Below are 576,716 nucleotides of genomic sequence, written 5' to 3' on the forward strand. Positions count from 1 at the left end.
TAGCCCCCCGTCTGGGCCTTTGGACAGAGACCACGCCCCTCAGATTCCTTTAACGGAATACCCTTGAATTAGGAGGGGTAGGTGATGGCCACTTCCTCCCCTCCCCTTCAACCAAATACTTCAATGCCTAAAGGGGGCAAGTCCTCAGCCACAGGCAGTTTAAATAGCCTGCACCACACCCCCGGACCATCCGGATTGGTCAGCCAGGGATGACGCAACTGAGGACCCCCCCAATGGCGCAGGGCTATCCCACCCTGTGTGTGTGGGTAGGGCTTGCTCCCAGCTTGCAATGTCATTTTCCCCAGGAACAGGAAATGGCTTTCTCCCATCCCAAAACAACCATGCTCAACAGAAACTCAGGCAACGCTTGATGCATCTGATGAAGTGGACAATATGAAAGTTTGTGGCATGATCAGTTAATACTGTTAAACAGGGATGTGAAGGGAATTCAATTCAGTTCACATTTAAAGGTGAGCCTGCCTCATTCACACTTCCCAAAACAAGATGTGAATCAAAACATAGCCATCCTTTTCAAATCCACACACCTCCAAGTTTCGCAATACAACTCTCCACCCAAGTAATGTGTAGAAACGTGCCTGTATCCAGGTAAAGTGTATTTAATGCATACATTTGTGAAAATAACATAGAAAAATACATTATATTAAGAGAAATTTCTTTAAAATCAAATGTGTGTATTAGGCAAAATTGCATACAAAAGTGTATATTTTAGGAGGAATTTGCTCTAAACTACCGGTGAACTTTTATGAGTACTTTTTTAAAAAAGCAAAGTGAGGTAGAAATGCGGAGAACTGTACTTCAAATTGTAAAACAAAGGAGAAACTGAGAGAAATTGAAATTGATATATCTGCCCATACCCTGCTGTTATGTGCATTGACTTACCCAAGTGCTGATAAATACATATGCAGCAATATTCCACAAAGTGTAGATTTCTATGGGTAACAGAGCACAGCAGATTTATGGTATATTTGTGCTGGTTAATTACAAAAAATAAAATACAAGCAAAACATGGGTGCAAACTGATTCCTACAGTAGGCAGCACAACTACTAATAGTACATCAGATTCCCAAGAAAATGAATAATTCGTTTATTTCTTTATTTCATAAAATGTATACACTGCTTGATTGTTACAAAAAGACACCTTCAAAGCAGTAAAACACACACCCCCCCCCAATTATTTCAGTAAGTTTTCAGCATCAGTCTTGAACTTGGCCTCCCTAGTCCTAGGCCAACTCTCTAACCACTAATTTTGAGCAAATATGTACAGACTTGTGTGCACTGAAGAACCCGAGGGCGCTGTTAATTTCACAGCACATTATTAAACACACACACACAATCTTATCTTCATCGCTCAGATGTCAAAATCTGAGTTTCCTTGTAAGCCAAAACTATACTGTTTTTTTTTAAAAAAATGAATAAGCTTTTAAAAATAACGCAGAGGAAGTCACCTGCTTTATATATATATAACATGCAGGAATGAGAGATTGTGGCCAAAGCAGAATCATGAGGTTCATCCTTTTATTCTTGGGTCTCCTCGTGGCACCTCGGGCTGTTGTTCTCACTCGTCGCTTTGACAGGTAGAAGTTTCTCATTGTGGGAAATCTCCAAAAGGAAAAGTTGCCACAAGTTGGTTTCTTTGCTTAGTAGACTTAGGGGGGCGAGATCCACCAGAATGAATAGCTTAGGATGCAGCAGATCACCACCTCAGCTGGCTAATTCCTGGCTCGGTCAGCATGAAGTTCCCAATGGCAGCTCAACCAAAGATATGCCAGCATAATTTGCTCATTCTGGCTCAACCAGTGCTTAGCTGGGGCTGGTATAAGTCCCCAAAAAGGAGCATGGAAGGGGCAGAGTGGTGGGGACTTAGGCTGGATCCTGTTCACCTCAGTCACATGACAACCCAGCATGGAACATTATTTTAGGGCTTGTTTTCCCTCTACTAGGCTTAGGCAGAGCAGAAAGAGCAGGACTTCTGAGCGGGGCTTGGACCTGGTATAACTTTATTCCAGTTTAATTTAATTTAACTTCCATGCTTTAAAGCAGCTTATTGTGAATTGGCTTGCTCCCTTACTGGTTGCAGCAGTTGGAGAGCACACAATCCAGCGCATTGTTTGTAAGTCCAGTTGAAATGAATGTGCGCTGTGCAGCCACACACGAAATAGTCCCTAGCCTCAAAGAACCAAATATTGGGGGAAGGAAAAGGGCAGGATGTGGCTTAGTTTAATGGCGATTTTCCCTCTAGAAATATGTTTCATTCTTATTGAAGTGAGAAAGTATTTCGGGTGAAACTTCAGAATGAAAACCAAGTGGACTTTCTAAAGGACCTGGCCTCCACAGTTCAGGTGAGATTCTTCTTCCACATGTTTTTCATTTTTATATTTTTCTCCACAGGTTTTAGCAATGGGTTTTCATCTCAAATATGCACATTCTTTGTCAATGCAAGATCAGGGAACAAATTAAGAGACAATGCCCCATAGCTTACAAAATCTCCTTTACTTAAGCAAAATACTCAACATTCACCCGTTTCATTTTGAGTGTGAAATTCTGAAACATGAATTTCTATCTCAGAATTCAAAAACATGAGTGCCTTAGTCTCAATGGCCGCTCTTTATTGTTTTCATATTGGTAGGTATAAAATAAGAAGCATCATAACCATACAATTATAAAACACTTAATAAATAGAATTGCCTATCAGCTCTCCAATACACTCAAATGCATCAACTATTTAAAATATCAAATATTGAAAGCAAGTATCATTGGATGTCAGTTATAAGTATCAAATATTCAGGCTGACTTCCATTTGGTGAATCTTTGGCAATAACAGTTGCAGGGAAAATTTTTGAGAAGAACATATGGACTTTTAAAAAAGAATATATGGAAACATTATTATATCATTGCACTAACGTTTAGAATGGACAAAAAATACATGAAGGAATTGCCCTTCCCATTGCCTGAATCTTCCTTTTTGGTAGCCGTCTGATCTTTCAATGGGATTTTTATTTTTATTTTTATTTTGCCCAAAGCAACTTGCTTCTTAATAAATGTGTTCATTTCCTACTCTTCCATGCCTATGCTGTCATAGAGACAATTAAAACATATGTGAAGGAGGGGAAAGAAGATTTTATTTCAATCCAATGTCTGGGAAAGTCTTTAACAACCCATATACCTGAGAATGCACACTTTCTTAAAGACAAACTTTACTGAATTTTTCCTACACAGCTTGACATTTGGCATCCTAGTTCAATCCATCACGTTGTTGTTGGAACAGATGTGGATTTTCGCGTTGGTTCAGATCAGACAAGCTTTGTCCAGACAAAGCTGGAACAGAATAAAATACAATACAGGTATGTGTGCTACATAATGCTAGTTTGCGATGATTGTAGAGTATGTGTAAAATATAATGTTGCAAACAAGAAAGAGGTAGTCACCAAACTTGGAATTTAACCAGGTCACAATTTCATTCAATATTTACTGACACTGAGAAGTTATGCTCATCATGAGATTTCTGATTGTTTCTACTGATGTGACCAGGAAGCCATTGACTGCTGCTCATTGCTACCATCATCAACCTTGGGAATAGGAGGATGGATAATGTAAACCACTTCCTTCTACCTCACAGCCATCCCTGTCCCACAGCTCTGGCTGTGATTTGAGGGGAACTATTTACAGTACTTAAAATTGTAGCAACAATTTAACTAAAGATGTGAAGGTAATGAAAACAGAATTAAACTCCTTTAAAGAGAATTCTCCAGTAAATCAAAAAAGAACAATTTTTTTAAAAGACAAAAAATGCCCATTATATAATCAGATCAAAGTATTTATATATAGAAATGCATATATTACATTAAAGTCCAGCTTCCATTATTGTCTGATGCATACTTGTCAAACTGCTGGTTGTCAGCGCTATTAATGAAAGTCTTGCTGTCTCCTTAAGGGGGTCCCATTCATTATTATTTTTATTATTATTTAGTAAGATGAGTTTTTGAGTTTTATCTTCTCTGCCACCATAAGTGTGCAGTTTTCATATGTAATCTTCTGGGCTTTAATCCATATCTTCCTTCCACTAATACTTTTCCAAGTAGATTGCCAGCATAGATTTATGGTATAGAGTTGAATTGTCTTTTGGGAGGTTGTTGTTGTTTAGTCATTTAGTCGTGTCCGACTCTTCATGACCCCACAGACCAGAGCATGCCAGGCCCTCCTGTCTTCCACTGCCTCCCACAGTTTGGTCAAACTCATGTTGATAGCTTCGAGAACACTGTCCAACCATCTCGTCTTCTGTCATCCCCTTCTCCTTGTGCCCTCAATCTTTCCCAATATCAGGGTCTTTTCCAGGGAGTCTTCTCTTCTCATGAGGTGGCCAAAGTATTGGAGCCTCAGCTTCAGGATCTGTCCTTCCAGTGAGCACTCAGGGCTGATTTCCTTAAGAATGGATAGGTTTGATCTTGCACTCCATGGAACTCTCAAGAGTCTCCTCCAGCACCATAATTCAAAAGCATCAATTCTTCAGTGATCAGCCTGCTTTGTGGTCCAGCTGTCACTTCCATACATCACTACTGGGAAAACCATAGCTTTAACTATACAGACCTTTGTCGGCTCCTTTTTAAGATGCTGTCTAGGTTTGTCATTGCTTTTCTCCCAAGAAGTAGGCGTCTTTTTAATTTCGTGACTGCTGTCACCATCTGCAGTGATCATGGAACCCAAGAAAGTAAAATCTCTGACTACCTCCATTTCTTCCCCTTCTATTTGCCAGGAGGTGATGGGGCCAGTGGCCACGATCTTAGTTTTTTTGATGTTGAGCTTCAGACCATATTTTGTGCTCTCCTCTTTCACCCTCATTAAAAGGTTTTTTAATTCCTCCTCACTTTCTGCTATCAAGGTTGTGTCGTATCTGAGGTTCTTGGGAGGTAGTATTGCAAAAACTGCAAACCTTAACGCTGGGCAAAATCTAGGGACATAGACGTTTGCCACTGATTTAATCAAAACATAGCTTATATTCATTGACTGCCCCCCAGTGGATATTGGAAAGGTGGGAAGTTAGTAATCAATTAAACACACTTTATTTTCTCACCTCACAATGGTGAGTTGAATAAAATACTTTTAGCATAAATATCCTACATCTGATGCCCTTTTAAAATGTGGTTTTTTGGGGGGAGGGGTTATTGGGTTGTAGTTTTTATTTTGATTATATATTTTGTGGTTTTATATTTTGATTTTGTTCTGTGAACCACCCTGAGACCTCTGGGTATAGGACGCTATATAAATTCAATAAATAACAACAACAACAACATTAGTGTCAGAAGTGGCACAGCTTCATGAGTATGTGGCAGTTTTATTTATGCATTTAGTTGGTTATTTACGGCACAATCTGTTCAGAAGTAATCCCAACTGAATTCAATGGAGTTGACTTCTTCCAAAGGAAGTAACTGTTTGCTGCTAGCTACCTTGTTACATGCACTGACATATGTGTAAGCTTTGTTTAATTTCAGGATGTGGACGAAGGGATTATATCAGAGGAGCCACAGAGAATCTCCTTCTCCTGGGGAGGGAGGGGCTATGTGCGTGAACTAAATGTGTCAGTGTCCTTTTTCCCACCACAGAATTTTATTCCATAATCTACAAGAAGAGATTGAAAAGCAATTTGATGGTGGGAGACATTTCCGCGAGAAGCACAGCTACACGAGATACAACGAATGGGAAAAGGTACCATGTTCTGAGGGGTGGTTCCTCTCCCTTAAGCTACATCTATAATCGGGACGATAAGTAGATCGTTTTTCACCTCCATGACATTTTAATCGCACATATGCCAGTGTTTTATAACAACCGTGTTTTCTTAGATTGTTGCATGGACTGAAAGAATGGCTAAAAAATACCCCAAACTGGTCTCGCGGGTCCAGATTGGAAAGACTTATGAGGATCGTCCCATGTACCTGCTTAAGGTGAGAGTCTCGTTCTGACTCAAATACTATAAATAATTTAGATTTACAACTAGAGAAAGTGACCACAGAAAAATGAGCATTGCCAATTTGAGGTGGCTACAGCCCAGATATCCCACCGACCCAGCCACTCTGGGCGGCTTCCAACAAAATATTAAAAATACAACAAAACATCAGACATTAAAAACTTCCCTAAACAGGGCTGCCTTCAGATGTCTTCTAAAAGTCAGATAGCTGTTTATTTCCTTGACATCTGACGGGAGGGCGTTCCACAGGACGGGCGCCACTGCCAAGAAGGCCCTCTGCCTGGTTCCCTGTAATCTCACTTCTCACAGTGAGGGAACTGCCAGAAGGCCATCGGAACTGGATTTCAGTGTCTGGGCTGAACGATGAGGGTGGAGACGCTCCTTCAGGTATACTGGACTGAGGCCATTTAGGGCATGGATAGGCAAACTAAGGTCCGGGGGCTGGATCTGGCCCAATCACCTTCTAAATCCAGCCCGCAAATGGCCCAGGAATCAGCATGTTTTTACATGAGTAGAATGTGTCCTTTTATTTAAAATGTATCTCTAGGTTATTTGTGGGGCCTGCCTGGTGTTTTTACATGAGTATAAGGTGTGCTTTTATTTAAAATGCTTCTCTGGGTTATTTGTGGGGCATAGGAATTTGTTCATTATTATTTTTTTCAAAATATATTCTGGCCCCCCACAAGGTCTGAGTGACAGTGGACTGGCCCCCTGCTGAAAAAGTTTGCTGACCCCTGATTTAGGGCTTTCAAGGTCAGCACCCACACTTTGAATTGGGCTAAGAAATGTACTGGGAGCCAATGTAGGTCTTTCAGGACCAGTGTTATATGATCTTGGCGGCCACTCCCAGTCACAAATCTAGCTGCCACATTCTGGATTAGTTGTTAAAGTTGTTTGCACTTGCTTTGTTGGACCATGGAATGGTTTTATGATGTCCATGCGTAACCGAGTTCTATTCCCTGTAGATCCACTTATTTTTTTTCTCCAAAACGTATTTCCCGTGGGATGCACCCTCCCACTGAACTGAATGCTAGGACTGCGGATTCTGCACATAGTATACACAGGATAAAGATGTTTCAAAGATTAATATTTCCTGCTTAACAGGTTGGGAAGGAGAGTGGAAAAAAGAAGGTCATCTTTATGGACTGCGGCATTCATGCACGAGAGTGGATCTCACCTGCTTTCTGCCAATGGTTTGTGAAGCAGGTTGGCTAAACAGTACTTTATTTATTTATTACATTTATAGACTACTTTTATCTTCCACTGAGCTTAAAGTGGTGTACATGGGTCTCCTGCTCCCCATTACATCCTCACAACAACCCTGTGAGGAAGGTTAAGCTAAGAGAAGGTGACTGGCCCAAGGTTGCCCAGTAAGCTTCATGGCTGAGTGGTGTTGTAGATACAAAGTTTCCAGCAGCACAAAAACGCCCTATTTTGCTAGCTACCAGCTGTCTGGCCAGAGATGGGTATCCATCACAGCAGAACTCTGCACCCATTGGTGGCACTTCTCAAGCAAAGGTAACAGAGAGGGGTCTGTATTACACCCTAACCCACACCTCCAGCCATCAAAAGCAGGAAGTTAATATTACCTCATAGTGCCTCATAGTGCAATCCTATATGTGTCTAAGTAACTCCCAGTGACTTCAGTGGAGTGAAGTTCATGGCAGCTGAGTATAGAATTGCAGCCCTAGTGGGGTGAAGAGGTGTTTTAGTTTTGAAGTAGTTCTATTGTTGGGACGCGGGTGGCGCTGTGGGTAAAACCTCAGTGCCTAGGCCTTGCCGATCGTCCGGTCGGCGGTTTGAATCCCCACGGCGGGGTGCGCTCCCGTTGCTCGGTCCCAGCGCCTGCCAACCTAGCAGTTCGAAAGCACCCCCGGGTGCAAGTAGATGAATAGGGACCGCTTACTAGCGGGAAGGTAAACGGCGTTTCCGTGTGCTGCACTGGCTCGCCAGATGCAGCTTGTCACGTTTGCCACGTGACCCGGAAGTGTCTTTGGACAGCGCTGGCCCCCGGCCTCTTAAGTGAGATGGGCGCACAACCCTAGAGTCGGACACGACTGGCCTGTACAGGCAGGGGTACCTTTACCTTTACTTAGTTCTATTGTTTATTTTATTTTACCCTTAAGCTCCGAAATCCTAAAGGTGAAAAATCACTTTAAAAATCTGCTTTAAAAATAAAAAAAATTCTGAAGGATTCTAACCTTCTCAACTGTTGACAACTGAATAGTGCATTTGTATAATTGCACATAATGTTGGGTTTTTTTCTTGCAGGCTGTCAGAACCTATGAAACTGACAAGGTCATGTTCAAGCTCTTGAACGATTTGAACTTCTACATCCTTCCTGTATTCAACATTGACGGCTATGTCTGGACATGGACTGAAGTAATGGCCACATTTCCCCCCTCTTTAGTAGTTTGCTGAATTGAATGTTATTATTTCTGTCCATTATTACTGCATTAATAAATTTATTTTAAAAAATTATTAAGGTGACACCGAAATGAGGGGGGGTTGGCCCATGTGGTGGAACATAATATTTTATGGAATGGCTACAATCCCATAGCAACTTACTTAGACACAAGTCCCATTGAGCTCCATGGGACTTGCCTCAAAGTAATGTATAGGACTGTGTTGTAGGTTATTCATGGGGAGTCCAAACGCGAGTGTTCATGTCTCCAATGCCTACGCTGTCAAAGGAGCTATGATATCATATATTGAAAGTGTTGGTGAACAGCCTTCAATATTTGTCCTATTTTGTTGTATCCCCTTGATGCCCTCAATCACAGCTCCTGTCCACACCCCCAAATGCCTATGCCAGGTACCTTCCCTTCACCCACAGTCTGTGCTCTCTTTACCTTTGGGAATCAGCTGTGTTACAACAATTGTGAGGAAGGAGAGAGAAGAAAAAGATCTTGAGATTGCTAAGTAAGTGGTTGGTCCATCAGCCTACTGACTCCTTGGACTTACTAAGGCAGCTGCCATGGTTGGAATCAAGAAGTTAAAGGTTCACTCATTCTCAGTTAGCGTTGACTCCTTGCATGAACTAGCTAATTGTGACATGAGCCTAGGCAGCCTAGAGATTCCTTTGTCGTCCTTTGTAACGTTATATTATAGTCACTTGGTCTGGGACCTCACAGCGAAAGGCAGGTAAAAAAATACAGTGGTACCTCGGGTTAAGTACTTAATTCGTTCCGGAGGTCCGTTCTTAACCTGAAACTGTTCTTAACCTGAAGCACCACTTTAGCTAACGGGGGCTCCTGCTGCTGCCGCCGCACCACCGGAGCACAATTTCTGTTCTCATCCTGAAGCAAAGTACTTAACCTGAAGAACTATTTATGGGTTAGCGGAATCTGTAACCTGAAGCATATGTAACCTGAAGCGTATGTAACCCGAGGTACCAATGTATTATAAATAGATACATACATAAATTTGTAAATTTCAACACACAGTAGAATTCTTCCTCTCCTGTCGTCATTTCCACATTTCAAGTGGAATGTGTTAGCAGTGTATATACACATTTCAGCAATAAATGTAGGTCCAAAAGCCCAGTAATTGTTACCTGGCAAAGTCAGAGGGGGAAACGAAAGGTGATCAGTCCACTGTGCATGCAGATCACATGTATGTTATGTCTAACAGCTATAAGGTAGGACCATGAGCTGGCCATGAGGAAGAAAGTGAGGCCCAAAGGCAGGGCATACGGGCCCAATCCTTTGGATGTACTATACAAAAACAATGTTCCCCAAAGGAACAAGAATAGATCTCCATCATTTTGTCTCACAGGATCGCATGTGGAGAAAGAATCGTTCGAACACCTCTAACAGTGATTGTCCTGGTGTTGACTTGAACAGGAATTTCAAAGCTAAATGGGGCAGTAAGTATAATATGCCAAGGAGCGATGGAAACTGAGACTCAACATTTCTCTAACTGTCAATTTCCACATTCTATTTGAACTTTCCCACAATCTAAAAGTCACTTCCAGAAATATAGTGGAAAACTGTACAAGTTAAGCATTCATTTCTGTCATGAGCGCAGCCAAGTGAGGGCGGAGGGGACAGCCACCCACCCACCCCAATCAAGTAAAACAATAGAAATACTTAACTGACCAATCATGTAGGTTCTGCCCCCCTCTAACAAAAGTCCTGCCCCCCCAACAAAAATCCTGGCTATGCCCATGATTTCTGTGTTACTTAGTTTCAGAAAAGGAATTTGCAAATAACACCGAAATGAACACAAAATTTGTGGTCGTGTGATATATTTCTGGGAGTGGCTTTTGCATCACACAAAAGAGAGCCACAGGCATTTTCCCACCTGAAGCAGAACACCAAATGCAGCCATTTCCCAATCCAAATATGGAAGCTTTTTCCTCAATAAGTGGACTTACTTATGAATAGGCCACTAACCTCCTACACCTTGCCCGCTTCATAATGGCTGCCACACATGCTCAATTCCAAACTGAGGATCTGTAGAAGTGGAAGAGGCAGTGGCAGGTGTCCCCTCCCAGACTCTGCCTCTGCCAATGGGTCATCTGACTCCTCATCCTTTCCCTCCTACTCAGGCTCCCTGTGCTAAACGTAATCAAAGCTTTGCCTTAATGGAGCAGCCTCTATAAAACTAGATAAATCCAACAGATTTGTTTGCTATATACCAGTTCTTGGGAACCTTTGTTCCTCCAGATAGTTCTGAAGTACAACCCCATCATCCCTGGCCCTTGACCATGCTGGCTGGGTTTGTTGGGAGCAGCGTTCGAAACTCCCATTTTTCTAGGCGCGTTTTGCAACAAGGAATTTCATTAGCGCAAGCAGTTTCTGAGCTCTGGGCGCAGTGCTGCTCCTAAGATTTCCGATTAAAACTGCAGAGTGGAAGGAAAGGAGGACCTTTTTCTGCCTCTGCCACTCTCTGAAGACTAGAGAAGATACCCTCCTAAGAATATTAGGGGGGCAGGCAGGGGAAGCCAGGGTTTGTTTTCTGCAGTCTTCAGGTAAGGACTAGACCGTGTAAAAAAATGAATATAATAATTTAGCTGCAGTTCATTCATTTTCACTTTTATATTCTATTTATTTAAAAAGTGTGCCTAGACATTCTGTTGTTACACCCTTAACCTAGGTTTAATGTGCCATTTAGCTCCTAGCTTTCATATCTCAGTTTCTAACACTAGTTGGGAGTTGACATATGCCAATATCTGGAGGACCAAAGTTTCCCCACACCTGAGATATACCAATAGCAAACTCTTTCTTCAAATGATTATCCTTATGTCATCAAAGGAGCATCATCAGCACACAAGAAGGATGTGCTGGCTGGGGCAAATGACAGCTGTAGTCTCAAACATCTAGAGGGCACCATGTTAGCAAAGGCTGTTGATGGAAGGAATTACCAGACTGCACTGACTTCAAAGAAATCATGACACAAAAAGCAAATTGTGAAGTCCCTTCCTGATTTGGAAAGAAATGCAATCTTCTTCACTATTCTTCAAGCGAGTAAGCAATCTATAAATGGCACCAATATAAATACTTCATCTGAAAACTTTTTCTTGCAGCCATAGGTATATCGCATAAACCTTGTTCGCAGATTTACTGCGGTCCCTCGGCAGAATCTGAGCCAGAAATCAAAGCAGTTACAAGCTTCATCCGAGACCACCTTTCCTCCATCAGAGGATACATAAGCTTCCATTCCTATTCTCAGATATTGATGTTTCCATATGCCTATAAGGATGAAACAGCACCCAATAATGATGAACTGGTATGTAGAAAAAGATTATTACAGTCATCTTCTTATCATTCACAAAGCCATTGGGTGTAAACAAATATGTTGAGGCATTGCTAAGCAGAGGCAGTGAGACATGACCCAAAGTGCATCAGAAAAGTATTCAAAGGTAGCTAGCATCAGCTCTGGGGAGTTGGATGCAAATATCTGAGTGTTTCAGTATAAATTCAATCTTTTCCAATAATTCAGTGCAAGGTTAGAGCCAAGAAACAGACAACCTCAACTGTCTAGATCAGGTGTTGTCAACCTGGTCCCTACCACCCACTAGTGGGCGTTTCAGGATTCTAGGTGGGTGGCAGAGGGTTCTACAACACAAGCTGAATCCTCCTTCCATCGAGCACTGGTGGGCGGTAAGGAAATTTTACCATCAAGAAAGATGCATTAGTGGGCAGTAGGTATAAAAAGGTTGCCTACCCCAGTCTAGATCTTAGCTATGGTCCCCATTATGTTCAACTGCAGCAGAGGTCATCTTGACCCAGTCTATTGCTTTTTCTCCCCAAGGGTGCATATGAAACCATATTGATGAGTACAATGGAAAAGGTACCATAGACAGAGACATCCCCCCACCTTCTAAATGGATTAGTAATTCCTAGTAGTTGTTTTGTTTCCTAAAGAGAATTGGACACCTACCAGCATCGCACAGGAAATGAGTCTGGGTAGGAAAACCAGCATTCCTAATTCCATAGACACTTGTGATAGAAATGTAGATACACCAATGCTGCCCTCTTGTGTCTTATAACAGAGGAACCTAAATTTGTGCTCATCTCCTCACTATTAATTGCTGTTTACATTTCTTTTACAAAAAACCTGCTATACTTTAAACCATAAAATCTGATATTTGAAAGGTCTCATTGCCTCATGCTCAGATTCGTGTCCCTGGGACCACTGCCAAAATAAAATCTAGAGTTTGATTTAGAAGAAACCAGTCCCAGTTCCATGTTTTGAAAAGCCCTCTTTTATTTTATTTTATTTTATTTATCTATATCTATAGGATGTCCTCAGTAGACACACACACATACCTGCTCTTCTCATTGCCACCATAGCTAAAGCTGTCCATTTGCTTTACATTTCTACAGGCCCAATCCCCACACCTGCTAGGAGAGGTTGCACTCCTGCTTGCAAGTTTCCTATAGGCATCCAGATGGTCTCTGTGAAAACAGGTTGCTGGTCTAAATGGACCTTTGGACTTTTTCAGCAGGGGTCTCCTCATGTTAACTTAATATGGAGGTTTCTGCCCCTTTTCCCCACTAAAAGAGGACAGATAAACAGAAAGAGGCAATAAAGAGGAGATGAAGCCAAGAGGCTCAGGGACTGGCAATGCCCTTCAGCTTCCCAGCAAAGTGCATACTGACACAACTTTACCTTTTAAAGTTGTCTGCATTTTGGCAGTCATCTCGTATCTAACATTTAAAACGGGATACTTTCCTTTATAGAGACAGTTTTGTGTAGTTCTCCTATCCAGTAGAACCAGATGCCAACAAAGTATCATTTACCATTAGGAATGTCTGGGTGAGAAGCTATGAAAAGCACAGATTAAGAAATTGCTTCCTTATATAGCTGGAGGCAGCCCAATGATTCTCAGAATCACACATTGCAAAATAGTACCCAACAGAACGCCAGGAATAACCGTATTGTACAACTCTGGTCCTCAATATGAGATGACTTGAGATTGGCCCAAAGGGGTCACGTGTTGCAGTAAACGGAAGGTGCCAGGCTGGAGGAGACTGGGGAGAGGCGTACACAGTCACTTGCCTGTAAATATACAGAAATGTCCTGTTGGCCAATGCCTGCAAGAAGGGAAGCAACTGAATACAAACAAGTCTCAAAAGCAAAGAACAAGTTCTCTTTCAGAGGAATGAAGCCTAAATTCCTTGTGAAAGTAGCAAACCTCAGTCTGTCCATCTTTCGATAACAATGGGAATCCTAATCAGCTGCCTTGGATCTAGGGTCATGGGCAACACCTCCTTGTGCCCTACTCTAGGCTACCCCAAGAATTTTTCCATGAACAATCTAATTTCCCCTCTCTTTTAACTACAGAACAAAGTAGCTAAGGAAGCAGTAGAAGCTTTATCTAGCCTCTATGGTACAGAGTATACCTATGGACCAACTGCCACTACAATTTGTAAGTATTTGTTTCTACTTTCTATGGACGTGTACACGCAAGGAGAACTTTTGCAAATCAAATTAATTAAAGCCAATAATTTGAAACAACAACAGCAACATAACTCATGGTTCGGTTTTGCCTGACCTCTATGCAGCCTTCCTGTGCTACTCAGCTTCACAAAGGGTCATCTCAACAGATGGGGGACAGCATGCTGATGATCTGCCTTCTAGCCCAGCCTATCAGACCCTATTGGGTCATTGGATAGAACATTGCTGCACTGACATCACTGCAGCTTATCTGAATGGTGTGGGGCAGGTAGGGATGAGGGAGATATTCAATTCTGTATGCTTTTAAAGATGAACCTACTTATTTCAAACTTTTTAAAACAAGCCTTAAAATGAAAGACAGCCACCTTTCAAAATTCACAGTTCTCTGAATTTTGCAATATGGTTCTCAACCCAACTAATGTGTAGGAAACCATGTATATTGCGGTAAATTGCACATTAACTGTATATAAATATCATGCAAAAATGCATTATATTGGGGAAAACTGCTTGCAGAAATGTTCACATTTGTCAAAACAGCATACAAAAATGTATTTTTTTAGAAGTGCACACTAAAATACTGGCAAATTTTCATGAGCGTTTTTAAAAAATACAGAAATTTGGGGGACTGAATAAGAAGCTGAAAGTGGAAGATTTGTCTATTCCCCAGGGCAGGGCAGCTGCAAGGGCAGGGATGCTCAGAGTCCCTGCATTCTGCCTGCACAGCCCTGATCTCTCCCTATCTGGGTAATCTGCAGCAATGCTGGTTTCAAGAGGGTCCTCTGCATCTCTGCCTCACTACATGGGCTGCTATTGCTATCAGAAGAAGCCTTCCTATTTTATTGCATCCTTCATGCCAGGGTTGTCTTTAATACTGCCTTCTGGTCTCCCTGTTTTTCAGATCCTTCTTCAGGTACCTCTCTTGACTGGGCGTACGACGAGGGCATTAAGAATGCATTCACTTTTGAGCTTCGTGACCTTGGGAAATATGGCTTTATCCTCCCTGAATCGAAAATAAGGCCAACCTGCAGGGAGACGATGTTGGCAGTCAAGCACATTGCCAATTATATCCTCACCTCTGCTCCGTGAAGCTGTCTTCACGTTTACTTGCAAATGGTATTGGCTCCTCCTTGCCTATCAGTCCCCTCCCCTTTTCTCCCTCTTAGAAATAGCCCCTACAGATTCTTCTCCATTGCTTTATTATTATTCTATGAATGCTTTTGTAAAGATAGGCCATCTTCTCTTACCTTCCTACGCCACCAATACTTCATCAGGCTTGTGGTCTCTCCTCTTCATTGCAGAGTGTCAGTTGGGTTGGAGGCAGACATAGTCATGGTTAGAGGAGAGCCACTGAAATCAGTGAGACTTAAATCAGTAGGACTTCTCTAAGTTTGAATCCAACCCAATCGTTCCATTTCAGTCATTTGATTCAGATATTTTAGGGATGGGTTCTACTGGAATATTATTATTATTGTTTTATGCAAGCATAAATCAGACATCTGCTGAGTATCTCCTGAAACCAGGTTGATTTACAGGGTCCTTTTGGAATAGTGACAGCTCCCCACCATGCCCACTGAGCAATTTTTAGAATCTCTTATGCATTATTTGTACACATAAGTAATGTCGTTAATGTAAAATAGAAAGAAGAAGGAGCCATTTTTAAAACAAGAAATGCATTCTAGGCTCAGAGGGATCACAATTCAATTACCAATGCAGGTCATACAACTGTGCTGTGTAAAAAGCTCCTGAGACCATTCTCTCACAATTGAGACTACAGCTGGGTTTTGCATTTGCCATCATCAACATTTGAATATAGAAGCTCATTGTTGGCTGCAATGTACACATGATTTAAGATTGGCTTCCCTCTGCTTTCTGTCTCTGCTGCATTCCAGGGTTTGTCTATAATATGGTTAGCCTAGCCTTTCAATTAACAGCCTTGTAGCTGTCCCTGCAAAATGAAACAGCAGAACTTTGGGAGCTCTGGGTCCCTGTCCTTCAATTTCACATCCCATGCCTTTTTTTTTTTTTTTTTTACTTCATTCCTGGGTATTCTTCTGGTGTGAAGGAGAGAACCACAATGGAGCTATTTCTGTGTTGTGTTATTTCATGTGGCTGTAACGGATGTGGGTGAATATCACAACTGTGTAAACAGAACTGATCAGATCTTTCCCAGCTTCCTTCCCACCAGTGTGGGGAAGACCAAAGCGATTGGCCTCACAGATTTGATATGATATGTAGCTGCATGGGATCGCAATGTGAGGATATGTCCCCCACACAGCTTGGTGCATATCCATGTGGCCTTGTGATCCTGCCCTAGAAGTCTCTGAGGTACTCTAAGATCAGCTTTTATTATTCCTCCCCATTTAATTCGCCAACTGACTTTCAGAAGCATTGTAAGAAAGTAGATCTACAACCTGAACAACACACAAGGATACTGCAGCATCAACTGAACTGTAACATGGTTTATGTGAATATAAATTTATCAGTCGAGTAAAATAATGAATTAGATACATATTGGTGGAAGGGGGGGATGCTCTCTACTGTACTAAAGACACTTGCGATCCTATTTTAACCCACTTCAAATAGTTAGCAGGAAAAAAATAATTGGACACATATTGTATTTTTCTTTTCCTGGTTATGGTTATGCCTTTCCCATCTATCTCTCCATAACATATTTTAAAGGACATCACATAAATAGATAGTTTTTGAAATGAACTCTGCTATTTTATATTGCTTACTAACCAGCATATTTCTTAATAAAACCTTTGCATCATGCCAAATGTTTCTTCTGAAATGTTTTGAACAGAATGCACCTAAATCAAACTGATATGTTTTGCTCATCCTTGATATTAATGAACTGCTTCAGAGAGACACCTGAAAGCTTTTGCATAGTCTGGGACAAAATTATTGCTATGGTCAAGCATGAACTTGGTTCAAATCAAAGCTCAGTTATGAATTTAATATATGATTCTATTACTATCTCTTGAACTTCATCCCCTCCCCATCAGTTAAATGGGGAAAATAAATAGTGGCCTACTATTACAGGATTATTGTGAAGAGATTGCAATAGAGTACATTAAATTCACACAGAGCAGTAGCAAATAAATAAATGTTGGCAGGTTCTGCTTGTCATCTCAGAGTGATTTACTGATAAAATCTGCTTCTGAAATCCTCCCTTCAGCACATTATATGTTTTCCAGGACATCTGGTTACACTACACAGGGAAGGGCAGTATCTCAGCAGTAGATCTCATGTTTTGAGGGGAGGGGGAATCAAAACAACCTTACCAGACAGCTGAAGTGGGAATCAAAGGCCACCATGGTGGGCAGATCCCAGGTGACTCCAGAAGGCAGCCCCTGCCATCTCCTCCCTGGGGTTAGGAGGAAACCAGCAGCAACCTCCTCTTCCCTGAGAGGCCACTGTAGAGGTGGCATTGGAGAGGGCTGCCAAGGAGGTGGCAGATCTCACCTTCAAGGAGTGTGCCACAACCATCACTGTCACTATGGCGGCGGCAGCTGACAGTACAATCCTTGGGGGCCAGATCCTCTGCCCCTCTGGATCCTGCTGGCTGAGGCAGTTGCCTTATCTTGCCTCATGGGTGGGCTGGCCCTGTCACTACCAGTCATGGTCAGTGTAATGGCCTAAATTGACCAATGGTCTAACCCAGTGTTAGCCAATTTCTTTGAGGACTGATTCTGCACTGGGACATGCCACAGCTGGAGTAAAGTCTGTTTCTGTCACAAGCACCAATGGTGAAAGGACCAGAAGCAGATGGTCAAGGGCAGGTAGGAATCAAAGAGCAAGATAGAAAAAGATAGTCAACGCTGGGCTAGTAATCAGGAGCAGAAGCAAAGCAACTCTTAGCACACACACAAATTGCTTGGACTATTAAACTAGCTTGTCCTTGAGGATTTTATAGGGCTTGGGGTGTGCTGATTGCTTGTAGAGTCAAATAACAGTATGAAAACAAAGGAAGGTCCTTTAAGGCTAAAAGTGCAGCCTTGATCTCTAAGACCTCGTCTATCTGGCCTTCAGAAGTATACCTGAGTGCTGGTGGCATGGAACATAAGGCTCCCGAGAGTTGCTGCTGGATACTTGCAGGTTCAAGACACAGCCTGGCATGTTATAGCTTCTGGTGATGTATGGCTTTTATACTGAACCAGCAGTGAAGGGAGCTGTTGCATGGGTGTGTCCCAAGCCATGATTTTAGGGAGAGCAGTCTGCCCAAACCTGTGGCCCTGTGTGCTTGACTTGGAATCTATGAGAGGAAACCTACCCAACCACTTCCTTTGTTAAGGTAATGCTATTGGTTGGCCAGTGAAACACTGCCATTTACATGAGCTTAGAGATTGTCATAGGGACAAATGGGTGGGCCTTTTCCCACTTCACCTGACTAGATGTGACATCATCCTGGGAAAACAATAGGCCAGGGTGGTGTGGGAGGCTTTGTGTGAGAGTTTTGGCTTTGTGCTGCTCCCTAGAGCTATGGACTTCCCTGGAACACTAATGAGGAAGCAAGATCTGTTGGGGTATTAATGCTGTGAGCTCCTATACTCAGGTTGTATATCTGTGTAGATAGGTATTGCGTCCCCAGTTAATTCAAGCATATGGATCTAATTTTCACCACTATGACCACTTTTGCTCTCCATGAAATTTAAAATAAAAGTCCTCAAAAAATCTGTGTTTTTGGTAACCTCTTGCAGATACTGTACAATTTGTACAAAGAATGGCTGGATCTAGACACATCAAAAAAGTGTTTCAGAAAAAAACATGTTGTAAACTTCATAATGGGAAATCACGTTGGCGAAAGACAGGACTCCACAGTGCCATCTGGTGTCATAATAATAATAATAATAATAACAACAATAATAATTTATTATTTCTACCCTGTCCATCTGACTGGGTTTCCCCAGCCACTCTGGGCAGCTCCCAACAGAATATTAAGGTAAAGGAACCCCTGACCATTAGGTCCAGTCGTGACCAACTCTGGGGTTGCGGTGCTCATCTCACTTTACTGGCCGAGGGATCCGGCGTTTGTCCACAGACAGCTTCCGGGTCATGTGGCCAGCATGACCAAGCTGCTTCTGGCGAACCAGAGCAGCGCACGGAAACAACGTTTACCTTCCCGCTGGAGCGGTACCTATTTATCTACTTGTACTTTGATGTGCTTTCAAACTGCTAGGTTGGCAGGAGCAGGGACCGAGCAACGGGAGCTCACCCCGTATGGGGATTCGAACCGCCGACCTTCTGATCTGCAAGTCCTAGGCTCTGTGGTTTAACCCACAGCACCACCCGCGTCACAATAAAACATCAAACATTTAAAACTTCCCTAAACAGGGCTGCCTTCAGATGTCTTCTGAAAGTCAGATAGTTGTTTATTTCCTTGACATCCGTTGGGAGGGCATTCCACAGGGCAGGCACCACTACCAAGAAGGCACTCGGCCTGGTTCCCTGTAACCTCACTTCTCGCAGTGAGGGAACCACCAGAAGGCCCTCAGAAGTGGACCTCATTGAACGATGGGGGTGGAGATGCTCCTTCGGATATATAGATATATCAGTGTTTATAACGCATGTAAAGTGCTTTTTCTTTACTAATGTAGCTGAATCCAATGTCAGCCAAGGAGAGAGCTGAATTGGCAAGTGACTACTTGCCAAATGATATTGGCAACTACATAGCCACTTAATAAGATGGTCATTTTGTAACTTCCTGGCAAGTACTTCCCCAGGTTTCTGATTTACTGTGGAAGTGTGGTGGGATTTTCCTCACCATTTGGCTGGGTGATACAGACCACAAGCCTACAAAATGGTTTTGCTCACTTGATAAATTACTGTTTGCCCATGTGGCTCATCGGAAGTGGAAACAAATCTGCATGTATTGCTGCACTGTAGTTACTACGAGGATCTACGCCTGACCTTTATTGCCCCAGTTCTACAAAAGCTTAAAAATGAACCAGAACTCCAACGTATGAGAGCCTTGGTAGAAGATAAGGTTCCTGAAATTACGATCAATGTTGCCAAATTCTGTGTAGCCGCTATTAGGCGCAGGAAACAAGAGCTTTCCAATGCCAATATGCAGGCGAAGGCAAATGCTTAATTTTATTTATGCTGTCTAATTTTAAATTGCTGTTATGGCCTAATCTGTATTGAAATTGTCCTTTGTTTTTTCCGGTGTTATGCTTTGCTGACTAGCTGTACGAGTTAATCTGGTCTGTGACCGTTTTTAATAAATTTGAATTTGGCAATTTGACTGTCCATCTATATATTCAGCTAGCTGTTGGAGCTTCTTGAGGATGAGCAATGGATGACCACTTAGAATGTTGCTTAGGCATTCCTCAGTTGCTATGACACCCAGGTATCTGTGTACCAATTTAAAGAGAAATTGCCTTTTCACATTCTTCCTGCACAGAGCAAAATCTTTCACATTAAAAATCCAAAGAGAATTAATTTCCTGATGGGATTTAACATATCTCAGGCTGGGATGGAGACAACTCAGAACAAAGTATGAGGGTTCTTGGGCTGCACTGTTCCTCTCATTCTTATCTCATCTTCCTGGGAGATTTGTTTCATTCATTCTCATTCTTATCTCGTCTTCCTGGGAGATTGTGAAGATAGCTAAAGGGGAGAAACGTGAGATAAGTGAGCCACAGGGCATCTGCTCAGATCCACAAAAAAGAGATTCCTCTTTGCAGGATGTTTAACTGATAGGGTTGAGCCTGTGCCTAATGACTGGAGGAAAGCAACACAAGTAGGAAGAGAAAAGAGAAAGACAGAAAATATAAACAAGAGATTTGAACCATCCTCATTCTCATAGGATGCAGTCAAACATCATCTTTATCACATCATCATAGCAAAACTGTGGTAAATGTAAGTAATCATGCCTATTTTAGGTGGATGTTGGATATCGAGAGTATGGCTACAAATCCTTAATTGTTTGATTGGTTAGATTAAGCGATTGTTAAAACCTCTTGATCCACTAGTCCAATATGGCAACCAGGCACAGTTCAAGGCCCTGCTTTTTAGCACTTAAAGCCCCAAACAACTTGAGACCAAGGTACCTAAGGGATTGCCTTGCCCACTATATCACTGCCAAGCAGCTGTGCTCTTCAGATGGGGCACTACTGAGAGCAGCTTTTGATCCTGAGGTTCACTTAGCCTGTCCTAGAAACCAGACTTTTAGAATTGCAGATTCAGCTCTCAGTTACTACCCGAAATCAGACACCTCCCTAGCCTGATGGTGTTTAGGCACCTGGTGATGTTTAGGCACCTACGGAAAACATTTTGATTTAGGAAAGCTTTCCCTGAGGTGTAATTCAAGACATTTGTGGAATTTCCGTTTATATTTGAGGAAATGGTTTTACTGCTTTTAGAATTTGTATAGATGGCTTTATTGTTTTAGAGTATTCTTTATTTTATTTTGTTGTTCTTGGAGCTTGTGTTGCTGCATTTTGTTCCGTTTTTACTGTGAACACCAGTTCCAATGGCTTTATGTCATGGAGTAGACTATAGAGTTGGTTAATAAAATAAATAAGTGAATCTTTAAAAGAGCTCACCAGTAGCCAGGCAAGGTCTTTAAAAATGTTTTTTATTATTTTTTAAGTCAATGTCATTTTTTTAAACACACACACACCTGTGCCATTCTGCCAGTGCAGAACTTCCCTTTCCCCTAGCTGAAAGTGCCCCCAAAGGAAAGCCCTAAACTGGCCTGGGATCTATTAGATCCTAAGCCAGCCCCATTGCTGTCACATGACTGCATTCAGGCCAATTAGGGGCAGTTCTTACTTTAAAAACACACTCAATTCATTTAAACATAGTGCATTGGAACTACAGGTGGGTGCACCATCACCCCAAAAAAATAGAAAATGCATAATCAAAAGAGCATTTTTTAAAACAATCTAGGGTTGCTACTTTCTGGCTTTCCTTTGATTTCTTCCGAATTCGTCCTACATGCCATATGTCTGGGTTTTCCCCGACATTTTGCCAGTTCAGTGAAACTCCACCCAGACCCCATTTTGCTGAGTGATTCCCAGATGTATGGCAGCCCTAAAGAAATCATAAATTTGCTAATGTGTATGTATAGATACACATTTAGAAATAAATACTATCATTTATACAGAAATAGTGAGGAAGGTTGTAAGCAGGTGCCCTGTATACCTGCTCAGCATGCTATCCAAGTGTTAACCAGACTTGGACCAGACAGCCTTTCAAATAGAAGACCACCCCACTTTAAAGTAGGACAAGTGGAGCCCTTTGAAGGGGAAAGTTGTAATAGATGAAAGAAGAGTAGTTTCTGCAGTAACAACAAACCGTTTGGAGAAAGTGTCAGTTAGAAAGTACAGTATATTGATAAGTGGCTGATAACAACAGCAAAAAAGCCGAAGGAACAGATAGGGAGATATTTGACTCTGTGGGCAACAAAGGAAATGAGACTAAACTAAAGATAAAACCTAATCTTGAATGTACCTAAAATGAAAAGATCACCATAGGGTCCAACTCCTTGACATGCCTGGAGGCTGCCCCCCAGTGAACAAAAGGCAAAACAGCAAAGAAGAATTGCTTGCTTTAGGGCTTTTGTCCTGAAAAATTGCATTCCTGAGGAAGGTACCACTAAAATCCAAATTGAATGAGGGCCCAGGGGATATCGTGGGAAGCAGGAGAGAGGCAATGAAATAGGAACCTGGGGGTTCACGAGGACCATGCAGAATTTGACCACCCATCTGCTCTTGGTTGAAGAGGAAGAAGATGCAACATTGATTTTAAAAAACCTGTAATTAAACATTAGGCCTGCTCCCAAAATAACCCAGGGCTGGGTTGGTGGAACCTAGGTTGACCCAGGGAAGGTTGGTCTGAGAATTGGCCCTGAGATTGAGGCCAAAGGGCAGATCAGAGGGCTGTGCACACTGCTAGCTAGTGCTCCCTGTCTGCATCTCAGTCTTTCCCTTCGAACCCAGCATTATTTGACTCTGCCTGTCGTTGGCTATGACTCAACCTATTGTTGGTCTCCCAGCCTTCCCTCCTTCCAGTCTCAATGGACACCAGCTACCACTGAATAAAACCCTCCTTCTGGTTGCCATTCAGGAGATCATCCTGAATGGCTGCCCAGGTTGATGTAAGTGTAGGCGTTCCTTAGTGTACAGACTGAGAAGACTCTCAAAAATCAGTAGGGCTTCTCCTGAATATCACAAACCCTTATCTAAGCCAATGGAATTAAAATATACCCCTGGATTCCACAATAGGTTTTTTCCACCCATTCAAATTATGTACAGAAACATTACAATTGGATGTAGTATCTCATGTTGATCACAAAAGTTTCCAGGAGGGTCACTCCCCCAATTAATCTGAAGGCACTAACAGGAGTTGTACTTGCATTAACTACAAACATAGGCATAACAACAGAAACCTCATATCATCCCATGAATGCCCCTGAGGAAGTCAGCTGATCTCACCAAGCAGAGGAATAAATATGACAGGCATTGATTGCTGCAGAGGAAAGGAAACATGAAGTCCCTGTTGGCTTTGGGCTTGATTGCCACTGCTTTTGCTATCACTTGTCCTCGGCGTTTTGACAGGTATTTATCATTTATTTATTTATACCGTTCAATTTATAAACGGCTTGATTGCAAAAAGCAAAAAAAAAACGTTTACAGAAACGTAAAATAAAATAATGACATCATTTAAAACAACTTTAAAACAACTATTTGAAACTTTCAAGAAATAAAATCAATCGGAATCTAAAACCAGATTAAAAGACATGTCAACGTTCTACATGTCTGGACGAAAGCAGAAGTTCTTTCAATTAATCCTGACATGCTACTCACTCCTTGACTTTTATGTCCTGCAGTGCAAAGGTGTTCCGTGTGAAGCCGCAGAATGAAAAGCAAGTGAGCTTCTTGAAATCCTTGGCAAGCAAAATACCGGTAAGATATTTTTACAGCTTGGATTCCCTCCCCCCACAATCCACCACCCTTTGCGTTTAGTGTTGGATTGTTGAATATCTTGTAAGAATCAGCAAGGCTGTTGTTGTTGTTAAGAAAAAGAAAATCAACCTTGGGCGGTATTCAAATCATGCATCCTTTCAGTTCAAGGATTTCCACTTGTGCAATGGGATTTTCTTCCCCCTCTGCTCTTCCTGCATGTGCCCCATGCGCTCCCCAAATCTATTCCAGTTGCTGAAGAAGCAAAGTCTGTGGCTTAGCTATGCACTGTATGGTACTTTCTGTTGTTGGTTGTAAAGCTCCTACCATCCATCTTCATTAGATGACTCCAGATTCTAGTATTATGAGAGAAGGAGAAGTTATTCTCCCTATACACTTAATTTTACCACACCCCTCCTTGTTCACCTTTTTGCACCCCCAAACCTTGTAGTCTTTCTTGATAGGAGAATGTGTCCAACCCCCTTGATCGTTTTGGTTGCTCTTCTTTGCAACTTTTCCAGATTTTGTTGTGGTGTGGTAAAGTCTCTGGGGTTGCACCAGAGAGACATCTGTCTGGCTGTGTCTGTGAAGGAGACAAGAGAGGCCACCAAACACTCACAAGACATAGCATGAATTCCTCAAAAGGCCTGTGCATTAGGGATGGGGGAGCAATTCAGTTCAGTCTGCATTTTAACGTGAACAGAACAAGATGCAGATCCAAAACCTGGGTATCCTTTGAAATTTGCATGTCTCCCAGTTTTGCACTGCTGCTCACCAACAAAAACTGTGTACTAAATATACAGTGGTACCTCGGGTTACATACGCTTCAGGTTACAGACTCCGCTAACCCAGGAATAATACCTCAGGTTAAGAACTTTGCTTCAGGATGAGAACAGAAATCGCGTGGCGGCAGGAGGAGGCCCCATTAGCTAAAGTGGTACCTCAGGCTAAGAACAGTGTCAGATTAAGAACGGACCTCCAGAACAAATTAAGTTCTTAACCCGAGGTAGCACTGTATTAAAGAAAGTGTGCATATATATGCATCTATTGGTGAAAATAACATGCAAAAATGGATTATATTAGCTGTAATGGGAAAAGGTGTTGCTCATGCGTAAAACTCCAAACTGCCTCCAAGCAGGTTATATAGCTCAAACTTCCCTGGTTTGACAGCGCCTCGCAAATGCCACTGTCTTAATCACTGCTAGAATCCGTCAGTGGGCGTTTACTGAACTTCTTCCAACATAAGAATTCCTTGACCCCCAGTCTCCGCCTAGCTTCTCTGCGCGGAAGCCTTCTGCGCAGAGTAGGCGTGCCAAGCGGAGGTCCTGCGCTCTCCCCACTGGTCTCACTGGCAGAGTCTCGGAGCCTTCCCTCCGAAGTACTCTCAGCCTCCCCTTTCTTCCTGGTGTCACCTTGGTTTCCTTCCCCAGCGGAAGCTCTCCCTCTCTCCTTGCTGGTTCCCTCCCCTGCATCCTCGGAGCGTCTTCCCTCTCCGTTGATCTCCGATGTCAGTTCCCTGACATTAGGCAAGAATTGTATACAAAAAACCTGTATATTAAAAGAAATGCAGGCCCAAATGGTGGCGGTTTTTTAAAAAAAAAATGCAAAGTGATGCAAAAATGTGGCAAAATGAATTTAAGATTGAAAAATTAGAAATCGAGAGAGCCCCAGACTGACAGATTCATCCCTACTATACATAGAGCTCTCTCCATGTACATCCTCATGATCCTAGGATCCTGATCAAACTTTGAGGAATCCTGCAAAAGCTACAGCCCTCAGACATGTGAACAAAGCTTACACTTCTACATGCATAGGGAACTACCATCATCCAAGTATGTGGAAAACAGTAGAGGAGTGGAACCTCACACCTGATCCTCCTCAAATATACACACATGCACATTTGGTCCAGACTCTGAAAACAAGTGACTAGGGATCTGGTTTTCTTCTCTTCACATTCCTCTTGAAAGGGTAAAGAGTAATGTTGTCAGTCTCCAAAAAAGGCATTAATTTACTGCAAAGGCCTTAACACCCATTTTGAAGGCATTAACTTTTCATACAAAAATTTCTCAAAACAGATTCAGAGTTCACCATATCTTTGAGGAGACCGCAGGAGAGAAATGGCCCACACTTGCAAAGCTATTCAACACATATAGTGGTAAAATAGCTGTTTGTTGACTTTAGGCCAATTTGCTGCACTAGTCTTACCTCTGGCCCAAAGTGCTTTGCTAGACAAATGTAAACATGTCTTAAAAGCCTTGACATTTTAATAGGACTTTCTTCAAAAATGTTGTATGATTTCAATGTTTTTGTTCCCTTGCAACTCAAGGCCTTTAAACATGCTTTGCCAGTTGTGAGCCAAATAAGAACAAAAAAACACCCCAAACATATAATCACCCTTGTCGAATGATGTGAGGTAAGAATATTCTCCAAAGAATATTCTCTGCTAGAAAATTCTCTGGAGAATATTCTCCACAAATGTAAATTCTATGTCGTCTACACAGCTGCTTTAAATGTACACACCTCATTAATCGAGAATATTCTCGAGAATATTCTCCAAAAGATTATTCTCAAGAATTGGTCCATGGGGTCACAAAGAGTCGGACACGACTAAACGACTAAACAACAACAACAACCCTAGTCTAACCTCATCACTAGATGACATTTCCCTCCATCCCTTCCCTACCAAGGGATTATTTTGAGGCTCAGCCCTAGCACACAGGTTTTCAATACTAGTTTTTCAATCCAAGAAAACACAGGCTGGCATATAAATTTGTTTTGATGGGTCTTCCTTGTAAATGCAAAATGAATCTTTTAGCTGCAGCCTGTGCTTTTTCCAGACACTGTTCCTCTGTGGTTTTAATTCTCTGAGAGAAGATTGTCCTATTGTGTAGGATAGTACTTTCCTTTGGGAACATAATGGCACTTCTCCTCTGCAGCAGATTGGAGAAACTATTAAACTCCAGCTTCAGGTGGAACCACTGTCCAAACCCTTTGGTAATGTGGCAATGGATGGACCCAGAAAGAGCAGGTATTCCTGCAGCAGTAACAGTAATCTAAATTAGAAAATTTAAAGTTATTCTAGAATTTGGCTACAAATAAAAGATTTCTGATCTTTCAGGTCCATCAAACAAGCTTAATATGGCCAGTTTTTAAGATGCTGGGGCATTTTACTTTGCAAAGCTAGAGATTTTTAAAAAAACTACATCCATGTTGACTTCCGTCTTGACTCCTTGACATTTCTTCCTGTGCAGATTGACTTTTGGTATCCAGACTCGGCATCGCATATAGTCAACCAGATGGAAGTGAATTTCCTTGTCCGTGCTGAACAGTCCAATACTACCAAGACTCTCCTGGAGCAGAACGGCCTACATTATGAGTGGGTGATCCTTAAATATTTGTTACATCTGGCTGCTAGCCATTTGGAAAACTGTGTAGATTCTAGCAGGCTCTTCTTATGTTCTTAAGAGCCAATGGAGTATCTATGGCACAAATAGTCAACAGTAGTTTTATCCATGCAGAGATAATGGTGGGATCATCTGTGTACATATCCACACTGCACACTTAAACTGGTTTAATGTTCATTCTCAGGGGATCCTTGACACTCTAGGTACTGAGGAATCTCCACCAAGTCACAATTCCCAGGGTTTTTTTAACACTTAAAGTGACATTTAAGTTATATAAGTATGCAGTTGTCCTAATATGTCCTTGGAGTTCTCATTTATGAGTAGAATTTGACCCACAGGTGATGCAATGCATTTTTCTTCTTCTTCCTTAATTAGTTAATGAATCATAGCCCCAAGACAGCAGATGTTCTTAGTTTCATTCTGCTGTTAGAAAAGCTTCATTGCTGCTTGTATCAGATAAACCAGGCATGTCCAACTTTCAAGAGACTGAGATCAAAATTGTGGAGCTGAGATATACCATCACCATATTGGATGAACCATGTGCTTTAACAGACCTGGTCCAGCTAAAGTCAATTGTGACTAAAATGACATTGAAACCAACGTAGAAAGTTTGTCACACATCATTCTCAATGGAATGGGAGTCATGACCAACTTTTAGCCAAAATGAGCCCCATCATTTTTATATTAAAAGGTGTACAAGTCGTACGATGCATAAAACTTACATATTGAATTGATCCTGTGCATGACAGGACATGATTTTGTTTGTGGTGTTTTGTATCATGCAGGATTTTATTTCAAAACCTGCAAGAAGAGATTGACAAGCAACTTGAAAGGAATTCTCCCGCCAGCTACAGTTACACGAAATATAATGAATGGCACAAGGTACAGGATACATTTGATGACCTTAAAGGGAAGTATTCTCAGTAGTCAGAAGTAGCACTGGTTTCACTCAGATAGGACTGGGGACACAGCTACATTAGGAAAGAAAAAGAAAAAAGAAAAAACCAGCGCTTTGATTGCATTATAAACATGCAACACCAGATGGTGCTGGAGAGCAAAAACAATTCTTTGCTATTTTACATAGCTTTTTTTGTTATAATGATTTAATTTCTGATTTATAGCGGGGGGGGGGTGTGGTTTCTGTATGTAGCTGCACCCCTGGTCTTATTTTGTGTTGTACTTGGGTATTAGCATAATCATCATCACCATTCCATGTACAGTAGTACCTCGGGTTAAGTACTTAATTCGTTCCGGAGGTCCGTTCTTAACCTGAAACGGTTCTTAACCTGAAGCACCACTTTAGCTAATGGGGCCTCCTGCAGCCGCCGCACCGCTGGAGCATGATTTCTGTTCTCATCCTGAGGCAAAGTTCTTAACCTGAAGCACTATTTCTGGGTTAACGGAGTCTGTAACCTGAAGTGTATGTAACCTGAAGCGTATGTAACCCAAGGTACCACTGTATATCCTGCCATTCATCAAGTAATCTCAAGGCAGGTTACATAAAAACAGCAATAAAAACCAAACTGTATATCAAATACAAAATATAAAACAACTAAAAATTAACAGTTGATGAACAAGTAACTCATAAAGGACCTGAGGTTCAGACACCCCTGTGTGAGACCACTGCTACTGTCCGTCCATATTTTAGTCATCTGGTGTCACAAACTTCAGTTCCAATTAAAAAGGAATCATCTGTGCATCACTAGCATTTAGTCTGCTGCTAGCTGAACAATTTATATTTTATTTTATTCAGATTTCTGCTTGGACTGCCAGAATTGCAGAAAAGAACCCAAAGTTCATTTCCCGCCTTCAGATTGGAAAAACTTTTGAAAATCGGCCAATGTACATCCTTCAGGTATGACGCTCTTTCCAGAGCAATATTCAAAGAACGGGAAAGATACTCAAGAGCAGGGGTGAGGAATCTTCAGCCCTCCAAATGTTTCTGGACTACATCTCCTATCCACCCCAGCCAGCATGGTGAATAGTCAAGACTGATGGGACTTGTAGTCCAACAACATCTGGAGGGACAAAGATTCCCCAACCTTCCTCCAGCATATCCTATTACTTTAATGAGAAAAACAAAAAGACTTGTATCCAAATCCTATGCAAGGCTATGACCCAGGTTTTACAGGGCTCAGCTGGGCTTATTTTTTGATGAAGAGGAAGTGCTTGTAAGATTGTATCCCTGGAAGCTATAAAGGTTTGCTACACAATTGCAGCATTGCTTAAAAGTGAAAATCCATTTCTGAAAGGTTCTCACAAAGGAACTGACACATCTGCGTAGTTTTACACACACACACACACACACACACAGAGAGAGAGAGAGAGAGAGAGAGAGAGAGAGAGAGAGAGAGAGAGAGAGAGAGAGAGAGAGATGTACCAGCAGCTTACAAATTGTTCCTAACCACAGAAAATGTTTCAAAAGCAGGTTGGGAAACAAAAGGACAGCAAAAAGGCTATCTTCATGGACTGTGGAATTCATGCAAGAGAGTGGATTTCACCTGCATTTTGCCAGTGGTTTGTGAAAGAGGTTAGTTAACCATCAGTCCTATTTACCTGCAATGTCTTAGCGGCTGAACCTCAGAAAGTTTCCTTTACTATGCAACACCTCCCAACAGTGATAATCAATTCCAGTCTTACCAATATCACAGCAGGAGAAACAAGAGGGGGGGGGAATCAAAGGCTCCTTTCTGCCAGCAAACAAATTGTGAATGTGCTCCAGTCTGGTTTAACAAAACATGGCGCAGGCCACTTCCAGACTGTCACTATTTTGCAGGTGAGATTCAATCACATATCAGCAAATTTAGGCTGTGCAATTAAAGTGGACTTGGCATTCTTGTGCAACAAGCCCCCAACCCCTACAAAATCAGACTTTTTATAGTAAGCATAGTGGTGGGAAGACTGCATTGCAAAGTGCGGGACAACTATTGCTAAAAGTTATTGCTTTGCAAACCAAGTGAAATGAAGACCCAATAAATAGCAAATATTGCATATTCTTTCCAGAACTTTGTGCAAACAAATCAGGATAAATGGTCAATAAACAGGTGATCTGGAAACCATCATAGATACGAAGTTGACTCTTTGCCTTTGGGATTGTTCTAGAAAAGTGATCCGCGATGATTAGGATGAAGATTAGCTTCTGCAGAGAATCTGTTGTCATGCAGTATGATGAACTGCAGAGACAATCCTATGTGCACTTATCTGGGAGTTAGGCCCACTGTGGAGAGTGAGACTTACTCCTGAGTAAGTACACATAGAACTGCATTGTAATTTGCTTTTAATCCTTGAGTAAAAGTGACTTCTAAACCCTTGAATGTATCACCAGGCCATCAGGACTTACGGAAAGGACAAGGTTATGACAAATCTGCTGGACAACATGCATTTCTACATCCTTCCCGTACTCAACATAGATGGCTATATCTGGAGTTGGACTTCGGTATAGTACACATCTTCCTGCTTGCAAAAGCTACTTTTAACAACTTAAATCTTCATCTGTGATTTTAAAGGGCAAAAGCTCTGGATTGATGTACAATGAAAGTGGGATATTTGTGTGCTCTTGTGGGTTGGTAGAGTGAAAATGGTTTGAGGAGGGCAAACAAGATGAAGTCCATACCTGCTCAAGACCAACTGCCCTAATTCTGGCCTCATGTGCCCTAGACATTCAAAGCAATATCATACCACCTTGAACTGTCATGATTCCCCCCCCCCCAAAGAATGAAGGGAACTGTAGTTTGTTAAGGGGGCTGAGAGTTGTCAGGAGACCCTGATTTCCCTCACTGAGTTGCAATTCCAATAGGGATCTGGTAAGAAACAGGATTGTTATACCCCCCCGGGGGGTGGTATGCTAACAACTCCCAGCACCCAAACTATAGTTCTCATAATTCTGTATAGTGAAGATAGACCCCCTAAGGTAAGGTTACCAGATGTCCCCATTTCCTGGGGATAGTTCCCGGATTTACAAATCAGTCCCCATACAAAATCCATGGAAGTTGAAAAGTGTCCCCGGATTCATTGAAAAAAATCTTTTAACCTTACCTAAGGGCACAAAGATCTGTAGCTCCTTTTCAAGGTCAGTTTACTGCTCATGAGCTCCAGGTGGCTACTACTACTACTACTACTAATAATAATAATAATAATAATAATAATAATTTATTATACCCCGCCCATCTGGCTGGGCTTCCCCAGCCACTCTGGGCGGTTTCCAAAAAAATATTAAAATACTGTAATACATCAAACATTAAAAGCTTCCCTAAACAGGGCTGCCTTCAGATGTCTTCTAAAAGTCTGGTAGTTCTTGTTCTCTTTGACATCTGGTGGGAGGGCGTTCCACAAGGAGGGCGCCACTACCAAGAAGGCCCTCTGCCTGGTTCCCTGTAACTTAGCTTCTCGCAGTGAGGGAACCACCAGAAGGCCCTCAGTGCTGGACCTCAGTGTCTGGGTAGAACAATGGGGGTGGAGACGCTCCTTCAGATATACTGGACCGAAGCCATTTAGGGCTTTAAAGGTCAGCACCAACACTTTGAATTGTGCTCGGAAACGTACTGGGAGCCAATGTAGGTCTTTCAAGACCGGTGTTATGTGGTCTCGGTGGCTGCTCCCAGTCACCAGTCTAGCTGCCGCGTTCTGGATTAGTTGTAGTTTCCGAGTCACCTTCAAAGGTAGCCCCATGTAGTAGTAGTCCAAGCAGGAGATAACCAGAGCATGCACCACACTGGCGAGGCAGTCCGCTGGCAGATAGGGTCTCAGCCTGTGTACCAGATGGAGCTGGTAAAGAGCTGCCCTGGACACAGATTTGACCTGTGCCTCCATGGACAGCTGTGAGTCCAAAATGACTCCCAGGCTGCACACCTGGTCCTTCAGAGGCACAGTTACCCCATTCAGGGCCAGGGAGTTCTTCACACCTGCCCGCCTCCTGTCCCCCCAAAACAGTACTTCTGTCCTGTCAGGATTCAACCTCAATCTGTTAGCCACCATCCATCCTCCAATCGCCTCCAGACATTCACACAGGACCTTCACCGCCTTCACTGGTTCTGATTTGAAAGAGAGGTAGAGCTGGGTATCATCTGCATACTAATGAACACCCAGCCCAAACCCCCTGATGATCTCTCCCAGCAGCTGCATGTAGATGTTGAAAAGCATGGGGGAGAGGACAGAACCCTGAGGCAACCGACAAGTGAGAGCCCAGGGTTCTGAACACCCAATCAGTTAGCAGATTTTGAGCAAATCAGGAATCCAGACAGGCAGTAATGAAGAAGCAACCATAACATAGAGTTACTGAGGGTTAAACAAGGAACTGGCCTACCTCCGTCCTCCACTCTGCTTCAGATATTATGAATTCCATACAGAGATCAGCCAAACCTCGGTCTGTTTCTCTGCATGTACCAACCAGACTCTGATAGGTTGCTTCTTCCTAGCATATGCATCTCATTTGCTTGATCATGTGTGATCGTCGCATGAAATGATGCACACCTCGCCTTCATGCTGTGGCTTACCTACACTAAAATGCCTTCTTTGTAGGAAATTCATAACAATTGGAGTAGTGAAGAAATGGGTTTCCCAAATCTAAAACCTGACTGTGCAGTCAGTATGAAACGGGCCCCCAAATCCCCATTTTTCCTTCTCCAACACTTGAGCAAATGTGTAATAGGAACCCAGCTGTATAAACAAAGCTCTCTCCTTTATCAGTCCATGACGCTTAATGGATGGCCTTATCAGTTCCGAAGTGGAGACGGGATGGCAGAGCTGGGGCTTATCTTATCTTGTGGGTTGTAAATATCCTGACACACTGACGCACAGACCTTGCAAGACACCCCCGCGCTCAGGGATGACGCCAGGAGTGCCCTTAGAGTTGGTGACCTTCTTACCCCAAGATAAGGAATACAGGAACAGGAAAAACCTTTTATGGTCAAGAGTACCGGAACAGGAACATCTGTTGGTCATGGATGTCAACTCACGTGTATAAGCTGACATGGCTGGATTCCTGGGGAGGGGGCATGGGGAACAAAAAAGGGTATATAAGCTGTGTGTAACTACTCCTTAAGTGCTCTTGCTGTGAACTGACCACGCAAGTGCCTTTCTGCTGCTCTGGAGAGCAGAAATAAATAACTCTTTCTCTGAATCCACCTCGGTGTCATTTGACTTCCTTTCTCCCTCCCGGGAGCAACGCAGACCCCACCAATCAGTAAAGTCTAATAAGGCTACAGTAGCACGTGCTCACATGAGGAGCCTGAGAGACAGAATTTACAGTGAGAGGATCATAATGTCAAACACAAATTCATTTAGTGCGTTATCTTTTATTGCATTGCCTTCCTAGTTTTAAATATGAAAGTCTTTGTTTTAACCATGGGGGCTTTGTGCTCAAAATCAATTCAATCTGTTGGTCATTTGTTAAGGGGTTGGGGGGATCCATATATCTGTCTGAAGTCCCTCAATTGTTTTGTCGACTAGGATCGCTGTTGGAGAAAGAATCGCTCTAATGTAACCAGCAATAAATGTATTGGTGTTGACCTCAACAGAAACTTTGATGCTGCATGGGGCAGTAAGTATTCTTTCTTTTTTAAAACACACACACTTGCAACTAAACCTTTGAAATTTTTTGAATATAACAATGAAGCCACACTATGTGGACATTACTTCCTCCCCTCTCAATTTAATATTTTGGTTTCCAAGACATCTTGGCATTGGCAAAAAAAAAAAAAAAAGAAAGAAAGGGGTATTTTGTACAGCAAATATAAATTAACATGACATCCTTCTTAGCTTTGTTAAATTAGTTCCGTTAAATCAAATAAACATGCTACATCAATTCTTCATCCATTTTGGACTGGAGGAAAATTTCCAATTCAAACACTTTCAGGAAAACCGATATTGACCTTCTGTAGCTAATTAAAAGTAAGTCTTCTTTTCACCAACAGCTGTGGATGCTTCCAAAGATCCTTGTACTGAAAATTTTTGTGGACCGTCAGCAGAGTCGGAACCAGAAACGAAAGCAGTTGCAGCATTCATCCGCAGCCATCTTTCTTCAATCAAAGCCTATCTGTCAATTCATTCCTACTCTCAGATGATATTGTTCCCTTATGGCTATACTTTGAACAAGGCACCCAACCACGACGAACTGGTAATATCTTCTCTAATCTGGCACTCTCCAGAAGTTTTGGACAGCCTTAGTATGACTGAGTTGATGGGAATTATAGTTCAAAAATATCTAAAAGGCACCAGGGTGGGGGGTGGGGGGATCCATATTAGAGCAATGCCTGCATTAGGCCAACCAAATATGTCACAAAATAATGTTCAAGCTTCTGAGTTCTCTGCAACTATTGATTTAGATTGTAACTGAAGTAAGTTGGGGGTGGGATGAAGGAGGAAACTTTTGAAAAGCCCTAAACGGCCTCAGTCCAGTATACCTGAAGGAGCGTCTCCACCTCCATCGTTCTGCCCAGACACTGAGGTCCAGCACCGAGGGCCTTCTGGCGGTTCCCTCATTGCAAGAAGTGAGGTTACAGGGAACCAGACAGAGGGCCTTCTCAGTAGTGGCGCCCGCCCTGTGGAACGCCCTCCCATCAGATGTCAAAGAGATAAACAACTACCTGACATTCAGAAGACATCTGAAGGCAGCCCTGTTTAGGGAAGCTTTTAATGTTTAATAGGTTATTGTATTTCAGTGTTTTGTTGGAAGCCGCCCAGAGTGGCTGGGGAAACCCAGCCAGATGGGTGGGGTATAAATAAATTATTATTATTATTATTATTATTATTATTATTATTATTATTATTAAATGGTTCAGTTGGGTGTTCTGCATCTTTTGGATTGAACCTAAGGCTGTTGGGGGGGGCGGAGAGCACACAATGGTTGACCCTCCCAGGTTCCATCTTGAGACTATGGCAATGTTAAGATTACCATTAACTCTGGGTCTAGTGTGCTCCCACAGCTGGTGTTTGAAGCTGTGTGTGCATGACATTAGACCCACAATTCATATATATTCTATAGTTTATTGAGAAATACTGCTGTTTGATGTGCATTCCATCAAACCGGCTTCCATCAGATTTGAAGACATAAACCACATTCACTTTACAGTTATATGGGTTCATATGGGACAAATAAGAAAACACCAGCAATTTCTGCCCCCATTTCCATTTTTGTCAGAATATTCCACCACCACAAATGGCTTGTTTTGTTTTGTTTTGTTTTGTTTTAAACCAGAATGAACTCGCAAAGAAAGCTTCCCAAGCTATAGCCAGCCTGTATGGTAAAAAATACAAGTATGGGACATCAGCACTGACAATCTGTAAGTATTTGAAATACTTCATCTCTCTGTAAACATAACACATTCGGAATCGTTGTGCTTAGGACTGCAAGGGCTTCCTTCACTACACATGTGAAAGAAAAATAGAAACTGTGACATGCAGATGTAGTGTTGGAAAAAGTGCCACCTACAGAATTTCTTCCTGTCATGTGCCATAGGAGCCCCACCACCACACAAGGTTGTGTTCTCCTAACAACATCAGTGTAGAAAAGGCTTCCACCTATCAGTTCAGTTCTGGGCTCCTCTGTTCCTAATAAGAGCCTGGCTAAACCAGCCGGGGGATGATTCTGTTATACTGAAATTTTGCTCCTCTGAAATATACGGTACTCGGAGTCGAGTGTGAATTTCATGCTCTTTATTCAGCTCATAGTAGCAATGAATGAAGCTTTCCCCAAAACATCTAGCTATATATACATTATTTACACAATGGGCCCCACATGATTGGCTAATTCCAGGCTGCTCCTGTAGGCCAATTAGGCTGCGGTGTCACCTCCTCCAGAAGACTGATTGGCTGCTCCTGCAGGCCAATCAGGTCACTGATTCACTTCCACCTGGAGCTGGATTGGGTGGCTCCTGCAGACCAATCAGACAGCTGCATTCTGGATCCTATTGTTCTAGGATTCAGCTCAGTACATAACACCCTCACAAATAAGTAAGTTGCCCTGATCCCGGGCAGCCAAGGAGGGGGAGGCCTAGAGACCATTTTAGACGTGTGGAGAAAGGATACGTATAAATGGAGTATTCTAAGCTCTGTCCCTGACTGGCATGTTGGGTTATGAAGTAGAGGTGGAATAGAAAATCAATTCCATTTGCATTTTAATGTGAAACTACCGAATTCACTAGCCTTCACAATTTGCCCTTTTCCAGATTTTGCAAGACAGTTCTTCAACCTAGTAATGTTTACCAAAAAAAAAGGTGTCTATTAAGGCAAAGTGTGCATAAAATTGCAATACTTGTGAAAATAGCATACAAAAATGTGCAATATAAAGGCTTTATGTGTTGCAGTCCTCAAGTGTTGAGCATGCATGTGTGAATGGACCTTTGATCAAGGCTTAATTTGATTCTGTGCTCACCAGAGGTCATCCTCTAAACCTATTTTGAATGCCATTGAGAAGTCCTAAGAAACAAGATGAAATAATAAACAAGCAACAATAACATTTTCTTCTATTTTTTTCTTGCCGTGTGCTCTGTAACAGGCTAGCGGCAATTAATTTTGTTGTCCTGTTTTGCAGATCCTTCTTCTGGTTGTTCTGATGACTGGGCTTACAATCAGGGTATCAAATATTCCTTCACCTTTGAGCTTCGTGATAGGGGCAAATATGGGTTCTTCCTTCCTGAATCTGAGATCAAGCCAACTTGCCAAGAGATTATGCTGGCAGTCAAGTTGATGGCCAGTCATATCCTCAGCCGAACAATGTAATGAGGACTACTGCTTTATGGTGTATTGCAGAGCTTTGAAAAGTAATAAATCAGCACGTTTACAGACAAAGGATTCAGGGTGTCATTATTAGCCTTGGATAGGAGACCAGGGATCCCTGGGCTGGGGACAGCAAAATATCTAACTAAGCCTCTTCCGGGTTCAAGCATAGCAGCAGCTTCTTAGAAATCCACTAGTAAATCCCGCAATCAGCCTTCTTCTCTTACAAATTTAGGGAACAATTGGGCTGGCAAAGGAGGGCAGCAGAAATGTCTTCATTTGTATCATGTTTCTGAGACAGTGAAAATGTGTAGTGTCATCTACCTTCAGAGTCACATCAGAAAGCGTTAAGTTGTGGATTCCCTGGTCCTGAATGGGGTAACTGTGCCCCTGAAGGACCAGGTGCACAGCCTGGGAGTCATTTTGGACTCACAGCTGTCCATAGAGGCACAGGTTAAATCTGTATCCAGGGCAGCTGTTTACCAGCTCCATCTGGTACGTAGGCTGAGACCCTATCTGCCTGCAGACTGTCTCGCCAGAGTGGTGCATGCTCTGGTTATCTCCTGCTTGGACTACTGCAATGCGCTCTACGTGGGGCTACCTTTGAAGGTGACCCGGAAACTACAACTAATCTAGAATGCGGCAGCTAGACTGGTGACTGGGAGCGGCCGCCGAGACCATATAACACCAGTCTTGAAAGACCTACATTGGCTCCCAGTACGTTTCCGAGCACAATTCAAAGTGTTGGTGCTGACCTTTAAAGCCCTAAACGGCCTCGGTCCAGTATATCTGAAGGAGCATCTCCTCCCCCATCGTTCTGCCCGGACACTGAGGTCCAGCTCCGAGGGCCTTCTGGCGGTTCCCTGACTGCGAGAGGCCAAGTTACAGGGAACCAGGCAGAGGGCCTTCTCGGTAGTGGCGCCCGCCCTGTGGAACGCCCTCCCATCAGATGTCAAAGCGATAAACAACTACCTGATATTCAGAAGACATCTGAAGGCAGCCCTGTTCAGGGAAGTTTTTAATATGTGACATTTTAGTGTATTGTCATCTTTGTTGGAAGCCGCCCAGAGTGGCTGGGGAAACCCAGCCAGATGGGCGGGGTACAAATAATAAATTATTATTATTATTATTATTATTATTATTATTATTATTATTATTATTATTATTTTAACCATTTGGGTTAAAAAGCTCAACAACTTTGCAGGTGTTGCAAGTTAAGATTAGATTGGAATCTCACCAACCTATTGTATCACAGAATCTTGTAAAGATAAATAAGAGTTTAGGATTTATCAATTTTTATTGCATGAAATTGTATTAGAGGTCTATTGAAAACCTGCTTTTTATTTTTTATTTACATTTTTAAAAAAATGAATAGTATAATGGGGGGGGGGGGACTTGAACTTCCAAACATTCAGTCCATCAGTAATTTAACTCTTCTCTTCTCCAAACCATTTAACCCTTCCTCAAAGAACTAGAGCTGCCTCTTAGATATCCTTCCACCCTCCAAGTATCTCCACCAAGTCTTGATTTATCAAAGCACTCAGTCAGAATGTTAGCATTTCGCATTAAACCAGCAGAGGGCATTAACACATCAGAGTGATGCTCTGACTAGGAAAAAATATCTTGGGGGGGGGGGAGCATTAATCTCATGGCAAGCTGCCTATGGCTATGCATCAGGATATGCAGAATGGCTGTTTCAGAAAGTGTGGATTTGGTATGTTTGTCCTTAAATGTGAGCTGCATCAAATTCATCCCCAGTTTCAGAGAGAGAGAGAGAGAGAGAGAGAGAGAGAGAGAGAGAGAGAGAGAGAGAGAGAGATCCTTTCTTTTTCTGGGAAAGACTTTCAAATCAAACCTTGATACACTCCACTGTTGTAAACAAGTTTTCTCTGGGTCCAGGTCTGATACTAGAAGTGAGGCAGGCAGGGTGGGGTGCAGAGTCTATTCTGATAAGTTCAACAGATACTTGCAACTTAAGAATTTACGCCAGGCATTTCTTAGACTATAATACCATTCCCATCCAATGAAGTGATAAAGCAGATCCACAAGGTGAGACTGGTACCCAGGAGTTATTTACAAGACTACAGAGTAGACCTCGAAGAGAAAAAGCGCTCCATTATACAGTGGTACCTCAGGTTAAGAACTTAATTCGTTCCGGAGGTCTGTTCTTAACCTGAAACTGTTGTTAACCTGAAGCACCACTTTAGCTAATGGGGCCTCCTGCTGCTGCTGCGCTGCTGGAACACGATTTCTGTTCTCATCCTGAAGCAAAGTTCTTTTTTTAAAAAAAAAATTATTAATTTTCCAACATACATTTATAATATCCAATCAAAATTATCACATATTTTCTCTTTTAGACTTCCTTCAGCCTCTCTGACAATCATCCATTATTCAGTTTTTTAATTACGCATTTCCTAATTTTTATATTGCATTTGTTATACCTTCACCCTCTTATTTTTCTTCAATACAATATTCTTCAAACATTCACAGAGCTTCTTGAAATCCCACTAGCGTTATTTGCTCATCACATATACATTTCAAATAGTCTGAAAATTTTCCCCAATCTTCGATGAACTTGTGGTCTCGTAGATATCTAATCTTCCCTGTTAGTTTGTCCAGTTCTGCATAATCCATCAGTTTCATTCTCCATTCTGCTAACGTCGGCAATTGTTCCTGGATGATTTACCCAAGGTAATATTTCTGGGTTAGCGGAGTCTGTAACCTGAAGTGTATGTAACCCGAGGTACCACTGTATTATCAATAATCTACAGCCCATCCTGGACAATGTTATATTACTTCCCTCTCATAGACTTTGAGTGATAGGCCTCTCTTTGCTTACAGACACCTACTCGGTAGCAACAGCAGGTCACCTAACAGTGGCACAAAGGCAGACTCTTTCTGCAACAAACCCAGATGCCAACTCTGTCCCCATATCTACTAGGCAACGCTATTAGAGGAACTAGTAATGTCAGCCTCAACACCAAGGATTCCTTCACCAGCTCATCTTCCACTATCTATGAGATGTATTATCATCCACCAGCCATGCTCTTCCACATTACACATAGAACAAACAAGTCAGTCTCCATACAAAAGATTAAACACACCACCAGTGTGGTGTAGTGGTTAAGGGCGGTAGACTCGTAATCTGGTGAACCGGGTTCGCATCTCCGCTCCTCCACATGCAGCTGCTGGGTGACCTTGGGCCAGTCACACTTCTCTGAAGTCTCTCAGCCCCACTCACCTCACAGAGTGTTTGTCGTGGGGGAGGAAGGGAAAGGAGAATGTTTGCCGCTTTGAGACTCCTTAGGGTAGTGATAAAGCGGGATATCAAATCCAAACTCTTCTTCTTCTTCTTCTTCTTCTTCTTCTTCTAATCTGACCTCAGAAAGGGAGATATTCAGAAATCAATGGGATAACATTTCAGCCTCTGAAGACACTCTGCTGCCGATCTTAAGGTGGTTGTTCTTGAACAAGGGAACTTCAAAGGGAGACTCCAGCTTGAAATGACTCAGTAATAAGGTATAAAGTTCAGTTCTATCATCTGCGACCTCAATCACGCTAAGATCCTTTTATCACACTGCATATAGACTCCCAATGCCTGGGTGTTTGTGGTACTACTTTTGGAATGTGAATGCCACTAAAAAAAAATCTTTTTTTACATGTATTTAACCTTTAACATAATTATCAGAGTCAGGATTATCTATCTATCCATCCATCTATCTATCTATCAATCAATCAATCATCTATCTATCATCTATCTATCTATCTATCTATCATCTATCTATCATCTATCTATCTATCATCTATCTATCTATCTATCTATCATCTATCTATCATCTATCTATCTATCTATCTATCTGTCTGTCTATCTCTATGTTATTCCCCTGTGACCTCACTGCTTTTAATCTTGCCCCCACTACCATACAACCATGTGATATTGCAACTTTGGATAACCATGCATATGATGAAATGCGCTCTAGTCCACAAAAGCCATACCATAATAAAAAAATTAAGGTGCCACAAATCTCTAATTTTTGCAGCAACAAACGAACATGAATACCCCCTGGAAAATCTTTATTTTGCCATATTTTATAATATGGATGAGGAATCTATGGCCCTCCATGTGCTGCTGGATTCTAGCTACCATATTCTGGACCCTCAACCCCACTGGCTAGGGTAGATGGAAGTTCAACAGCATCTAGGGCCCACAGATTCCCCATTCTTGCTTTAACTATCTCTGAGAGTATGGGCGTTTCCACACTGTCAGGTGCGATGCAATCCCATCCCAGCAAATTGACACTGTTCTAATATACTGAGTTGGGAGGTCATGCACAGCAACCCAAAAGATCTGACTTTTTGCATTAAGTGATTGTGAAATGCATAGGAAAATAGTCTAGGATAACACTTGCTTGGACACAATGCTCTCTAAAAGGGTAAAGGTAAAGGGACCCCTGACCATTAGGTCGACTCTGGGGTTGCGGTGCTCATCTCGCTTTATTGGCCAAGGGAGCCGGCATACAGCTTCCGGGTCATATGGCCAGTATGACTAAGCTGCTTCTGGCAAACCAGAGCAGCGCATGGAAACGCCGTTTACCTTCCCGCTGGAGTGGTACCTATTTATCTACTTGCACCTTGACGTGCTTTCGAACTGCTAGGTTGGCAGGAGCAGGGACCAAGCAACAGGAGCTCACCCCGTCGCGGGGATTCAAACCGCCGACCTTCTGATCAGCAAGTCCTAGGCTCTGTGGTTTAACCCACAGTGCCACCCACGTCCCACAATGCTCTCTAGCCTCCCCTAAAAACAAATCAGGATGAATGCTCAATAAAAAAGTCATCTTGAAACACATCATGTCTCTGAATCCCTTTCTGCTGTGTGACACCAGCTTGTGAGGGATCAATTTATGTGGCAAAACACATCTTCCACAAACTACTCTCTAAGGAAATTATTGAGTGGCTTCTGAGAATACAGAGGTTGTCCATTCCTGCTCTAAAGGATGGCAATTCCTCTTCAGACTTCCGACAAAACTATCTGTTCCAAACTATATTGTATAAACTGCTGGACTAAGTCCAGTTCCCATCAGTAGATGCAAGGAATGGATGCCACTTAGCATATAGCCTGATGGTCTGTCTCCAGAATGACTGAACAGCTTTCTCCAACAATTGCATGACTCAAGAATTGTGGCTACCAGGAGACAAGACTCCTGAAAGCTCGCAGATACTTAAAAGCAAAACAACTTTGCACAGCATTGCCATAAATTTCAGCAACTTTGTGGAGATCGATGGAAGTGTCTTCCATAATGATGGATCCATATTAATTTGGGGTTTATCTAAAGTGTGTGTGATATTGTTCAAGGGCTGGTGGCCACAACTACAGGAGCATTCACACATTCTCATACTTCAACATCTTCCAGGCACACATGATCCCTCAGCCTGGATTTAAATTTTGAGCCATGGCTGCTTCCCAGAAGCTTCTGCCAATGTCAGGGGAATGCAGAGTATCCTTTTTCTTTGTTTTATTCAGGCAGATCACTTACAAAGCTGGAAAAATAATTTCAGTATCTAAGATGTGTATGAGCTTAAGCCCCGGAATCAATTTCCGGGACTGGAACTGGGCCATGGAATCTGGGTCCTCCTTTTCTGTGGTAATCTTTTCCCCCACTTTGTGTTCATGCTGGCTAGATGAGATTGCCATTTGAAGTTGCAGCTACACACACAGACACACACACACACACACACACACACACACACCTGTGCTTGGAACTAATGCAGAAGTGAAGAAGAAGAAGAAGAAGAAGAAGAAGAAGAAGAAGAAGAAGAAGAAGAAGAAGAAGAAGAGTAGTAGTAGTAGTAGTAGTAGTAGTAGTAGTTTGGATTTGATATCCTGCTTTATCACTACCCTAAGGAGTCTCAAAGCGGCTAACATTCTCCTTTCCCTTCCTTCCCCACAACAAACACTCTGTGAGGTGAGTGAGGCTGAGAGACTTCAAAGAAGTGCGACTAGCCCAAGGTCACCCAGCAGCTGCATGTGGAGGAGCAGAGAGGCGAACCTGGTTCCCCAGATTACGAGACTACCGCTCTTAACCACTACACCACACTGGCTCCCACTACTTCACACTGGTGAAGCTTTTCCCATAAGAAATAAAGCATTTGCGAAACTTCCATCTGCTAGATTTTGACCTGCAATGCAGCCATGCAGTCCACAATAGCCTACATTTTGCTGTCTCTGCACCTAATTCCAAACCTAAAGTCACCTACCAAGGTATTCTTGGTGGCTGCTGCTCAGCTATCAAAATCTCTTAGGAGACTTTTCAGGTAAAAACATATGGCTTCTCACAGGGCCTTTTTCAGCTGGAACTCACCAGAACTCAGTTCTGGCACCTCTCAGGTGGGCGCCGTTGCCATTGTAAGTGAACAAGGCAGGCATTCATGGTGAATTTGGGCACCTCTTTTTCTAGAAAAATAGCAGTGGCTTCTCATGGCGAGGGCTAAATTGGTATTAGAAAACAGCTTAATCTTTGTTAAATTTTAGACTGCCTCCCATCCCACTTACCTGGGAGTAAACCATAAGAGGTTTACTTCCAAGTAAACATGCAAACAATAATGCTGCACATCTGTTAATTTTTTACTCTTTCAAGGTGTGGTTTAATAAACTGTGACCTGTCCTGAGTCTCCAGGAAAGGATTGAAGCTTTTTGGGCAAAACTGTTTGGCACCTGAGTGCTGAAAGCTTCTGTTTGGGAATAAATCCCATTTCTCTCTGTGGAAATGAAGCGGACTCGACTTCCACTGCTCATAAGAGTGTGGAAAATCTTAAAAGAAGCTGCTCCTTTAATCATAAGCTTCCAGAAACCCAAGACCAAAGTCCATTTGTCAAAAGGATTTATTGATCCTCATAATGTTACTACGAATGAGATGGACGAAACCTAGACACTCAGGGTTGGAGCCTTAAGACATGAAGGTTCGTGTGCTGCCAGCCTTGCTGTTTCTCTCACTCATGGCTGCTCTGCATGGATGACTTTCCAAAAAAGCGCAAACACCCATGGGCAGCTTTAACTGGAATAAGAGCACTTTTGTCCCAAACAGTCCTGAAGCAATCCTCAGTTCCTTTTGAGAATGGCCTCTATTCATCCACTATGAGTTGCTGGGTGAAGTGGATGAAATCTAATCTGAGCTCGTAGTCAGGAAGTGGTGGGAAGGAGAGAGTTATTAAAAAGCTCAGCTGAACCAACCTGTAGTGAAGCTCAGCAAGAAATGTGTAATATAGGAATAAGGTAGACATCATGGTTGGGTCTGAGCCCATATATCTCCTCTGGACCTCCTTTATCATTTTTGGATCTAAGTTCCTATGTAAACACATTTCCAGGCTATTAACACTCTTTTGCCAAGTCCAGATATTGCCTCAGTGTTTTGCCACACTGGTAGATCTTCTCACAGAAATCTTATTGGAAACCTGTAACAGTATGTATTCTAGGGCTGGACGATATATCAGTATATAGTCTAAAACCAGTTGAAGTGCATATCATGATATTGGTTTCATAGTTTTTGACCTGGCAATATATCGCAAATCACGATGAATGTTAGGACTGGGTGATTGATATATATTGTCCAAAACCAGTTTCATGTGCATATCATGATATTGTTTTCATAATTTTTGACCTGGCAATATATTGTGAACCATGGTGTGTGTGTGTGCGCACGCGCGCCTGTACTATGCAAAAATCACAATGTGATGAAAAACTGAAGCCAGCAAATGTCTCCATCCTTATTTCAGACATTGTCATATATCATTATATTGCAAGGTTTAGCTGGTGATATATCACAATGTTGAAAACCAGATATCACCACTGTATTCATTTATTTCATTATGTGGCCTGTTCTGTACTGAAGACTCGGATTACACAAAATAAATTTGGCCACAGAAGATGACAAAAGGAATGACTGTGCTGAAGGCTCATGATGCAGAAATCATGGAAGAAGGCTTGTGGAAAAGCAAACTGTATGGATAAAAACGCTTAAACTGCGCCTAGTCAAATGATGCAGAGACAACCCATGTCATTCAGCAACTTTTTCCTGATTTGCTTGCACAAAGCTTACGTGAAGGTTTGACAATGCCAGGTCATTTTTGAGATCCTTTCTGATTTGTCTGAGAGGTGGTTATGAGACAATGAACATTTGTTCTGACTTGATTGTTGGCTGTTTATACATCTTCCGATGTGTCATTTGACCATCCCATACTTTTCAATGCCTTACCCTGTCGCTTTGCTAATCATAAAACTTCCATTGTTGTTTTGTAAAGTGGATTTGTTGCCCTGGGGTGACAGGGCAATTTAATCCACTTGAATTGTGCAAGCCAAATTTACCCATATGTGCTTGAATCCATTCCGCAAGAGCAACAGTGTGCAGAAACAAATAGTTTTATTTAGAAATGGGAAAGGCATGGGGATTCAAGGACCGTCCAGCAGCTGCCATCATCCAGGACTGAGGCCTCTCAGAGAGAAGCCTAACACACTGTTGCAGAGCTGACTGGAAGATGTGGGTGGAGGTGCCGTAATTAACCAATGGTGAGAGGAAGACTGAGCTGAGGTTTGAAGCGCTGTTGTAGAACCTACTACCTTTCCAAGGAACAAGCTCTCAATTGCCAGCTCCTTCAAACCACACGTAGAACTACAGAGGCACATTGTCGAAGGGGCTGGAACCATGATTTAGGATCTGCAAACAAGTTCTTGGAAAACCTCTGTGGCTGTTGTTGGTTTTTCCTGCCCAGTTAGAATACTTGCTGGCCTGGCACGCCCTGCAAGCATGTCAGGTAGTTTGCAGAAACAAATTGTGTGCTGCTAGTTAGATCTGGATGGACAAATAGGAACGGGATTCTATTGCTTTAGGAATGTCTCACACCCATCTGGATTCTTCAGTATCGAAAGCTGCCTGCAGAGCAAATGGACAACTTGCTTAGCATTTGGATAGCACTTTTTTTTCTTTTTTAGAAAAATATTTTTATTAAGCAATTTCAACATAACAAATTATCAAACCATATAATCACATACATTATTTTCCCCCTTTTTTCCTACCCCCACTTCCATCTCTCCCCCCCCCCCAGGGACTTCCCTCAGCTACTCTCTCAGATTTCTCTGCACATATTATTCTCTGCATGTTATAACATTATACATATCCTTGCCTTGTCTATCTATCATGTTATCAACCAATAAATTTGTGTATGTTTATTCAAAACCTGCCAAGGAGTCCAGTTCATTTTGTTGTCTTTTTAGATAATTTGTAAAAAGCTCCCGTTCTTCCTTAAAGTCACAGTTGTTCTTGTCCCGCAGTTTGTATGTCAATTTAGCCAAAGCACAGTGGTACCTCACAAGACGAATGCCTCGCAAGACGAAAAACGCACAAGACGAAAGAGTTTTCCATTTTTTGAGTCGTTCCGCAAGACGAATTTCCCTATGGGCTTGCTTCGCAAGACGAAATGTCTTGCGAGTTCTTGCGAGTTTGTTTCCTTTTTCTTAAAGCCGCTAAGCCGTTAATAGCCGCTAAGCCGCTAAGCCGTTAATAGCCGCTAAGCCGCTAAGCCACTAATAGCCGTGCTTCGCAAGACGAAAAAACCGCAAGACGAAGAGACTCGCGGAACGGATTAATTTCGTCTTGCGAGGCACCACTGCATTTGGATAGCACTTTCAAAACAACAACTGTCCTTTTGCAGTGTTTATGGAGTTTGTGCTCAAAGTGCCTCCATAAGGTAGGATGTTTTTGTCCCCATTATACAGATTAGGGCTGGCTTCCCTTTTGCAGAGGCCCTGGGCAAAGCATCCTCTGGCAGGCCCCCTCCTTTTTCTGCATGCCCTGGAAAGCTTATCTGGTTGCAGTAGCGGCATTCTGAGCGGCTCCAGGTGGCTGCAGCTGCCACTGTTTAAATTCCTCACAATTCCCCATACCAGTAGAGAGGGTCTCTGAGAAATTGAAAGTATGATCTTGCTGGCTAACTCAGAATGCAGGGACAGAGGGAATATTTAATGGGAGGGAGGGCAAGGCAGGCCTCAGCAGTGGGCCCTGGCAGCGGCCCAAAGATACCAGGTGCTGATGCCAGTTGTGCCACAGAGACTAAACTGAGCACCTCACCAGATGATGCCTGCATTGCACACCCAGCAAAACATCCATCATTATTTGAGATGAGAAATAGATTTTTGCCCCGTATAATTTACGTATATCTGTGGTTGCAGCACAATAACTGTCACAAAGAACTAAATGGGAGTCACTGTGAACCAAATCTACTCTTCTCAGCAGCAGACTCTTCCTCTTCTGTTGCATAGCCTTATTCTATTTCCCATTTCTTGTTGGTGCTAGACAAAACCTTGGAAACTGGGTTATTTATGTCTAGAGAAGATAAATGTGCACCTGTTATATAGTCATTGCAGGACTGAGACCATGTTATGGGTTGTGGGGAAATTGCAATTTCACAGTGTTCAAACTGTAAATATTTTTCAAATACCAACATGGCTATCTCTTCTCCTTGCTGCAATGCCCCTGCCACTTCAAAGTCTTCCTTTCACTTGGAATTCTTATGTATTGCGGGGGGGGGGGGCGTTAAGGTGGCAAGCAGGCAATGGCTTTGTGTAGCCCAGTTGTTTTTTCCTGCAGCAAAGCTAACCCCACAAGACATAGTACAGCATATGTACTAGCAGTCAAGAGGATAAATGCCCCTCAGCACAAGTTTGCATGTAGCCTCTCCATCCCAACCAATGTGAACATGCTCACCTTGGTGAACAAAACGACGACAATAAACATCTAATGCATCATTTGCGGGTTTGTTTTGTCAAACCATCCTTCCATGAACTGGCAACTACTTTGACTGATCAGACCTGAGAAGAGGATAATGAACTGGACACAAATTAGTGTTCTGTATGCCACAGTGCTTTTGATGCTTTTGAATTATGGTGCTGGAGGAGACTCTTGAGAGTCCCATGGACTGCAAGAAGATCAGACCTATCCATTCTGAAGGAAATCAGCCCTGAGTACTCACTGGAAGGACAGATCCTGAAGCTGAGGCTCCAATACTTTGGCCACCTCATGAGAAGAGAAGACTCCCTGGAAAAGACCCTGATGTTGGGAAAGATGGAGGGCACAAGGAGAAGGGGACGACAGAGGACGAGATGGTTGGATAGTATTCTCGAAGCCACCAACATGAGTTTGACCAAACTGCGGGAGGCAGTGGAAGACAGGAGTGCCTGGCGTGCTCTCGTCCATGGGGTCATGAAGAGTCGGACATGACTAAACAACAACAACAATGCCACAGTGATGGTAAAAGGAAAGCTAGCAATGTTGTTGTTGTTTGACTTATTAGTCGGTTGTTACCTCAGCTATGAACCTCAAATGTGAACCGCCCTGAGATCTTTTAATGAAGAGTGGTATATAAATTTAATAGATAGTGAATAAGAATAAATATCTCCAAGTTAATTACATTTAAAAAACATAAATAGAAATACATTATACAATAGAAAAAAAATTCACATAAACATTAACATTTTCATACAATTTATATATATACACACACAAAGCCCATTGTGAGCAGCCAAAGTACTAAAAATTATTTTCAACATCTCTGGTATACCCACAACCAGTGTAAATCCAGCAAGGTTCAAGTAGTGAGTCAGGCTCCACAGAGGTGTGTCATTATCTCAGATTTATAATAGGGGTTCTATGTGGCTACCGGGCAGGGTTTTTAATGCAGAACTGCAGCAGGGTTTCTCCTGGACAAATGTAGAAAAGCAGGAGACGCCTCCAGGTTGGGGTATATTTAATGAGAACGTACACAATTCATTTACTGTGCCTGAAAACAACATGATACCCACTTTGAAACTGTACATTTACGCGTGCTCCAATCCCAAATGTAGGCTGTTATTCTAGCACAAGCCCTATTCATTCTGTCTAACATATAAGAAGATGTATCTATGTAAGAAGACATATTTGTGAAGATCAGTGAGGTCATGAATACATTTTCACCCACAAAACCCAAATTCGCCTTGCGTATAATTCCCTGTTCGGCTGTAAACAGCAAGTCACAAAGGAAATATAAATATCTTCATAAAAATAAAAAATTGGCACCAGCAAACTGTCACAACCCAAGAATCACTTTCTATAAACTCTGCAAGTATACACACTGTAACTGCTGCATCAATGACATCTTTAATCCCTCCAAGAAAAACATTATTCAAGTAAAAAATATCTACTTATTTTTATATGTTTTTCTAAAAGGAGAGAGAGGCACTGAGTTAACCTCTTGGGAAGAACATGCCTCATTGCTCCACCCTTCAACCAATAGCAGATGCCTTCTCCCCTATGCTGCATGAAGAATTTGCGCCCCAAATGAATGATTTATATGCATCGTTTTGACATTTTCTACGCATGAATCCTCCGTGTGTGTCAGGGCTGCTGGCCTTTTTCAGCTGATGGAAATTCTATGCATGGGAGGTGAGGTATACTTGGAACATCAGCTCAGATACTTCTGGGCCCACATAGAAAGTAACAGAACGACTTCCATCTGGTTTCAGGATTTGATGACAAGGCAAGGCTGGAATTGCTGTCAGGCAAATTGAGAATTGTATTTACTTTCAGTTAGTGTTTTTCACACAGTCCTAGGCACATGTGGTGAGGATGGGGTCATTCTTCGTGGTCATACCCAGATCTCCACAATTTCTGAAGAGAGTTTGGGGGCATCAGACTGCAGGTATGTGGCCTCTCATCACTCAAGCATGATCCTCACATGCGTTGCGGGAAGTTTGGAAGGGGAGAAAGGCGGCTGAACACATGTAGGATGTCCCTACGAGCCACAACCCTGATCATGCATATTTACAGCTCATGGGGACAACCCATGTGTCTTCACTAGACTTCCCCTGTTCAGACATTCCCCTAATATGTAGACAACATGGGAACAAAGCTGGCATGGGATTCAAAGGCAGAATGAGGCTAAGAGTGTTGCACAGTGTTACTGGTGAGGAGAGGAAAATGCCTGGATGGCGCAAATAAATACAAAATATACAGGGCTGGATTTAGGCTAAGTTAGACCTCTTGATTTAGGGAAAAAACCAGGCATATGTGAGTGTTTTGACATTAAGGGTGATACCAAGAAGTCTACTTTCCAAATTCTAGGCTCAGCCTGACAGGATTCAGCTGGAAGAGAGGGAAGAAGAGGCAGTGCCTCTTCCCAGCAGTGAGTGTGGCTCAAGACAGCTCTTGAGACAAGCTTGACTGGGGGATGGGGCATCACACCTGAGTTCCAACATAAGACCAGTTTACATTTGTCCCGAATACTGCTGTACCTTGGAAGTCAAACAGAATCCGTTCCGGAAGTCCGTTCAACTTCCAAAACATTTGGAAACCAAACCACGGCTTCTGATTGGCTGCAGGAAGTCACACCGGACGTGTGTGCAAAACACTCAAGGTGGGTGTGAATCAGGATCAGTAACAAGTGTGGCTACCCAGAGAAGGTTGTGGCCTTCAGACAGTCCTGAGGGCCAGACAGAGAAATTTGGAGGACCACATCTCAGAGGCAGATTTGGAGAGTGAGACTGGTTTGCCTGCACTGGGTGCTGAGCCGAGAGGGCGCCACAACAATGATGAACAATGGAAGGTGAGAGGGGGGCACTGAATTGTGGTGTTGTTCAGGGAGCCACCCAAAGTCCGCCACTGCACATCTGGCTCCTGGACCTAAGATTCCCTACCCATGGTGCACTGGGAAGCCTTTGGTTCAAATCCTATCTTAGCCATCATGAGCTAGACGCAGCCCCTGAGGCTAACCTACTTCATAGGCTTGTTGTGAGGATAGAATTGGGATACCATTCTCAGTTATTTTGGAGAAAGGGTAGAACACTAGTGAGATAAATATTAATGTTGTTGTTGTTTAGTCGTTTAGTCATGTCCGACTCTTCGTGACCCTATGGAGCAGAGCACGCCAGGCGCTTCTGTCTTCCACTGCCTCCCGCAGTTTGGTCAAACTCATGCTTGTAGCTTCGAGAACACTATCCAACCATCTCGTTGTGCCTTCTCCTTGTGCCCTCAATATTTCCCAACATCAGGGTCTTTTCCAGGGAGTCTTCTCTTCTCATGAGGTGGCCAAAGTATTGGAGCCTCAGCTTCAGGGTCTCTCCTTCCAGTGAGCACTCAGGGCTGATTTCCTTAAGAATCACTGCCTTGTCATGGCGAAGGGGCTTGAATAACTCAGAGAAGCGATGAACTATGCCGAGCAGGGCACCCAAGATGAACAGGTCATAGTGGAGAGTTTTGACCAAATGTGATCCACCTGGACGAGGAACCGGCAAACCACTCCAGTATCCCTGCCAAGAAAACTCCATGGACAAAGACAACAGGCATAAATATTAATACATTTCAGCAAAGCTGTGCAATTGCTTGCACCAAAATAGAGACCTTCTTCTTCAGAACAGTTATTTGCATTGGTGAATGAGTCTCTCCTCCCTGTTTACTCTTCAAAGAGCAAAAAGCTCCCCTCCCTGATGGTCCCGTAAGCAATGCTCTGGGGGTAGTTCTACCTACCCAAATGGCCTTCCTGAATATAAGCCATATCGGCATTAAGTGCTTAATACAATATAGGCTGGAATCTATGCTCTCTTAACAGGTCTATTACATTCATTAACATTTCATGAAGCAATTTTAACATTATCTTTAAGTGTTTGCTATCTTGCTTTTCAAACTACACTAGAGATATAGACATTATCCAGTCATTAGACAGTATAGAAACACTACACACACACACACACACACACACACACACACACACACAGCACAACAAAAGCATTAAAGTCCAGAATTTCCTAAGAAGGCCCACGACTTCAAGATATATTATCATGTTGGCTTTGTTTGTCTACCTTGCAAGCAAGGCTGGTCCAAGGTTCTATGGAAACCTTTGCAAACATCATCAATACAGGGGGATTTGCCCACCTAGGAAGATTATATGTGCTTAAGCCTAGAGACAGGCAATCACGTTTAAGGGAATTGAAGCTGTTGGGACGTGTGACAGAGGTATCATTTCTGTAGCCCACTGTCAAACTCGGCCAACTCTGACTTTTGAAACAATATAAAAATTTGAAAAGCCTCTGAACGGAGGTAATGGAATTTGAGCATGCAAATGATGTCTCGATCATGTCACCTCCTGTTCTCTAACAGGGTGGCCAAATGCAAAAGTCCAGCACCTTTAATAGTTGTGTAGCATGTATTTGAGCAGGTGTGGCTTGTCATACAATCTGCAGCTGTTGAAATTTTCCCCCTCTACACAATTTTTAAAGGTGCGGGAGCCCAGCTGCCTCTTGCATCTGGCCGCCCGACTCCTTGATAATAATATTATCTGTTTCTACTAAGGTGGAGGTTCCTATCTTTCACGATGTTAGCTTGCAGCAGGGAGGAATCTGCCACTATAATTGTCAGTTTTTTGTGTTGCATTTGTGTGAGCAGAGGGGTGACCTCTGAATGATGCTTTCGTGTTGCAGGGGGGAAATCACAACTGAAGATTTAAAACACAGGCATTTTCTGCTGATATTCACAGCATTCATGCATCAAAACCAGGCCTTATGCCTCAGCCGTGATTTAAATTAAGATCTACCTTTTTCTGAAAAGAACCCAGCTACATGCAGGTGAGCTAACATGCTATGGAGGTGTTTGATACAACAGCCTTGATGAAACTAAGCAGATTTGCAACTGCTCAGTACCTGGATAGGGCTCCTCAAGTATCCTCAAAGATGTTGTTGTAGCATGAAAGAACCTAGTGGTTAATGTAGGGAAAGAATCACATACAGACCTTGTATATGCACATCACTGCAGATCTTAGAACTGGCATCACACCACTTAAAATCGGACATCAAGAATCACAAGACAGAGAAACCAGTAGGAGAACACTTCAATCTCCCAGGACATTCTATACAAGATCTCAAAGTAGCTGTTTTACTACAAAGGAATTTCAGAAATAGACTGGAAAGAGAAGCTGCTGAATTGCAACTCATTACCAAACTTAAAACCATGGAGAGACCTGGTCTGAACAAAGACATTGGATTCTTATCTCATTATACATGACAAAGCCATTTTTCACCTTCTCACCCCTTGCTTTTTCCTGTAAGACCTATTGCAGTCATTAAGAGTCGTCAACAGGCTCATCACAGCTATCTGCCAATCACCCATTCCCACCACCCTTCTGAGTAATACCCCTCCCCACCTTCTCACTATATAGAGGGATCTGGCAACTTCTGTTTCAGTGTATCTGAAGAAGTGTGCATGCACACGAAAGCTCATACCAAGAACTAACTTAGTTGGTCTTTAAGGTGCTACTGGAAGGAAAAAATTTTTTTGCTTTGACCACTTATAATGTTTTGTTTAATGGGGCAAACAGCAACAAGGGCTACAATTTTTATTGACAAAATGGCGTTGGGGCTGGGTGGAGGAGAAGATACTGTCCAGCATTTTTTATAGCTTAGCTGTGAAATAAGAGGTGAAAAATCTGAAATGCTGATTTATTTTCCTTCCTTCCATTACGTACCTGCCTTTTTCCCACCATGGAACCCAGGCATGTAACTTCCAGATGGCTACCCACCAGACTCTAAGCAGGCTCAAACCAGCTTAGCTTTGACAAGCTTTTCATCACATGAGTTGTCAGCCCATATTTGGGGACTTTAAATGTTGCAAATTTAAACATGAGCAACTGTAAACGCTGTAAAGTCTTCACTATGAAATATTGTAATAATTTTCATGTCTTTGCGCAAAGTAAAAACAACAACACCCTAGATGCTGTTTGCAAATCCTTGGCGTTATGTCTGGTCCATGATGATGATTCTTAGGGAAGGAGCATGTCAGAAATAACTGTGTGTTTCTTAACTTAATTCACACTTTTTGAAAGTCTTTGCATAATTCCCAAAGGGATCTAGGTATGGACCGTGAGCTTTTGTATGCTGAAAGAACTAATGTTCGAGACTGAGGTGAGGTGGGAATTCAAGCCTTTTAAAATAATAAAGAAAAAAATATGAACAAAAATGGAAAGGGTATTTACAGTGAGGAAGACACAATACTGAAAATATTTAGCATTGCTGTCTGAAAGCTGTAAAAGTTAATAGCTAGGAAGTTGCTTCCAATACAGAAATGGTAAAAATCCCATTCAAGTCACCAATCTGATTTAGGAAAGAAACCTTTGCTTCCCTATATTCCCTCTGGGGCCACCTCCACCTCCCATATGTTTTTCAGTGTTCTGTTTACTTTTAGATCCTAAACTCAGAACACTGGGAAGGTTTATGTCAGCCAGAATATAAAAGCAGGTTGTGTAACAGGCTCTCATTTACGCTACTACGCCAGGGCTGCAGTGGTGACAACAAGGATTCCTCTGCTTCCCAGTCATGGACTATGATTAACAGCTGCCCTCACACAAGCCTATTCTGTGCAGAACTCAACCTTAAGCATGTATTCAATGATCTCTTTTCATAAGTAACAGAAGCAGTAGACAGAGTGAAGGGTCAGCCCACATATCTTTTAAGGAATCAAAAAGGGAAACCAGCTGAGCTACTTTTACTGCGTGACCCAGAGAAAAATGTGTTCATTGGATCCCCAAGGGTCATCTAGTCCAACCCGCTGCAATGCAGGAATATTTTGGCCCAATGTGGGGCTTGAACCCGCAACCCTAAGATTAAGAGTCTCTCATGCTCTACTGACTGAGCTATCCTGTAGGCCAGGGGTCAGCAACCTTTTTCAGCTGTGGGCCGGTCCACCGTCCCTCAGACCATGTGGGGGGCCAGACTATATTTGGGGGGGTGAACGAATTCCTATGCCCCACATATAACCCAGAGATGCATTTTAAATAAAAGGACACATTCTACTCATGTGAAAACACACTGATTCCCGGACCGTCCAAAGGCCGGATTTAGAAGGCGGTTGGGCTGCATCTGGCCCCCGGGCCTTAGGTTGCCTACCCCTGCTGTAGGCTGTCTCCAGGATCACTTCATATATGCTTCTCATTGCTTGACTCAGCCTACTAGATGAACCCACAGAAGCTGTAGTATTGGGTCGCTTTCCCTCTGCTTTTGAGAACCTTCTCCCATTTCAATCTACTCAGTTGCTTCATTTCTGACTCTCGGGTACAAAGCCACCTGGAACAAAGGAATTTCATAGGGAGACTCTGATTTGAAACTGCTGGGTTACGGCTAATCAGCAAGTTCAATTCTATCCGTTTGAGCCTGAACACAGAAAGTAGTTTCCTGCCCCACCACCACAGATGTAAATCAATTCAGTACTCCTAAACTGATCGTGTTGGCGGCAATCTCTGCTTTTGGGAAGGGTCGCCATGCAGATTCTACATACATTCAGGTTGCTGCTGTTGTTACTTCAGTTTAATGTCCCACCCTTCACCATCAGGCCCAAGGTGGATTGCAGGAAATTATAATTTGATATTAAAAACAGCTAGAACACATTCAATTGTTGCTGACTGTGCTTTTGGCACTTCCTTTTCATCTGCCCTCATTGCTAACAGTTCCAGGTGCATACACCTACACAGAAGCTGCCTTATACTCAGACTATTGGTCCATCTGCCTTAGTATTACCTACCCTGAGTGACAGCAGCTCTCCAGGATTTCAGACAGGGGTCTCTCTCAGCCCTACCTGAAGATGCCAGGGATTGAATTTAGGATTGACCCTCTGCATGTAAAGCAGATGCTCTACCCCTGGACTACAAAAGTCTATGCATCCGAATTTTATCCATACAAATGTGTTGGGGTTTAAAGTGCCACAAGACCTTTTGTTGTATATGCCACAACACAGATTAATCCTCTGGAAACTCCATTAATATCACATACAAAACAGGGTAGTTTCCCACACGCTGCCTGACCTCTTCCGGCAGACCAGCAAGAAGAACGTACATTCCATTAAGCTCATCTTAATGGAAATAGATATTCTCAAATTCTGGGCGTGTCCTTGCCAGGCTCTTTACATCGGATGAGATCAATGCATTAGCCTATGCATTGGAACGATGAATCCTTGGAGCCAATGAGCATTGGCCATGATCCAAAGGTCCATGCAACTAATTCTATGCACCCAACTAATTCTATGCACCCAACTAATTCTATGCACCCAACTAATTCTATGCACCCATAGTTGCTTCCCCATCACCACCTCTGGCCATGACAAACTGAGAGGAGGCTGTTTTCATTGAAAAGTGACAATGGTATTGATTTATTATTTTAGTAGTAGTAGTAATGTCATTATATTTATTTATGCCCCAACTTTTCCCCCAGACCAGGACTCAAGGTGTCTTTTACACAAATTAAAACAACACGGATAAAATACAAACAGCATACAAAAGATAATTAAAAAGCAATTAAAGGACAACAGAATTAAAACAAAACAAAAAACCCACAAATCTATTAGAATACTGTACAGAGTGTTAAAAACACCATGGCAGGATTAAAAGCCTTTTTCTTGAGAAAACAGTTGCCTAAAGCCTGTTGGAATAAAACAGTCTTCACCCGCTGGCAGAAGGTGTCTGCTGCCAGTCCAGCTTCTCTGGGGAGGGCGTTCCAAAGTGGGTGCAGCCGCCTAGGTGGCATGCGTTATTCTTTCTGCCCTTTTATAACAACCTTATGTGGTAGGGTAGGCTGAATAATACAGATTACTCAGTGAGCTTCATGGTTGAGCAGAGATCTGAAACTTCCTTGCTCTTGTTCCACACAACGCTGGGAGAATTGGTGCACTTCGCATAGGCCAGAATAGCCAGTAGGCCCAGTCTGGGCTACCAGCCCATAATAATGAAGGGGGGGATTGAGGCCAAATCCCTGAATATGTGGCTGATTTCCCATATCTAATCAGCAATGTAATAACAGAAGCCATTGTCCTGAATGGGAAGCCGTTGGTCCAATAATCCTCTACTATTGTGAGAGAGGAAGATGAAACGCTTGCATAAGCTTCACCCGGGGCCAAAAATAATCTGGCTAGCCCCCACCCCCGTAGCTACGGCTCTGCCTCAAGCGTTTGTCTTTAGCAGGGCACTCCATAATATAAAATATAAAATATAAAATATAAAATATAAAATATAAAATATAAAATAGGCTGACGCTAGTCAGGCGAAGAGCTTCTCGCGCTACAGTTCTGCCTGAGCGAGGAGACGCTTCACCTGACGAACATCTGCCCGGCTTCCTCCGCGAGAGACAGGAGCGCGCCCGTCAGATTTTGAAGGTTGCGCGCTTCCGAGGACCATTCCGTCCACGTCACGCACGCACGCTCCCTCCTCCTGCCCCCGCCCCTCCCTGGCCGTTCCCGTTTTGGTCATCCCTTGAAGCCCCGCCTCTTCAGCCGGGCCCCGCCTGCCCGTATATAAGGCGTGGGGCTGGCGACAGAGAGCGAAAGTAGTTGTAGCAGCCGTATCTGCGAAGCGGGTCTCTGGACTGGAGCGCCATGGCAGGTAAGGCGCTTCCCCTGGAATGGGCTCGAGGCGCTTCCTTCCTCCTGCTTCCGCGCCGTCAGCCCCGGGGGGAGGCTCTCGCGGCTGCCCGGGCTTCCTGCCCGGGGGCTTTCCCCGCCCCGTCGCCTCGGGCCAGGCGTTCCCTTCCACCCCAGGGTACCTGACGAGCAGCGCCAGCCTCTTCCGCGTTGTGCGCGCTGCCCGCGCCGGGAGAGCTCCTTCACTAGGAAGCGCAAGCGGCGCTTGGCGGCCCAGTCAGTGCGCGCGCTCGCACTGTCCGGGGAGACCCCAGCTGCTCCCTTTTGGTCATGGCGGCTCCTATTTTTAGGCTGGCTCGTGAACGGGGCTGGCGCGTGAGGTAGGGGGGCTCGAATGCCTGCGGACGCTTTGCCCTCCCTTGTTCTGGACGCCCTCCCCCCTCTCGCCCCTGCAGTGGCTGGTGGGCTCTGAATGGCAAAGGTCACCATGTGGAAAATTGATTCCTTTTAATCATCTCTCCACCCCCACCCTCTCTCTAATTAGCAGGTGATACTGGCTTCCCTCGTCCATTTCTTGCTCATTCCAAGGAAGGGGGGGGGAGAGAACCTCCTTCTTTGCATCCCGCCCCCCCAACAACAACATACACAGAGACTTCCTTTACCACAGAGCGGGCCTGCTGCCTAACATTACTTTCTCTTGTCCTGCTTACCGTTGAAACCTATTGGTATCTGTCTCGGGTTCCAACTGATGCTGTTAACTAGCCAGAATGATCTCCGAACGGGTCAGATGTCTGCCTGGATCAGGTGCTAGCGCGTTGAAAGCTTCACTTGTGTAACCCGAAAGCTTGCTGCAATTTTAAAACAGAGGGATCTACTACAGTGGTACCTCGGGTTACATATGCTTCAGGTTACATACGCTTCAGGTTAGACTCCACTAACCCAGAAATAGTGCTTCAGGTTAAGAACTTTGCTTCAGGATGAGAACAGAAATTGTGCTCCAGCGGCGCGGTGGCAGCAGGAGGCCCCATTAGCTAAAGTGGTGCTTCAGGTTAAGAACAGTTTCAGGTTAAGAACGGACCTCCGGAACAAAATAAGTACTTAACCCGAGGTACCACTGTATTTTTTTTACCTGCCTTTTGCTGTGGGGTCCCAGGCCAAGTGACTGTAATACAATGTTACAAAGGACGACAAAGGAATCTCTAGGCTGCCGTGCTTCAGGTTAAGAACTTTGCTTCAGGATAAGAAAAGAAATCGTGCTCCGGCGGCGCGGCGGCAGCAGGAGGCCCCATTAGCTAAAGTGGTGCTTCAGGTTAAGAACAGTTTCAGGTTAAGTACGGACCTCCGGAACGAATTAAGTACTTAACCCGAGGTACCACTGTACTTGTGAATGCAATCAATGGCTTTTGTAACTCCCTGTCCTTAAAACCTGCGTTGCAACTGTTCCTGTATCTTTCAATCTGTGTCCTGTTTGGGGTTTTTTTAAGGCCCCCCCCCAAGTTGATAATGACTTGGAACACGCAGAGCAGCTTAATTTATCTGAATATTAGAAAAGTTGGCCCTTTTCACATGGCAGTGGAGCCCAAGCATGAGTGGAGTAGGAACCTGCAGCTGCAGGTAAATATTAGGTCAATGTGATCTCTTCCTACATGCAATAACCACCTCCAGACAACAATAGGCGGATGCTAACCAGGGTACTTCCATTGTGGGTTCTTGTGAAAAAGACAGTTGCCTCTTCCCACCCCATTTACTTTGATTGTATACCAATATCCAATTACATACACACCCTCCAAATATAAAATGTAGCATATATCTTTTCAGAATGCATATAAATTATAGGTCCATTTTATACAGAATACTAATTCCACACGTCCTCTATGGCAACCATTGATGCTAATCCAATTCCATCATGATTTGGGATTATTTTATTTCCTGGACTCGGCTAGCGCTCAACCATCCCTTCTACGCTTCCTGTGGTTGCCTCAGGGATGGCAGAGCTAATTCCTCCTTCAGAGGAGAAACACAATGGAAGACCTTCTTGTGTAGATATGTGTGCACGCACTAAAGTTTAGCTGCTGAAGGGTCACATGTAGGTTCATTCTGCCATGGGCACCTGGTTTTGAGACTTCACAGCCATGGTTCTTATAAAACTATTGCTGCTGCCACCACCACTGCTCCACCCCAGATGATGTTGAAAGGGAAGAGGAATCACTTCTGTCACTTCACATAAAAATTGTTGTGCTGGATGGGCAGATAATGCAGTTTTATCTGAATGTACTGATTGTAGAGGTTCACACCACTTAGGGGACAGTTCTTAAAATAGGGAAAGCAACTGATATTAGTAAGTGTTAAGACAGGAATCACTGATGTGGTTTCCTCTTTCAGCTCTTTGTGCTTTTCAGAGCTTGGATAGGGTCTACTAAATCTGACTAAATCCAGATTCCCTTGGAAAAGTGAAGTGTGTGTGCATTTCCTCTGTGTGTCTAGGTACCACAGCATCCTGTCAAATGTAAATCCGCCCATGGGTTAGGCTGAAATCCTAACACCTGGGATTGACTTACTCAGTCTGCAATGTCCTCTGCCTTGAAAGTGAATATGCAGACAGACCTCAAGACTGCAGCATTCTTTTAGCCTGGTTCTTTGTACTTTTGTTTTTTCTTGTCTCCCCAATGCCTTGCTTTGTGTAACCTAGTAAAGAGAACTTGAACTCAAAAGCTTACTGCGATTTTGTCATTGGTGACATTTTGGTTGGTCTTAATAAATGTATTGCCCAGTTCTTATGTGCAAAACAAAGCTACCTTTCCTTTTATAAGCAAAACATGACCCTAAGTATGGCGTTTCTGCTTCTACCCATCTTCCTCAAACTTGTTGCCATTTATGGAAAATTGCTTTCTTTTTTAAGCTCACTACCCTAATAAGAGTTATAATTGTAAGTAGCTTATATATGATACCATGAACCTTGAATTTCATGGAGGAGTATTCTATTCCATGTTTTCTTATATGTATGTATTGATGAGCTTGTTAATAATAATAATAATAATAATAATAATAATAATAATAATAATAATATTTGTACCCCCCCCCAACTGACTGGGTTGCCCCAGCCACTCTGGGTGGCCTCCAGCATGTATAAAAACCTTTAAAAGCTTCTCTATACAGGGCTGCCTTTCAACAATCAGTTGAAACCATATCTCTTCAGATAGGAAGATGGTGATTTTAGCAAGTTTTCTTCTTAGAGAAAATCTTGCTGGGTTGGAAAGGACAGAACTGGCAGCAAAACTGCTTTAGATCTGTGTAATTTGAAGAAGCTATTTGGACAATGGCTCCTTCAAGTAATTTATAAGGAGTCTGACAGGGTTTGGTAGGGATGCCCAATTCAGAAATATAAGACGACTCTGTCAAGGATACAGCATCCTGCTTTCCATAGTACTGAGCTTGATGCCTTCTCGAAGCTGAGAAGAGCATGAAAACAACAGCATTTTTCTTCCAGCAGCTGGAATTCAGTAGTATACAGCTGCTGAATAAGGACGTCCCTTTTAGTCATTAAACTGCCATCCTCTCCTGAATTTATCTCACCCCTTGTTAAAGCCATCTAAGTTATTGACCATTACCAAATGTTATGGTAGCAAATCCATAAATCAGAGATGGAGAAGTTGTTGCTCTCCAGGTATTGTTGGACCACATCTCCTTAATCCATGACCTTCAACCATGTTGGCTAGGGCTGATTAGCTTGGAGTCCCAACAACATCTGGAGGACCACAGGTTCCTCACCCCTAAGTTATATCAGTACTTCCTTTTGCCTCTATTAAACCTACCAGTATACCTGAAGGAGCGTCTCCACCCCCATCATTCTGCCCGGACGCTGAGGTCCAGCGCCGAGGGCCTTCTGGCGGTTCCCTCATTGCGAGAAGCAAAGCTACAGGGAACCAGGCCAAGTGCCTTCTCGGTAGTGGCGCCCGCCCTGTGGAATGCCCTTCCAGCAGATGTCAAAGAGATAAACAACTACCTGACATTCAGAAGACATCTTAAGGCAGCCCTGTTCAGGGAAGTTTTTAACGTGTGATATTTTACTGTATTTTTGGTTTTTATGGAAGCCGCCCAGAGTGGCTGGGGAGGCCCAGCCAGATGGGCGGGGTATAAATAATAAATTATTATTATTATTATTATTATTATTATTATTATTATTATTATTACTGCAGTCTGTGTGTCTAAGTGACCTTGAGTGCCAGTACTTTTGACAGCTACTTTTTCCATACCATGCAATTATGTAAGTATCTAGTAGTTCTCCTTGGTCACTTTAAAACAACAACAACACCCTAAGAATTCCTAAATCTTTTGCATTTCATCATGGAGTTATTTCTGACCCACTGTTCATCTAGATGGCTTTTTGTAAACCTTCCAGTTCTAAGGTTACCCCCCCCCTTTTTTTTTTAACTGAGATGGAGCTATTGGAAATGCACTGAATAATCCAAATGTGACTATGCCGGAGATGCACATGCAAAGCATTACAACAGTTGCAATTCCTTTTAGGAAAGGGACTGGAAATAATCTCTAGCATGGAATTTCTTTTTCCACATTGCTTCACAGAAAGTTGTTTTGATTGAGCTGCCCACCATGACCTCGAGACATTTTCTGATTAGTCACTGTCAATTCAGATCCCAGCTATTCTCATTCAGCAGCTGTAGTCTTGATCGACTACTAGTCAACCCTCCATTTGAATTTATCATATGAACCTGAGGTGTGAGGCTTTCCTTGCCATAACAGTCTGATAGTTATATGTAGCCCTTCATAATATAGCCTGCCTGAAGACATTGGAATCAATGGGGATTTTGTTTTTATACATCTGTAATAATATGAATGGTCAACAGCCTACTGAAGCATAAACCTTACCAGATATCTATGCAAAAGCATTTTTCTAATAGCATTTTATGGGAAAACACATTCCTGCCATGACACAGGTATAGTTTTAATTGACACATGCAACCACCTTATAGATGTACAGCAAGATTTATTCAGTTCCAAAACTCAAGCTTTAGGCATGTTAAGAGTCAGGAATTATAAGCACTGCTTGATATGTTTTTGACAGTATTGTTTCCTGCCCTTAAGCATATTCATCTTGGACTGGTAGAGACACACCTCTGAATCTTGTCTCTTCGTGTTACTCACATGTATTTCTGGGAAGCATAGCCCCAGCAGAAACACCTCAGTTTAGTTTCCCGGAAGAATACAGATGGTTGAATGTGGAATAACACTAACAAATAACATGGTTTGCAATCTCTTTGTTCTATACCTGGTCAGAGGCACTCTGGAGGAAATAATGGCTGCAGTTCAGAATGCAATGTAGCGAAACAGGGCCATATTATATATACCCCCATCAGATGTTTGTAACTTCTTTTCTTTTGTGTAGCAAGTTTCGAAATTACCCCATAGTTTAGTAAGCCTGAGGTTTGAGTTACATGTGTTGATGGCAAAAGACATGCACACGCACTTGACAATTCACATTCTAGATTAAAGGTGCATCATTGCTTGAAAAACAGCTAATATGTATGCAAGCAGGGTGTGGTTACTTGAAGGAAGGATGCATTAAAAGCTGAGCATCCTGTGTGGCCTGTTCAAGCATGTTATGTCAAGTGGTCACACCATGGACATTTTTGTAGTCTACTTTTCCCACAGCGGCTTGGCTTTAGAAATGCATGCATTCTACATCTACGAAGCAATGCCACCCTATAAGGTCTGTTCTGGGACCAATGTTTCCCAATAGTCCTTGATTTGATAGTTCATTTCTGAAGATACTTGCCTGCAGCTGCAAGATGAAAATGGTAAGTTTGCCCATTTTGCAACCCAAGGCAAGTGAGCATTTTTAAACATACCGGTTCTGGCTTAAATATACTGGTGTAGAAAAGTGAAACCCCATTAAAACCCTAATTAAACATGAGTTCTTCAACTTGGGCAAAACAGGAGAGCAGCCTCTGTGCTTCTGTTCTGCTGTTGCCTCCCCCGCCCCATCTAACCTGCCTGCTATAGGTGCATCTTTGCCATGCCCAGAATTACTGACAGGTGATCCTACCTGTTGATGCAACTTAGAATTCCAGGCACAGTAATACATCCAGGAGCACTCTTGCAAGCCTGTTGATGAGGGGATCATGAAATGCATCACTGATGATGTCCCAGTGTTTCCTCTTCTTGTCATAGAGTCATCATGAGCTTTGGTTGGCTGGCCTTCAACTGTCTGCCATTGTGACCAAAGATCCTGGTGTGTTTTTGCACATCATGGTAAGCTAAACAATGAATTGCCATGAATGAGCCAGTGTGATGGTACCCAGAAAGAAGATTACATCCACTTCACTGCTCCCCTGGCACTGCTGCTTCAGTAACTGGAGCTAAGCCATGGTTTGGCTTGGCTACTAAGACTCAAGATTTCTAGACTTGTACCTTTATTATCCAGCCCATCACCTTTGTGTATGTTTTGCTTAGAAGCCCCCTCTCAAATAGCAAAGGAGAGAGAAGGCTTGATTAACTTTGTGTGACAGTCCTAGGATTGGGATGAGCAGCTACCTTACTCATGACATCTCAGGAACAAGCAGAGCTACTCGAAGTAGTTACATTGTCAATACCTTCCAAACAACAGTATCAAAGGCTACAGAAAACTCTTCACAGAAGGAATGAGGGTACAATTGCACTTAGGAAGAATTCAGTACAGTCATACCTCCGGTTGAAGTAGCTTCGGGATAAGTATTTTCGGGTTGCACGCTGTGGCGACCCGGAAGTAACGGAGCATGTTACTTCCGGGTTTCGCTGCTCGCGCATGCACACAGTCAAAATGACGTCATGCGCAGGAGCGGCGGAACGCGCAGATGCGTGGACACGGGTGGTGTTCGCTTCTGGATGTGAACGGGGCTCCGGAACGGATCCCGTTCGCATCCAGAGGTACCACTGTAATCAAAACCACAAATGATGTATGTGCTGAACTTGAACTCAGATTCGCAGTAGCTCAAGAACATTATCCAGGTGTGCTTACAGACACTTGGTAGCCACAGCGTTTAATTATTCTCCAACTGAGAAAGTTGAAGTAAGGGCAGTAGCTGGTTGATAACTGGCATACGGGTTAAAGCTGTTTTCTTCCTTAACATGGGTTTTTGAGGCCAGGTGACACTGAGCCTTGCATGAACTTAACAACCATGGATGTAGCGTTACTTGATTTTTCTAGCAGCCAGGATAAATATGGGCAACTTGCAAATTGAGCTCATGCTCAAGGACAGGGGGGACTGTTAGCAGTGGCAGTAGGCCAGTCATGAGTGCCTGGGGTAGGACTGGGGAACCTGTTGTCCTTCAGAAGTTCTTGGACTCCAACTCCCACCAGCCTTTTCCAGCATGGCCAATGGTCAGGGATGGGAATGGGAGTTTGAGTCTAGTAACATCTGGAGGACCGCAGGCTCTCCATCTCTGCTGTAATGCCACAAAATTCTGGCTAGGTCTTAAAGCTGAAAGGACAAGAATTGCATCACCAAGAGAAACAGTACCAGTTACGAAGAACTATCATTTCTGTGTTTAAGCATCCTACCTCCACTCCAGATGCTACTACATCCACTTAAAACATTGCCAAAGTTGCATGTATCATCTGCAGCACTCTATTCCTTGGTGGTATGTATGTTTTTGAAATAAAACTAAAAACATGTTTGTAATAATAATAATAATAATAATAATAATAATAATAAATCACTCCAGTGCTAGTATTGAGTGTACCATAGCTCAATCTCCAGGTGGCTAAACTTGAGCCTCCAGGCATAGCACTGCACAGAATAGCTCTTTTAGATGCATATGAAACATAACTGGTAAAAGTAATTATCTTCACCATAGCATTAACAATTTGACTTTAGCCTAGCCAAATATTTGAGGCAACAACATTGATTATAAAAACTTGTCATTCAAGATTATGTAATTAATAACCATAATTAGCCCTCCATTATACAGCCTATTAGGCTTAGATTGAAAATTCTCAGCTTATGTTTCTTTGGAGGATTTGACTTCATGTAGCATTCCTAGGTTTTGGAAATTCATGATGCCTATGGCTGATTACCAAAGTATGAACCGCCTTCACTGAAGCTGATGCAACTTGAAGTGTGAGAGATTGTGTCTTAATGCTCTTAGCTCAATAGCAAAATTACACATTCATAGATGTCAGATTTCTTATCCATTAGACCTTGCCTAAATCTAACATTTCTATTCATTGGTGGGAAGCTTTAGCTGGGACATTGTAGCCCTTTATAATTTGGGCCTGACTAGTCTTAAGGGTTCTTTGTTTTTCATTTTTCTGAAAGGAAACTAGCTTAATTCTAGCAGCAAAAACATATTTGCATATTTTGCTTCAGAGGGAGGACAACCCTGTCTGGATCAAGTATACTTCTCAGTTCCCAGACCCAAAGCCATTCTCCCATGGAGCCCACTCACTTTACCAGGATTCAGCATCTGTTTGTTGGCCCTCATCCAGTCCCTCGCAGCATCCATACCATGGTCCATGGCTGCACCTGGTTCAGATTTTGTAGAGCTGGGTGTTATCGGTGAACTGATAACCTAGTGTTCCAAATTGCCCAATGGCTCCTCTTGGTGGTTTCAAATAGGTGTTGAAAAGCATTGAGTACAAAATAGTGTCATGTGGCTCCCCACAGCATGATTGGCACTTGGCAGAGCGGCAGCCACCCAATGCTATTCTCTGGAATTTACCTCCCAGCTTGGTACAAAACCATTGCAACCCTTTGCCTCCAACCCATCCTCTCAGAATGAAGACAGCCATTAGGTCTGATTCAGTTTCAAATCTGGGCCTGAACCCAGACTGGAATGGGTCTAGATTGTCAACCTCTTGGGCACATTTGCAAACCAGAGAACTTGATATGGGCAAGAGCTTCTAAAGCTTTAAATACTCAAGTCACAGCTATAGATCTTTAGACTCTGAAATACCTCCAGACTGCATCAGTCTGCCTGCATCCAGCTAAATGGAATATTATATATGCCTTTATTATACATAAAGGGAGTTGCACTGCTCTCCCTTAAGCAGGAAGTACCATGCATTCAAGAAAATTAGTACAGCTCAGAGTTTGTCTTCCGTTAGCTATTCTGGTGTGGCTTACATAATCTGAATTGCTACACAGGTTTCCTAGTAATCATGCAGACTTAAGGGTTCCCCTTTTGCAGACAGAATTAAGCTGTTTTGCCACACACTGCAAAGATTTCAATTCAAAACATTGCTATGCATTGAAGCCCAGTGTTGCACAAGCAGACTTCATTTCAGCCACTGGGACTTTGTATTTCTTCTCCACCCCTGTGCAGGCCCCCATGTGCCCCCAAAATCTGTTGCTGAGGCTGGGGGGCCCTCAAACACATTTGGGGGGGTGCATTGAGGGCTGGAGGGTGCGCTATTGTCCATTCCACTTGTGCATGCACAGCACAGGATACAACCCAGCAGCTTAAAGAGTAGGTGTGTATCTATTAACATACTGGTATGCAAACTGATTTGTTCCTCAGTTCAAGGCTCTATTTTATAGCCTGGTCCTATAGCAGCCCAAATTTTTATTTTTTTAATAACATTTTATTGGTTTTCCAAAAAAACAAACAAAATTAAAACTGACTTCCTTCTAAACCCTTCCTTGGTTTTATTATTTATCAAGATACTGTGTGTCCATAATTAAGTTTGTATCATATTTAAATCACTGATTATCCATTCATAATAAAATTACAAGTACGGTAATCTTAAAACCCTGCTAATGTATTAACCTGTGTACATTGCTTCTGTATATATGCAATAGTTCTTCCATTCTTCCTTAAATTCATTATCGTCTCTTCTTAATTTCATTGTCATTTTTGCCATTTCTGCATATTCCATTAGTTTAACTTGCCAACAGCCCAAATTGTTACAGTAAAGGTGGTGAAGATAGGTTGTTCAGCTGGTATACAGAGAACTCTAAGCAGTATGGCTAGTAGCAGTAGTAGTTTAAAAATTGAAATTTGGACCCGCTTAATAGACAAAGCATTCCAGCTTCCACAGCCAGAACCTTAAACGTACTCTGTGTAAGATGTAAATATTTAAAACTTTGGCACCACACTGTGCGGATTGTAACAGCAATTAAACACTGAGTGAGGATGAATAGCTAAAGCTGCTAAAAAGATGGAATGTCAGCTATTGCCCAACTGAGACTGTAGAGAACAGTGATTTATTACTGGGACGAAGTTACTAAGATCATGCTATGCTCAAGCGTAAGAATTCATCCTTTAGTAAGTAGGAATATTATTCTACATATTCCACCCGACTCTAGTGATTAATACCTGTTTTCTAATTTGTGGTCAAATGGTGTAAATGAAAACATCAGATTCATTTAACAAAGGCTGGTAACAACCAGAACTCTGTAAGTTACAAGTCTGCAAACTGAGCTGCTAGAAGTCTGTGGAGGATCTAGTTAAATTGTGCCTTCTTTGTTGCAAAAGAATTCAAAAAAAGCACACTAAAGGAATATTTTTGGTAAACTGGGGTTAACTTCCACTCACTGTATAGGATACGTCCCATGAACTCCCATATCCTAAATGTCCAAGCTGAACATTAGTATATAAATTAATGGAATGAAAGCATCTTGCATTATGCATGTGAAATAAAGTTAACTTAAAAGCCTTGCTGGAGCAGGCAAGGGTCTGTCCCATATTCTGTTCCCACTTGGCCAGGCTGATGCAGGAGGATGAAGGCACCAGCCCTCCCTGTTGCCATCCAAAAACCATTATTTAGATACATGCTGCTCTTGAGATTTGGAGGTTTCAGTTAGTCTGAGAATGAGATCCTTCGTGCTGAACTCAAGAACATACGAAGAACCCTAACTCCTCCAGTACTTGCTACTAATGTGACTTAATGTGTCTTTTTTCTCCTTAAGACCAGTCTTTTGTAACACTAGCCACAAACGATTCATATGTGAAAGGAGCACTTGTACTGGGGTCCTCACTGCGAAACCACAGAACAACAAAGAAGTTGACGGTACTGATCACTCCCCATGTCTCGGATCCCATGAGGTAAGGTGCATAACATACGATATGCAAGCCACTAAAATAAGAAGTTTGGGTCAGTCTCTGCCTAGTACAGTGGAACCTCTACTCACGACCACAATTCGTTCCGGAGGCCCGTCCTCATGGTGAAACGGGTTTGCTGGTAGAAGTGCCATTGTGTGCAGGTGCATTCAGTGGCGGCCCACTTCTGCGCATGAGCAGGTGGCGACGGCCACTTCTGCGCATGTGCAGGCAGTGGCAGCCGCTTCTGCGTGTGCGCAAATCATGGCAAACCCAATGTTTACTTCCGGGTTTGCCACAATTGCAACTTGGAACTGGTCTAAGTAGAGCGGAATGTAAGCAGAGGTTCTACTGTAGAGGGAAACTGAACTAGGTGAACTCTCGTTAGGAGCATTTTGGGGGCTGATTTTATTTTAGCTAGACAAATGGAAATATCTGTTAACACAGTAGTATATCCTTTACAATTTTTTTACTGAAAGGAAACAAAACAGATGTGACTTATTTCTCCCTCCCCAATAAAATCCCTATTAATTCTAACTGGAAGAGAAATTCCCATTCAAGTCAGAAAACGGAAGCTGTGCTGAGATAGTTTACTCCCCCCTCCACCAGCAGTTAAACAATAATGTCAGTCTTCATGGCTTGTTTCTCCTAGGCATTTCCTTCCAAAGTTGTTACCACCACCAATAACAGTGAATCCTGTTTCTTCATTCTGGTATAAGGCAGCCGCTGCATAGTGGGAGAGGACTGCCTAGAAATTGATTCTAATCAAGCGAATTTGTAGCCTGGTGTTGGCACTAGTTTTCCCTCACATCTGGAGGACCAGTGTGCTTCTGATCATATAGTCCAAAAGAAATAATGCATGTACAGATGTCTGCTTCACAATATCTAGTCAGTCTGCCCATGGATGTTGGAAATACTGTAATACAAAGACCTATGCAATTATTGGATCTCCAGGTACAAGTTGGAACAGAAAGTAGATAACTAATAAAACACTATTTGATCTCTTGGGGGCAGAATCGGGATTGTATATAGAAAATCTCGTTAAAAGGAATGATTTGATTAATTGAACTACATCCTCTTCCTGTGAAAACTACTCCGACTTCTAAATGGTATGCCAAACATGAAAGAAACTTGACAGTACAGCAATTGTCACAACTGGATTGCTTTACCTACATGTGAATTATTTCCACTATCTATCTGTGGCCTGAACTGGTGCACCAAAATTGCATGTCATAGGAGCTGTAGCTCCTTGATTAAAATGTGATGTCAAGTGCATGAAACATCATACAAGAGCATTTCTTTTTCTAGAGTTTAAAAATGGTTTAAACTCTAGAAATTTGGTCTACCATTCACTTGGGAAGGACTTAGTTACTGCTGCAGAAGCTGCAGAGGAAAAGAGTGGTGGAGACAGAAGTCTGAAAAGCTGCAAAAAGATTGGAACAATTGAAAGTTGTTGGACACTGCAGCAAAGGGAACCAAAAGAGGCCCATCACGGAAGTTAGCAGCTGACCTTAGGCATGCAATTTGATAAGTATTGTCTTGGTTAAGGAAAAGATCTAGAAAATCTGTTTTTAATTCAGACTGTAAAATTACTTTTTTTCTAAAAGAATTTCCTCATTCCGACATTTTGCTTTACAAAACTTTACAGCATATTTGGGCAAAAGATCCCTGCATTGCAGGATCCTCACAGTCCTTTCCAACTCTACAATTCTATGATTCTGTTTTGTTGGGGGTTGGGGAGGAATTGATCAGTGCAATTGACCCATGCCTTAAGTGCCATGTCGCTCTACCTGGTATTGGGAGTTGGTTGGGCTGGTTAAAGGGCTGTTTAGTAGAGACAAAGAAAAATAATATCCACTTGGTGGCAGTGATGAAGTTAACAAGTGGGGGCTGGTTTAGCTGGCTGCCTGGCTTGTCTCCCTCCTCTCCCACAGTGCAAGTTACAACCTGTACACTATCCAAGTGATAACATCCCACACTGCAGCTCCTCCACACACCAGTACCATTCCTCCTAGAAGCTGGGGTAATACTAGCGTGGGGAGGGATTGCTACAATAATCATCTTCTCTGTGGTCTGAGGATTCTGAAACTACTTTTGTAGTTTTGTACAGGTAGGTAGCTGTGTTGGTATCTGAAGAAGTGTGCATGCACACAAAAGCTCATACCAATAACAAACTTAGTTGATCCCTAATGTGTTACTGGGAAGATTTTTTTTACTTTTGTAGTGAGGAATAGAGCAGCAGAAGGTAACATGAGAAACACCCCCAATATGCTACTGCTTGCAGTATCACGTTTTTTTATAAGCTTTGAATTTGAAGAAGCAATTTAAGCATCTGATATCAAAGAACTACAAAACCAGGCATTGTCTTGATTGGTCTTCAATTACGGTTTTTGGCAAAGAGGTCCCCTGTCTTACCCAAAGTTGAGTCTGCACAGTAGAAATACAAATGTTCAGATATTGCCTCAATACTCTTCAAATGTAGAGTTGTAGAATGCTTTAACCCTTTTGTGCATGTAGCAGTTGATCACTCAAATATATTTGTGTCATGTTTTAGTAGCTGCTTTTTACATGCAATGTAAATGGTGTGTTTACTATGCATTCATAATAAAAAAGTGTTACATAAGCATTTCCATAAAACCTAATCTTTAGAAGTCCCTCTCTAAAATGTCATATGGATTTAGAGGGAACTGAAGGAATTACACAAATTGTAAGTGCACTGCAGCAAGGTCCAGTGTCCAAATAAACAATCGTTGCTACAACATAATAGCGTAGAATCAAAATATCATAGGAGCTTCATTTTTAAATTTTATTGGTGTTCTGACAGTGCTGACATAAAGTGTATTCTGTAACCAAATTGGATGTTGTATGACTATCTCAGCTGCTGCCCAGAAGTGTTTGCACAGTCTCTAAAAGCTCCTTCCTCAGCTCCTGCAGCTTAAAATAGCCAGCTGTCTTATCAAGTGTGTTCCTAGATCTTTCAGACCCATATGTCTGTGTGAGTTTATGCAGGTCCTATATATGCTGACAGTCCTTCCATGCTACTGATTCACGGCCTTTCAAGAGCATTACCTGAAGGTGTGCTCTTGTGCTCTTTAGAAAGTTGCCACATGGCTAGGCAAATTCCTAAAGATGTGTTCTTGAGCGGAAATGGAATGAAGCAATCTCCTTTCTCAAAAGATCTGTGGAGAGGTGGGAGTTAATATGGTTGAGAGCAAGCACTGAGCATTGATGTAAATTGTGACCATTCGTTTCGATAGGAAAGTATTGGAAAAAGTTTTTGATGAAGTAAAGCCAGTGGATGTCTTGGACAGCGGAGACTCAGCCCATCTTGCACTGTTGAAAAGGCCCGAGCTTGGTATTACATTGACAAAACTCCATTGCTGGGAACTAATACAGTACTCAAAATGCGTTTTCATGGATGCAGACACGATGGTACGTACTACTTGTTTAAGAACACATTTGTTTGCTGGATCTCTTAAAGTTTTAGGTGGATATTTATGCAGCAACTTGAGTCGTGTGCGTATTATTAAAACAAATTGTTTTGCCATGCTTGACTTGAGACCTGTGTACTCGCCAGCATGCTGCAAGAGAAGCTAAACTTAACCCACAGCATTGAATGCTCCCAGCTGTTTTGTGCCAGCAGCATCTCCTTCCTTTGCCAGTATATGGGGAGTGATGTCATCCTAAGAACAGAAGCTAGGTTGCATGAGAAGTTCCTAATGTAAGTTGTGGGGCAACTTGCACAGAATCCCAGAAGTGTCTGCATTGTCTAGAAAGCAGTTTCTTCTCACCACTGCAAAGCTTGGGCAAGTAAGGGCAACATGGTTTTTCTGCAGTTGCAAGGAAGAAGTTCTTGAAGCTTGACTGCATAGAATGAAATGTACTTTTCCCCAGGGAAAAACTATGCCCAGGTAGCAAGTCTTAAACTGTGCAGTACTCTGAGAAAGGGGACTTGCCGTATTTTTCGCTCTGTACGACACACCCGACCATAAGACGACCTAGTTTTAGAGGGGGAGAACAAGAAAAAAATAAATCTCTGCCTCTCTGCGTAGCGCCCCCTTCAGCGAAGCGACAGGAGAAGCGGAGCCCCTTCCATTTCTCCTCCGCTTCGCTGAAGGGGCGCTGCGCAGAGAGGGAAAGCTGTGCAGCACCTCTCCAGCGAAGCGAAGCCAGGAGAGCAAGAGGGATTGGTGCGCACTGATCCCTCTTGCTCTCCTGGCTTCGCGTTGCTTTCGTTGAAGCCATGGAGCCTGCATTTGCTCCATAAGACACACACACATTTCCCCTTAATTTTTGGAGGGGAAAACGTGCATCTTATAGAGCAAAAAATACGGTATATCATTGCATTCATGGCTGGAATACTAAATTTGTACCCCCAAACTTTCTTCCTGTCTACTAGGTTTTGTCAAATATTGATGAACTTTTTGAAAGAGAAGAGCTTTCAGCAGCACCAGATCCAGGCTGGCCAGACTGTTTCAATTCAGGAGTTTTTGTCTATCGGCCTTCCATTGAAACATTCAATCAACTGTTACAACTTGCAACAGAGAAAGGCAGCTTTGATGGTATGTGCCTAACTGGTTCTGAGCAGTTGTGGGAAGAGTTTTGGTTTTTTTAATACTTTGTGAATGTTGTACTGTGACTCAAAAAAACCCAACCCACTATGTAGGAAATATTTAATGCTTGAACGTCTCTGTGCTTTTTGAAAGCTTTCTATAGATTGGGGTTTTAGTTCAATGGATATATGAAACATTAATAAGATTTCCTTAAATTGACTGAAGTGCAGTCAGAGGGAAGTAGGTAATCTGTCGATAAATCGGCTGTCTGTATTTGATTGAAATAACTACAAGGAGAGAATCTTTCAAAGCTTCAGATTTTTCCTTTAACTGCCAAGAGCTTTCATATATCTGATAGTGGTTCTTGTGGTTCTGTTCCATGTAAAACCAACACTGCTTTATTTCCTAGTTCTGCCAGCTTTCTTACCGGACATGGAACCCAAGTCATGGCGTGAGCCAACAAGTAAATAATTAAAACAGGAAAATTGATATTTTAAAGCATGGCTACTTTTGGATGGCTTTAACTTATGAAAAGTCAGTCGCTCAATAGTCAAATAGGAAGTGTTGCAGATGCTTTGGAGAACAGAAGTAGAAGGGAAATCTCACTGGTTGCTCCTTTGCTGTGCAAGTGCCATTATATATCTGCTGGGAATGGTATAATCAAGGGAACCCTCTTTTGACCAGCGCAGAACAGTGTGGAAAAACCAGTTCCAAAACTAGCATGTAGAGAGTTGGGAGTGCCATAATGCCTTTTTCATAATGCACCCATAGCAGGAAGTGGGGTACCACCTTTTCAAACCCTCTATAGTCACCCAGAATACAGTGAGGGGGGAAAGTATTTGATCCCCTGCTGAATTTGCATGTTTTCCCTCTGAGGAAGAAGTGACGAGTCCATAATTTTAATGGTAGGTTTATTGTAGCAGTGAGAGACAGAATAATAACAGGAAAAACCCCAGAAGACAAAAGTCAGAGATGTGCATTATAATGAGTGAAATAAGTATATGATCCCCTATCAACCAGTCAGATGTCAGGCTACTTGGTATCTTCACTGTATGTAACGAGCTGAGATTAGAAGCACCTGCTGTAAGGGAGAGGATTTACCTGTAATCCCAGCTCGTTACAGTACCTGTACAAAAGACACCTGTCGACAGAAGCAATCGATCCAGCAGATTCCAAAGTAGCAACCATGACCAAGACCAAAGAGCTGTCCAAGGATGTCAGGGACAAGATTGTAGACCTGCACAAGGCTGGGCTACCAAAACTATTGCCAAGCAGCTTGGCGAGAAGGTGACAACAGTTGTGCAATAATTCACAAATGGAAGAAACACAAAATAACTGTCAACCTCTATCGGACTGGGGCTCCATGCAAGATCTCATCTCGTGGAATTGCAATGATCAGGAGAACGGTGATGAAGCAGCCCAGAACTACACGGGGGGAACTTGTCAATAATCTCAGGACAGCTGGGACCATAGTCACCATGAAAACAGTTGGTAACACACTGCGCCGTGAAAGACTGAGAGCCCGCAAGGTCCCCTTCCTCAATACAGCACATGTACAGGCCTGTCTGCAGTTTGCCAATGCACACCTGAATGACCCAGAGAACTGGGTGAAAGTGTTGTGGTCAGATGAGACCAAAATCGAGCTCTTTGGCATCAACTCAACTCGCCATGTTTGGAGGAGGAGGAATGCTGCCTACGACCCCAAGAATACAAGCTCCACCGTCAAACATGGAGGGGGACATATTATGCTTTGGGGGTGTTTTTCTGCTAAGGGGACAGGACTCCTTCACCGCATCGAAGGGACGATGGATGGGACCATGTATCATCAAATCTTGGGTGAGCACCTCCTTCCCTCAGCCAGGGCATTGAAAATGGGTCAAGGATGGCTTTTCCAGCATGACAATGACCCAAAACACACGACCAAGGCAACAAAGGAATGGCTCAAGAAGCAGCACATTAAGGTCCTAGAGTGGCCTAGCCAGTCTCCAGACCTTCATCCCATCGAAAATCTGTAGAGGGAGCTGAAGGTTCGAGTAGCTACACATCATCCTCGAAATCTTACTGACTCGGAGAGGATCTGCAAAAAGGAGTGGGACAAAACACCTCCTGAGATGTGTGCAAACCTGGTGGCCACCTACAAGAAATGTCTGATCTCTGTAATTGCCAACAAGGGTTTTGCCACCAAGTACTAAGTCATATTTTGCAAAGGGATCAAATACTTATTTCACTCACTATAATGCACATCAATCTCTGACTTTTGTCTTCTGGGTTTCTGAGGGATTTCCTGTTATTCTGTCTCTCACAGCTGCAGTAAGCCTACCATTAAAATTATGGACTGGTCATTTCTTTGTCAAAAGGCAAACAGGCAAATTTAGCAGGGGATCAAATACTTTCCCCCCCTCACTGTACCTGCTCATGGAGTTATTTGCAGTGAATTGTCAGATTAAGGCTGGAAGGCATTTATGCCAGGCTTCCTTAAACTCAGTCCTCCAGATGTTTTTTGGCCTACAACTCCCATCATCCCTAGCTGGCAGGACCAGTGGTCAGGGATGATGGGAATTGTAGTTTCAAAAACATCTGGAGGGCCGAGGTTGAGGAAGCCTGATTTACGCCTTCCTTATCTCCAAAGATGCAGATAAGGAGAAAGATGCAGCTGCCTTGTCAATGGAAGTTGAGCACTGCTGCCTGCAGCTACAACTCAGAGGGGTAGAGCTATGTTATATATAGCTTCAGACAGCTTTTTTGAGCAGGAGGAGGTTGCGTTTCAAGTTCACTCCTGCCTTTTGAATATTTGCCCTCGTCCCTGGCTAATACATCTAACAAATCACCCGGGACTGACTTGTTGAATCCTGTTGCGGGAATAATATTTCACCATTATAAATACGTCAGCCAAGCTTTTAAACAAAATGTTAAAATAGTTTTTGTTATGTGTTTATATCTCCCTTCTCATCATATCTATATTGCATGATATCCCATTTTCCTCCAAGAGATTCAAGGTAGCAAACATTGTCCCCACCCCCTATTTTTTTATCTTTACAACAAACCTGTTAAGTAGATTAGCCTGTGGGAAGGTGATGGGCTCAAGGAATCACAACCAGCTTCATGGGTGAGTGGAGATATGAACATGGTCTCCACTGTCCTACTAAATCCCACTAACTCTCAGTGTACATAGTAAGAAGGTTAAAATAATATTCCAGGTCTTCAAAATGCTTCTAAAGGTTTCAGTCATTTATTTATTTTGGAACCAAGTCAACCCCTGGCAGAGAAGAGTGATAGAGATGAAAATTTTCCCATTCAGACCACTCTAAAACAAATATCTGCAGCCATGCTACTTAACACAAGGGTTCAAACATCCATTATAGCATTGGATGGACCAAAAGGTAATTACTGCTTCTAAGAGTGAACTTGGGTAGAAATAAGACTGGAGCTAATGGGAAACAAGAGGGAAAAGTTACTATTTGTGTTTCCAAGTCAAACATTTGCACACTTCAGCCTTTTCCAGGCAGGTTGTGTTCCAGCTTGAAGTTGCCTCAAGTGCCGTTAGGCAGCTTCTACTGTAAGAGCTGATGGGGAAGGAAGCATAGTAGTAGCTCAAGCAAAGATGTTTGGTGCACCTTCAGGCAGCAGTGACCAAGCAAACAAAAGAGGCTGTTGGGGAAGATCAGCTGCCAGTTTTTAGCCCCCAGGTGCCTTGGTTCTGCAACCTTCCTCCCAGCTTTGGACATAGGGAGGTGACCAGGATCACCAAGCAATTGATAGGACCATCCTTGCCAACTTCCACATTGTAAAGATTGGGTGGGGAGAAGTTTGTTGTTCATCATGCTTGCCCGATGGTGGCTTCATAATTGCTGTAGTGAACAGAATTATTGTAGAAGGGCACCCCTGACAATTGCAAAAGTTAAAAAGAATGGGGGACCCCCCCAACGAAAGTCCAATGTGGACTGAGTATGCTCAAAAAGTATGGGATATTGAGTATTTGTTGGAAAAAAGAGAACCTGAACTTGGGGAAGCAGAATCACCTGGGAAGGCTAGCTTAATGTGAAGGTGCACTAGGCTTGCTTGAACCTTGAAGGGAAACCCTTTTGCTAGGAGATAGACTTATAAATAAATGCATCCTTTTCTTGCTTAGGCTGGCCACTTGCATGGGCACACCCAACAGGGCCACAATGTATTGCAAGCAAGAGAGTGCAGTAGGAAAGAGCCTCCAGGGCTCAAGAAGTCACACAAATTAGACATTCCACATTGGGTGACACCCCTGCGCTTTTCTTGCTTGCTTGTTTGTAGAGCATCATTTTCATTGTTAACAAGGCTAAACTCTGCTGCTTGTGATGGAATGCTTTTGTTCTTTAACAAAATTCTCTGTGTAGGTAACGGTGAAGATGATGGTTGTTCTTTGCTATTATATTGTATGGTTCAAGTACATGGGAATTCTGCCTAGGGAAAGGCTATTTACACTACTTAGAAGCAAAAGCTTTGCTTCTGTTCATAGCTGCACAGTTGAATTGGCTTCAGTTTGCTATAAAATATACATGCAGACTAGATACTGACACCACCATGAATGGATTACCATGGGAATGCAATCCTAGCTAGTCTGGAGCAGGGGGGGAAGCATTCTAGGGCTGCATTCTCATAGATTAAACTTGCTACTAAAGTTACTTTCTAACTTTCGGAATTGCTTGCATTGGTCAGTGGAAGCTAAGAGAAAGTCCTAAGAAGCAGTTCTTGTCCTGATTTCAGTTGCTTTCCACCAGATGCATTTGTTCCAATGAATGCAAAATAACAGGGAGTTCAAAATAAAGTACCCATGTCAAATAGCAAGAGTTATTTGGAGACTATATTTTTGAATCACTTTACTGTCTGTGCTGTAACTTAAGCACTGGCACCAGTAGAGCTGGCATGGATACGAGAAGGCTTGTAGTAAGAAGAATAGTGATTTCATGGTGTTTTGTCTGGAACAAAACACAAGTAGAAGTGTTGTGTTCTTTCTGACTGTATTTCACTCATTTGGCTTTGGCATAATAAGATAGTTTTGAATTTATCTGGGGGAGGGAGGGAGAGAGAGAAGCAAGTGTGTTGAATTTAATTTGAAGCGGAAACATTATAATGGGTAAACTCTGATGCTAACCATGGCACATTTGAAAGCAAACCTCGAGCGACATATTTCTGCTGTGGGAACTAGAAATAGAAATGAAGCTGTTATTTCCTTAGAAATGTGTACAGCGTCTGAGGGCTTTTCTTTCCTAGCTTTGTGAAATCCTTGCCAGCAAGTAGCCCTGAATCTAGATTACAAATTTGATACAAGAAGGTCTGAACCAGAACTTCAGTGAGAATTTGATAATCTTGTATAAGTAGTAATCTTGAGTCTGTAGAAAGCAATCCTAGTATACTTCAATTTGCCTCTTTGAAAAGAAGCATATGGAAAGAATTCCGTTTCACGAACCTTTCTGCTGCTAATGAGAAAAAACAATGCAATGCACCTCTTTAGAGGAATAGTTCAGCTACATAAAAGGGCATTGGGCTTAAAACTTCAAACACCAAACAGTAGGATATGCTTGCTACTACAGAGTTCAGAAATGACATTATTTCCAGCAGGCATACAGTTGACAAAGTCAGAATTTATGGGTTAAGTGTCCAGAACCAATACATCCAATAACTTATAGGTGGTGTTGGTTCTTCTTATTAAAAATTATATTCTGTCTGCCTGTTCACCCAAGGACCACAAGGTGGTTTACAATATAAAACCAGAAAAATAGTAACAAACAAACAAAAAATACCCCCACCACACACACAGAGTGTGTTTAAAACGGGTAGACAACCTAAGGCCCATGGGCAAGATGCAGCCCAATCGCCTTCTCAGTCCAGCCCATGGATGGTCTGGGAATCAGCGTGTTTTTGCATGAGTAGAATGTGTGCTTTTATTTAAAATGCATCTCTGGGTGTAGGAATTTGTTCATTCCCCCCCCAAAAAAAATTGTCCGGCCCACCACATGGTCTGAGGGATGGTGGACTGGCCCACAGCTGAAAAAGGTTGCTGACCCCTGGTTTAAAAGGTCATAGATTGTCTGATTAGACAAAGGCCTGGGAGAAGAGGAATGTTTTTGCCTGGTGCCTGAAGATATGTAGTGAATGTGCCAGGCAAGCCTCCCTATGGAGAACATTCCACAAACGGGGAGCCATTGCAGAAAAGGCCCGTTCTTGTGTTGCCACCCTCCAGACCACTCATGAAGGAGGCACACGAAGAAGGGCCTCAGGTGATGATCGCAAGGTTGGTTCATATGGAGAGAGGCGGTCCTTGAAGTATTGCAGTCCTGAGCTGCTAAGTAGTGTGGACAGTTTGTCTCTCCTTGTGTAAATGAAATGTTAAAAGCTACCATCAGTCTTATGTTATTGTTCCTACATTTAGTTATTGTTAAATGCATGTAGAGAATGTATTGGCTTATCTGGAATTCCTGCTGCCTTAGACTGAAATGGATCTGAGCAGTTGTCATTTGATGTGGAGTGGGGAACCTGTGGCCCTCCAGAAATCATTAGATTACAACTCTCATCATCCCTGACCATTGACTAATAATAATAATAATAATAATAATAATAATAATAGAAGCTGTCTGCCAGTATATTATCGATCCAAATAGTAACAACTGTTGTAACGATTATGGATGCCTGAAAAGCCATGAACTTCATTTTTCCCAGGCTACACCTAAAACCCAGACGTTTCTGTCCTAGCTCTGTCTCAGACATACAAATTCTGCTTGGGTCTGCCAAGTTTTGCTGTGGCTTTGGCTCTAGTTCTGAACACAGTCATTAATTGGGTCACTGGAGCAACTGCATTAAGTATTTGGGACCTGTTTACCTGAGGGATTGCTTGGTCCCATTTGTGCCTATCTGACAGCTTTGATCTGTGGAACATGTGCTTTTTAGAAATGTCATATAATGCACATTCTACATTTGCAAAGAGTTGAGCTTTCAGCATGGTAACACCTATGTTTTGGAACTCTCTGCTTAGTGACATTATGTAGACGTCTTCAGGTGTTTTTGATGCCTGCTGGAAACTCTTTTCTTTCACCAGATCTGATTTAGTTTTGTATGTTTGTTTTTAAAAGTGTGTTTCTGACTTTTATCTGCTTTATTGATTTTCTTACATACACCTCTTAAGATAGTGTTTCAATTAAAAAATTTTTATAGATTTTTCTAACTAATTAAAAGTTGGTGTCCATAACTCTTGAACAGCAATATGTCATACATGGGGCTGCCTCTGAAGACGGTTCAGAATCTTCAGCTGGTGCAAAATGCAATGGCCAGATTGCTTACCAGAATAAGACAGTTTGAGCATATAGCACCAATCCTGGCACAACTGCACTGGCTGCCAATTAGTTTCTGGACTCAATTCAAAGTGCTGGTGTTGACCTATAAAGCCTTACAGAGCTCAGGACCTCAGTACCTTAAGGATCACCTTGCCTTGTATGAACCGACCCAGACCCTGCACTTGTCATCTGTGGCCCATCTCTATGTCCCCCATCCTAGAGAGGTTCAGAGGGTGGCAACAAAGGAACTGGCCTTTTCTGTGGTGGCTCCCAGATTGTGGAATGCTCTCCCCAGAGAGGCTCACCTGGAGCCATTACAACATGTCTTTATGCACCAGGCAAAAACATTCTCTTTACCCAGCCTATTAAATAATCAATGGCCTGTGGGGGGCGGGGAGGACTGTTGTTATGACTATTTTATTATTAGACTGACTGACAGTATGTTTTTTATTACGTTTTTATCACTGATGTTCTGTAATGTGTTTATCAGAAGATCCCAGTACAATATTATAAAAGGTGGCATATAAATTGAATGAATGAATGAATGAATTAATACATAAATAAAACCCCTCACTTAAAGGCAATACACCACTTTGACAATACAGTGGTATCTCGGGTTACAAACACTTCGGGTTACAGACTATGCTAACCCGGAAGTAGTACCTCAGACTTTGCCCCAGGATGAGAACAGAAATCATGCGCCGGCAGCAATGGGAGGCCCCATTAGCTAAAGTGCTACCTCAGGTTAAGAACTGTTTCAGGTTAAGAACGGACCTCCAGAATGAATTAAGTTCTTAACCAGAGGTACCACCGTATCATAGTTGCTGCCTTGCTTCTCTCCAGAATTGGCTAGGCTGAGTTGCACAACACACAAGGCCCTGTGACATCTATTGCTTTCCATACTGCAAAATAATCTGAAGGCGTACTGTATGACACACACAACCCCTTCTCAGGTCACTGAAGCAATTGCCTTGGGTAAAATGCCAGCAGTTTGGAGGCAAGAATACAAACTCATGAGTCACTCGTGCTTGCACACATCTTGATTAGACAAGGGGACAACTAGCACTTAGAGTTGTTGTCATTGGGTTGCTCAATTATGCATTGTCATGGCCCCTGTTAAACTCTTATCATGTCTCTTTCAGGTGGGGACCAGGGTTTATTAAACACTTTCTTCAGCAGTTGGGCAACTACAGACATCAGCAAGCACCTGCCATTTATTTATAACTTAAGCAGTATTTCGATCTACTCCTATCTTCCAGCATTTAAAGCGTAAGTGGACAAAATGTATAAAATTATGTATGTGGTTTCTTCTGTTCATATTATGTGAAGGCTGTTTCCAAAGTGGAGACCAGTCTGGTCTCTGCTTGTTCTTGCAAGGTGCCATCAAGCAAGAGCAAATATAGTCGAAACGAGAGATTGACCTGTTGATATGAAAGTGTTCATACCTCATCTAGGACAGGAAGTTATTTGTAAGTCTGACTTTGCTAGTAGACTTCAATCTGTTCTAAATTAAATACCTAAGATATGTTGATTACAGATGGGGGTGGATTGTATGAGGTCTTTTCCACTTCTTTATCTTGTGACAGCCATCTGGGCCAACAGTGTTTACAACAAATATAATGTCTTAACTTCAGGACTGGGGAAATGCAGTGGTACCTCTGGTTGCGAACGGGATCCATTCCAGAGCTCCAGTTGGATCCCAAGGTTTCCACAACCAGAGGAACTGTTTCTGCGCATGTTCATGTGGTAAAACCTGGAAAAATACTTCTGGGTTTGCTGTATTTGCATCCTGAAGGATACACAACCGGAGATGTTCGTATCCAGATGTACCACTGTATTGTGAGCTGTTGGATACTGAGGCACAGTGTGTGTGTGTGTGTGTGTGTGTGTGTGTGTGTATGTTTCCTTTGAGTAGACACGATGCACAATACAGTCGCATCCTACATTTAAAACTTACAGTGCCAGCCTCTATGGGTCTATTCAGAAATAAGCCCTGTCAATTCAGTTGGATTTACTCCCAAGTAAATGAGTATAGGATCGTAGCTTTAAGTCCCTTTGACGAGAGCCGCAGACCATACGGTCTTAGTCAAAAACATATACAGCATAGTGTATCTATTTCCCAACCCTGATGCAGCCTAAATTATTTCTTTATGATGCCAGCCGTAAAGAGTCCAGATTTAAATTCTCCCTGGAAATCGTAAGGTTTAAGTAAATATCTTAACCTATGCCACTCATATATCCAGACGTTAATGAGCGATTTGTATGAGCAAGTCTCCAGGCAACATCAAGTAACTAGAGTTCTGTGGAGCAGCTAACGTAAGCAGTGTGTTCGGTGGCTCAGGTTCAAAATGTCTTGTGATCGCAGCATCATATGAAGCACTGTCAAGTTAAAATTAGAAGACTTATTCTTGGAAGTCCATGCAAACTGGAATGAATACATAGTACTGAGTGGTTGGTGGAGAGAATATCTGGCTCAGTGTATGGTATTGTGGTGTTGTGTCTTTAAGCTGTTGACTTACATAAATCATGTGATACCTGGGTCCTATGATTCACCTCCTTTCTGTTTTGAGGTCAGGTTTGTTGTCTCTGCTTTTGGTGGACCCAAGGCCATTCCTCTGCCCGTTCAAGTGACAGCTTGAAAGCCTGAGTCTCTGGGAAACTTGTGGCTTTCAGGGAGAATGAATCTGAATACAAGATGTCCCCACCCAGGGGATTCAAGCTGTGCCAAGCAGTTACAACTCACGGAATGAATGACATTTTAAACCCTGTTATGATCACATCTAATCTGCTGGCTTTTTAGAATGGAAAAGGGGATTTATCAAAAACAGGTGCAAACCTCAGCCTCTTAAATAAAATCCTTCAAGCAGTGATGTCAGGGTTCCAAATAGGTTCAGGTAGCTAACTTAGCATTTTGCTCAGGCGAAAAGGCAGTTGGCAGTGGACAAATGGGATCAAATTACTATACGGCAGACCTAGAATGCATGTTACTCGTCAAATGAGTTGCCCATTAGAATCCTACTAAGTTGACCTGATGTATACCTAACAGCTCATTCAATCTTCCCACATACCCCAAATAGGCTGCCTTTCTAGTTCGGCCTCTGCCCCTCCATTGCTCTGAGCTTGACTTTAGCTAGTCAGTGTACACACACAGAGAGAGAGAGAGAGACTGACAGACAGACACAGACAGACAGACAGACAGACAGACAGACAGATTGTCCAAATCATTCTGTAACTCTGCTAGAAGTCAACAAGGGAGGGGATAATAATTTCATCCAGAGTCTACAACCAGCTGCAGGCCTAACTCCCTATAGTAAAATTATTCAAGTATCTCCTAGACCAGTGAACTGTATAAATAACCCTGATGCAAACTGTCATGTGAAACGACCAAAGCAACTTAGAGATGAGAAGTCAAAATTGAAAAACCTTTTAAAATAACATTTATTTTCTTTTTTCAGTACTTTAACCTGGAAAAGGTGCCCTATATAGTACTGTACGGGGTTTGCAGAGGACATCTTTTTCCTTCCATCTAGCCTAAACCTTTCCTCATTATGCTTTAGAACAAAAGCACTCAGGAACAAGCCTCTCAGCTTGTATTGTTGCTACATCGCTGGGGGAAAGAGTGTTAACCTTGGAATATGCATTCTTCTTCCCATATAAGCAGTCATGGGCTCAAGCAGGCAAATTCCTTCCATTCCCTCTCCCCCCCCCTTTTTTTTAACGTTCAACCAAAAGCTTCAACATTCAGTGGCTTAACTGCTCTTGACCCTAGACTTGAACTCCAGACTTGCTCTGCCTGACGTCAGGTCCATTGAACATCTTGTTTCCTTCCCAAAGGGCAGACATCGGGATAGGTATTTTTGTATTTTTCTGCTGCTAACTGCCGTAAGATCTTCAGACACAAATTTATATGGATAAATACATTTGCTCACAAAAAAATAGTATTTTTCTTACCTCCATATCCTCAATATTCTGTAGATCTTGGAAACTCACCAAGCCCTATAAAACCTGTATTTTTGAACACCTAGGAAGTCATCTTTTCTGAGTGGCCTTGTTTTGCTTCCAAGCAGGCAATTTACCCACCCAGCTTTGCTAGTAGAAAGGAAAAGTTGGGGACCTCCGTCAGATCATTGCAATAATAGCAGTGACCATTTTGTATTGGGGGGGTCTATTATGCCCCTGTTCTCTGGTCCAAAAGGACCCCCGTGTTGATGATCATGTGTCAATGAGACACACCTAAAATTTCAGCCTGTAATGGGTGTTGCCTCTTTGGCCTGCAATAAAATAACAGTAACATTTTGGAGGTCCCAGGTCGCAAGGTGGTTAGATTGGTCTCAACTAGGGCCAGGGCCTTTTCAGTACTGGCCCCGACTTGGTGGATCGCTCTGTCACAAGAGACTAGGGCCCTGTGGGACTTGACATCTTTCCGCAGGGCCTGCAAGACAGAGCTGTTCCGCCTGGCCTTTGGTTTGGACTCAGTCTGACCCTTATGTTTCCCTCCCCTTATGGTTTTGATCTATGGGCTACTTTTAAAATGAGGCTGCATTTTAAATTGCATTTCAACCTGTATTTTAAATTGGGTTTTTTCCCTATTATGTTTTTACTGTAATTTTACTGGTGTTAGCCACCCTGAGCCCGGCTCTGGCCAGGGAGGGCGGGGTATAAATAAAAATTATTATTATTATTAACAGTATTTAGAACTCATAGTGGATTGACAGGGAGAGAGAGAAGACAGATCCATTCCCCCCCCCCGCCCCAATCTTCTATGAAGGCTTTGTCCTGTTGAGGACTTAGGTTTGGGACTGGCTGCCAGCATTTTGTATTATAGCTGCGGGGGTTGTGTTCCAGGTCATTGTGCACTGCAATGGTCACACGTAAGCCCGTTTCACCCAACTTCTGGAGTCAAAAGTGGCACACGCATCTGCAGTCCCCCAGAAAATAGTTGTTCCCTCTATATTGAAACTGGGAGGTTTTGAGAGAGAGGAAAAATATGGTCTTCCTTCCTTCCCTCTGAAACTTTCCAATTTAGATGGGAGGTTTCCTAGCTTGGTGGCACACATTTGTCGCCCAATGTCTCTCAAGATACTTGCCGTAAAATTGCTTGAGCAAGCCAGTTGTGCCTTTCAGCGGACACCTCAGCAGGGCAGAATTCTAAAATGCTTTAAACTTGCCAATAACTATCACGTACCCTCATATTGGAGGTTAGAGATGTGGCTAAACCTGGTTTGGATTTTTGCCCCCAAATCCACTTGTCAAGACTCTCTACCAGACCAAATTCAGCACTCGGTTGCATTCATGAGCTTTGTGCTATATTGGCTAGCTTGCAGTTGCAGTGCTTGAACTGTCTCAATGGACATGCTGCTGTCCATTTAGCACAGTAACTGCTGTGCTAAAATGCCACATTCCTCCATTGTTTTTGATGGGCAGCTCTCACTTCTAACTTGGGGGGGGGGGATGGTCAATAGGGACCAGACATTTTCCACTTCCTTACAGTGGGGCATGCTACAATTCTCTCTAGACTAAACCGAACAAAAATTCTGGAAGCTCACAGATCCTTGTTGGTCCCCTTACACTTTAGTCTCTTTGAACTTCTTCTACATAACTAGGCAGCCACAGACTTGCAAAAAACAACCCCCCACCCCATGTTATCTCAGGTTGTTTCAGTTTTGCTTATGAATAGATAAACTATTAATCACTCATATATTTGTATATATGGTTAAGATAGAGTTCTATTGTGTAATGCTGTGGAATCACAGGAACTGTGCAAAACTTGGCATAAAATCCAGCATTTTAGAGATTTAAGGCTCTGGTTATTTAAAAAATGTTCTAGTCCTAAGGCTGCAAATCAGTATTGCCATGCTATACGGTGTGAACACTAGCAAAATGTTTAGATTCTAGAATGGGGCCGATTGCAGGCTTGGTTGTCAGAAGGAGCCCTAATGACTTGCATACCTCTTTGCTATTCACGTGACAAATTGAAGCAGAATGAATTATGCAGACTAGGTGCTACTTAATACAGGGCATAGAACAGTGTTTCTATTGGCACTGAATTGTTGCCTCGGTGCAAAATCTCACCTGCTTAAAATGGTGATATGCAGCCTCTTGCTTCATATGGGGTTTCCTGCTGAGCAATTGCCCTAATACTTGTATGAAATCCCTGTAGTGGTGGCTTTCTGGTGGTCTTACAACAGCTTCCATTGTTTGTTGTATTTAATGCATACAAAATGAAGTCCTAGTCTTGGTATACTTTAAAAAAAAATCTAATCAATTTAAGGCAGCTTACAAAGGTTAGTTGCTTTTTTGAAGAACGGATTAGGTATGCTTACTCATGACAAAGTGCTCCCTTCTGCAGCCACTCATCAAGCAGAGCTTCTTCTGACAGGTGCCTTCCAACTCTTAAAATACTATGATTTTGTAGGTTTGGGACAAATGCTAAAGTGGTTCACTTCCTGGGAAGACTGAAACCGTGGAACTACGCGTATGACTCCAAAGCAAAAAGTGTCAAAGAAGATGCTCAAGATCCCACAGCGATTCATCCAGAGTTTCTCAATATGTGGTGGGACATCTTCGTCACAAACATCTTGCCATTGCTACATCAACATGGTGTCGTTAAAGATACAGCTACTGGTGTAAAGGCGGTAGGTCTCCTTAATGTATTTAACCTGCCTTAACTGGAGAAATGTGTTGTGGGGGGTAGGAGGATCACGTTCTTTGCGCTTGTGAGAAAGCCATTACTTGGCCTGAAACTAGCATGGTTGCTACAAAAACAGCTTGCAGTCCTACAATCACAAGGCTACTTAGGGATAATGAACTCAGCCAAAATGGGTTAACTTTTTCCTTAATTAATGCAGCACACTGGCTCTGAGTTGCAACTGTTAACTAGTGGTTGGATACCAGAATAAGTTTAACACTTCTGGACCGTGCTAATGGGCAAACTAAACAGTAACTGGGCCAGGCCTAGCTATATTAAGAGATTAGTACACATTTCCCTAAAATGTATTACTAGATATTACAGTTTCATACTAGTTTTTGCTAACATGGTTGTTAAGGAAAAAGGGGTCAGGAAGCATGCACATAAAGTAGGATTGAATGTTAATATAGTAAGCCTTGAATCTTCAAGATTCAGCTGTATTATTTTTGGACTGTGTATACAAATTAGTGTAGATCGGATGGCTGCAACCGCTGTCTTCACACTGCATTATTGCAATTTGGAGAGGTCTTATATGGTGACTGGCCTGAACCATATGAAACTCACTAGACTGAATTGTTTGGCATGGATCATTACAAAATGCTTACTGAAAACTCTGTTAATCATACGTGCACAGTGCTTGGTGATAACACTTTCTAACTGCTACTTAACATTCTGTAAGCAAGTGGTCCAGAGCACTATGGGTTGTATCTAATTAGGTTGTACTCAATGGTAGACCCTTTGAAACAAATGGACCCAAGTTAAGTCATGGCCATTAATTTCAATAGGCATACCTGGAATGTGAATTATGGTGGATACAGCCCTGCATCTCCAGTAGTCATCATTTGATTCTGTATACCAATGGATTTTTCTCTTTAACTTCAGATCTAGCAGGTTTTCTGCCTCTTAACACTCATTTGTGTACTTTGGAAGTGAAATTAGTAGACATCCAAATTGCCCTTTAAACATCCAGATTCGGCAAGATTCAAACTTAGGTGGCTTAGGACTCGTGTGTGAAACCTCCAGACACTTCCAAGTTGTTTGCAGTGCTTGGCAGCACCACATATGCAAACTTGTCAAAAAGTGATTTTCATGCGGATGTGCTTGCAATTTTTTATCAGCTCCCTTATGCGAACAGAAGTGGCAGTTGATCTGCTTATCTCTAAATGGTGGGGTTGTACCTGCCATCTTGGATTTTTGTATTGTAATAAAACTAGAAAGGTGTACCTACAGATTCTCAATAATGATAAGCTAGAACTGTCATGACTCTAGGCTTTCCCTGTCTTAGCTAACCAAAACTACTTGGCTTCTCATGCATGCAGTGCAGCTTTGAACACTTAAGCTTGGTATACAGAAAACAGTAGTTAAGTGCAGTACCTTTGGGTTGCAGAAAGATCTGTTCTTTAGCTATGCTTTCTGTTTCCCCTATTTCACCTTTCTAATGAACTGTTGCAGCTATCGGGCTTGGTCTATACACTGGCTTTCTCTTGTGGCTTCTGCAGAGAGGTATGAAGAACTTACACCTGTTGCTAAACTACCCATCTGCTGTCTCGTTGACTTGGATATGCCCTTCATTATTTTACAGCTCCTTCATTGTGTAAATGGTGCTTGCTGCTTTGCATGGGAATCTCTCGTTGGTTTTCCTACCCGCTGCTCTGTCGCTTTACGCCTTACCCCTTCTTACAACAATGCAGTGGTACCTCTCCCACTCATTCTTCTCTCTTTTCAGGAAGAGATAGCGGAGGCCGTGTCCCACTTGTCACTTTCATCTGCAGCCGTGCCAAACTCGCCGCCGTCACCGCCAGCTATATCCTCAGAAGAGCGCAAAGAGAGGTGGGAGCAGGGCCAGGCTGACTACATGGGAGCAGACAGCTTTGACAACATCAAGAAAAAACTTGACACCTACCTCCAGTAGAGACGCACTTGTATCTGCTCTACAGACAACAGCAATACAAGGACGTGTTTCACAGCTATAGCAACTAGGAAAGTCAGATAGGGTCAAATTAAACTTGCTAGCAGCTTTGCCCACTGCTCAGCTGAAGGCTGTTGGCAGTACCGAAGGTAAGAACTGAGCAAAAGCTGTTGTTCTAAGTATGAATCCTTATCCTTGTGCCAATCATGTGTCCAGTAGCCAGATCTTCTCCTCTTGCACAAAACCTGTAAAAGAACTTGTTGGGAACAGGCACTGGACTGGCGTGATACTCCAGGCTTACACCTATAGGACTGTTGTGCTTTACCTCTTCCTTTCACCCCCCCCCAAAAAAAACCCAACCACCGTGTTTTGCTTGCTATGTTAAATAAAGACTAGAGGTTAAGGCAGCTACAGTGAAGGGGCCTTACAGTAAGGACATCAAAAAAACATGCAGCAGCAATCTGTGTAAAACCATTGCTTTTCTGTCGATTCCAGCCTTATGGAAGACTTCTGACCAGACTTCTATGCACAGTACCTATAGCATGGCAGATACTTTTGTTCAGTTCTGTGTACTTCTGGGACTAGCAAACCTTTGAACTGTTAACCTGTAAAATGGCACTGAACATGCACAATAAAAGAAATCATGGTAAAACCTATAGCACTACTCAACTTTTGTCAAGTGGCAGTAAAAACTGCCCCCTCAAGCCTACTGCTCAACATCTGTAGGCTCTGACATCAGCATAAGCTTTCAGAGCGGAGCCTGTGAAAGAGATTTGCTCACATATTACTGAAAAGCATCTGCTGTTGGGGCTGTTCCAGCATTACATTTTTGCTGGGCTAAAACTGGTTCTGTGTTCCTTTAGTATGGTAAATAGTAATGGTAAGATCATAGGTGTGGCACATGGTACGAAGGAGAATGGGAAGTGTGTGTGTCTTTGAGTTCCATTGGATTCTCTTCTGTAGTTCATCTAAAACAGAACTAAATTTCTGGTTTAAGAAAATAATGGCTGCCATAAAGGTGTGGTCAAAGTGCTTACACAAATGCTGTCGGACACCTAGCCAACAAAGGACCTAACAGCCATCCTTGCATGAAAGTGAATATATGTCTCTCAATATACTCCTTGCCCATGTCAACAGAGGAGTGGTGCAAACAAGGCTTTATGAAGCGTGTATATATACATGAACCAGACTTGTTTCTATTCTGTGGGCTGTTAGCCTGGGTTCATTTTAGTGCACCATTAAAATGCCTTATATAATTAAAAATAAGTGTTTAACACAGCACAACTACATGAATGGCTCAGAAGAGTGGTCATATGTAAAGCTGACTTTAGAAGTCATATCTATTAAAAATCAAATCTTGCCTGTTGCAGCACTCTGAACTACATTCATCCAGCTATAACATGTCCCTGTACATTATTGCAAAGTGCATAATGTTTCCAGAAAGCCACTGTAATGTTGCCAAATACAGAAAAGTGCAAGTTATTATATAGTACTTCCCACTAGCAGGCTGTTTGCTCATTCTGAAAGTGTTCAGGTTCAGAAATACCGTACATTCCTGAGGTGGGAAGAAGCTCTCAATAGTGAGAAACCATCAAGCACCATATTAAGGACTCCAGTTCTAATTTTGCTTTTTCTCCTAGTAGCATTATTCAAGAGGCATGTTGTTTTAAGGCAGGGAAGGAATCTGTTGAATTCCAGGACAAAACTATAAATACATGTTCAGGCATTTAAATGAAACAGGAACAGTACTCCCCTGTAACTGCCTTACCAGTTCAAATGTATTAAGTTTAGAAATACTTTTTGTTAGGAAAAAATGTCCTTGCCTGGGGTGGTATAAGTGACTCCTCAACAAAAACAAACTTGGAACTGGTTTCCCCTGCATTATGGTCCATGTGCATTTAGCAATTTCCTCATAGCTGTAGTGTGGTAAAGCGACCCCTGACCATTAGGTCCAGTCGCGGATGACTCGGGGGTTGTGGCGCTCATCTCACTTTACTGGCCGAGGGAGCTGGCGTACAGCTTCCGGATCATGTGGCCACCATGACTAAGCCACTTCTGGCGAACCAGAGCAGCGCACGGAAATGCTGTTTACCTTCCTGCCGGAGCGGTACCTATTTATCTACTTGCACTTTGACGTGCTTTCAAACTGCTAGGTAGTGTGGTAGGGCTTTTCCAATGATGAAAGAGCAGAGATTGTTGTAGGTGGCTGCAGAAAAGGCTGTCTGTGTGTGTGTGTGTGTGTGTGTGTGTGTGTGTGTGTGTGTGTGTGTGTTTTAAGCAAGCAGACTGCAGGGTAACTCTGCCAAGCAGAGGGATGCAAACACTTTTGGTAAAAGAAGCAATGATTCAGTAAATAGAAACTAAAAATAGCCTTTGAATCTACCTTCTGTATTTAAGTAGTTTGAGAGTGATGAATGTCCAAAGACGGCAAGCAAAACTTTCACAAAACTGTAAACAACCACTCCTATCCTTTATAGATTAAGACGGCGGGAAGGTGACTAATTCAATTTTTTAAACACAAACAGCAAAATCACAATGGATGGTGGTAGCTTTAAACTAGAAAGCACTTCCGAGCTCCTACTTCTACATTAAATCCTTTCAGAAGCGGCCTATTTCTGCCACACCTGCAATCACTGATGGTAAAAATAAAGCAGGAGAACTATGGCATTAGTAAATCATGCAGCTAAACAAGTTAGAAATCATGCAGCTAAACAACTGTTTGTGCCTGTTGCTTAAATGGGTTGGGCTATCAAGTGCAGATTTACCGCTCCTCGTCACCTTTATATTGGATACTTGTTTCTGCCAGACCTCTGATGTATATCTATACTAAGCTCTATTGACAGGCCATGTTTCTTCTCTCAAGCGTCTATTTTCTGCTCTACATTCATTAAAGTATTTGGTATTTATCTTAGGCCAACAACACTACATCATTCTGCTTCATATTTAACTACCACTCCTACAGCCTAACTACTGTTGTGACACACTAGTGTTCAGTCTTCAGTTTTCTCAGCAATCCTTCCTTTTTTAATGAAAGCTTAGACCAGGCATAGGCAACCTTGGCCCTCCAGATGTTTTGGGACTACAACTCCCATGATCCCTAGCTAACAGGACCAGTGGTCATGGATGATGGGAATTGTAGTCCCAAAACATCTGGAGGGCAGAGGTTGCCTTTGCCTGGCTTTGACAGACCAAACTGAATGAGACGTACAGATTTGTAACATCCAATCGCCACAGACAAGGGTTGTATTTCACCAGGTCTGTTAACTAGCATTGCCTCTGTGGTAGGAGGCTAGACAAGTTCTGAAAATGAAGAATTCACAAGTTCTGATCTATTGGGCCAAAACGTTTCCCCAACTTACCTGAGGCCACTTAGTAAATTCAGGAGTAGGGGAGGTGAGCCATGTCACTATGACAACACTAAATTATTTTCCTCTTTTATAAATGTTTTGGCTACTTGCTGGATGCATGCACGTCCCACTAGCATAGTTGAATTTCCCCATTTCTGTGGTGTCCATAGAAGACTGCCACAATAAACAACAACTGCCATCATAATTTAATAGTATCTCAGCAAGGGCAGGGGAGCTATAGAAATGCTGATCTCAAGCTCCCATCTTCTCCACCCAGTATGGCCGATGGTCAGGGATGACAGGAGCTGTGGTCCAGTGAAGACAACCCGCCTGATGTACTACCAAGGGAAAATTGTGTTCCTGTCTTGTTAAGACGCTACAGGGAAAACAGGGAAAGGTTACTCACTCTTAGATCATGTTACCCTTTGTGCACTGAAAGCACTCGTCCATCAAATTACATCCTACATGCTAATCCTTATGAAGCCAAACAAACAAACAAAGCTTTAAGAAAAAATGAAAGGATGGAAAAATCTCAAATGGCACAATGGTGAGAGGAAGTGAGTGGCTTGCTGGTTACAGAATGCTGCACAGGAGTACGCCACACCTCAATGTGTTTTCTTCCGTGTTCCACTAGTTTTAACTACTTGCTAAGAGTGACCAGAATAGAATGGGGACAGCAGGGGAATGTTTATCAGCACTAGAGATTTTGATTTCTGATTAGCAGATAAGCTAAGCGATGGGCGAGAAGCCCATGGTTATAAAGTTTATTAGATTCTTGTGCATTTTTACAAGATCTGTCAGGAGCTTATGCCTCAGTTGCTGTTTACAGGTCATACTGTGTAGATAAACAAAAAGCATTATAAAATGTTAATGATTACAGGCATGAGTCCGCATAAGCCACAATTTTATTTACCTAGAAATAAAACTTCCGAATTACTGAGGTTTTACTATTTCAAGCGATGCTATTTCTTGAATGACTTTGCAGCAAGAGAGTGGAGGCAGCGTATCAACTCAGACATAAGTTTACTTGTTTTCAGTAAACATGATTTCCTAAATCCGGATTCTAGCTGTACAAGATAGTAGAAAACTCAGTATATAGTGGACAACAATCTATAGACCGTTTTAAGTCATATCACTGTAAAATTAAGAATCTGCAATTAACTAAAAATTGTGAAGCTATAACTTAAAATGAAATATTTTACTTTTAGGAGTTAAGATTGTTTGGATATAGTATAGCAAAAAAAAGAAGGAACTTAATTCTGGTCATACACATCCTCATTTTACAATCCTTTTCTACTGATGTAGACAGTTACAGGAGCACATGAACTTATCTAACTGGCATTCACCGCAGAGGCAAAAGCATGTTGGTGTTTGTCATTGTCAATCTGCCCAACACACAAATAAAATATGACACTGCTAGGTGACTCATTTAACTCTAAAGAATAGTATTCTTTGTTATTAGTAATACCTGCCCTTTGTACACTAAACACAATTCAAGAAAATTTGATAAAAGGGCACCAGTACATTTAAAGAACATGGTGATAAAGAACTGCTTTAACTGTGTTTTGAAGCCCATGTGTTCAGGATAGTTACCATCTTAAATCCTATGCCTGCAGTCCCAGGCAATATAGGATACATTGGTTCTCCCCCTGTACTTCAGCAAAGGAGATCTGATGTTGGTCCCCCACAACCACTGCTGCAGAAACTTCTGTGGCTATGGCCCTACCAATGTCAGTTCTGATGCCAAGTGGGGAAGATTTTGGGAGATTTGGGACATGCAGGAGAGGCTTGGATCCAAAGCATCCTGCTCCTACCCAGTCCCCCAACACTAGGGGAAAAAAATACTCCACCTGAGGAGCTAACAAAAATCTTTTTTTTATTTCCCAGGGAAATGGTGGCCAGGAAGGAAGTGTGGATAGAAAGAAAAATGAGAGTAATTAAAGTTCTCATCTGTCCTAAAATTGAGAGCCACCGTGCCTTAGGAATGCAGCCTAAAATAAAATAAAATTAATAATAATAATAATAATAATAATAATAATAATAATGGTAGCTGCATCAGCCTGCTTGTTACATGGCACATCTTATGCAAATGATGATTTAACAGAGTAATTCTAAAGCTATGTACACACTGATTGAACAAGTAACATCAGGTCGGCTGTCTTTAGCTGGGCCTAACATCTCAACTTATAAATCCATCAAAGTCTTGATTTCGTTAATTTTTGTTTCACTAGAATACTTCTTGTTTCCAAAGGCTCCAGTCGCAAGTTCTTTCTTCTTCTCCTGGATTTTCAGCATGTTTTCCTCCACTGAGTTCTTCACAATGAACTAAATGCGTGTTTTTTTAAAAGAAAATGTCAAACAAAAGAAAAAAGGAAATTCACTGCTATCATATTACTTTTCCAAAGGTACTTTAAATATATTACTGAAAACATGCTATCCTAAAGTGTGATTCATTTACTTGGATGTGAAGAAGTAAAAATAGCAAGGAGACAAATACTAGAGCATGGGGGATGGGGGAGCCTGTGGCCCTCCAGATGTGAACTCTCAAATCCCATCCCTAACCCTTAGCCACGCTAAGGAGACTTGGGAGTCCAACAAGAGCTGCAAGTCCATAGGTTCCCCATTCTAGTATAAAGGTTCTCAAACTGTGGTTCACCAGCCACAGTCAAATAGTATTTGTACTTGGCCCCTTAGTGATTTAAAAACTGATACACTCAGTCTCACAGAACCATACTCGCAAAACACATGCACATCCATCATCTAAATATCATTAATATATGCTAGGATAGCTCAGTTGCTAGAGCATGAGACTCTTAATCTCAGGTTTGTGAGTACTAGCCCCACGATGGGCAAGATTCCTGCACTGCAGGGGGTTGGACTATATGATCCTCAGGGCCCCTTCCAACTCTATGGTTCTTATAACCACAGGTGCTTAAGATAATCACCAGCTCACCTTGGTGATGACAACATCCTGCTTCTGCCCAAGTCTGTGACATCTGTCAAAGCATTGGTCCTCTGCAGCAGGATTCCAAGCCTATCAGAGATATTCAATAGTCATGCTAAGCCTTGCCAAAAGTAATGTGCTTTCACATTTCAGATTTCTAAGCTATGATCACTATAGCACTGTGGGACTTTAGTGTTTTACTAGCATGGCATTGGAAGACTTGAGAATAACATATTCCATTTTCTATTAGTTATATACATGACACATCAGTCCACCAGCCCATTTCTTGGTGACAAACTGCCTATCACATCAAGCTGCCTGGAATAAGGAGTATTCTTGAAGAAAAACAGATTTCTGATTATAGTTATGCTAGAATACAAAGGCTCTCCAGGGGAGCACATTCACTTCCATAAGATAGAAAGCCTTTAAAGATGACTGGGGGAGGAATGAACTGATACAATTTCACTTTTTCTTATAAGGATAATAGCAGGCACACAACTCCTGATCTTGAAGGGGTATGAATGGAATGATTATGTCCCCCTGATCAGCCTCCACCAGCAAGGAGCACCTCAACATACATACCCCAAATGCCAGGTAGATAGCATTTCCAACAGCAGTAACCAGCAGAAAATCCCTGAGAGGAGAGGCTGTGCAAACCTGCTGTCATCATGTTACAAGAGGCCCAATTTGAACCTTTTTGCTGAACCAACTTTGGAGCTGGGACAGCAAAGGGACTTTTTTCCTCCCCGCTCCACAACTACTGAAAAGGCACAGGCATCAAACCGCACCTCTGCCAGCCAGAGATTAGGATCGCTCCCTTAGCTTTTCAAGTTAACTTATGCACATTTGCAATCAGCAGCTTTATTACAGGTTTTCTACCACAGCTAACCTGATGGGGGGAAACCTGTGTTTTTTGCTGCAGTTAGCAGCACCCTTATCACTTTCTTTTGCCATTATCTAGCTGCTAAAAATGAATTTCGCATTCCTTCTTTTATTTCTAGGATGTGTTGCAGAGCCAGTAAATATCACACTGATTGACTGGTTTATACTTACTGGATCCATTAAAAATACTTGTGAAGCTGCTGTGAGATTCAAACCAACACCACCAGCTTTTAGAGATAACAGCATTATAGTTGGGGACCCTTCTGCATTACTTTGGAATTGCTGAATTGCCTGTACTCTTTGTTTCCGTGTCATAGACCCATCCAAACGAGCAAAAGCAAACCCAGATTCCCTGAATCAGAAGAAGTACAACAGTTAGTCAATTTGAGAGTTCTGACCTCATATTGTGGCATGCTGAATTTTTCAACTTCCAAATTCCCAAAATGAAGGGTGCTAAAAAGTTATAACATGACTTTGGTTATCAAAAGATATTTTGGATAGTATTTTGCTGCTAAGTAAAATGTGTGTAAAACTGCATAGAAACTTGCAGTTACTTGCAGTTATATTATTAATTATAATTATTATCTGACACTTTCAGAAGGTAAAATTAAAATTCTTTGGTTTTCCAAAAGCAGTTTATGTGCTTCTTCATCAAATGTAGACTTACCAAGCTAAATGTTGTCCAACCATAAAAATAATACCAGATTTGATTTCTTCACACCCAAAAACATCTTTTTAAGATGCTTCACTGAAGAAATTTACAAAAACTAAGTTTCACCCCCCTAAAATGACAACCCCTACTTTGATATGAAGTTTTGATTTTTTCATGAGAAGTTGTTTTTTTTGGGGGGGAGGGGCATGCAGCACAGCAGATAAGATAGTAAGTATTTACATTTTTCAGTCTTATGCTGAAGAAACTTAACAAGCACATATTTCTACTTACTTTAGTGGAATCTCTATTAGAGTCAGGAACTTTGTGAACTGAGAAACTATTAAACTCTTAACAGCAGGATTTTGCTTCCTTAGTTTTATCAAGGCATGCATCAATGCATTGACCTGAAACACAAAGTAGTTATTTTCAGTTTCACTAACAACGAATCTCTTCATTTTCCTGAGGTTAGTTTTATTGTTACAAAGGAAAGCATGCATGTTCTCAGAGTCCTGTGTGCTAGACTGACCAATTGTTTCTCCCATTTCTTACCACCACATACCAAAAATAATTGGCCTCACAGAGATGAAATAAAATTGGTGAATCTGGAACTAATATCACAGGGTACAAGAATTGGAAAGAAAACTTAATTTCCTATATAAAATGCCATTACTTAGGAGACCTAGAATCTCCATTTTGGAAAGCAACAGGAACTGTTAACACATACATGAAAGTAATGTGTGACTTTTAGGTAGTAGCAACCTAAGTCACATTGATAAAAGGAATTAAATGTAGGAAGATATCAGGAATTCACAAATGTGCAAGCCAGGTATTTTCCATAGGTAACAATTCTTTCCAGTTATGGCCTCACCTCCCACTGCTTTCAGTGGCATAAAGCAGCGAAGATGGCTAAAGCCAAGGACAAGGTAATAGAAAATAATATGGAGAAAGCAGAGTTCTTGCAAGAGTCTAGATGAATTGCTTAAATCCTTAATGAGGGCACAGAGGAAAAAGACACCAAAAATCAGTAAGGAAGAAGTAGGACCAAGAAGACTGAACATAAAGAGTGGCTAACTCATGCCCTTTCCTGTTACTAAGCACAATCCATGTATCAAAATTTAGCCAGTGTGGTAAATATCTAAAGTGTAATATTTTGGTGCAAAAATGCAAAACAAATTAAGAACATATTTTGCATACCACAGAATAAAGACAATGAAGTGTTCTAATCTGACATTTACCTTTGAACTAGATACCCATTCTTGGCCAGGCTTTTTTTCACTATCCAGTTCCTCTGAAGGACATTCTACTAAATTTTCTAATCCAACCTCTTTCCTGCAAAGAGGACATTTGGCGTTTGTCTGAAAAAGACAACACAAGTTTATAGTTCTGAGAAATACACCAATGTGATTTGCATGTTTAAAGGCTAGCTTTTGTATTATGCTTCGGTTAGTAGTTCAGCGGTTTTTTTGAAGAGGGTAAGGTTTCACATAAAACAATATACAAAGTGACTACTACAAAGAATTAAAGAACCCTAACCCTTTACAAAGTATTTGAAGACGCAACAAAGCGAACTGGACTCCTTGGCTGGCTTTGAATAAACATTCACAAACTTTTTATTGATAATAATCAGCTAAATAGTTTGAGGATCTATACAACTTTGTAACATGCAGAAATCAGCATTCTTAGAGAAATCAAAGAATGGAACTGAGGGAAGTCGGGGGTGGGGGTGGGTAGGTTTTGTGTGGGAGGGTGGGGGAGGGAGGAAAAATGTGGGAAAAGTAAGGATGATATGTTTCTGAATATTATGTTTTGTTTTAATTTTGAATAAAAAAAATTAAAAAAGAAGAATTAATCAGGTCTCTTTGGAGGTAACATTCTACCATGAACAAATTAAACAATACTGCCATACTGTGTACAGTACAATTGACATCAGAGTCCCCTTCCCTTTTTTCCTAGATACAGTTTGGCTTACTGGCACCATTAATTGTATTGCTGTGGGCTAGAGTCCTATTTAGATGAAGGTTGGTTTGACAGCGGCTTTATACAGCAGACGGGTCATTCGGATCAGGCTGTCTATGTGTCGGCTTAGCGCGTTAGTTTCCACACATCGTTTTTCTTCAGTCATGAATATTCTTTGCTTGTCCACTGCTTGCATCCACCCCAATGGGTGGAACTTGATGGAATGTACCTGGGCTGTGTGTGTTTCTTGTCCCTCTCTGCAATCACTCGTCCCCAACCTCCACTGCCTTTTCCTGCTCCGGGCATTCATAGCTTTTCAAAACAAAATAATTTGCCAGAAGTGCGTAACAGCAAATATTACCAGCCCATAGTTACGTCTCACTACAGAAAAAATGGAGATGGGAAGCAATGTGCATTTGGGTTTCTTAAAAAATAATAATAACGAGGTCTTGCACAGGAGTGCTATTTACCAATTTTGATCTGCTATTTGGTTTGACATGATGTGGGTGGCAATACACCCCTATGAAAGAATTAAGAATGCCACGTAGGACCTGTTAACCATTAGTAGTAGTATGCATTTTCCCTCCTCTCACCAAAAAACAAGCAACAGCAATGAAATTATGACAAAAAGGTGTTGAGCAAAACCTTGAAATTAAACAAGTTAAAGTTGTCCAATGTACCAATTCAGTCTAATATAAAGCCATCATAAACACATGCAAAAAAAGCCAAAAAACCGTGTAGGTCAATACAATCAAAAGGTCAGAATCAAGAGGAATACATGCAGTAGAATGTAGAAAAGTCAGTAGATTAGTTTCGATGGCAATAAATTAAAATAAAATACAAGGAGTATTAACCAGTTTTATCAAAACAGTAGCCCTACTGGCCACTGATATAAACTGCCTTCACTGCAGTTTCGTAAAGGTAATAACTAACCTTCTCTCTCTGGATGACTTCACAGATACATGGTTTACAGAACACATGGGCACAGTGTGTTATCACAGGAAAGTTCAGGGACTCTAAGCAAATGGCACATTCTTCATCTGATCCAGAGCTGAGCACGAACTTCATTTTTTCTATTAATTTCTTACGCAATTCTTCAGGGGTACTATTAGCTGTCCAGACACATACACAAAAAATTAAAAAGAGCAATGTTACAGGGTTAAAGTATCACAGTGCAAGATAACCACAAAGGTGCATCTATTTCAGCAGGATCTACAACAAAATGTTGCCATGTATTTCATCTTCTAGTAGGATTTATTCTTATTGAAGGTTCCAGATAGCCATTCCCCTAACTAGCAGGTTATTTCATCTCTCTCTCCCAGCCTCCTGATTTTCCCTTTTTATTTTCCAGTTGATTCTCAACATTCTGTAGGTGGTGACCATAGTTAGTCCTCACTGGGCTGGACTGGTGGCATTTAGGCTTTTTCGTGGAAGATGCCCCTAAAGGATTGGAATGTTTTAGAACTTTTATTATCCCCCAAGGATGTCAGTGCCCCTTTTATTTCACAATAGCAACATTTTGGTTCCACTTCTGTCAACCCCTAAGTTTGCTTTTAGATAATAGATACCATATCACAATTCATATTGGAACAATATACTTATCCACTATACTCAAATGCTTATTAGTTATCAGTATTTAAGGGGAAGAGCTACCACTACAGTGATATTTACTAGCATTTAAAAAGAATTATCTTTTCCCCATGAGATAACAAACGTCATTTTCAAAGTATCTGTTTTGAGACTATGCATTTGAACATTTCACATTCTAGTTGTCTCAGATAAGATATTTACAGAAATATCTTTTTACATACACAAAATTATTCTCACCAAGCATGAAGCTAAAATTCTCCAACAGCTTACTCAGCAGATTCACTATGTAGACCACAAGTTCAAGTCCTGTGTAGTGCCCACAAGTCACAAACTGACTTTTTCTAGCAAATATTTATTTTCTTTTTGACAACAAGTAGTTTGTTTTTCTTGTCAGACCAAAATATACTGTATTTTTTCCATGTATAAGACACCCCCTATTTTTTTAAACCCGAAATTAAGTTGTTTAGCTTTTGGGGGGGGGTCACTTTCGCCAATCACTCACCCGCCTGCCCTCCACTGCCAATCGCTTGCCACTGCCGATCACACACCTCGCCACAGCCACCAATCGCTGCTGCCAATCTCCTGCTTGCTGCTGCCATTAATTGCACGCCCCCCCCCCCGAATTCACTATCCGTGTATAAGACGATACCCAATTTTTGCCTAATTTTTTGAAGCAAAAAGCATTATCTTATACACAGAAAAATACGGTAAGTGTAGGCCCCTGCCTCCCTCATCTCGCTTCAGCGATGGTCAAAGTAAGAGAGGCTAGGAGACCCAAAGAACAGATTGCAGGAAGAACTATTAGACCATGCAGTACATGAAGTTGTCCTATGTTGAGCCAACACTTATCAAGCAAAATGCATCTTGGGGAAAATCAGACTGTATTTCCCATCATCCCTGACAACTAGCCATGCTGACTGAAGCTGATGAAAGCTGTAGTCCAAAACACGTGGAGGGCAACTGGCTGGTACTCTAGCCATACCGGTCTCCTGAGTATTCACTTACCATATATACTCGAGTATAAGCCGACCCAAATATAAGCCGAGGCACCTAATTTTACCACAAAAAACTGGGAAAACTTATTGACTCGAGTATGACTCACCACACCACAAACCTCCTGGTGGGCCAGAGTGCGTGTGTGCGCATGCGTACACGGCAGAGGGGGCTTCTCTCTCCCCCCAGCCCCTCCCGTCCCCCTGCCTACCTAGGGTGCTGCCAAGAGGCAGAGGCTGGTGGCGGCAGTGGCCGAGGAAGAACAAACAGCCCGAAATGGTTGCTTTTGGGCTGCTCATTCCGCGGCCGCCAACAGCAGCAAAGGCAGAGGAGGAGGAAGGAACAGCCCGAAAGGACCCTCATTCGAGTATAAGCCAAGGGGGGCTTTTTCAGCATAAAAAATGTGCTAGAAAAGTCAGCTTATACTCAAGTATATACGGTACACAGATCTGAACACTAAACAACTGGCAGGTGCGCATTAATAGAAGCAAGGATGACACACAACTTTCTACTGTGGAGTTCTTTGCTCTCCTGCCTTCGTCACGTGCAGAGAGATACTACCCAACCCATTTGGATCATCAGCAACTGCCGTAAACCAAGAAGTGTAAGCACCTGAGATTAAAGGTCTCCTATGTTTTTAAAAGAACATAGGAATACTTACCTTCTGTATCACTGGATGAGGACACACTTGTACAGAGCCATGGATGACAACACAACTGTCTCAGCCTGAGCAACACACCAAGAACATCTGCATAGTGGGTCAGGACACTTCTATCACTGAAATACCTGCAGGATAATTTTGACATTAAATAAATCAAGTGTCACAGTTTAAATACTTGAGCTGTGATCCACAAATCCTCCGAATTCTGGCCCAATTCTCTCTTGTGCCATAATTAGAGAACTTTGCAGGATTTGTTAGGTCATATTTACCATACCATTAGTGTTGGAAACAGTAACTTAACCAAGGATTACAATCCAGGCTATCAAATGAGGCACCTCAGTGTAAGGGGTGTGTAAATGTATGTGTATCCACTTTGCTTCCCATGTCATTTAACCCTCCATAATGGACTGAAAAACAATGGCATTATCAGGAGCCACTTAGTTAAAATCTCATGCCCTGTTTTGAGAACAGCATTCTGCCTGACAATGCAGAAAATGTTCCCGTTTTCTCAACCATCCTTTTAATAATCCATGTTGCGAGTGATGAGTACTAATCTGATTAGTTTGTTAGTACTATTCCAACTGCAACAAAAACAGCTAATGTACTGGCCACTGAAGGAAGAATAGTTAAATTTCTACATAATCCAAAAACTTGGGAGTCTTAATAGTGTGCACGCACGCACACACATATATAAATAAAAGAGTGGGGATCATTTGTGTAATATTGGAAAAATCATGGCATGCAATTAAATGCATTAGTAGAGTTACCTTAAATCAAGCAGTTAAAAGCATTATCAATGCTTAAAAAAGGAGTAATGTGAAAAATGCAGTTAAAAAATTCAAGTAAGACAAGAAACCACGAAAGGGGGGAAAGGGAAGTCTAATATGTATATGAAAACTGAAAATAAAATTTATAAAAATAAATATATAAATTTGGGAGTCTTAATATTGCATTGCATGGAGTTTTATTATAATGGAATCTACAGAGCTGCAATCCTATACAGTGGTACCTTGGTTTAACAACAGCTTAGTTTATGAACAACTTAGATTAAGAACGCTGCAAACCCAAAAGTAGGTGTTTTGGTTTGTGAACTTTTCTTTGGAATAAGAACATGTTTTGCTTTCTGTTGAGTGTGTTCCATTTGTAAATTGAGTCCCCCACTGCTATGGGAAAGCACGCCTCGGTTTAAGAATGCTTTGGTTTAAGAACGGACTTCCAGAATGGATTAAGTTCATAAACCAAGGTACCACTGTATACACTTACCTTGGAGTTAAGTCCTACTGAATCCAACAGGGCTTATTTCTGAGTAGACGTATTTAGTATTGCATTATAAGACATGCAAGATAAAATATCAGACTACAACAATTACTGAATGCAACCTAATGGAATTCTGTTCTTCCACTTAACAGCTGGCACTATTTACCTCTTAACAGCAGCAATGCTCTCGTTTTTCACAGAATGATACATTTGGCTCTCTTCATCTGTAAGTGTAATATGCTGAATGAATACTTTGCGTTCCGGGAGCTTCAAAACTGGCTTCCCTTTAACTTTGCTTGTTTTAGTTCTTCGAAGTGTAATGCTGTTTATTAGGGATTGTAAACGCCTAGCAAGACAAAAGAAGCACACGTGAGGCTTTAACATCAGATATATTTTATATCTCAGTCGCTCAGTCTTGTATACCCAGTGAAAACTGAAAATTTTCTGTATTTTACTAAAAGAACTTTAAATGAAGTCTGTATTCTTCACACATCATTCAGTTTATGTATAATCCACTGATCTTTGCAAATTGTACTTATCAAGAATATGTATTAGAAAACTAGAAATATTTTATACTTAAGCCCTCCGTGATCTCCCATAGTGACAGGACGCTGGATTGTTCTGTGCCACCAGTCTCTATCTGTAAAAGGCTTCAGCTTTAGAAAGGAAAGAAGAGACCACAAATCCTTTAAGGAATTCTGAATAGGTGTGCCTAAAAGGAAGAAGAAAGACAAAACAAAAACATGCCACACATTATGATTACACCACATAAAATTCACTCAAAAACAAAAGTAAAGACAGGGTAAACAAAAAATATCCTTGTACAAGTATAAAAAACTTGCCAAAAATTATTTTGGCATTTGTATCATTGTATCAGCTTGAATTCTTAGGTAAATATTATTATGTATTATTTAAAAAAATCACACCAAAATATTGCTAAGTACCACTCTACCATTAGTAGTTAGCTTCTGCTAGGCAAGTTTTTTAAAAATCAATTTCACATATTAAAACATTTGTTAATTTCCTATAAAGTTACATTTACATGAATCTGCCTTAAGATGATTGGCTGACTTGTAGGCTGATGGAAACCCACACATCGTTGAAAGACTGTATCGTCGATTATTATTTTGGATCAACACATTCTGGCACTAGATCCTGATGATTTTATTTCATGAATTAAAAATGGTTTTTTAAAAGCAGTGCCTCCTTGTAAATAATGAAGTCCCTCACTACTGCAAAATGCAACAGTTCTGGCATCTACTTTGCTTAGCTTTCGAAACATCTTTAGTCAGGTACAGTCATTACCTAAAAGACATAGAGCCTGATCAAAATAAGAGTTTACACTGAAAATAAATATTCTTGGGCTTAAACTGCATTGATGCATTTGTTTACAAAGCTGCACTTTCATTTTAATATTAATGTCAACCTCAATACTCCACTATAATCAGCAAGTTAAAAATGGGCTGGATCTCTAGATCATCAGCCCATATAACAGGGCTGGCAGAAGCTGACTTTTCAGCTTATTGTTTTTCCCACCAGTCTCGGAGTCCTCAATAAATGCTTCCCCGAGGGTCGGAGATGCTGTGGCACAAGAAAAGGGTGTGATGGCCGGCATTTCTCAGGCTAGGTGCCTCGGTTCAAACTATTATTCAGTTGTATAATTAAGTGAAAATTTAAACTTTAAGGCCAGGAACAATTGCTGTCCTGGGAGAGATGCTTTCTTTAATCTAAGTTTATGGGTTTGATCCCAGTAGTCCATTAAAACTAAGTTGATAAGAGTTTGAATCTAGTCCAACCATGGCTTCAAATCAGGTTTTAACAGTAACACCATCAGTTCATGTACTAATTTCTTCACTGTTTGATGAGCAATTGAACTGTTCAGAACAGGAAGCAGCCACTTCAGCTGCATTTTTGCAGCTGGAATTTATGACTGGAAAAGTAAAAGCAGTGCTGGAGGCAAGCAGAAAAATACAGTCGAAAAGGTGCTTGCTCTCAGAGTTATCATCTGAAAGCGAGAAAATGTCTGCATATGCACTACTAATGCAGTTTTTTCCAGCAAAGACATTCATACCGCCCCCTGAGCAACATCAGGCACTCAAAGCAGAAACAGCACTTCCACTGGAATAGGACAGTAGTTTTGGCTGCTTCTCTGGGTGGCTCCAATGCCAAGCAGCTAGTATGATCAGAAGGGAAGCAAATACAGATGTTGCATCCCTAGCAGAACTGCTCTTGCATCTCTTACATGCTGCAAAATTCCACATGCTCAGGAGCAGCTGCAGACAGGGTGCTGCTGCACTGCCACCCTTCCAAAAGTGAGATCTCTACTGTTTGCCAGGATGGTGCAGGAGCAGGTCAGAGTGGCAGCCCAGAGTGCCACATTGGCTCTGCTGATCTGTTCATACAAGCCCTGACCTTGCTACTGCCCTGCCCCATCCTGCTAAGTGGAAGCAACAGTGCTGTCAATAGGGTGGTGTAGTACTATCCCACTGCACTGATTGCTCCTGCCTGGGCTGAAATTTGCTAATTGAATGCTCCCTGGAGGGAGGAGTGCATACACACGTGCCCCAAACTTTACTTTAATTTATTTACGGCTATTAGCCCATAAAATATGTACAAACATAAAAACACAGAGACATAAAAACCGATATATCTGACAACAGAAGGTGAACACCACGATGCAAGGGTGGGTCATTGAGCAGAGCCAAATGACACCTTGGGGCCAGGAGAGCTCCAAGGGACGGATCACAGAAAAAGGAAAACTGAAGACGAAATCCGACATGCACTCTCATCATAACAGTCCGATTAGTTTTGATGTTGTTGTTGTTTTCTGGTGGTTTTTGAGTGTGAGATAACCGCATTCAGGAATCTTGCCACCTGCAGAGTTACAGAAGGATCTGTATCCTGCAAAAGCAGTGCGGCGTGTGACTCAACAGGCCTGCCAACCAAGCGCAGTAAAGCAGGACCCAGGAATTTAGTCCTGGCTATGCTATGTAGGGGACAGTTGAACATTATATGTGAAAGAGATTCAACAGTTTCCCCGTCACACACGCATAGCGGAGACACCAAACCCTTGGAAAATCTGTGGCTCAGCTGGTTCGATGGAAGGACATTGAACCTTGCCCGAATAAATGCAAGTCGGTGTGGTACTGATGAAAGAGATGACATGTATGATGGAAGGCCAAGTGGTGGGGTTATTCCGTGATACCTGGGGGAGCAGACACCCCCACCCCTGGCGAGGTTGTGTTGATTTTCAATGTCCGCTAATCTTTGCTCAATAAGGCTTTTGGCTGAGCGTAAGTTCATCTTTAAGGAGTCCGCTGGGGAAATTCCGATGCTCAGAAGTTTGGCATGGATTTTTCCTACCCACGGGTTGACAAAGACGTCCCGCCAGAGGCACTGAAAAAGGTAATGGTCGGGAAGCCTATGCCAGCTGGACAGCCAATAGCCAAAGACTCGCTTCCAGATGACAGTCTCCAATGATGCAATCCTTAACTCCAGACGTATGGCTGCGTTGCTCACACACATGGGGAGTTTCAGAAGGCGACGGAGAAACTGATTCTGCAATGTCCCCAGCGATGTTAAATTGGACTCTGGGGCCCAGAGCGGGGCAGCATAACAGAGGGTGGAGACCACTTTTGCGTGGTATACCTTCAATGCAGAAGGGATGTGAGAGGCTCCGTCGGCCGCAAAAAATTGGAGTAGAGTATAAAGTATTGTTTTCCCTTTGTTTAGTAAATACTGTATCTGTGGCTTCCAGCTTAGATTGTAATGAAAAAAGACTCCCAGGTATTTAAATTTGAAAACCTGTTCTAATTGGACTCCATCTAACTTCCAGCTGTAAGTTTTCCGAGACCTGGAAAAGACCAGGACTTTAGATTTCCCATGATTAATTGTCAGATGGTTAAGTTTGCAATAAGCCGCAAAAATCTTTAGAGCTCTGCATAAACCAACTCTAGAGTAGGAAAGGATCGCTGCATCATCGGCATATAGGAGCAGAGGGCAGCGAAAATCAGCTAGGCGGGGGGCATGAATGTTGGCTTGAGACTCATTCAGAAAGAGCTTCATATCGCTAATAAACAAGTTGAAGAGGAGTGGGGCCAAAATGCAGCCTTGGCGCACACCTCTATTTATTGGGACCTCGTTGGATAGGTTTCCCGCCGGTGTGAGTCTCACTCTAGCCGACGACCCATGGTGTAATTGGGTTATAAGCCATAACAGCCTTCTATCTATGCCCCATCTCTCTAATTTCTTCCATAGGCAGTTTCTTGGGATACTGTCGAAGGCAGCCTTTAGGTCTATAAAAGCGACACATAGGCGTCCCCGACTCGGGGCAGAATATTTTCTGGCAAGATGATACATGATTACCATATGGTCAGAGGTCGAATAATTGTTCCTAAAGCCCGCTTGCTCATAGCCAATCAAATTTGAGTCGTTTGCCCAATGGGACAGCTTAGACAGCAAAAATTTTGCATAGATTTTCCCGATGATAGACAAAAGGCTGATGTTCCGATAGTTCTCCGGGTCAGCAGGGGGACCCTTTTTATGGACTGGCACGATCACGGCCTCCTTCCATGACCTAGGGATAAGCCCCGTAGAATTAATTGCATCAAAGACTTTGGCCAGAATTTCAGCCCACCACCTCGGTTGCGCAACAATAGCCTCAGCAGGGACTAGATCCGGCCCGGGGGCTTTGCCCGTTTTCAGATCTAATATCAAGTCCATTATCAGGTCTGGGTCGGTGGAGGGCCACAAAGGTAGATGGTCGGCTCGGAATTCCGTGGGTGAGTTGGATTCCTCTGCCAAGGAGAAATATTTACTCAAGAATTGTTCCCATGTGGGCGCAGGGATAATCGTCAGTGGGTACTTCCTTCCTCTTTTGTTTATCAGAGCCCAAAATTCCTGTGGTCTGCGGGATCTCGAGGCCGCAATCAAGGCTCGCCAACGCTTTTGATGCCACTCGCGTTTGGCCAGCTTTAAAGTCTGTTTGTATGCTCTTTTGGCTTGTAAATAGGAGGATGGTAGAGCCTGGGCATTAGAGTTTTTGTATTCATTATAGATGGAACGAAGAAGGGATCTTGCTTGTTTGCAAGAGGTGTTAAACCAAGGGGCCCCAGCACTGCAATACGCCACTTTCGCCTTTTGAGGAGGTGATGTAAAAAAAGTGGTAAGGTTTGTTATAAGAAGGTTAAAAAGTTTCAAAACCGAATTGGAATCTTGTAAATCAGTAGTTATTTGAGGTAAGTAGGCAGTGATTTCCCTATGGAAAAAAACCTGGTATTTTTGGGCCACAGCCTCCGACCATTTGATCCCTCTTACTTTGATCGATGATGAGGTTTCCAGAAGGACTGAGTGTTTATTGTCGTTCTGGCACCGGAACAATGACAAAGTGGTCACTATTGGGAGGTGATCACTGAAATGTTGGTTTTCAACTTGGAAGGAAAGTACATTAACGGCCAGATTTGCGGAGATCAAGAAGTAATCGATAACACTGTTAGATGTTAGTCCCAGGTGAGTGAACTCCCCCGGTATATCGGGGGGGAAGGTGCCGTTCAAAAATACTAGATTCAGGCGAATGGCCATTTGGTAAAGGGTCACTCCTGCTTTGTTTACTCTGTTGTCCTTTGAAGTTCTAATTCTGGCATGTTCCAAGTCAAAATTGTCCAAACATGGGGGAGTCCACCATTTGGACTTGGTTAGTAGGTCCCAATTTGTGGCAATACGAGCATTAAAGTCTCCCCCAATTAAGGAGTACGAGTTAGGGCATTTGGTATGACATGACAGTAGGTGATTTTCAAATGATTCCCATCTCCAATCAAGATCAGGCGCTGAGCCTTCGGGGGGGAGATAAACATTAGTAATTAGTAATGAGGACTTCCCTTCTGTGATCAGTCCAGATAGAGCAAAAGGCGGGGAAGCCCGTACCAGAGTGAATTTGGCGCAAAGTTGGAGTGAGATCCCAATCAAAAGACCCCCTTTGGGGCGTCCACCTTTCAAAGAAGGGGAGGCCGGAAGTGTTAGAAGATCAAAGCCGTCTATGGTAATCTCTTCCTCATCCCATGTTTCTTGGAATAGAATGATTTTAAATGAATTTATGTACTTCCTGAATTCGGGGTCTGATTTTTTGGTTCTCCAACCAGCAATGTTCCAGCTAAGTATTGATAATGTCGGGTCCTTGTGCTGTCCCGGTAATTGTCACTTTGAGTTGTTTAATGGGTTCTTGGGGGTAGAACGAGGACCCATAAGGAAATCGGTAATTTTAGTTTGTGCGGATAAGGTCTTCTTCTGTGTTAATTGTATCGATGATTTGGTAACATTAACAGACAGGAAGGGCTTTGCCGGGAAGGAAGAATCAGGCAAAGTTGGTGAGGTCGGATGCAGTTCATTGAGGTGAGTAGTAACAAGTCTTTGATGGGCTACACTGGTAGATCCGTCAGAGTTATCAGTCTTAACGAGGGTAGCGCTCAGAGGTGTTCCAGCCATCACTTGTAGTTGCTGCGCAGATGGAGAAGAATTATCACGCAGATGTATTAAGGGACATGAACGTGAGGATGGTGCATGCATAGTCATTTCCTGGTGATCTTCAGACAGGGTAGATTCTAGCTCAGGCATTGAGGCAAAGGAGTCATCAACTTCCATATTTTGATTGGGCATAAGGTCTGAGACGGGAGTATTGAGTTTATCGACTTCCTCCACGGTAGAATGGTGCTGTTGGTCAACAGGTGACTGCTGATTCAGATCAGTAGGGGGTAACAAGGTAGCAGGTTGAGAAATTATCAAGGCATTTGATGGAGATGCCGTGTGGGACGTGGAGCGCCTGCTCTCTCTCATCGGTATAGAGGGGTCCCCTTGTGATAGGAGTCTTTGTTTGAGTAGATCCAATCTATTGAGAATAGCCTGCTGTTCTTCTGAAGGGAGTTTTCCATAAGAGGAGATAAGATTTCTCTCTTCAGGGATATTCCAATCTCCGCTTGCAATTGGATCATTCCTCAACGTAGCTAGATGGGCACTTGGGGTCGCAGGTGGAACAGGGGATACCCGGCTAGGTGTTTTTCCCGTTATTATAGGAACAGAAGAGGGAAACGAGCGTTCATTGCCAGTTAAGATGTTGGCAAAAAGAGGTTTAACACTCGTGTCTTTAAAGACTCTTGTTGTTACAATCTCCCAGGGTGCCAGCCGGTCTTTTTGTCTTGCCCCAAAGCAAGTAGCAAGCTACAATCTTAACTAAAGCAATTTTACAGAGTGCAAAACAAACTAAGAGACATAATGCATCACAGTACTGTTGAAAAATCTTACTGAAATCAGTAAGCTGTTCAACAAGCATAACACTTATAGTCAATTAACATGGTGCTGCAGTGTTCTCCCTTTGCAATAATTACCTGTCAAAATCCATCTTCTTTGTGCATCTAGGTCCAGTACAGCTTTTGTCTGTTGAGCATTTGGATTTCGTATTGTGTGTCCTTCATCCAACACCACTCTCAGCCATTTTAATTTGTGTAAAGGGCTATTACCTCTGGCCTAGAACAAAATTTAAATAATGGCTGTAGTACTTTAAGGGTATAAGTAAACTCTGTAAAATAAGCAGTGACTTAAAAAAACTAAAAGAAACCATTTTGCTTTCATTCTCTGTTCCAGAAGAATATACGTAATCTTTATGAAGAGGAATAGAGGAAGTCAGCTACATCAAGCGTGCATGAAGGCCTGGAAGCCAAATCACTTTTGCTGCTTCACTGAAAATCCAACTCAATTAATGCAAGAGGCATTACAAGGACAATTTCAACCAATAAAAATACTCAAGGAAGGTGCAAGTGCAGAGGGTGTATGGCCTAGAAAGAGCCCCACGAGCCAGATAGAGGGACCTGGAGGGCCACACTTGCCCCCAGATCACAGGTGTGTGTATGTACACACACACACAGTGTAAGATATGGGAAATTATTTGAATGGCTTAAATATAGCATGCTCTACTTACAGTTCACATCTAAAGCAGATACTACACAGATTTCTTAAATTTATTCCCATGACAGTCATCAGAACGTATCAATAGAACTGTTAGTCATATGATTTAAAATAAAGCAGCAGCTAAGCAACTGGAGTTTTGTCTTTAAGGGACAGAGAAAATGGAAGTGTAATACAGGCCCTATTTCACTCCAGAAAGAGCTTTTGTTTATTTAACAGGATTACAATCGCTAAACTTCTAAGCAGTTTACATAACATATAAAGTTGACCAAAAATAAAATCAAAACATAAACAGAGTAAGTAGTTTCAAATATATATATATATATATATATATATATATATATATATATATATATATATAAAAAAAACACACATACAAACACATATTACAAAATAAAATTGCATAATAAAATACACATCCAATTTACATGACTGGACATGCTTGCCTAAACAAAATCATTTTTAGCAGGTGCCAAAACAGCTCAGTATTTTACAAGTGTTTCCATTGGAGCTGTATGAGAAAAACCAAAAGTTTTCTACTCTATTTCCAAGGGTGAGCACCCACATCAAGATGCAATTAATAACATCACCTAAGAAATGGGCAGAGGAAGGCAAGATTGTGTCAGCTGCTTAAACAGACAAAAAAGTCACAGCCAGCAGGCACTGCACCACCACACATAGTCCCAGTATTACTATCCAGTCTGAGCTGTATTCTCTCTCCACCGCAATCACCCCCACACTCCAAACATCAGTTGCAACTTAAAACTGCTGTAAAAGATTTGCTACTTGAGCATGTGCTTTTAAACCTCTATACTGCTACTTAAGGCATGCACACCCACTGCACAGTGGATCTGTTTTTAAATGCCCACACCTACATTTACAAAGATCAGTCTCCATTGAACATCCTTAAAAGGTATGCAATTCTCAGAACTGATATCATTTTCAAGCTCTAAGAGCAGGAACCAAATGTTTATCTTTCTGTTGCCCAGCTGGAAAACATAAAAGCCTTGAGAGCTTCCAGGTACAGAATTTCACTTATTTTTACTACTCCTTCTGCAACAGCTGACTTAGAATAACATCCGAGTTATTTCCAAGCTATCCATTACAGTAATTTAAGCACTTAATGCCAGGTAGAACAAGACTCCAAAAGTTGTAGCCAGCTAAGTTGTACTCAGAGGAGACCCACTGAAATCAATGAACTCAAGTTAGTCACGTCCATCAATTTCAGTGGGTCTGCTCTGAATATGACTTAGTTGGATAGAATCCCAAAAAACTTACAGTATAATAAAATATAATAAAACATAACAGCCTATATGTAAGTGCATCATAGTGCAGCTGGAGTATAATGAACACCTCAAATATAAAACATTAAACTTTTTCAAGATAAAAGCATAGAAACCATTAGTGACTGGAAGCCATTAGAAACTAAAACACCTGGGCGGGAGTAAAAAAGAACATTTGCCATCTCATCCCACTTTCTACCAACTGGAGACACCAGAAAATATTAATGCCTATTTTCTCTGTGCATCTGTTTAGAACTGCAGATTCACAGAGGAACCCTGCCCCTGTAGTTGTCAAGTGCGCTAGTTTTATCCAGCGCCCATCTGGGGAAAGAGGTCATGGGTGATGATAGGAGATGAGCGACGGCAGTTTATGTTTGAGGACACCCTTCTACAAGACAAAAACCTCCTTCGTATATATATGCTTGTTCTTAACTAAAGACTCATACAATGGGAAAAGCAGATTACATGTTTTAAAAAAACAAAAGGAATACAATGGAGCATTTGGCATTGATTTGAAAAAAGCTTAAGACTACTAGGTTGTATTTTGGAACGAAAGTCAAATATTTGTGATGTATAAACTGCTTTTCTTTATCTTGCTGCAACTTTTCACCATACTTACTCCATAGTCACTAGCTAAAATGTTGTAAGTTGTTAATACAACATCCTGTCTTGAAAGTACCGCTGGATCTTTGCTGCGCTCCGAGCCATAGTAAACGTAAATGTTCAAGTGAACACCCGGATCCACATGTTGTTCAAATTGATCCTGAAATAAAAATTAACCAGATGGTTGCGATTAACTGATGGTTCAACAAATGACATCTGTCAAGAGATTTCTAAGCTATACTACAGTCAGGAACATAGGAATCATAACCCTTGGTGCATCTAAAAAAAGGTAAAGGAACCCCTGACCATTAGGTCCAGTCGTGGCCGACTCTGGGGTTGCGGCGCTCATCTTGCTTTATTGGCCGAGGCAGCCGGCATACAGCTTCCAGGTCATGTGGCCAGCATTACTAAGCCGCTTCTGGCGAACCAGAGCAGCGCACGGAAACACCGTTTACCTTCCCGCCAGAGCGGTACCTATTTATCTACTTGCACTTTTTGATGTGCTTTCGAACTGCTAGGTTGGCAGGAGCAGGGACCGAGTAACGGGAGCACACCCTGTCGCGAGGATTAGAACTGCCGACCTTCTGATCAGCAAGTCCTAGGCTCTGTGGTTTAACCCACAGCGCCACCCGTGTCCCCTTGGGGCATCTAGCTCAGTACTATATTCACTGACTGGCAGTGGCTCTGCATCTTTCAGAAAGGAGGCACTCCCAGCTCTACCTGGAAATGCTAGGGATCGAACCTGAGACCTTCTGCAGGCAAAGCAGATGCTCTACCACTAAGCCACAGCCCTTCCTGATAAAGCACAGTAAGAGTAAGCCTAATTCAGATTTATTGTGACTACAATGGAAGTTGTTCTGCTGGAAAAAAAAATGGGAGCAACTTGCACACTATAGTTTCAAGGCTGGAGGCACAGTCAACATTAGAAATACCCAACCCATTCGGTTCATCATCAACCGTCTTAAATTATATTACTCTGGCTGCAATTCTATGTTTAGAATAAGCCCCAATGAATTCAATAGAATATATGAATAAATATGATTGTGCTTTAAATCTTGGTTATGAACATTTAAAGGTAAAGGTAAAGGTACCCCTGCCCGTATGGGCCAGTCGTGTCCGACTCTAGGGTTGTGCGCTCATCTCACTTAAGAGGCCGGGAGCCAGCGCTGTCCGAAGACACTTCTGGGTCACATGGCCAGCGTGACGAAGCTGCTCTGCCGAGCCAGCACCAATGCAGCACACGGAAACGCCGTTTACCTTCCCGCTATAAAGAGGTACCTATTTATCTACTTGCACTTAGGGGTGCTTTCGAACTGCTAGGTGGGCAGGAGCTGGGACCGAAAGACGGGAGCTCACCCCGCCGCGGGGATTCGAACCGCCAACCATACGATCGGCAAGTCCTAGGCACTGAGGTTTTACCCACAGCGCCACCCGCTGTATTAAAACATTTAGGCTGTATTAAAATTCTAATCCCCATATATCTTCACTTTAACATTCTTTTTAGAAGTTAAGATGCCGTATTTTTATCTTAGAAAAGCACAATTGTTTAAATTTAACACCTACAATCCAGTTACTTAGGACAGAAAGTGGACAAATGATCAGTGTTGTCCCCAGTGTCTCTTCACCTTCATTTTCCTTATGCTGAATAGTAACAACACCTTTGAAGAGGAAAAACAATAATTAGCAATGTAACTGCACAGTGATTACTTCCATGTAGTCCTCTTTAGATGTATCCAGTCAATTTGCAATTATTTGCTATCATTTCTAATCCTAAGTATGTATTATTCCCATTTTTGCTTCAACTACTGCATAGGAATCCAATCATTTACACCAGTAGTTCCCAATTAGCTAAGTATTGCAGACCCCCATTTTTCAAAAGCCAAGCCATGGACCCCTTACTTCTGAAAATTTTGATACCTCTATGATAGTTTTTGTTATATTAATGGTGTCACAGAGCCCCTGGGTGGGTTATATAGAGCCCCTGGGGTCTGCATACCACCAGCTGGGAATCATCGCTTTACATGGTTCAATCAGTCCAGAAGTTTCAGGTGTCTTCCTTTCCTTCCCAACTGTAGGCTTGTTAAAAAGTATACTGTGTAGCATTTCGTGTTAAGTGACATTGGAAAAGCTTAATAGTTTGGATACCTTTTTTCTTTGTCTTTTTTGAAGAAATGGCTGGTTCCTCAAGAGCAGAAGCAAATGCTTTATCCTCTTGAATATCACAAGAAGCTGTGAAAATGTTTTATAACTAAATAGTCACATACATTTGAAAAATGAAGGTTCCTGTTTAAATTAGTTAAGATTATTTTGAAAAGGTGTTTATTCAATCATGTGAGCACTCGTGCACATACTATCCTTGCATTGTCTTCTAGATATAAAGAAGATGAGAACTATAGGTTTAGCCACCACAATTAACACAGATATTACAGTTCATAGATCAAAGATTATTCTTCCTAGCTTAGAGCCAGTCCTGATTCAACTAGACCACAGGCCAGTTAATTCAAATACCTAAAGCAGCCCATCCATAAGCATAGTGACAATGTGCAAACACACATTCACTTGCACCATGCCAACAACCATGTGTTATGCACCAGTATATGGTTTTGCAAAAAGTCACACACACTCTCTGTTAGAAAGGCCTCATTAGGGTACTGTTATCAGGTTTTATTGGGAAAGGGGAACAATAACTTTTTGACGGTAGTATTTTTTAAGTACTAGCATCATACCTTTTCTTCTCTTTCTTGTTGCTGGATGCGTTTTTTGCACTTTGGCTGGGAAAACAAGAAAAGTGTTAACACAGTGTGGAAATCAATAAAGTTGTTAAAACAAATATAATGACCCCCCCCCCAAAAAAATAAGTGAAGCTCACTTTCCATTATTTCTGTGTTCTGCTCTTCAGGCTCTGAGTCACTGCTTACTGTATACTTTGGCTTTTTGCCCATAGCTCTAAAGCATTTAGAAAGCAAAAGGATTACAATGAATAGGGGATTTCACAAGCTTTTATCTGATCATTTAGATTGATAGGGTATAGAGATAAATTTACCAAACAGTAGCATTGAAGAGAAATTACACTAGTCACCAAATGGGCCAGAATAAAGATAACCTTGCAACATGTTTCACACATCTAAAAAACTCATTTGATTTCACTCCAGAAAGCAACCTCTCTCCCAAGAAACACCCCCTCTCACACACAGGGGAGGGGGAAGAGAACAGTTCAGAAGTAGTTTACAATTGACTTATAAGAACAGATAAAATCTGCTTACCTCTTTGGATGGGTTCTGGATGACTGAGATGGAAGAGACTCACTCTCCTTTGTATCAGAAACATTCAGCTGCAGGCCAATTCTGGGTGCTTAACAATAAGTATTAAAAAACAAAACCAAAAACACTCCATGATTTCTCTAATAACTTATTATTAGTTAATTAATTAATGTTGCATACCACCCTATTCAGTAGATCGCAGGGCAGTTCACAACATTAAAATCATGGTGTAAGAAGCAGAAAATACATAATAAAAATAAATACAAAATAAAAGCAAAGACAAAGGGAAGCCAATAATTCCCCTTTCCACAACACATCATAAATTTAAGCTACTGGTGATCAATTAGGATATTTAATGTAAAAAAATAATTTCTTAAATTAATTTCTACTGAAAGTTGTCATCTGACTGAATTCAAAACAAATGTGATTAGTTTCCAGATCAAAATTACCTTCTTGGTCATTTTTCATAGCAGGAACACATTTCTAAAAGAAAAATAAACACACTGAAATGGCATCTAAAATTTAGTTTAAAAACAAAACAAATCTTATGGAAATTAGTTGAAACATACTTGAAAGAACACGTGGCTAGCACAGCTCTTCAAAGTACCAGTTAGTACGTTTTCCACTACTTCAGACAGTTCCAATTATTCAGATAATACACTCACCTCAATCAATCAATCAATCAATCAAGGTTTCCCAAAATTTACAACAATAAGCTGTAATTTCCCAAACCCTGTATATTTTAGATCCTCCCTGTAAATTAAGAATACAGTTTGTTTGAATTTGTTCCTTGTTTTCTAATTGGCTGCTACTGTTGTCCCATCTTCTCCAGAAGATTGCAACATTCGGACCATTTTCTCTGAGATTTTAAGTCTCTTTCTTGTAGTACAGTACAGGGTTGGTACATAGTGTCTACTTAGGAAGCACCCTCTAGTGGCTTTATGGATTTATACTGAATGCATCAGACATGCGGACCAGAAACATAGCATTTTTAGGGCATTACAATATTTTTTGTTCAGAAATGCAACAAAACAATTCCAAATGTTAACTAATCTAAGCCAACTAGCAACTAGATAAATTTATACATCTATGTACTGTTGAGAACAACCTGTAAGAAAAAGTATTACTTAAGATGGCACTTGCTTTCTACTTTCTACTTTGCTAGTTATGAATTTCTGACAAAATGTGGCGCTTATCCTACAGAAGAATTTAGGCTGCAATCCTATACTTGCTAAGTTCCACCGAAATCAGGACACACAGAATTGTGAGGCATGGCTATTTATATCTGCTCTCTCTTATTCCGGACAGAAGTGATCCATATCTACGCAAATACCTCCTTCTGGAAAACTGCCAAATCCTGAACCTTCTGAAGAGCCTTTTCTTTGGGGCTGCTTTTGGTAGCCTGGATAAAACTTACTGAACAAGAGGTGATAGAACACATTTTATTTACGGTTTTTATTTTGGTATTTTTGTTTTTTTAAGAAACTGAATCGTAGGGATGGCTTGTCTAAAAGTCCAAGTAACATGTAGAATTCAAATAAATTAAATTCACATATATACTGTATATAGAGAACAAGACCAAATATTCTACAAGAACATCAGTGATATATCATTTCTTCTTTCTTGCTTTACATATCTGCATTATTTTTGTCTTATAAATATGAGAAGTTGGAACTGGTACAATTCAAGCAGGGGTCTGGTATTAACAGTAAATTACCTTAATAGGAAATATCTTCAGTTGATCACTTTTCTTTTTAACAGGAAGAGGTTTGCCACCATGGAAGTTGCTAAGTATCACAGCTATCGCAGTAAGTGTTTTACCCTAAAATACATTGAACATTTTATTAACATTGTTTCATAAGTTAAGTTTGTATTATTTATTTCTTTTTTATACTGCCTTTCTCAAAGGAGCTGAAGGAGGTATACATGCTTCTTCCCACTTTTATTGTCACAATAAACCTGTGAGGTAGGTCAAGTGAGACGCAGTGACTGCCCCAAAGTCACCCACCGAGTTTTGCAGTTGAGTAGAGATTTGAACCTGGATCTCCTCAGTTATAGTCTGACACTCTAGCCGAGGGTTAGGCAACCTAAGGCCCAGGGGCCTCAGCCCGGGAATCCAGCCCGGGAATCAGCATGTTTTTACATGAGTAGAATGTGTCATTTTATTTAAAATGCAACTCTGGGTTATTTGTGGGGCAAAGGAATTCATTCTTTCCCCCAAAAAATATATTCTGGCCCACCACATGGTCTGAGGGACGGTGGACCGGCCCACAGCTGAAAAAGGTTGCTGACCCCTGCTCTAACCACTACACCACACTGACTCCCAGAGGCAACATTCTAATATGAGAATTACCAAGCCCATGTCATCTGCCAATATTCCTCCAAGAACATTTTCTGGCCGCGTTTTTTCAGCAAAGTTGGTTATTATATTGTAGAAGTAGTTTTCCCTCTCTTCCCAAAATGGAGGCAACTCCTTGTTGTTCTCACGTGAAATCATCCAAGCCAAAGCTTGCTTCTGATGTGGAAGTAATGGAGTTACAACAGCCTGGAAAATTAAGATGCCATATTATACACATTTTCGTAACAGAAACCACAACCTGTAGCTGAGAACTTACTAGCATTTTGCCAGTGTTTAACGTGTGCACTAACACACTATCAATGTGATGTGCTGGATGCATTACCTTTGCTGCTTCTACTTCACGCGTTTTATCATCTTCCTTCAGATCTTCAAAGAGTTTGTCAAATTCAGTCTTGAGCTAGAATTGTACAGAGAAGTTAGACGAGGTAATATACCCCAAAGCTCTACTCCTATTAAAAGGAGTTTAAAGTTCTAAAGTACATTCAGCAACTCAAATTCTAATAAGAAACATGCATTGTACCTGTTCAGTTGTCATTTGTACAGGAGCATGGACCGGAGCACTGTAACTTGTTCCAGCTTTGCCATATTTCTTGCTAGTCCCAACGCTAAATTCTGAAACTGAGTATCATTTTTAAAAGGGGAAGGGGGGGGAACTAATCAATGACTGCAAATGCTCTCCCATCATCAGCAGACCAAAACTGCTTTATATTTACAGAGATCGATGTTTAATAAGCTAAGAAATACTTCACGTTTTGCTTAAAGGAATTTCTATTAAGTTTCTGTATAAAATATCTAACTTACTTTTTCCTGGAGGAGCTAATTTAAAGCCCTGCATTTTTAGTCGATCAAGAACCGCTTGCTTATTTTCTGCTTTCCCCCAAAAACTCAACTGTACTGGCATAGTGAAAGTATTCTTTGCTCCAGAAGGAACAACCCTAGACAAAAAGAAAAACATTACATTATTACATTTATACCCTGCACTTCCTTTTAAAAAACCAAAACACTAGGACAGCATACAGTGCACACAAATAGCTGGGGTTTTTTATCTTCACAACGAACATGTGAGGTATGTTCGACTGAGACACTGACTGGATCAAAGTTGCCAAGTAAGCATCATACTTGGGTGGAGATTTGAATCTCAGCCTCATCAGTTCTAGTTTTACCTATAACTATCACAATCCTAAAATGAACTATAAAAGGAGCCTAGAATGCAATGGAAAGGAAATGAAGGGGTAAAAAGGGGGGGGACTGATTTTAAGAGCGGAGAGAATTAAGCGAACCACCTGTTTCTACTATTTACCGTATTTTTCCCTTTATAACACGCAGATTTTTTCTCCTAAAAAGTAAGGGGAAATGTCTGTGCGCGTTACTGAGCAAATGTGTGGTCCCTGGAGCCGACTGGTGCGAGTGAAGGCAAAAATCAGGCAAATATCAAATCGTCCAGAGAAGGGAAGCATTGAAAAGAGGAAGCTGCTGCTTTCCTGCATTCTGCCTCAGGGTCTTACTGCCCACCTTTTTCTGTTTCGTTACTGTGTTTGCTCAAACGGAACAAAGAGCAGAGAAAACCCCTCCCCTCCAGGAAAGCAGAGCGTCCTTCCTTCTAATTCCTAGGGACTCGCAGGCAACATGCAGGTGGGAGAGTGGGAGAGAGAGAGAGAGAGAGAGAGAGAGCGCGCGCGCGCTGGCTGGCTTGGGTGGGGTGGGGGGGACTTTTGCCTTCCTTTCCTCCCTCCGGTAAATCCCCTCTCCTGCATTCTTAGCCAGCTGCTTCTCCGCACACCCCTCGTGTGCTCCTTGTCCCTTCTATGTTTTTCCTTCCCTCCCCACTTAAAACGTGGTTACAAAGCACGGATCCACATGGATCCTCAGGATCTTTGCATTGGGTCACCCCAAATTCCCCGTCAGATCACATAGCAATGATCTGATGCAAAAACAGGGCTGCAATGGTGCAAAAACGTGGTTACAAAGCATGGATCCACATGGATCCTCAGGATCTTTGCACTGGGTCACCCCAAATTCACCATCAGATCACATAGCATGCCCATGGCTACAGCCTGCACCAAAAAAATCACGCACCCACTGTTGCCTGGAGCTGCAATGGTGGAAAAACGTGGTTACAAAGCATGGATCCACATGGATCCTCAGGATCTTTGCATAGGGTCACCCCAAATTCAACATCAGATCACATAGCATATCCATGGCTACAGCCTGCACCCAAAAAATCATGCACCTACTGTTGCCTGGGGCTGCAATGGTGCAAAAGCGTGGTTACAAAGCACAGATCCACATGGATTATCAGGATTTTTGCATTGGGCTACCCCAAACTCACCGTCAAATCACATGTCTGTGGCCACAGCATGAAGCACAAAAATGATACACCCACTGCTTCATTCAGAATTTTTTTTTCTTGTTTTCCTCCTCTAAAAACTATGTGCGTGTTATGATCAGGTGCGTGTTATCGAGCGAAAAATACGGTACATATACAATATTACTGCCGAATCAATATGTTAGTGTTGTTGTTGTTTAGTCATTTAGTCGTGTCCGACTCTTTGTGACCCCATGGACCAGAGCACACCAGGCACTCCTGTCTTCCACTGCCTCCCACAGTTTGGTCAAACTCATGTTCATAGCTTCGAGAACACTGTCCAACCATCTCGTCCTCTGTCGTCCCCTTCTTCTTGTGCCCTCCATCTTTCCCAACATCAGGGTCTTTTCTAGGGAGTCTTCTCTTCTCATGAGGTGGCCAAAGTATTGGAGCCTCAGCTTCACGATCTATCCTTCCAGTGAGCACTCAGGGCTGATTTCCTTAAGAATGGATAGGTTAGATCTTCTTGCAGTCCATGGGACTCTCAAGAGTCTCCTCCAGCACCATAATTCAAAAGCATCGATTCTTTGGCGATCAGCTTTCTTTATGGTCCAGTTCTCACTTCCATACATCACTACTGGGAAATCCATGGCTTTAACTATACGGACCTTTGTCGGCTTGTTAGTAGTACACTTCAAAAAGGTATGGAAATTCAGTGGCAAAAATTGATTAAATTTAAAGGTAGGGAAAACCTTGGTCTTTAAAACCTAACCTTAATTCTGCAATGCTTCAAGAGATAGTAGAATAACTATTACTTATATATCTGGTCTCAGTTCTAAACCTCAATGAACTTATCAATCTGTGACAGATTCAGTAAACCACTTCATGTTTGTGAGTTTGTTTACACTATACTATACCTGTTCAACATAAGCCACCAGCACAACCAGCAATCAGATACTGAGACTTCTTAGCTTATAGAGTTTGCTTCCTGCAAATTGTGATTCTACTTCCAGATATCCCACTTTATTTATTAGAAACTAATTTTAGTGGCACAATCAGAATGATCCACATCATATAAACAGTAGCAAACTTTTATTTTTACTAACTACTACCAATGGACTGCTGTTCAAGAAAACAACAGGGGAAATAGCCCTACATTTACATACTTACCCCTCCACCACTGCCAACTTGTTGTCCATGATGTATGCCAATGATGCTGCCAGCTCTTTTTTTATGTGGCCTACCTGGTCTCCATTTGCATTATTTACTTTTACAGCATTCTTGTCATATGCGTTGTTAGGCTCTCTCTGGAGTGCAACCATTTCATTATTATTGACCTGCAAAATTAGCCTTCACGTTATTTAAAATGTACAAAATACACAATAAAATACACAATAAAATACACAAAATACAACCAAAATATCTTTAAAACACTGTTAAGGCAGTTTTACCTTTACACCATATATTTTTTGCTTCCAATGTTTTTTACAGTAATATTAAACACAATGAAATTTCAAAGTAATAAAATCATCCATTGCCATTGCTCAGAGAGCAGCTGAAATTTCTTTAACGTTGCAAAAGAATTTGAATATGACAGCCTGACTTGAAGTGAAGGTGGAAACTGTTCAATTCATTTTGGAGAAAAATGCAAAAGCCCTTGTTCTAACAGGAAGTTTTTACAGTACTAGAAACATTCTGTATATAAGCTAAAGAAGGATTGAGGATTTCCCTCAACATTTCAGGTACATTAAACTTCAGAGCAGCCTTTAGCCTCAGTACCCAAGTGTATAATCAAAGTTGGATCATTATAATATGCTACAATGCTTCAACTTAAAGAAATACACTTCTTTGTACAATTAACACATTGGGAATCTGATATAAGATACACACACAGTAGAAGTGTGGATCTTGCTTGCAATACCAGTCACCTCGCAGAAGTAGAGTAAGGTCCAAATCTGTTGTAGAATAGGCTCAGTGAACAGCTCTGGATGAAGTTATACACAAAAAAATAAGTTCCACCTTGAAGATTTTTATATTACAAACCACCCTGCAATCTACAGATGAAGGGTGCTATAGAAATTTAATTACCTCGCCTCAACTGAATTTGAGACAGAGGGGAATTCCCTAATCAAGGCACCACTATCAAGAACATCTATTTACAGCCTTAACCCATCATATGATGTGACTACTTGCAATCATACTTTAAATTTGGGTTTGCCCAGTTCACATGAGTGAACAGGAGTGGGGCTATTTAAAAGGCAAACAATATTAATACCACCATCGGTGCCATCACTCTTCCCCTTTCCTACATAATCCTATTCACAAGTAAACCCTATTTACTTACTCATTAGCCACCATGGCTAATGGTCAGGGATGATGAGATCTGTGAGTCCAACAACCTTCGATGGACATTACATTGTCAAAGGTTAGCCATCCCTGAATTAACCCCCCCCCTCGGAATTACAATTAAAGTGCAAATTACTTAATGCTTCAGTCGCCTCTGCTCATTACTGGGAGTACAAACAACCTAGTTATCTAGAATTTATATAACATACCTAGTTTCTCCTTTCAAGCAATGTAGTTCTCAGTTACTAACTTGTATTCCTCCTGTACTTACCACTCCTGTATAATACCGCAATCCAACCACATTGCCTCTCAGAGTTCCAAATAAGATAGCTGAATCCGTATCTTCTTCAGTCACCATAGTAGCATCTGATCCCATAAGGTCTTCTAGGCTGGGATAAAATTCTCGAGTAAAAACATTGTAATGCCGATCTCCATATATATCAGGATCCAATTCCCATTCAAAATTGCTGCAAAAAAGAAGAATTTTTAAAGAACTTCATTTGGAATTGTTTGTTATTGGAGGCAGGGTGTTCAATTGATAGGTCACTTCCTAGTTCACAGATATGAGCTCTTTTGAAATACCTTCATGGGCAGAAATGAAAGCTGCTCAAAGACATTGCTGGAGAAATGTTTCGATTCAGCTGGGATTAGGCTTAAATCTATTTCAACCTACCCCAAATGACTGGCTGTTGCAGGGTGAGGAATTAAGAAGGGGATATGGAGAGGCCAATACCCTGACCAGAAGCTGCACACTGTAACATTTTGTTGTTTAATCTGTACTACCTTTTTAAAAATCAGAAGGAACTATTGTTTGTACACGTTTAGCAACCAATACTGCAATCTTTGTTTGATATCTTTGAAGTTGGCACTTTAAGCAATTCACAAAAAAGAAGAAAAAATCCCGCACACATGTGGGAGAAAGTGTCTAAGTGAATTCCAAGTCTCCCCCCACCCCACCCCCAAATGTGGGGAGAACACAAATTAAACAGAACACGAAGAAACCTTTAGCACAAACAGTTCATATAACCTTCATCGCTACTACTGTCTCCACAAGGTAAACTTGTCAACAAATAGCCAACCCGCTAGCAATTAACCTACCCATCAAATTTTCCAATCAGTTATGAATTCAAAACGTGTAGACCTTAGGCAAATCTCTCTTGCCATCTGCTACCCATTTATGGAACAAAAATGTTTCAAGACAGTAGTGAAAGAATGATGAGTTCAAAGAAAGGAATGTGATATATTCCACATTAGACAATAATCTTGGGACTGTGAGACCAAATAAGTTTGTGTGTTACTGGAAATAGTGACTCTTTGCAGAAATTACACTATTCTATGCTCACTATCCCCTTTCTGAATGCCTGAAGTCTACTATACAGACCGAACTAGACATGACAAAGATATTCTATCCCAATTCAGTATAAAATGTGGGTCACAATTCTTTTTAAAGCAAAAGGGGTGTGCATATGTGCAGTAAACACTTTTCTCCTCAGCTGAGTGTTGATACCAAGAAGCACACTTGGGAGAAAAACACTGGATGATAGAGTAGCAGCAGCTATAAGAAGGTAAGTGCCAAATGTGTGATGATGGGTTTGCTCCCTCTCATGCTCTGCAAATCAAACCACACACATCCTGCTTTTATAAGCAATTAGGGCAAACACGGGTATGAAGAAATGGGCCTGTCAGCTCTGCATCAATGTTGGTGCAGCACCAACATCAGGTGTAGTTGCTGCAGCACCAAACATATTTGGACAGGGGTGCCAACTTGAATAAAATATTGGGGGGCCCAGGTAAGCACCACCCCACATTATTGACATGATGCAGCTCACACACCCTATTTGAATGGCAATATCCACCAACTTGGGTGAGCAACCCCTTCAAATATTTTATTGGGGGAGCAAAGGGACCATGACCCCTAGGAGTTGGCTCCTGCGTACTTGAAGAAATGTGAGAGAGAAAATTATTAGGCCAGAGCGACAAGGTGGGTCAAACCGGAAATGCAAGGGCCAGGAATGAGAACAAAGTCCTTGATGATAAACAGAGTCTCGGGAAACACCATCCTTGCGCACATATATCGGTCGGGGTTAAGTTCTTGTGACACAGACCTTTCCTTTACCCTAGCTTAGTAACACAGCACTTAACTAAATTCATTTTCTTCTTTTTTCTTCTTTTTTGGGGGGAAGAATGCTCCTGGACGCTTGTTAGCATTTTTTTAAATATTTTTTGCGCTGATCAGCAATATTATATTAATAATAGTAATAATAATGCAAAACCAAATTACAGGCTGAGACCGCAGCACAAGGCACCGCTCCCAACACCGCGCCAGGCAGCCGAAGAGCTTCCCCATCAGTCCCCGACCAGCAAGGCAAGTCCTGCCTATAGAGGCAGAAGGACCACGACCGGTCCCGGCCCCATAACCCGAGAGGCCTAGTGCAAAAGCGGCAGGGGAGGCGGAGGCAGAAACGGGTGGGAATTGCAGCCCCTTCGAGTCAAGGCCTCCTTTCGGGTAGTGAACGAGGAAAGAGCCCCCTCCCCCCTCCGTCCCATTTATAATTCTTCCCTGCCTAGGCCCTCCGCGCCCCGCGCCCCCACAAAAAAATCCCACCTCATGAACCTCCAAGCCATGACGCGGCCGCCGGACTCCTAAAAGCCGCTCTGGCAACGCCCCGCAACAGCGAGAGGACCGAAAAAGCCCGCCACGCGAACGTCGCCGGGCGAAGAACCTGCACAGCCGCCTCAGAGCTTCCACAGTCAGCCAACCCGGTTAAAGCGAGAAGCCGCAGCTCCCAATCCGCGAAGAAGCTGGGCGGGCCGACCTAGAACGCCCGCTGCCGAATGGCTGCTCTTACCCTTCACTCGCTTCCGCGCGTCCAATGAAGCAGGCCGGGAAGGATGGGCCCGCCGCGCGAGACGGGTTATGGGGGCGGGGCAGCTCGGGTTTCCGAAACCAAAAGAGCATGCGCCCTGAAAGCATAATAAGGAACGCACGTGACTAAGTAATTGCCGAAGGATGGATTTCGCGCCTTCTGCGTCTTTTACTTTTCTTTTGCTAAGGCGCTTGAGTTACTGCTTCTCATAGCATGCCCGGTTGTGTTGAATATGTTATATTTGGCATGGAATCTGATGAGTGTTGTAGTTGTGTACATGCTTTTTCAATATACGATGATAATCCACAAGTGTGTGTGATAGGAATCTTGAGGTCTTAGATATACGTTAAATGTTCATAAGTGTACCAACTAAGCACGTACATAGATCAGCACAGGAAGACCGACCTAGAACCATTTTTGATTCCCAAACTGTCCCAAACTGACCAAATATTTTCTCTGCAAGGTCAAAGGAAAATGGAAAAGCTTCCCCATTGTCTTTTCCTTCACAAATCCTGTCTTTAGGGTATGTCTGTGTTTGAATAGGGTGTGAGCCTGTGACATGGCCCAGGAACTAAGTATTTATCATTACAAAAGACTGGCCAGGCTCCCCAGGCAATCCAATCAAGTAACCTGCCAGACAGGAGATAAACAACGACAGGAGAAAAACAACATTCAAATTTCTGTTTTAGACTGCCTTTTCTGTGATGTAGGTATGATGTATCTGGGGGGTGGTCTTAGGTTACACCCCTTCTGTGATGTATGTATGGCGTTTCTGAGGGTGGTCTTGATCTACAAGGTGGCAATTTCAAAAGTCCATATAAGGCCTTGCGCACCATTGTTCTCGGTTCCTCCTCCTTTCCTGCTTGTGAGGGGAGCACCCTGTTGCAACAGTTCAATAAAGATCAGGCTTACTAGCTGCTTTGCTTCTCAATATTCTCTGGCTGGCCTCTTGTTATTTTCTCCTACCAACAGGGAACCTATGTAAGGACTCTATATGGGCTCTTGGATAAGAGCCCATATAGAGAAAAAGGGCAGATTTGGAGAAAAGCCCATAAGGGGGAAAGGGCAATTTTTTGTTTACAACATGTGTATATACGCACACTTTATATATAAAAGTGTGTGTGTGTCTGTCTGTCTCACACAAACATAAAAGCGTGTAACGGCAAAGGAGTCACTTATGGTTCATTTGGGCAGCATTCCTAATCCCATTTGCCTGGGACTAAGCCCCATTGACCTCAACAGTGCAACGCAGCTGGCCAGAATTGAGTTGATCTCCTTTCTTGGTTGTTAGCTGTTTTAGGCACCAAAGGCATGGGCGTAGCCTGGTGAGTGCATGGGGGACAGCTGCCCCCCCCCCAATCAAGTAAATAAAAACAAACTTAACTAACTGACCAATCCTTCCCAGAGCTCAGTTCTGCCCCCACTCCACCCCCGCAGCATAAATTTGGGATATGCCCATGACCAAAGGTGTTAAAATCTGAGATATAAATTTAAATAATACTGTAAACTGCAATTGGTTCGATGTAACTAACTTCTCCGTAAACACAGCAGAAGAGTGGCGCACGGGCAAATTTTAACCCTCTTTTGGTAAAACCATGCTGGTACTGCGTGTCTCTCGAGTTCTATCTTGAGTGTACAAAGCCCTTCCCAAACTGTTGCTTAAGACTCGTCTATTCACAAATGCAGCCCGATCCCAGATAAGTAACGGACGGAGCTGAAAGGCAAGTATTCCTTGCAAGTTATGTGCACCTAGGGGCTCTGATCCTGTGCACATTTTACCTGCCAACAGGTCTCGATGAAGAAAAGGGGGGTTTCTTCCGAGGGTGCTTGTGTAAGATTGCGCTGCTTGGCACCAGAACCAGTGCTTTCCCCAGGTTTGGGACCCCGCACCTTTCTGCGTACGCGGACATTAACCACGGGTATAAATGGGCCTCCGCCCAGGGCCGCTGCACAGCGCTACGATGCTGCCTTTGTGGGAAGCCGTAGCAAGGATCGGGGGCGCGGCTGACGCCTCCTTCCAGCTGACCGACGTGGGGCGGTGCCTGCCGCGGAAGCTGCAGTTCTGCCAACAGCAGCGGCCGGAGGCGGAGAGGCGGCCTGGGCGAACGGCAGCCATGGTGCAGCTGTACAACTTGCACCCTTTCGGCTCGCAGCAAGTGGTGCCCGCCAAGCAGGAGCCGGCGCTCTTCTGCTGCGGCCGAGACACGCTGCTGGTGGCTTGTGCGCCGGGCGCCTGCAAGGTGGAGGTGTTCGCCGCCGGCCGGCCGGAGCTCTGCGAGCCCCTCGGCTCTTTCTGCACCCTGGGGCGGGTGCTGCGCATGGCGTACAGCGAAGTGGGTAAGTGGCAAGCTGGGCAAAGCGTCCGTGAAGAGGGCAGGATCTGCTTCGTTCGTTGCAGGTCAGACCCTCTTCCTCTTTCTCCGGAAGAGCTCGAGGCTGCACGTGCAGGATCGTTTCCCCCGCCGCCCTAAGCCCATGCCTCGCAACGATCCTGCGAGGTAGGATCGCCCAGTGACCTTCGTGGACTAGATAGGATTCTGCGCAGTTGCTTGTGTGGCGTGAGCATCCGATGACATTGCTGATTAATTTAAGAAGTGTACACATTTTATAATGCGAATGTAACTTCATTTGGAAATTTCCAGAGGTGTACCCGTGTTAATCTCCAGCAAGATAAACAACAGTCCTTTGGCACCTTTTGAAGGCTGAACAAATTCGTTATGGGGTACTTGCATGGTCTACAATCTCTTGTGTATTTGCCACTCAGGGCAACAAATCAGATGAAGTGGCCTGTTGCTCTTAAAGGTGATACAGTGGTACCTTGGGTTAAGTACTTAATTCGTTCCGGAGGTCTGTTCTTAACCTGAAACTGTTCTTAACCTGAAGCACCACTTTATCTAATGGGGCCTTCCGCTGCTGCTGCGCCGCTGGAGCACGATTTCTGTTCTCATCCTGAAGTAGAGTTCTTAAGCTGAGGTACTATTTCTGGGTTAGCAGAGTCTGTAACCTGAAGCGTATGTAACCCGAGGTACCACTGTAGTGCTATTTTTCACTTGGTAACTCCTCAGCTTATGTATGGTGTACATATTGATTCTGTGTTTCAAAAATGCTTCTATTTTTCCCTCCGCAGGAGACTACGTGGTCACCGTTGAGGAAAAAAACGAGAGCCTCTTCTTGCGAGCTTATGTAAACTGGAGATGCATGTCAACTGGGAACTCCCGCGTCTGTGTGCGGATGATAGGCCATAACCTGGAGGCATCCTATTCTGAAGCGTCTAAGAACCAAATTACAATTGTAGAATTGCCCCTTTCGGACCCCCCATTGTGCTTTTCCTGTTGTCCATTAACTGGAGACCTGCTTGTTGGCTGTAAGAATAAACTGATCTTGTTCTCCCTGAAACACCTGGTCAGGAGTCAGAATGTGACTGTGCTGGACTTCGAACGCCTGTTAATTTTGCACATTGATAACATCACTCCTTCAGAAGTTGCGTTTTGTGCTGGATATATAGCCATAACAACAGAACTAGAGGTCCTAATCCTTCACCTGGAAGCTGGTGTGGAAGCAGCAGGCAGCAATAGACAGCAGGCCTGTGACTCTGTAGACTCTGAAAGGTTGTTCAACAAAGGTTGGTACAGTATGACACTTAAAATCTCCAGAGCAAGGCTTTGTAGTCCTTGACTTATGTTTGTTGGTGTTTTTTAAAAAAATCTTTGGGATGGAAGCAGAGGTTGGACAAGCTGATAAAACGCTTCCTTCTGTGTAAAACTAGCCATCATGATAGTTGAGAAAAGATTTATTTTCAAAGGCACTGCAAGCTGTGGATAGTTAGAAAACACAAGAAGTTGAATTAATATTTTAAGGTTGGATCGATAGCACGGAAGCTGCTATTGAATTTATCTGTAATGGCACATCACAAATCCTCTGGATCAAGTCTTTGCAGGTCAGCACAAACAAAACTTTAGTTCTCTCGATCCAGCCCAATGTTTGTGTATGTGTTTTAAAAAACCAAAAGAAAAACCAATCAGGTCATGCAAAAGAAAAAGTAAAATTGCACTTAACTTGAAATAGTTCCATCTTGGCATATGTTTATTATGCACAGATCAAAATGCTACAGTCTCTTTTCAGGCATGCTGAATCTTTTGAGAGCAGCAGGAACATTGGTTGCAAAAATTTGAATTTCCATTCATCTCAGTTGTTCGTTTTTTTGCCATCTGTGGTTAAAAATGCCTTTTAGGATTTGCAATTCCAAATTCCTGAACTTGTTGTATAGTCCTAATTTTAATGCTTTCATGAATATGAACTTTTCTCCATACTGTTAGTTATACTGTAAGTAGCAGTTGTTTAAGTAAGGCTGCTTTTATTCTTAGGACACTGAGCATGTCATAAGTTCCTAACCATCCCCCCCCCCGCCCCGGGTTGTAAACCTGATTCTTTGCTCCATTTATTAAAGGTGTAAAAGAAGAACCTGATTCAACTCCTTTTGAGTCGGATGACTTTGTTATCTGTCAGCAGCCTGTGGAGCTCTTTGGGGAAGAAAGCAGGCAGTGTGGAATATCTGTTACTCTGGAGTCAACGGGCTTAGTCGGTGAAGAGTCAAACTTCCAGACGCAATATGTTCTGTACAGGTAGTCAATTTTATTAAAAAATTAATTTAAACGAAGCCATATTTATTTCTCTATCTCTATATCTAGATAGATAGATAGATAGATAGATAGATAGTTATTGTTGGCATCCGTCTGTCTTGAGAGACGATGGAGTGTGGACTCTGGGGTGGAAGTCAAACCGCTATGTTAGCAACACCAAAGTGACCTTCATGGGCATAAGCCTGGGCAGAGTGTGTCACTGCCCAGACAAGACCCCCTCTCAGCCTCGTTGATGTGGTCCAAAGGAAAGCAGAGCAGTATATTTGGCACCAGTTTGGCTGCAGGACTTGCAAGAAAGAGGCATAACAAGCTGTCTTAAGGGCTCCACTCTGGATTTGTGTAGAGTTTACTCTTTAACATTTTCTTCTCCAGAATATATCTCCATGGCAGTGGAGATTTAGGATCAGAGTTTTCCTTCTCCTAGGTGGGCTACATTCCCAGGTTGACAAGCCCCATCTGCCCCTCACCCCTCTACAGCATGTGCAGAAACTGCCTTCTTAACTATTAGTCCCACTATTGGATCCATATCCAATAGTACATATATAACTAATAGATCATTGGTCATTATTCCAATCTAGCTTAGAACAGAGACCAGTGAGACAGTTTGGACAATTACATTTTGACTTAATATGCTGAGAAATGAACAACTCTTTTCTCACTGAAACACAGCCTGTTCCATTTTTATTTTATTTTATTTATTTTATTTTTTTTGCTTTGCTTGAGGCATATTTAAACCAAGATGCCTTTAACCATACAGTCATACCTCTGGTTGCATTCGCTTCATGTTGCGGATATTTGGGTTGCAAACGTGGCAAACCCGGAAGAGTATATTTCCGGGTTTCACCGCGCATGCACAGAAGTGATCTGCGTGCTTCACGCATGCGCAGAAGAGATCTGCACGCTTTGCACATGCGCAGAAGCGATCTATCTCGCATGCACAGTAGTGGCGCTCTACTTATGGACTTTTCTGGGTGCAAATGGATTGCGTACGTGAGTAAGTAGAGGTACCACTGTATATTCAATGTTTTGGTCCAACCATGTAGCTATAGCTGTCATTTTGGCAAGCTCGGGGACAACTTGTCCCCTTGTCTTCAAGCTTAGAAAGTGGGACAGGACCATGGCAAGCAAAACAACCTTACATGAACTGGGCTCTACATGATGGAGCTGCATGTGGCAATAGAGATTGTGTAGCCCAACACATTTGGCTCCCTAGGAGTTGTGCATATCATGCACACTTAGTAAGTGGGTTCAGTCATGGGACAAAAGCCAGTTGTATCTCTGTTGGAGACCATTTTAGCTGTTGGATATTCATATTGTCGTCATTGCAACCTATTGCCTTGGTCCCATGGGTTTCTATGTACTTGCCCATGCACTGAGATGCAAGTTTCTGCCTCACAGCAGTGCTTCAGAATATCCTTACAACATTCTGCCAGAGTTTTGTGAGCAGCTCATGCCTATATGTTGGCTTGGGATTGTTTAACCCGTCATGTTTCTTTTTAGACGTTTTGCTCTAGACATATCCTCATTTGCCTTCTCTGGCGACGATGCCAAGTTGCACTCTCTCCAGCTGCTGCCTGTGTATGTAACAGGTAGGTTTATGACATCTGCATTTCTTTGTGGGCATCCACCACAATCTTTCTGGGGGAAAGGGCTAAGTAAAGCATTGGGAGCAAATGAAAACTGGGGATTATGGTTCACTGGGGAGCAGCCCCCCTCCCCCCCAGAAAAAAACCCCATATTAATTATGCAAGGTGTGGGAAAGCTAGAGATTATGAATCTGGGTGTGAAATTTGTTTTTATATATGTTGTCAATTTTTATTGTAGAATTGCTTTGAGCTCTTTCATGGGAGGTGACTTATAAATGAAATTAAAGGAATAAATAAAGGGGATTTCAATTAAATACATTCATTCAAAGCGTAGCTCTCTAGAGTGTTTTACAGAACTTCTATGACATAAAGATCCTCTTCCTAAAAATCACATTGTCTTTAAATAACATTAGGAGTAATTTAATCACAAGAGTAGTAGCTGACTCTGATTAGATGTTTATATATAATTTTAAATGGCATAAATCTTTAAAAGTACATTATTTTGAATTTAGCTTTGAATGCCTAAATGTCAGAAGTAAAAGAGAGCTTTCTTCTGTATGGAATTAAGGATTGAATTTCCTTTATTAAATACTGGTATTATCTTAAAATTTTCTCTTGGCTTTTAACACTTTTTATAATCTGCCGGTGCCTCACAACATTAATCATACTCTGAGTAGACTTTAGATCTATCACTGTCTCTTTTTCCTTTGCTTTTTTGTAGCGCTACTGTATGATCGAACAAGTCAGCATAGTCTATATTGCTGATGTATAAAGCAGGGGATGGTGAAAATGGGACAGGAGGAGGGGGGCTTGTTGGATCTTATTGATGCTGGAATGGGTGTTAGGCAGGAAAGCAATTACATTGTAAGAAGAGTGTGCATTAGTAAAGGTAAAGGGACCCCTGACCATTAGGTCCAGTCGTGGCCGACTCTGGGGTTGTGGTGCTCATCTTGCTTTATTGGCCGAGGGAGCCGGCATACAGCTTCCGGGTCATGTGGCCAGCATGACTAAGCCGCTTCTGACGAACCAGAGCAGCGCATGGAAACGCCGTTTACCTATTTATCTACTTGCACTTTGAGGTGCTTTCGAACTGCTAGGTGGGCAGGAGCAGGGACCAAGCAACGGGAGCTCACCCCGTCGCGGGGATTCGAACCGCCAACCTTCTGATCAGCAAGTCCTAGGCTATGTGGTTTAACCCACAGCGCCACCCACGTCCCTAGAGTGTGCATTAAATGTAGGCTAAAATTTAGTCAAATATTAAGTTTATAAATTTATTTATAGAATAATTTATATACCGCTAAGTCAGCAAACCTACCAAAGCTGTTTACAACAGTAAAAGGATAAAAAAAAACACCACTTCATACTAAGGAGTAAGTATAAGTGATGATTTCCTACGAATGCCAGCATTCCAACAGAGCACTGCCTCATAACCAAAATGGCTTAGGGTACCTCTCTTTATCCTTTGACAATTTGTCAGTAACCTGGAGAGCTACTTGATCAAATCAAGAGTTAATAAACGTTCCCATTATTATTACGTTTTGGTTTGCTTTCACTCTTGCAGAATAATACTCTAGTTCAGGCATCCCCAAACTCAGCCCTCCAGATGTTTTGGGACTATAACTCCCATCATCCCTAGCTAACAGGAACCAGTGGTCAGGGATGATGGGAATTGTAGTCCCAAAACATCTGGAGGGTCAAGTTTGGGGGTGCCTGCTCTAGTGCTTGTAGGCTACAGAGTGAAAGAGTTTTATCTCAGAATTCCTAACTCGAAAACAGAGACCCAAGTGAATGTAGCGTGGGCTGCTCTCTTCAATCACGGCTAAATATATTTCTAAAACATTCTCCAGGATGTCTGAGAGTTGATGCCTCCCTAAAGAAAGGGAGCCTGGGGAGTAATTGCTTTCTTCCTTTCATCTAGAGAATTCTGCAACAACTGGCGGAGCTGAACCAGCTAAGCGAGAACTGCTGAGTCTGTTCTGCTTTTTTTCTCTGCCTCACATTGGATACCTCTACACAGTGGGCAACTTAGTGGAACTGATTTCCACCTACCAGTATTCAGAGAGATCCCAACAGGCGGTACTTACCCCGCAATTCCTGCATGTTATCACAAGGTATTATAGCCATTGTTAAATTTAAATACTGCATTTTCCACACACAAAATTGTGCTCAAAGCAGTTAAAAAAAAATATCAGTTGAAATACAATAATAGCACAAGACATTGTTGGCATTTGTCCATCTCGAGAAACAATGCAGTGTGCATCTGAGGGTGAAGCCAAACCACTGCATTATCAGCGCCAAAGTGATCTCCCTGGGGCGCAAGCCTGGGCAGTGTTTGTGAGAATGTTCTGGGCTGGCCAAGGCCCCTCTCTTAGCCTTCCTGATGTGGTCCAAAGAAAAGGAGAGCAATACATTTGGCACCAGCTTGGCTGCAGTAGTTGCTGGAAGAAGGCACACAAGGTGCTTGGTTAGGAACTCCACTCAGATTTGTTTACTCCTTTGCCTTCTCGAACATATCCCTAAAAGCAGCAGAGCTTTAGGATCAGAGCTGTAATGCATAATGGGTGTTGTATCCATCACAGACCTGTTGAAATCAATGGGTTTAAGTTCAGTAAGCATCTAGATATTGCAGCATTGGCATGGGTACTTTATAACCACGGAGCGATGCAAAACCATCTATCCAGTGGCTTTCTTTTTCTTCCCTAGCAACAACCTGCAGTGCTTTACTGTGAGATGCAGCGCAGCAGCAGCTCGTGATGAAGATCCATACATTGATACAACGCTAAAAGTGAGTGGATTCAACCCTCAGACTGGCTCATCATGCCCACAGGTCACATCTGCATCTTTGCAAAGCAGTGGCAAATGACTTGCAACAATCCTGAGTTTCCTTTTGTTTAGTCCTTGTTGCTTCCATCTGGTCAGATAGTTTGGCAAGGGGATATTTTGCAGGAGTTGGGGATTACTGTCCTGTAGGCCTTAAGCCTAGGTTGGAGGACCCTGTGCACCTTTTTAGGTGTTGTTGGGCTCAACTCCCATCACCCACAGCCAGATAAACATGTGTGAAGGCATTGTAACAGTGGGATGTGGGTGGCGCTGTGGGTTGAACTACAGAGCCTAGGACTTGCCGATCAGAAGGTCGGCGGTTCGAATCCCCACGACGGGGTGAGCTCCCGTTGCTCGGTCCCAGCTCCTGCCAACCTAGCAGTTCGAAAGCACGTCAAAGTGCAAGTAGATAAATAGGTACCGCTCTGGCGGGAAGGTAAACGGCATTTCTGTGCGCTGCTCTGGTTCGCCAGAAGCGGCTTAGTCATGCTGGCCACATGACCCGGAAGCTGTACGCCGGCTCCCTCGGCCAATAAAGCGAGATGAGTGCACAACTCAACCTAATGGTTAGGGGTCCCTTTAAGAGTCACCAAATGAAAAGCAGGTATTAAAAACCTGTCTCAAATTTATGCTGGGCGGATTTCAGTAAGCATACAGAGAAGCTTTACCTAGTTTTCTTCAGCACTCTGTTGGGACTAGAGGAGGAGATGGAAACCTTTCTCTTCCACTGAAGAGAATGGAGACATCCTGAGCTGTTGCCAATTCCACGTTTCAGTATGTGTAAAAGATATGCAACTTACATACCTCTCTTAAACCTGTAGACCTTCAGTCCACATACCGCAGTGACTGAACCATGAAGGGGCTTATGTCAAATCAAATCAAAATAAGCTTTATTGTACTAGCCAAAGGCCATGACAAAACCATACAAACTCTGTCAGCAAAAGGGGGGGGGGACTTATATAACACTGTAACTATGTAAAAAGCAGAGCCACCGCCTGAACGCTCAAGATCATAAAATGCAGGTGCACATGTAGATTGAGAACTTCACACAACATACAATATTTTCCTATTTAGACCCCTGAATCTTCCTTACAGGGGGTTTATGTCCTTTTTTTTAATGTCAGTCAGCTTGGAAATGATCAGCATGCTACTCTGGACCCTGTAAGAAACTTGAACCTTTAATAAGCTTGCTCAAGATAACTAAAGAACCCTTTCTTCACAGGCTTGCCCCCCTGTTTCCCTGGATGTCTGTGCCTTGAGGATGCAGCTGTTTATAGGGCTGAAAGCTATTTCTCACTTCAAGAACCACGTCATAGTTTTGACAAAAGCAGAGACCGAAGACATTACAGAGAGAAAAAAGCCTTCAAGGAGACTCCTGTGAGTACGGTAGTTCATATGTTCGAACAGAGGCTAGCTTGGGACATGTCTGGTGGCATCAGTAGACGTGATGGGGGTACATGCACCCAACTTTACCCTATTGTAAACATTGTAAGCGTTACAATTGGGATGAAATAAACATGTATGGGAGTGGAGTTCAGGGACGCCCTTTTCACTGTTCTTGTCACCTTTTGTATCTGTAGAAGGCCTCCGTGCGTCTTGGAGCCAGGATTTCTCAGGATCCTAAAATGCATGGAGATGCTTCATAGATGCAAAAGGCTCCCCCTTCAGACTTTGTCACCTTCCAACTCCAAGGAAGTCAGGGCTATCCCACTTGTCAGCCCCACCCTTCAAAAAAAAGAAATTTATTTTAGACTAGTTTTAATGTCTCAAGAAGGCTCTTGGTAGCATAAATACAGTGGTACCTCTGGATGCGAATGGGATCCGTTCCGGAGCCCCGTTCGCATCCTGAAGCGAACGCAACCCACGTCTGCGTGTGTGCGGGTCACGATTTGCTTCCGCGCATGCCTGTGACGTTATTTTGAGCGCATGTGCGAGTGGCGAAACCTGAAAGTAACGCGTTCCATTACTTTTGGGTCGCCACGGAGCGTAACCTGAAAACACGCAACCCGAGGTGTGACTGTAACTGAAATACCTAAAAGACATAATTATGGGTACACGTGTATTTTAACAGCCAGTTTGGTATAGTGATTTAGAGTGTTGGATTAGGGCCTGGGGGTGCCAGAGTTCAACTCCCTTACTTTGCCATGAAGCTTGCTGGGTGACCTTGGGCCAGTTACTGCCTCTCAGCCTAACCTACCTCACAGGGTTGTTGGGTGTGTTAAACGAGGAGGGTGAGAACCATGTATACCACCTTGAACTCCTTGGACGGAAAAGGTGGAACATAAATGCAAAAACAAAGAAACATAGAATCCAGAGTTGGAAGGGATCTTGAGGGTCATCTAGTGCAGCCCTCTGCAATGGAGGAATCTCAACTAAAGCATCCATGGCAGGTGGCCGTCCAACCTCTGCTTCAAAACCACAATTGAAGGAGACTCCATAGCCTCTTACTGTCAGAAAGCTCTTCCTCATGTTTAGTAGGAATCGCCTTTCTTGTAACTTGAGTCTACGTCCTACTTCTTTCAGCTCCCGGAAGTCAGATAGCATCAAACCCAAGGTTTCTCCAGAATCTGAACCTGGCTGGAATTTATACATCGTGAACACAACTTCAACTCTGCTGCTTTACAGAGAAATGGTACTATACGCTGCTTTAGGGGTTTTTTACATATAGAAAATAGCATATTGTAACTTGAATGCATTTGCTAACTTCACATAAGGTCTGCAAACGTTCCCCCCCCCTTATGGTGTGCCCTGTTTCTGCCCTAGGTAGAGTACAGCAAGACCTATGAAAATGTAAGAACGGAGAGTTGTATCCACCTTCTAAGTGAGGCTCACTTATTAGTCAGAGCAGCACTAATGGACCCTGATCTGAAGGAATCGGCAGAGAAGGAAGACCTCCTAGCAGCATTACAGGAAAGCTGTGCTCTCCTAGGAGACTGTTACAGCAGGTTTGAATTTCTTAGATGTCGTATCCATAAATACTTACACTTGGATGACTCCTGATGTTTAAACATCTTTATATAATCTTCTTTCAGCCTTCATATATAAAACAAAGATGTATGCATGGAAAAGCAGCAACTTGCTCTTTTTTTCCTGCTTCCATCAATGATGGACATGCAGTCTCTGCTTTCTGGCCCAGTCATAATTTACATAGGCTATAGATCAAAGCACTTCCATTGTCGGCTGCCTGCACTTCTGTAAAAGCAGGTGTGGTGAACCTTTGGCCTTCCAGATGTTGCTGAACTACAACTCCAATCATCACTGGCCGTGCTTGCTGGGACTGATTGGAGTTGTAGTGCAATTTTCTTTTGACAAGCAGCTTTTACATACTCACTCCCAGTGAATGAAAATGTAGCACTATTGTAATTTTGTTGGCTGCTTGCAGATGAATGGGATCATTAGCAGCTTTTCAGGGACTACTGCATTGACACTATTCTGAAAATGGGGGCGGGAATCCACCAAAGAATTGAGGGAATGATGATTCCTTAGCTGCCATCCATCCATGCTCTTCATTGCTTGAAGAAGTGTGAAACAAGGTTTAATCCTGCAAATCTTGTTCCATATTTATTGGAGAGCTGCTTTGTGGTCTGTAGTGTACTGTTTGGATAATTCCAGTGTTTTCAACATTGTGAAACTTCTCAATTATTATATACAGGCGTGCCTTGGTTTTCGAACAGAATGCATTCCGGAAGTCCGCTTGACTTCTGAAACATTTGGAAACCAAGGTGCAGCTTCCGATTGGCTTCCAATTGTGCAGGCATGCCGGAAACAATTGCAAAAGCCGCATCGGATGTTCGGCTTCCAAAAAAAGTTCGAAAACCGGAACACTCACTTCCAGGTTTCGATCATTCGGAAGCCAAAACATACAAGTACCAAGGTGTTTGACAACCAAGGTACGACTGTAGTTACCTTGGTATGTTTTGTTTGTTCCTTCCTTCCTCTACTCTATTCCAAACTTAAAAATGGAAAGGTAATGCTGGTGGTCAACCAAAGAGGTTTAAAGACTGTCTCAAGGCAAATCATAAAAAATGTAGTCTAAACACTGACAACTGGGAAACACTGGCCTACGAGCGCTCCAGTTGGAGAACAGCCTTTACCAAAGGTGTCATGGGCTTTGAAGACACTCGAACTCAGGACACAAGGGAGAAATGTGCTAAGAGGAAGGCACGCTTGGCAAATCCACACCGTGATCAACTCCCGCCCAGAAACCAATGTCCCCACTGTGGAAGGACATATAGATCCAGAATTGGCCTCCACAGTCACTTACGGACTCACTGTTAAACCAGTGTTTATGGAAGACAATCTTACTCAGCTACAAGTGATCGCAGAAGAAGAAGAATGTTTTGTTTCTATTTGTTGGTTCACACAATACAGCAACAGGTTCCTGTAACTCTTATTTGTTACTTTTTTTTAGAACCGCTCCTTGGTTTAATTCAGCAGCAGCTGGAGGGCCAAATGCCCCTTACACCTCTGTCATAGGGATCTTGTCCTACATGCGGAAGCAATACTCCATTGTGGGAACAGGTTGGCTTGCACAAAGTTGGATCTCACTTTGATAGTGGTCCTTCGTTGTGACTCTTTCTTGAACATTCCATGAGGTATTCCCCCATCCAGGTTATTTCCTCCCCATCCATTAGGCTGTGCTTAGAAGTCATCTTGGTTTGGTTGCTACTAATTCAAAAAGATGAGCTAATATCAGCCTGTCAGTATTGGGAGTATAAACCTTACAAGTTGCAGACACAGCCTTAATCCTGACATAACAGTGAGACATGACCTAATATGAAAAGCTTTTTATTGAAAGTATCTTGTTAATGCAAAGAGAGGGACTCTTCTGCTCTCTGGATGTTACTGGATGACAACTCCTGTCATGTGAGGCAGATTCCCAAAGGGAGCCAGGTTTTCCATCCCTGTGCTGAAGCATTTCTGTTAAGATATATGACCCTTCATGTAGGTTTGTCGTGTTTAGTAGTTTCTGTACTTTCAGGTTTAACACCAAAGACTTCCACCTTGCTCTGCCTTACTACAAGATGTCTGGTCTGTCCGTGATGGATGTTCTGAAGAGAGTAGACCCAACGTTTGAAGATAAAACGCATAAGTACGAAAAGGGGATTATTTTTTACTTGTATCATTCCCTTTGTGAAGACATAGACGAGGAGCTGAGTGAAGTAAGACTATGGTTCCTTTTGTTGTTGTTGTTTCTCTTTCTCTGTAGAAGATGGATTATTCTGTGTTCATTTGTGACAGATCATTTGTGACCAGCCTCCAGAATGTACCTTTTGATGTAATATCTGTATGCCACTTTTCTTTAAAGCAGCTCATAACCGTTGAGTGGGGAGAAAGCAAACAGTTCCATTAATGAAATTTCCTCTTGGCTTAGTCAATAAGCCTCTGGCTGGCTTGTCAAATGACTATCATGTGAATAACTTTCCTTTTATGAGAGTGAAAAGTATCCAAAAATATGTGAGCCAGCCTTTGTAAAAGGAGCTGTTGTGAATCTCAGAAAGCTACAATTTATACTTCACTGTTGCTCGCTTTTCTTTTATGAGATGTAAAAACTGTGTTGATTTTTAGATCGATTTGGGGAAAGGTGTTACTGGTGGGGTATCTTCTTAATAAGAAGTTCCTTTTCTGGAAAAAAGAGGTGACTTGTTTTTTGTACCAAATTAAGTGGTATAATGCAGGTTGGAAGCTCTTTGCTCAAAATCTCTCTCCCTTGCACTGAGAGGCCTTAGGCTAGCCTCCCATCCTCAGTGGTCCTCTATATAAAATGGAATGATAATACAGTCGTAACTCAGAAGTCGAACGGAATCTGTTCTGGAAGTCCATTCGACTTCCAAAACGTTCAAAAACAAAGGCATGGCTTCCGATTGGCTGCAGGAAGTTCCTGCAGCCAATCGGAAGCCTCAGAACCTGCATCAGACATTCGGGTTCCAAAGAACGTTTGCAAACCGGAACACTCTCTTACAGGTTTGCGGCATTTGGGAGCCAAAGCGTTCAACTCGCAAGGCATTCAACTTCCGAAGTATGACTGTACTGTCCTGCTTTAACCATTATTGAGGAAATTATGCAAAGTTCTAGAAGCACTTAGAAAAAGCCGTATAACTATGTGAAACTTTAGCACGTTGCTATGCTAATTGGGATCTGGGGATGAATGAATACTACACACCTATAACTCCCTAGGATATACATCAGGGATAAGAAACCTGTGGTCCACCAGATATTGTTGGACTGCAACTTTCATCATCCCTGACCACTGACCATTCTGGAGGGCACACAGCAACTTGTGGAGGGCCACAGGTTGTACACAGTGGAAGTGGATTTGAAATGGATGTCCCAAACCAAGATGCTTGTGTGTGACCCTGAGATTACCTGCAACCTTCTCAGGAACGAAATAATGGCTTCAGCTGCTCTGCATTTAAAAACAAACAAACACTTGAAACAGATAAATTAGTACTTGTTCCCCTAGCACCCCTGATGATTTCTGGGCGAATTATACAGAATATTCATGGGTAGAAAGAGGCCTTGTATTAAAAACAAAGCACAGCTGTTGGTTTGCTTTTTAAAAACACGTATCTTTCTTTTACCAGGAACTGGCAGCCAAAGTACTCCATATATTCCACCCTGCCGAGTCAAACCAAATACCCCAGGTCCTCTGCAGCCCTTGCATGAAAAAAGTGTCTCCTGAGATAGCAATCAAATATCTGCAGAAAGTAGAAGAGGTTGTGCCGTCTGTTGTGGTGACGCTAACCAAGGCTTCTATGGCTCTGAAAATGGGAGACCCCGATGGATGTAAAAGTGAGCTGGACAGCTATGCGGAGGTACACCCTGCTGGCTATGCATCAACATTTGTGTCAAGGTTGTTGTCTTCCGTACCGTTATGTGCAGTGGGAGTGAGCAGAGAACCAGGGTTGTTGCGAAAGTTCTGTTTCCCCTTCAGATATACTATGGGAGCCAAAGTAGTTGGGGGGAGCCAGTGATCACGAACTACCTGTTGGTCGTGCCTGGGATATACGACATGCTTCCAGGTGGCACGGGGTTGTGAATGCCTTGCTTCTCGTGCATTCAGGGTTTTTTGCAGCATCCAGTCCATGTTATTGGCATCAAAATGGCAGTCCTATATCTCTACCCATCCACCCAATTTAATTCAGATTTTCTCTTTTATTGGCAAAATCCAATAATATATATTTTAAAAAGCAACAGCAACACCACCTGTTGGCAGTGACGTTTGCAATATCTCAGCAACCCATTAGCTACAGACTAGGAGCAACTACCATTGGTTGTAGTTATCTGAAGCTTTTTTCCATGTGGACACATGGACTTGTTCCCTGCTTTGGGGGAGAACAGTAAGTCAGCAGTAGAGCTGGTTTTATATACAGGGGGTCCCAGCTTCAATTCCCAGCATCTTCATTTTGGTTTTTTTTTATAGTGGAGCTAGTAGGTTATAGAGTGAAAAGCCGTTCCTGGGATCTGCTTGCTTTCAGAGCGAACATTTCTGGGCTGGATAGGCCAGTGATCTGACTGCAGTATAAGGCACCTTCCTGTGTTCTTGCTTGTGGCAGTTGGGAAGGTGGAAGTGGATAACATTGACTTCTGCTCTCCATTTGCTTGAATGGAAGGGATTTGGAGCCAATGGCTCTATGGTCCTTTCCACATCTATGTGTCCTTTTTGTTTTTTTGGTCTGCAGATGATGCTGGTGTGTGGTTTTATTGTGGAGCCGAGACTCCTGAGACAGCTAATTAAAGGGCAAGTTGTCCCGACTGAGCTTGCGGTTTATCTTAGGGAGACAAGGCCCGGATTCCTTGTGGCTTCAGTGCTGGCTTTACACGAGAATAGCAAAATTGAGCTGGAAGAAGCAGACGCATACATCAAGGTTTGACATTTAGCTTTTATTAATAGTTCGTTTATTTGGAACTTCCGGAGCAGTCTGTGTCCCATCATTAAACAAAGGAAGGACAAACTGAAAGTTCAGTTCCCATCTGTGGGAAGAAAGTTGGAGTCAGACTTCTCATACAGCTCCATAAACAGCAAGAGGAGAGTACAGTGGTACCTCGGGTTAAGTACTTAATTCGTTCTGGAGGTCCGTTCTTAACCTGAAACTGTTCTTAAACTGAAGCACCACTTTGGCTAATGGGGCCTCCTGCTGCCACCGCACCGCCGCCGTACGATTTGTGTTCTCATCCTGAAGCAAAGTTCTTAACCTGAGGTAATATTTCTGAGTTAGCGGAGTCTGTAACCTGAAGCGTATGTAACCCTAGGTACCACTGTATAGTAAATTCAACAGCTCCCTTCCTCTTTGTTGGCTATGGGGCATAAACAAAGCAGCTGTTGTTGTTGATGATGATAATAATAATAAAAATTAATAAATAATTTATTATTTATACCCCGCCGATCTGGCTGGGTTTCCCCAGCCACTCTGGGTGGCTTCCAACCAAATATTAAAAACACAACACAGCACAAACATTAAAAAACTTCCCTAAACAGGGCCGCCTTCAGATGTCTTTTAAAAGTAAGATAGTTACTTATTGCCTTGACATCTGGGGGGGGGGTGTTCCACAGGGTGAGCGCCACTGCCGAGAAGGCCCTATGCCTGGTTCCCTGTAACCTCACTTCTCGCAGGGAGGGAACCGCCGGAAGGCCCTCGGAGCTGGACCTGTGTCCGGGCTGAACGATGGGGGTGATTCTCTTGGGTACATCATTTTTTTGCATTGCACCCACATATTGTATACTGATGCATCTGGAGATGTCTCCCCCGCTTATCGTTTCTGATTATCCCTCCTTGCTTAATGGATATTTGCTTAAAAGACTGCTCCCCACATTAAATGGGGGGTGCCCTTTGCGTAGTCGTGCGCAGCCCCCTGGACCCTATGCGGCACCATTAGTACAGGCTTGGCTTCACCTTCCCCAGGTGGGATACCTGGAGGTTTCCGCCTACCTCAGCCAGTTGCCCAATCCCGCTTGGGGAGGCGTTGCCAAGGTGATCAGGCCAGGTAGGGGGAGGGACCACCCTGCCCACACAATAGGGGGGAATCTTACCTGGGAATCCTCAGCTGGCTCTACAACAAATCGGCTACATTTTGTGTTTGTATGTGAGTGGCTCTTTCCCTTAATATTTTGGAAGAACAGATGCTGAGTGCTGAGGAGGAAGATGCCATCCCTCAGCTCTTAGTGGACTTCTGGGAAGCCCTTCTTGTTGCATGCAGTCAGAAAGAAGTGGTACAAGAGTTGCATTTCAAACTTGCTGAGCAGTATATTTCACGGCTCTCCAGGAAGCAGTTGCCCAATACTAAGCCACTGAAAACCACTGAAGACCTGGTAAACAGAGTTTGTATCCTACTCTTGTGTGTGTGTGTGTGTGTGTGTGTGTCCGTGCTGAGGAGGGCTGCACCGAGGAAGAATGGCAGGAGCCACTCCCACCTCCTGATCCGGAATCTTCCCAGGAGCAGGACGACAGTATAGATTTGGAACAGTGGTTTGCAGAGGGGAGTAGCTCAGAAAGCAGAAGCTGGGAAATACTGGATGGGGAACAGCTAGCAGAAGAAACACTAGAAGAGAGAGAGAGTTAACAGATTCACAGTCTCTGGATAGTATCTACACACACACCCTTCCCCAAAGTCATGGAGAGCTCAGAAAGTGTCAGAAAAGAAAGCGCAGAAGCTACAAGCTCAGATTACAAGATGTTGGAGTGACGTAGATTAAATAGGGACGGAAGAGGGAGTGACCCTTAATTGGGATCACCGCCATTCTGGGAAGATGTTTTCTTTTGTTCTTCGCTGTGTTTATTAGAGAACCTAACTGGTAAGAATTCCCTTTTCTTTGATCTGCTCATTTACAGCCATGGGGGAGGAAGCCAATTCCCTGAAGCCTGACAGTATGTATGTGTACAAACAGGTTTGAATGGAACTGCATCAGTTTGGTTCTAGATGAAATGGAGACTTTTATAATATCGGGGGGAAATAATTCTTTCAAGAGTACTATATATTCCAAAACAAATGACTTACAACCAAAATTTAGTCTAGAAATGAACTGGGAGTGTGCTTTTGTTTTGACCCCCTTAAATGAGGGAATCTTAAATGAGGACTTGGAAATTAGACATTAAAATGCTTAAAATGCTAATGGCTTTTTCTTATTTATTTTTGCACTTGTTCAGATAAATTCCTGTGGTCATTATGGACTTATTTTTCCTTGGGTTACGTTCATGATGTCATTAATTCCTCCTTCTGACCAGAATGCTTCTGACGACCTTTCAAAATTACAGGTATAAAATGTTTTCCCTCTCCTGTATCTATTCTTTCCTTTAGCCCCGGGGTAAATAACATGGTGCAGAGCAGTAGCTATGCGGGGGCTAGATGGGTTTTATTGCCCCAGGTGAAGCCTCCAAAGGGGCGCCATTGGGACTCTCAGTGCATGTGTGCGTGCTTGCACAAATGCACATGGAGTGTGTGCTAAACTGGGTCTTTGACCTGGGTGAAATAAGCCTAGTTTCACCCCTGCATGATGCTCTCCAGATGTTGTGGGCTGCCATTCTCATCACCCTCAGCCAACATGACCAAAGATCAGGAGCCGTGTGAGTTGTAGTTCAAAACATCTGGAAGGCAACCCTGGGCCCTAGCCTCTGTAGATTAAAAAACACCTGTGTTTGATCTCCTTTAAGGTGTGTGCAGGAACATGGTTTATTTTAAAGAGATGCAGTACACAAGGCTTTAGATAGCTTAAAAGATGGAGAAGCTGTGGTGCTCAATATGCAGCCAGTTTCCAACTCCCGTCAGCTCCAGCCAGCATGGCAATTGGTCAGGAGTGATGGGACTTACAGTCAAACCATATCCGGAAAGTCACAGGTTCCCCATTCCCATCCTAGGCTTTTCTGAACCATTTCTTCAGCCTTGAAGACACTGGGGCTGAAAAGAAGACCCACTGCCTACAATTAGACTGAATGCCTTGAATGCATGCCTCAGGTCAGGCCGGAAATATCCCAATACGCAGCAAAGGCATCGTTCAAAGCAAGAATGACCCCAAAAGAAGTAATGGGCATACAAGTGAGGATAGCAGACATGGGTCTTAAGCTAAACAAGGGAATTAAAAATTGCATTTGCTTCCATTTTCCCTGGCTCACCCGGTCTACCAAGCTGTTCTTAATGATGAAAACATTGTTTGGGGGTGAGAGGTTTTTTTATTATTTAAAAAATGGTTGGTGTCTTCCAGTCCATGCCTACACTGGTATGGCTTGGTTTTTTCATTGTGTCTTAAATTCTAGAGGTAATGTTTCTGTCCCCACCCTTCAGTCTCTCTTATGTAGTCCATACTTCAATATACCTTCCATTCTGCCACTGTTGGAGGCCCTTCCAGAAGAGACTCTTCCTGGCCTGAGCATCCACATTCTTTGCGATACTCGGTTAGGGCAGTATGAGAGATCCATTGACAAACTTCTGGAAAGATGCCCTCAAGCCGTCATACCCTACGCCCAACATGAATTGAAGCATGAATGTCGGGTGAGCTTTATTTATTACCTTCATTCAGTCTTAACTCTGTTTGTTTGCTTTTTCTCCTTTAAACCCATGAACAAAAAAAAGCACTGCTAGAAAATCATACAAGTATTTGTACTGCTAACCTTTCCTTAACTTGATCAGCTTTCCATGCATTTGTTAAAAGTGATTAACATAGCACAATTTTTCAATAGTTTGCTCAGGCATTCTTTTAAAAAATGCTCACAGTTGAAATGTACTTCAGTGGAGGAGTTTGGATTTGATATTCCGCTTTATCACTACCTGAAGGAGTCTCAAAGTGGCTAACATTCTCCTTTCCCTTCCTCCCCCACAACAAACACTCTGTGAGGTGAGTGGGGCTGAGAGACTTCAGAGAAGTGTGACTAGCCCAAGGTCACCCAGCAGCTGCATGTGGAGGAGCGGGGATGCAAACCCGGTTCACCAGATTACGAGTCTACCGCTCTTAACCACTACACCACACTGGCTCTTGTGTGAAAAGCTTGTGAAGTGCTTGTGTGAAATGCTCACAAGGCTTGCTTTATTCTGCTGGATATAGAAAACTGGTGTTCTTTCGAGAAGACACACCTTGGAGGCTGTTTGTTGCTTTCCTGCTACGGTTTCCTCAGCTGCCTTTTCACCATCACACTTGGTGTTACAAAGCTTCTGCTGTCCTGAAATGTCATGTACGTTCTGATGGCGTGTACACTGTTATTGATGAGCATTGCTCCATCCACCATATAGTGACCCCATTAGTGCACAAATATAAAGCATGGTTAAACGCTGCGTTGCCAACATTCAGCAAGTCTAAGCAAAGCTTTGGGCTTGTGTATTGAACACACTAGGGACGCGGGTGGCGCTGTGGGTAAAACCTCAGTGCCTAGGACTTGCTGATCATATGGTCGGCGGTTCGAATCCCCGCGGCGGGGTGAGCTCCCGTCGTTCGGTCCCAGCTCCTGCCCACCTAGCAGTTCGAAAGCACTCTTAAGTGCAAGTAGATAAATAGGGACCACTTTATAGCAGGAAGGTAAACGGCGTTTCCGTGTGCTGCGCTGGTGCTGGCTCGCCAGCTGCAGCTTCGTCACGCTGGCCACGTGACCCGGAAGTGTCTTCGGACGGCGCCGGCTCACAGCCTCTAGAGCGAGATGAGCACGCAACCCTAGAGTCGGACACGACTGGCCCGTACGGGCAGGGGTACCTTTACCTTACCTATTGAACACACACACATATACATACATACATACATGTATACATGGTCCCCTGTGGAGATGGTAATCTGGAAACAGTGGCTCATGTTCTCCTGTCCTGTCCCCTTAATAAAGATCTGAGGAATGAGATCATTACCCCACTCTTACTTACCATCCCAAGCCGCCCATCTGAGGCCACATTGTTCTTTCTTTTATCAGATCAAAATGATCAGACAACAGCAAAGGTTGCTAGGTTTATTGAGGGTGCAGTGAGATTAAGGGCCACTATCTGAACGATAATCTTGGTCATTTGATTGCCCTTTTTACCCCTTGCTGTCTTTTTTATTTGTATATATTTTATTTGTATATATTGCTTGTTTTATGTTGCTATGGCCGTTGGCTAATGCGAATAAAGTTTATCTTATGTTATCACGTATACATGGCTGGCATGAGGACTTTTACAAAGCCTAGTTTCTCTTTTATTAAATCTTGGGTTAGCATTTGCATTCAAGCAAGGGAGCGTAGTTATAAAACTCTGGCCAGTCTCATAATAAGCCAGCTCACACCATGGGTTGTGAAGCTCAGTTGTATAACCGTTGCTGCAATTCATGATCCTAATGTGTACAATGTGCTAAACTGAGATTCCTAAAATGCAAGACCAAACTTGGTAGAAGTCCTCCTGGAGAGCAGGTCCAACACGTGGACTTGTTTGCATTGTGCTAAACCGTGGTTTGGTGTTACTTGCAAATAAGGCTGTTATGTAAGTTACACCGATGTAATATTGTGGAAGTCGAGATTGTGTTGGAGTGCTAAATTGTGTGTATGAGAGAGAGAGACAGAGAGAGAGAATGAGAAAAAGCTTCTAGTCTGCAAAGAAAAGCTTCAAATATAATTTGAAAGTTATAGGCAATGCTTGCTTAAATCTGACACTTAGGAGTGGGGCAGCATTTTCAATGTCTTTCTTTCTTTCCCCTGTAACAGTGGAAGGGAACGCATTGTATAAAGTATATATAATTTTGCATGATTTCTGCAGGTCGCAGAATGCAGCTTTCCTTGGCACTGTTAGGCATTTTGTCACTTCTTTCATCTCGGCTTGTACTTTGCCCTGAATTCTTAGTATCACAAGAGGGAGCCATCGCTCTTGTTTGTTGCTAAGTTTAAGAAGAACCCTGACAAGCTATACTTCACAGATATAAGAGTGACAAATATAAATATATAGTGTATTTAAAGGTGCTCCTTTAAGACAGAAAGAGTGTGTGTGTGTGTGTGTGTGTGTGTGTTAAGAAACAAAGAGGTTGGATTCCATTAGGAACATCATAGCACTCTTGATATTTTTCCCCTCTCTCCTTGGGTCTTGCGGCTGGCTTAGGCTCTGTGGTGGAACAAACTCCTTCCTGAGCTCTGTAAACGAATCAGAGATCCTGGAGACAACTATTCTGTACTCCTGTCATCCCTAACAGGTAAAGAAATGTGCTTCTTGTCAGTTTGTGGATGTGCAGAGTCTTTGCAGTGTGTGTGTTTTTTAAAAGCTTTTAGATGTATAGATGGCTGCCTTGGGGGGGCGGTGCTTTTAATGACTATATTAAAGAACTGGATTCAGAGCAGATGCTAAGTGAGCTCATTTCTGCACAAATCGCAACACTTTCAAGGCTAAACGTAATTAGGCAAAGTAAGAATTGATGGCTAAAGAGAATCTTGTTTAAACATGGTGTATCTTCCCTGCCCAGAAACGTTATCTGTCATTGCCATGGAACTGGAATTGAGGGACTTCCTTAATGTTTTACCAGAGGATGGGAACGCAGCATTCTTCCTGCCACATCTGCTTCAGTGCAGCAGAAGGAAACTAGTGACCTAAGCACAAGAAAGAAGGGCTGCGTGATCTCTGAGAAACGTTTTGCAAGAGAAAGTACTCAAATGGACAAAAGCTCGCTCTGCAACTATAAATTCAATACTGTAGATAGGGTGTCTTCGGTTGACACATTAAAATATAAATATTGGCACATTAAAGTAAGGTTGTATGTGTAGTTTTTAAGACTTTGCTTGTTTCAGCTGTGGCCTGAAATCCTGTCCTAACCATCTCACTCCCCTTTCTTGTGATAGTTTTATGATGCTAAACACGGGTCTTGTAAGTGAGCTAGACATATACTATGTGGAGAAAGTTGGGCTAAATGTCAGTACATTCCAAGGATAACTTTACTGTGAATATAATTCAGTTTTATTCTTCTCCTTATAATCACCTGTGTCAGATGGGGTGTCCAGCAAACCAAACAGCTGAAAATCTCATGTGAATAATAATAATAATAATAAAATTCTCTGCACCAAAAGCCATGAATACAAGTGACAGCAAGTTCCTGGATTTCCTTTTGGATCTGTAGTAGCCTGTTTGTTCAAGCAGCTTCTGTAACGGGACTTCACTGAAATCAGATGCTGGGGCTGTTCTTATAAGCTGGTCCTATCACGGACTTTCTGCACAAACAATAACACGTGCTATTTAATCTGCCTTGAGTTTCTCCCTGTTCTCTATTTACAACTGTCTGGAAGTACCAAAAAATACTAAGATTTATAAATGTGTAAAGGTAAAGGGACCCCTGACCATTAGGTCCAGTCATGGCCGACTCTGGGGTTGCGGCGCTCATCTTGTTTTACTGGCCGAGGGAGCCGGCGTACAGCTTCTGGGTCTTGTGGCCAGCATGACTAAGCTGCTTCTGGTGAACCAGAGCAGCGCACGGAAACGCCGTTTACCTTCCCGCCAGAGCGGCACCTATTTATCTACTTGCATTTGAAATGCATGCTGTCTAATAACAGCTGGATGAGTGAGATGTACACGTCAACAGAAGTGAGATTCAAAATGACAGAGTGAATATAGCTTGGATTTTGTCCACCCCACCCCCACCCCTAAGGCTGGCAACACACACTATTCATAGAAAGAAGAACCAAAACAGTCTTGCGTAGATTGGCTGTCTTTTATTTAGCGTGTGCGTTGCTTAAATGTTGTTGCTGGCAGTTCCCCCTACCACGGTTTCATTTATAGCGGGAGGCAGTGGAAGACAGGAGTGCCTGGCGTGCTCTGGTCCATGGGGTCACGAAGAGTCAGACATGACTAAACAACAACAATAAACGTAGCACAGTGGAAGAGATTAGCAGGTGAATCCCTTCTTGGTGTGGAAATAAGCAATAGAAAAATAGGCTCAGGGGATGTTAAAAGTCCAGGGGTAGGAACTTGAGTGGCGGATGGAAGCAGCAGCACTTGGTGGAATCATAGAAATGCTACACAAAACAACAGAATCATGGAGGTGAGGTAGAGGGTGGGATCCCTGCTGCTGGACTTATTTCTGAAAAGAGAGGACATAAGGCCACTTGAAGAATTCAACAGTTGGGTATATGTGGTCACTGTTAATGGGCAGGGAGCAGATCTTAAGCTTCGTCTGCTGTCGGTTGATATTCTTAGTTTGCCTCTTGTTATCCTTGGCTCCATCTATCATGATCTATCCTGCCTTACTTACCCAATGTTCTCAGCTGCCACTGAGTCAGCCTCAATTGTGCAGCTGGCGGCAGATAACATCAGTTAGCTTTTCTGATGTGGGGAGCAGCACAAGATTGCTGTAGCTCAGGGATGTGGAATCTTTCTAGGCTGACAGTTTCATTTCCCCACCCTTCACGGGCTAAGTTTTGATGGGTTACGATGGTGTCAGGTGAACTTCTGTTTTGCCCTGAGGTCCTCAGAAGAGCCCCTTCCCAAATTCTATTTTGCACACCCTTTCAGCCTCCTTTCCATTTCTTAAATCTCCCCAGTTAGTGGTAGGTCTTGCAAGTGCAACATATTTCCTTGAACACAATTGGTGACTGCTTACCTTTGTTCTGGGAGCACAGTGTAGGTGGTCTCCATTCCAGCATGGATGTGGTCGGTCACATGACAGTGCAATAACCAAGTCCCAGGATACTTGGGCAACATTTCAACAGTTTGAAAAGTCCCAGGAAACAGATCAAAGACATCGGCCCGGTAGGTTCTGGTGTTCTTTTAGGGCAAGCACAAAAAAACAACCACCTTACATCAGTAAACATCTTTGCAGCGTCTTTGAAGTAATTAATTGGAAGACATAAAATGAGTTAAGAATATTGTGGCAGAACTTTGAATGTATTTGTACTGGAAACTTATACAATTGGAAGAAAAATGCAGGCAACTTAATTTTTTAAAAAATAAGTAAGAGCCATCTATGCCTACTTCCCCTTTATTTCATGAGGGAGAAATTGGTTTCAGTTTATAACTCTTTGAAATTTGCACTTCTCTGAATTTTGCAATGCAGTTCTTTACCCAAGTAATGTGTGCAAATATGTGTATATTAGGGTAAAGTGGCCATTAAAATGCATATACTGGTGAAAATAACAAGCAAAAATGCATTATATTATGGGGAATTGCTTTGTAAAAATGGGTATATTAGGCAACATTGCATACAAAAAGGAGAAATTTACACTAAATGCAAATTTTCTTGAGGATAATAATTATTATAATTTTACCCAACCATCTGACTGGGTTACCCCAGCCATTTCAACATATTGATGTCTAAATGTGAAGAACTAAACTTAACAATGGAAATGGAGAGAAACGAAAAACAACAGATTTGTCCATTCCTCAATTTATGTATTAGAAATAGCAACCTCGCCCAATCCTGCTCCTACCACCAGTTAAAAGCAAAATCTGAAAAAACAGTGTGAGTTGTGGCAGTGGGGTAGCTGTTAGGACACTGGGCAGTGGAGTTGGGGACTGTAGTGCTTTCCTATCATTGCTTTCTTAAAAAGTTGCCTTTCCATTGAATTAGGATAGAAATTGCTGGTCTGTAATTCTTTCCAGACCTGCCAACTTGGAGACAGATAGGATGTTAAAGCTGTTAGGATATTTCCGTTCCACCTTAAAAGGGAGCAGGCTTTGTGAGTCACAGAGTCTGCGTATTTCCTGTTCACAGGATGTTTATGTTGTCAGTTGCTTTCATTTTCCCTGTTGTTTGCCTGAGCAGACCGAAGCAGACGGTCATGGTTTCTTTGTTCTGACCAACGCTGAATAAACTGTAAATACGCTCTCCTGCTGTGCATCTTTTGCTGTGTGAATTCTGCTGATAGAGTGTGCACAAGTCCAAGAATGTGGCTATCTTTTCTTGAGGCTTCGTGCCGCTGATTGCTGATCTTGCCTGACTACGGGAGGTCGATGGATCGTCCGGCACCGAGCTTGGGGGCTCAGATGGACTTTATCTCCCTGGCAGTATCCCAACAAAAGCAACTTATTGTAATCACAAAGTGCACATTTAAAACTTCCCCTGCAAAAAAATCCTGAAAACTATAGTTTCCCCCCTCGCAGCGCTTCAATTTCAAGCGTTCTTAATGAACTACAGTTTCCAGAATTCTTTGGGGGAAGTCGTGTGCTTTAAACACCTGCTGTGGATCTGCCCAAACCCACTTTGACCCTATTCCCAAACAAACCACCAATGCGCCCTTGTTGTTTGCCACCAATAACATTACATCAGGTAGAAGATGGCAGGCAGTATTGTCTGCTGAAAGCTGTGCCAGTCAGAATAGAAAACACTGGGACAGTTGAGCATAAAGCAGGTTTGTATATTCAGTTGACTAAGAGCATTCTCCAAAAACCGCATTATCATTCCTCCAACACTAAGTTTAAAATTAAAGGCAGGAACCAATCATCTTACCTTATAGTCGAAGCTGTGGCCGTGGAAATGTGCTGTGTGCATATCCACTTCGTTCCCCATCCCCATTAAGTACCAGCTGACTTTGTCTCCAACGTGCATTGTAAGGCCATGCAAGTTTCCAAACACCTTTCCATTAATGGCTAAGGAAAGAGAAGTTTATCATGAACGCAAAAACTCTTTGATGGAACATGTGAATTTCAATACAATGAAGCCAATGGTAGGGCCGGTCCTCAAATGCACTCTGCCTATTGAATTACAGGAGGCCAACTGTGAAGGAAACAAAGCGAGCAGGATGTTTGGAGCCCAGCTTCCAAAAGAGAAATGGACCCAAGAGCTGAAATACTACCCTATGCCATACAGTTTGGCATGTATGTGGCAAATGTAATGAACACAGAATGTCTGATTAATGACTGGCAATTGTGGGTGTTGGAAATATCCCATCGCCATAGAAACACACCGTGCATCTTATTGCTTTCGATAAACTCCTCGTCTTCTTTGTTCACGCCTTCTGGGTTGCCAGCGTAAGTGTTGATATTTTCATCCAGGTACCAAGACAGGTTTTCGTCAAACACCAAAAAAAGAACATTAAATTGTATCAGCTGTGCAGATGTGGAAAGCAAGGGCACATGCTCCCTGCGACAGACTAGCAGTGTCCCGATTAATCCACTGTAGAGGTCCTGAAAGCAAAAAAAAAGAATATAATTACCTATCGCCATTACTAAAATAATGGAGATGGGGAAATAGCACCTTACGAATTATTGGCCCATATCAAGTGCTTGGGATTAAGTTTAAGCTTCTGAAAGGCTGGCCAAGGGGCTGCTGGATCCTGCAGATGCCCTTCACAGATGGAGACCTCTGGAAGTCTCCTTCTAGAGGCCTCCTACTTGCAGCAATGGAAAGCTCTGCTGCCACAACTCCTTAGTCATTGGTGCTGCAGTGGCAGTAAGGCACGGGAAAATCAGGTGTGGCATGGACAGATTGAGGGAGACCTTGGATCTAAAGCCGTTCCATTTCCCAGATAAGGGCAAAAAATAATAAGCCAGTCCTGGAGCTGCCATAGTTATTTCCCCTCCCGCTGAAACCAACGACAGGAAAAATAAAATCTGGAAACCAAGTACATAAAAGGAGGGGGGAATCTGCCCCACAACCTTCTAACCCTGGTTGGTGCAGGCCTGGCAAGGTTTCAGAAATGGTAGCTCCACCACGACTCCGTATTTTTCTGGCCTATGTTGCTATATATTTAAAAGGTTAGATCCAGTTTTAAGTTAGTCACATTTAGATCCTATTGAGATCAATGAGATTTAAATCATGACTCAATTTTCAGATGAATTTAAATGGGACCTAAGTGTGACTAACCTAGTCTGGATCCAACCCTTTCTATACACATCCATTATAGATGAAAGTTGGCTTGCCACTTCCAAAGTACTTTGAAAACGGATTCTGCCTCTACATTTTCCTCCACGCCGCCCTTAAAAGCTCTGCTTACAGAAGAGTTTGAAGAAGAAGAGTTTGGATTTGATATCCCACTTTATCATTACCCGAAGGAGTCTCCCCCACAACAAACACTCTGTGAGGTGAGTGGGGCTGAGAGACTTCAGAGAAGTGTGACTGGCCCAAGGTCACCCAGCAGCTGCATGTGGAGGAGCGGGGAATCGAACCCAGTTCACCAGATTACGAGTCTACTGCTCTTAACCACTACACCACACTACACCCAGATTACATGAGGCCAATCCCATTGTTTCCATCAAGATTTCAACAAAGTCAGATGACTCGTTGTTTATTAAGAAATGAAGCCAATGTAGGGGGGCTGGTGAAGAAGTGTTCTGTGCCCAGGTAAGGGAACGGATTTGGTAACAGCCATTAAAAACACACCTTAACTTTATCCACAGCTGAGTAATATGCCCAAGGGATACAGTCGGAATCCCCTTCAGCAGGACCAGATCTCCTTGGTATTTTCCAGACATACTCTCTGACTGCACCTGCATGAAACAGATATTTAAAATTGATAAAATCATGCATAGCATAGAGTAATAATAATAATAATGTATTATTTATACCCCGCCCATCTGGCTGGTTTCCCCAGCCACTCTGGGTGGCTTCCAACAAAATATTAAATACAATAGTCTGTTAAACATTAAAAGCTTCCCTAAACAGGGCTGCCTTCAGATGTCTTCCAAAAGTCTGGTAGTTGTTCTTCTCTTTGACATCTGGTGAGAGGGTGTTCCACAGGGCGGGTGACACTACCGAGAATGTTAAGTTGTGGGTGAACATATCAGACGACACAGCGATTCTTCAAACAACTCTTGTTTATTCACAGGCCAGGACAGAACTGAACTGAAGGGTTCAGTCAGCCTGCTTATATAGAGCTCCAGTACAATGTAACTGTAACAATTTTCTAAAACTATCCAGTCACTGAACGTCACTTTCGATCCCTTATTTGCATAACTATCTACAGTATCCCCCTGCTGGCCCAGGGTGAGAACTTCAGTACATAACAGAGAAGGCCCTCTGTCTGGTTCCCTGTAACCTACCACTGATGGCATCCCCGCTGGCAGGTGACAGGCAGAAAGCCCCGAAAAGCAGCATTTCATGGGCATGACTGGATCCTGTGCTGACTCTGTTCCCACCATGTGACAAGAATGCACCTCCTCTAGGCCTATGTAGTGCAGTAGCCTGAAAACTGGTGTAGCACAGGGATATTTTTTCCGCTCTCCACCTTCTGCCCTGGCTGGTGCAGTTGGGCTGTGGATGCAGAACTGCCTGCACTGATGGCTTAGGGTAAAGGTCAATCCCTACCACTGGTGGCCTAGGGTTAGGATTGTGTCCTATGATGAGAGACACAAGATAGGCATTCTTGGTGGTTGCACGCCCTTCCACTTCAGATTCACCAACACTAAATCGTATCATCTTCCAAACGTTTTTGCAAAAAACTGAACAGGAGGAATTAAGTCCTTGTGAGTTTTCACCAGCTCCACATTCTCTGCTTCTTTTGTCCTTTTGTTATTATTATCCCCATTCTACAGACCTTGAGGCAAGGAAAACAAGATTTTAAAAAGTGAGAGAAATAACGAATGAGACTATTACCTGAACTGGTTTCGGCTGCTTCCGCAAAGTCAGTTTTCACTCCTTGTGCATGAATAGAATAAGGTCTGGAGGCCATGTTTTTAAAAATAATTTTGATTTTATCCCCAACATTTGCAACAAGAAGTGGACCTTGGAGAGATTAAAAACAAATATGTTCTCTATGACACAGCATTAAAGGAAATTCCAAAGTGCTTTGGAAAACAAAACTGCAAAGACTGATCAGTGCAAAGGAAACCTACAGGCGCTTAAGGCTCAAATTAAATTGCTAGGGCTCTTAAGCACTTAACAGTGTACTTAAATTCAATTGACTTTAATTATATGTAAGCAGGTTTAATTTTCTCTGGATTAAATCCAGTGTTAAGTCTTAAACTTTATCTACAAGTCATTGATCTGGTTCAAGCATAATGCTAACCCACAGTTTAATGCAGTGGTGAGGAACCTGTGGCCCTGTAGATGCAGCACATCAAAAAAAGTGCTAATTGTGGCATACAGAAGCTGCTGCCTCCTTTCATCCTTACTTGAGACCCACACGGCAAAATTCAGTTCATGCCAATATAACGTTCAATAGCTGTTCTTTCAATTTATAAAGCCAATACCTAGAATTCCCAGGTGCTCTTTTTCTTCCTTCCTTTCTTTGGCGGTGCTGAATGATTTGTCAGTATATTCTCGATAAACAACCTTCTTGTATTTTGACCCAATGAACTTATCATTTTTATTTAAGAATGAATTCCCTGGGCTGAAGGGGGGGAAAGTGAAAGATACATTTGAATATAAGTACCAATAAAGTTAAGAGGCACTGGTCAAAAACCCCAGGTATCATTTACGTTACTGCAAATGTGAAATTGTGTTTTACACAAACACATAGACCATACATCTTCCATCTTCCATCTTCCAACCAGGTAGGCAAAAGGCATTATCAGAGTTCAAGGACAAATTTCAGTCAGGCAAAAACGCTAAAGGAAAGTGCAAATTCCTGAGGACTAGATAGACAGGCTTCGAAAGGCATCTTTGGTCACTGGGCCTAAGATTCCCCACCCTTGAGTTAAAGGAAGGAACTAATGAGATGCCTTATGGCTTGTTGACATCTCCATGTTATGGTTAGGAAAGTCACACACAGTGTGACTGTGTGTGAGGTGTCTTGCCCCATCTACTTTGGGGGTTGGCTCCATCCACTGCTGGAAAGTGGGCTGGGACAACTTTCCACTATGCCTGCAAACAAGACTGAAGCTCAGGAGGGAGCAAACATAGGAAAGAGGTGCTCCACGTCTGACTTTCCAAAGTACCTGTGTACCTGTATCTTGGCCTCCAGCAGGCCTACCTGACCTGTTAAATTGCAGCCACACTATCTCAGTAAGTCATGTCAGAAAAGTCCATAGCTATTCTGGAGCAATAATCCCCCTGCCTGTAATGAGAGTTTAACCATACACTGGTAGAGATAAGTGCCTGCAGCCCCATGCTTAAAAGCAAGGGTTGTGTTGCATGAGTCATTTCATGCCTTGCCAGGTTTAGCAGATCTTACAACTCCAACCATTTCTAACCACTGGTCATGTATCTGAGTTGTATCCAGTTGGAGAAGGCTGCTTTACAGAATGGCAGACCTTATCAGCAAAACAGTGGGTGGAAACTTAAATAGAGGAAACTTAAAATCCTGTTGCATCTTAAGTGCTTTGGTATTGTAAGACCCTAGGACTTGAGTCAACAGTGCCCTTTACTACACTCTGCGAATGTGGCTTTGTGTTAATCAAAGGGTTTGCCTGTCCTCGGAGATGATATGGAGATGTGCCAGTCCGAAATATTTTTTGCACTCTACATAAAAAAGAAACTCATCCCTTGTGCATTCATAAAATAATCCACACAGGGAAGCCGGAAGCAGGGAAAAAATGCTCCCTATGAAATCTGCTGCATGAAATGCATAATTCATAGTAGCATCAGCAACGCAAGTAGATAAATAGGTACCACTGCGGTGGGAAGGTAAACAGCATTTCCTTGCGCTCTAGTATCACTACTGGCGATACTAGACACCACCTAATTATTGTTTGCCATGCATTCATTACATTTTACATTTAAATATGGGAGAGAAATATTGTTTTATTTCCCCCACCATTCCTCCAAAGAGCTTAAGGATAGCTATGTGGTCCCCTGCCCCACCCTTGCACATTTTATTCTCACAACAAATTTGTGAGGTAGGTTAGGCTAATAGCTGGTGACTAGGCTGGTGAGGATTTTGACTTGGGTCTCACCGAGCCTAGTCCAACCACTTGGGATCCATGCCTGCTACAAAAGGATGGAAAGGAAAAGTGAGCGATCTCAGTTATGCTTTTCTAGGAATTTATTGTTTGCTCTGGCCTTACCTTTCATGATGGAAGTGATGCCTCTCCTGCTCCCAGGTCCTGCTGGGGGAATAGTCCCATTCTATTTCTACTGCTGCAATGTAATAGGTCTTTTCATGGGTATATACCTCATTATCCTCTGGTGATGAAGCACACTTAATCACTTCATAGTTTTGTCTCATACCCCCTGTGAAATGATCTGTAGTCATGCAGGCCACTTCAAATACCCCTGGAGAAACAAAGAGAGGAAGCAAACAAATGAATCCAAACCAAGCACACCTAGGAAATATGATGGCCTAGCCTGCGTTACAGGAACTAACATAATGGAGGAGCCTCGTTAGGCTACGTACACATCAAGCATTTGAAAAAGCAAAGGATCCTGGAAACCCTTCAGAGCTACAGTCCCTAACACCCTTAGCAAACTATAGTCTCTTGCAGCAAAAACAACAAAGTGTATTGTGGCATGTTAAAGACTAAAACTCTTATTATGGTACCAGCTTTCCAGAAGTGGGTGTCAGCTCACTTCTTCAAATGAATGAAGTGTTATCCTGAGCTGCAGAGATGTGTAATATATAAATTGGTCAAGATGAAGAAGCAGGTCAAGTGGAATATTTTTCAATGTAATACATTGAGGATTCAGAGACAAGTATAATTTTTAAAAAAATAAATAAATAAACCAGCTATCTTTTTGTCCCAAGCAAAGGGCAGGGGTCAGCAAACTTTTTCAGCAGGGGGCCGGTCCACTGTCCCTCAGACCTTGTGGGGGACCAGACTATATTTTGAAAGGGGAAAAAATGAATGAATTCCTATGCCCCACAAATAACCCAGAGATGCATTTTAAATAAAAGCACACATTCCAATCACGTAAAAACACTCTGATTCCCAGACCGTCCATGGGCCGGATTTAGAAGATGATTGGGCTGGATCCAGCCCCCGGGCCTTAGTTTGCCTACCCATGGGTCATACTCAACAGAAAAGAGAAGGATCAGAATACTATTTAGTCATTACGCAATTGAAGGTTCTCAAGCAAAGGATACAAGAGAGAAAAACTAACTCCACTAATTCTTAGCATTTCCAACAGGAGTGCACACTAGACCACCTCCTAGACTTGAGCTAGAGCAGGGGTTTTCCAAGCTTTTTACACATATGGCCGACTTGAGAAGGCTGAAAATTACCAAGGCCTGCCAGTCACAAAATGGTGGTGCAGGGTAGAGCCAACCACAAAACAGTGTCGGATGGAGGCAGAGTTTTGCATAATCAGCTGGCAGTTACTGGTATAATTTTCCATTGATATCTAACCTCACTTTGGAAATTGCTCAACTCTGCCACAGAAATTTCATTGTGGTGAGAGTTCCATAATTAAGTTTTCTTCAAACTAAGTACAGGACTAAGGAGAGATGGCGACTTGGTTTCCCCCTTTTAGAAATAATTTGCTGGTCCAGAGACTGTAGACTGAGAAGTTCATTTAAACAAAAGGTATGGCTGGGATGTCTAGGCAAGAGTTTAAAATTAGTAAGTACAATTGTTGTTATTCACCTTCTGAGTCAAGCTTCATAAGAGCTGTGAGAGAGCTATGTGGAAAGAGATTAGCTGTATCCTTTCTTCCTCCTTTAGTCAAAAAGGTATTTCCTGAAAAATGTATTCCATGAATGTCAACCTCTGAACCCAAGCCAATCAAATGCCACGAAACGGTGTCTCCACTACACATCTCAAGGCCTTCCTGGCTTCCATACATGTATCCATTTAAGGCTGCAAAAGAAAGGTGCAAATTGATGCTTAAACACATTCAGGTTCAAAATCCCACAACTAACATAATATAGTTCAATAGCAAAAAGGAAAGATGCATATTATGTGCTTACAGTTTTTTGCAAATTAAACAAGCCATCATCTTTCATCTATTTGAAATATTTAATAACACATGCAGTCCAATCCTATGTATCTTTATTCAGACATAAATTGCACTCTGCTAATAGGGCTTACATCTAATTAAACATGCATCTATACACATATTTGCTGTCTTATCTGGATTCTGCTCCAAGTCACACAGGAGTGAATAATAGAATCTTAGGGTTGGATTCAGCTAAGTCCTACTCAGACTCACTGGAATTAATGAATCTAACAACGTAAGGAAAGCCAGTTGAATCAGGTCAATTGCCCATCTGGTCCAGTATCATGTTCCACAGTGGCCACAGGAAACCCATAAGCAGGATCTGACCACAATAGCATTCTTCCTTCCTGGGGTTTCCAGCAACTAGTATTCAGAAGTGTTGCTTCCTCTGACTGCAGCCATCATGGCTAATATTCACTGAAAGCTCTCTGCTCTGTGAATTTGCCTAATCCTCTGTTAAAGCCACCCAAGTTGGTGACCATCGCTGCTTCCTGTGGGAGTGTGTGCCATAGTTTATGTGCTGCATGAATAATTATTTCATGGAACAGTGGCTTCTTGATTGAAAGCACCCAAGTCTCCAAAACTGTTTCTCCTATTGCCCAAGGAACGAGAGAACGATAGACTGCAATCTCATTCCCCGTTACTCGCTGAGAAACACAGAGCAATTCTAACGATAGAAATTCTAACTAAACTCCTTTCAGGAGGAACTTGACCCCACACTTTTTGCTGGTTAAGTTCCTGGTGGCTGTATCATGTGACTGAGGACAAGGAAGTTTGGAATAAGTCTCTCCTTGTTCCACTTCTGCCATGCTCCCAGAATGCCTGTTTTGGGGACTTGCACCTATGTAAGTTCCAATGGCTTACGTTCCATGGGCTGATCCCCAGATGCAGGGCTGGGCCACAGCTGCCTTGGGTGGCAGAACCTCAGTGGTGAACACCCCCAGCCACCACTGCTGGAAAAGCAAGGAGAAGGGGCTGCAGCATTGGCTTCTGGGTTCTGGCGGGATCTTGCCAGAAACTGGAAGCCATTGCCACATCTCATGGGGGGAGGGGGCACTGCCAGAACCTGGAAGCTGTACAACCCCAGTTAGTGAGGTGGGCAGTTGCAGCAGCTGGGGAAGGTGGCACTTTACTATTTTGCCTCAGGTGGCAAAATGGGACAGGCCGCCCCTGCCCATCTGAGCCAGGGTGAGAGACCTTCCCCAGAGACCTTCTCTGAATAAGTGTTTGTTTGGGGAGGTGATTGGGTGAGGAGATGAGGTAAAGATTTTGCCTTCATCATTTCAAGAAACAAAACAAAACGGTAAACTTACAATGCATCTTGTTGGATTCCTGGAAATCTTCATCCTCCTTATTAATCTGCGTAGGATTTCCTACAGATAGCGCAATATTGTCATCCAGATACCAGCTCAGATTCTCATCGAATACTGTGGCGAGGAGGAAAAACTCCTTGTCTACATTTTTCTGTGGAAAAGAGCAAGTGTAAAAGTGTGGGGGTGGGGACACATGTGGGAAAACGCTATTAAACTGGCTGGGGCTAGCTACAGTGGTACCTCGGGTTAAGAACTTAATTCGTTCCAGAGGTCCGTTCTTAACCTGAAATTGTTCTTAACCTGAAGCACCACTTTAGCTAATGAGGCCTCCTGCTGCTGCCATGCCGCCGGAGCACGATTTCTGTTCTCATCCTGAAGCAAAGTTCTTAACCCAAGGTACTATTTCTGGGTTAGTGGAGTCTGTAACCTGAAGCGTCTGTAACCCGAGGTACCACTGTATCTGTAAAACTACGTGCAACTCCTTATCCAACTAATGAAACATCCTTACAAACGCTTTCAGGTTCTGGGGTGCTCTTTTTCAAATCACCCGCAAATGACTTCCTATGCTGCTGGAGATTAGAAAGTCAGGTCTCGCCCACACTTCTTGCTACCTTCCCTCAGGAAAACTCACTGTTTACCGCTGAATTGGAGCAAACATCAACTGAGTCTTCTATGTAAAGGAGACAACTCCTAGGGGCTGAGGTCTCTTTGGCCCCCCCAATAAAATATTTGAGGAGGCAGACCCCCCTAAGTTGATGGGCATTCTCATTCAAATGGTGTGCATGTGTCACATCTTGTGATCTATTGGGGAGGGGGCTTATCTGGGAGCCCCCAATATTTTATCTAAGTTGGCACCCCTGATGTTTGCTCCAACTTAGCACTAAAAAAAAAAAAGGTTTTCTGGAGGATAGCAGTAGGCAAAGGCCATAGCTGTCAACGTTTCCCTTTTTTAAAGGGAAATTCCCTTATTCCGAATAGGATTCCTTGCAAGAAAAGGGAAAAGTTGACAGCTATAGCAAAAGCAATGAGTCAATGTGGTGCCCACAGGCACCAGTGTGCCCCCAGTATGGCAGCCAAGAAAAATCTCAGAATCTTTTCAAAAATCAATAAATCCTTGCTCTCGTCCTTTTTTCAGTGACTCAGTCTCTACTACATTGAACGCATCCCCTTAAAAATGACCACACCTCATTCGATGCCAGAATTTGACACCTACCCTCTCTTCTGCTCCTCTGTTCAGAACAGAAGCACTTCTATCTGTGAGGGTGGATGGTGGAGGCTGATGTAGGTGCCGTTGGGGTGGGGACCATTTTGCCCACACCATTTTGTCTTTAAGATGTGGCAGCCATTATGCTATGCCTCTGAAGCAGCCATTTTGTGACCAACACTCACCAGAGTTTCTCAAAATCCCTGATGTGCAGCTGGCATCAAAAAGCTCAGTGACGCAAAGAGGAGGATTTCAATTCTTCCTGAATTACCTGTTTCCCTGAAGGAAGCAGTGATCCTTTTCTGCACACCAAGAATGGGCCCACTAGGCCAGAGCTGGTGTCCTTGATTGAATCTGATGCTGAATAATAAATCCAAGTAAGGCAATCTGGATCGTCCGGAGTAGGACCCACGGTTTCAGGAACCTCCCACTCATAAGTGAATTTCTCTCCAGGATTCACATGCGAGGATGGGCTTGCAGGTCCTACATTAAGTTCATCATCAAGAAAGAAATGCCCCTAAGTAGTTGTATCACGGGGAGCATGTTAAGAAACTTGGTTTACCTCCACCAATGGATGCAACGCAAGATTTACATCATTCCCTTAACATAAATACTCACCTCCAGAGATGGTGTTGTAGAAGGCACCCTCGTTGTCTTTGTTGTAGCTCAGCCCATGCGGCTGAATGCTGAAAGGGTGTGTTGCCCTGTTTAGAAAGGTCACCTGGATGGTCTCACCAACTTCTGCCCTCATGACAGGTCCTAGTTAAAAATCACACAAACCCAACAACACAAATTAAAACTATTATATCTGAATCACGGTTGCAGCTCAAACACACTTGCCTCTCAGCAAAAGCACTTGAATAAGGTGTGGTACAAAGTTTGGATGGAGATGTGGCTTAGGAAGGGTCCCAAGCGTCAGCTGGCAAGCTGCTCTCATGAAACATCTTGGTGGGAGTGTTCAGGCGGGAAGGAAGAGGTCAAGGAACTGCAGGAATCTGACTCATGGGAGGAGCCCAATGGAGTGGGAGGTGATCAACAGGACCTGGTGGAGGACTCTGACCCCAGGGAGAGGTCCAGCAGATCGGGAGGTGGTGACCTAGACCCAGGAGAAGGGCCAAATGGGTTGTCAGGAAAATGGCCTGCCTCAATGTCATTGGATGGGGTATCCCAGCCAGCCAGTCAATGTGCTGCCCCTGGCAGCGCTCTCTGACAACATAGATCTACTGTCCTCAGGGGAGGTGCGGAGGGATAAACCTGACCGTGAGTCAGCCTTATCGTCTCTACCTCCATCACCAAAAATGCAGAAGTGACTGCACTGGTGTGATTCATCATACCCAGCCTACTTGCTTTCCCAGAGTGGAAAAACACTATAGATAAGTCAGAACTTAGATCGTTTTTTTAAAAGGGGGGGGGAATCCTGTGGGAAATGTCGTTTTAAATGATTCCTGCTCTCTGGCACCATCTGGTGTTACATGTTTAAACTACATTCAATTTGTTATTTCTTTACTAATGTAGCTGAGTCCCCAGTTTTGAGTCTTCATACCTCAACCACATGAATGAAGGTTCCAACCCTGCTCTTCGAAGGGAATGCTCAGAGAGTGTGTCAAATGTTGTGTCACTGTCTTTTTTCTGCCTATCTCCCATGCTTCCTGACTTTGTAACTGTCGGAACTCCGCTCAGCCAAGCCGATAAGGCCTCCTCGTCCTCCGAACTGAGCCTTTGAAATCGCCTCTGACGTGTTTAATGACCTGAGCTTTTGATGAGGCCTCAAGCACATTCTATCCAGCAGGGTTCCCAGCACAGGGAAGAGACGAGAGGTTTGGCTACATTGTACAGAGTTCTATTTCTAAACTACGCAGAACAGAAAAGACATCCTCTCTCTATGAAAGCAGAGAGCAACTGAACAAAGGAACAAAGGAAACAGGAAACCACTAACGTCACATCCCATGTCCCTTTCCCGTGAGACTGCAAGGTCTCTGGAATGTAAACAGAGTCCTGTGACTCCACACAGCTGCTCAGTGAGAAACAGAAACTAACAGTAACCAGTAACCCTACTTACTTTTGGGTGCTGTAGAGAATTTAGGAATAAAACTTTTAATGCTAACAACTGACTCAAGAGCCCGAGCACAGGGTCTGCTGGTGGGGGCCACGACAGTGGCATTTTGACTCTGGGTATGATGTTCCCCACTCCTGCTTTAAAGGACTGTTTCGGTTTCTTTAGTGTGAAGTCTCAGGCTCCCATCCACAGTCACTTTGGGTAAAACCACATTGCCAGACCCCTTTGCAGTAATCAGACACCAAATTAGTGACACCATTGCTTTTACCTCTCAAAAGGTATATTGTCTTCAGCCTTGAAAGACTCAGCCTAGGAAACTGAAAATCTCCTCTGCTTTTGATTGCCAGGGGCTAAAAACAGTCTTACCTAAAAGCCCAAGATGTTCTTCACTAGGGAGCCTCTTCCGGCGCTGTGAAAATTCACTGCTGGTATACTCAACGAAAAGAGCTTTTTTGTAAGATCCACCAATCCTTTGTTCACTTTTTTCAAAAAATATCTTGGACTCCCTGTGCAGCAATACAAATTATTTTCAAGAGCTGCATTCAGTTAACGGCAAAGAGAAAGACATTCTGCATCATACTAAAATTGTTCAGTCCTCATCTCATTCTAATTTCTTCTGTTGTTTGGCTTTGAGTGGCGTAACTTGGAATCAAAGTGATTTGGATGGTAGGATTCCACCTGGAGGCCCAAATGGTCAGTCTTACTGGCAGCATGGAAGAACTACAATGAAGGGATTTTAAAGGAGCAAAAGGTAACAACATTTGCTTCCACACCGGGAATTTGCTATGGACTAGCCACACTTCCATTCACTGACTCTTTACACGACATTCTGAACAACTTTTTTTTAAAAAATCAATGGAATAGCTGCACAATTTCCCCAGGTGTAGATGTCCTCTTGTGCTGCTGTTCCAGCTAGTCATGACCTGTACCAATTGCTCTGTTTCCTAGATTGCTGGTGACATTCCCTTCCCTGTCTCTCCTCTCTAGGAATCAATTCTATCACATTAACCTTCCTCTTTCCAAATCGCATCACCTTTGCAGTCAACGGCCTCAACTGTGGCAGCAAAGAAGGAGAAGAGCTGACCAAACTCTCACATTCCGTACCCTCCAACATGTCCAGGCCTAAAGCCAGGATGTGCGTCTTCTGGGTCACGTGACCCACAAGAAAGCACAGAGCTCAAAAAACAGAGTGTCCCGATTTAATTGGGAAGCTCGAGAGGCTCAGTGGTTAGACCATAGCGCCATCCGTGTCCCTGAGGCAACTGATATACACAAGGCAAAGGGTAGGGCCAGGGCAGGGACCCCTCTTACATTAATAGGCCTCCCCATAGGTGCAGCAATGGGAACCCAAGAACAGCTGGGAGCTGCCATTTTAATTTCCCTCAGTACCACAGAGTGCCTAATGTAGTGTCTGTCAGTATATGGAAACATCAAAGCTGCAGACAGCCAGATTGTTGACATCACATGATGCGCCTATCTGTAGGAAAGAAGAATTTCCCCGGACCTTCACAGGCTGGATAAGTCTTTGTGAAGAGTGTAATCTGAAACCTTCCGTGTGCGCATGTTCAGGAAGTTTGTCAGACGTGCTAGAAGAACTGAACTGAAAGGACGTGTTTTTCTCTAGTGCTGTAATGTCAGAAATAAACATCATGTAAATAGATTTCTGACTTATTTATTTTTCCCCTGCGGAAGCAGGAGGGAGGGGTTGTGCATTTTGCCCATGCTTAGGAAAATGTCGCCTATCAAAATCTCCCTGGTCTGTTTGGGTATCAGCCAGAGGAGGTTACCGGTAAGCAAGCTCCGAGGACAGTGAGAGGGGCCAGCCTCTGTGGAGGGGGCTTGCAAACCAACAGTGTCATGCCTTGTAGGTAATTAAAGCTCACAAGCCTAGCTGCTCAGTGTTGAGAACCCAAGGTAAGTATAAGCCCTGGTGGGTCCTTTGGGGGCACTGGATCCCCAGCAGCTGCCCTAGGATGCCAGGGGCTGGTATCAGACCAGGGCCACATCTTCTTGTGCAGACTTGGCTCTATACTTCCCTCCCTGCTAAAAAAATTCTGAACATATGAACAAAGGAAAGCCACTGCTGGTTGGACTGCTCCACACACTCCTCCTAGACAGCTGCTTACTAAGATGGAACAACTCTGCTGGTGAGTGCATTGGAAGCACACATTTTTTTCATGCAATTATCTGGCTCCTGTTTGCTTGATAGCTTAAAAGGCAATACTTACTCATCCAGAATTAATGGTTCCCCTGTGAAGTTATTTATTCCAGATGGGCCATAGTTCCACACATGTTCCTCTGCTGCAATGTAATAGTGCCTTGCTATAGTGCTCTTCTTGGGAGAGGGGATATGGCCATTACAGTTTTTCACCTCAAAAATAGCCTGCATGCCGCCTGAAGAAAAGAAAGACAGAACACATGGCGTTAGGATACTTCAAATTCTGGGAATCTCTGCAAACAGATTGAAGACTCTTTAAAGTTAAAGGTTTGCTTCAATAAGCCCCAGGTCCATATCTCCTCATGAAGTATCACCTTAACATGAAGCACTGCAAAAGCTATGAGCATTCACTTGCTTGTGTTGATCAGCAAGAATCTACAGCAGCTTTCTACAACCTGATGGTCTCCAGATTTTTTTGACTACAACTCCCAACATCCCCAGGAAGCAGCTGTGCTGGCTTAGACTAATGGGAGACGTAATCAAAAACATCTGGGGGCCACAAGATTGGAGATGGCTGTCTTTCATGATTTATCAGAACCTTATAAATTTATTCAGTATATCTGAGCAGCTCAGTTAAGCAAATTTGTTAGAGAAAGTGAAATGAATTGCTCCCTAGTGCAGACTTGTTTTCTCCTGTTCAATTCCTCCTGAAAACAATGAAATATCATCAAGGCCCATCACTTTCAAGGGGACTTCCTGTATTGAATTCAAAGCATGCAGCGACAAAGAGCCCCATTTGTGGAGCTTCACCTGCCAGCTGTTCCAGGCAGCTGTATTGCCTGTTTTTTTTCAAGAGGTTTAAAAGCCAGGAATACCTTTTACAGGAACAGAGGCAGCAACCTTGTAAAGGATTCTGCGGAGCTGTGGATTCTGTAGACCCTTGATCCAACCCAGGTCATGGTCCGCCCAGATCTGATTAATTTGAGTTTGATGAATTCCTTCCCGATCCCCAACCACACCCACTGCTTGCATGTGGGCCCCAGTGGGTTGGTCAAGGATGAAGCTGGTGCTTTGGACAAAAAAGGGAGCCACCCCAGATTTACAGGTATGGGAAAACTTTGGACTTCCAGGTGTTGCTGAACTATAATGCACACCAGCTCTAGCAAGCATGGCTAATGCCCAGGGATAATGGGAGCCTGTAGTTCAGAATATCTGGAAGGCCAGAGGTTCTCCAACCCTGATCTAAAGTGTCTGTCCTTTTGCCTGTCTCAATCTTATTACTTTCTTAAGGAGTGAACCCTATGCTGTGAACTCTAGGCTTCAAGAGAACACACCTTTCGGAACCTTGAAAATATTTATAATTCTTTGGTATGCAAAAAGAAACCCTTGGTTTGTACCTTCTATGTGATCATTGACTTGACAGCTAAGCAGCCACTGCCCATTGTTCTTTGGCACCATGAGAGCATCCACGAAGGTAGCTGGGAAGAGGCTGACCGTGTCAATTCTATGGTTCCTTTCTGTCAAGACTTGCCCATGGAAATAGGCTGAATGGATATCGGCTTCATTACCCATTCCAAAAAGATACCACTTCACATTTTCTTCCGCACACATTGTGACATTGGGAAGATACCCATACATATATCCATTGATTGCTTTAAAAGAAAAAGTTAAAAGATTATTTCAAACTACCATAAGGTAAAGGTAAAGGGACCCCTGACCACTAGGTCCAGTCGTGGCCGACTCTGGGGTTGCGGCGCTCATCTCGCTTTATTGGCCGAGGGAGCCGGCGTGCAGCTTCCGGGTCATGTGGCCAGCATGACTAAGCCGCTTCTGGCGAAGCAGAGCAACGCACGAAAATGCTGTTTACCTTCCCGCCGGAGCAGTACCTATTTATCTACTTGCACTTTGATGTGCTTTCAAACTGCTAGGTTGGCAGAAGCAGGGACTGAGCAACAGGAGCTCACCCCATCACAGGGATTCGAACCGCCAGCCTTCTGATCACCAAGCCCTAGGCTATGTGGTTTAACCCACAGCACCACCTGCGTCCCTCAAACTACCATGGTGTCCCCCCAAAAACAGAGTACATTCAAATTAATATGTTAGCAATATCTATTTACAGATTGCAGCAACACAAATTGAATTGAACCAGTTAATTAACCAAAGGCCTTTTTAAAAAGCCTGAAGAAGCATTGCGATGGGGACCTCACTTAGCAAGGCCCTACCCCTGGTTGACACCATCCTCACCTCCTGAGACTGATGGTTTTGGAACAAATAGGCCATTCCAAAAGTATCAAGGTCTCAAACCATTCATGGCTTTAAAGATTAACACCAGCATCTTGGATTGAGCCCAAAAAAACCTATCGCCATCAATCATGATGAGGTGGAATCAGCAAAACTCTACCTCTGAAACAGGCTTTCTTTTTGCAGAATCCACTTTAGATCTAGAACATTGATGTCGTAGATTTCACTTAATTGATTATTATAACCAATATCTTGACCCCAGGCATGACATCAGAAGTTGGTGTTGTTGCACACCTGCCAATAGCTCAGAGATTTATAAGGGCCCATCACCAATCTGCCGTTGCTGGTCTGGGTCTGTTAGTGGAAACTTGCAAGAGACCCACTGAACTTTGACGCCCACTCTATATCTTGTACTTGTTTTTAGAATCTTCAGAGTGACTAACTTGGGGCAGTTAAGCAGTCTGCCATTCAGCTACTGATCAGCTACTTAGCTTCTAAACAGCTGCCATATATTTTTTTAAAAACCATACAGACTAGAGTAACGCATACACCATATAGAAATGCTGGTCAGAAGTAAAAAAAGATTTAGAAATTTGGTCTAATTTGAAGCTTTCCTTGTTGGGTCGAATTGCAGCTGTAAAGATGAATGTTTTGCCAAAAATGTTATTTCTGTTCCAATCTTTGCAAATTTTGGACAAGATGGACTGTTTCAAGAAGTGGCAGAGAGATATCTCTAGATTTGTCTGGCAGGGCAAGAAACCTAGAATAAAGTTTAACATTTTAACTGATGTAAAAGAAAGAGGTGGATTTGCCCTGCCAGACCTCAAACTGTACTATGAATCAGCAGCATTTTGCTGGTTAAAAGACTGGCTGCTTCTTGAGAACACAGACATTTTGGATTTAGAAGGTTTCAATAATGTTTTTGGGTGGCATGCATATCTGTGGTTCGACAAGGTTAAAGCACATAAGGCATTTAAAAACCATATTGTCAGGAAAGCTCTGTTTAATGTCTGGACAAGATATAAAGATTTGCTGGAAAGCAAAACCCCGAGGTGGTTGTCACCTATGGAAGCTAAGTCTCAGAAAAAGCTCAATATGGAGGCCAAATGGCCAAAATATTGGGAAATTTTGGAGCAAGAAGGTGACAGACTGAAACTGCAGAGTTTTGAGAAATTAAAAGACAAAGTGCGAGATTGGCTTCATTATTATCAAATAAGAGAGGCCTACAATTTGGACAAAAAAAATGGCTTCCAGGTGGAGAAATCAAAATTGGAAACAGAACTGTTAGAACCAAAAACCAAGATTTTGTCAAAGATGTATAACTTGCTGTTAAAATGGAATACACAGGATGAAACGGTTAAATCAACGATGATTAAATGGGCGCAGGACATAGGTCATAACATTATGTTTGCTGACTGGGAGCAGTTGTGGACCACCGGTATGAAGTTTACGGCATGTATTGCCTTAAAGGAGAATATTATGAAAATGATTTACAGGTGGTACATGACCCCAGTCAAGCTTGCAAAAATTTATCACCTGCCTGACAACAAGTGCTGGAAATGTAAAGAAGCTGAGGGAACATTCTTTCACCTTTGGTGGACGTGCCCAAGGGTCAAGGCTTACTGGGAAACGATATATAATGAACTGAAGAAGGTATTTAAATTTACCTTCCCTAAGAAACCAGAGGCCTTCCTTTTGGGCATAGTTGGCCAACGGGTGCCAAAGAAAGATAGAACATTTTTTATGTATGCAACAACAGCAGCAAGAATACTCCTTGCCAAGTATTGGAAGACACAAGATCTACCCACCGTGGAGGAATGGCAGATGCAAGTGATTGACTACATGGAGATGGCTGAAATGACTGGCAGAATCCGTGACCAGGGAGAAGAACTGATGGAACAGGACTGGAAAAAGTTTAAGGACTATTTACAAAAACACTGCAAAATGTTTGAGTGTTAATATGATGTGGGAAGTGAAGGTAACAGGGTTTGTGGGATCTGGTTAAATGTGAATGAAAAGAAGAATGTTAAAAAGGAGAAGGGGTTATGATCAGAATAATATTATGTCATAGTATTTTAAGATGAGGAATGGGCTAAAACAATGAAAAATTGGGACATAATAATTAGAAGAATATAATTTAAGCATGGTTTAAATAAGGGTTTGAATTTGCTGAATTTGATTGGAATAAAGAGGAATACAAAAAAGGGAGATGTGAGGAGGTCAGGACAGAGGGGTATGGAATTTTGTAAATTTAAAAAAGTGGATTTTTTCCCTCTTTTTCTGTTTTTCTTTTTTTGCTATATATCTCTGTTTTTTCCTGTTTTTTATGTGAGCCTTATTCATTGTAATGATCTATTTGAAATGATGATTTTTTTGATTTGTAAAACCTTAATAAACATTTATTTTTAAAAAAAGATATTTGTGTGGAGCAATATAAAAATGATTCACTATGGCAGAAACATCTATGTTCAGGGAGAGTATATTTCTTGACTGCCTGCTGCTATGGATAACTTTCAATATCTTGCCTAAGTTGTGAATATCGCTGGAACTTACTTGTAATGTTATACGCACATATACATGTTGCAAAGAAGGTTCTTAAAAGAATGAAACAATTTGTTCTGAAAGGTAATCTTACAGTGCATTTTATTGCTCTCTTGGAAGTCCTCATTCCTGTCAACTTTGTCAGGTTCAGAGCAGTATTTCTTGATATTATCCTTTAAGTACCAGCTGAAGTTTTCGTCTACCACAGCAAACATCAGGACGAATTCTCGGTCGACATCCTTATCTTTTCCACCCTGCAGTGTACCTAAGGAAAACAAGGACACATTTTGCACATTTACATGCTGAAATTATTGTCTCCCAGCTATTTGTTACCAGAAAAATGCCCACCAGTGGTGTATGATGGAGAGACCAACCCATTTTCTGCTACAGTGTCTGAAAATGCAGCTCTTTTGTTTTTCTCCATGGGCATGAATAGTGGGCATTCACTCAGGTGGGAAAATGCCAAGAGAGACATTTGAGGTTATTTATTTGAAATACTTTATAGCAAACCCTTCAATGTGAAATAGAAATGTTCAAGGCAGCTAAAACACACACACACAGAGAGAGAGAGAGAGAGAGAGAGAGAGAGAGAGAGAGAGAGAGAGAGAGAGAACCATGTTAAAGATCATGGCTAAAACAGCAACACACCCTAAATGGATCAGCAACATCAAACAAATCTAAAATCACAAAACTACAACCTGAGGCCATCAAATGAACTGGAATGGTGGTGGAACTAGATGGGCTTTTCTGATCAAATAAGGCTGTTTTCAAGTTCTGAGATGCAGCCTTCTGTTGTTGGATGTGATGTTGCTATTGAAAAGGAATTTCCCCCGGTGGTCACCCACTCTCTTTATCTAAAGGTCTCCAAAGACAATCTCAACATTTGGGCAAGTTCACATGGGAGTGATGATCCTTTAGATTCCCAGATCCTAAGCTTGAAAGGTCTTGAAAGGATTAAACCAAGACCTTTGAACTGTGATCAGAAACAGACCAGCAGACAGTACAGAGCAGACCAGCAGTCAGCTGTTTAAGAACTGGTGGGATGTGTTTTAGGGTTGCCATATTTTGGAGAGGAAAAAAGAGGACACTGTGACGACCATTCAAAGCAAATAAATGCAGTGTATCCCAATTTTTATTGCTGAAAAAGAGGACACATGGCAACCCTAATGCGTTTGCTGGTCAACTATCTAGGAGTGTTGTTGTTATTTTTTTAACCAATTAAAGTTTCCTAATAGTTCAAATAATCTCTAAAGACAACTCCTCATGCAGTGCATAGCAGCTGAGTCATCTGGAGGTTCCTACAGTATGAATAACAGTGGTCAGTCTACTGCTATCCAGGACAGTTATGTTGGGTGCAACAGCTGATGAAATGTTTAGAAACCACACACAAACACACACAACAGATATGGAGGAACTATCAGAGAATGGAAGATGACAAACAAACACACACACACACACACACACTTCAATTGTGAGAAAGAGGCTTGTGTAAGATGTTTGTGTGTTTGAAGAGCCATAAGAAGAAGCAGTTTGGGGACAGAGAGAAAGAGAGGCAGGAAGAAACAGAATTGGTTGATGGCTATAGAAACATCAGAGGATGCAGGGTGACTCAGTCTGCAGATCTGATGTGAAGCAGTGGGTTCCACTTGGCAGGAACACACATCCTGTTTGCTTCCGCCTACTCTCTGCTTGTATATTCATAAATAAAGCCATGACCTTCCAGTGCTCTCTCCTTCAAAGGAAACCCAAACCTGTGTTATATTTGCTCCTTGAAACTCCTCACCTCTCAGAGAAATGAGGAGCACATGTGACTCACACAGATAAACTTCAGCTAAAATCTCAGGAACACAACTCATGAACTGCAAACAGATAAGATTCTCTGACTCGTTTCTTGGGGGGGGGGCAGCACTCGGTCGTTTTCCATATTTCCCTTACCTTTCTTGCAAATGAGCAGAGGTCCAACGAGCCCAGAAGCAACATCCTTTGGGGCATCTATATGTGAGTGATAAATTCTGGTCACACAGTTATTATCACCTGCTGCTGGACCATGATCTTCAGTTACCTCCCATCTATACACATACTGTTCTCCTGGTTGCACGGCATCATCTTTCTTTTGCAAACCTGAGGTGTTGTCAGGATAAAGTGCACCTAGGAAATGCAACAAATAGTGAACGTGGTATTATATATCACAGTACTGGTACAAGTGCCTCTGTGTCCGGGACAGCTGTCCACCAGCTCCATCGGGTAAGCTGCCTGAGACCCTACCTGCCCTCAGACTGTCTCGCCAGAGTGGTGCATGCTTGGACTACTGCAATGCACTCTACATGGGGCTACCTTTGAAGGTGACCCAGAAACTACAATTAATCCAGAATGTGGCAGCTTGACTGGTGACTGGGAGTGGCTGCTGAGACCATATAACACTGGTCCTGAAAGACCTGCATTGGCTCCCAGTACGTTTCCGAGCACAATTAAAAGTGTTGGTGCAGACCTTTAAAGCCACTTCACTAACATATGCAGTTTGAGTCACATTTCCACTTGCCCCTAATATATGCCTGTTTGCGTACATTTCTTGGTTGCAGAATTGTATTGCAAAATAATAATATAATAAGAATTTATTATTTATACCCCGCCCATCTGGTTGGGTTTCTCCAGCCACTCTGGGCAGCTTCCAGCAGAATATTAAAAACGTGATAAAACATCAAACATTAAAAACTTCCCTAAACAAGGCTGCCTTCAGATGTCTTCTAAAAGTCAGATAGTTGTTTATTTCCTTGACATCTGATGGGAGGGCATTCCACAGGGCGGGCACCACTACTGAGAAGGCCTTCTGCCTGGTTCCCTGTAACCTCACTTCTCGCAGTGAGGGAACCGCCAGAAGGCCCTCGGAGCTGGACCTCAGTGTCAGGGCTGAATGATGGGGATGGAGATGCCTCTTCAGGTATGCTGGGCCAAGGCCATTTAGGGCTTTCAAGGTCAGCATCAACATTTTGAATTGTGCTCAGAAATGTACTGGGAGCAGAGAAGCATGAATTTTGAAGGACAGCTGCCCCTCAGTTCACATACAGAGTTGTAGCCAATTAAGTTCAACCACTTGCAAGTATTGGACCTAAGGTAGTCATGTCCATTAATTTTGGTGGGTCTCCTCTGAGTATGACTATCATTGGGCACAATCCATTAGCTAGGTGAAATGCAGTTTAGGACTCATTCACATTTCCTTTTGTGCCATGTTTTTAGACACAGGTTCAGATGTTTTTAGACACAGGTTCAAATGGAAAGCGTAATGCTGGTGGTCAACAAAAAGGGATTAAAGACTGTCTCAAGGCAAATCTTTAAAAATGTAGTTGAAACACTGACAACTGGGAAACACTGGCCTGCGAGCGCTCCACTTGGAGAACAGCCTTCACCAAAGGTGTCATGGACTTTGAAGACACTTGAACTCAGGACGCAAGGGAGAAACGTGCTAAGAGGAAGGCATGCTTGGCAAATCCACACCGTGATCAACTCCCGCCAGGAAACGAATGTCCTCACTGTGGAAGGACGTGTGGATCCAGAATTGGTTTCCACAGTCACTTATGGACTCATTGTTAAAACTGTGTTTATGGAAGACAATCTTACTTGGCTACGAGTGATTGCCAAAGAAGAAGACAGATTTGAGTGGTGGGGTTTTTTGTCCCCTTGCTTTGCCTGGGAAAACAAACATTTTACTGATGAATTGGAACAAACAGCAATTGGGTTTTCTGCAGATTGGCATTCACTCTGATCCAGGGGTATAATCTAGGTTTCCCTGGGGAAAGCTCTGGAGGGGAAAAAAAACTGCTCAGACACAGACTTGGGAAACTCAGAACTTTGCCTAGAAAGCACAGAGCAAAGTTAAGTGTGGCTGAGCAGGTTGGGATTAAAATGTGAAGCAAACAAATTTCTCCCGCATCTCAGAATTGAAGGTGTTGTGGGGGGGAGCAGATTTCCTAATTGCAGAAAAAGAACCCTACACCCATAGGTAAGGTAAAAGGTAAAGGACCCCTGGACAGTTAAGTCCAGTCAAAGACAACTATGGGGTTGTGGTGCTCTTCTTGCTTTCAGGCCGAGGGAGCCGGCTTTTGTCCACAGACAGCTTTCCTGGTCATGTGTCCAGCATGAGTAAACCACTACTGGTGCACAGAGGACAGTGATGGAAACCAGAGCGAACGGAAACACCATTTACCTTCCCGCCACAGCAGTACCTATTTATCTACTTGCATTGGCATGCTTTCGAACTGCTGGGTTGACAGGAGCTGGGACAAAGCAACAGGAGCTCACCCCGTCGTGGGGATTTGAACCGCTGACCTTCTCATCGGCAAGCCCAAGAGGCTCGGTAGTTTAGACCACAGCGCCACCCGCATCCTATCCTACACCCATAGGGTTGTATGCCTGTGGGGAGTTGGATCGAGTCAGACATTAATATCAGCACAAAAATGTCAGAGGTGCAGCTGCCCTCTCAGTCTTGCCAACTATACTAGATTTGTCCAGTTGATTTACACAGTCAGTTGGCTACCCTGATTGTAATTCAAGGTGTTCCTCACAGCACTGGGTGGGCGTCTACAGGCATAGTGATGCAATTCTGTTGCAAAACAGGAAAGGTATGGAATCAGTTGGTATTCCTGAAGACTGTTGAAACACGAATGGAAGTTTACCTTCGTTTTCTTTTGTGTATTTGACACCATGGGGGTGGAGTGTGTAGGCCCTTGTCGCAAAATTCTTTACATGGATGATGAGTGTGTCTCCAACTTCTGCTTTAAGAATGGGACCCAGGAAGCCCAGCCAAGGTGGTTTTGCAATAATATGGCTGTATGAGTTGTCTGTGAACTGCATGTACACAGCTTTTTTGTATGTGCTTCCTATCCGGTCTGGGCCTTGTTGGAGAAAGACAGCAGCTTGCCTAAAGGATCAACACACAATCATGTCAGCGTAAGTCCTTTAAAAATATACTGGGTACACTGGGATAGCTCAGTCAGTAGAACATGAGACTCTTAATCTCAGGGTTGTGGGGGTTTGCCCCACATTGGGCAAAAGATCCCTGCACTGCAGGGGGTCGTCCCCTCCACCTCTACAATTCTGTGGTCCTATGATTACTGCTTCTGCACAGCATACATTTTGTCTCAAATTAACTAATATGATCATTCCTTCTATTTCCGAAGTTTGGAGGCAAGTGCCATTGCTTACACAGACAAAATGGCATCATCCATGCACAAGAGGGAGATGTCATCTGGCTTGAGTAAATCCCAAAATTTACAGAGGTACAAGATGTTAAAAACAGCTAATGATATCAATGATATCATTAATGATAATTAGAGCACCAGTCCTGGCCTGACTGCGCTGGCTGCCAATTGGTTTCCAGGCCCAATTCGACGTGATGATTTTGACCTATAAAGCTTTAAATGGCTCAGGACTGCAATATCTCAAGGACCGCCTCTCCTCATATGAACTGACACGGACCCTGTGATCATCATCTGAGGCCCTTCTTCATGTGCCTGCTCCATGAGAAGGTGGCAACATGAGAATGGGCTTTTTTCAGCAGGGTGCAGCAACAGAGGAGACCCACTGAAATGTCACCACACATTTGGCAAACTCCCCATCCAAGCTTCCCCACCTAGGACTGGTTGCCAATGTGCAACGGGTACTTTCTCCTTATTGGGTTTATCTCTGCAAGGAGGAGATTTCCAAAGGAGACCAGTGTTGCTGCAAAGGCTCAGGCTATGAGCCTGTTTACAGGAAGCTTTGTGAGTCACAAATTAAATCGGATGTGCATGTCATGGCTCTCCTTGGACTGTCCAAATAATTCATATTTAATTGGAAAGTCTCCTTCTCTTCCTCTGCAAAGATAATAGCTTTCATTAAAACTCCACCTCGTAGCTAAGATTCCTGAGGGCTAAAGGGTTTAAGTAGAGGTTAAAAGTGAAACGCTAAGCATCATAGGCCAAAAGCAACCCCACAGTGCAACTTCGCTGTTCTCAGTGAATTTACACCAAGAAAGAAATTGGACCCTATGCCTCTGTGCTTTGTCAGAGAGCTAATAGAGTTGCCGACACACCACGGCAGTGAAGCTCTGTTGTATGTCTCTTGTTGGTGTCGCCCAGCCTTTTCCCTTTGCTTTGCTCTTCAGAAATACCAGTACTCTGTGTGTCTGGTTATTGCTAGCCCCTGAGAGGCACTGTGTTTCTCAGTCCTTTGAATTTTATTCCTCATTCTTGCCCAACTGCTTTCAACAAAGACAAGGAGACTGGTGTTGGTAAGATGCCTAGCTTAAGCAAAGGGAGGGACAAGGCCAGGATCAGCTTTGTTGATTTTGAGTGCTCATTGTGTCATGTCATTGTCCTCAAACGCCTCTTTTGCATCTCACATGAGAGCCCTTGAGGAAGGATTAACAGATTTTTCTCTTTGACCATCTTCTGCTTTTGCTTCCTGTTTCAACACTTCTCCAGCAGAGATTGCCATCTCTGCATTCCCACATCGGTCTTGAACACAGAACCCGTGGCCACAACCTCACTTCTTATCAAACCACTCCTCTCTCCTCAGAATGACTGTTTGCTTATAATTGGTTTATTTTAAACCACAAGAACCACTGCACACAATGGGGCATGCATCTGAGTAGACATGAATAGGATTGCACTGTAAAAATAACTCTAATTTAGAGGTATAGACTGTCTCACCACAACATTTTGGGGTGCCTCCAGAGCCCCAGTATTTTGTGGGAGGGATCAAAACTCAGGGGGAAACTTTAGATTCATGCAGTGACGGCAGCCTAAAAGGATCTGTCAGCTTTAAGAAAATATTTGGACCGTTTATGAATTGGAAAGTGACAGTGAAATGCTTTGAAAAGTGTGAGGTGAAGGTAGGGCTGTCTTAAGCTTATGCGGTGCTGGGGTACAAAGATCCGCCCAGCGCCCCCTCCCCAGGTTGCCCAGTCCCAGGTGCGCAGGAGGGCGGAGCCAGTTGGCCACCTCAGCGTCTCACTGCCTCGGTCACTCTCAAACTCGCAGCGCAGAACTGCCTGCAACAGAAGAGCCCGCTGCGGCACTCCAACCGGCAGACGGGCTCTTCCCCGGACTCAACTCTCGGGCCCCAGACTCTCGGCCTGGCGCCCCTGAGAGCCTGGCGCCCAGGTGCCCCGCGCCCCTAGTGCCTATGGGTAAGGCGGCCCTGGGTGGAGGAATTGCCCACATGAACACTTATAAACATATCACAAGCAACTCAGGGTGGGTGCAGGAGGTTCAGTGTTGTATAACCACCGCAGAAACAAATCAGAACAAGCGCTCAATAGACACAGGGCATTAGCTAAACTCCTCATAAGCCAAGTAAATTAAGCTGAACGCTCAGGCTGGTTGGAGGAGAACGTAAGAAGACCCTGCTGAATCATCTAGTCTAACTTCCTGTTCTCATGGCAGCCAGCCATGTGGGAAGCCTGCAAGCAGTATTTGAGCACCAGAGTACTCTCCCCTCCTGTGGTATTCAGAAGCATTACTGCCTCTGAATGGAGGCAGAGCATAGACATCATGGCTAGTGGCCATCGACATCCTTCTCCTCCATGAATTCGTCTATTCCTCTTTTGAAGCCACCTAGGTTAGTGGCCATTGCTGCATCCTGTAGGAACCGCATGGGCCACTTTTCCTTTCCATACAAATCAACTTTTTTTCTTAAGTAGTCCTTAAGCAGCCAGTATACTTCGATAGAAGCAAATCTGTACAGTGGTACCTCGGGTTACAGACGCTTCAGGTTACAGATGCTTCAGGTTAAAGACTCCGCTAACCCAGAAGTAGTACCTCAGGTTAAGAACTTCGCTTCAGGATGAGAACAGAAATTGCACAACAGCGGCACGGTGGCAGCGGGAGGCCCCATTAGCTAAAGTGGTACCTCAGGTTAAGAACAGTTTCAGGTTAAGAACAGACCTCCAGAACAAATTAAGTTCTTAACCCAAGGTACCACTGTATACTAATGTGACAATAAAGAAAAGAAGCCACGTATACAAGTTTTGCAGGCATAGCTTGAACAAAACTGCATTGGCTGAAATTTGTTGTTGCAAGTACCAGAGTCTCATCCTTCTTTGCATTGGGCTGTACTACAACATGCATTTACTGAGCACCCATTAAAATCAACAGAGATAAATCGTCTATACTAAAAGGTGAAAGCTTGTTTTCAATACAGTTAGCCCAAAGCGAGTATCACTTACTCATCTTCTGAAAATGGATTTCCAGATATGATGTTCTTTGTCCCGGGAGCATAATTCCAATCCGTTTCTGTAATCCCAATGTAATATTCCCTATCTGCTGCCCAGGCCTGTAAGAAGCAGCAAGCCAGCAAGTGGCTTAGTACGAACAGCTCCATTTTCTATTGCTGCCGGTGTAATAGAAGATCGTGTTCCCTTTATAAGATCAGGATTTCCCCTACGGACCCGCCCCCATGGTTGCTGTTGCATAGTTCAGTAGACTAAAAGATTGCACAATGCTTGCTAGAATAAACAGCCAGATTTGATGCCAGTAACTCGGGCAACTGACGGATTAGTATTTTTAGAAAAACTTCCTTTTGATTTCAGCCAACCTCCTTCAAATGCAAATAAGACCTTCTGCAAAAGAAACTTTACCCCATCAAAAGGGTTTAAAGGATTAAAGCTCCCCGTGAATTTTTTTTGGAGTTTCCCAGTGTGAAAGCAATGCCCATCTACCGTACTTTCTTGGACATGGTCCTAGTGGAATTTCCTGCATTCCACAACATAAGGTTTCAAGCAGCAAGACAGTGACTTGGATTCCATGTGGTCAGTAATATTAAAGTTGTCAAATTTCGAAAGAGGTCTCCTTTTCTTTTTCTTTATTCACCCTAGTAAGTACTGAGGGATTTTACAAATGGTTTGTTCTACATTCATGCTTCTTTGGTCTTCCTCATTGCTCATCCAGTTGATAAAGTCCATATAAATTTAGCAGCCTGATAGCAGAGTGCCAAAGACTAAATTCAATGCCTTTTAGTATAGGAAGAGTCATGCGCAATTTTAAGAATGACTAGTTTTTTATGCATGCAGATGAATCTGTTTATTCAGTCAATTCTGCTACTCTCTCCAAATTTTATCTGTTAAAAAGATTGATACATCGCAGAATAGGAAAATAATTTTAGGAAGCACAGACATTTTAATTATATTTATTAAATTATGTTTATCCCTTCCAGGTTTCAAGTCAGACCAACATTTCCTGCCTGATTTTTTTCTCTCCACCCAAGGCCTTCTTTTTATCTAACCATGTGGTTACTTATTAGGTATGGAATGCAAATAGGATCTAACAGTCTATCATCAACGATTCAGTAGTGGTGCCCTCCCTGTAGAACGCCCTCCTTTCAGATGTCAAGGAGATAAAGAACTACATAACTTTTATTCGTCATCGGAAGGCAGCCCTGTATCAGGAAGTAAGCAATGACAAACCTAGACAGCATCTTAAAAAGTAGAGACATCACCTTGCCAACAAAGGTCCGTATAGTAAAAGCCATGGTTTTCCCAGTAGTGATGTATGGAAGTGAGAGCTGGACCATTAAGAAGGCTGATCGCCAAAGAATTGATGCTTTTGAATTATGGTGCTGGAGGAGACTCTTGAGAGTCCCATGGACTGCAAGAAGATCAAACCTATCCATTCTGAAGGAAATCAGCCCTGAGTGCTCACTGGAAGGACAGATTGTGAAGCTGAGGCTCCAATATTTTGGCCACCTCATGAGAAGAGAAAAGACCCTGATGTTGGGAAAGATGGAGGGCACAAGGAGAAGGGGACGACAGAGGACGAGATGGCTGGACAGTGTTCTCGAAGCTATCAGCATGAGTTTGACCAAACTGCGGGAGGCAGTGGAAGACAGAAGTGCCTGGCGTGCTCTGTGTTAGTTTATTCAGCTCCGGCCCATCTGGAGCTGATATGGCTCATTTTGTCCTGAGCCCAGCAGATGTAATCTCGTAGTCCGCAACGAAAGGATGAGGAAGGTATGGCTACATTGCTATTTTATTTCACTATACCGAGAAACACACAAATGTACATCTTGCCTCTGTGAGAGCAGAGAGCAACTCTCTCAACAAAGAAACGACAGAACAAAGAAACAGGAAACCAGTGTACGTCACATCCAGTCTCCCTTTCCCATGGGAACCCAACAGTAACTTGAACTGTGGAATGAAAACATAGTCTTGTGACTACCAGCTGCAGCTCAGTGAAGGAAACAGAAACCAACACTCTGGTCCATGGGGTCACGAAGAGTCGGACACGACTAAACGACTAAACAACAACAACGTTTGATGTTTTACTATGGGCTAGGGTGCTAGGGGAGGGACCTTCTGGTTGCATGGGAAAGAACGGATTGGAAAACTTTCCTTCTGTGAACTTCCTTAGGTGACCTTGCAGTACAATCCCAACACCCTGATCTTTGCTGTTGAAGGGGGTAGGATAAGGACTCCACTGCAGAGACCCCATCTGCACAGAGTGAGAGAAGAAGCTTCTGGGAGTGGTAAGTCCCCATATGGGGCATTTGGGGTTGGGGCCAGCAGTTTAGATCTGCTGATCCCTCAAGATCATCCTCGGAGCCCTCATTTGCAGCGACCTGGACCTGGAACTGGCACAGCGAAAAGTAAACCAAACAGCATCCCTACCTTTTGCCATTGTTAGCATGAGGGGCAGGGCTTCAGATGTTGCGATGTGTCCAGCCAGATGTTAGGATTGCTCTGCCCAGATCCAAACCCATGTCTCAAAATAGCAGTTTGCTGAAAATAATGTGTGCATGATCCAAATGACATTTTCAGTGGTTTCTGCTCTCTTCCTATAGTTGCATAACTGAGTTTGTGTTGATTGCCAAGATCAATTGGCCCACTGCAAAGATAGCTGAAGCTTTTAGATAGTTGACATTAAGACTATAAGAAGAGGCCTCTGCTGGATCAGGCCAAAGGCTCATCTAGTCTAGCAGCTTGTTCTCATGATGGCCAATGAGATGCCTATGAAAGGCAGATTTTCACTGGGGACATACTGATCCTGTTGACTGCATAAAACGCCCTTTTCAAAAACAGCATCTGCCTAAATTAGCTCACAGAACATCTTGAACTTCATGTAATAGCTTGTAACTTATTCTGATATATGGCTTCATCTTTTGTTTTAGAATTGACCACAGAACAATACAGTTGGCCTAATCTGGTTTTTCTTTTTTAAAAAACCACGTTTAAAGGCACTATTAATATGTGTTTCCTGCAATGTAAGAACATGTGCTTTTTCCTTCTGTAATTTGACAAAAAAAAATTGTGCTTAATTGCTTCATTAAGTTCATTTGCATTCACTGAAATGCAATTAATAAAAGTCTTATTAAATTTTACAAGCCATTGTGCAGGAAACAAAAAGAAGGATATGCAATTAATCCCAGAATTAAGTTTACACAGTAGGATTGCTATTATTGAGTTTTCATTACAGTAGTTTGTAAAACTTCGCCTATGACTAATGTGTGTAGGTTCATTATTAGAACTAAAATTCCCTGCAGGCAGAGCATGTCAAGATGAAGGTCCTGACGCCCCCAGGCAGTTTGACTTCAAACCCGGTGACACTCCATTGTCTCTCAAGGCAGACAGATGCCAACAATACATATGGTCAAAAGTTCTGCTTCAACCTTAGCTAACCCACTTCCTTTATGCATATATTAGTGTCTGGTTTTTCTTATTTAGCTTTCTACTGCTTTTTGTATTTGCTTTATTTCAGTTAGATATTAGCAATTTCATCCAATTTTGCTCTCAGTTGACTTTCAGTAGCAATACCATTTCTAGGGAGAGGAAAATTTATGAAATATAGGGAGGTAAAGACAGATAAGATACAGACTGAATCAAGCCACACACTGCATTGCTTTATTTGATAACCGGAATCTTGAAATAACAGTGGCTTAGTTTCAAAATATGGCTGTGCACTCAGTTATCGTCTGTAAACAACTCTTCGAAGTCTGTCGTTATAGTCAAATAACTTTTTCGCTGTGGCTGTTGAGATGTCTCTTCCATGCTTACCCAAGCTAATGCCTGAACAAAAACTGACGTTTTCCGCCTTCCTGTCCCTCCCCAACCCCCTGCCCCTGAAGCATGATACAAAGGAGCCATTCACTAAACAGAGGCTGTGAAATTCTGAAAGTCTTTTTCTTTCTTTTGTTTTTGCTTCTTGGACACAAATTGGAAATGTGACCTTGCTTCTCCCCGCCTCCCCAAATAATTGCTAATGTACAGTTTCAGGGCTAGGAATCCTAACGATAAAGGGACTGGTCAATTAAGCAGGCGCTCCACTTCACTCTGCCACTTAAAACTAATGATAGGCGTCGCCTCCATAGGGCAACATGTTGAGGGAATGACAAGAGATCAGCCAGCAGAGAAAATATCTAGGTCAATTTAGAGGGCTGTGTGAGTGTAACTTGAGAAAAGAGCATTGAGCCTGCAGTGAAATGATATGTGGAATGTGAGCAAATGCCCCTACTTACTAGGCGGCATTTGTGAGGGGGTGGGAGGCTTATTCTCTCCCCCCCCCCAACCATCCCACTGCAGCAGCCTCCCTCTCCTCTGCTTTTTGCCTTGGCACCTGCAGCAATTTTTTCTTTAAAAAGAGCCACTCCTTAGAATTGTACGGAACCACAAGGCCCATCTCGTCCAACCCCTTGCAATGCAGGAATCTTTTGCCCAATGGGGGGGCTTGAACCCACAACACTGAGAATAAGTGTCTTGTGCTCTACTGACTGAGCTATCCACCAGTTCTCCAGCAAAATAGCAAACCAGTTTGACCACCCAGGAAAAATCGAGCCCTATGCCACTCACCACCAATGGGGTGGCTGAGCGAGATGCAGTCAATTTGATGCCGCTCCAAAGTGAACATAACCTCAACAGGGCATAATTTCTCAGAAAGTTTCCTATACAGTGGTACCTCGGGTTACATACACTTCAGATTACATACGCTTCAGGTTACAGACTCCGCTAACTCAGAAATAGTACCTCAGGTTAAGAACTTTGCTTCAGGATGAGAACAGAAATCGTGCAGCGGCAGCAGGAGGCCCCATTAGCTAAAGTGGTACCTCAGGTTAAGAACAGTTTCAGGTTAAGAACAGACCTCCAGAACGAATTAAGTTCTTAACCCGAGGTACCACTGTACAGAGTATCTTTGGCACCCTTTTGCAGCTCTCTCTCTCAATCTGTCTCTCTCTCTGCTGACTTGGATCCATATATAATTCACATACAAGGCCAATCTGATGGAGACGCCATGTAAATATTCTGTTGCACTTCCTCTTCAGTTATTTCAGCAAGTGTCCCTGAAGTTAAGCTGATATTTCACTCCAAGAACACAGCACACTTGCGCTTCCTGTTGCCTGACCGAAAGTCCACTTGTATATGCAAATACAAAGGGGGGCTTGAAAGGTAAACAGATTAGAAAAGGAGGAGGAAGGGATGAAAACAGGGAGCAAGAACATGTGGATATGCCAAACATTGCGCACCTGCAAAGAAGGGTGTGCAGCATCATAAATCACATGCTGGGAAAATAGGGAGTTGAACCCCAGGTAACATATAAATATTTAGTTTGTTTCATAAAGGTTTCTTCAAGGGCAAGTGTCTAAATTAATCTGGTTGTAGAATGTGACATTATACAATCCATAGATTTCTGAATGCGTTCACTACTGGTTTGTGTCACATTTTTTTAAAGTAATGAGTTTATCACGGCGGAAAAGGGGGGGGAATGTACTTTGTTGCTGTCTGGATGGGATTCTTCTCTTTGTGTTGTTAATTGATAATTTCATGTATCAATATTTTGAAAATGAATAAAAATAATAATTACGGCATGGAAATGTGTGTGTGTGCATATAAAAAAGAAATGCAGCAAAACAGAAGGAGCACTCCGAGACATTATCAAGCAAGTCAAAAGGTGTGATCAAAGACAGGATGACATTCTGGCGTCTGTGCTTCTTTTCTCATGAATGTTAGATCAGTGCAGGCTGTGGGAAAGAACAGAAAGAGGTCAAATTTTAACTTACAAGTTAAACCAGAACTTGGAATTTTTCACTTATATCCTATGCAGCTTCGCAGACAAGCGCTATTTATTCATTTACCATACTTACCATATTCATAAAAGGTAAAGGTAAAGGTACCCCTGCCCGTACGGGCCAGTCTTGACAGACTCTAGGGTTGTGCGCCCATCTCACTTAAGAGGCCGGGGGCCAGCGCTGTCCGAAGACACTTCCGGGTCACGTGGCCAGCGTGACGAAGCTGCTCTGCCGAGCCAGCACCAGTGCAGCACACGGAAACGCCGTTTACCTTCCCGCTATAAAGCGGTACCTATTTATCTACTTGCACTTAGGGGTGCTTTCGAACTGCTAGGTGGGCAGGAGCTGGGACCGAAAGACGGGAGCTCACCCCGCCGCGGGGATTCGAACCGCCAAACAAACGATTGGCAAGTCCTAGGCACTGAGGTTTTAGCCACAGCGCCACCCGCGACCATATTCATAGCCCTGCCTATACCACAGAGCCTATACCACAGAGCCAATCAGAAGGTCAGCGGTTCAAATCCCCACGACGGGGTGAGCTCCCGTTGCTTGGTCCCAGCTCCTGCCAACCTAGCAGTTCGAAAGCACAGCAAAGTGCTACTAGATAAATAGGTACCGCTCCGGCAGGGAGGTAAGTGGCGTTTCCGTGCGCTGCTCTGGTTCGCCAGAAGCGGCTTAGTCATGCTGGCCACATGACCTGGAAGCTGTATGCTGGCTCCCTCGGCCAAAAAAGTGAGATGAGCGCCGCAACCCCAGAGTCGTCCGCGACTAGACCTAACGGTGAGGGATCCCTTTACCTTTACCTTTATACCCAAATATTCCAGGGCAGAAACACATAGTGGGACCAGTTCTCTCTTTTTTTTCAGGGAGTACTCAAGAGCACCTCTTTTTTTTGTGAAAAAGTGTGGCACTTAATGTAACAACTTCATAGTGAGTACCGGCACTTACTTTTCTACAAAAGGAAGCACTGGGTGGAACTCAAATCCTTCACAGAAGAGAATTTAGCCATAGAGCTATGACTATAAGAATGGGTTTGTTTCTTTGCTGTTTTTAAAAGCAGCTTCTGGAATGATTCTCTTACCTGAACAAAGACAGAATAGGTCCCACAAAGTATCCTCTTTAGCTCTGCAATCACTTTCAGAAAGCAGATCAACATTTGGAGGCCGCTAAGAGCTATCAGAATAGAAAACAAAATGATGTTCCACTCCACTACATAGGCAGGTTCGGAGCATTCGGACCAGGAGGCGTGATCCATGAGGTAGCTATCAGAGAAACAGCAGCATAAAGAAGTTAGAAGCTATTATTGTAGATTTACCTCAAGGCCTGTCGAGTTCGGCAGGCAGGGGAAGTTTCAGTCCCCATTCAGAGCTATAGCCACATGACTCCTTATCTTCTCATCCATCTTTGAGGCTATTTCAAAGAAAGAAACTGAGCCAGACTTCCTTTTCTAAGTCTAACCATGCTTCTAGCCCCGTGAACTAGCCATGGTGACAATACTGCTTCCTTCCGCCTCAGTTCCTCTCCCAAATATGGCGCCTGTGACAGTGGCGTAGCGTGGGTTGTCAGCACCCGGGGCAAGGCAAGTAATTTGCGCCCCCTAACCCTAACCCCCAGATGTTGCGCCCGGTGCGGCCGCCCCCCCTGCACCCCCCACGCTACGCCACTGGGCCAGGATTGGTGTTACATGCCCAAACCGTCTTACTCATCCGACGGTGGGTCAGAGCAGAGCCCACGTGGCCAGGATCCACGCATCACCCCCTCCTCCTCTGTGCTTTGGCCTCATTCTCCGTTAAAGGCTGGCGGCCTTCCTTGCCTCCTGCGGGAGGGAGTTCCGGAGTTTTCGCTCTACACTGCAGGAAGAAGCACGTTCTTTTCTCTGCCCTCCCTCTTTCAACGCACTCTGTGCATTTACTGCATAAGCCAGGGTTTCGTTTTTATTTTAGGTCCAATTGCTTTGTTCGGCTACAATCTCTATTAATAAATGGGGCTCGTTCCTCAGTCTGAATGGGGTTTATTGGCATACCTCTTTTTTCTCTCCCGAAAACGGCGCCTGACACAATTCAGACCACCCACGAACTACCACCTACGTGGCTTTGGAGAGGAAGGGGGCAGGTCCCTTTGCTCCCCCTCTGGGGGGGCGCCCCCATGCACGAGCTGAGCAGGACCCCCTGCACCCTCCCATGCAGCCCCGGGACCCCCCCTTCTCCCCAGGGCACCCTAAGACTGAAGGGACGAGACTCACTGCATCCCAGAATGCAGCCTCTCTCCTCTGGCAGGAAGGGACGCGCGGGGGAGCTTTGGTTCTGGAGGACCTGATCCCCGCCCCCGCTCTTTTGTTGCCTGTCCTCTCTAGGAACCCAGCTCTGTTCCGTTTAACACTTGGCAAGCCGATTGCACCCAGCTCACGCCTCTCTCCCTTTCCAAACAGGAGCCCGGCAGGAGCCGTGTGCGTTGCGCACCCCCAGAGAGGGTTTAATGGGGGGGCTCTTGGCAGTCGTGCTGAGCTTCTCCCTCCCTTGGAAACAGAAACAGGAGGAGCAGCTTGGGGGGGGAGGGCGTTGAAAGCTCTGCAGGAAGCAGGAAAGCCAATCGCAGAATACGAGAATCCTCCACGATTTGCGAGCATACCCAGAGCGCGCCTGCACCCGCGCCCATCCTCCTCCTCCTCTTAGTCCAGAGGATCGCGAGGAGAGGAGGAGGAAGGCAGGCAGGTGGGCGCGCGCTAGGGCGCAAGGCTGGCGGTGGCGGCGGGGAGCCCGGCGGAGGAAGGAACTTGTCCCTTCCCTCTGGACTCGCGCCCCCCCCAGATGTTGCGCCCGGTGCGGCCGGCACCCCTGGCACCCCCCACGCTACGCCACTGGCCTGTGAAACATGTTGCCTTTGTCCCCTGCATTTCTGGAGCTGCTTTCTAGAGATGTGAGGGACGTTACTCCCCATTAGAGCTTCTACATCAATAGTGGGTGGTTAGGGCCAGCCCTACCATTAGGCAGAATGTGGGCAATTGCCTAAGGCGGCAGTTGCTGAGGAGCAGCAGTGGCTGCCCTCTAGTCAATCCATTCTATTGGAGATCAGAGCTATGCATGCTACAGGCTTGGCCTGCACTCCTCAAACTAGCCTGCTGATCTCAGGTGCACTGGAAGTCATTATCCCATTGCTGGTGATGAAGCAGGATTCAACTACCAGCTTTTGTCCATGGGAAGGGAGGTACCATCTTCTTCTTTGCCTCAGGCAGCCAGATGTCTTGCGCTGGCTCTGTGGATGGGTTACCAGGGACAGAGGTGTCCCCACTGTAATGTTGCCTCAAAGCACAGTTTCTCCCCATGTGACCAGATAGCAGCCATTCATTTCTATGGGAAGACATGCAGGCATGCACTAAGGGCACCATTAGTGCATGGGCTAAACCCCCACATGCATTGAAGGAGAAGTAGGTTTTGCCTTTTCAGAGTGTCTTCACCTTGTTCCATCGAACTCCATGGGACATACTGAAAACTAACCTGGACCCTAACTGCAGGCCCCTAAACCTCATGCAAAGGCACCAGCATTTTACTGCGAATTTCTACTAAGATACACGTGTTTGCAAGCGATTTGCCCTAGTGGAAGGCATTTTCCTATGTTAGTTTTACTAATATATATGCACATTTGACTCTATATTTCAAAAGATGGGTGTTTGGATTTAATATCCCGCTTTATCACTACCCGAAGGAGTCTCAAGGCGGCTAACATTCTCCTTTCCCTTCCTCCCCCACAACAAACACTCTGTGAGGTGAGTGAGGCTGAGAGACTTCAGAGAAGTGTGACTGGCCCAAGGTCACCCAGCAGCTGCATGTGGAGGAGTGGGGAATCGAACCCGGTTCACCAGATTATGAGTCTACCACTCTTAACCACTACACCACACTGGCTCTCTCTGTGTTTTGGTCTGGTGTTTTGGGGACTGGTTCAAAGCTGCCCCTTAGAGACAGCAATCTTTCTTTCTTTCTTACCGGCCTGCAGTGTCTTTGAAGGCATATTCCCAGCCAGCGGAGGTTCTGCAGTATGGGCCCTGCACTAAACCCAAAGTAGATATGATCAGGCTGTATCCAGAGAACACGATGCCTAGCAGGGCAAGCACAACTGAAATGAAGCGCTGCATTAAAGAGAGCACAGTGTTATCTTTATGACAGTGAAGGAATTCCATCGCTTCAGTTTCCTGATAAAAGTGTGTGTGTTTTTTCTACCCAATACTTAGATGAACTCAGCATAGAAAGTGTTCCGTAACTTAAAGAGCCAGAGGGGAAGGGGGGGGGGGGAGAGAGAAAAATAGCAATAATCTTTAGCACAGATTAGAAAGAATGTTGTTGGCAGGCAATGTCTCAAAATAGCATAATCTGTTATAAGAGCACACTTCTACCTTTTTGGAACTGGTGGAGGAATGCTATCACTACAATAGAAGCAAGCTGCAAGAAAGGGAGCATTGTCTGAACAAAGTTTGCTGGGGGGGGAGTTACGCGGATAGCCTTTGTAATAAAAATTTTAAGGTCTTATAATATATACAGTCATACATCAGGTTAGATGTGCTTCAAGTTGAGCGTTTTCAAGTTACGCTCCACGGCGACCCGGAAGTAACGGAGCTCATTACTTCCGGGTTTTGCTGCTTGCACATGCGCAGATGCTCAAAATGACATCACGCGCATGTGCGGAAGCGGCAAAACGCGACCTGTGCACGAGCAGTCATGTCTTACGTTTTACTCAGGATATGAACGGGGCTCCAGAACAGATCCCGTTCGCATCCAGAGGTACCACTGTAATAAGCGTTCATAAATGTACCAACCAAGCACGTACATAGATATGTGGACCACATGTCTGGAGCAGCACAGGAAGACCGTCTTGAAACCGTTTTGACTCCCAAACTGACCAAATATTTTCTCTGCAAGGAGGGAGGGGGTGAGGGAACCTTCCCATTGCCTCAGGAATTGGGTATTCACCATCTCAAAGGAATGGCCAGACTACCAGGAAAGTCAATCAGATAAGGCATTATCAGTTAACCTGGCAGACAGGAAAAATAACATTCAAATTTCTGTTGTAGACCACATTTTCTATGATGTAGGTATGATGTTTGTGGGGGGTGGTCTTGGGTCACACCCCTTCTGTGATGTATGTATGGAGGGGTGGTCTTGAGCTCCAGGGCAGGGAATTTAAAATGTCTATACAAGGGCAGCCACACCTTGGTTCTGGGTTCCTCTTCCTCTCTCCTGCGTGTGAGGGGAGCACCCTGTTGCAACAGCTTTAATAAAAAACAGGCTTACTAGCTGCTTTGCTTCTCAATATTCTCTGGTTGGCCCCTGTTATTTTCTCCTACCGATGGAGAACCTACAAAGTATTCTATAAAGGGCTCTTGTGTCCCCCATAAGGGAATAAGGGCAGATTTTGTTTGCAACACCTCTCAGTTGGATTTGCTGTCAACATTCTCAATATGGGTGCTGGTTTTAAAGGGAGGGGGGAGCAGGAGTGTAGCATGGCGGGGGGGAGATGGCTGCCAGGGCAATTGCTGGGGTGGGATCGAAGGGCGCATGGCTGCTGCATCCAGCTCACTCTGCCCTCACCACAGTTTCGCAGATCAGAAAGAATGCTCAATAAATAGCCAATGTCATCTAATCTCCCAGCAAGCTTTGTGCAAACAAGTCAGGATGAATGCTCAATAAAACAGGTTGTCTGGAAGCAACGTGTGATTCACCCCACAGTGATGAGCGTTTGAGGCAGGAAGAAATTGGCCGGAATCCCAGAGTATCTCATACAAAAACAAAAACAGAAAAGGTTTCAATTTGAGAGCAGTGGGAGCACTTCTTCCTGTTGTTGTTTTTCACCCCAGGGGGAGCCGTGGAGATCAGAGGTAGCCTCTTTCTTTTCCTCTCCGGTACAGAATAAGGAAGGAGATGGGAGCAGAAGGGGTCAAAGGAAGTTTGCGGCACAAATGCCATGTGTGGAAGCAAGATACGCACCCTGTAGGTCCTGGTGCAGCTTTCACTTGGGCAGCATTTTTGGAAGGTGTCTCGGTCCAGGAATATTAAAAGTGCTGCCAGCATAAGCATCTGGAAAGGCAGGAGTGGAAGTCACAGAGGATACGGTATCCAATAATATCACGTTCTTATAGACTCTATAAAGAGGGACACGGGTGGCACTGTGGGTTAAATCACAGAGCCTAGGACTTGCTGATCAGAAGGTCAGCGGTTTGCATCCCCGTGACAGGGTGAGCTCCCGTTCCTCGGTCCCTGCTCCTGCCAACCTAGCAGTTCGAAAGCACCTCAAAGTGCAAGTAGATAAATAGGTACTGCTCCGGCGGGAAAGTAAACGGCATTCCCTTGCGCTGCGCTGGTTCGCCAGAAGCGGCTTAATCATGCTGGCCACATGACCCAGAAGCTGTACGCCAGCTCCCTTGGCCAATAAAACGAGATGAGTGCCGCAACCCCAGAGTCGGCCACGACTGGACCTAATGGTCAGGGGTCCTTTTACCTTTTACCTCCTCTATATTGAGGGGAATACAAAGGATAGTCACCATGAAGTCCCACTGAAATCCATTTGACTTAATTTAACAACCTAACTCCTGATCTTACTTACTTAGAAGGCAGTCCTGCTAATTTCAAAGGGGCGTGTTTTCCAATAAACACGGTTGCCTTATGTAACTCTACACTGAGCTGCTCTGATTTTGAATTCAATGGTATAAACACTTTGAAATACATAAATGAATAAAGGAAGCATTTTGTTTGGTATTCAGTCCAACAAACACTGGCTACCATAGTCATATCATCTGCCAGTTCTCATTAATACAAGCCCATGTCATACATATTGAGATCACAGCCTAGATTACTCTAGAGTAGGATGGAAGGCTTTGCCAATTTTGGTTTTCTCAGTTTTCCATTTTTCCCCCAGTTTAAAGTTAAATTCTCCACATTTCTGCCACCATTTGCAGGGTGATGGTGGTTTTTGCTTTATTGTTTTTTAAACTCCTTATAAAAATGATCAGCATTTTAATGTGACTTATTCCTAATAAATATATTTTTGCCCTGAACATATGGGATACAGCAATTTCTGAGCATCTCAGCAGACACAGAGGGCAAATAAAGGCATAACGAATAGAGACACCTTCCAAGAAACGTGGACCCCTTTCTTTAACTATGTTAATGGACCAAATCAAGACTTTGTTATACCAAACTGTTTAGTATTCTCAGTGGAGGGAATACATTAAGTAATATGCTTGAACACTGAATGTGTAAGTTTATGTTTAAAGTCAATAGCTAGAACAAACAACATTAGATGTACTGCTGAAGAAGTGTCTCTTGTATTTGAATTTGTTTAAAGACCAATAAAAAATTGTATGTAACTTTGAATAACATACCCTTTTTTTTGCAAGCAATTTCCCCTGATATAATGCATTTTGTACGTTATGTTCACTGACATATGCACACTTTCCCCTAATATATTTGTAAAAATATTAGTTTACAAATGTTTCACAAAATTCAAATAAGTGAGAATTTTGGGAGGCTTTCGGTTTCGGTTCTCATATTGTTCTAGAAAATGCAGATTTGATCGATTCGGCTTTAAATGTGAAATGAATTCCCCGCCCCCCCATCCCTCCTCTGTAGTAAATGCTTTTGTATGTTGTTGGCAAACAAGCCTATATTAGAAAGCACTTTCTTTTGGGTGGCTGTCGCCCTTGATTTCAGGCTCCCAATTACATTTCCTGTCTCCAAAATAAAGTCACTTCTCTTTTCTTCCCCCCATCTGCCCCTTCTGACATTGCAAGATCACACAGCAGATTAGCACCTTGTTGCAGGGATCCCTAGAGAAGCGATGGAAAAAGAAAGCAGAAACCACACTTACCATAATACCAGAGAAACAGATTCCTTCAAAATACCACACATAGTTGGTGAGATTGTTGCTGGAAGCATACAGAGCTTTCCCATCAGGAAAATAGAGCAGGATATTTATAACAATGCTCCAAAGTGCTAGGGGAATTAACAGGCAACTGAGGCAGCCGCCACACTTTTGTAACCCCATCTCCAAAGGGCAGAGAAGGTGGTGGCCAATTCTTCCTGCCAAGTTGTCAAACGCCTCAACTTTCTTGTCTCAACTGAGTCATTTCGCATCGACAAGAACCCGGTTGCTGGGATATGATTCTTCTCAAACAAGCTCAGCGCCCAGCAAATAAAAGCTTTGCGGTTCGTAGAACAATAGGCAAGTGCCACTGGCTGGAGTTCTTGTCATATCCTTGAAAGGAGGGGAGGGTGTTCCTCTGAGGAAATTCACCTCTAAAGGGAATTCCGACTCAAACCTCAGTCGCTCTTCGGAAGACAGGGGACTCAGTAAAGAAAAAGCGCTTTATATGAATTATAACACTATGACACCAGATGGTGCTGTGGAGTCCTGTCTTTCGCCAATGGGATTTCCCTTTACAGTGGTACCTCGGGTTGCATACGCTTCAGGTTACAGACGCTTCAGGTTACAGACTCCGCTCACCCAGAAATAGTACCTCGGGTTAAGAACTTTGCTTCAGGATGAGAACAGAAATCGTGTGGCAGCAGCAGGAGGCCCCATTAGCTAAAGTGGTGCTTCAGGTTAAGAACAGTTTCAGGTTAAGAACAGACCTCCGGAACGAATTAAGTACTTAACCTGAGGTACCACTGTATGAAGTTTACAATGCATTTAACTGAATCGCTTTTTTTGATGTGTCTAGATCCAGCCAGGGCATAGGAAGGGGGGGTGGCGGTCCGACCCTGGTGTCATCCTTGGGGGGGGTGACAAAATCCCCCCTGGACACTGATCGCCATGCCGATAACCACCCCCACCCCCACCCCGGGTGCATGGCATATGCACCGCTCTGGGCACAGCTGTCGATGTTTCCCTTTTTTTAAGGGAAATCCCCTTATTCCGAATAGGATTCCTCACAAGAAAAGGGAAAAGTTGACAGCTATGGCTCTGGGTGCCCCAGTGGCTAGTTCCACCGCTGGATCCAGCCAGGGTTTCTCCAAAAATAAAAGAAAAACAGGACAAGGTTATGTAGGTAGGACCAATTGACTGCCTGTTTTTCATTTTCCATAGCAGCATGCAGTTGGGTTGGCATTTAACTGAGCTTGGGGCCTCAAGCTCACCCAGAAAACATGCCCTCTTGCCAGATGCGCCAACGCTGTACGAGGTACAGTTGATTAGGACGCCAAACCAATTCTCTTCTTTACCTTGGTGCTGCTTTGTGAGGATGATGCTCCAAGTTGGCTCCAAGTTTCCAGAGAGCTGGATGAGCACCCGGAATAAGGAGTTGATGTTTACATGCCTCTGCATCCCAAAATAAGTCTTAGTCCATCCCCAAACATTAACTCACCTTCCCACTTGCAGTGACTGTCCCATTTCAGACGCAGTAGCATTTGTCTCCATTTCAAAGAGGTTTGGGTTTTTTGTACTTTAATACGTGATACCCATAAGAACAAATAAGCATAACTGTTAAAAGCAGGTGATGGGTAATACTGTATTGGTCTGAATATAGGCTGCACTCCCCCCCCCAAAAAAAATCTAGCTTGTATAAAACCTGAGTGAGGTTTATAATCATGTACTTCTAGGTAGAGAAGCCATGATTTAAAATGAGATATTGGGACCCACGTAGGGCTTTGGGATACTTCAGAAGGTTTTTTTGTAAAAGGATCGCCTGTCCTTCTCGGCAGGTATCACTCGTTGCTTGGCTGAATTGATTTTAGAATGAATTGATTTTAGAACGTTTTTCAATTAATTGATTGTGATTTTATATAAACTGTGTTATTTTTACTGTTGTCAGCCGCTCTGAGCTTTATGGTACATGTTTTCCTTTCAAAAAGATCTCGTTCCGGGAAGCGCAGTTTATATTTGGAGGTGGCTTATATTTGGATCAATTTGGTACCTCTTCCTGAAACCCTGTCATTCAAAGCCGAATAGACAACACTAGGTTAGGTGAACAACTAGTTTGACAAAAGGCTGGGTCTTCCATGCACCAGGGTGTGGCAACCTGTTTCAGGTGGCATCATGAGGAAAGGATAGCTGCAGACAAGAATTTGTGTGTGAAAAGTACAAGAAGACTTTTTACTGGCTCCAGCATTTGGGCTCAACTTTAGGCAACAAAAATTATCTCATACCTGGTAGAAGGCATCTTTCTATGTTCTTCCTAACCTGTTTTCACAAAAACGTAGAACAATTTCAATTCTAGTATCGAAATATAGGATGCACTTTTTTTCTTGAAAACAACAGAATTCAGTGTACTGCAGTTCTAAATGCAGATGTGTGGGAATAAGTTGAGGGAGGGCTATCATTTAACTGAGTAAGTTCCTTTTCTTAGTGGTTTTGTTTGTTGAAACATGACTAGTGATTTCAGACTGCATGCGGGTGCTAGTAACATTATGTTTATTGAATAGGATTACAGTATATACAACTCTCTGGCAGGGCTCTAAATGTAGGCCTGCAGCAGGGTTTCTCCCACCCCAGAAAGAAGTTGTAAGAAGGGAGTTTGGCTTGTACTTGGGATGCAATGTCTGAAGACCACACCATTTGTGTGCTGCTTTTCCACAGCTCAAAGTGGCTTTCCACAGGCAAAAAAAATTAATCATAGATTGTGCATGCCAAACAGAAGAAATGTCTTCTGCTTTTGTTGGATTGCTAATTAACAGACAGTTTCTCAACTGTTGCTTAGTGTTGCAATAGTTACAGCTACATTCCCATAAATGACAAGTTTCCTAGTTGTTGTTGCTTGCCGAGAGAGTTGAATAACCTACCTGCTGACTGAAACCAAATTTGATCAAAAGCAATTCATTTGCCAGACGTAAGGTTTTTGTTCTGAAAGGGTTTAGAATTCATCAGTAGGCGTTAGGTCATTGCCATCATTTCATGTTAGTCTCTGCTTGCATAAGAAAGCCGAAAAGATTTTTGTCATGACTTATAAAGATCACTTCCAGTTTTGCACTAACTGCAAATCAAGTGTGCAAGAGGATATCTTCTTACAGTGAGGAGAGATGAAAGACAAGGAACACATGTACACTGCAAACATAAGATGGTTTTATACCACTTAACTACAAAGGTTTCTTCAAAGAATGCTGGGAGTTGTCGTTTGTTAGTTATTTCATCAGTGGAACCATCCCCCTAGGGAGGTTGTGGGCTCTCCTTTCTTGGAGGTGTTTGATGGCCATCCGTCATGGATGCTTTAGTTGAGATTCCTGCATTGCAGGGGGTTGGACTAGATGACCCTCTTAGTCCCCTTCCAACTCTGCAGTTCTTTTTTATTTCACTTACTACAGAGATGCAATAGCTTATAATTTTAGCGCATGAGCTGCCTTTCTCTTTAGCGATTTCCTTGCAGCACTTCATGTGGTCTATTTCCGGTGCCAATTCATTCATAACCTTCTCAGATCTGTATATTTAACTGTGAATTTTGTTCGGCAGTGAAATGAATCTCTATGAAAGATGTGAAAAGAAAGAAAACACACGTGGGGGTTGTGGGGTTTATTTTATTGTTACTGTTATGGATCACCGTCATCTTAATTTTCAACCCAATCTTTTTTAAGTCGAATCTCCTTCACTCCTTCCCACCTTGACGTCATCTTACTTCCTTCTTCTATAGGAAGATACAATGTTCAAGGAAGCAGCCTCTCTGCTCCTTAGGTATGTACTTCCCAAATATATCTATATATCCAGAAAGGATAAATAATACAACTCCAGCCCTAATCAGGCATTCCACAGAATGTGTGAAGACAGAGACTGTGGGAGGAAGGTGGAGAACACACGCCAGCCCTGACCTCAACTCCACTTCTGACTTCAACACACCGAGCGCAAAGGTCTGAAGTTTATTCTAAGTGCATTTGGCTAAACATAATCGGAATCTTCCCCATGCTTGAGAAGGCAAGCAAGGCAGGGGTCTCAATCTTAGGAAGACTTCTATGTGGGTTCAGCTTGGAATCCCACTTCAGACCTTTGCACCTGAAATTTGCTTCCATTGTGGTGGGACGTGGAGCTAATGTACTCAACTCTGCTCCCTCCCCGGGTTCATTTTGAACACCTGAAGGAGGAGATATATGACACGCCCCTAATATGGGCATAGGCAAGGGGGCAGGGGGGCACTTGCCCCCTCCTAAATGAAGTAAGTAAATAAAAATACTTTACTAAAAGTAGAAACCGTAGGAAGATTGACAGATTTTTCTGAGCACTTGGGGTAAAAACAAAAAGTAATTTAAAACAACATTTCATTCCGAATCTGCTAGACAGAGCCAGACAGAGGATGGTGACAGGTGTCCTGCCCCTCCCTGACATAAATCCTGACTACGCCCATGATCCCTAATAAAATGAGTCCAAGCTTTTACTGGTACCATTACTCAGCTACAGCTCCTAGTGCTGTCATTTGAAGCAATAAACGTCTTGTTTGGGGAAATCAATTTATACATGAAAAATAGAACATTGAAAATCATCCGATTAACGATGGAAAACAGTATAATATATGCTCACAATGCAATCCTATACATGTCTACTCAGATGTAAATTTCACTGAGTTCAGTAGGGCTTACTCCCAGTTACGTGGGTTCAAGGTTGCAGCCTAAATGATCCATCGGTCTGCGCTTACACAGCTAACAATATAGTTACATTTCTGTAACATAAGAGAGCTCAAAGGGGATCTGGCACAATATACTTTTTTTAATTGCTGAGTTACATGCTAGAAGCTTTTAAACAATGCTATTCGGGAACAATGTATTTGACATGAACAGAGTACATATGCTATATAAAACAAGTTCTAAGAATATGAGTTTTGTCTCAGTTCAAAAAAATACAGGAATAATTACAGTGAAGTATGAGAAGTTTTCAACCCATTTCCAAGTCCAAGCGTGTTAGCAAGGGCAGGTCTGTAAAAAACACACATTTGATAAATACATGAGAGCAATAGCCTAGAATCCAAAACCCTTATCCATTTATACAATATAGGCAGCCCAATGCAGAGTTCACTGAATTCAAGGTCAATTTCAATGGATCATGACTCATTTTCAGAGCTGATGCACTGATCTGAATGGGGGAAACTCCCCATTGCTAGATCCCCTGTTGTGATGCCAACTTTAGTGTTGGCATCCTTTGGTAGAGTCTGTCATTCACACAGAAAGCATTGGGGCTTCTTCCTTGTGTGATGTTTCTCAGTCCTATACAACAAGATTTCGGTTGATTGACTGTCAGATGTTCCCATGAAAGGGAGAAAATGATAGTCACTCAAGGACCAAAGGAACAATGCTTGGAAGTAAAACGGTTGGTAGATACTCCTTATGAGACCAGAAGATTATAAAACTAAATATGGCACCAGTAAAAGCTCTGGTGATCAAATCATTTAGAAAGTTTGGGAGGAAATTAACATCATGGGACACTTGCGCACATTCTCATATTTTCATATGAGCAAATCCCACTGATGTAACATTATGCAACATTTGGGAAAGGCATACTGTCATGCAGTGTTCTTCAACCTTGGGTCCCCAGATGTTGTTGGACTACAACTCCCATCATCCCCGACCTCTGGTCCAAGCTGGCTGGTGATGATGGGAGTTGTAGTCGAAGAACATCTGGGGACCCAAGGTTGGAGAACACTGCTCTAATGCCAAAGCTAAGAGCCACAATCCAAGATAGCACTGAACATACATCACTGCATTGAAATCTATGGGTTGTGTCCAGATATGTCACACTCAGAGTAGATTCATTGATACAAATGGTCATGACCGACAGAAGTCAATTGAATTCAGTGTGTCTACTCCAAACATCACTTAGTCAGATGCAACCCTATAAACATGAATGCACTCACCTCTATTTTGGATTGTGGCCAAGCATTTTTAAGTCACACTGAAGCCGCGGGGGAGTGTTTTAAGCAAATGCCCAACTCTCTTGAGCAGCAACACTCATTTGGTTGGGGACCACAAGCTGGATCGATTCTGTGCTGCAAAACCAATTAGTAGTGTTTGGTTCTTTTTGATGTCTGTTTCGCTGCGTTGTAATTGCTAACATTTTATTGGATTTACATTTTTATGGTACGGCTGCTTTGGGGGCATTGCCCAAAAGGGACCTATAAATGCAATAAATATAGAAATATACTTTGTATTTGCTTGTCCAGGCATGAATTTCCTAATGACACAGACATAATGGCCATCCTTGGCTTGCTGAATCAGCTCGTAAAGCGTCATGGGCAGTTTCTGTGTGATCAAATAACCCCAAAAATACTTGTTGAAAGCTTTGGGTAGCCTTTAAACACACTTACCTCTTTGTGAACGTGGCACACGGCACATGCACCTCCGAGACAGCCCCTTATTATGTGAATGGTACAGATAATTATTTCGATCCCACTCAGAACAAGCAGGATGGCAAACAGGGTCACGTTCCAGGTAACAATGTGCCTTGGCTCATGGCACAGGTACCTATTGAAAACAATCACAAATATTAATTTGTAGCTGTGGAAGTGGAGAAAAGGTGCCACAACAACAACAACAAATTGTTCTAATAAATTTAATAGCCTTTGTCCCCGCTTAATATTTTGAAGATATTTGCTCCCTATTCCTGCGCTGCCGTGAATATACGCTGCTTTTTCAGACAGGGAGGAAGGGAGAGAGAAAAACAGCAGTCAGAAAATCTCCTCACAACACGGTTTTTCCTCCCTGGAGAGGGACTGTCTGCACCTAGAAATAGACAACGCTGTCACTTTTTATTTCTTTCCGTTTCTTGTTTTTTCAGTCTTAAGTTCAGTTCTTCACATTTATGCAACAGTTTGCAATTTCTAAGAAAAGTCCTCCTGAAAATTCATCCGAATTTTAGTACTCAAACAGTGGTACCTTGGTACTTGAACGGCTTGGCTCCCGAACAAATTGGCTCCTGAATGCCACAAACCCAGAAGTAAGTGTTCCAGTTTGTGAATGTTTTTCGGAAGCCGAACATCCGACACGGCTTCTGCGGCTTCCGATTGAGTGCAGGAAGCTCCTTCAGCCAATCAGAAGCTGCACCTTGGTTTTCAAACAGTTTCAGGAGTCGAACGGACTCCTGGAATGGATTAAGTTTGAGAACCAAGGTACCACTTGGTATATACATTTTTGTAGGCTCCCCCCCCCCCCGATACACATTCTTGCAAGCAATCTTCCCTAATGTATTCTCGTACCCAAGTTTATTCATTTGTGTGCACCAGGGTTTCCCAGACTTGGGTCTCCAGCTGTTTTTGGACTACAAGTCCCATCATCCCTAGCTAACAGGACCAGTGGTCAGGGATGGTGATGAATGACAGGATGCAATCTACTACTTCAGTGGTTCTCAAAGGGTGTGGCAGGAGAGTATGGCAAGAGGGGTGGGAAGATTCAAGGGCAATCACAGAAACACTTAAACAATTCATTTGTGTTGATGAGGAAATGAAGGTTTGTTTATCTCAAATTAGACTTAATATAAAAGATTACCCAGCAAAAGCCAAGTCACACCTCTCATTGAATCTGTATGCATACTTGAAGCACGCATACATACACACACACAGTATTTTCCCGTGAATAATTTTTTGGGACTCAAAATTAAGAAAATGCACTATGCACTATCCGTGTCTAAGACAATCGCTTACTTTAAGCTTCAAAAATTTAGGAAAAAATATATTCTTATACACGGAAAAATATGGTGTGGAAACAGAAAGAGATTTTCCTTTTTCAATGTATTTCTCATCAATAAAAATTTCAGTGTGGCGCAAGCAAATTTTCATTCTGAAAGTGTGGCTCAGAAAAAAAACTTTGAGAATCACTGTACTACTTAATAATCAAAACCTCCAGGCAGTTTACATAAAATATACCTTTAAAATGCCAATATAATCAGACAAGATAGTCTTAAAAAATCAAAATAAAACCAGCAACAGAGACATAATAGACTCTGATGTCTGGGCAGTATGCAAAGGTGTTTGAGCTCCAGCACTCATCATTCTCAGTCCACATGGCTGGTTGCCCAAGATGATGAGCGTTGCAGTCAAAAAGGCACCCTGCCTCTGCAGTCTGCCACAGGAAAGCTTACATACCCTCCATGAGTGTTTAAGAATGGATAGCACCCGCTGTGGTCATCAGTGCAATAACAGTAAGGTCTTTCGGCCAAAGCCAAAGCTGAAATGATGAAGCAGTATCCAGCACCGAGAATGCCAACAGCGGCCACCACAACTGATGCCAGCAGCTACAATAAGAAAGTAGAAAGAATGGAGTCAGGGGAGGCTGGTCTGTTAAGGCAAATGGGGTATTGCCCCACCACTCCAGTCTGCCCTCAGTCAGTCCCATCTCCTTGCCTTCTTGCTTAAGAAATAGTCTGGGATGTGGTTCTGGTTGTCAGGTTCCTCCTAATCAGTCCGAGTGTAGAACTCAGTAGGGAAGAGGACAACATTAGAAATGGTTGGGTCTGCCTGCCATTGGCTCTGGTGCCACCTAGTGTTGGCCTCCTTGCCTTCCACGTAACCAGCTGCGATGGGTACCCACCACCAATGAAAGGAATGAACAGCCTCCTCTGAGTTTCTGATTGGGTCACATATTTAAATGACTGGCAAAGGGAAAAGGCTCACTTACTGCGCAGTTTCTCCCATAGTGCTCGTGGGGAAAGCATCCATGGAAACACCCCTCATTTTCGAGTCCAATGAGCACAAATGCCGGGATCAACACCTAGGTTTAATTTAAAAACAAACAGTTGTATTGCAAACAATTATATTAGATCAGCAATTGTACAGTGGTACCTTGGGTTAAGAACTTAATTCATTCTGGAGGTCCGTTCTTAACCTGAAACTGTTATCAACCTGATGCACCACTTTAGCTAATGGGGCCTCCCACTGCCGCTGCACCGCCAGAGCATGATTTCTGTTCTCATTCTGAAGCAAAGTTCTTAACCCGAGGTACTATTTCTGGGTGAGCAGAGTCTAACCTGAAGTGTCTGTCACCCAAGGTACCACTGTATCTGCATCCCACATCTCAGTATGAGTTTCTGATTAGTTTCGATCATGCCTACTGATGTGGCTCAGCTTACATCTTGTATCTCATTTATGTCCAATTTCTTCTAGCTAATTAAACCAAAAGATTTTTTTTGCAGTTGCCCAATATCAGACCACCGTAATTAATGGATTTGACTTCATGACTTTAGCCTGTAGCCCATTGGCTAACAAGTGTCAATGTACCAATTCAAGCTTGTTAGCCAATGGGCTACAGGCTAAATCAAACCTGGCCTAATTTGAAATTAAACTATTCCACTTCCTTCATTTGCCCCTCCCCGTCACTGCACAAGAGAGAGGTGGCTGCTGAAAAAATTATTGGCCTGAATCAGCTGAGAGGGGATGTTTAGGTCTTGTCATAATGATGTCATGAACCACAGTAGGAGAAGGGATTATTAGCCTACACCTTCCTAGGCACCTATAATTCTAGGACTGGCCATCAGGGAGGGGTGCCACCACAGACCTGGTGTCTTGGCAGCAGCGTCACCACCAGGGACAGTGGGAGGGCAAGGTCAGGAAGGTTCAGGTGCATCAACAGGAGCATTGGTTTGCCTCTATTTTTTGCCATGCCCAAACAGCCTTGACCTTGCTACTGCCCCATTCCCTGACTGCTCCAGCACGCAGCAGCTACACAGCTGCCCAGAGGCCATGTCTGCAGGTGTATTCTTCCCCATTGCCAGCTCCTGTAGCAAACAAAGGTGGCATACCCTCCTCAAAGCGTCCCGATTTTCCAGGAACAGAACAGTCCCAGAATGGTGAAAGCTTCTGTTTTGATCCTGGAATGTCCCTATTTCCCCCGGCTGTTCTGCCGCATTCTAGCTCAGGCCGGCGCTTGTCCTGAAGGGCAGCGGCGGCAGCAGTGGCAGTGGCAGCTGCAAGGGAGCGCCCCACCGCCTCTCCATGGCTGCTGCAGCCGGCCTCCTCCCTTGGGTAGCTGGTAGCTGCTGCCACCGAGTTGTGCCGGCTCTGAGGGGCAGGCAGAGGGCAGGGTCTTCCTGGGTGGGAAGAAAGGGGAAGCGGAACAAAGTGCAGGGAGTCTATTCATTTATTTTTAATGCTTTAAAAAATAAAATTATTTATTTATTTTATTATTATTATTATTATTATTATTATTATTATTATTATTATTTTATTACTTATACCCCGCCCACCTGGCTGGGTTTCTCCAGCCACTCTGGGCGGCTTCCAACAAGAGATTAAAAATACATTTTTTTTAAAAAAATGCTTTGTCTGTCTGCATCTATTCTCGCCCCTTTCTGAAATTTCATTATTGGTGTGTGGTTTCTCTTTTTGTAAATTTACCAAAGAAAATAAAATAAAATCAGGATTAAGGGGTTTCCCTAGGACAGTGTGTTGTGTCCTATTCATGTAATGATGGTGGCACTCAATCTTTCTCTGATAGGAAATGCTCTGTGGGGGGGAGGGGCAGCAAAAAGGGGGGGTCGAGGTGGGTCAGTTGTGGGGGGAGAGAGAAATGCCCCAATTTTCACCTGAGGAATGTTGGAGGCTATGAGATGGTTGAGGACTGATCAGTTTTGTAGTGAAACCGACACCCGAAACCAAGGTAATGGCTTCTACTGTTCAGGAGGCCAACCCTCAGTAACACACTCATTTGTGAATTAAAAAAAAAAGCCATCTTTAAAACCAGGAAACTGCCCAACATGAAATTATGATCGTTTAGGTTATTGTTGTCAATTGACTCTAGAAAGGCACACCGTGTGTGTGTATGTCTAAAAGACATCACTTTTGAGATTCAGAATATTTACGTGTCAGTTTTGAAAGCGAAATGAAAGAAGGGGGAAATGGGAGAACAGAGGAAAAGAGCAACTTATGGTAATCTTCTCAATACTCTGACAATATATAGTAAGTTTTACTATATGCTGCATGCTTCCCGCCATAAAATAGAATTCGTGCTCAGCAGGAGAAGACATCAGGTGGGTGGGTGAAATATCTTTTATTCCATTCCTTATTTCTGAATCTCCCACAACCACCTCACAGAGGCCTTCAAGGATCCTGTTCCAGGCTGTCTGGAGCTCTGAATAAGAGTGCTCCTCTCAGGAGGTGGGGATACACTGCAACATTTTGTTGCAGGCCCCACTAGTATCATTCTGGTTAAACTTTCTGGTTTAACTTCAATTCTTCAGCAGATGTCTTGGTGGCTTCCAAGGGATGCCAGCCAAGACACTTTGGTCTTGACTAGAGCAACATCAGTTTAGGACTCTGAAAGGACAGCGAAAGGACAGATCGTCCCACAAGGTCAATTTTGAAAAGGGAAAAAAAACCTTACAGTTCATTTTGGCTTATTGTTCTGCACAACTCTGAATTTTTGAAACTTAAAAAAGTAAACATAAAAAATAAAAATATGGCAAAGATTCCAAATCCAGTGAGGCCATGTGGAAATTTTTCTGAAACATGAAATTCAGCAGCTGTGGGAAGAGAAGCGTTAGAACATCCATTGTGAGAAAGGAAACATACAATGATTTGTTACTCACCAAAATACCTCCTCCTACAATGCCATGAAGACAGCCGACGTATCTGCTGAGGTGATTGTGTGAAGCGTATCCTATTTCTCCATTGGGAAAATAAAGCAGGATGTTTGCTACGATGCAGAGCACAGCAAGAATCAGCAGCTTGTACCCAACATATTTAATGCATCTCCCGTAACACATGTTGCTTGCAGTTTTGTAAATGTTCTGTCAGTCGGTAGAGCCAAGGATCTGCCTGCATGTACCTATCCAAGAGCGAAAAGGGGGAGAGAGAGCTGTGCTCATTCCTTCTTAAATACCTTGGGCTACCTAGTTACCTGGATGATTATTACACATAAGCGATGAATGGCCACTGGGACTGAAGAATGTAGGACCTGGGAGAAGCACAGTCTCATTGGCCATTTCCAATCAAGCAGTTGCCAAATTGCTACAGCGCTTCAGCTGGCCTGAATTTTAACCTTATAGGAATGAATAATGGCATACGCAATCCCACATGAAGAACAGGTTTCTAGACATAAAGGCAGCTAAAAAAAAAAAAACCTGGAAAGGGATGAGAGGAATAAAGAAGAAATGCAATGCTCTTCCAGGAACAATATAAAATTGTTGCTTTTCCGAATATGTTGAAGTGGTTTACGCAGTGCTTTTTTCTGGGGGGACGCAGACCCCTAAACATTGTGTGAATCTAAGTGTGGCCCCATTGAGGGGCAGTATTTCAATATGAGTAGGAAAATGAGAGTACCCATAAACATGTTTTTTTTTATAAAAAAAAAGCATTGGGTTTACGACACAAAGAGGCTGGAATTGTAAAAATGCCACCAAATAAACCCGTTGCTGAATTTTAGAACTACAGTTGAGTGAGAAACCTTTCAGAAGGAGGACATTTATGGAGCATTGGATAACTAAATTTAAGTGAAGACTAATCACATTGATTTCGGCTGGGTTTATTACTATGCTGTCAAAGAGTTAAAGACCACAGGTTGTCTTGCTTGGATCAGACCAAAGGTCAAGCACTCTGGCTCCTACAATTGCTACTATTCCCCTTGGAAACCCGAGCAGAACATAATGAATAATGTCATCTGCTGTTGTTTCTCTCTAACATTATTTTATTAGATTTTTTAGTCTACCCTTCACCACAAGGTTCCATTAATCAAAGGTATTGTCAGATGATCGCGTCCTGTCATTATTACACTTAAGATTTTGCCTTTCCTTCAAGGAGCTCAGGGGTGGCATACATTGCTCTCCTCCTCTCCATTTTATCTTCATAACAAGGTTTTTGTTTGGTCAGGTTGAAACAGACTGTGCCACCTGGCCACCTGGCAGCTTCGTGGCTGAGTGGAGATTTGAACTTTTGTCTCCCAAGTCCTAATCTAGAGCTCCAACCACTATATCACACTGGGTTTAGGCAGAGGAGGCCCAGAATGTCTACAAAGGTTCTGTCATGGCAGCAAAGCTTCCAGGCCCACCTTTTGCTAAGGTAATTACAACAAAACGACCCAAGAAGGCTTGCAAATGACTCACGCCCACGGCGGCAGTCAGAGAGTGGGCAGCAAACTAGGTGCGAGTGGGAAAACAAGAGAAGCATTTTAGGACTTTGTAGTCACGAAATAGGCAGCTTTAGTTTGTACTAAAATTAATTTATGGCTTTAATTAAAGGTAAATGGGTTCTTGTAATGCGGAACACCAGGCCATGAAAAGAGCCTTGCTGGATCAAGCCAATGGCCCATGTAGTCCAGCATCTTGCTCTCACAGTGGGCAACCAGTGGAAACCCCCAAGCAGACCATGAATGCAACAGAAATCTCCCCACTTCCCAGCAAGTGGCCTTCCAATGACAGAGCTAGAAGATAGTCACCGTGTCTAGTAGCCTAGTAGCCATGAACAGCCTTATGCTCTGTAAATTAGTCTAAGCTTGCTTAAAGCTATCCAAGTTGGCCAACTCTACATCTTCTGGGAGTCAATGCTGTAGTTTAACCATGCACTGCATGAAGAAGTCCTTTCTTTTGTAGGTCCTGAATCTTCCAACAATCAGCTTCATTCAGTATTCGGAGTTGCTCCATCCCCCTGATCATTTTAGCTGCTCTTTCCTGAAACCTTTTTTAAAACTCCGCAATATCCTGTTTTGGGATGAGGCAACCAGAACTGTGCAGGAAGAGTTGTAGGCCAACGGCCAAAAAAGACAACCTAACTACCCAAACCAATGGGACCATTTGAAGTAAAAGTGTGGTAAGGAACCTGTGACCCTCTAGCCGTGTTGGACTACAACTCCCATCATCCCTGACTTGTTGACTGCACTGGCTGGGGCGATGGGAGTTGGGGGTCCAGCAATATCTGCTGGGAACATAGTTTCTCCCTTCTCTGGAGTTAAAAGAAATCCTGAAAGAAATACAGGCAGAACAATCCTTTGCAGGGTGCGGCAGCATGTGGGTGTACGATCAATGATGGATCAAATGCCAGCTCCCAAACCAGCTGGCTGCATCCGGGTTGGAAGGTAGAATGCACTGGTTTTTAAAATAATCATTCCCCCCCCCCTTCTGCTTTAGTTTCTTCTACTGTCACCCACCACTCCCATAGATTGTATCAGGGAGGAAAAAGCTACACCAGCTCCAGGACAGGCGTGGTGTTCCAGTTCTTTCAAAATCGCTAATATCAGCTGTTGGGTGGGCGCACTGTCTAGAAAAAGACCTTGAAAACCTGCAGCCAGACTAGTAATACAGAACTTGATGGACCAATGATCTGACTCATTATAGAGCCTCTTTGTATGAATATACATCCTCACCTCTTTAGTATGAACCATCATTGTGAGTCAGTGGGCTTGCCCTATATAGCCCTGATTTATTGATCTGCAGTCTGATTTACATTTACTCAAGTACAAGCTCTACTACAGTGGTACCTCAGGTTACAGACGCTTCAGGTTACAGACTCCACTAACCCAGAAATAGAACCTCGGGTTAAGAATTTTGCTTCAGGATGAGAACAGAAATCGTGCAGCGGCAGTGGGAGGCCCCATTAGCTAAAGTGGTGCTTCAGGTTAAGAACAGTTTTAGGTTAAGAACAGACCTCCAGAACGAATTAAGTTCTTAACCCGAGGTACCACTGTACGTTTAAAGGACTGCCATTTTTAAGTTTGGCAGAACTTTAAAAATGGAAAGCATAATGCTGGTGGTCAACAAAAGAAGTTTAAAGACTCTCTTAAGGCAAATCTAAAAAATGTAGTATAGACACTGACAACTGGGAAACACTGGCCTGCGAGCGCTCTAATTGGAGAACAGCCTTTACCAAAGGTGTCGTGGGCTTTGAAGATGTTCAAACTCAGCGTGAAAGGGGAAAATGCACTAAGAGGAAGGCACGCTTGACGAATCCTCACCGTGATCAACTCCCACCCGGAAACCTTTGTCCCCACTGTGGAAGGATGTGTGGATCCAGAATCGGCCTCCACAGTCACTTACGGACTCACTGTTAAAACTGTGTTTATGGAAGACAATCTTACTCGGCTACGAGTGATCGCCAAAGAAAGAAGAAAAGGCCCGCCTTCCAAAATGTGCTTAGAATGGCAGCCTTCATTGGAAAAGGATTTATTTTATTTGAAGTCAGGTTTTGATCTTTCACCAAATGTTACAACAACACTTAAGAACATTTGTGCAGGGCCCTCCCAAGTTCTGTAGCTGTTGGCCTCGGCGATTTCCTCCAGAACATGACCATATCCTCCCAACCTTATCTGATTAAGCAGGATTTAAGTGACAGGGTTTGGGCTTTTATGAATTTAAGTCAAATGTAAACATAGCCACCGGGTTTCCTCCACAGAAGTGGAAGCTGATATCCTATCCAGCTGAACATCCAATTGGCGAGAATTTCCTTTATTATATTGTTTGTGTGCATTTTTTTTAAAAAAACAATCCCTTCAATAGCTGAGGTCAGAAATAACTTGCTTCAGTATAAGATTTCAGTGACGTCTAAACATCAGAACTGGTTTTGTTTAGCTAGGCCATCAGCTATAACAAGATCTGGCTTCAGTTACGTTGAATGAGGTGAAAACAGTGAAATGATTAGTTGTAAAAACAGATGAGAAACTGCAAGTTTTTGGTGGCTACCTACCTCTCATTCACTGCAAAGACAATGCATGGTGAAATTTCAGGATGCTATGTGGGAAGGGAATTCTGAGCGGGATTTCTAATATGCAGGGCTTCTACATATAAGTAGAAGAAACTATAAATCATGCTCAATAAGAAAAATATATGGAAATAATTTATACAGGTTGCAGACTCTTGCATTTCTTGGTTAACAATTTAAAGTATAATGTACTGTGCTATATTGTTTTCATTGGGACTTACGGTACTTTCAGGTACGGTGTGCATAGAAGTTCAGCCTAGATCATGGGTAGTCAAACTAAGGCCTGGGGGCTTCATCCGGCCCAATCTCCTTCTAAATCTGGCCCGTGGAATATCCGGGAATCAGCATGTTTTTACATGAGTAGAATGTGTCCTTTTATTTAAAATGCATCTCTGGGTTATTTGTGGGGCATAGGGATTCATTCATTTCCCTTCCTCAAAATATGGTCCGCACCCCCCCCAAGGTCTGAGGGACAGTGGACCGGCCCCTGCTGAAAAAGTTTGCTGACCCCTGGCCTAAATGTATAATATCGTTAGGCATTCGGCAGTAGCTGCCTGTTTTGTAAATCTTACTTTTACTTTGTGACAGCAGAGGGCACTCAGTCTGTGTAAAAAAATAAAAGTCCTATAGACTGATTGCAGCATCACAAAATAAAAGCCAGAGCCAAGAAAAAAAAGATCGATTGGAAAATGCAAGTAATAATAATAGTTCATTTTCTTGGCTAATTGGACATTAAAATCTCAATAGGACTATTTATTTATTGCAAGGTATTTTGAAGCCACTTTTCCGGGAATGCCCATCCAAAGAGACTTACAATATTTAAACCCTCCTACAAAGGGACGCGGGTGGCGCTGTGGGTTAAACCACAGAGCCTAGGACTTGCCTATCAGAAGGTCGGCGGTTCAAATCCCCGCGATGGGGTGAGCTCCCGTTGCTTGGTCCCTGCTCCTGCCCAACCTAGCAGTTCAAAAGCACATCAAAGTGCAAATAGATAAAGAGGTACCGCTCCGGTGGGAAGGTAAACGGCGTTTCCGTGCGCTGCTCTGGTTCGCCAGAAGCGGCTTAGTCATGCTGACCACATGACCCGGAAGCTGTACACCGGCTCCCTCGGCCAGTAAAGCGAGATGAGCGCCACAACCCCAGAGTCATCCGTGACTGGACATAACGGCCAGGGGTCCTTTACCTTTACCTTTTTACAACCTAAGCATAGGATGGAAGGGTTGCCTCCCTGTTAGGTTTCTCAGTGAAGCTCCAAACTCAGCTTTGGGTTCACCAAAGAGCAAGACATGTCTCTTGTCTTTCTGGCTCCCAGCATCAGCAAAAACGCCCATACAAAACTCCCTGGCTATTGTTCTGCTACCTTGCAAGTTGATGTTGCTTCCAACTGGGTGAGAGGAGGTACCCTCTCTTATTTCTATTGCAACAGGGCCACTTCTTTCTAATGTAAATGTCAGTAATTAAGTGGCCAGCTAAGGCCATTACCTTAGTAAAGGAACTGGTTTGTCTGGTTTCCTTTTATATATTGTGTCTTCACCTACAGAGGATCATGGAAGGGACTCCTGGGTATCATCCAGACCAGCACGCCCCCCCCCCCATATTTTGACAGCATAACCCCCTTTTTTTGTTTTCTGGGTTTGACAACAACCAGCACCAAGTTAATGGAGTCAAAAGAAAACCAGGGTGCTGTGATGAAGAACATTTTATCTGGACCATAGAAACCTGGGTTTGAATTCCTGCACAGTGCTACTGTATTTTTGCATGTGTTTGCACATCTCCATACAAACCCTGGGTCCTGCGCATCCCAACTCTAAGGAAACAATGTTTTATCCAGTAGCGAATAATGGCTTGGGCATTGTCAGTGCTGTTGTGGGAAGAGGATCTTTGCTACTGCTCAAACATCTGTTCTACTTTTTTTACAAAAAAGCTGGATGGTTGCTCTCCAGCAGACAAGAAGTCCATCATTCATTTGCCAAATGAGATTTGCACAGGAGATGGAAATTAATTAGTGTCAAGGCAGTCTGGAATAGTTCCTTTCCAGTTCCTTCTTGGCAGCAACCTCTACTAAAGTGTGGAGTCCTATGAGCCTGGTACCATGTCTGCAATGCACCCGATAACCAAACAATAGCTCAAACAATCAAGGTTCCTTCAGAGACTTCAGCCATGTAATAGACAGATGTAGCAGTCAATACAGATATTTTTTTAATAAATACAATAAAATAAAAATACTAGTTTCTCCCATGACACATCTTAAGGGGTTTTTGACAGAGTTGTTCATATTTTGCAGTTCTGCGCAAGCAGCAATATTAGACTTGGAGGCATAATTCAGCATCCTGAGAACCTCATGTTTCATTATTTACTTACATTAAATTAAAACAAGTTTCTAGCTCTTCATAAACCACATTCCCTTGGAGATAACGTGTTGGGGGCCTGCATCGTCATGGGCAGGGCCAGGGTTATGCTAATCATAATTTAGAGCAACAGTAGTAATAGTCATAGTTCTTGCAGCAGCGTAGCATTGGTTGCTGGTGCCCAGAACAGACAGCTGCCAATGCCACCAGAGCCACACACCCCTGAGTCAAGCAGGGCCATGCTGTGCTGTGTTGCCTTCCTGGATAGGGGGGAGCCTGGCTGGCTGACGCAGTCCTTAGCAAGTGATTTCCCGCAGTGCCTGCACTGGGGTCACCCCTTGTTTCCTTCCCTCCCTGCCCACTCACTGTGCACCTGAACTGCTCTGCCACCTTCACCAGGGCAGAGTGGGGATCCTGTGGAAGCCAGCTCCTGCCTGGGGGCACCTGGTTGAACCCCCTCAGAATTTTGTGCCCGGAGCCATGCCCACCTGCCCCCCGATACCCCATTATGTCCTTGCTCTCTTTCCATCCTCCCCACTCCTGAAAGCCTTTTGGCAATCCCTGATTTTTGCTGCTATGCTTTGACTTTATATGGATTTATTTATTTTCCTAGCTGTTCCACGATTTTGCCTTCTGATGTTAATGGCTAACTGTGGTCTACCTTAAGTTTCAGAAAGGTGATGTAGAAATAGTTTACATAAACAAATGGAACCCTATGCAAATAGTATGGGCAGGAGGTGGGGCTCAATAGCAACTGATGCTCTTCGGTGACTGCAGCGGTCTTATCATCTGGACCACCTGGGGTTGGATGCTGTACATGCCACTTCTGGGCATAGAAAAGAAGGAGGATCAGGCAAGTTAGTGGCAAATCCAGAATATGGTCCATTGAAATAGACTCCTCAGCCCCAAATTCTTGGGAGCTTGCTACTCATTGCTAGAAGATATTATTGAGGTCAAAGACGTAAGCAAGAAGTAATTATAATAACAGGTCAAATGAATAAGCAGCTCTCTCTAGTTCATAGAGAGCCTATACCCCCTATAAAAAAGGAAAGAAGCTAAATATAACCAATTCAGCAATTGACTAATTATTCCACAATTGCCCATCATAATACCAGCCTTTTAACGATCTTTAAGTATGGACTAGCACCTATAAAACAATGATAGGATAATGATCGTGGGACTCATCTGCTGACAGCTTGCAGCGGCTGGATGAATTTTGATCCTGAAAAAGTAATTGATGCAGCCTAGGTGTAAACAGAAACAGAAAACAGAAACCAATACTGTGCAGAGAAGCCAATAAATCTAACTCCCTATAAACCTGATGCACTCACCTTTATTATTGATCGTTTTTCACCACCGGCCTGCCCAATGGGAGTTAAGGCTGCATTTCCGCGAACACGTATTTGGTGTACGCATAATTACAGTGAAACATATTTCCATGTAAACAAACATAGGACCAGTTTGCAGATGTGTTTAGGAGGGTTCCCCCACCGCACCACACCAGGATCTGTTTCCTAAAAAGCTCCTAATGAAAATGTTAAAATGACTGGCTTGTACTATGTGGTAAAAAAGGAGATCCTGTTGCAGCTGCAGGCTAGCTACCTCAGTCAAGAGCTGAAATACCACAATAATGGCCACAAAAGGCTCTGAAACCACATTGATTTTCCCATATACAGTGGTACCTCGGCTTACAGATGCTTCAGGTTACAGACACTTCGGGTTACAAACTCCACTAACCAGAAAGTGGTTGCTCCAGGTTAAGAACTTTGCCCCAGGATAAGAACGGAAATCACACGACAGCAGTGCAGAGGCAGCGGGAGGCCCCATTAGCAAAAGCGCGCCTCAGGTTAAGAACCGTTTCAGGTTAAGAATGGACCTCTGGAACAAATTAAGTTCTTAACCCATGGTACCACTGTATATTCAAATAATCTCCATTATGGATCCATTAGATCACTGAGATATTGGAGCAAGCCTTCTTAGTTGTGCCATGAGACCAGCAAAAAGCTACCAGTTAAATGTGCACTAATAACATTTTACACCTGTATCCAGAGACATTCATTTTTGCACAACATTTGTGGGGAAGTTATACATCACATTAAACAGTTGTTATCCCACACTTTCCAGCTAATTGTCCCATCACTTTCCTTGATGGAAAAAGTCCCATTTTTTGAGGGGGTTAAATTTATTGTACAAGTGCACCAAATCAACTGTAATTTCATAACCTGAATTTGTCAGGTGACTGAATACCACTCAAAAGTACTGACAATCTGGCAGCACCCTCTGATATAATGTAGCTCAGAGAGAGAGAGAGAGAGAGAGAGAGAGAGAGAGAGAGAGAGATTGATTCTTTCAGGCTAATGCAACACTGTATTTTTTCCATGCACTTACACCGATTTAAATAAATCTGTTCTTTTATTTCAATGTTTTTGTCTAGCCACAGTATCTGCAACCTAGCCATTTTCCCAGGCTCACAACTGAAAAGGAAATGACAGCTTGGACAGTTATAAACAAGTGGTTGTTTACAAAGACTCTTTCCACTCTTGTATATTGCAAAGGCAAAAATGAAATAAATAAATGTACAAATAAGGTGCTTTTAAAAGGGGAAGTGGTGGTGTCACTATCTAGGTGTAAATCATTTGAAAGGTTCCCTCCCAGCTTCAGCTTCCTCAAAAGCAGCCCACAGTTGTTGATTTTAAAAATAAATAAAACTGGATTTTAACCCTACTGGTGCTGTTCACCAAAGGCAGATAATTTCTGTGTCCATTAGTTTATTAAATTTATATCTCACCTTTTGTGGAGCTCAAGGGGGCATACATAAAGTTCCCAGGCAATTTCCCATCTTGACACTGCTTAGTTTCAACAAAATTGTTGCACCGTGTGCCTTCAGACATGGGAATACTTAATTATATTATTATTATGGTTTGGGGGAAGGTTCCTACTGTGGATGGTTGCTGCTCGAAAATTTCAGGCCCCACACTCCTGTGGGTGCACAAAGCTGGTTAAGCCGTTCCGTTGTCGTCATCCACACAAGGCCAACAAACTGCTTATTGCAATAATAACTAGATACACGCAGCACTATTAATAGAACGTTCTTTATTAAGAAACAATTGTACCAAAATATGCTATGAAACAGAAAGGTTACGTTAAGAATCATGGACAAATCAATGCAGAAAGGTTTTGCAGCAGATTCATTAGTATTACTTGTTGACTGATTGGATGATCCTTAAATATTAAAATTCATTAAATTCATTAGGTTAAAGCAGAGCAAAACAAGGAGGGCTGTGTAATAATCAACAATACCAAAATTGTATCAAAATGCAATAAAAGTGCATGAGCTGTTCAACCATGTAATGGACTCGCTCAGGAGGTTGTGGACTGTCCTTCACTGGAGAGGCTGGATGGCCATCTGTCATGGACGCTTTAGTTGCGATTCCTACATTGCAGGGGGTTGGACTAGATGACCCTTGGGGTGTTAGGATATTTCCGTTCCACCTTAAAAGGGAGCAGGATGTTTGTATAACAGCCTGCGTAAGTTCCTGTCTCACAGGATGTTTATGTTGTAAGTTCGTTTCGTTTTTGGCTGTTTTGCCTGAGCAGTCGGAGCAGACGGTCATGCCTTCTTTGTTCTGACCAACGCCAAATAAAACTGTAAATATGCATGTTCTGCTCTCATGCTTGTGCAGCTTTTTGCTGTGTGAATTCTGCTGTCAGAGTGTGCACTAAGCCTGAGGCTTAGTGTCGCTAAATTGCTGATATTGCCTGACTACGGGGAGGTCGATGGATCGTCCGGCACCGAGCTTGGGGGCTCAGATGGACTTTATCTCCCTGGCAATATCCCAACATGGGGTCCCTTCCAACTCTGATTCTATGAAATACATACAAGCTGTAAACATGGTTTTTAAAAGTTTAAGAGGTCGGCGGAAGAAATTGCCAGTCAGTATTAATAATGCTGGTGTCGGTTGCCCTTCCTCCTGTCTTTATTAAAAAGTTTACACATTTGCCACGATGGCAAAAACTCGGGACTATTGTAAACAAAACCAACAACATTAAACTTTCTGCCCTAATTTTAGGCATCCTTTTTAGCTGCCAGAGCAAACCGTGCCAGAACAGGCACTTTCATAGCCTGCCTGCCCAAAGTGCTTTGTTCTGCAGGAAGGTCAATCTTTTGGCCCTTCCTGGAGCTAGGGAGAAGGTGGGCAGGCAGCAGAACAGCCGGGTGATGGGAGGGCTGGGGGTGTGTGTCAGCAATTCACCGCCACCCATGCCAGCCATCGGACTGCCTCTGTTTGCCTAATGGTAGGAGCAGCCTTGGTTGCAGAGCTGTGTGACTGAGAGCCGGGATATAGACACCTGTAGTTGTCCCATCCATAGCACCTTCACCTCTGGCCAATCAGCTCCCCTGGAAGGCTGCCTATAAGGGAATGCAGACCTTGGCTACATCCCCCACCCTTCATCCAACTTGATTGGCAGCTGAACCCTCTTCCACAGTCACAGGTATAGATGCCTCTGACTATCCCTGAGAGAAGAAGAAGAGGAGGAGGAGGAGGAGGAGGAGGAAGAGGAGTTTGGATTTGATATCCTGCTTTATCACTACCTGAAGGAGTCTCAAAGCAGCTAACATTCTCCTTTCCCTTCCCCCCCCCCACAACAAACACTCTGTGGGGTGAGTGGGGCTGAGAGACTTCAGAGAAGTGTGACTAGCCCAAGGTCACCCAGCAGCTGCATGTGGAGGAGCGGAGACGCGAACCAGGTTCACCAGATTACAAGTCTACCACTCCTAACCACTACACCACACTGGCTCTCTACATGCAAAGAATTTGCTCTTTTACCAAGCTATGGCTCAAGCAGATTTTGATCCGTTTCCCCCTAACCCATATTGTCATTGTTTATACCCTTTCAGATTTGAGTTTCGATTTGGACATTGATTTTTTTTAACCCACTTAAAACACAGCCAATTCTTTCTTCCGTGCTAATATCCTAATGCACAGCCATCAGCTCGGGGATCAGACCCTGCCCAGAATACATTGCTAGAAGAAGGCAGGATTCTCCAGTGCCTCCACCAGTCTCCTTTGGTGATAATTTGGCCCCGTCCAAACATGCTCCTGTTGTGCCCAGTTACGGGGGCCATGACCCTATGACCCTTGGCTATCAGTGCTTCCGTGATGTGCTGAGGGATGCCATCTTCCAAGGACACGAGCCATGCATCCACTGTATAAAAGAAATGCATTCAAGGATTAACTGGACAAGCAATACTGCAGGAATACTAATCGATTTCACAAATGCCATTCAACCCAAAAGACTTGGATTCAACGAAAGCATTAATTCATAGCTCTAAATCAGGCTTCCTCAACCTCGGCCCTCCAGATGTTTTTGGCCTACAACTCCCATCATCCCTAGCTAGCAGGACCAGTGGTCAGGGATGATGGGAATTATAGTCTCAAAACATCTGGAGGGCCGAGTCTGAGGAAGACTGCTCTAAATCATGATCCCTTGAAAGGCAAAGAGAATATTCCAACCCATTTCCACAGGATGCAAAAAAAGAAATGTATCTATGTGTGAGAAAGAAAGAAAGAAAGAAAGACCTTAGTGTGACATTTGTTATTTGTTGCATCTCTGTCCATGTGTGTACCAAACTAGATGCAGAATAAAGCACTTCCCTGTGTTCCTGATTCTGATGAACTACATATTTTAGATTTCCCACAGCTATTAAAATAAGATGAGGTTGTACGGTGTCTGTATACTCATTATGTGCATTTAAAAACATGTCTTACCCTTTTTGTCATATTCGACACAAAAACGAGGCACATCCAAAGCCTGTTGTGGATTCATTCCAAATTCCAACATGTTGAGCAGTACCTACAAGGGGTACAGAATGGGGTAAGATGAACAAGGAAAGACAAGCTTCTTACATAAATTTGATACATCCTTAGGAAGTCATCAATTCACAGAGCAGCAACAGCCTGGGCAAAATAGGGTTTTTTTTAATGTCTTCACATAAATGGTGGAAATCACAACATGACTGACAAAGCAACTGAAGATGAGTAATATTTTAGCTTCATTATGAAAAACAAAGACGGTTTCACTGTACTGAAGCAGCACTGCAAGCTGGATCAGATGATACACGTACCCAATCATGGGGGAAGACAGCAACAGAACACTTGCCCTCTTCAACAAGACAGATGCCCATTCATTGGCATAACATTTCAGTAGGGCACAATTGCATGAAATCAAACATGAGTACACCCAGATCGTGCAGCTGACTTCATCTAGGATGTCGATTGTGAAGTTCACTGGATTTTATGCCGGATATGCTGTATTCAGGTATTACTGCATACCCACGTACGGGTCTCAGAGGTGAGACAGGTGTGCCAAGTGGAGAGGAAGGCATGCAGTCAGGCAAGCCGACAACAACAACAAGAACCAAGCAAATCCCAAACCCTGAAACAGCCTCAAACACATGAATTCTAAATGTTTGCAAACACGCGTCTTAGACTGCAAAGGATCTTCTGTAGGGTTTGCAAATGACACGCTTACAGAGAAGTAGTTGAAAGATGCAGAGGCTCACCTGAACATGCCCTTGTGGCTGCATGAATCCACCCATTACTCCAAAGGAGCACAGAAGCTCCCCTGAATCAGCATCAGTAGCCAGAGCGGGTATAATTGTGTGATATGGCCTCTTCCTAGGTGCCAAGCAGTTTGGGTGACCAGGCTGTAGTGAAAAATTGGCTCCTCTGTTCTAAAAAACAAGTCAGTACAGTAAAAGGCAGAGGTTGGCAAAACTGCCCCGGGGCATTAATAGGACAATTCCCTAACAATTTATGGAATTACCTAAGGCTATTAATAAAGGCAATAGCAAAACAAACCCACATACACTGCTAAAATAGCAGCCAGTTACAAATTAAGAAAACACTACTGCAAAATGTACCAAATATACAGTTTTAAAATTAAGGTGAAAAATCGCCAAACTTTGAACCACCTCCCTAGTGTAACCTCCTAGGTAAATATACCTCCCCAAACTACTGCACAGCAAATAAATAAATGACTCCCTCCATTAATGTAGGGACAACCCTTCCCATATTCAACTTATTGTAACAAGATCTGATCTGATTTGATTTAATTTAATGTAAATTACGTTTTAAAGGATATGAAATAGCATACTGGATAGCACTGTGTGCCAATTAATATTAAAGCAATCTTCTCTCTCTCTCCGCTATGGATGGAGGAGAAATTCATTTCAATATGCATCTCAAGATGAATCTATCTACTTTGTACTTTCTGAAACAATGTGCAAACCGAAACATAGCTATTGTTTGATATTTGTACTCATCTCTATTTTTCAATGCAGCTCTCCAATCAAACAATATTTAAAATGCATATACAGTGGTACCTTACAAACGTTTTGGGTTACGAACTCCACAAACCCGTAAGTAAGTGTCCCGGGTTGCGAACTTTGCCCCGGGATACGAATGCAATCTGCTTCTGGGGCCACGGGAGGCCGGTGTAGGCAATGCGCGCCTCAGGTTAAGAACACTTCAGGTTAAGAACAGACTTCCGGAACGAATTAAGTTCATAACCCGAGGTACCACTGCATCAGGGGCAAATGTGTATTAGTAAAAATTACATACAAAGTGCATGGTGTTAGGGGAAATTGCTTGTAAACATGTGTACATTAGACAAAACAGCATATAAAAATGTGTTTATTATGAGAAATTCACATTAAAATGCTCATGAATTTTCATGAGGATCGTTAAAAAAAATATTTGCAGTTTGATGCAAAATGTGGAGAACTGAATTTAAGAGGGGGAGAAGCAAAAGTGACAGATCTTTCCATTCCTGCTCTCCACACGTGTGTACATGCATGCACACACACTTGAAAGTATTTTCTCACTTGTAATGTAAATCCACAGCCATCTGGTACCAGCCCTGTGCCAAATCCCATATAGTTGCTGTTAATGAAAGAGCAGGCATTGCCTTGGGTATCCACCACTGTGAAGTAAACAGTGTCACTTCCAACCGGGAAAGGATTTCCTTGATTATATTTGGCAGTTGCCCTGAAGGAAACAACAACAACTCAATAACTTCACACAGAAAAAAAGTCATAAACCCAAATATCTGATTTCATAGGGGGTTTTTTCTGAGAAGACCCTCCCCAGAGCCCAAAGAGGATGTCAGTGAGGGTGGAGGAAGCCCCCAAAAGATGGGAGGGGCAGCAGGGCTTTGTTTCAGTTGCTCAGCCTCCCCACCTAACAGCTGACACGTGGGGTAGCGCAGCCGCAGCCGCAGCTGCCACTTCCTTGTGCTGCCTCCAGCTGGCCACAGAGCTTCCATTTTGGTTTGGATTGAAGACACAGCAGCAGGGGACGTGTTTAGAGGGTGCTCCCCATTTCACATAATTTTACTTATGCGTACGGGGGCCAGAACATTAACCCCTGCACAAGTGGGGAGTTTGCCTGTAAGCCGGGTTAAACAAGGTGTGCTTATTTATAAAGTGTACATTGCATCCCGTTGTGCTCATGTCGTGTTTGTGGGCTTCACTTTCGAGCATCTTGTTGGCCTTTGTGAGAACAGAGGATGCTTCTCCTTACTTTCTTAATGAGCCCAGATGCAGTAACCCCTGCGACCGTGCGAGTTTTACGTTAGTAGGAAAGAGATTGTAGCTTCACCCACAAGCAGCCTTGCATCAAGTTCTTAGTAAAGTTCCCTGCTCCCTCCCCCTGGAAACAGCAAACAGCATGTCACAGAAAGATAAGGCAAAAGCGACACAGGAAAGGAACAGTGCCTGTAAGTCTTTTTATGGTCAGGTAATACCCGATCAAATAAGGGGTTACCGCATTATTTTATGAGGTGAAACCCAAACACAACGCTGCCAACAAATTTAAACAAACATTTTTATCTAAAGTACACAATTGGAGGCTAACACACCTGGGTACTTTAAAAATGCCACATACATATAATCAGGTATGCCCTACTCTAGGTACTTAGTCCCTTGGGTTTTCAAGGCCTGTTGTTTTCTAAGTATATGATTGAAGACATGGCGGGACTTAGCTATACAGCTGCAAATAAAACGTTTTAAGTGTGTTTTAAGTGCAATATACAATGTGACACTAGACAGCAATGGTGAGCCTTATGGAAAATTCAATGTATTTTTTAAATCACTATATATATATCACTATATATATATATATATATATATATATATATATATATATATAGTGATATATATATAGTGATTTAAAAAATACATTGAATTTTCCATATATATATATTCCATATATATATATATATATATATATATATATATATATATACACACACACACAAAAGCATTTTCTGAACTTTTTTAATATGTGTGTAGATTCCACCTTGGTGTTGTGGGCATGAAGGCTCACCAATTTACAACCGTGAGAAGTTTGTTTATCTAACATTAATCTCAGGGTCGTGGGTTTGAGCCCTGTGTTGGAATACCATCCTAGCAACATTTTTTGCATGGATTTCTCAATAGGCATTCCTGCCTGCAACAGCATACTCAAGTGGTGAGTGCCAATATTTATGTAGCCAGGGTCACTGAGAAGCAAGAAGTAGGTTTTAGTATGCTTCATGGAAGAAGTAAAGAAAACGAAAAGAAATGACCTAGAAGAGGCATAAAACCCTAAACAGCCGAATGAAGATAGTGCATGTGCAATAACTCTGTCAAATAACCACAGAATGTTGAGTGTTGGTTGGAAAGGGAAAATGGTGGTATTTAGAGTGGAATGCACCAGTTGGGAGGTAATAAATAGCAGGCTTGAACCCTGATCAGAAGCAATTCTCCCCTCACACGTACATACACACTTCCACTTGCTTCCATGCAAATAAACAAATGCGCACAAGCATTCTGCAGTTTTTGTCAGGCTCTCCTATAATAATTTATCTTTCGCCTGAATGCCTCACCCAAACTAGGTAATGCCGTGACTTCATAGGCTGGGGTCCAAAGAACTGTGCAACTATTTCTGGATGCTTACAAAAGTTTGGGCTCGAGTTCCCCATTCCACAAAAGCCACTTTCAAACTGAACAGGTTTTCAAAAGCAAGCTTTTGATATTGTGTTGCAGCCTGCTGTTCAAAGAAAAATGTCAAAAATCCCATTGGGCATGCCCAAATGCCTGAACTAACTCTTTGGATCCTGGCCACTGCAAATAAAAGAGGGCTATAATCTGATGTGTAAACATCAAGAAGACAGCAGCTACTTTGAAAGAAAGCCAAGGCCAAAGAAAACAACTGTTCCATATTTCAGGATCAGAACACTATAGAAGTATACAGATTAGAGCTTCGGTTTCTGACCATGGAGACCAGTGTTCAAATCCCCGCTCAGTCATGAAGCTCACTGGATAACACTGGGCCAGTCACCAACCCTCAGCTGAAGTTACCTCACTGAGTAGTTGTGAGGGTAGAGCCATTTAAGTCATCTTGAATGCCTTGGAGGGGAGGTGGAAGATCAGTGCAATAAGAAATAAATACAAGCAGTCAAGAGATGAGCCCTTACCTCTGTAAATCTATCAGCTTCGAACGGTCTCTGGCATAAGGTTTGGAAAGGAGCTTTGTTGTGGGTACAGCTACCTTTTCTGGATCTGCACAGAACCATAAAGTATCGGCAAAGCTAACTTTGACAGCTTCGATGAGGATGTGCAAATAGTGAGCAGTATTATGGCCCATTTCTAGAAAAGTAAGCCAGCACAAGCAACAGGTCAAAAGAATCACTCACCCATGAAAACTACAATTGACTACACAAGTAATAATTGCACTAAATTCATTCACAGATTATGTTCTAGATATAGGGGCCTAAGAGAAATTGAAGTATGTGGAGTGCGCCAAAGGGAGAAATATAACTTTTTTTTCCTCCCTCTGTTCTCTTCCTCCTTCATCATCCACATTTGGCTATGTACACATTATTGGTTTAAAGCGCAGTGAGGCCATTTTTTCACCTGTGTTTCTAATCACTTTTGCACATTGTTGTGCATATCAGTTTGGCTGGATGTGCCTCCAAGTCGTCCACTGTCTGTTCATGTTGGTTTTGAAATCTAATAGAACACATCAAAACGCAGTATTCCTCAAGAAACTGCAGGATAGATGTGGATTGTGGCAAATGTCATGTGCAAAGTAAATGTGAGTGTGTACACAACCGCTGCCTTGCCCTCCCTCCCCCTGCCCCCCCACTCCTTTTCCTCCCCTAGCCAGTCTCCTTTCTGCACCCGGAACATGTTTCATCTCATGTGCTCCTGAGCAATGCCACCTCCAAGGCACTGCCAGCAGCCAGGGCTTCAAGCTAGAGGGCATGCACTGGAACAATTGTTTGAGGGCTATTGTGTGACAAGTTTGCAGAGTTTGGATTGCTTGGCTAAAAGTGTCTTGAGACAAAATGGTGATGCAGAGTGAACATAAAGCATTCACACTTCCTACCCTGTTATTTATTTTGGTACATAAAAAACGTAAAGTCACCTGCAATTTAAAAAACAACAACAATTAACAATTAGTGCAGTGACTAACAGTAGCTTTAGTTTCGAATGGAGGCTTTTCTTCACCTAAAGCTGAAACAATTGGAAAGTTTCTTCCCTATTCTTTCTCCCCCCCCCCCCCAAATAAGTAATAGGACTTTTTAAGATGCTGGTCATACCTTTCAAGTTGAAATTTTCTAAAATGTTCAGGGCTAATAGCGCTGTTATTCCTTGCCCATTCGGAGGGATCTCCCATACATTCAGACCCTGGAGAAGAAATAGTGGTCACTTCTCACACACTGTACCCCAGAAAAGGAACAATAAAGAAAAGGAAAACTTTCCACGCAAGACATTGATGATTTTCAGTATAAAAGTCTTTCCTGCGTTGCTGAATCAAGACCAAGACTGTGTACACAGAAAACATTTAAAGCACCATACATTTAAAGTTTGTTAAGGGTGCTGGGAGTTGTAGCTCTGTGAGGGGTCAGTGACTGTTCTCGGAATTCTTTTTTGGGGGGTATGATTTAAAAGTTAAAGGGACCCCTGACCATTAGGTCCAGTTGTGGCCGACTCTGGGGTTGCGGCACTCATCTCACTTTATTGGCCGAGGGAGCCGGCGTACAGCTTCCGGGTCATGTGGCCAGCATGACTAAGCCGCTTCTGGCAAACCAGAGCAGTGCACGGAAACGCCGTTTACCTTCCCGCTGGAGTAGTACCTATTTATCTACTTGCATTTTGATGTGCTTTCGAACTGCTAGGTTGGCAGGAGCAGGGACCGAGCAACAGGAGCTCACCGCGTTGCGGGGATTCAAACTGCCTACCTTCTGATCAGCAAGTCCTAGGCTCTGTGGTTTAACTCACAGCGCCACCTGCGTCCCTTGGGGTATGATTTCAATGCATGTAAATGCAGTAGCATATAGCAGAGGTGACTTCTGTAATTTGGCAAGCAACTTCACTTAAGTATGCAGTGGTTCAAACCTCGATTCCCGAATGCCTTCGTTATTGTATGTTTCGGCTCCCGAATGCTGAAAACCCGGAAGTAAATGCCCCGGTTTTCAACCATTTTTCGGAACCCGAACATCTGACGCGGCTTCCGCTTGAGTGCAAGAAGCTCTTGCAATCAATGAGAAGCCGTGCCTCGGTTGTCGAACATTTTGGAAGCTGAATGGCCTTCCAGAACAGATTATGTTCGGCAACCGAGGTTTGACTATATACTACTTTAAATAAGTTTGATTTGCTCCCATACCTTCACCACACAAATGCTTTCTTATAACAACTGCCCTCATCTACATCTAATTCTTAAAGCTAAAAGAACAATTCCAGACCATTTCATACGCATAGTATATTTGCTGGGGGGGAACAATAAGGGAAAAGTCATAGTTCAGTGGTCAAGCATCTGTTTTGCATAAAGAAGAGACCCAGGTTCAAATCCTGCCCCAGAACTGAAATCTACTGCTGCCAGTCAGGGTTGGCAAAAGCAGATCAATGGCCTGACTCAGCATATGGCAGCTTCCTACATTCCTAATATATCTTTCAAAAAATGTTTCAGAAATACTTAACTAGAGTGAAAGCAATGACACAAGATTTTAGAAAGACTATGGGTCTGAGTGAAGATACATAAATAATGCATGTATATTTAACTTTTGCTTCTTTGTTTAAACACATTACTCATTGTTCTCTCTCTCTCTCTCTCTGTGTGTGTGTGTGTGTACACATCCAACATGACTAATAGGTTTATTGGTAAGTATGGGCTTAGAAAGGTACTATTATTAGCAGTACTGGAATGGCACGAGTGCAAAACGTGACACACCTTCACTAATAATATGGTATCTGAGCTTCTCCTTTTCTTATGTGGGAACTCTGGCATCACAAGTTCCTCAGGCACAGACACTCTCAGAACTGCCCTGAGATTATTTGACACTCATGAGTCTCACACAGGTATCCATACCTGATGACGTTTTACTTGCAATGTAAAGAGCTTTGACCAGGTTATATAAATGCTGGATTGAAATCTCTCTCCTTTCCCCGCTACCCAGTCAGAAAGGGGTTCCAGAGGTTTTGCCACTCAGTGATGTATGTCTATGTGCAAACACCTCTTGTTTGATTCATGCTCTCTTTCCATACCGCCGCTCACCTGTGCTGTGTGTTAAGAGATGGACTTCTTAACAACCAGGTAGAGGCTTGAAGAGGGTTAAACACCAGCTTCTGGATACTACAGGAGTTTTAGACTGCAATCATCTACTACAAACCTATCAGGGAGTAAAGACCCATTGAACTCAACATTTCACTTAAGTGGGTTGCCTTGGACTATACCAATTTTCTGAGCCCTGGGCCATGTGGCAGGGCTCTATTTCAATTCCAACAGCAAGCATCAACCAGTTTTCCACATCTCTACAGCAATTAGGTGTTTTATTAAAAAAAAAATTCATTGGCATTTTGGTGCACTTTTCTCATAAATTTCTCTCTGTCTGCAGTTTTAACTAATATACATTTAGTATATCTGTCTGCAGTTTTAACTAATATACAACTAACTTCACATTTTTGGAAGCAATTTTCCAAATACTGTATAATGCTTTTCGTATATTATTTCCCCCAAAATTTACATTTTATGTGCATTTCCATTTAATATATGATTTTTTTGTAAACACTGCTTGGTTGGAGAACTGCATTGCAAAATCTGGATAAGTGAAAATTTCAAAGGATAGCTTTGCGTCTTCTTTTGGAAAGTGTGGGTTTGACTTTAAATGTGAACAGAACTGAAATTCTCCCTCCCTCCTAGTGCAGAGTATCCACAGAACTAACTAATTAAGCTTGTATTGGGGAAGCACATGTTTCTATTGGTAGCTGCCACTGAAATTTGGCTCCTTCCCAAATCAAGCAGCTAGCGAGGGAAGGTTTTTCTGGGGGGAAAGGACGATAATTCCCAGAAGAAAAGTTAAGCATTGGTTTCATTTCTCTATTCCAATTCAGCTTGTCTTCTCCTTCCCACCCTCTCTCTCCAGTGCAAATGGCTCCCTTTCAGATGAGTTTTGCAATAGTGAAAGGGCTTCAGTATAATGTGAACTTGTTTCCTTTGCATTTTAGGATGTACAAATGTAAAATAATCCAACCCTTTCTGTTGAATAGTGTCCAAGATCTCAAAGTAGCTGTTTTACTACAAAGGAATTTCAGAAATAGACTGGAAAGAGAAGCTGCTGAATTGCAACTCATTACCAAACTTAAAACCATGGAGAGACCTGGTCTGAACAAAGACATTGGATTCTTATCTCATTATACATGACAAAGCCATTTTTCACCTTCTCACCCCTTGCTTTTTCCTGTAAGACCTATTGCAGTCGTTAAGAGTCGTCAACAGGCTCATCACAGCTATCTGCCAATCACCCATTCCCACCACCCTTCTGAGTAATACCCCTCCCCACCTTCTCACTATATAGAAGGATCTGGCAACTTCTGTTTCAGTGTATCTGAAGAAGTGTGCATGCACACGAAAGCTCATACCAAGAACTAACTTAGTTGGTCTTTAAGGTGCTACTGGAAGGAGAAAAAAAAATTGTTGAATAGTGGGTAGACATGGCAGACGACACAGCGATTTCTCCAAAGCAGCTCTTTATTTTGTAAGCTGGAACAGAAAACTGAACAGCAAACAGCTCAGCCGGCCTGCTTTTATAGGCAGCCAGCTATCAACATTGTAGCAACAACAACCCAGGGTTTCCCGCCTAAAATAACTGACGTGGACCTGAGTGAAAACTATCTACAGTATCCCCCTGCTGGCCCAGGGTGAGAACTTCAGTACATAACACTTTCTTTTTGTAATTGGGGTGCCTTGCACCATGATCGCTCCCAGACAGTATTTTGTGGCAAGGATTCACACAAGTACTGGAAATTTAGGTTTATGCAACTTAAGTGGATCTGTTGCCCTTGCACAGCAGCAAATCCCCTTTTTAAAAAATGAACTCTTTGCAGTTAGGAAAGTGATGGGAAAATGCGCTAAAAAGCAGGAGATGAACAGATAATTAACGGGGAGTGTGTATAACTACTGCACAAGCAAATCAAGATGTATTCAAGATGAACATTCTTACCATATAACTCCCTGAAAACAAATCAGAACAAATGCTTAATAAGGACAGGACATAGTCTAACCTCCACATAAGCAAATCGAGAAAAAGGTTGCCTGTATGAATCAAATTTCAGAGGCCTAGCTCTCTGGGAAATATCATGAATTTTAATACACCTGTGATTCAGTCAACAAGTCCTAGGTGCCTTCATATTACCTACTGACTAGAAAAAAGAGGGGCAAAATTCACATGGTATGCCACCAGATTATACGGCACTTAAATTGAATTTGTTGAGGGTACACATAAAGTCACCACCTCATCAGATATTTCAATCGTGAGCCCAATATGTTAGAAACAGAAATTAGTGTTTAAGTCCACCTCTCACGAACACTTCAATTGACCTCTTCTCTCTCGCTCTCTGCACACATTCCCTCAAAAAACTGGACACCCCTCAATGTATTTCCCATTACTTTCAAAGGAAACAACCACAGCCAAGTTCAGTTTTGAGAGCCTGTATTCATGGCATGGGTGGGTCTGGGAGGAAGGTAAGAGTGTGCCAGGCAATTTTATTACCGTATGAAAATTACAGGATGAAAAACAGAGGCTGCAAAACAAAGGGGAGGGGGGAAATCCCAAGAATGACCTGGCAAGGAAACCCCATTTTCTTTCCAACCTTGGCTGTGCCACTGGAAAGTACCGCTTTGAAGTATAAAGAGAAACACATTGAGTAAAAAGGCATTCCTGTTCACAGAAAATTCTGTGGGAGGGACAGAGAATGCAAAAGCTGGACCACCATTGTAGTGGATACTCCCAATTCTTCCATTACTGGAAGAATTCAGCTAGGCGGCTGGACATGTGTCCAATTTTTAATATAAGCATTAGATATCAAAGGCTCAAAGCTGGTTAAAAGGTACTTTCAGAGGCACTGGGGAATGGAGCAGAGGCTTCTCAGCCACTGTTCCCTAGTTATGGGAAGCTTTGTTGTGAAGGCTGCTGGAGCCCAGTTCTTTTTTTAAATAAGGAGACTTAGGCCCAAGTAGCAGTTGTAAGGTGTGGGTGTGTGTTTTAAGGTGGGCATTTCCAGTGTGAGGTTGGACAGCAAGACAGGAATACTTCTATGGTTCAGATTGAAACTCAGAGAAGAATTCAGAGCTCCTAATTATCACACTGAGGAGAGCATTACAAACCTCCAAGGCTCTGAGCTCTCTGTATCTAGGTACTGTGTACCCAAGTTTCACCAATATCTCTGTTAGGGACTCACGAGATTGTGCTCTAGTTGCCCGTGATTAATTCTACAAACTCCATTCATTTTGGAACATTGCAATCGCCGCCTTACCTTGTAATTTGTGACAATAGGTTTGACTTTTTCAGTGGCGTGGCTTTTCAGGTCCTCCAAATCCATCACTCCACCATTGCTCTGAATAACATCCACAACAGCTTTGGCCACACGGCCTTCGTAGAAGCCTCGTTTGCCAAATTCTGCTAACTCCTGGAAGAAGAAAATAATCTGTATTGGAAACTGCAAAAAAAAGAAAAGTGTGTTTTTGGTGGGGGCAGAAATACTATGCAATGTGACCTTGGATTCTGACAGTGACGCTTGCTTGCCTGGGTGGAGGGCAGAGCGGGGACGGGGTGTCTATGAGTGTATATATAAACCAGGAAACATGAACAAAGATAAAATTTACATTAGTTGCACTGTGCCATTTGCTGCTTATTAGCTGGGTAATTTGGCTCTCAGGTGTCTGGTTTGCTGAAGGAATGCACTACAGACCTGAACATCATCTTAGGTCACAGTTCAGTAGCGGAGGTTAATCAAAATAGTCGAGGCTTAGAAGAAATTCCGACGATTACGAATTTGCTGAACTAATTGTTAAAAAGGGATATAAAAAAGGGAGGCGTGAGGAAGTCAGGAAAATAAGTTAATTGAAGATGAATAATTAGAAAAGAGTGGTTTGTGTTTTTCTTATTCTATGTTTTGTGTGTTGATTGTTCTTTTTCCCCCCTTGTTAAATGTTTGTATTTTATGTATTGTGAAAGTTTGTATTGTTGTGTTTTATATTTTCTCTGTGTTTTTATCGTTCTATTTTTCTATTGTTAAACTTAATAAAATATTATTTCACAAAAAAAAAGAAGAAATTCCGACGAAAGAAGAATGGCAGACAAAATTAATGGATTGTGCAGAATTAGTTAAAATGTAGGGGGTTGGACTAGAGGGCCCTCAGGGTTAAGCAATTTGCACACCATGGAGCTACAATTCTCAGAGTTGTTTGCCAATCAACCCCTCTTCCCAGGGAACCCTGGGAACCGAGAATAGAAGCTCTGTGAGGGGAATAGGGGTCTCCAAGCAACTCTCAGCACCCTTAACAGCTTCCAGAAATCTTTGGGAGAAGCCATAACTACAAAAGTAGTATCTCAGGGTGGAATTCAACGTCACGTTATTATGGAAGTTCCATCTGCACAAGTGTTACAGACTGCCAGACAGAACAATCATCCTTCCCACCCTGTTCTCCCTCCCAGAAGCTGTTCCTGGCCACCCACCCCCACAACTTGGAGGGGCACAGGGAACATGGCAGAGGAGAAGGGCAAAGTCTTTGAGGTGATGGGCTACATTAAATGAATGCTGCCCATTGTGCTCTGAACATTTGGTGCAGTGGTGGCCCAAGCCATAGCTGGTAAGACCAACTATCCCAGAACCATCCTTTCATGTGGCGGTAAAATGTAGTAACTTTATTAAATATTACAGCATTTTTATATTTGTTTGAAGGGTGTATGTAGAAAGCAAGGGTGAGCTGTCGCTTTAAAATTATAGCATGCACAGTAAATGAGTAGCTTCAGAAGTAAAGAGAGCACAATTAGGCACTTATGTACACAAAAGGAAACTGCCTGTCACTCCTGACGCGATTTCAAAGAAGAGCAACTTCAACGCCAGTCATTCAAAGGGGATATTAAGTTGTTGGTACCAGGCACCAACAAGACAAAAGGGCATGTGTCATTCCCCGTGTTTAAGCAAATAGTGTACCATCCTCTACGTACCAGGTTACCACCTGGCACCAATTTGTTAAATATTAACAGATGAAATTGGCAGGTCAAGAAAGGCTCATTCCTCAAGTGAGATAAATCATGTAGGACAAGGATCTCTCTCATCTAACGCACTAACTCTTGAAAGTCATATATCCTTTGTTGTTTACGTGTCATTTGTGCACTTATTAAAGGTTTGTCTTTCGTTGTACTCAAGAGCCATGGTTTCCAAAATTCCCAACAACAACAACATGGCTTATGTAGCAAAGAAATGCATTGTATTCCCTGCTGCACTTTTGAAACATCACCTCCTGCGACAAAAAGTAGATGCCTAAGACATTGTTGTTTACGCACACAACACCCCCTAGTGAAACAGAAACACCTGAAGTTATTGGCTGGAAACAAAGAGTTCTCTGCAGACTGCTTTGTATAATTATCTATTTCAGCATGCATAGACAATATGTTCAACACACATCACAATGCACAGTTTGTGTACTCCCAGCTTCATTTGGGAGGAAATTATCTCATGTGAAGGGTATCCAACAGAGGCTAATTTCATCATTTCTATACAGTTCTCTGTAAGAGATCCAAAATCGGCCTTGAAGATATTCAAAAACAGGGATGGAGGCCTGGACTCCCTTAGGTGACAGCTGACTTTTTCAGATGAAAACAGGGTTGTATACCAAGTTGCTCACTGTTCACAGCTTTCATCCTTTTGTGAGTGAATAGCAATTCTGAATTCAAGCAGTATCAAGCACCGCACACATCGATCTAAGCAAATGTGACCAAGGCAAACAAGAAGCTCACAATTCATTTGCCATGGCAACAGCAATGTTGAACTTCTAGTTCACATTTAGTTTCCAAAGGAGATTGTAACATGGAATTCTATTCAAAGAGAAAATATCCCCCCCCAAAAAAAATCTCACTGGGCATGCTCTTTGGATCTATGTCAATTCTCTTCACACATTCGCTGTTTTAGGGTCATACATCTGTGGGATTTGAGTTTTTATTGAGCATAAGATTTCATCTATCTGGTGGGTGATTCTGCTCACTATAAGGATCTGCAATGAACTAGAATATTTGTACCAAGAACATATAATTCAAGGCCCATATGTGGTTTAAATTTGCTGAACGTTCCCCTTTGCGTTCAGCTACCTAGCCCTGATCCCTCCCACTTCTCCATGCCATCACAGCAGCTAAGTCAATAACAGCTTCTGGGGCCATTTGCTATCACCAGTGAAAGCCCAAGGCGACATCAAAGTAGCTCAGCCAATGGCATCAAGAGATACAGAAAGACAGAGGGGACTGTCTTTCGAAGGAGTGAACAGTTTTGAGGAGAGGGCCAAATATACCTGCAACCCATGGTCTGTGCATATGTTAAAAGGTAAATGTAAAGAGACCCCTGACCATTAGGTCCAGTCGTGGCTGACTCTGGGTTGCGGCGCTCATCTCGCTTTATTGGCCGAGGGAGCCGGCGTACAGCTTCCGGGTCATGTGGCCAGCATGACTAAGCCGCTTCTGGCGAACCAGAGCAGTGCACGGAAACACCGTTTACCTTCCCGCCGGAGCGGTACCTATTTATCTACTTGCACTTTGACGTGCTTTCGAACTGCTAGGTTGGCAGGAGCTTAATCGTATATTAAATTATATTTGCATGTTTTAAATGCGGATAAATGTTATCCACAACTATTGAGTGTAGGGAAATGAATACATTGTGGGTGGAGGAAACAACCCAAATTGGTTATGAAGTATAGGTTAAATGCGTTACATTAATCCAAGTTGAACAATGGAAGGGAATTAAGCATGACAAAGGATTAGTTTGAATCCATCTTCTCAGCCTATAGTGGTCTGTTTACTGATTTCTATGAGATTGGACTCTGAACAGCTTCTCAGCCTTACATTAGCTCCTCAGTAAGGTTAAGAGGCAGTATTTGTTAGCCTGCAGCATACTGACATTTATAATTATCAGAAAAATGAAAAAGGGAGATGTTGCTGAAGAATATTCAGATACAGCCTCCCAATCTCTTATGCTTAGTGGAAACCAAGTTAACCTGGAAGCAAATTCAATTGCTGCGGAAATAAAATTAAATTTGATGTACATTACTGTCATTCCCCACTAACTTCCTTGCATAGCGTGAAACATTTCTCTTCGGATAAATACCAGCCTTCATCATTCCCATGGACAACACGTCTCACTTCCTCTCTAAAAGCAGAGATGGAGAAGGGGGCAAGGGAAGGAGTATGGGGTCTAATTCCACAATGAGTACTGCCCTGATCTGATCCTTTCTCTGTTCAACATGTCAGCAAAATACCACTTCCTAGATGGCATGCGCCCAACATCCCTTCAAGATCAGAGCAGGAAAAGGATATGAGTCAATTAATTACCTGCACCAGGGCAGAAACGAAGGGTCAAAGAAGACACAACATGAAATGCATCATTGGAAAGATTGTATAGAATCGTAGAAACGTACAGTTGGAAGGGACCAGGAGGGTCATCTAGTCCAACCCCCTGCAATGCAGGAATCCTTTTGTCCTCGAACCCACAACCCTGAGATGAAGAGCCTCGTGCTCTACCAACTGAGCTATCGCATTAGGATTTAAAAAGAAAAATAGTAATAGGTGCCAGAAGAGACTGATTCTTATTGGGGATGCAAGGTATGAGGAAGGGAGAATTAAACATCAATTTAATTGAGACCACAGAATGCACGGAGGGGAGATTTAGTCCTTCCCTCACCCCCTTACTGCTCTTACCCCTTCTAATGGGGAGGCCCCACCAGTGTCAGCTATAGCTTTCTTTCTAAGGCTAATAGCAGCGTGGGTGGGGTGGTTTTTTCCTTAAAATCATGGTTGGGGAAGAAAGGGTTGAATCTCACCTCGTGTGTTGCAGTCCCAATAAAACTGGCCCCTCTGCGCCAATCCTATATGTGTGTGTGTGTGTGTGTGTGTGTGTGTGTGTGTGGTGTTTTCTAATTTTAAACCACTTTGAGGTTTTGTTTTTGTTTTTACAATCAATCAGTAGATGCATTTGGTATAACACCTAGTTTGACCCTTGATTCTCTCCTCCTTTTTTGAACCAATCGTGCACTGAAAATACTGAGATTTGAGGCAGCACACCTTGTAAGCTTAAGTTCCATGACACCAAACAGCTTTATTCCCTCTACACCACTCTGAATTATATGGAATTCAAATTGCCATACAGTAAAACACAGTATATGTGAAATAGAAGAAGGAGTAAAGATACAATTAGAATTCATCCAGCATCCAGCAAAGCACATTACAAGGGGCAGAAAATGATTAAGTAGTCTGCCAAGACACTCGGCACTTTTCAAAAGATCTGGGGCGGGGAGGAGGCAGTTTGGAAATCACTGTTCTAGAAGAGCTTTGAAGAAAAGCTTCTTCGTGAGCCCTGAAATCTGTCAAGAGATTGACCAAGAAATACTTCAGGCACCAAGAGTTCATCCACCAGCAGTTCCACACTTGCAAAGGGTTGCCAGTATAGTATCAGCCAGCCAGCACTGACATCAGAAGTTTCCACACTGCATGGCACCTGATACAGTGGTACCTCAGGTTAAGTACTTAATTCGTTCCGGAGGTCCGTTCTTAACCTGAAACTATTCTTAACCTGAAGCACCACTTTAGCTAATGGGGCCTCCCACTGCTACCGCACCGCTGTAGCACAATTTCTGTTCTCATCCTGAAGCGAAGTTCTTAACCCGAGGTAGTATTTCTGGGTTAGCGGAGTCTGTAACCTGAAGCGTATGTAACCTGAAGCTTATGTAACCCGAGGTACAACTGTATCTCCTTAGAACACATTTGCAGGAAGTACAGCAATACGCATCCCATCTCATCCATGGATGCAGAGTCACCTGAAAACAATTCCTGAGATTGCAACAGCTGTAAAAATGGGCTGCTGCCATTGCATTGGTTGCTACCAGGATTTCTGCGATTATGGCACTCAGGCTACATGTACACAGCCATTTATTCCATTTTCCTGACATTTCCCTACCTGTTAATTTCTGAATTATATTTGAGTTTCTGCACGACGTTAAAAACGACTTCTGGAAATATAGTGGAACATAGGTCTGGTTTGGAACTCGTTTCCATGTTATTTGTGAACAGATCTTTTTCTGGAAGCAAATAACATGAAAACGAACGCTGAATTTGTGCTACATTCCGCTGTATTTCTATAAGCAGCTTTTACACCGTGCGAAAGCTCAAATATAATGCAGAAATGAACGGCTGGGGAAATGTTGAGGAAACTAAATAAGCTGCTGTTTGAATGCAGCCATAGTTCTGAGCTGAGGACACTGGGCTCAAGACAGTTCAGCTCACCTTAAAAGTGTCTGCCAAAAGGGGATTGCAGAAGACTTGTCCGTGATCAGGTGCTTGGCCATCTATCAGCAGGTCCTTCCCGTGTGGGTTGCCAGGCGCCTGAAGAGCATGAGCATTTTTCTTCCAGCAGTAGGAAGCAATCTCTGAGACTGGAAAGCCCTTCTCAGCCAGGTCTATAGCTGGTTGCAGAATTTGCCGCATGGAAAGCTGGACCGGGAAAGATCGCGCAATTACTTTTCCATCTAGATGCAACATTTGAAATGTACGTGTGTCTGATTAAAAACATTCCCAAGGCCCTCCTCTTTACAAAAATTAACCCTATGAACAAAGATGTTCAATAGACTATCAATAAATGGTAAAGTGGGAGAAAATATTAAGCGACCAAAACACCCCCAGGTCTCTATGACTGTGAATATATGCTTGAAAATAAGCTGACAATCTGGCGAAATCTCAGAAGTCAGGTGGGGTAACATTTCTAGTGATGGGGAAGGAGATTCCGTGGCCTGTATTTCTCCTTGCATTTCCGTATATCTGGAAGGAGTGGAAGAAACTGTGCATAATAAACTAAATTAGCAAATTCAGATTTATTTGTGTTTTTTTTTAAGTGCAAAATATAGTTGCTTTAAAAGAACAAAAAATCTGCCAAAAATAAACAGTTTTGGTTATGCTATATTCCTGAATCTGCATGTTCATTTGGGGTTCACCTTTTTGCTTCCATGCAGAGCAACAGCATCGCACCAGCCAGCTGCCGCACCAGGTACGGTGACATTGTGTGCATGTAGTGGAGGGGGACGATTTGCCTCGCTGAAGCCGTGATCTTTTAGCAGCTCAAGGGTCAGGGCCTGCGGAGACCGACCGCTGCAAAGCAAACACAGATCCACATGGAAACCGAATTACAAGCATACTGAAAAGATAAAAGGGAGGAAAGAGCATCCATTTGACCTTATTGGAAAAAAAAGTTTGATGACGGTGCTACAGTTTCTAGGCACGGCACTGTAACAGTGCTTAGAAGGCTCCTGGCAGCAACCTGAAATAATGTTGAACATTTTCCATGGCATTTTCACAGAAATGATTCATCAAAGGCTGAAATTCTGCCGTCTTTATTTCCAGAAACTCTTATTAGATACACCAACCAATCGCTCTTCTTAAAATGGTCTGTTTCAAACTACTATTCTCAACATATTACATTAATTCAGCAACACAGAAACAGATGCTCTTAACCCATATGATGCTCTTAACCTTACGAACTAGAATTGTTAGGTCCAAACCCTCAAAGAGCTTCTGTGCCAGTAATATATGGGTCAGGAACTGCCAGCCTGTGGGCCAGACATTGCCCCTGGAACCTCCCAGTGTCCCCTCTAGACTTGGAAAAAAGAAGTCTTTGGCTGGAGCCAATAGATATTTTCAAGCCTAACAGTAGAGCATGGAGGCATTTTCAGAGTGTGTGTCACAGCTGGAAGGGGGGAAAGGTAATCATTTTCCTATTACTCATGCTGCCAACAATGCCCCACCAAGTCTCCAAATGCCCTGTTGGCCTGAAAACAAATCCATTGGCTCCGATGGGCGGCTGCCTCCCCATGCCTCATTGTTGTGGGTTATGGGTGGTTAAGTCTCCCTTCCGCAGCTGCAGTCTCCAGGAAGACCACCCCTTCCCCATGAAATAAGACTTGGGGATGAAACGAAACGACTTTCCCCCAAAACCTAATTGCTGGGGGAGAAACGGTATTTACTTATGTATGCATGTGAGTTAAAGTGCAATGTGTATTCCCCCCACTTGCATGAGGTTCCCAGAAGGTTGGTCAAGACAGAATGCAGCCCTTGAGCTGACCTGCTTTAAAAGCTACTCAAAAGGGAACACTCTGCCAAGGGTAGTATCTTCTGTCACTATAGTCCTTTGATCTGGCAACTGTAGCTATTGGCTGACTATTCCTGTCTTAGGCACATAGCCCAGTTTCGATGGCTGATAGGAGGCGGTTTGCTGATAAGTGGGAAATCTCTCCCATGTGTTTGAATGAGAAGCTTGAAGAAGGCAATACACACACACACACACACACTCCAGCTAGCAGAGAGGAAGAGAATGTATGAGCTTTTCATAGAAAATGTGTCTGCCCCTGATGCACAGATCCCCACAAGGCTTCTCTGCCCTTCACTGCCCCACCTTATGGCTCCTGTATACATTAAAAAAGCCACAATACAGCTTGTTGCACTACCCAAACCCAGATCGTGGTTTGTTTCAAACAAATCATGAGCGATAAGCCAGAAATAAACCAAGAAACGAACCTTCAGTTGAAGGTTCAGTTGAAACAAACAAGCCATGATCTGGGTTTGGACAACATGACAAGCCATACTATGGCTTGTTTGAGGTGCATGAGTGCTGTGGGAGGAGGGAGAATTTGCATAGGGCCTGTGCGGCAGGAGGGAGGCACACTCATATTTGAATCATGGCTTAATATAGAAACTGTCACAGCACACGAACCAAGGGTGGGAGTCAACTAAGTTATTGCATTTGCAAAATGAGGTCCGCTCACGCAACAAGACTTCTCCCTGCACAGACTAAATCTGCTCTGTGAGTTTGAGGGAACCACCAGAACATGTTTAGAGGTCGTGTGGGGGAGAAGAGGGTGGAAAAGTCTTGTTGCACAAGTTGACCTTGTTCCCCACATGCATGCGCCACTTAGTGCAATGTTGCTCTAAGGAGTTTCCTGTTTCTTTGTGAAAGGTTCCTGGGAGGAAAAAAATAATCAGAGGAATTTCAGCATGTCCTGCTCTCTGCCCTTGGACTACAGCAACAGGAACTGAAGAGCACCTGGACCCGATGCTATCCTTTTATAGCATCTTCCTATTAATATTCAACTTAGACCTAAAGGGCAGCTATTCCTCTGCAGCGGCAAAAAGTAGAATAGCATATGAATGTAGGAAAATCAGAACAAAACGAAAAGGAAATGAGGTGCAAAGCTGGATTCTGACCTCCTGGTTAAAATGAAAGTCTTCCCCATATGAAACCAGAACTGCAGACACTCTGTCCACCAGGATGTTTGCACAAAATCATTATCAAGTTCAGCTTAAAAACAAAGTGACATTATGCACACAAGCCTGAAGGCACGCACTAAAACTGGACAAACACCATTTGTATACACTGCAAACAGGCTCGTGATAAGTGTGGCAAGCCTGAACAAAACCACTAAACTGAGCCCCGTTATATATGTGGAATTCCATTGAGAAATTCTGTCCAAGTAATCTGTATCTGCTTCTTTTCCAGCAGTCGAGCTAGTGGCAACAAGCTGGTTTGCTGTGCTTTAATGACTCTCCATTTGCCACAGTTTCCAGCCACTCCCCTTCCCAAGCTTCCCATCGTTGCCAGTGTGATCCAGCAGATAAAAGGTTGAGCTTCAGTACGGAAAACCTGGATTCAGACCTGTGTTTTGAATTCATTGTGTGCCATGAAGCATGTCACATAATCTTGGCTGGCCAACTATCCTACTTCAGTGGGACTTAACCCCAGGAAAGAGTACATAGGACTGCAGCCCTAGTCTAGCATTCTGTTTCCTGTAGTAGTATAACCTACAATAAAATGTATGTTGTCAGAAAAGGAAGTGGTATCTCTTCACTCAACAACCTGGCTGCCATTCACAGAGGAGTTTTCTTAGGACAATGATGGCAAACCTTTTTGAGACCGAGTGCCCAAACTGCAACCCAAAACCCACTTCTTTATCACAAAGTGCCAACACAGCAATTTTACCTGTATATCTCATTTTTTTCTGTGTGTTTCATGCTTCTTCTTTATGACTGATGTTGTAATAAATAATCCTTCAAAAAAGTTATTGCATTACATTCTTCATTAAATTATCTTTCCATTGATATATAATTTTATGGTATAACTCAGTGCTTTTTTCTAAAAAAAAATGTTTAGGGATACTCTCGTTTTGACTCAAGAAAATCACCACCAGGGGGGAAATAAATACAGTTCAAACTGGGAAAAATAAATACAGTGAATTTCTTCTCCCGTTAACTTCACAAAATGTTTAGGAGTATGCGTCCCACTGCATCCCCACAGAAAAAAAGGACTAGTATTACTCCAAAACAAAGTGGTGTTATGAGCCATCAAACCTCGGAAATACATTTTTTCTAGAAGGTTCCATAATTTTGGCCACTAGTGTACACTGGAGGGCTATACTAAGAGCCACCCTCTCCCAATTTTTAATATGAGAAAATAATGGTTGTCTGCATGTGCACATACAAATAAATATAAATAAATAAATAAATAAATAAATAAATAAATAAATAAACCCAGCCAGATGGGCAGGGTATTAATAATAATAATAATAATAATAATAATAATAATAATTATTATTATTATTATTATTATTATTATTATTATTATTATTATTATTTGCCTTTTCTTCGGATGCCGTTTGATTACAGTCTCCACAGAATGAATTTCTCTGTTGGCTTCTGTGGGAAAGCCCAGCAAACATGTAAACCCAGCAGCCCCTTCTTAGGCTGCCGTCTTTATATGCTTACTGACCCAGGGAATTAAGTCCTGCTGAACTCATGGCGGCTTACTCCCGAGTAGGAAAAACAGACTGGCGGGAGGCCCAGGCACATCAAAAGTCAATGACTGCTTAGCCCCTCACTCACTTGCCAGGCCCTGGTGCCACAGACTTTGAATGGTGCAAGCCCATTCTCCTCCTCCCCCCGCCCTGGCACAGAAGCTATGGCCCTGGTGCCACAGGCTTTGGACAGTGCGCATGAGCCCTCCTCTCCTCCTCCTCCCCTATCCCCGGCACAGAAGCAACGGCCCTGCATGCCCAGAGAGAGGACTCTGAGTGCCCTCTCTGGCACACATGCCATAGATTTGCCACCACTGTCTTAGGACTCAGCTACATTACGGGGGTTTTTTTAAGCGTTTTAAATACTGTATGTCATAACACTGTTGACACCAGATGGCGCTGTGGAGTCCCATCTTTTGGCAATTATGAGGTTATAACACGTTTTCCTGAAATGTTTTTTTGATGTGTCTAGATCCAGCCTTAATCGTCTCATTTCTCGGCCCCTACTCTCAAACTAGCAGCAAAAAGGTGGTTTTGGAGAGTGGGTGGGGGAGCAGAAATTACAAAGAGAGAAATCCTAGATGCACAGCTTACCCCAGCATGTAACTGAATACAACTATATTTTCTAATACGTAACAGAATACAACAACTCTCTGCCCTAGTACATAGCAGAATACAACAACTGCTCATGTGCGTGCTCTCTCTCGCTCTCTCTTTCGCTCTCTGGTACTTACCTTCCATTGAGACCATGTACCTGTTTTGTGCTTGCGTCATAATAGAGGCAGAAGCAGTCTCCACCTATGCCGGTACTGCATGGTTCAGTCACATTTAAAGCAGCTGCTACTGCTACAGCAGCATCTGCAGCATTGCCACCATTCTTTAAGATATCTGAAACAGAGATACACTCATTAAAAAGAACAGCAACCAACAACAACAACTCTAAACTAATAGTGACATGCAAACCAAAACAGGGAGTGCCACTTCCTAAAGTGTTAGAATCACAGGATCCTAAGAATTAAAGGAAGACATGGGAATAATGATTTTCAACTGTAATTGAAATGATTTGAGAATGGTTTTGTATGCCAGAAGAGAGGAAGCACGAGTGAGTTACACTTCCTAAATTGTGGAAACCTCAGCCAGGAGATCTTCAGTATAGCGCTGCACCCCAGATTAGTCACAGGGGTCTAAAGAGGCACTGACTTAAGTCTGGAGCCAACCCACTGAATGTCAGATACGACCCACAAAGGAAAAACCAACATTTCACCCATTAAAATAACAGCGGAACTAATTACCGAGGCCTATATTTGTTGCGAGAGGCTGGCTTGACGCAACGCAAGCACTACTGCAAACCACCGGGGACCTCCGAGAACAGAAATTAAGATGTGGCATCCTTTTCGGAAGAATATACAACACACACAAAAAGAAATGGGTATTAAAAGGAAAACCTGAACTAATGTACAAAAATAAATGCGAACCCCAAAATCAAATGGATGTAAATGGACCCATATAAAACTTCACAGAGCTCTGCAAAACTCAAACTGTTGTGTCCAATATAGCTTACACTTATATATACTGAAGTTACATCATGTTACCATATTTTATGTAAATCTCTCGTTTTCATTTGGCAAGTGAAATGGAACTCCCCAAACAATATCATTCTTACTCCCAAATTCCCTTGACTTCAACAATAAAACAACTGTTAATTAAATGAGTGTAATTTTTCCCCCAGGTTCAAAATTCAAGTTGAGGAACAAACTTGATCCACAATTTCACACACACGATTTTCACCAACCGAAGTTAGGCTGTGTAAGATTCAAAGCCATACTGATGGCTTCTTATTCAAACCTGAGAACTCTGAATACGGGAATGCTGTGTTCCGTCTACCAAAATTGGGCTTTAGCAGTAACACAGTGCAAACACAGTTGCTTATATGTGCTGATCCAAAGGCTCGGATTGTGGTTCTGTTGCTTGATATAGTGCAGCACAATCTGTCCATGCAGAGGGAAAGCTCAGTGGGTACAGGATGAGACTCTTAATCTGAGGGTCAGGGTTTTGAGCCCCATGTTGGGTAAAAGATTTCTATATTCCAAGGGGTTGGCTTAGATGACCCTCATGGTCTCTTCCAACTCTACACTTCTACAATTCTGATTCTATGCAAATGATAACAACAACAACAACAATAACAACAACAACAACAACTACTACTTCCATTGCAACAGTTTGTTAGAGCAGGCCCCACTTGTTCTGTAATAATGTGTGTATCCAAAGTGCCTTTCTTTCAGGGAACCACAGGGATCCAGCAGAAAGGTGCAGGTGCTTGTTGAGAAGCAATTGCAACCCCCACCACTCCAAAAATCCTTCATTTCAGGACAAGGAAGGTATCAGTGGTGCCATATGGACAGGACCTTGGGGGCAGAGGTCCACAGTCCCACTCAGCAGAATAAGGAAGGGGTCCCAAACACAGTACGGAGGGTTGAACACATTTTGAAGTGATGTAATGCACATTATTACCTAAAGAGGAGAGAGGAGAATTATTATTATTATTATTATTATTATTTAATAATTTATTATTTATACCCCACTCATCTGGCTGGGTTTCCCCAGCCACTCTGGGTCAACAGAACACGAAAAACAGAATAAAACTTCAAACATTAAAAACTTCCCTAAACAGGGCTGCCTTCAGATGTCTTTTAAAAGTAGGATAGTTGTTTATTTCCTTGACATCTGATGGGAGGGCGTTCCACAGGGAGGGTGCCACTACTGAGAAGGCCCTCTGCCTGGTTCCCTGTAGCTTTGCTTCTTGCAGCGAGGGAACTGCCAGAAGGCCCTCGGAGCTGGACCTCAGTGTCCGGGTAGAACGATGGGGGTGGAGACGCTCCTTCAGGTATACTGGACCGAGGCCGTTTAGGGCTTTCAAGGTCAGCACCAACACTTTGAATTGTGCTCGGAAATGTACTGGGAGCCAATGTTGGTCTTTCAGGACCGGTGTTATGTGGTCTCGGCAGCCACTCCCAGTCACCAGTCTAGCTGTCGCATTCTGGATTAATTGCAGTTTCCGAGTCACCTTCAAAGGTAGCCCCACACAAAGTGAATTGCAGTAGTCCAAGCAGGTAGTCCAAGCAGGAGGTAACCAGAGCATGCACCACTCTGGCGAGACAGACTGCAGGCAGCTAGGGTATCAGCCTGCGTACCAGATGGTCCAGAGTCTACACACCACTCTTAGAAATTAGTCACTAGTGATTATGCTCACAGGTGTGGGGAACCTTTGGTCCTCCAGATGTTGCTCAAGAGAAACTCTAATCATCCCTAACCCTTGACTCATGGGAGTTGTAGCCTGGCAGCATCTGCAGCACCAAAGCTTCTCTTGCCCTGAAACAGTACCGCCTCCCTACTAGACAGTCCAGCCAATCAGTCCTGCCTAGGGACTTTTGCCAGAAGTGGAGTTTTGTGCATGAGAGATGCTAGATAAAGCAGCTCAGTTGGACAGTACAACATGAATACAGTGGTACTTCAGGTTAAGTACTTAAATCGTTCTGGAGGTCTGTTTTTAACCTGAAACTGTTCTTAACCTGAAGCACCACTTTAACTAATGGGGTCTCCCACTGCTGCCACGCCGCCGGAGCACAATTTCTGTTCTCATCCTGATGCAAAGTTCTTAACCCGAGGTACTATTTCTGGGTTAGCGGAGTCTGTAACCTGAAGCGTATGTAACCCGACGTACCACTGTACTCTTAATCTCAGGGTCATGGGTTGAAGCCCCACGTTGGGCAAAAAATATATATATTAAAAACATCCTATACATTGCAGGAAGTTGGGAGTTGATTATCTTCGTGGTCCTTTCCAACTCTGCAATTCTGCAAAGCGTTTTCGTTTTTGAAACTTCTCCGGCTTAAATAGCAGCTGTCCATCGCCTTGCGGGCACAGATGGGGCTGGGGGGCGCGCGAAGGCAGCATCCCGTCAGGGAAGGGAGGTGCTGCTTTGGGGTTTTCTTTCTGCAGCTGAGGAGAAGCCTCAGGAACGGGGCGGCGAGGAAGCGGAGGCGAGCAGCGCTCGGGTTTCCAAGGCGTGGCTCAGCCGAGCCCTGCCAGCTGCTGCCGCGGCTTAGCCGTTTCTCGCGCCCCGAGGGCAAAGGTTGCCCCTCCTTCTGTGCCTCGACGCCCAGGCAGCCCCAGCCACGCGCCCGTCTCCTTTAACGGACCCACTTCTCCGGCAGGAGACAGAAAACAGAAGGGGGTGAAAACAAAAACAAAAACGGTGCCAGCCGCCAGGGGTCCCTTTCATGCGCGCGCGCGCTCTCCTCGCCCTCCCAGACGCCCCTCCTACCTGGCGCGCGCTTGGAGAGGAGCAGCAGCAGCAGCAGCAGCAACGTTGTTCTTAGGGAGCCGAAGAAGCAGCGCTTTGGGTTCGCCTCACGTGACCGCGGAGCACGTGACTCCGAAGCCAAGGTCCCTTCGCACCTATGGTACCCTACGAGGAGAGGAGTGTCGTTCTGAATCCCTTTGGTCCCTTCGCTAGTTATTATTTGGGCGCAGGAATGGACGCTGCTTTGCAACATTTAGGGCTATTTGTGGGGTGGGGGCAGGGCCGGATTTAGATGAAGAGAGGCCCAAGGTAGGCTACTCCACTTGTGAGGCCTCTCCCAATCCCCCACCTTCACGACTAGAAGAAAATGAAGCAAAGCCAAAGATGATGATGGGTATTTAAAATTCTGCGATTCTCAATTTCTCCTCTAAAGGACGTAAGATGTTATTGTTAAATACCACGGTGATTTTAAAAAATGCATAAAATTAACACTGAAAAACTTTTGCAATAAGTGAACTTTGTAAACCTTTTGTGGAATAAGCATTAATTTTTAGGGGAACGAAGCTGTAATGTTCTTCTTTAAAAAAAAAACCCCACACATTGAGTTTACAAATTATATTGCCTGGGACGTGTAAATAACATGACCATGATTACCTGGCAGTGTGGCACTTTTAGAATCTACGCTGTCATTAAAAAGTCAGTTTTAAAATACATATTAAGAAGTAAACTACAACCATCAAATACAGTAAGGCTAAAATGTTTTTTTCCCTAGCCTTCCTCATAGCAAAATCATCCACAGCTTCATCACAATTCCTTTGTCTCAGTTTGTCACTTTCAGTGTACAGAATGCTCAGTGCAGACAACCTCTCTTGAGACATTGTGGCCCTTAATTCATTTTTAATTCTTTTGAGTCTTGAAAAACTCCTCTTTCCGAGCAGTTAGTGACCATAAGACTATGGGGTGTGGCGCTCATCTCACATTTCAGGCCAAGGGAGCCGGTGTTTGTCCATGTTCAGGTTGTGTGGCCAGCATGACTAAACTGCTTCTGGTGCACAGAGGACCATAATACATCTCTACAGTTCTATGATCAGTCCAGAGTGTGTGCTTGGGGCAGGGAGAGGGTGTCTGAAAGGAGCATAGTTAAAAGGCACAGCTATGGCAATGGCTAACCTCTCCAAAAGCATACGGGTGAATGTGATGTTAACATCCAAGAACAAGATGAAGGTCTACCAGGCTTGCATGTTGAGCACACTACTTAGTCATGGGCAGCTTGCAGCTGTCAAGAGCAACACCTCAATGCCTTCCACTTGTTCTGTATCATTTGGGCATCACATGACAGGACAGTCTCAAACAAAGATATGCTCTCCCAAGCCCACATTCCATGTTCACACTCCTGTCTCAGTGAAGTCTACGATGACTTGCTGATGTCCACAGAATGGAAGATGACAGGATCCCCAAGGATGTGTTCTTTGGGGTGATGGCTTCAGGCACCAGGCCCGTTGGCAGACCAACTCTGCATTACAAAGACCTGTGCAAACGTGACATGAAGGCTGGCAACATCAACCCCACCATGTGGGAATCGCTTGCAGACAACCACATCACCTGGAGACAATGCGTCAGGTTGTGTATCTACAGCAGTGGCCAGAGGAGGAACAGTGGCTGGGAAGAGTGCAGAAAGAAGTAACGTCACGGTACACCTACATCAGCACAACTGGATGCCTTCATTTACCCCAGCTGCAATGAAACACACCTCTCCTTTATTGGCCTCTACAACCATGGCAGGCACTGCAACTCTCCCAACTGCTTGACTTCACCCCCAAAGGCACACTCTTCCACTGTCTCCTGAGACAGATGGTTACCAACCAAGTATAAGAAGCAGGGGCCTGAGAAGAATAATGGACAGGAGAGACAGAGAAAAGGGTGGTGAAGTAAAAGAGGATCTAAAGAGAACGTAGGAATAAGGGTTCACACAGGAGCAAAGAACAGAGGACAATGTGTTCTTTTGGCAGCTTTGGAGACTAGAAATTGTGAGCCATAGGGATGAAGAAAGCCACCATTATAACATAACACACATTGGTGGTGTGGCTACTACCCTAGATAAAAGGTAAAGGGACCCCTGACCATTAGGTCCACTTGTGGCCGACTCTGGGGTTGCAGCACTCATCTTGCTTTATTGGCCGAGGGAGCCGGCGTACAGCTTCTGGGTCATGTGGCCAGCATAACTAAGCCGCTTCTGGCGAACCAGAGCAGCACACGGAAACGCCGTTTACCTTCCCACCGGAGTGGTACCTATTAATTTACTTGCACTTTGACGTGCTTTCGAACTGCTAGGTTGGCAGGAGCAGGGACTGAGCAACGGGAGCTCACCCCATTGCGGGAATTCGAACCGCCAACCTTCTGATCAGCAAGTCCTAGGCTCCACCCTAGGCCAGCCTAGGGGTGAGCTCCACAGCACCACCCGCGTCCCCACTACCCTATATACTTCCCTGCTTTTCCCAGGGCACTTTCAGGGGACCTGCTTATTGAGCATTCACCTTCATTTGTTCCCAGAGAGATCAGGTGATGCTTGCTATTTAAGGATGATTCACTCTGACTGTAGGAAGCTAGATGATGCTGCATCAAAGCAAGTGTTTTCCCCCAGTTTCCAGTGCATTTCCCCATAGTTAATTGTAAGAAGTCCGGTCTTTTGGAAGCGGGTTTGTCTGTGCAAGACCTCAACCACTATAATTGCGAGGCCTGAATTTGCTGGCGTGTGATTGAATCCCACCTGCAAATAACCCCCAGTAAGGTCTCATTTTAACTTCCAGGGACGTGGTTAAGAGAACTGTGTCATACTGGCAATGTGTTTTCCAAGCAGGGTTTCTAAGCATGCATTCTGTCCTATGTCATTGGAAGTTTACAGGCATTCCCAGGTGTGGCCAGGGAGTCATCGCAGGCTATCAGCAACCATATCATTCCTCATCATTTATGTACAGGGTCAAAGCTGGAAGTCCTTGGGAGGTTTCCTGTATTGATCGATGTCGGCTGCCAGGATGGGAAGACCACAGCAGCAGATTAGATATCTAGAACACAGGGCAGGGAGTGTGCATCATGATTTCATTTATGAATCATAGCTTTCTAAATGCAGGCTTCTTGTACTGAAGTCTTTGTGGCCATTTACACGGGTGGCGTTGTGGGTTAAACCACAGAGCCTAGGACTTGCTGATCAGAAGGTCAGCGGTTCGAATCTCCGCGATGGGGTGAGCTCCCGTTGCTCGGTCCCTGCTCCTGCCAACCTAGCAGTTTGAAAGCACGTCAAAGTGCAAGTAGATAAATAGGTATCGCTCCGGCGGGAAGGTAAACGGTGTTTCCGTGTGCTGCTCTGGCTTCACCAGAAGCGGCTTAGTCATGCAGGCCACATGACCCGGAAGCTGTACGCTGGCTCCCTCGTCCAATAAAGCGAGATGAGCACCGCAACCCCAGAGTCGGTCATGACTGGACCAAATGGTCAGGGGTCCCCTTACCTTTATCTTTAACGTTTTTAGTATAAACGTATGTGCTAATCTACTTTCCAAACCTCAGGAAAGTCTCCTGGGGCTTTGTTGCACTGAGGCCTGTGACCTTAAGAAAACTGTTGTATTCTTGGGAGCAAACACAATAAAATGGGAATCAACAGATGATATTTCCCTGTACGTTAAAGTACATTTCCCCCATGTGTGTAAACATTGGTTGGAGTACTGCATCACAAAATTTGGATATGTGCGAATTTCAAAGGATAACTCTTGTTTCTGCTTGCACAGTCTTGGAAAATGCAAATCTGATAAATTTGCTTTTAAACACGAACTGGAACAAATTTCTCCCCCATCTCAACCAGCACAGCCATTGGTGAAAGGTGACATAGAAAGTTCACCCAACCATTATTTAATGTTACCTAAAGAGCACTGATCTTCGACTTTCACTGTTGCTTGTTTGCTATCTTTTGAAGATACCTTTCTGCTTTATCAGAAAGCACTTAAACTTATCAGAGTATATATGCTTCATGCATTAATCAGTGGGTGTTTTCCATTTTGTCCTTATCTAATGTTTATAGTGGCTCACTATCCAGTATCATGTAACAAGGCCTTGGGTTTTAATATTCCACACATTTCATACAGCCAGTGGAATTGATTCCCAAGTACATGCAAGCGGTGCTTTTTTTTCTTAAAAAAATGTTTAGGAGTACTCTCGTTTTCCTACTCACATTGAAATACTGCCCCTCAATGAGGCCAAACTTAGATTCACAAAATGTTAAGAGGTATGCATACCCGTGCGTTGTCATTGTCCCCTCCCCAGAAAAAAACACTGCATGCAAGAGATAAAACCTTGCAAAGATTGAAACAACACATTGTTACCTCCCAATAATCACATTATGATTATGATTTACAGCAGACTCTTCCCCACACTGTTCCAAGACAGCAGAACTGATCAATATTGTTAGCTAGTATACAAAAAGGGAGACCTCTAACTTAAGGTTACCAGATGTCCCCGTTTCCCGGGGACAGTCCCCAGATTTACAAATCAGTCCCCATACAAAATCCATTGAAGTTGAAAAGTGTCCCTGGATTCATTGAAAAAAATCTGGCAACCTTACTCTAACTATATATGGTGATGTTTTGCTCTTTTCACATATCAAGGTGGTGAGAACAGCAGTGAGGGAGGGTGTGAAAGATAGGATGCAATTTGCTACTTTTGCCCCCAGAGAATTGAAGCACGTATGAAATGGGCATCATTTTTCATGGGGTGTATGCATTCAACCAGCCCTCATCTCTAGAAAACAGGTTTCACAGATCTCTGTATTGCTTCAAACACCTGGGAAACCCTTGACGAGGTGGCAGTGGAACAAAGTAATGTAGCATGTACGCCGCAGGTGGTGATTTTTCTGTCTTTGCCCCATCAAGTCTGCTAAAAGCTATCATCTGAAAGATTCATTACAGATTAGTCCACAGAATACCATGTCATGTCTTGGGTGGGCAGCCTGTGGCCAGATGCAAAAGAGGGCAAGGTCTCTACACCTTTAATTTCAGCAGGTGTCATTTGTGAAGCTGCCCCATGCTTCCATCCTATCATAGAATCATAGAATCGTAGAGTTGGAAGGGTGCCTGGGGGTCATCTAGTCCAATCCCCTACAATGCAGGAATCTCAGCTATAGCATCCATGACAGAAGGCCATCCAACCTCTGCTTAAAAATAATCAATGAAGGAGAGTCCACCGCCTTACAAGGGAATCTGTTCCACAGTCAAACAGCTCTTCTGATGTTTAATCAGAATCTCCTTTCTTCTAATCATACCCCCCAGAGCAGAAGAAAACAAGCTGGTTCCATCTGACAACACTTCAGAGTTTTTAAGAGGGCTATCATATCCCCCCTCAGTCTCCTCTTTTTCAAGCTGAACATACCCAACTCCCTCAACTGTTCCTCATAAGGTATGATTTCCAGACTCCTGATCAATTTGGTTGCCCTCATCGGCACACATCCCAGCTTGTCAATGTCCATCTTAAGTTGTGGTGTCCAGAACTGGACACAGTACTTCAGGTGTAGTCTGACCAAGGCAGAAACAGGTGGGACTATGACTTCCATTGATCGGGTCACGATACTTCTGTTGATGGATCCTGGAATAGCATTAGCTTTTTTGCTGTTGCATCACATTGTTGATGCATCTGTAAATTTGATTAGCATTTCCTCAATTCCTCCATCCAAGTTGTTTCCAAAGTCTGAACAACAACAGGCCTGGGGGAGAACTCTGTGGCACCCCACTTGTCACTTTTTTCCAGGATGATGAGGAACCATTCATGAGCACTCATTGGGTTCAGTCAGTCAACCAGTTACAAATCAACCTAACACTTACCTCGTCCAGCCCACATCTTGCCAGCTTCTTCCCAAGAATATAGGGACGCGGGTGGCACTGTGATTTAAACCACAGAGCCTAGGACTTGCTGATCCGAAGGTCGGTGGTTCGAATCCCCACGACGGGGTGAGCTCCCATTGCTCGGTCCCTGCTCCTGCCAACTTAGCAGTTCGAAAGCACGTCAAAGGGCAAGTAGATAAATAGGTACTGCTCCGGCGGGAAGGTAAACGGCATTTCTGTGCGCTGCTCTGGTTCGCCAGAAGCGGCTTAGTCATGCTGGCCACATGACTCGGAAGCTGTACGCCGGCTCCCTCGGCCAATAAAGCGAGATGAGCGCCGCAACCCCAGAGTCAGCCACGACTGGAGCTAATGGTCAGGGGTCCCTTTACCTTTACCTCCCAAGAATATAATGGGTGACTTTGCCAAAATCCTTGCTGAAATCAAGATACTGTACACTACATCTGCATCATTCCCCTGATCCACCAAGCATGAAACCCTATCCCTATCAAAAAAAGAAACTTGGCATGACTTTTTTTTGAGAAACCTATGCTGGGTTTTAGTAATCACAGCATCCTTTTCTGAATTAGTTATAGTTGTGCCTGGTTCTATCCATTGCCTCTAGCAGGTTGCCCTTGAGCGAATGCTTTCCAATAGAAAATGGCTATTGTACCCTGCAGAGATGATGATGACCAAACTTTGCTCTGCTTACACAATCTCCATGGTTCATCTGAAAGTCATGCATTGTTTGATTTACAGCTTTTATCTTGTTCTTACTCTCAAGGTAGCATAGATTCATTATCAGGGCACTCACCCATGCAAACTTATTGGGGACTCCCTATGAAATCACCTAGGCTGGGTGATGCAATGAAACACCGATGAATTGTTCATTTTTATTTCTGCCATGACGAAGCATTTAAAGGAGGGGGCGGAGGGTCAAAGTACATCACCCAAAAGAAGTCTGTATCCCTGGAAAGGGCATTTTCCAATAATCAAGCTCCAAACCACTGGCTGTCTTGTCCATGCTAGTAAAATATTAACAGAGGTATCTGGTTGTCATGGCAAGATGAGAGGTGGTTCTGGACGTAATCTCATTTGGGGGGTGGAGGGGAGATGCAGAAAAATGAGATCATGACAATGTCGGCATATAAATGATCAGAGCACGAGTTAGCTGGCAGACTGCAACCTCTGTGAAGGAGACCGTACCAAGTGGGAATTGGAGACACAAGCGGATTGGGTTAAAATAAACCAAGAAGTTTTTGTCTTTCAATACTAAAGGGATCCAGGGAAAGTTTTATTTCTTTGCTCATTCTTCCCTAGTGGTACCTGTGCTATAGTTTTGGAAACATGTGTTGTGGAGGGTGTGCAAAGTGCCTTGGAGGTACTCTCATTCCTCTGGCCGTGCTATGTACCCTTGCTAATATTTTGTTGTTTTTCCCCGGAGGAGAGGTCGAAACCAGTGACCATATTTCAGATGAAGTTTGGTACTTTGGAGGGATCTTGGGTTCTGGAGTACTGGTGAGTAGGACAACGCATTATGTTCTTCTCCTTTTTATTATTGCCTTGAGCTTTACAGTGAACAGAAATCCGACTACACTATGGTGGTGGTGGACAGTCTGTGTTGGAAATTAGATTGCCAATGCGTTGAGTAGGCAAGCTGGAAATTCAAAGAGATTAACTTGAAAACTAATTGAATAGTCTATTACGAAAGTAGACCACTTGCCTATTATGTTAAAAACAAGACAGACATGTACTGCTGAGTTGCCTCTGATAAGTCCATAAGCATTGCTCTGCGAGATTAGACCAGTGTTTCGATTGATTGATTGATTGATTGATATTGATTGATTGATTGATTGATTGAAAGCTTTTATATGTTAATATTTTAAAGATCTTTCTAAGTGATGGAAAACATAAAAAATAATAAACAATATCATTAAAAGAAATGATACAAAATAAAACCAGTAAAACAGTAGTATAACAGCACATGAAAATAAATAAAAGCACGATATTGGGGTATTCAAATGCAAATATCAGGGTCCGATCTTATGAGTCAGGCAAAAATATATGTCTTTCCTAGGGGTTTGAAGCAACGAATGGTTGTTTCTTTGTCTATGGCAGAGGGAAGGGCATTCCATAGTACAGGGACAATGACAGAAAATGCCTGTTTTTGGGTCACCACCCTACAATATTCTCGGGCACAGAGTTGAACATCCTGAGACAGTCTTTCAGGTGACCTGGTCTTACATTCCTACCAGTCCAGCATTACTTAGTTTACAGCAATAGCCAATACAGCTGAGGTTTCTTAATTAAAATTACTTCTTTGGGTGCTGAGACATTTGCAGCCGAGCTTTGTATCTTGTAAAATTTGGAAGTAAGTTCCAGTGCATTCCACGGCACCGATACCTAAATGAAATTTGGTGAGGATTCCATTGTTGTGCTACAGTGATCCTGCTGCTTCCTCTGAGAGTAGACCTGCCAGATGCAAATGCTGGGTCTGGAAAAAGACGGTAGACATTTTAGAAGAAATACAGTGATCTTAGGAACGACCGAGCCTCAAAGTGCATTTTCTGTTGTCATCAGATGGTATTTCCTGCTTTAGTCTTCCTGGGTCTTAAGAATAACGATTGCTGCGGGTGCTGTGGTAATGAAGGTTGTGGAAAGAGGTTTGCGGTAAGTATAAAAGCAATGCCCTCCAACATCTCGCTGTCATTCCTCACCCCACCCCTAGAATTTGCCTCCTGAGGCGGCTGCCTTACTCTTATCTAATGATAGGGCTGGCCCTTAACATCACCGAAGCAGCTCTCTCAAGGCCAAAGGGTTGAGAACCTCACTTGTGACTTCTGCCAGCGTAGGATTTGCAAGGGGCAGAAGCTGGTCTGGTGAAGTGGAGACACACAGCAAGAGGACTGGCACAAATGCCACTTACTGAGGGGGTGGGGGGAGCAGGGGTAAGATCAGGGTTGTGCGTGTGCCCAGGTGGCGCCACTCCTTTCGTTCCGCTCGCACAGTCCTGGCCTCGACACCATTTATCTCCTGATAAGCAGGAAAGACGTTGGTGTTCCTGGCGCCAGGAGGTTGGTGCTTGAGCCACTCCTGCCCACAGGATCAGGAGAAGTCTGTGGATTTGGATAAGGTGACTCTCTGATGCACTTCCCTGTGCGCCATCTGTGAGTCATCAAAACTGCAAACATGCCAGATGGATTTTTAGGATGGACTTTGGCTTTGACCTTTTGCTCGTTCTTGGCAGATGTTTACTTCCGTAATATTTGCGGCAGTTGGAGTTGTGGGGGCTGGATACAGCTTTGTTGTGTCGGCTGTCGCCATGAACAGAGGCCCTAAGTGTCAGGTAGCAAACAGCACCTGGCTGTATCCCTTTGAAAACGGGTAAGATGTTTTTTTTCAACCTCTGGATAGATTCTCCATCTCTACTGGAAGGGTTCTTGCTTTCTCGTCTTGATCTATAAATCCTGCAGCAAAGTGCTTACCAAATATTATGAGCCACTGGATGGCCTCCAACCATCAGTGTTTCAAAGAGCAACTTGTAAGGCTGAGCAATCACATTTCTGACTGGCAGGAGGAGTTTTCCTCATAGACTGGGTGGACAAAGTCAGCAGAGCCTTTTCAGTGGTGGCACTCAAGATTATGAAATGCCTTGCAGCTGGCCCCCACCTTCACTTCTCCCCACACCAGTTAGTTACTAAAGACCATTAGTAACCTGGCTTGTAGTTTAAGAAGCAGACAATGGGCGGCATCCATAAAATGCTTCCACTAGGTGTTTACTTGCACAATGGAACTTCTCCTCTCCTGTCCCCATGTGCCCTCTTTCCCCCCTCCCCATAAGTCTGCTCCAGAAGGTTGAGGAACAGACTGAAAGGGCACATGAGGAGAGGAAGGGAAAGTTCTGTCATGGGCTACTTTGTTAGAGACCACCCAATGCTTTTAAACATTTTAAGACAGCAAAACCTGTGCCTCTTCCATCCTTGTTTCATAAATTGTAGTGTTTGAAGTTGTAAGGCACCTTGAGTGGCATTTTTACAGTGCAAGGGTGAAACGAGCCATTCCTACAGGTGGCAAAAAGTTCCAGAGGAGCAGTGCTTACCCAGATTTGGATACCTATGAGAGGAAATCATTGGAGCATTACTCCCAATTAATATATATATATTGTTTTCATTTACAAGTGTACTGCTTGAGTATAGTTGAGGCACAGCTTAAACAGCCAAAGTTCACTGCTCCCATGTCAGAGAGAGACAGCCAGCACCCCAAATCCTTCCAGAATCCAGAACTCACTTATTTGTGTGTCTCTCAGTCTCCGTTAGAAGTGCAACCTGCCTCTTATTTCCTTTAACCTGCCTGAGACACATGACACACCACTGAATATTACAGGATAACAATTTGCTTGCATTTTAATGAGAAACTACTTCATTCCGCATTTCCTGAAACAATATGCAAACTAAAGCAGCTATCCTTCAAAATTCGCACTTCTCTCTCTCTCTTTTTGCAGCACACTTCTCCAAGGCAAACAATGTGTACAAAAATGCATATCTTACAGGGAAGCGTGCATAAAAAGCATACATGCTTGAAAATAGCATATAGGAATGCATTATGGTACGGAAAGCGTATTGCCAAAATGTGTATATTAGGAGAAACTGAACAAAGATGTGTTTATCGGGGGAAATTTGCACTGAAACGCAGGAGTTTCATGAGGATTAAGAAAAAATTGCTGCAGAAATGTGGAGTGCTGAATTAAAGATTGACTGGGGGGGGGGGAATATGAGAAACTGACAGTTAAATTGAGAGGTTTGTCCATTTCTGAAAGTGCTGGCCAGGTGTTCCCTCACAATGATAGCCTTACTGACAGAAATATAATAGAAAATCAATAAAACTTCTTTTTTGGGCACAGGGAGTATCTGACGAACCATAAGTTATGGGAAGACTGCACATTTCCAGAGTCCATCGTGCCCTGGAACTTGACTCTGTTCTCTCTACTGCTGATAATGAGCGGAGCTCAATTGGTGCTGTGTGGCATCCAAGTTATCAACGGACTCCTTGGAACGCTGTGCGGGGACTGTAAATGCGGATGCTGTGGGGTAAGATGCTTTCGTTGGTAGCAACATGTATGAGCATTCCTGGTTCCTTTCCCCCTTTGCCAATTGGGTTAACCAGCTGCTTACAGTCAAGACATTTTGCTGCCCGAGGCAAAGTAGACATACTGAAGCTGACCCAACCAACCATTTGACCTTACTTCGCACTTCCCCCGCGGTAGGGAAACTCTAGCTTGCAGGCCAGTCTTGACCCACATGGATCCCAGTTTCACCTGCAGTGCCTTCCCCCCCTTCAAAACACCACCCACTTGTCAATCAGCTGGCATCACTCTGAATGATGAGAGTCAACGAGCAGAGGATGAGATTCAATTCTTAAGTTGCGCATGCCAGTTCCTCACAGGGCATTGACTCATGCAGCCAAGGCACCAGGATTTAACTCCCCCCCCCACTTAACAGCTGATGAATGGGGGGATTAAATCCTGCTTCCTGGTTGAGGTGGTGGTGGTTTACATCCTGCTCAGTTCAACTAGGATTTAGTGAAATCCTTTTCCTGGAGCAGGATGTTGTTTAATTCAGAGCCCATGATAAAACAATTTTCCTTCCTCCATTTTAGTGACATGTGATTGATGGCCCTGCAAAACTGTCAATATGGCCCACAAGGGTTAAAATATGGCCCATGGAGCAAAAAAAAGGGGGGGTTCCCCACCCCTTTCTACTAATGATAGAGCCGGCCCTACCTATGGCATTTGTTAGTATTAACCATGCATTTTCCAATACAAACAAATGCACAAAATGTTCCCCATAGCCTTGAAATTGCAAGGAAGGAGGGGACGAACAAGCTGTTCTCTAATTCCCAGCATACTGTGGACCTTTATATGGGAAGCAGACTTATCCGTCATTTAACAGTTGGGGGGGGGGTCTTGTCCATGTAGTCCAACCCCTTGTTTGATGGAGAAAACCCAGAGCTAGAGCCTCCCTAAGAAGCAATTGCCTGTCCTGTGCTTGAAGACCTCAAGCAACCACCTTGCTAGGAAATTTGTTCCAATGTCACACGGCTCTTACCGTCGAGATGTTTCTCCCTTCATGAAGTCAATATGCATTCAGATAGAGGTGATCCATTAGATACACTGTATGCTTAAGATTTGGGCTGTGTATACATCGCTGGCTGGTTTAGGCAGAAACTCATCAAAATACAGAATTTTCATAAGGAACAACAACAAAAAAGATACGGAATAAATATGCACCAATGTCATGTGCACACCACTTTCCAAATCAGCTATGGGAGCATAGAGTAACCCCCCCCCAAAGCTTTAAATTAAAAAGCTATAAATTTAAGGCAACCTAGTATGAGAGCCCAAACTATGGACAAGCTGGAAGCTTCAGCTGATGGATTCTCATCCTGAGTAAACGTAGCAGTCATGGAATAAGAAGCGAGGTCCTCTTATGGAGCAGCAAGTGGTTAAAAATCAAGAAGCAGAGAGCAGGAACATATGGGATAGTTCTCACAAAGGAGAGAAGTGAGAAGTGGGGTCCTCCAAGGATCAGTATTTGCAGCCATGCTTTTCACCTTGTTTCTAAATGACTTGGTGCTAGGGGTGAGCATTGAGATGGCCCCTGTTTGCTAATGGCACTAAAGTGTCCCAAGGTGGTAAGGACTAAAAAGGGATCACAAGGAGCTCCAAAAGGATCTTTCTAAAACAGTTGAATAGGCATTAAAATGCACGTGTGGTTTAGTCTCACGGCAATCAAGCATAAGAGACACGGGTGGCGCTGTGGGTTAAACCACAGAGCGTAGGACTTGCCGATCAGAAGGTCAGCGGTTCGAATCCCTGCGACAGGGTGAGCTCCTGTTCCTTGGTCCCTGCTTCTGCCCAGCTAGCAGTTCAAAAGCATGTCAAAGTGCAAGTAGATAAATAGGTACCGCTCTGGCGGGAAGGTAAACAGTGTTTCCGTGCGCTGCTCTGGTTCACCAGAAGCAGCTTAGTCATGCTGGCCACATGGCCCGGAAGCTGTACGTCGGCTCCCTCGGCCAATAAAGCAAGATCAGCGCCGCAACCCCAGAGTGGGCCACGACTGGACCTAATGGTCAGGGGTCCCTTTACCTTTAAGCAAGTATAAAGTGTAAGCTGGGGAGGAATAGCAAATATGCACAAGCAGGTTTGTTGCAAACTCTCAACAGTCATTTAAACAAAAAACAGAACCCTGCCGGAAGACTTAACAGCATGGGAGCATAACTGGAGGCTGAGAAGTGTCAAAATAAGGCTCCTCCTAGCTTTGCCAAATAGAGAATGAAAGATATGACCAAATATCATGATGATGATTAGTCTTCACTCTTGTCAACCAGTGTATAAGAATTCATTTCCCTCTTATCTTTTCTTTTAGGGAGATGGAGCAGTTTAAATATACAGAGACTGCAGAAATCACCTCTTACAAGGCCGAAAATGCCCTACCAGACCTTGATATGATGGGCCAAATCAAGTCCGCACTAAGCACATCTAGAATGAAGGGTGTTAGAAAGAGCCCTGACGGCATTTTCCCTTCACATCTCCCAATGAGTTTTGCAACTGTGGACACACATGCATGCAGACAGCTGTCCGCCCAACCCTATAAAGACATTTTAGCCCTTTTCAGGTCTCATTGCTGGACCCGTGGCAGAAATCTTCCTGGAGACTGCCGCTGGGGAAAGAGGTTTAATCTTTCCCAGCTGCCCCCAACTATGCCCTCCATACTGCAAGAAGGCTTTGTCCAAGCCTAATTGCAGTGAGGGAGAGGCAGTGGGAACGGGGTGTGTGTGTGCTGGGTGGGGTGCTTGCAAGAGCAGTGGTCTAATTAGGGTTGCTGTGTAAGGACCTAGGCAGCCTTTTTAAAAAATGAAAAGCCAGCCAGTTGATTTTTGTCTACTTTGATACAACCCCCAAATTAGAATTTCTGGCCTTGAAATGTTGGCAACCCAGAAGCATCTCCCTGCTCCTCTTTCTCCCCAGTAGGGGAGTTACTTTTACGTGAATACTGACCTCCCTATCACCACTTATAATATAAATCTGGGATGGGGAACATTGTTCAGCCTGAGGGCCATGTTTTATTCTGTGTAACCTTGTGAGGGCCAAACGCCAGTGGGTTGAGGGCCAGAGACAAAAGTGGGTGGGGTCAAGAATGTAAATGCCGTCTTTGTACAGTTTCTACAGCCACCCCTCTGTTCTCCACTCAGGCGAGGAAGAGGCCTTGTCAAAGGTCCAGGGCACATTCCAGCCAGGCACAAACAGTAAAGGAGGGTGTGAAGCTGGCCCAGTGAAGGTTGTGGCCTGCAGAGTCCCAAGGGCCAGAGAAAGAGGTCTGAAGGGTTACGCTTGCCTCCTAGGTCTGAGGTTTCCCACCTCTGCTATAATTATGCTGAGTCTTGTTTGCCACATGGAAAGATGACAACCCCCATGCTTCCAGAACTGAAGCATAACTGTAGACTTCCTGACTGGATTTGGGGTGGCCAAGAGAGCCAATATTTGTATACACCACATCCCAATGAGGCTTTTGTGCTCCTGATTACTACATGTCAGGAGAAGTTTAGCAGAGGCAGCTGTATTGCAGTGAGAAAAGCTGCTGCTGCTCCTCTTTCTTTTGGACATGTCTGTTATAGGCACAGAACCTTCCTTTGAATTGATTTTTTGCTCATAAGGTTGCCAGATAATTTCTGGGCTTGCTCCTGTGCTTCTAAAAGCAGCGTTGCAAAGAACTTCTAGAAATAGCACAGGGATTGGAAAGCTATGGTCCTTTGTTGTCTTCCCTGGCCATGGTCCATGCTGCCAGAAGTTGATGGGAGTTGCAGTCCAACAACATCTGGAGGGTCATAGGTTTCCCCAGTCCTAAAGCAGAGGTCTTCTTTGGCATGAGGGTTTAAGTGCTGAAGGAAAGCTTCAGCTTTCTGCATCTTTGAAGACACGGGAGCAAAACTAAGGGGGAAAGCTGTCAGCTCTGGCCAAACATATTTGTGAGCTTCTGTTGATTGTTAGCAGCTAATACAAATTCTGATGTTATTTTAATGATTGCCCCCGATTTATTTTATGCTCATGGAATTACAATTCTGTGACACAAATATTTCACTGTATATATTAAGACCTTTGTGCTGGGGTGGGGTTGTGTGCATGATATGCAAATAATTAAAGTGTTTTTCAATTTTCTTTTTCGGTATAAACTTTGTGTGTGTTCTGAATGTTGACTCGGGTTTCTTTTTCGCTGACATTCGGTATCCGTCTTTCTGAGAGCACCCCATACCTATGCATGTTTACTTGCAAGACCCAGTGTCTTCATGGGATGATGACTTTGAGCCTGAAGTTCCATCAACCCTGGTTTCCCATTCAAAATAGTCAGTGTAGACAATACAGAACTAGCTGGTCCAATGATCTGAATCAGTGTAAGGCAGCTGCCTCTGTTCCTGGGTCCCTAATTTTGTTGACACCACAGGCTCACTGAGCCTGGAAAGTTCAATACAGATTTATTGCCAGCTCTTTCTCTCCATGGTAGGTCCTCAAAACTGGCTGATCTTGGAGTAGATTGGAGGTGGCCTTGCTGGATCTGAAACCCCTTCATTCACTCAAAAGGCTCCAGGGCTGAACCCACCATCTATGCCTAACCAGAGCTGGGATAGTTACTTTCCTCACACTGGTTTCATTGGGGGTGTAGTGTTTAAAACAAGTATCTGCTAGACCTTTTCCTGGGACCACACACACACACACACACACAATATTCTTGCCATGGCTAGTGCATGGCAGCATAGATTTGGGAGTAATGGGACTCTCTGCCACTTCATGCACATCCCCCCAACACAGGATTGCTCAGCCTAACATCAAAGTGGACCACAGAGATCTGATATCTTGAGAAAGCCCATCCTCCTTGTCTAGGGCTCAAGCGTGAATATCCAACATCTTCTACAGAAGAATGGGGAAAAGCAACCCATTTTTCAATCTGTTCCAGCATTCGTGTTATTCGGACAGCTATCCATGTTGGCAAGCAAAGCACAGAAACAGACCTGAACAGGAAGGTGAAAGCCCATTGCCTTCAAAAGCAGATTCCCTCAGGTCTCAGGTTTTCTTTGCATGGTTAAGAACTGGGTTATCTGAGGCCACGAACGTCTGTAGTCAGAGACTTCTGTCAAGTTCTCAAATCACAAAGGCAGCTAGCAAAACCATTTACAACAGCAGTGGCACAAGGCAAATAACCTAGAGTCACTGAAATGCTCCCAGAAATATCATCTGAGCAATAATGATCTCAGAAATGCCACATTTCGAACATTTAATTGCAATACAGCTGGGAAGGAAGAAATGTACTGCCCTCTTGTGACTTGGCCCCATAAATAAAAATGAAGTCAGTTTTAGCTTGGCAGCATCTTCTGGTGCTTTTCGCTTTCCTGAGTGTTCTACCCCTGGGAACGTACCTTGTTGAGAGAGCACAGGAGTCGTTCCAGCTTGAACAAAGCCATCTCCAGGCATGTCTTGATGCATTAGGGAAACAGAAAATAGTATGAACAAGTTCGTCAAATACATATTAGGTTGCCAACTCTTCTCTCCCAGTCTCATTTTCTGTGCCTGTATAATGGCAACCCGTCACGTACAAATTAACGAGATGCTTTCCCCCTCTGCCAGGAGAAACTTCGGACAATTGTTTTAATCGTCATGCTCTCGTTGCTAAAACAGAGGTATCAGACCTAGCTTCATGCCAAATGAAAGAACCATTATCTTCGTTTTCTTTCTAGTCACAATATACAAGCTCAATTAGAGAAAGGAAGGACTGGACCTCGTTGGCTTTGCATGCCGGACCTCTCTGGTAGGCATCACTAGGTAGTTAAGAAATACACCTGCCTGTAGCAATAGAGAGCAGCAGCTGCCGGTCAGTGTAAGGCAATACCAAGATAAATGGGCCAATGGTCTGATTTGATAGAAGGGAGTTTCCTATGAAGTTCTACCCCCATCCCCAAGAGTGACTGGACGCCATTACATCAACAAGTACATAGATTGGAAGTTTAAATCCATTTCTATTTTATTTTATTTTTTTTCTTGTACAATATTAAAAGAAATATTTTTTTTTAAAAAAAGAAAAACCAGAACCAAACTCTGGATACAACCGTTTGATCTGATTGAATTTTGAAGCATACGCTATGTATGCAAATCATTCTACATTGAAAAACAAATGCTCACACAAGATGGCATATAGCATAACAAACTGATGTAAATAAAATAAAAAAAGTATTAAAGTATTAGCACATAACATGGATGTAGTGTATTAAGAAAACCGAAACATGTGTTTCATCACCCATTTCCCTTACTGAAAACAGAGACTAGTCCCTCCCACCCAACTCTTAAAAAAACAACACAAAAAACCGCATTTGTTTTCATGAAGCCTTCTTTCCCAATAGTTACCTTCTAGTACAGCGGTTTTCAAACTTCTGCCTTTAGGGAATCCTTTTTTTCGTTGGCTGAGGGACTCTGGCAAACCTGCTACATAACCCCTAGTTGCTGCAGAGGATTTTGGGGAAGGATTCTAGGGTGTAAACTCAGTGAACACGGGGCACAGACTACGCCTGTTGGACCTCATTGCCACTTAACATGACCTGAGAACGAACCCTAAAACTCATCCAATACTCCTCTGTTACAGGGGGAGGGAAACGGAGGGTTAATTTTTTACTACCCTTCCATCCCAGTTGTCTTTCAAGAAGCTTCCCTCATAATGACCCTGAGATGTAGGTTAGGCTGGCCCAAAGCCACCCCTGGTGCTTCACAGCTCACCAAAGTCTCCTGAGCAAGCTTAGCAGTCAAGGAATAAGAGGCAAAATCCCCTTGTGGATCAGGAATTGGTTAAGTAACAGGAAGCTACTAGCCATGATGTCTGGGCTTTCTATCCGCACAGTCAGAGGCTGCAGTGCTTCTGAATACCAGTTGTCAGAAACCACAGGAAAGGAGAAGGCTCTCGTTCTGCTCCCTGGTTTCTCATAGGCATCTGGTCGGCCACTGTGAGAACAGGATGCTGGACTAGATGGGCCACTGACCTGATCCAGATGGCTATTATTAAGTTCTTATGAAGCAGGGAGAAAGAATAGATGGATAAGTTTTCCATATGGAAGGATGTAGGAAGTGGGGTCCTCCAAAGACCATATACAATGGTCCAGGAAGGAGTGAGCAAGTGAGATGGCCTAGTTTGCTGATGATATTTAAGTGTTCAGGGTGGTTAAAACAAACGAACAAAAAAGGGTGTGTGTGTGAAGAACTCCAAAAGGACCACTCCACACCAGTGTGGTGTAGTGGTTAAGAGCGGTAGACTCGTAATCTGGTGAACTGGGTTCGCGTCCCCGCTCCTCCACATGCAGCTGCTGGGTGACCTTGGGCTAGTCACACTTCTCTGAAGTCTCTCAGTCTCACTCACCTCACAGAGTGTTTGTTGTGGGGAGGAAGGGAAAGGAGAATGTTAGCCGCTTTGAGACTCCTTCGGGTAGTGATAAGGTGGGATATCAAATCCAAACTCCTCCTCCTCCGTGGTAAGATGCCAAATGCAATTCAATGTAAACAAGTGGAAAGGCACAAAAACGTATTAATTTCACATATGTACTCATAGGGTCTGTACTGGAGCAGGACTATGGATTCATAGTGGATAGCTCCATGAAAATGTTGACCCAGTGTGTGGCAGCTGTGAAGAAAGCAAATTCCATGCCAATAGGTCAATAGGAAATGAAATGAAACCTGCCATTGTAATAATGCTGCTACCTCAAAAAGGTTGGGAAAAGTTCGAAAGACTTGGAAAAAGTTCAGAAAAGGGCAGCCGGTACGATCAAGATGATGGAGCAAGAGCCCACCAGGAAAGGTTACAGCATTAGAGACTTTTTAATTTGCAAGTAAGAGCGACATGATAGAAGTGCACAGCATGGAGAAAGTAGATGGCGTCAAGTGTTTCTCCCTGTCTCCTAACATTAGAATTTGTGGACATACAACGAAGATGAATGTTGAAAGATAAGAGAAGGTTAAAACTATGAAATCCGCTCCCACATGAGGCAGTGATGTCCATCAACTTGGATGGCTTTAAAAATTTAGGCAAATTCATGGATAAAACTATCAGTGGCTACAAACCCCAATGTTCTGCCTCCGAATACCAGTTACTGGAAATCGCTGGAAGGGAGAGTACTGTTGCTGTCAAGATTTTGCTTTCCTGTGGACATCTGGTTGGCCACTGTGAAAACAGCTTCCTGGACAACATGGTCAACTGGACTGATCCAGTAGGACAATTCTTCAGTTCTTATGGCTGAGTGAGGGTTTGAACCTTGGTTTCCCAAGTCCTAGTCCAACACTCTAACCCAGGGGTGTCAAACTCAAATTCATCGGGGGGCCGCATCAGCAGTTTGGTCACCCTCAAAGGGCCGGTTGTATCTGTCACATCACAGGATGGCATGCGCTCAATATAAAAGCAAGTGGAGGTTTCCTGAATGCATGTAAAGTGGAGGTTTCCTGTGTAGAACGGCCGGCGCTACACGGGCCACATGACGAGGTCTGGCGGGCCGCATTCGGCCCGCGGGCCTTGTGTTTGACACCCGTGCTCTAACCTCTACGCTGCGCTGGCTCTACACGCAAGGTGGCAGGTCTTCTCTCTTTCATGCTGGGTCATCCACCATTACTTATGGTCTCATTGAGGAGCTCCTGAAAGGTACCCCAGGCTTCCCTTTAGCGCCGTTTGAAAACCACTGCTTTTAACAGCACAACTGGATGACAAGTAATCAGCACCTCACCATTTGCATATAAATCAGCATTTACATATGAAGTCACTCAACCTTTCTGATCGACTCGGTGCCACTCGCATATCCGTTCATTGTCGATACAAGTAGTGTAGTATAAAAAAATTAAAATTGGGTTTCACAAGCCAAAAGTCACATGTCAACGTTTTGTCAAATAATTAACAATAGATTCCACTAGAAACAAGGCTGCCTGTGTCTGCAAGCCTTTTTTAAAGTTAAAAAAAAAGTATTTGAAAAGAGGGCTTCAATGAAAGCCCCTGTTCTCTCCCCCATCCCTAAAACACACACACACACACACACTTCTCTGAATATTAGAACAACACCCCCCTCAAAATCTTCACTATCGTTTGGTTCATTACTTAATTTTTTTAAAAAACAAGTTTCTGGCAGTTGTTTTACAATAGTAGTTAATGTTTTAACTGCAGCTTTCACCATAGCATAACACACACTGCCTTTTAAATCACAGTCACAGGGAACCAGAGGTTGTAGAAGCCCAGAAGGTCCCCCTCTCAGGCCTGATTCTTAGCTCTCACAGTATAGCTCTGAATGAGACTCCCCCACCCACTGGTGGCCTCCAGACATTGCAGGACTCCAGCTCCCATCAGCCTCAGCCAGCCTGGCTGATGCTCAGGGATGACTGGAGCAAACATCTGACAGCCCCCAGGATGGAGAAGGTTGCTCTAAACTCTCCAGGGGAGATACTCCTTATTCTACAATCCTAAGCGTGTCTACTGGAAAGTAAATAAGCCCCACTGAGTTCCACAGGACTTGCTTCCAGGTAAGTGTGCTTAGAACTGCAAACTTAAACCAAGCATACTTTCCTAATCAAAATGTGTCCCTCTTCACTTTAAGCTACTTCAGACAAGAGGGAAGTGGAGCAAAGAACAGCATAATTACTTTCTCCCAGGTTTTCCCATGTTCACAGCCCCCCGTCCAAAGATCTGGAGGTGCTCCAATAATAAAATGAACATCCCCATTGACTTCTATGGAGGAGTTCACTCTGCTGGGTCAAAGGGATGCAGGCATGGAGATGTCCCTTCCACAGAAATGAATGGGAAAGACCTTGGTGCATACCATGTGGTTCACACACAGGATATGCTGCTTCTAAATCAGGTTTGTTCTAGAAATGGCACCACTTGCCCTGAATTTTGCCTCCCTCTTTGGGATGGTGTCCTTGGCACAAGGCAATACATTAATTATCCTTGCTGTTGCAACCTCTGACCCGGAATTTCTTGAGCACCTCTTCTGCCACCAAGCTCCTTCTCTAACCTGACCCCCGCTTTATATAGATGTGAACACTTTCTGGGAAATGAGCGAAAGGGATTTTCCACTCCCTGAAACGAATTGTTGGTGGGTATTTTGGATGTACAAACCGGCACGTGAAGTCCTTTCCCCTTTTCCTATGGCTAATGAAAATTTGGAGCTGGTCTTTCAAGTCTAAACTTATGTGGTCAGATCCCCACCCCCCACGGATAAGCCAGCCCCTCTTCATTCAAGCCTCAAATCTCAGATACGATCGTCCAAGTATGGCCAGATCTTATCTTGGATGCAGCAGGGAGCCATGGGGTTGTTTTCACATATTGTAAGCAAGCATAAAGCCCCTAACCAGAGAACAATGATTTACATTAGATTTGGAGCTGGCCCTGGATATTGTCTGCTTTCTGAGCATTTTCAGCCCCCCCCCCAAAAAAATACTAAGAGAATAAACACCTTAGGACTGCCTGATTTGCATTTTATGGCCGATATCTATAAATAATAGGAAAACCCAGGGTCACTGTTTGAAGATGTGCTTTCTACTTTGTTAATAACCAACTATATATGGTAAGCCAGCCAAGGAGAGGAAAGCCCTTTAAGAGAAGGGCACAGGGAATGCCCATTAACTGAAAATAAACTCTGTGGGTGCAACGATCTGCTAAAATGAACGGAACTCACAAATGCCTATCTTTCTACCTGTCTTCTCACCCACCCTGGCTCTGTGAGTCAAATAATGAACTTTTTACGTTTCATCATCCACATCTTAAAATATTTATAATAATAATAGTAATAATAAACCTAACAAGCCTGGTGCTGTCAGTTCAGCTACCTTCAAGCAACAATTCTCCCATAAGGTAGTATTCACAGGTATTGATTTGATCAGTGGTGGTTCCACATATAGTCAGTTTCCCTGACCTGCACTTCTAAACAGTCCAACACTGCTATTTCCCGTTACAAACATTCTCCTTCCAAGCCCAAATTCTGACGACTTCAACCTCCCCACCCATTTCACCTGCCTTTTTTCTTCAACTAGTCCAAAGAGAGGGGTGGGCAGAGGGGACCCATCCACTGTCCAACATTGTGCTATAGCATCCCTTTGCCAAGCTGGTGCCTGCCAGGTGTTTTAGATTAGAATTCCCATCGGCCTCAGCCAGCATGAGTAGGCAAAGGTTAGGATGCTACAGCAATGGTTTCTTACTCTTAAAACTAATGCACAGCAAAGTGCTATGCCTCTTGCCTGCCCTGCCTATTGTGTATTAAGAGGCTTGCACGAATTATAATGCCTTCTATAAAAAGATGATTTTTTTTCAATATAAAAAAAAGCTTAAAATTCATAATTATAAATAATATTAAAAATACTTAAGGATCTCAGGACGTCATTTGCATTTCAGGGGAAGTGGAGATTGAAATCCTTGATGCATTCTCAGTCCCACATATCAAGCTGTTTTTAATAAAGCAACCCTATATATGAATATTATAGGTATGGAGTACAACATGTATAGTGCCTTGTGTCCCATTAAGTCAAGAATAAAAAAAAGCCATTGGGTAAAGAATCCTCAGCAACTTTGCCAGGTTGACAAATAGATGCTGGCTTATCACCTATATGATAATGTCAGACTCCTGTTTCTAGCTTCTTTAAAAATTTCAACGACAAAATAATTACTAAAAATAAAGAGAAGATAATGAGGCTTTACAAAATTAATTCTTACTGCATTCAGAAGTGTCAAACTTGTGCCGTATTTTTAATCCTGAATTTTGGAGGGGGAAGGTGTTCTGTTGAGTGTCCGCTTTGTGCAGACTAAAAGCTGCAAGAAAACCATGTTCTGTTGCAGAATTGTAGTGAATATTAAGCAGCTACATATAAAGTGTACTTCTTAGGGGAAAAAACACTTTCATAATCACATTTTTAGTGTTTTACATATATCTATATGTCTGTGCGTGTGTATATATAAAATGGCAGCAATTAGTACCAAACTGGTCTATTTTAAAATATTGTAGTAGTGTAAAAAAAATTGTAATTAAAACATTTCACCTACAAACCATTCAATAATATATTGTGGGGGTGAGGTGGGGAGGAAATGCAAATAGTACTGTTTGTGTATTTGCAAAAAATCTGGATCTGGAGCCTTGTGGCTGATTAGGATTTTTTTTTAAAAAAATCTGTTTTCCATACAGCACAAGTTCACTTTTAAAAATGCAATGATTTTTAAAGCTCAAGTTATATAAGATGAGAAGCATTTGGTACTATTGTCATAAATACAGCTGTAGAACTGCACTCAACCTGATAACGTGCAGGATTTTTGGAACTAAGCTGCCTTCTTACAATCTAAAGCTTCTTCTGGTCAGATTTATTTTCTTTTCTTATTATTTGCTAAACTTGTTGTGTGTAGCTGATGGCTGTTAAGTTCAGCTATGCACCAAAAGACAAAGAGAACCGCTCATATGTAACTAAAGAGGAAAGGTTATAGATGCGTATATAAGCAGTTCTACTTAAAATATATATATATATCTATATATTTCATACTTAAGTTGCTGTCAGTGAAATCTAGACCGAGATTCACTGATTAAAAGGGTCTCGCAGACGTCGGTAAGGCACCAAGGATGGCTAACTGAGAGGCTTGAGGATCCTCTGCCCTTATTTTTTGTTTTGCTAGGAGGAAAAGAAAACGTTGCACTATCAGTTACAGCCAGGTGAGAAAGGGCTCGTTTTTGTTGAGGACCGATTCTACATCGTTGAGGATGGGGATCAGGTCTTCAGATTCCAATGTCCCAAGGTCAACGTTTGTTCCTGGAAGACAGTCAAGGAAGTCGGGGAAACGGGTCTGTGGTGGATTGATATTCAGGGGAGTCTGTGCTACATTATCTCCTGCAAAAGAAGAGAAGGAATCAGTGAGGTGGGGGCTTAACCAGGAAATTATTCGGCCTTTGATGCCAAATCAGCCGCTGTTAGCTACTGGTAGACTTTGTTGCTCTCTCAGCTTCCATCTCCCAATCCAGACGCCCTGGGTACTTTAGTGTGGCTTAATGGTCACAGTGTTCGACCTGGGAGACCTCTGCTCAAATCCCTACTCAGCCATGAAGCTCACTGGGTGATCATGTAGCTCAACCTACCTCACAAGGTTGTTGTGAGGATAAAATGGGGAGGGGGAGAACCATGTATGTCACCTTGAGCTCTTTGGAGAAAAGGTGGAGTGGAGTGGCAATGTAATAATAATAATAATAATGATGATGATGATGATGATGATGATGAAATATTTGGCGGGGCTCAACTTTCAAAACGATATAGCTCACACCCTAATCAGTGCTTGGATGGCAAAACCACACTTCACTTCTCACAAACACCAAATGTAGTTACAGGACAGAGGTTTCCCTGTGTCGGTATCTGTGAAGACCCGTCGGGGATCACATTTCCGTAAGACCATCACAACTTTTGATTTCTAGTAGGCCGGAGAATACCTTCCAGAGGCAAACCCTCAAATCTGTTTCAGAAGTTCTTGTTGAACATGGAATCGGGTTCTCTCATGTAAACGACCAGCTGGAGAAGAGAGCACCTCTGATCATGTGCAGAGTACCTGTTCTGCACTCCTGTGTCGCCAGTGCCAGCCCCACCCATGCCAAGGGGTTAATGGAAGGACTGATAGCTCAAATTACAGGTGGGGGTCAGAATACGGTTCCTTCACCTTTGCAATGGGCGCCTTTGCTCTCAGTTTTAGAAGGGTGTAGGGAGCTATGGTTTGGTTAAAACTGGAGGGAGTCAAGGAGGGACACTTGTGGGTTTTATTAAGGGCCTCCCTACCTCTCCCCCACCAATAATGTATAGGAAAATTTGAACCCCAGAACCCCAGTCTTCTTGTGCCCACACGAAAGCACGTGCTCTGCGCAAATGCAAAAGTAACATTGACAGTCAAGCGGATCTCTTAGGGCGTTGCTAAGAAGTATATTTCCCCCCCCAAAATCAAAATGCTTCTCATTCCTACCTGTGTCCATCTCATCTACATTGCTGAGGTAGTCTTCAGGTGTAGTTGGTATGCTGTAACATCCTAAGCCTAGGCCACTGTCTGTGCTCTGCTCCCTGGAATGGTATGGCCCACTATGAATCGAAACATGAAGAAACCTCGGTCAAGGATGTGCTCATCAGATATATGTCACCAGAATGGCTTTAGGGAAGGACAGCTGTTCCTGCAGCTAGGCCTGAATGCCCTAGATAGGCCTGAATGTACTCCCATTTGTTTGTGGGTTCCAGCTCACCAGCCTAAAATCTGCTACCTAGCGCAGAATAGGGCGATAAAAGCAAACCTTCTAACCCCTGTGGTTTAGGCAGGTGGGCAGAACATGGCGAGAGCTCAGAAGCCAAACGAGCTACTGTAAGTATGCGTTAAGGAGAAGGGTCATAATTCGGTGCTTTGCATGCAAAGGGTTCCAGGTCTGATCCCTGTAATCTCTCTCGTTCCCAGTTCTCATCAGCCTTTGCCAGCACGGTCAAAGGTCAGGGATGATGGTCAGGGATGATGGGAGAGGCAGCCCAACAATGTCTGGAGTGCCATAGGAGATCCCCATCTCTGCAGTAGGCCATTCTGGGCCAGATGGACATATATTCTGACCTGGCATAAGGAAGCTTCATATATTCATATACTGTACTTTGTGCACTGCACAGCTCACTCTCCATACCTGCACTGTCCCAATTGCTCTGGCCAGGCTCTCTCTTTCCCATCTGCCCTCCCCCTCCCACTCTTTGCCAAGAATTCCAAATTCATCAATAGCCAGGTTCTTGGGAGAAAGCTTATGCACCGAGTAAGTAGGCATTGCAAGCAGAAGTGCATGGTGATTTGCAAGTAACCAAATCTGTTCCCAGCCATTCTCCTCTTGGCAGCAACAAAGGCTTTTTTTTGGGGGGGGGAGCACGCCACACCCAGTACTTTAACTGGGAGTCAATAGCAATGATCTCCATGCTAGGGAATCACACCTCCACAAATACAAAATGATGCCAACTGCTGAAAAGCAGCCATGTTGGTCTGCTAAAGCAAAGTTGCCAGCAAGCTTATTAGGACCAGCCAAGGTTCTTAATACGGTGTACATGCTCCCCAGTTATGCCAAAGTTGTCCTCAGAACAGATGCCAGTCCTGTCCTGTCACACTGGAATGTTCCCAAATCACAAGGATCTTTGGCCAGGTTCCGGCTGATATACATTTATAAGGTGTGAGTCATACACAGTAAGATCAGAATTGGTCATAGAGGCCTGGTTTGTATCTAACGTTAAACCATAGTTAAAAGTAAACTATGGTTTATTGTGAATATGCAGCATGCTTATAGACGCTGCTGAAAAGATCCCGCTCCACTCCCCCCTTGCTGCTGGGGAAAAAGTCAGCCTAGCATGTTGTGATGCCAAAACGGCGGCTCATGGTTTGTAAATTTCCGAACAAACCTTAATCACTAAGCCAAGAACAAACCTTAGCTATTGCTTGTGATTTGTTTGGAGAAGAACAGACCACAAACCCAAGTTTGAACGTCATGACAAGCCAGACTCTGGCTTGCTTCTCAGTGGCGTGGCTGTAACAGGAGCAGGGAAGGATCAGAGTGAGAACTTTTCAGCACTGAGCATGAGCACACTGCACTGCCACATTAAACCATGGTTTGCTTTTAACTATGGCTTAATGTGACATGGGAACTGGATCAGAAGGATCAAACACCTGCTTTATTAAAGCATCTTACAAGCAAAGCTGATGGCTTCTGTCTCGGTCTACAACCCGAAAAGCTAAATGCCTTTGCTTAGAAATCACATGCCTTAGCAGGTATGAGAATTCCAAATGCGGCCTACGCTGCAGAATATAAAAAAATGTTTGTGAGCAAACAGTGTACTTGCCTGTTCAGGAAGGGATCCGAACCATTATTTGTAACAGACCTCATGTCTTGTGTCATGTTAGGAGGTGTGCTCACAGCAGTCTGAACTGGAGCCATGTTCTCAGACTCCATGGGAAGTTGTCTGTACAAATCAGCTTCCTGAAAACGAATACATAACTGTCAGTGCTGGGGCCGGGGGGGCCTGGAAAACAGGTTTCTAGAGGTACGAGTCCCATGTATGCCCCATCCATCCCTATTTACCAGGGATGGTGCCTATTTCCTGCAGCCTGGTCTGGTTTGCTTTGGGGAGGTATTTTGTGCATGTCTATAAACAAAAAATTAAAAAAACTGCAGGCGGACACACATGTGCCGTAGAATTCTGTAGGGTTCGGGTTGCCCCATATCTCCAACCTCTAGATGATAAGATGTCTAAGTCAGGAACCAAGGCACCTTAGCTCTAGCGCAGGTTGTCTGTGGATCATCAGTGGTCCACAAACTTCTTTCAGGTGTTCAGTGGCATTGTCTGCAAAAGCACCATTTAAAATCATACAGGATCTAGCACTGCACCTTGCAATTGCTACAACAGGCAAAAAAAAATCAGTAAGCGGTCCATTAGGAATGTTCCAAGTGATCCGTGGGGACAAGGGGAGTTGGGGAACTACCGCTGAAGTGTACAAGGCATACACATGCATATACACAAAATTGCCGTGACTTACTAATGGCCTGCAGATCACAAATGTTACAAGGCATTGCAAATATTTTAAGCGGCAATCCTAACTGAATTTAATGGGCCCACTGAATTCAATGGGCCTTACCCCCACATAAACTGTGTTTAATGTTGCATTTTAAATCGTTGTGACCTTCCCTGGGACGGTGTGGCAAAAGGCGGGTAATAAATCAAATTAATAACAACAAACAAACATGCAACAACAAAATGAGGTTAGGATTGCTAGATCTGCCCAGTTTCTTTTTCCAAACCCTGGCCCCTTTTGCTGGAAACAAATACCCTCCGTTATTTCACAGGCTAGAAAAGGAAGGCAGAGGGGTTGGGGAAAGAGGTGATTCATTACATTACAGAATTTCACTAACACAGATATAAGCTTCTCAACAGGCAGTCCCAAAGAAGCCATTACAAAATGTCCACATACTGATCTCAGTAGGTGCATCATTATTTCCTGGAGCGACTTCTGATTTGCAGTGATGTAAGACAATGCAGGAAGCCCATGATACGAAAGTTAAGACAGCATGCATGCATCATTTGATTCAATACATGGAGTTTGCCGCTCATACCCAGGAACTAACAAGTGGGTACAATTTGTGCCAGGATGACCTACAGTTAATGTGCAGCAGCACACCTTGTTTCCTTTCCTTTATTCGGAATATAATAACTGACTAAGGAGGAAGTAAGCATGCAAAACTTCTATACAGGAAGTACATGAGAGAATGCCAGGAATGTCTGTGGTGTTGTTGTTTTTTGTAGTGTGACAGTGACACCAAGTGGGGGAAAAGATGATGACACAGGGTGTGTTCCCATTTATACTTGTATTCCCTAAAGAAAAATACAAAAGGAACTTCTATTACTGTAATAGGAAAGAGCAGAGAATCCCTATTTCTCTTGAGAGTCGTCTACACAACTGATTGCATACCGATCCAACTACAGATTGTAGCCAAAAAAAAATATGAAAAGTTAAAAAATATAGCACATTGCAATTCTAAGTTTACAGGTCTGCAAGTTTGTCTGTGGGCATAATCCACTGGGAATTTCTCCTGCATAAACTCACAGGGCAACAATTCCCAGAGTTCCCTGTGAATGTATGATGGGAATGTGGGCAATTGAATACTTGTTATTGCTTCACTCCATATATAATCTTGCACTTGCACCCGTTGACTAACAGCAGCAACAGTTAGAAATAACACAAAACCTGCCGGGGGGGGGCAGTTGCATGTGTCTCTGTACCTTTACGTTCAAGCTCTTCGCCACTTCAGGACAAGGTAACTATCAAACAATTAAAACCCGCTTCCCCCTTCTTTTCTCCCAGCACAAAGGAATATCAGACGGCTCACATTTGCTCAAACCTGCTGTGTGTACTACACCTAATGAAGTGGCAGTAAGTATCACAGTATGTATATGAAATATAATATCACTGGCTATTTCCTGTTGTCCAGCCGAGCAGATTTAATTACTTCTCACCCTGGAAATCTAACGACGCTGCTTTCGGAATGCAAATGGGAACCAAACCTAGTTTGGGATGCTGACACGGTACATCTGGCAGCCTCCTCTCGGATTGCTAAATTCAAACTGTGCCTTTGAGACTTCAGAGAAACCTGTCGTTTTCATGCTTTCACCAAAATCACTTAATGTATGTCAATAAGTGCTTGTGCTTTAATTGAAGGGGGCTGGGTGATATATCATGATATCGGTTTCATATTTTTTGACCTGGTGATATATTGCGAATCATGATGTATGTGTGTGTGTGTGTGTGTGTGTGTGTGTGTGTGTGTGTGCGCGCTATGCAAAAATCGCAATGTGGGAAAAACTGTGAAGCCAGCCAATGCTTCTCTCAGTTCCTGCAGCCCCTCTACCAGCTCAGTTCTCCCCTGCCTCCTTGCAGTGGGCAGCAAATCACAAGAGAAGGAATGGCAAAAATCACGATACGGGGGAAAACTGAAGCCAGCCAATGCCTCTCCCCACCCCCAACCCCAACCCACACATTGACTTTCCCTTCCTTTGCTCTTCTCAGGAGCTCTTGGGGAAGCTGTGGCCTAGGATCTAGGAGCAAGGCTGTTGCCTCCGTTGCGCAGATTTGCAAAATTGGAGAACACACAAATAATTTGCAACTGAACACGCGGAATGTGGTGTAGGGCTGGGTTACTCGCTTGCATCGCTGGCAAGGCTAGTCTGCTTGCCTGGGGCTGCTTCACACAATGATGTTCAAAGGCTGCCACCTAAATTTCAGCTGGCAGACTTCCTTATTACGTGCTCCCCATTTAAAGTAAGGGTGGGAAACCTTTTTCCCTGCCAGTGGCCGCATTCTCTCAGGCAGTGATGTTTCAGGGGGTGGGCACATGCCAGAGATGGGTTGGGCCAGAGGAGAAAACAGGGCAGGGCACCCCCCCTCTCTGCTAACCTTTCCCCCCCCCTCAACCTCTCGCATGGAATTAGGTCATGGGCCACAGGTTGCCCACCCCCGTGGCTATAAAGCTCAGGTACCTTCTGTAATACAAGCAGTGGAAGCTTTGTGGCACTCTTGAACTAGGCCGAAAGCCTTGCCTAGAGTAGCATCCCTCGATCTTCTGCCTCCAGATGTTGTTGGACTACCTTTCATCATCCTCTGGCTATGCAGGCTGGTGCTGGTGGGGGTCTGAGTCCAGCAACATCTGGGGAGCCAAGGTCGAAGAACTCTGGCCACAGGGCAACTTTTGTCATTCCAGAGGTTGCTGGACTACAGCTCCCATCAGCCTGAGCAAACGCAACCAACAGCAAGGGATTGTGGGAGTTGTAGTCCAAAGCATCTTGTTGGGAAGGGTGAGTTATCGAGTGTTAGACTAGGATTCAAGTGACCAGGCTTCGAAATTCCCACTCACAGAGTGGCTTTTGTTAAGGGTGCAGAGTGTTGTTAGGAGACCCCAGGATTCTTTGGGGGAAGTTGTGGTAGTATGACGCTGCTTTAAATGCAAGGCCTCACTCTGCCTCGTGGTAGGGCTAGTCAACATCAGAGTTTACAGAACGTATGGGAAAACCTCAAGAGTGTTTCTCTGCCTGTGTGGACTGTACGCCTGAAGTCTGATTCAGGAGAGAGAGAGATTGAGAGAGAGAGAGAAGAAACTAGCCTACTGTACAGAAGGTAGAACTCAAATTCATTCCTCTACCCTCTTTTGCACCGCAGGAATGTGTCCCACCTCCTATTCTGGAAGGGAATGCGTCCCTCAGGTAAAAAGCCTTCTTCACCCCTGCTTTGCAGCAAAAGAAGACTTTAATGAGGGGTGTTTCGGGTCTGCTACGGCAGTGCCAAGCGGATGACAGGTCTGTGAGCACACAGAACCAGACATGACACTTCTGGGAGAGCAGCAAGTCATCTGGCAAAAGGAGTCCCTCCTGCAGGCCAATCATGACATGCTCAATCATTGACACCTTCTTTTCTTTCTTTTCTTTTCTTAAAAAAAATGACCTTTGGCAGCCGTTGCAGTCTGTTCTCTTTGGTGGTGGTGCTGTGAGTACAACCATCTTCCAGAAAGCAAAGGGGAGAGGAGTCAGGAAAAAAAACACAGAAAGGGGAGATCAAGGCAGCTGTGTGATGTTGCTGCAGCATTCAAATGCCCCCCATTGCAGCAGCAGCAGCCGGAGACCTGCTCTTTCGGCAGTTTCTGTAGAGGCTGCCAAAACATTGTAAACGCTTCAAAGGGGCTGCAGCATGCTCAAGTGTTCACTGTCTCTACACACACACACACACACAGAGAGAGAGAGAGAGAGAGAGAGAGAGAGAGAGAGAGAAGGAACAGGTGCCTTATACTGAGTTAGACCATTGGGCTATCTAGTTTAGTATTGTCTACACTGACTGGCAGGGACACGGGTGGCGCTGTGGGTTAAACCACAGAGCCTAGGACTTGCCAATCAGAAGGTCGGCGGTTCAAATCCCCGTGACAGGGGTGAGCTCCCATTGCTCGGTCCCTGCTCCTGCCAACCTAGCAGTTCAAAAGCACGTCAAAGTGCAAGTAAATAAATAGGTACCGCTCTGGCAGGAAGGTAAATGATGTTTCCATGTGCTGCTCTGGTTTGCCAGAAGTGGCTTAGTCATGCTGGCCACATGACCTGGAAGCTGTACGCCGGCTCCCTCAGCCAGTAAAGCGAGATGAGCGCCACAATCCCAGAGTGGTCCGCGACTGGACCTAATGGTCAGGGGTCCCTTTACCTTTACTACACTGACTGGCAGCAGTTCTCCAGGTTTTCAGGCACAATTCTCTCCCAGCACTGTCTGAAGATGCCAGGGATTGAACCTGGGACCTTCTGCTTGCCAGACAAGATGCTCTACCCCTGAGCTACATACAGCCCTTCCCTGGCATAATCTACTCCGTGCAAAATGATTCTGGAAATCTCCAGCCACATTTCCTGGAACCTTTCCCTGCAGAAATAGCTGCAGATGCGCCAGCCGCTGAATTGCCCCTTTGAGAATGCGGGAAGGGTCTGGTTTCATGCTGCTCCTCACTGTACTTCCGTCTCACCCAGTCCTCTGATGGAGGGCAACAACAAAAAACATCCCTAACCCACCCCGGCGTTTGTATTCCTCAAATTCCCCTGTTCTGTAGTACAGCACTCTAAGTCACACCCAAACCATACATTTGAAACTCATTCAGCGCACATTTATAGCAAATGGCTTACCCCAAAGAATCCTGGGAGGTGTAGTTTGCATGGGGTGCTGGGAACTGCTGCTCTGTTAGGAAGTAAACTACAGTCCCCAGGATTCTTTTTTGGGAGTGTATGTGCTTTAAATGCAAACCATTCTTATGCTGCAATCCTACAGTCCCTGGACAGGGTCTCGGGAGCCCTAAGATAAACCAGATCTTTGATGCCAGAGAAAGAGAGACTGGATACCAGATTCCCCCTTGCCTGCTACTACTAAAATATTTGATGCTCTGACCCAGCCGACATTGGAGCTGCGATAGCTGTACAGATGAAAGTGGTGGTGGTGTGGATTGTCAGGGTAGTATTGGGAAACTGATTGGAGCCAAAGGATGCAAAATATTTATGGTCCAGCAACACCCCACCATTACCACCACTGAACTGGGGCGAAAATTACACCAGCTGAGGAGCTGATCTGAATGTCTCCCTCAGATTTCCCTCCCATTGCTCCTAATGGGAGGGGGAAAGTCATTTAATATTAGAAATCCTGATGGGTTTTGGCTAAGTGGTTAAGCCATCCTTCTGATTTACTCCAGGCTTAGGACTGCATGGTGAGATGACGATCTAGGAACATAGGAAGCTGCCTTATACTGAGCCAGACCATTGGTCCGTCGAGCTCAGTATTGTCCACACTGGTTGGCAGGGACTCTCCAGCAGGGGGCATTCTGGGAATCACACCTGAGATCTTTGGCATGCAAAGGAAGCAGACGGTCTTCCCATTGCGAGCTTCATCAAGGAAACTGTTTGAAGCCCGTTTGCCCATTTTAGATCATATTGGCTGCTGTCCTCAATGCACTTACTTGGGAGTAAACCCCATGGAACAAGTCTTAAAATTCAGGGTAGACATTCATGGGATGACACTGTTCATTTCCGAAACAGATGGGGGGGGGGAGCACAGAAATCAAATTAAGTTACAACTGTGCACATGAAATATGAATCACATGCTAACTGACAAAACTGAGGCAGCTCTCTCAGCTCACCAAACCTCTTTAGCTGACAGGGTTTCCCAAACTTGTTTTTGGACTACAACTCCCATCACCCTTAGCTAGCAGGACTAGTGGTCACGGGTGATGGGAATTGTAGTCCAAAAAAACAGCCGGAGACCCAAGTTTGGGAAACGCTACTTGAACACATAAGAAAAGCCCAAGAGGTCAGGTCAGCGGGCCACCTAGTCCCAACATCCTGTTCTCACAGTGGCCAACCAAATGCCTATGGCAACCCTGCAAACAAGACCTGAGCACAGCAGTGCCCTACCAACTTGTTACTTCCGACAGGGGAGGTAGACCATAGCCACTGTGGCTAGCAGACATCCCTTCTCCTCTGTGAATTTGTGCGATCCTCTTTTAATGCCATCCAAGTTGGGGGCTGTCACTGCTCTTCGATGGAAACAAATCCCATAGTTTAACAATTAAGTGATTAGTGATCAAACATCGTCCCAACCTTCTAAAACTGAAGCGGGATATGGGGAAGGAGAAACCCCATCAGCTCCGGAGAGCTGCTGGGCGTATCTCTCCAGGCAGGGCAGCTGCCGAGTTGGAAATTTCTGCAGAGCAAGCCTGCTGTAAAATAGCCAGGCAACAGCAGCTGCTGTCAAGTTGGGGACTCGGTACTGGAGGAGAAATAATTCCACTCCCTTTCACCCAAACCTTTCTCCCCCCCTTTCAGTCGCCTAGCAGCCAGCCCGCCTGCCCCCCAACACACATCATTTCCCCTCCCCTTAAATGGGTTGCATAATTCTACGATTCTATGAAAAGAAAAGGCAACAGTAAAGGATTCAGGCAGCGGGGTGGGGTCTGCTACCTTGAGTCGACCATCAGTACCGCCCAGACTGCAGACAGGAAGTTCATAAAAGTTCCTTCTGATTAAAGGCTGCGGGCCAAGGATTGCACCACAATTTCTTTTTTTAAAGCTGCTGGCGGGGGCAAAAAAAAATCTGCTCCTCATTAAAATTAGCACGCATAACTGCGACACGGCAGAGCTCATAAGGTTTGAACAGCTCCGCCCTCCCAAGACCAAGTGACTTGCCTTGCACGGCTCGGCTAAGGATTTTTCACGGTGCAAAAGCAGGGCCTCCATCCAACAAGCGACTGAACGCGGCACAGACCAGGGAGTAAGAAAGAAACACAATGCTGGCTTACTGGAAGCAGTCTTGCCGAGCCAATAATCTAAGCCTTCTGAAGTCACATCCGTGCCATGCATTTAAAGCACACAGCTTCCCCCAAAGCATCCTGGGTATTGTAGCTTGTTCAGTGCACTGGAAACTGTGGCTCTGGGAGGCATAAACAACAGTTCCCAGTGTTCTCTGGGGCAAGCCGTATGCTCCATAAACCATGGTTACAGCAACCAAAGCTTGCCATTTTGGGGCCAGATGGCTCCAAAGTTGTATTTTTCAATACAGTCGTACCTCGGAACTCGAACACCTTGCAAGACGAGTGTTTCAGCTCCCAAACGCCGCAAACTCGGAAGTGATTGTTCCGGTTTGTGAATGTTCTTTGGAACCCAATGTCCGTTGCAACTTTTGCGGCTTCCAGTTGGAAGCCGTGCCTTGGTTCCCGAACATTTTGGAAGTCAAACGGACTCCTGGAACAGATTCCGTTCAACTTCCAAGGTACGACTTTTTGGTTCCTGAAATTCATTTTGATTGTGCAGATAAAATATAACCGATAGACTTCTACAGGATGCGTTGCTAGCATGTGAAAACAGTCAAGACCCAAGGATTCCCAGGCATGCACCTCCAGATGGTGGAGACATCTGGCGCCATCCTGGTACACAGGCATCTTCACTTGGTCGCAAGTGGCCGGATGCCAGGTACAAAATGCGCCTGGAGAATTTCAAACACTGATATGAAGGGTACCCGGTCAGAGACTATGCTCTGCACCCTTTTTGCCATCTTGTGCATCATTTCATAAACAAAGAAGACATTTATATCAAAATGTAAGAGAGGTTCAGTGTAAACTATTCAGGGGCAGTTAACTTCTCAACAACAACAAAAAGACTGAGAAAGCCGCCCCACTGGGATAACTGCCTACAGAAGAACCTAACGCCGCCAGCTTGCATTCATGTCAATGAAGATAAAACGGAATCCATTTTTATATTTCATTTTACTATTATTGGCCTTTGAATGGACACAGCTTTCCGATGAGGGAGATTTGACATAAACAGCTTCATATATCTTGGGCTAGTTATTTTAAAAGCAAAAAAGATGGGGCTGTGCGGGGGAGGGGGGAGGGGATTTTGCAGCCCATGCTTTGATATGTCCTGATAGGGTCAGTGGCATCCTTGGTACATCTGACGGAGCGTTAATAACCCGCCAGAAGCGACATGCCAACTGGTGTCGCTGCACAAATAGAAACCATACCTCTGTTTGCTGCCAAGAAATTCGATACCGCCTTACTAAATACAGTATAAACAAATGTTACCCTGGAATAGCCAAAGGGGGTTAAGGCAGAAATCCCAAAGGCAAAAGGACACTGTAGGCAGGAGAATTCCAGTCCCACCCCCATTCTAGATCTTTTGCATCCCAGTCCTATGCATATTTACCCGGAAATAAACCCTGTCAAGTTCATTAGGATGAGCTCTTAAGAAAATGAGCACAGAATAGCAACCTAAGCTGGGTTTTTTAAAAAGTGTAGACAGATCACCATGGGAAATTGGTGTGATGTGTTTGCAACTTCGCTTAATTGTGTATGCCGTTAGGGTAGGGAGCAATGTGGGTTTTCAATTTTTAAAAAAATGAATTGGAAAAATTTTCCAGAATGTTTTGCCTATACAAATTAGGATAATTTGGCTTGGCCCTCCAGATGTTACTGAACTGCAACTGCAATCATCGTTAGGCACTGGACATGCTATCAGGTTGTTGGAAGCTGTAGTTCTTCACCCTTGCCCTAGAGAGCGATCTAAATTCTTATGTTTATTATTTTGCTTGTATTTAGTAAGCGAAGCTAAAATCTTTGAAACTGCCAAGCTTATCTAATACTGTGTATTTACAGTTGGCATCCATTCATTCTTAGAAATGGGCCTGCACAACTGCAGGAAAATAAAGCACTGAAAAACATACGCAGAAAACTTTCACCCAGTGCCGAAATTGCCTTCATAAAACTGGACTATATTTAATTCCTACCCACATTGCTCCTTGGAGTAAGTGGTGAATTGTGTTATCTAGGGAAACTGATTAATATTTGGGGCAAAACACAGTATCTTCTAAAGGGAGATACTCCCCAGTTTGTGAAAAGCATTCTTTGCAATGGTTCAGAATGCTTTCTTCCTTTGATTGTGTATTTTGTGTTTTTATGTTGTGATTTTATCTTGTGAACCACCCTGAGACCTGTGGGTATAGGGCTATATACAAGTTTAGTTAATAATAATAATAATAATAATAATAATAATAATAATAATAATTCCTTAAAGCCTTGTAAAGGAAGCACCAGTGAGGCATTATAAAAGCAAAATCTTATATCATAAGTGAAGTCCAAAATTGTGCAACACGTACATGATGAAGAAAGTCTCCAGGCAGTGTATAATTGCTAACGACATTAAGTCTAAGGTATCTGTAAATGTAAAATGACATCAGTTTCACAGCTGGCCGCAAACTGCTGAAACAGACTTAAGAACTAGCCCTTGGGAGTATTTGTAGCCTTTGTCACAGGGAGGCTGTCCATATGATGGTCATGTGGGCACTAGCCACCAATAGGTGCAAAGCACATGGGAATATTAGTGCCCCATATACATCCTGCCCCCTCCCTTCCTGTGAGTCTGTTCATACGCCATTTGGAGAAGCTAGGAACAAGTCTGCATGCTCCCTCACTGTGTGAGGGAGTGAACACCCAAGCCAGGACACTCCATGAACGCAAGTGTTCACCCAACTCTGCAGAATTCAGACCTCTTTAATCTTCCAAAGAGCCAACAGCACTAACAGGGTGTGCCTAAAAACATAGCAATACCTGACGCATGAGTTCCTCCTGGCGCATGCGAATCCTCTCTCGTTCCATCTGGATCCTCTGAAGCCTCAGCTTCTGTTGCTGCTGCTGCTGGGAAGTCAAGGCATTCGGCATGTTCAATAAGGCGGCTTGAGGGTTTGGGGTAGGGTGGTTCTGCTGGGATATAGTTGTACTGGGTGTCATTTGCGGCTGGTGCTGGTGATTCATTACTAAGGAGAAAACACAGTTTAGAAAATTATTCGTATACTATTATTATTATTATTATTATTATTATTATTATTAGCACCTGCCCTTCAACAGAATATTAATTACAGCTTTAAAAACCGTCCAAAATAAATTACAGGCCAAGGCAAAGAGGTATGTCCTCAGCATATACCTCCCTTCTAATCTAGGCTTTTAAACACCAGTGTTAACACTTTGAATTTGGCCCAGAAACACGCTGGAAAGCAATGAGCTGTTTTAAAATCTGCAGCTTTGGAACGACACTGACAGGTCCTTACTACTGTATGAGTGACACTTCCCCATGCATTGTTCTGAACATAGGAACAGAAGAATGGTCTCCTGGATCAGGCCAATAGCCCATCTAGCCCAGCATCCTGTTCTCACCCTGATCCCAGTGGGATGGCGAGCAGAACCCGACCTCAAGAGCACAGTTCTCCTCCTGTGGTTTCCAGAAACTGATGTTCGGAAGCATCACCGTATCTGACAGTGGAGGCTGAGCATAACCATTGTGGCAAGGAGCTATTGATAGCCTTATGCTCCATGAATTTGTCCTTTAAAGCTCTCCAAGTTGCTGAGACCATCGCTGCCTCCTGTGGGAGCGAGTTTCATGGTTTAACTTGGTGGATCAGTGCCAGTGGATTTGCCTCAAGCTATCTATTCGGATTCATAACTGAACTGCGACTTCAAACCACATTGAAAGCCAATGCTTTGTGAAAGCCGTATTAAAAGTCATTGACAAGTTTTCAGTGGGGTGTTACAATCATCACAAACTTAAGTGACTCAGTCTTTTAACTGAAAGTCCCCCAAAGTGGTTAATTAAATCTGACGAACAATATCCAAGTCAAAAATCCACAATGTCCAAGAATTCCTAATTTAATAGTTTAATAATAATAATAACAATAATAATAATAATAATAACTGAACATATTTTGCTCTCAGAGCTCAGGAATGCCCCTCTTTCTGAGGTCCTCCATGCTCCCCTTTCATGCTCAGCTGCCTCATAGATCCAACCACAACATAAGAACAACAGTCTTGTAGGTAGGGGTGTGTGCCTTCAGCAAAATGCAATCATGTAATTTCAGAGTTGGAAGAGATCTTGAGGACCATCTAAGTCCAATCGCCTGCAATGCAGGAATATGCAGCTGTCCCATACAGGGACCGAACTTGCAACCTTGGTGTTATCAGCACCACGCTCTAGCCAACTGAGCAATCCAGGCAACTGAGTTTGTAGACACCTGGCTGATGGGCTTGCTTGGTGGGTGGTAGCGGTAAGCAGAACAGGCAGAAAGAACAGAGGACAGATTGCAAGAGTTAGGAGGTTCAAGGAGAAAAAGCAGATAATGGAAACATAGGCACCCATACCAGCAGGCGGCAGGTAAACTAAGTGTTTTGGAGAAAGCTAGACAACTTTTCAATGCTTCTGTTTAATCTCTCTTACAGTTGACATATCAAAGTGGGTAAAACAATAATGAACCCGGAGTGAGGAAGTGACTCGGAATCTATAGGGCTTTCATAAATAACAAAGGAAGAAAAGGAAGCAAAGCAAAAGAAAGGAAAATCAACACAAGCTCTGTGGCTGACTCTTGCCAACTTTCCCCCGAGAAACTTGTCTATACCATCTGAACAAAGAGCGCCTTCCCTTCCAAATAGCCTCTACAAGGTTTACTTTGGGTTGCAGTCGGTGAAAATCTGCCCATCTGCGATTACAACATGCAAACTGCATGAATAGCAGAATGGTGCGTTTGACAAACTGCTGGTATGCCATACCGATTCCTTTTCAGTAATGTCAGCAATTCCTTAGGTATCCTACTATTCCCCACCCACTCGTGTTAAAAGGTAAGTTTAGACTGGTCAATTTCCAGAGCCATCAGAGACATCAGTTATAATAGCTGCAGATCCCTCTCTACGTGCCTACTGTGAAAGATTTGGCATGGTTTTAAAATTTAGCTTAAAGTGTGGGATATCTGGCTGGTTTCAGTAACAGAAGTGTGGTACGCAAGAGTGGTCTGAAGTTACCCAGTGCAATTCAGTTTCTTAAGCTAAGCTGCAACCCGGATAGATCATCTGATATGAGCCACCGTGATCACCTTCGGAGGACAAATGAGATGCAAATATTACCCCTCGAAAGCAACCATTCATGAGTTACCTTACCACTGGGTATCCTATTTTTGCAGCAGCTCAGACATTGCCCCAGGAGCAATTGGCTGAAGCAGTGCTGCTAATAATGAACAGCAGAGTGTTCCCTCTGATAATCATTCCACCTGGAAGGAGCAGAGAGCAGTTGAGGCCTTCATACAGCGAGAACAGCCTTCTTCTTTTTTAAAAAAGGGCCACATTTCCACACAACCCACAGATGTGTGCCTTATTATGAAATGGCCCAGATACACTCTGTGTGACACCATATGTGTACTGCAGGGATATCCAACATGGTGCTCTCCAGATGTCAAACTACAACTCCCATGAGCCACAGCCGGCACGGCAAATTGTTAATAGATGATGGAGGGCATCTCTCTGGCTGGCTGGCTACCAATGTCCTCCCCTGGCCTTTCTGCAGGCTACGAGGTGGAAATCGTCCTCAGGGCAGGACCCACCATTCATAATGCGGGAAGAAGGCTGCCTTTTCTAAGTCTGGTGCATTCAGCAAATCTGCCCACATTTTTGCCCTTGTTTCTTGCTGGCTATGAAGCAGCACAGATGGCTTTAAACCCAACTTGAGACTTACAGGGGCTCAAAAGCCCCATGAGTTTCAAGTGTATTTTAAGAACGTCAGGAGATCCTGCAGGATCAGGCCAGTCACAGTGGCCCATCTTGTCCAGCATCCTGTTCTCACAGTGGCTAACCAGGTGCCAGTTGGAAACCAGCAATCAGGACCCAAGCACAAGAGCACTTTCCTTCCTGTGACTTCCAGCAACTGGTTTTCAGAAGCATTAACTGCCTCTGACCTTCCTGGCCCCCTGACTCATGAGCAAGGAAAAGAAACAGGGAAGTGATCTCATTTGGCACCAGCTGGAAAGCGACCTCACTTGGGCCACTTCCAGATAAGCTATTTATTTAGCATTCGTTCTGACTTGCTTACACAAAGCTTGTGGGGAAGTCAGACAACGTTGGCTATTTATCAGGCAATCGTTCCCATTGATTCGCAGGGAGGGTTGCACAATGTACAGAGCCTTTCCAGTGTGTTTTCTCATCACCTTCCTCATTGCAAAAAATCCAGCTTTAGGATTCAAACCCTACTTGCACAATGGAGGAGCGGAGGAAGGAAAAGTAAGATGAACCTGAGCATCCAAAGGCATTCAGCGCCATCAGTAAGGGCACGCAAATGAGATCACAAGGCCACAACCACCGTCACACGAGACAACCTTGACCTCTCTAAGTCCCAGGATTAACGTGTGATTTGTGAGCATATGTGTTTTCGTTTTGTATTGTAAACTGAAGCAAGATGATTTTTCTTCAGTCCACTGGGAAACTCAGCTACGCTTACTTTCCAACTAGGCCTCACACAGGCCCTTGCTATATTCTTCGTAAGTTTCATGTACAAATTTACCACAGAGCAGGGTTAACAACTATTAGCAAGAATGGTCCTTTGGCAGCGGAAAGGGGCGATTTATTTGCTGGATATACGCAAAGCGGAGGCTACAGGCGGAGGAGACACCCACCAGCACAGGTGTAAAACGTCAATGACGCATTTGTTAAACTGGCTGGCGCAGTTTTTATTCTTTTGGCCTCGGCAGAGTCTAAGTACAGTTGTGGGTTAGCCCCCATAGAAAAGGTACTCCACCCCACCCCCAGAATAGTTCATTACGAACTGGCCAGCGTCAAGTGTCATGCAGAGCTGTCTGATGAAAAACACATGTCTGCAGAAGCAAAACCCAGCCACATTACACTTTTGACTTAGTCACGACATTGTGAAGGGGGGGGGGAGTCTCTCTCTCTCTCTCTCTCTCTCTCTGCTCTTGCCAACAAAGAACTGCCTGTTTCGTTTACTTCCCAGAAACAGCATTAGCCTTCCAACAAGGTCAGCAAAAAATACTGCTTTTCAGTTTGGAGCATGCCATGGTCCAAAAATCTGTAAAGTATTAAATAAAAACACACTGCACTGTCCTACGTGCACAGAGAACCTTCTTCTCAGGAGTTCTGGGTGGAGAATAATAACCATGCAGAAAACTCCCGTCCATTAGGAGGAGATACCTAGAGAGGTCTAGGGCAGCAAACACCATCCATTTCCTATCCTCGGTGGTTGGTTGTTAAAACGATGCCGGTGCAATGCCACTCATTTGGATTACGGTAATTGCAAAACAGTGTTAACCAGGTGGTTTTTAGAGACTGCGGCCATATCACCTTTCTCGGGTGGTTAGCAGGCCACATCAAGGACTGGATGGATCCTATCAGAGTGCAAGTATGCACCTTGAAATTGCCCTTCTGCAGTACACCTGCTTCCTGCATATAGCAAACTGTGGTCTGACATCAAAATCCTACACATGTTTACTTAGATGTAACTTCCAGGGTGTTCAATCGGGCTTATAACAAGCATAGTTTTTTTAGGATTGTGGTCTTCATTGCACAGGTGGAGCTGTGGGATGTGTGAGGGTGGGTACAGACTAAGACACTGGCATGCAGTTTTATGAATGGTATTTTTGCACTCTTAAAAGTTTTCTCTGGATTGGACTTTGCAAGCCCTATATAAGAGTCTGCATTGTGAGACAAGGTGACCTAGATTCCGTGCCAAACAAAGCTAAGTTTTGGAGCATGCGCATCTTTTGGAAATCTAGATAATTCTGCTCATACTGCACAACTTATTTTGCTTCCACTAGCTATGGTGAAGGTGGAGCCATAGAGGGTGTTGGAGCCCCACTCACAGAAAAAAACACCACTCAGTCCATTTCCCACCCTGGCTTCTAAATTTTCACCAGGCATTTTCATGCCTCTCTTTTCAGACTTATGGATCAACAGCCTGCTTTTAATATGTATTTCTAAAACCAAGGTGCTCAGGATGCTAAATGTCTCCCCAAAGAGCTTGAGGTCCAGCTGCAGAGTCACAGAATGCACACAGCCCTTCCAAGAGAAAACACGATTCTTTACATCAAGGTACATGCAGCATACATAGCTTCAAATGACTCAAGTAAATGAGCCAAGCAGGAAGAGGGAAGCAGGAATTCCCTTCCAAACCCGAATGTGGCAGACACTAGAAATTACTACCCGAAATTACTACAGACCTTATTTTGCCATATTAGTGCCACCCAAAAACCTGTTCCCCACAGAAGTGGTGTTATGTTCAATTCCTCCTTCCAACAGGGGCTGGTAGAAGTTTAGGAATTTTTTTTTGCAGAATCCACTGGTACATTTCTGGGAGATTTGAAGAAGATCAGTAAAAAGTTTCCTACTCCCAATGATTTAACACAAAAAATTGAAAGGAGGGGAGGATTATCCGTCATGACCTTCTGCCAATCATTTACCTGTCGGCTTCTATGGCCCTCACTTGCAAAATATGCGTATTCATATAGCTTTTGGCCAGGTCTGTGTAGTGCTCTGATTGTTGGCTTTAAGATTTGTGTTTTAAGTTGTGTTGTGTTGAGTTTTCAGGTGCAGATCTGTATTTATAGATTTTGTATTTGTATGGCTCACTGAAGTGGGTTAGATAATTGGCTCTGTCCCCTGGGAGACCTTTTCTCGCCTGGTTCGTTGTTGGTGGATCTCAGAATTTCTAGTAATCAAGAAGGAAGTTCCCACAAGTCTAAAGTCTGTCCATCTCTGTTTTAACCTTCTAATTGTGTACACATTTGCACACCAGTTCTGGCCTGTCTCTGGTGACAGTTGTGACATGGATAGGCTTCATGTAATTGCTTGGTGCTTACAGTATGGTGTGTTCAAATTTATCAAATTTGTTCTAGCTCAAGGTGTCTCCACCCTGAGATGGGGTTAGGTCAAGAGAAAAGACGACAGGTCCAAGATAACTGAGTGGGGATTTGAACTCAGGCCTTTTTCTCTTGGGCTGTCTCTACCCACTAAACATCGCACATATATTACCGCTTACATCTGGAGGATCACATTTGAGAAAGTAGGTATGTCTAAAAGCAACCCTCTGATTGTGAAGCAAAATCTTTAAGCCTGGTGTTCCATCAACTGGGTGAAAGGAAACACATTTCTACAATGGTCTCATAAGGTAGCAAAAGCATACTGGGAAATGAAATATAGTAAGTTGGAAAAAATGTTGAAAATAACATTTGTTTTAAAAAAACCCAGAAGCTTTTCTCTTAGGAATAATAGGTTTGGAGATACCCAAAGAACAAAGGAAATTATTTATGGATCAAAGAAACAGTTCCAACTAAGGAAGACTGGCAACAGAAACTGATGGTATATGCAAAAATGGCATATGCAGAAGATTAAGAAACCAAGAAGAGAGATGTTTTAATATAGAATGGGGAAAATTTATTGATTATCTGGAGAATTACTGTAAACAACTGAAATCACTAGCAGGACTGATATAAAAATGTGCAGTGAGAATAACTTAAATAGAACATAAAGGATGATTAGTGGATAAGATATGAACTGGATAAGCAGTGGGGAAAGATGTAACAAAATTAACCACAGAAAGGGGGGTCATCGATGACTGGATATTTCAATTGGGTCTGCTAACTCAGATGTGTGATTATATTGTAAAATGTGAAAATGAAAAATAAAACATTTTTGAAAAGGAAAAGCATTTCTACAAAATGGGGCAGAAGTTGATTCAGGTGCCTCAGTAATTATACATCCATCACCTGAAAACTGTATTATTCATCACAATCCCCATCTGGCACCTGCCAGTTCATTTCAGGATCTGCAGTGATCAAACACAGCTTGAAACCGGAAGAGCTTTCACAGCGCAGGTGAAGCTACGATAGAGCTGAGGCTGGGGCATGCGCTCTCAAAATCTCAGGTCTGTTGTAGCGAACACCAGCTTTGGCAAAGGTAAGTTCATTCTCCTTATTTCTGGAAGTTCCACATGACTAATGTACTCAGATCTGAACAATCGCTACCTCTGAAGGCCACATCCCATATTATCACAGCAGGATATGGAAAGTGTGGTTCACCCACTCATTGTTGTTAACAGAGGTTTGCACTATGCTTTTATCTGTAGGATTTCCTGGTGACTTGAAGAAAGAGAAAAAAGTAAGTCAGAATGGGTGGAAAGTATTAATGGAGCCAAGCCTGAGAAAGCCTGCCCTATCTCCTCCACTCGAGGTGGGCACTTTCAAGGCAGTTTGGAGGGGCAGTAGCAGAGGCTTGTGTTTTCCTTGCCTCTCCTTTTTTCCCACCCGCTGTGAAAAATACAGCATAGGCAATTGTAATGTGTGCCTATGTGAAGCAATGGTTCTTCAACACCAACTTTGTTGGACTGGTCATGTTCTGCGGATGCCTGATGATCGTCTTCCAAAGCAACTACTCTATTCCGAACTTAAAAATGGAAAGCGTAATGCTGGTGGTCAACAAAAGAGGTTTAAAAACTGTCTCAAGGCAAATCTTAAAAAATGTAGTATAAACACCGACAACTGGGAAACACTGGCCTGCGAGCGCTCCAACTGGAGAACAGCCTTTACCAAAGGTGTCATGGGCTTTGAAGACACTCAGGACGCAAGGGAGAAATGTGCTAAGAGGAAGGCATGCTTGGCAAATCCACATCGTGATCAGCTCCCGCCCAGGAACCAATGTCCCCACTGTGGAAGGACGGGTGGATCCAGAATTGACCTCCACAGTCACTTACGGACTCATTGTTAAAACCGTGTTTATGGAAGACAATCTTACTTGGCTATGAGCGATCGCCCAAGAAAAAGAGGAAGATATATATCACATCATACATGCACACACACACACACACAAATATATAGCACATGTATCTTGCACATGTGCGCGTGTACACACACACACACATAGCCTAATGTGAGCATGCTGCCTCCCAGAGAGGAGATGGCAGGAGTAGTCTTCTTCCTCCACTTCTCCTCCTGCTGCGCTGCTGCAAACCTGGTAATGGAGAGATTTCCATTTGTCTGCATTCATAAGAATGCTTTTTTTGCAAATTCAGTTCTTATTTATCAGCCAAGAATCGAGTACATCAAATCGTAATCCTAGCTGGGGGGGAAACCTCATACATGAATAGCAGTGTGGGTGGCCACTTGAAATGCAGCTGCATGAAGGCAGATCTATGTCATGATTGCATTTATGTGTGAAGCAGCTCCATGTGCGCCGATTCTCATTAAGATTATGCCAGCCATTTTTAATGCAGTTTGTGCTAGCATAACGCAGTTGCTTGAAAACACTGCTGCAGGGAGCTGTCACAGAGGGTGCCCTTTGCATTTCATGGACTTCTGATTCCACTTACCCCACATACCTGTGTGTGTGTGGTTATGTGTATATAGGGTTGCCATATTTCAAAAAGTGACACAAAATCTCAAATAATAATAATAATAATGAGGTCTTGAGCTTTTTTAAAAAAAACGAAATTCACCCGTCTACACTTTCTACATGGGCTGCCATACGTCCAGATTTCCCCAGCCAAATACCGGCTATGTCTGAGAAACTCGGAACATATGCCAACCCTAGTGTATATCTATCTATCTCCATTCACAAACAGTTTGGGCTGTATCCACAGAGCTGTGTCCTTCATGCAAGGACTTCAGCTTGCTCAATGGAACCTCCTTTATCTCTTCTTCCTCCACATGCCCCCAGATCTGTTCTGGGAGTTCCCCCAACTCTCTGGAGCAGATTTTGCAGGGAAGTACCATAGTGCTGGGATGCGGGTGGTGCTGTGGGTTAAACCACAGAGCCTAGGACTTGCCAATCAGAAGGTCGGCGGTTCGAATCCCCGCGATGGGGTGAGCTTCTGTTGCTTGGTCCCAGCTCCTGCCAACCTAGCAGTTCGAAAGCACGTCAAAGTGCAAGTAGATAAATAGGTACCGCTCCGGTGGGAAGGTAAACGGCGTTTCCATGCGCTGCTCTGGTTCACCAGAAGCGGCTTAGTCATGCTGGCCACCTGACCCGGAAGCTGTACGCCAGCTCCCTCGGCCAATAAAGCGAGATGAGCGCCGCAACCCCAGAGTCGGCCACGACTGGACCTAATGGTCAGGGGTCCATTTACCTTTTACTTACCATAGTGCTAGAAGGTGTCCTTGCATGAATAGGACAACTTCATTGGTTACCACCCTTACTGTGTGTTTATGCAATCTGCCAACAGAGGGGAACACTTCATGCAACTGATACAGTGGGCTCTAGTCCATGGAAACTTATGCCGCTAGTCCTGAAGATACTATAAGACTTGACTTTTCTTTTTAAAGGGGAGCTCACCAACCAGAGCTCTCTCCAAGTGGCTGCACTTCAAAGAGCCACTCTGCTGTCATTTGCACATGAGAACCAGGCCAAAAATTCTACGCTGCTGTGCCAAGAAGGCTGACAGAGAAAGAGTGGCCGATACATTAGTTCAACACTGCCGGCGGAAGCCAAAGGATAAAATACCTTGGATATGGAAAGCTGTCCCAGAGAACTGGTGTGGCATGGTTCTCGACTCAACGGCAACTCATTGGGCCTTTTCCCCTTTGACACTTCTACCCCTTGCATCCAGCTCAAACACCAGACCAGCTTTTCTACTTGCTGCCCATCAATCACATCACAACAGCAATTGCAGAGGCCTACAGCCTGTCTAGCAAGCCAACGGTGCAGACTGCCAAGTAGGAAGGTCAGATCGGAATTCTTTTTTCGGGTGGAAAGGATAGAAAGGAGGAGGGAGCACTTTCTTCTTATTTTCTTGCAGAATTGCCAACTGGAAGGAAAGGCAAAGTAGCATTAGGGGGAACATTTTGGTGTCAGCAAGGCCTCTAGGAAAAGAAACCAGGAGGTACACAGGCCATAGCTCAGCGGCAGAGAATCTGCTCTGCATTCCAAAGGTCTGCTTGGAGGATACAGCGTAAAGGTAAAGGTAAAGGTAAAGGACCCCTGGACAGTTAAGTCCAGTCAAAGGCGGTGCTCATCTCGCTTTTCAGGCCGAGAGAGCCAGCGATTGTCCACAGAAAGCTTTCTGGGTCATGTGGCCAGCATGACTAAACTGCTATTGGCGCACAGAGGACTGTGACAAGTGCCAGAGCGCACAGAAATGCCCTTTACCTTCCTGCCACAGCGGTACCTATTTATCTACTTGCACTTTGACGTGCTTTCGAACTGCTAGGTTGGCAGGAGCTGGGACAGAGCAACGGGAGCTTACCACCGTCGTGCGGATTTGAACCGCCAACTTTCTGATCAGCCAGCCCAAGAGGCTCAGTGGTCTAGACCACAGCGCCACCCACGTCCCGGAGGATACATGTGGGTAGAAACTAGCTTATTGTACAAAGTTAATATTTACACTATTGGCTCCACCCACTTTATCCACTGGCGCCACCCACCATTGGCACGTGGCCCTTGGAAGGCTCTGTCCTGGATTGGCTGGAGGCAGAGGAGCGGTGGGAGGAATCCAAGGGAACCCCCAGGGGAAGAAGGCTCAGAGCCAGGGGATTGTTGGTGGGATGACAATGAATGGTCAGAGGGAGAGGAGGTAGCAGACTGGGATGAGAAGGTGTCAGAAGCTGAAGGCACGAGAGGGTTTGGTGAGCAGGAAGAGGCTGTGGCAGAGAGCAGTCCAGAATCAGAGGCAGAAGTGGAAGCTGGAGAGAAGGGGGGTGGAGGGGGCAAGAGACACAGATAAGGCAGGCTGCTGTAGGAGCCAAGGAGTCTCCCTCTCCTGCTGCAACCAGCTCCCCTCCTGCCAGGTCTCCTAGAACATGCAGAGAAATGAAAAGAGCAGGACAGAGATGGGTTGTGTGCAAACACAGTTTGCGACTATTTGGGAAAGACCCTGGGGGGGAGGAGCGAGGAGAGAGTGGTGGGAAGGTGGGGACCTTCAGCGCTTGCAACTGTTTCATTGGGGCAAGACCTACTGAGAAGAGTCGCTGGGATCACCAGGCCTGCGCTGTTGTCTTTTTCTGCATAAGGAGTTATTGCGGACTTGTCAAGTTTGTTCTCAAAGGAACAGACCATTCCATAGTGGAACCATGGAATTCGCTCCCATAGGAAATAGTGAGTGCCACCATCTTGGATGGCTTTAAAAGAGATTGAGACAAATTCAAGGAGGGTAAGTATCAATGGCTAGCAGCCAGTGTTCTCCCTTCACAGTCAGAGGTAGTAAGCCTCAGGCTTCCCATAGTCCTTTGCCTGGAGACTGTGAGAACAGGATGCTGGACAAGATGGACCACTGACCTGATCTGGCAACCTCTTCTGGTGTTCTTATACCATTTTTCTCTTTAAGAAGGAATACTTTCACCACACAGGTGGTTTTTTCTTGTAGTTTGGGAAACTGTTCTTTGCATATAACCATATTAGGAGAAGGAATCAATCTAGACCCAATGTAAGACAGTGCCAGTATCAATATGGATTGTAAATTGAATGCACACAGTTAAGAAGATGGTCCTGCCATAAGCACTAGACATAAATACATCATGAAGAAACACAAGAGATAAACACACACTGGCAGAGATCTCAGAAATATTGAGCTGGGAATATGAGATCTTTAGCTCATAAATCTACGGCATGAGTCAGAGACTAGAAAGCAATGGGAGAAGCAAAACCAGGCAGAACAACTGTTAATTTCAATCACTTTTTACCTCAAGACTTATCTACAGTGTTACTACCGTTTAGTTGAATTATTGTCGATAGACCCTCCACAGGTACTTTTGTGTGCTTCCCTGCAAACATAGATGCAGGGGAGATATAAAGCAAAAGCAACACGCCATACAGGAAGAGCCAAACTTTCCATCTCATCATCGGAAGCAGTGCAAGATAAACACACACAGACACACGTGTTTGTAATTGGAAGTGCAGGCCAGGACACAGACCTGGAAAAAAACTAGGCCCCCACCTTGTTCATGGCACAACTTCAAAAGAATTTTTTAATTCCTCTGGTGCTGAATAACGCGAGGGCAACAGACAGAGGTGTAGCCTGCTTTCACTAAAAGGTTTTGAACCAGCTATTGCCAGAAGGGTGGTTTTGACTTCTTATCCAGTTTCCATTCTGCTTGTGTTGTCTGGTGGGATGTTGGCACAAGAGAACTGGCTTCGGGGCTCAAGCAGCGTTCCAAAAAATCTGCTTGCTTAAATACCTGACATGAACTCAACGAAACAGATTTTACAGCATTGGGATACGACCGGGGGGAAATGGGTCTTACTGCCACTGAACTGCAAACACCGGTGTTCTGATAACCAGAATTTGCAAATTAGGAGACGAAACATAATTCAGCAGTAGAGCAGAGGCTCTACATACACAAGGCCCCCGGCTCAATCCCAGCATCTCCTGCTAGAGCTGGGAGTGTCCCTATTTGTAGAGCCACCACCACTGAGAGTAGACGAATGGACCAATGGTCTGATTCAGTATAAGGCAGTTTTCAATGTCTGGGAATGTATGCTGTGGTCCCCCACCTCCAGCATGAATCTCCTCTTCCCTTGTCAGCTTGATCTCTAGCTTAGTAGTCACATCCATGTAGGTATTAACCATGGTTAATGCTAATCAGGTTCCCTCTTAACCAGGTTTTAAAAATCCAGTTCAGATCCTGATTTTACATAGAATTACGATTGCCAAAAGAAAAGTGTGCAGTGCAATTATATGCATATCTACTCAAAGAAGCTCCAACTGAATTCAACTGGACTTACTCTGGGTAAATGTGAATAGGGTTGTAACTGCTATGATTAATAAAGAGAAAGTCACTTCTTTTTCCAAATAGCACGCTCATGTGATGAAATGCCGTTGCACTCAGAAATTGCTTTTGGGCTTCCAATAGGCATTTGTTTGACCACTGGGAGATCATGATGCTGACCTAGATGGGCCATTGGCTAATCCAGTAGGTTCTTCTCACATTCTCAATGACTACATTGGCCCAGGCTGCAATACAACAGGCAAACCATTCAGGAAGCATTCTCCATCAGGCTTCCTGTGCACTTGGAATCGCAGTTTGTAATTGCATTGTCTAACCTGAGTATGCATGGGACTATACATCCAACCAACCAACCAACCAACCAACCAGAGCCCTATGTGAATTACAGCCTAGTCTTCCCCAATCTCAATTGCTCAGGTGCTGTATTAATATTCACTAATTCAAAATAACAACTTTGCATTTGTCTGAAAACTTGAATACATCCTCATCTGCTTAGTTTGGTTAGCTTTGGCTCACATAATCTGAAGCATATTGCGATTTTCTGTCATAATCTCTTAATGCTTCCGTCAGTATTAGTTATTTATTAAAACAATCTCTGTACTGCTTTTCATGTAAACATCATAAAGCAGTGTACAAAAAAAGAGTACGTTAAAACTTAAAGAATAAACACAATAGCAGCCAACATTAGGCCCAAATACCTGGCCACACCTAGGTTACAGCTCGTGGTTTGTCTGGAGAGAGGTAAACCATAAGCCTGAATTCAGATGATATACTGAGCCAAACCATGGCTTCACTCAGCATAGCACAGCAAGAAAACCACCAAAGAAAAGAAAAGAAAAGCAGCTGCAATCTTCTTTCCAGGAGTCTGTATGTTTGCTAATTCATACTAAATCATGGTCTGGCTTAGGGTTACATATGAGCAGGAGAATTACTACAGTCAACTGGCCTATGAAAAATTCATTTTTAGCAGACACCACAGTGCCATCAGTCTAATTCAAATGGGAGGTGATTCTAAAGATTCACTTTGCAAAGAAGTATGCAAGTATCTTAAGTAAGTACATACACCAATCTGGTCAGGGAGGCCGAGAGGTGCATCTGAGGGGTGAGGGTCTGTCAATTATGGGCTTTCTCTTCCACTGGGGTCTTACCATTTTTACTATGTTTTATTAGGCCAATTCGAACCTCTGTATAGGCAGCTATGTCATGATTGGTGTGAAGCCATAAGAGTGTTAATTTCAGTTTTTAACAACGCATTACTCACTCTGATCCTTAGGATATTGCAGGAAGCAAGCTCACTATTACCATTTGGTATGACTCACTTAATTGTCCCCTAGCCTTCGGGGGTTTACTCAGGTTTATTCTTTATATTTGATTCTCATGATACATTTGCCACTGTCCAGTGACTCAGAGAGCAATCCCACACTCCCCCTTTATGCTCCAGATAAAAGTTGCTGAGATAGTTGCCAAGAGAAAGCAAACAGAAAGGAAGATTATCGTAGCACAAATAACACTCATTTGGTTCGGCGTTGCAAATCCAAACACAGATCCACAAAGTGAACTTGAAGAACTCCCAAGTTATCTGTGTATGGTTATGCATACCATCAACTCACAAGTTAATGTGGTTTCTCTATCAAGTAAAACATAGCACAAACTAAGACCCTCCAATTGTCCATATTTTCCAGGGACATCTCTGATTTACAGAAGCCAGGGTGGTTTCTGATTTGATCCCGGAATGTCCCACTTTCCCTTAAAGGTAAAGGGACCCCTGACCATTAGGTCCAGTCGTGACCGACTCTGGGGTTGCGGCGCTCATCTCGCTTTATTGGCCGAGGGAGCCGGCGTACAGCTTCCGAGTCATGTGGCCAGCATGACTAAGCTGCTTCTGGAGAACCACAGCAGCGCATGGAAATGCCGTTTACCTTCCCGCTGGAGCAGTACCTATTTATCTACTTGCACTTTGACGTGCTTTCATACTGCTAGGTTGGCAGGAGCAGGGACCGAGCAACGGGAGCTCACCCCGTTGCGGGCATTCGAACCGCCGACCTTCTGATCGGCAAGTCCTAGGCTCTGTGGTTTAACCCACAGCGCCACCCGCGTCCCTTCCACTTTCTCTTAGGACATCCCTATTTTCATTGAAGAAACGTTGGAGGGTATGGAGTTATCTGACCCCCTGAGCCATCTGAGCAGCCCTGTATAGGAAAGTTTTTTTAATGTTTATGTTTTATTATGTTTTTTTATATGTTGGAACCTGCCCAGTCTGATGGGTGAGGTATAAAGAGATAATAATAATAATAATAATAATAATAATAATAATAATAATAATTAGATAGGTTGTCCCTATTTTCATCAGAAAACTGTTGGAGGGTGTGCACATTTACTATGACCTGATAACAAGAAAGACTTCCAGGGACAGCTATTAAGGGGAGGGCCCCCCCTCTGATATCACCTTCCCTGCCTTCCAATGAAGGCCTTAACCCAGAAGGGAAAATACATCAGTTTATGAATCACAAGAAGTTAGGCATCACCCCCCACCTGTCATACTGAGTGTCCATCAAAGGGGAAGGTTTTCATTATTTGGAATCGTGCTGCTGTTTGCACAGAGTCCAATGTCCACTCTCAACATCCTGTTACTCACCCAGGTTTGGTTGTGACATTGCCATAGATCTCTGCGATACAGGGGTGGAAGCGGCTGAAGGATGATGGCTCATGTGGTTCAATGGCTGGGTCATGGTCTTTCGAGGATCTTGCCACGTCGTAATCTTCTCTATATGGCTGCAAAACAGAAACACAGGCATTTTAGGCTGAGAGGAACTGAAGAGATTTCAGTCTCAAATATGACCCAGAGCTCCGATTGTCCATCTGTGCACGTCAGCCATTCCCCCTAACTTTTGCTAGCTCTTACAACTGTAATATTTATCAGTATCCAAAAAATTCCCATTATCTCTGACCGCTGGTCCTGCTAGCTTGGGATGATGGGAGTTGTAGTCCAAAAACAGCTGGAGAGAGACCCAAGTTTGGGAAACCCCAGTTTAAACAATATGCCTTTGTACTCTGATCGTTCTTCCCCCACTATCCTTCTCTCGTGTTATCTTCATTTCCCCTAATATTATGTTGGGTTGGTTTGTGTGCCCTCTAATGTAAATCCCTTATGAATAAAAAAAAAAAAATAGAAGTCATTCGAATATGAATGACACAACTTTTACAAGTAATTCGAAGCTTGGTTTCACCTTTACCCTACATTTTCAAACTTTGCAGCTCAAGGTCACTTTCACTTTGTACGTCTCACATGCCCTTCCTTCCAGCGACTGACTCACTTCCTCACTTCAAGGTTTCCTTCAATACTAATTCATTCTCCCTTTGTATGACACCATGCAATGTTTGTCTTTCCTGTATTCTTTAGCTTCCCAAGCCGCCGCCCCCTTCCCTCTGATTTTGACTCATTTCAGAATAAAGACTTGAATAATATATTGGGCTGAAAGAGTTCCCTTGTGAAAATAACCTGTGAGCAATTCTTTCAGTGCAGTCGTAACTTGGATCCCAAACGCCTTGCGAGTCGAACGTTTTGGCTCCCGAACGCCGCAAACCTGGAAGCGAGTGTTCCGGTTTGCAAACAGTCTTTAGAACCTGGATGTCTGATGCAGCTTCTGATTGGCTGCAGGAGCTTCCTGCTGCCAATCGGCAGCCGTGCCTTGGTTTCCGAATGTTTGGGAAGTCAAATGGACTTCCGGAACGGATTCCATTCAACTTCCAAGGTACAACTGTATTATTATGACCTTAAATGAGAATGCTCCTAGCAGAAATGAGAGTAGGTTAATATCTATTTGACTGCTGGATAAAGTTTACAAATTTGGCAAAGGATAGGTTCCCAAAGGCATGTTTATGAGAATAATAATTGGTTGCCCATTTGGTCTTAGTGCCTTAAATGAGCCATGCCCATATTTTTTCCACAAACTATTTCTTAGAATCAGAAATCCAACTGTTAAATCGGAATGTGCATGCACACACAGACTTTATCATCTAGCTCAGCAACGACTGACTGACAGAAGCTCTCTTGATTCTTGAGAAGAGATCTTGCTCATATGTAAGTGTTGATGCATATACAACAGTCTCCATATTGCAGTGTTTCACCATATTCTTTTGCCATACTAGTTTTAGCCAGTAATTAAGCAGATATAAGTTTCCTTTCTCCTGCATAAAAAAGATAAAAGCTGCAGGCGGTGACACGCTTGGGATTTTAGGAGAAATTAGAAACGTTACTGAAAACTTCCCTGCAAGTTGTAAATCACCAAACTCAGTTTGGGAAACTGTTTAAAATCCAACCTAGCACCTCCATTCAAAACTCAGCTTTCTTCCTGAGGTCCAAAATGTAGCTGAACCTTTTACCACAAGGGCAGCCAACATGGTGCCCGTGTGCACAATGGTGCCCTTGAGGTCTTCCCATGGTGCCCGCAAAGGATCTGAATGCCCCCGTCCCCCCCAAGAAAAGCACATAGAGATTAAGGAGGAAGCTGGAAGAGCAATGCTTTTCCCACTTCCTCGTTCAGCTCTACCTGTTCCCCAAGGCTTAGATTACCGTATTTTTCGCTCTATAAGACGCACCTTTCCCCCTCCAAAAATTAAGGGGAAATGTGTGTGCGTCTTATGGAGCGAATGCAGGCGAGAGTGCTCCTGCTGCGCTCCGGAGGCTTCGGGCAGCTATCGCTGAAGCCAGGAGAGCAAGAGGGGTCGGTGTGCACCTGGCTTCGCTTCGCTGGAGAGGCACTGAGCAGCTTTCCCTCTCTGCGCAGCGCCCCTTCAGCGAAGCGGGAGGAGAAATGGAAGGGGCTCCATTTCTCCTGCCGCTTCGCTGAAGGGGCACTGTGCAGACAGGGAGAGAATTTTTTTTTCTTGTTCTCCCCCTCTAAAACTACGTGCGTCTTATGGTCGGGTGCGTCCTATAGAGCGAAAAATACAGTAATTCTAGTAGATTTTACTTTCATCCCAATCCCTAGGGGAAAATAATGTGAGTATGCACATACTTTCTTTCTGTCGTTCAGTATGGGACTGATCTGAGGGGAGAAGAGACCAGAGGGTGTGGTGCCTAAAACCCAAATGTGCTGATAGGCCTTAAAATACAGTGAGCACTGTTTTACTGTTTCACCTGCATTTTTGCAATAAGACCTGCACCAGCTGTTGGTACTTCCAGGAGGCTGCGGAAAAGACTTGCCATCATTGCCCACCCTGCCATTTGAATTTTGCTGTAATTGGAGGAGAAATGTGAGAGCCTATGTCATCTAGCCTGTATGTCAGCTGTATGGCATCTACCCCTCTCCTCTGAACTGCATTTATGAAACATTCCTTGGCCAGTACCAGAAACTTTATTGTTGCTTAACTTTCATTTTTGCCTTGTATTTATGCAATTTAAGCCTAGATATACATATATAGTATGTATTTCCAGTGTTCTGATGTATTGAAGGTTTGCTGTAGCACAGCTTGTTGTGGGAAAGCAACATACAGTATAAGTAAAATCAATCAATATTTGGGCAAGGTCCAAAATACTAGACCTACCTCCAATAAATGCTAGAGGGAGCAAACGCGAAGGCTTACTTTAACAACGCTGCCACTTTAAAAGCAGCCATTGTTTTCGGCAATAGCCCCTTCCTGCCCCCACCCCTGGTTGCTGGCATGCTGTAAATGTCACAGCGCCAAGTGATATCTACTCTTTTGGGAAACACATTTGTCACACAGCACTCGCTTGCTGCAGCATTTGCTTTCTCGCTCACCAATTGAGAATGGAAGGAACCGCAGAGCCTGGTGTTTTGTTTTGCTCCTCTTTGCCAGCCAATACTCTAACCCTTCATGTAATCTGGACCAAACCCACTGGAAATGCCCCTGTTTTCTGCAAAGGGATTTGAAATGCTGAACCCTGCCAGCTGCTTCCTGTCCCTCCTTAGCTACTGGGGGTGGGGGGAATAAGGAAGCAAAACAGCACAAAGTACAGTGGTACCTCGGGTTACAGACGCTTCAGGTTACAGACTCCGCTAACCCAGAAATAGTACTTCGGGTTAAGAACTTTGCTTCAGGATGAGAACAGAAATCCTGCTCTGGCGGTGCAGTAGCAGCAGGAGGCCTCATTAGCTAATGTGGTGCCTCAGGTTAAAAACTGTTTCAGGTTAAGAACAGACCTCCAGAATGAATTAAGTTCTTAACCCAAGGTACCACTGTACTGAAGCTGAGGTCACACAGAAAGGAAAAAGCAAGAGCGGACACATGAAACACAGAGATAGATTTCAGGTTGTTAGAATGAGAGATGTTCTAACTTTGACTGTCTTGGCTTCCCCCCAAAGACTCCTAGGAACTGTAGATTGTTAAGGCTGTTGAGTGATTCCTTGACAAAATACAGTTCCTGCGATTCTTTGGGAGAAGCCATGCCTGTCTAAGGTATGGCTTTAAATGTGTGGTTTGGATGTGACCAACGCCACCCAGTGATCTTCGACGCTGATTGAGGATTTGAACCCTCATCTCCCAGCTTCTTGTCCAACACTCTCTGTCAGGTATACTGGGCTTCTCAGAACTTTAGCTTTCAAACACCCCACTTCAAACACATAATTGCTGAGCTTCCAGTGGCCTCATGAAAAGTTTGAAAGCATGTAAGCAATGATTCTTGAAGTTTCACATGCATGGGCATCGCTCAATCTCTCCTCACTCGATTAGTCAACAGAGTGACTCATAGTTAAGCACATAAACTGCCTTCACTGAAAAGTCCTGGGAGGTGAAGAAAACTATCTGTAGTGTGGTGTTTGCGCCACAATGCCTCTTCCCAACTGAGAGTCATTACCTGGCGTTGCAGTCAATCAATCAATGACCACGCTTGCATCCAAAGAGCGCTCACTTCCAACAGATTTGCACAACAGACAGAAACAAGTAACTGGGCATTGCTGCAGAGATTTCCAGATACGATGCAGAGCTCAACTAGAGGGAACAGGGACTCAAATATGTCAAACGATGCAACAGAAGGCATTCGATGCTGCCTGGAAAACTGATCAAAAGGTGCATGGTGCATAAATCTGAAACTCTGCAGCTGCACAAGAGAGAGAGGAATGTTCTATGCAAACATTAGATGTTCAAACTGCCTGAAGCTAGAAGCCAGGGAGTGCCCTGGATTGCCCTTCTGGTGCCATCCTGGCGAAGGAAAAGCATTTCAACTTCATTCAAGAGCGTGGAAGTGGACTCTATTTGGAGGGGCGGCCTCACTCTGAGATACATCTAAATGTGCTCCTAGTTCAAGGAATTCAAGGGAAAGCTGCACTTAGCAAACATGGCTTAACTTCATAAGGTGTGGAAAGCTGCTTATTTATTTTTAAAGACTGGTTTATAATTAGCCCCCAAATTTCAGCTATCCCTGGAAAAAATGTCTAAGGCTTTTTATAGGCCTAGAAAGCTGAGGCAAGTATGAAAAAAGGAGAGAGATTCTTTTTATACTTGGATTCAAGAGAGTCATTCACTATCCATGTATTCAGACATTTAGAATATACCGTATTTTTCACTCTATAAGACGCACCAGACCACAAGACGCACCTAGTTTTTGGAGGAGGAAAATGAGGAAAAAAATATTCTGAATTTCAGAAGCCAGAACAGCAAGAGGGATTGATGCGCAGTGAAAGCAGCAATCCCTCTTGCTGCTGTGGCTTCTGGGATAGCTGCGCAGCCGGCATTCGCTCCATAAGACGCACACACATTTCCCCTTACTTTTTAGGAGGGAAAAAGTGAGTCTTATAGAGCAAAAAATACGGTAATTGCTCGTTGCTTTCTTGGGCGAAAGTAAGCATTCTATACACAGTTATAAACAAAATCGGTACATCAGGTAAACCACCTTCAGTTTGTGAATGTACAGATTTTGACCCCAAATCTGACCATTATCATGCACACACCCTGAGTATTTCTGCCTAGCTGGAATATGTCCTTAAACGCTGAAAATGCTTCTTGCTTGCCTTGCTTGCTTGCAAGGTCTACTGTACCAAGCTAAAATTCACATTTGTAGCTCTGGCCACTTTTGCCTCTTATCCCTACAGCCACAGCATTGCGGCCCCTGTTAGCTTGCTCAGAGGGGAATGTGGCCCCGGGGCTGAGAAAGGTTCCCCACCCCTGATTCAGAGTCTGCTGGAACCAGGACATGCCAGTGTCTCTGAAAAAGAGAGGTCACTGAAGCAATGCAAAGCTGCCACATTATTGATTGAAAAAGAAGGCAAACATTTGTAGGGATTAAATCCTTTAGAGGGGTAAAAACAGGAAGCGGGGAGTACGAACCCAGCATAATTCATGGCAAACTTTAAGAGAGAACAAAATCTTCACATAAGCTTACGGAAAGCTTAAGACAGGTAAATCCTGAAGTTTGGTCGGTGACAGCAATCCGCAAGCATTGTGTCAGCAGCAGGTTAGGCAAACCTGCTCTTCAGGCGTGTCAGGCTTCTGTCAGAGTTCCCGGTTGCAGACAGGAGCATGTGGTTCTCAAAAAAGGGGCTTCTAGGCCAGGTAAGTGAAGGCCAGTACAGTAAGGTCTCAAAACAACAATGACAGGATGCAAGAGTACCTTACTGCAAAGTTATTTACAGCTTCTGACATCCTTAAACTAGAATGCAGATTCTGAAAAACATCCTATTGTCATTTTATTCGTCACAAAAGAATATTCAGCACTCCCTCTATCAGTGAATTCATTCATTTATTTATCAAAACATTTCTGTACTACTCTTCATCCTATTTGGATTTCAGGGTAGCATACAACATAATTTTGCAAACTAAATTGCACTGTAATGTAAATGTAATAATAATAATAATAATATTAATAATAATAATAATAATACCACCTCAGCAGACCAGGATTTGTAAAAGATTAAAATTCCTGGCTTAAATTAGAAAAATAAAAAATAAAATTTGGCCTGACTCCAAAAAACTTGCACCATACGCAGGCCTCTCCTTGGTAGTGGCGGCCGCCCTGTGGAACGCCCTCCCATCAGATGTCAAGGAAATAACTATCTGACTTTTAGAAGACCTCTGAAGGCAACCCTGTTTAGGGAAGTTTTTAATGTTTTGTCATGTTTTTAATATTCTGTTGAGAGCCGCCCAGGGCGGCTGGGGAAACCCAGACAGATGGGCGAGGTATGTATGTATGTATGTAATAAATAAATGAATAAATATCGCCATCGTCGTCTTTGGGAAGGACATTCCCTGATGAGGGGGTCACTACTGAAAAGGCCCTGCCTCTTGTACAACTTGCCGCTGATAAAGAAAGCATCTGGAGAAGAGCCTGAGCAGATCTTAAAGCAGATATTATTATTATTATTAATTGTATATACTGCCCTACACCTGGAGATCTCAGAGCGGTTACTGTTGTGCCAACAGGACCAGAACCCAAACCGGGCCGCTGAAACCCTGACAGTAGGTGTAGTAGACCAATGTACTTTAATGGTCTGACTTGGGATAAGGCAGCTATCTATGTTTCCATATAACTGGTGATAAAGGGGAGGTGGTGGAGACATGCCAAAACAGACTGAAGAGGATTGAGCATGCTCACTAGCCATGGAAAGTTGACTTTAGGTTGGAAAATGAAAATGGATAACAGTGAGACACGGGTCGCCTGGCTTGAGCTCTGAACAAAAGCACTCCTGTTGGGTCAGTCATACTTGTGTATATATTTTGGGAAAGTCAGTGTGTCACATTAGTCCCTAATGCACACTCAGTTGAATGTTCAACATAGATGGGAGGGGGCCGTGGAGCAACAGCAGCACCCCTCTTTCTCTCCCTCATGCAATGGGGAGAGGCAATGATAAGAAGCTGCCTGGTCCCCCAATGCTTGGCTGAACAGCTGAGGGTTGGATAAGTGAAAGGCTAAATCTGTCACCTCTCCCCCCCTCCCATAGCCGTTCAACCAAACAGCTACAGTGACAGCTGTAAGGAGGGAAGGGGCAGCAACATGGCTGACACTGCCTCTTGCCGGATGAGAATTTTTTCTCCGCCCTTCGACTGTGGTTAGTGCAAGTTAAGAGCAAGGGGTCTCCTGGTTGGACCACTTTGCAGAGCGAGCCTGAGAATCAGAATCGAGGCAGTTAGGGGCCAAACGCTACATTCCCCCGCGGGGTTACGTTTCCTTTCTGAACTTCCCACTTGAAAAGATCACATGTCCTCCAGCATTTTGTACTAATGACACACACGCGATATTTTAAAAGAGGGACTAGCTTCTAATCCCTCACTTCCACTGCATCCTAGCCAAGAGAGGGAGAAAAAGAACCAGGGGTGGTGTTTTTTCTCCCCACAACCAGCAGGCAGCAGCATGAAAAATATTGCCAGTCCTTTTCTACTACTTGCCAGCTGTAATGATCCATCTCTCTGCACCAGTCTCTGTTTCCTGGATTTAATATTATACAGGCTCATGAAACCAGATTGGAATATTTACTCAACACCTAAGCATTAATTGTTTTATAATAATAATAATAATAATAATAATAATAATAATAATAGAAGAAGAAGAAGAAGAAGAGGAAAGGAAACATAGAGATTTGCAAAAATCTCCTATTTTTGTTTAAGGGGCTATTATAAACGTACATATTGTACACAGCTACCACACGGGGTTCCTTTATCAGGGCTCTGCCGTGTGTTCCTGGGACGGAAGGGAGAGTGGATTTTGCGGCTGGGCTACATCAAAGGAAGGCGGCTTTAGAGCAAGTGGGAAGTTGATGACTCATCAACTTCAGCAACCCACATGTTTTCACTCATTTACTGCTCTTCACAGGGTGACAGCTTACATTGTCCTGCACAATAACCCCCGTCAAACAGCTTCCACCTCTACAGAGCCATTACTAAACATTGGGACATCTGTTTACAGAAAACCATTGCTCAACTGCTTTTGTTGTTCTTGTTGCCTTCTGGAAAAAAAAGAGGTGTTCGTCGTCCCCTCACTATTTCTCCCTCAGAATCATCAACACACGCTTTCCTTTCTTCTATGGCAGGGTGGCCAACTCCCAAGAGACTGCGATCTACTCACAGCGTTATAAACTGGCAGTGATCTACCCCCTTTTTTGAGGTTCAGATCAAAATGTGGAGCTTTTTTTTAGGGGAGACTAAGTTGTTGAGTGATCTACCTGTTGGACGTGCCTGTTCTATGGTATTACTATGGTGATGGTTGGCAGGCAATTACAGGCAACATCTCTGGAGCAGATAATTGACCTTAAGGCCAAATGCTGTGAGTCAAAGGCCTCAACTCTCTATCAGACTTTCCAGCACTTGACAGATATATTAGGCAGAGTTGTGAGAAAAGCAAGAGGGAACAAGCTGGGATGAGAGAGGGAAGAAGAGGAGGGATGTTGTGGAACGGCCTTCCCTGGAAAATAGCATTTGGAAACATTTACTTTTCTGCATGCACAAGTCCATGTGAACATTGTTGTCACCCAGTCTCCCATTCTCAAAAAATACTTTTAACGAAACAGCAGCATCAAATGAGGATACATCTGGGGTCTTTCTTTCGGTGGCGCTGTGGGTTAAACCACAGAGCCTAGGACTTGCCGATAAGAAGGTCAGAGGTTCGAATCCCCGCGACTGGGTGAGCTCCCGTTGCTTGGTCCCAGCTCCTGCCAACCTAGCAGTTTGAAAGCACGCCAAAAAGTGCAAGTAGATAAATAGGTACTGCTCTGGCGGAAAGGTAAACGGCGTTTCTGTGCGTTGCTCTGGTTTTGCCAGAAGCGGCTTAGTCATGCTGGCCATATGACCTGGAAAAACTGTCTGAGGACAAATGCCGGCTCCTTCGGCCTGTAAAGCAAGATGAGCGCTGCAACCCCATAGCCGTCTGCGACTGGACTTAACTGTCAGGAGTCCTTTACCTTTTTTAACATATCCTTCTGACCCTCTCTTTTCCCCCCAGGACTTTGTGATGAAAGACAAAGATGATGGTGAGGAAAGTGGTATTATCTTGCTGCTCTCAGTTTTGCAAGGCAAGCTCCGACCAAATAGTATGGGAAACAGCCCTACTGGAAAAATTAACTAATAAACTGAAACTGACACGGGGACAAACAGAAGAAGACACCTTCACCCCGGTATGGCTCCCCTTTATCACATACACAGCCCAACAAGACAATGACAATAATCCACCAACAGCATACAAATCAATATGGCTAACCTGATCCAAAACACCCACCCACCTCACTCACACACGAAAACAAAGATCACCACAGCCAATCACAAACAAACAATCACACCCTACGCCAACCCCAAACTCTCTCACTACCAAAGGAACACAAGTGAACAACACAAACAACGCTGACACCAAACTCTACATACACTAAGCGTAATAGAAACACTGCCACCCGACCCCACCCCCATCCATCTTCCCTCTCTCCACCCCCCCTTTCTTTTTTCTTTCTTTTTTCTTCTCCCCCTAATGCCTCAACAAATGAAACGGATTTGTAAAAATGTTACATGGGGAAAAAAAATACGAGGCATTACACTTCTGTAAAACAAGAAAATCCTAAATAAAATATTAAGCACCCAAAAAAAAAAAAAAAAAAAAAGCAAGGCAAGCTCCGGCCTGCTCTGTATACAATGCGACCACTCCCTTGACTGAAAGGCATACAAACTTGCTCACCTCAAGTGCTAATCTCTGCCTCTTCACCTGCATATATATCAGTGCCTCACTGGGCAGGAAAATGCAGCAACAGCCCCCCTCCAACTACCTCAGGAAAAAGACCAGCCCTTTTGCATTTGCAGCTCCACTAGAATTCGATTCGCTGCATTTCTGAAACACATGTTAAGTGGTTGCTCCTTTTTTTTTTTGTATTTCATTTTAACAGCACTTCAGAGAGGTATATAGTATCTGGGAAGTGAGTGAGACTGGAAATATATGTACATTGTTATTGGGACCAGTTCAGGTTACTTGTAGTGGTGGCATACCCTCCAACATTTCTCCGGTGAAAATAGGGACGTTCCATTCCATAATGATAATTTCACTATTTATATCCCACACACCTTACTTGGCTGCCTCAACTACTCTGGGTGGCTTCCAACATACATACAGTGGTACCTCTGGTTACGTACTTAATTCGTTCCGGAGGTCCGTTCTTAACCTGAAACCATTCTTAACCTGAGGTACAACTTTAGCTAATGGGGCCTCCCACTGTTGCCGCGCACCGCCACATGATTTCTGTTCTCATCCTGAGGTAAAGTTCTTAACCCGACGTACTACTTCCGGGTTAGCGGAGTCTGTAACCCGAGGTGTTTGTAACCCGAGGTACCACTGTAAAAACATAATAAAACATTAAACATAAAAAAAACTTTTCCCTGTACAGGATTGCCTTCAGACGGCTCAGGGGTTGGATAACTCCATACCCTCCAACATTTCTCCAATGAAAATGGGGACATCCTAAGGAAAAGCGGGATATTCTGGGATCAAAACAGAAACCAGGGACGTCCCTGGAAAATAGGGACACTTGGAGGGACTGTTGTGGAAGGGTGCAGTAGATGACATAGCATAAGGGGCATTGTGGGAAATTTAAATGGTGACTTGCTGGCCCAGACTTCAGGGCAGGTATCTGGGCCTGTGGGCACTGTCTGGGAGGTGGGGGCCCAGCAATTATCTAAGAGCAGGGATGGGGAACCTGTTGCCCCTCAGATGTTGTTGGGACTACAGCTCCCATCCTCCCTAACCATTGGCCATGCTGGCTGGGGCTGATGGGACTTGGAGGCAAGCACCATTGGGAGGGTCACATGCTCCTAGCCCCTGTGTTATATCCCTAGCTCTATAGTTCCCAAGATTCAGTGGGGAGAGGAAATGAATGTTCCGTGTGTTTAAAGCACTGATGCAGATATTCCCTGAGAAAACTGGCTTTCCCAAGGCCAGCCAGTGTGCATGTGGATGAACTGGGGGTTCTCCTCTAAAAGCTGAGGAAAGGGCACTAGTGACAATATAGTCAAGCGGTAAGACAGCACATCAGCTCTTTAAGAACAGATTAAAAAATTGCCAGAAAGACCAAGATCTATAGGATCCTAAGGCTACTCATCCCAGAATATTGCTGCGCCTTATACCATACAGTTAAACTTATTTAACGAAGCTACGAACATGAGTTTGACCAAACTGCGGGAGGCAGTGGAAGACAGGAGTGCCTGGCGTGCTCTGGTCCATGGGGTCACAAAGAGTCGGACATGACTAAACGACTAAACAACAACAAAACTTATTTATTACCACATTTAAGGGGCCTTTGACACAGCAGAACCAGCAATTCCTCTAAGACAGGCAAATAGCTTTCATGGTCTGTATCTGTATTGGAACTGTTTTTCAGATGTTTTTATTGTTTTATTGTTTGGTTTTTTGCTATCCTGGGCTCCTTTGGGATGAAGGTTAGGATAGAAACTATACTACTACTGCTAATAATAATAATAATCATACAAATTTGCTGCCTGCTGCTATGAATACATAACCTTGATTCATTCATTACAAAAGCGGTGTTGGCTATAGAATGGGATGGTTGGTGTGGAAATAAAAATCCACCAAGGAAGTGGAAATAATAGAATTTTCTGCATTTCATTTAATCCGATCAGGGAAAGCATTCTGAGCCAATTTCACAATCGTACCCTTTTTGACAGCTGCTGAAACCAGCATAAGGCTCAAGTGGGTGGGGGCTTCCACTTTGGCTCAGAACGCTCCCCCAGACCGGATCAAATTCAGCCTATCACTCTTCAGAACAGTCCCTGCTTCTCCAGCATTTGCAGGGACATTTTATATCCTACACCTGTCTCTTTAAATCCACAGACTCTGGTCGGCACATCCATTATTGTCGTCATCGTCTTAATCCAGGCAGGGCCAAGACTGTCTTATGTTTGTTTGAAAATATTTGTATTGTAAAAGTGGCTCTGTGATGATGGCGGTGGCGCACATCCAAGAATTATCAAGTTTTCCCGGGTATCAAGATCTGCTTCTTTCCTATCCATGATCGAAAAACACAGTTCATTATGCACGCAAGCTGACGGGAAAGTCTTCTGTGAAGGTGCCGTTGAAATAAACAGGGATGATGGAGGTGCACAGCCCATGCAAGAGCTGCAATTGTCCATAAATGAACACAAAGAGGAAACATCCATGTTTTCTCCTATGTGAACTGGTCCAGCTCTCATTTGCATCCAACATCCTCCTCTGGGTGCTGCTGCCTTCAGAGATTAGGCAGCTGGCAACAGAGGAGAGAGAGTCTTTCAGTGGCAATGCCTTGCTTCTGAAATGGCCTTGCCAAACAAACATGGGAGATGCCAAGGCTAGCAACATTTAGACGTCAAGTCGTGACTCTTTTGCTCTCTGGGGATTTTAATCGTTAGCGACGATGACTCGCTTCGTAAATGAGTTTTTACTATTTTGATTGGCTGCTTAATTGCTCATTGACTGTTGCTTCTGTTTGTGTTTGGTTGTGCTATGTTTTATAGCTATTTATGTAAAACAATTTTTTTCTGACATGGATTTTTATTGCTTTCGCTTCCTGTGAGCTGCTTCACGGACTGGAACATGGGACAGTGGCAAATAAGAGGGGTTGTGTAGGCAAATTCCGCTGGTGAACTTCCACCAGCAAGTCACAGCTTCTATTCTTGTCCTGCTTCTCAAGGGTGCTTGTGTGCTATTTCAATCGGGCCAGAGCGCTTAAGTTTTGGTAAAGAGACGATTTAGAATGCAATATGGAACAAAGAATATAAGGGGCCTGGAGAGGTCCAGGTTTCAGGTATGTTTGATATGGACAACTAAGAACAAAACGAATGAAGTCAACACATCTTGGTTTGAACATTTCCAAATCAGAGTATGCATTTAAGAGAAAATACTTGCTTAAAGCTGAAATCCTAAAGCTGCCCAAGGGGCAGCTGGGTGGGGGGGCTTAGGAAGAGGGCCATTCTGTGGACAGAAAGGAGAGGACTGGGAAAGCGCCATGTGTAGAGATATATTGCCTGTCGCTGGCAATAGGTCTTGGAAGAAGATGTGTTGGGGTGAGTCATAGGAGACTTTGGGTCCACTGGGAAATTGGCCAGAGTGAGTTGGGAAGACTTGGGAAGTGGGGGCTCTTCTGCCACACCCACCAATCCTACAAAACCTTGGCATTGCTTGGTAAGTAATGTGACAACAGGATGGTGTAATTGTCACATCTTTGATCTAGGCCCTGGGAGGCCAGGGTTCAAATCCTACTCTGGCCATGAAGCTTACAGAGCGACCTTAGGCCAGGCACCATCACTCAGCACAACTTACTTCACAGGGTGATTGTGAAGAGAGAGAAAACAGAGAGAGGGAGAAGCATTTATGCCACCTTGAGCTCCTTGGGGAAAAGGTGCAATATAAGATAAAAATAATCTCCAAAACAGGAAGAAAGATTTGTTATGAAGGCTGGCTTGGCCTTATCATTATGTCCAGCAAAAGAATGCTAATGACTTCTTTAATGGCTCAAGAGCTTGCCCCCCACAACCAGCAAAAAACAAAACAAAACAAGAAACAGCTAATGGTTGAGGTGTACGAAGAATGCATGGAATGTGAGAGCCATTTTGAAGAAGGCTCTCATTCCCTCTCTTCTTCCCTTCCCCTCTCATCTCACAGGAGCTGGGTGGTTGGGCTTGTCTGGCCTTACAAACCTGTTACGAGTTCTTTGGGAGTATCAACAAGCACACACATATATATATCTGGTTGCAGTATTAGAAACAAAGATGTAAAAGCCAAATGGCACCTTAAACTTATGTTACAGTCGCCACAGTGATATGTCTAGCCACGTTTTTTTACACGATTACAAAGCAAATGAAGACAAGAGGGGAGGGGGTTTAGCTGAAGATGGGATAAATGCTGTGCACAAAAGACAAGTTTAAAAAAAAACAAAAAACAAAGATGAAATCAAGTGGAAACGCAGTCTAGAAGAGATGTGGCTGCAGTTTCATTCTAGCCAAAGTAAAAAACAACAACACCCCAAACCTCTTTTACTCAGTTAGAGAGGATAGTTTGCCAAAACCTGTAACTTTATAAATTTGTGAACAACTTTACATAGAGAATTTATTTGGTTGTTTTTGCAATTTGTGGTATTTGGAGGGTTGTAATCATAGGCCTTCAAACTGCTCACACACATTTAACTATCACCTAATAGTTATATCCAACCAAGTCCTTCCATTTGCACAAGGACTTTCACTTGTGCAATGAAATTGCTCTCCCTTTCCTCCTCCTTATGTGCGCCCCCCCAAATCTATTCTGGGGGTTCCCACAACCCCCAAGAGCTGATCTGGGGGTATATGGAAATAATGAAATGAAATGAAATGAAATGAAATGAAATGAAAGGGAAGGCAAGTTCCATCGTACAATCAAGAGTCCTTGCACTAATGGAACCACTTCATTTGATACAATCTTAGGAATCTCTTCATGCAACCTCATAGAATCATGGAATCTTAAGAGCTGGAAGGGACCCACGGATCATCTAGTCCAACCCCCTACAATGCAGGAATCTCAGCTAAAGCATCTGTGAGATAGCTACCCAACCTCAGCTTAAAAACCACCAAGGACTAGAGGCCACAACCTCCTGAGCAGGATGTTTCCACTGTCAAATAACCTTTGACAGTGAGACTCAATTCCAGTCTCACAGCCCTATGAATTCCTGGTCACAGAGGAACACCGGTTTGCCCTTCTGTACATGCCTGAAGCTTCCTTGCCCCTTAAAGGAGCTGTCTGATTATGTCTGTCCTTAACACATGATCACAAAATACTTGTCGGCCCCAGACAGGGTGTTATAGCAGACAGAGGACCGAGTTCAAATCCCTGCCCATCCTTCAAGCTTGCTGTGGTCACCACATCAGACTAATCCGTGGCTGCTTTGAGTTCTTTGGATGAAGGTCAAGATAACAAATGTGATAATAAATACACACACACCAACGCTAACTACCTTCTCATGGTGCATAGTCACAGCTGCGGCAAAGCACTGTGGGTGGCTTGACTCAATACCGCGGAACAACTGATGGGAAACCGAGTCCCAAGCATTGAAAAAAAGAAGAAGACAGCTGCTAGTTCTTATTATTTGCTAACTTTAGCCAGCTATTCATCTTCTGGTAACACATCACTCACAGTTAGGAGTGCAAGCTAGAACTTCCCAAAATAACAGTGCAATCCTATATGTGTCTACTCTGAAATAAGTCCCGTTCAGCTTTGTGAGCCTTACTCCCAAGTAAGCAGGTAAAGGATTTCAGGCAAAGACAAATGCTGTGGGGATGTGGCGTCCGTTATATCAAGTTTGATTAAACGATTGCGTTCCGTGACAGGTTCTGCCCTTTATGCTTTTAGGAATTTGACCAGTTGACTATATGGCCTTCCAAACAAGGGCCATCTGTCGAAATTATTCACACAGATAAATGGAAGAAAACTCAAAAGGAGCAGGAAAGACTATTTATGTATGCAACCATGGCTGTACAGATGTTACTGGCCCAGAGATGAGAAGAAGATAAAGTTCCTACCGGAGAAGAACAGCAGATTAATTTAATGGACTATGCTAAAATGACAAAAATGACCGGAAGAGTCAGAAATCAGGAAGACCAAAATTTTAATAAGGAATGGGGAAAATTTATAACTTAAAGACCACTGTAAACACTTGAAATCATTAGTAGGATTGGAATAGAACTTGTAGTTTGATTTTGGACATAATGGAAGAAGTAAAGGGTTTGGATAATCATAAAATATGCAGGAGGAACTGATTAATAATAGGACCCACATAGGAGAGGATGGAAGTCTAGGAGATTCCTTCAAATCTCGTTTTTGTGATTTATGCTTGAGATACCTCTGTAAAATTTGAAGCTGAAAAATCAAATAAAAATATTTTTTAAGAAAAGAAAACTCAAAGCAATATAAAAAGAAAATATCTGTATTTTACTGAAATTCGTTGCTCCGTATGAGGCATATTTAAGCAGAATAGAGAAAGGTGCCTGAGGAGAAACAATTGAACTTTTGGTATTTTCTGTCAGGAGCTGGTTGGACACAGAGGAACGGTGAGAGGAACCAGGCGGGGAACCCCCAAGGAAAGAAGGCTTAAAGCCAGGGGATTGGGGGTGGGATGGCTGTGAGTGGCCACAGGAAGGAGAGGAGGTTGCAGAAGCTGAAGAGGTAACAGGGCTCAGTGAGAAGGGAGAGTCTGTGGCAGAGAGAAGTCCAGAAGCTGAAGCAGGAGAGGGCAAAGAGGGAGGCCAAGAGGCAGAGATGGGTCAGGCTGGTGAACAAATGCAGGTGTCTCCTCCTTCTGCTGTGATAAGCTCTCCTCTCCCCTGGTATCCCAGGACCAGGAGAGGCATGAAATGGGAGGAGCAAATACAGGCATGCTGGTGTAGTCTCCAATTGCTTGGGGGAAAACCCTGGAGAAGAGACATAGGCAACTGTGGGGAGATGGGGACCTTTAGTCTCAGCAACTGCTTCACAGGGGCAAGAACATGGAAATGAGTTGCTGTGCTCATTAGGCCTCACGCTCCTGTCTGGACCCCGTTTTGCTAATAAAGAGTTAACTACAACTCACTCAGAGCGCTCCTGCCATCTTTGCACTCTGGACGTCAGAGCCCCTTTTGTGTCACAAGCTGCTGGGCCTATTTAACCAACTGTGTCACAAGTCCAATTTATCACTCAATTAACTGTCATGACAAGTTCTTATTCTGAAGTGGAACATTACTGAATTGCTTCAGCATCTATTCTCCTACACAAACTACTAATTAAAACCATTGCTTTTGCGAAAGAAATGCTCTTTTCCTGAGCTAATTTTAAGAGCATCTGCAATTATGAACTTTTAAAGAATGCCTCAGTAATTTACTGGTTTCATTGTCAATGCTGTGGACTTAAAAACATTAAACTAGTTATACAAATGGAAACAAAACATTCTTTGAGTTCTATTGACAACTTAACCTTTAAAGTTTGGATGAAATCCCAATTTTTCAGAGAAGAGGAGGAAAAGGGTATTGAATGACACTATATAGCATTGTAGCAGGGGGGTTAAAAGTTAAATGCTCACAGCACATAAGTTTAATACATTTCTTTGGCCCACTGCTTTTTGTGTAATACACGATGAATGAAGCATTATTACATCATTAGAGCTATCACTTGATTGATTAATCAACTAAAACTCATATAATTAAATCACACACATTATATAAACCTTTAAAAAAATCCATCTTGTCTACTCAAGTGTTCAGTGGCCCCTGATATTACTTTATCTGGTTTCAGCCGTCCTTAGATCATTCCACTATTTATTGAAAAATATTATCAAAAGTATATTTGCAGGTTACTATGAGCCTTTTTCAAACAGTAAATAAAATAATAATTTGCATGTGAACAAAACAATTGTTCTGAGGTGAAGGGAACCTGCTCTCTTTGTCTTTATAGCATACATTCACATCTCACAGCAAGAACCAGATTAAAAGATGGAGCAATTGTCTGAAACCGACAAAGCACATGGCATACCCCCCCCCCAAAGAATCCCAGAAACTGTAATTTGATAATTGTAGCTCTGTGATAGGTAAACTACATTTCCCAGGATTCGGGGGGGGGGGGGAGAGAGTCATATGCTTTATATGTATGGTGCACACAAAGCCTTGATATAAGCCTTCTTATGTTCCTGCTGCACATGAGGGAATCAGTAACGTCTCTTCTTTTTGTAACGACAGTGGTACCTCGGTTTTCGAACGTCTCAGCTGACAAACATTTCGATTTTAAACGCCGTAAACCCGGAAGTAAATGCTTCGGTTTTCGAACACACCTCGGAAGTCAAACATGCCACATGGCTTCCGCTGAGTGCAAGATCCTGAGGCCTAGCTGTCGGCTACAGTGGAACCTTGGTTTATGAGTGTTTCGGAACCTGGGCATTTTGGTTTTTGAACTCTGAAAACCCAGAAGTAATTTCTTCTGTTTTCTGAACACGCCTTGGAACTCTAACGGCTTCTGACGCGCGTTTCTCCATTTTTTTCAATGGATTTTGCCAACCGCCCATTGCGCCTTGGTTGTCGAACGTTTCAGAAGTCGAACGGTCTTCTGGAACGGATTACGTTCGACAACCGAGGTTCCACTGTAGTTGCCGACCAGCCCTTCATGGCCTTGTGGTTGCCTGTCTAAAAACCAATGAACGATCCCCAGAGGTTGCCAACTGTTTGGGGCCTGTGTGCACATTTGGATTTTTTGACCACCTCCCCCTCTCCTGGCACACAGTCCAACAACAAAAAAGTGCACCCACACCTTTCAGTTTTTCAAAAGACCGGTGTGAAAAGTCAGATCTAGTAATTAATCTGAGCCTTAAAAATCACAGAGCTGGAAATGGGAAAGACCGTCACTCTTCCAATTTCCTCCTCCAACTCTGTGTACTGTTCGGGGGGGGCATGGGCATAGCCAAGGGGGGCAGTGGAGGCAGATGCCCCCCCATCAAGTAAAACAATAGAAATACTTAACTAACTGACCAATCAATTCTGCCCCCTAACAAAAGTCCTGTCCCCCGCACAAAGTCCTGCCCCCCCCCCAACAAAACTCCTGGCTACTCCCATGGGGGGGAAGGTAACCCCCCCTCAGCACCTCCTGACTAAGGGTGCAGTGAGTCAGGAAAGGTTGTGGGTGGGCCCATTGCACCTAAAGGTTGATGACCCCATGTAGACATTAACACAATCCTATGTTTACCAAATTCAGACTTCCGAATTTGCAGTACAGTGGTACCTCTGGATGTGAACGGGATCCGTTCCAGAGCCCCGTTCGCATCCTGAGTAGAACGCAACCTGCGCGTCTGCGGGTCGCAATTCACCGCTTCTGCGCATGCACGTGATGTCATTTTGAGCGTCTGCACATGCGCGAGCGGCGAAACCCGGAAGTAACCCGTTCCATTACTTCCGGGTTGCCACAGAACGCAACCTGACAACGCTCAACCTGAAGCGTATTTAACCCGAGGTATGACTGTACAGCTCAACCTGAAGCGTATTTAACCCGAGGTATGACTGTACAGCTCAACCTGAAGCGTATTTAACCCGAGGTATGACTGTACAGTTACAGACTCCGCTAACCCAGAGGTAGTACCTCGGGTTGAGAACTTTACCTCAGGATTTGAACAGAAATCGTGCATTGGCAGCGGGAGGCCCCATTAGCTAAAGTGGTACCTCAGGTTAAGAACGGTTTCAGGTTAAGAACGGACCTCCGGAACGAATTAAGTACGTAACCAGAGGTACCACTGTATTTTTCGATTACGCCTGCAAAACGAAGGTTTGGAAGGGAGGCATGACCTGCAAAAGTCTGTTTAAAGCTCCATCCTGAGGGTACATTTATCTTCACTTTGTTAGGAAAGCCACAGAGAAGGCTTGCTATACAACTTGTGAAGCAGCACCAAGCTCATGGCTGGTGGCAGCAACTTTCCTCTCCGGGCAGCTGCCATGGTCCTCTTGCCCTTTTTAACTGTGTGGGCTTTGGAGGAGGCTGCTTTTGTCAAGCCTTTGACAATACGTGACTTTGTTACTTGGATCACAGGCTGCGCAGGCCTGGTCAGAGAGGGGCAATGACGAAACAGACTCCAGAGGATTCCACAACACCGTTTCTGCAAGAAGGCTGCAGAGCGCTGCTCAGACTTTCCTGTGACAAAATCCTCCTTTCCTCCCCATTCTACTCAGATTTTCCAAATGCCAGCACAATGGGCTTTCAGGAATTCCATTTCTTTCACAAACAGTTTTGCTTCCTTAGATGATCAGCGCGATGGCTCCAGAGCCGTAGCAGCTGTGCAAAACAGGTCTTGGTACTAACCAGAGCTCCGCTTTTGCCAGCAAGTCCTTCTCATGCAGCTCCAGATTTCAGGATAATTAACTGAGAAAATGTGGGGCAAGGAGAAGGGGAGAGACCGCACTTCTACTCTGGATCGCTCTGAACTAGAAAAGCATTTTTCATGAGCTCTAACCGTGGTGTCAGCAAGAGAGTTAGGCATTTAAAAAAACTGAGCTGCAAAGCGTGCCTCCTTCCCCGACAAAATATATATTTTGCAACATGTTGACCTTTAGCAATTTGCACAGCAGTATTTAAACCAAGGGTGGGGAGCCTCTTTTCTATGAAGATCCATGGCAAGGGTGGGAAACTGTTAAATAGTGGCCCAGGGTGAGAACTTCAGTACATAACAGAAACCTCTTTTTCCGTCTGAGATCCACATTCCCTTCTGAGCAAGGTCACATGCCAGAGGGTCTGGGCAGAGGCAAAAGCAGATGGAGAAATTGAAGTAGTTTTTTTTGGCTTTGAACAGTTTACGCTCTCTGTCTTCCATCAGGGCAGGCGAAAGGTATTATCAGAGTCCAAGGAGGCTGTGAGAAAAGCAATGACAAACCTAGACAGCATCTTAAAAAGCAGAGACAACAGCTTGCCAACAAAGGTCCGTATAGTAAAAGCTATGGTTTTCCCAGTTGTGATGTATGGAAGTGAGAGCTGCACCATAAAGAAGGCTGATCGCCGAAGAATTGATGCTTTTGAATTTTGGTGCTGGAGGAGACTCTTGAGAGTCCCATGGACTGCAAGAAGATTAAACCTATCCACTCTTAAGGAAATCAGCCCTGGAAGGACAGATCGTGAAGCTGAGGCTCCAATACTTTGGCCACCTCATGAGAAGAGAAGACTCCCTGGAAAAGACCCTGATGTTGGGAAAGCTGGAGGGCAGAAGGAGAAGAGGACGACAGAGGACGAGATGGTTGGAAGTGTTCTCGAAGCTACCAACATGAGTTTGACCAAACTGCGGGAGGCAGTGGAAGACAGGAGTGCCTGGCGTGCTCTGGTCCATGGGGTCACGAAGAGTCGGACACAACTAAACAACAACAAAAGGAGGCTGTGAAACAGAGCCCATGAAGAAGGGCATAGCCTGGGGACAGGGTGTGGGACTGGCATGGTATAGAGAGCGTCTTGAGAGTCAGATTGAGGGGGCTATGTACCGGCAGGTAAAGGAAGTGCACACCTGGCACATCCAGGTTGGGAATGGAGAAGCTGGAACTGCTCAGCCTGGGAAATGGAAAAAGAGATGGGGTTGGCTCCAAAGTCTACCCAGCAAGCTGGCAAAGTGAGAGGACCTGGCTGAGGGTTGCAGTTGCCAAGGAGGTGGCTGAGTTGGCAGAAGCAGCCCAGGCAACCAGTTTTTGCAAGGGGTAATGGGTCTAGTTCCCCATGGAAGAAGCTGTGATGGCAGCTAGTGAAGAAGGGTGCAAAGTAGCCCTAGGCTTTTCCTTGCATTACACATCTGCCTTCCCTGGCGATAAACTGATTGATTCCCATGTGGGGTGGGGTTGGGGGGAGAGAGAAGAGGGAGTACAAATAGCTAGACTAATCTGCGAAGTTCAGAATGTTAGCCTTTCACAATCTCAAAAACTACTGTGTATCCAGGAAATCCTGCCAGACAGTCACTGTTTGCAAACGGCTGGGAAATATGGTCTCTTGCCATCGAAAACAGATGAAAGGCAGGCTCTGGTTAAACGACCAAGCCTTTGCCCAAATGAAGCCTTTCCAAAATAAAGAGAGTGTCTGCTGGCTGCTAGCTGACCTCAAATGAAGGAGGGCGACGGGTCTGTGCCAACACGGAGCCTTACCTAATTAAAGCGTGAGGAGAAGGAGCTGAAGCAAGGCTTGTACCAAAGAGACGAGGACGCTCTTGCCAGCTTTGACACTGCGGTGGAGACGAAGCCCTAAACTGCCTCCTTCTAAAGAAGGGTTGGTGAATCCCCCACCAGTCTCTCTAGCCGACTACCACCCTTGTTCTAAAGCAAAGCCGTCTTTTACAGTGGTACCTCAGGTTACATACGCTTCAGGTTACATACGCTTCAGATTATAGACTCTGCTAACCCAGAAATATTATCTTGGGTTAAGAACTTTACTTCAGGATGAGAACAGAAATCGTGCGGCGGCAGCAGGAGGCCCCATTAGCTAAAGTGGTGCTTCAGGTTAAGAACAGTTTCAGGTTAAGAACAGACCTCCAGAACGAATTAAGTTCTTAACCTGAGGTACCACTGTATTCCTATAAGGCAGGGTTTCCCAAGCTTGGGTCGCCAGCTGTTTTATGGACTACAAGTCCATCATCCCTGACCACTGTTCCTGCTAGCTAGGGATGATGGGAGTTGTAGTTAACAACAAAAGGGACCCCACAAGCCTGAAATCTGCCCAGCCCCCCACCCCGAACTATATTTTAATGGTTGTGCAGGGGTACCACCAGAAAATCTAAGCTTGAGAGGTTTCAAAATGTCATGCTATGAAGGAAGATGGGAACAATCTTCTGAAGAGCAGCGTGGCAGGTTACAGGCCTGTGGGTGGGGGCACAGACTGCAGTTTCTCAGTGGAACAGGGAAAGTGCTTTGTATATTGTTTTATATTTTTCATGACCAAAGTTGGAAAGCAGCACCATGAAGGGTACCCCCCCCCCAAAAAAAAACCCCAACAGAACATGGACATATGCAATATGGAAGCCAGTAAGTCACACTGGGGCTGTGTACACTCTCCTCCCCACCTCTCTCACACACTTGGAGCACACTCCTTCCCTCAAAGAATTCTGGGTACTGTAGTTTGTTAAGGGTTACTGGGAACTCTGAGGGGCAACATTAGAACGCCCAGAATTCTTTGAGGGAAAGAATGTGCTTTAAAGGTTATAGCGGGTGTGTACACAGCCTAGGTAACAGTGAATTCATTTCAGTTTTTCAAAATTAAAGCAAACAGTGGAAAAGGAAAACACAACAGTCCGTTCCATTGAAATGATGCATCGGTTGGGGGGAGCTTTGACTGCTTGCGCATCCTGATGGCAGAACTCAAAAAGAAGTTCTTGCTTTTCTCAATTTTCTCTTTAAAATGCCAGCTATATGCCATGTTAATTGAGGGCAGGATCCAAAAGACTGACCTGGTTTAAATCTCACCTCTGTCGTTTGGAGGTCAGTCTTTCTCTCTCTTTCCCATCACATCTCACCTCCTCCAATCTATAGTCACACTGACCTGGTTATATACAGATTGCTGAGATAATAATGTATGTGAAGTTCTGCGAATGCTCTAAAGGAGGGATGGAGGAGTTCGTGCCTGAGGGCCAAAGTTAGCCCTCCAGGCCTATGTGACCGATGGGTCTCTCCCTAGACTATACCTCAGACTGCACCTTTCCCCCCACCCCCAACCAAACTTACTCCATGCCCTCCTTAAGAGCTTTCGCCTGGCTGAAACGTGCCTAACTGCAATAGCACCCCTTGCTTTCTTGGCTGGAGAGGCCGTTTGAGGGTGCATGTGAGGAAACCTCTGAGTTGTCCCCGCCTACTTTTGCCTCGGCTCACCCCTGCTCATCAGCATTATGTCAATACTAAATAATAAATGTAATACTTCCGCCCTGGTATCCATATAAATGAACATCAGGTTATAAATTGCTTTTAATAATAATTTCTAACAGATCAACACAGAGCAGCCATTCTACGAGCCATTCTGCTATTGGTTTTTTTGTTTGTTTGTTTAAAGGAAGGGCAATTTGCCTTTGCCAAGCAGGGTTAAGAATATAAAGTCTCTCTTTTTCAAGCTGTTAGAGTGCCATGACCTCCAATCTATATCATTTCTGTGCCCTGGAGGCCATGACCTACATTACAGATGAAGTCAGAAGTGAACTTTTATTTAAAACATATTCCACACAGGCAGCATTATATTATGCAGTTTTTCTGGTTTACTTTGTCAGGGGTGTGGAACAATAACTGGCATTTTATGCATATGTTAAGAGATAAAATATCTATATATAACATCTCTCTCTCTCTCTCTCTCTCTCTCTCTCACACACACACACACGCACACAGTCCACAGCTGAAGATTTGGACATATTCAAGGCATTTTTTTGAAATACAGAGACTTGTTCACATGCTATTTTAAATAGTTTCAATAACCCATGGCAACAACCACCCAAATATTTGTGCTTTCAAGTAGGTATAGTTAATTACTGTCCATGTCTTGTTACACATGTACTGCATTGGTCTTTAGGAACTGGACTTTCCAAAGATTCAGTTTAAGTTGGAACATTATTTCCTGTATCCTGTTTTGTTCACTTAGAACAGCCTTGCCCAACTTGGTGCTAAGTATTTTTGAACCAGAAGTACCATCAGCTCCAGGCTTCCCTGTGAACCAACCCAATTTCACGCAGGCACAGAGGACCTTGCCTTGCCACTGTCCCACCTGGAAATGCACCCTGGCGATCATTTGCTTGGAAAAGTGGCCACATCAAGATCTTCTTGCATACATAAAGCTTGCACACCAGCAGGAAAACATGTGTGGCCGTGTGTCTTCCGGGTAAAATTGCCAGCATTTGCCGGCAAGAAATAAAATTTTAAAAATATAGCAACGAAAGCATTCTTCCATCAGTTGCGTGTGTCTTTTTTTATAGCTCCTTTGCAGTTGGGTCTGGAAGCTGCAGTACAACTGCAAACAGCATATTAGACCTCTGCACAAAGATCTGTACTGGCTGTCATTTTCCCATCAGGCCAAGTCGAAGGCTTTCTTGTTGGCACTTAAATCCCTTAACACCTTGGAACCAGTTGATGTGCGGGATCACTTTGCCCAATATGGGCCAATCTGACCGTTTCAACACACGGAGCTTGTACTCTTGCAAACACCCTATGACGTTCGCTCCACATCTGTGAGACATCAAGCTTTCCGTGTGCTTTGGAACTCCCTGTCTATTAACATAAGGGAGGCACCCTTGTGGTACTGTTCCAGGAGCCTAAAAATCGTTTCGTTTTAGCAGGCCCATAAACATGTAAACCAGTGGTGCATGCTCTGTTTTTAAACACAGCTGATTTTATTTGTGTGTCAATAATTGTTTTATATTGCTCCACATATGCCATGGAACTGCTCTCCTCCCTCTGTGCACCCCACTAAATCTGTTCTGGGTCCCCCCCCAACCCTCCATAGCATATACAGGGAGGGCACAGGGTGTGCACAAAGGGAGGAGAGGGTAGGGAATTTCTGTAGCCAAAGCATAAATCTTTGGGCTAACGGAGCAGTGGCATTGGCTACCGCTGCCTGCAATTAAGTGGCTTGTGCAATCTTCTTAATACAGTAAGTATTACGACTGAAGGATGCACTGAGGCAATAATGATGTTTCCCTGCCACAACTGGGTGTGAAAGTGCTTTGACATCGGACCAATAGTTGCCCAATTGCAAAATATTTAGTGCTTTAAGCACAAACCAGCAAAGAATCATCAGGGGTTTGCAAACTCTCATGATTCTACAATGAACTTTACAATTCTATGATAATTCAAGAATTTCACCCAATCTTTTAAATTCAGCACTCTTATTCTCTGGAATCAGCATGGCAACTGCCTATACTGTACACCACATCTAAAAAAAGAACATTAAAATTTTTATTTAAATGAGAAAGCTTCAGATTTCCCAGCTTTCCTCCTTCTTCCCCAGTATCACCTTAAAGGCGACTTGTGTTTGTTTGCATCCAGGGCAGCTGCTCCTGCTGCTGCCACTCAAATTACACCACACCACCTTGCATTGCACTGGAAGAATGTTTGCTGAAACCAGTAAATCTGCCCTCAGTTCAAATGCTAGCTAGAGATGTGCAAACTCCCAAAGACTAAATGGATAAAGAGAGTTTCTTCACATCTCCGACAACAGGCTGTTTGAAGCAGGAAAACGCAACATCTTTGTTAGAAGAGTCTTTTCCATGTACAGACTTATCCGATCTGTATTTTTCCAGAAGGAATCCCACCAAGTGCAGGGGGGCTGTCAGCAGTCGGAGTCAGGAGCAGGTCAGCAATAAAACACCCAGTGTCAGTGAAGTGAACTCTTTATTCAAAGAAACCCTAGCGATCAGAGCAACTCTCCCAGTAGGTCTTGCCCCTATGAGAGAGTTTCAAGGACTAAGGTCCCTGTCTTCCACTGCTCTCCTTCCCTGGCAGCCTAATGCTCTGTGTCTTTTCTCTCTTTGCTCCGCCTTCTTCATTTCTGTGTGTGTTCTGGGAGACCAGGGGAGAGGACAGCTGGTCGCAGCAGGAGGGAGAAATTCCCTGGCTTCTTCAGCAGCCTGCCTCATCTCTGCCTCCTGGCCTGCCTCCTCTCCTGTCTCTGCGTCTGGACAGCCCTCTGCAACAGCCTCTTCCTCCTCACTAAATCCTGTTGCCTCTTCAGCTTCTGACAGCTCCTCCTCCCAGTCTTCTCCCTCTCATCGTGGTCCCACCACCAATTCCCTGGCTCTGAGCCTTCTTCCCCTGGGGTTTGCCCAGCTGGTACCCCACCCCACCACTCCTCTGCAACCAGCCAGTCCATGACAGGGACTTGCCTCCAAAGGAGGGCATTTGTGGGTTGTATATAAAATGAAGGCATCCTAGAAGTTCAAGGACTTCTGCTTGCACAATGGGTGTCCCTCTCTGTCTTCTCTCCCTGTGTGCTCACCCCCAAAATATTTTCTGGGTTTAACCCAAACTTTCTGGAGCAGATGGGGGGGCAGCGTGAGGAGAGGAGAGGGAGGGGAAACACTGCTGTGTGAATTAGATTGTTTCATTGGATACAACCTTTGTGAGGGTGTAGATTGTGTGTGTGTGCATGATACTATTTGAGACCAAAATGTATTACATTATTCATATTGAGAGCACCTGTGGGGAAGCACATCGATACACAGCTGTGCAAAACCAAGCACACAACTGATTTGAGACTGCCTAGTCTGAAACACCAATAAGACTTTGGCAAAGACACATTTCTTTGCACCACAGTAAGGAAACACTCTGTGTGTATTGATGTTTACTCAACAACACACAAATACACACAAAGCATCCACAGAGCTACAGAATGGCATTTCAATTCCTGAGCAAATCTGACAAACCTTAAAAAGGTGGCTTCAAATTTTAGATTCAGTGGCAGAAACCAACTGGTTAAACAATTTGCAATGCCATTACTTAGAGCCAACAAAAACATCTGATGGATGTCCCTGGGTATTCTCACTAAAGGGTGGGCAGTAGGTAGGTCTGGATCTGCTGGCATATCTCCAGGTGGTTTGCAGTAGATCAGCAAGGCTTTCCTCACTTTGAACAATGGTGGCAGCTAAATAACCCTCCTTGCCAAAATTAAGAAAGCTCGGGGGAATAACCAGGAGAGTGTTTTTGTGTGTGGAAGAACTGTGAACTCTTGGCACCCAAAAAGTCTAATTCCTGGACTTACAATCCTTTTATTCTAAGGTAAGCCTTTTCCACCAGGTGATAGCTGTGAAACAAAGTAGACCTCACAAGCCTGAAGTTTCCCCAACTCATACTCTAGATAGGTACAACTTAGAATCTGGCTTGTTAGCTCAATGGATCTTCAATGTCATTCCTTCAGGTAGGACCTCCCTGACCTTCTGTCCCTTAGCCTTGCCTTACCTGTCTCACCTGCTCTACACTCAAAGCACATGACACTTCCTGCCTCTAGCTCTGTGAGGGGCTTTCCCACAGCTCCTGTTTTCCATTAGCCCTTGGTTTCCTCAGTTCTTTGTTTCCTCTGTTTGTCTTTATATCGGCCCTCTGCCTGCTTTACCTCTCTATTCCCATTGGGCCGGTGCTAGTCAAGACTATTGTCAGTTTTGCCCAGCACTTGAGCCCTCCCTGTTTCCTCAACCCTCAGCCCTCATCTGCGTCAGCATCTCTGCCTGCTTCCAGTTCCTGTCAGTAGCTTACAGCCATTCTTTTCCAGAAACTCTGGGTGGCATTCAATTAAGTTTTACTCAAGAGTAGATCCATTGAAATTCACAGGCACATCTAAGTTAGGTCCATTAATTTCAGTGGGTCTGCTCTGAGTAAAATTTAGTTACATACCATCCATCTCCAGCCAAACAGACCTTTCCCCTTCCCTCACAGAACCTGCATTGTCTGTCAACATGGCTGTGTCCCTATCGACACAGCTTAGCCAATGATAGAGCAGAAAACTTGTTCCAAGGCAGGGCAAAACAGGCTTCCCTTCTTAGCTGTGGCCAAGCCGAGATCAGCCACATTTCAAAGACAGAACTGCATCAGGAACCACAAGCATATTTCATTTTCACCCATTTGCTGCTAGTTCTTATTGCCTTTGTGCAATACATTTTAAAGCGGAACAAAACCAGAGAACTGCACCGAGGATAAATATTTGCATTTTAAGTTGTTCTAATGATGTGTTTTAATATTCAAGTTGTGTTTTAATTATTGTAACCTGCCCTGAGGCCTTAGTGCATGGGTAGGTAAACTGGCCCAATCGCCTTCTAAATCCGGCCCACGGACGGTCCGGGAATCAGCGTGTTTTTACATGAGTAGAATGTGTCCTTTTATTTAAAATGCATCTCTGGGTTATTTGTGGGGCCTGCCTGGTGCTTTTACATGAGTAAAATGTGTCCTTTTGTTTAATATGCATCTCTGGGTTATTTGTGGGGCATAAGCATTCATTCCCCCCCCCAAAATATAGTCTGGGCCCCCACAGGTCTGAGGGACAGTGGACCGGCCCCCTGCTGAAAAAGTTTGCTGACCCCTGCCTTAGGTGTGAAGGGCGGCTAATAAATTTTAATAATAACAAGTGTTCAGAAAACACATGGAGAAAAAGGAGGCCACTGCATCGTTGCGTATTATGATTAGGCTACTTTCATTCCCTCATTGTTTGGTACTTTTAGAAATATTACTGTCAGTAACAGCCATTGTCACTTGGGGTGCTTTACAGCATCCTGTTTTTCCTAGGAAAATGAACCAGACATCTGTGTTTCGCGGAGATAAAGAAAGAGAAGCCCGATAACAATATTGTTATAATAGCAGCCATCCTGATACAAAGAGGAAATGTATATGAGACAACATCCTCAGTGGGCAAGACGTCCACTTAGAATTGGCCGCTTTTGCCTTTGCTAGAACTGCCCATATATATGCAGAACACACTGATCTGTGTGCGTGTTCTTCAAATGGATAAAAATGACAACCTTGTAGGCATTCCGTGCATTTTTATTTTAAACCACGTATTCTTTTTGCGGTGCCTTCGCTGCAGAAGCTTCCACCGAGTTTGTTCCATCAATACAGCAGAGGCCAAACTTGTACAAGAACACTGGCTAAGAAAGGAGCAGGGAACTCGCAAGAGATCACCTGCTCCCTTTGGAAAACCAGCCAGTATGGTGTGTGGTGGTTGGGCAGCTATTATACGTTAAGTGGGCTCATATGTTGTTGTTCTTTAGTCATGTCTGACTCTTCATGACCCCATGGACCAGAGCACGCAAGGCACTCCTGTCTTCCATTGCCTCCTGCAGTTTGGTCAAACTCATGTTAGTAGCTTCGAGAACACTGTCCATCTCTCTAGCTTTCTCGCTCATATGTTAGATATGCACAAATCCTTGGGTTCTATCCAGTGGTGTCTCCTCCACAGTGGGAAGACTTTTGGATGTAGCAGAGGCTTCCATTTGGGAAAGAAAAGGAGACAATTTTCATCAATTCCCCCTTTCCCCACCCAAACCACCCTCCATGCTGTTTTCAAAAGCTCCTCCAACCCCTTTCAGCATAATTGGAGGAGGGGGAGGAGGAGCAGAGAGAGTCAGACAAAATTCTCTCCCCATTTCACTGACAGAAGCTTCCACTAGAGATCACGGCACTTTCCATCAGCTGAGGAGCACCACCAAATTCTGCTTAAGAGAAGCGTGCCTCATTATCTTGCACTGGAAACATTGCTGTAGGACTGCTTCTGGCAACCCTGTTATCATTGCATGGAGTAATGTTTTCCACTGAAACTGCTTTTGGAATGTTCTTCACTGTTTCAGAATGTTTTGCTTTGTTTTTTAAGTTGTGGGTCTGCTTGCTGTTTGGGGCTCCTTAGGGGAGAAGGGCAGAGAAAAAATTCAACAAACCAATTCAACAAATAAATAATAATTATGAAGCACAGAAGTGCATAAAAATGCTTTTTAAAATGACGAGTGGCCATGTGTCCTGCTTTACAGAGGACAGTCCTCTGTCTGAAGGACTGCCTAGCACAAGTAATGTTTAAACATACGCATAAAAGAAAGAGGCAAAGGCCTTGCCTATCGAGCACAGTAGACAGAGCAGCACGTTGCCTACTAATACACAGTATTCCACATTATGGTGGTGAGATGCATCGTCTTTCTAATTAAATCCTACTAATGTTTCGCCTGCACATTTTAGATTTAGCACACACACGTTTTATGTAAATCTGTGCCCTCTTTTGTTCTCTTGCTTGGCAATGCAAAAGCGGCTACCCTATTGAAAATCCATTGTTTTTTGAATTCCACATGTTAACTATTAATGTATTATATGGCTGATGTCTCTCCTCCCTCCTTGCCTCCACTATTTGAAATGAGACTCTTGGTCTCTGAACGCACTCCAGCTTGAAATGCACAGCAAAACTGTTGGAGAAACGTCTTGTTTGCTGTACACAGTGCAACTTCGCCTATCAAACACTTAATCTAGACTTCATGTTATGACTCAAGCGTTCCCTCTCGTATTCCCTGCACGTTGCCGACACAAGATTTGCAGAACACTTTGGTAATGGTTATGAAATGGGGCAAGGGGAAAGCTTTCCAACAAGTTTCAGTTCAAACGTACTTTAGGGTTTTATAATTATGTGGACAATTTATCAGTCGAATCCGTCACTCAAGGGGATTTGCTATCACAACAGCAACCTGGTCTTTGTTCATTGGGTTCCGTGTGAAATCAGAAGAATTTTTAAGATCTCCTCTCCTTCCCCGACCACACGACACACATACACACACACACACACACACACACACACACACAGCATCCAAATTTGCAGGGGCACTCACAGATTATAATGTGCTAAGAGCTAGTGGCCTGCCATTAAACTCTCCACATTCCTGGACTTCTGTTTCAACATGCTGTTGGCACAAATCCAGCACCTCTCTTCACCATTCCTCCACAGTGCTATGATGATTACAGGGAACCTGGCAAACAGAAACCTTATACATAATGCAGCATCTCGTTTACATGCACATTTTAACCAGTCGATCCCCAGTTCCCAGGAAGAGCACTGCAGGTCTCAATAGGCTACCATACGCATGTTGTGGCTTCCATCTGGCAACCGATGCATGCTTTGGTTACAGATAGTACATGGGTAAAGGTAAAGGGACCCCTGACCATTAGGTCCAGTCATGACCGACTTTGGGGTTGCGGCGCTCATCTCGCTTTATTGGCCAAGGGAGCCGGCGTACAGCTTCTGGGTCATGTGGTCAGCATGACTAAGCCACTTCTGGCGAACCAGAGCAGTGCACGGAAACGCCGTTTACCTTCCCACCGGAGCGGTACCTATTTATCTACTTGCACTTGACGTGCTTTTGAACTGCTAGGTTGGCAGGAGCAGGGACTGAACAATGGGAGCTCACCCCGTCGCGGGGATTCGAGCCGCCAACCTTCTGATCGGCAAGTCCTAGGCTAGATGAGTCTAAAAAGCCCAGGGCAAAAAAATTCACAGCCCTCTTGCGACAATGGTGGCTCAAATACCAGAAGTAATGTATTTAGTGTTAACTCTGGAAGCGTGCACTCGATTCTGACCAAACTAAGCCTCCTGGTGTATATTTTGCTCAAGGAGGCTTAATTTATTCAGAATTGAGTATACACTTCCAGTGTTAACACTAAACACATTACGTCTGATAAATGAGCCACCATAGTCACTAGAGGGCCATGAAAATTTGTGTCCCGGACTATTTAGACTTGTCTACCCATGTACTATCTGAAACCCAAGCGGCACATTGGTTGCCAAATGTGAAATATATTGGCATTATTTTCAGCTCTCCTGCCTTATCAACAAGGTCCACTTCTATGATATCTCAGGACCCAGCCATACCTCGGCTTCATGTGGACTGCAAATCTCTTGTGCCTTCTTTAATTCCCCCTCGTCCTGAATAGGAGAGCTATTAAGTCATTATTTACACCCTGGGAATCTTTCTTCCCAATACATTTTCAGCACGCGGGAAGGTAACACAACTGCTGCTTTGCTAAGCAAGTGTTGCAGGTCAGCGTCACACACGTTCCGTGAGGCAAGCTTTAAAGTTATTCAATTCAGGTGCCTTAAATAGATCTCTTGACCTTCAGGTCTTCTTTTCTAAGGCCTTGTTACTTGAGTTGCAGGAGCAACTGCTGAGCATCCATTCCCCCACAGTTGAAGCCAATTGTTCCCTAGTTTGTTGCAGCATATTTAAAGGGGCTAGGCTGAGATACCTTGCAAATAATTTCTCACAAAGAGCAGAATCTTCTAGGAAAGGTAAAGTACTCTACAACCAGTTTTAGACTGGTTGCCTACATATACCTTCACCCTTAAATACACATCTTGGTTTTTTTTCTGACCCAACATTTTCACAGATCTTTATACAGGGTGTGTCTTTTAAAAGAGGCCCCATGGAACATGTGTACTCTGTATGCACGGGGCCTCGTTTAAAGGACTCCCTGTATATGGGGATTCCTCTTAAGAATGTGCCCAAGTCTTCCAAACTTAACAAGCGGTCCTCATTCACACTCATGATTTACAGCTGGTGCCCTCCAGATGTTTTGGACTTGAACTCTCATCCGGCTCAACCCACCCTTTTGCAATTACGTTTCTGAAGAAGACTGGCTTGTCTAAAAAGAGGATAACAGCCAAGAGAATACGGGTAGGATGGAATGTGGCACACACATGCATTTAAAAAGATAAATTAAAAAGAAGAAGACTGTGCGCAGAGGACTATAAAACTTCATCCTGTTTTTTAAAACAACACAATCCTTTTATAATTAATATTAATCCTCCTTTGTACCAGGAAATTCTCCAGCAGAGCTTTTAGCAGTACTTTCATAAGATTGTAGGTATGATAAATGAAAGTTTAAAGCCTATGCAAGTAATTTGTCAGGCAGTATATTTTATTGCATGCTTTTGCTATTTTCCAGTGCCTTTTTGAACCACCAACAACTGGGGGAATTAAACCACTGAGCTAACAAAGGCCCCCTACTGACATTTATTTTTTTTAATCAGCTCTGCACATTTGTTCTGGCATATTTGCCTGTAGTGTTATCATAATGCCGTTGCAGTGCTAATGCAGTATTTTTCACTGTGATGTTGGGCTGGCAACACAGTTAAGACTTGCTCTCTGTAAGTGCTTATTTACTTGGTGGAGCCAATCTAAGAAATGGCCCAAAAACATTCTCAGTTTAACTTGTTTTAAAAAGTAAGTCGTCTTGCTAATAAATAAGTGAGAAGCCAGTAAAGGTTTCAGAAACTTGCTTTATCACGTGATGCTTTAAACTTATCACATATCCTGACAGCATATTTAAATTTAAGGCAAGGAACAATAAAGAACAACTCCTCAGGGTATAAGACGGCAGTTATCTTGCTGTACACAATATTCCTACTGATTCAGATGCAACAGACTCTCTTGTTGGGGTGACGTCAATGCTCCTTGAGCTTACAATTCTCTGAGAAGGCCTTGACGGAAAAAAATCAGAATGGCTTTCAAACCAAGACTCTCAGACTTAACTCTAAACATTCTGAAGATATTTTTTTAAAAGCTGCTCACAAGTACTGAGGAATACATACAGTGGCTTGCAAGGGGGGAAATTAATGAAAAGTTCTAAGCAATGATAAGTAATAGAAACTCACAGCTTTAAAGAAGATTGCTTAGAAAGGTTTTGTGGATGTTGGGGGGGGGCTTAAATTGGATCTGCTTGCAGACCTTTTTTGGGGGGAAATATTATTAAGAGATTCTTTCTGAATCTTCACCCTGAAAACATCGGGAATCACAAATACGATCTTCTGCTTTTGTTAGGGATAATGTTTCATTTTTTCCAACTGAACATTCCAGTAGATTTATTGTGTAGCAAACATTACCAAAACTAAACAAGAGGCAGTAAAAACTGTTAAAAGCTTATCTCTGTTTGGCAGCCATTGTTTTTAAGACAGAAACTGCATTATAACGTACAGGTTTTTCAAGGATGGCAAAGCTACAAGATTCTGTCAGGGATCTATTCCCCTCCCCTGCTTTTTTTAAAAAAGCATTTTAATATTACTTTTAACAGCAACAAGAGACACAACAAGAATGCATATTGAGAAGTGTTCTGCTGTAGTAAAAGATCTGCATTTGACACAGTTGACGTTTTGTATGTTATTTCAAAGCCTATCATTCACATGAGCATAAAGCAGTGCCTTAACGAGTATGCATATGGTTAAAACATAGCTGTCAACTTTTCCCTCTTCTTGCGAGGAATCCTATTCGGAATAAGGGAAGTTCCCTTAAAAAACGGAAACGTTGACAGCTATGGGTTGAAAGGTTTACATTACAGTCCAATACACGTCTGTTCAGAAGTAAGTCCATCTCTTAGTCCTGGAAGACCTGCTCCCTGCCTTGTATATCTTTTTCCACCTGGCCTGGGAAGGCGGGGCCCTGACTGACTCCAACTACAAAAGCTGAGACTACAAAAGTTGAACAAAATCTTGGACTGGGGTATTGATTAGTGGGGGTTTGTTGGGGGGGGGAGTTGTTGATGTTATTTTTTTGTATCATGATTTATGTGGAAATTGTTCTATTTTGTTGTGTACTTGCTGATGTTTTGTTTATGACTACTTTTCTAATATTGTTGTAAGCCACCTTGAGCATGGTTTTAACTTGGGAACGGTGGCATACAAATAAAATGATTGATTGATTGAAGTCCCATTGTGTAAACGAATAAGGATAGCAGCCTAAAACCACAACTCTGCGTCAAGACAAGCCTGATCCTGTACAACAGTGGTGGGGGAAACTACATGCCCTCTTAAACAACCCAACAGTAAAATCAGCAGCAACTAGGCCCCTGACAACCTTCGAAAACCTCCTCCTAACAACAAAGGGAAACGGTAAAGGGACGGTATCCGCAATATACAAAATACTACTCCAAAACCCCGCAAATCCCCTAGACACAATCAAAAAACAATGGGAGAATGACATAGGCTATGAGATTAACCCCACTCAATGGACCAGAATGTGGTCTAAACCCCCCTTTAAATCCATATCAACGAAAAGAAAAGAACTCACACTGAAACTCACCTACAGGTGGTACCTAACACCAAGGAAACTAGCGCTAATACACCCAGGAACCTCACCAAAATGCTGGAGAGGGTGCACCTCCACAGGCACATACCTCCACATGTGGTGGGAGTGTCCCAAAATTCAACTATTCTGGACAACAGCCATACAAGAAATATGTAAAATAACTAAGCAAGTAATAGACATCACCCCAGAATTGGCCCTACTAAACATCTTCCAAGACAACAATGCCCATTTACACCACAAAGAACTCATAACCCACCTGCTCTCAGCAGCCAGAAACACCATAACCAGACACTGGAGAGACCTGTCAGGAGTAAGCATGGACCAATGGTACCAAATAGTATGGGAAACAGCCCTACTAGAAAAATTAACTAATAAACTGAAACTGACACGGGGACAAACAGAAGAAGACGTCTTCACCCCGGTATGGCTCCCCTTTATCACATACACAGCCCAACAGGACAATGACAATAATCCACCAACAGCATACAAATCAATATGGCTAACCTGATCCAAAACACACACACACCTCACTCACACACGAAAACAAAGATCACCACAGCCAATCACAAGCAAACAATCACACCCTAGGCCAACCCCAACCTCTCTCACCACCAAAGGAACACAAGTGAACAACACAAGCAACGCTGACACCAAACTCTACATACATTAAACATAATAGAAACACCGCCACCCGACCCCACCCCCATCCATCTTCCCTCTCTCCACCCCCCTTTCTTTTTTCTTTCTTTTTTATTCTCCCCCTAACGCCTCAACAAATGAAACGGATTTGTAAAAATGTTACATGGAAGAAGAAAAAAAATACGAGGCACTACACTTCTGTAAAACAAGAAAATCCTTAATAAAAAATATTAAAAAAACAAAAACAGTGTTGGGGAAACTTGAGGTTTGATGGCCTTTTACAAATTGTCCTAACACAAAGGATCTGTAAAACGTATCTTTACTGGGATTGCCTTTTGCAGAGCCTTGGTCTCTCGCATTACTTACGCAAAACTTCTAATGGAAGACAGAGCTGGCCTCACCAGCAATAAATGAACTTACAACATTGCATAGCTGGTGCTGAATGGTTTGAACTGTGAACCGTTGTCTGAGAATATTGTTAAAGGTCAACATTTCCAAGCCAAGAGGACCAGAAATCTAGTGTGGGAGTTTCTGTACAAAAGATCTTATTTTTCACAGTGCTAATTGTTTCTGAGGTTCCACTTACCCTGTTGCCTCCTTATTGAAAGCAAGTACGATTTAGCCCAGTGGAGTCAATTTCAGAGTAAAACACACTTAGGATTCCTCCTTTGGGTGAATCATGCAAACTCTTTAACACTTGCAGGAGCCAGCAATTTCCAACATGTGAAAGATCTGGGCTACAGCAGCTGCGGCTAATCTGAAGCCCTCTTAGCCTTTCTGCAGACCCTCACAACCTCTTTCCCCACTAACTCAAACATGGCTGGAAACAGAGGCCATCTTGCAATAGTGCAGCCGTGATGCAACATCACTGTCCCAACTCTAACCAAACAGAAGGGCTTGTGGGAAATTATAATTAATTTTCTGGTGTCAATACTTTGGCCAAAAAGCAAAAGCAGTACAGTCATACATTGGTTCACAAACGCCTTGGTGACTCAAATGTTTTGGCTCCTGAACACCGCAAACCCGGAAGTGTTCTGGTTTGTGAATGCTTTTTGGAAGCCGAATGTCCGATGCAGCTTCCGCTGCTTCTGACTGAGTGCAGGAAGGTCCTGCAGCCAATTGGAAGCTGCGCCTTGGTTTTTGAACATTTTTGGAAGTCGAACAGACTTCCAGAACTGATTCCATTCGAGAACCAAGGAACAACTGTACTGTACTAGAGAAGTTTATCCAGAGATTAAAGCCTCGAGTTCAATATGGGATCAACTTCCTGGAACTCTGGGACTCTCTCTCTCTCTTGTTCTCCACTAACCCACACACAGCGTATTATACACAATCTTAGCTCTTCAGAGGCCTCAGGTTGCCATTGCATGCAGATTTGTTTTTCTTAAATAAGACTGGGTAGTTGCTTCCTTTACCAATTCCAGTTGTACAAGTTCATGCTCTAATATAGGTCTGTCAAAACTAGAGTATCAAAACTCCTTCATCTGAGGGCACAGGTATTTGCTGATCCACTGGGGGTAAAGAATGAACGGAACCACAAATCGCTTTGAATCAGAAACAAGAGATGACTTGGGAGCGAGGCGCATTAGTTGACCACAAGGTTACAGTTCTATTATTCTCTCTGTCGAACTCCAGGTCATGCCTTCCCTTCAGCTCTGCTCCCCTTTGAGAGCTTTGCCTGGCTGAAACGTGTCTTCAAACTGAGATAACACACTTTGCTTGCCAGGATGGAGAGATGTGCATGAGTCTGGCTGCCTAGACATCTCTGAGTTTTGCGTGGCTAGAATGTAGTCCATTGTGCAAAGGTAAGAGTATTGCTCTGCCCCACTTTGCCTCTGGGGCTCACCTACCCCTGGCATGCCACCCCAGGAAGGAAGCCCATGAGGTAATGCAGTCCTCTGACTCCTTTAAAAGCAGCCTCCCCAGTATGTAAAAGCAAAGTAAAGATGGAATCAGGATCTGACCTAGGCTCAAAGAATATAACAAGGAATTCTGTGAGAATTCCCCATAGCTGCTAGGCTGAAGGACTTTTCCCTCTTCTTGTTATTCTCTTCAAAGATCCCTCTTTTTACTCTTTCTATTGCCATTCTTCATTCATTTCAGGATAAATATAATCGCTCCAGGGAATTATCTTACTGGATATTCTATGAGAACGGCATAATATTTGATCAGTTTGGATGGAACATTTAAAAAAAAATATAGTCATTATCTCCTTCTATAAAAACGAGGAGGGAGGGAATCAATGCCACAAGCCTGTACATTTAAATTCCGCCTGTATGACATTTCCTTCTACTTTAATTGCTTCCATACAGTTTATATCTGCTAGTCACGCTAGGCCTCAGAGTGCTCCATGCACCCTGCTACAAAGGCGCTCTTGTCCTATAATAACCTCGGCAATCAAAGTGAAGGAATTATGGGTAAGGCAGAACAGCCAGAGTTATTGAAATAAACAGGTTTCCAACTGCATTCAAAAGCACATTTCTGTCAGGAAGCAAGTCCGCCCTAACAGCTAGTTCTTCTGTCAGGATCTAGAGAGAAGTTAGAAGAAAACTGGGTAATAGCGTTAACTGCACACTGTCTAGTCTACATCCGCCTTTGGCAAACCTGGTTCCCCTCCTCATGTTTTGGACTACAACTCCCATCAGCCCCAGCTATGCTGGGCAAAACAAACAAAGACTTAATTAATTTTACTCCATGCCTTCCTAACTTCATTTCAACTGCTGTTACCACATCAGGCAGGTTGCTAAGAAAGCCTTCTGAAACTTTTTTTTGAAAAACTGCCATGTTTCTTTAAGGAAACAGCAACAACAACAACACCTGAATTATCTAGTCAGCCCACTTACTTGTCTATTTCTCAAGTGAATAAAACTGATTCTGAAATTACCTGTTCCAAGTTTCTCCTGAGGACCTAGTATTTTAATGGAACTGAGCATTGTTACACATATTCCTCACTCCACCACCCTAGCCGCCTTTCATTTTACTCTAAAATTGTAATTACGTTTTAAGCCTCACACTTGGCAGACCTCCTTCTTCATATACAAAACAGACATTGTTAAAACAGCCCGTTGGAAATCATCATAAATACGATCTATCGTTTCAGCCGCAGCAGCTCAAGAGAATCGGTTTACAACACACCAACTTAGAAGTGCCTACTATGCTCTTTTCAGACACTCTCAAGCCAAGGCCCGAAATAGATACCCATCAGTCCAAGCAAGTCTCGAATGGGCCTTCTCAGAACTCCAGAAATTGTTTCTTCACTTCCAGCCTAGTTTCTGCTGGATTAGAATAGCCACCCTAATTAAAACTCTCCTACTTATCTGGGCTCATAGATAACCCTCCGCAGGGTGCCAAAAACTATATAATACTTCCCTACCCCATCAAAAAAAAACAAACAAAAAAAAAACACCACCCCCAAAACTCTATGCCATTTCATTCACCATGTAGAATATGGTCACCAACTCGGATGGCTTAAAAAGAGGATTAGACAAGAAAAATGTATTCCTCTATGTAACAGCAGCAACCAGAATATTGATTGCAAGGAATTGAAAGGGGGAGAAAATCCCATCATTATCAGAATGGCAAAACAAACTGTGAGTTTGGAGAAATGGCAAAATTGATGGCAATTATTAGAGGCCACTCAAAACAAAGAATAATTAAAGAGAGGGATGGAGTGAAGGAATACATGAAAAAATATGGTTCCGGAATTGAAATACAAATAGATAATGTGTAAAACGTGCAGGGGTAAGCAAGAAAATAACAACAGAATTAATTGGACAATTATTAAATTATAACAACACAACAAGATGGAAGAAGTAAAAATGGAGATCACGCATGGGTGAAGGGGAGTGGGGGGGGTATAGCGGAATTTATAATATTATTTATAATATGAATTCTCCAGTTGCGTTGTATTTATATACAGCAAAGGGAAATTTAGAGTAATTAGGTATATTTCAATTTAGGTAATTTATGTAATAGGTTTATGTTAGAAAACGAATATGGATTTTGAATTTGATGCTTGTAATTCTCTTTGGTTTTGAAAGAAAAAAAGAAAAGAGGATTAGACAAATTCATAAAGCTATCAATGGCTACTAGCCAGGATGACTTTTGTTCTATCTCCACTGTCAGATTGTACCATGCATCTGCATGTCATCAATTACTGAGAATCACAAATGGAGAGGGTGCTCTCTAACTCTAGTCTTGCTTGCGGGTTTCCCACAGGCATCTGAGAACAGGATGCTGGACTAGACATGCCTTTTGTCTGCTGCAGCAGGGATCTTCATATGTACTTACTGTTCTGTTTTGCACAATTGATTTGACTGTTCTTCCACATAGCTACCCCTTGGCAGCAACTGAAAGTAACAAGAAGTTCCTAAGCCAACAAGTCTGTGCTTTGCTCCTCCCATTGTTGAGCCCAGAAACAAACCATGGAGTAGCTCAGTGAGGGGTTGCCGTTACATCTGACCCTGGGGCCATCGTTTGTTTCTCCCAAACAAACCACAACCAGGAAGCCAAGAACGAACCAAAGCATTTGTAGGGCACCGGTTGGAGAAAGCTAACCCAAACCTTCCCTCCCGCACTCCTCGCTTGGGTACCTGGGCTGTGTTCCAGAGCGGGTAACAGTTTAATTGAAAAAGGAGAGCTACTTTTAATAATGAGCAGTGCAAAATGAGCGGCCATTACTCAGGAGTCAATTTGCGGTCATTAATAAGGCATTCTTGGTCCGCAGAAATCCTTTTGATCTCTTCCATCCATGTTGAGCAGTGCAATGAGAAGGCAACATTTACACAGATAGAGAAATGCTAATCTTACAACCCAGCAATGGTCTCTTGTCACAAGGAATATAAACCTGGAAGTCAGGAGCCTACAGTCCATGTGTCATTTCTGCACAGAAACTATGGAACTGCTACAATGGCTGCTATTAATGGGGTGTAAATGAGCTATATCCAAGTTTCAGAAAAATCCTACAAAGTTTTCTCCAAAGTTCTCCAAATGGAGCCATTCATAGAGGATAAATTCATAGAGGATTTATCTATGAAGGCTATATCGAGGGCTACTAGGTCATCTAAATACTTGCCATGGAACACAAACAGAAGAGAGGTCTTGTGGGCTTCCCATAGGTATCTGAGTGGCCAGTATGAGATCAGAAAGCTGACTGGATTGGCCCTTAGTTTCATTCAGTAAGTTTCTCCTTATGTTTAGGATATATATACCCCCCATTTTCCATTAGGGTTGACATATTTCAAAAGGTACAAATCCAGACACAAAAAGTTGTTGAGCTTTTGTAGGGCAATTGCCTGATAGCCCCACAGCCACCGCCGAGCCCGCACCAGACCCAGAGACTGAACCGAGCTGCCCACGCCCCCCCAAAATTATTATTTAACCCAAAATCCAGGACATTTGCTTTAAAATGTACAATCCCCCCCAGATGGGCATGTAGGACCCCCAAAAAAGGACATGTCCAGGAATTCCTGGATATATGGCAACCCTGTTTTCCATACTGTCTTCCATACATTCCTACCCACGATCATGAATGCCACCATTCAATCTGTTGCCAGGCACAAAACAGCTTAAGTTAATAATCACCCATAATCAATGATTACTTAAGTATAAGTGAAAAGCAAATACAAAATACAATTGCTTTACTATACGAAGTCCTGATTATATCTGCCTCAACACGTTGCTGCATATACAGCTTTTTCCAAGGTTCGCACGTATGATTGGATGCTGGGAGGTGCCCTGCACTGTATTATCGCAACAAGTCCAAGCGCCGGCAATTGGATTTAGCAAGAGCCTAAAGAGAAATTAGAAGCATCTCATTTTATGGAGTCTTCATCAGGATCAGGTGAAGCCTACTTTGTAGTAATAATAATAACCATTTACCATTTTTTTGCGCCTGGCTGACACTCAAGGATCACTGAAATGTATGTGTTCTGAAGGCCCGAAGTATATGTTAAGGATAGACAATATACACCTGGGGACCCAAGTTTGAGAAACACTGTGTTAAAGGGTATAACAAGAAAGAGTAGAGTGTTTTGAAAACTGAAGTACGGTACCAATATTTTTATTGTAAACACCAAATTAAACATGTATGAACAATTTCTATTAAAAATGTGATATTAACAACGTGTCACTTATGTGTATTGTGGATTAATTCATGCTTATGAAATTAATAAATAAAAAGTGTTGCTGACCACCCCAACCCCCCCTGTGACGGCCTGGCATTCTGTTTTGGCACCCACAGCCCAGGTCCCAGAAGCCATTTGGCTCCTAGCTTTTCTATCCCAGTTGCTAATACTGCTTTGAACATACCTTTTTAAAAAAATCACATTTATCAAAAATTGGCCTTTTTACGACAACACTCAATAGCAAATGTGCAGTGCAATCCCACGCATAGCTACACAGGATGCAATGGGGCTTACATGTGAGTAAACATACACAGACACTGTACACTGTTTCAAAGACTTGCCTTGGGATTTGCAGGTAAAGCAAGGAAATGAGATGAGGCTGTTAAAAGTTGTGCATTTGCTCACCCTCAGTATTACAACCGCTACCCCAAGTTAAAACATGCCTTTAGGAAACCGAGCTAAGCTGAATTAGTGCCTCATCTGCTCTATTATTCTTGACCACTCCTGCTGAAGCTACATGTTTATACAAGCCCTGAATGCAACCAAGGCAATGTACTCCTGCTAGTTTGCAAGATATATCAAGATGACCTTTAAACGCCAGTGTAAGATGGGAAGAGTACTTAGGACTACCAGAAAAGCAGCTTTTCAGGGACAAAATACTTTTAAAGTACCAGAAAGTCAACTTTTCTTTAAGGTGCAATAACAAGAAGTTCAAGGACCTTGGAAGTAATTTTTTAAAAGGGGGACAAAGGCCTCTTAACAGTATGCAATCAGCTTTTCTTATTGGAGATTCTGGTTCCTCACAATGCAAAAATGGGTGTGTGTGTCTGACAGTGGAATGGACTCTCTTTCGAGGTGGTGTACTCTTTGGAAGTCTTTAAACAGAGGTTGGATGGCCATCTGCTAGGAATGTTTTGATTGTGATTCCTGCATTGCAGAGGGCGGGCTAGATAATGGATCTCTTCCAACTCTACCATTCTGTAATTCCAAGTCTAGGCCTTGCTTCTACAGGCCTTCTAAAGAACCCAGTACAGTGGTACCTCGGGTGACATACGCTTCAGGTTACATACACTTCAGGTTACATACGCTTCAGGTTACAGACTCCGCTAACCCAGAAATTGTGCTTCAGGTTAAGAACTTTGCTTCAGGATGAGAACACAAATCGTGCTCTGGCAGCGCGGCGGCAGCAGGAGGCCCCATTAGCTAAAGTGGTGCTTCAGGTTAAGAACAGTTTCAGCTTAAGAACAGACCTCCGGAACGAATTAAGTACTTAACCTGAGGTACCACTGTAGATCTGCAGTACAGACTGACTGAAGCCCTCTGCTACATGAGATCTTGTATAGAGAGACCGGCAGAATTTAAGCAAACAGGCCAAGCCTCTGAACTGCAACCAAAGGCCATTTCCAGACTTTATACTGGCAAGCATTTCTGCAGTTCCGGCGGTCATACCAAGCCGGTCATACCAAATCACAGGAGCAACACGCTGCTCGGTCACAAAACTCAGCTGCCAACATTTCCAGAAGCATGGAAGCCGCTGTGGCAGAAATCCACAAGCCATGGACTCCTATGCCAAGCTGCCCTGCAGATTCAGACAGAGGGACAACTCCCAACCACAGAAGCAGCAATGTCTGGAAACTGCTTGAGGCAAAACCGGGACATTTCTGCTGCTTCACACCCTTCCTTGTCACAGGAAGGTAAAATTGGTGGGCGGGGGGTGGGGAGAACAAATTCCTACACAGACCCACAGAAAAAGATTTCAAGCATGCAAAAGGGAAATAAAAAGTCGCCTCCCCGCTTCTTGCAATATTATGTTCCTTCTTGCAACATTATGAATATATTTTTGTCGATTACTAAACACATGCATTGTTTAAATGTAAATAGCTGTCCATCAATAAGTATCCTTGGGCATCTTACAAACAAAAGAATATTAGGAGCACAGAGCATGATCATTAAACCAATATGCAGTCCTTGGAAGTGGGGAAGGGCTTTCTTTGCACAGAGGCAACAAAACAGTTTACAGATCAGATTAGGCTCCTTTAAATTCACCTCGGGCTGTTGTGGCCTAACATACAATTAGAAGGCAGGGGTGAAGAAAAAGGTATTCGACTAGTGCCCCAAAGACCAGAGAGAAATACTAGGTGCCGCGGCGGAGCAAGCCGATTGGGCGTCTGGGGAGGCGTGTGTCCAGGGGCGGGGCCAGCTGCCCGTAGGGGCGGGGCCACCGGCCCGTGGGACCTCTGAGGAATCTGCCTGGCTCCTCCCACTCAGCCGCCCTACAGCTGAGGGAGAGGCAGTGGGCGGACAGTTTGGGACAACGCCGACCCTGCACGCGCCTGAGCCAGGAGAGATGTGTGGCTCGGTCGCGCTGCAGGCCCTGCGGTGAGTGCTGCCCAGCATTTTGTCACCCCCCTCAGTGGTGACACCCGGAGTGGATCCCCCCCAACGCACCCCCCCTTCCTCCGCCCCTGACTAGGTGAGCCTCTCTGGGGTATTCCATTGTTGGGGTGCCACTAGCCAGACTATGCGGAGCTAGATATATTAACAGCAAGGATTCGAAACCTGCGGGACCAGAGATTCTCAGAAGACTGGAGTAAATACACAAACTATTTGAAAAGTAATTGTAATGAACAGATTACGCTAGTAGGGTTGCAAGAAGTTTTGTAAGGAGGACTATTTGAAATATTGCAAAAAAGACCATGAAGAAAATTATTAGTTAATGATAATTAAGAGTAATAGAAAAATTAGGAAATGCAGAATAAACAGAAAATCACCAGAGGATCTGACAGTAGTCAAAAATATTGTATAAGATATTATGTTATATGAATGTTGGAAACGATATGTTAAGAAAACTGTTATGTACTGAGTTGAATAGGATCCAAACTGCAGCAGTCTGATTGGTCCTAGAACAATAGGATCCAAAAGGCAGCAGTCTGATTGGTCCTAGAACAATGCAGCAGTATGATTGGTTGGCAGGAACTACCCAATCATGCTCCAGATAGAAGTGAATCCACAACATGATTGGCTAATTCCTCAAAAACTAATATTTTTTTTCTTTTTTTTTTACAAAGGGTGTCCCATTAGCCAAACAGCCCTTGCTTTGGTAGCTACCTGGCTCACCACGTGGTTAGGCAGGGCTTCCAAAATGGATCTTAAGGTCAGAACACACACAAGTGGCAGGAGATGATCTTCCAGGTCACTTGCTGGCTACCAAGCAGTTTCAGGCTTTATAGCTTAAAACCAGTACAGTGGTACCTTGGTTCTCGAACTTAACACATTCTGGAAGTCCGTTTGACTCCCGAAACCATTCGAAAACCAAGGCGTGGCTTCCAGTTGGATGCAAGAGCTTCCTGCACTCAAGCGGAAGCAGCGTTGGACATTCGGCTTCTAAAAAACGTTTGCAAACCGGAACACTTACTTCCGGGTTTGCAGCGTTCGGGAGCCGATTTGTTCGGGAGCCAAGTTGTTCGAGTACCAAGGTACCTCAGTACTTCAAACCAAAACAGGTTAAGCAAAACAATGTTAAAAGGAACTGTGTTCAATTTGCAACATTTATACGGGCCACAAAATCTGGGTAAGATGTCATTCTGAGGCTATTCTAATGTATACACGTTTACTATAACTTGAGACTAACTATACAATGATGTTTTTGTTTCATTGACTGGCAAACATTCTGATGAAATGCACACATAGTAGTCAATTAAAATACAGAGGTGCACTGTCAATTTCTTTTTTCGCTGTACAAGGCTGTTTTCACACTCTTGCAGACTAGATACTTGCTTTAAAAAAAAAGAAAACTGAGATTCTCAGGAAGCAAAAATTCTGTGACCTTTGCAGAATGATATATATATATATATATATATATATATATATATATATATATGTTTAAAGCATTCTGCAATATATATAGTTAATATAATATAATATAATATAATATAATATAATATAATATAATATAATAATATATAGTTATAATACACTCTGACAGTGATTTCCTTCTACTGAAAACTTGTGTAAATATTTTGGGCTGGCACAAGAAAGCATTTGGATCAATTATGTCTTTAATAAAGCTGGGATGGGAAATTTTAATCCAATCATTCCTAGATCTTCCAGGTCTCCTTTCTTCAGGTGTGTTAACCACCCCTTTCCAAGTTTCCCATGTTCAAAAGGGGGCCAGAGGCAATACTGAGCTCCCAGCCCTTGAATGTAAAACAAGTTGCACCTTTTGGAGTTGCGTCAGGTAAGCCAAACGTAATGACAATCTTGTTTTCCTCCAGTTCTTGCCGGTCACTATTGTTTTACCAGTGACTGTTCAAGGTTTGTTAAATATCTAAACATCTCCAGCCAAGTACAGCCAATACCAATGGAGAATCGTTCCTGGTAAACACATGCAGCCTTGTTGTAAGTCTGTTTTCCACCCCCCACTTTTGAGACCCGGTGTTGCGTTACAGTTTAGGGTGGTCCTGGGGCTACTTAAGTTTCTTACAGTCATCACCAAAAAATCTCCACAGGGACCGACATGCAAAACTGTGATTTCTATAAGTCACAGCTGGTCCTGGGTAAACAAAGCAAAGCAAGACTTATTGTCAGTACAAACTTCCAGCTCCGCTTTCTTCTATTTGCAAGTGGAAATATATACCATTTGAGAACTAACCAGTGTCCTAATATAAACACAAATTGCTTTACAAGCCTTTAAAACCTTTTTCAAGGCCAATGGGTTGGATCTTATGCACACAGACTTGAGAACAGGTCCCACGGGGCACAATGGGGCTTACTTCTAAGTAGACCTGCACTGGTTTGCACTGTTGAGTTCAGCAAAATTGACGCCTATAGATTTCAGAGGCGACCGAGACTGCGAACCTAACCCCACTTGATGGAGCCAGCCTCAATGAATTCAATAGGACCTACTTCTGAGTAGACACAGTTAGGACTGTGCTGTTAGTCAGACCTAACTTGATTCATTCATTTCAACTAACAGGCTCAAGTCCTAAACACACTTAATAGGGAGTCAGATTCATTAAACACAGAGGAATTTACTACTGAGTAAGCATGCAAATGATTATGCTGCACCACTGGATCTACCCCAACATGTTGTACGCCAACCACTTCAAACAGCATGAGTTCATGTTTTATGTGTTGGAAGCCATCCAGAATGGCCGTTGCTGTTGTTTCTACCACTTCTTGATTCTTCCAGTGGGAGCTTGTCTCCCATTGGAGAAAACATCCAGAGTGGTAGCAGAATTATTCTATTGCAACAAAAATAAGCAGGAGTCTTGCAGCACCTTAAAGACTAACACATTTACAATGGCGCAAATCCACTTTGTTAGATGCCTGATGCCTTATTCTCAGCTGGAAGAAATATATATATACAGTGGTGCTAGGGCATGGGGAGAAGTGAACAGGGAAGTCGAATGCTCGCTGGGCTTTATTTTGCACACTTTTTGTGCTCTGATTGATACCATGTACTTGTTGGGTTTCATTACCATCTGATGAAGCTGCCACTGGTCCATGCCACAATAAATTTCTTACAGTACAGTCATATACATTTTTGAAGCAATGATGCTTACTCTCGGGAAAGTGTGTATACTGCACTTACCAGGGAGTAAGCTCTATGGAAGTCAACAGGACTTACTTCTGAGTAGATATGATTATGCTGTAAATCTTTAAAATTGCCACAAAACACTTTGGTTCTGAATATTGAAAACTATTGAAAAATAATAGCCATCCCAGAGTTGTCTACATCAAGTTTGGATGCTCTACCCTTCAACAGAAGCACTTGCTTCTTTTTTGCAAATAGTCCTGGAGAAACATTTGTTGAATGACACTATGAACATTATTTTTGAGAGAGAAAACAACAATAACCAATGAATCCTCCTTATATTTACTTGGAAGTGAATCCCACTGTGCACAATGGCCCTAATTTCCAGGTAACAATGCATAGGATTGCATCTTAGCCAACTCTTTCTACTCAAGAGGCCAGATGTCATTGTATTCTACTCCCACAGGGGTCTTTCAAGCACCCAAAGCAGCCCTGGAGGACAAGGTGTGGCAGTTACATGGAGCCAGCACAACATTAAACATGTATTTTAATTTAATGTGCACTTAAAAACGTGGGGCTACCTTTGAAGGTGACCCAGAAACTACAACTAATCCAGAATGCGGCAGCTAGACTGGTGACTGGGAGCGGCCGCCGAGACCATATAACACCGGTCTTGAAAGACCTACATTGGCTCCCAGTACGTTTCTGAGCACAATTCAAAGTGTTGGTGCTGACCTTTAAAGCCCTAAACGGCCTCGGTCCAGTATACCTGAAGGAGCGTCTCCTCCCCCATCGTTCTGCCCGGACACTGAGGTCCAGCTCCGAGGGCCTTCTGGCGGTTCCCTCATTGCAAGAAGTGAGGTTACAGGGAACCAGACAGAGGGCCTTCTCAGTAGTGGCGCCCGCCCTGTGGAACGCCCTCCCATCAGATGTCAAAGCGATAAACATCTACCTGACATTCAGAAGACATCTGAAGGCAGCCCTGTTCAGGGAAGTTTTTAATATGTGACATTTTAGTGTATCTTTCATCTTTGTTGGAAGCCGCCCAGGGTGGCTGGGGAGACCCAGCCAGATGGGCGGGGTACAAATAAATTATTATTATTATTATTATTATTATTATTATTATTATTATTATTATTATTATTAAAATGCAAATGGCAGCTGCACTGAGGGGAGATTTCCCAATGCAAATAGCAGCTCTGGAGAGGCAATTTCTCCCAGGACCACAGCAGGGGAGGGAATAGTTAAACTTCATCTCCCTGCCAGCTGCAACTTTGATCATCATCATCAGTTCCCCAGTGGCTGCCATTTGTATTTTTAAAAATACACACAGTAAATGCAAAAGACACTTTTAACGTAGCAATCCAGTTTGGGAGATACAACGAGAAAACACTCTCGACAGCACACTTGGGAGTTAGCAAATGTGTTCTTGAAATATCACGCTCAGGATATTTGTTTCCAGAGTTTGAAATCATCCCCTCGCAAAGCACTGACAAATGCTGACAGACTACCACAAATGCCCACCATCTGGCAAGAGCGATGCACAGGCGGAAAGCAGATTTCCTCAACACATCCTCTGCTTGGAAAGGAGCTGCACAAGTAAAAAAAAGCACACTGTGTGGTACAGGGTATGTATCTGGGTCACTTAGAAGTGCACACACAAATCCCAGCACAAATCTGGGACCATGTAAAAAGGTAAAGGTAAAGGGACCCCTGACTGTTACGTCCAGTTGTGTACGACTCTGGGGTTGCGGCGCTCATCTCGCTTTACTGGCCGAGGGAGCCGGCGTACAGCTTCCAGGTCATGTGGCCAGCATGACTAAGCCGCTCCTGGCAAACCAGAGCAGCGCATGGAAACGCCGTTTACCTTCCCGCCACAGTGGTACCTATTTATCTACTTGCACTTTGACGTGCTTTCGAACTGGTAGGTTGGCAGGAGCAGGGACTGAGCAACGGGAGCTCACCCCGTTGCGGGGATTCGAACCGCCGACCTTCTGATCGGCAAGCCCTAGGCTCTGTGGTTTAACCCACAGCGCCACCCGCGTCCCTCTGGGACCATGCATGCAGCACCAAACAGGGAGCTGGTGCTGTCAAATCCGACAAGAATGGCCATATTATGAGCAGTCACTGATCTGTGTGCACCAGCATAGGCTCATCTTGTTACTCCAGAGGTTCAGAGCCACTGCTAGAGAAATCTCACCCAATAAATCTCACTGCAACACCCTATTTCAGTTTATCCGGAATTCACAATCAAGATGATTGGAAAATCAAAAAGAAAGGGAGGAGGGAACCAACAGTGCAAACATTTCAGTAATTTCCAATCTACCCCTCCTATTCAGTCTCCTAAGTGGTAGCGCCCTTCTTTAAGAAGCTTTGTCTACTAACATCCAGATTTCCTTGCACTGCAGAAATCCTTAATGGCTGGTAGCATTTGTCTTTAGTACAGAAATACAGGAAGCAGGGCTGGCCCATGACATTTGGGGGGGGGCCACAAAATGGCACCCCGTTTCCCGCCAGGAAAGAAGGGGCGAGTGAAGATCTACATCAGGAACAAGGCGGGAAGAAATATCTACATCAGACTCTGCTGCGCCTGGAACTTGCCACCTGAGGCAGCTGCTTCACCCGGCCTCATGGCAGCTGTTTTATATCAGGTCAGACTGTGAATCCATCTAGCCAAGTTACTGAACCAGCCTTCTCCAAACTGGAGCCCTCTTGGTGTTTGTGGACTACAACTCACATCCGTTCCAGCTAGCAAGGTCAGGGATGATGGGAGTTGTAGTCCGAAATATAAGAAGCGGCTTGTTTGGTCAGGCCAAAGGGTCATCTTGCCTAGCTTCCTCTTCCTAACCAGATGCTTATGGGAAGTCCACAAGCAGCACCCAAGTGCAAGAATATGTTCCACACTTGTGATGCACAGCGACTGGCGTTGAGAGGAATACTTCCACTAACAGTGAAGGCAGAATAAAGCCATCATGCCTGGTAAGCCACTGACAGCCTTAACCTCCATGAATTTGTCGAACCCTCTTTTAAAGGGACGTGTGTGGCGCTGTGGGTTAAACCACAGAGCCTAGGACTTGCCGATCAGAATGTCGGCGGTTCGAATCCCCTCGACGGGGTGAGCTCCTGTTGCTCAGTCCCTGCTCCTACCAACCCAGCAGTTCGAAAACATGTCAAAGTGCAAGTAGATAAATAGGTACCACTCCGGCGGGAAGGTAAACAGCGTTTCTGTGCGCTGCTCTGGTTCACCAGAAGCGGCTTAGTCATGCTGGCCACATGACCCGGAAGCTGTATGCCAGCTCCCTAGGCCAATAAAGCGAGATGAGCACCGCAACCCCAGAGTCGGCCCCAACTGGACCTGGTAAAGGGGTCCCTTTACCTTTTAAAGCCATCCAAGTTGGCGGCCATCACTACAACTTGCGAGTGAGCTCCATATCTTTACCTGTGGAGCGGGAACTAGCTCAGACTAGCAGGGCTCTCCAGCCTTTCCCATCATTGGCTTCCCAATGTCCTTTGAACTGGGAAGGCCAGCAACTGAACTGGGACCCACTGCATACAAAGCATGGGCTCTACCGCTGAGTTATGGTGTGCATCCCCCACAGCCCAGAAGGACCCTTGATTTCACAACACCTAATGTGAACAACAGTCTGCTGTTCCATGATGGAATTCAAAGCAACTTACTTCTGAGCAACGTGTTAGCATCGAGGGTGCGATTCAAGCTGTACTCCTCTCATCCCTTCCTTATCTCACCCTTCTTTCCCCTCACTGCAGCATAACGATGCTCTCTATAAACATGTTCCTCCCATGTTTGTTTATCTCAATGTGTAAACTGACTTTGGGGCCCACACAGGCCCTGAAGGCCATACAGATTGCCCATGTTTTAAATTCCTGTTTCCCTACCCACACACAGATGGCTTTGGGAAAGGCCCCTTCATCCATTTTCCCATCACACTGTGGCCTTGTTTGCAGGTGATGCTAGGGGAAAACTGCAGGCATACAGTCTCTGGGAGAGCGGGTTGCAGCTGTTTTGCTCTGCCCTGGTTATTTTGGTGCTGTGCTGTGCTGAGCCAAGCCGTGGATTGGCCTAGCCTGTCATCCGAACCTGGGCTGGTGGAAGAAATGGCTTTCCAGGTGGGAAAGAGCCATCACACTAGCATCCAGACAGGTGGGTCGCTGTTGCTTACTGACACAGAGAGCAGCAAGGAAATGGGATGGTTGGTGCAGCACAAATGCACCAGCAGAGCCAACCCAGTGCTCCTGCCAGTGCCGCTGCACTGCACTGACCTCCCTCTCCTTCCCTCCTGATAAGCAACATCAACTCTCCTGCCAGAAAGCTAGCATAGCAACTCCACTCCACCTAGCGAGCCAATTCTAGCTGATGGGTTAACTCTCTCCAGACTATCCACACACTACAGTATAGCCAAGGTATGCCCTATGGTTAACAGCTTATGGTTTGTCCAGGTTGCACTAAACCATGGCTTAGCACACAGTTAGAAACAAGCCAGGAGCTCCTAGGGTTAACCTTAGCTCCTTCTCTGGTATATTTCGGGACATATTTTAAAGCCTCTCCTCCTTTATCTAAAATAATTTATCAGGAATAACAGCAATAGTGTTGTTCTCTCTTTACTCCTTTTTTTTTAATCCACAGATAAAAAAATATCCTTTTAAATATTATTTTTGCAATCTTCCTGGTTGCCTCTACAAAGTAGTGGAGAACCTGTACTGCGCAAATAATTATCTCTATTTAATAATACTGATTTGAGCCTTCTGGTGTTCATGTAAGGAAGACTGGACAATTTATGCAAAAGTGACAATTATCAGCAGACTGAAGATAACCCCGAAATGCATATGAGAAAATTTGCAAGGGGGGGAAACAAATCCATAACAACTGTAGCATAGACTTTTGAGAGACAGGAGGTTGCAGGGTGGGAAGGAAAACATCCCTGCCAGCTGGGTGGGGAGTGAGAACAGAATAGAGTGTCTGGAACAGGAAGATAGGGACACAAACATATATATATATATATATATATATATATATATATATATATATATACACACACACACATATAAAGTGTAAAATAAAACCATTGTCTGGATAGGCCACTTCCTGTTTCACTCTGAGAAGCTATTTTTAAGACATTCCCAGGAGCAGGAGGAGTTGCCCATCGACATCAACAGGGAAATTAAAGAATTGAACAAGTTTGTCCACCATTACCCCACTCCCCCAAACAGCAACGGCGGTGGCGGGTGGGGGAAAGGAAACCCCACTCAAAAAAGAAGTCTAGTGAGATCTGAACAACTCAAGTGGGTATGGAATGCTGGCTTGACTGCTGGGAGGCAGGGCAAGGAAATAACATGAGAGGAAGGGGAATGGAATAGAGTGGAGCCGCTGGAGACATCAACATGAACACACGATTTTGTTGTAGCACCTCAACTTATATTGGCGGTAAAATCAAATGTACTGTTTCCGTTGACTTGCTTCCAAAGAGGTTAAACTCCAGTGGGCTACACTGCGGCATTTGATTTGTTCCAGGGCTCACCCCCAAGGACTTAAGCCCAGAATTAATTTTCAGTGGTACAACTCAGCCAAAGTGTCCCTAAGTATGCACTAAGCAGCAGCATCTAGTCCTAGTCCTCACACACCTGAGACCCCCTAGCAGGGAAAGAGGCCTTCGCTTGCACATCACATCCCAGCAGGGCCTACCAGTGCTGATGCCCACCTGAGCTGTGGCCGTTGTAAAGCCATTATTTTCATGTTCCCACAATGCCCCAGAGGCACGTTACACAAGGACATGAAAATGGAAGGTGACTCACAAGCACCCATCACAGAGGCTGCCTCTTGCTTGCTCCTAGTAAACCCGCCATATGAATGGCCCTGCAGGCAACGGAGGGGGCTCACAGGAGGGCATTTTCTCAGGGGGTCCTTCACTCCTGGTTTCAACTTTGCACACCTGCTCAAGTTTATGTGTGCAGAGGAATTAAAAGCAGCATGAAGAGGTTCATGAAGAGTTGATTCAAGTCTGGCCCTAGGGGGATGAGCCCTGTTTTCTGTGCCAAGGTTGAAGTATCAAAGATATTGCACTGAGAACCAGGGCAGTGTAGCAGTCAGCATGTCAGACTTGGCCCGGAGAAACCCGGGTTCAAATTCCCACTCAGCCGTGAAGCTCACTGGGTGACCTGGGGCCAGTTATACCATTGTAGCCTAACCTATCACACGGGGTTGTAGCTTGGATAAAATTGGGAGGTGTTTGAATGAGACTGGGTGGTGGAAGAATGATGCACACTACCTTGAGCTCCTTGAAGGAAAATAAATGATAAAGGTAAGCTCCTCTGAGCAGATGCAAACTCCTTCACCAACAATGGTCACTTTCGTGAATTTTTATTTATTTTTTAAAAAATACTGAGGTTATATCCCACCTTCTTCCCCATAGAGCTCAGGATTGCTTACATAGTTCTCCCCCTCCTCATTTAATACCCCTCCTCATTTAACCCCCACAACAACCCTGTGAGGTAGGTCAGGCTGAGAGGGAGTGACCGGCCCAGTGAGCTTCATGGCCGAGTGGGGATTCGAATCCTGGTCCCCGAAGTCCTAGTCCATGAAACACACATGGATTTGTGTGATGTAATTTCCATGTAGGAAATAGCATAAAGCTCTACACCGGATGAGAGTGCTCAGATGTACTGGTTAGTCTTTGTATATCTTAACAGACCCACCTGTATTTCTCAACACTGGACTACACTCAGAAACTGCCTTATAGCAAGTCAAAGCTTTGGCCCCACTAAGTCAGTATTGTCTGCGCTGACTGGTAGCAACTCTCTGGGGCTTCGGGCTGGAGGGGGGGGGTTGTCTTCTCCCAGACCCGTCCTTTTCCCCACCACTGATCTTACACGTCCCAGCCAGGCCTAGCGTTGCCCCTGACTCTTTTGAGTCGCCTCCCTGCACTCAAGAGCAGCCCCCAAGCCTTCATTCTGCCCGCTTCGCCCCCCGCGCTGTTTCCTCCCCAGACTTACTTGAGGAAGTATCTCTGGCCCGTGTGCGTGAGTGCCATCTCCCAGCCGGGAGGCAGCGGCAGCTCGTCCGTCACGTCGTAGGATTGCTGGCGGAGGTGCGCATGTTGCTGGGCCTGGCTCGGGGTGGCCCCGGCCCCGGCGCCCAGCTGCAGGGAGGCGGGCGACGAGTGCGAGCGGACGTGGTGGGCTCCGACGGCAGCGCTGCTGAGCCGCGGCGGGTGGCTGCCTGAGTCGGTGCTGGACTGCCGGGAGTGGGAGCCCGAATCGGGCTCCTTGAAGAAGGACTCCGGCAGGATCTTTTTCCTCCACGAGCTGGGCTTGGGGTTCATGACCGAGTTGAAGAGAGCCTCCAGGTCGGTGTCCAGATCCTGCGTGACATGGATCACCTGCTGCCCCGGCGGGGGAGGGACGCCAGCAGGGTTCATTTTCGCCACCTTTTCCCGAACTTTTCTTTCCCGAACTTTGGGCGGGGAAGTCGAGTCTCTGGAGCAAATCTCTGGGGTTTCGCCCTCTTAAATCGCCAGTTTCCAACCCCCGTCGCACAAAATAAGTATTTTGCAGTGAGGGTCCAAAAGAGACCCGAAAGTCATCCGAGACACGAGATGCAAATAATGATGATAAGCTTCTTCAAACCCTTCCAAAGCGCCCTTTTTCCCCCCCTTCTCCCCAGAGGCCCCGGCGGCTCCAAGGCAGCCGTCCCCTCCCTCCCAAAACTTTTTATCTCGCAGGATCTTCCAGAGTACACATGAAGCACGTCCAAGTCAGGCCCCGGCGGAAAGTTATGCAACTTTTCTTTTCTTTGCTGTCCCTCCCCGCTGCAACTGCAGAGATTTGTTACAATTCCCTCTTAAGAAAGCAGCTCCTTTAAAGGACTAGTTGGTGTGTGTTGGGGAGGTGGGGGTAGATCTGCAGCCGCGGCTGTCACGGGAGGGAGGAAAGGAGGGCTCAGCCTCGCCGCCCGGAATTCCAGAGGAGGCCTGAGGCTCGAGTGAAAGCTTCCGAGGGGCTTGAACGTTCTGATTCGGAACGCTGACGCTCCCGCGAACGTTCCGATTTCGAACGCCGGGATTTCCCGAGGGTCTCGCCAGCGTTCGGTTCCCAGGCCTGACCGAAGATTCCTCCCTCTCCCTGGCCGAGCGCAAAAAAAAAAGTTTTTGATTTTTCTTAAAGGGTGGGTGGGCAGAAAACCGATCTTTTGCGGGGGAGAAAGAGGGGAAGGGGGTCCCCTTTCCCGTTCACATACCCATGGTCCGGATCTTGAAGAGCTGAGTACTTCCCGCCGTGGTAGTGGCGGCGGCGGCTGCTTTCGGACTATCCCAAACAAAGTTACCCAAAACTCTCAGGGCGGCGCAGAAAGTTTGGCAGCTGCATTATTCATGAGCTCAGTGTCTGGGACCAGCCCGATTACACGGTACACCCACTGAGAGTCCTCCCACGGCTCAGCTGAGAGCCGGACCCTGCTGGATTTTTTTTTCCAGCTGGGCTAGAGGAGCCTCCTGGGGGTGGGTTTAGGGAGTTTTACGGGGATCTTGGACGGAAATCCAGCGGGGTTATGACTAATACATCGGGCGAAGGAAGCGTGCCACCGCTTCCTGCGGGACTCTCCCTAATAAGGAATCGGACAAAGGGGGGAGGGGGAGGGGGTACCGTGCAGAAAACCAGTCCGTCCCTGTCGCTCGTTTGGGGGCGGCCTCGCCTTTATCAGACTGGCCGAAACTACCATTAAATACTTCCCTGAAGCCACTTAGCCGCTTTTTCTCAGATATTCAGTGGGACTTTCATATGCAAAAAGGAGTTTGAGCACAGCTCAGGGTTAGGCTCTGACAGATCCTGCATTGAGAGTCGCATCGCAAACGGCATGGTAGGAATGTGTCCGCCCCGTCCCCGTCCCCGATTGCAGGTTCCCACAGGTGCCTGGTGACTGTGAGAGGAAGAGATATGTGGAGGGTTTCTATAGCTCCTCAGTGCAGATGCTTCGATTGGGAGCCTCTCCCCTTCTTTCCCCTGCCCGTTGCAAAGATACTGGCTTAATCAGTCCATTGGATTTCATCTACTAAAACTAATCCAAACCCCATTTACCTGGGAGTAAATTCCATTGAATTAAATAGTGCATTGAATGGTTAAGATTGTGCCTTTTAAAAACTGCAATGGTAAGCATTCTCTCAAGTCCAAAATAGCTGTGTTGGCCCATGAAACATATTCTTTTATTTATTTGACTCAAGTCTCTCATGTTACCTGTGTGCTGGTCTTAACAGAAAGAGCAAAGTCATGCAACCCACAATACACAGTATAATGCAGTACAGCTTCTGCTTATTTTCCTCTAGAGCTCTTGCATATTACAGTGGTACCTCGGGTTACAGGCGCTTCAGGTTACAGACTCCGCTAACCCAGAAATAGTACCTCAGGTTAAGAACTTTGCTTCAGGATGAGAACAGAAATCGTGCGGCGGCAGCAGCAGCAGTGGGAGGCCCCATTAGCTAAAGTGGTCCTTCAGGTTAAGAAGAGTTTCAGGTTAAGAACGGACCTCTGGAACGAATTACGTAAGTACTTAACCCGAGGTACCATTGTAGTTGAGGATATCCATAGCTAACAAATAGAAACTGCACTGCTTCTTTGCTTTCTGTCCCGAGCAACGTTGCATAGAAAAATCTTGTGGCCTGCCTTCAGCCAATCAAAACAGTAGAACTAACTTTTCTCCCCAAGAAAAGGATTGCTGTAACTACCCATTTCCTGAGAACTTTGTCAACCCTTCTGGTTTCTATCCTTCTGGGTTCAGGCACTGTTTTGGGATAGAAACCAGCCTTAGCCTTCAGGAGTGGGCTGTGTATGACCTTGTAGCTCTTACTTGATCTCTTGGGAATGTTTAATACCACTGGCCATGCAGGGCCAGATTAAGACCTTTAGAGGCTGTAAGCACCTAAAAGATTTTGGTGCCCCCATATATATCTAATTAAAAATATAAACAACAATAAACCGTAAAATTAACTTTTGTTTTTAGAAATTAAACAAAACCTATAGCAAGATGGGAAATGATCTTTATTTTGTGTATACCTCCACTTTATTTAATTTTTTTGTGTGGGGGGAGAATTCTCCCAATTTGTCTAAATGCATAGTCTTTGATCAGATCCTCAAAACAAATCTTATGTAACACATCTGCTTCTATACTTAATAGAGTTAAGGCATCCAGCCTGCCTTGTTGCATAGTTGTTCTGTTGGGGTTTTCAATATACCTCAACTGAGAAAATGAATACTCTGCTGAGCAATTTGTGATTATTAATGTTAAAAAAAATACGAAAGCAAATTTCTACATTTTGTTGTGTTCCCAAGTTCAAGGTATATCATTAATCTCTATTATTACTATTTTTAGTATTACTATCTTAGTATTATTTTTATTATTACATATATATGTATGCAATTTTCCCATTTATTATGGGAGCCTTTATTTGTGGAGCCTGGTTTAGCTCTGCCATATGGTCCATGGTAAATCCGGCAATGGAAAACTTCTGTACCTTCCCTAGATGCCCTAAGCACATGCTTATCTTGCTTAATGGTTAATCCAGCCCTGTGACCATAGTACCCTCCTGAACAATCTGTGCAAGTTGGTGGCACTTTTTTTGTTAAGTGCTTTGATTCATAACAATGCATTTCCCTGTACATGTGAGCAGTCCCAGTTGCCTTGCCCGTGCGCTTCCTAGAATAACGTAGTATTTGTACCATAGATAAAGCTAGCAAATCCCACACCGCAATATTTTTCGGTATAGTGATATTTTTTTCAGGTTTCCTGTTGCAATGTTATGTTATCCAAGGGCATCCTTCTCAAGTCAGCTCACGCACAGGAGGTGACATCCTGTATGAACCAAACATGGTTGCTTATTTCAAGCACAACAACAATTTTGACCATAGGTTGGTGCTATTTCCTTTTGCGTAGTAACATCAGCCAGCACTTAGGGGATGGAGAATTTCTCCTCTGTATGAGTAGTGGCTGGCCCCAAAATAAAAAAAAAAGTAATTACAAGAAATTAGCCTGAATACAAATATATATAAAATATTACTGTATATGTTTCTTTATTCAGATCAGAAAAGATAAGAAGGAAAAATGTTTGGTCATTATACCAATAAGCTGTACAGCACATTATGCAAAAGGCAGCTGTACATAAAATTAGAAAAGCTCACATGTTCAAATAATATTGATGTCTGGTTAGATTATGATGATTATTCTAACTTGCATCTGACATTATTACTAGATTAGCACCCAAGCAAATTCAGTCCTTTAATGCAGTCTCAAGAACTTGGCTGAGGAAAAGTTTTTGACTGGTCCAGACGCACTGTTGTTTGGCGACACTGGTTTCCATAAGTTTACTGAGATGGCAAATACTACTTGATGTTACGCACTATTCGTCTACAATGATTTGTTTTCATTTCTCCCAAAGCTTGCTCCAGTTGCTGAATCAGGTGAAGCAACGTCGCAGGGTCGGTCTGTAATATTTGAGTAGTTTGGTTTCCATTCTGTGTAAGGTGGAGCTTCAGAGTCACAATAGGCTTAATTTGCTGTCTCAGACTTCTGCTAGCAAGCTATGTAAATAGTGAGGTGAGGAAAAGAAAACTCAGTAAGATTTAAAACGAAGAGATGTGCTAAGAATAAAGGTAAAGGTAACCCTGCCCGTACGGGCCAGTCTTGCCAGACTCTAGGGTTGTGCGCTCATCTCACTCTATAGGCCGGGAGCCAGCGCTGTCCGCAGACACTTCCGGGTCACGTGGCCAGCGTGACAAGCTGCATCTAGCGAGCCAGTGCAGCACACGGAACGCCGTTTACCTTCCCGCTGGTAAGCGGTCCCTATTTATCTACTTGCACCCGGGGGTGCTTTCGAACTGCTAGGTTGGCAGGCGCTGGGACCGAACGACGGGAGCGCACCCCGCCGCGGGGATTCGAACCGCCGACCATACGATCGGCAAGTCCTAGGCGCTGAGGTTTTACCCACAGCGCCACCTGTGTCCCATGTGCTAAGAATAGCCATTAACAAAAGCATTCTAATTCTCAGCATTCATAATTCAACAAGGAAATGTAGATATATTTTACAGTGTGTACCTACTACATTAAGATATCCACCCCTTGATTCAGAAGGACAATTGGATATACTGGGTTAAGAACTAAAATAAGAACCAAACACTATTATCTTCATTGTTGTAATTTTGGCCTTTTAACGTAAGAGTATAACAAAACCTATGAACAATCAAATGTATCTTAAAAATAAATTTAAAATACCAACAATTTTGATTCCTAACTCACCTTTACTTTAACAGTTGTGGCCTAGTTTTGGAGTTCCCCAAGTGTAAGGGAAATACTGGAGAAATAAATCACGGTCTTATATTCCTATAAACATTACATGGGATAATGTTTCAACTGAGCCACTTCTGCAAAGTCAAATTCTTAAATGCCAAGGCAGCCAGGTAAATAGAACTTCCATAACAGCTGGTGGCAAAGCACTGAACCTAACTGCTGAAAAGACACTTCTGTGTCTAGAAGAAAATCAGTGCTAGGTTGTAGACCCAAGGTACAGTGGTGAAGAAATCCCTTTTGCCCAAGCTAATGAAATTTATAAACTGAGATCTAGAAATCTCTGTTTAATGCTACTAGTTGCATGCATTTTCTAATCCCAGTGGCAGAAGATGGGGTAGTAAATAGCCAAAGGTGTTAAATTTTTTATAAACAAATTTTAGCCAAAAGCAGCATATTTATCGAGCAAAGCCAGGGGCAGCTGAAATTGCTGAAAGTAAATAAGCTTTGCCTACATTGAAGACTTCCTTCTATATTGTAATGTTTCTAGAAATATAAGATCCTGATTTACTTCCCCAGTACTTTCCTCATATTTGGGGAATTCAGATTAATTTTATGTTTCAATTTTCATGGCAGACTCCAACCCCATGCTTACTGAAAATATAGTCAAGTTCCTTGCTGTAGCCATCAAAACTAGGCCACAAAGAGAGGATGAATTTTGAGTCAAATTGCCTGCATTTTAAAAATATTACTTTTTGATTGTTCATGGATTTTGTAACACTCTTATTTTAAAAGGCACAACTGGTGTACATGCAAATAGTCTCCCACCCCACTGCAGCTGTCTTGATAACCCAATGCTGTATCTGAAGTTTATGGTCTGTAGACCAAATAAACTAACCTGGGGGGGGGGGGGAATTCCAGGAACTAGTGTTATTTTTTGAGCTTGACTAACCACATGAAATGCTCCCTATTAGGCCTCTTCTGGTGTGGGAGGAACAAGATGAAATGGATATACATTTCAAAAACAGATCAGTGCCTTTGGTTGGCAATTTCTGGCTTAAGACTAAACTCAGCCCAGGGAAGGTTGGAACACGGATCACTAAAGATGTGCTCCCCTCACCTACCTGGCCAGCTACAGTTGCCACAGGTTCATAATAGGCTGCATACTAGCATGGAGTCAGTAACATAAAGGAGGTGGGAAGGAGGATATGGAAGATGAGAAGATTTGAGGAAAATCACAAGCCCTTTCATAGGGTTGGGGGACTTGTTTGAGAGGGTGGGAACCTTCTTGCTTTTACTGACCTTATGTAAGATATTCTGGAAGATTTTCAGCTAAAGTGCAGGGTAAAATGCTTAAGGTGGTAGTGAACATTTAAGGGGTGTGTGTGTGTGTGTGTGTGCGCGCGCACCTATGTGCTTGCACATGTATGCGAGTCACCCTTGCACTCAGCTCACAAATAGCTTTCCACACAATTTGTTTGCTGATTTTTATTATACAGACTAGTTTGCATACTTGACCTCTTACTGGCTCTGTTAAAGTCGACATTTTTCCTCGTTTCTTAATTCTGTTTTAATTTTTTTTGTTAAGCTACATTTTCAATAGCTTATTAAATGTCCTCTGATTCAATTTTTCAATTTTTTTAATGGCAAATTTTAGCAGCAAGCTGCTGCTTTCAAAATCAATGTTCCAGTTCCATAAAATGCCAATACAATTGTCTGTAACCAGACAGAACACTGGTGTACTGTCTGAGCTAGTTCTGATACAGAGATGGGAAATTCTGTTTTCATATTAAAGTACAGCTTCAAAGTACATGGAAGCCTAAGTAGGCTGTGTTGTGTTGGTAAATCACTGGGCAACTAACTGTGCAGGTCGCTTTCTACTGTTCTATTATGAATAACTGTATGCAAAAATGTGTATGAATAATACTACTGCTACCGCTGTAATTTTGAAACCATTGCCTTTAGCAGTTTGTTTCATGCCAAATGTAAACAGCACTATAAACTAAAGATTTTCACCCTTACCTGCACATCTAGTCTCCATTCAAGACTGTGATAACTAGGCAGCTTCGGTGCTAGTTCAGTAAGAATACTTCTGATCTCCTTCCTATTGTCAAGATACAGCTGAAGCAATACAGCATTCAATTCTTCAGAGAATCCTAGTACAAGTATAGAGTCTTGGAAATCTATCTCCGATATCTAAAAATTATAAATAGAATGTTTGAGTTCCTGATTGCTTCTATTACTGTTTTACTTACAAACATAGGAAACTCCCATATAGTGAGTTGCACCATTGGTCCATCTGCCTCCAGATTGCCTACACTGTCTGGCAGCAGCTCACCAGGGTTCAGGCAGGAGTAGCCTTTTCCCAGCCCTGCTTGGAAATGCCTGGGATTAAGCCTGCATGCAAAACAGATGCTATGCCACTGAGCAATGGCCCTTCCTCTGCCCACAGTCTTTGTAAATTGGTGTAAGGATTGCATTTCCAACTGTGAAATATGTGTGAAAGGAAATCATTTAGTAAGAATTGATTAACTGCAGTCTATAAATACCAAATAGAAAAAGGAAGCAGAGGCCAACAAAGAAAGTAATTCTCAACATTCATAATGCAACACCATTTACAGAAATATTGGGTGGTATCCAATTAAAGCATACTCTAAGGTTATTTATGTCCACTGATTTGAATGCAGGGTGGATAAAAATCAATGATTTTTTTAAAAATCAGATTTTTTAAAATTTAAATCGGATTTTTAAAATAAAATGCTTTTGGAGGAAAAATCTTTCTAAAGATAGTTTTCTATTTAAGTTACAGTATGGTCCAAAGGCTATTCATCAGGAAATAAGGATTTGTTTTAAGTTTTTTATGTGTGCTAAAACTCAATCTAAGTTTTTTTTTAAAAAAAAACAGTTTAACCACATCAGTTAACAAACATGGATACATATGCTATAATGTTAATTGTTTTAGTTAAATAAATTGTTTAAATTGTTATTAAGGAAATGATTATTTTTCTCCTTCCAATAAAGTACAGGAGAAAAGTTGTCCAAATATAAGCAATAATTTCATAATTACCTGTCTTTGTATTTCTATTAGTATAACCAAATCAGTAATTTTTTATATAACTGTAAAAACTACTCTGGAAATTTATCATTCCAAAAATGAAACCTTCATCTGGTTGTAAATATTAAGATTATACCAGCAAGAATGAGTCTTTCTGTAAAAAAATGATTTAAATCAAGTCTTACTGACAAGTGATTTAAATCATGATTAAAATTGATTTGATTTAAATCAAATCCACCCTGTTTGAACGGCTCTATTCTATATCTAACACTGGATACTACCCACAGTTTACAATGTGTACATGCTCTCCTATTCCAAATGTGTATATGACCCATCTCATTTATGACATCCATGGTCAGATGGTCATTTTGATACATTGGGCAGAAACTAGAATAACAACTAAACCTAATAATACAGAAGAAACCAACTGAATTTTTCAGATTTAATCCTTTTAATATACATAAGATTTTATAAAATGGCTTTTATGTTTTTGAAAGCTGGTATCCAAAGTAGCACTAAGTCTTGGTCCTGTCAGTGTTTCTTTCTCTCACCGCCTCCACCCCACATTGGTAGAAATCAGCAGGAGAAGTTTTCACGATGTGGAGATAAGCATTAACACCTGCTGATAAGAAGCGGAAGGGGCTGATATAAAAGAAGTTGGCAACACTATATGGAGGATGCAGCAAAATAGGAGTTTGCACTAATTTTCCTGAGCTTTCAACTCTGACCTTTATTTACACACACACCCCGCTGCCGCTGCCCCAACCCACATATCCAAGAAAGTAAGAAGTTCAAAGCATCTGCCTAGCTCACTAAGAGCACTGTGAGTCACACTTACCATGAGTTTTGAGCTCTCAGTGAGAAGGTATGTTAATCCTTCTACACCATGCTGAATTGTTTCACTACTAACATTAAGTTTTCCTGAAAAATGGAATGAGAAAACATCAAACAGGATCTGATCCAATACAATATACATGCAAATAAATCTCAAATAAAAATAGGTTGCAAATCGAAGCACACTTAGTCTGCATATCCTTGTACTATATATGGTATATAATAATGGAAAGTAGAGGCAAAAAGAGGCCTCTAGCTTAGAATATTCCACTTGTGTACATGACGATTATGGGAGATCAGAGGCCTTAGTAAATAGTGCTTGTTTTCTAGACTTAACTAATCTTTGATGCATTTTGTACTACAGCTGCTGTCTCTTCAGAATCTATTAGGGGGGGAAATGTAAACAAGCATCATCTTAACAAGTATTTGAGAAAAACAACATAGACCCCGGACCAACCTATATGTTCAGAAAAGTAAGTGACACAGTGCTCCAAGGACTGTGCCACTTAAGAATGCCACTTGGAGACAGCATAATTCCATGTTTCCCTCTGTCAAAATTCCACACCTGTGGAAAACTTGTGTCTGGGAGAAGGAGTCTAAAAGAAAAAAAATTCACATAGAAGCATTCAAACATGCCACTATTCCTCCTCTACATTCTCATGGCAAACAGTGCTAGGACAGCACCATTTGTTTTCTAAAGGCCCAGATCGACTTGTACATCAGCAACCCGCAAACGGTTGCATCTGCACCAATGAAAGCTCAGCTCAGTTCATTTCAGTTGAGCTTACACAGGTACTACAGCCTGACAAATCTGCAGGGAATTATTTCAATTTTGTTGCTGCTTTGTAATAACTGGAGGGAGCTATAGGTGTCATCATGTTCTATTCAAATCAAAGATGATGATTTATTTGACTCCAAAAAAATCTTAATCAGTAAGCCCTCAACAAGGCAGATTGCTTTCTGAAGTGCTTGTCACCTGCCTCATTTTAACATCACTCCAGGAAGGGATTTTGACTGCCCATCTGTCAACCATGTGACATCATAATGACACAGTGTAATTGACAGGTGGGTGGCCCTGCTCACCTTTCAAATTTGGTCACTGAGGCTGATGCTGATAAGGATCTGGCCCATGGAGCCAAAAAGATTTCCCAACCCTGCTTTAAACAAACCACAATGTCAGGCATGGCTAAAGCAGTAAGCTATTCCCCTCCTGGTTTATATACATGCTCTTACCAGGGGAGGAGCGAAGCAAGCAATTAGGAGCAACGCACACAGTTTGGTTAACTGAGTCAACTACCTTAGTTTACCTTTGTGTGAAAACACAGCTATTCTTGGTCCAACATATAATTTTTGCAGGACCAACATTGTTACCTCTGAATTGGGCCAATGTCTAGCAGTGTATTGATTCAAGGCCCTTGGAAAATACTGCCCTTTAACCACACTTCTCAAATTCTTACTTGCTGCTCCTTCGTAGATTTTTGGGTTTGTGCCTTTTCTTAGGAACTCCAGTGCAATACGGCCAAATTCATTGACAACTGAAAAGAAAGAAGATTTGTTTGCAGAATTCATTGACAACTGAAAAGAAAAAAAGATTTGTTTGCAGCACCAGGAAACTAGATGATGGCTTGGTTGTAGAAAACCAGACTTCATTAGGAGTAGCTCAACTTAATACGGCTTATCTCAGCCTACTGTAAATTGTTAATCCATTTTTTTAATTTCCACAGGGCAGTTTTTATGGTAGTAAAAGTCAGCAGGAATGGGCACAGTACTAAAGCGTGCATCCTAAATTTCTGATCCTTGTGAATGTAAAGAAATGCATTTTTTGTTATTACAGTTGTGAGATTTCCATTGTGTAGCAGCTAAGGATTGATGGTTTTACCTATATTTGGATAATTTTATTATGTGTTTTTAATCTCTATTTTAAAAATTAGTATTTTACAATATTTTACATAAACCACTTATTTATTTATTTATTGGCACATAGGTTTTGCTTACTAAAAATATATAAATACCTAGTTGCTGTTACAGGGGACATGGGGCTGCTGAAGACCCCCATCTCTAAATATTTGCCTGAGAACATATGCTGTCACCACGTTCGACATCTCCCCACTACCAGGCAGGAGGAGCTAGTGAATTGTGGCAGGGAAATACCAAGTGAGATGATGTCTCAGCATGTTTTAACAGGGAGATACATGCCAGTGACAGCCACACCTGCCTGCCCAATAACGTCTAGCTAAGAATCTGAGAATGTGAACTGAGAAGTTACTAACTGAAATGTTACCTCTGCTCTATGAATGTGGGGGTCACAGCCCAGCTGCGTGTTTGCTGCCTTGGGCTTCCTCCACGACATGGAGCGTAATAATAAAGACCTATGTTATAGGGCTACTGTAAATACTACTAAGATAAAGTATGTGAAGCACTTAGAAAGCTCCAAAGTCCTACTTAAATATTTACTATTAAAAGTTGTAGCTAATCATAAGCTCACACAGAAAATGCATAAAGCAAACATATAGAGGTGGGGAGGAAGCGAGTCTCAGCTCCACGCAGGCCCAAACCTGAAACATCTTGTAAAGTGAACAAATCAGTGCTGATTTCTATTACATACAACTGCAGTACTGTAGGGGAAATGAAGCTAGATTTATTGTGCAAACTGTATCAGTTTGGTATAACTACACTTAAGTGCTGTATAGGACAACAGAGGCGGATTTAGGGAAGCATGACCAGTTTCCCACAGTTGGTGATGAACCAAGAGGGCACCACAAGGGGTACCACAATGATATAATTGGGACGCGGGTGGCACTGTGGTCTAAACCATTGAGCTTCTTGGGCTTGCCGATCAGAAGGTTGGTGGTTACCTTTGCCACAATGATGCCACAGAGGGCGAGAGATGGAGCGGGGGGGGGAGAGAGACGCCAAATTTTGGCATCACCCAGGATGCCACTAAAATTTGAAAGACTGAAGTCCGCCACTGAGGATAATGCTGCAATGCCAACCATGTCTTCTAAGACAGCAAATCCCACCGAATTCAATGGCCTGAACTCGGCCCAGCGCTTTGGAGTGAGGCTCTCCCAAGAGAGATTCTTCTCTCAACCTTGCAGCGTTGGCTGAAAACTTTTCCTATGCCAACCATTCAAGAAAAGCATTTTCAGTCATGGCAGGCTACCTGCTTTAATTTCTTTAAGTGGTTTTTACAGTGTGCGTGTTTGTGTATGCATGCAGTTGACCTACACAAATATTTTTAAATAAATAAATAAAATGATAATGATTATTTATTTACACCCTGCCCACCTGGGTGGGTTTCCCCAGCCACTCTGGGTGGCTTCCAACAAAATATTAAACTTTCATCTCAACTGCATGTTAATAGCACATCTAAAAATGAATGTCAGGTAGTCAACATTCACAAAATGTTGAACACCGATTAAAATATACATATTACTGAAAGTTACAACTTCACTATGTGGCAGGCATGTATGTTTTCTCTCTTACTTGTATAGCACCGTCAAAATTACAGTCTCATTTGTTTAAAACTATGCTGAAAAACAATAAAAAGTAGCCAATGGTAAAATACTGCTTTAACTTAAAGGTATCTCTAAATAAACAAAAATAAAAGTTAAAACTACCCTCTCTCTTCTTTTTTCCTCTTCATGTTTGCAATGTTTATAAGTACTGTACGTTTTCTTCTACAATAAGATTATTGAACTGTCCAATATTTAGTGGCACAAGTAAAAAATAAAATAAACCCAACAGCAAATAAATTAAAAAGCATAGGCCAACCACTGGACATAAAGCTTCAGACGTTGGGAACAATTCTCCAAGCACAGTCGCTGGGGTTAGGGCTGCAACGTTTTATCTACTGTATCAAATTCGATGTAATTTGGTGTTGGTTTATCAAAAATTTGGAAAACTACTATTATTTGCCGCCACAACCCCTAAAAAGAAAGGAAGAAAAGTACTGCAGCTTTTATCCCCTAATCTCGAAGAGTTGGGTTTTTTTTACTTTTTAGGGATCGATCCCCTAAACGCTTGCCTGGGAGCAAATCCCGCTGAAAGAAACGGGGCTTAACACCGACAGGGCAATCCTGACCCGTGTCTAACTCACGTCAGAAGCAAGCCCCGTCGACTTCGGTGGGATTTGTCTCTAGGTAAATGCGCGCATCCCAAAAAAGGGAGTAGGTTTGGGCTGCAATCCTAACCAGAAGGTCTTTAGCTCGTACCTGAGCTCTCCACCTGGAGAAGGAAGCCCAGGTGCTCCTTATGCTCCTCCGACAGGACCAGCAACATCTTCCGCAGCTTGGCGCCCCCCGTCGACCGAAACCGACGCCGACCGTAACCCCGGCGCCGCTGCTGCGCGTCAGGCGGAAGCTTCCCCCGCAGCCACTGCGGCCCCTCAGCCAAAGCCGTCCGGTCGGGAATCAACTCCCGCGCCGAAGCGTTCCGCCTACTGATTCTGTCCCCACGCAATACTGTACTTCAATCCGTCCCCTTGCGGGGCGTTTGGGAATCGCTAGGCGGTTGTCAGGCGGCCTTCGGCTGACAGCTGCCTTAATTGCATTCTTTAAGGCATAAGCTTTCGTGGAGGTCGCTTCACCAGACGCATGAAGCAGTAGAAAGATGCCTGCTGTGAATTACACATGTGAATTTGGGCGTAGCCAGGATTTATGTTGCGCGCGGGGGTGGGGGACCTCAGTTAGGTATGCATATTTTTATTAACTTGATTTTGGGTGCTGTTATGTACTGAGTTGAATAGGATCCAAAATGCAGCAGTCTGATTGGTCCTAGAACAATAGGATTCAGAATGCAGCAGTCTGATTGGTCCTAGAACAATAGGATCCAAAATACAGCAGACTGATTGGTCCACAGGAGCCACCCAATTCAGCTCCAGGTGGAAGTGAATCCACAACCTGATTGGCCTACAGGAGAATCCTGGAACTAGCCAATTACGCGGGGCCCATTGTGTAAATAATGTATATAAAGCAGACATTCTGGGGGACCTTCCATTCCTGCTCACCACTATGAGCTGAATAAAGAGCATGAAATCCATTCTCAACTCCGAGCATATTTCAGGTGCCCCCCTGCACTCCCTTGGCTATGCCTATGCATCTGAAGAGGATTTGGGGGCCCCTCTAGAACAGGGTTTCCCAAACTTGGGTCTCCAGCTGTTTTTGGACTACAGGTTTGGGAAACCCTGCTCTAGAATGGCCGTGGTGGTGGTTTTTCACAGGTGCATTCTGCAACATACAGTTGATGCAGTAGTGGTGCATTAAGAGGTGGATTTATAGTGGACCACACATCATTCCCCTTTATAAGTTGTTCTGTGATACATCTGCAGTGCTGCTGCCTTCTGAAGAGCAACGAACGTGGGGCAAACACCCTGCCCTGGACATTTGTGGCATAGAAAGTTGCAGCTATTTTGTTGAAAGTTGTGGGATACGCACCAGTTGGAAAATGAAGCAGCCCTGAAACTTTTGCAGGTACAAATGATATTAAAAGCAGAATCATAAATTCCCTGATAGTAGCACGTTGGGAGGGGTTTTGGTTTCATGGGTTGCGAAGGGAACAAGTAGGCCAAAATGTCAGCTTGGCTCATTGAATCAGAATTGTAGAGTTGGGAACCCCGAGGATTCAACTCCCTGCAGTGTAAGAATCCTTCCCACAGCTGCCCCTAGGTGAGCTCCATGCAGGAACCATACTTCTGCTGATTGGCTCAGCTGTGGCTAAGTGTGGAGATATGCCCAACCCCCAAGAAATATTTTCTTTGGGGTTGTACCCTGGATTCAAACATAGGACTCCTGCATGTGAGACCTGAATTCCTCCACCAAGCTTGGGCTCCTTTTGTAGCTAAATGTGACCTTTTTTGTTTATCTTACTATACATGTGTGATTCATTCTCTGCAACAGTGGTTAAGAGGGGAAGGTCAGAGACAACAAAAAAGGAGATAAAAAGGCATAACTGCTTAATTTCTAAAATTCAGTAAGCTGCAAAATGTGCAAGTGCTTTTACTCTGCTAGAAAGGTTTCACAGCCCGTTTACTTTTTGTATTTCTCCCACACATGAGACAGCAGGTTTCAATTTTAATCTACAAATTTAACCCTCAATCCAATTCTCCAAAGACAGAACCTATTGTACACGTTGAGTACTGGGTAGTCTGAAAATAGTCCTCATTACCCAAAGGCTCCATCTCTCTTGAGGCTTCACTTCAGTTTTTAACTAATTTTGTTTTTATATAAGCAAGTCTTCGTCAACTTTGTATAGGTTTATTTGCTGCATTAAAAAAAACCTGCAATTCGTTTTTTTTTTTAAAAAAAACAGACTTCAGTCCTCAGGGGGGGGAAGTCCATCTGTCAGTTCCAACTTACTAGCCTTCAAAAATGATTCCCTCTCAATCTACTCCCCTCAGATGAAATTTATGTAAAGTAGCATGCTGACTGCTTACAAGGCCTGTCAATTTACAGTGCCTGACACTAAGAGCCAAAAATATACAGTCACAAATTATATATTACATTTTGAATATATCTGTCTTATGAATATTCCATGATGTAATCCTCTTTGTATGTAGTTGGTGGGGTGGGAAATCTAGCTTAAAATTTTCAGCAAATGTGTCAGGATCTCCGAACACAACTTTTCAAGATGTATCATCTCCAGCAAATGCTCGTTTCAAATGGAGGCTGGTAAGCACACAGGTTTGTATATGCTTTTTTTAGCCAGGGTTCTTGCAATGCCAAGTTGTTCGAGCCAAGGTTTCTCTTTAAATGCACTGCAATAGAAGATTTAGATATGATGTCTGTTACTTTTCACTGTCAAAGAAAAAGCAGAGAATAAGTACATATCACACCTTGTTTTAAATATATATAAAAGCAAACAGACAAACCCAAACACCCTGTTTTAAATCAAGGAAACATAAATATGTAGTAATGCTATAGTTGGTTGATGCATTTCCATCTCATACTATTTTTAATTATGTAGTACTGTAGGTGTACGTAGAGCTTTGCAGATTAACATAAGCAAAATTAGAATTCCTTGCCCCTTGTCCTAGAACAATAGGATCCAAAAGGCAGCAGTCTGAACAATGCAGCAGTATGATTGGTTGGCAGGAACTACCCAATCATGCTCCAGATAGAAGTGAATCCACAACCTGATTGGCTTACAGTAGAATTCCGGAATTAGCCAATCATGTGCAGCCCATTGTGTAAATAATGTATATAAAGCAGATACTTTGAGGGGACTTTCATTCCTCCTCACCACAATGAGCTGAATAAAGAGCATGAAATCACTTTGCGACTCTGAGTATATTTCAATGCTGTTGGTTTCCTGTGTGCAGGATTCCACCCCATTTCCAACAGGGAAAACATTCAGACATATTAATTCCCCACTTGCAGCTTGAGGTGGAGCATCCCAGGAACAGTTTTGCTACGTGATGTGTTATGAGATGCTCAACTCCCAACTCCCATCAGCCCCAGCCAGCATGACCAACGATCAGGAATGTGGAAGCTGCAGGCAAACAACATCTGGAGAGCCACAGGATCCCCACTCCTAATCTATACAACTCTAAATACGGTGGTCAGATAGGGACTGATTATCATGTGAAGACTATTTCAGGAAACTTCCATGGCAAACATTAGCCTGTTTCAGCTTCATGCATCTTCAAAGAGAGACCACAGCAGTGATCATAGTTTTTACCTTTTGCCTAAGATGGGCACAGGTTATGCTGCAGAAATCTCCAGTCACTTAAACTAGGGCAAAACATATATTCATGGAGGATATCAAATAGCTATATTGCCTCCAGTATCAGAAGCAATATACCTCTGCATAACAATTATTGGTGACCATAACCCAGAAGAGGGCAATTACATTCATGTCATGCTTGTAGATTTCTCATAGGTATATGGTTGTATGCTGGGCTAGATGGGCCTTTTGGTCTGACCCATCAGGGCTCTGCTATTGCTCTTAACCACTGGCTGCCTAGGAATGTCACAAAGCATCTGCCTCTGGCCCTCCTTCCCTTTGCTAATAAAGATCCCTGTGTTGGTCTGGAAAATCCACTGGTGAATGGTATGGCTCTTAAAAGGTCCATTGTGGAAATGTAGGTAGATATGTCCTCAGTAAGTAAACAATCCAGGAACTGAAATCACAGTATGATTCTTGCTTGGTTTTAACTCCCTTTGGTTAGAACAAGCCACCGTTCCCAGACTTCAGATGTTATGCAGAAGCAAAGGTACATGATAGTTGGTTCCCAATCAGCCTAACCTAAAACCATGGTTTTGGGTCATCATTTGATGCAGATCAGTCTCTTCCATTTTATATGTTGTCTACGCTTATTACCTAGTTCTTTGCTTGTTTTATTTCCCTGCACAGTTTAGCAACTTTCAGCTTACTCAGCAGTTTCCTGCTGTTTCCTACCATCCTTTAGCTTGCAGCTGCATAAAGGTATTTTTCTTCAGATGGAAACACCAGGGTTACTATTGCTTAAATCACTACCACCACATGGTGGCAGTATGCATTCATCAGCGAGAGTCTCACTCTCAAGTCTATCCAAGACACCCTTTTGTAGGAGTCTCCCCCAAATAAATATTACAGCTAATAAAGAAGATTCAGTTACTGCATCTGCACTTCTCTCTTGCATACGCACTTAAAAATAAAATCTTTAAGAGAGGGAGATTATGTATTCTGTGTTTTTTCTCAGAATAAAGTAGCCTACCCAGACCCTAAGTCAGATCCAGCTGTCATGCATTTGTTAAATAAGCTGCAGACTTCATTTACAGTGGTACAGTGGTGCCTCGCAAGATGAAAAGAATCCGTTCCGCGAGTCTCTTCGTCTTGCGGTTTTTTCGTCTTGTGAAGCAAGCCCATTAGCGGCTTAGCGGATTAGTGCTATTAGCGGCTTAGCGGGCTTAGCGGTTCAGCTGTTAAGCGGCTTAGCGGATCAGCAGAGAAGTGGCTTAGCAGCTTAGCGTATCAGCTGATAAGCGGCTTAGCGGCTTGGGAAAAGGGGGGGGAGGGAAAAAACCCGCAGAAACTCGCAAGACATTTTTGTCTTGCAAAGCAAGCCCATAGGAAATTCGTTTTGCGAAGCACCTCCAAAACAGGAAACCCTTTCGTCTAGAGGGTTTTCCGTCTTGCGAGGCATTCGTCTTGCGGCGCACCACTGTACCTTGGTACTCAAACGCCTTGATTCCCAAATGCCAAAAACCTGGAAGTAAGTGTTCTGGTTTTCAAATGTTTTTCAGAAGCTGAACATCCACTGCAGTTGTCGGCTACTGTTTCTGGGGCGCCTGCACAAATCAGAAGATGCGCCTTGGTTTTCGACCATTTTGGAAGTCAAACGGACTTCCAAGACGGATTAAGTTTGGCACTTTTGTATTTGCTATTTATTTTGCTTTTTTGTTTTTGAGGCTTTTTTGACTAATTTGTTTTTGTAACTGTGTGGAACCCAGTTCAGCTACTGATTGATTGATTGATTGAGTGAGTGAGTGATTGTGGAAATGGATAAAAGCCCCCCATCCAAACAATGGCTATCATCAGTGCAGGTAAGAAAATTTTTTTTTTTAATTTTTATCATCTACAATACTGTCTTATTTATTTTATATTACAGTACATTGATTATTGCTTTCACTTTATGGATCAGTGGTCTCATTAGATAGTAAAATTCATGTTAAATTGCTGTTTTAGAGGTTGTTTTTAAAAGTCTGGAATGGATTAATCTGTTTTGCATTACTGTCTATGGGAAAGCGCGCCTTGGTTTTGGAACACTTTGGATTTGGAACAGACTTCCGGAACGGATTAAGTTTGAGAATCAAGGTACTACTGTATTTAATTGTTGTTGTTGCTGTTTTAAAAAAAACTTCAGTCCTGCATTATATCAACTGATTTCAGCGCAGGGTAGATACTCCAGAAAATAAGGCCAGGGGTGTGGAAGTGAGGCATTCCTGAGATGGGGCTGCTCAGGCCACTTTTAACCTACTGCGGGTCCCTCCAGGTGTTCAGATGAACAGGGTTCTCTGTGAGACCTCAAGCCTCTTTCTCTGAACAGCTCTTCCCAGGATCTGAGTTGGATGAGATCCTGACAGTACAGTCTTTTCAGTTGTGGTGCCTTAGCTGTAGAACACCCTGCCAAATCAGGTGTATCTGGCCCCCTGTTTTCTCGCTTTTAAGAAGATTCTTAAGATCAAGCACATTTTATGTTGACAGGTGTTTTCAATTCACAGTCCAGGCTGGCATGTTTTCTCTGTTGGATGCTGTGCTGTTTTTATGATACTTCACTACTGTATGCTTGATAGTATCTTGCTTTTTCTAGTGCTTTTGTTTTATGATTTAGGTCCCAATCTTACAATTATCTGTTGAGAAGTATGTCCCATTGTTTCCAATGGGCGATATCCTACTATGACTAATGGCTAGATGGAACTTCTTTCCAGGAAAATTTTTATTTTCTTAAGTTGACTGCTGTGCTCACCATAGAAATATGGGAGGTAAATGTTAAATAAAACTGTAAAGAAGATCAGTGCAGTTTTTTACAGTGGTACCTCGGGTTAAGTACTTAATTCGTTCTGGAAGTCCATTCTTAACCTGAAACTGTTCTTAACCTGAAGCACCACTTTAGCTAATGGGGGCCTCCTGCTGCCACTGCGCCACTGGAGCACGATTTCTGTTCTCATCCTGAAGCAAAGTTCTTAACCCGAGGTACTATTTCTGGGTTAGTGGAGTCTGTAACCTGAAGCGTATGTAACCCGGGATACCACTGTACTAGAAAGATACATAGAATTGGGTGAATCGATGGGATAAAATAGCTTGTGGCAGATCAGGAAAATGCATAAAACATATGCCTTTAAAGCACACCTAAAACGTAAAGGTAAAGGGACCCCTGACAGTTAAGTCCAGTCACGAATGACTCTGGGGTTGCGGCGCTCATCTCGCTTTACAGGCTGAGGGAGACGGCGTTGGTCCACTCTGCAGTTTTTCTGGGTCATGTGGCCAGCATGACTAAGCCGCTTCTGGCACAACGGAACACCGACACCAGAGCAGCGCACGGAAATGCTGTTTACCTTCCCGCCGGAGCAGTACCTATTTATTTACTTGCACTTTGACGTGCTTTCGAACTGCTAGGTTGGCAGGAGCTGAGACTGAGTAACGGGAGCTCACCCCATCACGGGGATTTGAACCGCCGACCTTTTGATCGGCAAGCCCTAGGCTCAGTGGTTTTAAACCCTGGGGATTGTATTTTATTACAGGTGCTGAGAATTATAGCCCTGCAAGGGGTAAAGTACAGTTCTCAGGATTCTTTTGGGGAAGCCATGTACTTTAAAATGTAACTTTTTATTTATTTATATTTTATTCAGTCTTGACGGTGGTGTGGGGGCAGAATTAAAAAGGATACAACACCAGTAGTGTGATTAGCTGCTGCCTTTCAAACTGGGGTGTTTCTGGGTGCACTGCCCACCCTTGGTAAGAACAAAGATAAACATACCTGGCTATAGCTAAGCAGTAGATTGCATTCTCCCTTGGTGATCTTCCACTGTGTTCTGAAAAAGACTTGACAGAAGAATTGAGCAGAATTTTTGCATTGGAGCTGGAATAACGAGAAACTGGCTTGACAACAGAGACAGCGGGTAGAGGAACTCTTGCTAAACACATATTTTGGTAAATATTTTCTTCACTGCTAATGTGCAGAATCTTCCTCCTGGCGTTATTTTTCTGTGTCAGTCTGCCCGCATTAGCATGGTTGTATGCATCTGCTACCAGGGGCAATTTGACATTTGTCCCTAGGTGCCCCTTTGAAATCGTCAAGCACCAGTCACCCTGCCCGTGCTGGAACTGAGAGTTGATGTTTGGTAGTTCATAGCCTCTGCGGCCTGTGCCCTTGACTGTGGCCGAATAAAAACTTTTGGAAGTCATTTTGGGCTCTGTGAAACCATCCACAAGGACAATGTCCCCAACCCTAGTCCTGAAGACTGATGTCTTCTTGCGCCGCTTCTTCGTACAGATGTTATTTTGAGCCTTAAGCAGCCACAGTTTTAACTTGATGTAGATTTTCATGGGAAGGGAGGAATTAGGGTAAGAAACCACTGACCACATCTTGGTGACTAAATACAGCACACAGTTCTTGTGTCTGTGTTGGATACATAGCTGCAAGGGAGTTTGTCCGGCAGAGTTCTGGCATTCCAGGCATAAGACACTGTAATTGACAAAGGCTTTCAGAACCATGAGTTGGCCTGCCTCAGCAGCTGCATGAACTGGACAACAGGTGACATCCGGCTGGCTGCTTTCGTGACACCACTCTCGATAGGGATGTATGCCAACTGGTTCAGTGGGTTTCACACCCTGTTTCAGGAGCCACGCCAAAAGCTGAAGGTGCCCGAAAAAGGCTGCCATGTAAAGAGCTACCCTCTTTTGATATCTGAGAGAGAGAGAGAACATGAATGAGTAGTGAAAAGTAAAACAAGTCCTTTGCAAAAATCATAGTTAGGCATGCGGTAGAGAGAGGATAATGTAACAATTTTTTTTTAAGTCATGAGTCTGAAAATCCCTGAATAAAAGTAAATAATAATAATAATAATAATAATAATAATAATAATAATAATAATAATTTATTTGTACCCCGCCCATTTGGCTGGGTTTCCCCAGCCACTCTGGGCGGCTTCCAACAAAGATTAAAAATACATTAAAATGTCACACATTAAAAACTTCCCTGAACCTTCAGATGTCTTCTAAATGTCAGGTAGTTGTCTATCTCTTTGACATCTGATGGAAGGGCATTCCACAGGGCGGGTGCCACTACAGAGAAGGCCCTCTGCCTGGTTCCCTGTAGCTTTGCTTCTCGCAGTGAGGGAACTGCCAGAAGGCCCTTGGCACTGGACCTCAGCGTCCGGGCAGATTGCTTCTGACTGTAAAAGCAACTGCTCACTAGGGCTGTGCAGATCAAGCTCCATCTAAGGCTGGATCTAGACACACCAAAGAGGCGTTTCAGTTTAAAGCTTTGTGATTTTAAACAGGGAAAACGGGTAGAGAAAAATGGGACTCCACCTCTCCATCTGGTGCCACAATATAATATCGCATATACAGCGCATATAAAACACTTTTTCTTTACCAGTCTAGCTGAGTACTAGTATTCAGTACTAAGTACTTTGGGGTTTGCATTTTGTTTTTGTTTCTCTCCCTCCATTTGCAATCCATGAAGGGAGGCACCTAATTTGCCTGAGAAGCACCTTTCATAAAGGTGTCAAAGCAAGATTAGAACCTAGGCCAAATAAGAAAGTTTTTTTTCTTTAAGGGGAGGGGCATTTTGAAACTGTCTCGGTCTCAAATGGAAAACCTATTTATAAAGTTAACTATCATTTTAAATTGATTGTACCTGAGCACTGGTTCTTCCTTTGAAAGATAGCGCTGGACCTTGGGCTTGTTTCCTAAGAGACATCCAGTCAGGAATTCTTTCCACCCATCCCAAACATCCAGGTGAAGAGTTGTGCCTGCCAATAGAAAGTTCCAGTCCTTTGCTCTGCTTCTAGCTTTTTCATGAAAATTTTAAAATCTCACATGTTATAATAGACTTTTCACAAGGTCATTTGCTGGCGGGAACTGTTGTTAGATGCCATCACAACCAAAGTGTGCTATTTGAGTTCTATACAGTTCTGCTTTCCCCAACCTGCAAGTCCTCCAGATGCTTTGAACTACAACTCCCATCAGCCCCAGCCAACGTAGCCAATGGGAGTGTTAGTCCGAATACTGAGAGAGCAACAGGTTGGGAAACGCTAATACCGTATTAGCCTGAATATAAGCTGTATCCAAATATAGAATCATAGAGTTGGAAGAGACCACAAGGGCCATCGAGTCCAACCCCCTGCCAAGCAGGAAACACCATCAGAGCACTCCTGACATATGGTTGTCAAGCCTCTGCTTAAAGACCTCCAAAGAAGGAGACTCCACCACACTCCTTGGCAGCAAATTCCACTGTCGAACAGCTCTTACTGTCAGGAAGTTCTTCCTAATGTTTAGGTGGAATCTTCTTTCTTGTAGTTTGGATCCATTGCTCCGTGTCCGCTTCTCTGGAGCAGCAGAAAATAACCTTTCTCCCTCCTCTATGTGACATCCTTTTATATATTTGAACATGGCTATCATATCACCCCTTAACCTCCTCTTCTCCAGGCTAAACATGCCCAGCTCCCTTAGCCGTTCCTCATAAGGCATCGTTTCCAGGCCTTTGACCATTTTGGTTGCCCTCCTCTGGACACGTTCCAGTTTGTCAGTGTCCTTCTTGAACTGTGGTGCCCAGAACTGGACACAGTACTCTAGGTGAGGTCTGACCAGAGCAGAATACAGTGGCACTATTACTTCCCTTGATCTAAATGCTATACTCCTATTGATGCAGCCCAGAATTGCATTGGCTTTTTTAGCTGCCGCGTCACACTGTTGGCTCATGTCAAGTTTGTGGTCAACCAAGACTCCTAGATCCTTTTCACATGTACTGCTCTCAAGCCAGGTGTCACCCATCTTGTATTTGTGCCTCTCATTTTTTTTGCCCAAGTGCAATACTTTACATTTCTCCCTGTTAAAATTCATCTTGTTTGTTTTGGCCCAGTTCTCTAATCTGTCAAGGTCGTTTTGAAGTGTGATCCTGTCCTCTGGGGTGTTAGCCACCCCTCCCAGTTTGGTGTCATCTGCAAATTTGATCAGGATGCCCTTGAGTCCATCATCCAAGTCGTTGATAAAGATGTTGAATAAGACCGGGCCCAAGACAGAACCCTGTGGCACCCCACTAGTCACTCTTCTCCAGGATGAAGAGGAACCATTGATGAGCACCCTTTGGGTTCGGTGAGTCAGCCAGTTACAAATCCACTGAGTGGTAGCATAGTCAAGACCGCATTTTACCAGCTTCTTTACAAGAATATCATGGGGCACCTTGTCAAATGCCTTGCTGAAATCAAGGTAAGCTACATCCACTGCGTTCCCTTCATCTACCAGGCTTGTAATTCTGTCAAAAAATGAGATCAGGTTAGTCTGACATGACTTATTTTTCAGAAATCCATGCTGACTATTGGTGATCACAGCATTCCTTTCTAGGTGCTCACAGACTGTTTGCTTAATGATCTGCTCCAGAATCTTCCCTGGTATTGATGTCAGACTGACTGGGCGATAATTATTTGGGTCCTCTCTTTTCCCCTTTTTGAAAATAGGGACAACATTTGCCCTCTTCCAGTCTGTCGGGACTTCGCCTGTTCTCCAGGAATTCTCAAAGATGACTGCCAGTGGTTCTGAGATCACATCTGCCAGTTCTTTTAATACTCTTGGATGCAGTTCATCTGGCCCTGGAGACTTGAATATATCTAGACTAGCCAAGTATTGTACTATCTTGTACTATCTCCTTAGTTATTCTGGGCTGTGTTTCCTCTGCTGAATCATTTGCTCCAAATTCTTCAGGTCGGGCATTGTTTTCTTTATCAGAGAAGACTGAGGCAAAGAAGGCATTGAGGAGTTCAGCCCTTTCTGTGTCCCCTGTTTGCATTTCACCATCTTCTCCTCTGAGTGCCCCCACTGTTTCTTTGTTCTTCCTTTTGCTACGAACATACCCATAAAAGCCTTTTTTGTTGCTTTTAACCTCTATAGCAAGCCTGAGTTCATTCATTGCTTTAGCTTTTCTGACTTTGTGTCTACACGTGCTGGCTATTTGTTTGAATTCCTCTTTGGTGGTTTCCCCCCTTTTCCATTTTTTGTACACATCCTTTTTTAATCTTAACTCAGTTAACTCAGTTAATATAAGCCGCACCTTTAAAATTCAAGGGGGGGAGACAATACCCAAATATAAGCCGCTCCCTTAAAATCCCGCAGGCACTCACACCCGTTCCGTTTTACCATATGTCTGTTTCAGCAGCAATATCGTAAAAGCCAATTTTTGTAAGATCGTGAACTTAAGCCGCACTTTAACTTTTCAGAGTCAGAAAAATGGAGGCTTATATTCAGGCCAGTATGGTATATTCTTTGTGTTAGTTTGCATTTCTTAGTACAGAAAGTATTAATCTGATGTGCAGAGAGCTTTCCTGTAGTCTTAGTTCATGAGGGTTCTGGAAGGTTTCTTTCTGTGTCAAAGAAACAAGCAGAAGGTTCTTGTTTAGGTTATTCCTTCAGAGAAGCTGAGCACAGCTGGCTTAAACTGGCTCTCTTATCTCTTTCTGTCACGGTCATGCTGACTATAAAAGTAGGGCCAGAAGAAGCCTGGGTTTCACCTTCCCTTTCTATCTCTCTTCCGTCTGGTGTGGTGTTATGTACATAGTATGCTTAGAGTGAAGGTTTAGACTTATTATAAGTTCTTGTAAGTTTAGGTTAAGTCTGCTGCAACTGGATTTCTTATGAACAGTGCCAATCCTGAACGTATTGGATTTGTGACCAGTAAAGCTCTGCTGGATGAAATATTAATTGCCTCTGGTCTATTTTTGGGAATCCTGCAACATGTTTAAGTTGTTACTCTGCTAACTATACAGAGGTACCTCTGGTTACATACTTAATTTGTTCTGGAAGTCCGTTCTTAACCTGAAACCGTTCTTAACCTGAAGCACTACTTTAGCTAATGGGGCCTCCCGCTGCTGCTGCACTGCGTATGTAACCTGAAGAGTATGTAACCCGAGGTACCACTGTACAATGGAATCTACTCTGGATCAATAGTGAGTAGAATTCCATGACACTTTGTACATCTTGTGGCCAGTTTATGTGCAAGTTTCTGTGGAAGTATGTTTAATGGGCTTCTCTGTTGAGTGTGCGCTGGCATACATTCCAAAATTCCGGGAGGGCAAAGCAGGACACCCCTGGCCCCACCATCCCACCTGTCCCACCTTTGTATTCCTTCGCTCGCTCACCAACCCAATCTTGGCGCTACCTGCCCAAGCCATCTCTGCTCTCCTTCGCTCACGCTGCTCCTACTCCCTGCCCTCCTCACTTGGCCTGCCACCTCTTCCTCCTTTGCCAGCACTGCAGACGTACTTCCGGAAACTGGCTTCCAGAAGTGTCAGGTCAGAAGACGTGAGAAGAGCAGAGACGTGCAGGGGAAAAGGTGGGTTTTGCTTCTGGGCTGTTGTTTTTTGGCCCCGTGCTCAGGTGTGAGCCAATTGACTTGCACCACAGCACGGAAGCAAAAAATACACCAGTGTTTTGGTCCTGCACTCTGGCACGGCCAGAGCATGGAACTGGGGCATCCAGGATTGGGATCAGAAGCCAGGAAGGCTTCTGTCAATCTGGAATGCCCCGCTTAAAATGGGATAGTTGAGTGGGATGCACTGGACTATAGCCTTACACCCTCGTATTTACGGGACCACTTCTCCTGGTATGCCCCGCAGAGGACCTTAAGGTCCATGAATAATCATAGTTTAGAGGTCCTGGGCCCTAAGGAAGTCAGATTATCCTCCACCAGGGCCAGGGCCGTCTCAGTGATGGCTCCAACCTGGTGGAATGCTCTGTCCCATGAGACCAGGGCCCTGCAGGATTTAACTTTCTTCTACAGGGCCTGTAAGACAGAGCTATTCCGCCTGGATTTCAATTTGAACTTAGCCTGATCTTTTATTCCCCTTCCTTCCCTCCCCCCTCCCCTTTTTATGAAGATTACCCACTCTGGGATCCAACAGCTAATTCTCTCCTGGTCTCCTCGCTGGCCCAAATAGGACCAATTTAGCCAGCTAGCCTTGGTGATCATCTAATGATTATTGGATGGATTTCCCCCCTAAATTGATTTTTAAATTCTGAATTTATTGTTATTCACGTTTTATACTGTATTTTACCTGTTTTTTGTTGCATTGTTTTAAATTTGTTGTTAGCCGCCTGAGCCCGGTTTTCTGAACCGGGAAGGGCGGGGTATAAATAAAAAAATATTATTTATTAATTCTATACATATATCTTTGCTCAGAATTACACCCCGAGTTCAATGGGCTTTACAGCCTGGTAGGTGAGCATAGGCTTGCAGCCTTACTCTATGACTACTTATTTTGCTTTTCTATGAGGCAAACCAGTGTATCAACAATGCTTCCTTTCAAGTTGTCTTGGTCATTTCATAGGCTACTTAGATATAGATTGCTTACTACAAAGTGTTGTTGTTGTTTTATAATGTGCACATTGCATCAGCAGTATCTCTGAACAAAGGCTGAATTATCTGACTGCATGGTTCTAAAAAGTTAAACTTAACTAGCTTTTTATCAGCTTTGTTTGTTTTAACATTTCCAAATACTCTATTTCACTTGCAGATGTTAAGAAGGCACGCGTGGGAAGACCCAAAAACATTGCAAAATATGGTGTTGTCCAACATACACAAAAAATATTTTTATTCAGGGAAATAGTCCAAAATGATACCTATTTCTTAAGCTCAGATATTTCTAGAAAAGTCTGGAGAGCTATGTTATAGATAAAAATCCACAAACAGTCTTAATACCTATATCTAACTGATAATCACTCAAGGTATTGCAGTCGTACATCTCTCTGCCCTCTGGCGTCCTGAGACAATAAATGCTGTTTGGAAACCCGCACTTCAGGGTTACCAGGCTTTTGAGCTGGGAAACCTTTAACCCCAGAAGATAAATCTTCCCCATGATGGGCACTTTTTCACGAGTGACAGCATTGTAAACATAGAAAACTGGCTTATCTTCTTCCTGGAAAGGAAACCCAACAATGAGATCAGTATTCCAGTGGTAATATCCTTTGTAAAATTGTGCTTATAGCCCATGTAGAATTCTGATTATAAGACATGAGGGCATCCATTGCCCATGCATAGAATGTGGTCTTGTGGATGATGCTGTAGCCCACAACAGCAGCAATCAGTTTTGTTTTAAAATTCAATTCAATTTAATTTAATTTACAATCTCTACAGTGGGGAGATACAGGAAGATATGAAGACCTAGCACTGTCCTATATACAAAGAGCTGGATTTCAATTCCAGATCTGCCTAGTTACAACTTAGTGCAAGTCCTTCTTTTGCAACCTTCATTCCCATCTGTGAAATAGGAATAACCACTGACCTACCTCACAAAGTAGAGGTGTTCAGAGAGAAAACAAAACAGGACTTGTAGAACGCTTGTCCTGTCGAATGGAACTAATGGTTTCTAATATAGGATTTCCAGGCCAAGAGAACAATGTCTGGCTATGTTTCTCCATCTCTGTAGATGCTCCAGTATGAGCACAGTCCTTTTTCAGTTCAATTCTGTTTACTCCAACTGAGATCAGAGGATTGCATTCCTAGGTAACCGGGCAGAGAATTGCAGTTCTCCATGTTCTATGCTTTGTTCTCATCTTCAGTGATCTTAGTAATGCTGTGCCAGGAACAATAAAAAAATTCTGGCAAACTAACTCTCAAACTGAGAAAACAAAGCGACCTGGGATAAATTGTTTCAGGATTCTCAAACCACAGCCAAGCTGAATTCAGAAATTCTCTCTGTTTGCATATCAGCTTCAAAGGGGGGGATTGCTCTGGGCATTGGGGGATATCTAAATGGCGGATTTCAAGTCACCTGGTACTGATTCAGGGCACTGCTGCTGCTGCCACCGCCACCAGGTAAGTCCACCTGGTGTCACTAAGGGCCCCTTCCAACTTTGCCAAGAGGCTGGCTGTCCTCAAGCCTAGAGCTAGTACTGCAGCCAGCCAGCCCATTAGCACCTGAGATTTGTGTTTCTGGGACTTACCCTACTCTTGTGACTGTAAGATGTTTCAACTGCTTTTTAATTCTCAATTTTTACATTGTTCTAAGTAGCTCTGCGGGAAGGTAAACGGCGTTCCGTGTGCTGCACTGGCTCACCAGATGCAGCTTGTCACGCTGGCCACGTGACCCGGATGTGTCTGCAGACAGCGCTGGCTCCCGGCCTATAGAGTGAGATGAGCGCACAACCCTAGAGTCTGGCAAGACTGGCCCGTACGGGCAGGGGTACCTTTACCTTAAGTAGCTCTGGGACCTGCTGGTGAAGGGTGGGTGACAGATAACAATAACAATAATAGCAACAACAACACCCTGCTCCTCTGCCTCCCTTAGGGCAAAACTAGCATCCTGCTGGATGCAGCAGGTAGGGGCAAAGAGGAACTGTGTGTGAGGCAGAACATCCTTTCACATCTCACAGGCATTGACATCCAGGCAAGGAGCTGTGCTTTCTATCAATTATGTAAAGATCTGTCTTTTCCCAGTTTCCATTTTTCTGAAGAACTACAGAATGTGATATTAAGGGATACTAAGCAATACGGAATATTCAAGGTTTAGCATTTTTAAAGAGAGCCTTGAAATATTTCAAAGGCTGTGCTCACACCATACATCCAAATCACAGGACTTCTCCTCCCACCCAAAGAATCCTGGGAACTGTAGTGCTGGGAATGATAGCTCTGCAAAGAGTAAACTACAGTCCCCATGATTCTTTGCAGGAATTGAAGTGTATAGTGTGTGTTGTGCAGTCAAAGTTCCTTACAAATCAGTGTGAGGCTAAAGTCTGTGTACATGTGGCATTTTATTCTAGAATCAGTGGAGACTGAGTAGTTCCCCCCCCCAACATAGGCCACACACAATCAAGATCTGTTGCGTATTTTCCTGCCCCTGGAAAGCATGCATTGAGAAACTGGTTTCATTCCAAAAGGTCACCATAGATCACCCCACACAGTGTTCTTTTGAAAATAAGTGTTGACAGCCCTGACAACAGGGTGTGTATACATAGCTGCCCAATGACGTAGTGGGTGGGCATCTAACTAGGTCACAATCGCCACCTCCTTCCTCTTTCACCTAGGACATGTGTAGGGAGGACTAGGTGTGGATAATAACCCAATCAAAGGGAGGATTTTCAAAGGAATATCAAGAAACCACACCCATGCTTGTGGATGGCAGGGTCTAGAAGCAATCCAGATTGAAAGCAAAACACTGAGGATAAGCATGTACAATTCCAGACAGAAAAGGCGTATTTTTGTGCTACGAACACATTGTTGTGTACACAGCCTAAGGTTTAACTCTCCTTGCATTAGCGCCTTCCTGCCATCATTATCTGAAGGTGACTGCATCTCATTGGAAGATCAGGTGCTTTTTGATTCCTGCTGAGTGATCCTAGCCCAAGATCTATAATTTAGTGAGGAAATCGGCATGCATGGAGACTTTCCGTGCTAATTAGGCAGCCTAGGTTTGTTTGTTTTAAAACCGTACTATACCTTAACAACACATTTGATGGTCGAAGAAACTGATATGCCTACATCAGCAAGTATCCAGCTGTCCTTTAACACTGCTCCTGCATAAATTAGCTCCAAATACCGCCTGCCTTGCTTATCTTCCGAGAGAGGAACGTGAAAATAATCCTTAAAGGAGGAGGAAATAATTATTTTAGAGATAGCCGTAAACAGTTACATCCAGGGCAAATAACCTGTTAGCATTCAAGTCAATACCCACGACTGAGGGAGCTACAGGGAAGGCCTATTGCTAAGTGCAAAGTACCGTATTTTTCGCTCTATAGGACGCACCCGACCATAGGACGCACCTAGCTTTAGAGAGGGTGAACAAGGGGGGAAAATTCTCCCCCTCTCTGCTCAGCGTCCCTTCAGCAAAGCAGCAGGAGAAACTGAGCCCCTTCCATTTCTCCTCCCGCTTGGCTGAAGGGGCGCTGTGCAGCTCTCCCTCTCTGCTCAAGCCAGGCTTCAGCAAAAGCAACACGAAGTCTCCAGAGTGCGGAGGGAGTGCTCCCTCTGCGCTTCGGAGGCTTCGTGTTGCTATCGCTGAAGCCAAGGAGCCTGTATTCGCTCCACAGGACGCACACACATTTCCCCTTAATTTTTGGAGGGGGAAAAGTGCGTCCTATAGAGCGAAAAATACGGTACCTTTCCCAGGCTCAGTTCCTGGCATCTCTGTCTAAAAAATCAGAGGCTCACTGACAGTCAGTGTAGACAAGGGGTGGGGAGCATTTTCAGCCTGACGGCCACCTTCCCTGGCAGGCAACTTTCCGGGGGCCGCATTGCAGCAGTGGGCAGGGCGAGAGGCAGAAGTGGGTGGAGCCATGGATGTGCCTGTTGGGATACTGCCAGGGAGATAAAGTCCATCTGAGCCCCCAAGCCGGCTGCCGGACAATCCATCGACCTCCCGTAGACACGCAGTATCAGCAATTAGCGACACGAAGCCTCAGAAATAGATTGCCACATTCTTAGGCTGGTGCACACTCTATCCGCAGAATTCACACAGCGAGAGATGCACAGCAGGAGAGCATATTTACAGTTTATTCAGCGTTGGTCAGAACAAAGAAAAACATGAACGCATGTTTCAGCGTTCAGGCACGAAGAAAGAAACGAAAGCTTAGACACAACAGAAACATCCTGTGCAACAGGAAATACGCAGACTCTGTGACTCACAGCCTTCTCCCTTTTAAGGTGGAACGGAAATATCCCAACAGTGCCTTGGACCTTTCTACAGCAGACTTGCATCCTAACCCTGCAAAAGTCTCTCTGCATTCATCCACATGCATATCCTCCATCCACGCAAACAAGGGGTTGTCACAGCCCTGAGGGCCAGACAGAAAGGTCTGGAGGAACACAGTTGGTCGCTGGACCCGAGGTTCTCCACCTTGGTGTAGATGATGCTGAGCTAAATGGACCACTGGTGTGGTTCAGTATAATGCGAGCTTCCTATTAAAATGGGAATTAATTATTTATGTGGATCCCACCCCCTCACCATCCTTGCCTCCTCCACAGCTATGTGGACTATCCCACATAGCATTTGGTGATGACTTGTTGCTTCAGTACAGGAGGCAGGGCCTGAGCCCATTATTAGAGACTGTAAGGCAGTGTTTTCCAGACTTGGGTCCCCAGCTGTTTATTGAACTATAATTCCCATCATCCCTGACCATTGGTTCTGCTGGCTAGGGATGATGGGAGTTGTAGTCCAAAACCAGCAGGAGATCCAAGTTTGAGAAACACTGGTGTAAGGGGTCCCATTGCAGTAGGGGGACACTTAGTGTGGGGTGGACAGCCGGCAACCTTCCTGACGCCAGTGGACTCCAACTCCCATCAGCCCCAGCTAGCATGGTCAACAGTCAGTGAAGATGGTAGTTGTAGCCCGATAACATCTGGGAGGCCACAAGCTGCTTATCCCAACTCAGTGCCAGATCCTGTGCTCTGTTTACCAGGACCAGGACCAGGTTCTCTCATGCTGTTCTTCATGGCTTGAGGTTATAATAGGCTTTAAAATATATCTATCTATCTCAGTTTTATTTCCCTGATGGAGAACAAGAGTCCTTTTGAATTCACTGGGATATACTTGCAAGTAAACATTCATACTATTGGACCGTAAACGTGTTTGGGTTTCAATCATATGCACACTTACTTGAGGATAAGCACTTTATAATTCAATGGGACATACTTAATAGTAAAAATGGATTAAAACTCTGATATATTAAAACATATTGAACTGTATTTTTATTTTGTGTTGTTTCATATCGACTTACAGTGCCCTGGAGTGAATCTGAAGCCCCCCTCAAATGTGTTTGGTGGTTGTGCCAAAATACGTAAATCCTTGTAAAACAAATTTAAACTTTCTCATTTGCATACTGCAACTGGAAGGGTTTAGCCGAACCTTACAAGACAGCAGAGCCCTTAGTTATTTAAGTTTGTCTACTCAGCTTTCATCCCTCAGAGAGACTATTCTAACCATCCCTCATGAAAATATATGCAGATTCAAAACCACCTAGTGAAGCTGAGGTAATATTCACACCATATATTTAATGCACCTCTATAGCACATAACTTCTTCCAAAAAGAATTATGGGAACTGTAGTTAACCCCTCAGGGATAAATTCCCAGCACCCTTAAAAACTACAGTTCCCAAGGTTTTAAAGTCATGTGCTTTAAATGTATGGTGTATACGCAGCCCTAATCAGATGGATTAAAATGTAAAATATTATACTCTAATATAAAAACGGATAATATAAATTTAAACCAGACTCTTGAAATGAAATACAACGAAGACAATTCCATTAAATTTGAAGTCTCCTTTTTTTTAAAGAACCCAGCGCGTAGGAAGACATTCCTTAGAAGTTTCATTTTTGCAATGAATATTATCTGATTCAGATTCTCACAAGCACTTAATCAAAATAATAGAGAACGAAGCAACTTGGCCAAGCCCTTACCTTTATCATCAGTTTTAGATCTTTCACTGTGTTTTCTGATGAAATGTCGAAGGATTCCCAAAGTCCTTCAAAAGCGACGAAAATCCTCATTTTGGAAAAAAAAAGCCTTTTAGAAACGCCTCCAACGTCTTTCTACTCCATCAAATTCCATGTCAGATGCAAATCTTATCTCCACACTGGAGGCAAAAGAAAAACTATTTAAAGCAGGCTGTAAACATCCAAGCAAAATGTACACATCCCACCCTGCCCCCGCCTCCCAAAAGCTAAAAGGCAGCCTGGAAAACCCAGGCTCAAGCAGGCAGTGTAGACCCTGCAGGAAACAATGAGCGGAATTTGTTTCCCAGGCTGCACTGAACAGCAAAAAAAAATGTTCCCTTTTCCAACCCGTAAACTTAATTAAACCAGCAAACCACGTATTGATCAAGGCATGTGCATGCATGTTCCAAGCTAATCACACCCGTCATATTTGCTCAACAAGCACTTCTCAAACCACAGAGCTCCAGAACATAAGTGAGTCTGATGTTTATTTTATTGCTTATGGTAGGCTTTGCACTTTCTGTAAATAAATCTAATCTCAGCACTCATGTTACCATAACAACTTTATAAGCCAGCTCCACCAGTTTGGATCAGAAGCCAACTGTACTCTCCCCCCTCCCCATACAAGGATCAGACAGCTTAATAGCTTGAAACTATAGGTATCTGAAAAGCAAATGCATGAGAACTGGGTAAAGAACCATTTAATATCCCTGTGTTATTTCATATGCTTTCAAGCTTGGGAGAGGCATGTCTTAATGGCACCATGTTTGTTTGTTTAGTCATTTAGTCATATCCGACTCTTTGTGACCCCATGGACCAGAGAATGCCAGGCACTCCTGTCTTCCACTGCCTCCCGCAGTTTGGTCAAACTCATGCTGGTAGCTTCGAGAACACTGTCCAACCATCTTGTCCTGTATCGTCCCCTTCTCCTTGTGCCCTCAATCTTTCCCAACATCAGAGTCTTTCCAGGGAGTCTTCTCTTCTCATGAGGTGGCCAAAGTATTGGAGCCTCAGCTTCAGGATCTGTCCTTCCACTAAGCACTCAGGGCTGATTTCCTTAAGAATGGAGAGATTTGATCTTCTTGCAGTCCATGGGACTCTCAAGAGTCTCCTCCAGCACCATAATTCAAAAGCATCAATTCTTCGGCGATCAGCCTTCTTTATGGTCCAGCTCTCACTTCCATACATCACTTATGGCACCATAAAGGTAAAGGGACCCCTGACCATTAGTTCCAGTTGTGGCCGACTCGGGTTGTGGCGCTCATCTCGCTTTATTGGCCGAGGGAGCCGGCGTACAGCTTCTGGGTCATGTGGCCAGCATGACTAAGCCACTTCTGGAAAACCACAGCAGCGCACAGAAATGCCATTTACCTTCCCGCCAGAGTGGTACCTATTTATCTACTTGCACTTTGATGTGCTTTCGAACTGCTAGGTGGGCAGGAGCAGGGATCGAGCAATGGGAGCTCACCTGTCGCGGGGATTCGAACCGCCGACCTTCTGATCGGCAAGCCCTAGGCTCTGTGGTTTAACTCACAGCGCCACCCGCGTCCCTTATGGCACCATGAAGACTAACAAATCTTTTGTGGCAAAAGCTTTCATGGACTAGAGCCATGGACTAGGTGTGTGACATGTTATCCCTAGTTGGATGCTTGCAGATGCACTTATGGGACTAGAAGGCCACTCAAAGGAGATGCAGAGATAGCTGCATAAGAATGGGCTTTCTTTAGTGGAGCCCTTCACCCTGAATGTGGAATGCTCTCTCCAGGGAGAAGCACCTGGTGCCATCCTTGTCAGTCCTCAGGTGCCATTCTAAGACCTTTTTGCTTCCTCAGGCTTCCGCTCATTAGGCTAACTCCTATGGTGGTACCAGTCTTTTTGTGGGGTAGGAAGGACATGTCCTTATTAATGCCACTAGATCAGCATTTTATGTATTTTGTATTGTTCATTGCTTTAAAAAATGTTCTAGTTTTAAATTGCTTTTCTTTGTTGCATGTTATCCTGTCAAGTTGCTTTGAGACTTTTTTTTGTATAAAGTGGCTGATAACTGTAATAAATCAGTGTCATTGTCATCATCAGATGGCCAAATGACAATGGAATTCAAGAGGCATGCATATGTTTAAATTTTAAATGTATAAAATATAATCAGAGCCAACTGAAATGCTTGACAACTTGTCTGTACACCAGGACTCTTAGTTGGTTTTGCTGCAAGAGGGCAACACAGCAAATCCTCTGCTCTGTATCTTAAACTGAAAATATTTTTGTGCCTACAATTCCTAAAATAGTAAGGTAGCTGGTACTTCGAGAGCAGCCTTCCTCCACCTGATGTCTAAAGTTCCTTTTGTATTGCTTTAAGTTGTTGTGTTATGGAATGGTGGCTTTTTGATCACTTCATGTTCTGCTAAATTTTAAATGGCAGGAACTTATGCCAATATTCTGACCCACATTTAATCAATGCAACATTCCAGCATTTTTCTGAGCCAATGGGGTTGCCATTGGATTTTTGTCTAGCAACAGTTAGCACAGAAATGAGCAATGCACATTCACTAGATGCCAGTAGATTCCCAGAGGCGGCTTTTATTTGTCTGAAAAATCATGTGAAATGTGAATATGAACAGGTACGAAAACATTGTGAAGATGGAATAAAATGCCATCTGAACACAGACACACACACACCACAGATACGACACATTATTTTGTTACGAGGCCCTATTTGTTTGTTTTTATGTTTTTTTTTACAGATGGGCCACTGAGAATGTTGCCTTTCCACACACACACACACACACACACACACGCCATGGCGTTTCTCCTTTTCTAGGACTGAATTCAGATCTTCTACATTCAAGCATAGTACTCTTTCACTATTAAAGTTCTGCCCAATGTAGGTTTTGCCTCCAAGAACCGAATCAGAAAATGTAAAGGCTGTACTGACATACCTCTATTTATGCCGAAAACCTATGTAACAATCAAGGAGTTGTCAGATAACCTTCACGCAACTTTGTTATCACTGCCAGGATCAATAACAGCCTACATCTGTCACCTGTTAGTCTCTTTCTATGATTCCTGGTGGTGCAAGAATCGGGCCCTAACCACACAGTCACACCCTGAATCACCAATGGCATTTAAAATGTCATCAGGCTGGTTTGCACAGGTTTGGTTTATCATCTGACGACTGAAGTGAGAACTTCTATGCATACTACTACTTTCTTTACCAAAACTGAACGATCACTTAAAGATGTCGATGGGCAGCACCGATATATCCAACAGAATTATAAATTGCTGTCATACCAAGCACAATGTCTTGAATGGGGGGGGGGGAATGCATTGGCAAAAACAGAAAACACATCTGCTCACACAAGGCTGGCTTCCCTATTTTCACCAATCCACCTGTCTACTGCTGCCTCCACACCACTATTGGCAGTATGGTAGCGCTGCAGAGAGCTTGCTGGGGAGACCATGCATTAAAAAGGGACTCAAAAATAAACAAGGTTTAGTAACAAAAACAAAAACGCCTTATACACTAAATACATCAACAACAAACCAGACCCAACCACCAACCCATCCCCCAGGGTAATGGGAGTGCTAGGTGCTGCTCCTTATATACTACACCCAAATGCTGACACAGCTTAATCAATACAACTCAGCAGCACCTGCTATGTTTCACAGCTGTAAAACTGGGTCTTGTTATTTTGCTCTGGCCCTTGCTCTGGCCCCTTAAAGACATACACATCGAGTGGAACAATGATGAACCTTTACATTTAAAGAAACCATTCAACATATGCCACGGCGTTTCTCCTTTTCTAGGACTGAATTCAGATCTTCTACATTCAAGCATAGTACTCTTTCGCTATTAAAGTTCTGCCCAATGTAGGTTTTGCCTCCAAGAACCGAATCAGAAAATGTAAAGGCTGTACTGACACACCTCTATTTATGCCGAAAACCTATGTAACAATCAAGGAGTAGTCAGATAACCTTCACGCAACTTTGTTATCACTGCCAGGATCAATAACAGCCTACATCTGTCACCTGTTAGTCTCTTTCTGCTATTCCTGGTGGTGCAAGAATCGGGCCCTAACCACACAGTCACACCCTGAATCACCAATGGCATTTAAAATGTCATCAGGCTGGTTTGCACAGGTTTGCTTTATCATCTGACGACTGAAGTGAGAACTTCTATGCATACTACTACTTTCTTTACCAAAACTGAACAATCACTTAAAGATGTTGATGGGCAGCACCGATATATCCAACAGAATTATAAATTGCTGTCATACCAAGCACAATGTCTTGAATGGAAAAAAAAATGCTTTGGCAAAAACAGAAAACACATCTGCTCACACAAGGCTGGCTTCCCTATTTTCACCAATACACCTGTCTACTGCTGCCTCCGCACCACTTTGCATAATGTACCAGAGGATCTCCCCCTCCCGCAACATCAACTTTTTAGTGGGTGCTGTGGCTCAAGGAGCTTAGTGTAAATTTGGAGACTCCAACTTTTGGGGATGGAAACACACTTTACTTGCAGAAGAATACCTCTGGGTACAAGCCACCCTATCTGCATAATGTAAGGCCCTTTTCAACTGAGCTGTTACTTTTCTGTGAAATCAGTTCACACCACGGGAAAGTCAGAGGACTAAGGAGTGATATGGTAATAACAATGGCATGTGATCTTTTACTCAGAATGTACTTCAACTGTTCTGAAGTCACACGGCAACTGGTAACTGGAGCAGAGTTATATCTGGCAGTGAAAGAGGAAGGAAGCTCCCTTCCTTGATTCAAGCAATAGATGGGGCAAAGCCGGTCTTCCCCTTCCTGAGGTCTGAACTGATTTCATAGAAACAGCTGTGTTGAAAAGGGCCTCACATTATGCAGATATAGTGGCTTGTATCCAGAGGTATTTTTCTGCAAGTGAAATGCTGAACAACCCCTTGCCCCTCAACTTGAGCATCTACATTGCTATGTTACATGTGAGACCAGGTTGGTTTGCAAGTAGCTACTACAGGCAAAATAGACTAAAAACATTTTCTTTATGATTTTCCTTGTCGCTTCCATTTGTCTTTTTACTGTCTTTTATTCTTAATAAGCTTCATAAAATTGGTCTTGGGTGCATTTGTACCAGCCTCAAAGGGTTATTTTAATCCTTTGTGTGCCTAGACTATTTGAGAGCCATTTTGGGCTTGGAAAAAGCCAAGGTAAGCTATATGTTCTCTGGTCTCCAAAGTATGTACCTTGGATCTCCAGAAATCACTCCTGTCTAGGGGTGAGAGAGAGAACCTAAGGAAGTTTAGTAACAGCTTGCCTAAAAGCCTCTTGTATGACTGGTAGGCATGGAAAGAAAAGAAGAAAAAGTCATTTATCCCCTCCTGCTACATTTTGTACGTCATTTCTAAGGGCTTCATACGGAAAAGTGCTAGCATGAGAATCATAGACTATTCTTGCGTAACTTCAGAGTAGACATCAAATGTTATTCAGTCAAGTCTACATCCAGCTGGGGTGGATGTAGATGTATAATAGATGTATAATAAAAGTCTTAAATTTGCAGCATCTTTTCTCTCTTTCCTACTCCCAAACCACATGGAGCTTCTTTCCCTTTGCTTCCCATCCTGCACAATATGTGTATCTTCCATCTTGCAGAGATCAACTTCCTCTTATCAGAAGCTCTCATTGGCTTGTTTTCCCTTATATTATTAGCGCTTAGCTTCTTTCCCCTGCACAAAACTCCACCAGTACTCCCATCCCTTATTCGGCACTTCAAGCATCTTCAACAATTCCCTCTCTCACTTCTTTCTTTGCCTTGTCACTTATCACCTCTGTTCTATGTCCCCTTTCCTTGGTGCATCTCTCTCTCTCTCTCTCTCTCTCTCTCTCTCTCTCTCTCTTTCTTTGCATCTTAAGCCACCTTTTCCCACCTGCAAGAAGGGCTTCCATCCCATGCATTGTCGAGGGACCAGCGTGGCTTCCAGATGGTTGTCTTCATGCGGGCAAAACCAAACCAAAACCACTCTGCACATGCTCAAAGGCTCTGCTATCCCTTGCAACTGGTTCATTCCAGCACATAATATCGTATATAGAACAAATGACCTAAGTATATTTTATGCCATCATTTTGCTTTAATACAGGCTCCTGAGCATAGCTGTCAGCGTCTTATTCCGAATAGGATTCCTCCCAAGAAAAGGGAAAAGTTGACAGCTAGGCTCCTGAGGCCACCCGCCCTCACCCCCATTACGCCTCCTGCCAGGACCAGCCGCCGCATCCTCCCTGCTCCTCCTCCCTCCTCCCTGCGGGCCCCGACCCCTCCGGCGGCCGTCACGTGCGAGCATCCGTGCGCAAAACACCGTCCGCCCCCCTGCGACGGGCATCCGGGAGCGGCCAATCCCCGCCTCCCGCTTCTCCCTCTCCGCCTATGCGTGGGCGCGTTCTCCGCCCGGGGCGGGATTTCCGCCGCTGCTTCGTCTGAGGGGTCGAGAGAGGGGGGTCTTTAGACTATGGATTCCGCCTGAAGCTCTTCCCTCCCTGGGCAAACCCCGCTCGCCCCTCGCCGGCTTCTGCCTCCGGATTCCGGGTAAGCGAGAGGCGGGCGTCGCCGCCGCCACTGCCGGGCTGAGAGGAAGCGGGCGCCGGAGGCTCGGGGCTCTGCCGGCTCCGGCGTCTGCTGCGCGGGGTCGTTCGGAGAGCCCAACGGACCCTCTCGCCCTTCACGGCGAGGGCCTTTGCCGCCTCTTTCCCCTCTCACCGAGAGCCCACTTTCGCGAGGGGAAAAAAAGAAACTCGTCACACGCGCACGTCTGAATGGGGCGAAGGGCGGGCGCGTGTTGACAACCCAGGAATCGGGAGGAGCCAAGTTGGCAAGTTGCACTTCACTTTCTAAAGCCTTACTTTCAACTTCTCGTTTCCCTCCTCTTCCTTTTTTTGCGCTTTGGGTCGAAACTCGCGCAACGCAGCGTCTGGTTTCGAGACGCTCATCTGCGCAAAAGAGCGTCTGATGCGCCGGGCTTAAAATCTCCCCCCTTGTTTAACGCGGCCCCGTGCCAGGTATGTAAAGGTGTGCTGCATTTGCCTTGGTTCTTAACCTGGGGTGGAACTGGGCTCGCGGTGGCGGCTTGTGGTTTTGTCAGCTGGGTTTTGTGATGTAGCCGGTGCTTGTGATGACACGACTTAGGTTTTTCAGAGCCTCTGTTGGGGTTGAGCTGGAGGCTCAGGGATGTCTATATCCCTCTTAGTCGTTGCTAAATGGGGGAGCAGACATGGGGTAGCCGCTGCTTGCGCGCACTCAGCTGTGCGAGTCTCGTTTGCTGCCCAGTTCTGTGCTTTGGTCGTACTGAATCATGAAGTGGGTTAGAAATTCAATATGGGTCTCTTCCTCCTCCTCTTCCTCCTGTAAATGTCATTTGTTTCCAGCATGCTGGGTAGGTGTACCCCCCCCCCCAAATCTCACCCACATGGCCTGATTCTGGTGCTAGTGGCCTAAGCTGGCATTGTATATGTATGAGTGTCCGTGCTCAAGGCTGGGGTGTGTTCCACAATTGTGTAATACTTTGTGAGGCTTCCCTTGATGATTTCAAGGAACATTAGCTAGCACTGAGTGCATCCAAATTGATGTGCAGCCTAATAGATGATGGGATTATACTGCAGTGTTTACCTTCACATCCTGTTATCTGCTAGAGATAGGTCATAAATGGCTTGGGACCAATTTGTGAGGGCTTTTCCTTTCTCTGTGTAGCCAAGAATGTCCTATTTGGACAGCAAGGATATGCGGGGAAGCGTTTTAAAGTGACTGCTCTGCAACTATCAAGCTTCCTGGAAATCTGGTAAAAGCTGAGCATGCCTTTACAAGTGTGTTGTAGGCTTACTTGGGTAGGTAGTTTTACAATTGCACTAAGACATTGGGATTTACCATTTATTAATGTGCTGGCTGTACTGGGACAAGTTGACTTCTAATTTTGTCACTTGTCCTGAGTTTTTGCTGTTTAGCAGCTAAGACTGCACACTGGAAGCAGTTCCCATTCTACTCAGCATTGCATTGTAATTTTGCTACTAAAAACCTCTATTTAATATACCGTATTTTTCGCCCCATAGGACGCACCGGCCCATAGGATGCACCTAGTTTTTTTGGGGGGAAATAAAGGGGGGGAATTATTTCCCCCCCAGGTGCGCTGCGCTAATCCCGAAGCTTGGGGCGTGCGGAGCTCAGCGCGCCCCAAGCTTCTGGGTGCCGGCAAGGTCTCCGCTAGCCGTGGGAGAGCCGCGTGGCTCTCCCAGGGCTAGCAGAGCGCTGCGCTAATCCCGAAGCTTGGGGCCAGCTTAGGCCACTAGCACCAGAATCAGGCCATGTGGGTGAGATTTGGGTGGGGGTACACCAGTGTGGTGTAGTGGTTAAGAGCGGTAGTCTCGTAATCTGGGGAACCGGGTTCGCGTCTCCGCTCCTCCACATGCAGCTGCTGGGTGACCTTGGGCCAGTCACACTTCTTTGAAGTCTCTCAGCCCCACTCACCTCACAGAGTGTTTGTTGTGGGGGAGGAAGGGAAAGGAGAATGTTAGCCGCTTTGAGACTCCTTAAAGGGAGTGAAAGGCGGGATATCAAATCCAAACTCTTCTTCTTCTTCTTCTTCAGCGCGCCCCAAGCTTCTGGGTGCTGGCAAGGTCTCCACTAGCCGTGGGAGAGCCGTGCGGCTCTCCCAGGGCTAGCAGAGCGCTGCGCTAATCCCGAAGCTTGGGGCGTGCGGAGCTCAGCGCGCGCCAAGCTTCTGGGTGCTGGCAAGGTCTCCACTAGCTGTGGGAGAGCCGCATGGCTCTCCCAGGGCTAGCAGAGCGCTGCGCTAATCCTGAAGCTTGGGGCGTGCGGAGCTCAGCGCGCCCCAAGCTTCTGGGTGCTGGCAAGGTCTCCACTAGCCGTGGGAGAGCCGTGCGGCTCTCCCAGGGCTAGCAGAGCGCTGCGCTAATCCCGAAGCTTGGGGCGTGCGGAGCTCAGCGCGCCCCAAGCTTCTGGGTGCCGGCAAGGTCTTCGCTAGCCGTGGGAGAGCCGCGCGGCTCTCCCAGGGCTAGCGGAGCGCTGCGCTAATCCCGAAGCTTGGGGCGTGCGGAGCTCAGCGCGCCCCAAGCTTCTGGGTGCTGGCAAGGTCTCTGCTAGCCGTGGGAGAGCTGGGTCTCCCACGGCTAGCGGATAGCTTCCTGAAGCCTGGAGAGCGAGAGGGGTCGGTGCGCACCGACCCCCCTCGCTCTCCAGGCTTCAGCGAAAGCCTGCATTCGCCCCATAGGACGCACACACATTTCCCCTTCATTTTTGGAGGGGGGAAAGTACGTCTTATAGGGCGAAAAATACGGTACTTATTGTTTGGGTGCTTCCTGCACCTGCCTGTACTATTATGGTAGTAGCAGATAGTAGTAGCTGTGAGATGTTACAACCAATAATATATTGACTGCTTATACTGGTAGTGATTGCACCAACCTCTCCCTTTCCCAGGTCATTGGATAAATTTAAGAGTCTTATTTGTGATGTTATTGTGATGTTATGATTATCTTAAACACAGGGATCCCACTATGTGGCCACTGAAGGCTATATCTATAGCTGCTTTTGTTTCTGTGCTGTAGCAGATAGCTGCTGGCACAGCAGATTTTTCTGTTCAATTTGAAATTTGTTGGTGGCACTGATATAGCTGAAACAGTCATTGTGATGGCATATCCTAAAAACATTATTTGATTGTGCAGCTTGAGAATAGGCTTTAAAAAACATTCATTGATAAGGTGCCTAAAGTTTACTTAAATGCTGCACACAGGCCTGCAGTATGGGAGAGAACACATGTGGTAAAGATATGGTGAGGGAAGATGAAAGCAAGGAAACACTGTTGCTATCTCTTGGAAGAGTCAAAAGGCAGCCTGAGCCATTGAGTGGGCCCTGCTGTTCTGTTTTTATAATTCCCAAATGGTAATTGCCATGATAAGAACTCAAATCCTTGAAGAAATCATCTGCTGAATATCAGACTTCAGCTGTCCCCCAGTAGAAGGGACTTGTTCAAGAAATCACCGTGGTAAGAATATAATCAGAATAATTTTGAATTCTCTTCTTAGTTTAGAAAATAAATTACAGAATTTGTAAGCAATAGAATAGGATTCAAAACCTGTTTGAATTCTTTTTTTAAAAAAATACTAGAATTATGCTAGGTATAGTAGACATAGGATAGTTGGACTATATTACCCTTGTGGTCCCTTCCAACTCTACAATTCAGATTCTATGCAGTGCTAGAAATTAGCCAGGCGTGTTTTGCTCCTGGCATGGGTCAAATTGCAACCATGTGGAGATCTCTGGATGCCAGGTTGGTGACTGGGAAAAGCATAATGTCACGTAGAGATCTGAAATATTTCCCTTAAAGCTTGAAATTGTTTTATTCTGGATTGTTTTATTTGTTGTTTTAATGTGTTGTAAACTGCTTTGAGATTTGTTCTTTAAAATATAAAGCAGTATAGAAACGACATGAAGAATGATGATGATAAATCCCATTGGGGGGAACCTCTGGTACCTAAGCATTCCATTGTGTCTACTGGAACCCAGGTTTAAGGTGCAATTTGGTGATTAGATTATATATCTGAGTTTCTAACATCTGAGATTCTATGATAACCTATTGGTCTCTTTGGTGTTATCTGTTCTTTTCATTTCATCTCATTTCATTTTCAGAAAGGCAGGTTGCTAACTGTTAGAAACAGATGTAGTCTACTGTTGTTTATTATAACGAAATGGGCTCATATTAGTCTCACTGCATCCTTTCTTTTCTAAAGAATGAATTATATAGTCCTTCCCAATCACCTGGCATTGCTGTTACTTAGATGGAAATGGGATACTGAGAAGATACTTTGATTTTTATTTGCATTTAATGCACTTTAGAATTCAGAGAGCACTGAGCTCTTAGTTCTTACAGATTGCCAGGGACGTGCTTGGTAGATTGCTGTTAGTTCAACACACTGCTGTATTGTCTGATAAAGCAGTCAGTATATTTGCATATGGATTATGTCTGTGGATCACTGCCTTGCCGTGGCGAAGGGGCTTGAAGAACTCAGAGAAGCTATGAACTACGCTGAGCAGGGCACACAAGATGAACAGGTCATAGTGGAGAGTTTCGACCAAACGTGATCCACCTGGAGGAGGAACCGGCAAGCCACTCCAGTATCCTTGCCAAGAAACTCCATGGACACTGGATTTAGAAGAGGCAGAGGAACCAGAGACCAAATTGCAAACATGCGCTGGATTATGGAGAAAACTAGAGAGTTCCAGAAAGACATCTACTTCTGCTTCATTGACTATGCAAAAGCCTTTGACTGTGTCGACCACAGCAAACTATGGCAAGTTCTTAAAGAAATGGGAGTGCCTGGTCACCTCATCTGTCTCCTGAGAAATCTCTATGTGGGACAAGAAGCTACAGTTAGAACTGGATATGGAACAACTGATTGGTTCAAAATTGGGAAACGAGTACGACAAGGCTGTATTTTATCTCCCTGCCTATTTAATTTATATGCAGAATACATCATGCGAAAGGCTGGGCTGGATGAATCCCAAGCTGGAATTAAGATTGCCGGAAGAAATATCAACAACCTCAGATATGCAGATGACACAACCTTGATCGCAGAAAGTGAGGAGGAATTAAAGAACCTTTTAATGAGGGTGAAAGAGGAGAGCGCAAAATATGGTCTGAAGCTCAACATCAAAAAAACGAAGATCATGGCCACTGGTCCCATCACCTCCTGGCAAATAGAAGGGGAAGAAATGGAGGCAGTGAGAGATTTTACTTTCTTGGGCTCCATGATCACTGCAGACGGTGACAGCAGCCACGAAATTAAAAGACGCCTGCTTCTTGGGAGAAGGGCAATGACAGGCCTAGACAGCATCTTGAGAAGTAGAGACGTCACCTTGCCAACAAAGGTCCGTATAGTTAAAGCCATGGTTTTCCCAGTAGTGATGTATGGAAGTGAGAGCTGGACCATAAAGAAGGCTGATCGCCGAAGAATTGATGCTTTTGAATTATGGTGCTGGAGAAGACTCTTGAGAGTCCCATGGACTGCAAGAAGATCAAACGCATCCATTCTTAAGGAAATCAGCCCTGAGTGCTCACTGAAAGGACAGATTGTGAAGCTGAGGCTCCAGTACTTTGGCCACCTCATGAGAAGAGAAGACTCCCTGGAGAGGATACTGATGCTGGGAAAGATGGAGGGCACAAGGAGAAGGGGACGACAGAGGACGAGATGGTTGGATAGTGTTTTCGAGGTTACCAGCATGAGTTTGACCAAACTGCGGGAAGTAGTGGAGGACAGAGGTGCCTGGCGTGCTCTGGTCCATGGGGTCACGAAGAGTCGGACACGACTAAACGACTAAACAACAACAACAACATGTCTGTGTAAATGGTGAAGAAGCCACAGGTCTCTCACACAGTAGGTCAGCTGTTCAGTATCACTTTGCTTTCAACTAAATATGTCAGAGCAAAAATAAAGAAGTTCTGGACATGCGCTTTTCATACTTTTCAGATTAAACTTCTTCTATTCTGACTTCCTCTAAAGTCAGAAAAGCTAAAGCACAGAATGAACTCAGGCTTGCTAGAGAGGTTAAAAGCAACAAAAAAGGCTTTTATGGGTATGTTCGTAGCAAAAGGAAGAACAAAGAAACAGTGGGGTCACTCAGAGGAGAAGATGGTGAAATGCAAACAGGGGACACAGAAATGCCTTCTTTGCCTCAGTCTTCTCCGATAAAGAAAACAATGCCCGACCTGAAGAATTTGGAGCAAATGATTCAGCAGAGGAAACACAGCCCAGAATAACTAAGGAGATAGTACAAGAATACTTGGCTAGTCTAGATGTATTCAAATCTCCAGGGCCAGATGAACTGCATCCAAGAGTATTAAAAGAACTGGCAGATGTGATCTCAGAACCACTGGCAGTCATCTTTGAGAATTCCTGGAGAACAGGCGAAGTCCCGGCAGACTGGAGGAGGGCAAATGTTGTCCCTATTTTCAAAAAGGGGAAAAGAGAGGACCCAAATAATTACCGCCCAGTCAGTCTGACATCAATACCAGGGAAGATTCTGGAGCAGATCATTAAGCAAACAGTCTGTGAGCACCTAGAAAGGAATGCTGTGATCACCAATAGTCAGCATGGATTTCTGAAAAATAAGTCATGTCAGACTAACCTGATCTCGTTTTTTGACAGAATTACAAGCCTGGTAGATGAAGGGAACGCAGTGGATGTAGCTTACCTTGATTTCAGCAAGGCATTTGACAAGGTGCCCCATGATATTCTTGTAAAGAAGCTGGTAAAATGCGGTCTTGACTATGCTACCACTCAGTGGATTTGTAACTGGCTGACTCACCGAACCCAAAGGGTGCTCATCAATGGTTCCTCTTCATCCTGGAGAAGAGTGACTAGTGGGGTGCCACAGGGTTCTGTCTTGGGCCCGGTCTTATTCAACATCTTTATCAATGACTTGGATGATGGACTCAAGGGCATCCTGATCAAATTTGCAGATGACACCAAACTGGGAGGGGTGGCTAACACCCCAGAGGACAGGATCACACTTCAAAACGACCTTGACAGATTAGAGAACTGGGCCAAAACAAACAAGATGAATTTTAACAGGGAGAAATGTAAAGTATTGCACTTGGGCAAAAAAAATGAGAGGCACAAATACAAGATGGGTGAGAGCAGTACATGTGAAAAGGATCTAGGAGTCTTGGTTGACCACAAACTTGACATGAGCCAACAGTGTGACGCGGCAGCTAAAAAAGCCAATGCAATTCTGGGCTGCATCAATAGGAGTATAGCATCTAGATCAAGGGAAGTAATAGTGCCACTGTATTCTGCCCTGGTCAGACCTCACCTGGAGTACTGTGTCCAGTTCTGGGCACCACAGTTCAAGAAGGACACTGACAAACTGGAACGTGTCCAGAGGAGGGCAACCAAAATGGTCAAAGGCCTGGAAACGATGCCTTATGAGGAACGGCTAAGGGAGCTGGGCATGTTTAGCCTGGAGAAGAGGAGGTTAAGGGGTGATATGATAGCCATGTTCAAATATATAAAAGGATGTCACATAGAGGAGGGAGAAAGGTTGTTTTCTGCTGCTCCAGAGAAGCGGACACGGAGCAATGGTTCCAAACTACAAGAAAGAAGATTCCACCTAAACATTAGGAAGAACTTCCTGACAGTAAGAGCTGTTCGACAGTGGAATTTGCTGCCAAGGAGTGTGGTGGAGTCTCCTTCTTTGGAGGTCTTTAAGCAGAGGCTTGACAACCATATGTCAGGAGTGCTCTGATGGTGTTTCCTGCTTGGCAGGGGGTTGGACTCGATGGCCCTTGTGGTCTCTTCCAACTCTATGATTCTATTAGATAAGTAGTATAGCTGATGTGTTTCTCAAAACATAAGCTTAAGTGTTATTTCTACTGTTAAATGTGTATTGGGTGACTAGCTCCTCCTCCTTATGTGTTAATGGAACATTGACCAAACCACGGAAGATCCCTGCCCAGCTATGATCTAATTCGTTGTAGGCACTTGGGTCTCAGGGAATTGGTCAACAGCTTGAGAGGATTATCACTTGCTAGAAGAGTAGGGAATTCCAATCTGGAAAAGCACCCTGTGGGAGACTGTGAAGGATAAAAAGACAAAATCTGAGAAACAGATTAAAACTCACCCATCAGATGCACAGGAAGAGAGAAGGTTTCTGGGACAGCTGTCAGGCACTTGGAGAATTAAGATTGGATCTTTTATTCAACTACATAACTTCAAAAATGAGAAATGTCTCTATACTGGAGCTTGTGAGTCAACTGATCTTCTGACTTGGCAGATTGAATCTACAAGTTTTCTAGCTAGAGCTCCAAGCTGCATTGGACCAGTTTGGGTGTATATATTGCCTGAAGCAAGGATTCAAGGTCCATAACACTTCCATCTCCCCAACAGTCCTCCCTATTGCTTTGTTGCCTGTTCAGTAGGCAACCCTGAAGCAGCCTAACATGAACCAGGAGAGTATGGAATAAGGCTAGGGCATTTATCTTATATATAAAAATCATTTGAAGAGGAGGTCAGTAAACATCAATCCCTTAAAGGTATATGTAAATTGCACTAGAGGCGTGGGCAGTTCTTAGCCTCAAATATGACCCTCCATTTCTGAGTCCCCAACAGTCTGAAGACCTGTGTTCCCATGTCACACATAATTGTTTCTTGGTAAGAACGATTCTTGGAACTCAGAGCTTTTAATAGGGTTGGGAATGACCACTGTCTGAAACCCTTGACATCTGATTCTCGGTTGCGGTAGAGAATACTGAGTTGATGGACCAATGATCTGGCTTTGTATAAGGCAGCTTCCTGTGTTTTCACAGGTGCTCAGGAAAATTCTGAGAGCAAAATGATTAAGCTGTTTCCCTAGTTATGGTATTGAGCAGCCTGATCTTCCAGTTGCTTTCGTCATGTCCTAACCTAATTTGCAGTCTTCTTGGTTTGCTAATTTCAGGAGCCAGTGACTTGGCTTCTGAGTGGGTATCGTGAAGCTACCTAGCCTTCTAAATGGGGTGTAGGCACAGTATCTATTTCTATTGCTTTGCCTTAGGGAAAGGTGTACTGAGAAGCAAAATACAGCACCCCTGTATTTAGGCGGCATGTAGATGCAGTTCCTGTAGCTTCACAAATATTGCACAATGTCCCTTCCATTGGTGCACTTAAGTCTTGGGGTGGAAAAGACAGGACCAAAATACTTGGCCCACCTTTCCTTTCAGGTGGAAGGTGCCTGGCCCAGTGAACTGAAACATGCTCCAATACTTGGATTCAAATATCCCTGGCAGGTGCTCACTAAGTCACATTGAGTCATATTGAAGCGTGAGTCGGGGAATGTCTATGCAGTCAGAATGAGACTCTGTAGACAAGGGATGGGTCTGTTTTTAGTTCTGTAGGGCAGGGTAAACAGGCTTCCATCTGGGTTACAATCAAGAGGAAGGAGAGCCTGCTGTTGGTCTAGGCATTGGGTTAGGGGGTAGGTTAAGTGTTCCTGAGTATGTGCCTTTCATTTTCTCGCATATAAGAAGTGAGTTATTCCTATGGAACAAAATAAAGCCTTGCTCTCAAAAATTAGGTATTGACTGCTCTATCTGGGTATAAAGTGGAGTGTCAAGTTTCTAAACTGCCCCTGCCCCAACAAAACAGTGCCCAGTAAGGGTAGCAAGAACAAGCCAATATAGAGCTGGATGGGGAGGGGAACTAATTGGAAGAAGGAGGTGTGGTTGTGGGGGAGAGAATATTTTCCAGTCTTCATCTGGCCTTCCTGATTATGATGCCACTTGCTAACTCTCTAATCTTTTCTCAAAAACTCACTTTTCCATGAACGTTTGATATACCCTGTAGTCTACATATCCCATTGTAACTAACCTGAAGTATATATAACTCAAATAATACATATTCTCCCGCTGTTTACACTGCCTCTATCATACTCTGTCTCCTTTGTGTTGTATTTTAGATTGTAACTCGTTTGGGCAGAAATTTGACTTTTATGCTTTGTAAAGTGCTATTCATACTCAAGGATAGCAGTACTCTCCCACATATCATAAAGATGCTTGCTTTCCTACTAAATATAGTAAAAGGTATACCATTGAATTGTTGAGGACTGACCTTGTCTGACAGGGTTGGTGGCTTTATGGATTATAGATATAGCTTATTTTAAATTGCTGAGATGTTCTTATTTATTCTAATGTTCTTGCTTTTGGTTATTAGCCACCTTTGAGGTTTTAAAAAGGCAGGCATGCATTTTTAATAAATATAAAAAAAAGATCCAAAATGAGTTTGTATAACTATTCCTACTGGGCCTCTCCAGTTTTAATCAGTATATTTGTAGGTTGGTTTATTAAAATACTAATCTCAAATTAAAATTAGCATGCACAGCCCATTCTTCCCTACCACCAGTGATGATTTATTTTTTTTACCCAAAGCTAACAGATATGCCAACTACTTCTTTTCTGTCCCAAATTTGATTTTGATTTTTTTAAAGTAAAATGTGGGCTGCTTCTCCTTTAGTTTGAGACCGAAGATAGCAGTTATCTTTCACAGGTGAAACTGCTGTGGTTTTTCTCTCTCATTTACTTAGCAAGAAAGTCAACTAATAGTGTCCCATTGAAATCTTGTCAGTACTACTTTTACCTGTACATCTTTAAACTATCTTTCATATTTCCAACAGGATAGGAACTCTTCTATGCTGCTGTGTTATTGAACGATGGGTTGAGAATTGTTTATCAACTTGAGGGCCACTTTCCCTAGTATGCAACATTTTGGGGGCCACATGCCAGTGGTGGTGGTGGTACAATGAATATAATTCTTATCTTTGTAGTCCAGTCACACAAGTCAGAGTTTTGTATGTATGCATCTGTCCATCCAGGCAAGCAGTTGAAGGTCACATTCCAGCCAGGCCAAAAAACTGGAGGAGGGAGCAGAAAAGGGCCAGTGAGTCCAGTGGGCTGTGGAGAAATAGAAGGTTCCCAGTCCTGAAGTTCCTCATTCCTGCTGCAAGATTTGTGTTGGAGAATATTCTATACTTTGATTTCCAAAACTTGTTGTTGTTTAGTCGTGTCCGACTCTTCGTGACCCCATGGACCAGAGCACACCAGGCAAAAAAACTAATAAACTAATAAACATTAAAAGCTACCTTTGTTTTCAAAATGAGTGGTAGCGTTTGTAAAATGGGAAGTTGGAGCTGTCACGTTCATGAAGTCCTTATAGTCTTTTATTTTCTTGTTCCTTGTATCTATTTCTTTCTTTTACCGGAATAGGAACACATCATCAGATTGCCCAGACACTTGCAGTAGCATATATTCACCAACCCCACTCACACACGAAAACAAAGATCACCACAGCCAATCACAAACAAACAACCACACCCTAGGCCAAACCCAACCTCTCTCACCACCAAAGGAACACAAGTGAACAGCACAAGCAACGCTGACACCAAACCCTACATACATTAAGCATAATAGGAACATCGCCCCCGACGCCACCCCCACCCATCTTCCCTCCCTCCACCCCCTTTTCCCCCCCTCCCCCTAATGTCTCAACAAATGAAACGGATTTGTAAAAATGTTCCATGGAAAAAATACGAGAGACATTACACTTACTTCTGTAAAACAAGAAAATCTTTAATAATAATAAAAAAAGAAAACAGTTGTTCTGCAATCAAAGTTCTTGTGATTTCAGTTTACCCTTTTTCTTTCATGCTCTACAAGTTAGTTCAGAACCTTCAGAGATCTGTCAGTTTTATGTATTTAAAAGCATTTATAAACAATGTAAGTGGTTTTTAAAAATGGGACTTCATGTAAAGTGGAGTCATTAAACTATTGACTTTGCTTGTGTTCAACGTTTCATTAGGAAACACATCTGGCTACAGCCTCAATTATATTCTGTAACTGGACTAGGGTTCAGAAAAGTAACTTACAGAAGTATGTGAAAAGGAGTATTGGAGAAGGGGAATGCTTTGGGGCTCTTTCAGAATATTAATTAGGCTTGATTTTTGTTTCAGAGGCAACTGGGATTTGAAAATAGATTGCATCTGATAGTTGATAGCTGTCAAAAGTGAAGAAGCTTGCCCTACTTTAAAAGATGAATTGCAACAGTATAGGAAGAAAATCCTTAATAAAAAATATTTTTTAAAAAAACAGTATAGGAAGAAATAAGGTGGCAAGATCAGTGACGTGGCAATTTGTTCAGTTGTCTCAGGGCTAGGAGATCTGTTAAGCTACTGCTGGATAGTAAGCTTAAGGGAAGATGATGGAAAGGAAGTGAGGTTCAGATGGGCCAATCAGACTGAATTCACAAACTGTCCATTCCAGGTGTGCTGTGATGCTAATGATGACAGCTGAGGTTAGGACTTCAACAGCCATGGGTGCTAACAGGTGTGTCGTGGAGCAAATAGGTACTGCTGTGGCGGGAAGTTAAACAGCGTTTCCGTGTGCTCTGGCTTCTGTCATGGTGTCCCGTTGCGCCAGAAGCGGTTTAGTCATGCAGGCCACATGACCCTGGAAAGCTGTCTGCAGACAAACGCTGGCTCCCTTGGCCTGCAAGCAGAGATGAACGTCGCACCCCAAAGTCACCTTTGACTGGACTTAACCGTCCAGGGGTCCTTTACCTTTTTACCTTACCTATTTCTGGTGCAATACTTCATGTATGCGATGACTCTGTCCCATTTCCAAAGAGAGATTTTTCTACAGGCAGAATAGTTGGAACATCTGTGAGACCAGTGCATGAAGCCTTGACAAATGGGAAATGCAGATTTTTGCCTTTCAAAAGCCAGGGCTCTCTAGACTTGGTGAAGTGTAAGGATAATGGACATTGTAGTATTTGAGGTGGTTAACGCATCTAAATGATCTTTGCATTGTTGAGCAGCAGATTCTGGCCTGAAATTAGTTTTTGGAAAATAGTTAAACAAGAGCCAAAAAAGTGAGCATGTATTGTGTGAATGATTCAACTGCTCAGAGTGTAACTTCTTCCTGAAAGTCAGACTTTGCCTTTGAACATTAATAAGAAATGATAAGAAAATAATGCTATTAACTATGCATTCCAACCCAGCATAGTACTGTACTACTGAAACCCTCCGCTGACATCTCTTGCCAAGTGGATAGTTAGGCAGTGTTGATGATTCCAGACACCTCTTGAAAATTAGGGATGGTGGGGCTCTGCTAATATTTCCACAATTCATACAGAGGTGTGTTTTAACAGCCCTACCACCACCACCAAAAAAATGTCCAGTGTACCTCTGTGACTTTGCATTATAGGGGAAGATCAGTAGTGGTGGGCAGAGTACTCTTTGGGGAAGCTTAACATAAAAAGATCCTGCAAGATTAAGCTAGTGTCCCATCTAGTCCAGCACCCTGTTCTCATCATGGCCATCCAGATATCTGTGGGAAGCTGAAAGTGGGACCTGTGTAAATTTCTGCAGTATCCTGCTACTGAAAATTTGACAGCCATTGCTGTTCTTCTCACTGATGAAGAATGTCTCAACATGCTTTCTATCTGAGCATTTCATCAGAACAAACCTGTGTGCCTGAAGAACAGAACAATCTTTTGGGGTTGGGTGAGGTATAATCTGGCAAAAGAGCTGCCAAATCCATGACTGAGCTGCACTTGCTTAAGTAACTTTATGTGCAGTAGCAGCTATGTGTATTTATTGGATCAGAGTGTTAATGCCTTCTGCCAGTCTTGACTTTCTTTGTTTTTGTCTTGCAGGAATTTAATTAAAATGCTGCTGTCAATAGGAATGTTAATGTTGTCTGCCACTCAAATCTACACCATTCTCACAGTTCAGCTGTTTGCTTTCTTAAACCTATTGCCTGTGGAAGCAGATATTTTAGCCGTAAGTATCATTTATTTATTTTCCCCTGTGGTTGGGATTCACCCAAAGGGCCCCCATCAGTGGAAGCACGGAACAAGGACTTCTGCTTATACAGCAGGGCTGTCCCTCCCCCCCAAAGCACCCCAAAATTGGCTGAGAGAGGGGCTGGATAAGCATCACAGCAATGCATGGGGAGGCGAAAGGGGGGCTTCTTCCATCTGGCAAGCCGAAATACTTTTGCAGATCATAGTGCAGCATTAAATTACACTGTGTGTGTAAAGCATTCCTAAAGAGACAATGAGGTTGTCAAAGGATCCAAGGGGCTCTCAACCTTTAAACTGACATAGGAATATCTTTGAAAAATCTGAGCTAGCTTTTAGGTAATAGGGACACGAGCGGCGCTGTGGTCTAAACCACTGAGCCTAGGGCTTGCCGATCAGAAGGTTGGCAGTTCGAATCCCCGCAATGGGGTGAGCGCCCGTTGTTTGGTCCCAGCTCCTGCCAACCTAGCAGTTCGAAAGCATGTCAAAGTGCAAGTAGATAAATAGGTACCACTCCGGCGGGAAGGTAAACGGCATTTCCGTGTGCTGCTCTGGTTTCACCAGAAGCGGCTTAGTCATGCTGGCCACGTGACCTGGAAAAACTGTCTGCGGACAAACGTCGGCTCCCTTGGCCTGTAAAGCAAGATGAGCGCCGCAACCCCAGAGTTGTTTGCGACTGGACTTAATTGTCAGGGGTCCTTTACCTTTTTTTAAATGGGTGGAAACTGATTTGGGATGTAATAGTTTACAAACAGTAATAGGTTGCAAGCAGTGGGTGCAAAAAATGCAAATTTGTATGCATTTCCTGTTTTCTTTCACATGCTTGCTTATGAATATGGGTTTAGCCAGTTTACGCTTATTTTAAGATAGTAAAACTCTAATCAAGGGACTTCACTACATTAGTTCATCTACTTGCAATAGTCTCCACTTAGAACTTGTAAACATGCATTATTTAGCATAGAAGGTAGTAAAATGTCTCCAATGCAAAGAGGAATTGCCGTAGGAATGCCTGCATGGGGTGATATATTGCTTTTGATCTGCTGTTTCCATTTGATAAAGTTACTGTGTATAGTGACCTAGTCTGTTGGGGCTGATCAGTTCTAGTCAGGGGCCCAGTTTGTATCTCAATTCAACCATAGTTTATGTTAAACAATGGTTTAATGTGAATTCAAGCTTCTGATATATAAAGCCCTAAATGGTTAGTACCTGGTTACCGGCAAAATGTCTCTCCTATACCATCCAGCCTGGGGCACGAGAACTCCTGTGGAAGCACTGCTGGTAGTTCCAGGCTTAAGTAGAATCTGGGGGTCACTGACCTATTGGAGAGCCTTCTCAGCAGTAACACCATGGTTTTGGAACATACTTCCTCTGGACGTTACTTTGGCACCAACATTCTATATCTTCAGGCACCTCCTGAGCCCATGCCTTTTAAAGCTGCAAGATTGGCTTGTGTAGTAAGAACTGTTGCTACTATTGGTTTTATTACCTTGTTCTATGTGTTTGCAATTCACACTGGGGTCTTTTGATGAGGGAAGGATATAAGTTTTAAATATAAACAATATGTTGCTTGTTCACATTAAAGCATAGTTTAAACAAACTATGGTTTAACATGATGGTGGTCCCTGCTTTTGGCCATTTCTAAGTGTTCTCTAATATACAGTCTCCCACACTTCCCTTTGTACGACCATTGCACTCCATTCACTTGTGGCAAGAAATTCATGAATGTGAAACGCCCGTTCTTTTGTCAGTCTTGAAACTCCTGCCAATCAGCTTCATTGGAACGCCCTTAGTTCCTGTACTGAGAAAGAGGGGAGGGGGAATCTCTCATTGCTTTCTCCCTAACATATACACTCCAATAAAGCTTTCTCCCCTCCTAGGTCATCCAGGCTTACAGGACTGGATATAGTATTACTGTCATGCAAGCTTGAGCTGTAGTGCCTCTCTTCATTTATAAAGAAAAGAAATCTTCTTTGCCAGCAATAATGTGTGATTGCAGAACTTACTCCTTCCCCTCTGTTTTTCCACTACCCCTCTTTTAGTAGCTTCTTTAAACAGTGTTTTTTCTGTGATAGCTGTTCTCTCCTAGCAAATTCTCCATTCTTCGCTCTTCCCCCATCTGCATTAAGCCTGTGGTCAACCCAGGAATCTGTATTTAATAAAAGAGTCCCTTATTTCTTTTGACCAGAAAGTCCTCCGCTTATGACAAGGATTCACTATTACAAACAAACTTGGCTCTAGTTGGCTCTAGTTCAGTTTTCACAAATGGTACATTTTCTTCCATGCAGTATGTTAAAAACATAACTTTTATTTTACTTAATTGGATTTAAAATGGCCCTTTTTTTTTTACTCTGGTCAGAAGCATAAAAAGAGCTCAGGCAAAAGAATGCAGATTACATAATTTTAGTGGGTTTCTGCAATCTGACGGTTGTAGATTCTGAACTTCCATAAAGAAAGCATTTTACAGTGTCTAAGTTCAAAACACACACTGCCTGTTTTGTCCATTTTAAAGACATAGTCTTGATTTTGCTTTGTAACAATTTCCAGGGGCTTGTCGTGTTAGTCTGTTGTAGAAAAATTAGCAAAGACTGTTTAGGATTAAAAACTTTAATGTTAAAACATTTTGCAAACCACTTTTTGCTGTTTACTGCACATTCTTTTTACAGTAAAAGCAGACTTTACAGTGAAATTTAAGGAACTGGAACACTTCCAAAGAGTTGTTCAGCATTTAACTCATTGCAAAAATGTTTGAAGGTGGAAGAACCTTGGGAATTAAAATATTGCTGAGCTATGTTATAAACTGAAACTGAAGCAGGTCAATAGGTGAAGAAAGGAACTTCAGGGGCTGGTCCTGGGCACAATGTGGGGCATATGACAAGATTTTGTTGAGACGGTTGAATTGTACTTTGAGAAATGAATCATTTGTGCTATTGGTATCTTATTTCTTAGTAGTATGACAATGATTTTATATGGTCCCCTTTCCAGTTTAGTACAAAATATAATCCTTCACTTTCCTTTTGCTTTTAGTTTAATTTTGAAAATGTAACACAAACATTTGATGACCTGCCAGCAAGGTTTGGCTACAGACTCCCGACGGAAGGCTTGAAGGTAAGAAGCAAGAGCAAGTAACAAAATAGGAGCAAATAAAGAAAATTTAACATGGTGCTTTGTGAGTTCTTAATATGTAGCTTAGTCTCAATTGGCTCTATGGATTTTACAACTGCGCAACAGACTTAATCCAAAATCAGCTGGAAAAGGTGGTAGGCACGACTGTGTCCCTATAGTAAGAAAAGAAAAGAAAGAACTTTCTGCCAATAGTGTTGCCTAGAGCAACGGAAGACAATGCAAAGACTTTTCTTTCTAGTGTGGAGGATTTCAATAATACTTTTATAATCCTTGGTGATTAATTAAGGGACAGGGTGTTGAGAAATAAAGCTTTGAGATATAAACCCTTAGATAAACCTGCAGAAAAGCATTTATGACAACCACTGGACTTCCATGTGAAGATGTTATTAGAAAGCAGTCAAGTAAAAGACTGAGCCCAGAACATTTAAACTAAGGCTTGGCTTTAGAATGATACTAATCTAGTGTCTGGCTCTCTAAAATTACAGAGTTGGAAGGAGTGTGGGAGGTCAGCCCTTGCTCAATGTTGGATCTGCAGTGCAGGATACAACTGCAACATCTCTGACCTAAAATGAAGGCCATTCCACCACCTTCCAAGGCAGCTTCTTACATTGCTAAACATCTCCTACAGTTAGGAAGCTTCTACTAATGTTTAATCAAAATCTGCTTTCCTGCAGTTTTCACCCAATGATTCTAGATCTTCCCTCTGGAGCAATCACCTTTCCTCCCTTCTGTGGCAAACAGTAGGTCTTCCTTTCATCAAGGACCCAACCCTAAACCTACCTGAAATAAGTGTCCTCCTATTAACCTCACAGGCTTTATTTCTTGTCCTGCGATCGTCCTGTACTTAGTTGCTTGACAGTAACTCAGTGGGATTGAATCCTGAGGAAATCTGCACAAGATTGACCTGTTAGGAAATGTTTTTATTGCTCCTGATTTTGCTTATAATACTTCTGATATGCAACTATTCCTCAAATGAAGTTGGTCTAAGCTATCAGTTAGTTAGCTTTAAAACTGATAAAACGTAACAGCCACGTTTGATCCTGTCTAAAACAAACCTTAGCATAAATAACCATACTATATTTTAATGCATGCTTGCAGTTCTTATCTTATTTGATTGTCCCATAACAATTGTACACTTGTTGCAATACCCCAATATCTCTTGAAGTTTGATTCAGGACTTCTGCTGTAGCCAGTGACTCTTAGTCAAATATAAGTGACTTCTGCATTTTGAACACTTTCTTTAGTTAGACATTCTTGGACAATATGACCTTGTCCAACAATGGCCGTGAGTCATCTTTTGTGTTTCTTTCAGTTGATTCTAAACATTTACAGCCTTAATGAATGTGTATGCTCAAGGACCTCTACAAAATACAAAAACTTAGCAAAAGGTTTTTTTTAACAATGCTGCCAAACAATGTTCTTGGAACAATTTGGTTTAAGGGCTGTAGTAGCCTCCCACCCAAACCCTGGCAATTCGAATTATGAAAGCACCAAGGAAAATCATACTTTAGTTTATTTCAGCTGTTGTTTAGAATTGTGGTGACACATGTTCTGGCCATAGATCCTTGTGAAGCAGGTTGTTCTTGATAGACATGAGCACAACCATATGTACCTGAAAAGGGGAGCCTGTAGTCCAGCAGCATCTGAGGGCCATAGGGTCTCCTCTTCTGATGTTGTCTTCTCCAGAATTTGTGGTACTCTTGACTTAAGGCAGAAAACAGCAGGCAGTAGGTTGCAGTATTGAACTCACTTGTACATCTCCTCAAAGACAGTATTGTTTGTTCTGAGAATAAGTGGTTTGGGGATTGTGAGAACACTACCCACAACTTGATCCTCCTCAGATGTCTCTGCAACACCTAGAGCTGATTTACTGTTGAATTTAATGCAAAGACTTTCAGGATTTGGTGAGTATCTTTAACTTGATACCACCGTATCTATGATACCATCTAGGCCTTCACAGTTTCTGATGTGTAACAGTATGTAAGGGGACTAGGAAGCAGCAGTATGTTGTACTGCTGTTTGTAGTGCAACATATTCCAAGAGCATTTTGATTTCTCTGGATATTGACTGAGGTCTGCCTCCTGTGCCTGCTAATGTAATTGCAGCAAGCCGCAGCATTCAATGTCTCAAGGTTAAAATCAGTACATGATAGTTGCAAACACCAGATTGTGTCACTATTAATGCCGTGGTATGAATGCTAAATGCTAGCAGTGTTTTTCAAACCTCGGCTACTGAGAGTCTTGTACATATATTTTCTAATAGTGATTTTGTTAAAGTAACTTTACAAAATATAGGAGTTTTGCTGAAGAAATTTAAAATCCAGACATATCTGAAATAAGCTTTTATCATGTGCCCTAATAGTCAGGAAGGTGGTAGAAATACAGTTGCAGTAATTTTATTTTGTTTTCATTTTATTTTTGAGGCAAGAAATAAGAATTGCAAGAAAAAATAGAGGTATTGGAATAATTGCCATTTTGCTATTATGAGAAGATTCTATTTATATTAATTTCAAAACAACATACCACGCAACAGCCAAATGCTATTCATTTCCCCCCCTCATATATCAGTAGAGCATTTGCTTTAGTGCCAGTCTTTATTCAGATTTGCAGTTCAGGAAAGCAACACAGAAAATTCTGCTATTAATGTGGGAAACTGGGAAGCAGTGGAGAATGGTAAGATGTATATTGATATTAAATTCATTGAGAGCAGCTGAACTTCCGAATGTACAACAGACTGGACAGAAGTATTCAAATTTATAGGAATTCCTTGCCCTATAATGAAATAGTCATACACCTGGAAGACATGTTCCTCCTTTTTGGAAGTATGGTTGTAGGTATCCATTTTATGTTAGCCTATAGTGAATATGAAACGATACAAAGCACAGTAGATAAATAAAATGGGGATTTTGGGATATCCTCAGAAACAGTTGCTTGCTGAAGTAGTGACACGTGGAAGTGGGTGCTCTGATGCACACTTGGAACTTCCTCACTGTTGGTGTTCATATTGGTAGAGGAGATGGCTCCATCTGCTTTGCTAAAGGTCAGACATCCCCAAACTCTGCCCTCCAGCTGTTTTGGGATCCCTAGCTAACAGCATAAAGTTTTCTGGTCACACTATTTCAGAACTGCTGAACATTGAAACTTGGGTGAAGACAATGTTCAAACAAGGCTAAATGCACTGCTTGCTTTTTATTCCTAAAACCATATTTCTGTTCCTAATATATTGATTCACAATAGCGATTGTCACCAAATAGTTAATAAGAGAAGATGCCTAAACCTGTGTTGAGGAGAGAGAGCAAGTTGTGACATTCTCTTTTTTAATTCCAGCTGCTTTGATCTGTGTATACAGAAGATTGGTTACATTTATTTGGCAAAATAGCTCATCCTTGTTAAGTGACCTTGGGTGTTCTGAATATTTAATTTCCTGGCTTTCCTTTGTTGGGGTGGGCAGGCGGGGAATCACTTGAAAGTGATTCCTTTAAAAATCCAGCAATTATTCCAGCTTTGAAAGGCTTGCTTGAACAAGGTGATAGAAATGAATGCTACCCGGTACCTGCCATGTTTTAAATGCAGATTGCAATAAAAACCGTACCATCATGCTGCCCATGAAAGTACCTGAAAGCTTCATTAGTGGAGTTCTGCTTTTAAAACACTGAAATTGGCAGGCTTCACTCCAGTAGAGCACTTCAGCATATCCTTAACTTTAAACTTTAGCTTTCATGAGACAGTGTGCATGTTTAAAACGAAGTAAACACTTAAGTGCTTTGTTGGATTAATGCCCAGGTGAAGTGGTACTAGAAACATATCTCTTTCATACTTGACAAGTTGTCATTACAAGTTATACCATACTTTGACTTTTGATGATTTTTGGGTTTTGCTGAACTTAAGCCCCCCTTAAAGGTAAAGGTACCCCTGCCCATACGGGCCAGTCTTGACAGACTCTAGGGTTGTGCGCTCATCTCACTTAAGAGGCCAGGAGCCAGCGCTTTCCGCAGACACTTCCGGGTCACGTGGCCAGCATGACAAGCTGCATCTGGCGAGCCAGCGCAGCACACGGAACGCCGTTTACCTTCCCGCTAGTAAGCAGTCCCTATTTATCTACTTGCACCCGGGGGTGCTTTCGAACTGCTAGGTTGGCAGGCGCTGGGACCGAGCGACGGGAGCGCACCCCGCCGCGGGGATTCGAACCGCCGACCTTTTGATCGGCAAGTCCTAGGCACTGAGGCTTTTACCCACAGCGCCACCCGCGCCACCCTTACTACTTTATTTAAATTATAAACTCTTCGTGTCCTGGTGCCATAGAATGATCTACCATGTTTCTAATCATTGTGGTGAGAACTTTCTAAAAATAGGCATATGTAAGAGGGCCAATGTCGTGTAAGGGTTAGAGGATTGGACTGTGACCTGGGAGACCAGGGTTCAAATCTCCACTTAGCCATGAAGCTCCCTGGGTGACCTTGTGCCAGCCACTGTCCCTCAGCCTTTCCCTACCTCACAACATTCTTAGGAGAATAAAATGGAGAGACGACAACAATTTGCACCACCCTGAACTCGGAAAATCAAAGTAACTACCAGCCAGTTCCCAATCTCCTCTTCCTCCCTTCCTGTTTGGTCAATTCCTTTTGAATAGCTTATACCTCTCAATTTCTACATTATTATTTATTATTAAAAAGTTGTATACCTCGGTGTGTTCTGAGGTCTGCAACTGCTGTCCTTGTTCCTCTGGTCCAGAATTGGTATCCGAGGTGAAGGCATGGAATCGATTTTGCAGCTCCAATGACACAGCATGGCCCCTGACAGTCCTGCTTCTGTGTGTCACGTTCCTACACTGGGCGATCTTCTCCCTCTCTAGGGGCATCCTCACCCTGCATCGCTGTTCCAGGATGGTCCACTCTGCTTTAGTGAGAAATTCCTCATCTTGTCCGATAACTCCAAGTGTGGAGAGGTGGGCCTTAAGTTGCTGTACCTTCCAGCAAGGCAACCATCTTGTACTTGCTGTAGGTATAGTTTTGCACTTTCTCTGGCACAGGTGTTGCAGGTCACTGCAGCAGCTCCCTCACCACCAGTGTATCTTGGTCGTACGTACACTGTGAGACAGCATTCCTGTTTACAAGTCCTGGCCATGTGCTCCCAAAGGCTGCAATCAGCTAAACAGAACTGGTGCTGGCTGCTGACTTTTTCCCCAGCTCACTTCCTGCTTTAAATTTGAAACCAAATGGGTGCTGATCCCGTCTTCTAATCAAAGGATATGGAGAACAGCATATAAAGGTTCTAAAACACACCCTAATATAGTTTCTTAATGCTCACCCGGGAAAAAACAACTACTTGTGGATACAAAACCAACATATAATATGTTGTTCCTTCCATACTAGTTTTCTAGTTAAAGGAATTGTCTTTAAACTAAATACAGGGGCATTGAGAAAATGTGTGCTGTCACCAGCATCTTAAAATAGTATAGTCTGTTCTACCATTGCTACATGTATCAATCTGGTCAAAATTATCTTCTCTAGCTGCAGTGTTAAGAATTTTCACAACTTGGAGTTCAATTATATGAGGCAAGTAGCTTCTACTTATGCAGCCATTTTGTGACTGAGAACTGATTGATTTGCTTTTGAAAATGTCTTTTAGGGTTTTCTAATAAATTCAAAACCCGAGAATGCATGTGAGCCCATAACTCCTCCACCTCTGAAGGACAACACATCTCATGAATTCATTGTATTAATCAGAAGACTTGATTGCAACTTTGATATAAAGGTAGGTAATTTCTCATATGTAAGGATTCTGAACAGCGTTTCTGAGGATTCAGAATAATCTTTAAGTTCTTTTAAAAAGAACCGTGTAGATCTGGTGTATACATACACATTTCTTTAGGAACGTGTTACCAATTTGCACCACTTGTGGTAGTTGCTTGGGTTCTACACAAATATTCTTTTAGTCATTTTCTGCGTCATTGATTAATGTTCTGAATGTCATTTAAAGTGTAACATTTTGTGTTTTACTTTGATCGGCTCTATTTTTCTTAATTTCACAAGATTTATATACCACTTGATTGTAATAAAACCTCAAAGTGGCTTGCGTCCTTAAAAAGATTGCATGCGGTTACTTACCCTCAGCAAAATCAGTATTATCAGTGTTGCTGTTGTGGACCCCACATTTCTGTTCTGTAAAGAAGGAACAGTGCTGGAGGCGGCGTTTTGTGGGGGGTTGACTTGTATTAGGGGGTAGGATCATATGATTTCCCTGGAAGCACATTTATGAGGGCATACTTGATGGAGTGTAGTCTCCTGTACATAGGAAAGAGCTATATCTGGTTGTTCTGGTTCCACCCACCACTGGCATGTGACCCCTTGAAGTTGTTCATGAGGCAGTGTGGCCCTTGGACTGAAAGAGATCCTCCAGCCCTGATGTAGCAGGAAACAATGGCTTCCTCTTATGCCTGTCTGATCCGGATAGGTTCTTATATAAAATATAAAATGTTTTTGTTGAATATTGTATAGCTTTCACCTCATCTGTAGTATTGGGAGTGTGGGTGGAAATACTGCATTATTATTTTTTGTGGACAAAGTTGAACCAAATGAAAAATTGTGCACGCCCAAATGGAAAAAATAAAAGGAGAGTACCATATTTAAGTGGAGTGCCCCTAGCAGTCCAGTTAAATGACTTACTGTTGGCATACACTGATTAAAAACCAAATCACCTGATGTTATGCTGCCATTGTAGGAATGTTATTGTAGCCAACGAGGTTCCCTCCATATACAGTTGTACCTCGGGATGTGAACGGGATCCGTTCCAGAGCCCCGTTCGCATCCTGAATGGAACGTAAGACATGACGGCGTGTCTGTGCGTGCGTGGGTCGCGTTTTGCCGCTTCTGCGCATGCACTTGATGTCATTTTGAGCGTCTGTGCATCCACAAGCGGCGAAACCCGGAAGTAATGCACTCCGTTACTTCTGGGTTGCCGCGGAGTGCAACCCGAAAATGCTCAACCTGAAGCACATTCAATCCGAGGTATGACTGTACGGGTTTCCCAACTCCCCTCAGCTCCAGCCAGCATGGCCAATGGTAAGGGATGATGGAGATTAAAATTCAGAAACACTTGAAAGGCATCCCATTGTGTGGCAGTATACAACACTGTTTAGGATAAAAGATAAAATGTAACATTATCTAAGGATTCCAATTTAAGATACATGGAATGAAACTTTGTTGCTTAGTTCACATTGAATACAGTTTAAGGCAGTATGCCTCTGAATACCAGTTGCTGGGGAGCACTCATGCTTAGAGTTCTCTTGCACTCTGGTCCTGCTTGTGTGCTTCCCATAGGCATCTGGTTGGCCACGGTGAGAACCAGATGTTGAGAGTGGGTGGACCTTTGGTCCGATGCAGCAGAGCTCTTCTCATGTTTTTAGACATGCTCTTATCATCTGCCCATCCTTCCAGTTGCAGGATGGAAAACTAAAGCATCTTGGTATTCTATAAATAATCTAAGCTGAAATAAACACTTTGTATTAGGTACTACACTGATGGCTATAATTCCAACAGATGAAGTGTATTAGGAGAAGGCTGATCCTAATTTACAAAAACTTTAATGACAGCAGAGAAATGTCTCGCAGGAAAGTAAATTTCCCCCTTTCTTTTAGTTTTGTGTAGCATTATCCTTTCCCTTCTGGGGCTGAATACCATTAACACTATGGCATGCTATTCATTATTCAATAGGTTTCTGATTCCCATACTCCTTTTATTTTTGTTATAAGAGCAAGCCACTTTGAAGCTGGAACAATCTTGGAATAAATTTTCACAAGTAGATGAAGGAATGGCATGCATTTTTACAGCAGGACAGCCTTAGGGTTGCTTTTGTTAGATGGGACGGAATACTATAATGCTGCATTGCTAATGTCACCTCTGAAAGTGAGAGCAGGAAAGCAAAACAGCATTGTCAAATCAAAGCCTGAAATGTTGGGCTTGAGCAGGAGTGGCTAACTTGTGGCCCACCACTGCCTTTTAATTTTCAGTGCTTAAAATCCTGGGTAAATTACCTAGGTGTTCTGGGATTATAGTACTACTGCATACACCATAGTACACAAAACTTTTGTGGTCCTCCAAGGTGTGCATGCACATCTCCCTAAAACAGAATCAATGTGCATAAATAAACTTAGTTGCAAAAAACCCATATAGACTCACTGCACATTTTTTCTCTTCTATTATCATTGTCTGTACTGTTCTAGTTACTTGGGCAAAAAAACTTGTTAATTGATTTTGATAGCAGCTACGTTTGAACGAACCTTGCATACTCACACAGTTGATTTGTTCTTCCATTCTCATGAGCCAGGAAGTGTTAGTTAAGAATAGTTTCCTGCTGTACCAGAACTGGTTATTGATGGTTAATGGCTTCTAAACTATCCAGAATATTAAGCCATGCTTTAAAGTTGGCTTCATATTCTAGCTTTTTTGGAAACCATTCCCCATTGATGCCTAGTTCAGACTTAATGGGAAGCTGTAGTTAATGGAGATGTCCCAATGTGCCAGCTCCTTCTCACCAAGCTATGTGAGGCGTGTTCATATTTATTTCATTAAATTTATATACCACTTGATTGTAGAAAAAGCATCAAAGTGGTTTACAACAATAAAATGACCACTACAAAATTTACAACCATAATTTAAAGCGTACAGAAAGTTAAAACCACAATAGAATAGACTAAAACAAATCAAAACTCATACAGACTTTCTAAACATATGGGTAGACACATCTACATAAGAATGACTTTAGCAGGCACCAAAAATAATACAGTGAAGGTCAATAGGCAGGGAGTTCCAAAGTGTCAGTGCTGCCACTAAATGATTGAGTTTTTATAGATGCAGTGCAGGTATTATGTGGCACCTGTAAAAGTGCCAGTTCTGCCAATATCTCAGCTTTACTATGCTGAGGTATGATTGCTTGCCCAAATGGGCCCAGTGAGTTGCATCCAACATTCGCATCATCCAACGGAAAGGAGCCTGTCTTGAATGGAGGGTTGATCTAAACCTGTGTGTTCTGGATAGCTGTGTTAAAATATTCTGTGTTGTACAAAACGAATAATATATTATATTCCTGTAATAGTTTATCCTACAATTAGCTCAACTTCAAATCTTCTGTGGTACACAAATCAGAAAAAGTATGAAGCATATCTTGTGTGCTTTCTGATCCTGTGTCATCAGCATAGAACAGATCTCGCCTCAAAACTTCACAGCTGAATGCAGTAATGAGAACTGCCTGTAGCTCATTCATTTGATCTCTTGCTGCAGTGGAAAAGCAAGCCGTGGGAACAGATGACAGCTTTCTCTGTGCAGCATCCAGAAGTGTAACCTATGCATCTCCCAAAGGATTTGGATGCCTGTAGCAACAAGAGCTGTAGGAATGTAAATGCCAGTTTCCTTTAGGGGAGATAATTGCTGTGACCTGGTGGTAAAAAGTGCAGTATGGTTAACCTACTGCAACAGACGAGGCGCCAGTGTAGGACAGATTCTACTGATGGATCCAGTTAGACAGCCCACGCCTAAAGAAATGCTATTGACTTTGCAGAGCACAGTTGCCAGGAGAGTTGGGTTATTTGTGCTTGAGAAATGCCTACTGAGCCCCAGGCAGGTTGTAAATTATCCACTAATAGAATAAGTAGCAGGCAATTGGGGATGACACAGAACTTGGGCATGAACAAAGTCTCCTGAAGTTGTGTGTCTATAACTAAAACAATAGGCTGAAAACAACTGCAATCAATTCTGATTCCTGAATGGAAAACCTGCGTGATTTGTTTTTTTAAAAGGCGGCACATTTTCACAAAGTTTTGTTTTTAGAGCTCTTTCAATCTATTGAGAGGAAATATTCAGAAAACAAATCTGGGAATTAAGTTGAATAAACAATAAGTGAACTTGTGAGTTTTCGGCATATTTTGCTGGCTCCTTTTGTGTGTGTTTCCTCTTTTGTAGATCAGCAGGTTATGAATATCCATGAATGTCTGCCTGGTAGATCAAATGGTTGTTTAGACATCAAAATCTAAGCAGTTCAGTTTTGTGTTTATGTATTTACTTGTGAGGACTTTGGAAACAAAGTGTTCCAATCTTATCCCCAGCCCCTACCAAGAGTGCTTCTGTTTCTGCTCTAGCTAGATTGAAGCAGGAGCCTTGGAGTGCTGTTTAGGGTTCACAGAAAACTGCTGAAAGCTTCCTTCGCTGTGCTTTATGATGCTAAAGGCTTCATGGTTTGGGCAGGCTGCCAGCCCTGAACCTTAATACTTGATTTGTGGTATAGCAGAGGCGGAGAAACCCAAGGTTGGGGGGCCCTTAGAGTCTCCCCAGGTTGTACTCCCCTGACCACACCCCTCACATGTTCTGCTCCTTGGCTGCCTTGAATTGCCCTTCAACTGTGAAAATATATCTTGTTTGCCTGGATGGAGAGAGGTGATGGTGAAGGTGGTAGAGATGGAGTGTAGAAACCTCCGCCTTTTTGCATTGCGGGATGCAAATTGCCCACTTTTGCCTCTGGTCCTGTCCACTTCTGGTAAGTGATACCCTCCAGAAGGTTGCCCACAAGTTAACGTGGTTTGGTGGCTGGAAATGGTTTTCCACTCCTGCTGTATAAATTAAGTTAGTGAGCTAACCTCATGGTGCATCTTTCCTCTCTGGCTCAAATGCTTACCATAAGAATATACTGTTGGGGGTGGAAACAGGGCCATCCCCCCCCCCTGCACTGGTGTTTAATGGGCACCTTCAGCATCCCATAACTTAGCTGGCCTATAAACCTAGACCAGCTAGGTCGTTGTTGTTGTTTTTTTGGGGAGGGGGGTGTTGCAAGAGCAACCACAGCTCTGTACAGCATATATTTAACCTGTGTTGTCCTTGTGAGAGACGTCACTATAACTGCTGAGTAAGAGAGGGTGGTTTATCCAGAAGACATTTTCCCCAGTTTTGCGGGATGTGATGGAGACACATTATGTGGCCGTGGCTCAGAATGAGAGATCGTTTCATGTGTAGAGAGATTCCTCTGCTCTCTTAGAGGCACAAGCCTTACTGAATCATAGAATCATAGAGTTGGAAGAGACCACAAGGGCCATCGAGTCCAACCCCCTGCCAAGCAGGAAACACCATCAGAGCACTCCTGACATATGGTTGTCAAGCCTCTGAACATGTTTTGATATGGAATTTGGGGTCAGCCTTGGTATCAGTTGGCACTTGCAGTATAATGCATTGGAGCTGTGAGAGCATTTTAAAACCCTGAAAGGAAAACAGAAATTATTTAAAAGCATCATTGCCTTCCGGGAGCTCTGTTCTAGCGCAGTGAGCATTACACACTGCAATTGTTATTTTTTAAAATTTTACAATGCTGCTACATTGAATCCTTATAGTTCTAATTCAGATCACCACATGTGATGAAGATTTAGGACTAGATTTTGAGGAGGCTTGGAGGGATTCTTAACCCATTTATCACTGTGCACATGAAAGAGGAGGAAATAATCTACAGTTTGAGAGTATAAGGTTTGACATGAATATGCAATCTTCCAAGGCAGAGATTACAGCTATTTTGCACTTCCCCTGGACCTGCTACACTGCTGTAGGCTAAGCCATGCTTTGACTTAGTATGTTGTCCGAGCCAGGACTCATGGCTTGTCTGAAGGAGACAAATCATGAGCCTGGGTATGGATGACACGCTAAATTAAACTGTAGCTTAGCTTGGAGCAGCAGGTGAACTGTGGGAAGAACTCAGTGGTGACTCCAGGAACCCTGACACAATTGTGCTAAGCCATAGTTTGGTTACGCTTATGTTTTAACCAGCTTATTTTATTTGGTTATGTCTGTGATTAAATTAGGGAGTTCCCCCTCCCTTCCTCCACCAGTGGAAAGCTGTTAACAGAAGAATGTGATCAAGCCTAACGTTTTTGCATGATTATGCCGAAACAGACTGTTACTAGGATCACTGTTAGCTATTTTTAGTGCAGTAGTATAAAAGTAGGACACCAAATTCTGTTGACAGTGTAACAGACCTCACCTGGAGTACTGTGTCCAGTTCTGGGCACCACAGTTCAAGAAGGACACTGACAAACTGGAACGTGTCCAAAGGAGGGCAACCAAAATGGTCAAAGGCCTGGAAACGATGCCTTATGAGGAACGGCTAAGGGAGCTGGGCATGTTTAGCCTGGAGAAGAGGAGGTTAAGGGGTGATATGATAGCCATGTTCAAATATATAAAAGGATGTCACATAGAGGAGGGAGAAAGGTTGTTTTCTGCTGCTCCAGAGAAGCGGACACGGAGCAATGGATCCAAACTACAAGAAAGAAGATTCCACCTAAACATTAGGAAGAACTTCCTGACAGTAAGAGCTGTTCGACAGTGGAATTTGCTGCCAAGGAGTGTGGTGGAGTCTCCTTCTTTGGAGGTCTTTAAGCAGAGGCTTGACAACCATATGTCAGGAGTGCTCTGATGGTGTTTCCTGCTTGGCAGGGGGTTGGACTCGATGGCCCTTGTGGTCTCTTCCAACTCTATGATTCTATGAGTTCCTGGAAATATTCTACAGAGTTAACAAATTGGTGTATAAACTATATACTTAGTCAACTTCAGTTGGAAATGCAGGGTACTGAATAGTGTACATTATTAATGGTTCTAGTTACAGGTAGGTAGCCGTGTTGGTCTGCCATAGTCGGAACAAAATAAAAAAATTCCTTCCAATAGCACCTTAGAGACCAGCTAGTGCACAAAGGATAGTATACTTCCGGTGTGGTGGTGTGATTAGAATGCTGGACTGAGACCAGAGTTCAAATTCCCTACTTACTCATAAACTCACTGGGTGATCTTGAGCCTGTTACTGTCTTTCAGCCCAACTTACCTATTTCACAAGCTTGTAGTGATGATAAAATGGGAGAAGGGAAGGTGGATATATGGATATATTTTGTGTAGCAATTTGAATACTGCATGAATGAAAGGGAACTTGCTAATATCTTTAATATTTGCTAATGTTCTTATGCACAAAATGTTCTGAGTTAATTTCTCAGTTCTGTGCAGTTTTTTTGTTGACAGGCATTTTGTTTGGCTCACAGGTTCTGAACGCACAAAGAGCTGGCTATAAGGCAGCCATAGTTCACAATGTTGATTCCGATGACCTCATTAGCATGGGATCTCAAGACAGTAAGTACAGGTATCTTGCTTGATGACATTCTCCCACTCTTTGCAACAATCAAAGCAGAAGCTTCAGAATGTCTACAATTCAAATGAAAATTCATTTACTTCCAACTCAGCCAGTTGGAAGTAACATTTTCGGTCCTGCTAATGTTTTGAAGATTGTAAGCCTGTCAGATGTTTAGCCCTCCTCCTTAAAAAGGACTGAAATCAGTAAAGGTGATCAAGATATAACTGTATGACAAGAGGGCATAATAGACTGGGTGGTATATAAATGCCAAAGATAGATAGATAGATAGATAGATAGATAGATAGATAGATAGATAGAAAGATATGTATCTAAAATACATACTATTTTTGTTGCAATACGCTTTATAGTGCTGTGTTCTCCTGAGGGCCACTTTCCTTCACTTATTTTCCTCCTTTCATGTTTTTAAAACTTTTGTTGTTGTTGTTCTCAGTGTTTTTTTTAAAATTGCAATAAAATTCAACAGGGGGTGGAGGGAACTAATTGACATGAATTTCTTGAAAGTACTGGTGGTTGTAGAGTACAAATATGTAATGTGTGGAATCCATCTTCTGCAGTAAGAAGGCCAGTTCAGAGACAGTAACTTGTCAGAGCCAAATACCAAGCATTTTACATAGCCAAAGTGCTCCAGCAGATGCATAATAAAAATGCTGCTAAAACTTTTAGGCCTGGAATGTCAGTTCTGTTTTGCTTTAGTGAAGGTCATGAAGGACACCCACATTTCCAACAATAGTCCTTATAACTGGGGTTCTGTCAAATACTAGAACCTCTCACACCCTGACACGCTGCTATAAATGGAGATTTAATGCTCTTTCATTATGCAGTGATCAATACTTTTGCTCTTATAAGCCCATGTGCTTGCAGAGCAGGTACATACAGCTGGTGTAAGTCAACTAGCAATACCACTAGAGGGCATACTAGCATAGCCTGTAACGGACATAATAAAATGAGCAAATCTTAGAAACCTGGGAACCACTTGCCCATAGAACCTCTGTCTTGCCAGGATTCAGACTCATTCAGCCTACCACTGCATCCAGACACCAGTCCAGTATTGTGCAGCCATTTCCAGTTCGGATGTTACAGAGAATTAAGAGTTGAGTATCATTGGACACCTTGTTTCAAAATTTCTTATGACCACTCCCAACTGTGTTCGTATTTGGAAGTATTGAAGCAAGGGACGAACAAGATATTCTGTCTTAGATTGTAACTCTGCTTTTGGTGTATCACATCATCAGATCTTGCATTCCTAAAACGTGGTTTTGTAAGTGATTGGAAAATGGCTGCATAGGCACAAGAAAAGCAGTTGTGAGCAGCATACTTGTATTTGCACATGACATTAGAGGTTTTTGCAAGATATGAAAGCACACTATTTCACATGTAACAGAGGTGGTGAGGAGTAGGAAACATGAGAGACATGTTTGTTGTGCAGCCCCTCCTTGCTGCATCTCCCATCACACTTGGAGTTACTTTTGATCGAGGTCAGAAATTACTGTACCTACTTGCACACCACCAGAAAGTTCTTTCTTACTGTGGCTGTTCACACAGAAGCAATTACACCGGGGGGTGTTCATTACCCACTGCAAGGCACAGTTGTATGCAGGCTATTGCTAGGATGTTCCAGACAACAGAGGGGACATGCATTCTTATTATGTGGTCATGTGGGGTAAGGATCATTTACATGTTACTGTGTCCATGTGAAATACTATTGAAGGAAATGGATTTTTCACAGCACACCCACGCAAAAAGTACCTGAACAATTATTTTATTAAAGGTGCCTTTGCAAGTGATTTGCTTATATTCACCAATTGTCACTAGTATTATACCCATATATAGTAGTATACAGCACTCATAAACTGTATATTGTTGCTCATCTTTTCTCCCTTTCTGTCCTCTCTCTTTGAACAGTTGAAGTTTTAAAGAAGATTGACATTCCATCTGTCTTTATTGGTGAAACATCAGCTAAGTCTCTTAAAGAATTCACCTATGAGAAAGGGTATGCAAAGATTTACTTTTATTTTAGTTGTTTGTGAACTGTTATTATCTAGTGATTTTTCAAACTTTATATGGATTTTTAAATCAATAAAGTGTGATTCAGATTTAAATACTTCAATAAAATGTGGCACAACCTTTTTTGTCGGGGGAAGAATGTGGATATAGGACATAGGCAAGAGTGATTTATATTCAGCTACCTTAACATGAATTTCACTATCAATCCTTCTCCTTTCCCCCCCTTTAACAGAGGCCATATTCTGTTAATCCCAGAGTTCAGCCTTCCTTTGGAGTACTACCTAATACCATTCCTAATTATTGTGGGAATCTGTCTCATCCTTATTGTTATTTTTATGGTAAGTATAACCTTCTCTCCTGCTCCCCTTCCACAAGTGATATAAACATACTGCTGTTGTATTGCTGGAATCCGTTTAGCCTACGACTTACTTGATAGGGTGCTTCTTCTTTTTTAAAATGAAATCAGCACACTAAAGCTCTTAAAACATACACTAAGAAATATCTAAAAATGGTTTTGAAGCTGTCAGCCAATTGAGATCCCCAACATGTATACACCAGTTCAATAAGAGATTCTGTGGGAATGGGTATTCATATGTATGCAACGGGCTGCAAACATGAAGTTCTGCATCTGTCGATATGAAAAGGGAAGCTGGTGTGGGTCTGGAGGTTCTTTGTATGCATCTGCTTCGGTGCCCACAAGAGATCAAAAGTGCATGTCCTTCTTTCCTTCTTACTGAAAGTTTAAACGGTGCCTTTCTCAAAATTCAAAGCTGTCACTCCCACCACTCAGTGCTTATCAGTTTGGAAGTGAAACAGTGCTGCTCCAGAATAAAGTAATGATTTACTTGGGGAACTCTGTAGGTTGGAGGAAGTTCATACATTGGTAAATTAAAATTTTAAAGAATTACAAACCCAGAACAACAAGGGCATGTGAGCTTCTAGAACTTAGGAATTGTTAGAATTGGAGAACCTCCAGCACGTGGGCCTGTCATGACCAATCAGTGGGTGCACTTTGGCCCACGAGGAATTTCCCCCCAAACTATACCTACCTGCCCATCTGTTGACATCGCTGCTGAGGGAGGACAGAAAAGAGACAAAGCAGATCTGACTGCTGAGGCAATCCCTCCATAAGGCCAGTTGGAGTTGTATATTTTATGCTACAGGTGAAATTGATAGTTTTCTGCATCACAGTTGACACAAGCATGTTACTTTGATGCCATGCTTGATTTGCAAGTTTCATGGATGAGATGACAGCAGATGCTCCAGAGACAAAACTCTTTTACTCGTTTTAGACCTAACTTTTTTTATAAAATTCTTTGAAGATACCATGTTTTATGCTATACCCAGTGATTTTTTTCTGCTGTTATGTTGAAGACACAGCAGCTTTAATTAGATTGATTCCTTGCAGGTTCAGTGTCTTCCTTGTATGTAATTTTGAAAAAAAGAAGGAACCTTTACAACACTCCTAATTGTCCTTCATCAAAAGAGAATTTCCAAAGAAGCTGCATGTGGTCCCTAAAGTGCTTGCAGCTCTTGTTAGATGCTCATGTTATGCCTTTATTTTAAAAACAATATAAAAAATCCTTGCCTTTTTTGCCTTGCTGAGGTAGCTTAGAAATTAATGCCAGAATAACAGCGAAATGCTAGAAACAAATAGGTTTTTAAAAAGCCTAAACAACATATCCCCAGTTAAGAGAATTATGTGAGTGCTGATGCTCACACATATATGTAGCCCATGCATGGGTTCTTGTTCATTTCATTGGGGTAAACATCTGCTTGTACAAAGGAACACACTTTAGATCTTTTTTTGATTTTACAATGTCATAGTTACTTTTTTTCAAATTTATTTCATCTATAGAAGGAAAAAAGTAGGCTGTGTACTCATTTACTCGCTTAAAATGCAGCTAGGTCATTCTTTTTTTCAATTCAGATCAAAGCTGGTTTGGGAAAAACACACATCAAAATGCAGTATTTAATAAGAAACAGCAGGATAGATTTGGATTGTGACTAACGTCATGTGTACACCACTTCCCAAACCAGTGGTGGGAGTGTACTGGATGTAAGCGATAAACACAGTCCTCAACTTTCTGGGGATTTCTTGAAGCAGAGCTGGCCATCTGAAGTTGAATGGACAAAGATGTTTTTACCTTAGAAATTACACTTTCAGTTCTTCTATCATACATTAAAGAACAACAACCAGAAACAATGCTGACCTCAGAGGGTAACACCATAGAACATAGAATAGAGCTGCTAGGAGACAACTGGTCAAATACAATGGAATTCAAACTCCCTATGGAAGAAGCACCACATGTTATTTAAAAACAATTGTAACCCTGGGGACGCTGCCTTTGATAAGCTTACTGTATGTGCAATTAAAGGAAGACACTGAATTGCAAACCTCTGGGGAATTTTTCTGTGGAATACACAGCTATGTACTATGTCTAGTTTGTCTAATGTACGTATCAATCTGAATCGTAGAAAAGAGGCAAAGCAAGAGGAGGTGATACCCAAAGACGATAAATCCAGGCTTTAACTTTCAGTAAAGATTATACAGGCTCCATCTCTCAACATTTTTCCATGGCCACAGCTGAGCCCAGAGCATGAGATGTAGCAGAGAAGGGCAGTTTCCCAGCCTCCTCTTTGGCATCTTTCCACAAAGGATGGATGCACATTCTCATTTTCAGTATACGTAGCCACTTAAAAACTCAGCGCATAGCAACTCTAAGCACATGGGAGCTACAGAGTCATTTGTTGCATCTGGCCACAGCACGGTGGCTCTATTTTCCTGCAACCATAGCTAAAGGCTATAAAGCAGATGGGGAGATGGCTTGAATACAAACTTGAAATGAATCTGATGGAACACAGGTGAGAGCTGTTTATTGAACCTGCTCTGTGGCAGTGATGATGGTGAAGGGCATTATTTCTCTACTGCCATTTCATCTTCATAGTGCTGTCCAACTGACCTTTTCTTAGTGGCTTTAGGTCCTTCCTCTTTTTTAAAAAAATTGCATTTCTATCCCACCATTTTATCTAGGGAGCTCAAGGTGTTGTGCATGGTTTCCCCCCCCCCCCTTTTAATCCCCACAACAACCCTGTGATGTAAGTTAGAGAGTGAGTTGCCCAACGTCACCCAGATAGCCTAGTGGAGATTTGAACCTTGCTTTCTCAGGTCTTAGTTTGACATTGTAACCACTACACAACACGAGCATTTTGACCCAGCAGAAGAAGTGAAAGACTCCTCATAGGACATGCACTTTGAGGGTGGAATTGCTCACATCAGCCGCAGCCTGGAAGCCACTATTGAGGCAGTTCAGTCTGTGATGTATCCAGAGAGCATCTGGTTCTGATGGATTATTTTGTTGAGACCTGAGGATATGGGCAAAGTTAGATCTTTCCTACATGACATTGTGTAGGTAAGAGCTGACCAGCTTGGTTCAAGAAATAAATGCTTTGTTTTGAGGGGGGCGGGTCAGTCCCATTGCATTAAAGGAGGTAGGAGTGCAAACATTCCTGGAAAAAGTCATCCCTGGACATAAAAGATTGTAACAGCTTGGCTAGTGGGTAAGAACCATTCACTAGGCAAGGTGCTTGAGCAGATGGTTGCTGTACAATACCAGAACTCTCAAATTATAGTAATTGTGTAGATCTATGTCAATCAGGTTTCAAGCCTGGGTTTGGTCCAGAGATTGCTTTGGTCACCTGATGGTAGGAGGGAGACTGGGGAGTGTGACCCTGTTGGTGACTTTTTTAGAGCTCGTCACTTGTCCACTAGCTATACTAGAGCTGCTTTGGTCTTGCTCAAAGTAGCCTTTAGTGGCCAATACAACTACATCTAGGGACGCGGGTGGCGCTGTGGGTAAAAGCCTCAGCGCCTAGGGCTTGCCGATCGAAAGGTCGGTGGTTCGAATCCCCGTGGCAGGGTGCGCTCCCGCTGCTCGGTCCCAGCGCCTGCCAACCTAGCAGTTCGAAAGCACCCCCAGGTGCAAGTAGATAAATAGGGACCGCTTACTGGCGGGAAGGTAAACGGCGTTTCCGTGTGTTGCACTGGCTCGCCAGATGCAGCTTTGTCACGCTGGCCACGTGACCCGGAAGTGTCTCCGGACAGCGCTGGCCCCTGGCCTCTTAAGTGAGATGGGCGCACAACCCCAGAGTCTGTCAAGACTGGCCCGTACGGGCAGGGGTACCTTTACCTTTACTTTTTACAACTACATCTTCAGAGAAGATGAAGCAATATAACCTTGTGGAGGTGCTGGTGTGTGGGATATGGATGTGTACATAGGTTTTTCATTCCCACTATTGAGTCATGTTTTCTATGTGGCTGATTTTGTCTTTCTTCTTTTGAACAACTGTTCTCAGAATGAAAGGAGACTTGAGTTGTGTGGTGTATTACTCTCAAAAGTTTTCGTCTTCTATTTCTGTCTCTTTCAAGATCACAAAATTTGTCCAGGACAGACACAGAGCAAGAAGGAATCGGCTTCAAAAAGATCAGCTTAAGAAGCTTCCGGTACATAAGTTCAAGAAAGGTAAGTGTGGCTTTTTAGAATTGATTGAATAATCTATGCCATTTTAGAGCTACAGATGACACAGGCTAATTTTGCCAAAGCTGCAATTTTATGCATATTTACCATGGAGTAAGTCCCATTGAATTCAGTGGGGCTTGCTTCTGTGCAGTACGGTATAGGATTGCAATGAAGAACTCTACATTGAGTTTTCAAACCTGAGCAGGTTTGATGTAGATTGAATGGCATCCCATGATTGATGTTACAAAGACATTGTGTTCTGTCCCCAGCTTCTCTGGTTAAGGCACTCAGACTGGAAAAGATCTCTGTGTAGTTGAACTGGCAATACTGTATAGGTCATTACTACTGAACCAGTTCATATATTGCTGGAGTTGGCTAAATCTTTTCATTAACTACCCATAACCAAGTTCCACAGTGGAAAAAAGCAGGTTATACTTTTAAAAAAATTGTACAGGGTACAATTTGTGAGGGCACTGCATGCTGAAATGCTAAATTACTACATGAACCAATAGACATTACAGTGCAACTATCCCTGTTATCCATATTGGTAAAGGTAAAGGACCCCTGGATGGTTAAGTCCAGTCAAAGGCAACTATGAGGTGTGGCGCTCATTTCGCTTCAGGATGAGGGAGCTGGCGTTTGTCCACAGACAGCTTTCCGGGCCATGTGGCCAGCATGACTAAACTGCTACTGGCGCACAGAGGACTGTGACGAGTGCCAAAGCACACAGAAACACTGTTCACCTTCCCACCACAGCAGAACTTATTTATCTGTTTGCACTGGCATGCTTTTGAACTGCTAGGATGGCAGGAGCTGGGACAGAGCAATGGGAGCTCACCCCGTTGCGTGGATTCAAACCACCGACCTTCTAGTTGGCAAGCCTAAGAGGCTTGGTGGTTTAGACCACAGCGCTACCCGCATCCTATCCAATATGGATAGGCCAAATGAGGACATTAGAATGAAGGACTTACTAAGGTTTTTGTAAGTGGTGGCAATGGTGTCTAGCATATAGCCATAGTAGAAATAAGCAACTGGGGCAGGGGACAAAAGGTTTTATGCCATATGGTGGAAATGCAATGGCACAGGGTTGAAAAACACTCTGCCAGCTGCATCTTTACAAATATGATCTTCAGGATTTTGTATATACTAATTGTGCTCCTGATCATCTGTACAGACAGATTGAATCACCTCTGGAGTCTCCTGGACTGTACTTACACATCATGTTGCATTACTGTTGGGAGGGGAAAGGAAAGAATAACATAATTATCACCTTAGTACTAGCAACTGGTTTATGTGGGTTAGGCAAGTTCGTTGGTTGCAGATCAGTGTTGTGTATTTTAAAACTAATTAAAAAATTAAAATTAAAACTTGTGCAAGTAGCCTATTCACATGAGCTTCTTTGGTGATCACTTGTAGCTGAGTAAGACATGAGCAGTGTGGTATTAAAAAAGGAAACATTTGTGTGATTACGGTTCCTCTTCCGTGAGTCTGTGACTTACAACAGCACGGCCATGATCGCTTGCGAGTCCCAGACTCCCACAGAGCATTGTTTGCATGAGTAGCTTGCATAAGCAGTTATTTGTGTGTGAGCCAGTTGCAGTATGACCTGACTGCTAATGTAGCCTAATAGTTTGGACACATGAGGACACGGGAGTCTTGGTTTTTTGCTTTTGAAAAAAGGAAATATGTTGAATCATTGTATACGCACTGTTGTATGTGTTTTACAAATCAGTTATTAAGTCAAGAACTGAAGGCTTATGCTTGAATTGGCTCATGTTTCCCTTCAGTCTCTCCTTTCCATTACAACTGTGATGACTGTATTAGTCAGGCACAATCTGCAACCCTTTCCCCAACTCCAGCATTCATTGAACCAATACGAAGCCATTCAGTTCTTGGGGAGGAAGAGTATGTATCTTTTTGCCAATGTTTTTGCTCTACATGTTTTGCCTAATTCATTGGACTTTCATCCTTAACCTGTAGCATGCAAACAACTGAGGGGGAGATTTTCACTGACATTAAGATAACTACATTGTCATTGGCAACATGAAGAATATGTGAGGCTTACACATGGGCTTGGATTTCGGGGCAGAGCTGCACCCTATTTGCTGTTCGCCCTTGATTGCCGTCTTCCATTATTGAGGACATTGCAAAGCAGATGTTCCGCTGAAAAGAGTGCACAGTGTCATATACAAAGTTAGTTTCTCATAAAAAAATTAATGAGGCTGAGTATTTGCTGAGTATTTTTGTTTCTCGGGCTTAAAATTTAATAGAAAGGAGTGTTAATTTCTTTTCCTGATAAGGATTTCTGATGGAGATGAATTAAAGAGGACAAATATGCAAGGAGTATTATTTTCTTCTTGTTGTATTGCATGTTATTTTACTGGGTTTGCCAGTATGCCTTGCTTATGGAGCGTGGGAGGGGTGTGGTAGAATTATGGTATCCATGTATGTGTTTAGTAAGTGTGTTGCTTTTTGCTTTGCTTCATGAAAGTGGAAGAGATCTAATAGGCCACAATATCATACCCAAGGCTGATGTCAGCAGGTGGCATGTTTGGACCATTGCTGAGGCTGACTTCTGCTGACCCAGGCCTTGTTTTCCAGTCAGCCCCCACTGCAATTGCTCAAAGTTGCCCGCCATAATGCTATTTCACTGCAGGGCATTGTGGGTGCTGATAATGGTAGCTTGTCTTATGCTCTTTAGAGGAGTGCAGTCATTGTCCCCTCGTTTATATGCCTGCCCATCTGCCACTGTGTCATGGTGGAAATGAATAGGAGCAGGGTCACCCACTGATGTTCAGGAGGCCACATTGACATAGGGAGCCCCATGCTGAGGGTCCCCTCAAACCTGGAAACTGCTCTGATCAAACCTTTGCTTTAAGGTATTGCCAGTTTTTAATTGACCTCCTTCATTAGCAGAGATCTGACAACTAGAGTCAACTTGCATGTGTTTGCTGCCATGTGGAGGTACCTCAAAATGTGAAGTGGTATAGAAATGTCACGAGAACATAGCTTTTCCAAAATTTGGGAGGCATGGAGATGAAAGATTCCTCTTTCTGAGAAGTGTACTGTATATTTATTTATTTATTTATTTATTATTTCACAAAATTTATATGTCACTTGATTGTAGAAAAAACCTCAAACTGCTGTCACGAGTTTGCACATATAACTGTAGAACGGGTCTATATATAGAATTGAGTTCTAGAGTAAGTGCTGATTTTGACAGCCAGGCAAGTCTGTTAAATCTTTAAAGCTGTTGCTGGGTGCTTAGAATAGGAAGTCAACCCTTTGCCTAAGAACTGACTGAGGAGGAAAGCAATGGGGGAAGGAAGACAAGGTGTAAGGCTCTTCAAGTTAAAAAATCTGTCTGGTACTTTATATTGCCGGAGGCACACATATGAACACTTGAAATATGAGTGGAATAACACTACTTATCGTGGAAGAAACACATTCTCCTAAGCACTTCTGAAGAATAATATCCATGGGGCTTAATGGAGGGGCACACTGCAAATGCTCAGCCTTTGGGGGCAGGGGGAGAGAATATTTCTCCCTCTCCTCTGATGAAAATAGTCCCACAAAGCTATTTGCCACACAGGTGCCCATATGGTATTTTTCTCTCTACAGGGCAAATGCTGACTTACTAGCACTGTAAATACTTGCATGTTTTGCCCTACATGGCAAATAGTAGCTTTGGAGTGTTGTGATTTTAATCAGAAAAGTGGCGTAGAATAATGTGTTACATACCCCTCCTGGTGCTGCAGTCCTGATCAGGTGACCTTTAAACTTAAAAAAATAATAATTGCAGATCCCATGACACACTTCTCAATGTCACATCTCGTTTGGCCCTAAACAGCCAGAGCTGCTGCGAGGGTATTTGGAGGGCACAACTCTTCCCTGTCTAACCATTGACAAGAGTAGTGCTCCTTTCATGGTGGCAGGTCTGCCACAAGTTAATGGCTAGATTCCAGGCAGTTCTTGTTTTATGTGCTAATTTCAGGCACATGTAAGCTGCTGTATTAGCTGTCCCCATGAACACAGCCACAGGCTTCTGAGATGGGTGCCAGCTGAAAGTCCTCAGGCACATACTATTTTTATTTGTTTCCACTTTATTTGAATATTTGCACTCTTCTAATGGAAAGCACATTCCAAATTACTATAAAAATAAATAAATTCCAATGCCAATTGATTTAAAACAGCAAATAAACTAGGCTTTACAACACTGATATTTTGTGTTCTTTGGAGGCAAGACGACAACCCAGAAATCTTCTGTAACTCCAAGGAAAGCTTTTGGATTATTCTGTTGCTTTCCCTTACTCATCTTTTCCTGAAGTCTTGTAAACAACTACATTTTATTTTTTATTGTAAAGGCTATTACTAACTGCTGATGCTAATTAATTACACTGGAGCTCTCCAATGTGTGACATTTAAGGTGCAGTCCATTTATACTCAAACACACTGCCAAATTATTGTTTAACTGTACAAACCGCTGGAAAAGTGATAAATATTTGATCAAGGGGCCTTTGTGGAATCAACTCAGTGGGTGCTGTATTGAATCTATTATTGATGGAGACAGTAGCACAGAGCTCTTCATTCTGGTCTTCCATGATAGGCAGAATCACAGCTAACTCAATTCATTCAGTCTTTTTCACAGGTTTGGAAGAGCATCTGAATCTTAAAGATGAATTGGTGCCCCCCCCGGGGGGGCACTCTTTTCCATCATGGTAAAAGCCAGAGAAACCACAAATATATTTTTCAATCTGAAATGTTAACTTCCCGAGGGTGAAATGAGTAGAGAGTGTGTGTGAAAAATAGAATAGATCTCCACTTAGACCAGCAGTTCTCAAATGGCTCGATTTGGTATGGGTCTTAGTAGACCGCCACATTCATTAATTCATTTTACAAATCAAAGCACATATATATATGGAAGTCATATTTTGATAAATGTAGTCTTGTCTTTCTAATGTAATGTGCTTGTGAGCAAAGTTCTGTGAAATCAGATGTTAAAAGTTTCAGCTCAGATTCAGCATTCATCCCACTTGCTGGCATTAATTCCCCATCTCCTATAACCAGTACATACTATTACAATCACATGGTGGCCATTACTTCTCAAATATGCCAGGTTAGAGGTGCAGAATACATGCATTTATTATTTCATATAATTCATCATCTAGAACACATGGACCAAACATCTACTAAATTAATACACTGGGCAATTCCAGCATGGCTTCTGCAAGAATAAGACCCATCTAACCAGCCTCTTAAGAGTTATTTGAGAATGTCAATAAGCACATGTACAGCATGTATACTTAAGACTCTCAATATGCTTTCTATACAGTCTCTTAAAAATTCCTAAGTGAGCTTAGCAGTTACGGATCAGTAACTGCTTGAAGAGCAAGAAGCAGAGAGCAGGAATGGACAGTTCTTACAACAGAGGGATGTAAGACGTGGGTTTGTCCAAAAATCAGTTTAGGAACCTCTGCTTTTTAACTTCTTCATAAATAGTCTGGAGTTAGAAGTGATCTGTAAGGTGGCCAAGCTTGCTGATGACACCATATTGTTCAAGGTGATGATGGGGAAATGATTGCAAGGAACTCCAAAAGGATCTCTCCAAATTGGCTGAAATGGGCATTAAAATCACAAATGCAATTCAGAAAAAGCAATGGTTAAGTGATGTACATTGGGGCAAAAAATCGTAACTTCAAGGAAATGCTAATGGGGCCTGAATTGACCATGACTGAGCAGGAATGAGACCTTGGAATTGTAGTAGATTGCTCGATGCAACTAATGTGCAACAGCTGTGAAAAAGAAAATTCCCTGTGAGGCATCATTAGGAAAGAGATTGAGAATAGAACTTCCAGTAGCATGATTCTGTTACTCGAATCTATGGTTGAGCTGCAATACTGGGTAGCATTCTGGTCGTGTACCTCAAAAAGGTTACTGAAGAGCTGGAAAATGTGAAGAAAAGGGCAACAAAAAATAGATTGTGGATTGAGTTGGCTTCTAAATGGCAGGCAGAGTCTCCAGGGGTGGAGGAGGCTTCCTGCTATAGACCTTTGCCCTCAAAACTATTAAGACTTGGCAGTGCCCTCCCTCCCTGCTTCTCCTTGCATATTTGCTTGCGCATGAGTGAGCCATACCCCTGCCCCCCCTCCATGTTGTTAAGGAACACAATGTTTTTAGTATGTACAGGCAGACATATTTCTTGCCACTTTTCAGTGTGCAAGGTTTTTTATAGTTATTTTGGAAAACAGCCATCTTTAGTGTGACCCCCCCTCCCCGCTCAAACTGCTTTAGTTCAAAAGCATCAAGATAGAAGCTAATATTTCACTGGTTGTTAATGCCATTTGCTAAGTTGCATATAAAACTGTGTCAACTTCCCATAGGAAGACCTAAGGAAAAAAGCTCTAAGCCTGTTGGGGGAGGTGGGGAATAGGGCACATTTCAGTTTTAATTATTCTTCAAAGCTCCTTTAAACAATGTGGTAGCTCTGAGTATGCTGGCGTCTAGACAGAGCAAGCCTGAGTTATCCCTGGTGTTGCCTACAGAGGGAAACTTGTGTGATGGCCAACTCTAGCCCCATATTGGCTCTTTGTCAGATTTGGCAAGAGAGGAATAAAAATGGCTTGATTGTTGCTAGATAAGATTTCCCAGGACAGTAATGCAAAATCCATTAGCACCAATAACAACAGCTTCAGCCCTGTCGATGCTAAAGGATTAACCTTCCAGGGCTTTCCTGGTACTTATTTGGATGGGAAGTAAAGCAGCAGCTCCAGAGGATTGTAATCTTGGTATTAGGCATTCCTGGGTTTTCTTTCAACTGCAGCCTACTCTGCTTGCCGAAAAAGCATTGTGTGATTCCTTGCATTCAGATGAGGCTAATTAGTCAAACTTTTTAGAAAGGGAGAGGGATCCAGCTATTCCTTCGCTGGATTTTCGCTTTAATTCTGAGCCAACAGTTCTTGGCTGTTCTTGGTAGCTTGCATTTGGCATGAGGGGTATTGTGCAGGGATGGCCTTACACCTGTCTCACAGTAGTAAGGGAAGAGAATCAGACCTTTCTTTTATTATATGTGATGCATTTCTTAGCATTTAGGATGTAGAGCCTGAAGACTTGGTCAGGCATTTTCTGTTGAAGCCAGCTTTTCCTGTCGAGACAAAGCTTGTGGAGTGTTTGTAGAGACTGCCGTTGCTGTTGTTAGTTGCTTTTTTTGAAACTCAGAGACTTGCAAAAAATGAACACTAAAAACAAGGATAAAACAACTTAAAATACACAAGTAATATAGAAAAATTAAGATACAGAGGCCTGGGATAATAATGTTTTGCCTGGCACCTAAAAGCACATAGTGATGGTACCAGGTGGGCCTTCTTGGGGAGAGCATTCAGTAAGCGGAGAGACCCATTTTTGTGTTGCCATCCTCTGTGTCTCGCTTGGAGCACTTTGAAAAGGGTCTCAGGTAAAGAACGCAGGTTCTGGGTTGGTTCATGTGTTGAGAGGCAGTCCCTGAGGTGTTAGGATCCTGAGCTGCAGAAGGTTTTATAAGCCAAAGCCAGTAGTACTTTGACTTTGGTCTAGAAACCAATTGGTAGGCAGTGCATTCGGGCCAGGATTGGTGTAAGTGCTAGGCAATTTTGTCCCAGTGAGCAGCCTGGCTGCTGAGTTCTGCACCAGGTGTCTCCATCGCATGCCCACATTTTTAACAGAAGGCTCTGTCTGTACAAGTAAAAGAAGAGACACACTGATCATGTCTGTTGGATTCAGTAGGGAAGCCATTCTGAGGGGGTTCATGGTTTTGAGACCTACAACTAATTTTGGGAGAAGGTGGCGTTTGAAGGTGCCTAGGGTAGGCTGAAAATTCTACGCTAAGTAAACCTTATGTGGCAAAATTGGGAAGAATTCCATAAATTCATATAACTGGTTTAACTGGTATAGTTAAACCAGAAGAAATGTTGAACATAGTTTATCATGGAAGTCATATTAAGGATGCTGACAAAGAAGAAAACAGTGGTTTGTGTTATTATAAACTAAAGTAATATAAGTACAATTCTGTCATTTAGAAATTGTGTTATTCTTTCAAATGGGATTGTCCTTTATCCTGTTACTGTCCATTACTGGCCCATCTGCCTGACTTCACAATACTGTATAACTCCTCATATGGTTCAAGTCTTAGTAATTTTATTTTCATGGCTTCCATTGTTAGTATCTTAAAACACTTCAACTGTACAGGTATTTAGCAATATAATAATAATAATAATAATAATAATAATAATAATAATAATAATAATAATTTTATTTATATCCCGCCCTCCCCAACCGAAGCTGGGCTCAGGGCGGCTAACAACAATCAAAATAATCCAACATTCTAAAAACATTCATTATAAAATTAATTAAAATCAAATTAAAATCAAATTGATGGCAACCATTAAGCAAAATTCTGTGCAGATTGCCAGAGGAGGGGGTCAGGCTGCGCCCTGACCAAAGGCCTGGTGGAACAGCTCTGTCTTGCAGGCCCTGCGGAAAGATGTCAGGTCCCGCAGGGCCCTAGTCTCTTGTGACAGAGCGTTCCACCAGATTGGAGCCGCGGCCGAGAAAGCCCTGGCTCTAGTTGAGGCCAGCCTAACCTCTCTGTGGCCTGGGATCTTCAGGATGTTTTTATTTGCAGACCGTAAATTTCTCTGTGGGACATACCAGGAGAGGCGGTTTACTAGGGGCTGCTGCCCCTGCTTGTGTTGCTCAGATAGCTTAGTTGGTGGAACTTGAGAGTCTTAATCTCAGGGTTGTGGGTTCAAGCCCCATGTTGGGCAAGAGAGTCTTGCATTGCAGGCGGTTGTCCTAGATGACCCTCATGGTCCCTCCCAACTCTACAATTCTGATTCTAACCAGTGCTCTCTTCTTTGAAGCAGTACGTGCCGGCACACCATACAGTTGCAACTCTTTTACGATTGCCAGACAAGTTCCTGGAAGGTGCTTTAGCGTTTCCATCCCATGTTACACAAAACATTGCAAAATACAAAACCACACCCAATGCAAAGTGTTGTGTGCACTTTGATGCACACACAAAGCTTCTGAACAAGTCCATGCATGTATTTGTCAGGTGCCCATCCGTTGAAATAAATAGGGAAAGGAGAACTATTGTATATAGAGGAATCGTGTGTGTCTGAGCTTGGATGTTTATAACAAATGCTGGCTTGGGGTACAAGGATGTATACTTCCTGGTCTTACCATGTTAAAAGAATCAGAACTATTCCCATTAACAATTAGTAAACTCCAAAGGGTAATCATCTAACCTGATAAATTAATATCTAAGCAAACATAAATTCACCATAGGTATCTTCCCTTTCAAATTGTGTATTTTCATCATATTGTTGGTTTTTATATTTATGTATATATTATACACTCTCTCTCTCTCTCTCTCTCTCTCTCTCTCTCACACACACACACACAGTCATGTTGTTATTATTTATTAATAATTTTAGGAATCATGACTCCAACAATTAACAAATTACTATTCTGTTGTAAAAATATTAAGATATCTTAGATTGCTTAACCTCTCTACAATTATAGTTTCTCTCCAGGACTAGAAATGATACACATTGCTCTTTCTGAGAAAAGATCAAAAATAATTTTGGTATTGTAGGCAGCTCGGAAACATCGTCTAATGAAACAAGAGCTCTAGTTTCCTTGCAGCCTAGTGTTATGCAGATCTCAGTACAGGGCTCTCTTCATGACTATTCTCTACTGCGTTTTGGGCCCATCTTCACCCATTTTTCTTACACCTTACCATAATTGGGGTAGCAGCACTGGAAGCTACCTTAAACCTACTTGAAACATTGCTTTATTATTATACTGACTGGCTGTGGCTCCAGCATTTCATACAGGGATTTCAGCACTCTCTGGAGGTTCCAAGGACAATACAAAGGTTCATCATTCTCAGTATTACTCTATGAGAGAAGCCTGCATTTGGCAGTATTTTAAAATGTTATGGAAAGTGACCCTGTAAGAATGTGAGAAAATAGCATTAATAGCTTAACATGAAGAAGAGATGAGACACAGTAATAGAATAAAAACAAAAGAGAGAACATTTCATCAAATTAATTGTCCTGCATTCTAAAACAGCCTTGCAGGATTGAGGAGAAATTCCCCGTAGAGCCAGTTTTCTATCTTATACTTGAGTTTCCACTTTTGTAATGCAACTTTTATTCCATTTTTTTCTGCTGCAGGAGATGAATATGATGTTTGTGCCATTTGCCTGGATGAATATGAGGATGGAGACAAGCTCAGAATCCTTCCTTGTTCTCATGGCAAGTAACTTCATTTGGGCTTGATGTAAAAATGCAACGAATAAGAAATCAAAACCTGTGTTGTTGTTAACAAATCCTTTTAGTTGTCCAAGATGCACAGTGAAATACAAGGGTATTGTTGGGACTTCTGAAAATAATAAAACTGGAAAAAACCACCCCTTCCTACTTTCATCTACTCAACAGGTTGTTTAGTATGTGGAGTTAAGCAGGAGAATAGTTTCAAGTACTATAACGGACAAATAAAATTGTATTTGTTCAGCAGACTGCTGCAAAAGCACAGATGGAATGGCAACTTTTCCAGGCAGCCCAGTGCTAATGGCAGTCAACACTACCCAAAGAAGCAGGTGGTTCCCCTCCCCTGGAGTCTGTACCACTGCCAAATGCATATGCCAGATCATGCATATGCTCTGTTTGACTGCTCTCCCATGTCAAAAACCCTTTCCTATGAAAAAACTGGCATGCCAGGAAAGTCATGTAGCAAATTCAAGGAGTGCATACAATGGCCAACAGCAATAGCCAGATAGAAGTCCTGTCTAGGGAGGTTTCTTTTTAATATGGGAATGGAGGCACATTCAAATATGCTATTTCCTACTTGCATTTGGAAATGCTAATCTGAGGAAATCTATGCACTCTTACTTATTTGAACATGTAGGTCAGCTAAAAGTTAGGAAGTGTTACACACATCAATGCCTTGATTGCAGCTAGAAAGTGGTGTTTGCATAATTTGCTCCCTCCCTGATTAATTCTGCTACCTGAGAGACTGACAGTGTAATGTCTGCCTTAATCCAGAATAATTTTTCTCAGTAATAGGCTGAAGTAGACATCTAAATGAGGGCAGTACATGCATTTGATTAGATTGAGAGCTGCAGACAGGGCCCCTTTCACTTTTAATTTTATACAGCACTTTGTGCTTTTAAGCAGTCCGACAAAAGTATTTTCCTGATACCCAGTGCCACCTAGAATTCTGTACAGGAACAATCAGGGATTTCCAGAGGGCTTCTAAAAGTAGCAGCAATGCTGAGTTAGATGGACCAATTATTTGATTTGGTACAAGGGAGCTTATACCAAGTCAGACCTTTGGTCCATCCAGTTCAGTATTATCCACACTGACTGGCAGCAGCTCTCCAGAATTTCTGAAATGAGATATTCCCAGTCTTACCCACTGATGCCAAAACTTGAACCCAAAATCTTCTGCTTGTAAATGTCCTAATATTAAGCTTTAGCCCCTTATTTTCAAAATTAATTGAAGCTTGACAAATGTTCTATTGTTGTTCCTCCATTGAGGATAACACCTAAGCAGCACATGGTTGCTTTTTTTGGGGGGGGGGGGAGTGGACCCCACCAAGCTACCTGCTATAGAACAGGTAGGGGTTTGGGGACAGTGTTGTGTATGTTTTATCATTAAATATAAACCACCCTCTTTCTAAAACTACTGATAAAGTTAAGTGATTCTCTCTTTCCCCCCAAATAGCATACCACTGCAAGTGTGTGGATCCCTGGTTGACTAAAACCAAGAAAACATGCCCAGTCTGTAAACAGAAAGTGGTCCCTTCCCAGGGAGATTCAGACTCTGAAACGGACAGCCAGGAAGAAAATGAAGTCTCCGAGAACACTCCTTTGCTTAGGCCGCTTGCTTCCGTCAGCACTCAGTCCTTTGGGGCGCTGTCAGAGTCTTATTCTCACCCGAACATGACCGAGTCTTCAGACTATGAGGACGAAGATGACGACGACAATGAAGATATCGACAGTAGCGATGCAGAGAATGGAATGACTGAAGAGAGTATAGTAGTCCAGCTACAGCCCAATGATGAACAGGATTACAGAATGGCAAATACCGTTTGAACTTCAGAACAAATGGTGTTAACTGAACTCCTCTGTCCAGAGAGCTCTACTTTTATGTACACATACATAGGGAAGCACATTGTGACCCTGCTGTTGCTTCAGTAGAAGCAGCTGTTCATATAGTGTTCTATATAGTTTAATCTCATTACAGGTTTCTTTGTTGTTGTTGTTTTGTTCCCATTTGTCTTTTGAAGACAAGCGTTTTAACTGGACTTCACAATGGTAATGAGTAACATGGGGCACTCCCATCACTAGAGACGACAATGCACACAGAAAGAGATGTTATTTCAGCACCTTGTTAAAATGGAGTTTAGCCAGGACAGTAAATATTTTTTCTTGCTTACAGTGTGTTGGTAAGCAGAGGTTATATTGACGTTATTTATTACATGTATGGTACGTTCTACCCTGCAAATCCAACCAAAAAAAGTGTATGGGTATGTGTCTGTGAGGGCTTTTCCTAGAACAGCTAGTACTCAATGAAAGAACAAGGTAGGCTTGTTTTAGTATTCATTTATCAAGAGCTTCTCCAACAGATGAGGGAGATGGGCTTTGATCTCCGTAGAAAAGCAATTTGCCTGCCCTTCCCATTATCCTATTGTGCTTGCAAGAACTGCTGGAAGTAGTGAAAGAAGTTTCAGCATCACTTAGGCTTAAACATCTCCTGAGGAAAATAATCAGGATACAAATGTATTCATCTGGCACACTTCGCTAAAAGCAACTCAGTTTATTCTTAAGACAGGGGTGGGGACCAATGCAGAAAGGCACCATCAGGCCACACCACATATAGAAATATGGAATTTTGTGTGTGCGCTATTGATTCTCAAAGGATATATACCTCTATACAGAGCATTTGAAGATCCATTAGTCTGCTACAACTATGCACATAGAAAAATTAAGTATTGGATTTGAAAAGTGAGTGCTTATAAATATCTAACAGAATTCTACTTACAGTATATCATGGAAAAAGATAAATTATATACAATTGTAACTATGTAGAAAGTAGCCACACTTCTGTATAATTAAACTGCAGAGATTTTTTTTATATGGCCTTGTATAGGAAAGTTTGAAAGGATGTTAATAAAACATGTTTTCCACTTTAATACTGTATGTGAAAGAACTACATAACTGAGTGTTTAAAAACTAGTTGAACCAAAATGGAGTGGAATGCTGTGAACACAGAACCACAAAAGCAATCTTCCCAGAGGATATGCAAAAGGGGGGTGGGGGAGGCGCGAGAAACTGTGTTCATGCAGTAAGAAAACCCCTCTCTGCCACTATGTGGCATTCAGGTAGCAGCATTCCATGAACAGACACTTTGCCATTATCACTTTGCCATCTCTGAGTAGTTACAACAGTAATGGAGAAACTGTGGCCTTCCAGGTGTTGCTGGACTACAACTCCCATCATGGGCAGGGCTCAGGGGTGATGGAGCAGTAGTTCAGCAACATTTGGAGTCTCCACCCCGTTTATAGTGAGTGTCACATAGCTGTTCTGTGTTATTTTCAAGCAAGAAATGGTGCAGAGGCTGCAGTCAGTGGGAGCTGTGAGCCAATATAATAAAGTAAACTTTTGGGAAATGCTTGTGGGCATCAACCATATTACCTGCTGAAGATTTAACCTAGTTCAACTGTTGAATGCACAAGTATTCACTCACATTGCAGCAAATAGATTTTAGGGCACAACACATCAAGAATTACTTGTGGAAGCCTGTTGAAATCAAGAGCCCTATTGAAAAGCTTATTTTGCTTTTCATGTCCAGTGACCAATATAGAACCAAGAAAATGAACAGTATATGTTTGTCACTTATAATATGCTCAATTCTAAATTACACGTTGCAGTTTCTGTGTTAGGCATTGTGCAGTTTTTTAAAAAAACAACACATAAATATAAGTCTTTAGCCTGAGTGCATCATATTCAAATATCCTGTCTTAGGGAAGCCTCTGTCAACTTAAAAGAAATGCAAACGCTGTCAGTAGTCTTCTCACAACAGCTGAGAAATCATTTTTGCAAGTTACATGGTAGCTGAGGAAAGGTCACTCAATGTGACTGGAGGAAAATTAAGATGGTGGGGGTGGGGGGACGACAACAACACACAAATGAGTCAACAATCGTTAGATGAAGGACTCTTCTCTCCCCCGCCACACATGCATACATACTCAACCTGCTTACAAAATACATGATATCACTATAAAGTCCTAAAGCTTTCAGTGCACAGTCTCCCTATTAAAGCTAATGGGCAGTAATAATATAGATTGTAGCCCTTAATTTCAAAAGTCTTGTGGCATTTCAAAGACTTACATTCATAAACTAGAGCCTGCTTCTTCACCATGAAAGCTTATGGCAGCCCATTTTGACATGCCTTCCAGATTTTTGGACTATAATGCCTATCAGCTCCAGCCAGCATGGCCAATGGTGAGGGATTATGGAAGGGGTAGTCCAAAAACAGCTGGAGGGCACCAGTAGCTCTGCACTGCATCTCTCACTGCATATAAACTCTTTAAATGTTTTTAAATATCTTACTTTTATCACTTGTGTTTTTGTCGCCCTGGGCTCCTCTGGGAGGCAGGGTGGGATGTAAAGTTAACCAATAATAACCCTCCCTGGCCCAGTGTTTCTAACAGGTTCTATAGTAAAGTCATTACTGAAAACACCTTCATTTAGACGGGGGGAAATTCAATAGTTCTTCACGTGCAGGTTGCATCAACCATTGCATTGGGTCAAATGTCTTGCAGGGGATGCTTTCCTGGACCTTGGGTGAATCATTTGGAGTGGCAAAAACCTCACCAGTGGGGGGAGCATATCCCCAACTCATTTTTAAAAAAGCATATTTTGGCAAATGGCACAGGTGAGGTTCAATACTATCTCATAGGAGGGCAGCCTCACAGAGGTGTGGGTGGTTTAATTCTTTATGATGTTCAATGCATTTTGGCTATTACTGGTATATAGGCACATGAAAGTAGCAGACAGCTAGCTACATGTGATTCAACACCATCTCATAGCATAAATGCTCCTGGAACTCTGATGATCCAAAGTTTATTTTGGAATGTTTGTTATCTGTTACACGTGTTCTGGCTAATATTTACATCATTTCATTATGTTGGCTGTTAAAGAGACATCAAAAACTTTGACAAAATTCATAGCTGTAGGTGCCATGGTTCATGAGATACCGTATTTTTTGCACCATAACACTCACTTTTTTCCTCCTAGAAAGTAAGGGGAAATGTCTGTGCGTGTTATGGAGGGAATGCCTACAGGTGGCATGCCTACGGATTTTCCTCCTCTAAAAACTACGTGCGTGTTATGGTCGGGTGCGTGTTATAGAGCGAAAAATACGGTAGATGCTGTATGCCAGGTGACAATTTTGGGAAATGGCTTTTGCAGCCTTTTACCAACTTGTACATGTATTCCCAATCTTCCTGAGCCCCTGTTGTAGCCTAAGTGGAAATTGCAAACCATAACATAGGACTCTTTTATAAGGACAGGAACAGAAGAGGAGCTGAATAATCATCAATCTGGTTCCTTCCTCATGACCATGGGTAGGCAAACTAAGGCCCGGGGACCGGATTCGGCCCAATTGCCTTCTAAATCCGGCCCCCGGACGGTCCGGGAATCAGCGTGTTTTTACATGAGTAGAATGTGTGCTTTTATTTAAAATGCATCTCTGGGTTATTTGTGGGGCCTGCCTGGTGTTTTTACATGAGTAGAGAGTGTCCTTTTATTTAAAATGCACCTCTGGGTTATTTGTGGGGCCTGCCTGGTGTTTTTACATGAGTAGAGAGTGTCCTTTTATTTAAAATGCATCTCTGGGTTATTTGTGGGGCATAGGAATTCGTTCATTTCCCCCTGCCCCCCCAAAATATAGTCTGCCCCCCCACAAGGTCTGAGGGACAGTGGACCAGCCCCCTGCTGAAAAAGTTTGCTGACCGCTGCTCATGACAGCTTAACTATGAGCTGAAAACCACTTTTTACCCATCAAGAACCCTCTGTAGAGATATGGAAGTTTGATCAAAGTCAATCAGTACACAACCCAGTCATAAGCAGAAGTCAAAGCATCAAACTAAAGTGTACACACTAGAGAGAATGTTGATCTACTTTATCACTGAAGGTGCATACTTTGAATACACCCATCAGAAGCTGTTTATCAGTTACATTAAATGAAGATAATACACCAATGGTTTGACAGCAGCCACTGCCCCGAGGGAATGTGTAGAATATTCAACAGAACACACCAGCTAGTACAACATAGTTGGACTGTAATAGGGTTTGATGGAGGGGCAGGGAGTTTTATCTTTATGACTCTTTGAGAGGATCTCTATGCAGTCAAAGAGTATGAGCTATGAGAAACCACAAAAAGTGCAGGAGAAAATATGGTAGATATTCACACACTTAAAGGGTGCATACTGAACATGGCAGAACAGCACCAAGCCTTTAGCTATAGGAGAGCAAGATTTCAGGAGGTGGTGCTGTATAGAGCGAATGGCTAATACAGACTGAAGTCAGCTACTGAAGATCTAGAGAAAACCAGGAAAACAATGAAAGTAAGATCAGAACAGCAAAAACTACTTAAGTTTAAGAATGCTTAGGGTTATGGTGGTTTTAACTCTTGAGAGATCTGCAACAAAGAGTAGTAGAGTGGCTGCAAAAGCAAGTTTTTATACTAAATGTACATATGGAGAGCTAAATGTACATATGGAGAGCTACTAAAAATGTTGTAGACCAGGTCCCCTGCCCCATAGCTTCTCTGTACATCCTTCTCCTTTCCACTTTCAGCCTTTTTAACATTTTCCCCACAACAAACATGCACATGGACCTTGTTACACTCACATTAAAAAATCTTACTACTCAGAAGCAACTACAGTGGTACCTCGGGTTAAGAACTTAATTCGTTCCGGAGGTCCGTTCTTAACCTGAAACTGTTCTTAACCTGAAGCACCACTTTAGCTAATGGGGCCTCCTGCTGCCACTGCACGATTTCTGTTCTCATCCTGAAGCAAAGTTCTTAACCAGAGGTACTATTTCTGGGTTAGTGGAGTCTGTAACCTGAAGCGTCTGTAACCCGAGGTACCACTGTAGTAAGTTCAATGGAGCTTACTTCTAGGTAAATGGATCTAAGATTACACTCACTCTCTCAGATGCATGAACAGTCCCTTGTTCACTGCCCTTACAGACTTCTTCACAATGGCAATGCAGTAATATTTTTGGTTTCTGTCCTGACCCTTAAGGGGTTTTTTAAAGAGCCGTTTCAAGCACTTCAACTTACAGAAAAGTGGTAAATCTATTGCTGACACAGGAATGATGAAACGTGCTACAGCTGGGGCTTCAAAACCTTGTGCTATGCAGATTTGACTTCTGCAGTCATTTCCAAGGCTCTCTCACTACTGCTGCTTTGCTACAATCCTGTCTGCCCTATCCCACACATTTCTCAGGTAGAAACCAACCATACAGAAGCTGCTTCAACTGCCCTTTTCAACATTCATCACTCAGACTGCCAGTCAGGTCACACCTGTCATATGCCAGCATGGTGGGCTCCCTGTCATTAGATGCATTAGCTAAAATGCACACACAAGCCCTTCCACTCCAGGCATTATTGGCTTCCCTCCCTCCATATTTGTTTCATCAGAGAAAAAGGTAAATGGAGACAGCTGACCATCAGTTCTATATAAATGTCTCCCCCACTGGAATTATTTTGGAGGAAGGCAACCGGATGGATCCTTTCAAACAGACTCACTGAACTCCTTCCAAAACCAGCATGATTTCTTCATTTAGCACTATTTGTACCCAGTGGCCATCCTAGTAATATAGAAGAGTCAGACCATTGGCCCATCTACTTCAGCCCTGACTACAGTGGTGCCCCGCAAGACGAATGCCCCGCAAGACGAAAAACTCGCTAGACGAAAGGGTTTTCCGAGCTGCTTCGCAAGATGAATTTCCCTATGGGCTTGCTTCGCAAGACGAAAATGTCTTGCAAGTTTGTTTCCTTTGTCTTAAAACCGTTAAAACCCAGGGTGCATTGCTTGAAGAGGTGCAGTTGTGACTTGACTTCGAGGAGCAACTCATAGCACACGGTGTGGTAGCCTTTTTTGAGGTTTTTGAAGACTTTGCTGATTTTTGAAGCTTTTCCAAAACTTCTTTTGCAGCCATTTGGTAAGTTAAACTTTTAAAACTTTTTTTGGGGTTTTTGGATTTTGGGTTGGGGTGTTTGGAATTCAAGGACTTGGTGTTGGGAAGGGGTTTGCAAGAATCTGGAAGCTTGTGTGTGTTTTTTCTGCATTTTTATGATTTTTTGTGACCATTGGGCCACTCTGCTGTTTTTTTTTTAAAAAAAATTCTGGGTTTGAATTTCTGTGTGGTGGGTGGCTGGGGGAACAGTTGAGGAGGGGTTTGCAAGAATCTGGAAGCTTGTGTGGTTTTTTCTGCATTTTTATGATTTTCTGTGACCATTGGGCCATGTTGTGTTTTTTTTAAAAAAAAATTCTGGATTTGAAGTTCTGTGTGGTGGGTGGCTGGGTGCTTTTGAATTTTTTGGATGTGAAGCACTGATTTTTTTTTTCTTTTTCTGAGTTTACAAAGGTAGGAGCTGTGCTGCCATGGGACCCAAGAAGACTGCTGCTGCAGAGGCCGGCGAGAGGAAGAAGAAGGTGACGCTGGAAATGAAGGAGATCATCCGGAAGCACGACGGTGGAATGCGTGTGACAGACCTCGCCAGGGAGTACGGCAGGAATCCATCGACCATCGGGACCATCCTGAAGATGAGGGAGAAGATCCTTGCGACTGATGCAGCCAAGGGAGTCACCAGGATCGTGAAGAACCGCCCAGCTGTTCTGGAGGAGGTCAAGAAGTTGCTGCTCATCTGGTTAGAAGAGAAGCAGCGTGCAGGGGACACAGTGACTGAGGCCGTCATTTGTGAGAAGGCCAAGGCCTTGCACGCAGACCTCGTCCAGGAACAGCCAGGAACCTCAGGCGAGCCAGAAGTCTTCAAGGCAAGCAGAGGTTGGTTTGACCGGTTCAAGACAAGATCTGGAATCCACAGCGTGGTCAGGCGTGGAGAGGCTGCCAGTTCTGATGTTCCTGCGGCTGAAGACTTTGCAACGGAGTTCCTGGAGGCTGTGAAGACGGAGGGCTACGTTCCACAGCAGGTCTTCAACAGCGACGAGACTGGGCTGTTTTGGAAGAGGATGCCCAAAAGGACTTTCATCACACAGGAGGAGGCCAAGTTGCCTGGCCACAAGCCCATGAAGGACCGTCTGACCCTGCTCTTCTGTGCCAACGCAAGTGGCGACCTGAAGATCAAGCCCCTGCTGGTGTACCACTCGGAGAACCCACGGGCCTTCAAGAAACACAAGGTCAACAAGGAGCAGCTGAGTGTCATGTGGCGATCCAACAGTAAGGCTTGGGTCACACGTGTGCTGCTTGTGGACTGGGTCAATCTTGCTTTTGGCCCTGCTGTCAAACAGTACCTGATGGACAACGACCTGCCGCTGAAGGCTTTGCTTCTGATGGACAATGCTCCTGCTCATCCTAAAGGCCCTGAGGTAGACTTGCTGGAGTTCAGCTTCATCAGCATCATGTTCCTGCCGCCTAACACCACGCCACTGCTCCAGCCGATGGATCAGCAGGTCATCACCAATTTCAAAAAACTCTACACCAAGGAGCTTTTCAGGCGATGCTTCGAGGTGACTGATTGCACCACCATCACCCTGCGGGAATTCTGGAAGGACCACTTCGACATCGTCACCTGCTTGAAGATGATCACCAGGGTCTGGGACGGGATCAGCCAGAGAAATTTGAATTGTGCTTGGCGCAGCCTGTGGCCGGACTGTGTGGCACCAAGTGACTCTGATGCACCAGAGTCAACAGTGGTGCAGGACATTGTTGCCTTGGGGAGGACCATGGGCCTGGAGGTCACAGAGGAGGACATCAGCGAGCTGGTGGAGGAGCACGACCACGAGCTGACCACCCAGGAGCTGGTCAAACTGCAGGCAGAGGCTGCGCAGGAGCAGGCCTCGCTGGAAGAGGAGGAAGCAACTGAGGAACGGCTGTCCTCCAAAGAACTGAGGGACATTTGCCAGAAGTGGAAGGATGTGCAGGCTTTTGCACAGCGGCACCACCCTAACAAGCACGTGGTACATGACCTTGGGAACACTTTTGATACGAGGGTCATGTCGCCTTTCAGGGAGGTGCTGAAAAGGCGGATGAAGCAGCAGACCATGGACAGGTTCTTCAGCAAGAAGCAAAGAGTGGAAGAGGAACCTTCTTCGAGTTGTCCCCCAGGGTCTTAGAAAATGTACCGTACACTTTGTTGATTTTTAAATGTTTTTCTGTCATGTTTAGAAACTTAATTTATTGTTCCTTCAATTTTTGAAATGCTCTTTACAGTATGTGTGACTTTAAAGAGCAGTTAATAAACTCTTGTTGTACCAAATTTGGCTTTGTTTGGACTTTTTTTGACCATAGGAACGCATTAATTGATTTTCAATGCATTCCTATGGGAAACCGTGCTTCGCAAGACGAAAAATTCGCTAGATGAAAAAACTCGCGGAACAAATTAATTTCGTCTTGTGAGGCACCACTGTATATGATGACCAGGAACAGCTCTGCAAGATTCCAGAAAGAAGTCTTTCCTAGCCTTATCTGGAGATACCAAGATTGAAACTGGGGTCTTCTGCATACAACGCTGGTGTTCCACCACTGAGCTGCTGCCCTTCCTCTTGCTATTGATTAGCTATCCCATTTTATTTTCTTCAGCATAAATAGTCAAACAAGTTTAAGAAAATCGCAGTTCATTGAGAACAGAAAATATCCCTGATACTATACAACAACAAGTTCAACCAGTTTGGATACAGCTTTCTATTCTATAACCTGTTCCACAGTGAAGGCAAAAATGTTGCATATTACAATATTGCAGCAGCCTAGGAACACTAGCCAGAACCATTCAGGACGTTTTGTATCAGTGAAAATTATAGCACGCCTTAATGCGAGGATCTGAGCCACACATTTTTGCATGTATTCTGTAGAAGTAACAGACTGGTGGAAGAATGACGAATGTTCACAATTTAGCCCACATTTTGTAAAGGGGGTGTGGAGGGAGAGGAACGTTCAAGCATGCAGAAATATCAAAGATTAACCCACTGACAGATGCACCATCCAGTTATATCCTTCCAAATCAGTCAACACAATTGCTGACCAATACGCAATAACAGAATCATATGAACTATTAAAATTCCAATGTACAACTTCTTGTTAAGACCCAAGGATCACTGGGCAATAGGGCTAGTCTTTTCATGGGGTGAAATGAGAAACTGTCTTAGGTGGCAGGGGCCAGGAAGCAGTGCTCAGCCACCCTGCTTGCCTTTCTACCCAGGCCTGCCACCCACTACCTTTGCAGCCCACCCACCTGACAAATCCCTGGTCAGCTTCCCCCCCGCAAAAGGTTCAAATCCCCGCGACGGGGTGAGCTCCCGTTGCTCAGTCCCAGCCCCTGCCAATCTAGCAGTTCAAAAGCATTTCAAAAAGTGCAAGTAGATAAATAGGTAACCGCTCCGGCGGGAAGGTAAACAGTGTTTCTGTGCGCTGCTCTGGTTTTGGAGTTCCGTTGCACCAGAAGCGGCTTAGTCATGCTGGCCACATGACCTGGAAAAAGTGTCTGCGGACAAACGCCAGCTCCCTCGGCCTGTAAAGTGAGATGAGCGCCACAGCCCCAAAGTCGTTCACAACTGGACTTAACTGTCAGGGGTCCCTTTACCTTTTTACTTTGGTTACTTTTTTTTTAAGGTTTTCTAGATGCTATGGCAAAGCAGCAGCAGCACAAGCACTCTCTCAGGTCACCTCACTTGCTGCCATGGTAGTAGCATCAAATCAGATGGGGAAGGGGCACCCACTTCATGCAGTGCAGTGCCTTGCACCAGCCTTTATGGACATTATGTAGTCCCTCCACCCAAGATAAGCTTGTAAAAGTAAAATAAGATTGGGGGTGAGAGAGAAGACTACCTAAAGAATATTTGTACAGTTGTACGTTGGATCCTGAATGCCAGAAACCCGGGAGTGTTCCGGTTTGCGAACATTCTTTGGAACCCAAACGTCTGACGCGTATTCCAATTGGCTGTAGGAGCTTCCTGCAGCCAATCAGAAGCCGCACCTCACTTTCCGAACATTTTGGAAGTCGAATGGACTTCTGAAACGGATTCCGTTCGCCTTCTGAGGTATGACTATAAATTGCTTTCTTCCAAAAGTGCTGGAGCCTCTCCTACCTGGTTCATATATACCTCACAGAAGAGCTTGAGAAGCATCTGCACAAAAGAAAACACCTGAGACCTACTGAAGTCATCATCTATTTCTATTTATGAAGGAAGAATGAATAATATTAAAAATAAAGGGAATGCTATTAACAGAATAAAGATTGTGAAGTTAAAAGACAAAAGTGTGTATAAAACTTCTATTCTTCACCAACCTTTCACCCAGCTTAAAAGAATCAACTCATTTTGATCAATTAGACAAAATCAGACTCATTTCTTGATAAGACAGGCAGACTTCAAACAAGGATTGCAAGTGCTCATTCATATCCTTGAGAGGAAGGGGTGGGGGAGAGTATTATAGCTGTTCCCCATGCTGACTCACCTCTCACCACTCGTATTTCAACTTCTCATAAAAACAGCATTTGTGATTAAACAGTTCATATATACCACCAGGAACTTTCTAAAAACAAAGCTTTAGCTAAGATTTTAAACTAGGACTGCAATATTTATTTAAGAGTAATTAACTAAAACAGTTCCCCGATATTGAGAAATCCTCTTTTCCCCCCTCAGGAAGCAATACCACTTTCATGATAATGCTTACCACAGCACATGTGTATATCTAAAAACAAAGTAGGCTTTCCACTTCAGAACTATTTTTATAGGCAAATTTTGCACAACTGTCAATTAAGGTTCTTAATCGGGCGGCAGACTTTTAAAAAGGATAAACAAACACATCACGTAGCTGATTCCTAAGCCCATTTCAAGAATATTTAAGCTGTGGCAATTTCTCTAACCCAGCTGTAACATGCACTGTGAAGTGGTTCCAGATTTTCCATGCCACACAAGGCTGTGATCAGGATAGGTAATGGCAGTCTTAGACAGTATGCATATGTTCAGTCCAAGCTGACAAATCACCATGGAGAAAATTATGTAGGAAGGTGGGGGGTAGAGAAAAGTTGTAACACACCACAAATGATAATTTAGCACTTGCCTATGGTATGTTACCTCCAGATACTCTTCTGCTCTGGAAAGAAACATTTTTCACAATCTCTAAGTGCCATATCTCTATAGGACTGCAATATGGTGATTCCATGTGCAACTCTTAACTCTCCCTTCCAAACTAAGAGCTGCTGGCTACAAGGGAAAAGGATCTCCACATGCAGATATAATAACCACTTAGACCGAAGAGACACACAGGCTAAATAAGTTCTTGCTGCAGTGGAAAGATATCTATAGCAGCCTTACAGCAATTTGGGGGAAGCAATAAGAGAAAGAGGAAAATCTACATAATTTTACTTTTTGAAAACGGTACATCCTTTAAGAAGGAATAGCTTGAGGGGTGAAAGACCATAGTTCTCTCATTGTAACAGAAGCAGAATTCAGCAGAGCAACACCATCCTAGGCTATACTCAGTCTCTAAAAAGAACCTTGTTTAAGAGAAGTTTTTGTATAGTGCCAGAGGTTTTGCCTCAGGGTGCCCCACTCCCACAAATGCATCTTAACTGGTATAGGAATGTCTCATTTTATTACTAAAAGCTAGTTTTATAGTTCAAGAGGTAATCTGTATAAGTTCAGGTCCATAAAGAACTATACCCAAATTTTACACCAGAGTGACTCCATTACAATGAATGGGCTGCACTTTATTAACAAAAGACATGACCCAGGTAAATGTAACACAACATTAAACCCGCCCTTAACAGTCAGGTCGCCACAAGGGCACTGCAATATGACACGCCTTCATAAGGGGTGGGGCAAGGGGCAGATCAGAACCACATAACACACTAACTCATACTTTATTTGGTTGGAATAAATTTATTTCATCTGTCTGTAAACAAGGTGTTTAATAGTTATGGCATTTTTTGAAATGCATATTAAATCAGATGAGTTAGACTGTATCCCAGATGTAACAAAGTGCAGGGAAATAAATGGACAAATCAGCAACAAGAATTTGTTTTAAGTCTGTACATTATCCACAAAGGCCCGAACAATAGAAGCAAATACTAGTGTCCCTAAAGTAGTGCCATTCAGAAGACATCTTTCTTGTCAGTTAAAATCCATCTCACAATAGCAACAGTTCATTTTTTTAAAACATTAGTATGGCACAGAATACATTAAAAATTCATCACAAGACAGCCAACTCAGTTATTCCAACCAAGACCATCTTCCATTTTCTCTTTTGTATACAGAGTTCTGCAGTTCTCTTTTAAATGGACATACAAGTTAGTACTGTGCTCAAACTGACAATTTGGTTACACATGTTTCGGATGACTAGTGCACAAGGCAGTTCACTCCACAATTTCTGCAGCAAGGGCATAACAGGCCAAATGAAGATTAGATTTGAAATGGTATCCGTTTGGACCGTTTTATCTTACAACTACCAACCTTCAAAACATACACTGATATCAGAGCAGCAAATCTTATTTCTCAGTTGATGATCTGACAGACTGATCTCAGACTAGGCTATAGGTGTATAGCTGGAGGTGGTAGTTTGTTGACAATGACAATGCAGTTTCATATAAAAACCCAAGCTGCAAATCAAATTGGTCCTATGAAAAAATGAAACCGGACACACTCCAGATGGTTACACTGGGATATCTAAAGTCCATGATGGCAGCCTTTTTACATTTCAACTACAGAACAGGAGCTGGCAAAAACAAAAACAAAATTACGTGCCTGAGCTATTGCGGTGATGGAATGTCCCTGGGGATTCATTCAAGATGGGGATGGTGGTGAAGGGGAGGGGCGAAGAGCATCGGCACCTTTTCATAGTTTTGCAGTTACCCTTTTAAAAGCAGGATGCGCTTCAGACACCATGAAGAGTTTTGCAAGTCTACACAGAAGAGCAACAACAAAACTAAAGCAACACTTGTGACAGCTTTCAAGCAGCAAATTGGTTAAACAAACCAGGCACTGTATTTAAAAATGTATATATATAGATAGATAGAGATGGAAGCAAACAAACAAAAAAGAAGAGTGGATTAAAGGTAAGGACAAGGGGGAGGAAAGTAGAGATATGCATGCACTTTTTCCCTCCCAACCATGCTCTACAAAAGGAAGACTAATGAGCTGTGTAAATGCTCAAAGTGCTGAGGAGGCATTGATCAATCTGGATTGTACAATCGGCACCTTATTTAGTTTAATTTAAATTGGTTTAGTTCTCAATGTCACACTAATTGCTAAGACAAGTAACGCCTGGACTTGGCATGATTCCCTCCCAAGGCTTCAACGTATCATGCATATCATCTTTTGTGTTGCAATAGATGGTGCCAGATACAGAACATGGGTACAACAGTGATTAACAGACAAACGAAAAGGGTAACTGGAGCCATGACAATAGGGAAATGTGTAAATAAAACCGCCATCTATAGGCTGGTAGTACTTTTAACACAAGAGGTGGTGGTGAAAACAGTTGCTATGTGGATGGGGAGAGGCTGCTTAGACGTCAGGCCTCCTCAGGTATAAAGCCAGTTCATAAGCTTTCTTGTTGAGTGTCCCTCCATGGACACCTTCCCTTTCCCATGGCCATAACCAATGCTGGAGTACACAAGGAAACAAGGATGAACAGAATTAAAGAAAGAATAACACCTTTCCCCACCAATAGAGGGATACAAAGGAGACACAGGTTCATACCCCATCACCCTGCATTGCTAATAAAGTTTCCACAATGTAGCTTGAGGCCAGGAAAGTTTAATAGCAATTTCCCCTAATACTTAACAGTCTGCCTAGCAACTAGAACCCAGAGTCTCTCAAGTATTTTGCCATTGAGTATGCCTTCTTATTCAATCCGCCTCCATGGACCCCTTCTTTGCCCATTACAAAGACCAAGACTGAAAGAGAAAAGAAAAGAAGTTTTACAAAGGAGTGTGTTAGACAAGGAAATATTCCAAGTTTTAATAAAGCAGTACAATAAGCATATTCAAATATTGACATATCAGAATAGTTGCCTGCACAGCATTACTATATTGTTTTGAACATTTACCTTGTTTAATTGAAAAGAATGTTCGGCAGACGCAGATGTTAATTTAGTAAGACCAAGCTTTTTAAATGAGACGCATGGGGTATACTGTGGGGTCAGGAAGCTTTGGCTACATTTTCTTGTAAGGTAAATAAAGCAGATGTGGGGTAATATGAATTGGAATAACTGGAATGAACCTACTGTATCATATTCACTTGCTCTAGCAGTTCGTAAGTCAAAAGTTGTTCACAGTACAAAAAGAATCCAATTGTGTTTATGCCAAAACAGCAGAGTCCTGAAGACCTTTAGCAATGCATGTACAGTTATATGCCAGTAGGTGTCACTAAAATGTGTTATAGGTCTGCACGCAAAACAATCTTACATTCTCACTGTCCTCTCACTTTTGATGCTTCTACTTCTATACTAGTTGGTTTGCCTCAAAGTAACTTGTAATTAGTCCAATAGGCCAACATTTTACGTAAATTTTAAAAAAAGAAATCAAACAGTACAATTCTATAGATGTCAACACAGAAGTAAACTCTACGGAATTTAATGGGTCTCACTCCTACTTAAATAGGTACAGGACTGCAATTTTAGAGCATATGAAGTCGAACAAGCTGAATGATGATCAGTACCATATATCAAATTAAAAAGTACAATCCTAAGCACTGGGTTTTTAATAGACTAGTATGCAGCATTTGTGGGAAACCTGTGGCACTCAGCTGTTGCCAGCTACAACACCCATCATCTCTGACTACTGGCCATGCTGACAAAGATGGATGGGAGCTGGGAGTCCAAAACCAACTGGAAGGCCACAAGTTCCCCACACCTGTTGTACAGGATCAGGTTGTTAGAAGTTCCTTTTGGAACACCATCCAACATGCATTTCTTATTTAGTTGAAGGTTTATACGAGAAGTCTGCATGGACTGGCATCCTGAAGTATTGAGGATGCCTTGGGAATATAAAGCAACAGATATTCCATATTTATAAACTGATATATGCATAAATCATCTATGAACTACTTAGCTAAGCAACCAGGTACATATGCTCTTTGTCATTTACTTTTGCTGGACAATAAATAACCTCCAAAATTAGAAGCCTGAACTTGCATTTTTATTCTACCTGAAGCAATTAATTTCAAATGCCAAAACATTAACATCCTGGGTGCCTAGTCTTAAGAATATGGTCTTATTCTCCACAAAGCTATTTTGACAGCCAGTCACCTAATCCAGATCTTGTTGGACAGATCAATTGAGATAATTTAAAGCCTACATGTTTTTTAAGCAGTAGAAAACAAAACACCAGATCAAACACTAGTGAAAGTTCCAAGCTTACCTCGACCAGCTCTGCCTACAGCAACATTATACGTTGGCTCGCCACCTTGGCTCTTTGTCCTGATGTCCATTGTACAGTCACCATCCACATAGAGGCTATCTCTGATCACAGAGCACTTCTTTGCACCCAGAGTTAGACCATTGGTGAAGAAACCCTCGCGGTCTTTTCCTACAATCATATCTATTTCTACAGGCTGTCAAAAAGAGAAGTCCATAGAGTTTTAGAGCAAGCTCTCATACCTGGATTCTGAAGAGTCAATGTACACACTGAATGTACTAATGTAATAGCAAAAGGAGAACATAACTCTAGCAGAAACAACTGTAGCTTCTAAAGTCTAACACTGTATGAAGTTAATGAAGTAGTTCTGAAAGGTACAAAGTAGGATGATACCCATGTAGAGTCTTCAAATATGTTTTTCATTAAGTATGCAATTAATGATGAGACCCTGATTTTAGATTGTGCATATACATCTATGGGAGAGAAGATAAAAAAAAGTTATATTAGAGCTTCATGCTGTCTACAGGACCACTCCCTGCAATGTGCCAAATAACTAAAGCACTATGGCAGAAGCAGAAGCACAAAGGGTCTATGTTCTACATGCAACATAGGCACAAAATGCAGAATAGCCTCCATTATTTATAGCTACATGGCTGTCAATAAGTTTCAGGAATGCTATTAAACCATATTTTTAAAATACAGTGTTCTCAAGGTTATTGTTTCTAACACTGTGCATTTCTGTTCTTTCCCACACAGATTACAAAGTTTACATTACAGCTTCTCCAATGCTAATAAGGCCATTCAGATGGAAAATGCACATGCTTTGCAGAACCCTCAAAAACTGGGTATGGTAGCTCAATGTTAGACAAGCAGGGGGGAAATTAATTAATTTTTAAATTTAAATTTTTATGCCACCCTTCATCCGACGATCGCGGAGCAATTTGCAATATAAATACCAAAAAATGCGTAACATAGTAACAAGAGCATGGTGGCTACATATTACCCCCTTTTCTCAGGAATAGTGCAAGGTGTGTGTATTTATAAAGCAAAATGGAAAAAGGCAGTCCAGCAAGAAAACATGCTCCCTCGGCACTGTATGATGGAATAGGCATCTTGTTCCAGTAGAACTGCAGAGTCATAGCAGGCCCCAGCCATTCCCAAAGCATAAGCCAAGATTCTACCCATAAACATCTTAGCAGCAAAGAGACTGGCTCAGCAGCTACCAAGGGCACCACTTCTTTTAACCCATTCCTATGCCTCCTACAGACAGGACAAGGCTAAGCCATGCTTTAATACTGCTGGCAGAGCCCTCAGTATTATTCCCAATAAGGGGCACTGGCAAGAGGGGCGAGGAGTGCTGTTTAGAATAAGGGAGCTCGCTTTTCATGACATTTGCCTGCATAGACAGGCAGCCAGCCAAAATGGCATTTTGGAGTGGAAGGGGATAAAGCCAGACAGCCACCACCCCTGTTGTAATGCAAGATCACATTGCACACCTAATGCACGGGTAAATAAAGGGGGAAGCGCCAACAGAATCTATATAATTTCAATATACATTTCCACACTCTCAGCCTGCAGATACCATATCGGTGAGTTAAGCAGGCAACCACACAACCTTCTCACGGAAATTTCCCCCTTTCTTTTTATAAACTCTTATCTCGAATGACCAGAAAACTTTATGGCAAGAGAAAGATGAGAGATGGAAAAAACAGAAGAGATAGAAAGACTGCAGTGCAGAAACGGGGTGATTAATATCTCGGGAGAGAAGAGAAAAGGAGGGGTTAAAAAAAAAATCAGCGGCAGTGCGCCATCTTGGAGGTGAAAAAACATGGAACCAGTGGCGAGGAATGGATTCACAAAAGCCTCCTACGCTGGATTCGCAAGTCTCTCCCCAGCAGTGCGGACCAGAGACGAGGGAATCCTACGCAAAGCCTCTCCAAGAATCATCGCCTCCCTTCCCCGCGCCCGGCCTTTTCCCTCCTCCTCCTCCTCCCGCCGCCGTATTGCCGGCTATTGCTCCAGCCCAATTGCCGTGGCAATTAAGGAGCCCCGCAGCCTGGCATACAAAATGGTCCCCCGAGAAGCCCGAGGCTATTCCCGTCCCAGCCTGGCCCCGCATGTCTTGGAGGCTAGGGAGGGCGAGCTGCAAGGTAGCCCAGCAACAGGGGATCTCAAAACGCCAGCCTGCCCCCTCCTCCCTCCCTCCCTCTCCCGCCCAGCCACCAGATAAAGGGCCCTTTTCTCCCACTGCCTCAAATCACTAGTTGGGGAGAGGAGCCTCGGATCCGAGGGGGAAAGGCGCAGCAATGCCCGGGGCCTAACTGGCGCGGGCTGCTGCTTTCTTCCCATTAAAGGCGCTTTTACGGCCATCGTAAGCTGCGGGTGGGCGGGAAGGAGAGGAGACACCGCAAGGAGGGAAACTCGCTGCCATTTACACCTTCACCCAGCTGGGCCTCTCCTGCTATTCCCTTTTCTCGCACCCCCCTGTGTGTTTCTTTTTGGAGGGGTGGGGGGGGCGCTACGGCCGTGGCCCAAAGCTGGGAAGGGGACGCGCGCGCGCACACATAATGCAAGCTAGCAAAAGGGCAGAAAGCTTTTTGCACGAGGGCGCTCCCCGCCCCCAGATTTCTCGCCTAGCCTCGGCTCCCCCACCACTGGTCCAAGGTTGGAGGGCAAGAGATAAATTATTATTATTATCATCCGGGTGGCAGAGGGAGAAGAGGGAGAGATGCAGGAAACACAGAAAGCCCCCTTTCCCCACTCCCTAGTTGTGGGAGAGAAAAGAAGAGTCGCCTCCGCCGCACGCGGCGCTCCTTTTTCTTCCCTCGCCTGCGCGCGCGCTATGCATGGAAAAAAAGAAAAAAGGCTGCACTTTGCAATCCGCCCCTCGTGGGATTAGGCGCAACTCCGTGGGGCTCATCCGCCTCCTCCCCCAAAGCCCAAGCCTAGCCGACACCCCCCGCCCGCCCGCCCTCCCTTCTCCAAGGGCCGAAATATGCCCGCCCGGGTTTGGTGTTTTTAAAAGGGGAGGGTTACAAATCATGGGTTAGCCTTCCATCCATCCCTCTTTCTCTCCCCCCCCCCCCGCCACTTGCTTCTCTCCGTGACCGGGACCCCCCCCCCCCGCAACCTACCTACCTACCCCCGGGCGCCCTTACCGTAATGCTCTGAAAGATGCCCCCGGCCGTCGCTGCCCAGACGTACTTGGCGTCACAGTAGCCGACAATGGCGGCCTCCTGGCAGCAGCCATCGCACATCAGGTTATCCACGTAGCTCTGCCAGCCTGCCATCTTCGGCTCGCGCCTGGCGGATGGGGGGTTGGCGGGGAAGGAGGGAAGAAGGAAGGAAAGGGAGGGGGGAAGAGAGAGAGAGAGGAAGCCGGGACTCGAGGCGGGCGGGAGGGAAAGAAGGCGAGGACGAGAGGAAGCGGGGGAAAGAGACGCACGGAGAGAGAGAAAAGGCAGAGAGGGAGAGCAGCCCCGCAGCGGACGAGACTCTCTGACGGACGGGAAGGCGGCGGCGGCGGCGGTTGAGGAGAAGGCAGGCGGGGGAGGGGACCGAGGGGGTGGGTCCACCTGAGGCGCTTGCGGCGGCAACCACTGCCGCGATGGCCGCCCGCCCGCTTTTCTCCCTTTATTATTATTACTATTATCGTTATTATTATTATTATTAAATGGCAGCTTCCCCCACAGGGAGGCGAGGAAGAGGAAGGAGGCGGCCACTGGGCAGCGCCCAACCGACCCGCAGCGACGAACGGCGCGTGTGGAGGCGTCGAGAGGGAGGAGGAGGGGGAAGGGCAAGCCAAAGAGTGCGGGTGGCCGCTGCTGCCGCCTCCTCCACCGCTCGCTCAATGCCGCGGACGCTTCTCTTCGCGGCAGGATCCCTCCGCTGCCGCCGCCGCCTATTGGCATTGTGGGTCCTCCCGGCGGAGGGATACGCTGCGCTGCCGCGTGCTGAGACCGAAGCACGAGGGGGAGGAGGGGGCCGCTCTGCTGCTGTTGCTGCTGTTCTCCTTCGCGGGGGCTGCTGGACACCAGCTGGCGCCTTCTTCTTCGCCGTGGCTGCTCTGGTGGGCTCAGGCGGGGCGAGGCGTCGTGGCAGCTGCAGAGCAAGGGTATGTGCGGGGGCCCGCGGGGGTGTAGGCAGGAGGGAGGGGAAGAGAGGTGAGAAATGCTAGGCGCCCCCATCCCACTTTTGCGGTCTGCTGAAGCTTCGTTAAGTTTTTTTTTTCCTTTAAAAAGATGGGGCAAGTCAAAAGTCAACGCTTTGCAGCTGTTCCCTGCGTGGCGATGCAGTGGCGGGGGCGAGTGAGGCTTCACCTGTTGGCTTTTCCGCCTGCAATGTAGGTGTTGGGGTAGAGGAGAGGTGCGGGAAGGGGGCAAGACGTGTGAATCGTAATTTCTGGTGGTTCACATGCGACTGGTACCCAGGCTGAGACGCTGCACGTGTTTTATTGGAAGTTCTTTCAAGTTTAGTGACACAGTGCAGTCCTAACCACGGTCTACTGGGAAGTAGGTTTTGTGGAATTAATGGGGCTTACTCCCAAATATGTGGTGTTAGGGTTGAAGCCCTGCTAAGGATCCTGCTGCCTAGAGACCTGCAGAAAGAAGGTGTTTCTTCCTGACCTTGCTACACGCTTATGTGTGGAACAAGAATTTCCCCCCCCCCACCGTCTGCTAAGTTAGTTGCCCTGCAGGCTGATGCCCAAGCTTTAACAGGTTTTAGTGAAGAGTTGAAATTCAGGTCAGGATCCCGGCCCTTTACTGCAAATCCCAAACATGTCTACTCAGTTCAGTTAATTTCAATAAAAAAAATTCCTTCCAAGCAAGAGCATCTAGGGTTTGCTGCCTTGGGCACTGAATCTAGATTCATCTCTGAGAGATTTCAAGGAGATGGCTGCAAGAGTAAGTAGTTTGTAAATTGGAGCCTCTGTCATATTCTTGGCTGGGATCACCAGATGGTTATCTGACCATACTGTAATAAAAGAGAAAAGGTTGCAGGCTTAATAAGTTTTGAGTGTTTGCTTACTTCCCTTCAGCACCTCTTAGATGGGAGGAGAGCAGAGGCTTGGCACATGTAATTTTATCACTTCTGCTGCAGGTTAAACTTTTTGGTCTGTATAAGCACCAGCCCAGAATTCTGGATGTTTGTAAGACTTAAATTTATGCAGTTTTTGTTATGTGCCTGCATTTGAAAAGGAGCATCCATTGAATTCCCTGAGAGTAAATTATGACTTTCTTTTCCCGCTTCCTCACTGTAAAACGTGGGTGTGGGTGTGTCTCTTTTTATTGCACTTGGACTCAGTTTTTCTTCAGAGCAGTCCCACAAGTGACTACTCTCAGGTAATGCCAGAGAAGACCATAGCCCTCAATGAAACTTGAGCAGGTTGCTTTATAGACTACAGAGGAACCTTGGGTTGCGAACATGATCCGTGCAGGAGGCACGTTCACAGCCTGCGCACGCGCGGGTTGCAATTTGGCGCTTCTACGCATGCGTGATTTAGCGCTTCTGCTCATGCGCAAGCACCGAAACCCGGAAGTAACCCGTTTCATATACTTCCAGGTTTGTCACGGTGCGCAACCCGAAAACACGTTACCTGAAACGTCTGTAACCTGAGGTACCACTGTAATTGGATTGCTCTTTTAATGCTGTGGTACTTGTTTGGCAGTCAGGCCCATTAGAATTAACAGGAGTTCTTTCAAACCTCAGCTCTTTATCAAAATTATGTGTGTTGTGGAATCCATATATTATTTAAACCAGCATTGTGACATGCAGAGGTTCCATTTGACATGTTGGTTACTGGTCCCCAAACCTCCATAGGCTGCAACTTTGAGAATTGCCAAGAAGGGAGAACCTTCCTTGTTAAATCTTTTCCCATCACAGTGCTGAAGTGACAGCAGAAACCAACCTGGTTTTTCAGTGCAATCATACACATCTCTGCGCAGAAATGAGTTCTATTCAGTGGCAGTTCACATGCCCTTGAATATGTGAATAATAAGGTGAGGCACCCTTTCAATATGTGCAGAGATATTTCATTCATCGCTGAGTAACTGCATCCAGCCCCCATACACACACACATTCCTAGAAGTAAGGTTAACGTTATTGGGTGTGTTTTCCAGCTAATCTGGAATGCTGTTGCCTCATTTTTAAATGTTCTGTGCTATCTCTAGATTGATCTTACTGTTATGCAATGTGAGGTGATCCACCCCAGGCAGCACCCATGAAAGGGTATCCTTTCATTCATTCAATTATTTTTGTCACCATGTGAGGCCTCTCACTTGGTTGTTTTGCTTGAAGCATCAAAATGTCTTAAATTGCCTCCTCAGCATCTCACAAATCTGTTTCAAGTATTGTGCAATTAGTGCATTTACATGTAGTAAGCCACCTGCTTGTAAATGAGCGTCTTCGGTGTGTTCTATGTAATTTCTCATCATAACAGCAGAATTTTAAAGCTGAGTTTTGTTATTTATTTTTTTAAAAAAATCCTTGCCTTCCAAACCAAGAGGAAAGAAAGTGGGAGAAAACGCAAAAGAGACAGCAACCCCGAGAACATGCTGCATCCGAAAATGGTCATCAGACTACCCTGTTCCCATCCATATAAGTGTTTAGTAAAGGTAAAGGGACCCCTGACTGTTAGGTCCAGTTGTGGACAACTCTGGGGTTGTGGCGCTCATCTCACTTTATTGGCCGAGGAAGCCGGAGTACAGCTTCCGGGTCATGTGGCCAGCATGACTAATCCGCTTCTGGCGAACTAGAGCAGTGCACGGAAACGCTGTTTACCTTCCCGCCGGAGTGGTACCTATTTATCTACTTGCACTTTTTGGTGTGCTTTCGAACTGCTAGGTTGGCAGGAGCAGGGACCGAGCAATGGGAGCTTACCCCGTCGCAGGGATTCGAACCGCCGACCTTCTGATCGACAAGCCCTAGGCTCTGTGGTTTAGACCACAGCGTCGCCCACGTCCCGTTATAAGTGTTTAGTAGATCACATTAAAACTGAGCAACTTACCCCGCTTCAGATCTACTGTTTGCAGCAGATGTGCCCAGATGATAACAATAAAGGGCAGCCTCAAACTGCCCCTGACCTATGGCAACCAAGGATAAATATGTCCCAACTGAGGTTTAACCAATTGATAACTGATATCTCGTATTGTTAGTTTATGGATTAATGTGCAGCTCCAACAAAGGTACGTGGCACATAAAGAGAACCATTTACATAGATGACACTTCACTTGCTGTTTTCACTAGTTCTAGAAATCGTCCCTCCCAAAGAGACATCTTCCTGTCCTGTTTAAAAAATGTCTAAGCTCTACAATCCTGCAGCAAAACAGGAAGTGATGCTTAAGCCACCTATGTAGTGTTCTCTCAGACACACCAGTGTGGTTCCTTTGCCAATCAGTACTCTCACAGCAAGCCCTTTGGAAGTCAGTCTGCAAGTGTGGCTTGCATTCAGGTCATACCTGCAAGTAGACATTTTCCCTCCATAGACTGCCAGGCTGCTGGCAAAGGAAGAATGTCTGTTTGCAGGCTTAAATCCAGGTAAGCCCCTTTGAAGGCATGCCCGGTGCAGTTGATCAGATTGGGGCTCGCTGTCACCGCCAGTCAGCTGATCAGGGCTGCCAGTGATCCCCACTTGCAAAGGAGCAATTAGGAGTTGACTTTGAGCTCCCAACTCCTTATTTGGAGCCATGTTTTTACCTGCCCTACACATAAGTCAGGTGTGGGGCAAGTAGGCATGGTTTGGGGGGTGGGAATGTCTTTCTGGGCCCAAGGTTTCCCACCCCTTCATTAAATTTGGATGCCTATGATCCAGCACAAACACTTGGGCATTCACGACCCTTTTGTTTTCGCCCTCACTGCCGAACAAGTTGATGTGGCTCTTCAGCAGCGCTCTCACATTCAAACAGAGGGAAATGCAGAGGATGGAGCAGGTGAAGGCAGACTGCTACTAGTGTCAAGGTCAAACGCACCATTGCGTTACCCCCAGATGAGTCCCAAAAGCTCATCAGGGCATGCACACAAGCAGCGCAAAGGAGCATTATGGGAAATCATTGAGCCCTTTATACACCCTCATCCTGCCATGTGCCATGCAGGTCACTCATGTTCCAGAGGATGTGTAACCTGCAGGGCTCCAGATTTTGACGTGGGAGGGGTGTGTGGGCATCCCATTCCTTGCATCACTTCTTTTTGCACATGCGCTCACAGTGCTGGGAGGGGGAGAGAGAGAAGATGGGGGGAATGAAGGCTTCTGGTCCCTAGTGTCTCTTGATTGGGCTGGGAAATATGTATGAACCTCTGGAGAGTGGCTGATCTGGGTCAGGCTTCCTCAACCTCTGCCCTCCAGATGTTTTGAGAGTATAATTCCCATCATCCCTGACCACTGGTCCTGCTAGCTAAGGATCATGGGAGTTGTAGGCCAAAAATATCTGGAGGGCTGAGGTTGAGGAAGCCTGATCTAGGTGCACCTACTATCTGACTTGGGATAAAGCAGTCTCTCTTGAGCCCTGTGGGCTCTGGGTCCCATATCCATAATCAACTCGATCGAATGATAGTCATTTATATCTTGCCTTTTTCATCAGGACCAAAAAACCCCTCAAAGCTAAGAACAAATGGTGACAACAGGCCAGCTGGAAAGGGTCTCACTCATCCTCTTGTCTCCTGAAGTGTAGCTGGCATGACATTAATATATCTATCTGCCTCCCCCCATCCACCCTGATAGAGGGTGACAGACAGAGGCAGGGGCTGCAGCCACAGTGCTGTTCCCTGCAGCAGAATTGACAAGAGATCCTATCCCACCTACAAGCAGAACTGAGGGAGACCCAGAATTTCATGCACAGGCCGGTGGAGTCCATGATGATATTTATAATCCTGAACAAGGAGTCACCTAAAATGGAACGGGTGAGAGTGAAGACAACCACACACACAGAGCAAAACCAAGTAAAGCATTATTCATTAAAAATGTGATGTGAGCCCATCCTGCAGAAAAATGGAAGGAGTGGGAGAAGAGGCTATATCGGTGCCAGTGCCTCAGGATTTCTTTCTAATGTTGACACAGTTATTTGAGCTGTACTTTTGGAAACGTTGCATGAGTAGATTAACATAATTTTAAATCATGTCCATGCCAAAGATACATTTATAGTAGCTGTGTTGTAATTTAGGGTACATTTAAAAACAACAACTTGGAATTGTGGTGTTTTAATTCCTGACCATGTATTAAAGTCTTTGTAAAAAAAGCTTTCCACAGTGACTTTAAATAAAAGCATGCTTTTGCAAATGTGCTGTTCAAGAAACCTAATTCAGGGAGAATGAAAGCCAGGCCTTGAAGAGAATGCACAGAAGTGTTTGCCTACAGTGGGAGAGAGAGAGGGATAAAGGAGCACTTCCCTCAAAGTAGTTTTTGTGATGGTGCCAAAACTCTGTGTTCAGTGCAATGAGCTATGTTCAAAATGTCATTGATGCTCAAAAGCAAAGTTGAATCGGAGCAAGATACATTTCTGCAAACTTGAATTTTACACATGTGTTCTAACTCTGGAAGGGCACTGTGTGGGTTTTTCAAACTGAACTTTTTTTCTTTCTCTTTTCTTTAAAAAGTATTTCGTTTGAAAGACAACCATAGATTCCAACAACTGATACAGAGACTCTTAACACAAAGGAATGCAGGAAATTCCACACTCTTTAGAGTTGTTTTGGTTACTGCTTTTGATTTAATGATATGGTGCCTTTAAGCCAGGGTTAGGGAAACTATTTTAGATAAGGAAACCTCGTTGCCAATTTTAAATTGCCCAGCAAGGCTAACAGAAAATAACAACCATGCAAATCTGTGCTCAGTTTTGACGGTTTCATGTTTTCTTCTTTGCACACACGGATTCACATTCACGAATGATGACTTATGCATCTCAGTGCTTCCTTATATGCACGCTCTGTCCCACCCAAACACAGACAAAGTAATGATCAAAAAAAGAAGCTTCTATTCCTTTGCTCTGGATAGCCAAGAACAGGAGCCTGTCCTGTGCTTGTTTATTTCCAGCAGCAGTTTTCTCTCTGGAGAGCTTTGTTTCAAAATGCCCTTGAGGCTTAAAGCCAGTTCATACATTTCCCAGTTGTGGAGCTTCTAGAAACAGAAGCAAACTGCACTTCTGATTCCCTTCTTCCAATGCAACACTCGTAACCCTTACAGATCTCTGCCAGATCATATCCAAAAGACCCTATGCATCCCCAGTGGGGGTCAGCAGTATGAATGGCAGGGCTGCTCCCCCGCCTGAGGCAAGGCGAGCTTGTCTCCAGCAGCAAAATCCACAGGTGTAGCAGATCTGCCCGCCAAGGAATTGATAACCCATTGTAGATCTTCATTCACCCCTTTTTCCCTGGTGGGGGAAGGGTGCCATTTTGTGGTTTGCCTCAGGTACCAAAATGTCTTGGGCCAGCCCTGGTAAGTGGGATGTGCCTCTACAGGCCCTGGAACTAAGGAATATGTGAATTGGCCGCTGACTAAAAAAATAGTGGCGCTGAGTGGAATTCGTTCCAGCAGCAGGGCCAACCTTGAAGTTTCAGGGGTCTCTTGGCAACACTTGGTTCTCTTTGCAGTCATTCTGCCAACTGTGGAGGTCAAATCAAGCACAGCAGTTCAGATGGTTGTCTCTTCCCACCCTGCTCCTTTTCATTTAGCTGGCGCAGAACTCGTTGAGTTGCTTTGAACTTGAGCTTGGAGCCGAGCCCCTCCCCCCGAACAAAACCTAGTAACCAGTTCAAAATAAGTGCTTCACCAATAGTCCGAAGGATCCTTTTGAGGGGGGTGAATAGGGCCTTTCTCTTCTCTAACGTTAGGCAGGCAGGCCAAACTGAGGAGGAGGAGCAAAATTAAGAGTTTGGGGATTATAGTTCTCCTGTATCTTGCATATGCTTTGACCTGGTGTATGAGGACAAACAGTAAGGCTGTGTACGCACCATATTTATTTCTTTTGACTAATAATAGGGAAAGAGGCCAGGAGGGGGAGAGCCACACTATACATTTAAAACACGTCCCTTCTCTAAAAAAGAACCCTGGGAGCTGTAGTTTGTTAAGGGTGCTGGGAATTGTAGTTCTGTGAGGTGAATACAGGATCGTGAGAAAGCATTCAGAGAAGTGGTTCCCTTTTTCTGTGTAAGCATTCCAATCCCATAGGCCCTCACATAACATGTTATGTGTCCAACAATGTATAGTTTTTAAAGCTTCTGTCTTATCTCCAGTTGTGCTAGGTAAAGCTCCCCCCCCCCCGTTTTAATTGCTTTTCTGTATGTTTCTGAGAATAGGTAGGGTGATTGGAACTATAATAGCATTACAGAAGCCAACAAATAAAAGATGCCCGAAGTAAGCTAAAAATAACACATATATATTTTTCTGGGATGGAAGTCAATGTAAAAAGTATGTTTGGAGAGTGAACTTCATAACGATCTGGTATGCATGCATGTGTTTAGGGAAGAAAGCAACCATTTTTCTGCATTAAATATCCCTGTAGTCATAAGAGTCACACTGCAATTATATATAGTGTGTGTGTGTGTGTGTGTGTGAGAGAGAGAGAGAGAGAGAGAGAGAGAGAGAGAGAGAGAGAGAACTGGTGCCAAACAATTGCACAGGACAGAATCACAGAGTTTAGAAATGCTGATGAACCTGAGCCAGAATTGAATCAAGTTTTAAAAATAGTTTGACTCCCTGCTTTTTACCACTGTAACTCTCCCCCTTAAGTCAAGCCTCCCAGATCACTTTGAAACCCCAGCCTTGAGGAACTTGGCCCATGGAGATAGGTTAGAAACTGACGGATGACATGGTGATACCAAATTAATGGGGATAGTTAAATTTCCAAGGAGCCAGAAGACATTTGGAAGAGCTGATTTGGCCCGTGGTCTTGAGGTTTCTCACCCCTGCCTTTAAGCCAACATACTTTCAATTTTTCCCTCATTATTTCCTGTGTGAGTTGTGGTGATGCTTTTAAATACTTCTTTCTAAACCACATTGTGTTTCCTGTTTCCTATCTATTCTTTACCACAAGTGGTTTATAGAAATACGGTGGTTGAAACAGCTTCAAGTGACTGTAGTTGTTTATGCTTTAACTTGGGAAGATTTTGCTTTGTTGTGGTTGTAATCCCATGTAAGAATTAAGACTGATAGTATTTTAAGGCTCTTCAGGATGTCTCCTCACATCTAATTTCATAATTAAGGGTTATTACGCTAGGACTGGAAGCAAAACCTGGGGGAAGAAATCATCTGACGCACCAAACCTAATATAAAAATATGAAATTGGAATGTTTAAGAAGCTTTGCTTCAGATACCACATTACAGTGAGTGATATCACGAGTTAGTCATAGTCAGAATAGGTCTCCTCTGAGCATGATTTAGTTGGATATCACCCAACATGTTTTTAATCTTTTATCTCAGAAAACAGATGCATACACTTCCCAAGTTTTATTTCTCAAAACCCAAGGAGATTTTGCTTTATAGCAGCTATAAATGTAATGGCAAATCATAGTTTGTTTTATGAGCATGAGAAGCCTTGATCTCATGCACCTTTTCCTCACCTTTTCCTGCACGTGAATGGAATAGGTTAGAAGTTCCCATTCCTGGCTTTGTGGCAAACCATGGTTTCTCCTTTTGTCTGAACAAGAAGTGATGGTTTGCCACAAACCAGCTTCTAGACTTATTCTTACATGCACAGGAGAAGGAGAGGAAAGAATGTATGAACTCGAGGCTGCTCATGCTCATAATGGCGAAGGGTTTGTTTTGTTCCATTTAAATCTGGCCAGTATGTATGTCAAAGCTTTCCTGACTCCCTTAAAAGTATGTGAAGGCATCAAAGTAGGGGTCAAACTTGAAGCATAGAATTGGGTCCTGAATGTGCATTCTATTCTTCATTCCGGTATATCATTACAATATAATTATTGTGCCCCTATCGCCTTCCTCTTTAAATCAGACATGAATGGGATTTGGGTTCAGACATGGAAAACAGAATTGTGTCCTGATCTTGTGTACCAAATTCCATCTAGATATATTGGAGTTCAAGCAAAAGACTGTAACAAGCAAGCACACCAATACAGGCAAATTAAACCAAAAGGACTCATTTCTCTTTAAGAGTTTGATGGTGGCTGGTGGGTACCTATTCTGAAAGTGTACTTTTTGCTCTCTCGCCCTGCTGAGAATGCATATTCAGGCATGTCATAGATGCAAATAGACCCTTGTTCCTTGTATGCATCATCTTAACAAGAAAGGATTCCCTTAATTGAAACCCACCCACCCATCCACCTTCTACTGGGGATAATGTAGAGCACCCATTTGCAGTCTCTCGCTCTCTCAACCAAATTGTAAGGTTTTGAAAATGAGATAGATGCTAAAGCATTTTGCTTATTTAAAAGTCTACATAAAACACTATTCTTTAATTCCCACTGAAGGGAAAGTTAAGGCTAACGTTACTCTGGCTTACAAAAAGCACTTAAATCACACACTGTATTACGTTCCCCACCCTGTATTCTGAAGTGATATAACACTGCAGGTCATCTAACTTGTGATGTCGATGAGTAAGACGCAGCTCACCTTTTGGTATGAGCAATTGTCCATAGTAAGTACATATGGAAGTAATAAGAATTCAGAACCTTATTACTATGATTGCTGTTGAGCAAAGTACATTAGCTAATATATGAACCGTCGTTTGGCAGCATGCACACACTGCAGAGCACTTCATAGGCGCTAACTAAAACACCCATTTTAATTAGGGAAATAGGTTGTAGCTGGTGGTGGCACTAAATACCTTCTGCTGGAAAAGAGGCGAAACTGGCACACAAATTTATCCATTCAGATATTTGATACGTTGTTATTTTAAATGGGAGGCATCGGAGCAGGATTGTGTGCCTTCCAAGTGGAGTTGTTTTGTTAGGGTCAAATTCTGTTGTCGGTTTCTCTCCCAGAAACCTTGCTGATGTCAACAGAACGGCAGAAGTATTAAAAATAAAGCGGAGACTGTCAACATTCATTTCGCAATACATTGTTGAACAATGCCATCGCTAGAGGAAATCTCCCGTTTCTTTGAACCATGTCGCTGAGCAATATTTTTTGTAGTTACCATGATAATTCAGAACATACTGTTAACAGTGACAAGTCATATGTCTCTACTCTCCTTCTCCCTTAGCCTAGACACCTACTCATGGCCTATCGGCTCTTGCTAGAAAGCAACATTCTTAGGGTTTCTTTCTTTCTTTCTTTCTTTCTTCCTTCCTTTCTTTCTTTCTTTCTTTCTTTCTTTCTTCAGGTTTTGAGACCTCACAGAAAAAAACATATAGGTAGTAGGCCTGAAAGTCAAAAAAATAAAGTTATAAAATCGCTTTCACATTTATCATTTTCAAATCTTATTATTTTGAGGAGCCCATCAACAAAACTGAATAATAATAATAATAATAATTTATTTGTTCCCCGCCCTTCTAGCTGGGTTTCCCCAGCCACTCTGGGTGGCTTCCAACAAAGATTAAGAATACATTAAAATGTCACACATTAAAAACTTCCCTGAACAAGAGAACAAGGGAACAAGAGAAGCATGTTGGCCCCAAGATATGATTCTTGATTTTGATGGTAGGGATGTCTCAGGTTCAAATCCCCAAATAATAACCCTGTGAAAGAGGGCAAAGAGAGCCATACACTTGAGGGCTGGTGTGAGGTTGCATGGGCAGACATGGATTCTAATCCTTACCATGAGGCACCATGAGGTGATCTTGTGCCAGTCACGATCTCTCTACCTGACCTACCTCACAGGGTTATTGTATAACGATAAAGCGTAGGACCCATTCTAGAGAGTGAAGAGGCTGGCCATATATCCCAGCAGCAGTGCTTCTCATGTATGGAGTACCTAGGAAGTGGGTAGCATTAGAAAATTCCCAATTTGCGTACACAAAGTCAGTTTGCAACTCCAGGTTAGGCTGGAAAAGACCCCTGTTTGGAAACCTAGAAAGCCTCTCCAGATCAATGTAGGTGGTATTGAACTTGATGGAGCAATAATGTAGCTTGGTGCAAGACAGCTTCCTATATTCCAGTCTCTTGTCTTAAAGATGCCTGCTCTGGGTTCCTTTAAGGAGCCTCCAAAATTCTAGAGCAAGGACTTTTTTAAAAATAAAAGATGTCTTCCCATATGGCTGCTCTTATCTCCTTAGTAGAAGATATAATCTTGATTAAAGTATACCAAGTTTTGGTAGATGGGGAACCATGTAGAACTGGGAGGGAGAACCTGTGGCCCTCGAGGTGGTGTTGGCCTCCCATCTGCTCCAGCCAGCATAGCCCATGGTCAGGCACGATGGGAGTTTGAAGCGCAACTTCTGGAGATCACCAGTTTCCTCATCCCTGATGCAGAGGAAGGGAGGGAGGTTATTTATGAAGTGGCACCAAAATATTTCCTTAGCAAGAAGGTCCTAGTGTTAACCAGCCCAGAGTTGTATAAAGAAGAGAAGAAGAAGAAGAGTTTGGATTTGCTATCCCGCTTTATCACTACCCAAAGGAGTCTCAAAGCGGCTAACATTCTCCTTTCCCTTCCTCCCCCACAACAAACACTCTGTGAGGTGAGTGGGGCTGAGAGACTTCATTTTTTAAAAAAATAATATTTATTAAAGTTTTAAGGGGTACAAAAAGAAAAAGTAAAAAACATCATTTTAAACAAAAAACAATACAACACATCACATGAGAGACTACAGAGAAGTATGACTAGCCCAAGGTCACCCAGCAGCTGCATGTGGAGGAGCGGGGAAGCGAACCCAGTTCACCAGATTATGAGTCCACCGCTCTTAACCACTACAGCACACTGGCTCTAAATACATTGCATTTGCCTGAGCTTTCAAACCAAGGTCAAATGGCACACACATCTTGCTTCTGTTTAAGCATTTGGGAGGGTTTTGCCAACAAACAGCGTAGGTGTGAAATTCACTTCACTTCAGGTGGTACATTTGCCTGGTTCATCATGGCACCTAGCTGGGTTTTTTCTCCCTCAGCCCTCCATGCTCACGAGAGGCATTTTCTGTATACCTCCGGTGAATGGAAGGCACTGTGAGTGCGTTCTTGGATATGTAATTAAGCTTTATTGAACAAAGATAATGTCAAATTCCAATCGGAATTTCTGCTTGCAGTTCAAAGTTAAAGGTCTGAGGCAGCTCTGCAGATCATTATGCTTATCTCCCATGGCTAATGCAGTTCTGCTCAGCCTCACCAGCAATTCATCTCTAATCAGTCAGTCAACATTCCCAACACGCGTTCAGCATAAGGAACAACAATAACAATACATTTTTATGGCTGCTCGGGTGCTGAGTGCTGCTCAATCACTGTCCCCCTCTTATGCAGAAGGGATGGAAAGTGCTAGTAAAGTGAGCAGAGGTATATTGTTGCATATAATTTCAAGCAACAAAAGCTAGCCCAGCTGTAAGCATGGTTCAAATTGCTGGAGTATTGAAAGCTTAGCCTGCTGCTGATGCCCTGTTTCCTTCTTGCTGCTTTCCCATTTGATTAAAACCTAGCCTGCAAGAAAAGGACTGTACTTGCGAGAAAACCACAAGGTATATTCTCCAGTGCCCAGAATAAAATGAAGCTTAATAATAAGGAGCACATGTTGCACCCACACAATCTTCTCCAAAGTGAGTACCTGAACCAGCAATTTGTTGAGTGCTCAAGGTCCTGTTGTGCAAATTCTCCTCCCCAAGCTGATATACAGGCTGGTCCTGTACATGTTTACTTGGGCTGGGGGGAGAGGAATCTTTCTAAATGAGGCATATTCCTAGGTACGGTTGCAGTCCCTTGCATGCTTACCTGGGATGTAGGTATGTATGTATTATTGCATTTGTATCCCATCTTCAAGGAGCTCAAGGAGAGTCTCACACTCTACCGACTAATGTTTTGGCTGGATCCATTCTCAACAAACCTGAATTCTCAAATTCCCTTTAAATAATAATTACTATTATTCTGGAAGAAGTTATCAGCAATGAGGTTGAGTAAGAGCTAAATGAAAGTGGTTTGGGGAATACAGTGGTACCTTGGTTTGCGAACTTATTCCGTTCCGGAAGTCTGTTCTTAAACCAAGGCGTGCTTTCCCATAGCAGCGGGGGACTCAATTTACAAACGGAACACACTCAACAGGAAGCGGAACATGTTCTGCTTCCAAGGCAAAGTTCACAAACCAGAAAACCTACTTCCGGGTTTGCAGCATTCTTAATCCAAGTTATTCATAAACTAAGCTGTTCTTATTTTTTTTTTTTATAAAATTTTTATTGGTTTTTCAACATATAATATAAAACAATACAAAAGACAAACACAAACAAACAAACATATAAACATGTATAATTTCATAAATTTTTCATGTACCCAATTTCAGCGACTTCCCCATGCCTCCCTTTTCTGCATCCCTGTTTTGAACTTTTTTTCAGCAACCCCTGGTCCCAATTACTTATTTAGTTCCTTTCTGTAACCTCTTTCTTTCCTATCCAATCATTTATCGCTGCAAATCTGTTATGCTTTACCCATGACATTTTAACACTCAATAATTTTACAAAAAATTTTAAGATAAAGTTTAAATTTCTTCCAATCTTCTTCCGCCGTCTCTTTCCCTTGGTCACGGATTCTGCTTGTCATCTCTGCTAATCCCATATACTCGATCACCTTCGTCTGCCACTCTTCCAGTGTGGGTAGTTCTTGTGTCTTCCAATACTTTGCTAGTAGAACTCTCGCTGCTGTTGTAGCATACATAAAAAACATCCTATCTTTCTTTGACACCAATTGGCCTACCATGCCCAGGAGAAAAGCCTCTGGTTTTTTGTGAAAGGTACACTTAAGCACCTTCTTAATTTCATTATATATCATTTCCCAGAAGACCTTAATCCTTGGGCACGTCCACCAAAGGTGATAGAAAGTACCTTCAGTTTCATTACATTTCCAACATTTATTATTGGGCAAATGGTAAATTTTTGCAAGCTTGACTGGGGTCATGTACCACCTATAAATCATTTTCATAATATTCTCTCTTAAGGCATTACATGCCGTAAATTTTATACCGGTGGTCCATAACTGTTCCCAGTCAGCAAACATAATGTCATGACCAATGTCCTGTGCCCATTTAATCATAGCTGATTTAACCATTTCATCCTGTGTATTCCATTTCAGCAGCAAGTTATACATTCTAGACAGGTTCTTCGTATTGGGTTCTAACAGTTCTGTTTCTAACTTTGACTTCTCCACCTGGAAGCCGATTTTCCTGTCCTGTTTGAAGACTTCATTTATCTGGTAATAATGTAGCCAATCTCTTACTTTAAACTTCATTTTCTCATAACTCTGTAATTTCACATTTCCACCTTCTTGTTCTACAATTTCCCAATATTTTGGCCATTTAGATTCCATATTAAGTTTTTTAACTTCCTTAGCCTCCATTGGTGACAGCCACCTAGGGGTTTTATTTTCCAACAAATCTTTATAACGAATCCAAACATTATATAATGCTTTCCTAACAATATGGTTTTTGAAGCTTTTATGAATTTTTACCTTGTCATACCATATATATGCATGCCAACCAAATCTATTATTGAACCCTTCTAGGTCCAAAATGTCTGTATTCTCAAGAAGTAGCCAGTCTTTCAACCAGCAAAAAGCTGCTGCTTCATAGTAAAGTTTTAAGTCCGGCAGGGCAAACCCCCCTCTTTCTTTTGCATCAGTTAATATCTTAAATTTTATTCTGGGCTTTTTGCCCTGCCAGACAAATCTCGATATATCTTTCTGCCACTTCTTGAAACAGTCCATTCTGTCCACAATCTGCAATGTTTGAAACAAAAACAACATTCTTGGCAAAACATTCATCTTAATAACAGCAATTCTGCCTAACAAGGAAAGTCTCAAATTTGACCATATTTCCAAATCTTTCTTAATTTCTGTCCAGCATTTCTCATAGTTATCTTTAAATAAGTTCACATTCTTAGTTGTTAGATTAACCCCTAGATATTTCACCTTATTTGCTACCATTAATCCAGTTTCACTCTGAAACTTCTCTCTTTCTTCCACCGTTAAGTTCTTTCCCAATACCTTTGTTTTTTGTTTATTTAACTTAAAACCTGCCACTCGACCAAAAACTTGTATTATCTCCAAAACTTTTTTCGTACTAGTGTCTGGCTCTTGCAAAGTTAAAACTAGATCATCTGCAAACGCTTTCAACTTGTATTGTTTAGCTCCGACCTGAATCCCTTTTACCAGCTGGTCCCCTCTAATCATATTTAATAACACCTCCAGAACAGTTATAAAAAGTAATGGGGATATTGGGCACCCCTGTCGTGTCCCTTTTTCAATAGCAATTTCTTCAGTAACCACGTTGTTTACAATTAGTTTTGCTTTTTGTTCAGAGTAAATTGCACCTATACCATTCTCAAAACCTTGGCCTACCCCCATCATAAACTAAGCTGTTCTTAAACCAAGGTACCACTGTACTCTGCCACTGGCAAAACAGTCTTACCACATAGATAATATTCCACACAGATAATGAAAAAATGAAAAATAGACAACTGTTTTTTCCTCCTCGGCTAAGCTATTCTGCCATAACCAGTTCACCTGGAAATTCCATCTCTTCTTAAGGATCCACCTTCCTGTATCTTGAAAGATCTAGGCTTCATTTGCAGAAATGTCAGCAAGATGGTCCTTCTGCAAGGATGGTTCTAGCACTAGAGAGGTGTGTATTGCTACTTGGTATAGAGACCAGGGTTCAAATTCCACTCAGCCATGAAGCCCACTGTGGGCCAATCACTTAGCCTGATCAGGGTTGTTATGAGGATAAAATGGCGAAAGAAGCTTATACATCTCATCAAGCCCTATAGAAGATAGATGGGGTATAAATTTATTTTTTTAAAAAATTAATGACTAGTGGAAAGGGGATGTGGTTCAGTATTAGAAATCATGCTTTTGCATGCAAAAGATACTGTACTCTGATCAGTCCTTGGGGTCTCTAGGCAAGGCTAGGGAAGATTCTTATCCCAAACTCTGGATGGTGGGTACCAGTTAGGGTTGACAACCCAGAGGGGGAAGGAAGAGAGGTCTGACTTGGTATAGTACAGCTGCTTCCTATGTCCCTATATGGACTTAAAAAAAAAATTCAAGAGAATCACATTTTGTGGGTGTGCAAAAGGTATTCATTCTTGGCACTACTTCTTACAATGCGAGTAGCCATCTTCTGTGAAGACAGAGATTCTAGGAAGGTGAGCAGCTGGTCCTGTTTTGGTTAGGTTTTCGTGAGCAAATCAGGGATTACAAGCTACTTTGTCATTCTCTAATCCCTCTCTGAAGTGTACTTTGCATATGACAGTATTGTTTGAGGACCGGGACATTCTCAGGGAAACCAAAATGCTTGTTTACAAAGCTATTGTACTACCAACCTTACTGTATGCTTGTGAAACATAGCCACTTACAAACACCATCTCCAACTTCTTGAAATATTCCATCAACGGTGTTTCCAAAAAATCTTACACATCACTTGGGAAGACAGGCGAACTAATATAAGTATACTGGATGAAGCAAAGATCACCAGTGTTGAAGCAATGATTCTTCAACATCAACTTTGTTGGACTGGTCATGTTGTGTGGTTGCCTGATGACTGTCTTCCAAAGCAACTACTCTGTTCCGAACTTAAATATGGAAAGCGTAATGCTGGTGGTCAACAAAAGAGGTTTAAAGACTGTCAAGGCAAATCTAAAAAAATGTAGTATAAACACCGACAACTGGGAAACACTGGCTCCAGTTGGAGAACAGCCTTTACCAAAGGTGTCATGGACTTTGAAGACACTCAAACTCAGGACGCAAAGGAGAAATGTTCTAAGAGGAAGGCATGCTTGGCAAATCCATACCGTGTTCAACTCCACTGTGGAAGGACGTGTGGATCCAGAATTGGCCTCCACAGTCACTTACAGACTCATTGTTAAAACTGTGTTTATGGAAGACAATCTTACTCAGCTACGAGTGATCGCCAAAGAAGAAGACAATTTTGTAGTGGAGTCACATATCATTTGCTCTGTGCACATGCAGTATATTTAGTGCTGGTCCAGTTACAGTCCTCACTTTGTTTCTAGCATTTAGACAGGAGGGGCCGTAGATCAGTGATGATGCATAAGTTTTGCATGCAAAAGGGCCCTGATTCAATCCCTGACATTGCAGTTAAAAGGGTCAAAGGGAAAGTGGGGGAATAGGCCACACTGGGTTGTCCTTGGAAAAACCTGTCAGAGGCCTGCCAAGTAGATAGTACTTGACCAAATGAACCAATGACCTGGTGGTATAAGGCAGCTTTTTATATTCATATTTGCACTGCTGTCAGAGGAAACACCCCCTGTTTTATCCCGTGCTGCAGTAAAATAGCAAACCATTTTGAGTTTAAAATAAAGCAGGAGAACAGCAACTGGCCCAAGTTTCAGACCTGCAAAAGGGAAGCCCAGCTTTGGATATTCAGGGACTTGGTGGGAGGGGAAGGAAGAGCACTTGCCCCCTGCAATTCACTTTCCGCATCTGAAGTTGTCCTTGTATCTTCCCCTCCCTGCCCTTCTTCATGGTGAGATGTGGATACTTCTAATGTGGGAACCCTCTGCACACAAAGCGATGGGACAGCTCTGCTTTGTGTGTTATGGGGATGCATAGGAGCAAGGAAGTAAAGGGGCATTTCATTTGCTATTCATTCCACATCTTTAAAGCATCCAAATATCTCTCCTGCAATTAATATCAGACGTTATCTCACGTTGACAATTCAATAAATCCATCCAGCGCAATCCATAAAATAATTCTGTGGTTCATCCTTCTTGCCTTGTTTGATGATAAGGCGTTCCATAGTCCTTTTCATGCCACATTGCGACATGAAGTTAAAGCAACTGTTTAAATGGGAACCGCATGTGAAAATCATTCGGTATCCCTTGCTGTAAAGAGATCTCCCTTTACAAATTAGGTGTTTCATATAAAGGATGCTCATCACTAAGATGTATGTTAGAAACAGGTAATTAGACCTTCCTCTTGGTGGAATAATGTAATACATTGGGACTGCATTTTGTTCAACTTCCGGTACTAATCGTACAAATTCATTTGTTGACATCATTAGCATATATTTGTGACTATAACCATAATCTGTACTTTAGATCGGGGACATCCAACTCCCAAGAGACTATGATCTACTCACGGATAAAAAAAACCTACCCATCTACCCATTTGGGGGGAGACCCCAAACTTGTTGAGCCAGATGCCCTTTTTTCCCCCATGGAAGAAAGTGACCCTGCAATTGACCACAATCTACCACTGTCACCTGGGGATCAACCTGTCGATCGTGGTCGACCAGTTGGACATCCCTGCTATAGATTATCTCTGGTAAACTATAATTGCAGGTTATGTTTATATTCCTTTCTGCCTGAACCTTTGGAGACCTTATTTAGGTGTGCAGTCGCTATTTTAAGATATACACCTTTTCTGCCTTTTTGCAATGTACCCCCATATATGTCTGCTGAGGAGTAAGTTCCACTGAATTGAATTGGACTTACTCCTAGGGAAGTGGCTATAGAGTGCAGCTGTCAGGTTGTTGATTTTAATCTGCAGAATCTGTGAGGAGGTTCAAGATTTTGGTATGTAAGATACAATGTAAGTAAAGACCATTTTTCATCTTATTAAGTAGGTTATGCAGTAACCAGGTGAAGCCGGATGTGTCGCTTGGTTGTTTACAGCAAAAATGTCCTCTGCCAAACACTGTGTTGTGACAAACTTGCTGAAAATGTTAAATATGTTCTGCTAAATGAAACAATTGGCTCACTTTGCTCCTCTTTTGTTTCTTCTTTTTAGATTTTCTCCTTTCTCGGAGAACATAACAAAATCCTAAAAATTTCAAGAAGGACTTGGCAATGCAATGAGTAATCTCCGTGTTCCTTGGAAATCTGTTGCAGTGTGTGCTGCTGATTCTTTCTCTCTGTTTCTGGAATTGTGTTGTAAGATGGCTCCTTGTTCTAAACCAGTTTTTAATCTAGTTCAGTTCAGTGCTAGCTTGATCTCACCTGCTTTCATACAATAAAATATTTCCATTTATGTTTTCCTTGTAGAATGACCAAAAACTGTTAAGTGGGAGGAGAACTAAAAGTAGGACTCCTGTGATTTGAATCAAGGCATCTGCCTATGACACCACTGGCACACTGTTTCATGAGAGTAGTAGGTTGCTTATGCTATACCTTATGCATGTGTGCTGGTTCATCAAGATTCATAAACAACAGAAAGCATAATATTTGATGTGGAACTAGATGTGACGAGGGGAATCTGGTGTTTCACTCCTAAGACTAATGTGAAGTGGGGGTGAAATACTTGCAGGACAAAATAAACAGGAGGAAGATAATGCCTAATTCTTCCTCTATCTGCAGATTCTCACCTGCAAATGCCACCAAACCTCACCCTCATTTTGCACTGACTTTATGTTTCCTTGCCACTGCCAGGCTCAAAAATTCTCAAGTTAGCCAATCTGACAGGGGAAATGACTGGGGGGTGGATATTAGCATGGCAGAAATGGCAGTCACAGGAGGGGTTTGCTGATTCTGTCCTGCAGCTGCCCACCCTCAGAGTTTCAATCTCTGGGCAGACATGGGTTTAGAAGCACCTTTTCCAAGATAATGTGCTTAGAAAATAGATACTAACTCAGCTATGGACCGAAGCTTCATATTGTTTCTTTTTCTGGCCATAGTTTTGCCTCTTTAATTCCTCATTCTGACAACATTAAAGAAGAATGGTGAATATGTCTCATTGCATTTATTTACTAATTGGTTTTAGGATAGGCTAAGCCTGTATATTTCATGCCCTGGGAACTTAGTTGCCTCATTATCTAGTCTCAAGCGTTCTCCCCTCTCCCACCAAGTGCAGCTCATCTCAATTATCAGAGCATCCCTGGCTGCAGTTGTGCGCATTCAGCATTTAGCCCTTGTCAGCTTTCAAACTGGCCACTGTAACTGTCCCTTTAAGAGCAGTTTGATCTGCAGTAATTAGCAAGCAATAAACGTTTACCTCAGTGCCACTGAAAAGCTTCCTGGGCAGATTTTTCCTGCAGGGCAAATCTCTATTTAAAAGGGAAAGTGGGGGAATAGGCCACACTAGGTTGTTGCTGTTGTTTTTCTTCTTCTTGGCAACACTATCAGTATCTATTGCAAGGGGTAAAATGTTTAGCAACTGAGCCCACCGGTTCCTAGACGTGGAAGAATCGTGTGTATGTCAAATGCACCAATATTTTTTTCCCAGGGCAAGGAGGGATAGAACTGAAATGGGAGAGAGGACACACCAGATATGCACTCAAGGTAGAAGTAGCAATAGCAACAGCAGATGTCTAAAGAAAGAAGCTTATAACTAAAAGCTTAGTTCTCCAATTTTTGTGGAAACTCCTTTTTATGCGTCAGCTTTTGGTTTTCCTCCCAGTTAAGCTCTTACTAACAGCTAAGGGTGAGGCAGAAGGTGAAAAGGTCATGGTATCTGTACTGAGCAATATTACAGTGGTACCTTGGTTTACGAACTTAATCCGTTCCGGAAGTCCGTTCTTAAACCAAGGCGTGCTTTCCCATAGCAGCGGTGGACTCAGTTTACAAATGGAACACACTCAACAGGAAGCGAAGCATGTTCTTATTCCAAGGCAAAGTTCACAAACCAAAACACCTACTTCCGGGTTTGTAGCGTTCTTAATCCAAGTTGTTCATAAACTAAGCTGTTCTTAAACCGAGGTACCACTGTACACTGGTGGTTTGCTTGGGTTTTTTAAACCAGATGTATTTGTAAGAGAAGAAAAAATAAGAATAGCAAAAGAGCATAAGAAGGCCAAATGCCCATCTAGACCAGCAACCTGTGAATTGGGCAACCTAACGTAACAAAAGACTCAGCTCAACAGTTGGTAGCCCCTGGCCAAAGCATGAGTGATAAATCACACAGATGTAATGCTGTATTTTATGCTTCTCTAATCAAGGTGAACTTTATTGGCAGATGATGTCATCATTCAACTGCTGGCCAATGAGGGGAAGTCCACATAAGCTGTGGGTGCTTGAGAAAACCCTGTGGTGTACATTTGAGAAAACTTGACAATTGGCAAGGGCGCAGCCAGTCTCTTCCTGGATTAAAAGGGGGTTATAATTGGGGCATGGGTTGCAGGCATGAAATGGGGCTGTTTTCCCAGCCATTACATGGGGAAGAAAATTAATGTCAGGGTTGTCAGCTTCATGGACTTTGGATACAAATGAACCGCAACAAAATGTTGCAGTGCGGAGTGCTTCTTTTCAGGATTCTATACATTCACCATCACCCAGTTTTTTTACTTTCTTCCAGGCAGTCAACATTCTGTAGTCACTGCACACTGTCATTCCTCTCTGAGCTTTTTTTGGGGGGGCGGGGTACACCCTTAGGTGTATTCCCCCGAAATTACTTTTGGTATTTCTACAAATCTTCAGGTTCTGCCAAGCCTGGCAAAAATACCTCGTCTGTGTGGGTGGCAGCGCTCTGGCTTAGTAAACAATAGCACTCACTGCCTGAATATCAAAAACAGAGGGAACAATCTGTACACTTAATACACCCATACTTATTTATCAGCTTACCAAACAATAACTGTCCTGACAGATACCTGTATATATATTCAGGGAGAGTTGAATGATGTTAGGCCAGTTTTAACTAGAATTTTTGGCCCCTTTGCCATTCTTGTTTGTTAGTTAACCCATTGTCAACTGGAAAAAAACAGCTGCATCAGATTGACTCTGTCCCATCTGAGATGACAACATTGCTCTTGTTCAAAGAACTTTGCCCCAGAAAAACAGTAGGTATTTTGATAGGGCCAGCAAGCAAAAACAAAACTAAGGTCAAACTGGATTTGCTTGCTGGCTCACCCATTCCCACAATATATTGCCTGAGGAGCAGGGAGAATTCCACAGGCGTTTGGCTGGCCCTTGTAAGAAGAGCCTGCAGGATCAGACCAGTTGGCCATCTAGTTCAGCATCCTATACTCAAAAGTGGCCAGCTGGATGCCGGGACATTTGCAGGGAAACCAAAATGCTTGTTTACAAAGCTTTTTTACTACCAACCTTACTATATGCTTGTGAAACATGGACCACTTACATTTCATTAGTTTTACAATCAATTTAACATTTCAAAGTTTGACTCCATTCCCTCTCTTTCTGCGGTTCTATAAATTTATTTTTTAATATCTATTTTGCTCATTTAATTACCTACATTATGAAACTGCAGGTTATTACAGTAATCCTGCCAATGTTTTTATCTGTTTGCAATTTATCTGTAAATATTCAATAAACCATTTCCCATTCTTTTATAAAAAGTTTGTTATCTTGATTTCTTATTCTTCCGGTGAGTTTCACCATTTCTCCATATTCCATAAGTCTTCGTATCCATTCTTCCTTTGCTGGGACTTCTGCCTCTTTCCACTTTGGGGCAAGCTGTATTCTTGCTGCTGTAGTAGCATACATAAATAAATTTCTATACAATTTAGGTAGTTCTGTCTCTATAATTCCCAAAAGAAAATACTTTCTTTTAACCATCCAGAATCTTCCAATATTCAGCTTCATTGGAGGCCTTGCTCTCCAAGAAAGGATTTAATACAAGAAACTTTTTCAATTTTTGCAACTTCTAGCACTAGCTACACTGTGCCAGCATATTATTCAAACAGCTTTTTTCTTCCTTAAAAAATTTATCAATAATTATTACTTGTATTCTGAAAGGAAAGACACATTCCTGTTCTCCAGGAGCTAGCAACCCAAACAGTTGTGTGTGTCGCACAAAAAGGACCGCCTCCCTGACCTCTTCTGGCAAGGACAGTTCCTTCCTGTCTCAAGGGAGGAGCCTTAGAACACAGAAGCATCGCCTGTTTCAGAGGGTTCGGAGTGAGATATGAGAGAAAAAGGGAGTCTTTCACCAGATTAAACAATGCGCCCACCAGCGACGCACACATTTGGGACCGCATGCTGATACAAGACACAGGGGTCAGCAAACTTTTTCAGCAGGGGGCCAGTCCACTGTCCCTCAGACCTTGTGGGGGGCCGGATTATATTTTGAAAAATAAAATAATAAATGAACGAATTCCTATGCCCCACAAATAACCCAGAGATGCGTTTTAAATAAAAGGACACATTCTACTCATGTAAAAACACACTGATTCCTGGACCGTCCACGGGCCGGATTTAGAAGGCAATTCGGCTGGATTCGGCTCCCGGGCCACAGTTTGCCTACCCATGATATAAGATATTCCAGACCAGGCTAGAACGGACACTTCTCTTTTCAGAAGTTACCGTATTTTTTGCACCATAACACTCACTTTTTTCCTCCTAGAAAGTAAGGGGAAATGTCTGTGCGTGTTATGGAGCGAATGCCTGCAGGTGGCGGGGGGATCTGCTGCAGTCATGAGCAGAGGATCCATTGTTCCCCTTCCTTCCCTCCTCCGTGGTTACAAAGCATGGATCCACATGGATCCTCAGGATTTTTGCATTGGGCTACTCCAAACTCACTGTCAGATCACATGTCTGTGGCCACAGCATGAACCACAAAAATCATACATCCACTGTTTCGTTTAGAATATTTTTTTTCTTGTTTTCCTCCTCTAAAAACTATGTGCGTGTTATGGTCTGGTGCGTGTTATAGAGCGAAAAATACGGTAATTGGTTCCTGATTCTATTGCCATTCTAGTACAAAAGCAGCTCCATCTTCTGGGCTCAACCTACATTTCCATATGGGGTATGGCGCAGTCAGAACAGGGCTTCAAAGCTTCTCCATTAGCTTGAGGTGCCACTTGTGAGTGAACGGACCCTCTGATCTGACTCAACTCCTTCCTGAGGGAGAGTCCTACTGGATTAGGCTGAAGGCCTATCTAGTCCAGCATCCTGCATTGCAACACTGGCCAGCCAGATGCATATGGGAAGACCATTCATATTTAGGCATGAGGACACTTGCCCTCTCCTGCTGTTCTTCCCCAGCAACTGGTACCCTGCTCCTGATAAACATAGTAGATACCCATCATGTCTGATAGCCATTGATAGCTTTATCCTCTGTGAATTTGTCCAGTCCTGCTTCAAAGTCACCTTAGCTGGTGAACGTATCTTGGGTCAATTCCATACTGAACTATGTGCTGTGTGATGAATGACTTCAATTTATTTATCTTACTGCCTTTATAATATTCCACCTTTCCTCCAAGGATCTCTAAGTGGCATACATAGCTCTCCTCCCCGTTTTTTCCTCACAACAACCCTGTGAGGTAGGTTAGGCTGAGAGTGAGTGACTAGCCCAAAGTCATCTGGCGATATCCGTGACTCAGTGGGGCTTTGAACCCTGGTCTCCCAGGTCCTAGTCCGGTACTCTAACCACTTCGCCACATTGAATCATAGAATCATAGAGTTGGAAGAGACCACAAGGGCCATCAAGTCCAACCCCCTGCCAAGCAGGAAACACCATCAGAGCATTCCTGACATATGGTTGTCAAGCCTCTGCTTAAAGACCTCCAAAGAAGGAGACTCCACCACACTCCTTGGCAGCAAATTCCACTGTCGAACAGCTCTTACTGTCAGGAAGTTCTTCCTAATGCTTAGGTGGAATCTTCTTTCTTGTAGTTTGGATCCATTGCTCCGTGTCCGCTTCTCTGGAGCAGCAGAAAACAACCTTTCTCCCTCCTCTATGTGACATCCTTTTATATATTTGAACATGGCTATCATATCACCCCTTAACCTCCTCTTCTTCAGGCTAAACATGCCCAGCTCCCTTAGCCGTTCCTCATAAGGCATCGTTTCCAGGCCTTTGACCATTTTGGTTGCCCTCCTCTGGACACGTTCCAGTTTGTCAGTGTCCTTCTTGAACTGTGGTGCCCAGAACTGGACACAGTACTCCAGGTGAGGTCTGACCAGAGCAGAATACAGTGGCACTATTACTTCCCTTGATCTAAATGCTATACTCCTATTGATGCAGCCCAGAATTGCATTGGCTTTTTTAGCTGCCGCGTCACACTGTTGGCTCATGTCAAGTTTGTGGTCAACCAAGACTCCTAGATCCTTTTCACATGTACTGCTCTCAAGCCAGGTGTCACCCATCTTGTATTTGTGCCTCTCATTTTTTTTGCCCAAGTGCAATACTTTACATTTCTCCCTGTTAAAATTCATCTTGTTTGTTTTGGCCCAGTTCTCTAATCTGTCAAGGTCGTTTTGAAGTGTGATCCTGTCCTCTGGGGTGTTAGCCACCCCTCTCAGTTTGGTGTCATCTGCAAATTTGATCAGGATGCCCTTGAGTCCATCATCCAAGTCGTTGATAAAGATGTTGAATAAGACCGGGCCCAAGACAGAACCCTGTGGCACCCCACTAGTCACTCTTCTCCAGGATGAAGAGGAACAGTCGGCCAGTTACAAATCCACTGAGTGGTAGCATAGTCAAGACCACATTTTACCAGCTTCTTTACAAGAATATCATGGGGCACCTTGTCAAATGCCTTGCTGAAATCAAGGTAGGCTACATCCACTGCGTTCCCTTCATTTACCAGGCTTGTAATTCTGTCAAAAAACGAGATCAGGTTAGTCTGACATGACTTATTTTTCAGAAATCCATGCTGACTATTGGTGATCACAGCATTGGCTCACCATACCTTCTCTCTGTTCTTAACCGCTTTCCATTGAGCTTTATTGGATGACCCCGGATGTCAGAGGTTGGGTGCATAATTGAAATACTTTATTGTCACTTGTACAACTTGTATAAGTGAGATTACATGAGCACCTCCCACTCAGTGCTCTTAGTCTTAATTCCCCTCGTTTACTGACACCCACCCACCAAACCCAAAAGTCAGTTGCCCTGTTGTTATCTTTTCATTCAGCAGCCTAACAGCCCATGGATAGAAGCTGTTCTTTACCCTGTTGGTGCGACTAATCATGCTTCTATATCTTCTGCCCAAGGGCAGAATAGTTATAATGATGATGATGATGTTAGGGGCTGGCCAACAAGTGCAGTTCTATCCCTGCCCCAATGCACAGACAAGACTACAAGACTAGAGGTTAGACTCTGGAAATGAAGAGCTGACCTCTCAGAACTGGAACTCCTTGCTTTGCCTAGAGAACACACCCTCTTCTAGGGCCAGGAATAGAATCTACCAGCCCTCAAATCCTGTTTTCTCCTGTAAAACCGTAGTCTATAATTTACGTGTCACAATTTCGAGAAGCAACAGCGAAGGGTTGTTCCTTGCTCAAGTAAAGCTCTCGGTGATTTGTCTTTCTCCAGGTTTAGACCGGTTTAGCTCAATTAACTTCACTGGGTTTCCCTTTGCATTTACACTGAAGAATCAATCCTGGCGTGAGGTTTGCCAGAGAACGACGTAAGCAGAGTTCAAACAGAGCCTAAAGAAGAAGAAAAGGTCCTGAAAGGAAAACGTTCCCCTCAAATAGAAACAACTTCTCTTTTAAAGCAGCGATCCACTTTAAATAACAAGCAGTCTAGAGTTATTTAATTGAGTGTTCTCTGGGTCAAGAGAAACTTCTACCTATTAAGCAAAGTAGCCAAGATCTACTCTCCATAAGTACAAAAGGGTTTTGAACGGAGTCCATTTTAGAGCAAACTTTACAAGAGTCTTTGCATAGAACATTCAGTGGGAAGAAAAGATTCGCCATGGAGCCAGCAGAAACTGTACAAAGAATAAAGGGAGAAGGTTTACCAATACAAATTAAATATTCTGCCTTGGGCTGTGTACACACCGAGTATCCAAAGCATATTCAAAACTGCCTGCAAGGATCCTGGGGATTGAAGTTTTCCCTCATCAGAACTACAAACAGCAGTTCCTAGGATTCTAGGGTTGGGGAGGGGTTGCTTTTAATGTATGGTGTTTTTGCAGCCTTGCCCCTCTTGATTTACAAGGACAGAGAGTTATTCAAAGCTTCTTATAACAGCCCTGTGTTCAACAAGTACAGTCTTCCTTGCACTGAGATGCAATGAGCTGTACTGTTTCACCTGTTGAATTTCTGGCTACTGTGCAGCTCGTAAGGGCCCAGCCAAAAAACCCCTAAAAAGTGGCAATTATTTTACTTATTTTTACGAATGGTATTCATTACATCAGTCAGTCTGCCTCATGAGTCATTACTCTTTGCCAAGTTTTTCCTTTCCTGTGGGTCTCATGTGTTACGGCCCCTTCAGATTTTACGGTACTCCCTTGTGACTTTCCAGTCTTAGCACATCATGCTGCTCTTTACTGAGGAAAAAGTAGCAGTCCTGCACTGAGGGGAATATTGCCAGTCATGGGATCATCTTTTATTTGTAAATCATAGGGCAGTGGTTGGCAATGCAGTCTTTCTTTCTTTCTTAGCTTATATGTGTGTGTGCGCGCACACACACACACACACACACACACTACTCAGCCAGACTAAAAGGCTGAATCATCAGTTCAGCAGATACCAGGGATGTTCAGGATTTTGGAGTGTCTTTATTCATTTTAAATTGGTTCTAATAAAAGTTTGAAGTGCCAGGAGGGAGATGTATTTCTTCTTTTCTGGGTTGTTGTTTTTAACCATTTGCTTGGGCATGTCAAATTGAGGGAAGATTAAATGTGTAGTCAAGAGGCCCTGATCTACATGCTTACTCTACAACCATCAAAACTGGTCCAAAAGAAAGCTTAGCAACCAGGTCACAAACAGCAAATAAAACCCAATTAACCGGGCACTTTTATTTCTCCTAGGTTTCCTTCATTGCAGTAGGTCATCTTTCTCCATGTACTGCAGTTGAATATTTGCTTCCCCCTTTTTCTTCCTTCTCATAGAAAATGTAGCACAGGTTGCAAGCTTGTATATTGCAAACGTCAGTGTGGGCTATTGCCTCACTTAAAAACACTTACAAATTTTGTTATCTGGTTACCACCAACCAAGTTCTCTTATGGTGTCATCCTATAATATCATATCATTTAATCACATCCTGGAGTATGTAATAAGAAATATAAGAATTAAAAGAAAATTATTATAAATTAGTTTGGAGATGGTATTTAACACCAGTTAGGTTAAATCAAATAAACAAGGAATATTTGGTGTTACGTTAGAGGGGATGCCAGGAAACAGGGAATTATGTTCACATGTGGTTGGAATGTATATACCGTATTTTTCGCCCTATAGGACGCACCTAGATTGGGGGGGGGGGGAAATAAAGGGGGAAAAATTTATTCCCCCCCCCAGGCGCGGTGCTGGGGCGGGGGAAGCCCGAGGTTCCCCTGACCCCAGCCCCCAGAACGGGAGCCAGAGTGGCTCCCAGAGCTTGCGGGGCTGGGGGCGGGGGAAGCCCGAGCTTCGCCCGCCCCCCGCCCCCAGAGCGGGTCGGAGAGCGATGGCAAAGGTGAGCGCACCTTCGCCATCGCTCCTGGAGCTTGCGGGGCTGGGGGAAGCCCGAGCTTCCCCCACCCTCAGCCCACAGAGCAGGTCGGAGTGCGCTGACGAAGGTGTGCGCACCTTCGCCATCGCTCCCGGAGCTTGCAGGGCTGGGGGTGGGGGAAGCCCGAGCTTCGCCCGCCCCCAGAGCGGGTCAGAGAGCGATGGCAAAGGTGAGCGCACCTTCGCCATCGCTCCCAGAGCTTGTGAGGCTGGGGGTGGGGGAAGCCCGAGCTTCGCCCGCCCCCCGCCCCCAGAGCGGGTCGGAGAGCGATGGCAAAGGTGCGCGCACGTTCGCCATCGCTCTCGGAGCTTGCGAGGCTGCGGGCGGGGGAAGCCGGAGCTTCCCCCGCCCCCAGTCCCCAGAACGGGTCAGAGAGCGATGGCGAAGGTGCGCGCACGTTCGCCATCGCTCTCAGAGCTTGCGAGGCTGCGGGCGGGGGAAGCCAGAGCTTCCCCCGCCCCCAGTCCCCAGAACGGGTCCCAGAGCGATGGCGAAGCTGTGCGCAGCTTTGGCATCGCTCTGGGAGCTTGCTGGGCTGGGGGGATAGCTTCCTGAAGCCTGGAGAGCAAGAGGGGTCAGTGCGCACCGACCCCTCTCGCTCTCCAGGCTTCAGCGAAAGCCTGCATTCGCCCCATAGGACGCACACACATTTCCCCTTCATTTTTGGAGGGGAAAAAGTGCGTCCTATAGGGCGAAAAATACGGTATGTACAGTTTTTGGGGCAAAGGTTGTTTAAGGAGATAACAGAAATCACTGGGTTAAAGCTGGCCAAAAGTCCAGAGGTAGCATTATTATCAATTTACGATGAGGTGGAAGTTCACAGGCTATGAAGGACTTGTTCACAAATTTATTGACAGCAGCACAAATTATTATAGGTAGGAAGTGGAAAGGGCAAGCAGAATATAAAATGGAAGAATGGTATAAAGAGGTGTGAGAAATAATTGTTAATGATAAATTAATACGTGCCATTAAGGTAAGATGGGGAATAGGTAGCAGAAATTATTTTGAGGATATATGGAGGGTGTTTGTGGAATTTGTACTGTTAAAATGGAAAGGGGTCAAACCAGTGCGAGAGGTGTTGATATTTTGGGAGGTTGGATAGTTACAATGGAATGGTCTCGGTGTTGGGGTGCACATTTTTATTCTTATTTATGTATGGTTACTTTCTCAAAATAAAAAAATAAAATAAAGAAAAGACAGTGAAGTGTGCTGTGTCATAAAACCAACCAACCATGTTGTGACGATGCCTAAAACAGTGTCACCTTTTCTGTAGCCAAGGGGGAAGATTCAGCTGCTGCAGGAATAAATCAGCCACCTGTCTTTGCATTTCAAGCTCACCCAGCCATGCTCTTATAGGAGGCTTGTTTCACTTCTCACCGCTGGGACACAATAAGCAGAGCTCTGGTGACAAACTCTTTGGACATTAAGTTATTCCTTAAAGACTCTTCGTTCTTGTGAAATGGAACCAGTTACCTGTAGGGATAGTGGGATCTGCTTTGCCAGGGATACTGGCAGTCCCATGCCTTCAGCTCTAACAACAGCCTCCCTCTTTCTAGCAGCATTTTTAAAGGATGAAACCAATTCACCCTTACAGCTGCACTCACTGGCATATGGTGGGTTCCTCCAGACAACCTATTTATTGAGCATCCATCCTGATTTGCTTACACAGCGCTTAGATTCTATCTGGTCTTTATTGAGACCGTTCTGATTTGTTTGCAGAACCCGGCATTTACCCAAACCCTATGAAAAAGAAATGATGTGCATGTACTCTCTCTGTGTGTGCATGCGCACGCATGCACACATGAGAGAGGGAGACCTTGCATGTCAAGCTGTCACTGGTCCTTATTTTGCCATCCTTTCACTAGTACATGCATACCTAATTTTATTTGTAGACCTCCCTTTCCATAGTTCAAACCATGCTTAAGGCAGCATGCCACATAAAAAGCACATGATTACAACATAACAAAAGTAGTATTGAACAATAAAGAAAACAGCAAAAAGTGCATAACCAAATTGAACAATTTTCACATAAATCATAATAACTAAAATAAAGAGTAAAAGAATAATTTCAATAACAGCAGCAACCCACTCCCCAACAAAAACCCCTAACGACACCCCAGCCCAAGAGCCTGTTCATCAGCCTCAGCTTTTGTAGCTGGAGTCAGTGAGGGCCCCGCTCTCCCAGCCCAGGTGGAAAAATGCCTGCAAGGCAGGGAGCAGGTCTTTCAGGACTTGTAGCCTGCAGTGTAAGAATAATAGAAAACACTGATTTGGCCAAGGCGCTACATTGCAGTTCCACATTGGAGAAATGTGATGGACCTTAGGTGTCTAACAGTCCATCCATTAAAAACAAACAAACCCCAGTATTAGCACAGGATGGGAATGGATATTTATCCTTCTCAAATAATGCTGGTATATATCTTTCTTCAACCCAAGATCCTGGATAGGAGCTTTCTAAACCTTAATTATAAAAGCTTTCTAATTTCTGTGGCTGCCAACTTCTATATTTGGCAAACAGCATGCTGAGAGGCAGGAACTAAGAAAATGAGATCACTGAATTTTAAATGATATACAGTTGTATTAAGAGTGTCAATATTTAATTTAATGAAAGCTTCTGTGACAGATTGTTCCCTACCTTTCAGGTTGCCAAGTTCCTCATTTGCTGCAGATTCTAGCACTGGTTGCGTTGAGAAAACTAGATTTTATATTCTGCGACACAGGGTTCATGGAGTGGTACGCTCTTCGCTTCTGTTAATGGCAAAATGTTCCAGGGACAGCAAAACCCAGGTTTTGCATGGAGACTTGTAACATTTTGCAATATTTGCTTTGTTTACACATATACAAAGAAAGCCCAAGTGGAAGCTAGCAAGAGGCACTTCTTTCAGGAAGCAGATCCACTACTCTACATCAGGGACCCAGCTATACAGCTGCAAATATAATGTTTCAAGTGCATTATACACTAGAGGGCGCTAGTGAGCTAATGGCAAATTCCATATATATATTACAACATTGTTGTTTTTTAAAAGGCATTTTCACAGTGTTTTTTTAAATATCTGTGTAGATCCACTCCAAATCCCCAGAGAGCGAGATTTCTGAACTTTCCCTAACCTGGTGCACTCCAAAAGTTTTGGACTACAACTCCCATCTGCCCTATCCAACATGACTCATGGTGAAGGCTCATGGGAGCTGTAGGTGAGGCAGGCTGCTACATCACTGAGATGCTCCCAGTTTTCAGCTCTCTGGTCCCATCTGTCAACTGCAGTTTAGCCATCGCAGTTCTCAAGGTTCTTTGGGAGAAACCGCATGCTTTGAATGCGACTTAAATGTACAGGGTGGGTGGCACCTTTCTCTAGTTTCTGACTTCTCCTCCTGCTCCGAAAATTGCTGTTTCTTCCTCACACACGGTCTGCCAAGCGCAACACGCAGCCACATATTAACTGCGAATCCATGGGGTATCCACAGCCATGAAGAAACATTCACCAGCTTTTGCCTAAACCCCAAAGTCCGGTTAGACATTAGGACAGCAAAGCCACAACCACCAGTTCCACCTCCTATATGGAAATAGATAGGAGATTGTTGGGAGAAGAATGAGTTCTGCCTCTCTTTATTGGTTGCAGGTTACAAGGGGGGGGGGGAGGAGACCAAAAAGAAAGACGCCAAAGGACAACAGTGTGTATTGTATAGTTAAATGGAGGAGAAGAAGAAGAGTTTGGATTTGATATCCCATTTTAACACTATCCTAAGGAGTCTCAAAGTGACTAACAATCTCCTTTTCTCTTCCTCCCCCACAACAAACACTCTGCAAGGAGAGTGAGGCTGAGAGACTTCAGAGAGAAGTGTGACTAGCCCAAGGTCACCCAGCAGCTGCATGTGGAGGAGTGGGGAATCGAACCTGGTTCACCAGATTACGAGTCCACTGCTCTTAACCACTACACCACACCAGTGGAAAAATTTGGGGCAGAAGTCAAGAACCCTGCTCAGGAAAATGAGCCGGAGGGCCCAACAAAGACTTCAGGGCTGGCTTGCTACATTTTCATAGTGAATTAATAAACATAAAACACCCTTCCTCAATAAGAGGATTAAGTAAGATTAAAAAACAAATAAAATAAAACCTACATACAGCAACAGTGTTTTGTGTTCTGTAGGCTCCTATGATGTAAGTCATGGGCCCCACCTGCTAGGCTGCTCCCTAAAATATCACTGGTTTGCTCATTTCTATATATAGGGTGCCTACATTCTGCATGTGCAAATAGCTTTAGATACCTATTAGGTCTATAAATTACCATATAGTATATATTCAACACAAAAAACAGCGACAATTTGTTGTTTACAAAGGACAGCTGGACATCATCATCATCAAACCTTTATTGCATTAGCATACAGCCATAGCAGGATAAGACAAAAATGCTAGAGAGAAGCAACCTAACAAAATTCAAACGATATTACTGGCATTGTGACATTTAAATAACCCTAAAACAATAATGTAAAAATTTAGTTGCCAGCGCCGGGAATCTAAAATGCAGATGTATATAAAACATATAATGGCCCCAAAATAGGCTCGGCACATTAGGTTATATCTGGACATATAAAGGGCCCCATTACCTTCAGTAGCTTAGGGCCTCATCAAACCTAAATCCGGCCCAAACCTGACATTATCTAACTGCATCATTGGTTAGGTGCCAGCACTGGCGTTTTCGCAGTGCAACTCTGAGCACGTGCAAGAAGTGTGCCCTACTCGTACTATGTGTGGTGGGATTTACTCTCAAGGAAGCAAATTTAGGATTGCAGCCCTAATCTACAGGTAGGCATGAGCACTACTGCTCAGGGCTTTCAGAAGGTGGTGGAAGAGACTTTGGGTCAGAGTTGACCTTAACACAAGGGCTCTTAATTTTCGTCATAGGCTGGATCTAGACACATCAAAGAAGTGTTACAGTTAAATGCATTGCAAACTTTGCATGAGAAATCGAGTTAGCAAAAGCAGAACTCCACAGCGCCATCTGGTGTCACGGTGTTAGAATGCACAAACAACGCATATAAAGTGCTTTTTCTTTGCCAATGTAGCTGAGTCTATAGTGAGGCTTCCTAAAGATGCATCCTGTGCTTTGATTGGAGGATAGAGGGGGACCCTGGGAATTGCATAATTTGCTGAGAGTAGTCCCCACCACTTTTCTGCCTGCAATAGTTTAATGACAGGCTTGTCAAGTCCACCTCCCTCCAAACTGTCATAGCTCTACACAACATGCCAGTAAAAGATAGGTAAAAGTGTTTGAAACTGATCCTTTGCTGTTGTCAATCATTCTGTGGATTCTTGAAGCATGAGTAGTCCTGTTTTTCTTTTCTGTATTGGATTGTTTTCCTGCCCGTGACAGAATTGCACTGGGGATGTAGCAGTGCTGGGTGCAAGGATTTAGAGGCAGAAAAGAAAGACTAGCCAAGCTGGCTGGATAATGTAAAATTTACAAGCTGGTCAGTTTAATGTTACTACTAAGTATTAAGCTCAATGAAAACTACAGTGGTACGTCAGGTTAAGTACTTAATTCGTTCCGGAGATCTGTTCTTAACTTGAAACTGTTCTTAACCTGAAGCACCACTTTAGCTAATGGGGCCTCCTGCTGCCGCTGCGCCGCCAGAACACGATTTCTGTTCTCATCCTGAAGCAAAGTTCTTAACCTGAAGCACTATTTCTGGGTTAACGGAGGCTGTAACCTGAAGCGTATGTAACCCGAGGTACCACTGTACTTTAGAGGCAACAAAACAAGAGCTTGAAGACTGACCTGCTGTCGGTTTCTCCTCTTTCTGCCTGCTTGGTTGATCTGCTTGTTCTCTGTGAACATATGGAAGGGAGCTCGCTAGCAGACCATACAAGCAATAAAACAACTCATTATAAGCTGCTGCACCTGCCTGAACACTAAACCAAAAGGGGTACAATGGCACTTTCAGTAAATGTGAAAATGTGTCCCTAATGGAGGTAACAGACCAAGAGTGATTCCACAGGGCAGTTTATTGTGGGCTCAGTGCTACTCATGATAGGAAGATATATTTTTCAGGGTCCACATGTTGTCGTCATCATAGAAACACCAGCCCATACATTTTCTTCGCTTAATCTAGATTTTCCCTTACCATGGAAAGTCTGATAAGTAAAAACCTGCTTTACTCACTGCTAGTCTGGAAGCTCCTTAGTTCTCCTGTCCTGTAATAAAAGAGCTCATTTTTGTTTTTGACTTGAGACAAGATGCAACAAACACAAGAAAACCTTGATTGTTGCCTTGTTGGCCTTCAAAATGAGCATGAGCAGTTGCAACTTGGATGATGGACTCAAGGGCATCCTGATCAAATTTGCAGATGACACCAAACTGAGAGGGGTGGCTAACACCCCAGAGGACAGGATCACACTTCAAAACGACCTTGACAGATTAGAGAACTGGGCCAAAACAAACAAGATGAATTTTAACAGGGAGAAATGTAAAGTATTGCACTTGGGCAAAAAAAATGAGAGGCACAAATACAAGATGGGTGACACCTGGCTTGAGAGCAGTACATGTGAAAAGGATCTAGGAGTCTTGGTTGACCACAAACTTGACATGAGCCAACAGTGTGATGCGGCAGCTAAAAAAGCCAATGCAATTCTGGGCTGCATCAATAGGAGTATAGCATTTAGATCAAGGGAAGTAATAGTGCCACTGTATTCTGCTCTGGTCAGACCTCACCTGGAGTACTGTGTCCAGTTCTGGGCACCACAGTTCAAGAAGGACACTGACAAACTGGAACGTGTCCAGAGGAGGGCAACCAAAATGGTCAAAGGCCTGGAAACGATGCCTTATGAGGAACGGCTAAGGGAGCTGGGCATGTTTAGCCTGGAGAAGAGGAGGTTAAGGGGTGATATGATAGCCATGTTCAAATATATAAAAGGATGTCACATAGAGGAGGGAGAAAGGTTGTTTTCTGCTGCTCCAGAGAAGCAGACACGGAGCAATGGATCCAAACTACAAGAAAGAAGATTCCACCTAAACATTAGGAAGAACTTCCTGACAGTAAGAGCTGTTTGACAGTGGAATCTGCTGCCAAGGAGTGTGGTGGAGTCTCCTTCTTTGGAGGTCTTTAAGCAGAGGCTTGACAACCATATGTCAGGAGTGCTCTGATGGTGTTTCCTGCTTGGCAGGGGGTTGGACTTGATGGCCCTTGTGGTCTCTTCCAACTCTATGATTCTATGATTCTATGTGAGTAAGGAAATGGGCTAGATCTCTATCACTTGCCCAAGTCAAGAGTGTCAGCCTTATGCTGGAATCCTAAATATACGGTACTTTTACCAGGGATTGAGCCCTATTGAGCTAAGTGAGGCTTCAGAGTAAACCTGCTTACAATTCCAATATTAGACATTTTTGGAAGACCTGAAATTATGCCCTGTTGCCAGGAATGCCACTCATCTGAAAAGAAAGCAAAACAAAACAAATGAATGAATGAGTGACAGGCAACAGATGAAGACATCCTGCTTATGTGACATCTCTCTTATCCCATCTCCCAATCTTCATTAAGGCTGTGTCTTCACTGTCAACCAGGCTATTCTTTTTCACAATTCAGATCTAAGCTGGTTTGGTGGGGAAAACACATCAAAATGCAATATTACATGAGAAGCAACAGGATAGATGGGGATTGTGGTTAACATTGTGCCTACATTGCTTCCCAAACCGATGGTGGAAGGGCCCTGGAATACAAAATAAACAGTTTATTATCCCTCTGAATGTGAGCCGTCTACGATCATTATGCCGGCATGTTTCAGAAATGGAGCTACTTTCTCCAAATATACCCTCAACAGTCCATTTGGATTCTGCCAGCTGTTTAGCACTGCCAGCGCCAAAAGGTATAGAAATAATAATAATAATAATAATAATAATAATAATAATAATAATAATAATAATAATAATCAGGCTTTGCTCTTTCATCGCTACAAGTTTAGAAATGAACAAGCTTGATACTTCCAGCAGCCAGTTCTTTTGTAGGGGCCTTGGGGAGGAGTCGCTATGAAAAACTTCGGCAACTGTTTCATCTTTACTCATCTCGCATTCTTTCTGGGTGGGGTGGGGTTTGCACAGCAGGGCTATGAATAGATTGGTACGTGGTTGCAGAATTGATTCAAAAATCCCTTTATTAGAACAAAGGTCTGTCTATTCTGGTTCTCTGGCTTCAGCAGTGACTACTACACAGATGCCCCACGGTGACTTGCTCTTTACACCAGCCATTTATATCCCAGCTCTGTCACTGAGATGATCTGAAGGCGCCCAGTTACCATATTTTTCTGTGTATAACAGGCCTCCGTGTATAAGATGCCCCCTATTTTGGGAGACTCCAATTTAAGAAAATGGGGGAAGATTGCCCAGAGTTGCTGAGCTATTTTGGGGGAGGATTGCCCATAGTTGTTGAGCTTACTTTAGGGGGGATTGCCAAAAATCGCTCTCCCACACGCGTTGCTAAGACCACCTTTCGTCTGTCCCCTTGCCGGCAGAAGCTGCCAATCACCTGCCCAATTGCCGCAGAAACAGCCAATCAGCACCACCCCTTGCTGCAGCCACCAATAACACGCACAATAGCCACTGGCAATCTCCAGCTCACAGCAGCAACCAATCACACGTCCCCCCTATGCACTATCCGTGTATAAGACAAGCCCCAATTTTTAACATAATTTTTAAATTAAAAAAAAATCTCATCTTATATACAGAAAAGTACGGTAGTTTCCCACTGCATTAAAGAAGCCCAGTTGGCCTCAAGTAGAAGTTGCATATTTAGGGCTGGTCCACACTTCTTCGAATTGACTTGTGTTCCAACTCAGCATTAAACAGCAGGTTTTCCCAGGGGAAAGCGGTGGGACGAAAGAAAAACCACTCCGACCTGTACCTAGAAAATATGGGCCAAGTGGAAAACCTCTTAGACCCATGATTTCTAGGCCCAGCACAAGTGGAAGTGTGGTTGAACCCTGGGTGTCGCTCAGTGGCATGCGGTGAAATTTTTCATAGGGGAACAGTTAGGGCCAGAGATGAGCGTGAGCACCGTGGCTCCCTCCCTAAGCTGGGCCAAAGCTTCCTTGGGTTTGCGAAGGAGGTGCCAGGCTTCAATACTTTAATACAGTCAAATTGTGGTTCCCAAACGCCTCCATTTTGGAACGTTTCGGCTCCCAAACACTGAAAACCCGGAAGTAAGTGTTCTGGTTTTCAAACGTTTTTCAGAAGCTGAATGTCCAACGCAGCTTCTGCTTGAGTGCAGGAAGCTCCTGCAACCAATCGGAAGCCGTGCCTCAGTTGCCGAACATTTTGGAAGCCGAACAGGCTTCCGGAACGGATTATGTTCGACAACCGAGGTTTGACTGTACTCTAATTTACCAGAACGTTTAGGGAGACTAGCCTAGTCCCCTAGTCCACTGACCACACACCACTGGTGTTGCTAGCCCCATGCTGTGAAACACTCTTTCAGCTGAGGTTCAGCAGGCAACATCCCTTTGGACTTGCCAGCATCTCTTGAGTTTCTTTTTACACCTATGCAGATGCTGAAAAAATTATTGGATATCCAGTCATTTTAACGATGGTTTAGTACTGTTTCTAATGGTTCTTACATTACTGTATGCTGATATTTTATATTTATATTGCTGTATGCTGATATTTTATGAGAGATCAGTGTATCAATACTTTTCTGAAGCAATCAGAGCTTCTGAACTAATGCCAGTGGCTCCATTTGGTTTGTGATAGACATATTTATTAATAGACATATTTTCCATGAATTTGTCCTGATCGTTTTATTTTGAAACATGCCATCTGATGGTGGTCATCACTCTGAAAGCGAATTTTGAAATGCTTGTTACACATTATTTGCGATGAATCATGTATGAGCACTTTTAGGGCTAACATTTGATTACAAATGTTTTAGACGATTCATCATCTGCTCTTTAAATTTAAGCAAGTAGACATTGCATCAATTTCTCAGTACAGAGGGTGTGTGTTGTTTTTTTTTTTTTTGGGGGGGGGGGAAGAACCTGAGATATAACTTCCAGTGTAATTACCTAAAGCTGTGTAATTAACCAAAGCAAACAGACATGGACCACTCATGGTTTGAAGGTGGAGAAATGCTCTCAGGATAGTACCTTCCAGATACGCCAGGAATAAGCCATGGGGCACATGTTCCATGAATGTATGTTACATTAATTAGCACTGTTATGCTTCTCAATTGTTTCATGCTAGTGAAGTACTTAATTTAATGAAAATTGATCCTTAATGAATTAGATAGGCATGATCTCTGGTGTTAAATTAGATTCTCCCCCCAGTGACTGCTGCTGGGTTGCAACCCACACTGTTAGATGAAGAGAGCCTGAGCTATTCTAATTTAACAAAGCAATTAGAGGTGGCAGACAGAGGCAGTAAGGGTGATGAATGACACCCTTCCAATGCCTAGCAAGGGATATGGTCAAGTTCATCATTTCTAATCTACCTTGGTTGTATTGCCTTCCATTGCTCAACAGTTTCTATGCCGCAGCAGCTGGCATGTTTGCCAAAAGGCAACGTACGTACAACTTAATATGAAAGCAATAATTTCAAACCATTTGAGCTGAATATAGAACATCCTTGTGAAAATAAACTCAGCTGGGCTAGAGTCCCAAATAGACTAGCACATAGAAATTTATAGAGATGTCCCTGTCTAGAAAACGACACCGGAATCTAAACAGCGGTGGTGCCTGCAAACAGTGGTGACCAGTTCTCATTGAGACTGGTAAGGCAGAAGGCAGGGAGAACCAACTAATTCTAGTTTCATCCCATCATGATACTGTTGACACCCAACTCCACATCCTCATATGACCTTAGTCAGTGACTTCTTCTCTCTCTCTCTCTTTTGCCAATTAATTTATATTCGTTTTCAAATTTATAACACATCAAAACCAAATCAAAATTATTTTAATACATTTTTTGTTTCAAAACAGGTTTCCCACTCTCTCAGATACAGTGGTACCTCGGGTTACATACACTTCAGGTTACATACGCTTCAGGTTACAGACTCCGCTAACCCAGAAATATTACCTCGGGTTAAAAACTTTGCTTCAGGATGAGAACAGAAATCGTGCTCTGGTGGTATGGCAGCAGCAGGAGGCCCCATTAGCTAAAGTGGTGCTTCAGGTTAAGAACAGTTTCAGGTTAAGAACGGACCTCCGGAACGAATTAAGTATTTAACCCGAGGTACCACTGTATATTCCAATCCTTCCCCTTTTAGGTAAAGGTAAAGGGACCCCTGACCATTAGGTCGAGTCGTGACCTAATTTGTTGTGTAATCAACTGATCATACAACCTCTTTTGCATCTATTGCCCCAGTGTTCCATGACACAAACATTTAATTCCAAGAAGTTAAGCAAAGGTGTGCAAGTAATCGTATCAGCTCATCAAATGCACACAGATCTGATGGGGACAAACTATTCCAGCTGTACAAGCTTAAGGCCCATGTTCTATTTTATAGGGAAGGATCCTTGATTAAGAGTATTAGCTGGGATAAGGTAAAGGTAAAGGGACCCCTGACCATTAGGTCCAGTCGTGGCCAACTCTGGGGTTGCAGCGCTCATCTCGCTTTATTGGCCGAGGGAGCCGGCGTACAGCTTCCAGGTCATGTGGCCAGCATGACTGAGCCGCTTCTGGCGAACCAGAGCAGCACACGGAAACACCGTTTACCTTCCCGCCGGAGCGGTACCTATTTATCTACTTGCACTTTGACGTGCTTTCGAACTGCTAGGTTGGCAGGAGCAGGGACCGAGCAACGGGAGCTCACCCCGTCGCGGGGATTCGAACCGCCAACCTTCTGATTGGCAAGCCCTAGGCTGTGTGGTTTAACCCACAGTGCCACCCGCATCCCTATTAGCTGGGATACGAAGAGCATAAATGAAATCCAGCATCAGAAAACTAGGAGTAGCCAGTCTTGGGATGTGAATTCACTCTCTGAAGATGCTTTGCCAAGTGCACTTAAAAGCTGAATACAGACAAAGCTCCGTGAGTGCAACTTGTTAGTATTCAAACTTTTGCAGAACTATTAAGCTAGCAAAAGTTGTCTTCTTCCTTAACTCTACTGACCTGTTTGCCCAGTAGTGAATTGGGTTACTATTGCCCTCTGCTGGTTAGAATGCCAAGCTTGCTCAGTGATAATTCCAAGTGTTGCTGCCATGTTAAAATGAAAAAGAATAAATCATAGAAGCAAAGATAGTTCAACCTAATCAAGCTCTCAAACCAGTTTTGTCCATTGTCTATGACTATCCAAAAGGTGTTTCTTTACACAAAGGTCTTGGCACTTGGATATTATTATCTACAGCTAAGGAATCACTTTGCAGAATAACTAGATATGCAAACTGGAGTAATAGCTGTTTGTTACAATAAACACAGTTTGATCATTTCTGTTATTTTACTCAAACCTTGGAGAATGGGTCCATACTGTAACTTACTTGGATGTCTTGGTGGCGGCAGTGCTATTTGTTGCCCAGCTTTCTTCCCCATGACTTGTCAACGTATAGACTAGCAGTCATTTGCTACTAGTTTGTATGCTGGTGGTCTATTGCCGCAAACCACCCCAAACCCATAGGATGATAGGCAGTTGAAAAATACCATAAAGAAATGAAAGTCTATCTGAGTTAGAGTGACCAGATGGAAAAGAGGACAGGGCTCTCCCTGTCCTGTATAAACCCCTGAAATTATCACTTCCACACAAATATTAAAGGTGTGGGAAACAAATGGCGCTGTGCTTTAAACCACTGAGCCTCTTGGGCTTGCCAATCAGAAGGTCGGCGGTTTGAATCCCCGTGACAGGTTGAGCTCCCATTGCTCTGTCCCAGCTCCTGCCAACCTAACAGTTCGAAAGCAGGCCAGTGCAAGCACATAAATAGGTACCACTCCAGCGGGAAGGTAAACAGCATTTCCATGCACTCTGGCACTTATCACGACCTCTGTGCACCAGTAGTGGTTTAGTCATGCTAGCCACATGACCCAGAATGCTGTCTGTGGACAAATGCCGGCTCCCTTGGCCTGAAAAGAGAGGCGAATGCTGCACCCCATAGTTGCCTTTGACTGGACCTAACCGTCCAGGGGTCCTTTACCTTTACCTGTTAAAGGTACTCTTTTTTTACCTGCCACTTTATTCTGATTGTCAGTGGTTGCCTGAGAACACGAGTGCTAGCCAAGGGCCTGTTTGTCCCAAAGTAAACTGCTGGTTTAGCAACTGCTGCTCAGTTAGATTCATGCAGCAAGGTGTGGGAAGAAGGAATACCAGCTGGGATTTGCCTGTGGGCAGAGTCCTCTTGTGCTCAGGTCCAGCTTTGGGATTTATCCCAGGCATCTGGTTGGCCATTGTGAGAACAGGATGCTGGACTAGTTGAGCCATTGACCTGAGTAAGCAGGCTCCTATGCCCTTGTGTTCTTAATGTAAGTCAAATTTGGCTGCTGATGCCATAACAGAACTGAAACTTGTATACACAGAAAGTTTTGGTATTTATTCCTTGTAGTTTCCAGAAGGAATAGTAATTTTGGGAGATTGCTCATCACTGGAAGGTGACATATGGATCAAAATTAAGTGATTAACTTTGTTGAATGGTCTCTAAATTTGAAGGTTCATTATTGTTCTACAAGATGTGTATTTCTTTTAAGGGCCAGAGCAAATAACGTGACCTAGTTTTACAGCTGTGAAGCATTATAGCAGGTGCTGTTAAGTTGTGTTAATTAAGCTGTTGGGTATAGTATATAAAGAGCAGCACCTAGCTCTCTCAGTACCCTGGTGGATCATGCTTATTGATATATTGTAAAAGGAGTTTTTGTTTTCGTTATTAAAACCTGGCGAAAGTTATTTTTGCATTCCTTGTAATGTGTGGTCTCCCCAGCATGCCTTCTGCAGCACAATTAATCTGAAAATAGCCAACAAACTTAATCTCCATCAGAGTTTTCCCAGAGTTAACTCCTCTGGCCAGATATTTTTTTTAAAAAAACAGTGGGGCCAAGCTGAATAAAAGTTAGAGGGGCCTAGTGACAGTTTTGAATTTTAGAGGCCTGCGTTCATTTCATCTCAACTGTGAACTCTGAGTAACTCAAGGTGGTTTTCTCTAAAAAAGAAATAATAATGACTTATGTCACAAGGAGATTCCAGATGGATACAATACTGCCAGCAAAGCATTCTGACATTAAAAAGAAAAAGAAAAGTGTTGCATAGGGGGTTGATTAGCATACTAAAACAATATGCTTTGAGAATTTTTGTCATTTAAGAATAAGAATAACTTTATTATTCATACCCTGCCCATCTGGCTGGGTTGCCCCAGCCACTCCTGGTGGATTCCTACACATATGAAAATATGATAAAACATCAAACATTAAAAACCTCCTGATACAGAGCTGCCTTCAGATGTATTCTAAAAGTTGTTATTTATCTCCTTGACATCTGATGGCAGGGCGTTCCACAGGGAGGGTGCCACTACTGAGAAGGCCCTCTGCCTGGCTCCCTGTAACTTCACGTCTCACATTGTGGGAACTGACAGAAGGCCATTGGAGCCGGACCTCAGTGTCTGGGCTGAACAATGTGGGTGGAGATGCTTCTTCAGGTATACTGGGCTGAGGCCATTTGGGAAATTTATCATCAACTGATTTTGATGCTGCAGCAGTGCAGTTTCCGCAATAAGTAACAGGATAACCACAGTGCCTGTCTATATACAACTACACAGAAGTACATTGGAGCTCTTTCAAATGCCCCCCTCATTTGTTGGGATATTTATTAAATCCCCTTGAGCCATGAATTCAGCATGAACTACTCTGCATGTAGACCTTCCCTCCTTTTCTGTGCATTTTACTTGTGATCTGTTGACTCAATTTTAGACTGAAATCTGAAAGAAGGGCAGCAAGCTGATTGTTCCCAGAGACATCTGTCACCCCGGACGCCAAGTGCTTCCTCCATCCACAAGATCTATCTGCCCTTCAAATGTCAAGCTAACCCACAGCCTGAGCATTGCATCAAAAGCAAGTGGCCTTTTTTTGAAACCTAGGCAACAGCCCAGAAGAAAAAAGGCCACTTACCCGCTACAGCTGTCTTAGTAGGTGATTAAATCCCTTTCTCAGCAGATGATCCCCTATATAATCTGTACTTCTCACTATAATTCTAATACATGTGGGTGAATTGCATTGTGTGGGTGAACCGTAAGTGCCTGGCTATTGTTATGCAGTGTGTCTACAAGGCTGTGAATCACCTCTCTCTTTAGTGACACACACACTGCCCTAGATCTATGCATGCTCGCTTGAGGGGGGTGATGCATACGTCAGCCGGTGAGCAGGCTGCATCTTGCTCGGTTCCCTTGTGCCTTGAGACCAACCTAGAATCCACAAATGAGAAACATGCTTACACTGGAAGAGAAAACTGTCAAGATTAAAGAATGCGACCCAACTGTATCTGCAAAGGCTTTGGTGCTCTTTCCTTGTGCCTGTGCTATGCATTATGCTTCTTAGACACTTGAGAGAAAAGGAAAGCAACATAACTGGCAGAAATGACAAGAGTCTCCATTTGGGTATGTTCATCTAACACGGCAAAGCAATTTCACTAATGTGGATGTTGGCTGACCAAACCTTCAGTTTTCGAACCAAGGATAATAAATGGCTTTCTTTGGCAAACGCATTTGCAAAGTATGGACAGTTTTGATACGAAAGCAGAAGGGGGAATGGGTATGAATTTGCCGCGTCGGGGATGAAAAATGTATGTCAGTTGGACATGCAAGTAGCATTATTCAGCACTGCAGAAATCATTGTTTCACAAAATCTGCTTCTTCTCAACTCTGTTACTTAGAATAGCGTGGAGGGGCTGTTGCCCAGTAGTAAAGCACATACACAATTTGCATGCAGATGACCCCAGGTTCAGTCTTTGGTAGCTGGTGAACAAATCCTTGGCTAAAACCCTGGAGAGCTTCTGCCAGTCAAAGTAGGCAATACTAAGCTAGATGGTGGTCTGGTCAGATATAAAGCAGCTTCCCGCTGTGGTGTAGGAGAGCTGGTGTGGTGTAGTGGCTAAGAGCAGTGGACTCGTAATCTGGTGAACTGGGTTCGATTCCCCATTCCTCCACATGCAGCTGCTGGGTGACCTTGGGCTAGTCACACTTCTCTGAAGTCTCTCAGCCCCACTCACCTCACAGAGTGTTTGTTGTGGGGGAGGAAGGGAAAGGAGATTGTTAGTCGCTTTGAGACTCCTTGTTGTTGCTGTTTAGTCGTTTAGTCGTGTCCGACTCTTTGTGACCCCATGGACCAGAGAACGCCAGGCACCTCTGTCCTCCACTGCCTCCCACAGTTTGGTCAAACTCATGCTGGTAACCTCGAAAACACTATCCAACCATCTCGTCCTCTGTCGCCCCCTTCTCCTTGTGCCCTCCATCTTTCCCAACATCAGGGTCTTCTCCAGGGAGTCTTCTCTTCTCATGAGGTGGCCAAAGTACTGGAGCCTCAGCTTCACAATCTGTCCTTCCAGTGAGCACTCAGGGCTGATTTCCTTCAGAATGGAGAGGTTTGATCTTCTTGCAGTCCATGGGACTCTCAAGAGTCTCCTCCAGCACCATAATTCAAAAGCATCAATTCTTCGGCGATCAGCCTTCTTTATGGTCCAGCTCTCACTTCCATAGACTTTGAGACAGACATTGAGACTCCTTAGGGTAGTGATAAAGCGGGATATCAAATCCAAACTCCTCCTCCTCCTCCTCCTCCTCCTCCTCTTCTTCTTCTTACCATATTCCCAAAGAAGGTGATTTAAAAACATGTCCCATATCTCAATGGGGGGCAATATGCAAAAAAGTGCCATAACATATATAGGAAATAGCAGAAATAGCTGAGAAGAATTCCTAGATCTGTCAGCCACAAGATTTTGCAAGCTGGTGTCTGGACTCATGATTTTCATGACCCAACTTGCCTTCCTTCATGACCAGTCTTTCTGTGTCATTGATTTTTCCTCCTGGGAATTTTCGTTTTTTTACCCTCTTTTTGCAATAAGAAAGTGCACTGGAATTATTAGCAGGGCTGGGGTTTTAGCCACGTTGGGGAAAGTGTGCCCTTTTTCATGTGGTGCTGTGATTTGCACACTTTCTCTATATAGGTTAATAGATGTGCATTGTGAACTATGGGTTTCGTCTCTGCTTCCTGTATACCCATGTTGGGTCCTCTCCGTCTTGCATTTTATGAATGCACTAAGGTCAAGCAAATCAGGGCACATCCTCTTGGGAAATATCTATCCATTGTTGAGAATTCCAGCATTTGTTACCCAGACATGAACAAGAGAGCCTGTTCTCAGCCAGGGAACACTGGCATATGGTCTTTCAGAATGAATTACATTTGTTGCGGAGGGAAGTTTTCCGAGTTCCCATTTGACAGGGAATAAAATCGAGGTTTTCTTGCTGGTGTTCTGCGAAGGCAATATGAACCACGACCTTTGGATACTCAAGGTCGGCTGTCTTTGTTTTGTGCGGCAAGATTCGAGGCAGCATTCTTTATGGCAGAAATGAGGTCACTGTGTCTCTCTGGGTTTTTTTGGTTTGTTTTTTTTACGAAGAAGCTGCCCGCCAAGTCTGCTCATCTCCTCTTTTCAGTCCCTTTGGGGTATATGTCGTCTTGGATCAGTGAATGCAGAAGCTAATTTAGCATGATGGTGCTCTCTGCTTCCCTCTCTCATCTCTCCACCTTTCCTCTCCTCAGAAAACTTTCTAAGAATACCCTTTTGTGTGTTGCTCTCTTCCTCCACCCGCCTGCACCACTTTTTGTTTACCTCAGCAACAAACATGGCGATTAACTGAAGAAACATTTTTGTTAACGAATATATGAAACTAGTTAGATTGTTGGGCATGGCGCTGGGAATCTTTGGTTCAAATCCCTGTGGCCGCCTCAGAAGTTATTGACTTACCTTCAGCCAGTCACTCTCTCTCTCCTCCTAACCCAGGTGTCACCAACCTTTCTATGCCTGTGGCCGCATTTGGATTTCTGAGAGTGTGTTCTGGGTGCCACCCTTTCTTGTCACTTTTCTCCCCCTTCTCCCAGGTCAGCTCCCACCCACCTGCCCCATTAGAGAGGCAGAAAGAGAGAAAGCACACCTACGCATTATATCTGGGCAAAACAGAGCTGAATGAAGAAGTGAAAGAGAGAGTCACTCTTCCAACTTCCAACGGAGAAGATGGTAAGGTAAAGGTAAAGGGACCCTTGACTGTTAGGTCCAGTCGCGGACAACTCTGGGGTTGTGGCGCCCATCTGGCCGAGGGAGCCGGCGTACAGCTTCCGGGTCATGTGGCCAGCATGACTAAGCCACTTCTGGCGAACCAGAACAACGCACGGAAACGCTGTTTACCTTCCCACCGGAATGGTACCTATTTATCTACTTGCACTTTGACGTGCTTTCGAATTGCTAGGTTGGCAGGAGCAGGGACCAAGTAATGGGAGCTCACCCCATCGCGGGGATTCAAACCACCAACCTTCTGATTGGCAAGCCCTAGGCTCGTGGTTTAGACCACAGCACCACCAGCGTCCCTGGAGAAGATGGTAACCAGCCTTAAAACCTCGTCACCTAGGTGGAAATGAAGAAAGGGTTAATATGTCATGGTCCAGATCCTTCCAATGCCTCCGCCACCTACCCAGTGTAGCTGATATTTAAAGCTTACAGGGATTTGATGTCCAAGAGGACTTCCTGTTCTAGTTAAACCTTGCTTGTGTTCTAGTGTGTTCCAATTTCCTTTGGTTTGCCTTTCTGTTCAGGGCTGGCCCTACCGTTAGGCAAAGGGGTAATTGCTTCAGGTATCAAATGCTGGAGGAACTCTCTTAAGCCTTCTGGCCATACCCTTCTGCTGGAGGACAGAACTGTGCATGCCTGTAGTATACTGTATGCCATGTCCCTGTAATTAGCCGGCTTCCCTCAGGTGTTGTAGAAGAAACTGTCAGTGTAGAAAGTAAATCCAGTCCATTTGGCTTTTGAATGTGAAATGGGAGGTGCCATCTTGTCTTTTGCCTCAGGCAGCAAAATGTCTTGAGCTGGACTGGCTTCTGTTCATGATTTAGTAGCCTCAAATTTTCAAGTGTGTAAAGCTGGTTAAGCCAAGCACTGCATGCAATGCTCATAAGTCCCTATGGGGATTATTTCCTTCAGAGTTTGAATCTGGGGGTCCCATTCTTTAGGGATTCCCCAGAATGCTACACTTTGGCTATGGGTTATTGAGCTTGTCTCCTGGTTTGTGTTTGGTTCCTGACCTTCTCTTCTGCCCTGACTTGCTGCATGGATCGTGGTTCATTGGTCACCTCAAACTGTGGCCCATGGCCTACCCCTGACCAATGGTCAGTGCAAAACAGTGACCACCTTCCCTTCAACAATTCATGGGACCATAGTGCCCTCTAGACACTGTTGGACAACAACTCGAGTCACCAGCAGCCAATATGGCCAGGGTTTAGGAATGATGGGAATTGTAGTAAGACACCACATTGGCTGTCTCCTGCATGAGGCCTCATGAATGAATTGTAAGCTTTTTGCCTCTTAGAGAATTAGCACTGTACCCAAAAGGGAACACTCTGAGTTTTATAAATGCCAGCAAATCATGAAAACTGTTGTGTTGCATGGAATTTCATGGGAGCCGCAGTCTACTCAGGGGTTTGGGTGTGATTTCAGAAACATATTTATTTATTATATTTTATTAAATTTATACCCTGCCCTTCCTCCAATAGAGGCTCCTGTATCACAGTCTTTGAAAAGGGAAGCAAGCTTTTAAAGGCTGCTAAATACTCAGAGTGTGAGCTGTCTTTTTATCAGCAACTAAGGCATTTAAAATGACATGAAGCAGCCTCTTTATTGATTGTCCACCAGCAGTTATTGCTCTGGATTTTTACAGTTGTCTGCTCTGTCCTGAGTATACTATTTTAGGCAATGACAGAGCAGGCGTGGATTCCCCGCGTGCAATAGTTAAGGGTAGACATTTGCCCTTTCTGCAACCGTGATTTAAAATGAGATTTCAACAATTTAACTCCCTGACACCCCAAATGGGCTTATGGTACATGCCAGAGCCATTTGTGTGTGTTTGTGTGTGTGTGTCTTGAAAGGCTAGACTTATTGGTCATGTCTTGCTATGGACAAACCCCCAATCTCTAGATCTGAATGCCTGTTGGTTTGAAACAACTGGTTTATTGCTCTTGGCAGTTAAAATTTAGCAATAGCAAGGCAGTTAAAACTTAAATCTCTTAGTCACATGAAACTTCCTGTGCGCATATTCCTGAAGGCCTGAGTTTCTGACCCCAGAAGGTGACTTGGGAAGTAGGAGATAGGTTCCGTGAAGGAGAAAGGGACAGGAGTTCTGTTCTGCTTGCCTTATCCTAATTTTTGTGGGCATTTTTTCTAGTTTATTTTATAAACAAGTGAATTACCTAAATAGTCATTGAACAAGTCATGGATAGGAGACAAATCCTATTTTATGTGAACCACCCTGATTTTTATCTGAACCGCCCTGAGACCTTCGGGTATAGGGTGGTATATAAATTCTAATAATAATAATAATAAATCCTAATATTTCTGCATGGATTTAGCTGTAGAGTGCAAATATGTTATCATGGGTCAATCTATATTTTATACTTCAAAACTCCACTTGCCTACATGAGTAGGCATAACTTGAAATCATAAAAACAAAGGACTCCTTTTCAACATATGTGAGACATACCAGGCCCACTGTTACAACAGTAGTGACACATGTGTTGAGGCAGGGCTACCTGTATGGAGATGGAGCAGTGATGAGCTCCCGAACGTTTGATTGGACCAGGTTGGACCACTGCCACCAATCTGGCAGCCTCACCGGTGCAACTGCATCATCCCAACTTTGCCTTCAGCTCAAACCAAATATATTATTGAAGCCCTGGAACTGTCTTCTCAATAGAATGTGAAGCAGACCTCCTCCCTTCCCCTTTTTGATCCCGATTAATTCCAAAATACTTTTCTGAAGAATGAAGGCTGCTTAATCTTTGTGTCCTGACCAGATGTCTCCAGCATTCTTCAAATTCCCTGCAATTATCAGGCAAGCTGCTCTTCCTTTGCGATGCTAAAGGTTTAGAAACTCTGCAAGATGCTGTTAAACAGCTTAATAAAGTGATCTTCACATATGGTTTGCAAAAATGCCTAGGAACTCCCTGTAATGGAAGAGAGCATTGTAAGATCATTAAGTACCTTTCCATGCGATGAAATGTTTTTGCGTAATATGAGTGTGCTGGTTCTTTTGTAACCTTCTCTCAGGGTTACGTTTCTATTGTGAGGCTCCTCCGCTCAACACTGAGCCGCCTTCAGCTGTGCACACATTCCTGTTCAACTGGCAACCTGTGTGTGCCCACTGCAAGCTTGGGAAGAGGCGTGCGCACAACATTAGCCGCAACCCTGTCTTACGAAATACTGCATTTTAATGCATTTTCATCCAAACCAACTTAATCTGAACTGAGAAAAAGAACGGCCTGGTTGCATTTCAAGCCAGTAATGTGTATATAACCTTTGTGAAGCTCTTGGAAACCTCAGTTGGCTTAGAATACAGCATCCTGACTGTAGAGAGGAGAGAACTGGAAGCCTTCATTCTGCAAACACCTGGGTGCCTCTAGACTGTCAGCATTTTTGTCAACTAGAGCCAGAGCTTTTTCGGCTGTGGCTCCAACCTGGTGGAACGCTCTGTCGCAAGAGACAAGGGCCCTGCAGGACTTGACATCTTTCCGCAGGGCCTGCAAGACAGAGCTGTTCCACCAGGCCTTTGGTCAGGGCGCAGCTTGACTCCCTCCTTTGGCAATCTTTACAAAACTTTAGTTTATGGTTGCCATCAATTTTTATTTTAATTAATTTTTATAATGTTTTTTATAATGTTGCACTGTTTTAGTGTTGTTAGCCGCCCTGAGCCCGGCTTCGGCTGGGGAGGGCGGGATATAAATAAAATTTATTATTATTATTATTATTATTTGTGGGAGAGATTCAAGGGCACACAGAAATTCTGGTCGTGTGCATTTAAAGTGGATTAAAGGGATCTTAGTAGCACATTAAGGGACGTGGGTGGCGCTGTGGGTTAAACCACAGAGCCTAGGACTTGCCGATCAGAAGGTCAGCGGTTCGAATCCCCGCGATGGGGTGAGCTCCCGTTGCTCTGTCCCTGCTCCTGCCAACCTAGCAGTTCGAAAGCATGTCAAAGTGCAAGTAGATAAATAGGTACCGCTCCAGCAGGAAGGTAAACGGCGTTTCCGCGCACTGCTCTGGTTCGCCAGAAGCAGCTTAGTCATGCTGGCCACATGACCCGGAAGCTGTACGCTGGCTCCCTCAGCCAATAAAGCGAGATGAGCGCCGCAACCCCAGAGTCGGTCACGACTGGACCTAATGCTCAGGGGTCCCTTTACCTTTACCTTAGTAGCACAATAAAGACACACACACTTTTTAGCAGGAAATGCACTGAAAAGTGCAGGATGAACGAATGACTAAGAGCTTAGCCACACTTACCTGTTGTCCTGCTCTTTCCAGTCACACCCAAACGTACCCTCTTGCAAATCCACCCCATGGACCATTGGGGAGTAGCCCCCTAAATAACCGCACATGCCTAAAGGCTTATTTGTGCAAAGTACATTTCCTGACCTCTGGGATGTGTGAAGGAGACCTTTGCTTCAGCGCATGCTTCCTGTGTTCCTGTGAGCGAAGGGCTGCTTTGCCATGTCTCTCTGTGTCATAGCTGTCAACTTTTCCCTTTTCTTGCGAGGAATCCTATTCGGAATAAGGGAATTTCCCTTAAAAAAAGGGAAACGTTGACAGCTACGCTCTGTGTAGGAAACATGTGTTGTATGAAGCAGCCTTAAGGTGTGGGCAGTTTGTGGAATTGCGCTTCAGAAGCAATGGAGAGAGCTTTTTGGGCTGCCTTGACAACTTTCAGGCTACTCCCAGCATCAATTTTCTGTGACAATGCAACAGTGCATATCAGTCCCTTCAAGCATAAAGACATACACCTGCCAAAGTGAGAGATATAGCAACACCTCCATTTGTCTTCATCAAAGGTTGATAAACTTCTGATGGCTTCCCCAATTATGTATTAAGAACATTTTAGTAGGGATGGTTTTGAAATTCTCTCTGTTCAAATTTCTGTCTGGATTTGGGGGTTCCAGTTGTATTCCCCAGTTGTTTTTCACAGAGTGGTAACAATAATTTCTCCCCGCTCTCCTACCCTGGATTCTTGTTTTCAGAATCAGAGTGGAGGAAATACATTCTGTTTGCTTTCCCCTGTTTCAATTTTGCATTATTGTGGGGCAAGAGCAATTGATGTACGGGAGCACTATGCAGGAAACATGCCATTAGAGCAAGGATGCACTTGGGTGCATTTTTTAATTATTATTTTAAAGAAGTAATAGCAGGAGCAAGTACAGTACTGGGGAGCATATGCAGATTTTGGAATTAATGTTGGAGACCTCAGTTATGCTTAACTGAAGGCAGGGAGAGTGAAACCAGGGTCTCAGTGGAATGACAGGTCAATGGAAAGAAATTAGGGACATATAGTCATTCCCACATTTTAGTTGCAGGAATAGCCATGATACAGAAGATATTGAACACTGATCAAATAGTCTTTGCAAGCTCTCCAGTCTTATACTTCTGACCAGTGTGAAGACAAACAATGGTTTCTGCTTTTTTATTTTGCCTCTAATCTTTTGGCTCTAGCAAAATGCAAGCTTGATCTGGCAGTCTCTATATTCATGGCAGAATTCCCCACAGTCTTATTCCGGTACATTACTGAACACCTGACTCTGTGGTGACAAGTGGTCTTTATTTAGAAGAGATGTACGCCCCTAAAGGCTGCAAAACAATAACCAGAGAACTGAGAATGCTGGACACTTTGGAAAGCACAGATTGCAACTGCAGAGCTGGGCAACTAACTGCCTTGAAAAGCATTTATTGGGTGAAGGAGATTGCGTTTACTTGCATGTGTTTGGCCGCTGGTAAGTACCAGGTCACCCTCAGAAGCTCCTGTGCATGCGTCACACATTGGTGCCTTATTAGACATTTCATTTTTAGGAAACATGACTGTCTAGGCATTGTGACACGTCCCCTCTCACCAGCTGGGTATTTCTGACAGCTGGGATGACTAAGGGCAGATGTCCAGACGACTCCAATTTCAGCGTTGTGGTTCCAGCATTTCTGACCTCCCCCTCCCCATTTTCCAGGTGTGCATGGTATTTTGGTCCATGTGTTTTTTAGGAGTTGAGGCAGGTATGCAACTGTGACCCTGTCTGACAAGGGCAGTGGTTGTGCACTAGTGACAGCAAGGCACTCCTTATGAAGCTGCTTTTAAAGATGTTAGTGCCAGGCGGCTGACATACATTACATTGATATGCTTACCACAGTGTGTCTCAGGGCCCAATTTAAAGCGCCGAAGATGATCTTTGAAGCCCTAAATGGCTTGGGAGCAGGTTATTTGAAGAAATGCCTTCACTCTTGCCACCCTGCCCATGTCTTATGATTGTCTGGCTGTGGCCTGGTGCCAGCCATGGAGTCCTCAGAGGGTGAGCCAGATGTCCTGCATTCTGTTTTCTCCTGTGAGAGTACGGTGGCCATTTTGGGAGCCTGACTCTTGCTCAATTTCGGGCCGAGATTTCACCCCCAAAAATACGGGTTGGGGGGGGGTCTGTGATCTTGTGGGGTACTCCAAAACACACATTGTTGGGTGCCGTGCCTGAAAAAGCACTTTTCCTGGGTCCACAATCTCAGGCAGGTCATGTAACTCGTGAAGTTTTGGACCCGGAAGAAAATGTCCTGGATTTGGGCCACATCCCATTAGAGTGTTTGCAGTGTGTGTCTACAGACCCAGTTTCACCAATCTGTTCTTCAGTGGGAGCTCTGCTTGTCACTCTCTGGTACTCCTTTGCTGCCAGGGGCAAGGGCGTGTAATTTGGAAGGCCTTCTACTTGAGGCTTTCCAGTTTCTGGAAACAACATAGTTCTCAGCCTCCCCGTTCTTTGGCTCCTAACTACTGATTCTAGCTTTTCCTGCCTTGCTGTGTTACACCTTGCCTGAACTCCTTGTGATAGTGACTCTGGACTGTTGCCCGACTTTGTCTCTGGATCACATTTGGACATAGCCTGGTTCTCCGAGCTGGACCTTGGTTTGTTTGTACTGTGCTGCACCTGTCCTCAATGGTGAATACTCTGGTGAAGTCTTTAATCTCCTGTAACTTGGATCCTAGTCCTTGAGGACACCCACTCTGGTGTATGACAATGACCTGCTTCAGAAACACAGCTTGTGTATCTACCTGTGACAGCAATTTGGCTGGCAAACATATGGAATGGGGCCTTCTCAATGTTGGCACCACATTCGTGGAAATTTGATCCTGAGGGAGATTGGATAAGTTTTTTAATGAGATTTGAAGACTCATCTCTTTGCCACTTGTATGCATATTATGAATTGATTATGGACTGATTTTAATAACTGTGGAATTGGTGAGGCTGCTTTTACTGTGCTACATTGTGTTTTCTGACTACACTGTGTTGACCGCTGTTTATGTGCTGGCTGTCTTTTAACTGGCTACTTTAAGCGGTTTCAAAAAGTTTAAAATGTATTTTTACATTGGTTATAAATCAGATGTTGTTTAGTTCATCATGTTTGCAGCTTTGGAAGAATATGCTCCTAAATTTGGGATACAAAACAATTCAAGATACAAGCAAATAAATACATAAATGTTGGTCTCTTGCCAGTTCATGCTGTCCAAAGAGAAACGCTTTCACCAGGGAAACTTCAAGCGATGATTTGGAAGTGTAAGAAGGTCTATGTGGGTGTGTCCTCCTCAGAAGTGGGAGTCTAATGACCTCTAATCATCATCATTCAGTTGGTTACTGTATAAGTAAAAGAGAATAGAGCTGAGGCAATAGAACTGCAACGTATTTTCTTCTGAGAGGTACAATGAAGAACAACACCTGGTTAATTTTACATGTTGAATGAAAAAATTGGTATGAAAAATACTTTTGAATGCAACCACCTGTGGATTCTCATTCTGTTGCAGAGAAGAGAATAATGGCGTTTTCTTAAGAACAACATACTTTGTTAGGGCTGGTCCCAAAACATGAAAACTTTTAAAAACTGCACCTGCATACCCCTCAACTGCCCCAATTAGATCTGGGCATCCTGTTTCTGGGTGCTGCATTCTCAGCACGGCACCCCACAATGCACAAGACTGCAACCTTGTGTAAGATGTGTTTCTGGCTCCAATCTCTCGTGCAGGTCACGTGACTCGCCTGGGAGCACGGCCCGGAAGACGCATGTCTGGGTTTTGGGCCTAGACAGGTTGGAGCGTATGCACCTTTACCAACAGGGAGCACTGGAAAAATGTACCATTTGAGGGGCTGCTCCATGAATCCACTCCCGGGGTCCCTCCTTAATGTTCTGTGCTCGTGGTGGAATCAGGGCAACTATATGCAATCGTGTTTACAATATTACGCATGCCTGAAAAAGTTTCAGGGCAGACATATGGCTTCATTACCAATCAGTGCCTGTCCTATAACTTCTGCCTGAAATCCTGTAACTTTATATGCCATGGATGTTATGGGGTGTTTTGTCCTGCTTTCGCTGGGCTATACTGCAAGAGCACTCCTCCTGACAGCATCAGGGAAGCATTATGGAGCAAAAAACTAAGCAGAAAGATATGTGGACCATCTTGTCTTAATGACACATTGCAGAACACACCAGCAAAAGCCCAACATTGGTCTGGAGGAACCCCCACGGGATTCTCCAATTCAAGCAGCCCTTCAGAAAGAGAGCACATCAAGATTTTATTCCATCTCCTCTTTGTAAGTGTTGCTTGAAATGGAACGCTCTCCTTAGTGGTTCACATACTTTTGCGGGTTCATGTTCCCAGTGCATTGTCCACATAAATTAAATAACATCAGTGTAGCCTGAACTTTGCTGCTTCATTTTTTTGCTGGCTGTGGTACCATTCAAAGGAAAACTGGATGGCTGCCAGCAATCTAAAGTGATGCCCCTTTCTATTGGAACCATAAGGAACTTTAAAACAGGTTTATTTTAAGGCTGGACAACCAAAACCTGAACCATCCCCCGTTAATGAATACCCTTGTGTATGGAATTAACATGTCTTTTATTGACATGTTCAGAACAGACGATTCTTATTCTAGTAATATTAGACAGCAAGAGGGGAAAGAATAATGGTATGTTTCTGGAAGATTTTCAAATATACAAGGCAATTTATGCCTTAAAACAGTTAATCTGCAATAAATGGAATAAGCATTGAGGTGCTAGATTTTGGGTCAAAAAATGGCAGGGAAAGGAGTAGGTGATTTATTTGATTTTTAATCTCCACAACACAGAGCACTGCTAAGTCACTGTGGCTTTATTTTATGAAGCAGCCATCAGTGATCTCATTGTTTTACGTGGTGTCTGGTGAGATTGATGATAGTGTTCGATTAAAATACTGGTTGAGGCTTCCAGCATTAATTCATCCATGAAAATTCAACCCCTTATGGCCAACGAAACATCTGCGAACTCAGGTGTTCTCCCAAAAGCTGAAAACAAAACAGCATGTGTGGAGTACACAGTCTGAAAGGAGGAAGTGTTGGGTTAAGGGCAAGGGAATGAAATTAAGCCTCCTACCTTACCGCTCCCCGCACCCCAGCAAAACCAGGGGTGTATGCTTGCCAGCAGAAAAGCAATTAAGGCATGCAGCCTATAGGGAAGAAATAAGTGGAAAGTGCCTTTCCGATACAGGGCTGCCCCTATTGCAAATGAAGCAATATGACTGCCCTGAAACTTTTGCAGGTGCAAATGATATTGAAAGCATGTTCACGTATAACCACCCCAATAACATCACGAGCACAAATCATGGCAAAGGCTCAATACAAAGGACACGTGAAAGGCCCAGAATGGCTAGGAATGGCTGTTTCAGGCTCTCTTTTTTTACGGCATCTTTTCAGTTGGCGTTTAGCTGAGGCTATAACGATGACAAGTCCTGTGCTGTTCAGCTCTGATTTAGCACCAGCAGCAAGGATAGGTAAGACCTTCTCTTTGTCATCACAAGCAGCAAAGGAATGTAAGTCGTGTAACGCAAGAGTGAGCCGCCTTCTGTTCTGCCTCATATATCAGTGACAGAATTATCATCTAGGTTCTCTCCGCAGAAGCCTTGCTCTGCTCCTGCAGAACTACCGTATTACAACTTGATTTGCTGAACACAGAGTGAGTTTGCAGTTCTGGAAGATAGAAAACCCATCTGCCCGCTTCAAAGCTGAATGGATTTAATCTAGAACCACTGAAAGGGAGGAATAAAGAAACGCACAATGATTTAACATTGGGTTTTCCCCCTTGCTATATAACAGCCAAGATCGTACTATTGAATTTAAGATTTTCAAAGATGGAGATCTTCAGTCTCATTTATGCAGGATGAGGGCCACAGGGGAGGCTTCTGGCATGCTGACAGGAGCACGCTAGCAGTAAATCACACTGGGCAAGCTGGGGTTAAATCCTTATTAACAAAACAGGATCTGCACAGGAGTGTCAGGCCTAATGAGCACAGCAACTCAGATCTTGCCCCCATGAAGTAGTTGCTGAGACTAAAGGTCCCCGCCTTTTCACAGATGTCTGTCTCCTCCTCTCCCAGGTCTTTCCAAAGCAATCTGAGGCTATGCTGGCATGCCTGTCTCTGCTCCTCTCATTTCATACCTCTCCTGATCCTGGGAGACAAGTGAGAAGGGGAGCTGGTCGCAGCAGGAGGGTGGGGGATACCCTGGCTTCTTCACCCTCAGGAGAATCTGCTATTGGCTGCATAGGGGTAAAAAAAAGAGAGAACTATACATAGCTTTTGTCTTTTCCCCCTCCACAACTAATAACACTGTGTGTATGTTTGTGTGTGTGATTTAAGCAGTGCTTGAAGTGAACTGGTTCACTTCAATGAAGTTCACTGAATTAGTTCAAAAATATCTGAATTACACCCAAAAGTTGTTCCTGTAACTCCCATACGAACAGTTTATTAAGTTTATTTGGGGGTAGAACTTTGAACGATTTCTAGCTCATTGTCAAGTTCATTCCTTACATGTGTTTTTTACTCTTGCTACGTAAGAATATCAGCTCAATACATCTATGAAGAACATGCTAAATATACTAAGCTCCCCTCCAAAAAAACCCATAATAAATAAAACACTATCCTCTTTCAACATAGCACATACTTAATACTACAGAGGCCAAAACTATATTATCTATATGCATATCACACTTGTTCTTGCAATAAGTCACACTTCTTTTTCTTCATGTGCCCCTGTGTTGGCAAATTCCCATTTTAATTTCACCCAAGAAGCAATCTATTATTATTATATATATATATATATTTTAAAAAAACCATTTAGAGTAAGATTACACCTTTTAACGTCTTGATGCCAAGTTGCAACAAATATGTAGTAATTTGCACAAGTGTAAACTTCTTTTGTTTTATTCATCTGTGTTTCAGATGGTTAGGTCACCTTCTCAAGGTTCTTCAGGGTCAACAACACATTGAAATAGGTAGAACAACTTTGCAAATAAAACACCATAAACATCCATTTCTAGAGGGTCTTGGGGCACCTTAAAGACTAACAAATTTATTATAGCACAAGGTTTTGCGGACTGTAGTGCACTTTTTCAAATGCATGGATAGTTATCCTGAGTTACAAGTACATATACATGAGGTGAGGAGAAATACAGGAAGTATATAGATGGTGACAATTGCATTATTAACAGTGGCTATTCATAAATTACCGTTGCCTTATGCTCAAGCCTCAGGTGACAGCACTAAATCTCTTGGTGAATTGCAATACAGCAATTTCTTAAAGCAGTTTCTGTTTGAAGTTCTTCTCTTACATTAGGGGACGTTAGAATATTCCTCCACCAGTTGTTGTTGTGGGTTTTTTTTTTAAGCATTGGCATGTCTGATGTCAGATTTGTGCCCATTTATTCTTTTGCATAGAGACTGGCCTGTTTGTCCTATGCACAAGTGGAAGAGCATTGCTGGCATACGACCCATCAAAAGACGAGCAGGTTAATAAACTCATGATAATGTGAATGACCTTTTTAGGTCCTTTAATAGTGCTGCCAGAGTAGACATGGGGACAGAGTTGGCACCTGGGACTTGGCTGCAGGATCTGGTCTTTGAGTCTGTGTACACAGGATAAATTTACAGCACATGACTTTTGCCAAAGAATCCTAGGAACAGTAATTTGTTTGGGGTGCTGAGAATTGTAGCTTTATGAAGGATAAACTACAGTTCCCATGATTACCTGGAGCAGCATTGCACTTTATATATATGGTATGGCCTATATGTTGCTCCTGAGGAGATGCTATGGTTGCCGCCCGCCTTGGAAAAATGGGATTGCACCGCTTTTGGACAAAAGTGTCTCCTGTCCTATTTGGACTTTAGATGGGATGGGATAATAATAATAATAATAATAATAATAATAATAATAATAATAATAAATTTTATTTATATCCCGCCCTCCCCAGCTGAAGCCGGGCTCAGGGCGGCTAACAACAATAAAACAGTATGCCTTTTTCTCATATTTGAGCTCAAAATGGCGGTTGCATGGCTGTTGGCACAGCTCAGGAGGAGCCTGGATTGCCATGAGCAACAATAGAGAGAAGGGGGAAGGAGCAACCTGCTCTCCTGCCCTCGTCCCCTCCTTCCTTCCCTCTGGTCCCGCTCCTAAGCTGCCACCCGCTAGTTTAGCATGGTGCGGGTTTGCGGTCTCTCCTCCTCCCTCCTTCTCCTCCTCTGTGCTCAAGTCTCTTCTGACACCAGCATGGGCGAGAGGCTGGACCTGCGGCTTAAGTTGGCCATGGCCCCTGCTCGTCAGTCAAGGGGAAGAGCAGGACTAGGTAAGGAGGGAGGCGAGAGGCCAAATGCAAGGACCCCCCCCCCCACAAATTGGAAGGATTTCATGTTGTGAGATTGTGTGTGCCCCCCAAACCCCACCACCAACCTGTCCTTTATTTTGCCCGACCAAAGGTGGCAAACCTAGCTTGGGGTGCTATCTGTCAGCATGTAGAGGCCTTACCACCCACAGGCTATGAGAAGGAAGAGCCATAGCCTAGGGAAAGATGTAGATCATTCATGATGCACTTTAACTGGGAGTTAAACATGCCAGCAAGTGATGTTCTGCTTGTCTTCTAGGTCTTTCTTGTAGTAGAAGTTTCTTGGTGTGCCACTTTCTTGCCTGACTTCTGCCTGCATCAGAAATTGCAACATGGCATTATTTGCAATCAGGGCAGGGCCTTAGCTCAGCAGTTAAGCATCCGACTTGGTCAGTCGAATTAATCTGTCTGGTTGCAAAAACCTGCAACAGTGACCACATCTTGTTGTTTGCATAACTGTTACCATCATTTGACAAGCCAGGACTGTGCAATGGCTGTGATGAGCTGGCAAACTGTGAGACAAATTATCCTATTATCTTCAGTGCTATCAGTAAGTGGCTGTTGGCAAACATTGGGAGCAAAGTGCGAAATGATGGGTTGGCGAATTCAGTTCAAAGGACAAATATCTGAGCCAGGAATCTGCTATGAAGCAGTGTTGAGGACAGTAATAATTCTGTGGTATGGTTTTCTTCAAATTAATGGGAATTCTTTAATGTAAATTAGAGGTGAGGGACTTGTGGACTTGTGAGACAACAGCTCAAATGATCCCTGGCTTTTGGCCATAGGGGCTGGTGACAGTATGGAAAGCCACAATTCCCCCATCTCTGGTTTAAATGATGTAATCTTAAGGCAAGTCCAAGGACAAACAGTGCTTAGCCCAAGGATCAGTTTTGGCACAGCATTCTTTGTTCAGCTTTTGAATTCTTTTTGATGTACTTTTAGCCCATTTCACAGCTTTAATGCCTACGTGATCTTTCCCTGCCTTCACACACACACACACACACACACACACACACACACACAGCTTGGACACAGAGCGTCAAAGCCTGGGCCTGTGTTTAGAAACATGTCACAAAAGGAATTCTGGATGAGCCCTAAGTTCTCCTCTTATACGGATGTCAGAGAATTCCACTGTAATTTGTCATGGAAGTGGAAATTGCTCCAGTTTGTATGTTTGTCTGTGGTCTGGAATGGAAATCGGTCAAACAAATACCAATTGGTATTTATTTATAACACCCACACACCCCTCCTTCAAACGATATGTAAACACTAGCAATGTTAAAAAATATTGAGATTTCCTTTCCATTGCAATGAATGCTTTCTGCAGGGTTGAGCAAAGGAACTCATGTGTGCAGCCAGGGCAGCAGGATGCAACCCCTCCTCTGCCCATCAGTTGAACTCCACACAGGAGTTCCTTGTGAGGAACAGTCAATGGAGGTGGGGTGGGGTGGGGGGAGATGGAGTTCAATGCAGTTTTTTGCATCAGCCACAACAATTACACAGAAATATGTTTTTTTTATAAATTTTTTTATTAAAGGATTTTTTTTTAACAACAAAAACATAACAATACAATACAATAATCACAACAAACAAACAAAAAAACAAGTACAATTTCAGATCTTGTTTTCTTATACCTTACTTCTCCGACTTCCTCATGCCTCCCTTTTCTGTATTCCAATTTCTAATCATTTATTCAGCAAATCTTCCCTTATTTTAATTTAGTTTGATCTTACTTATTCTCCTTATCTTATCCATTACTAATAGTAACCATTTATTTTCTAATCCAACATCATTTTAACTTTCATTAATTTTGTAATATTTCTTTAAATAGTCCTTAAATTTTTTCCATTCTTCTTCCGCTGCTTCTCTTCCCTGGTTTCGGATTCTGCTCGTCATCTCTGCCAGACCCATGTAGTCAATCACCTTCATCTGCCATTATTCCAGGGTGGGTAGATCTTGTGTCTTCCAGTACTTTGCAATGAGTATTCTTGCTGCTGTTGTAGCATACATAAAAAAAGTTATATCCGTCTTTAACACCCCTTGGCCGACAATACCCAAGAGAAAGGCCTCTGGTTTCTTAGGGAAGGTATATTTAAATACCTTTTTCAGTTCATTATAGATCATTTCCCAGAATGCCTTAATCTTCGGGCACGTCCACCAGAGATGAAAGAATGTACCTTCCTTTTCCTTACATTTCCAACATTTATTGTCAGGCAAATGGTAAATCTTTGCAAGCTTGACTGGGGTTATGTACCACCTATAGATCATCTTCATAATATTTTCTCTTAAGGCATTACATGCCGTAAATTTCATCCCGGTGGTCCACAACTTCTCCCAGTCAGCAAACATAATGTTGTGACCAATGTCCTGAGCCCATTTAATCATACTTGATTTAACCGTTTCATCCTGTGTATTCCATTTCAGCAGCAAATTATACATTTTTGACAAATTTCTAGTGCTGGATTCTAACAGTTCAGTCTCCAATTTTGATTTTCCCACCTGGAAGCCAATTTTACTGTCCATTTTAAACACTTCATTTATTTGATGATAGTGCAGCCAATCTCTCACTTTCCCTTTTAATTTCTCAAAACTCTGCAATCTCAGTCTGTCCCCTTCCTTTTCCAGAATTTCCCAATATCTTGGCCATTTAGACTCCATATTTAACTTTTTAACTGCCTTAGCTTCCATTGGCGACAACCACCTTGGGGTTTTGTTTTCCAACAGATCTTTATATCTAGTCCAGACATTTAGTAGTGCTTTTCTGACAATATGGTTTTTAAAACCTTTGTGTGCTTTAACCTTGTCATACCACAAATATGCATGCCACCCAAAGATATTATTAAAACCTTCTAAATCCAGGATATCTGTATTTTCAAGAAGTAGCCAATCTCTTAGCCAGCAGAAAGCTGCCGCTTCATAATAAAGTTTAAAGTCTGGCAGGGCAAATCCCCCCCTTTCCTTTGCATCCGTTAGTATCTTAAATTTTATTCTGGGCTTCTTGCCCTGCCAGACAAATTTAGATATATCTTTTTGCCACTTCTTGAAACAATCCGTCTTATCCATTATTTGCAATGCTTGGAACAGAAACAACATTCTTGGCAATACATTCATTTTTATAACTGCAATTCGACCTAACAAGGAAAGCTTCAAATTTGACCAAATCTCCAAATCTTTTTTCACTTCTATCCAAGTTTTTTCATAGTTATCTTTAAATAAATTCACATTCTTAGCTGTCATATTTATCCCCAAATATTTCACTTTTTTAACCACAGTCAACCCTGTCACATTCTGAAACCTTTCTTTTTCAAACAGTGTTAGATTTTTCTCCAATACCTTAGTCTTTGACTTATTCAATTTGAATCCTGCCACTTGACCAAACTCTTGAATTATTTCCAAAACTCTTTTCGTGCTAGCTTCTGGCTCTTGTAATGTAAGTACCAGGTCATCTGCAAATGCTCTCAATTTATATTGTTTAACTCCGACCTGAACCCCTTTAACCAACTGGTCCTTCCTAATCATATTTAGCAAAACCTCCAGGACCGATATAAAAAGTAGTGGGGAGATAGGGCACCCCTGACGTGTCCCTTTTTCAATCTTGAACTCTTCTGTAACCACATTATTTACAATTAATTTTGCTTTCTGTTCAGAATATATTGCACCTATACCATTTTCAAACCCTTGGCCTACCCCCATCCCCCGGAGGTTCTTCAGCATAAAACTCCAAGATATATTGTCAAAGGCTTTCTCAGCGTCCACGAATATCAAAACTGCCTTAGTATTTATATTCACTTCCAACTTTTCCAAAATGTCAATTATATTCCTTACGTTATCCGACAAGTGCCTTTTCGGGAGAAAGCCCGCTTGGTCTCTGTGAATCTCCTCCATCAAAACTCTTTTCAGTCTCTTTGCTAAAATATCAGCAAAGATTTTATAATCCACATTTAATAGCGAGATGGGTCGGTAGTTCTTAAGTTGGGTCTTTTCAGTCTCTGTCTTTGGTATAAGTGTGATGTAGGCCTCCCTCCACGTATCTGGTGCCCTTCTCCCCTCCATAATTCCATTACAGACTTCCCTCAAAGGTTGTAATAACCCTTCCTTCAAAACTTTGTAGTATTTGGAAGTCAGTCCGTCCGGTCCGGGAGATTTGCCCAACGTCATACTTTGGATGGCACCTTCTATTTCTTGTTCTGATATTTCCTGATTCAAAATTCTCTTACTTTCCTGAGAAATCTTTTTCAGCCCATTTTTCTCGAGGAATTGTTCTATGTCCATTTCTTTCTGCGGCCCTTGTGTATACAGTTGTCTAAAGTAGCTCTGAAAACAATTCCTAATCTCCACTGGGTTAAATATATTCTTTCCATCCACTTCTAAATTTGTTACCGTGTTGAGTTTTTGTCTCTTCTTTATTTGCCAAGCCAATAGCTTGCCACATTTATCTGCGGATTCAAAAGTCTTTTGTCTCATTTGTTTAATTTTCCATTCTATTTCTTGATTCATCAGTTCCATAAACTGTGTTTGATATAATTTAATTTCTCTTAGAATCTCTTGCGATTTTGGTTTCAATCTTAATTTCCTTTCCCCTTCTTTTATCTTTTCCAAAATTTTCTCTTTCCTCTCATTTTGACTTCTTTTCTTTAGTGCATTTTGTTGTATCAAAAAACCTCTCATCACGGCTTTACTTGCGTCCCATATTATTCTTTTTTCTACTTTAGTCCTCAAGTTGATTTCAAAATAGTCTTTCAAAGTTTTTTGGGCCTTCTTGCAAATCTCCTCATCTCCAAATAAGGTGTCATTCATTCTCCATCTGAAGGAGCCAGTTGTTCTTTGCTTCATCACCATCTTTACTGCATTATGGTCGGAGAAGGTTTTTGGGCAGATTTCCACTTTCTTTATATTCGATGCCATTCCGCTAGTAACCCAAATTTGGTCGATCCTAGTCCATGTCATTTTGGCTTCAGAAAAGAAAGTTCCCTCTCTTTCTAATGGGTGTTTTGTTCTCCAAATGTCAATCAAGTCCATATTGTCAGTCATTTCAAAAAAGGTTTTTGGTAGTCTTCCGTCTTTTGTAACTACCTGTCTTTGTGATTTGTCCATATTTGTCGAAACTACTCCATTCATGTCTCCCATCATAATTAAATTGTAATCCATGTAGTCCATCAACGTCTCATGCAACTTCTTAAAAAACTCAGCTTTCCCCTCATTTGGTGCATAAATTCCCACTATCAAAAACTTTTCTCCTTGAGATTGAATTTCAATTGCCAAATATCTTCCTTGATCATCTTTAAAGATTAGTTTCGGCTGCAATCTTTCCTTTGCATAAATCACCACTCCTCTCTTTTTTACTCTATCTGAAGATATAAATTCTTGTCCCAATCTTTTATTTATAAGTAATTTTCTATGTGCTCTTGTCACGTGCGTCTCTTGTAAACAAATCAAGTCCAATTGGTCTTTTTTTAAAGCATGGAATATATTTTTTCTTCTTCTGGGGAAATTTAGGCCATTACAGTTCCAGGTTAGAAGTTGCAAAGCCATGATGGGGCTATTTACTCTTTCCTCCTACAGCTCCTGATCGTTGTTCCTCTTCTGTCGGTGGTTCCGTACCCGTGTCTAATGGTCCCTTGCTTGAAGGATGTAGCCCTTGTCCCGGAAACACTTCCTTCTGTAGGTCTTCTTCGTGTTCTCCTAAGAACTTGTCTTTATCACTCACTGTCTTTATTCTTCTTTTCTTCCCCTTATATTTAAAAGACAAGCCTTGAGGAAATTCCCACCTGAATGGTATGTAGTTCCTTTTCAGCAGTATCACCAAGTCCTTATAAAGGCCTCTTGCGTCTAGAATATGTTTGGGAATGTCTTTAAAGATCTCAATATGAAAGTCTTCAATCTGAAGGGTTCTTTGGTAATGCAAGTTCAGTATTTTATCTCTCTCCTCCTTTGATCTCAAAGTTATTAAACAATCTCTCGCTCTGTTCTTCCTCTGCCTTGTTCCCAGTCTGAATGCACTCTCTATCTTAAATTCTTCCTTGTCCAGCTCCTGCTTCCAAAAGTCAGAAAATTCTTTTGTCAAAAAGTCCACCAAGTTATTTCCTTCCTTTTCCGGCACAAGTCTGATCCTTAAGTTCCTCTCCTTCCGTTGCATCTCCAGCATAGACAGTGCCAAATCATGCTCATCTAGTTTCTTGAACACCGGTGGAAACTTTCCCTCAGCAGCAGTTGCAATTTCTTTAGCATCCTCAGCTATCTGTCGTGTAGTAGATGATTCCTCCAATATTTTTCCGATTGCTTCTGCATTAGAGTTCACTTTATTTCCAACGTCAGTTATACTTTTTGTATTTAAGTCAATTTCCCCCGAAATTTCTTCGATTTTCTTATTTGTTTCAGCAACTTGTACTTTAGTTTCTGCTCCTTGCTTTTTTAGTTCCTCCAAAGAGTCATTTATTTTCCCCAGTGCTTTAGCAAGTGCTTCTTCTGAAAGCATAGTTTTCACTTTTGTCTTTGGGACAGCTGCAGTTCCAGAAGCTCCTGATACAGAAGCCCTTCTTTGCTTAGAAAGATCAATTTTGTATTGTCTGCCAGATCTCAAAGTTGTTTCCTGTGTATCCTCTTTCTCTTTACCATCTGCCATAACAAAATCTTTCAGTCAAGGTCATTCCCACACTCTTATGCTGTCAGACAAAAGTTCTAAAATTTTGAAGTCCACTTGTTGCTGAAACTATTCACAAATCCTCTAGAGGGCGCAAAGCAGATTCTTGTCTTCAAACCAGTCCCACACTTTACTAAAAAGAGAGAAACAAAAGCCCTCCGAGTCCTCAAAGTCCCTTTCAAATAGTTTTTAAAAGATCCAAAGCAATAGTATCCTGCATAAGACTTTACAGTGCAACAAAGTAGGATGTTTCTAAGTTGAGAGTAACCAAAGTCAATAACTCAGTTACTTTTTTACCTTCATATAACAGCAGTCCTTAGCCGGTTTTCTTTTCTCCGGCAGTCCGATCCCGGGTTTAAGAGCAGCGGTAAACAGTCCAAATTCTTTTTTTAAAAAGGCAGGAAGGTACTGTAAGGTTTTCTTCCCCCCCTCTCCTGCCTTCGGGGGAGGGAGTTCTTTTTTCTTTAACGGTGGATTCCTTAACTCCCACCAGTCTCCTTTCAAGGGTTACAGCTTAAATGTCTTTTGCTTTAATCTTACTGCAGAACGGAAAGCAGACTTCCTTTTTAGTGCTTGTCCGTCTCGGTGCCCGATTTCTTTAATTTTAGCGTCCAATTAATCTTTAAAGTTTAATCCTACTCACGGAAAGTTGTTTCTTATTAGTCCAATTCTCAGGAAGAAATCAGCGCTCTCCGCTAATGGCGACGCGGCTTCACTTCGTAGGCTGGGTGAAAGCGACTCTCAGCACCGCTCCACACACCCTCAGCTGTTCCGTAGCCTTTAAAAAGGCTCCTTCCCAGCGTCGGGGGGGCGCAAAGGTGCCCGCCGGGTCTCCGGTTCACAGGCTTCGCGCCTGTGATTTTTAAGGGTCCCCGCTCCGCCGTAGCTGCAGGACCCGAACCCACGAAGCAGATCTCCCTCGGGAGCTCCGGGAGAAATCCGCCATTAAGCGCTGGCGCTGACCGGAAGTCAATTACACAGAAATATGGCATATAACGTATTTGGTGGAAACTGATCTGAAGTGGAATGGAAACAGCACTGCTTATGGTGAATACAGGTCAAAATAGAAATTGCTGCCTTATTACACCCCCCCAAAACACTCCTGCATCCTATGTTTCTATGCTGGCTGAGAAGCACATGTGTGCTGGATTCCTAGTGGGCATTATCTCTCTTTATGGCACTTTATCTTTGTCGGGATTCAAGCCAGAAGAGCCTCCAGCTCTTCTCTTAGTCCAGAGGAATTTGGCCACCCTCCAGGTGCCCGGCTTGAATCCTTGTTTACCTCCCCTGCCAGCGCCTGCCGGCAAGATCAAGGGAGGTCTCTTCGGCGATTCTCCTCAACGTGAAGGAGAACACACCACTCCTCCCCCTCCCATCTCCAGGGGGGGGAAAGAGACAGACAGAAATGTATCTACATGTCTTTATTTCTGTCTTTCAGCAGTACAGAGAAAACATGTCTGGACTCTTTGGAGAACTAGTTCCAATGGTAAACAGTGGTTCATCCTTCAGTTGTGAAGGCCTATCTATTGTGTGAGACTTCCTCTCAATGACTGTGACAACTGAGCTCTCCGAGCTATCAGTGTCATCACTTTCTGTACAGCTGAAATCAGTGAAATCATCATCATCTGAATCGTCATCAGTGGGAAATGTGTGTACTATCACTCTCTCCTGTTCAGGAGCACTCTCTAGAAATTTTGTGAGAATCACCTGACCAGATTCAGACAAAATTACTCTGTAGAGACCCTTTTCATACCCCACAAAAATGCCTCTGGCATTCTTTACTCCACCTGGAGCTTCTGTTCTCACATGAGACCCAAAAACCTTGAAATGGGCAACAGAAGGTTTTCTGTGGAACAGTTTCTCAAAAGGAGAACTTCCCAACTCTTTTGAAACCTTTCTCACTTTCGTATAACAGAACGACATCAGAGACTCGGCCCAGTACTCATGTGGCAGATGTGAACTTAGCAATTGCGCTTCCATCCCCTTTTGCAATTCTCTGTTCACCCGTACACAGACACCCCTGTTCCACGCTTCCGCTGAAACAGAAACCTTGTGTCTGATCCCCTTCTTCTGCAGGAACCTTTGGAAATCCTGTAAAAGAAAAATCTGCTTCTCATCTGCTTCTCATAGACAATCAATGTTAGCATCATGCATACTCTTAACTTTGTCACAAAACTCCTGAAACCTCTCTAAGGCTTCCTTTGGCTTTCTCAACACATAAACCCAGACATAGTTAGAGAAATGATCCACACACACAAGATAGTATCTTGCATTGCCTCTAGATGGTTCTAGAGGACCAATCACATCAGCATACACCCGCTGAAATGCTCTGTTGACTCCGGTCTTCTTCTTGCTCACACCTGCAAGAGAAACTAGGTTAGACACAGATGAATTACATTCCATGTAATCACTTTGTGCAAAAGTCAACAAATAAAGTCCATCCTTCTCCCTGGCTGAAAGAAATAACTCTCCATCTTTGTAGATCTTGCAGCTCTCAGCATCGTAGGACAGTTTCAGTCCTTTCTTTGCAATCTGCGAAACACTCAGCAGATTGAACTTTAATTCAGGAACCAAGTAAACATTGTTGATTGTCAAGTCCAGACTCTTAAGATAGACAGTTCCCACGCCGGCCGCTTCTAGCTCCTGACCATTGGCCTGTGTCACAGTGAAGCTTTGCTTCTTAAACGTTGAAAAGAGTCCTCTGTGTGGGGACATATGAACCGTCGCTGCAGTGTCGATAATAAACGCGTTCCCAACATCTGGCGTGGTTCCTTTCACCATCAAAGCCTTTGCAGGTTCCACCATAGTCTTGGTATGACCTTTGCCTGACGCCTCAGGCTTTGCTGAGCGGCTCTTCGCTCCTTTTGGCTGACGTGGCTTCTTACAGCTCCGCTGAAGATGCCCAGCCTGTCCACAACTGTAACACTGGACAACATTCAAAGCTACAGCATCCTTTCCAGTAGCCTCATCGGTGGGGGAATTAGAACTCCGTTCCTCCCTCCCCCTGTCCTTTTCTTCCAGTGCAGCATGCCGGCTGTGTTCATCTAGAACCACGGCATTCAGGGGCACTCCCCCCTTCTTGGCATCCATGCTGAATCCAAGGGTCAGCTTTACAGTCAATCTCAAGCCAGCTTTCACTTTTCAAGCCAGTAAACTCCAAAAGTCTCTGTTTACTGCTTCACTAGCAGGCTTGCCTTTGGGCTGTTTTTTCAAAACCCTTGCACAGCTGCGCAGATACACTTTCGATTTCCCAGGCTCTTTTTAGGCCACTCAGTAACTGGCAGACGTTGCCTAGCAACCTGCTCAGGACGGAACTCCTTATCTCACCACAGGAATTCCTGGTATGCAAGCTTGCCTTCAGAGCTTGTTTTTCAAACGCCGCTCTTGTGAACCAGAAATAAATCTTTCTGCGTTCATTCTCTCTCCCCCAAAATGCAGCATACCTTTTTTGGGGCTCCGTTGCCTTGAAACACACTCCTCTCGGTGTCCAGCTGTCTGTTCTCTGTTCAGCTTCTGGCTGCAGGCAGACGCTTTTCTTTATCTCCTTAGGTGCAGAGGATGGCAACGATTCATCGACCTCTCACCTCTCATGCAGATTCTCATAGATCAGATAACCATCGGTCTGCTACCAGTTGTCGGGATTCAAGCCAGAAGAGCCTCCAGCTCTTCTCTTAGTCCAGAGGAATTTGGCCACCCTCCAGGTGCCCGGCTTGAATCCTTGTTTACCTCCCCTGCCAGCGCCTGCCGGCAAGATCAAGGGAGGTCTCTTCGGCGATTCTCCTCAACGTGAAGGAGAACACACCACTCCTCCCCCTCCCATCTCCAGGGGGGGGGAAAGAGACAGACAGAAATGTATCTACATGTCTTTATTTCTGTCTTTCAGCAGTACAGAGAAAACATGTCTGTACCCTTTGATTCCCAATGCAGAGAGAGAATAAACTCCACCCATGTACTTCCAGTACAGGGTCATGTGCTGCTCTGAGGTAACATCCGGCTCTCAGAGCACTTTACAGACAGTCCCAGTTTCCCACGAGACAATCCAATAACACCCACATCCTGTTTACCATTCCAGCCACCTGGTGCTTGCTTCTGCATTGCTCCTTTTTCGTAACAATCTTCTGGCTGATCTCAGAGCATTATCTCTTGTCAGCTCCCCGTATCAGAGTGAAGAACTGTGCTTAGAAACGGAGCCGTGAATCACCCTTTATGGTATATCTGACGCATCTAAGTTAGCTGCATATGCCAGGGTCAGTCAGCCATGGATCTCAGGAAGATATGTGGGTTTCTTTACCTTCGTTCTGCTTTTGCTAGGTGTGTGTTCGATCACACTAAGAGATATGCTGAAAGCCAGAAGAGACATGCTTGGGAGATCCATAATACTTTGAAAACAACAATGACGACAATAAAAAAATCATCTGGCACAGAGGAGAGGTTGCCTAAGCTTTTCTTCCCATGCTGTTTTCCTGACCAAAAATAAAGCTGTTGTTAGCTCCACAAGGGGGGAAACGTGCTTGTATCACCACCATCCCTCTGTGAGGCTAAGATCTTCTTCAATGGCCAATTTAAAGCGAAGAAATGACATCTGGGGAAAACTGTTTTCCCCCAATGCTGTTCCTCAGATTCACAGTTGCTTTAGAAGTACAGTGGTACCTCTGGTTAAGAACTTAATTTGTTCCGGAGGTCCATTCTTAACCTGAAACTGTTCTTAACCTGAAGCACCACTCTAGCTAATGGGGCCTCCTGCTGCCACTGCGCCACCACCACACAATTTCTGTTCTCATCCTGAAGTAAAGTTCTTAACCTGAGGTACTACTTCTGGGTTAGCGGAGTCTGTAACCTGAAGCATTTGTAACCCGAGGTACCACTGTAGAAAGTCCAACCATAGGACTTTCATATCATATCATATCATATCATCATATCATATCATATCATATCATATCATATCATATCAGTGTTGGTTCTTCATTCCAGACACAGCCGGCCCCTCCATTTGACAGGCTGAGGCGACTGTCCCAGGCAGTTGGTTTTGGCTGTCTTGAAAGGGCAGCAAATTGTCATTTATTTACTATTGCTGTGTCTTTACTGCCAGGGAGGAGGAAAGAAGCTTGAGAGATTTCCTGTGTCAAGTGCCAAAATAACTTGGCTGACCTTGGATGCCATGTGTCTGTTTGTGTTTGTTTGTGTGTCATTTTCTGCTCTGCCTCAAGCGACAAAAGGTCTTAGGCTGGCCTTATGCTCTCCCTTTTGAGTGGAAAGAGATGTTGTGAGTGTGGGGATGATTAGGGAGGCAAGAGAGGATATATTATTTAATGATATCCTTCCTAACTTGAGCTAGCAAGTTCCATATTCTAGCAGAGTTCCAAACATTCCCCTTTTTTAAATTACGCAGCAATCATTTTGTTGCTGACTCATCTGAGTCTTACTATTAAAGATTCCTTCCTGGTAAAATCCCTTCTAAACCCTCTTAAAAAGAATAAACACAAGAATCTGATTAACATTAACATAAAAGTAGCTTACTCACAGATTCATTCAGGTTCACAGATACAGTGGTACCTCGGGTTAAGAACTTAATTCGTTCTGGAGGTCCGTTCTTAACCTGAAACTGTTCTTAACCTGAGACACCACTTTAGCTAATGGGGCCTCCTGCTGCCACCGCACGATTTCTGTTCTCATCCTGAGGCAAAGTTCTTAACCCGAGGTACTGTTTCTGGGTTAGTGGAGTCTATAACCTGAAGTGTCTGTAACCTGAAGCATCTGTAACCTGAGGTACCACTGTATATCCCTGAAGGCAGGCTTAGGTTACATAACAACTAGAACTATTCCATAAAGAAGTTAGTCCCAAGTGACTGCGACTAAGCAGTCACTTTTCCAAACAAGCAGCAACATACAAAATGGAGAACACACACTGATCAGAACATAGAGGCTGTGTGCTCCTCCATGCTAGTACAACAGACCACACCCTCATCAAGTCAAATGTAATGGAAGTCTGTCACAGCTCAGAAGGAAACTGGAAGTCTTCTCCTGAGTGGTACAAAACATCCCCTAACATGTCCACTACAGGAATGTTGTACTTGACTGCAGTTTTACATCCCACAATGAGAGACAGGGAACTGCAGCTACTCCATGTATCTTCTCGTCTTCCTCATAATACCCTAGTTTCGCATAAGTGCAACATGGTATCACAATGGCTTGCATTGTCAGGACCAGATTTATCGTCAGTCAGAGTGAGGCACCCACCTCAGGCAGCAAATGCTAAAAGGAGGAGAATGGTGGCAAGGAGTTTGACGAGCAAATGTGTGTGCAATGCATGGCCTACCCTCCATCCCATAAACTAGCTTGCTGCCCTTAGGTATGGTAGAAGATGCTGTTGTCCTATCACCAGTGTTAAAATAAGATTCAGCCACTGCTCTGGTCAGTTTCTGAATGGTGGGATGCCATTTTGTCCTTTGCCTCGAAAGCAAAATGTCTTGGGCTATCCCTGTGCATTGCTGACTCCCAGTAATGTACCTGCCCTGATTTTAATGAGAATGTCCCCTTGAGAATCCCTCATTTGCCAGGGATTCGGTTTGCGTCAACCTGAGAAAGGGCATTCTCGATTCAGACACCCCATCTGTGGAACTCCCTCACACCCCAGAGACCATTGGTGCTTATAAGCTTTTGGCACCAAATGAAGACCTACCCAGGCTTTCGGCTGAATCTGTGTCACAGCACTTCGTAAAAATAGCTATTTACCTGTGTATGTGCTTTCGCCTGGTTTTATTGCATGACCTCCAACATTTCACTGATGAGAATAGGGACATAGTTTATTGACTGACTGATTTTATTGTGTTCTTTCGGCAATTCACTCTGCTCTGACGTTATCTTGTAATGAAAAGAGGGTAACAACATTTACAAATAAATAAAATAGAAAGCAAATTATATGAAGGGGCATTAGATCATGTATTGTGCTAAATTAGTGGTTTTTGAAAGCAGAAAAGAAGCACAGAACAAGATCAGCCCTCTTACATTTAACACACATGGCTTCCTCCGAAGAATCCTGGGGTGTTTAGTTTGTTAAGGGTGTTGGGAACTGTAGTTCTGTGACTGGTGAACTACTGTTCCCAGTAGTTTGGGGGGGTTTTTTTGGGGGGGGGAGAAGCCAGGTGCTTTAAATGCATGTCGGTGATGTGACAATAAAATCTAGCACCAGCCTTCTTCACAACCATAAGATGACTTATCACAGACACAATTAGGGGACAGTCCAAGTTAAAATCCCAAAAAGAGTGAGGAATGTATAAAGAGTATCTTAAAAAAGTGTCCTCAAATAAAAACCTGGACTTGCTTTGAGTGATTTTTGCAAAACAAAATAAGGGTGACAAGTATATTATATGGAGAAAGATAGTAACGATGAAAAGAGAAAGAAGCAGTTTATCAAGAAAGGAAAAGTAGAACCGCATAGAGGAGGAAGGAAGTCTCTAAGAACAAAATAAGAATCAGGAATAGAAAATAAGAAGTGAGTCTGTTTGTAAGATTTTTCAGATTTACTGTATGGTTATGTGTTTGCAGTTTCTTTTTGTGTGTGTTTTCAGTTTAGTTTGTTTTTCTTTACGTTTTGAGTGTCTATGTGTTGTCACAAAAATTCAGTAAAAAGCACTTTAAAAAGCAAGCAAACAAACCGTAAGATGACTTATGATTGTGCTTTCCCGCCAACTCTTTCTATACCGCATGTGCACCACGCATTCAAAGTGCACGACTCCCCCCAAAAAATCCTGGGATCTGTAGTTTACCCCTCACAAGGCTGGGAATTGTAGTTCTGTGAGTGGTAAGCTACAGTTCTGCATTTGCTTTCAGGGTGCCTTAAATCACGTATGGTGTGTATACAGCCAAAGAGAATTTGGAAGCTAAATGGTATGCAAGAAAATCCCTCCCACATAACGGCAGTGTGAGTTTGTGCCCTTGTTTTTTAGCTCTCCACTTATTCTTCTCTGAGTAGTATTGATCGCCTTGGCATAAGCTTGGAAACTGCCTCCATCTTCCTTACTAGCGCCACCTGCCCTGCTTCAGGCCTGCAGGAGTCTGCTCTTCCTACATCACAGTTCAAGGTTCTCCCTGTGGTTATTGCAGCTCTATCTTTCAAGGATCCTCCTTCTACTCTGCAAAAACGCACACAGAGACTCCTGAGGCCTCCCAGTTCTTTGTAGCTCTCAAAATAGCAACAACAGAGCAGCGATAAACTAGCTGGCCCAGTTTGTATCAGGAGTGCATTGCTACTTCTTGGGTGGTATCCCTGCCATGTGCCGTGGAGGAAAATAAAATATTGCTCTCCTTAGGGCCTCTAATTATTTAACTTTGGCTTGGAAGTGTGGGCCAATTCCTGGCTTGTTGGCACAGGCAACTTCCTCCGAAATCTATCCTATAACCGTAGTTTGACTTTCATGTCTGCATGCTGCTGTCAGGTGATCTTTGATAAAATATAATGAAGGAGAGATCTGACGAAAGATTGTGACATACCTTTGTTTGGTGTTGCTGAAGCTCTGGGGTTGAATGCCTCTGGGCTGAACAAGGCACTCAAAGATGTGCCAGAACCTCGAAGGTCTGTTTTCTTTACCTTCCTATTGTTGTAAGACGAACTGCTCTTTTAAGATTAGCACGTTGAGCCAACATTTTATGTCTGAAATGAGTGAGGTGTGCTTTGTAAAATAAAGGATGGCGTTGATAATGGTGGTGTTTTTAAAAGTTAATTTTAAAAAGATTTATTTTGCAATTTTTAAAAAGAGTTTGGGGGCTAACGTGAGTGTAATTTTGATACTATGCAGCCCCTGCCTTTGTGCTGGAGGGAAAGGGTGAGTCTCCACAGCTATTCCAGGAAACCTTGGTCCCAATGCCTGGAGTCACACCACTGATCTTGCCCTCTGTTGGCCCAGTCAATTCTTTATTAACAAGCGGTAAAAATGCCTAGCGTGCAGGCAGGTGGGGGAGAGAAGAGGGGCCACATATTACTTCTTAATTGTTTTATTCCCCCCCCATGTTTTTGTTGTTGTTTAGTCGTTTAGTCATATCCGACTCTTTGTGACCCCATGATTGTGATGCAATGGTGAGATGGTAGGAGTCACTGGGCGCCCCATACTTCGTAGTCTCCTGAACCTCTTTTCAGTGCATGACCACACAATACAGTGGTACCTCAGGTTACAGACGCTTCAGGTTACAGACTCCGCTAACCCAGAAATAGTACCTCGGGTTAATAACTTTGCTTCAGGATGAGAACAGAAATTGTGTAGCAGTGGCACGGCAGCAGTGGGAGGCCCCATTAGCTAAAGTGGTGTTGTTGTTTAGTTGTTTAGTCGTGTCCGACTCTTTGTGACCCCCTGTCTTCCACTGCCTGTCTTCCACTGCCTCCCGCAGTTTGGTCAAACTCATGTTTGTAGCTTCGAGAACACTGTCCAACCATCTCGTCCTCTGTCGTCCCCTTCTCCTTGTGCCCTCCATCTTTCCCAACATCAGGGTCTTTTCCAGGGAGTCTTCTCTTCTCATGAGGTGGCCAAAGTACTGGAGCCTCACCTTCACGATCTGTCCTTCCAGTGAGCACTCAGGGCTGATTTCCTTAAGAATGGATAGGTTTGATCTTCTTGAAGTCCATGGGACTCTAACAGAATATTAAAAACACAATAGAACATCAAACGTTAAAAACTTCCCTAAACAGAGCTGCCTTCAGATGTCTTCTAAAAGTCAGATAGTTGCTTATTTCCTTGACATCTGACGGGAGGGCATTCCACAGGGTAGGCACCACTACCAAGAAGGCCCTCTGCCTGGCTTCCTGTAACTTCGCTTCTCACAGTGAGGGAACCACCAGAAGGCCCTCGGAGCTGGATTTCAGTGTCTGGGCAGAATGATGGGGGTGGAGAGGCTCCTTCACGTTCTCTACAATATCCTTTTGAAGGCGAGGCAACCAGAACTGTACTTCCAAATGTGGTTGCACCACAGATATAATGTCATTATGATAGTGGCAGTTTAATGTTGTTCTTTTATGTTTTATATGCATTATAGGAATTACTCTAGTATGTTGGTGTTTTTGTTTTTTTAACAAGGTAGTGGCTCACAAACATCATCAAATAAATCAAATAAAAATAAAGATCATTCAAACAGCCCCCCATCGTCGTGAACGGGATGGTAAGCCCGTGTGGATGAGTGGTCCTCCAGTATGCTGCTACCATGACTGACGTCTCAGATGGCGAGGGCCTCTTGGTTTGCAGAACGCTTTCTGTTGAGATCGACCATCTCGCTTCCGGTTCCTAGACTTGCTGCTTCCACAAATTACAGCACACTTCCCTCAAACAGAAATGGAGCCCAACCTCAGCAGTTGGACCCTGAGCTGGAAGAAATCCTGGTGCCAAGGAAGATGTCGATCTCCCCCCTTGAAAGCTGGCTGACGGTCCAGTATGTCCTCCCTAAAGGTGGAGGTGCTGTCAATGTTTGTGAGAAGCTAGGCTATGAACCCAACCATCAGTATGACCTCCCCCCATCTTCCTGGGATGCAGAGGGTGAGGATGACAGCGAGGAGGGAGGAGGCGAGCTGAACCGGGGCAAAATGGAATGCAAGAACATTTTGAAGATCCAGAGAAGGAAGATGAACAGACACAAGTACAGGAAGCTGGTGAAGCGGACAATGTTTTTGCGGAAGAAGGTCATAGAAGGTCAGTGCTGGAGGAAACAAAAAAGGTTTGAACGAGATCTGGAACGCGTCTGGAGGAGAGCCGGACTGAGGAAGGCTCCTGAGGGATGGACAACATCTCAAGATGGACAACATCTCATATATCTCAAGAAGTCCGATTGATGTCTTCATGAAGTTTTTTTTTTAAATTAAGCAATATTTAAAGCAAAAAAATAAAAAAATAAAATAAAAATAAAGATACACACCCAACAAACAAATGAAAATCTATACATGCTCAGCCAACATAGCCATCTCTGGTGATGTGCGCATTTCTTTAATATGCAAAGTTTAATAATTAGGTGGTTGAATAGCTGAATGATGGTCACAGTGTGCAGAAAATCAAATGGAAAGCTAATGATCCTTGTGGGCATTAAGCTCTGCACCAAATAATAGTAATTGAATTATTTCTTGCATGGTGGGAAGTCTGAGACTTTCCTTCAGTCCCTGAAGGCTTTGCAGGGAAAAGGCAGACACAGAGCTCTGCGTGGCTCCTGTTATTCCCTTCCCTGGAACTGATTGGCAAAAGATGGGTATGGCATGAAAGTTACCGGACAGCAGCTGTGGTAGAAAATCAATGCGTGGACATTTGGAATCATCAACAAAAAAGGTGCATTTCCTGTTCTCTCTGTCGTTCCGATGTTTACAGTGTTCTCACAATGCATACACTTGAGCATATGGTGTAGGATAGATGCATCTGCCAATTTTGGCATCTCATTTTTTCCAGTGTTCAGTTCTCCACATTTCTGCATCAGTTTGTGGATTTTTTTGAATCTTCACAAAAATTCGCCAGCATTTTAATGCACACTTCTCCAAATATGTATATTTTGGCACACAGCTTTCCCTAATATAATTTTTGTGTGTATATTATTTTCACTACTGTGTGCATCTTAGGTACATGTCCCCCTGAAAGACACATTTATGTACACATTATTTGGTTGAAGAACCACATGACAAAATTCAGAGAAGTGCGACTTTCATAGGGTAGCTGTGTTTTGCTTCACTTCTTGTTTTGTAAAGTTCGAATTAGGGATAATCTCGTTGAAATCTAAGCTGAACCATATTTCTCCTCCATTCTTAGTGTAGAGAGAGATTTCTTACATCACATCCCAGAGGAGACAGATGATCATCCCTTCTCCCACTTTGGGTGTTGGCAAAATACCCTACCTTTCTACAAACAAAACAAAATGCAACCTAAAAATAAATAAATGAGCAAAGCCTAAATTACATTCAGTGGAATTTATTTATGAGTATACAAATATAGGACTGCACAGTGAGTGAGTTTAGGGAAGAGTTGTTTGTTTGGGGAAAATATTATGACCTAATAATATGAACTAATTTGTTATATGATTGCCTTTTTCATTTTTGCTTAATTTATATTTTGGACAAGGGTTTAATGGAGTGTTGTTGTTTAATATCCTGGTGTTTACATATGACTATGAATTGCCTCTTGTGTTGTTCTATACTTTGTGGAGCGACTGGTTTTGTTGCTTTTATATTATTGTTAATTTCTTGGCAGTTTAATGTAAACTGCCTTGAGCACACTGGCAATATTATGTATAAATATAATTCACTTTGACCTTGATTAATTGAAACCAAGAGCATATTTCAATAACTGCTTAGGACGAAGAGCTATTTATTCTCTGATACTATACAGAATCTCCAGCAAGACAGAATGAATGCTGCAAGCAACCAGGAAGGAAAATCCAAGCGACTTATCCTGTGATTAAGAAATAAAGCATCTCATTGATCTTGTTCTTGCTTTCATGCCTTCCTAGCTCCTGGAAGCCACGATTGTATGGAGTTGCGTTAACTGAATGAATGTCAGTTGTTGGGTCCCTAAAGCCATTACGTCATGTAATAGAACCTTCAGGAATACATCCAGTCGGAAGACATGTGCAATATGCTCTGAATCAAGATCTTTCCTTTGGAATTTGCAGTGAACATAGCGACACCAAATATGTCAAGCTGACAGCCCCGGGGATTGAATTCTTTAAGAGACAAGCAGAGCAGGAAACAGCGGTAGCAGGTGTTGGCATAATAATTAGACCCATGCGCTAATGGATGGGGGAAAGATGAAAACAGAGCGACATCTAGTGTTCAGTGAGGACAAAAGCAAAACTAATTTGATTATCCAGTTGCCAGGTTGCCAACACAGAATTTTTCAAATGGGGGCTAAAAGCCACTTCGCCCAACAAAAACCCCTGTTATTTTATGTATGTACTTATTAAAATGATATCCAGCCTTCCTGTCAAAGTAGCCCAGGGCAGCAAAAGCAGAAGTTCTAAAACAACAGAATTAAAAAATAATAATATTCAGAACATTTAAAAACACGCAAAACGTCACATACTCCCATAGTTAACAACTTTAAGGTTGTCAGTGTATAATTCAGCCATCAAATGCCTTGGTGAACAGGAATGTTTTAAAATTCACCCTGAATGTTAATATGTAGGGAAAGAGATGTACTTCGCTTGGGAGGGCATTCTACAGAAAAGGGAACGACCACCCAGAAGCTTTATACCATGGTTTGTTTATTTCGGAATGAGTCCAAAATAGGAATAATGAGAAAAAAACTCTGATAGAGATGAATTTGTGGAGAACAGGATGGTTTGACATGATGAACGCAATCCATCACTGAGTTAAGCATTTTCAGTGGGGTAAGGTAAAGGTAAAGGGACCCCTGACCGTTAGGTCCAGTCGCGGACGACTCTGGGGTTGTGGCGCTCATCTCGCTTTATTGGCCGAGGGAGCCGGCATCCAGCTTCCGGGTCATGTGGCCAGCATGACTAAGCTGCTTCTGGTGAACCAGAGAAGAACACGAAAATGCCATTTACCTTCCCGCCAGAGCGGTACCTATTTATCTACTTGCACTTTGACGTGCTTTTGAACTGCTAGGTGGGCAGGAGCAGGGACGGAGCAACGGGAGCTCACCCCGTCGTGGGGATTCGAACCACCGACCTTCTGATTGGCAAGTCCTAGGCTCTGTGGTTTAACCCAGTAGATCTCTGTTAGTCCATTGTGATAAGACTGCTTCAGAAACAACCCTGTGGTAGGGAGAACTGTACATTGGTTCTGAGCATGCTCAGAGCTGTTTTCCTGAAGGCCAGAAAAGCAACAAGGAACGTTTCCTACTTTGAGGAATCATAGAATTGTAGAGTTGGAAGAGACCCTGAGGGTCATCTGGTCCAGTGCCCTGTAATGCAGGAATATGCACCTGTCCCATATGGGGATTTAACCTGCAGCCTTGGTGTTAGATCACCATGCTCTAACCAGCTGAGCTAACCAGGTTCATTGAGCACTTTCCTTGTTTACTTTAGTATTTGTTTTGTGACCTTGCTAGACAAAGAGAGAGAGAGAGATCAAGCAAGCAAACGATGAGTATCTATCTATAATAAACATCTATTTTTACTCAATCATTTTGCATTTATTTTTTAGAACTGTAGAATTAGGAGGAGAAATAGTGAATGTCTTCTGTATGTGTCACAACAAATTCTGTATTAACCACCCCCCAATGTCATGTCAATATTCCCCCCCCCCAATGAGAGTAGGAACTGTGAACTGGATTCAGGTGGCAAATTTCCAAATGACACATTTTCCAGTTGATGGTTCATCTATAAACTATGGTGCTGTGTTATGCAGAGTAGACCTATCCGAGTCATGTTAAATAATTTCTTGTCGCTCACAGAAAAGCTGGTTTTCGGCTGGCATAAGAAATATGGATCTACACCAGTGTTTAAGGACACCGTATAAAATCAAAGTAGTACATAACCAAAGCGGAGGGGACGTGTCCCATGTGTGAAAAGTAGGCGCCTTTCTGAGCTGTGCAGCAAATAGAAGGTGGAAAACTGCAATGTGTAGTTTTACCTTTCGTTGCAGCGCTGTGATGAAATATTAAAAACCAGTGGAAGTGTTCGAAATAAAGTAGAAGGTTGGCTTGGCTGACGGCATGGCAGGCAATTTTGATGCAGGGAGTCTAAGGAGGTGTAGGGCCTGAGCAAAGCAGCTGTAGCTCAGTTGTGGAGAGCATATTTTAAACAGAGATGCTCCCTTGCACTCCTTGCTTCTGAGGAAGCTGGCTTTTGCCCCACCCCTGGCCAGCAGAGTAAAAAGCCTGACTTGCCCCTATTGATTGATTGATTGACAGCCTACCTGGACGACTTCTGGGGAACATCTTTTCCTGGGCCAATAGCAGCCAGCAATACCCTTGGTGGTTGCAGCCTTGAAGCATCTAATGGCCAAGGCATTGTGTAGGCTTAGTCCTGATGTGAGGCAGGTAGGCTATCTTGCCAAATAGTACCTGTTTGATTTGATCTGGGGCTCTCTTGTTTTCTCCTTGTTTTGTTTTGCCATGTGCCTGAGTCAGGATCAACTGGGGAGAGCTTGAGGCTCCCCAGTTGTAGGGGTCAGAGTAGACGAACTTTGAGGTTCCTTCCTACTATGCGAGTCTACATGTAATGACTACGTCACAGTTCTTAGATATTCAACCTCTGGTTCCCCAGGCGTTGCTGGGTTGCAATTTCCGCCAGCCCCACCAGCATGGCCAACGATCAAGAATGATGGGCATTGTAATCAGCATTCAGAAGGCCACAACTTTCCTCTTGTGACCTAAATATTCATGTTACAAAGAATATTTTATGTGAAAATATGTTTATTCAGTGCAACATAAAATAATGCAAATTAGAGACATCCTCTGGTTCACGTAGGCTCCAATAACTTGGTATATGCTACAGCATATATGTTAGCAGCCCGGTATAGCAGTTGGTTACACATATAATCATCTGTTTTATGTGTTTGCCCATTGATTTTGTATGTGGGTGGGTGGTTACTTTGAAGTTCGGGTGCTCATTGTCAGCAGTGGACTAGCTTTAGACACCTTTCAGATGCATCGCAATACCTGCCTCAAATAACAGGTGCTATTTCTTTCCTCGAGCCGTTTCCTGGTAACAAGAGCATCATGTGCTTCTCACCTGCATGCAACATCGAGGGGGTTGACTTGCTGCTCTCAGATCTTCGCCATGGCTGAAGAATTCCCACTGGCACTGAGCAATGATCAGCAAATGCGAGATCATCATGCAGATAAAGATATCAGATAAAGAAAGACGCATGCAGATTCCACCTCCCACCTACCCCCAAAAACACCGAGGCTCTTTTGCTTGCCCATTGGGTTTGCTTCTTCATTAGCTCAACAAGATTCCTCGTAGCAGAAATATCTTTGTGAAGATAAGACTGCGGACTCCAGGTGGAATTTCTTAGCAACAGCCTCCAGGAAGATCTGCTTGTCCTGTGGGAGGAAGTTCATGCTACCTGACCTGTATCTAATTGAGAGAGAATCTTCTGGGAGTATTTGCCTAGAAAGAGATAAGAGGACTGCAGGATTCACGTGAATCTGATTAGGCAACGAAGGCTGGCATCCTAGCATGGTATTGTAAATTAACTTCAGAGCAAAACAAAAACAAAACCTGCTCAGTTTTAACAAGCAAGATGTTTGTGGATTTGGAGCAATATGTGGCAAAGATATTTCTAGCTCAGAATTAAATCTGGGTGCAAACTCTGGCTTTCCAGACTGCTAATTAGTCTTCTTGTATTTTTAAAAGCTGCGTAGAACCTGTTACTATCAAATTTAAAACAATCTGTACAATGGGCGATGAGATTTTCTTTTTAGAAAGATATCTAAGCAGACAACAAATGGGCATGACAGTTTTTTAGTGATAGAATCAAAAGATGATTTCCCTTTTCCAACTGCTTCCCATTTGTTATGTGAAAATGTGACTTTGGGTGGCCTTTTATGCATTGGCCCCCAAAAGGAAAAGCAGCACTAAAAAAGGATACCAATTTGCATAAAATATGCATAAATATGCATAAATGTACAAATTTGTGTGCCTATTTGTATGTATAGATGCACATAGATGCACATTTAGAATTGTGGATTACAATTTAAATAGAAACAGAATACATTTATTTATTTATTAGATTTCTATACTGCTCTTCGTCATAAGATCTCAAGACGGTTCACAGAATAAAATATAGGATACAAACAAGTAAATGAGTAAAATGAACAGCAAAACAATAACCCTCCCATCCCACAGACACATTTTTAAAAACTGTAGAAAATTAATCAGCCAAAGGCCTGGCTGAAGAGGAACATTTTCGCCTGGGGCCTAAAAATATATAATGAAGGCACCAGGCGAACCTGCCTGGGGGAGAGCATTCCACAAATGGGGAGCTACTACAGAAAAGGTCCTGTTCTTGTGTTGCCACCCTCCGGACCACACGTGGAGGAGGCACACAAAGAAGGGCTTCAGATGATGAATGCAAAGTCTGGGATGGTTTATATGGGGAGAGGCGGTCCTCGAGGTATTGCAGCCCTGAGTCATTTTAAGGCTTTCAAGACTTTGAATTGGGCCTGGAAGCTAATTGGCAACCAGTGCAGTTGGGCCAGGATCGGTGTGATATGTTCAAACCGTCTTGTCGCAGTGAGCATCCTGGCCTCTGAATTCTGTACCAGCTGAAGGGCAAGTTCAAGGCCTCTGAAGTCTCCCTTCTTATGGCGCTATTTTTAAACCAGACTTAGTCCATTAGCCCTTCAGATAGAGCACTCCCTCAAACAGAAGGTTCTGACAGATATTCATCTGTAAAGCAGGGTGCATGACCACTTTACTTAGAAAAAAAAGCACTCAGGTTGCAGGTGGAAAGTGGCTGGTGTCTGAGAAAATGTGCCACCTCCACCTGCTGTTTTTCCCCTAAAACAGCAACCCAAGTGACCAGACCAGAGTTTCTCACTGATTACTCAGAGTGCCCCTGAGTCTAAAAAATGTGTGGACCACATTTAGCTTTAGGAACTATTGCGGTGACATCTTAGTTCTTCTGTATATCATCTCTGAAAATAAGGAAATGAATAATAGTTTGCTGAAACTGCAGTAAACTAAAGGCCCATGTTCAAATCCCTGCTTGGTCGTCAAGCTCACTGTGTGACCGTGAGCAAGTCTCTTTCTCTCAGCCTAACCTACCTCACAGGGCTGTTGTGAGGAGAAAATGTGTACTGGGGGTGCGGGGAAAGGTTATAGGTCCACGTGCACCATTTTACCTACTTGGAGGAATGGTGGGATATAAATGTAATGAACCAAATAAATAACCAGAGTTCATGATTCAGTGACTAATGGAAGACAATAGGTTAGAGTGGGGGGAAAGCTCCAGATTGTTCAAAGAACTGTGGGTGGAAGGGAAGAAAGCCCTAAAGCGCTCTGTAAAGGATGATGTGGAACCTCTTGTGAAAGCTGAAGACTATCTCTGGATTTAGTTTCACAGCATGTAAAAAGCAACAACCCTTTTTGTAGTGCTGCAGCTTCTGTTCATTTCATTGGGGTTTTGTAGGGTGAATTCCTCAGTGGATTGCTCTGTATAGTATCAATTACCTCCCTGAACTCTCCTCCTTAAGTGCCGTGATGGACAGCATGACATTATTATCATGGCTCCTATCTCTGTCTTGGTGAGCTTTCTTGTAATCTTATGTGGACACCCATCAGGGAAAGAGTAGTTACACAGATTAGTGGCCATTAAATCCTTTAGCGGGACTCCACAGTAAAGTTACCAGACGTCCCCGTTTCCCGGGGACAGTCCCTGGATTTACAAATCAGTCCCCTGACAAAATCCATCTATTTAGTAGGAAGTTGAAAAGTATCCCCAGATTCATTGAAAAAAATCTGGTAACCTTACTCTACAGGGCGCACCAGAGAGCCAGTGTGGTGCAGTGGTTAAGAGCGGTAGACTCGTAATCTGGGGAACCGGGTTCGCGTCCCCTCTCCTCCACATGCAGCTGCTGGCTGGGTGACCTTGGGGTAGTCACACTTCTTTGAAGTCTCTCAGCCCCACTCACCTCACAGAGTGTTTGTTGTGGGGGAGGAAGGGAGAGGAGATTGTTAGCTGCTTTGAGACTCCTTAGGGTAGTGATAAAGTGGGATATCAAATCCAAACTCTTCTTCTCCTGTGGGCACCACAGTCTAGCAGGACCTTGGAGAGCTCCAAGAAAGCAACTTGGTCTGACAAGACCTGGGCTCCAAAGCAAGCTGTTTATCCCTGTCAGCCCACTATATTCTTTTAAGGATTGTTTCTTCCCCAGAGAAAGATGGGTTTTAAGGGCTGGAGCCTAGCACTCCATCTCCTGCCTACTATTTCCCTCCTGGCTCATTTCCTATGTTGGTGCTGAGGAACACGGGGCTCCAGGTGAGGAGGCAGTGGATTCATGAGGGGCCCCAGGCAGTCTCTGGGGATAATTGTTTGAAGATTTCTTGGTGGACAGGCTCTGTCTTAGCCCAGCATCTAGTTCTTCTGTGGCCTTTGCTGTTGGTTCTTCTGATCTAGCACACTCCTCCTCATTTAGTCTGGACTCCAATCTGCTTCCCAGGTTGGGAGTCACAGCAGTGGAAACGGCAGACCATAATTTAATGCAGAGTTGTGAGACCATACAACTGCATGGATTGAGTGTGTTAACGATTAATGCAGCTGAGATAAGAGAAATGTGTGTGTGTGTGTTTAATGGCACATTATTGCTCAACATCTTGCATTTTCCATGACAACATATGTTGAATGTCACTAGGTAGATAAATCTCAAATTGTTTGGAGGGATTATTTAGGCTGCAAAAGAAAGGGTTGCTATGAGGAGTGGAAAAGCTGAAGCTGTTCTGTCTTGTCAGTAATGGCAGCAAAATGTCACCTCCCCTCAGTTATATCAACAAAGGAACAGATACAAGTGATTTATAGTTCTCCAGCTGACATGACAAGCTTACCAGGAGAGAAACCAAGAAGTTCAACTGCAAAGTTGAACCATCTGACAAGTACAAGAACTAAAGGGTGGATTCAGGCTCAACTATGAGCCTGTGGCAAAGTGCTTCTCATATCCTTGCCTCCTTCAACTTCATATGTCATTGGGAAACCCAGCCAGATGGGTGGGGTATAAATTATTATTATTATTATTATTATTATTATTATTATTGGGTCATGGTGAGCTTACCTGATGGTGGCAGCAGCTGGGAGACACAATTTTTACTTTTCAAAATAACCCAGAAGTAGCATTGCTCTGTGACATTGTGTTATGTTAAAATGGTGGTTTCTAGGTCCTCAGCTATATGGAGGTAATTAAAGGGTGGGGGATGCTATGGGGAACAAAGAATTGAATATACCACATGAGTTCTGTGGTGTGAGGAAGAGGACAGGGATGCATACCTATAGCCATTATCTATAGCATCTATGGGACACGGGAGGCGCTGTGGTCTAAACCACAGAGCCTAGGACTTTCCAATCAGAAGGTTGGCAGTTTGAATACCCGCAACAGGGCTGAGCTCCCGTTGCTCGGTCCCAGCTCCTGCCAACCTAGCAGTTCGAAAGCACGTCAAAGTGCAAGAAGATAAATAGGTACCGCTCCAGCGGGAAGGTAAACCGTGTTTCTGTACGCTGCTCTAGTTTGCCAGAAGCGGCTTAGTCATGCTGGCCACATGACCCGAAAGCTGTACGCCGGCTCCCTCAGCCAATAAAGCAAGATGAGCGCCACAACCCCAGAGTCGGTCACGACTGGACCTAATGGTCAGGGGTCCCTTTACCTTTATAGCATCTATGGCCAAGTAAAATTCTGCAAGTCAAGTAAATCCTATAAAGCAATCTCCTACCACCTCTCCTCTGCAGATACACCAAACCAAAGTGTGGGGTATTTGTAGTCAATATTTTCACGTGTTAGAAAATAAAAATTGTTTTCAAAAGGGTGTGAGAAACTGAGCTGCATATCTGTGTTGTTTGTGTATGTTTGTACATATTTGAATATTTTATTATATAACTATTGTAAAGGCTGATAAAATACATTTCTGGCTCATAGATGACACATAATATAGAAGCTGGGCAAAGTTTGTCTATCAGATTCTGGATAAAATGGTGCTGCCTCTGTGATGTTTCTGTGCCTTTGCTTAGGAACACCTCTGCATGGGAATTCTGCAGCAATTATTTCACTGGGTTATTGTGGAAAATAAAAATGGTGGCTCCCAGCTGCCTGGGAGCTACAGCAATGGCTCACATCTCCCAATGGGTATGGGAGAATGTGATGCTAATATTCTGGCAATGAACTGTCAGGAGCTCATCTTAACTAGAGTAGGACCCTGGCAGAGACACATGTTCTCTCCCTCCTGGTCGATTGTTCGGGATCTTCAAAAGCTTTCTTCAGCCCGAACATCATAGCGACGGATGCCAACAGACATCGGCACACTTGTGTAGAATTGACCCAGTGGTCTGGTTTTGTTGTCTCAAGTACAATATACTTATTATATATTTCTTATCTCCCGCCTTTTCCCCTGAAAGGGATTTAAGGCTGCTTACAGATAAAATAGGAACAGCTAAAAATACAGAAACTAAGTTATTATTATTTTTAAGTGTGTGTGTGTGTGTGTGTGAGAGAGAGAGAGAGAGAGAGAGAGAGAGAGAACTATTAATATGTGATTTTGATATGTAATAGCATAATATGTAATAATAATAAGCACAGTAATAATAAATACTATGTAAAACTGTCTGGCCACAGCAATAAGAGTAAGAAGAATCAGGTGTGAGATCAACGTCTTATGAAGCGGACTGAACCCTAAAGCATTAAGGCTCATCTGTGAAACATAGGAGATGAACAGTCTCATTCCTTCCAAATGAGTCATAGCCCTGTAGCCAGACACACAGATTCCAAGCCCCAGGAAGCAGCAGCAGCAGCAGCAGCAGTATGAAGCCCAGATATGGCAGGCAAGATCAAATTGCTGATCAGGCTGGAAGAAAGCAGATTTTTCACAGATATTTTTTGTTTGAAAGCCTGCATTAAGTTATCCAGTTCAATCTAAATCATGCTCTCATGGTTAAAAAAACATTTTAAAAAATAAAATCCAGTTCCTTTAAGATAAGAACAGTCTTAGTGGATAATATCCCATTACTGTATTTTTTCTTGTGTTTAGTTATTTCTTGACAGCCACTTCAAATATTATTTTAGCACAATTGCAGAGTATATAAATAATTCTGTAAATAAGATCAGAAGTGCTTCTAAATCGGAATAATCTGTCCAGTGATAGACAAATGCATACCACACACAACAACATGCATTGTGGGTAGGCATCTCTTTGGACAGACAAGACAATTGCACTAGAAAGTGCAGGATAACAACCACATTTAGTGTGAATAAGCAGCCCATCTGAAAGTGCTCTGGATAACTTTTACTGGGTATCATGGATGGAGTTGGTACGCTGGTTAACTGACTAATCAAAATATTGCCAATAGATTGGTCAAACATCGTCAATTGTCCCATGACACCAAGGTATTGATAAGTAAAGAATAGACCTGCTGCTTACTTAGCAAAACTGTCTTTAAAACATGATACAGTGGTACCTCTGGTTACGAACTTAATTCGTTCCGGAGGTCCGTTCTTAACCTGAAATCGTTCTTAAGCTGAGGTACCACTTTAGCTAATGGGGCCTCCCACTGCTGCCGCGCGATTTCTGTTCTCATCCTGAGGTAAATTTCTTTACCCGAGGTACTACTTCCGGATTAGTGGAGTCTGTAACCCGAAGTGTTTGTAACCCGAGGTGTTAGTAACCCGAGGGACCACTGTACTTCAATACAGGCCTTGCCCCCTCCCCCCACGATTGAGGGGGCCTGAGGCTGCACGACATCATCACGCCATGTGCCGCCCCCGCTATGTGCGTGCATGACATCACCATGTCCTGCGGTGTGCTGACATCACTCGCACACATTGTGGGGCATGTGGACATCTTGTGTAGATGCCCTGCAGTGTGTCTGCCAGCAGCTGCAGAGTTTTTTGGGGCCCTGCCCCTTCATTGAAAATGGGTGTGTGTGTCTTCGGGCCCCATGGCCCTGCATATATGGCACGCCTGTTTTAATAGTTTCTGCTACTTTGATTTATTTGTTTTCATTTTCATTTTAAAAATGTAACTGTAGGCTAACCCTGGAATTTCAATATGAAACCTAAAGGGAAGAGTGGCTTTGTCAACGAATCATTCACACTTATAGAAACCTTGCCTAATGAAGTTCAAACTTTTGTCCTATGGGACCCCATGATGCTGTAGATTTCAAAGCCAAATTAGATATCAGGGTAAAAATACAGCTGCATCTGGAGTTACTGGGGTGTGTGTGTCACAGGCCGTGTTTTGCCCCCGTCCCAATACTGTTCTCAAGCGTATCCAGTTATTTTGTCCCAGGAAAGTGAATGGCTGCCATTTATTCCCTTGGAGCAAAGGAAAATGTTGCAGAGGAGATATAGCTGTGATGGTGGCAGCTGCTCCTTCCCTCCCCACCACCTGTGACCCTGGTCAGCATGGCCTACGCTAGCAGAGGAGCCACATGAGGAGGGCATTTTGTGGGTTCCCGCAATTTATATATTCCATCTCATGCTCCTGGCATAGTTAAGTGCTTTTCTGTTCCATTGTTCCTCTGCAGAAGCGATTTCAGCTTGCAGAAAGCTAGGGAACTTAAAACCTCTTCAATCAATCTAATCCTTCATGTAAAAAGGAAGAGTATGTATATGACTATATGACTGTCCATTGCTGGTCCCATCGGCTTCCATCAGCTGGAGAGGTGGCTTCTGCAGCAGGGAACTTTTTAAAGTTGTGTGGACTCTATGCATGACTTAGAACTCTGTTCTTCCGGGGTTCTAAGTCATGCAAGGAGGCCACACAAGTAAATCAGGTGAGCAGGGGGTGAGCAGAGCTAGCACATTCATGCCCAGTCTTCTTCTTGCAATCATTACTATTACTATTACTATTATATTTATTTATACCCCACCTTTTCCCCTCATAGGGACTCAAGGCAGCTTACAGATAAAATAAGTATCCAAAGAAGTGTGCATGCACATGAAAGCTCATACCAATAACTAACTTAGTTGGTCTCTAAGGTGCTACTGGAAGGAATATTTTATTTTATTAGTTCAACTACGGCAGACTAACACGGCTACCTACCTGTAACTAGATAAAATAAGAACAGCTAAAAAGATAGACAAAGGGTCATTTTAAAAAACAATTAAACATTAATAGATATATATGAGGTATTAAAAGCATACAGGCAATGGGAAGAAAAACAGCACAGCACCAACCGAAGCAATCGGTTCTCAAAAACCTGTTGGAGCAAGATCTTCACTTGCCGCTGGAAGGACAACAAGGAGGGAGCCGGTCTAACTTCTCTAGGCAGGGAGTTCTAAAAGTCTCTCCCATGTCCCTACCAAGTGTGCCTGTGGAGGTGGCAGAGGGGCCTCCCCATAAAATCTCAGGATCTGGGCACATGCCCAAAGAGATATTCCTGAGTCATTTATACAGTAGATGTAATGTTATTGATCTCAACTCTGGTCTCTTCCTTTGTTGTGTTATGCTGGTCTTGTTAGCAACCAGCATTTTCACTTCTTCTACTTCCTTAATATTCTCCCTCTCCCTTTTTTCAAATTAGATTAAGAAAAGCCTCCTTTTCAACAAGCCCTACTTGTGTGCTACGGTAAACTGGCTCTGCACAATTGTGCCACATAAGCCAATCTGCGCTGCCCTTTAATCTGCAGCAGCTGCAAAGACCACATGAGAAAGTGGTGACAAAAAGAAACAGGAAACTTGCCTCTATCCGGCCAGCACCTGCTTTGGTAGGAAGGAAACAAACTTGACAATAGCATTGGGTTAAATCTATATTTAGTAGAATCCTGTAGTTTGGTAATCACAGAGATAGCTGATGGCATGTCGATTCATATCCAGTGGCTTTCCTCTCTAGAAACGGGCAACCTTCTTCGAAACAGATTAATCTATGTCATACTAAATTTTCAAAGGCTTTCCGAGAGGGACCGGTGTGTAATTTTAGCTTTGGGTATACATTTCAACTCCCAAGTTCATAAGCCCTTGCTAGAGAAGAGCAGCTGATGGCTCATCAAACACTTTGATGGACACCCTCCTTTGTTCTGAGCCGAGGTCATCATAGTGTTGCTGGAGTCACTTTCTGTATTTTTTTTAATGTTCAGAATCTGGGGGCAGGGGGATGCAACTGCTGCTTGGATAGGTTTGTTTTAAAAAGTTTTTTTGTTTTTTTAAAAAAAACTTATATATGATAGAATTGTGGCAAATTTAAGCGCATTTATTTCAGTGAGTCTAATCTGAGTATTACTGAGGGTGCATTCAGACATGGGGAATATTGTTCTCCCACTTACATTGCTGGCCCTTCTGTCCTGATTTCTAACATACCTTTCCAAGTTCAGTACCTGTTGCCTTAAAGAACTGTGGCTATTTGGCCAATATACCTGCATGTCCTGCTAAATTTCATTCACGCCAGTAGATGTGCCATTGAACAATGAATGTTGCTGGGCGAACATCTCTGCTCCTCCAACCTTTTCTGCAGATGCGTACTTCTGATCCCTCATGATTTTTTCCCATGCAAACAGCAGGAAAGAACTGTATGCCAGCATATTGCCCCAAATTTCACACTTTACCCCATCATTTTTGGGATTCATGGGATTGCAGACAGAGTTGTCTGGAAGTAATCAACATGGAAATGAGCACTAAACTTCCGCTAAATTCTACTAGAGTTCCAGAAGTGACTTTTACATTGTGTGAAAGCTCAAATACAGGCAACTCCCCAATTACGTGGCGGCATAGCTGTCAACTTACAGATTTGAAAATAAGGGACCAGCAGCCTTGAAAATAAGGGACCAGCAGCCAAAATAAGGGACCTGCAGCCTCACCTGTTCCAGGCACTCCAGTCTTCCTGTCCTCCTGCAGTCTGGTCAAACTCATGCTGGGTAGCTTCGAGAACACTGTCCAACCAACTTTGTAACCAGAGGTTCAACTGAATAGAATCTGAATCACATGCACCACAAGGCCTATGCAGCCTCAACTTAAGATGGCTCCCCAGCCTGGCTTTGCACTGCAAAGTTTGCAGCAGCACGTGCAACAAAATGGCGCCCAGCATTCAAAAAACCCCTCAGCTTGCATTAACTAGCCACACACAAGGCATGCAAGACCCACCCCCCAGTCATTCTTAGACTTCTTATTGGATGAGCAACACAGCCAAGCAACACAGTTGGAGCCTCCCTCCTCCCTGGCTGGCAGGGAGGGAGGGAGAGGAGCTGCTTCCTTTGAAATTTAAGGGACATCATTTAAGGGACATCCATCAATAAAGGACAGCAGTGGGACATGACGCTGGAATAAGGGACTGTCCCTTCAAATAAGGGACACTTGGCAGCTATGCGTGGCAGTTACATTCCAAGGTTTAAGTGAAATCACGTATATTGGGAACACCATTGAAGAAGCCTGCAAATGCCACAATTTCTACCTCCAAACCTTCTTGCTCAAACACCAGCTCTCCACAGGCCTCAAAGATTGGTGCAAGGGCTCCTGGAATTGCGCTTGCAAAGGCTGGCAGGATTCCTAGATGATGCTTTCATGCTATTTTTGCAATTTTCATGCTCTTTTAGGGCCATTTTTGCCCATTTTCCAGCCAATTCCTCGTTTGCTGCAGCGCACATGTGCACATTTGCAGGTGGCTTGAACGCGTAAATGGGGAGTTGCCTGTATAATGCAGAAATCAACAGTTATGGGGAAGTCGGGGAAACTGAATAAGCTGCTGTGTGAAAGCAGCTAGTATCAGATACCACCCTATGGATTTATTAATTTTCCTCCACCCATGCTGCCTTCTATCTGACCCTGGGCAACAATACATTTTAACAACAACAACAAAATCCATTAATACTGTAGCCTTTTTTTTTTTTTGTAAGCTGTTCCACCATATTCAAGCAATCACTAAATGTCAGATATATCGTAGTGCTTGTTTTTCAACATGTTCATCTACCTTCTCATTTCAGCCCAGTTTTTTTTATTAATTATCTGCCTTCTCGTATCCTCTCCAAATATCACCACGACAAGCTAAACTCTCAGTGAGTTTCCAGCACTTAGAAGAGAGTGGTAAGATTACAACACAAAAGCAAAAAACAGGGTGCGGGACAGCGGAGAGAGGGTGTGCCTAACATTTTCACAGATGAAATTGCTGAGATACCTATAATACTTTGATTTGCACATCAAGAGTGCCTCCAGCTTGCTGCTATTTTGGGGTGGGATTCAAGGATGCACCAGAGAATGCAGGTTGCCCAGTGATAGTGGACTGGGAGTTCTTGCATAACAAGCCTGCTTTCCCAAAACACCAGACTTTTCCTGATAAGGGAAATGTTGGAGAAATGCACTCGAAAGTGCTGGATGACACTTGCTTTAACGCAACATCACCTAACTTCTTTGCAAACAAGTCGGGATGAACGCTCAGTAAACTGGAAGCACCTTCAGAATCACCATGGGGTGTCTCCGCCCCCCTCCCTTGTTACACATTGCTGAATGCGCTTCTCTGGCGATTGTGTTATATTGGCTGCGCCTGTCACTCGCCCGCCATTGATTTAAAACTAAGCAAGAGTGTTTGTTCTTTGGGTTCAAGAGAAATGTGGAGCGGGGACCGTAATTGCCTTACAATATGTTATCAGCAGGTTGGAATCTGCCTCAGCAGCTGCAGTGTGGGAAATGGTAGGCCGGGCACTGCAGGATGCCTTAGTGTTTATGCACATGCATTTACCTGGATCTCTGCTAGACACAAGATATATCTCAGGGATTTAACTTCTAGAGACCCTGGACAGGGATATAAAACCCTGAAGAATGCAACTCAGCACGGGAGAGAACGACAACGCTAGCAACTTAAGTTTTAGCAAGGCATTCCCCAAAGGCAAAAACAAGGACAAGGCAGAGGTAGCAGATTTGCCAGGGGATCAAACAATATCTTCTGCCTCTTCTAAATAAGGATATTTGGAGCATATGAAGTGGCCTGGCCTCTTCATCATTTGAGTGGTTATCGGCCGTGGCTGTTCGTGCAGCTACCAACATGACTCACTGTGCAGAAAGGCAGTGATCACCTCCAGACACTTAGCATTTTTTGCAGTTTGGGTTCGCGTGCATTCTGAAAATTTAGGTTTGCATAATTAGAATGGATTAAAGTGCTCTGCTCCCCTGGTGCAGCACACCCACTTTATATATTTTGTTCCTTTAGTCAGTCTGTATACTGCCCTCCAGGGAAGTTTGCAGCATAAAAATACAAAATGAGAACACAACATGCATAACAAAAACAAACAAACAAAGAAACAAGCCAATAACCCCCACACCCACAAACACATTTAAAAGGCCCTAGATTGTTTAGACCGTAGACCTAATTATAGAGGAACGTTTTTGTCTCACGCCTAAAGATACATATTAAATGACTTTTTGAAGTTAGGAAAGGTATGGGGAAATGGACTCAAAAGTGTGGGGTGAACGAATGATGTACACACACTCTCATGTGCTAGCAATAAAGCAGGTAAATACAGTGGTACCTCGGGTTACATACGCTTCAGGTTACATACGCTTCAGGTTACAGACTCCGCTAACCCAGAAATAGTACCTCAGGTTAAGAACTTTGCTTCAGGATGAGAACAGAAATTGTGCTCTGGTGGTGCGGCGGCAGCAGGAGGCCCCATTAGCTAATGTGGTGCTTCAGGTTAAGAATAGTTTCAGGTTAAGAATGGACCTCCAGAACGAATTAAGTACTTAACCCGAGGTACCACTGTATTAAATAAATCAGGAAATATCACATCCACACAATACACTTAAAGTGGGGTGGGTGGGTGGGTCCCATGATAGAATGGAAATAATTGCTTGCACACACTAAACTACCACTTCAGGAAGAGTACACTAGATCCAGGGATTTGAAAAACTGAGTAGTATTCAGTCCTGTAGCATTCATCTGAAGGAGACAGTCCCAAGACAGATTTCCTGTTTCAGTGAGAATTCTACAGTGAGCTCAACTCTTGACATCTCCCATCCTCAGCCATCACACCCTATTCTCTTTTGCCCATTGTGAAATGCCTTGCCCAGATTATATGTTCTCTAATTAATCCTGCAGATTCCCTCCCATATTTACTAAAGCTATTTGCCATAGAACTCTATAGCAAGTCTCTTTGCTTAATATAAGCTCCCTCTAGCGAAGATCTTCTCGGTGGGCTCTAAGTCAAGAAAAATGCTGCAGGTATTAGATTTCAGGCCTTTTCTCAACCCTCCTTGGAGGGATTCCAAAAGTTCTGAAACTCCAGCAGCCGCTGTGCTCTTTTGGACATGCTAGCCCCAGACAAGGAAGAATCATGAAGTCCCATTGCAAATTGTTTTTTGGGGAAGGGAGGCCTTGATAAGCCATTTTAGGTCTGGATAAGATCATGGCCACTGGTCCCATCACCTCCTGGCAAACAGAAGGGGAAGAAATGGAGGCAGTCAGAGATTTTACTTTCTTGGGCTCCATGATCATTGCAGATGGTGACAGCAGTCATGAAATTAAAAAGACGCCTGCTTCTTGGGAGAAAAGCGAAGACAATCCTAGACAGCATCTGAAAAAGCAGAGACATCACTTTGCCAACAAAGGTTGTTGGATTCAACTCCCCCATCCCCAGACAACATGGCCAATGGCCTAGGAGGGTGGAAGTTACAGTACAAAACATCTTCTAGAGGGCACCGGGCTGAGGGAGACTGGCATTCAAGAAAGAAACCTTTTCCTTCATAAGCTTGTTTGCTTTTCTTGTCTGCTGCAGTTTCTGTTTATTTTTACTTCCTGGCCAGATGTAGCAGTTACTCAGGAATAATTCCTCAGACACCAGGACTGGCCCTGCTGTGCAGCAGAGTGAAGTGACCCTATTCAGGCTACACCATGAAGTGGGGAGAACAGGATAGATTAGTGTTGGCCTTTGCGAGGGGGGCGGACACCATTTGATGCAGGCAGCAAATTGCCCTGGAAGAGCACCGTTGGATAACTTCGGTTAGTTTATAGGCCCAAACCCTAACGTAACCAGGCTGAACAAGCTGCACAATCATACCTCTCATAGTTTACAGCTGAGTGCTGCCTTTTCTTCTGGTTCTCACTCCCAGAGTGAGTAAGAGATTTGTAAAATGGCAGACACACTTTGGCTGTGTAGACATTAGCAGCCTGAAACGCAGTGATGCTTTTTTCATCTGCGGCATTTCAAGCTTCACTCTTAAGTAACCCTGACCTGAGAAGAATGGCAAACCAGGTTGCCTGTGAAGACCCCCAAAACCACCCCCCAAATGAAGACACAATAGACACAGATTTTAGTTTAAGGTTTTGGGCATTAAATTTAGGCCACAACTTTATTGATTACAGCATGTGAGTGGTTGCTTAGGCATTGGTTCCAGACTACCTGAACCTGCATGGTGGCAGGAACAGGACTGACAACTGGGCACCACCATATGTCAGTTAGGGAAAGCATCCTGGGGGAGCAAGAACTCCTTTGATCTCACAGCTCACCCCAGATGCTCCCAGGGGCTCTGGCGTGGCCCTATCCCCTTGACAGGGTTCAGACAAAATCAAGGCGAGCCCCTGGATTCCTTTAATGGAATTCCCTAGCAGCAGCAATGGACAGGCAGGCACAGCCAACCACGTCCCCTCCCCAAAACATTGAACCAAATGCCTAACTGCCAACCTTACAAAGCTGTGACGATTTGCTACACGGTAGGAAAAAATCAAGTGGCACCAGCCAATCAGCCAAATGGCAAAAATCCTACTGGGCCCCTGCTCCAAAACAGACGACCCCTAGACAGGCATAGCAAGACCATAAGAACAACCCAAATATAGGGAGAGGAGAGCAGGTGATCCGCTGCATGTCACAAGAATGTGAAACTCTCCAGCAATGTGCAGCAGCTTAAGTAGCCCCACAGCAGCCAATAGCCAACCCAACTGACCAAATTTCTGCCCCAGCAACTGAGGGGCAACCAATGGGGTGTTGTGGCCATCCAAATGGTCCTGCCCCACAACAGGGAGGCAGTTTCTGGTGATCTCACCGCAACACATGCCCTCCATGATGGAGGACCCAACTTGATGGACTATGCCCAAATGGCAAAATTAACAGGGAAGCTCAGAAGCCATGAAGACAAGAACTTTAAGAAAGAATAGGGAAAACTTATAATTTATTTATGAGACCACTGTAAGCAGGTCAAAACATTAGCTGCATTTTAATCAGAGTTGTAAAGTAACAGAAAGTATGGATGATTCAGAAGGATAAAATTTTGGATAAGTATTGATATGCAGCTGTAAAGATTATCAATAGGACCCATGAAAGGGATGGGGGAAAGTCAGAATAATCTCAATATTTGGATTTGGAATTGTTTTTTGTTACATGTTTATACTTTAAAAATAAATAAAGGTCAAGTGACAGCCTGGGCTGACAGGTATAAGGTGGCTGTGCCAGCCCTCAGACAATTCAAGTAATGTTTTACTGAACTGTCAATATGTATACAAGTTAGTCTTATATGATCTGGAAGATAAAGAATCCATAGCCTAGTCCTTCTTGGATGTTCAGCCACATGGAAACATCTGTCTGGAGCTTTCATCCTTTCCCAGTTGACTTTGGATGCATGTGCAGCTGTGGTTGGGTTAATTCACGGCTGGTCCAGTGTGAAAAATCCAAATTCATCTCCACTGCCTCCAGCAGGTCCCAGGAGAGATTATATATTCAATGCATTTGGACAGGTTTTTCAGACCCCCTAACAGATGCCTGATTAAACCTGTGCTGTTCACCACATTGGGAACTAATTGCCTGAATGCAAAGAAGCTATGGAGCCAATATATAAAGAGCACCAGTATCTAAGCACAGTCTTTCCACTGTTCCCACCCAATTTCATACATTTCAGACACAGGCAGCTGATCTACATTTTTCAGTATTAGTGGCGGAAAAGAAACTCTCAAGACTGATATCATATGAACCAACTTGCAGCCAAAATGGAATGTGCAACACTGAGCTATACATTCCAACAAACAGGAGTCTGTGGTGGGAACGATTTGCCAAAATTAACAGTTGGGGCAGAGGGAAATCCTATACTTAAAATCTTTACAGTTTTCTGTCAGCCTCACAAACAACCATACTAATTTTCTTTAATGACTAGGTCTTATCCACAACCCTAGAAAATGTACTTGCACTGTAACGAGTTTTAAGTTGAAAACAATTTGCTTTTAAGTGGCCTGCACAGGTAGATAACTATTTTTAAAGCAGTGAGGAAATATACATTATTTCTGCTTAGATACCACAAAGCCAGTTCTACAACATGCAAGCGAATGCTGTGATAGAAGCAACCATTGCTTGTGAAGTATGTAGATAAAGATTGCATTACGGAACAAGCTTAATCTATCAAGCCAGAGCAAGCCAAGTCCTTTGTTTACAAAACCTGTTCCTAGCGGCAAAAGCTGCATGAACCCAACTTGTCTCCCAAGAACTCTATAATACCCATCATCAACAACTGATAGCCTTGTAATCCATTCAAAAAGTGGAATTGCCAGTTGAACTGGGGTAGGAGGTATTCGTGTCAAACTAGCTATTTCTGGGAGCACTGCTAATGCAGATAATCCAATATGGTTGAAACACATCTGGCACAAACTGGGATTGGCTTCTCTCCAAAAGCACCTGAAATCATGAGGCCACTAGGCCATCAAGGGCCTTGGTTCTAGAGCCAAGGAGTAAAATGTGACTTTCTCCTTCCCAACCATGCAACTGACTGTGCCAGTTTAAAACAAACAAACGGCAGGCAAGAGGCCTTTTGAGTTTTCTGGGGAAAGATGGAGGATGTAGCTACATTCTGTTTTTTTGTTTTTTTTATAAATATTTATTAAGATTTTCCGTTTTATACAAACCAAAAAGAAGGGGGAAAAAAGCACAAAGAAAAAAGACAATATTAAAAACACATAATTTTCAAAGCCTGATTTCCAAACCATTGTCCCTTGACTTCCTCATACCTCCCCTACTTGTTTTCTAGTTCAAATTATTTATCCAGCAAATCCTAATCTCCTAACTTCGCAATTAATTAACACCTTATTTTCGATTCAGCTTCTTAAATTATTATAACTTAAACCTTATTGAAACAAGAGAAAAAAGGAAAACATTTCTTCCATATTCTTTTACCATAGCAGCTAAAAACCATTAGTTTCAATCCAACTCCCTTCAAGATTCAGTAATGTTACAGTATTTCTTTAAATAGTCCTTAAATTTCTTCCAATCTTCTTCTGCCGACTCTTCTCCCTGGTCGCGGATTCTGCCAGTCATTTCTGCCAATCCCATACAGTCAATCAGCTTCGTCTGCCATTCTTCCAGAGTGGGTAGGTCTTGCGTCTTCCAGTGCTTTGCTATAAGTATTCTTGCTGCTGTTGTTGCATACATAAAAAAAGTTCTATCCTTCTTTGGCACCAATTGGCCGACTATGCCCAAGAGGAAGGCCTCTGGTTTCTTCAGGAAGGTATATTTAAATACCTTTTTCAATTCATTATATATCATTTCCCAGAAAGCCTTAATCCTAGGGCACGTCCACCAAAGGTGAAAGAATGTACCTTCATTTGATGTAGCTACATTCTGTCATTGCGTTCTCCCACAGGAGGCCTTGATGCCCACCAACTTGGACGGCTTTAACTCTCTCTGCATTAACGCCCAGGTTGTAAACATGTGTAAATAGACCATGTTTCATAAAGACACTGCAGACTCTGTTATGCCTCATTTCCCACCCCCCACACCCCAAAAGGAAACACAACCCTGATTAAGTGCCAAGACCCCTGGAATCTTGGCAGAGATTGGGGTGGCCTGTAACACTATTATTTCACAATATTAGTTTTGCTGTTGTCAAGCCCATTTCCTTTCGGAGGAGCAGAAAAACAGGAGATTTGGATTTGGTCTGTTGACGGTACTGCACAGCTCCATAGTTTACAGTGGTACCTCTGGTTGCGAACGGGATCCATTCCGGAGACCCGTTCACAACATGAAAAGAGCGCAACCCGCAGCAGCGCATCTGTGCATGCGCAGATTGCAATTCACCGATTCTGTGCATGCGAGTGACATCATTCTGCGTTTCTGCGCATGAGCAAGCGTCAAAACCTGGAAGTAATCCTTTCTGGTGCTTCCAAGTCGCTGCGGGACGTAACCTGAAGGAATGTAACATGAAGCGGTCATAACATGAGGTATGACTGTATTGGGCAAATGTGCTTACCTTATGTACACCTTTTTTGCTGCAGCAAATACATAGCAAGTCTCTCTCTCTCATACAAACACACAATCCTTAAGCATCCGCCTGTACTCAGCCCAATCAGGGTCGCTCCACATGTGTTTGCATGGGCATTTAAAGATGCATATGCATGTGTGTTTGTTGTCCACATGCAGCATATATATTCACTGCATAAGTATAGAGCTGCCCTGAAGCCCCACAAACCAGCATCTCTGCGATTTTAAGCAGCACATATATTTATCTCCCTAGATGACTTGCTGTCTTTCGTTGGTCAAAATCTGCCTGCTTATGATCTTCTGATTTCCACTAGAGGGAGCATTGATAATTCTCAAATAGGAGTTGAGGATTTTACAAAGGACCCTTTGCTCTAGGCAGCACCCACGCTCTCAGGTTTGCTTCCTCAAGGATAATGTTCCAGTCCTAAATAAGGCAGGCATTTGTGTTAAGGGTAGAATGGGCCGAGATGCAAATGTATCTGTGTAAGATTATAAGGGTGGGATATATCTGTACAGACCAGGAAGCTTTGAAAACAACCAGGAACGTTCAAGAACAGGAGGGCCACATCCTCACAATACATTGAAACCACCAGGCTTCTCCCAAAGAGCCCTGACATCTGTAGCTTAAGGTGTCTCAGAATTAAAGCTCTGTAAGGACTAAAATACAATTCCCAGTACTCCTTGGAAGAAATCTGTGTGCTTAAAATGTATGACGTGGATGTGACTGAGGTCTGGAAATACGCACAGAAGAACAATTGGGAAAGGGAATGGCAGGTAGCATCCTAAAAAGCATGGGAGACTCAAGTATAGCATTGCTTTTGCTGGTGGTTCTATACACAGCCCTTTCTAAAAGTCAGCTGGGTAGATGCCCCAGTAGAGGAGAAGGGAAGCAGGTAGCCTCGAAAGAAATACTAAATCAAAACACAACACATTCAACAACAGGTCTCCTCAAATCACCGGGCAGTTCTAAGGAATTGAATGGTGGTGACAATATTGGTAATGCCTCTGGAAGTCATTGGTTGAGTTGCTGGCACTGAATGCCAGAGATGGGTGTAAGCAGGGAGACTCTATTTCTACCATTTGTTTAGGTGTTCTCATCCTAAGGATCTCCGGCAGCTATTGCCTGAACAAATAAGCCAGACAGATATTTGTCTGCAAGACTTAGAAGCAGTAAATGTGCTTGCCTGGGAAAGTAGCACATTTTCCCAGGTACAAAAGATGCAATATCCCCACTAGAGATGCATGGCCTTGAAAGGAAGGTATGAGAGCTGTGTTCAACAGTAAATAAGCAGGGAGTGGATGGGGAAATCTGGTTGGCTGCTGTGAGGATGCTGGTCTAGATGTGCCATTGGCTTGATCCAGCAGAGCTCTTCTTGTGAAATATTTGCCATGTAGAAAAGCTTCTCCCGTCTGAAACTCTGGAGAGCTGCTGCCAGTCAGTGTAGACAAGACTGAGTCAGATGGACTACAGATTTGACTCAGTATAAGGCAGCTTCCTATATTTCTCTTATAATTTTGATGGTGGCAATTGTGGGAAGCATTATATAAAATTTGGCACCTTAGAAAATCCTGTGTGAATGAGAATGCATGCAATATTGTACCCAGGTTTAATATACTTAAACATAACCCTGTTGTTCATTAGCTGAAGAACTGAATCCTCTTGGTGGAAAACTAAATCCAGTCAGGAAATTCTTAACAAACTACTACACAACAGAAAATAACTTTTTCAGCATTACAGTGTTTAGACAGAAAGTAAGAACTCTACTCCTCTCCAGTCTACTCCTGGCAGAATTTTCCTTTGGGGTGAAATTTTGACTGACAAAAATTCCCATGTTATCAGAACCAGCAACCTAAAAATATTCACATCTGAATATCTCGAATAAAGTGTTCCTTTTGGGCATAGCGAGTTTGCCTGCAATGAATCCGTCACAGAAAAAAAAAGCCCCTTTGAGAGCACAGTAGGCATGTCAAGTTTTCTTCCTGATTCCGAACAAAAAATGTAATTCAGCTCAGGACTTTGGAATTTCCTGTGGGATGAGAAACCTGATTCCTGACCAGTTCTAAAAGGTTGCAATAAAGAGGACAAGGATCATTTGTTCACCTTGACCACTCTGGTTAGAACGAGAAGCAATGGATTTAAATTGCAGGAAGGAAAACTCGCTCCTAGGATATATTAGGGCAAACAAGCAAAAAAGAAAAAAGAAAAACAAGATGATGTGAAAACCTGGTTTGTGACAAGAATTTTGAAAGAATCTCTGTTATTCAACATTTAAAGCCATATGCCATAAATTCACTTCAGAGTGTGCTCCGCATATTGGTACGCAAAGTGGTACAGCTGTCTTTCTTGATGCAGCAGTCATTCTCTCCTCACACCCCCCCCCCCCCAGTTATAAGCCAATTTGGTGTCAGGAGCAAGCCAGCAATAAATCACACGGAGTAAGTGAAATTAACTTTTTATTAGAAGAAACAGGATCTGCTCGGGAGTGCCAGGCCAAATGAGCACAGCAACACTTCTTCAGTAGGTCTTGCAGAGACTGAGATCCCTGCCTTCCCAAAGCTTCATAAGTCTCCTCCTCTCCAGGGGTTTCCCTAAGCAATCAGAGACTGTGCCAGAGTCTCTACTCCTGCCACTTCATGCCTCTCCTGGTCCTGGGAGACCAGCGGGGAGGAGCCTTGTAGCAGCAGGAGGGAGAGACATCCATTCTTCTGACGCATCTGTGCCTCTTGGCTTCCCTCATCCCACCCTCCTGCTTCAGCTTGGACTTCTCTCTGCCACTGATTCTCCCTTCCCATTAAGCCCTGTTACAACTTCAGCTTCCAACACCTCCTCCTCCCAGTCTTCTCATCTTCCTCTGACCACTCATCCACCAATCCCCAGGCTCTGAGCCTTCTTCCCTTGGGGGTTCCCCAGCTAGTGCCTCCCACCCAGTCTCAGCATCCAACCAGTCCATGACACTCATGTTGGGATTGTTGAAGCGGACTGAGCAGCTTCCGTGCTACTGTGTTACAGGAAACTGAATGTACAGTCCCTTGTGCCCATGTAAATGAGCAAGGTGGATCACAGAGGTGTAAATAAACACTTTCCAATAGACTTTATGTTTAAAACTGATGGGGAAATCTGTATATAATTTTAAGCACTCTCTGGGATGGAGGACATGCTTTGCATGCTAAAAGGCCCAGGTTTAACTCCCAGCATCTCCAGGCAGGGCTGGGAAAGACTCCTGTCTGAAACCCTAGAAAGCCACGGCCAATCAGTATACAGCTAGATCAGGGGCACAGAACCACTGGGCTGGGTGCCAAATGCAGCCCTCCAAGCATCTCTACCTGTCCGGTGAGACTCTCTGAAGACCACAGACCTCCCCAGCTGCATCTGCTATTGCCCATTGCCTCATACCTTCCTTGAATGCTTTTGTGTAGCTGGCCTGGTTCTGGAACTCTGAGTGAAAACCTACAGTAGCCTAAAGTATGAAAGTAAACTTCACAGTCATTGTTCTGACCACATCTGCCTTTGGCTCCACAAACCATTGGCATGTGTGCCCTAGAAGGTTGCACAGAGGGGAATGTGGTAAAATGTTCCTAAGACATATTGTTGTGTTCTACACTTGGGGTCTACAGGCCACCATTATTCTGTGAGCTTCATTTTGCTGGTCTGTGGCATGTCTGCATTAAATGTCCACATTAAGTATATTGATTTTAATCCCCCCCATAGTTTCTTTTATTCCTTATATTGTATTTTATTGTAATGCAACATAAGAAATAAAAGATGCAATAGAAATACAATTAAAAATCAAACAGCATCTAGCATAGCACAGAACAATTTCTATTGAAGGCAGAAAAGCCATTAAGTGGTCCACAAAGACTATCAGCAATTTTCAAGGGGTCAGGAGTTTGTGAACTGCTGTTCTATACAATGTGATTATTTTAAGTAGAGCCATTAGCACATTAGTTCCCAGACACCAAAATTAAAACTATTTTTTATTAACTTTTTTCCTGCTAGAGTAGTATTGAGCAAGAAATAACACTTTTCTGACAAGTAAATTCAAAAGAAGCATAATATCTTCCTTTTTGACTCCAACACCACCCATCAATGCAAAGGTTGTTTCATTGTTGTTACATTAACTCAGAAGGAACAAACAGGGTGTGGGGGATTGGTGTGCATACATTGGTATGCCTCCAAACAGGAAAAAAAATCGTGTTGGCTATTCATCTTCTCCCCCCCCCCCAGCAAGTCTACCGTGCCTTTAACAACTTTATGACAAGTAGAAAATTAACAGAAAAAGCAGCCCACAGCCTATTTTTTTCAGCAGTGTTAAAGCTGAGATTTGTTGAATTTTGTGGTCAAAAAGAAATCAGCCAGGGCAGGGAGCTAAAGCAAAAGGATCTTAGTTTTTGGTTCAGCAAATGAACAGTTGTGCTTTGTTTTCCTGTTGGGATCCGAGATAGTTCTCCAGCAACAGAACAATATCGGGACCTAGGATCCGTCTGCTAGTAACTTCATGATATTTACAAAATGGCAAAACTCTAATCCTTTAGACAGTCAGAGAGAGCTGTCTTGGACAAGAATAGGAGTTTGTAGTGCCCGGAAAGTGAGGACGCTGACCAAATTCAGTGCAAACAGAGAGGTCCTTTAGACCAAGCTGCTTTTGCCTTACCCTGGGTCAGTCAGGCTCCAGTTCTAAAATATAAGACCTTGTAATTTCAGTCTACACAACTAGAAGATGAATCAATAAAGGAACACTCAGTCCCAGACTTGAATTCCTTCAGCGGGAGAAACATGCCTGTAAGGCACTGTACGCCACAGAATTTACCTTTTGTGTCGTTCGCTGAACTGCCTTGACCCTTATTAATCTGGAAGTATTCTCATTGTGAAAGGTTTGGAGGACAAGGGCCGAGCTGTAGAAGCTGCGTAACCCAACCTAAAAATGTGTCTCCATGGGGAAAACATATCCAGCTACAGATACAGTGGTACCTCGGGTTAAGAACTTAATTCGTTCTGGAGGTCCATTCTTAATCTGAAACTGTTCTTAACCTGAAGCACCACTTTAGCTAATGGGGCCTCCCGCTGCCACCATGCAATTTCTGTTCTCATCCTGAAGCAAAGTTCTTAACCCGAGGTACTATTTCTGGGTTAGCAGGGTCTGTAACCTGAAGCATATGCAACCCAAGGTACCACTATATATGTTTTCCCCTGCATCTGTGATATGGGTGGGAATCCTGGTGGCCTCCAGCTGCTGTTGGACTCCAATTCCCATCAGCCCCAGCCAGCGCAATCAATGGCTAGGAATGATGGGAGATGGGAGTCCACAGGACCCCCCATCCTGCACTGGGGAGGATATCCATCTAGGAATAAGGGCCATAGATCTGTAGCAGAGCAAAGACTCTGCATGCAAAAGGTCCCTGCTTCAATCTGCTGAGCAAGTCTGAATCCTACCAATCAGCTTTTGTTTCTTTGCTTTTTCAGTATTCCATTAGCCACTGTGAGCACACATGTTTTTGTCAAGGTCTGGGAAATAAATAAATCAATAATAGATGCAGGTAGACCAGCTTAGCGTAACATTCGCCATATGGTCAGAACAAAACAAATATTTTGTAAACTCTCCCCAGCTTTGCAACATGTGCATTTGAACTTCAGCTTTTCAAAAAATATGTGCAGTGGTTTTAGTTACTTTACATTTTACTCATAATAAAAATAAAAATAATTTATTATTTAGACTCCGCCCATCTGGCTGGGTTTCCCCAGCCACTCTGGGCAGCTCTCAACAGAATATTAAAAGCACATTAAAGCTCATCTTTAATGTGGATTCTTATGTTTGTTGATAAAATTGTATAGAAATGGATAACTTAATGGTGGATATGCTTTGGGGCCCCAGTTACAGGACATTTGCAAACACAGGCCTTTGATTTTAATCTGAAAGTCTGCCATAAATATGTTTGGAAACTGCAGCAATGGTGCAAAAATATTAATTTATTCTGAGATAAACATTTACTGCCCCCGCCTTGTCAACAGTTCAGTGTAGCAATAGAAAACTTTCTCTTGGCACACTAAAAGTGAATTATGTTTGCTGGTAAATCAGTTGTTGGTTCTGTTTTGGATTATATTTTAAAACACGTTTTCATCATTACATAAAGAGCTACTTTCACTTGCAGCACAAATGGCTGGAGTTGGACGAGTGTTTTGGGTTAAGGCTTCATGTTAAACTGAAACGAGGGCCTCAAAGCACATATTCCTGGAAAACCTGCCTGCTTTGAAAGTATGCGTTCCTTGTAGTTTTAGGCATTAGCTTATATGATGCTTTATACATACCCAAAGATGATATTTTCTTTTTCGCTGAACATATAATCTACTGATCCTTCAAGATCTTTATGGATAGATTTGGGGTTTTGATGGGAGATCATGCAATAAAGGCTTTGCAATATGGGGTATAGAATAGCATGTAATTTGATGCACTTGACAGGCACTCAAACTTTTTCCATGTGTTAAGCAATTGGTATGCTATGGATTTCAGGGCTTCTCTTGCTAAATATAGCACACATTCAATGTGACTCAATGGTGTTGCCATGCCAGGTTTTGACCCTGTCCACAAGTTGTACCACAGCTGTGTCAGCAGGATCCAAATGAAAATGGCCCACGCTTTGAAAACAGGAGACAATGCCCTGGCTATTGTGCACTAAGCATATGAGTTTTATTTTACTGTTAAGATATGAAGAGCGGCCAAGTAGCGCTTTTTTTTTTATGTTGCCAAAGCTCTTCCTTCCTTTGGCAAGCAGCAGTCTCATCTCCAGTTGCTACTGCTAGGAATGCTTGGAAAACAGGAGTGACCCTATTGGCTGGACGGCTCTACATTCCCCTCCACTTTGGCTGTACAGAGGTCCGTAAAGGTTTGCATCAATGTCACTTTATTTACACATTCCTTAGATGCAGCCTCCAGCTCTTCTGAGTTCTAAAGCTACTATCCAAAAGCTGCATCTGTATAAACATCAGGAAGCCAGGTATCAGATTTCCACCTCCTTTTAAAAGCAGTCCCTGGAAGAATCCAGACACAGCAGGTAATGGGATTTATAAGATCAGATATCTTGGGTGGTTGGGAGGTGGAGGGGGGGGGGAGGATTTGTATGATTTTCTTCAGCTTATGAATGTACTATACACTTTTTTAAAGTGTGTTTCTGGTGTGTTATGGTGTATGTAATACAGACTCAAGGTGGTGTGTGCCACCTGGAAAATCTCGATTCATAAATCCAAGCTAAGCCACAGAACTATAGGCTTATCTTGGGCAAGGTTCTATCTCTCTGCTTTATTAGTTTCCCTGTGTTTAAAATTGGAGTAATAGTGACTTCCCAGTGAAGACGAATGAAATACGCCTTTTAAAGGACTTTGCACATTCCGAGTGCTGTATAAGCGATTGATTCATCCCAGAGTACCACATGAGTAAAGAGATGACAAGCCTAAATCCTGGAGTGAGCTCACTGACAAGTTCAGGAGATCCGTATTCTGCTTGCAGATAGGTAAGGCTAGGAGGAAACAGGAAACGGGGCCTGAGTTCTGGCAGCTTTCTCTCTGACTACCCTTTCATTTGCCAAGGAGAGAGACAGGAGTGGGAGGAGGCTGTACTCCAGCTCTGCTGGGGATCTGGAAGAAAGAGGAAGGTTCTTTGCTCTGAAATTTGCCATTACCTAACACGGGTGGCGCTGTGGGTTAAACCACAGAGCCTAGCACTTGCCAATCAGAAGGCTGGCGGTTCGAATCCCCATGACGGGGTGAGCTCCCGTTGCTCGGTCCCTGCTCCTGCCAACCTAGCAGTTCAAAAGCACGTCAAAGTGCAAGTAGATAAATAGGTACCGCTCTGGCGGGAAGGTAAACAGTGTTTCCATGCGCTGCTCTAGTTTGCCAGAAGCGGCTTAGTCATGCTGGCCACATGACCTGAAGCTGTATGTCGGCTCCCTCGGCCAATAAAGCGAGATGAGTGCCGCAACCCCAGAGTCGGCCACAACTGGACCTAATGGTCAGGGGTCCCTTTACTTTTACCTTTACCTAACACATGGAGATGTGGCCGGGGCTGATTGGTTTGTTTCCTTTACAGAGGCGAGTCCTCTTTTTTGGAGGGCTATCCTAGGAGAGTCTGCTGTCTGAAGACATCCTCCTTTTGAAAAGGCACATGGCCCCTTTAAATATAAGGTAGCATCAGAAGTTGCCCATCAACAATTAAGAGGCCAGAGTGCAGCCTTGTTATGGAGCAGGCAGAGCGTCCCCAAACCCATGGAGACGAAAAGCACATATCAAACTGCATTTTAAAGCTGAGATTTAGGAAGCAGTTTCTAGATGAGCAAAGCGCCTAATATCTAACCAGGTAAGTTCTTGGATATTTGCATGGAATACTATACTTAGCACCTCTCTAGCCTAGGGAAATATATGAAAAGAGACAGGTACATTTCTCTATTTTCCTCCTGCCAGATGCTTCTTTGTGTACAGGGAGCGTGGACTGTGTACATATCCATTTCCTCTAGAATGGTGTAGATCAACCTTCCCCAGCCAGGTGCTGTCCAGATGTTTCCCATCGACTCCCATAATCTCTGGCCATTGGCTACTCTGGGTGGGGCTTATGGGAGTTGAAGTCCACCAACAAGTTGAAGAAGGCTGGCATAGAGACCCTCTGGTCAAAGACAGGGTTTAAGAGAAAAAGAGGAAGGGAGAAAAGCTGGTTCTTTCATTTACAGTCCTGCAGGAGTCATAGTCGTCGCTTTGGTTTATGTAGGATCAAAGAGTAAGGAGCAGTAAGCTGAATCACATATTCGGTCCTCTCATCTCTCTTAATTCACCCTACTTCCTTCCCTTCTGTGATCACTGCAGAGTGAGTACAAATCCACAGCTACTTCTACAGCTTTTCTATTCAATCACAGCTGACTCAGCCCAGGCTGAATGTGCATGGGGTGTAGCCCCGTTCCCATATTTAGCTGTGGATACGTGATCACAATATTTCAGATGAGTGACAACTCAAATGCAAGAGGTCTGAAATGAACTGGCACCATGTTTAATGTATGTGGTGGTTGTTGTTGCTTTTTGTCTTGGCCGCCTTAGCATATGTGCTGTCTTCAGCTTTTTCTCTGGCTCAGCCATGTCTGGCAACAGGCACCACGCAGAGATCTAAGTCACTGTGATAATATGTTTTCTTGCAGTATGTTTTTTTGCAGAAGCTCGGAGAGAAAGAGACTCTCTGACAGTTCTGCGGTGAAATTTCTCACCTTCCTGGACTTGTGATATACAGCTCAGTGTGTGTGCTAAATAAAGCCAGAGGAACAGCAGTAATTAAAAAAATAATTGCAGCCGAGAATCCAGGAGAAATAATAATTGGAGCATAGACTGTGGCGAGGAAGAAGAAAGTTTGGAACATGGAACTTGCAATCAGCCTCTGAGTTCTACTTAATGATATTCTGCTGGGGGGGGGGCGGTATTCTGCTTTTGTGTCACCTCCTAGTTTAGCCAGCCTATTGTTTGAAGAGATGATTCAGCAGTTTCATTCTGCTGTAGGAATGCATTCAGAAACAGGAATCCCACTGACTCAGGGTTTTTGATACCCATCCATTTAAAAAAAAAGCAAGCAAAAAAGCACCCCACATCTCAACAGCGCAATCTTATAAATTAGTCAGGTTCAGCACTGCTAAACTACAAAAGAACTGGGAAAATAAGGTGGAAGGAAAATAAGCTGCAACAGAACTGACCCTGACATTTCATAATAGAACAATGTTCTCTTTTTTTGCAACCATATTCACAGTCATTTATTCAGGAAGTCATCTGAGTCAATTAAGTGTGGGCATTGAATTGGCATATGAAGGTTACAGAGATATCCTGGCTTCTCTCAAGCAGAATAGAAGAAAGGGATGAATGCTGTCCTTTTTGGTTACCATGTGAAGTCAGTCACATCCAGTGCTTTCTTTCTTAAAAAATGTTTACGGGTACTTTCATTTTCCTACTCATATTGAAATACTGCCCCTCAATGAGGCCAAACTTAGATTCACAAAATGTTTAGGGGTATGTGTACCCCTGCGTCTCCCCAGAAAAAAGCACTGGGCACACCTACCAAAGAACAGCCTCCACGTTCAAAATATCTGTGAATACAGTATACAGTGGTACCTTGGTTTTCGAACGTCTCAGAAGTCAAATGTTTCAGTTTTCGAACACTGAAAACCCGGAAGTAATTGCTTTGGTTTTCAAATGCTTTTCAGAAGTTGAACGTACTACGCGGCTTCCGTATTGAGTTTTCCTTAAATAAATGCTTCCAGAAATGCATGCTTCGATTTTTGAACGTTTCAGAAATCGAACAGTCTTCCGGAACAGATTACGTTCGAAAACCGAGGTTCCACTGTATACTGTTTTCTTATTGTAGGCTAGTGTATATGCTCAAATATATACAACCCACCCCCAAATATGACATGAATGAAGGGGCATACCTAGAAACATATTGGTGTTGTGTCTTGGTAGTTTGGTAAAGCCATTGAGAATCATCTTAGCAATCCATTGCACAATCCTATTTCTTTCCAAATAGCCACACTGATCTACAAATGCCACACCTGTCTTGTCTCTTAATATGTCTGTTTCAGGTAACATAACTTGCAGGAGCCACCAACTTTTTACCTTCAGGCTAGCCTGAAGTATGTGATTGCAAAAAAAAGAAGAAGGAGAATCAAGCCTTTTTGAATAAGTGTTTGATGCATGATGAGAAGTATAAACCCAATTTTCCATGTGCTAATCCACTTAACAAGACAAATGCAAAATATCTTATACTTGAGCTTCTGCTGGGAAAAAAAGACTTCCATTAGTTATTTATTTATTTGCAGAAATGAAGCAAAGAGACTCTTTGTATCGAAGTAACATTAGCCTAAGTTATTTGTAGAAGGCAGATAAGTATTCCCTTTTAGGTATCCCACTGATATGCTCCTGAGATATGACAAATATGATCCAGCAGTTAGTGATATCCCTTATAACATGCTCTTTGTCTTTCAGTCTCTTTATTGGGAACGGAATGTGCAGGGAGACATATTTGTATGAAGAAAGGCTAAGTGATATAGTCAGGTTTCAGTACAAATAACGCTCTTGGATCATAATAATACGGGCATTTGGAACTATCCAGTGAGCACTGAGTTCTGCTGATTTGGGTGCAAAGAGGAGCTGATTTCCCAGAAAAGTTCTTCCTCTTCCCATCTTTCTGTATCTCTTAAAGTACCCCAAAAGTTCAGAATTAATATATATCCCATCACACTTGAGATCGGATTATCCCTGAATTATGTAGTTGGCCCGTCTCATGTGTTGCAATCCATCTTGCAGCCATGGATGGTTTTTGGTGCAGGTGACCCAAATGGTCACCTGCGCTGCCAGGTGTAGGGTGCACCTGTGATGGGCTGCCGACTCAGTGATCTGCCCAGCATTTCATCTTCACTTGTAAAGCTGGCAATGTTGACCCACACAGTCAGTGTTACATTATAAAAGAGAGTGAACAACCAGTCACTGTACATGTTATAAAGATGAATGTCTGGTTTTGGTCCCTTCCTTCCCTATGCACATTTTAAGGATGCCAGCAAGGCTAATTATTATGGGAGGAAGCAGTCCTTAAGCTATAGCAGGGGTCAGCAACCTTTTTCAGCCGTGGGCCGGTCCACCGTCCCTCAGACCTTGTGGGGGGCCGGACTATATTTTTTTGGGGGGGGATGAACGAATTCCTATGCCTCACAAATAATGCAGAGATGCATTTTAAATGAAAGCACATATTCTACTCATGTAAAAACACCAGGCAGGCCCAACAAATAACGCAGAGATGCATTTAAAATAAAAGGACATATTCTACTCATGTAAAAACACGCTGATTCCTGGACCCTCCATGGGCTGGATTTAGAATGTGAATGGGCCGCATCCGGGCCTTAGGTTGCCTACCCCTGAGCCATAGCATTCATTCAGTATTTTTCTACAGGCTCCTCATACATTATGGTTGTGGCTGTGGACTGTCTTTCATTGCAAGGACATTGAAGTTGGACAGTCATCTGTCTTGGATGTTTAGTTGAGATCCCTGCATCTCAGGGGGTTGGACCAGATGACCCTTGGGGTCCCTTCCAGCTCAACAATTCTACGATTATCACAGTAACACACAAAAAGCCCCAAGGAATGCCCAATGTTGTTGTTTCAATGTATGGCACATGAAGACTGAGAAATAGGCTGGATTCAGATGCAATATAAATTCCTTCTTAGTATGAGTTGGAGAAGGTAGGTGAGAATCAGTGCACAGGGGAAGCAGGGAGTGTGCAAGGCTCTGACACATTTTTGATTCTTCATACTCTGGTTTAAAATCCGGTAAAGGTAAAGGACTCCTGGACGGTTAAGTCCAGTCAAAGGAGACTATGGGGTTGAGGTGCTCATCTCGCTTTCAGGCCGAGGGAGCTGGAGTTTGTCCACAGACAGCTTTCCAGGTCAAGTGGCCAGCATGACTAAACCGCTTCTGGCAGAACGGAACACCGTGATGGAAACCAGAGCGCAGGGAAACGCTGTTTACCTTCCCACCGTTGTGATACCTATTTATCTACAGTGGTGCCTCAGGTTACAGATGCTTCAGGTTACAGACACTTCAGGTTACAGACTCCACTAACCCAGGAAATAGTACCTCGGGTTAAGAAATTTGCTTCTGGATGGGAACAGAAATCGCGCAGCAGCAGGAGGCCCCATTAGCTAAAGTGGTATCTCAGGTTAAGAACAGTTTCAGGTTAAGAACGGACCTCCGGAATGAATTAAGTTCTTAACCCGAGGTACCACTGTACTCGTCCTGTTGTGCTTTTGAACTGCTAGGTTGGCAGGAGCTGGGACAGAGCAACGGGAGCTCGCTCTGTCGCAGGGATTCAAACTGCCAACCTTCTGATCGGCAAGCCCAAGGGGCTCAGTGGTTTAGACCACAACGCCACCCACATCCAGTAGCATTTGCTAATGTGACATTTGGACCAAGCTAACCAGGTCCACACCATACCCTTGAAGCAGATCCACAACATGCACTTTGACACATATTAAAAGCACACAATTTCTGACCAAGAATATTTGGAAGGGCAGTTTCTCCCTCACAGTTACAGTTCCCAGCACTCTCAATAAACAACTGTTCCCAGGATTCTTGGAGGGGGGGATTCATGTACTCTGAATATGCATTGGGTGTGCTTTGAATGTGCTGTGTGGATGTGCCCTCAAGTAGCACGCCTGAGGTCATTTGGACCTGAAATTAGAAGTGGGTCTTTTCCAGGTCACAGCTTGTAGTGTCCTAGTTTCTAGGAAGGAAGGATCATTTGAGCACCAGCTTTCCTAGAAAAAAACTCTTTTTAAAAAATTGAAACGTATTATGAAAAACAGGGATGCTGAGTGACATGTGCCCTAGAATTATTATTGCTCTGCAACTCTTCGTTCCAAAGCTGCATTTATTAAATTTCTGGGTGTTTTGAACTTGCACATGATGGGAATCATTATGAGGATTATGTGTTCATGGGGTGTGAGAGGGGGGGGGAATGAGAGGGAGGAGTGTTGCTGCAACCAGTCACATGAGAGTCGAGAGCATTTGCCAGGTTGTTAAACAAATTGCCCAAGGATGTATTCAATAAGCAGGAAAGTAACTGAGCTGTATAAAAGGAATGCACAATTGCTTCTACTTTATATACAAAAACGCTTTCCTGGACCACTGTCCAGCTCACAGGCTCTCTGCTGAATGATCTCTAGCTGGAGAAATGTGTATACAGAACCTGGTCCAGTGAAAGTGCATATGAACTTCAACATATCAGAGTCTAAGAAGAGCCCGGCTACATCAGAACAAAGCCCACCTTGGTCCAACCAGAGGCCAATCAGGTGTCCATGGGAAGCCCACAAGGAGATCCTGAGGGCAATAGCAATCTCCAGCTCCTGTCCTCAGTGACTGGAATTTAGAGGCCTGCTACTCTTGAGCTTGGAGCATAGGAGCCAACTCCTAGTCGCCAGGTTCCTTCACGCCCCCTAAAATATTTGAGGGGACAGCCCCCCTCCCAAGTTGATGAGCATTGCCATTCAAATGGTGTGTGTGTTCTCTTAATGAAACCTGAACTTCAAAGAGACAGGTCTCTTTTTATTCACACTTTCTGAGATGTTCCAACCTTTAGATGGCTTAGATGGCCTTTTAAGGGAGAATCAGATACATCAGTGGAGGAGAAGGCTAGTCATGAGAGCTGTGACTCCCTCCAAGACAGGGGTGCCAACTTGAATAAAATATTGGGGGGACCCATGTAAGCCCCACCCCACATAATCGAACACAAGACTCAGCTCACACACACCATTTAAACGGAAATGCCCATTAACTTGGGTGGGGTGTGGCTGCTAAAATATTTTATTAGAAGGGCTGATGGGACCTCTGCCCCCAGGAGTTGGCTCCTATGGATGTTCTCTGAGGCCTGAGGATGATTAAGATTTTGTTATCCATACAGAAGCCCTCAGATTCATCTGGAATGCTGTAGACAAACTTGAACCTTATTCCTAACCTGGATTCATTCATATCAAATGTATTATTTAGGTTCAAAAAACAAACCTAACAGAAAATACTTTTCTCAAGATGCAGCCTCCGGTAGCACCACCTGATAACTCAACATGAAAGTAGAATGCCTCAGCCATTAATTCAAATACTGGCATTAATTATGGACAAATGGAAACTATGGACAAATATGCAAAATGAATAACAATATATAAAATGGAAGAAAATAATGCGATAAAATTATATGTGGTATAAAAAACCAGAAGAAGGAAGGAGGAAGTCAGCTCTGAAGAGCAAGTATGAATGTAAAATGTAATACAATATGTGTAGGTGGAGCATCTAACTGAAAAACTAATAAAGATTATTTGGGAAAAGAGGCATTCCCTGCCTCAGTCAAGAAATGGAAGGGTGCCTCTTTTTTTAAAAAAAACTTTAATTAAAAATTAATTAAAATGGCTGCATACAAATTCATTTAAAAAAGAAAACAGCTCAAATACTGGTATTAATTTACTATCATCTCCAAAAATCCAAATATTTCAAAATCTCTTCAAACCATTCCATAATACCCTGCCCCAAAATGTAACCCCTTCCCCATAATTGAAATTTTCACCCACACCAAATGTGATACTCACCAGGCCCTAGCTTCAAGGAAGACCATATTTCACTAAATGATTTCCTCAGCATTCATGCTATTCTTCTATTTCAATCCCTTTCTTAATCTCATTAACATTTTTCAAAGTCTTTCTGGAGTGAAAATTATGATAACTGAGTGTCAAAGGCCTGAAAAAGAGTATTTATGGCTCAATTCTTAAAGGTGTTAAGTCAGAGTGCTTGGTTTTCAATAGATTTAAATTGCCATGAGATCACTGGGACCAAGGAAGGATGCGCCCAAAATCACATTAGTTTGGAAGTTAAGTTCTTTTGAAAGCAATGGTCTTAACTTCCAGGCATGTTTGGGCTTGGGGTTAGCAAATGGCTTAAATCCAAATATTGTGGTTTTGCTAGTTTCGGGATTAGTCTGTTGCTTTTATCAGATTGCTGATGACTGCTGTTGTTTTTATAAGATAGTATGAAGGTTGTTCCTGACAAGAGGTTCCCTGATGACTATTAAGGTTGATGACAGAAGCGACAATGAGGTTGTGTTCTTGGCAGGTCCAGTGAGCTTTGCGTTGCGCTATAGATATGGAGACTTGCCTGATATTGTTTGCCGCGAACCCGCTGCCCTTGGAATAGAGCTTTCTTCAAACCATTGGCGTGTCCTTGGTCAGCGCCGTCCTTCATTTTAGCTTTGATCCTGTCGGAACGTCCTCAACAAGATGTATATGCAGAAGGGCGGAGAAAACTAAATAAATACACAACCCCTGTGCTGCAGAAAAGAGCAACCAAAATGAGCAGAAGGTTGCAGCAGCAGCACCTCATGAGGTGACAGTGTTTGAGGCTTTCCAGTTTAGGAAAATGGGGGTGGGGAGGGAACGACGTGACAGAGGTTCATAAAATAATTCATGCATGTGTAGATAAAGGGAATACTGAGTTTGTGCTCCCTCTCTTGTGACATTAGAACCAGGGGCATCCAATTACAGTGAGAGCCAGTGTGGTGCAGTGGTTAAGAGCAGTAGACTCGTAATCTGGGGAACCGGGTTCGCCTCTCCGCTCCTCCACATGCAGCTGCTGGGTGACCTTGGGCCAGTCACACTTCTTTGAAGTCTCTCAGCCCCACTCACCTCACAGAGTGTTTGTTGTGGGGAAGGAAGGGAAAGGAGAATGTTAGCCGCTTTGAGACTCCTTCGGGTAGTGGTAAAGCGGGATATCAAATCCAAACTCTTCTTCTAACACAGAATGGTAGGAGATTCAGGACTGGTAAGAGGAAGGGCAAATTTGCTACAACAAGACACGGCAATAACCACCAACTCAGGTGGTTTTAAAAACTGTATTAGGCAAAATTAATGGAGGATAAGGCTGCCATCAAGATGGCCAATGGCTGCCTCTATAATCATGGGCAGTAAGCCTCTGAATACCAGTGGCTGGGAATCACAAGCAGAGAACTCTGTTCCTGCTCATAGGCTTCCCACGGCCATCTGGCTGGCTATTGTGGGAACAGAATGGTGGATTAGACAGGACTCCTTAAATCTGGAAGATCCAAGGGGAAAATCAAGACCACTTCTGCACTAAGAAATCTACTTATTGATTTAGATATGGGGATGCTCTGCCTGAATGGCTTAGTGTGTTACCGATATTACAAAGGTGGAGCTGTGTCTCAGATGGTCACAATTTAAGAGCCCAAACTTTAAAAAGGTAGTTGTGTCAACCCAATTAGGGGTGCCTAGCCTGTGACCTTCCAGATGTTGCTGAACTGAAATGCCCATCAGCCCCAGACAGCACAGGGAATGCTCAGGGCTTTGGGGAGTTATCGTTAAGCAATATCTAGAGCCCCACAGGTTAGCCACCACTGGCCTACAAAGCCAGTAAGGCTGACAACAGCCATCCGAATCCAACACCCACATTCTTATGATAGATAAATGTGCATGGGTGGGTGTGGAGAGAGGTCAGATTAGCACACGCTGTCCCCACTCCCAGCCCCCATGCATTCAGCTTCACATCCCCACGGAGGGTATAAATGCTGTACCATTGTACGCCTATAGGGCTTTCCCCTTCAGAAAACCAGGACCTCAGTTCCCCTTCAGGTATTCAGTGTGGACTGTGAAGGGACAACTGGGAATGTTTGGGGCCAGCCCCGATCCCCAGTGATGTGCCCAAACATCCCTGTTGCTGCTGATTCCAATCCTGCCCTCTGCAGGGTTCCCAGTTGTGGGGCAGTTGTTATAAAGCATATTCAGCCAAACACACAAGACTCTCTCCCTTCAGCTGAGCCTTACATGCTATTAGCTCGGGGTTGGAGCTGGTGGGGACATGGGACACTGGGTGGAGCAGGCTGGAGCAGTGTCTCCCCATGTCTTCCCAGTCCTCCTTGGATGCTACAACAGTGGTTTGCAACTGACAAATTACTTAGGGCGGATGGTGTAATTATGCTGTCAGAACTTTCCCTTGCAACCACAACATTTCTTCTTCTTCTTCTCCTTTAAATGAAAGCTGAAGCAGTCACATTTATTCAAAGTGTCTGGTTTCTCGGATTAACCTGTCACACAATGAATA

The 576,716-nt window shown here is 43.4% G+C and overlaps 16 protein-coding genes and 1 non-coding gene across 40 annotated transcripts; 7 read left to right on the plus strand and 10 right to left on the minus strand.

The window, feature by feature from the left end:
• Positions 1–1,521: 1,521 nt before the first annotated feature.
• LOC128413461 (mast cell carboxypeptidase A-like) lies at positions 1,522–16,664 on the plus strand. Its single transcript, XM_053387465.1, has 11 exons — positions 1,522–1,595; positions 2,285–2,360; positions 3,238–3,362; positions 5,619–5,721; positions 5,856–5,957; positions 7,085–7,186; positions 8,252–8,362; positions 9,758–9,848; positions 11,511–11,713; positions 13,775–13,859; positions 14,787–16,664. The coding sequence occupies exons 1-11, from the start codon at positions 1,522–1,524 to the stop codon at positions 14,972–14,974; spliced, it is 1,260 nt and encodes a 419-aa protein (XP_053243440.1). The 3' UTR covers positions 14,975–16,664.
• Positions 16,665–18,358: 1,694 nt separating this feature from the next.
• Positions 18,359–36,986, plus strand: LOC128414642 (mast cell carboxypeptidase A-like). 3 transcript variants are annotated; one of them, XM_053390237.1, is made up of 12 exons: positions 18,359–18,443; positions 23,267–23,451; positions 23,724–23,799; positions 27,048–27,172; positions 27,986–28,082; positions 28,954–29,055; positions 29,629–29,730; positions 30,526–30,636; positions 33,648–33,738; positions 34,112–34,314; positions 35,395–35,479; positions 36,730–36,986. In XM_053390237.1, the coding sequence occupies exons 2-12, from the start codon at positions 23,381–23,383 to the stop codon at positions 36,915–36,917; spliced, it is 1,251 nt and encodes a 416-aa protein (XP_053246212.1). In that variant the 5' UTR covers positions 18,359–18,443; positions 23,267–23,380; the 3' UTR covers positions 36,918–36,986. The 3 variants fall into 3 exon arrangements, with proteins under 3 accessions (XP_053246212.1, XP_053246213.1, XP_053246211.1); XM_053390238.1 differs by having other exon boundaries at positions 18,374–18,414; XM_053390236.1 differs by lacking the exon at positions 18,359–18,443 and adding an exon at positions 20,493–20,749.
• A 20,252-nt stretch (positions 36,987–57,238) lies between these two features.
• GYG1 (glycogenin 1) lies at positions 57,239–89,469 on the plus strand. 4 transcript variants are annotated; one of them, XM_053390239.1, is made up of 9 exons: positions 57,239–57,347; positions 68,233–68,368; positions 71,620–71,794; positions 72,762–72,924; positions 73,325–73,378; positions 81,359–81,485; positions 86,632–86,851; positions 88,357–88,407; positions 88,631–89,469. In XM_053390239.1, the coding sequence occupies exons 1-9, from the start codon at positions 57,341–57,343 to the stop codon at positions 88,814–88,816; spliced, it is 1,119 nt and encodes a 372-aa protein (XP_053246214.1). In that variant the 5' UTR covers positions 57,239–57,340; the 3' UTR covers positions 88,817–89,469. The 4 variants fall into 4 exon arrangements, with proteins under 4 accessions (XP_053246214.1, XP_053246215.1, XP_053246216.1 ...); XM_053390240.1 differs by lacking the exon at positions 88,357–88,407; XM_053390241.1 differs by lacking the exon at positions 73,325–73,378.
• Positions 89,470–92,885: 3,416 nt separating this feature from the next.
• Positions 92,886–125,972, minus strand: HLTF (helicase like transcription factor). 2 transcript variants are annotated; one of them, XM_053390233.1, is made up of 25 exons: positions 125,810–125,971; positions 123,476–123,671; positions 122,029–122,195; positions 119,355–119,488; positions 119,074–119,171; positions 118,876–118,950; positions 118,548–118,739; positions 117,912–118,016; positions 116,644–116,677; positions 116,198–116,285; positions 115,804–115,880; positions 115,661–115,705; positions 115,080–115,163; positions 114,498–114,592; positions 112,951–113,094; positions 110,472–110,610; positions 103,672–103,807; positions 103,262–103,441; positions 101,839–101,963; positions 99,528–99,706; positions 97,874–97,993; positions 96,930–97,042; positions 96,158–96,338; positions 95,114–95,194; positions 92,886–94,485 (listed from the first exon to the last, which is right to left on the minus strand). In XM_053390233.1, exons 1-25 carry the CDS (start codon positions 125,827–125,829, stop codon positions 94,345–94,347), a joined length of 2,949 nt encoding a protein of 982 aa, XP_053246208.1. In that variant the 5' UTR covers positions 125,830–125,971; the 3' UTR covers positions 92,886–94,344. The 2 variants fall into 2 exon arrangements, with proteins under 2 accessions (XP_053246208.1, XP_053246209.1); XM_053390234.1 differs by lacking the exon at positions 95,114–95,194 and having other exon boundaries at positions 125,810–125,972.
• A 2,134-nt stretch (positions 125,973–128,106) lies between these two features.
• On the plus strand, positions 128,107–149,738 carry HPS3 (HPS3 biogenesis of lysosomal organelles complex 2 subunit 1). 2 transcript variants are annotated; one of them, XM_053390230.1, is made up of 17 exons: positions 128,109–128,408; positions 129,199–129,693; positions 130,519–130,693; positions 132,212–132,300; positions 134,216–134,408; positions 135,001–135,082; positions 136,340–136,494; positions 137,641–137,749; positions 137,881–138,062; positions 140,099–140,279; positions 141,702–141,932; positions 142,800–142,985; positions 144,239–144,427; positions 145,263–145,370; positions 146,395–146,601; positions 149,149–149,239; positions 149,507–149,738. In XM_053390230.1, exons 1-17 carry the CDS (start codon positions 128,186–128,188, stop codon positions 149,632–149,634), a joined length of 3,024 nt encoding a protein of 1,007 aa, XP_053246205.1. In that variant the 5' UTR covers positions 128,109–128,185; the 3' UTR covers positions 149,635–149,738. The 2 variants fall into 2 exon arrangements, 1 of the variants encoding a protein (XP_053246205.1); XR_008330700.1 differs by lacking the exons at positions 149,149–149,239; positions 149,507–149,738 and adding an exon at positions 145,971–146,269 and having other exon boundaries at positions 128,107–128,408; positions 146,395–146,502.
• A 262-nt stretch (positions 149,739–150,000) lies between these two features.
• CP (ceruloplasmin) lies at positions 150,001–180,713 on the minus strand. Of its 4 annotated transcripts, none has more exons than XM_053390228.1 (19): positions 180,494–180,713; positions 176,961–177,205; positions 174,226–174,438; positions 172,385–172,555; positions 168,906–169,160; positions 167,579–167,744; positions 165,717–165,856; positions 163,913–164,053; positions 163,566–163,777; positions 162,091–162,241; positions 160,426–160,638; positions 158,911–159,118; positions 157,156–157,295; positions 156,560–156,688; positions 155,348–155,454; positions 153,933–154,152; positions 153,476–153,615; positions 151,631–151,794; positions 150,001–150,245 (listed from the first exon to the last, which is right to left on the minus strand). In XM_053390228.1, the coding sequence occupies exons 1-19, from the start codon at positions 180,646–180,648 to the stop codon at positions 150,200–150,202; spliced, it is 3,216 nt and encodes a 1,071-aa protein (XP_053246203.1). In that variant the 5' UTR covers positions 180,649–180,713; the 3' UTR covers positions 150,001–150,199. The 4 variants fall into 4 exon arrangements, with proteins under 4 accessions (XP_053246203.1, XP_053246201.1, XP_053246202.1 ...); XM_053390226.1 differs by lacking the exon at positions 150,001–150,245 and adding an exon at positions 150,724–151,046; XM_053390227.1 differs by lacking the exon at positions 150,001–150,245 and adding an exon at positions 150,724–151,111.
• A 5,323-nt stretch (positions 180,714–186,036) lies between these two features.
• Positions 186,037–194,641, minus strand: LOC128414646 (transmembrane 4 L6 family member 18-like). Its single transcript, XM_053390246.1, has 5 exons — positions 194,173–194,641; positions 192,294–192,383; positions 190,299–190,441; positions 187,400–187,580; positions 186,037–186,270 (listed from the first exon to the last, which is right to left on the minus strand). The coding sequence occupies exons 1-5, from the start codon at positions 194,347–194,349 to the stop codon at positions 186,256–186,258; spliced, it is 606 nt and encodes a 201-aa protein (XP_053246221.1). The 5' UTR covers positions 194,350–194,641; the 3' UTR covers positions 186,037–186,255.
• A 2,874-nt stretch (positions 194,642–197,515) lies between these two features.
• Positions 197,516–244,522, minus strand: LOC128414647 (glutathione hydrolase-like YwrD proenzyme). Of its 6 annotated transcripts, none has more exons than XR_008330701.1 (12): positions 243,985–244,522; positions 240,395–240,548; positions 235,815–235,968; positions 235,111–235,317; positions 229,097–229,279; positions 223,885–223,972; positions 222,757–222,928; positions 220,124–220,286; positions 218,801–218,971; positions 218,007–218,091; positions 216,094–217,443; positions 197,516–197,567 (listed from the first exon to the last, which is right to left on the minus strand). XR_008330701.1 is itself a non-coding variant. In XM_053390249.1 (12 exons), exons 2-12 carry the CDS (start codon positions 241,047–241,049, stop codon positions 217,205–217,207), a joined length of 1,713 nt encoding a protein of 570 aa, XP_053246224.1. In that variant the 5' UTR covers position 241,050; positions 243,985–244,064; the 3' UTR covers positions 216,084–217,204. The 6 variants fall into 6 exon arrangements, 5 of the variants coding, with proteins under 5 accessions (XP_053246224.1, XP_053246222.1, XP_053246223.1 ...); XM_053390249.1 differs by lacking the exon at positions 197,516–197,567 and adding an exon at positions 240,953–241,050 and having other exon boundaries at positions 216,084–217,443; positions 243,985–244,064; XM_053390247.1 differs by lacking the exon at positions 197,516–197,567 and having other exon boundaries at positions 216,084–217,443.
• On the minus strand, positions 199,319–206,377 carry LOC128413462 (transmembrane 4 L6 family member 1-like). The gene is made up of 5 exons (XM_053387466.1): positions 205,789–206,377; positions 202,884–202,976; positions 202,352–202,500; positions 200,579–200,735; positions 199,319–199,426 (listed from the first exon to the last, which is right to left on the minus strand). The coding sequence occupies exons 1-5, from the start codon at positions 205,963–205,965 to the stop codon at positions 199,319–199,321; spliced, it is 684 nt and encodes a 227-aa protein (XP_053243441.1). The 5' UTR covers positions 205,966–206,377.
• A 6,274-nt stretch (positions 244,523–250,796) lies between the features above and the next one.
• Positions 250,797–257,425, plus strand: TM4SF4 (transmembrane 4 L six family member 4). Its single transcript, XM_053390252.1, has 5 exons — positions 250,797–251,339; positions 252,402–252,491; positions 253,069–253,205; positions 254,722–254,908; positions 257,246–257,425. Exons 1-5 carry the CDS (start codon positions 251,169–251,171, stop codon positions 257,261–257,263), a joined length of 603 nt encoding a protein of 200 aa, XP_053246227.1. The 5' UTR covers positions 250,797–251,168; the 3' UTR covers positions 257,264–257,425.
• Positions 257,426–266,297: 8,872 nt separating this feature from the next.
• On the minus strand, positions 266,298–351,896 carry WWTR1 (WW domain containing transcription regulator 1). The gene is made up of 6 exons (XM_053390254.1): positions 351,259–351,896; positions 296,616–296,752; positions 281,058–281,263; positions 270,742–270,878; positions 268,859–268,971; positions 266,298–267,747 (listed from the first exon to the last, which is right to left on the minus strand). Exons 1-6 carry the CDS (start codon positions 351,681–351,683, stop codon positions 267,563–267,565), a joined length of 1,203 nt encoding a protein of 400 aa, XP_053246229.1. The 5' UTR covers positions 351,684–351,896; the 3' UTR covers positions 266,298–267,562.
• On the minus strand, positions 275,694–275,772 carry TRNAA-GGC (transfer RNA alanine (anticodon GGC)). The gene has a single exon. It is a non-coding gene; the product is annotated as a tRNA-Ala (tRNA).
• Positions 351,897–355,299: 3,403 nt separating the features above from the next.
• Positions 355,300–364,816, minus strand: COMMD2 (COMM domain containing 2). Its single transcript, XM_053390255.1, has 5 exons — positions 364,637–364,816; positions 361,880–361,957; positions 360,427–360,509; positions 358,556–358,729; positions 355,300–355,830 (listed from the first exon to the last, which is right to left on the minus strand). The coding sequence occupies exons 1-5, from the start codon at positions 364,701–364,703 to the stop codon at positions 355,633–355,635; spliced, it is 600 nt and encodes a 199-aa protein (XP_053246230.1). The 5' UTR covers positions 364,704–364,816; the 3' UTR covers positions 355,300–355,632.
• A 1,789-nt stretch (positions 364,817–366,605) lies between these two features.
• On the minus strand, positions 366,606–391,635 carry ANKUB1 (ankyrin repeat and ubiquitin domain containing 1). Of its 3 annotated transcripts, none has more exons than XM_053390256.1 (7): positions 391,418–391,635; positions 384,509–384,684; positions 381,553–381,696; positions 378,817–379,033; positions 373,765–373,879; positions 371,881–372,810; positions 366,606–367,176 (listed from the first exon to the last, which is right to left on the minus strand). In XM_053390256.1, the coding sequence occupies exons 2-7, from the start codon at positions 384,596–384,598 to the stop codon at positions 367,077–367,079; spliced, it is 1,596 nt and encodes a 531-aa protein (XP_053246231.1). In that variant the 5' UTR covers positions 384,599–384,684; positions 391,418–391,635; the 3' UTR covers positions 366,606–367,076. The 3 variants fall into 3 exon arrangements, with proteins under 3 accessions (XP_053246231.1, XP_053246233.1, XP_053246232.1); XM_053390258.1 differs by lacking the exon at positions 391,418–391,635 and adding an exon at positions 390,451–390,678; XM_053390257.1 differs by lacking the exon at positions 391,418–391,635 and having other exon boundaries at positions 384,509–385,166.
• RNF13 (ring finger protein 13) lies at positions 390,966–440,958 on the plus strand. 6 transcript variants are annotated; one of them, XM_053390260.1, is made up of 11 exons: positions 390,966–391,103; positions 391,483–391,573; positions 404,762–404,888; positions 407,933–408,013; positions 413,659–413,784; positions 421,088–421,175; positions 423,100–423,187; positions 423,434–423,539; positions 427,631–427,724; positions 437,936–438,016; positions 439,488–440,958. In XM_053390260.1, the coding sequence occupies exons 3-11, from the start codon at positions 404,775–404,777 to the stop codon at positions 439,856–439,858; spliced, it is 1,149 nt and encodes a 382-aa protein (XP_053246235.1). In that variant the 5' UTR covers positions 390,966–391,103; positions 391,483–391,573; positions 404,762–404,774; the 3' UTR covers positions 439,859–440,958. The 6 variants fall into 6 exon arrangements, with proteins under 6 accessions (XP_053246235.1, XP_053246234.1, XP_053246239.1 ...); XM_053390259.1 differs by lacking the exon at positions 391,483–391,573 and having other exon boundaries at positions 390,967–391,103; XM_053390261.1 differs by lacking the exons at positions 390,966–391,103; positions 391,483–391,573 and adding an exon at positions 391,279–391,386.
• Positions 440,959–451,882: 10,924 nt separating this feature from the next.
• On the minus strand, positions 451,883–458,871 carry PFN2 (profilin 2). Of its 2 annotated transcripts, none has more exons than XM_053390267.1 (3): positions 458,537–458,871; positions 455,382–455,574; positions 451,883–452,920 (listed from the first exon to the last, which is right to left on the minus strand). In XM_053390267.1, the coding sequence occupies exons 1-3, from the start codon at positions 458,666–458,668 to the stop codon at positions 452,868–452,870; spliced, it is 378 nt and encodes a 125-aa protein (XP_053246242.1). In that variant the 5' UTR covers positions 458,669–458,871; the 3' UTR covers positions 451,883–452,867. The 2 variants fall into 2 exon arrangements, with proteins under 2 accessions (XP_053246242.1, XP_053246241.1); XM_053390266.1 differs by having other exon boundaries at positions 451,883–453,917; positions 458,537–458,831.
• A 76,541-nt stretch (positions 458,872–535,412) lies between these two features.
• Positions 535,413–536,093, plus strand: LOC128413463 (aurora kinase A-interacting protein-like). Its single transcript, XM_053387467.1, has one exon. The coding sequence runs from the start codon at positions 535,488–535,490 to the stop codon at positions 536,091–536,093; it is 606 nt and encodes a 201-aa protein (XP_053243442.1). The 5' UTR covers positions 535,413–535,487.
• The last annotated feature ends 40,623 nt before the right edge of the window (positions 536,094–576,716 follow it).

This window comes from Podarcis raffonei, chromosome 5, assembly GCF_027172205.1.
Source record: "Podarcis raffonei isolate rPodRaf1 chromosome 5, rPodRaf1.pri, whole genome shotgun sequence".
Lineage (NCBI taxonomy): Eukaryota > Metazoa > Chordata > Lepidosauria > Squamata > Lacertidae > Podarcis > Podarcis raffonei.

What these genes read in the sequence shown, in the direction of transcription:
- LOC128413461 (XM_053387465.1), top strand. Translation starts at nt 1,522, where the DNA reads ATGAGGTTCATCCTTTTATTCTTGGGTCTCCTCGTGGCACCTCGGGCT. An exon ending in CTCACTCGTCGCTTTGACAG is followed by an intron (nt 1,596 to 2,284) that starts GTAGAAGTTTCT and finishes TTCTTATTGAAG; the next exon opens with TGAGAAAGTATTTCGGGTGA. An exon ending in CAGAATAAAATACAATACAG is followed by an intron (nt 3,363 to 5,618) that starts GTATGTGTGCTA and finishes TTCCCACCACAG; the next exon opens with AATTTTATTCCATAATCTAC.
- LOC128414642 (XM_053390237.1), top strand. Translation starts at nt 23,381, where the DNA reads ATGAAGTCCCTGTTGGCTTTGGGCTTGATTGCCACTGCTTTTGCTATC. An exon ending in AATATAATGAATGGCACAAG is followed by an intron (nt 28,083 to 28,953) that starts GTACAGGATACA and finishes TATTTTATTCAG; the next exon opens with ATTTCTGCTTGGACTGCCAG. An exon ending in CTTTGATGCTGCATGGGGCA is followed by an intron (nt 33,739 to 34,111) that starts GTAAGTATTCTT and finishes TTTCACCAACAG; the next exon opens with CTGTGGATGCTTCCAAAGAT.
- GYG1 (XM_053390239.1), top strand. An exon ending in TCATGGATGCAGACACGATG is followed by an intron (nt 71,795 to 72,761) that starts GTACGTACTACT and finishes CCTGTCTACTAG; the next exon opens with GTTTTGTCAAATATTGATGA. An exon ending in CAGCTACTGGTGTAAAGGCG is followed by an intron (nt 86,852 to 88,356) that starts GTAGGTCTCCTT and finishes GAACTGTTGCAG; the next exon opens with CTATCGGGCTTGGTCTATAC.
- HLTF (XM_053390233.1), bottom strand. Translation starts at nt 125,829, where the DNA reads ATGGCTTGGAGGTTCATGAG. An exon ending in CTGTCCTAAGTAACTGGATT is followed by an intron (nt 113,095 to 114,497) that starts GTAGGTGTTAAA and finishes TTTTTATTTCAG; the next exon opens with GATCAATTTGAACAACATGT. An exon ending in AAGTATTTTTAATGGATCCA is followed by an intron (nt 95,195 to 96,157) that starts GTAAGTATAAAC and finishes TATCTCTGATAG; the next exon opens with GCTTGGAATCCTGCTGCAGA.
- HPS3 (XM_053390230.1), top strand. Translation starts at nt 128,186, where the DNA reads ATGGTGCAGCTGTACAACTTGCACCCTTTCGGCTCGCAGCAAGTGGTG. An exon ending in ACGCAATATGTTCTGTACAG is followed by an intron (nt 130,694 to 132,211) that starts GTAGTCAATTTT and finishes GTTTCTTTTTAG; the next exon opens with ACGTTTTGCTCTAGACATAT. An exon ending in TGCTGCTTTACAGAGAAATG is followed by an intron (nt 137,750 to 137,880) that starts GTACTATACGCT and finishes TTTCTGCCCTAG; the next exon opens with GTAGAGTACAGCAAGACCTA.
- CP (XM_053390226.1), bottom strand. Translation starts at nt 180,648, where the DNA reads ATGGAGCTGTTCGTACTAAGCCACTTGCTGGCTTGCTGCTTCTTACAG. An exon ending in CATCACTTCCATCATGAAAG is followed by an intron (nt 157,296 to 158,910) that starts GTAAGGCCAGAG and finishes CCCCCCCTTCAG; the next exon opens with CCCAGGGAATTCATTCTTAA. An exon ending in AGAGCACCTGGGAATTCTAG is followed by an intron (nt 156,689 to 157,155) that starts GTATTGGCTTTA and finishes AATCTCTCCAAG; the next exon opens with GTCCACTTCTTGTTGCAAAT.
- LOC128414646 (XM_053390246.1), bottom strand. Translation starts at nt 194,349, where the DNA reads ATGGGGTTACAAAAGTGTGGCGGCTGCCTCAGTTGCCTGTTAATTCCC. An exon ending in TCTGTTTCTCTGGTATTATG is followed by an intron (nt 192,384 to 194,172) that starts GTAAGTGTGGTT and finishes CTGCCTTTCCAG; the next exon opens with ATGCTTATGCTGGCAGCACT. An exon ending in TTCAAAGACACTGCAGGCCG is followed by an intron (nt 187,581 to 190,298) that starts GTAAGAAAGAAA and finishes TTTCTCTGATAG; the next exon opens with CTACCTCATGGATCACGCCT.
- LOC128413462 (XM_053387466.1), bottom strand. Translation starts at nt 205,965, where the DNA reads ATGTGTTACGGGAGATGCATTAAATATGTTGGGTACAAGCTGCTGATT. An exon ending in ACTATGGGAGAAACTGCGCA is followed by an intron (nt 202,501 to 202,883) that starts GTAAGTGAGCCT and finishes TTCTTATTGTAG; the next exon opens with CTGCTGGCATCAGTTGTGGT. An exon ending in TTCTTAAACACTCATGGAGG is followed by an intron (nt 200,736 to 202,351) that starts GTATGTAAGCTT and finishes TGTTTTCAATAG; the next exon opens with GTACCTGTGCCATGAGCCAA.
- LOC128414647 (XM_053390247.1), bottom strand. Translation starts at nt 244,216, where the DNA reads ATGTTGCAAAGCAGCGTCCATTCCTGCGCCCAAATAATAACTAGCGAA. An exon ending in TTTTGGCAGACACTTTTAAG is followed by an intron (nt 229,280 to 235,110) that starts GTGAGCTGAACT and finishes TTTTTTTTGCAG; the next exon opens with TTTCCAATACAGATTATTTT. An exon ending in AAGCTGATAGATTTACAGAG is followed by an intron (nt 220,287 to 222,756) that starts GTAAGGGCTCAT and finishes TGTTTCCTTCAG; the next exon opens with GGCAACTGCCAAATATAATC.
- TM4SF4 (XM_053390252.1), top strand. Translation starts at nt 251,169, where the DNA reads ATGTGTTGTGGAGGGTGTGCAAAGTGCCTTGGAGGTACTCTCATTCCT. An exon ending in TCTTGGGTTCTGGAGTACTG is followed by an intron (nt 251,340 to 252,401) that starts GTGAGTAGGACA and finishes TGTTGTCATCAG; the next exon opens with ATGGTATTTCCTGCTTTAGT. An exon ending in CTGTATCCCTTTGAAAACGG is followed by an intron (nt 253,206 to 254,721) that starts GTAAGATGTTTT and finishes TTTTGGGCACAG; the next exon opens with GGAGTATCTGACGAACCATA.
- WWTR1 (XM_053390254.1), bottom strand. Translation starts at nt 351,683, where the DNA reads ATGAACCCTGCTGGCGTCCCTCCCCCGCCGGGGCAGCAGGTGATCCAT. An exon ending in AATGTCACAACCAAACCTGG is followed by an intron (nt 281,264 to 296,615) that starts GTGAGTAACAGG and finishes TTTTCTCCTTAG; the next exon opens with TAATGAATCACCAGCACCAG. An exon ending in AGGAGGAACTCATGCGTCAG is followed by an intron (nt 270,879 to 281,057) that starts GTATTGCTATGT and finishes ATTCGTTTTCAG; the next exon opens with GAAGCTGATTTGTACAGACA.
- COMMD2 (XM_053390255.1), bottom strand. Translation starts at nt 364,703, where the DNA reads ATGTTGCTGGTCCTGTCGGAGGAGCATAAGGAGCACCTGGGCTTCCTT. An exon ending in AATCTACGAAGGAGCAGCAA is followed by an intron (nt 360,510 to 361,879) that starts GTAAGAATTTGA and finishes TCCATTTTTCAG; the next exon opens with GAAAACTTAATGTTAGTAGT. An exon ending in CTGAGAGCTCAAAACTCATG is followed by an intron (nt 358,730 to 360,426) that starts GTAAGTGTGACT and finishes TATAATTTTTAG; the next exon opens with ATATCGGAGATAGATTTCCA.
- ANKUB1 (XM_053390256.1), bottom strand. Translation starts at nt 384,598, where the DNA reads ATGAGGATTTTCGTCGCTTTTGAAGGACTTTGGGAATCCTTCGACATT. An exon ending in ATCTAAAACTGATGATAAAG is followed by an intron (nt 381,697 to 384,508) that starts GTAAGGGCTTGG and finishes TCCTCCTTTAAG; the next exon opens with GATTATTTTCACGTTCCTCT. An exon ending in TGATTATCAGTTAGATATAG is followed by an intron (nt 373,880 to 378,816) that starts GTATTAAGACTG and finishes TTCTATTGGCAG; the next exon opens with GCACAACTCTTCACCTGGAT.
- RNF13 (XM_053390260.1), top strand. Translation starts at nt 404,775, where the DNA reads ATGCTGCTGTCAATAGGAATGTTAATGTTGTCTGCCACTCAAATCTAC. An exon ending in TAGCATGGGATCTCAAGACA is followed by an intron (nt 421,176 to 423,099) that starts GTAAGTACAGGT and finishes CTCTTTGAACAG; the next exon opens with TTGAAGTTTTAAAGAAGATT. An exon ending in TCCTTATTGTTATTTTTATG is followed by an intron (nt 423,540 to 427,630) that starts GTAAGTATAACC and finishes GTCTCTTTCAAG; the next exon opens with ATCACAAAATTTGTCCAGGA.
- PFN2 (XM_053390266.1), bottom strand. Translation starts at nt 458,668, where the DNA reads ATGGCAGGCTGGCAGAGCTACGTGGATAACCTGATGTGCGATGGCTGC. An exon ending in GCATCTTTCAGAGCATTACG is followed by an intron (nt 455,575 to 458,536) that starts GTAAGGGCGCCC and finishes TCTTTTTGACAG; the next exon opens with CCTGTAGAAATAGATATGAT. An exon ending in TGTAGGCAGAGCTGGTCGAG is followed by an intron (nt 453,918 to 455,381) that starts GTAAGCTTGGAA and finishes TTTCTCTTTCAG; the next exon opens with TCTTGGTCTTTGTAATGGGC.
- LOC128413463 (XM_053387467.1), top strand. Translation starts at nt 535,488, where the DNA reads ATGGCGAGGGCCTCTTGGTTTGCAGAACGCTTTCTGTTGAGATCGACC.